This window comes from Bacillus rossius, chromosome 14 (assembly GCF_032445375.1).
Source record: "Bacillus rossius redtenbacheri isolate Brsri chromosome 14, Brsri_v3, whole genome shotgun sequence".
In the NCBI taxonomy this organism is placed as follows: Eukaryota; Metazoa; Arthropoda; class Insecta; order Phasmatodea; family Bacillidae; genus Bacillus; species Bacillus rossius.
In genome coordinates, this window is record NC_086341.1 from 9,854,829 (window position 1) to 10,342,415 (window position 487,587).

The window sequence follows — 487,587 nt, forward strand, 5'->3', positions numbered from 1 at the left end:
TTTCCTAATTTGTACAACCCAAAAACGTTTAAAATGTAACTTTGGCAGTTAATTATGAAAAACGTATGCGCCGTATATATTTTTCATTTCGTGAAAGTTAAACGATTGAAAAAGTCTAGAAGTTTATCTGTAATTACTGTAAATATAAAATCTTGACCTGAAATGGGAGGCACCCCCTTAAGGTGGTCACCTGGTTGGGTCGCCAAACAGCCTGCTGTGCTCTGTGTGTTAAGGCGCCATTTACAAACCGCTCAAGACTTCATCAAAGTGTCTGGACAAGAATAGCATTCAAAAAGGCATTGCACATGTGCACACAAGTTTCCGTTTCTTGGTTTCATCAATAACGTGTATTTTTTTTTAGATAGTGGTAAAGGCTGAAAACAAGTCTTTCCACCGATGTTTTTTAGGTATGAAAAATATTACACACAGCATTGTAAATGGTATAGAGAGAAGTGTAGGCAGCCTTTGATCTTCAATGTTGGACTATAAACTTATGGGGTCACCGCTACAAGTCCCGTAGAGGCACGTCACCGATACAAAGACAGCACGGCAGGCACGTAGAGGTGAATTGGCATGAGATGTGCCAGCCAGTGTCACCCTTAGCGCCCTCGTTGTTTTAGAGCTCGCACGCCAAGTTGATGTTTTAAAAATTATTTTCTTGTCATTTACCTCTTAAATAAGGGCTGTTTCTTTAAATTCAAAATCATACCTGTCTTGCATTTGTTGTTAAAATGTTGTCGATTGATATTTGCCAAGTGCAATATAATGGGTGTAAAAAAAAAAACACAAGCGATGATAGTTACTAACCCTTACATAACTATTTACACCCATGGTATTAAACTACGTGAATAGCTGTTGAAAATATTTGTGGCCAGACAAAAGATGCACGAAGGGTATCGTGTTAAATTTTACACATATAGCGCTTAGAGCAACAAAATGTCATTAAATTGGAATTGTCAACTTTCCGCCCAGCTCCTGCGATGGTTCCAAGCAAAGGGAGAGAATGCAGAGAGTACAACAGGGCCGGCAAAGTGAGAATTTTCACAGTAGAGAAGCGAGTAGAAAGTATTCAAAAGATAACATTCCATTATAAAAAAAAAAAATTTAATTTGTGTTTCATGGTATGTTTTAGTTTTTTTTATTTAAAGTATACACAACAAATAAATTGAGCAAAACAGTGTAACCTAGGCAGAACATGTTATCTGCAGTGGTGATTTTGTGGGATCTCTTATGCAATCTTACCCCCCCCCCCCCCCCACACTCCACCCCTCCCACACACACGTACCTAATAACTAAAAATAACTAGTATAATAAATACTTTTCAAAACGTTATAAATTCATTAAAATAGCCAAAACTGCTATTACTTTTCAAAATTCGACATTTCTCCTTGTCTTCACTTTCTCACCAAAACTGTTCGTCCAAAAACCTTAAGCTGGGTATGCCCCTGGTTATCTGATGGAAAAAGTGTACGACTTAGTTACCTGAACCTTAATAAAATAAATAAATCAGGTACTTAACATCCGTAAGCAAGGCTCCTGAAATCGTCAGGATTTCGAAGCGCGAATCGGGCCGCGCGTTTCGCCGGCTGACGCGCTCGTGCGCGGGATCTGTCTCCAGGGCTCCTGTACGATGTGCTGGGGTCGTACGACTACGCCTTCTTCCTGGCGGGCACGTCCATCGCCGTCAGCGGCCTCATGCTGTTCTCGGTGCCCTACTGCCGGAAGAGGGGCCTGGTTGGTCGGCGAGACCTCTCCGCCTCGCTCCAAGGAGTCGCGGCCGTGTAACCGCTTCCGTCGCCTTCGTCGCTCGACCGCTCTCCCGCGGAACAGTTGGTCCTCAGAGCCAGCCTGGACGCAGGTTCACGAGAGAAAACAAAAGGCTATGAACGATACTTTTTTTTTTATTTCACAAACACTTTACTTATGAATATTATAGTTTAAGAAATTTTTAAGTAATTTTTTTTATAAATGTTACTTGTCAACTATACGTGGGCTGTGTTTTTCGTGCTTTAAAAAAAAAAAAAAAGAAGTTAAAAGTGAGTTCAAAGAGAGTGTGTGATGAACCAAAGACAAGTTTTGGGCAGTCAATCCTCGGAACCGGGGGGGGGGGGGGGGGGGAATAGAAAAAAACCTTCGTACTTGGCGTGCTGCTGAACGTTATGGAAAATGGAAAAGTTGTTAAGGTTTCAGAATTTATTGTGCGTGTGTTTTATTTTGGTTCGCTGTTTCGTTGCTATCGAGGAAGGAAATTTGTTAATGCATGAAAATTTTGAAAGAAAAACATTTTACAGAGGTGTTTTACCATGTGCAATATCATATCTACTGTAGTGTATACACACCTAATGTATGTATATTCTTGATATTTATCTACACTCATTTTCACTATTCCTCCCAATTTTTGAGAAATTAAATATGACTGACATATACAAATAAATACACGTACTTGCACACAAATCCTGTAAAAAATATTGTAAAAACACATTTTTAATGTGATAAGAGTAGATATCCATTTATAATACAAATATATGTTTTTCTGATAACTTTTAAACCTTCACAGTTAATTTATACACTAAATGGGTTTGTGTTTGTTGATTTTTTCATTAAAATTTATTATTATATTGTTATTTAATGTGTTAAATATTAGATCTACTTGAGTGACAAATCCCATGTTTGAAATTCAACTATATAAATTTGTTTGTCTGAAATTTTTAATACATTTTAATACTATTACATTTGTGTGTTTTATTTCAATTCAGTTTTTGAGGGCACAGAAATATATTCTAGTGTTGGCATGTAAAAGCAATTAAATTATTTCTTATGAATGTCAGAGGACACTATTGCTGACGATTATGATGAGTCACATTCATTCCTATTCTCACACTTTCAAGATAAAATTGAAACATTGTTTTTAAACAAACTGGCAGTTTTGTGAATTATGTTTTAAGTGCCTTTGTATAAACAGTATTGCTTTGTCGCGTGTGATTTAAAACAAAACAAAGCCAACAGGTAAATTACATATAAAGTTTACAGCAAATGAATGATAAAAATATTTTTTAAGTTATTTTAACTCCCCCAATTTGATTGCTTGTAAATAACTAAGAACATTCTTGTGAAAAATTAATACATTAACTGAGATTGTTTTGTTTCTTATGTTGTTAAAAAGTCTGAATAGGATGTTCTAAATTTACTGATATCCAAAACAATAGTGTTTAAGTATCTAAATCTAAGAATGATTAGTACATTTTTGCTGTTGAAAGCCTCCTACATTAAACTCTAAAAAAAATTCCATTTTGTAACTATCAACTCAACACTACATTCTACAGAAAAACCATTTTATAGTGAATCTTTGTAAAGCAAAATGTTTGCTAATTCTTAGTCCAAACTGTACCGAACAAAAGGATTTTTTTAACTCTTTTTGTCAATCTTATTTTATCCCTCAGAAGAAAACTTATTTATAACCAAGACATTGAATTTACGTTTCATATTAGTTTTTTTTTTCTGTATTAAAATGATTATGACAAAAATTGAACAGTCTAAAATATTTAATGGAATTAAACAAATAAAGAAATTTCTTTGATTTAAATGAAGTGACATTATGTATAACAAAGTGCAAAGTTAGGATGTAAATACAAGTGATTACTGACAAAGCAATGACATATGGTGTATGGTAATTATTCACCGGTTTTAATTTGTCATTCAGGGAGCAGGAGTGGGGAATTTGGACATTTGAATTTCACCACATAACATCGCTCACCTGAAGAAGCTAGGAGCAGCAGTACTGCCTCTTTAAATTATTTTTTGTTGTCGAGGCAGTGGACTCAAACATATAGGTTTCTTGCAGCTGATCATATTTATGTTCTTTAAAAACTTAAAACACTTCCAGAGTATTTTCAATATTACCTCCAAGGCCAAATTTAATATGGTTTATTTCAATTAGTGTATACTGATATGTAGAGACCTGAAAAATTTGCGGGTTCATTTTGTGTTTTGCTAAAATTCAAATAATTATACCTTATTGCTGATTCTGCAATTGGTTTACTGTTAATCTGGAGGACTGAGGGCCAATTAGAGACCCTCACTCATAGAAGTGTCGAATCACATACCACCCAGTCGAGACGTCTCACAAGTCAGCAACCAATGAACAGTTGGCATTTGCCCGAGTGTGTAGAGAATATTGGAGTCCATCCTGAAGGTAATGGAACCCGCGAATTTTTCTGGTCTCTACTGATATGTCAAAATTAACTACGTGTTAGTTTTACGCTAGCTTTCAAAGGAACTATTATCACAGGCAATATCTCAAAACTCCTTAAAGGGACAGTATGTAGTATTCATAATTTTTATCGTGCATGTATTGAATCAGACATTAAATTATCTATATGTTCCTTAAAACAATTAGGTCCTTGTGTGTAATTTTAAAAATACTTACAATATTTGACTGAGTTTACAAAGCAAAGAAAAAAAATCCCTTTCGGCACAGTCTACAGGCCAAGGTACATTTGAAAGTAGTACTTATTTCACCTGGAAATATTTTCTATAAACTCCTGGAACACTTTAAGAATTCAATGTAGCCTACATAATATCCTATATGTTCTCCAATTTTGAAAAAGAGAGAGATTTAACATTTTCTCATATTCCATGTAGTGGAAATATTTTGAATGTTTGTAACTTAATGTATCCAGCATTGAATGTGTTAACGAATTTCATATTCAGATAATATCTCTCATCCCTTGCACTAATACGTGGTCGTATAAATTTTTTTTTTGGGCAAAGGTTTTAGGTAACATTTAGATGGTTGTTAATAATTTCCAACTAATTTGATACTAAGAAAGTTTTAATTTTTTTTAATTTTCAACCCCTGTTTTTATGGTAATAGTTCGTTTCATCAAAAATTGTTTCAGTCAAAGGTTTTAGATAAAGTTAAGCCATGTTATAATAAATTTTAATGGATATATAAAAAATTCTTCGAAAATTTCACTATGGTAATGGTTACAATAGGTAGGTAATATTTCTTTGAAATCTACATAAAAGTAATGACATTTTATCTTTTCTCCTATTGTTATTTCTCCCCCTTGCATTAATGGTTTGTATTATCAAAAATTCTTTCAGACAAAAGTTTTTGGTAAACATTATAAGATTTACAAACAATTTGAATGGATTTAATAGTACACCAACTAAGGGAGTAGGTAATTGATTATTTTAAATTTCACCCCTCATTTTTTCAAACAATTGCAGTAATGGTTCATCTAATCAAAAATTGTTTCAGACAAAAGTTTTAGATGAAAACTATAAGATTTTCATAATATCTGAACAAATTCAATGTTGTGCCTATGAACCAAGTGAGTTATGATTTTTTTTTTGTCCTCCAACCCTTGTTTTCTCAACCCCTTACAGTTATGGTTGGTTGTATAAAAATTTATTTAGACAAAAGATTTTGGTATTATTCCTACAAGTTATACGTTCTAACAGATGTGATATATTCCATATTATGGGAGTTACAGCTTCCCCCCCCCCCCCCCCCCAAAAAAAAAACCCATTTCTACGCCGGATATTGCCCATTAAGTAACTCGACTGAGATTTTCCACTACTAGATTTTATGTATAAGTTTGGAAGTAATTAGTGAAAAATTGTGACAGTTATCATGTCCACAAAATTGTGATGTGTGTGTATGTATAAACGTTTGTTTTGACACTGGTTTCGGGGTCTATGGACCATGAAAAAAAAAAAAAAAAAAAAAAAAAAAAAACTATTACTTCACAAAGTGCAGCACTATCACACAACCTAGCACTTCGAAGTCGCCAGACAGAATCAAAAATTTCCCACACAAGCCAAGGACTTGGTGTTGCGATGACCCCATGGATAAAAGGTCCCTTTACGGAAAGTATGTACCTAAATGGTAAACCAGCCCACATTCAACCCGCCTTGAAAACCCCCAGCAAAAATATTGTTCATGGTAGTATAAAGAGAGCAAGATCTAGGCAGGGGTCAGTAGTAGGTGGTACACTAGGTTGAATATTGACCAGGGCCTACAATGTCTTGATCATCGCCTCCCTGCCAAGAAGCTTTGCACAGCGTGGTTTGGCCAACTTTCCTCTAATATATAGAAGCAGCCACAATAAATGCAGTGAACAGCCAATTTTGATTTAATTAACATAGCTGATACTGATGCCGATTAATTACAAAATTAATTACATCAAATATTGCGTATGAATTTCTTCATGACCTGCTACTAACCTGTTTGTTCTACTCATCACTTAATTTTGAGCTAGCCGGAGGTGGTGAGTGGTAACAGCCTCAGCAAGGCATGTGTAGCAGGAGTAGGACCGTGAACCGCGCCGAACACTAGCCAGAGTAGGTCAGTGCAGCGTAGCGGGTGTAACCGCCTGGAACACCATGCTGGATATCACCCGCGTGATATATTCACAGCCGGAACTGTTTTCTGGAGTTAAAATTTCACATGTCTGTAGTTACAGGAAACATTTAAAAGCGGGCAACACACCAACCGTCTTTGTAAGTTATTGGCAAATTGATGAGAAGGGTTATGTGTTTAGAGAAACTTGACTTAGACAGGCCACCGATTGATGCGCATCTCCTACGCAAGCTGCCCCGGACAGTGGTCTCCTTCCGCCAGGGGAAGGCAGTATCGGCTAAGCTCTTCTCGGGTAAGGTTGAGTCTTGCCGCCATGGCGACCAAGCTTTTCTGCAGCCGACAACCAATAGCAGCAATAGTGAGTCCCTCAGCTGATCATCTCGTGAGCTCTGCTGCTTTACCCACACAGCTCATTTCGTGTATGGGCCGCTACATTTAATGGTACGTGCAACAGTGCATCTTCAAAACAATCTGTGAAGTTATGCCGGGACATGACTGTCACCTACCGGCCTCTTTGTAGTGGATTGCTAGGATCAGTCATGTGCTCCGCAATCAGCCTGTGGGCATTTAACATAAATTGACTCTGTGTACTGTACGTGTTAAGGTAATGGTATGCATGCTCCCCTATGTCACACATTTTGTACATCGCTGCACTCATTTATTCGTAGGATGGATTCTCTATGTGTTTCCACGCCAGTGGTGTGCTACTAGTAGTATAGCTTTCACAGTTACCCACTGTACTCTCTTTGCGCTCCGATTGCCTAGTCATGCATCGTGTGACTCTGTGATCAGATCACCGAACAGCTGTGGTTAAAGTCAGAAGATCCTGCAACGGTTTAGGGACCCGGTTGCTTTCCGTCCGCCATAACAAGACTTGAAACAGTAGGTCCACGGACTTCACGCAGAGGGACAGGTCACGGCGTAGTTGCTGTAAAGGGCGTGCAACAATAAGCCATTTGTACCAATGTTCTGAGTGTGATTCCGTAGTGTTATAAGCGTCCTGTGGGGAGGGGGGGGGGGGTCCCACCCCATGGTATTTCTGTCTGGCCAAAACCGCTATTGTCTGCACGCAAAGCGGTGACATCACGTTCAGAGTTCCCAGAGAGTTATTGCCCTGTGAGTTGGCAAACGGGCACAGCACCCGCCATTGCAACCCTTATCGCAAGTGCAGGAAGTATAATAAACCCGCAACTGTATGTTAACTGCGAGGCATTACCCTAAATAGACTTATAATAAAATTTAATTTTTTAGAAACCCGAGCATAATTTAATTTTTGATTTTTTTTTTGTTTAATTATAATTCTTGTCAAGGACACACTGGACATAATATTCCCTAACATAACAATTCCATATTTACAGAAATTAGAAACAACTAGAGAATGAGATGTAGATAATGACAAAAACCATATTGATTTAAAAGATTTTTTTTCATGGCTTTTTATATGTTTGATTTAAAAACCTGCCCTTGTTTTAATATCACAGTGTTATAGAGTACTGAAACTATTATGATTAAGTTTGTTTACGTTTTGCATTACCGTCGCCTGTTGCCATCATCATCATAAGGATTCTATTTAAGTACATTCTCAGGATGTTTGTTCACAAACAGTGTTTTGTTTTCAAACAGTATTTTATGTCTTTTGAGAGACGTTTACACTATAAATTGTATTTAAATAATAGTTTTATGAACATTTTCAGTCATTAAATTCAGTTTCTTTTGATTTTTCGGACAGTGCTTCGTGATTGGCTGAGGCTTGCTGGCGCCTATCGAAACGCCTGGCGCCGAGAATGACAATAAATGGAACGTTTCTACCGCTTGGTCCAGTGAGAATGCTCGTCAGGAGGTCCTGACGGCAGGGTTAATTTAAAGTGCAATTCGCGTATGCGGGCGCGATCGCGAAATTGTGTTTAACCGCGACACTGCCGAGAACATTTTGTGTTAAAAATCATCACGCAAATTCACCGCAAACGCCTACATTGAACTGATCTGTAACTGGTTCAGAGACAGCACCAGGTAGGCCAGGTTGGAAAGGTACGTTGTCGCAAATCCTACGCATTTTAGGCCCTATTGCACTACAGCAACAGTGTGATTTGTTGTTCATTACACGGCCAATAGTGCAAGTTAGTAAGTGTAAACTTTAGTATTAATGATATCAACATACTATATAGTACATATGCAGACAAACGTGAACATCCAAGACCAGTAGTCCAGAGTGTACTGTTTTGTGTAATACCGATTTTGAACTAACCTGAAACCCTGAGATCCTTATTTATTTGAAAACTGTGAGATTTAAAAAGAAACATAAATAAATGTTTGGTAGCTAACTATGCCCAACCTATTCGGAGATTTGTTTTAGGATTTTACCTATTCTTTTTATCTTAACCATTTTATTTTCTGAGATAATTAAGATATTGGTATTTTACATAACTAAGGGCTATTATTTTTGAATTAACAGTAAATAAAATCTGGCATTTATTTTCGAACATAATTTTTGTTGCCATTGTGTTCTACACCCACCATTACAGAGTATCAATAGTGTTATTGTTTTACTCGCCACAGTTTAATTCATTTTTCTTATTACACTGCCGTCGTCCGGGTTCTCGTGTTCGAGACCGGGCGTGTATCCTAGCGAGAAAACTGGCTCTTAGTGAAAATGTGTCCGGGAGGGTGCCAGGCTAGCTCTGTGTCTAACCAAATTTGGGTTCTGTGGATGCGTTGCCCCTGCGTGGCCCGCTAGGACCGTCGGTGATGTTTGAGGTTGGAGGGATCCCTGGTTGTCAACACGTCACAGGCCCTGTGCAGCATAACATACTGATTCCTAGCTGGGGTAGGGAGACTCAACACAATAACAGACACGAATTCGACTTTTATACTGTCAGTGACACGTCGCGCACAGAGTGTGCGGAGTGGATGTTTAATCGGTCGAACAGTTACAATTACAGTTTACACTTACGCGACGTAGATTGAATTACCCCATGAAATAACATTGAATTAACATTGAGTGCTCTGATGCACTGTCACTAATTTAAGCACTCACACCATTCGTGGTTAAGGGGGAGGTTGATTGGAGATGGCCAATCCCGAAAATTGATAGTTTGGCGGCTCCCGAGTCCACCTGTGTGGACCGTGGTCCGCAGTTAAATTAGATGCAAGTTCTATACATAGCTGTCTTCGGTGCCTGTGCACTCGACGTTTAACAAAAATTCACTTGTAGCGGGAGTCGGCCCGTGCCGTATGGTTAACTACCCCGCATAATGTCTAGTGCGGGGAGTTTAAAGTTAAGCGGCTGGGTTAGGCCCTACACCGTAAAAGGACCGGGGATGCACGGGGAGTTTATGCAACGAAAAAAAGATTTGGTTTAAATGACTATAGTTACCAGCAATAATGTTCTGTGGAGTAAAGGGTGATGACTCCCCATGGAACGCACGTCCGCCCCGGTTCGCGAGTCGCTCGGTACTGGTGTTTGCCCTTGGCGCGAGGAAAGGTCTCAGCGTTCTCTCGCACCAAAGTTGCTAAAGTTCTGTTATTCGGAAATTATTTTAATAAGAAGAAGCTGAGAGCAGCTCTAAATTTACACATTAATTATTAATAACTAATCTGAATTACAGATTTTCTTTAATAATTAGGGTTGGTATAATTATGTAAATTAAGTTTAAATATTAAAAGTTACACCACAGACTGTTCGTCACTTTCTGACTGCTCTAGTGGCTATTCACACATAAAAAACAGGGAGGTAATATCTACGTTAACATAACGCTATAATTAATTAAGGCTGAAGGCCGCAAAGGGACACTCACAAACGTATTAATGTAATTTCACATGTGAGTGACTCGGGCACTCCTGCGTCGCACTTTCCTTGGGCGGGGGTTTTAATAAAAAGAGGCATTACTATTAAATAAGGCCTGATTTTTAATGAATTGAGGTCGATGTGTTTGATTAATTACGTACGTATCTTAGTTCTACCTGGTACTCAGGGGCTCGCCTGACACGGGGGGGCCATGGCTAGGGGTGCGTTCCGTTAGCGGGGTCGGATACTGGCAGTTGCAGGTCGGGCTTTGGGGTGGACTTCGGCCAGAAGACGTAACTATCATTACATAATTGTTTAGATAAGCAATACACATCTATACATTTACAAAGAAAATTTAAAAAATTGGTTGTCTGTAAAGTCGATTTACGGACGTGACGTCATAACAAATCATTGATGGAATGATTGTATACTTTTATGAATAAAATATAATAATTTTTATTGAATCATCACTATTTTGTACGAAAACAAAGGAGTGAAATGAAATCTACAATTTAATTGATAAATTTAATTTTATTTGGACTCATTAAATCAAATATTTTTATTACTTTAACGAAAAGATTTGACGTCGACCCAAGTGTCTCCTCGGCTCCCTCAGGCCGTTATGCCTCGTCAACGTCCTCCCTGTGTGTCCCCAGTGGAGTGCGACGACCAGGGACGCACCCGCGTGCGCCCTAGCATGCCAGTGAGGGTTATGTCTGTGTATATATATTTGCAAACGATCAAGGGTCTTAAATATAAATAACTTATTTATTCATTAATGTCTCGTGTATGTCTTTGTAAATAATTCAATAACTTTCTGAAGTGTTTCGCCGTAGTATGTAATTGCAGCCTGGCGCGCCGCGGGACGGAGCTCTCTCCCACGCCGGCCGATTTTCCCCTCCCTCCCCGCCACCCGCGGGCGCCGGCCCGCGGGCGAGCGGGGAGAGGCAGTCGCGTCCTGGTCTCGAGCGGCGACAGACGTGTTCGTTGCTCCGCGAGCCGCGCACGTTGCGTTCGGGATTGAACGTTCGCTCAGTCCGCAGTTGGTCACGGCAGCTGAGCTGCCACCGCGAATCAGCTTAGCCTTGTTAATTTACGAGCTATCGGGAGACGTGTCTAGCGGGCAGTTTCTATAACGTGAACGTGGTGCTACGAGTCTCTGAACTTTTCGCCGTCCACGGAACATTACGTAACGGGCTGCGTATGTACAGCGCTCCGTCTTCGGGCCCTCTCTCACTGGGTCAGCTTAGCATTAATAAACTTTACGATTCGCGTTGAAACGTATTTGAGAACCGCCCCGTCATCAGGGAGTCCGTGTCGCCGTGGTAGGGCACTTGTTCCGCGACGGTTCCGCCAGGCTGCGGCAGGACTTTATAAGCGTTAATAAAAGACGGCTCGTGAAATTCGTTAATGCCGTGTTCTGCTTGCGACAACCTACCAACATTCCTCGCAATCACTTCACTCTCCCTCCAGGTCCCGCCTTTCCCGGTCCCGGCCACGTTGGCCTGGACCCACACCTCTCCGACGAGGGCAGTACGGGCATAACAGGACATTTATTTCAACGGGAAAACGGGGACCAGAAGCCGAGGGACGTCAGATTATTTTAACTATAACTTTTATACATGTTTGCTATTTAACTTCTTCCAATCTGTGTTATTCTGTTAAGGATAGGACGATGATAGGAAAAGTAGGAAATGAATGGGAATGTTTCAAGTTTAATTTGCCTTGAAAAAGTCAAATCGATGGTTGTTCCAATCGAGTGGAAGAGATATAGATGCGGCGCAAGCGTACAATGAGCGTAACGGGACACAGTGTAACGGGACAATGTGCATTACGGGACACTTTTTCGTGCCTGCAGCCGGCATTCATCGATTTATTAGGGCCGGTTTTATGACCCCCGGCTAAAGTTCCGGCTAAAATTTAACCTCTGGCTAGCTCTTATTTCGGTTTAATGACTCCCTGTTAACGTCTATCTTTCAGTTAAAGTTCCGGCTAACCTAGCGGGTGGATGAACCGGCCGCTAGGTGCTTAACCGGAGGCTAAGCGACAGAAAATAAAATGGCAATGTATCAGGCGAGGTTAGTTGTTGATAGTGATGATGACCATTTGAGGAATTCTATTGAATATTTGCAGGATGCGATTGAATAATTTATTACTAAATATAAAATGCTTCGCCGTATTCGTCAAAATTTATTAAAAATTACATGAAAGTGTAGTCACGCTTTTCTATTCTCGTCGAGTCGTGTATTATTATTTGACTTTAATTGATCACGAAGCACTGACGCCGACCGCCAATGCTCCTCTGTCGCATAGACCGCTATGCCTCATCAGCGTCTCGCAAAGCGTGTGCACCGAACGCGCTCGTGCGCGCAGCAAAGGGTAGTGCGTGCGTCGAGGCGAACACCGTGCAACGAGTGCTGCGCCGGCGGAGGGATCCGGCCAGGTGTGGCATATCCTTCCGCCGCACTACAACAGATTATTATAATTATGTTTTCCACAGGTTTTTATTAAACATTATTTTTCATTAATTAATAATTCAGTCCTTGCAAAATCATGTTTCACTGTGCGATTTGTCCCGAACCTGGCCGGTTCAGTTTCCCGCGAAATTCACATGTTTCCGCGGGAGGGATGGCGGGGGAGGGGGGTCGCGTGCGGCGACACTGGCAGTGTCCTTCGAGAGCTCAACCAGGCCGGCAGCCTGCGCGCAACGCGGAACCTTCAACCTTTGCTTTCACCGACATGTAGTTTTCAATAGTGTAATTTCTTTTCAACCTTTCACGTACAGTTCCGCGGTCGGCCTAAATTTACCATGAGGTACTTAACTTAATTAAATCAGTGCTCCGAGATGAGTGTTCTACGTCTTACGTAAGTACTGTGGGGAGTTTTGTGAATTTACGTCGGCGCTTCACGCCCCCAACCTAGCCTACCGGCTACATAGTTTTGGCCCGCACGGGGCAGCCAGCAGGCGACGCGTGCCATCGGACATAATAACAATTCAGTCCCTGGGACACATCTAGACATCACGTAGAGTCGCCGGAGACACGGGCCTACATGTCGCTAGCCCAGTTTATTAAGTGTAATGTATTAGTGAAATAGTTGTTCGTCCAAATGTTATCTGTCACGTCAGGGTTTATGTATCATCGTCGTACGGCATTGAGCCGCCAAGCATAGTAACGATTCAGTCCCTGGGACACATCTAGACATCACGTAGAGTCACCGGAGATACGGGCCTACGGGTTGCTAGCCCAGTCTATTAAGAGCTAGGTAATAGTGAAGTGTAGTGTTAGTCAAGATGTCGTGTGCCATGTCAGAGTGTATTTTGTAACTTTCGCCTCACGTGTTCAAGTCCGCCCCTCACGCGCATTAAAATCGTGAGCCGCCACTGAGGAAGTGAGCTGCGCGTGTGACTAGTCGCGTCGGGCAAACCGTTACGGCCAGAACGGGCAGCACCATGTATTGGGCTGTGCTGTATTAAATTCACCAACTAAACTTTGTGTTATTCTTCAGGCGTCCCGAGTGGCCATAACAGCTCGGGGGGCCCTACTGCGTTAACCCCTACCTCTAGCCACAAGGCCGAACCTTCCCTGAGATCACGAACCCGAGCAAAACTCACGTCTAAAAAGTCAGAGGTGTGCTGTTAGGGGGCAAGCACACAAAGTGAACGTCCTGGTCACTGCATTTCTTAAATAGGTCTACATTTATGTGTGTTGAGAGGTTATCAGCAATGACAACTCTCTTACCGCTTTGCTTCTTCAATCTAGGCATCAGAGTACTCTCAAACCACTCCGTGAAACATACTGTATCAAACCAGCCCGATTTACTGCTCATATAGCGGCACTTGGGGGGACTGCCTTCAGTCCACGTGTTCCAATGTTGTGTTGCTTTGTATACCACAAATGGGGGCAGAAGTTCTCCTGCGGCATTCCCACACAGCATTAATGAAGTGCTTGATTTAGAAAAATTGCACACTTTCTCTGGGTATTTAGTTCCACGGCGACATATGACTTTCTTTTTCCCGGGGTCGTCTGTAAGGTTGGTCTCGTCAAGGTTCCACACATTTTCTGCAGGACAGTCTTTTACAACCGCTTCCAAATTTGATATGTATTCACGCACAGTCTGCTCATTCACAGCAGCTCGGCTTCGTTTGATGTTCGACGCAAAACGCTCTTGAACACGAGGATAACGCCTTAGGAAACTTTTTTTCCAGTCTTTTCCAGGTAGATTATTATTAAATTGGTTGACTTTTCTGTCAATCTTGTCCAAATAGGCCTTCACAATGTATCCCAGATCTTCAGAGGTTAGTGGGAATCCAAAATCGCTCATGGCTTCTACATATGAAACGAAAGATTCCTCTTCTTCTCGAGTAAAAACTGTTTGTTTGCCATGTGGTTTTTTTGTGATTATGTTTTAACTTGTTTAATATTGTTCGTCTTGGGATTTTGAACTGAACAGAAGCTTTCCTGTGACTTAATGCGCCAGTTCTGAGAGCATTTAAGCATTCCTCTAGAACTTCAGGGGTATAATCGGCATAGCGACGAGCTCCCACTTTCCGTTTGTATACTCGAACCATTCTGGAACAAATCCAGGCTATTAGTAATGTTACCTAGTCGTTGGAAATTAGAATGGCAACAAGAGCTTAAGGAAACACAGAGCAATGTATAACACATATTTAGTACGGCATGTACAGAGATTTATTCACACATTATACAAACACATATAATCCTCATACATTAATATAAATTTTCTTATTATGTTGGCTGTTACACATTACTGCTACAATTCATGTTCCAGCGATTATCAACAAAACACCTGAAATAAACTTATACAAAATTACGTACCATTAACTACTTTTTAAACATTTTCTCATAACTACACGAATTATTCCTCAATAAATAATTCTAACTGAACCTTTTTTTTTTTGTTATAATTACAAATTCTTTTTAATACAAAATACTTAAACCTTCAATTACAGATCAAAATTAGACATTGTTTTAACAGTACCAGAGACTTAGGAACGAGATATTTCTAACACAATTTAAATTTCAACACTTCTCCCCAAATAAAATTGGCTAAAATCTTCAGTGTCGTTTTAGTGATAGCGGCGAGTGTTTTTTATTTCCGTTGATCCTTGACCTGATCACCCCAGTCGGACCGGAAACATCGACGGAGCGAATGTCTTTATTCTACCTCTGCCGCCGTGCTGATTCCCTGATACTTGCACATTTTCGCCGGCTCTTAATTCACACTATTTGGTAATAAAACGAACACTATACTAGTGCAGAAAATTGGAGACAAATCACCTAACATGCTGTTGCTTGAAATTATTTTAAAACAGTTTTTCATTAAAAATTTACCTCCTTGTTTATGTTCATTGGTAGTCTTAAACGCCACGACTGGTAGTCCCGCTAATGCCACTGCACTACGCCCTTAATGTTTTAATCAAGTAGTAACACCTTTTATTTTCACCGTATTAATAGAACGAGAAAATATATTTTTTTTTAAGGTATTGCTGAGCAGAACTCTGTTATGCTCCTAGCCGCAAACCACTTCATGACCCTCGGCGGAATTTTCTATGTTCCCCTTGGTCATTTTACTGCAAAGTCCGACACCTACTTTTTACTTCCGAAGTCCCGTGCCAACTTGCAAATTGTTTCTGGGCTACCACTGAATTATTACCAAGTCCGTAACTGACTTGTATAATTTGCGGCCTCTCTTACCGCCTTTTTCGGCATCCATGCGCAGCTTGAAGACCTCAGCGGGCAGCCTTTCGGCGTCGATGATCGCAGGTGCGGGTCGTGGTCACCGCATTATTCACGCAGCCGGTTGAGAGAAGACTCTGTGGAACTCGTGCTAGCAGCCTGCTTATATACTCGCTGCGCTCCATACTAAAACAGCGAGGAATATTCTGGACATCCTGAATCGGAAACGCGGCTCGGAAACTTCCGACCACGTCCACGTGCTCCGATCAAAGGCGATTCGGCACGAGTGGACCCGAGGATCTGCTATCCAACGCGCATCAATTGAAATTCGCGCGCCGAGTCCGTGCAGTGTATGGCGGGTGGTATCCCACTAGCCCGCAGGGGCGAGTTTCCTCGTTACGCAGTACCAACCTGCGTAACAGTAACACAATAGCAGTGTAGTAAAACAACAGTAATGCTTCATGGATTAACTTAGAGCAGGCATTTAATTGGCATTTAGATCCATACAAAAAGAAAACTAAAAACAACATGTGATGTGGGGCTACTTTGCCCCAGATTTCAACTGGAGCAAAGTAACCCCACTTCTCAACACAAACTAACCTAAAATTTTGTTTGACATGGAAATCACGTTCAAATATGTGTTATATGCGAAATGACTGCATAAATAAAGTCATTATTAGCTTAGGCAATGAAATATTAGTCTGCTTACCTTCAGAATTACGCTGAATCTCGTACAGGTAACACTTTTTTGGAGGTAAACTTAGAACCACGTTTGCATCATCAACTTCAAACTACCAAAACAATTAAACAAGATGGCCGAAGAGCACAAGATTGTATCTAAATGTGATAAGTGATGCTACCTAGTGAGGAAACCTGTAACTGAGTCATTACGTTACACTAAACTGCCACTAGATGGCATTGACATCTTTTCTCAGAAGTGGGGCAAAGTTATTCCCCCAGGAGCAAAGTAGCCCCGACTGACGGTATGTCAGGTCTTGTAAAAATGTATTTCTTTCGTATACATTTTACAATAATAATTATTTCACCATTGAATATGTCTAGGATCTCTCTACTTACTAAATTAAAACAGCAAGCATCCTATACCACAAACTAATTCCATCAGGATCGGATTAATTTGGATACGTTGACGACAGTCGTCGTACCCTCCCAGATACGGAGGCCGTACCTGGCCACTGACGCGGGCCTGAGGGGGTATGTTTTTCCCCAGTGAACCATCTGTGTGGTGCATCGGCCAGGGACGCACCCTCGTGCGCCCTAGCATGCCAGTGATCCATTATTAGTGTGTAAATTATTCTATGTTGTATATATTTTTGCCAAATGACCGTGAATTTTTAATAAGTGTGTAAATAATGTAACCGTAATGTATTAATTATTGTGTAAATAGTCTTGTAATTTTCGGAAATGTCTCGCAGTGTTGATATGTAATCGCGGCCTGGCGCTCGTCCGCGTCGCGGGGGGTGGCCCTCTCCCACGCTGGCCGATTTCTCCTCCCCTCCCCCGCAGCCCGTGCGCGACGGCCCACGGGAGGGCGGGGTAGGGCAGTAGTACTCAGGACTCGTTCAGCGGCGGACGTGCACGCCGCTCTGCGCTGATCGCGAGGCGCGCTTACCGAGCTCGCGGTCCGGCGACAGCGCCACTGTACGGGCTTGTGCGGCAGCAGAGCTGCCTTCGTTTGCCGCTCACACGGTTGAGCTCACGAGTTACGAGTTACGTCATGGGTCGAACATCATAGGACGCAAAAGCATAGTTACGCACCGCCAAACTTTCGCCATCATTACGAGACTGTACGTGAAGAACCGCACACGTGTCACGCGCCTTTGCAGAGCATTTAGCAACCAGGAACTTTGTTACGTGGGAGGATTTCTAGTTCGTGTCGAGACGAGTGGGTTGCACGAGACGGTTTTCGGGAGTCCGGGTCTTCGTGGGAAGGGCGCACACCCCGCGACGGATCCGCCAGGCCGCGGCAAGCTCTCAGGATACAATAAAGGGGCTCGTGGAACTGTAACATCTAGTGGTCCTGTAAATCTGCCTAACATTCTTCCTCACCTCCTCTCACTCCCTCCAGGTCCTGTATTCCCCGGTCCCGGCCACATTGGCCTGGACCCACACCTCTCCGACGAGAGCAGTACGTGCACAACAGGAATTTCTAGTAAACGGGGAAATAGGGACCAGAAGCCGAGTGACGTCATTGTGATATGAAACTATTAGTACAAAAATAAACCTACACCAGTGAAATGAAAATCGACAAGTATTTTACCGAAACAGAGTCTATTATTTGATTATGAAATACATTTATGAAAGAAATAAGTGTTCTCTAGCAAAAATGTCATCCCTATTTATTTGTTTGTATAGAATTACTTCGTTAGTTTTGGCTTAATATACCTATAACTGCCGTCACCCGACCTATGTGAAAGGCCCGGGGGGTACCTGACGGGCGCTACGGGCGTCGCGGTGCTCTTGTTGTCCGGAGGGGCGCCAGGCTAGCGGGCTGCTAGGCCGTTGGTGTTGGGTCGTGGGTACTCTGCCCCCGCGTGCCCCGCCAGGTACACGGCTTGAATCTACCCTGAATGGCTCTCCCTTGATTGTGAAGGCCGCTCGGCCGTGTGGAGGACGGGAGACTCCGGAAAATTAGTATACACGAGTTGGTGAGAATTACCTTTAATCTAGTCCCGCTACAAAACACTCTCACCAACACTTGGCGACGTCTAGCCTTACACAATTAACACAGAAAAAACATAACACTACGCGACACTAATGGTTACCGCGGCAGTCTCGCGGGATGCGGGTCGATGCTCGCTGGAGACGGCCAGCGCCGAACATTAACGGGTGCAGGGGGGGCTCTATGAGCGGGCTCCTAAATTCGGCGAAACACTTACGTGAGTGATACGATCTGCAGCGCGGTATCACGATGAAGACGGTCGGGATAGACCCGGTTCCGTAAAATACGCGCCGAGTCGACGTGGGCAGCTTATGAATTAATAAGAGGTTTAAATTTAAATATTTAGTGCAGAATAAAATGATCACAGAAAGAAAACTTGGATGCTGCCCACGGACACACGTCTGTTCCCGGCGCGGAGTGGTTCGAGACTGCCGGACATGGCCGCCTCGCAAGGAATTGAAACTTTCTCTTCTTTGTGAGTCGGCGTCAAAAAACTTATATTAACTTAATTTGCTCTATTATAAGCTAAAAACACGTTCCAGGTGCTCAATTAAAAGGTAGCACCTGGTAATTGTGTGCTTAAGACTTAACAACTGTTTTATAGTAGTATTTAATTATTTGAATTGTGGCATCAAGTTGGCGACTGTAAATTTATCAACATATTGTCTCACTGTGAGCCGTTTTAGTTGGATTTCTTCTAATCTGACACTATCATAGTCACGGGAATTTTAATTAAGGCCAGTGGCCGCGGTGACTGTTAATGAGGTTTGTTGTCTATTGAGGTCACGCCCGGGGCGCTCGCCTGACTCAATCCGGCTGGGCAAGGGGCGCGCTCCGAAAACGGGATATGGTACTGGCGGTGCGGAGCACGGGCTTAAAGGCCATGGTCGGTACGACGTCAAACCTAACAAAATCATGAGTTTCAATACAAGAGTAAAGTTGAAAACACACGGTTTTGAATCTTAAATTGTAATTTTATGGTTTAATACAAAGCAGGTTTGATGTCGAAGTAGTTTTTGGTTAATTAAATTATATCTGTTGCAAGATAACGTTCGCGGCATATTTCTTTACTGCAGTTATAATCATTCCGAATCACAATACAAACAAACAGCTGACTAACATTCTACCAGAAAAAAACTGTCTTGCAACAAAAGATACCAAATTCTGGTTTATTTCATTACCAACACACCCATTATTACACCACACGCTTCGTCAGGTTCCGGTTAGCCAACCGCAGGCTAAGTAGGGGTCATAATAAAACCCTCGTTCGTTAACCTGTGGCTAGCCTAACCTGGGTCCTAGCTAACCTGAGATTTAGCCGGAGGTCATAAAACCGTGCCTTAGATGTTGTCATGTCAAAAGTTCTGTTGATAAATTTTTATTACCTACAGTTGTAAATTTTCACAAAAATCAATTAAATTCGAACCATCAATGACTAAACTTTATAAAATATTTAATGTATGGTGGCCTATTACTTTTAATGAGAACAATTCAGTTTAACTTTATACAATTCTTTAAGTAAAGCAAAATTTTTAAATTCATGTGTCACAGATATAATATTCAGGAACATAATAAATTACAACAAGATGGCGTATTTTGTGTATTAGAGTTCTATCTATTAAATGTTGTCGTTTATTTACATTAGCTGTAACCCTTGCGAAGAGTTAGTTCGAATATTTTTTGTAGGTGTTGCTAAAATTAATATTTATGAAACTTAAAAAACAAGTGGTTTTGTTTACTGTTAAAATATAAAAATACTGTATATATTATACCTAGTTCAAAATAATTGTTTGTTTTTTTTAATATTCTGTTTGAGTAAATATCTTGAATGCCATATTTATATTTTAAATATTCAGAATATTGCTACATAATTAAATTTTTTTAGAAAACTACTAATATGTATCCTCAATCTGAAATGTTATTGTTAATACTGGAACTAGTATTATTTGAGGTTAAATTTTACATAGAGAGTAATCTCTAATTTTATAATTTATTACTGAAGAGCATTGTATTATTTAACTAATATTTATGGCAAAACTTTCCTTTGATTAGAAGCAAGTATTAAGTATTAACACAATTATATACAGGCTTTTATATATGATTTATAGAAGTATAAATGATTAATTTGAGTTAGGTCACAACAATAAAGCTATATTATGTGTCTTTTTATTAACAAAAAAAATACAATTTGTGCCCAGAAAAATCATTGGGTTCACAAAACCTTGTATCATATAAGATGTCGGAAACATTGAACTTTCCTTCTCTTCGATAATGGTTATATCTATATAATGCTAAGGAATTGCTATACAAAAGTTAATTACACATTAAAAACTGATGCCGGCTGCCAGTGCACCATCTGGGCACACAGTCCATTATGCCTCATCGATGTCTCAACTGCATATGTGCAACGAACACATCCATGCGTGCAGTGAGACACAGGTGTAATTTGTTGAACGGCCCATGCCACCGAAGTGGCGATAGCCGTCCGTGCGACTATTGACTTCCAGTCATGTATTGCTCCTCCAAGAGTGTGTCTGTATTCTTCCAACCAACCCACAGTTTCCAAATGTAATATATATTTTTTATAATACATTTAATAATGATTTAATAACGAATTCACTAATGTAATGCTCATTCACCATGCAATTATGTCTAACTCTTGGTGAGATTCGCTTCACATGCTTTGTGCACTTGTCACGCCAACAAGACCCCGGGCAGCACATACTTCCCAGTGGACACAAGAGTCGTCCTGACGCGAACCCCGCCACCTCTATGAAAATTTACGTGATTTTAGTATTGTCTGGAATCTCAGGGTAGGTTCGGCCTTGTGGCTAGAGGCAGTGGTTCAACACAGTAGGCCCCCCCGAGCTGTTTTGGCCACTCGGGACGCCTGAAAGAGAACAAGAAAATACTGACTGATGTCTGATTAATTTATTCTGGCACAGCCCTATACATACTGCTGCCCATCCTGGCCGTAACGGTTGTCCCGAATTGAATCGTCACACGCGCGACCACTCACTCAGTGGCGGCTCACGATTCTATTACCCAGTAAGGTCATACACTTGAACACGATGCGGTGGTTACAAAACAAACCCTAACATGACATACCGTCAGTTGGGGTAACATTGGCCCTTTGAGGGTAACTTTGGCCCAAGACAAAAAACATGTTAAACCATGTTACAACTCTTCCAAATATTTATTAGATGTGATGATACATATGTTACATATGTTACATATGTATCATCACATCTAATAAATATTTGGAAGAGTTGTAACATGGTTTAACATGTTTTTTGTCTTGGGCCAAAGTTACCCTCAAAGGGCCAATGTTACCCCAACTGACGGTACTATAAACCCGATTAAAAAATTACACTTCACAATTACAAATTACATAGTACACTGGGCTAAAAAAATGTAGGCTCGTAACTCCGGCGATGCTACCTGACTCTTAGGCCTGTCCCAGAAATTGATGCGTTAGTAAGTTTGATTGCACGTGTTGCCTACTGGCTGCCCCGTACGGGCTGAAACTAGTTAGCCGGCTAAGTTATCGCGTGAAGCGCCGAAGTAACATCTCGTAGTTCACACACAGTACTTATGTATTACAACGAATGCTCGTCTTGGAGCACTGAATAATTTAAGTTAAATACCACTTGGTAAGTCGAGGCCGACCACAGAACTGAAAGAAAATGTTTGCGAAAGATTACGACTATTGAAACTACATATCAGTGAAAATAAAAATTGCTTGTCCCGTGTTGCGCGGAGGCTGCCGGCTTCTATGAGCTCCGGAAGGATACTGCCACTGTCACCGCGCACGACCCCCCTCCCTCGCCAGCCCTCCCGCTGAAAAGTGATTTTCGCGGGAAACTGAACCGGCCAGGTTCGGGACAAGGCGCACAGTGAAACATAATTTTGAAAGAAATAAAATATTAAATAATGAAAATAATGTCTAATAATATCCTGTGGAAAAATACATACATTACATTTGTTGTAGTTCGGCGGAGGGATATGCCACACCCGGCCGGATCCTTCCGCCGACGAAGCACTTGTTACCTGGCGTTCGCCCCGTTGCACTTTCTACACTCCGGTGCGCGCACGAGCGCGTTCGGTGCACACGCATTCGTGAGACGTTGATGAGGCATAGAGATCTATGCGACATTGAGGAGCATTGTCAGTCGGCGTCAGTCCTTCACCCGGCGCCGAGGCCAGATGTGTCCACACACCACGGGCCTTGATCTTCCTGCCATCAATGTGTAGCAGCAATAGTGTAAGTATATTTGAATCCATTTCTATCTGCTCCATGTCTGGCCTCCGCCGAATCGGTCAGACACCTCCGGTCACTCAACTAATTGTACTTTGCTCCCCTGGGACATATTTTGACATCTACATAATTTTATTATTTTAAAACGGACCATGAATGTTGATCCGCCTCCACATAAGATGGTCTAGTATAAGGCTGTATCTTGTTTCGCCCGCATGGGACTGCCTCCGGGTTTCATATGCAACCAAACTTATTAATGCATCATTAACTGAGGGTTTGCAGCGAGCTGCATAGCAACCATGTGATACATGGGTTTATGGGGCCCTCTGCCCATCTTACAACGAAGAGGCTGGACATTATGCCCGTTAAAGAGATAGGGTCATAATAGTTTGTAACTCGACTTCCTGTGAATAAGCGATGCACCAAGACGAGTTCCAAACTTCAAAGCAAAACAGGAAAGGACATGGAAAGCAACATGTAAAGGGTTTTTCGTATTCAATAAATCCAACATCATAACAGTCGTGATTTTTATTCTGTAAGTTAATGCATCCTGAATGGTCTGAACAGTTCAGGGAGTTCCACTGCCGACACCACTGCCTCCAGCCACGTGGTCGTCATATACCCCTGAGAACCCTTGTGCTTTATACTTGAATGCATAGGGAGGCAACTGGACCCACGTCAAATTGGCGCCCAACTTGTGTAAATGAAAAACTTTAAATTTCTAAAATGCCAAAATAAGTGTAATACAGGCTCGAGTAGGGAAATATGCACTTTGAAGGAAGCCAGCGCGACAGGAAGAAGCACAAAAGGACTGGTGCACCTAATAAGATGTGATAGTTACAGTGTGACTCATGCTGCAAGCCTCCATTCATGATCTGAGTGCGAGCGAGTGCGCATGAAGCCAACTTCGACCGGGCGAAAGCTGAACGAAGACATGGTGTCACCGACACCCTGGCCCACTGCTCCAGTAGAACAGCTGAGAGCAAAATGCAGAGTGGCGCACATGTAGCAATTGATATGGATGAACTTTGTAAGGAGTTTCGCCAACCGTCCGCACACAATAACAGTCCAGATAGCTATATGGATTTAGTGTGCATATTTGAGACCAAAATCAAACTGAAGCCATGCGAGGACAGTGTGAGGGGACAGTTATGAAGTGCGGCGCGACCTAGTTTGAAGGACAGTTCGACGAGCTAGTGTACTGTCACAGGTGTGGCATGATGAGGCACCATACTGTGCCACCAACTAGTATTTTTGGCAAAATTTTTAATCTGAATTTTTTTTTTAATTAAATAATGTCACCAGTCATTCTTTTGCTGCAAGAACTTAAACTTTTTCCTCCTCCTGTACACCCTTATTCAATCTTTGTCAGACCTGTCTCCCCAAGTTTTCCCAGCCCTAGATCCGATTTTGCCGACTCCTTTACCAGTCAGTCCGTGTATTGTTTTATCCCCGCCTTGGCGCACAAACGTCGTCTGTAATTCGCCTCCGATCCGTGATGAGAACTGCTAAGTCCTGAAAACTCTCAGGGCAGGCTTATTCTAAGACCTCTCCTGATGCGAACCATTTTCACCAATGTTCAGTCATGCCTCCGGGTAATGTAGAGCCTCTTTCCCACTGTCATCAGCAGCCCCCCCCCCCCCCACCCCACCCCACCAAGTTTTCCTGGGAACACTGGCCCAGGGCTTTGACCGGCCACTAACCCCGGCCAGGGTCGGCCTCTCCCCAAGGCCACGATACTAGTCCCAAAAGTACATGCTTATGCTACCTGGCGGTAGTTTTGCGAATCATTTCCCCTGGGAGTTTGAACGAGCACTGGTTTAGTCCGCTCCATAAGCACCATGCTGCTAGCAGTGGCCTCGTGCGAGTCGACCTCTACTCGGTTCAGCTACCCCTCAGTAGGTCGCTCTGACATCGGGCAGTACCACCAACTTCGAGATATCGAAGTCTGCTTTTCTTGACAAGCGCCTCGGTAATCTTCGGAACCTTTCGGTCCGAAAGCCGAAGCCTCCCCCCTTTCTTTCTTTAATGTCGCCTTTTAATTACGAGTCTCTGCCACCCCAAACGAACTGCGCGCCGCGATTCTGGGCTGACTACTTCGCATCTTCATCATCAGGACGCCTCTCCGTTTTTCTTTTAAGATGTGATCAACTAGATAAGGGATAATTCCCACAACGGTAGTGTATAGGCATTAGTCAGTCCGTATAGATCTATCTCGTAGAAGTAGTCATGTTATAGTCATCATAAAATCATGAAACATCCGCGATGGGTCCGTGTGCTCAACGCCCAGGCAGATCCTGGTTGGTGAGTTTCTACTACCATTACTCCCCGACCATCATCGTGACTAGAAGGCATTTTATGCCTATTTCACCAACTGTCTAATGAATCAGTCCTGAACATATGTGTTTCGGCTCTGTTCACAGACAGGGTACAAGTACCGGACCAGGGTACAAGTACCGGACCAGTTTTCAAGAACCGGGCACATTCCAAGGACCATATCAGTCTCTACAGGCCGGATTACCAAGGCCCTTTGACGTCCCGTCAGCTGTTCCACTTCGTCTAGCAACCTTCAAACCGCCAGCTCTTCAGTTTTTAAAAACCTTTTTGGACTAGCATGGAATCACGACTTTGAACAGATCAGACAGCCAGCAATTTTTCATCAGGACTTTAAAGATCCTGGGACTGCGACTCATTTTATTGTTACGACTTTTACTTAAATTATGTTAAAGATCTATTTAAGTGTCTAATAAGGGCCAGCCCATTCTTTTAACAATGTGAATATAAATCCATTTTATATATTTTTTTGTTAATCAATTTATAAAATATCAAATGTGAAAATAATCAGAAGTAAAATAAAAACAGAGGTACAAATATTTAGACGAAATCATTATTTTGCCTTCTGAAACCAAAAGATCCACTTGTTGCCCCCAGTCATCAGAATAGTGAATTGTAACAAAGTTATTATCTTTGAAAGATTTGTGCAATGGGAGTGCATGACTCGATGTAAGCTTTTGGACATACGCCATTGCTAAGCACATGTATGTCTGTAGAAGAAAACTACAAAAAACCCAAAAGACCAAAACACAAATTAAGCAAAACAAAGTTGTAACATAACTTGGGTTTACTCTGTTATGACTGAGGAGTGTAACAATACATGCCCAGATGTGCATAAGTTTCTGAATTTCAGAAATAGAATGTTCATGTGCACAGCCTGCTAGGAAAGTGTGATCGGACTAGTCAATTTCCAACAAGTGAGTTTCCCTATGCCACAAGCAGGACAGTTACGTTGCCCAAATCTGCGGGACAGGCCCATGAATATCTTGGCACATTCGCATGGACGTGCTGAGACAGACATGTTCGGTATTCTGTACCATTCGAAGAATTGATGGAGCGTGTCAGCAGCCAGCTAAGATGGATTGAAAATGTATAATTTTATCCAATTTTACTGAAAAAATTTAAAATTTATAAAAAAATTAATTAACTTTTATCTAAAAAATTTCGCCACTTGAAAAATAGCCGCTATCTTGAAAATCTGTAATTATTGTCCGATTTGAATGGAAAATTTTTAAAATTCATAAAAATCTATAAAATTACATTGTACTATTAAATTTATAAAAAGGTACTGGGTTTAAACTTAGCGAGGGTATTCGATTAAAAATGACGAAATATCCTTCCTCCATGAAAGCCACTGTCAAACTGACCTCCCACTGTTAATCCAAAAGCAGATATTACATCAGTCAGTATGATGTAATGATATCCATCTGCTGGAGGTCGCTGCCATGATATTTTTTTCTTATGCTAGAGTGTGCCGCTGCCACATTAGCTTAATTTTTACCATCTAGAGCGCAGTATTCATTTATTACTGAGGCAGTCGCCATCTTGAAATCTGGTCGCCATCCTGAAAGTCTGTAAATTTTTAAGCTATAAATTCGAAAAAAAATCCAAAAATCTTAAAAAAAAATTGCTTGTTAAAATAATGATTAATTAAATCACCTCAGTTCGATCCTTGCTTGATGCAATAAATGAAGATATAATTAAAATTACAAAATATGCCAGGTTTGAGAAAAAAAAAACAAAATTACAAATAAAAATTTACTACAGAAATTCTACAAGTAGGTACAAAAAAAAAGTTCTTACGTTTCTCGATGTCTTAAGTCTTCTTAGAAGGCGAAGCGAGTCCTTTGCATACCTTGACAATGTGTTTTCAGCACATTTCCATATGTACGTTGATTGACCAGCTACGCCTTAGTCGCTGACCATACACATCAGTCGGTTTGGCCAAACATGCATGACCAGTCGGTTGGAAAGGCTATCACGTCCAGTTTGGTGACAAGGCACGCCAATCCTGTGGCCAGACACGTCCATCCAGTGGTCAGGTGACCAGCCACATCCAGTTGGTAGCCAGATGCATCCGATGTAAGTGGTCAAACACATCCAGTCAGTAGCCAAGAGGTATCTTTTTTTTTTCGTCGATACTCGGCGAACATTTTAAAGAGTTCATGTACAAAAACAATGCGCATAGGCCAAGAATCTCCGAAACTAAGAGGTACCTATTATTCACCGATATACGACCAACATTTTAAACAGGTCATGTTCAATGTTAAACGTTTAGACCAGGCATCTCCGAACCACGAGGTCCATCATGTTCTGACTCAAGTCTTGTCGATGCACATAGAAAAAAAAAGAAGCTTAATAGGAAGCACAGTAAAAAATAGGAAGCAAAATTAACGAAAAGTACGCACATCTGGAGGCACATTCGACAAAAAAGGCAGCACTTTGGAAGCACATTCAAGAAGCACACTAAAAATAAAAGGAAACACATTTAGATGCTCATTAAAAAAAATAAGCAGATTTGAAAGCTAATTAAAAAATGAAGCACATAAAACGAAAAGGACGCACATTTGGACGAAAGTTCGACAAAAAGAAGCACATTTTACGAAAAGTGCACACATTGGTCGAAAATTCGACAAAAAGAAAGAACATTTAACGAGAAGGACTTACATGTGCACGGATATTCAAATCAGCGGGGATACGATCTCGTCGCAGTGATACGATCTTATAACCGGGATACGATCGGTCGCAAGGTGCGGTGTGAAACAATGCACCCAACAGTCTTTGGCTCCAAAAGTCATTGGATCTAACAGTCTTGGCTCCAAAAGTCATTGGATCTAACAGTCTTGGCTCCAAAAGTCATTGGATCTAACAGTCTTGGCTCCAAAAGTCATTGGATCTAACAGTCTTGGCTCCAAAAGTCATTGGATCTAACAGTCTTGGCTCCAAAAGTCATTGGATCTAACAGTCTTGGCTCCAAAAGTCATTGGATCTAACAGTCTTGGCTCCAAAAGTCATTGGATCTAACAGTCTTGGCTCCAAAAGTCATTGGATCTAACAGTCTTGGCTCCAAAAGTCATTGGATCTAACAGTCTTGGCTCCAAAAGTCATTGGATCTAACAGTCTTGGCTCCAAAAGTCATTGGATCTAACAGTCTTGGCTCCAAAAGTCATTGGATCTAACAGTCTTGGCTCCAAAAGTCATTGGATCTAACAGTCTTGGCTCCAAAAGTCATTGGATCTAACAGTCTTGGCTCCAAAAGTCATTGGATCTAACAGTCTTGGCTCCAAAAGTCATCGGCTCCAACAGTCTTTGGCTCCAACTATCATCGGCTCCAATAGTCTTTGGCTCTAAAAGTCATTAGCTCCAAAAGTAATCGGCTCCAGCTGTCTTAGGCATAACTGCTCAAGCAACATTTGGCCACGAAGCTACATACTACAAGACTTCGAGATTATGAAGCCACGAGACTCGAGGCTACATGGCTACAAGGCAACAGGACTATGAGACTACTAGTCTATGAGGCTCCAACTAGCTTCGAGACTACGAGGTTACAAGGTTACATGGCTACGAGATTACATGGCAACAAAGGCTACGAGACTACGAGTTTACAAGGCTGCAACTGGCTACACTAGTTCCATTCAGCAGCGAGAGTAATTTATCTCACACAAATAACTTGTTGCAAGTAGTCCCGATTCATGCAACAGATGTCGCCACATGCTGTGTTGTACAGACAGTCATTGTTTTTATGTGGGACGTAGGATACTCACTCACGATCGCAAGAGAAGGAGGGCTTCGCTAGACATCAAAGAGAAGGAAATTCGTCTCGCATATTAATTTTTCTCAGCTGTCTCAAGTCATAGTAATCGCATAAGTCACGGATCTCTTCTTTTGACATGCTGTACAGACACTCGTTATTTCATGTGGGATGCGGGATGCTCACTCACGATCGCAAGAGGAGGAGGGCTTCGCTGGACACCAAGGAGAAGGAAGTTTTTCTGGCGTGATTCAGCCATCTTAAGGCATATTATTTGAATGAATAATGATTATTTTTTGTTTGAATTCCATCTGATAAAATTATAGTAAGTGCCTATTTAGTAACAGAAATCCACTATTTAAATGTAACTCTGAATAAAATTGAATTTCTCATTAAGTAAAAAAAAAAAATGTTTCATACAGAGATATATTTCTCAGAAATAACCAGAAGCACTCGGAGAAAACCAACAGAAGCGTCGCCATGAATGACCTGAACTTAGAGAAACCAACAAAATATTGGCATGAATAATCAGGAGCACATTGATAAAACCAACAAAATATTAAGATGAATAATCAGGAGCACACTGTAAAAATGAACGTACGTTTTCCTAAACAATAATCAGCGGGAAAAAAAAAAAAAAAAAAAAATTACAAGAAAAATAAAAAAAAAACAAAAAAAAACAGTTTCTGCCAGCTTGTGAATTTTTTTCAGCAAGGATAGAATTCTATCTCAAGCCAGATTTTTTGCAGTTTTTTTTATTCACTGATACTGCTCAATCATCTGGAATCACGTAAAGACTATTGATATTAACAAAATTGAAAGTACACAGAATAAAATAATTCAAATAATTAATTCTAATTAATTCTAAAAATCTTCCAAATCCATCTTTAACTCTCCTTTCCGATTGCAGATCTCAATTAGATGCCTTCTTTATTTAAAAAAATACACCAAATAAAATGCAATTATATACTTCACAATACTGGTTTACGTGTCCCTCAAATTAATATTCGATTGCTGTCGTTCTTGTGCACCCTTGACAAAAACATTTATACAGGGACTGGAAGTAACGCGCTACTAGTAACGACGTTATTTGTAACAGTTACTTTTTATGGTAACGATCGTGGTAACGCAATATATTAAGTTTTCTGTAACTGTAACTGTAACTGTAACTGAATTACATTTTTCTGCCTTAAAGTAACGATAATTGTCGTTACTTCTTGCGTTACATTTTTTAAATGTATTTCTTATTGAACGAACAACGATTTGTTGATTTTTTCAATCCCAGAATGAAAATCCCGACAAGCATATTATTTGCGATGGTATTTCTTGTACTTGTAAAACTGCTGTTGGCTAGCCTGCGCTCGTATTTTCATTGTCATTTATTTAATATTTGCGACATGCGGGTTTACTGCTGTGCTGTTTAATTAATTAACCTACCTGTGCTCGTTGCTGTGCACATGCGCGAAAGCAATGACAGAATCTAATGAAGCGAGAAGCCTAAAAAGCAGTCCAGAATTTTCGTTGCCGTAGCCTTCATATTCTAATTTTTTCGAAGTTCGGTCGAGTGATAAATATAACCTTATTGTGAAGTGCTTGTTGTGTGGTGCTGCAAACAATTTTGTAGTGTGAACTAATTACTCAATGTAAATTAAGACCTATTTAAATTTTTTTCAGTTTAAATAAACATATATCTTTACAAAACACAATATGTTTTAGTAGCTTTTAATTATAACAATATTACGTATCACATTTTTAGTTTTTCACAAAGTAACTGTTAAAGTAACTTACAGTTACTTTTCTCAGAACTGTAACTGTAACTGGTTTATTTTCAGTAGTGTAACTTGTAGTTGTAACAGGGTTACATTTCCATTGGAGTATTTGTAACTGTAACTGAGTTACTTTTTAAAAGTAACTTTCCGGTCCCTGCATTTATACAATTTATAGTCTCAAACTTTAATAATAAAAACATGCAATTTAGTTAAGTAGCATATTTAAAAATGCTTTATTGGTATCCATTATTATGTTTCTGTTTTACACTGAAGTTACTTTTTGGTGTAGGTAATCTTCTCTGTAATGTTTAGTCGATCTGTGCAAAGCTTTGGTGTAACTAATTCATGTGTTTTGTTCTTTGTCCTTTGTGTTGTCTTATGTTTATGTTGTGTCCTTGTATGTTCGTTGTGCCTATTTCTTAAGTCTCGTACTGTTGGTAGGCATTTCAAATGGGTTAAGTGGAATAAACTAATGTTAGTAATCAAGATTTTATTGTTAGAATACCAGTGTATATAGTTCTTAAGCCATTTAACAGCATACAAGTACTATCGGGTAAAGAAAATCTCTGCAGACACCTCCTCCATCCCAATTTTTTTTCCGTGACTCTCGAAGAAAACGTAACATATTTACCCATATATAGAAACACAGAAAAAAATATCTTGTGAAAGCAAGACTATTAGTCAGGCGAAATATTTAACAAAATATATTATAATGATTTTTTTTTCAAAACTTATGTAGCGTGTAAATGATGTAGAATATTTTTAAATTTGTGCTACACGCATTCAGGAGTTGATGGAGCGCAACTTGACAATGGCAAAGCGGCATACTTTATTTTATGTGCTGGGAGCTCAACCGGTGTCCGTGACGAACGGAACGTGTTTCAAGCCGCGCATGGTGTGCGTCGTGGAGAAATGGAACGCGGGGCGGGAGCTCTTGGCGGCTCGTGTACAAAATGCAGACATCCTCGACCCGTTCGGGCCGTGACGGGCGTGAACCGGGTCTGCGGGTCACGACCCGTTCGCCGCAGAAGGTCATCGAATCCCGCGATCTGATGATAACGCCCAACACGAGCACATTTCGGTCACATTCGAATTATTTCTAGGCGTGTTCTTTTAGTCAAGAAAATGTTAAAATTTGAAAACTACGTGTCTCAACAATGTGGTCAGTTGAAAGAGGAACCTAATATTCAGTGATGATGATTCAGACACACGAATAATCGTGTTCGTGCATTTTCAGTTATTAGAACGGAAACTTTTTTGTACGGTCAGTAGAGTAACTTGCGTAACGTAAGTAAAAAATATTGGTCAATGTCGCTAGGTTTAAAAACAAAGTTTTGAATTGGAACATCTTTACAGCAACAGCGCATGATTTCGTATAGTTCCCAATACTTCTGTAAACGTTTACATTATTTCGCATACTTTTACCTATTTTTTTGCACACTTTTGTAACTCGCAACTCTAAGCTCTCAACTCTGACGTCGGATCCAGTTATTGTGACGGATTTGTATGAACAATTCACGGGGTTGGGTGTCATATTTTTGCTATCATAAACCCATTAATTCATTCTTAGTATCCATTGAAGACATGATCAGACACTAGTAAAAAAAACTTCATTTTCAACCCATGATTTATGCATGTTTAAAATATTATAATACGCTAAAAAAAATTATATCCCTCTTATCTTCAAGGACGCCGAACTCATCGAGACGTTATGCCTAAATTCATTCATTAGAGATGTGTATGTACCCATATATCGTTCCGCTGTATTTGGACACTGATGTTATGTTACTAACCAAAATGGTATAAAATCAAAAGGGGTTGGGGGACGTTTGTGTGTGAAAAGGGGGTGCGGGTTGAAAGAGTGTAAGAAGGTTGGTTTTTTTTTTTTTGAAACTAAAAATTTCTTACAAGATAACAATCACCAGCTATATTTTTTTTAATTTTCGTAACTGGTTCACAGTGTTTAACAGTTAGTTGGCCACCCATTTTCTAGATGAAACAGAGACGATAAAACTATGTTGTCCAGATTGGCTGTTGGGTTCGTCTGTGCGTCGATGCTCGATGTGTTGTCCAGGGTTGTTGTTGGTCTGTTTTTACTGTTCTTGTTGCAACTGTCTCGTCGTTGTCAGCCAATTGAGTGCGTCTGTGTTGTAGTTTTTACTAAATTTCTTCTTTCTTTGTGCTGTCTAGGCGTGTAGCATTTGACATCAGTTGATATTGGTTGATTTTTCAGTCTGTTCTTGTGTTCATGGTTTTTTGTCGTGCCATTTTTAAGTAATTTTATGGCAAGTTTAGAATTTTTTAAAAATTTTCAGTAGTTTTATTTTATCGAATTACAATTTTATACGGGAATCCTAATTTTTGTGTTTTGAATTTTGGTTTTCTCAAGCATTTCGGCCTGAAAGATTTAGCCAGATTTCTGTCTTGAACCAGTTCATCATCGCTGGGTGTAGTAGCTCTTGTTCACGTTCCGCCAGCACCGGGTCAAGCATATCCTGGTGTTCTCTTCATGCCACTTCTTCGCCACTTCAGCTGAGTAGGCCACTTGGCCGCGCCGAAGTCATCCCGTCTCCAGAGCCCAAAACCATCTCAACTCCAGAGTGAAACCATGTTAAAGGTGGGTTTACGATTGAAAATTAAGACTTAAGACTTAAGACTTAGTCGGATACTTACCACATGACTCTATGTAAACTAGTGGAATGGTTTATGACTGTCGTGTGTGAATTTTGACGGGTCGTGTGCGAACCATATGATGACTTAAGACTTAACAGAAATGGTTATATTTTATATTTTTCGTTAAGACTTAAGGGAAGCGACCAATCACAACAAACCGGAACCTTTCAACCGGAATTTTATGTCTTATTATTGGACCGAGCGAGGCAGTATTTTGGGTTAGAATTCGTATATTTGTCATTTGTAATCATCATCCATTTCGAAAAATATATATCCCATTTGTCAATAACCTATTTCAAACCTGCTTCTCCGTTTCGAACAATGGCCGACCATGTGTTTTGTGCTGTGATTGGTTAGAATTAACGACTTCTATGTCAATCATAAACTGGAAAATGTAGTTTTGACTTAATCGTGTGTTCGATGTTAAGTTATAATTCTTAAGGAAATCAATCGTAAACCCAGCTTAAGTCGGGCCCAGGTAAAACCTGCGCGGACACAGGGGAAACCCTGGGTTCAGACGCGCGGGATGTGGTTTTCACTGCACTTGTATCGTAGGAGAGAATACAAGAGACAGAGGATGATCTGATTGAAGAGTTGGTAGGGGGAAGAAAAGAGTCTACAGTCTGTCTCATCCGTGCATTGCCGTACAGAGAAAATGGCACCTACCGTTATTGACAGGTTGTTACAACTTGGATCGTTAACATAAATACCATTTTTTTTTGTGAATGATCGACGGTTATAATTAAGTATTAACGTTTTTTTTTTACAATTTAATTAATATTTGATACTTCTAAAACCACCTTGACAGTATTATTACAGTTGTATACATTCAGAAATTTCGCCCATGTGTGGAACTTAAGTATCTCAATGTGCCCTTCAAACGATATGAATAATTTTGTTTTTGCAAGTAGGTAGCTACGTATGAAACCCGATGTGGAACAGTTTTGAGGGCGTTGTGTGTTTTGAGGTAATTCTCCCCAGGTCAAGTTTTAGGGCGTGTTTGGAGGCGAAGATACCAATGTGGATGTTACTGGATAGCGCAACCTCCCATATGGAAGGTTTCGTGGCACACTGAGAAAAAGGGTTGGTTCTAGGAACCAAATAAATTTGTTTGCATACTGGTTGTTTCATTCAAACAATATCTGTTTGATTCTACCAAATATTTATTTGATCATACTAAACGTTAGAAGCGCCAGACAAACGATAAGTGTTGGCATAAATAAATTGTTTGTTTAAAATTAATTTGTTGTACCGACCAATTATTTGGTTGAGTCAACACTTTAAACGAATATTTAGTTCAGCTAAATAAATCATAACTCTTACCCAACAAAACCGTGTGTTTGCTTAATCTTCATCAATTCAAACAAAAAAATATTTTTTTCGCTATACTAAACCATTTGGTTAGCAACACTACCTACGTAGTCTCCATGGTGTCATCCGTGAGCGAGCACAGAGAAAAATTTCTGTACTTTTACAAACTATTCCTTTGGAAACCAGTTGCCAAGAAATAATTTGTAATACTACAAGAAATATATATTACTATCTACAACACATATCTACGGTTGTTTAAGCATATATGAAATACCTTTTTTTTTTTTCAAAATAATACTGAGTATCTTTATATTTTAATTTGACGATTCATTCAAGCATACTTAAAAAAAAAAAAAACACGGGAAAAGATGATAGAATAACCAATAATTGGACTTTTATTTATTTTCATTGTGCTTATTAATGCGCACAGCTGATACTGGAAAGCTATTCAGGGATACGGTTTACAAATTATCTTTTAACTATTGTAGCAACTGGAGCATTAAGTACCAGGTTTATAATCCGAACCCAGAATGTTTTTTTTTTGTAATTGATACAGTTGTTTTCGTGTAAATACACAAAATTTACACATATCTGTAGTTTAACGTGAATATTTCTGTCTTATATACAACAACAAAAAAATTGGTTGTCTGTAAAGTCGGTTTACGGACGATAGTTTAACGTGACAACGTCATAACAAAACATTGATGAAATGATTGCATACTTTTATGAATAAAATAGAATCATTTTTATTGAATTATCACTATTTTGTATGGATACAAAGAAGGAGTGAAATTAAATCTACAATGTAATTGATAAATTTACTTTTATTTGCACTCATTAATTCAAATATGCTTATTACTTCAAAGAAAAGATAATTTTAACTATAACTTTTATACGTGTTTGCTATTTAACTTCTTCCAATCTGCGCTATTCTGTTGAGGATAGGACGATGGTAGGAAAAGTAGGAAACGAACGGGTGTGTTTCAAGTTTAATGTGCCTCGAAAAAGTTAAATTCGATGGTTGTTCCAATCGAGTGGAAGAGAGATAGATGCGGCGGCAAGCGTACAATGAGCGTAACGGGAACACAGCGTAACGGGACAATGTGCGTAACGGGACACTTTTTCGTGCGTGCAGCAGGCGTTCATAGATTTATTAGACGTTGTCACGTCAAAAAAAAAAAATAATTTTAAGTGTCGGGGTTTGGTGACGTCTGGCGAAACTCGCTGCTTTGCAAGCTACTGCGTCGTCGCGACGTCTTGGCGTCCTCTGTGTGTGGATCGCGGACCCGGGCTCAGAGCCCCGGCGACGCCAAGTGGTCGGCCGTCGAAGTCTCGTCCAGCAGCCTCCAGAGGCCCGCCGGAGCCGTGGCGTCTCCCTGGAAGATGAGCGCCGACTGCTCCAGCGCGGCGCGCGCCTCCCGGCCCGCCGTCTGGAAGTCAAGTTGGGTCGTCACCACAACGCCGAAATGCCACAACGCCGAATGTCGAAATTGGCCACAACGCCGCCGACAGCTAGAAAACTGCTGTGTACCACAACGCCGAAATACCACAACGCCGAAATGCCAAATTGACCACAACGCCGACAGCTAGAAAACTGCTGCTGCGTACCACAACGCCGAAATAACAACTGACTGAATTTGTGTGTGTTTCTTAAATGTACCTTATAACAGAAATACCACAGTCAAACCTAACCTTACCTAACCTAACCTAACGTAATATAACCTAACCTAACTTAACCTAGCCTATCCTAGCCTAGCCTAACCTAACCTAGCCTAACCTTACCTAGTCTAACCTAACCTAGTCTAACCTAACCTAGTCTAACCTAACCTAACCTTTGTGGCAGTCCTGCAATGACATTTTTCGGCGTTAGTGTATTTCGGCGTTGTGGTAATTCGACGTTGTGTTACACAGCAGTTTTCTAGCTGTCGGCGTTGTGGTCAATTTGGCATTTCGGCGTTGTGGTATTTCGGCGTTGTGGTACACAGCAGTTTTCTAGCTGTCGGCTTTGTGGTCAATTTGGCATTTCAGCGTTGTGGTGCATCCCCAATCAAGGGTTTGGGGTGGGTGATAAGGGGGGGGGGGGAGTTGGTGGTGGAGACAGTGTCCACAAGACTTAAACAATAACATTAACGTGATGTGAACGTAACGTGAAATGAATTACTGATATTAATATCTATAAAAAATAAGTCACTAGCAAATTAATGTAAATTTAAAAAAAATATATTTCGTGGGTAGAATAGAAAACTGATAATTTTACAGAGTCCAAATTATTTTGTATGTTTAAAAAAAAAATTGTGCTCATAAATTTTTGGTCAGACGTCACGGGATAATCGTTTGGTAGTCAACATAGTTATTTACTGGCACTGCAAACAGATGTCGAATAAATCGTGAAATTTCATTGGCTGAAATTAACAGTAAGATTCCAATTGTGAACCGATCTCTCACGGGTCTTGTGCACTGTCGTGTGATTGGCCTGCTATGCACTCGCTTATTATTTTTAATTGTGAATCCACCTTAAGAAAATCAGAGATTAGGAAAGGATACTGATGGAGCATTAGCAGTAAGACGTGAAGCCGTTTTTTTCCCTTGATTTTTACATACCAACATGGTGGGCCTTTTTTTTCCTTTTGTGTCAGCTGTTCTAGCCTGCTTTTATTAACGACTGCAGTTAAGCTTATCGGAAGAAATTTAGATTAAAATATTAGTGGTTGATTTGGTTATATATATATATTATAAGTCTAAAACGAGTCTTCGTAATACAAATGTAATTATATGAGTTGTCATTTTTTTCTCCCAATTTAACCTCCAATACAGGTACAGCTGATGCATTTGTAAACAAACGACCGCCATGTCGGTACGTGTAGTGCACTGAAATCCCCCCTCCCCTTTTGGTTTCACCCAACTCATCTTGAATCGGACCTTATGCCCCATCTGTATAGTTGGCTAATCTCTGGAGGAAAAGAGAGTAACTCGGGAAGCCTAAGATGTACATCAAGTTCTGTCCCTGCCCGAACACGCCCGAATATTCACCTTCGGCCAACCTCGGGTTTATTTATATATATATTTATATTTCTCTGTTTATTTTAATGTAGCTGTACTAACCTAACTAACCGTCCATAGTGGTTTAAAGTGTTTTAAGGTAGCTAACCTAACCGACCACTTTTAATATTTGAATTAATTTTTCCTGCGCAAAATTAAAACAAATTCCGAGGTTGGCCTGATGGTGGATATTCGGGCGTGTTCGGGCAGGGACAGAACTTGATGGACATCTTCAGGCTTCTCAGTGTAACTCGGGACCACGAGGAGTCGCCGCGTGTTTCTACCTCGCACCGCCGCTGAGACGCGGCGCCACCGTCGCCCTGCGAGAGTCTCCTCCTCTGCTCCAGCAGGGTGCACGCCAGCTCGTAGCAGATCAGGCCTGCCAACACACGCGCGCGTGCGGCTGAATTACACCATGAAGGAACATGGAGGTAGAGTGCGCGTGACGACTGCGCAGAAAACCAGTTCGGTTCCCATTGTCAGATGTCCAAAAAAAAAAAAAAAAGCGTCTCTGGCCCGGAAGGGGAGGGGGGTTACGTTGGGGACACGCCCGCCCCCCCCCCCCCAAAAAAAAATATTTTCAAGTACATCCAGTAGTTTTATTTATACCATTTCCATGTTTATAAAATACATGTATTTAGAGTGATGACATAGTAGTAGATCAGGTGTGTCAAATAAAAAATTACATACAAAGCATAGTTTGAAAATAAACAGGCACTTTATACTTAACTCGACGGAGTTTTGAATAAGTTAATTTATTTTATGTCCCCCTTAAACTTTATGTGTCAGAGACGCCCATGCCAAAACACCAGGGTAGTTGGTGAATATTACCAAGAATCGTATTGAAAACTATCTGTGGCAGCGACTTCGTTGGCATTAACAAAATAATTTACACAGAAAATGTTGTTTTCTAGCCCTGTGCCTGACGGGAAAGTATTTGATTCTCATTTTTGACGAATTACCAAAAAACGCTGATACAACTAACATTCGTTTATAAACAGAAGTCTAAACACCAATTTCCATATTTCTAACTTCTCAAAATGACAAACTACGATTCAAAATTTTCAAAAATCCTTCTCAGTGCTCACCTGCGCTATATAAGGGACTCACATGCAATATTTCATGCTTCTATACCCGCCGGTTTAAGCTGAGTGCTGTCTATCAGTCATCAGTGTTAGAACTTTATTAAATAGATTAATATGCACGAGTAACATTAAAAATGAACGTATTTTTTTTTTGTATTTTCAAAATTAGAGTTAATGTAATAATTGAAATAACGCATTTATTAGCACACATACACATAGTATGTACATATGTAAAAAATTAGATGCAGTCAATAAATAACTCAGCCTTGGAATGCTTCATGTGAATCACCTATTGGTTTATATCAATCATAATCTTCGGCACCGTTTGAGATATCACAAAAAAAATCCAAGACTAAATTATTACTAATGGGGGTTACAATCTAAAAAGTGTTGTGGATTTCAAGTTTACAACATCATCAGTTTTTTTAAGCTATATAAATTCCTTCAGAAAAAAAATATTTTTTTTAAAAACAATAGATAATTTTTAGGTATCTTATCTGTAAACAAAGAAAATAAAAGACGTGCTTCAGTTTTATTTATTTGGCTTAGACATTACATTCCTCATTGGTGTTGTCAGAGGATATAAATATATATATATTTTTTGGACACACAGTTGTAATATCGTGAACGGGTCTTACCTTTCATGTTGCACTGGCCAGTACGCAGAATCTCCAGAAGGTGTAGTATCTCCTTGCACAGGGTCTCTTTGTGCTGCAGGTGGCTGTCAGACAGCTCTGGGGAAAAAAAACAACTGCTTTACGATTGGCTGTTTATTACTTAAAGCATATTTACTACCCTTTGCTCCTTCTTTTTCCATGTTTCTTGACCCAGAGGGCTAGCAAAGCACGCAAGAGGTTTTGGCGAGAAATTTTCTCATTCTTCGCGTTTGTTACGATATTGGTTACGGTGTCTTGTAAGCATGTAATTTTAATCCATTAGTTATTAATTTTATTTATAAATGTTAATAAGATTATTTGCTGCTCTATACGTTTCGCATTTATTTAACATTTACGTGTGGGGTTAAATTGTAGACAAGAGCTTGTGGAACAATTCTAACCTCCAATATAAGTTATTGAATTGTACTTTTTTTTTTAATTACTGTGGATGTTTCACTAAAGATACACTTAAAATTAAATTAATTTTTGCTGTTAATTTATGAAAAAGGCGTATTCTACACGTTATATGCTACTTGTAAAATGTCAGGTAAATGTAAGTAACTTCGTTTTTCGCCTGAATTTTAACGACGTGATCACTTACTAGAGGTATTTTTTTCCCATCTGTGTATTAAAAGCTGGGTAAAGCATACAACATTTATTCTATAATTCCAAATTCGAAATATTCTTTCACAGCTTTCTAAGATGTAGGGATAAGAACCGAAAAACACAATCTTGGTTTAAAAAGTTTTTATAATCATATTAATTTCCTTACGATAATTTTTCAAAATTTTAATGTATTCAAACATAGTTTATAAATCAAAGAATGCCTGAAGTTTATAGTGATTGGCTGCTGGAAAAATTTTCCCCTGTGATGTCATCGCTGTTAAGTGTTAAAATCATTTTTGGCTATTGATATACATGAAATAATATTGTTAATATACACTATGTTATCTTATTTTAAAACATATTAGTGTTTGACAAATTTTAAAATTTTTGTATCATGTTTAAAATCCAATATATCTCCCTTCACTAAGCTAATGAAGCAATAACTATACATATATAAGATATACATATATATTTATATATATAACGGATGCGATACCTTTACACGGGTTGTAAGTGAAACTTCACAGAACGAGGAATAGGAAATTTGTAGGGTACACAACTATTAGCTACACCTGTGCAAGTGTGCAAACATACAAGCGTATTATTGGTGAGTGTACAGGTCTTCGAGTATGTGAGAATGTGTGCTAGTATCCGATGTTGGACGAATGCGAATGAGAAAGTATGCGATTGCGCAGGTATGCCAGTGAGCTATAATGCAAACAAGTCATCGAGCGCTGTTGCTGCCATCTGCGTTTTTGGCAAGTAATTTGATAGCTAAACAGTATTTTTATTTTCAAAAATGGTTTTGTTTGCACATAAAAAAATATACCTACATTATGATGTAAAATTCTTAAAATTATGTTTCTTAATGATTGTGTTTTATTGGATAAACTAATAATATTAAATTATTTAATTTAGTTGCAATAATACACTTGAAATCCTTAAATATGAACTATTTGAAAGCGACTTATTTTTCTACTGTAAACCAAAATAAGTATTTAATCAAGCTAATCAAGCACAATAATGTAAAACCTCTGAATTCATAGTGAGTGCTAAATTAACTTATTTTTGATTAAGTATTTACATCCCATTTTGCATTGACGTCAACCAGGCAGGTTAATGCTGGCGAAAAAAACACAGCAAAGAGTCTCACGTTTGTGTCTGATTCTCTATTTTATTCGCTCCGAGCGTTAGCCATTAATTTTTCTCGATACGTATTTTTTTTTGTCATTACGTTCTAATGACGTCAGGGCCTCAACTTAACCCAACCGACTGTAATAAAGAAGTTTCACTTCGAGGAATGTAATGATGGACAATCACACCCTCCCCCCCCCTCCCCCTCCGGGTCGAAGAAATGCAGAGCACAACATGAGAAAACAGAAAAAGATTTTGAGGAAAAAAAGGAGGGGGGGGGGGGTTGTTTCCGTTGGCCGGAACAAACCAGCTGTTTGTCCCGGGACCGAGGTAAAGCCAGCCAGACGATCCTGCATTTAGCCGCCAGGAGAGAGAGACAGAGAGAGAGAGAGAGAGGGGGGGGTGTTTGTTTATAGACTAGCGTGCCGGGAGACAGCGGCGTGACGTCACGACGTCTCGTTGAAGAGGAGGGGGGGGGGGCTCCCCCTAGATAATGCCCGTGATCCCGCGCAGTCGAGGCAGAAGAGGAAAAAAAAATTGGTTGTCTGTAAAGTCGGTTTACGGACGATAGTTTAACGTGGCAACGTCATAACAAAACATTGATGAAATGATTGCATACTTTTATGAAGAAAATTGAATCATTTTTATTGAATTATCACTATAATGGGAGTGTTTCAAGTTTTAATGTGCCTCGAAAAAGTCAAATCGATGGTTGCTCCAATAGAGTGGAAGAGAGATAGATGCGGCGCAAGCGTACAATGGGCGTAACGGGACAATGTGCGTAACGGGACACTTTTTCGTGCGTGCAGCCGGCGTTCATCGATTTATTAGACGTTGTCACGTCAAAAAAACTTTTCAATAAATGCCTGTTTTGATTCAGAACCGTAATTTACCCGCCTACCAAAAGTTCTCGGCTTGACCTCGAGTTGTAGGAGGTCTCGTGATTGCGTTGACGCCAGCAGGAACATCTCGTGACGCGCCGAAGCACTTTTAGTTACAGCAGCGACGAGGGGGGTCGTCCCGAAATCTTCCACACGCAGTGACGTCACCAGGGGCCAGACGCATTGGCGTAGCTGTGTTCATAAAGTTGGGGGGGGGGGACAATTTGATGTCATGTAAACCCATTCCCCTCTTACTAAGACGGTGGGTCCGGGGGTCATCCACGGGAAAATTTTGATTTTAAAAGTGCAAAATAGCGCTCTTTAAGCAGTTTTTGTATCTAACAATTGGATACATCGATGTTAAAATTATTATTGTTTCCTTAAGATAAAATTTGATGAGTGAAGAAATTACAAATAAAGTTGGGCAGAAAAATATTATAAAATAAAAATATCACGGTCTAGAAAGTTGGGGATTTCAATCCCCTCCACCCAAAAAGTTCAGGGGGACACGTCTCCCCTGTCCCCCCCTGGTTCCTACGCCCTTGGCCAGACGAGGCGTGTGGCGGCGATGAGGATACAGTGTCCCAGACGTGACTTGCCGCGGGAAAGTGACGCGAACCACCCGCCGCACTCCAGGCCCAGGGCTACCACGGCGCGTCTGACGTCAAGTGCGTCCTCACGCGAGCGCTGGAGGGAGTAAGAACTCCGAGAGAGCCAATCCCAGGCACCAGTTACAGAGATAAGAAGATAAGATGGAATATAACGCTTACATAGGTTAAAAACAAATAGAAGATGCTCGCGAATGAACAGGAAGATACCAATACAAGAAGAAAGACCCGAGAGAAGTAGATGACCAGTGCAAGAGAAGAGAAGAAGAAGCAATATATAAATAATATCGTGTCCGAATAACAAAGACTCAAAAAAAAAGACAAAAACCTGGAGAAAATAAAATGATTATGAAAGGAATTAAGAGAAGTAGACTATTCTTGCAGGAAAAAAAATGCAGAAGATACAAGGGAAGGAAATTAACCAAAGCAACAAGTAAAGAAGAAAAGATAGAAAATGGGTTAAGCAAGAAATAATTCGGAAAACCGGATGTTACGACCGAAAAATATATAAGAATAAGGAAAAGAAAAGTTCAGAACAAAGAAAGAAGAAAACATATTTATAAGAAACGAAGAATGTGTAATATAGGAAAACGCAAGCCAAAGGATCAATAAGAGTCGCCCCTCTCAGGCACACTAATGAAAATGAATGAAATAAATTAATATAAAGAAATAGAATTTGAATAAAACCAAGTACACACTCAATATTGATCAGATTTAGGAGATTGCAATCCAAGAATTGCCAAAAGGGGAAAATCTGGCCGACTGCTTGGTAGCAATAATTGAAGAGACATTGCGAGAACCGCTATTGGGAACGGCATCACGAACAACTCACCGGTGTACAGATGTCCCTCGCGGTGGCCGTACTGGCAGATGAGGTCGCACTTTAGCTGCACCGCCACCTGGTTGCAAGCAGGCAGCGCCCCCGCCTGGTCAGCCAGGAACCGGCGGATGTCCCCCGGACTGCTCGTGTCCACGTGCTCCAGCAGCCTGCCCAGAGCCGCCTGCACCGCGGCCGCCTGCCGGCCCGACAGCTGGGCGTCGCACGCGTCGCACCGCCAGGCGGGGCTCAGCTGCAGCGGGTCGGAGGGCATCACGCAGCCCCCGCAGAGCTGCCGGGGACACGCCAGGGCGCTCAGCCTGGCCCCCCACTCCTGAGGACACACGTGGTGTAGCGTCACTGCACAGAGCTAGGAGGGGCATCACAATACCAGATGTGTGAGGACATTCAGCATGACTCCCCACTCCTGAGGACACACGTGGCATAGCGTTACTGCACGGAGATAGGAGGGGCATCACAATACCAGATGTATGAGGACATTCAGCATGGCTCCCCCACTCCTGAGGACACACGTGGTATAGAGTTACTGCACGGAGATAGGAGGGGCATCACAATACCAGATACATGAGGACATCCAGCATGGCTTCCCCACTCCTGAGGACACACGTACTCTGGCATTACTGCACGGAGTTAGGAGGGGCATCACAATACCAGATGCATGAGGACATCCAGCATGGCTTCCCCACTCCTGAGGACACATGGTATAGATAACTGAACGGAGATAGGAGGAGCATCACAACACCAGATGTATGAAGACATTCAGCATTACTCCCATACTCCTGAGGACATGTGGTATAGTGTTACTTCATGGAGCTAGGAGGGAAATCACAATATCATATGTGTGAGGACATTCAGCATTACTCCCATACTCATGAGGACACGTGGTATAGTGTTACTTCATTGAGCTAGGAGGGGCATCACAACACCAGATGTATGAGGACATCCAGCAAGGCTTCCCCACTCTGTGGATACGTGTTAAATCATTATTTCATGGAGCTAGGTGAGGCATCACAATACCAGATGTACCAGGCATCCCACTCATGGGCATATGTGGTCTTGCATTACATCATTTGGAATAAAAACACAATGTCATAACAGAAAAAAAATAGAATGCTTCCGACTCCTGTGGAACCTTCCAAATTTTAACTTCACATTTCTTTGTAAAAAACCGTTAGTAAAAAAACCAAAAACCTAGTTTTTTCTGTATGTGATATGACATAAATGTTAGAACGCATTACCACATAAAATACATAGGGGCACCTAGCCTTTAGGATATATATCACAACCTTACAGAAGAATATATAAATAGATAATTCTGGGTTGTCAGCTTGTCATGCGACACTTGTGAACATGTGGCCGAAAATTACAGCACTTTTCAATGAGATCACATTGCTATAATTATTTGTTAGGGAACTGGTGTAGGAGATATGGCTGCAGGTTGCGTGACAGAACACAAAGTATAACTGCTTTGAAATAACTTCTTCTTCATTCACACCAATGCAAAAAGTTTGGTTTCTCTTGTTTCGAAATTTACACCAGCTTTAACAGCAGGATTCCCCGACACAAAACTCAGTCGCAACAGGAAAATCTCATCATCATTACCAGAATCCCCCACCTTTGCTAAAAAATTCCTTGGACATGTAAATTATTTAACCTATCCACAGTCATCGCCATACGTCATTCACGCGCGTGAAGCTGCAACCGTTTTTGACAAAGTGAGATGTGGTTGGTGATCAGAATGTGGGAAATGCGTGCCAGGTTTTTTCACAAAAGCACCATGTGTCACCCGGGTGGACACCGCGCCGTGGTCCCCGAACGGACCACCTCTCACCTGTGGGTGCCTGCAGCGCTCGCACCTGCACAGGAAGTGCTTGGTGGCCAGCAGGTGGCGCCTGCGCGCCAGCGTGCCCCACAGCAGGGTGGTGTACGAGTTGGTGAGCTCCTCCCCGACCCGCACCGCCGCCGCCGCGCGCACCACCATGCGGTGCCCCTTGCCGCACACGTGCATCGTGTTGGGGCTGCACGCGTGGTTCATCATGGCCGCCACCGGGTAGAGGCCCCTCAGGCTCGGCGACGGTGGGCCCGCCTCGTCCTCTTCGGGAGGCTGGGGCGTCTCGAACGCGTTTGCGTCCATCACCCGGCAGGACAGCCGCATGAAGTCCCGCTCTGGCTCGGTGGGGCCTGGTCCACCGTTCAGCTCTTTCTCCAGGATTTCCAGCTGCAGACAAACAGTTTGTCCGTCTCAACGGACTAGGAAAATATCATGCAACAATCATTCTGGTGTAACATAAAAAAAAAACATTTCAAAAAGTTTTAGATGTAACAAGAGAGTCACTATTTGTCTGTTTGATGTGGTTTTTTTTTTACATCTCATGGTTGTGCACAGAGGTTTTATGGCCACTGGGCCTTTTAACCGACTCAGTTTGAGTAAACTTGAAGTCATGTCGAGGTGATGGGTTTCGAACCTAAGGCCCCTGCCACATGTGCATGATGCGTTAACAATCACGGCCAAACAAGACCCATAGAGTTTATCTGTTGAGGTCTCTAAGGCAACAGTGTGTTACAAACCAATTGACGATGCAACACAATACAATGGAAATAAATTGGACTCTAACTGCATAGGACTCCGGCCTAAATACTGGTCTCTTCCAACTGATTCCTGTTCTGCACAGTTATCAATCTAGTCTAACACTTCGCTTACCGACCGATTTCTGACCAAATTATCACTGAAGTGTGTCGATGTGTTTTGTCATCTAAAGTGACTTCTTTGTCATATTTTGGTATGCAATATCTTTTACAAGGTGTTGTATCAAACCTTAGGTGAAATTAAATATTGTAATTATAGCTAACATGTTGCTATGTTTATTATTATACATTATAGTTTATATTCAAAACTTTGGAAAGGTTGGTTCATCTCTTATCATCACGCCACGAATGATGCCAAAAACACAATGCTGCTTTCGTTTGTTCTAAAGGCAGAATAAATAATTGGATTATGAAGTTTTTAACCACAAAATATCAAATCGCTTTGTCTTCAGCTCCCGGACATTCAGCATCGCTGCCAAGATGATGTCCTAGAATGATGGTCCTTGGAACGTCTGGGACAATTCCAACATTATATAACACAGCATTTATAGATTTCGCAGACCTGGCCCCAGTCCCATTGTATCCCGCAGACAAAAAAAAATTTAGAGCTTGGAGCTTTGAATTTAAAAATTAGGAAGTTAACATTAGGTTCTCTTGAAATTTTAGGAAGTAAAAATGGCATAGACTTACTTGTATAACCTGTATTATATATACATATATAGTGTTTTACATAGAACATTTTTTTTAAAGTACCAAGTGCTTTAATAAAATATATTCAGTTTGCTTCATTTAGAATAGTTTAGGGTGCAAATTTTCAGTACAAATAAAAGTGGGTTTGTTCTGAAGCATCTCAAAACTGTGAATTTGAATGTGTCTGGAATTCCAAGATACATTAATGTAATTTTTATTTTAATTGGTAAAATATGTGTAGTACTCGAGCAGAGATGATTATTAGGATACCTGTCTAAATTACTGTAATATTTATTATGTTTAAAAATGTGCTCTCTAAATACATTTAATAATTCTTTTTATAGGTTTACCATACCTTCTGACATGTCTAGTCGTTCAACTAAACAAATAGCAACTCGAACAGTTTTCATTTAATCACATCACATGGATTATAGAAAACTTTATCAGATGTTGAATTTCAAAATGTTAATTTTCCTTCAAAGGCACATTGGAATGCTTCCTTCAAGTAGTCAAGCAATTAATGGAGACACGGACTAGATTATGAGATGAAAACCACAAGTGCTCACTGTAACTGAAAAAAAAAATGTTGAGTCACACATATTAAGTAATGAATAATGAATGCAGGTGTAGAGGAACAACCTGCCACATCAAGGCAACATGTGCCACGTTTTACTTGCGAACACATGACAGGAATCACTGAAAATAAACCAGAATCACCATGGTGTTAGGCGAATAATCTAGCCACTACATCTCCATAGCATTTAACGAAATCGATTTGAATGGAAGATTAAGTTAGGAAAACCTGTAAGCCTACCTCGACGGCATGCGTGGGCCCGCCATGGGCGAGGAGGCAGCGCAGCACCTCCCGGTCCGCCGCCCCCAGCCCCAGGCAGCGCACCGCCCCCAGCACCCACAGCAGGCACGGGCTCCAGCTGCCCGCCACCTTGCCGCCCCTCCAGGCCAGCAGAGCGCTGCACTCCGGGCGGTGAGCGGGCGAGCGGTCGCAGCGGGCACACAGGGGCAGGCCGCAGCCCGCGGCGCACGCCTGCAGGGGCACCCCGCCCCGGTGGCACGCCGCACACAGCGGGGGGGAGCGCGGCGAGGCGCGGGGCGCCAGCACCAGGGGGCCGTCCACCAGCACCAGGTCCCCTGCCTGCAGGTCCCTGGTGGCCACCAAGCCCCTGCCGCTGATGCCGGAGCGGGCTAGGGCCCAGGGCCGCGGGGCGGGCTGGGAGAAGCCGCTCCTCGCCAGGTGCGCGACAAGCAGTCTCTCCGTGCAGCAGACGTCTTCCTGCACCGGCGAGGCTGCACCGCTCTGCTCTGCTGGCGCCTCGTGTCTGTGCGAGTTACAGTGGTTCATGACACCTCTTCCTGAAGACACCTGAAACTGATCCGTGCCGAAGACGTCCTCCTGGACCGGGGTTTCTCTTGAGTGCGAGGCTGCGCCACTCTGCTCTGCTGGCTCCTCGTGTCTGTGCGAGTTACAGTGGTTCATCACACCTTCTCTTTCTGGAGACACCTGAAACTGATCCGTGCCGCAGACGTCTTCCTGGACCGGTGTTTCTCTTGAGGACGAGGCTGCACCACTCTGCTCTGCTGGTGCCTTGGGGCTGTGTGGGATGCCGGAATTCTTGACATCTCCGTTTGCTGGTGTCGCCAGCAACGGCTCTGTGTGGTCGACATCAACCTGCTTTAATGAGTCTCGCGATGTAAAGGCGCAGTGGCCCTGCTGGGTCAGCTTTTCTGTGCCGTGTGATGTGCAGTGGGTCATGGCAACTCGTCTTGATGATGGCACCTTTCAACCACACTTATATTAAAAGCTTGAAAGAACTACTGCCATACATATCTTAAATTTTCTCACTATCAGATGTTTTAAGCAACTCAAAGTTGAGGAGATATGACCATTATGACAGTGTTCTGATGACTTTCTTCCCACAACACGGGAACCAAATGCTCACAGACATTAGGCAGCAGGGTTAGTGTCGTATATTTGTTATACAGGTTTATAGTTCATATCTCAGTCAGTCAGTTCTATACTGTTTCAGGCTTGAACTTCTAACTCAGTTCTCTTTACACAGACGCATATGTATCAAGTTTTTTGTATTGACTGAAACATATATGAGATCTCTTTGGTTATTTTTTTCCATGTATGTTTAAAGAAATTGTAATTTCTCTTAAAATTAAATTTAATGAAGAGAGTAAAATTTCTCACAAGACACGAGTCTATTGGTGTGCTGATATTTATTTTTAGCTGTAGTTCAGCTGGTTTTTTTTTGTAACAAAGTGATCAGACAATAAAATAAATTTTTGCAGCCGACTTCAAGAGGAGAGTGAAAATGCTCCCCTCGCTAATCGAAAGTAACAAGTAAAAACCTGCACAGTCATAGTCCCCCTTCTAACAACATCATAAACTTATTCGTGTAACTTGCCTTGAACTGTTTGTTCAGGGTTGGAGTTGAGGGATCGACGGTACTTGCTATATGGCTGAAGCGTATTGCTTGGGATGACGGCAGCAGATTTTCTTAACGGTCACAAGTGACATAAAATGTAACCCTCGCTAGCAGGTCTTCATTATCCTTGTAAACTTTATTGTGGAAATATATATCCTGTTGATGAAGATGAAGTCAAAGTACACTCGAATATTCCCGAGGAAGTTTTATTTGATCTCTGGTGATGATTGTTTGGAGAGTGTTCGCGTATCAAATACAATTTTGTTAAGCTGAAACTCAAGATAGTGTTACTATTAAAGATTCCCTTGTCCTAAGAAGCTTTCTTAGGGTGGAATGTATCTCGTTAGTGTATACGGCACTCACAAAGACCTGCACGATTGTGCCAAAAAACACCAACAATGATGGCAGGGAACTTTTTGTCTATATTTCGCATGTAAGCTGAGATGAAACTCACGCTGGTATTTTTGGTGAGGTCATCCTTGTCCTGGACGAAACTCTTGTGTTGGTTTAGGCCAAGTTGTTGGAGTTGTTGGAGTCTAGATGAAACTCGCACTCCCCGACACGATTGTACCCGAAACCTGACGATGTTGTAGGGGGGGAACGTTTGGTCTAGCATCCGCGTATGAGCTGAGATGAGAACACTGTTATTATTGGCAGGGTCTCCCCTTTTTTCTGGACAACGTTTCTTGCTTTGGGATAGGCCCAGATGGGGTTGCAGACACACACCCACACACCCCGAGACAAGACGTGACCGAGCGTCGTCGTGGACGGCGGCAGACTCTCCGCACGTGAGTCGACGCTTCGTCGTCGGCGGCCGAGGGGCGGCGGTCACGAGACGCCCCAGGGGCGTCGCTGGCAGCCCGCGGGGAGGAGGGCTGGAGGGAGGGGAGGGGTAAAGGCGTCTCGGACCCAGGTGCGCGTGCCTGCTGGCGGAGGAGAAGCAGGCGCGAGTGGAGTTCCACATCTGGGCGCCGCGCGGTCGCCCGGGTATAAAAAAAGCCTTACGGCAATTTTTTTTAAATTTTATTTTTGGGAGCTTCATCCGCTGTGGTTTCATTTCGTCTTCGTCTTTTTTTAATCTTCTTCCTTCACGCTTGTACCGCGCCTCGGGCGAAATCGGCCAGCGATGAGATATTGCTGCTCTGCGGGACACGTCACTTCCAATCCCCTTAGGGATATATTTTTTTTTTTAGCATGTTTGCGTCCACGCCCGAGTAGATTAAGACAAACACGTTGAAAACCGAGGTGGTAATCGATCCCTATACCTCAGATTATCACCATTTTTTTTTATAATTAAATGTTTGCCTCGCTGGTAACTATGATTACCGAAAAGCCAACTGACATGCTAAATTCACATATTTTTTAGGCCGATTTAATTCACTGATTAACGTTTCCTTGACTAGTGACATGTTTTTATGACCGCATTTAGAATTTAAAAAAAACCTACACTCATGCCCTAACCGGGACTCAAAACTGGAATCACTCGGATCGAAAGCAGGCGTGCTTCAGAATGGACCGAATACCACATCTCCCTAGGAGTGAATTTCGCAAAAAAATAATGGCAAAAACCACGCGTGGCACCTGGTCGAGACAACGTCCGTCACGTTTCCAACCCAGGTTCGGATCCTGTAAGGATTTTAACCCACTTCGCAATTGTGTGAGACGAATGATCTGACCATGTGAAGAAAAAAAACTTTACAGAGTTCGCAGTTGCGCATATTCCATTTATTTGCGGGTGAACCTATGCATGTATGACTGTGAGCTTGTGTTCCACCGAGTCCATGTGGAGAGGACCAGATATGTAATTCTGACAACCGCACTCACACTACAGTGTGGCTCATAGATTATGCGCACCGAATACAGATTGCCATCGTATTGTTGCCTGGTCTAGCGTGACGCTCATGTGTAGGACATGATTATGCCGGGCAAGGGGTTTCCCCCCCTTTCTTTTTTACCCAGCGCTCTTAGCCGATAGGCCCTACCGCCCGGGAGCCCCCATGGGCGTGGATGCGGATACGCCGCATACGCAACCGGGAAGGGCGTTAGAGCTTTGGCTATGCACAGAGGCTGAGGAACCCATCCCAGCGTATGCACCACCTCCGGCCCCCTACCCCACTCAGCTAACCAGAAAGTTGGATGCTCCCTTAGCCCTCTGGAGTTGTCATCACTTCTGGCGGCTACCCCAGACAAGAAGCTCAGACAACCGCACTCAGACTATAGCGTGGCTCATAAATTATGCGCACCAAGCACAGATTGATTTTGGGCGGTCGCCAGGTCTAGCATGAAGTTCTTGTGGCAAGGGTCCAACTTATAACTCTGGAAATCGCACTCACACTACAGTGTGACTCATAGAATATGAGCACCGAGTCCAAGTTGGTTTTGGACTGTTATGTGGTCAACTCAAATGTATGTGAGCATTCGGTTAAGGAAACTACACTGTAACGAAATGGGTTTTTTACTGTCATTAAAAACATGTATATATCACAACTCTGAACTTTGATGTTGTTTCTTGGCACTCTATCAAAACCAGAAAGGAGTGGAGCAAAACCTTTGCGTGATTTCTCATTTACTACAGCGGAAATTGCAGCAATAAAATTCCTGTTTGCTATGCCTGATGTTCATTTAACTAGTAGCCTATTTTCTGAGAAAAATCAAATGTGCAAGTGATAACTGAAATACATCTTAACAAATGAATAATTAGTGTATGAATAATGAATGAATAAATTAGAGCTCAAATTATTGTCGACATAGGGATCATTAGAGACAAATAGTTGTTAAGGAAATATGGCATTTATCGAATCAAACCCTACGGGAACATGGCAACGTCGGCAAAATTTCGCGCTTTGCGAATTTCCTGGTTTGTTTCCCAGTCGTGATTTGAAGTCGAATGTTGTTGGGAAGCAATATAATATGTTCACTCAAGCAAAAATGCCCCTTAAAAGTTTAGTAACTAAATTATAATCTATGGCTTTAATCAAATATTGTAATAGGGAAAATATATGATACTCTTACGAAATACGCGAGATAAGTGATTTCAGCGAACCTGACGGCGTGGAGTGTAACTACTTTTTTTTTACAATATGTTTTAAGTGCGTGATAGCAATGTTATCTAGCGGCGCGGAGTGAAAATAGCTTGAAAGCAGAGCAGTAAATTGTCTCGCGCTTCGCCATATTGTCGTACTACGATATTTGCTTTGATAACAGTTGCAAAGTATCATTCACAACTTTTTTTTTTGTTCCAAGAAAACCATCTGAATGATGCGTAGCGATGTCTGCCTTTACTTCATACTAACAAGCGGAGGAAAAAAAAAATTGGGAAATTCATTTCGGGATGAGATAAAAAATGTTATGATTTTACTGCGGGTTCGTAAAGGATAGCCAAATTAAAAAAAAATTATCACACACAGTTTTATTTATTGCTACTATTTGCATCACTAGCTAATAATCTAAAAATGCCAATTAATCAATTGCACTCAAAAAATGTTGCCTCCTCCAGTCACTCGCTTCTCACAATCCACACGCCTCGCTGGGCCGCACCTCTGGCGCAACTCTCGCCGCAGCACCCCTCGTGGTCCTTCACCGCGGGACTCCGTCGCCGCACTCCGCCGCCGCCGTCGCACTTCCCCTTCGCCGAGATCCCACTCGACGCCTCGCTCGGAAATTCGCTCGGAACTGAACTCTTCGCCCTGGAACCTTCGCCCAGGGACTTCGCCACTCTATCGCCCGGAAACTGCGCCGCGGGAAAACTCCCGACTTCACTCTGAACTCCACTGACTCCCTGCCCTGACATCATCGGGCGCATATACATATATATTTATATATATATATATATGCTCCGGCGTAATTCCAGAACTCACGAGAGCGGCCGGGGCCAGTCGCGTCATTCCGAGCTGTCCAGACGGCAGAAATCTCTCGAAAACACGTGTCGGCGGCTCGCGCAACTCCCAGCTGTCCGGTGTCAGTTACGTGTCAAAGGCAGGGCGCCGCGCGGGGAGTGCGGAGGGCTGGAGGGAGATAAAGCGGCGACCCAGGTGCGCACGGCACATCTCATGTTACGGCGTGCACCTGCGCGTGACGCGGCCTGGCTAACGTTCGTAACAATACATTTAGGGTGTTAATCCCTTAAAATAATAAAGCGGACAGGCCAGCCAATTCCGAAAATAAATTTTAAGTACAGCTTTTACGATATTCAAGTTTCACCCTAAGCAATAGCACAGCGAAATGGGTGGTAGCGTACTTGCACCAAGGTGGTCGGGATACGATTTTCACTGACGGAAAAGATTTTCACTTAAATTTGTTTTAATAAATATTTTGTTTACAAGTGTTATTAATTTAAATATAAATATTTTTATTAGATATTATTTGAATTAAAAATTAAAAATTTTGTCGATAAGTATCACACATAAACGGATTTAAGGGAGTAGAATAAAGCGAAGGTTTGGATTATTAGCTAAAAAAAAAAAAAAAAGTCATATACCACCACCAATTTGAAAGAATAATATTTCTAACCTTCTTTTCCCCCCAACCTATGACTTCGGAATTTTTATAATTTAAACATCACACTGTTCCTTTAAATTATTTTGTGAAAATTGTATTAAAAAATCCTTTACTACATGTGCTTGTTTACTCTTAGAGTAAAAACAACTTTGTATTAGGTGTTAGCTACACTTTTATGTTAAACAAATTACTTAGCACTATAAATCCTAGGTAATTTCTAGGGACTGTGAAAGCACTTTGTATTAATGAGAGTTTTGTGTTGTTGAGGTATTCTCTGCGTGGATGGAGGCAGACGGGAGTGTGAGGTGAGTAAATGAGCCGAGACACGTGTTTCTTTCAGAGGGTTATATGTTTATTTGAGAGGAGTACAGTGGGGTGTTGCTGTGTTGCCAGGGCCGGATTTATGGGAGGGCAACCGGGGCGAAAGCCCCGGGGCCTCCACAAACGGAGGGCCCCCACAAATCCTTTGATATTCTTATTTCGCTGTTTTACCGTTACCTACAGTACTTTGTACATACATGATTATATTATTGTTAAATATTAACAGAAATATTCATTAACACTAAAATTTAATTTCATATAATTCTTGTCTCCGATTATATTTATGTATGTTTTTAAAATACTAAGAGAATCTACTTGATTTCACAATAAATTATTTATTGGAAAACTCGACTGAAAAAAAATTGTTCATTTTATTTGGAAAATAATTTGGGGCCAGGGGGCCTCCGCTCCTCTGTTGCCCCGAGGCCTCCAGACCTCTAAATCCGGCCCTGTGTGTTGTTGAGGTATTCTCTGTGCGGCTGCAGGCAGGCGGGAGTGTAAGGCGAGTAAATGAGGCGAGACACGTGTTTCTTTCAGAGGATTATATGTTTATTCGACAGGAGTACAGGCGGAGATGTTGTCGTCGTCCTCAGAAGACGCAGCCGTCGCGCGCCGCGAGACGCCCCAGGCGCGGCCGGTAGAACACCCTGCCAGTCATGCCCTCCCTCTTGGGGTCCTCTCGCTCGTCCTGGGACGCCGCCTCGTCGCTCCGCGGACTGAACCTGGGGGGAGACGACCACCCCCTGGCGAGGATCTGCTCCTCTTCCTCCACCTGCTGCTGCTGCTGACCTCCGCAGACTGCCGCCGTCGCAGCCACCGCCAGCAGGAACAGCGCCAGGACCTCGACGGCTGGAGACATGTCGGGTTGTACGTCCGCCCTCGTCGTCCGGGGGTCCTTTTATACCCCGTCCGTCACTGCTGCACGATATATCCGTCCGCCGGAAGAAGGGACTAACTACCCCTCGCCCCGCTGGGTGCTAATGACTTTCCGGGGGGATAAAGACTAGATCCCGTGACGTCAGAGTGCCCCCTGCTTCCCCGGGTTGATCGACTGTCGCGAACGTCGCTCGTGGCTTAAGGGATGACGGGATAATGAGTTGGACGCTCGCTGGCGCTTCTCGCGTCGTGTAGAGATCTGAGCGTTAACCGTTTCATTACGTGGCGAAGAAATGAAGATTAATGGTGTGATGTGGAAATGCCTTTTTGATTGCATTCAAGAATCTATAACGGGTTTTTCATGTCTTAAAAGTATTCTGAAAACAACCGTTTTACTTATTTTCACTCTTCCAAGAAAAAAGTTAAAAAACGAAATACGGAAATAGAACTACTTATTTGTTGGTCTTTCGCCGTCACGTCAAAGGAAGTCGCGGCTGGACGAAAGAGTCAGTGTGGACGGGTGGTAAAAGAAGAGAAAATATCAAATCTGTTAAGCACGATTCAGTCACATAAGAGGAAGGTACAGTATCTGTAACTGTAGAACTAAGAATTTATGCTAGATGCCTGAAAAAAGAAAAGAAAGGTTCAGGACAAAGAAAGCAGAATGAAAGACATCAGAAGAAATAAAGTACATGCAAGATAAAATATTCAAGCCATATGTTCAAGAAAATCATATAACTGAAACATAAGATGCGCCCCTCTGGACAAGAATGAAAACCAAATAAATTAAAAATAAATTATATCCAAGAATTACCAAAATGAAGAAAGGAACAGACAATTAAAAAAAATTCTAGTATACCCATATCGGAGATCAGTTTTCGGAGGCGACAATTCAATAAATGCCAAATAGATTAGAGTAACCTGATGTTTCCGCTATTACTACGTCCACAGCTGCTGCTTCTACTGCTACTACGTACAATGCTTCTGCTTCTACTGTTGCTACGTCCAATGATGCTGCTTCTACTGTTACTACGTCCACAGATGCTGCTTCTACTGCTACTGCGTTTACAACTGCTGCTGCTTCTACTGCTACAGCTGATCGTCACACATTGTGACGTGTAAGTTAAGGTGTTTGTGGTAGTTATCGGCATCGACCTATTTAAGTAACGAAACCAACGTTTATCTGGAATAATTTCGATAAACATCTAACAAACTTCCCTGTAAAAAAAGTTTGTAAATCGGCGTAACTTCCACGACAAAATTCGCATAAAAATTCATGGAAACCTGGTCATTAATATCAAAGTTGGTACATTTCTATTTTGCATATTAAAAACCCAGAAGAATATGTACTAATAAAATATATATTTTTTTAATAGTACTTCCTAAACTACAAAAACAAAACAAAAAAATAATACAGAAAAATCTTCGACTGTTCCGTAAATTCATGTAATATTTCTACGTTTTTGAAGTTATACTTCTTTAGGCGCGTTATGAAAAAATGATGAGAGTGAAATTTTAAGATGCGCGCGCATCACTGTAACACAGAACTAACATGTTGAAGCTGCCCGCTAAACCACTCATTAAGTCTCGAAAAAAAACTACCAACAAAATAGAAATAGAACCTCTATTAGTCGCGCATGTTGGCACGCTCGTCGCCTCTGATCACTGTTTCCATATTTATAGTATTTATCCACATGTTTCTAGTTTCTACATTCACAACATGTGTTTTAGTTTCATACAAGTGCAAATTATATATGTGCTAATAAATTATATTCAGTAGTGATTTAAATTGAATATTTTGATTAATATTATTTACTATTCGTAAATATTAGTAAAAAAATTGTGCTTATATACTTTTTCAAGTGCTCCAATATATTTAAGGTTAACTATCCGTATGTATTATTTATTGATATGAATTAAAATATTATTTAATATAATTAATACTAAATATTATTAAATTATTAATATTAAATATTTATTATTGGTTATTTAAAGTTTACAAAATAAATAAAAAAATTAATAAAAAATATGTGATAACAATTAAAATCGAACATCAAATTAAAATATCAATTTTTAATTATTATTATTAAATTGAATAAATAATAAATATTAATAAAAATAAATTTAAAAATTTAATGAAAACTTTTTGATAAAAATGAAAAGTGAATATTAAATTAAGAAAATAATAAATATTTATAAAATGAATAAACTTAAATTAAATTTTTGAATTTATTATTAAATTTATTTATTTTCTTTTAAAATATTAAATAATCAATAATAAATATTTAAAATTAATAAACTTATAATATTTAGTACAAATTATGTCATATATATTTATTATTCTCTAAATTTTATTTATTTATTTTTTTCAAATTTAAACTGAACTTTATTGACTGTGTTGACTATCGTTATCCAGCCCTTTTATTATTTTATTGTAATTAATTATTTGCATGCAATTAAAAACTATTTTTTTGATGATGCCAAAGAAGTATAACTTCTCACGCGCGTACATAAGAACGCACATCCATTTTTTGTATAGTTATTCTATAAAAAAAATTACCATTTTAAAGAAAAATATATATTTTTTTAACTGTACAAGCTCAGTGAATCTTGTCTGGGACTCGAAGCCATGTCTTTTCGGACGCGAGTCCTGTGTTCTTTCGCTGTGCTGGCTCGCTTTTGTAAACAATGGCTGATAGGTGTATTTTTTTTTGGATATGGAAAAGAAATATATTAATGCAAACTTACAGATATTTGTATATTTGCACATTTTCATATAAACAACTGCATCGCTACAAAATAGCGTTCGCAGCAATACTGGGTTCGGATTCTCACCCGGGAATTTATGCTTTGTATTATTGTCCCAGTACTTCCAACAGTTAAAGTAATTTGTAAACCGTTCCCTGAGTAGCTTTCCGGTACATTAATGAGCACAACAAAACAAAATAAAAGTTTAAATATTAGATATTTGAATTTTTTTTTCCAATGTTTAAGTAAAATTATTCGTGGATGAAACATCAATTAATATATAATTATGAGCTAATTTTCGTAAAAAAAAAAATACGCAGTATTATCTCGAAAAACGTATTTCACATACACAGAAATAAGCACACCCCACACCCCCTGTCCTAAGGAGGGCAGACGTCCGTGCACCAAATCTACTGCTACTCCCCCCCCCCCCCCCAAATTCGTTTTACAATCTTAATATGTTAGTTTATTATTTTTATTTTGGTTGACATTTTGCAAATCTTGACACTTGGCCATGTGTTGTACAAAGTTGCAACATGTTTCTTGTTGAATTACAAACTATTTTTCTTGGCAACTGGTTTTCGAAAGGGATCGTTTGTAAAACAGAAAGTCCGGTCAACAAGCAGTCCTGGGTTTTCCCCCTCCCCTAGCCATTCCCCTGCACCCCCGCCCGCTAGGGACGCACCTGGGGAGAGGTCTCCCCCCCCTCTTCTCCTCCTCGCGTGGGGGGTGAGGGGCGCGCGCCCGCTAGCGTGGGACGCCGAAGGACGCCCAGTGGACGTCGCGAAACGGCAGTCGTCGCGACCCGCGTTCCCGGTCAGCAGACTTCCTGTGGTCGGTCCTCGAACCGCAGCTGCTGTGCGACCGAGGGGGTCCCAGGGATGCGACAGGCGTGGGGCCCGTCACGGTACCGCCTGGGAACACTTGTAACCCGGGGTCACACGGCGGGACGGGAGCTGGTTTCGGTTGCGCCGAAGTTTGGGACATGGGTCTCCTTCAACCTCTCGACGTAGCTGTTCAGTTTTCCAGAATCCATGCCGCGATTGGAAATGGCGTACCTGTTCCCCGGTTCTCGGAACACATGCCCCAAATTTTGGTTCTCCGGATTTGGACACTTAAAAGATCCATCCATCCACCTCCTTTTTCGGGTAAGCCCTAACCGGATCAGAAACCGAAGGATTAGATGAGCAGGCCAACAGGTCCTGAAATATATAGTCCTCAGCTACACGCCCCCACACGGATTCGTATCGTACCCCGAAAGCCACCTATAGACTTGGTTTACCTTTGAGACTAATACTGCCTTAACGGTATATCGTTAAACTGTAGGTTTGCCACCAGACAGTATTTTTTTTTAAACAGTTTTTACGACATGCGAAAAACACTTGCTTCGGGAACAGAACATACGAAGAACGTTGCAGCTGATACGTTCTCACTATTTTTTTTATAATCAGTACAGCGATTATTTCTAACACGCCAGTAAGAGGAATTTTGTGAGCCTTCTTATAATTAATATTTACTTATAACTATTAGGTTACGAATAAGCATTGCCCGTAGTCCAAACACACAATTTAAGGAACAGTTACGTAGGTGCTTGAAATTATAGTGAGCTGCTGTTATGTGGATACATGTTACAGTAAGCTATAGTTACTCATGCAGCTAGATAGAACCATTGACTTCAAAAAAGGCCAGCAGACATTGTTAGCTATTGCAACACACGCGGAACAAAGGAAATAGAATTATCAAGAGAAAGCACCATGAAACATTTCTCCAAGTACTGTCCCGAGACACTGTCACAGCCAGTTGGCTTGAGAACTACACCTGCCCAAGAGAACATCTGTGACATGAAACAGCTGCAGGTGTCTCCAGGAAGAGAAGGTGTCATGAACCACTGCAACTCGCACAGATACGAGGCACCAGCAGAGCAGAGTGGTGCAGCCTCGTTCTCAAGAGAAACACCGGTCCAGGAAGACGTCTGCGGCACAGATCAGTTTCAGGTGTCTTCAGGAAGAGAAGGTGTCATGAACCACTGTCACTCGCACAGACATGAGGCGCCAGCACAGCAGAGTGGTGCAGCCTCACCGGTGCAGGAGGACGTCTGCGGCACGGATCAGTTTCAGGTGTCTCCAGGAAGAGAAGGTGTCATGAACCACTGCAACTCGCACAGACACGAGGCACCAGCAGAGCAGAGCGGTGCAGCCTCGCCGGTGCAGGAAGACGTCTGCGGCACGGAGAGACTGCTGGTCGCGCACCTGGCGAGGAGCGGCTTCTCCCAGCCCGCCCCGCGGCCCTGGGCCCTAGCCCGCTCCGGCATCAGCGGCAGGGGCTTGGTGGCCACCAGGGACCTGCAGGCAGGGGACCTGGTGCTGGTGGACGGCCCCCTGGTGCTGGCGCCCCGCGCCTCGCCGCGCTCCCCCCTGCTGTGTGCGGCGTGCCACCGGGGCGGGGTGCCCCTGCAGGCGTGCGCCGCGGGCTGCGGCCTGCCCCTGTGTGCCCGCTGCGACCGCTCGCCCGCTCACCGCCCGGAGTGCAGCGCTCTGCTGGCCTGGAGGGGCGGCAAGGTGGCGGGCAGCTGGAGCCCGTGCCTGCTGTGGGTGCTGGGGGCGGTGCGCTGCCTGGGGCTGGGGGCGGCGGACCGGGAGGTGCTGCGCTGCCTCCTCGCCCACGGCGGGCCCACGCGTGCCGTCGAGGTAGGCCGAACCCATTTCCTGAACTGCTTCTTAGAGGAACGAGTTTATCTTTTTGTAAACGAATCTACATTTTCTTTGATTTGATTGATGTTTCTTCCAGAAAAATATTAAAATTTTTCTTATCAACCTGTGGCACAAATAGGCACTGCAAGATTTATAAATCCGTCCTTAGTCTACTAAACACTAGAACTAAAAAAAAGTCTTTGAGGGATAAGGTAATCTAATCTACTCCAAGCAGCACTTCATCTTTGAAAATAGGTTCAATTTTTTTTTTACAATAATCTGTACTCGGAGGTATAAGACGCTATGCCACAAAAAAAAAAAAAAACAATTTGTCCATGTGTTCCGTTTAAATAATTTCAAATGGTAATTACTGAAAGTTTTTGACCCAATATATGTAATTTATATATATATTGTAGATCTTAGTGTTTTATGCCACCAGAAAGAATGCCAAAATGATAGTCAAGTTATTGGTTAAAAGTGCATTTTGCCCAAAAGTGGAATTAGTGTCATGTACTGTGATGTTCGTGTAATTTTTTAAAACATTTAGATGTCCCCATTCAACCACGAGGTGTCCCGTTCCTCTATAAACTCTTCTGTCACCCACTTCCTCTCTCCCCTCCTCCTAATCAACTCTTTTCCCTGGGAAAAAGTCGGAGCTGGGTCTGCTATTGGCAGCGGTTTAGTTTTTCTCGGAATCGCACCTGAGCACCCAGGTGACCCGTCCATCGGCTGGGATCTTTTTCCCGCTCACGCCCCGATTGTTTACCGTTTCAGAGCCAGGGCCACCCTATTTTTACCCCAGCTTCAAGTGGCTGGCGCGTACCTGCGTGTCGCTGACAATGGGAGGCTGTCTGTCTGTCACCGCGAAGGACGACGGCGTCTGAGCGCGTGGCCAAGTCGTGACAAATGGTTCTGGATGTCGGCGAGTTGGGCACGCGCGGAATTTTCAACTTCATCCCCCCTTCCCATCGCCAAAAATCCTCTCACACGTGCAACTAAAAATAAAATAAATGTTTGGCTTGATCAAGGCCACAGAAAGCTAGAAGTGAAACTTAATTGTATGCACTCTATCTAATAATTCTATGATAAATAAAATCAAACAATAAAGTACACAAGTGACAGACACAATGAGGAGGTATTTTGGTGAAGGCGGTTTTTTTTTTTTGGGTGATGCAGAGTTAGATATCACGATGCCTGGGAAAAAATTCTAAACAGGAAGTGACTCATATGAGGTTGACAATGAAACAGCTTGTTGTTGATGTTTTTTTTTTAAACAACCATATGCCAATTATTTTTTCTTCAAATCCTCTCCTGAAACAAAATTCCTGTATCCAACACTGAATTACAAAATGAATGTTCACACTGTAGGTTCACAATAATTGTAGCACATGTTGGTGGCGAACAACCAGACAAAATAGTCTTACAGTTGTTTGACTCTTTCTTTATTCCTTATCCTACATCCTCCCCCATCTACATCATCGAGCGCTCCATTCCTGACAGTTGTACTTTTAGTTACGCCCCGATGAGTCATCGCCTACCGGCTGTGAAGTAGTAACACTTCGATAAAAAAAACTATAATTCTGAAACGTGTTCAACTCGATTGAGTCTCATCAAAATGACTGCACATTTGTCCCATCTCAAGAAACTTGTTACACTTCCTGAAAAAAAAAATAGTCACGCCCTCTGGCATTAAAAATATTAAGTGACTCACCAACAAGCTCACCCAAACAAACTGGCAGGAAGTCCAAAATAAATGGTTGAATGCACCCAAACTGTTCTATGAATAAATTGTTGTGATTATTTTTCTTCAGTGCTTCCAAATAATTCCCTTTTAATATTTTTCCTAAAATACCGCAGCTGTAAAATATTCTCCAGCCTAATGGAAAAATGTCAGGGCTGATAGAAATTAGTCAAAAGTATTTTTCGCCCGAGTAACAGTCAGTAGAAGATGGAAATTGTAGAGAGTACTTTGCTTCCTAGAACCTTTCCACTTGGCATCAAGGCCTTCTGATGGGACTTATAACATCATGACCAGGAGGAGTTCTTGAAGAACAATGTATGTCTCGTAGGATTAAGAGTCAGTGGAAGATGGGAATTGTAGAGGGTTCTTTGCTTCCTAGAACCTTTCCACTTGTCCGTTCTGGTGAGACTCATTTCATCATTCTCAGGAGGAGATCTTGAAGAAGAATATATGCCCCATCGGATTAAGAGTCAGTGGAAGATGTGAATTGTAGAGGGTACTTTGCTTCCTAGAACCTTTCCACTTGTCCGTTCTGGTGAGACTCATTTCATCATGCTCAGGAGGAGATCTTGAAGAAGAATACATGCCCCGTCGGATTAAGAGTCAGTATAAGATGGGAATTGTAGTGGGTGCTTTGCTTCCTAGAACCTTTCCACTTGTCCGTTCTGGTGAGACCCATTTCATCGTGCTCAGGAGGAGATCTTGAAGAAGAATATATGCCCCGTCGGATTAAGAGTCAGTAGAAAATGGGAATTGTAGAGGATACTTTGATTCCAAAAACCTTTCAACTTGGCTTCACGGCCTTCTGATGGGACTTATTACATCATGACCAGGTGGAGATCCTAAAGAATGAGCTGCAAGGCTGTCCTGGGCCCAGCGCCGAGGAGGAGGGCCTCATGCGCGAGTCCTGCCGACTGTTCGAGACCAACGCCTTCGACGCGCCGGGTCACGTCGGGGACGGCGACGGCTGGCACCTGCCGACCAAGGAGAGGGCGTCCCGCCTGCGCGGGCTCTACCCGGCGGCGGCCATGATGAACCACTGCTGCAGCCCCAACACGAGGCGCGGCTTCGACGCCGAGGGACGCATGGTGGTGCGCGCGGCGGCGGCGGTGCGGGCCGGGGAGGAGCTCACCAACTCGTACACCACCCTGCTGTGGGGCACGCTGGCGCGCAGGCGCCACCTGCTGGCCACCAAGCACTTCCTGTGCAGGTGCGAGCGCTGTAAGCATCCCCAGGTGAGTACAACACAATCTTCTGACCTACCAGTATACTGTACATCTCTGTTGGGAAACACACTGGTATGCAGATCCCAGTGTCTTTTAGCTTTCTACCACTTCGCATGTCTCTCAGGGGAGATGACAATTTGTAAACAAAGTAAGTAGAAGGGTTAAGAAAGCTTCTTTTTTTGGGTGGTGGTGGTAGTAATGATAAAACTGGTATGCAGATCCCAGTGTGTTTTGGCCATCGACCACTTCTCATGAGTCTCGGGGGAGATAATATATTGTGATGACCATTTGTAAACAAACTTAGTGATGGCCTTTCATAGAAGGGTGAAAAAAAAACAGACTCCTTCTTTGAGGTGGTAGTGGTTGCAATGATAAAATGAGTATGAATGTACGAGAAGTGACTTGAAAAATCCTAATACGAAAGTATGAATTGTTGAAGAAATGAAAACCAAATAATGTGGCCTGGTACAAAATATATATAAATCTTTTAAAAAAATACTTCAATTTATATTTAGTCTTGAGTTCACAGAAACTGATTAAAAATTTAGTACTGATGTGTCTGCATGCATTTAACAGTGTCAAGGATTAAACTCCTCCCCAGCGGTAGATAAAAGGCTGACCATACTAGTGTATCTGTGTTGTGGTTCCCCTTATAACAAAACTCAGAACGGTTCGCCCATTTGTCCTCAAGATTGACGGGTCTAGTCTGAACACCCAGACATGTGAAAAAATGCTAGAACACTTTTGCACAGAAATGGAAAGCAAGCATTGATAATTAATGGTATTTATGTTGTAGAAATGAGTATTCATTGCTGCATGCTCTAATGTCCAACTCTGTTACCACAGAAAACGGGGACCACAAAACTGGTTGCACTGATGTTTTTAGTATGGTATTTGTCCTCCTAGCTAGGTGCATTAATGCTATAGCACATGTCCTCATATCTCTGGTATTGTGATGCCCCTCCTATCTCCGTGCAGTAATGCTATAGCACATGTCCTCAGGAGTAGGGGCATTCTGAATGTCCTCATACATCTGGTATTGTGATGCCCCTCCTATCTCCTTGCAGTAATGCTATAGCACATGGCCTCAGGAGTAGGGGCATTCTGAATGTCCTCATACATCTGGTATTGTGATGCCCCTCCTAGCTGTGTACAGTAACGCTATACCACGTGTGTCCTCAGGAGTAGGGGAGCAATGGTGAATGTCCTCATACATCTGGTATTGTGATGCCCCTCCTATCTCCGTGCAGTAACGCTATACCACGTGTGTCCTCAGGAGTAGGGGAGCAATGCTGAATGTCCTCATACATCTGGTATTGTGATGCCCCTCCTATCTCCGTGCAGTAATGCTATACCACGTGTGTCCTCAGGAGTAGGGGAGCAATGCTGAATGTCCTCATACATCTGGCATTGTGATGCCCCTCCTAGCTCTGTGCAGTAACGCTACACCATGTGTGTCCTCAGAAGTAGGGGAGCAATGCTGAATGTCCTCACACATCTGGTATTGTGATGCCCCTCCTAGCTCCGTGCAGTAACGCTATACCACGTGTGTCCTCAGGAGTAGGGGAGCAATGCTGAATGTCCTCATACATCTGGCATTGTGATGCCCCTCCTAGCTCTGTGCAGTAACGCTACACCATGTGTGTCCTCAGGAGTAGGGGAGCAATGCTGAATGTCCTCACACATCTGGTATTGTGATGCCCCTCCTAGCTCAGTGCAGTAACGCTACACCACGTGTCCTCAGGAGTGGGGGAGTCATGCTGAATGTCCTCACACATCTGGTATTGTGATGCCCCTCCTAGCTCCTAGCAGTAACGCTATACCACATGTGTCCTCAGGAGTGGGGGGCCAGGCTGAGCGCCCTGGCGTGTCCCCGGCAGCTCTGCGGGGGCTGCGTGATGCCCTCCGACCCGCTGCAGCTGAGCCCCGCCTGGCGGTGCGACGCGTGCGACGCCCAGCTGTCGGGCCGGCAGGCGGCCGCGGTGCAGGCGGCTCTGGGTAGGCTGCTGGAGCACGTGGACACGAGCAGTCCGGGGGACATCCGCCGGTTCCTGGCCGACCAGGCGGGGGCGTTGCCCGCCTGCAACCAGGTGGCGGTGCAGCTCAAGTGCGACCTCATCTGCCAGTACGGCCACCGCGAGGGACATCTGTACACCGGTGAGGTATTCATGATGCCGTTCCCAACAGTGGTTCTCGCAATGTCTCTTCCATAACTGCTACGAACCAGTCGGCTAGATTTTCCCCATTCGGCATTTCTTGGATTCCCGTCTCCTAGATCTGATCCATATTGAATGTGACTAGGGGTTTTTAAAATGCTATTTCAATTTATTTCATTCTTAAATATCATCTCTCTTTAATCTACTTGGTTTTAATTCGTGTGCCTGAGAAGGGCGAGCCTTATGTTTCAGTCCTATAATATTAGCTTGACCATAGACTAATTATGGAGATTTATCTTTTAACAGGCACCCAACGATTCGCTAACATAACTTAACAATTCCGCTGTTTGTAACACTGCTTTGTTCACTTGCTTACAAATAACGGATATTTGTTTTGCTGAATATAGGTACTATAGTAAAGTTGTTATTTGACACAAAGTTTTCTTTTTTCTTTTTTTTGGATGCACTATTTAAAACTTGCTGATGTCTAACTCTTAACCTACAAAGGAATATGAGTCTTTTAAATCCCTAATGATGTATTAGGGTATAATGACATGATTATTGACAATCCTAAAGCCACATACGCTGCTTAATTTTTGGAGGCCACAAACTCGTAATTAAGAAGCTTGCGAACAATTCACGTTCATCATTAATTAATGGAGGATGATTTGCGCAGCTTAGGCTACTGTTGTTCGACCTGCTGTACTGTGTCTCGGGTTGATTCCCATCTGGGTCAGGATTTTCACTGGTTGAATATATTTTTTTCTTTCCGAATATAGAATTGGATGTTGCGTTGTTTTCTTCATCCTAACACGAACTACTTCCGAATCTTTTTACTCCGCGAAATGTTAACGTTATAATCAGGCTACTGAAATGTAACTTTAGTATATTTTGTGATTATTTCTTAGTTGTTGATGGGGTGAATTCATTTATTTTCAAGAAAATAAAAATACATTTTTTTTTAAATATAATTTTACAGCTCATTTAATTTAATGTCCAAAATTTTTAGTGTTTTCTGAAGAAAAAAATACAATTATTTTGTTTTTTAACACTATTGTCATTTAATTATTTCAAAGTTTTTAAGGTCGTACAATGGTAAAAAAAATTGATTTAAAGATTGATTTAAATATTTTACTTTGAATACAGCCAGAGAGTATTCCTTCTCAACCAAAGAGTTTTTTACTTGAAATCTTCAACTTCGGTTCCAAAGAATGCAGTTGCGGGGCATTTGCCCGCCACAAAAAAAAAAAAACAGCATTTTGTTTGTACCAAGTAACATGATCTGCAACGTTATATTCACACATGCCATTTGTCCTGAAACTTTTATTTGTACGATGGAACATAATGTGCAACACGATTACATACCGAAATTTAAAATTTAAAAAAAACCTTGTAATGACACACATAGTAAATACAAGAGTATAAATAAGGCTTGCAATCATGATTTGAGGCCAAAGAATTTTTTTTTACTAACCTGCAATATTTTAACGTATATTTTTACCAACTTGACTCTGCTAGCGGCCATTAATGATGTTATGATGTGTTTGTGCAGAACTGTCGGTTGAAGCGCTGCACGATAAGGTCAAGTTGTGTAAGGAAATACTCGACCTTCTGGCAACGTTGCGAACTGGAGAAAGCAGCATGAAGGGTAGGTAACCTACTCCACGCCCTTTAACAAGACGCTTCTTCCGAAAAGAAAAAAAAACTTTAACTTTAACCACCTAGAATCTCGGACGGCAGAGTAGCGCAGAATTCGAACCTATTTGGAATGAGTGGTGTTCCTAGTGAATTCTGAACTGCGCCAAAGAAGGGGGAAAGGAAAGAGCGTGGGGACTAATTAAAGGTCCTAATTCCCACGTAACCCAGAAATAACAATTTTTTTTTGTTAAAACGATAATATTTAATAACGGAAAAGCGACAAAAGAACTATTCGTAACTCAGATACAAGGAATCATTAATTTTATTTTCCTGTTTCAGGTAAAAAAAAATGGACATTAAAATTCTGAAATACCGAAAATCACATGAAATTCAATTACATAAAAACACTTTTAAAAAAGTCGTACTATAGTATGCGTCATATCCAAGTAGTGTTACAATTAAGGCGGAACACGTGAGCGCGGAATATAGTAAATACAAGAGTATTAATCCGGCTTGCAGTCATGATTTGTGGCCAAGGAATGATTTTTTGAAGTGAAAATTTCTTCAGCCGCGTTAAGCGATTTTTTTAGGGGCAAAAAACTCAAGGGTTCGCGTCACCGACATGCTAGTGACGTGTTGCGCCAGACTGGCGACGCGCAGCGGCCTGTGTACATGTATACGCATATGTACACTAATACATTGTATATACTCGACTGTATCATGTGCGTGTTGGACTATTTTTGGATGGGTAAAATCTTGTGAGTTCGCGTCACCGACATGCTGTAGTAGCAGTAAGTGAAGTTAATTTTACAACGCGAATACATGACCTAGGTCTGACATCACTGGTAAGTCATAGCTAGGTAATGAATCTTTACGTAATCTTTACATACCACTGACATCTGTTGCAACTAAAAAAATGATGTAAGGATAAATTATATCATGCTGACATCGTACTGATATAATACCAAAATCATTTTCTTACGCACATTTGACGTAGAATGATGTCATATTACACATTTAAAAAACAAAGTTTTAAGTTTTCACTTCTGTTGACAGTCCCCATGACTTGGCTATTTTTTTTTTATTAACCTGCAGTATTTTAACCTAGATTTTACTTACTAGACTCTGCAATGTCTCTCTTAATGTTTGGCAGAACTGTCGGATGATGCGCTGCACGATAAGGCTCGAGCCGTGTAGATGAAATACTCGACCTTCTGGCAACTTCGCGAACTGGGGAGAGCGGTGTGAAGGGTAAGGCGACTAGCTCGCTGAGAGCCTTGTTCCCGCCCGCAGGTCTGCTCTGCTACGAGCTGGCGTGCACGAAGCTGGAGTTGCAGAGACTGGAGTCGTCGTCTGCAGAAGGCGGCGCGGCTGTGCGGCGGTCAGAGTTGCGCGGCTATAGCACGAAGGTGAGAACCCAAGGATGCCATCAAAGTTGTTTTTTTTTTTTGACGTGAGAACGTCTAATAAATCGATGAAAGCCGGCTGCACGCACGAAAAAGTGTCCCGTTACGGTGTGTCCCGTTACGCTCATCGTACGCTTGCGCCGCATCTATCTCTCTTCCACTCGATTGGAACAACCATCGAATTTGACTTTTACGAGGCACGTTAAACTTGAAACACTCCCGCATTCGTTTCCTACTTTTCCTATCATCGTCCTATCCTTAACAGAATAACACAGATTTGGAAGAAGTTAAATAGCAAATATGTATAAAATTTATATTTGAAATAATCTCTTCGTTAAAGTAATGAACATATTTGAATTAATGAGTGCAAATAAAAGTTAAATTTATCAATTAAATTGTAGATTCCATTTCACTCCTTCTTTGTATCCATACAAAATAGTGATGATTCAATAAAAATGATTCAATTTTATTCATAAAAGTATGCAATCATTTCATCAATGTTTTGTTATGACGTTGTCACGTTAAAATATAGTCCGTAAACCGACTTTACAGACAACCAATTTTTTTTTCCCCCTCCTTGTGTTCAGTATCTCCTGGAGGCCGGCTCTCTGCTGGAGCAGTCGGCGCTCATCTTCCAGGACGATGACGTCACGGCCCCTGCGGGCCTCCGGAGCCTTCTGGAACACGTCCGCGACCAGCTGGGAGAGTGACGTCATCGACGGCCGACTGGGGCTGATGGCCGCCGGGTCTCTGGGCGCCCCGGGGAGCCGGGTACAGCCGCGACAGAGGTCGACGCTAGGGTTCAGGCATTTCCCGCGACAAACATACGAACACCTATTAGTAGAGACAGGAAAAATTCGCGAATTCATTTCGCGATAGGCTAAAATACAAATAGTTATACCTCAGTGCTGCCTCTGCCATTGGCTCACAACTCACCTGGATGACTCTGAGCCAATGAGAAACGCCCGACCAAAGCTTTATCCAATCACAGGCTGCTACGTTGGAACGTCTTACAAGTCAGCAGCCAATGAGTGGGTGGCATTTGACCGAGTGTACGTAGAACTATGGAGTTCATCCTGTAGGTCATTGAACCCGCGAATTTTTCCTGTCCCTACCTATTAGTAGAGACCGGAAAATGTCGCGATAGGCTAAAATCCAAACTACGACTTCATGCTGCTTCAATGATTGGACCACAGTTTTACCTGAATGACCATAAGCCAATGAATAGGGGCAGGCATTTTTCGCGAATGAATCTGAACGCCTATTATGTAGACTGCAACAAGTTGTACTCACAACAGCGTTTTCTTCCTTGTGATTGGCGGACGTCTGCGAGGGAAGCCGTTGCCTTATTTGACCTGAGCCACTCAGGACGTGCATTGCTTCCGCACTGACTCGCTGTGATTGGTGTTGAAACAATCGATACTGGCCTGAAAGAAACTCACCCAATCACGAGACACAGACGATGCTACAGTGTTTCATCTTTCAGCTAACCTCGGATTCTTTTCGCGAAATATGCATGTCCCTACCAATGAAGAATACTCAACAAAAAAAAAAACAGCGAATCACAAGCATTCCAGTTGACAGGTGTCTCGGATTAGTAGCTAATCAGCAAGTGTAATTTGCATAAGTACATACATAGAGGATCGTGCAGTCTATCCTAGAGGTCATAGAAACCGCGAATTTTTCCAGTCTCTCCACCTATTAGACTGCAACGAGGTACACCCGCACCAGCAGTTTCTTCCTCGTGATTGGCGGCCGTCATGCGAGAGAATTGTCGTTGCCCCATTTGACCGAGCCACTGAGGATGCTTCGGCTCCCGCACTGTTACTGAGATCGGTAGAGACCGGAAAAATTTGCGGTATTTTTCGCGATAGGCTAGAATCAAAATGCGTTTGCCTTTTTACCGCATCAGTAATTGGGCCACAGTTTATCTGAATGACACACGGCCAATGATAAACTTTCAACAAAAGAAGTATCGAATCACTAGTGTCCCAGTTAACAGGTGACACGAGTCAGTAGCCAATGAGCAGACGTAATTTTCCCGCGTGCATAGAGGATCATGGAGTATATCCTACAGGTCATTGAAATCGCGAATTTTTCTGGTCTCTAGTGATCGGTGTTGTGACTACCGATACATACCTTAAAAATTAACTCTCCCAATCACGAAACACAGACCATTCTACAGTTTTTTTTAACTTTCAGCTACGTCAAAGTAAAATTGGGGATTTTTAACATTGCACATACATTTTTTTTTTCACTCACATTTAAAGTTATGAAATAATAAGAGTGTAAAAAAATGGTAAACTAAAATTTTAAAAACATACGCAATCAACAATAAATAAATAAATACACAAAGATTAACAACGAAATCCTCGGTTTTTTTTTAGAATGTAATCGGTCACAACATGAAATCATAATATCTTGACATTTATAATTGCGCAGTTTATTTCATGAAAAAGGACCCCGATATTAATGAGCAACATTTATGCCAGAGTTACTAATTGAGGAAGAATGATGTGTTGTTTGGACACGGAATTTTAAAGAAGACAGATAAAGAATTAAATTATTAAAGACTGTGAAATAAAACGTGTGATTTTTCGCGTGAAAATAATACTTCAGAATAATATGGATTATTTTGTTCTGTGCAACTTTTAAAGAATATATTACTGAAAACAAAAGTCTATTTGAATAGAATATTTTTTTTAATAATAGAATTACACAACTTAACTGCCTTAGTTTTATTTGTCAGTATATATTCAAAACAGCTATGTATGTATAAATACCTTAATAAACTTAAGAGTGTGTAGATTAATTTATTAGATTATGTATATTTGGGGTGGAGATAACATAAATGTTAGTAAATTTATTTAGTTTTATTTCATTAAGATAGCACTGTATTAATCTTAGAAAGGAAATAAAATTTAATTATAACCTTCATGACTGTGATGTTGTAACAGGGATACCTTTTATTATTTTCATCGTTGTGTTCGTATGTTCGCTGCGTGGTCCAGGTATGAAGTCTGTCTGCATTTACTGTTCTTGTTGAAATTATATCTCAATGTTTTGCCCACTGTGTTCGTCTCAATGCTGTTAATTCTTCACGACTAAATTCATTTCACGTAATTCTTGTGCTGTCCGATATTTTAGGTTTGAATGTGTTCGTCTTATACCGAGAGCTAAGATGTATCTTCAACTCAAAAGCATATATATATATATATATATGTATACATAATTTTTATAGCCACGATAACTGCCGCAATTTTTCACGAATCACTTCCAAACTGATACTAAAAATATAGTAATGGAAAATCTTGGTCGAGTTCGTTAATGGGCATTATCCGCCCTGAAGGGTAGAAATGGGGAAGGTTTATTGAGAAACAGAAATATCACTACAACTCTCTTAATGTGGAAAAAAATATCGCATCCGTTTGAACGTAATATAAATCGTAGGAGTAATGCCGACAATATTTGGTACGATCAACAATAACTGCAAGGGGTGGATAAAAAAAAGGGGGGGAGTGTTTGTCTGTAAAGTCGGTTTACGGACGATAATTTTACGTGATAACGTCTTAAGAAAACTTTGATGAAAAATTGCATACTTTTTAATTTTCAAATATTATTTACAGTTTTTGCAAATTTAATTTAAATAATTTGTTTAAATATAATCACGAACAATTAGTTATAGAAATAAACTGAAATAAAATCAATGACAATAAATTGTTCATTTGAAATGACTAAATTGGACAAATAAATCAAAAATTTTCAAATTGCAGTTTTTAAAAAAGCCCGCCTTAACCTGTGTGATAGCTATTATAGAAGATTTTCTCGCACGTTGCTGGTTGGCCGGTTCTTGCACGCTCGGCTTAGGCGGAACGTGACAATTGAGTCATGCTTTTTCCGTGCGTGCAGCCGGCGTTCATCGATTTATAAGACGTTATCACGTCAGAAATAAGGGTAGAATTTCAAAAAAACATTTCATATAATTTCCGTGTCCAGTACCTGGACGCCAGCGGTATCTACTGGTAACCCGACCCCGCGCCAGAAGGTCTAAGAATACCTACGGCCGGGAGTGTCTGGAGAGAAGTGCTCTCTCCTTCCTTCGCCTGCGTCACCGCGGGATGGGCGTGTTTTACATCCCCCCCCCCTACTCCTTCACACTCTCCCAGCTCCAGAACCCCACAGCCATGTCATCGCCGCTACGCCCCGCGGCGCTTATTTCCGCGTCGCGGCCTTCCCCCTTCCCCTCCCTCCTCTTGTTTACGCTCATGAATCTGCGACGATCCAGATATACAACCCGGCACGCCCACGCGACCCCCCTTCCCCCCTCCCACCACAACCACTCCTTCCTTCCCCCAACTCCAGGAGAGAGAACCACTAACAATCACTTAACCCCAGTCCCGGATGATCCGCATGAATAGGGAAGCCTACGATGTACATTCTGTATTGCACAGACCCGAACAAGCCCGAATATATATACCTTCGGCCAAACGTCGGCATTAAAATGATTTGACGGTATTTTTAATGTAGCTATAGGTACTAACCTAACATAACCAACCGTCCACAATTTTGTAAAGTAATAAACAAAAAAAAAACTGACGAAGTTGGCCAAAGGTAGATATTCGGGCTTGTTCGGGTCTGTGCAATACAGAATGTACATCGTAGGCTCTTCACAGGAATACGTCTCGGACTGCCAGTTTGAAGGTTAGATTTTTGGAACGTTGTGAACTGTAAACCCGGGAGCCTCTAGTATATATTCAAGTTGAGCATATACAATTAATTGTAGGGTATGGGTTTTAAGCATGCGTCATTACAAACAGTTTTTTTTTGTATGCAAGTCACTATACGAGTAATAGGCAAGTTTCTCGAAAAAAAACTTTAGAACGGGTGCCTCTTGTACTTCGGGAGCAGAATTTTGGACACCGGCATATGAGGTGCCTAGACCAGCGAGATGGCTGTCTAACGTTTCTGAACCAGCGAGGCGGTTGTCTACCTGAAACAGCGAGAGGGTCGAGTCGTCTGAGGTATCTAGACCAGAGAGACAGCTGTCTGAGTTAACTGGACCAGCGAAACAGCTGTCTGAGTTATCTAGAGCAGCGAGAAAGTCGTCTGAGGTCCCTGTATCAGCAAGGAGGGCATGCTGAGGTCCCCGGACTAGCAAAAGAGACATGCTGAGGTACCTGGATCATCAAGAGGGGCATTGCTGAGGTTCCTGGATCAGCAAGTGGGCATGCTGACTATTTAGCTTTCTGTTTGTTGTTCTAATTCCTGCATTACCCGAAATCTACTGAACGATTTTAAATGAAACTTTTTGTCAGTAAGAATTTTTGCTAACTTACACTAACTACTCTATTAGGATGGATTAATATCGTAATGAAATTCCTTTCACAAAGGAGTGAAAACTATGATAAAAACAATTCTCTGATTTTAATTAAATGGAAGTTAAGATTTTGAATATGAATAAAAAATAAACTGAAATCTCTAACGACATGTTACTATTATCCAAAATGTAATCCCTTACAGGTTAAAAATGGGAAATTTCTGTTTTATGAAAAATATTTTATTTCTTTGAATAAACCAAAATAAGAACTAAAATACTGTGCACGAAAATTGTACTCTCTACTCATGCAATATTTCAGAATCTTTCCACTTTTGTGGGAGGGGGATTTAAAATAGGATAAAATAAATTTTATAATAAAATTTAATATCTCTGAAACTAATCAAGTGGTATGCAAGAAACTAAAGATAAACTAAGTTCCCATACAACCCAGTGTTTTAACGTGATAAATGTACCACCAAAATGTGGCTATTTCTTTTCAAAATTCATCGAAATCGGCTAAAAAGAAATAATCGCGTAGATAAAAAAAAACCACGTGTATGTATTAGGACTGCACGGATATTGTAATCAACTTAAAAACTGTTGCTGACTGGCGTAAAGTGCTGCGGTGCCTTAAAATTATAAATATTTTATAAACTAATTATTATTTTTACTCTTGTCTTGCCTCTCACGAGCTGAGCAGCTGTACATATCATGTGTGCGTGTGGGGGGGGGGGTGGAGGGAGGGTTGCTATAGAATGCGGGCCTTGAGTCCGGAGAGGATGTTGAACGATATCCTTATTGTTGGGGGGGGGGGGGAAGCCTGCGACCCTCTCGCGGTACGCATCTTAACACCGGAGACGCTCCGGGTGTCAGGAGGTGTCGGATTGCAACTCGACGACACCCCATGCGCCGCGGTCCGTGGGGCGAGCACAACGGAGGCCCAGCCTCGTCGACGGCTCCTCTTCGACGGCGAGTCTTCAGGCGGAGCCGCCCGCCCCGAGTTCCCGGACAGTCGTCGCCTCGAGGTGAGCTCCCCGGACAGTCGACACAATTTAATCCCCGCGGTAGTGCTGCTATCCGCAGGATATCTGGCGTAGAAAATGTATCGATGGTTTGCCAAACGTCAGCTAGAATGCATTGAAATCAGTTACCAGTCTCGTGCAGGGCACAGTTTTTTTTTTTAATGATTGCTTTTTCCGTTACCTAACAGGGATCGGGTTTGTACACGTTCTGGAATATGGTCTGCGAGTTAAGGTCCCAGTGGCATCCCAATAAGGTATTATTGCTTGTTTGCTACCCTACGCGAATGTCCTGGTATAACGCCGTAACAGATTATCTTGTAGCTTATAGAAAATATTTATATATTGTAGGTTATAAATGTTTACTTAAAGACTACTCTGGATATAATCCTATACTTAAAGACTACTCTAAATATAATCCTATAACGCCGTAACAGTGTCATAAGGCGCTTAACCAAGTCCATCACATCCTTGGAACCCAGAGATCTGGCCGAAGTGCATCCAACATCCCCTGGCTGATCGCCCCGTCCGCCCTTCAATGGGGCGAGGGACTTCTCCGGGAAAGCTCTGAGCGATCACAGCTGGAAACACACGGACAGATTGTTCGGAAAGTATCACGCCCCAAGGACTCGGTGTTCCAGGACGAGTCACGTGGTCGCCATGGACAGCTGCGGCTGGGAGGTGCTGGAGGAGACTTACCGCGCGTGGTACGGCTCCTGCCTCATAGCAGCAGGTGAGCGAGATGACTATCTTTTATTCACAAGCCTCAGGAGCTGACGGTTAGTTATATCCAAGGCTTTCGTGGTCACCATCGGAGGAGTCCGAGCACCGCCGGGCCGAGGTACGGCGAATCGGAGGATCATCCAAAGAGACGAGGTCGATCCAGTGGAGTGGCTTCGATACACGGCTGGTCGCCTAGCTGCAGGCGAATAGCCTATACCCAGCACAGACACCGAAGTTGGTAGTAGTACGGGAAGGATCCGTGAAAGTGAAAGGATCCCCGTCGAGGTTTTCTCTAAGCCCCTGGATCTGATTGGGTAGGTCTCGTACTCGGTGGTGGTGCTCCGATCGCTTGGAGCAGACTGTAAGGGTTCCCTAGCCCTTTGAGGAGTCGACGCAGTGAGTGGCGATACAACTCCGGTCACTAGCCTGGACGGGGCCTTAGGGCTAAGAGCGTCGGGTTAGCAATCTTTGAACTGGTCTATGTCCAAGCTATGACTTTTTCTATGTTTGTATGACGTGTTTCTAAGTTATGGTCGTTCTCACTTATGGAAGTTGTAAGTCATGTGGATTCTCACGAGAGTTCCAAGTTATGACTGTTCTGTAATGTTCGCAGGCTTTCACGGCCATTGTGTGATGTGAAGTAACTTGGCTTCTGGGTTGTAGCCGAGTCCTTGGCGAATAATTCACAGACTTTTCGGTCGACACTGCAGTCGCCATCATCAGGGAGCAGTTACCTGCTAAGTAGGTAGGTGACTGCTCCCTGATGATGGCGACTGCAATGTCGACCGAAACCGTCGGTGAGTTAGAGCCCGTCTACAATAGTCCGAACCTGTGCGTGGTCCGTGTCCTTATCCGAATGTGAGTGACGTCACATTGTCTCACCGAAAACTGCCCTGTCCACAATTGCGATGTCCGATGTCCGAATGTATTGATTTCTAAAGATGTCACCAGAGCGCAGTAAATGTGCCAAACCAAATGTTTTTGTTTATTGTTTTGATGCTGCTTTCTAGTTTGAGATTGAACTTATGAAAGTTATGTAAGTTATAAGTGACTTACAACACCTTCCATTTCTTTCAATAACAAAAACAAACACCACGTTTTCAAACGGTAACCGGAAATTCAAATACCGTGAGTGTTCTGTTCTTTTTCTGTGTCCGAAGTGCTACACAGGTTGGGACAAAAAGTTCAAATTGACGAATGTCTTTGGACCCGGTAGGTTTGGACCTTCGCCCACTTAACGCCATGACGTCAGAGGGTCACGTGGACCAATCAGCGACGAGTGTCCTTCGGACACAGTTTAGGACATTGCTATTGTAGACGGGCCTTTATTCGCCCAGGACACGGCTACAACCCAGAAGCCAAGCTACTTGAGCTGTGTGTGTGTTATTATCTTTGAAAGATTTGTGCAATGGGAGTGCATGACTTTATGTAAGTTTTTGGACATACGCCATTGCTAATCACTTTTTCTGTAGACGAAAAATAAATAAATAAAAAATACCCAAAAGACAAAAAACACAAATTAAGCAAAAAATTGCTGTTGTAAACAGGATATAAAGTTCTATTCTGTTTTGGAATACCATTGCGTTTGTTTCGTCATTTCGTTTTGTCGTGTTTTTGTCTCGTTTCAACCGTTGTGCTGAATTTTTTTTTGGGTTCAATATTTTTGTGTCGTCATCAATTTTGGGTTCTTTTCGTTCTCTTAGTACCTTCATTTTTCTTTGTTTTTCTATGTTTGTTGACCATATTTTCTGTTACGGAATATGTTGTGGGGTTTTTATATCTTGTTGACAAGAGCAATTTGTTGCTTGATTTGTGTTTTTTGTCTTTTGGGTATTTTTATTTATTTATTTTTAGTTTTCTTCTACAGGAAAAAGTGCTTAGCGATGGCGTATGTCCAAAAAACTTACATCAAGTCATGCAATTGCACAAATCTTGCTACCTCAATGCAAGTGTTACGGCCAAAATACTAGAGAGCAGCATCTTCGTCCTTCTAATTTTCTCAAGTACGTTTTTAAGTTGCGTTTATTTTTTTTTTTTTGTTATGACCATTAAAATGTACAAGATGTATTCCAGGAGGGCGTTACTGCACAGAGCTGGGAGGGGCATCACAATAGCCTGCTCCCAACCAGCGACGAGTGTCCTTCGGACACAGTTTGGGACATTGCTATCGTAGACGGGCCTCTATTCTCCCGGGACACGGCTGCAACCCAGAGCTGTGTGTGTTCTCTTCAGGCTGCGCGGCGGCGCTGGGCAACTGCTGGCTGCTGGGGGCCGGGCTGTCCTCCGGAGAATCCCCCGGCAGGACAGACCTGCTGCTGCTGAACCTGGGCGTGGCCGGCCTGGGCCGCTCGCTCCTGGGGGGAGTCCCCTTCGCGGGGGCGTCCGCCCTCGCCGGCAGGTCAGACCTGGTGTCCATCGTGACGTGCGGAATTAAAACAAAAAAATCGGTTGTCTGTAAAGTCGGTTTACGGACGATAGCTTAACGTAACAACGTCATAACGAAACATTTATGAAATGATCGCATACTTTTTATGAATAAAATTGAATCATTTTTTTTACTGAATTATCACTTTTTTGTATGGATACAAAGAAGGAGTGAAATGAAATCTACAATTTAATTGATAAATTTAATTTACTTTTATTTGCACTCATTAATTCAAATATGTTTATTACTTCAACGAAGAGATTATTTTTAACTATAACTTTTATGCATGTTTGCTATTTAACTTCTTCCAATCTGTGTTATTCTGTTAAGGATAGGACGATGATAGGAAAAAGTAGGAAACGAATGGGAGTGTTTCAAGTTTAATGTGACTCGGAAAAGTCAAATCGATGTTTTGTTCCAATCGAGTGGAAGAGAGATAGATGCGGCGCAAGCGTACAATGAGCGTAACGGGACAAAGAGTCATCCTTTTTCGCGCGTGCAGCCGGCGTTCATCGATTTACTAGACGTTGTCACGTCAAAAAACGTCCACGGTGTTGGTGGAAAGGAGAGAGAGGGCGCGGGAGAGGGAGGAAAGGGCCGGTCTCCGGGCTGGACGGGGGATGGTGCTGGTGTCCGCAGGTGGCTGTTCGGCGCCGCTTGCTGCCGCATGTTCGCCGCGACCAGGCTTGCGTTCGGCTGCGCGCAGTCGGCGGGGCTGGCGCTGCTGGGGGCGGAGCGAGCCGCCTTGTCTCGCCGCCAGGCGGGTACGTGGCGCTACGAGCGCGCGGTGTCGCCTCTGGACTGGCGCGCGGTCTCCTCCCAGTGCACATGAGCGGGGTGCTGTCATAACTTAGAATCACACAACTTAGAAACACATAACTTAGAATTTTCTAAGTTATGACTTTCTACGTTATGACGTTTCTAAGTTGTGTGGTTCTGCTTTGCGTGTTTATAAGTTACGTGTTTCTAAGTTATGGCCGTTCTAAGTTGTGTGTTTGTTAGTTGTGATAGTTCTAAGTTGTGACTTTCTACGTTATGACGTTTCTAAGTTGTGTGGTTCTGCGTTGTGTGTTTCTAAGTTGTGTGTTTTTATGTTATGATCTTTCTAAGTTGTGTGTTTCTAAGTTACGTGGATTTTTCCAAGTTTTCTAAGTTATGACAGTTCTAAGTTGTGACTTTCTAAGTTATGTGTGGTTCCCCACATGAGCGGCGACCGTGACGGAATCGTTACCACAAGGGAAGCCTACAACTCACGTAGTTTCGGTTCCCTACCACGTTCGTGCAAACTTCGGATTTCTCTCAAAAATTGAAATTTAAAAAAAAATCGAAGGGTTAGGTTTAGGTTAGGTCAGTCACGACATGCTTGTTTTCGTTGGAAACTTCTGATTTAGCGGCTGGAATGGCGTTGATACCAAAACGCAAAAACTTCGGAAATCTTCGGTAATTCTTGCAGGGAACCGAAACTACGTGAGTTGTAGGCTTCCCTTACCACAACGCCGAAATACCACAACGCCGAATGCCAAATTGACCGCAATGCCGACAGCTAGAAAACTGCTGTGTGCCACAACGACCGAAATACAGTAACGCCGAAAGATGTTGCTGAAGGGAAGGGGGGGGGGGGCACACGAGCAAAATGAAAAACAACTGAATGAATTTGTGTGCTAACCTTACCTAACCTAACCTAACCTTTGTGGCAGTCCTGCAATGACATTTTTCGGTGTTGTGGTACACAGCAGTTTTCTAGCTGTCGGCGTCGTAGTCAATTTGGCATTTCGGCGTTATGGTTTTCGCCGTTATTGTACGTTCGGCGTTGTGGTGCGTCCCCACCGTAACGTCATATGTGTAGTGCAAGTCCCTTAAGTGCTTTCAAGAATCTCTACCGGTTGTTTACGCCTAAAAATTACTCTGAAAACATCCGTTTTAGCTATTTTTAACTATTCTAAAAATACATTTTAAAAACTTAATCCGAAATCAAAAGTAATTTTCGGCCCTCAGCGAACTCTTAAAAGCTTTTTCGTAAGGATACCCTCACTCGGATATCTCGAGTAGTTTTGAAATCGCGTTGTTTGTTCCTGAAGCTGTGCGCGCCGCGTGTGTTATGGCCCGTCTACAATAGCAATGTCCTAAACTGTGTCCGAAGGACACTCGTCGCTGATTGGTCCACGTGACCCTCTGACGTCATGCGTCAAGTGGGCGAAGGTCCGAACCTACCTGGTCCGAAGACATTCGCCAATTTTAACTTTTTGTCCCAACCTGTGTACTTCGGACACAGTAAAAGAACAGAACACTCACGAGATTTGAAATTCCGGTTCCCGTTTGAAAACGTGGTGTTTGATTTTTTTATTGAAGGAAATGGAAGGTGTTGTTAGTCACTTATAACTTCCTACATAACTTTCATAAGTTCAATCTCAAACTACAAATCATCAAAACAATAAACAAAACACATTTGGTTTGGCACATTTACTGCGCTCTGGTGACAACTTTAGAAATCAATACATTCGGACATCGGACATAGCAATTGTGGACAGGGCAGTTTTCGGTGAGACAATGTGACGTCACTCACATTCGGATAAGGACACGGACCACGCACAGGTTCGGACTATCGTAGACGGGCTCTTTAAAGTCGCGGCGAGCTCTCGGCGGACGTGTGTTCCTGCGACTGTGTCTGTGCCTCGCAGGCTCGCAGCTGCCTCTGCGCTTCTACGTGGCCGGCGTGCTGTGGTGCTGGCTGTTCTCCGCTGCGTGGTCTGTGCCGCCGCTGTTCGGCGCAGGCAGGTGAGTGAGTGTCCGTCCGCGGAGCTGGATTTGCGACAAGGTTGTTCGATCGGAACACACTCGTGGTCGTAGCATATCATAGTATCAGGCGGGGACGCACCACAACGCCGAAATACCACAACGCCGAAAAATGTCATTGCAGGACTGCCACAAAGGTTAGGTTAGACTAGGTTAAGTTAGGCTAGGATAGGCTAGGTCAGTTAGGTTAGGTTATATTACGCTAGGTTAGGTTAGGTTATGTAAGGTTAGGTTTGATTGTGGTATTTCGGCGTTAAGGTACATTTAAGAAACACACGCACAAATTCATTCAGTTGTTATTTCGGCGTTGTGGTACCCAGCAGTTTTCTAGCTGTCGGCGTTGTGGTCGGTCAATTTTGACATTCGGCGTTATGGTATTTCGGCGTTGTGGTGACGACCCGTATCAGGCTACTAGGATCTAAAAAGAGATATATAACAATGTGACCTCTCGGAATGTTATAATCTCCTGATACCACACTGACACAAATAATATTTTATTTAGACCCTGCCAAAAAGTTTTTATGAGAGAGAGTATTTATTTTAAATTAATTTTAGTTATTCTAGTCCTGCAATTTAACCCCTAAGAGATAAAGAGGAATGTCTGTATTTTGAAAAATAGTTTATTTCTTTTAATCTATCTTTCTCGTTTTCAGGCCACTGTGATCGTCCGTGCCGTTATATATATATATATATATAATTTTTTCCTGACTTATTCGTTTCACAGGAATGCAATAACTGCTGTCTTTTTGCACTGACTGGCGGGCCGTATTCGCCCTCCGGCAAGGAAACGGATAAGGCAAACCGTTTTAATAAGTCTCAGAATGTTATAATATTGCGTAGTTTTCTTTCCAAATTTATCATTATTTTTTGGTATTCCCATTTATACTATATCAACGTTCTATAATCTAGAATAAAAAGGGGGGATTGTCTGCAAAGTCATTTTACGGACGATAATTTTACGTGATAACGTCATAAGAAAACATGTTGAAAAATTGCATACAAACCACTTTAACTTTTCTCTTCGCTTTATAAACAGTTGACAAAACAGTTCACGTGTAGGTTGTGTGCTGCCGCTGTCTCTCTTCTACTCGGACGCATCGGCCGATGGAGTGGAAGAGAGATAGATGCGTAACAAGCCGATCGTGCCTCTCTATCGCTTGTTCCGCGCTCTCGCTTGCACCCTCGGAACAGGCGGAACGTGACAATGAGTCATGCTTTTTCGTGCGTGCAGCCGGTGTTCGTCGATTTATAAGACGTTATCACGTCAAAAATTGCTGATCTGGCATGGCTGTTGTCCTGAATGTGCCAGATTACCTGAAAATATTCATGGTCGGGCAAAGTGGTCACTTAACTTCAAAGTAAAAAAAGTGATAAAAAACGGTTTTAAGATAATAAAAAAATTTATTTTATTTATAGAAAAGTAACAGGAAATTACAACATTTACCAAAATAACTTTTAAAAAAAATAGTTAGTGGAGTCCCTCCGAGCGGAAGAAGTGAAACTTCGTAATGTGAAAATGAAAATAGGAAGGGGTGGAAATTGATTTTTAGTGAAATCATATTTTATCAAATCGAACTAAAATAAATCATGAAATCATTCAACGATAAAAGCTGTTCGCCCCAAGAAGAAAATTGACGCGGCGAGACCTCGTGGACATAGAGAAATGACACACACTCACTATTTATGTGTTTATGAAACACGCATTCACTCTCGCTCTGTCTCTTTCTATTCCCCCTCCCCAGGAGCGTTAAACGTTTAACGCAACATTGTTGGAAGTTGCATTATAAGTTTCACTTCAAAAAAATTATGAAGTCTGTCTAGAACGCTACGGAAGAAGTTGGCCAAGTTCAAAATGTTTGATTATGTTAATGAATAACCATTCAGCAAGTTGAGACCAAAAGTTGACTGAGTTTGCAGAACGTAATGTAGTACAGATAATTTTTTGTAGCATTACCTACTTCCCCCCCCCCCTCAAAGTTATCATTTTATCACTTGAGCCGATGCCATTTGCTCATTAGGTAAGCTGGTTTTCTCTAGCAGACAATTTTGTTTCAAAATTTGGAGGTAGTCCTCTAATTGATAATAAATTTAATATTTTAAAAACATACCATGTTAATCAATTATTGATTAATATGGTATGTTTTTAAAATATTTATTGATATAGTTATAGTAGCAGTTATAATAGTATGTATTCAAAATTTATTACTCATATAGTATCTCTGATTAATATAGCTGCTATTATTCATCCATTTTTTGTAATTGATGAATAAGCTATAATTTTAAGAATAGATGTTTGATTTAATCCTCCAACTGCACCGGCTGGGCGATTTCCCCGCCTCGGGGGTCGCCTCTGGTCTCGTTTCCACGAACATTCCCTCGATGAGACTGCAAGAAGGGGGAGCTGAATTGTTGCCTCTTGGAAGGGCAGCCCTTCAGGATGTTTCTGACAGTAGTGTTTTTGAAAGGTTGTCTGAATCGTTGCCCCTTGGAAGGGGAGCCCATCAGGATTTTTCTGACAGCGGTGTTTTTGAAAGGTTGTCTGAATTGTTGCCCCTTGGAAGGGGAGCCCATCAGGATTTTTCTGACAGCGGTGTTTTTGAAAGGTTGTCTGAATTGTTGCCCCTTGGAAGGGGAGCCCATCAGGATTTTTCTGACAGCGGTGTTTTTGAAAGGTTGTCTGAATTGTTGCCCCTTGGAAGGGGAGCCCTTCAGGATTTTTCTGACAGTGGTTTTTTTGAAAGATTGTCTGAATTGTTGCCCCTTGGAAGGGGAGCCCATCAGGATTTTTCTGACAGTGGTGTTTTTGAAAGGTTGTCTGAATTGTTGCCCCTTGGAAGGGCAGCCCATCAGGATTTTTCTGACAGTAGTGTTTTTGAAAGGTTGAATTGTTGCCCCTTGGAAGGGCAGCCCATCAGGATTTTTCTGACAGCGGTGTTTTTGAAAGGTTGTCTGAATTGTTGCCCCTTGGAAGGGCAGCCCATCAGGATTTTTCTGACAGCAGTGTTTTTGAAAGGTTGAATTGTTACCCCTTGGATGGACAGCCCGTCAGGATTTTTCTGACAGTGGTTAGTTTAGGTTCGGTTCGGTTAGGTTAGATTAGGCTAGGTTAGGTCACTTTACAAACTAACCACTGTCAGAAAAATCCTGAAGGGCTGCCCATCCAAGGGGCAGAATTTCAGTCGCCCCTGCAAGAAGCGCGGGGAAACAACTGGACGTGTGTGTGTGTGTAGCTACGGCTGCGACTGCACGGGGACCGCCTGCGACGTGGACTGGTCCAGAGCGCCTCAGCCGCAGCATCTGCCCTACGTCTTCAGCCTGATGCTGCTGGCACACCTGCTGCCGACCACCGCCGCGTGAGTCTCTCTCTCTCTCTCTCTCTCTCTCTCTTCTTAATGTCCGAAATACGTTTACGGAAACAACACTGCATACGGTACATATAGTTGAGCTTTCACAATGAATAGATGTAAGCTATCGGACATACGCCATTGCTAAGCACACAAATTTTTTTTTTTTTTTTCGTTCTCTTCTGTTTTGGAAAACTTTTGTGTTTGTTTTGTATTTTTTGTTTTGTCGTGTTTTTGTCTCGTTTCAACTGTTGTGCTGAATTATTATTTTTTTTTTGGTTCAATATTTTTGTGCTGTCATCATTTGTGTTTTTTTTTTTTTCGTTCTCTTAGTCCATTTTTCTTTTGTTTTTCTTTGTTTGTTGACCATATTCCCGTTATGGAATATTATGTGGTGTTTATATACTGTTGGCAACAGCAATTTTTTTTGCTTAGTTTGAGTTTTTTTGTCTTTTGGGTATTTTTTAGTTTTCTTCTACAGAAAAAGTGCTTAGCAATGGCGTATGTCCAAAAGCTTACATCAATAATTCATGCACTCCCATTGCACAAATCTTTCAGAGATAATATGCTTTCACAATGGTTAAACATTGATTGATCTTTAATACAATCACAATTTTTTTTCAAACCATGGGAATGATAATTGAATGCACAGGGCTGTAGCCAGGATATTAAGAACGAGGGTGGGGGAGGGGGTTCCCGAACATCCATCACACAATTTTTTTATGAGTAAGTTTTCTTTGTAATTTATTTAAAAAAAAAAATTGTTACACTCAAATCTGGTCGGAAGGGTTGGACCGCCTGGAAATCATTTTAAGGGGTTCGCTGCCCACCTGCATGCTGTGCATTGAGAACCAGCTCTCAAGGATGGACACCAGTCTGCACTTTTGTAAGGTTGTGCGCAGTTTCACAGTCGCACAGGGATTTTTTTTTTTTGTACTTCCACAAACGATTCCTTTGGAAACCAGTTGCCATCAGGGGCGTAGCCAGGGGGGGGGGGTTAGGGGTTCAACCCCCCCCCCCTTAGCCCCAAATCTTTAATTAAATTTCTTATTCATCACTCAAACAAATTTAATATTAAAAATTAATAAAATTTTTACCATTACAATATTTAAATTTAAGTACCGAAAACTGCTAAAATAGCACTATTTTACACCTTAAAATCCTAATTTTCCCGGGGGAGGACCCCCTGACCCCCCTGCTTTAATACCGGGGGTGGGGGGGGCCATACTTCTTAACACCCCCATACACAAATCCTGGCTACGCCACTGGTTAAGAGTAATTAAAAAGCAAGTCCACGAGACTAGCGGTACTAAACGACTTCATAGTTACAAGGACATTGTAGAGTCATCTAGTGTTTAAAATGAAATTATTTATTTTCATTAATAATTTCTTCTACTCTAGCCTAACTCTCTCAGTATTAAGAATTGTATTAAGACGCTTGAGTGTAAAAGTCAAGGTAAGTTGTTTCCAGTGGCTTAGCCAGGGGGGAGGGTGGGGGTTAGTGGTTCAACACCCCCCCCCCCCAGCACCAAATCTTTAATTAATTTCTTATTCATCACTCAAACAAATTTCATATTGAAATTAATAAAATTTTTACCATTACAATATTTAAATTTAAGTACCAAAAACTGCTAAAATAGCACTATTTTACACCTTAAAATCCAAATTTTCCCGGGGGAGGACACCCGGACCCCCCCCCCTCCCTCCTTTAATACGGACGGGAAGGGGGGCATGCTTCCTAACACCCCCCATACAGAAATCCTGGCTACGCCACTGGTTGCCATGAAATAGTTTGTGAGATAACAAGAAGAAAAAAATATATCGTAACTTTGTAAAATACTTGCTAATGGTTCTTACGAAGATGGCGCAAATTTTTTTTTTATTTTAATTGATGTTTCGTTCGAGCATGATTTTTGTTTTCAACCGTGGTCCAAAAAAGGTTGTCGAATATTCAAAAATGGAATTTTATTTTTTTTTCTATCACGTGTGATAAATGTATGGAAATTTTATTTTCAACTACGTTTCTTGACGCGAAACACTCGTATTTTCCGAATCCGCCGTAAACACTATCTATCGACTATCTAATCATTCGATTCGCAATTATGAATTTTAAACTACATAATGAAACGGATCCGTTAAAAGTTTTTTAAAAAATATTCTTGAAAGAAAATGCTAAACCATGACTTTGGAACTGATTTCCAACGAGGAACTTAATCAATATACCGACCCTCTTGTTAAAATTTCACGAAATATAAAGCCAGATATGCCAACTGTTTATCCATTTTTTTAATTTAAATGTGCTGATGGACACTTTCTTCGACAACATAAAATATAGTAGCTTGGCTTCTGGGTTGTAGCCGTGTCCCGGACGAATAATTCGCCCAGGTTATTCACCAAGAACGCGGCTACAACCCAGAAGCCAAGCTACGTACTTCAGACAATGGCCGTGAAAACCTGCAAACATTATCATAGAATATAATAGAGTATTCTAGTAATTCCATAAAAGTACACTAAATGGTAAGAAAGCTGTTTATTTTCTCTTAGGATTTCTCTGTGAACTTTGGTTCGCCCCAACCTAAACACAGATGCGAACCTCCGCTCGGTTCGCCGAATGCCGTGTACCGAGAACTGGGATGCCACTCATGAAAGGAGGGTCGTTACCACAACGCCGAAATACCATAACGTCGAATGTCAAAATTGACCGCAACGGCGACAGCTAGAAAACTGCTGTGCACCACAACGCCGAAATAACAACTGAATGAATTAATTTGTGTGTGTTTCTTAAATGTACCTTAACGCCGAAATACCACAATCAAACCTAACCTCACCTAACCTAACCTAGCGTAATATAATCCAACCTAACTTAACCTAGCCTATCCTAGCCTAACGTAACCTAACCTAGTCTAACCTAACCTAGCCTAACCTAACCTAGTCTAACCTAACCTAGTCTAACCTAACCTAGCCTAACCTAGTCTAACTTAACCTAGTCTAACATAACCTAGCCTAACTTAGTCTAACCTAACCTAGTCTAACCTAACCTAACATAACCTAACCTAACCTAACCTAACCTAACCTTTGTGTCAGTCCTGCAATGACATTTTTCGGCGTTAGTGTATTTCGGCGTTGTGGTAATTCGTCATTGTGGTACACGGCAGATTTTCTAGCTGTCGGCGTTGTGGTCAATTTGGCGTTTCGGCGTTGTGGTGCGTCCCCGTAAAAGGATCGATGCACGAACGTGACGCGACACGCGGCGAGGTGTGGAAGCGAAGACTTTAAGACGCTTGTCTCTCCTCAGGACGGCGGGCGTCTGGCTGGCGGCGACCTCAGCCAAGACCTCCTCGGGCCTCAAGAGTCGCCTGCAGCAGCGCCGGGTGGACAAGGTCAGCGCAGCCGGCTTTCAGCCCGAGAGGGCGCCGAAAATAACCCTTAATGACATTCACGTTCGGGCGCACCAACCATCAGTTAAAAAAAAAAAAAAAATTGTTTGTTTGTAAAGTCGGTTTACGGACGATAGTTTAACGTGACAACGTCATAACAAAACATCGATGAAATCATTGCATACTTTTATGAATAAATTTGAATCATTTTTATTGAATCATCACTATTTTGTATGGGTACAAAGAAGGAGTGAAATGAAATCTACAATTTAATTGATAAATTTACTTTTTATTTGCACTCATTAATTCAAATATGTTTATTACTTCAACGAGCAGATTATACATGTTTGCTATTTAACTTCTTCCAATCTGTGTTATTCTGTTAAGGATAGGACGATGATAGGAAAAGTAGGAAACGAATGGGAGTGTTTCAAGTTTAATGTGCCTCGAAAAATTAAAATCGATGGTTGTTCCATTCGAGTGGAAGAGAGACAGGTGCGGCGCAAGCGTACAATGAGCGTAACGGGACAATGTGCGTTACAGACTCTTTTTCGTGCGTGCAGCCGGCGTTCATCGATTTATTAGACGTTGTCACGTCAAAAAAAAAAACACGCGACGTTGTCTTCATCAGCTGGATCGGACAGTCATGTAGACACCCTGGTGGGGAAAATAGATCCGCGAAATTAAACGTACATAGTTCTACTTAACGATTTCATGATCAAGGTATGAGCAAAATAGTGTCCCCAAATTCATAAAGATATCCGTTAATTTATTTAGAATCCTATAAGTTTTTAACCACTGTTTTTTCCGTAAAAATTAAGTTGAAAGTTCATGGTGTGACATTCGGGGGGTGATAAGGGGTACAGGCACCTTTATAACGTGAACGCTATTGTGGAACTAAAAGTAACTGTTGAAATTTGGGTTCGAATGGCTTGATTATTACGACAAAACAAGTTTTTAAGGAATTTTATAATATATTTCCTCTTATCATCCGCCTATTGCATGAACACGTATGTTTAGACCGCCCAGCGGTGTGACTGAACCACGGGTGCGCGTATTTCGCGGCCCAGCAACCCTGCAGAGATTCCCTCTCGCGTGCTTGGCGAAGGAGTAGGTGGCCAATGTTGGACCAACGTGCGCAGGCGTCGAAGGAGGTGGTGGCCAATGCTGGACCGACGTTCGCCGGCGTCGAAGGGAGTAGGTGGCCAATGTCGAACCGACGTGCGCAGGCGTCCAAGGATGGAGGTGGCCAATGTTGGACCGACGTGCGCAGGCGTCGAAGGAGGAGGTGGCCAATGTTCGAACCGACGTGCGCAGGCGTCGAAGGAGGTGGCCAATGTTCGAACCGACGTGCGCAGGCGTCGAAGGATGGAGGTGGTCAATGTTGGACCGACGTGCGCAGGCGTCGAAGGAGGAGCAGGTGGGCCAATGTTGGACCGAGGTTCGCAGGCGTCGAAGGATGGAGGTGGCCAATGTTGGACCGACGTGCGCAGGCGTCGAAGGAGGAGGTGGCGAATGTTCGAACCGACGTGCGCAGGCGTCGAAGGATGGAGGTGGTCAATGTTGTATCGACGTGCGCAGGCGTCCAAGGAGTAGGTGGCCAATGTTGGACCGACGTGCGCAGGCGTCGAAGGAGGAGGTGGCCAATGTTCGAACCGACGTGCGCAGGCTTCGCTGTGGCTGGTGACGGCGACGGCGCTGCTGTGGCTGCCGCAGGCGCTGCTCGTGCTGTGGAGTCTCTCGGCGGCGGAGGACGGTCCGTCCGTGGGGCGGTTACGCCGGCTGCCGCCCCTCCTGGTGGCGGCGGGGCCCCTGGCGGCAGAGGTACGCCTTCGTACGCCCGCCTCCGAAGGGAAGCATTCATTCCACAGGCGAGAGAGCCACACCCTGGAAGTTCCCCGGAGTTCATGCTCGCTTTTTTTTTTCACCTCCCCGTTCCATCTCATTGTATAAACCTGCGTGGCATTAAATTTTTTGCGGTCGATTAGGATTAGGTTAGCTACATTATAAATACTTTTAAAACATTTGTGGATGGTTGGTTATATTAGGTAAGTACAGTGGCGTAGCCAGGATTTGTGTATGGGGGGGAGGGGTGTTAAGAAGCATGGGGCGCCCTCTCCCCCCCCCCCTCGGGGTACGGGGGTCCTCCCCCGGTAAAATTTGGATTTTTAAGGTGTAAAATAGTGCTATTTTAGCAGTTTTCGGTACTTAAATTTAAATATTGTAATGGTAAAAATTTTTATTAATTTTTAATATGAAATTTGTTTGAGTGATGAATAAGAAATTGATTAAAGATTTGGTGCTAAAGGGAGGGGGGTGGTTTGAACCCCTAACCCCCCCCCCTGGCTACGCCCCTGGGTAAGTATAGCTACGTTAAAAATACTGTAAAAATCATTTTGTGGTTGCTTAGGAAATAACTTTTTAACATGTAGCTATCCAGGGCTAGGAAACCGTTTACATTATTTCACAGTATCTTTAATGTAGCTATCCTAACCAAATTAACCGTCAACAATGTTTTAAAGTATTAATAATGTAGCTAACCTAACCTAATTGACCATTAGTCATCATGAGTTACAATGAACAAAAAAAAAACCGAAGATGCACGATCGGGCGTTTGGCTCTCTCGTCTGTGAAAAGAAGGCTTCCCGCCTCCGACAGTGTCACTTGAGTCCACTCCGAGGAGCGCTCGACTTGCCTACAGGATAGACCCAACACTAGTCCATTCGCATGCTGGATAAGACTGGCTGCTAATCTGTGAAATATTTGTATTAAGGGGTTATTTCATCTTTTAATTACTGAAGTTTTTTTTTTCTTGGTTCTTTAATTTTTATGATCGCTCATGGTTTATGTTCATCTTGTTTATTTTGTTTGGCTAATATAGTTTATGAACGTTTAAAATATTATTATGGTGATTTTTTTTAATATCTTATAATACGGCTGCTCCACATCCATTAAATTTAATAGGTGAAATCATATTATTTAATATTAAAGTTTCTTGAGATTCTTTTAATATTTATATTTTTATTATTATATATATATTTTTAGTGCAGCTTATACTTTATATAATTGTTGCGTACGCGAGAGACCAGACCTACACCCCTACTAGAGTCACGTATCGTCCACTGACCTAAGGCATGCCCATGCGTGCCTGGCCGGATTACAAGGGTCGTCGCTACCCACATAACGCCCCTCCCCCCCACCTCCTCCGTCAAGCTCCGCACATCGTCCCGTCTCGGACTATTATCGCCTTCAGCAGCAGCCTGTAATCCCAGACTTACAAGGGCCAACGCGTGGAGTGGCGTGAATAAACGTCGCCATTCTCGATGTTTCGGAGCGACTCGTCACGGCCGCTCTCGTCGGTTCCGAGAAGGGCGCCGCAGGTATATAAGCAGCGACGCCGGCCTCCACGAGAGTTCCGAGAGTTCGGAGAGTTCCACGAGTGAAGGGAAGTGTGACATCGGCGAAGAGGGCGTGAGAGACCCCCTCGAGAGTGGCGCGATGCGGAGTTCGATTGGATCGAAGGAGTGCGACTGAGTGGCGCGAGACTGTATGCGCGGACAGGCGCGAGGTGAGGGGCGAACCACTGTCGAGCCCAGCTCCGGTGAGGAGTGTGCGAACTGCGGAACTTGACAAGACACTGAGTGACTTGCGAATAAACATTTTTAGGTGTCAGAGATTGGTGATCGGCCATTGTTACGTACAATAATTTATTAGGAATGTAAATATTAGTAACTAATATAAACGTAATAAAACTTATTTTGGCTATACTTTTTGAACCCAGTTCTCCCCACATTATACTCGTAACAATATCATAGCCACATTTAATTCTCTAAAATATTTATACTTGTTATACATATATTAATGTTTTTAAAAGAAGTTTTGTAAATATTTATTTCATAATTTTTTTAGAGTAGATGCTCTTTTAAAAATATGAAATATAAAATTCCGATTTTTTTTTACTTCCTCTCATTGTATTTGATTACTGAACAGCATAGCGATATTTCATGTAGTTTACCGATAGTACACTGTTTGGAACAGTTGATAAAGATATGTTAGCTACATTTAAATTTTTGTAAATTGTTAGTTTAAGTTAGCGATATTATAAACACTGAATGGTGTTTCTCGGGACATTATTACTCTGTTTAAAAAAAATTCAGTTTGTAAGTTAAGTATGTTTCTCTGTTAAAAGTTTTATAATCACTACCCTATTGACGTTATTTTTAAAGTTAGATTAATTTTTAATGATCTTTAAGACAATATATTTTCTTAGATTGCGAAAAATTGTTTCGATTATGAATACGGGTACACATCGTTTTCCCTACAGGCGTTTGCCCTAAACGTAGGGCAAATGCCTGTAGGGCAAACGACTTTAGGGCAAATGCCGTTTAGTGCAAACGACTGTAGGGCAAACGCCGGCAAGCACTTATGTTTTGGATTAACGAAACCACACCAACTTTTAGGGCAGACGCCTGTAGGGCAGACGCCTGTAGGGCAAACGACTGTCGAAAAACTTATTTTAGGGCAAATGCCTTTAGGGCAAATGCCGGAGCTTGGTCCGAATGGGATTATCAAACATTTTGTGCAAACGCCTTTAGGGCAAATGCCTGTAGGGCAAACGCCTGTAGGGCAAATGCCTTTAGGGCAAACGCCTGTAGGGCAAATGACTTTAGGATAAACGAAGCTTAGGTTATTTTGGGTAATGTAGGTTTTTTCAATTATGTATCCATTCAAACAGTGTTCTCGTAGTTTATATTTCCTCCGCAGGTGGCAGTACCTAAATAAATGTTTTCCCTCTAAATGCAAAGTTTACAAAACCGTCGCTAGATGGCACTTATGTAAGCCTATATCGAGATTTGGTGGGAATTCATGTGGTATGAACTTCCTAGATTCACCAACAGATGGTTCCCTGCACTAAGTTCAATGTTATCGAATATTTTTTCTGTAAAATATTTCGGAACATTAGATGATGTAAGGTCTTCGACCAAAAAAAGAAATCGTATAATAAAAAAAACAGTAATGGCGATTTAACAAAAATATCGCTGGAAAAAGGTTCAATTTTTTTTTTCGGGGCTTTGCTTATTTCAATTTCAGCTGTCAGACGCGCATTCCACTATGATTACTTAAAATATTACGATCATATAGGTAAATAATGCGAATACTAGCTGTTAAACATTTTCTTAATTAGCATAATAGTACTAATGCGGTTAAACTCCTACATATTGTTCATACTATTTTATTCTGGAATGTATACACAACATACACCTGAAGTACACAATGAAGAAGTATTCTAGTTCGTTTTGTTCTGGGTTTTCCATAATTTGCTAATAGGCTATATCCGTAATATAATATATATTTAAATACATTCATAATATTTCCCATATTTACATAGTGGATTCCACTTATATTCCCAAAATAAAATAATGAAGATACGTAATGGTATTTCTCAATAATAATAATAATGTGACTTTAGCCCACCGCACACAGAACGACTTTCCTTGCGGGATTGTATGCATATTTGTTTGTTCCACAATATTCCTTCCTTCTTCCAAACTGACTTGCAGTGACACTTACTTAATCATTTTCAAGAAGATCACACCCTTGTACAATAGTAACTTGCCCTGATGAGGATCCATAGTCAACATTTGGTTTAGTCGATTGGAGATCACGCCGTTTTAGTTTCAACCGACTATCTCCTTGGTAAGCCAGTTTACGCCGAGTTGTGCCGTGTCGAATCTTTTTACGAATGACTTTCTTGTGTATTGAACCAGGGCTCCTACCTGACATTTTTTTGAAAGGACTCTTCTCCCAAGCTAAACTATTCTTGAATCTTGTCCTGCCATGTAACATTTACGCTGAAAAGAGTCTCGCTGTGTATGTGTGTAGGTAATTTATTATTTTGCGTCCATTAAATTTGGCAACGAGGCTCGTATAGAATTCTGCCGAATTACTGGTTTTGTTTTTTTTGAGATATCTGTCACAAAAAAAAGTCTTATTAAAAAATTAAAAACCTTTCGTTTGAACAAGATTGTTTTAGATATGAATCGTCTGTGTGCATAATAGTGTCAAATCATATATCCCATAATTATAAATGAAAAATCCCCGATGGCAGCCAGTCGGAAAGGTAGATTTCGCCGTGCGGCCTACCAATATAAAAAAAACTTTCTGAAAAATTCCAGAAGTTTCAATAACTATTTAAAATCTTATGAATATTTCTAGAATATCCTATGTAACAATAAATTGCAAATTAATTGTTGGCTCAACAATATGTATGAGATATAAATCCAATCCAACAATACATTAGACATTCATATTTACCTCAATTAGAAATTCTGAAATTCAGAGGACCTAGATAGAAGAAAATATCGTGAAATTTTCTGTAAGTCGCTCTGCGAAATCTACCTAAAAACGATCTCAGGAGAAAAAAAATTATAGTCACGTACAAACTTAATTTGTGGAGATGAACTGCGCGTGCACAACTAATACTTTTTTTGATACATGATTGTTATGCTAACAGTTTTTGTTATGGTTTGCTGTCCTGTAAGCCCGCCCCGCACGACGTCCAATTTCTGCTTTATATTCTATTATACCCATGGGTATAAAAGTGGGTATATAAATTTCATTAGCAGAAGTGAAGAAAGAATTCATTACTCCATACACACGATACCCAGAGTTCTAACAGAGAAAACAGCCAACATATTTGCCGACCAAGGCTAGCAAGTCGGGTTGGCTAAACCTATTGCGTACATTTAACCAAATAATGAATATATATATATATATATATATATATCGTGCCCACTGTTAAAGTCGTAAGACTGTTTGTGGGCATGTGACAAATATGTAATTAACTAAATATAATTGCAAGGGTTTATTTTGAAAATTATGTAATTCGGTGAATTATTTTTTTAAATATTATTTTCTAATCTTCACTTGCAAAAAATATAGAGAAGTTGATTCAGTGTTTAAAAATGAGATCGAAGCAATTTTGAAACTAAATTGTTTTGAAAATATATTAACTAAAATTGCACTATTTTTGCTGATTCATTAGCATCTGAAACAGAGTTATATTTAATGATCTTTCTTTGTGTATTATACTTTTACGTAATTCATTATTGTAATTCCACGACATATCAAAATCGTTCCTAGTTTACACTCATACCTATGACATTCATTCAAATATTGTGGCAATATGGATGATATGATTAAATGCATTTTGAAATGTTGTACATTTCATTGGCTGTCACGCATAAAATCAGTCTTTTATTATTCTTCACTTGTTCCCATAAAACTTATTAGGGGTTAAGCTATAGATGGTCTGGGCGAATTAGCAAAATATGCACACTCTCGATGGAAGTATTTTCACCGCACTCTACAAACGACAGATTCAGTTGGGCACATGTTATATAAAAATTGAAAATAGGCATGAAGGTCTCGGAGGCTATTATAACAGTAACTTTTAAACACTGAAAATGTTTTTATAAATGCATATGTATCATCTTCTGCCTTAAATTATTTTAGGGTCATCGTTTTTAGGACGACTTTAAGTGAAAATTCCAGCAGGCAAGGATAATAAAATTTTGTAAGCTTCTTTTGCTAACGCTTGTTTTTATATATAGCAGCAATATTAAATTAAGTTAATATCCTTCGCTAGTTAACCCCCCGCCCCCCACCTTGGAAAATATTACATCATCAACCTCTTTGATAAAAATGATTTAAAAAATACAATCCAGTCACTGAGATTCATCTGTTGTAAGGTTCAATTACCAGCTGCATTCTTAGACTTCAACGTTGGGAAAGCAAACCGTATGTGCTGCCATCTAATTTTTGAATTTTGTACTTTGTACTCATTTGGAGAATGGTTCCAACATTTGTCAACAGGGGTGACACACGTAAGGACATCTATCTTCGAAAAGGTTCGTAGGGCAAACGCCTGTAGGGCAAACGACTTTAGGGCAAATGCCTTTAGGGCAAACGACTGTAGGGCAAACGCCGGCAAGCATTCATTTTCGGATTATTGAAAATTCGCAAACTTTTAGGGCAAACGCCTGTAGGGCAAACGCCTGTAGGGCAAACGACTGTCGAAAAACTTATTTTAGGGCAAACGCCTTTAGGGCAAATGCCGGAGCTTGGACCGAATGTGATTATCAAACATTTTGTGCAAACGCCTTTAGGGCAAACGCCTGTAGGGCAAACGCCTGTAGGGCAAACGCCTGTAGGGTAAAGGACTTTAGGACAAACGCCTTTAGGGCAAACGCTTTTAGGGCAAACGCCTGTTTGGAATGAGGAATGCGAGAATATGCTTCGAAAATGCGTTTAGGGCAAACGCCTGTAGGGCAAACGACGCACTCCCATGAATACACTGTTTTTATAAAAATGTATGGAGTATGAATTCATTACTCTACGACAACACTATTTCAAACGACGAGAGAAAATCTGTGCCGTGATCGCCCATCGTAATACAAGGGAATTCGAATTTCGCGGGCTTTCTGTGATCGAAAATATCGTTTTGTATCTTTCCTAAAAATGTGCACAGAACGATGACTAGAGGTGGGTCAAAAAGTATCAACCTGATACTTTGTCACTGATACGCGCCTGTATCAGGAACGGCAAACGAGTACACTTGAAAAGTATCAAGTACTTTAGTATCAGTTCAGAATTCGCCTGGAACAACACCACGGCCAATGTGCGCAGAACCCGATCGCAGATGACGGTCACTTGGGCGGAGCTTGTGAAAGGGGAGGGAGCAGGAACGACGAATAAAGGATAAAGAATGGAAATAATGTAGGGGAGGAAGCGCAGGGGAAGGCGTTGAAGGAGAGGCGCAAAGCGAAATTGTTACGAGTCGTTTGGTTATTGTCCCACATCAAAGTACGCTCAGTGCGCAGTGCGTGCACAGTCTCGTTCAATAATAAAACTAATGAAATTTTAATATTAAAAAGTACATTAATACAAGATATAATATTTATATTTGTGCACCTAACAGCTATGAAAATGCAAATAAGTTCTCAGTTGACACTAATAACAGATGTAATCAACATATGGACTTTTTTTTCGAAAACAATTAGTAACTAGTGTTTTCATACATTAAAAGATTACGATTTTATCAAAAATTAAAAATATAAAAAAACAGATACGTACATTAGTGAGCATACTATATCAATGTTTACGTTTCAAATGTTTCTTCAGATTAGTCGATGATGATTAATTACTCAGTTTTTTTTTGTTTACACAAATTACAATTAGCAAACTCATTATTTACCGTAAAAAAATTCCACACAAATGAAGTCTTTTTCCTGCACTTATCCATTCCTTATTTCACTATAAAGATACTAACTACAAAGCATGACAGCTCGCAACAATGTACGTGGTAATAGACGGCCAGGACGAACTGCAGTGAATGTTGAACTGATTTATACTGGCTGTATCAGGCGGGCATGAGAGTAACAGAGGTCGAGAATTACCGGGCGTGATGAATAATGTATCAGAAACACCGATACCTTTTTACGCTGGTGATGACGGCACGGAGGATGTGTACCCTGTAACGAGATTGCTGAAACCTTGTCGCTTCCTGGGACCTCTACTGCTCTGATACAAAAGTATCAGATACTTGTAACTAGGTACATTACTGTATCAGTATCAGGTTGGAACATCGAAAATTGCTGTAACAACCCACCTCTAACGATGACAATTAAGAACGGTCCATTTGAGGCTTGGATTACCCCTTAATAATGTTCACGTACACTCAAAATTTAAATTGTTGATAGAGGTTCATGACCTCATTGTAAAATTTTATAATATTTTGTCTACATATTTTAAATTGTCAGTTATTTATCTGAAAACTACATTTACATATACAGTCACGTACACGATTCTTGTTGTAGTTGTATGGAAATAGTTTTTAGGGAACCTATTCATATATGTTATTATATAACTTATTAAAAGTTAAAGTGCTAACGCATTTGTGACCAAAAACTCTCTAAAAATCCTGCATATTCAAAATAAATAAATATATGTAAATAATTTTGTCCTTATTTATACTTAAGTTATCTGCCATCTAGCGAAATTATAGAAACTAGCTAAGTTCGTACATGCAAAGAATAGAAAGTTAAAACTTTTTCTTTGCAAACGAACCGTTATTTTTTCATGATTTAACAGTGAACTAGTTCAATGCTGCATGTTATTGCTTACATTTATTTATATATGTGTGTGTGTGTTTCAGTATCATAGTAAATTTAAGGTAGAATTCTCTAAAATAATGCCGACCGAAAAATATAAATTTGTGTGTGCGTAAATGAATCGTATATATCTTAATTATAAAAATCCAGTGTCCTGATGTTTGTTTCCAGTGAACTCTTCACCAAGTCAACCGATTTCGATGGAAATTGGCATTTATGTGTAATTTTTTCCAACTTGAGAGATAGGATAGTTTTTATTTCGATTAATGGTCTTAATAATTTATAATTAATAATAAATAACCGATAGCCATGGGTAAACAAAAAATCATAGGTCATAGACATACAAACAGTAATTGTGTGACATTTCTCTATGTCCAACACACTGTCATATAGCGCTATCCAGTTTTTTTAACTCGCAGACAATAAAGCTCCATGTGTTTAGCCCGGGCAACGCCAGGTACTGCAGCTAGTATACCTATATATACATATACACATAAACACACACACTAATAATAAAATTGTTCAAGGCTAAAAACGTCTATGCATTGGATGAAATGATGAAAAATAACTATTGGAAACAGCTATTTACATAATAATAGAGAACTTAAAAAAATATAGTTTTTAAAATTTCTGTTTACTTGTCTGTTTGTTCGAGCATAAATCGAAAACTACTTGACGGATTATGATGATTTTTTATTTATTTGAAAGGTCTTTGGCTAACTTCAAAACTAGGCTGTATATGATTACTAAATTCGATTTCTAAGGGTGTTAAAAGGGTTAACTATCAATATTTCCAAGATAAATTTAACTTTATACAAATATAAATTGATTAAGATTATTTAGGAGTTCAAATCTGCGTAAAAAGAAAAAAACGGAAATAGTTTTTGCACGCGCCGTTAGAATTCGCTGCCGGAGCAACTACGTCAACAATTGAATAATTTCGTTAGCAGACCAAAATTTTAAACTATACAATGAAACGGCTCCAATAAAAGAAAAAAAAACTTAAAAAAATTATTTAACTCCGGCTTTGGACCTGATTTTCGACAAGGATTTTTTTAAAATTAAAATACTGTCCATCTTGTTAACATTCACTAAGCAGCTAATACTATAAAATTTCCCATTTTCTTTGCGAACGTTGGTTCGCGCCATTCGCCACAGATGGCAGCACTGTGGTTACACAGTTCCATTCCATTCGCGAATTTACTCCTACAAAATTCCCTGTACCAAGAGATAACATGAGACACATCAATAATGAGCAAGTGTCATAGCCCGTGGTCAGAATCTTGTGAAGGAAAGGGTCCGGTATAACCATTATATGGATTTTTTTTTTTTCGAATTTTATAGAAATAATTTTTTGTCAAACTAAAATCTCAGGGAATAGTAGACTTTTAGTACTCCAACGCGCGCACACAGAATTTTTAAGTAATGATTTGGCTTGAGAAAAGAAAACGAGATATTTAATATTTTGTTTATTTTTATTTAATTGTTCAATTATATGTGCTTTGTTTCATTAAGTCAACAGTTTGATTTCAAAAATTAATGTTAATAAATACATGACACACACAGGTCAAGTTTGTGTGAAAGAGATACACTTGTACTTTGGAAAAACAATTCATGCTGTTTCTGTGCATAACGGCCGTAATGTGAGGTAAATACACTCGTGTTTTCGACTGAGGATTACAATGATATTTCCAAAATGATATGTTTGTAACCTCGAGTAATGTTTTGAATACCGGGAGGGCTGTGTTCCTGCTGGTATGGGAACTTGGTGTAAAGCCCGCCGTACACGGTACAATATTCCTTACAATAATGTAAGCTAGGAGCCATACTGGCTCTACTACTAGTTTCTTCACTCGAATTCAAACTGGATACTAGTAGCTGTACGAGCTGGGCTACTGGTTTTGGGTAATAGTCTGCGTCCTATTTTCGTTGCTTGGTGTGTTCCAATATTTAAGGAATGGCTAATCAGAACTCACGAAAACTGCATGAAGGGTTTGTTTACACTTTTAAGCGCGCATGTCGTGATAAACATGGACGGAAAGAAGTGGAATAGTGACCAACTACTCGTTTTAATAAATGCATACAAAGAAGAGCCTTGTTTGTCTGCAGTAAAAAATGTGAATTATCATAGTAAAAATTTGTTGTGGAGAACATTCTCTTAACAAAACCAGTAAGGCAGCTAGAATCGTGTACAGCAGAAACTTGTAGCGTACCTAGTGTTTCAGCTTGTAGCTTACACAGTACAGAAACCAGTAAGCATTCTAGTAAGCAAACTAGTAGAAAATATTGTACCGTGTGCGGTGGGCTTAAGTAAACTCACCTAAGAGCCCCCCCCCCCCCCAACCATTCTAGGAGCTCTCGCCGTGGTCTTAGGACGTCATCAGCGCCATCGTGCTTGTCCGACAGGTCGCTGGGGTCGTGCCAGCGCTCACCCGCCTAGCCCTGCGCCCTCCGCTCCTGAGGACCGCGGCCGGCGGGGGCGAGGCATCACGTGACCGCAGCTGAACCAACCCTCACCCCCCACTCCTGAGGACCGCGGCCGGCAAGGTCGAGGCATCACGTGACCGCAGCTGAACGTACCCTCACCCCCCACTCCTGAGGACCGCGGCCGGCGGGGTCGAGGCATCACGTGACCGCAGCTGAATGTACCCTCACCCTCCACTCCTGAGGACCGCAGCCGGCGGGGTCGAGGCATCACGTGACCGCAGCTGAACGAACCCTCACCCTCCACTCCTGAGGACCGCGGCCGGCGGGGTCGAGGCATCACGTGACCGCAGCCAAACGTACCCTCACCCTCCACTCCTGAGGACCGCGGCCGGCGGGGTCGAGGCATCACGTGACCGCAGCTGAACGAACCCTCACCCCCCACTCCTGAGGATCGCGGCCGGCGGGGGCGAGGCATCACGTGACCGCAGCCAAACGTACCCTCACCCTCCACTCCTGAGGACCGCGGCCGGCGGGGTCGAGGCATCACGTGACCGCAGCTGAACGAACCCTCACCCTCCACTCCTGAGGACCGCGGCCGGCGGGGTAAAGGCATCACGTGACCGCAGCCAAACGTACCCTCACCCTCCACTCCTGAGGACCGCGGCCGGCGGGGTCGAGGCATCACGTGACCGCAGCCAAACGTACCCTCACCCTCCACTCCTGAGAACCGCGGCCGGCGGGGTCGAGGCATCATGTGACCGCAGCTGAATGTACCCTCACCCCTCCACTCCTGAGGTCCGCGGCCGGCGGGGTCGAGGCACATGTGACCGCAGCTGAACGTACCCTCACCCTCCACTCCTGAGGACCGCGGCCGGCGGGGTCGAGGCATCACGTGACCGCAGCCAAACGTACCCTCACCCTCCACTCCTGAGGACCGCGGCCGGCGGGGTCGAGGCACATGTGACCGCAGCTGAACGTACCCTCACCCTCCACTCCTGAGGACCGCGGCCGGCGGGGTCGAGGCATCACGTGACCGCAGCCAAACGTACCCTCACCCTCCATTCCTGAGGACCGCGGCCGGCGGGGTCAAGGCACATGTGACCGCAGCTGAACGTACCCTCACCCTCCACTCCTGAGGACCGCGGCCGGCGGGGTCGAAGCATCACGTGACCGCAGCCAAACGTACCCTCACCCTCCACTCCTGAGGACCGCAGCCGGCGGGGTCGAGGCATCACGTGACCGCAGCTGAACGAACCCTCACCCTCCACTCCTGAGGACCGCGGCCGGCGGGGTCGAGGCATCACGTGACCGCAGCCAAACGTACCCTCACCCTCCACTCCTGAGGACCGCGGCCGGCGGGGTCGAGGCATCACGTGACCGCAGCCAAACGTACCCTCACCCTCCACTCCTGAGGACCGCGGCCGGCGGGGTCGAGGCATCACGTGACCGCAGCCAAACGTACCCTCACCCTCCACTCCTGAGGACCGCGGCCGGCGGGGTCGAGGCACATGTGACCGCAGCTGAACGTACCCTCACCCTCCACTCCTGAGGACCGCGGCCGGCGGGGTCGAGGCATCACGTGACCGCAGCCAAACGTACCCTCACCCTCCACTCCTGAGAACCGCGGCCGGCGGGGTCGAGGCATCATGTGACCGCAGCTGAATATACCCTCACCCCTCCACTCCTGAGGACCGCGGCCGGCGAAGTCGAGGCACATGTGACCGCAGCCAAACGTACCCTCACCCTCCACTCCTGAGAACCGCGGCCGGCGGAGTCGAGGCATCATGTGACCGCAGCTGAATGTACCCTCACCCCTCCACTCCTGAGGACCGCGGCCGGCGGGGTCGAGGCATCACGTGACCGCAGCCAAACGTACCCTCACCCTCCACTCCTGAGGACCGCGGCCGGCGGGGTCGAGGCACATGTGACCGCAGCTGAACGTACCCTCACCCTCCACTCCTGAGGACCGCGGCCGGCGGGGTCGAGGCATCACGTGACCGCAGACAAACGTACCCTCACCCACCACTCCTGAAGACCGCGGCCGGCGGGGTCGAGGCACATGTGACCGCAGCTGAACGTACCCTCACCCTCCACTCCTGAGGACCGCGGCCGGCGGGGTGGAGGCATCACGTGACCGCAGCCAAATGTACCCTCACCCTCCACTCCTGAGGACCGCGGCCGGCGGGGTCGAGGCACATGTGACCGCAGCTGAACGTACCCTCACCCTCCACTCCTGAGGACCGCGGCCGGCGGGGTCGAGGCATCACGTGACCGCAGCTGAATGTACCCTCACCCCTCCACTCCTGAGGACCGCGGCCGGCGGGGTCGAGGCATCACGTGACCGCAGCTGAACGAACCATCACCCCCCACTCCTGAGGACCGCGGCCGGCGGGGTCGAGGCATCACGTGACCGCAGCCAAACGTACCCTCACCCTCCACTCCTGAGGACCGCGGCCGGCGGGGTCGAGGCACATGTGACCGCAGCTGAACGTACCCTCACCCTCCACTCCTGAGGACCGCGGCCGGCGGGGTCGAGGCATCACGTGACCGCAGCTGAACGAACCCTCACCCCCCACTCCTGAGGACCGCGGCCGGCGGGGTCGAGGCAATACGTGACCGCAGCCAAACGTACCCTCACCCTCCACTCCTGAGGACCGCGGCCGGCGGGGTCGAGGCATCACGCGACCGCAGCTGAACGAACCCTCACCCTCCACTCCTGAGGACCGCGGCCGGCGGGGTCGAGGCATCACGTGACCGCAGCCAATCGTACCCTCACCCTCCACTCCTGAGGACCGCGGCCGGCGGGGTCGAGGCACATGTGACCGCAGCCAAACGTACCCTCACCCTCCACTCCTGAGGACCGCGGCCGGCGGTGTCGAGGCATCACGTGACCGCAGCTGAATGTACCCTCACCCCTCCACTCCTGAGGACCGCGGCCGGCGGGGTCGAGGCATCATGTGACCGCAGCTGAACGAACCCTCACCCTCCATTCCTGAGGACCGCGGCCGGCGGGGTCGAGGCATCACGTGACCACAGCTGAATGTACCCTCACCCCTCCACTCCTGAGGACCGCGGCCGGCGGGGTCGAGGCATCACGTGACCGCAGCTGAACGAACCCTCACCCCCCACTCCTGAGGACCGCGGCCGGCGGGGTCGAGGCATCACGTGACCGCAGCTGAATGTACCCTCACCCCTCCACTCCTGAGGACCGCGGCCGGCGGGGTCAAGGCATCACGTGACCGCAGCTGAACGAACCCTCACCCTCCACTCCTGAGGACCGCGGCCGGCGGGGTCGAGGCATCACGTGACCGCAGCTGAATGTACCCTCACCCCTCCACTCCTGAGGACCGCGGCCGGCGGGGTCGAGGCATCACGTGACCGCAGCTGAACGAACCCTCACCCTCCACTCCTAGGACCGCGGCCGGCGGGGTCGAGGCATCACGTGACCGCAGCTGAATGTACCCTCACCCCTCCACTCCTGAGGACCGCGGCCGGCGGGGTCGAGGCATCACGTGACCGCAGCCAAACGTACCCTCACCCTCCAACACTGAGGACAGCGGCCGGCGGGGTCGAGGCATCACGTGACCGCAGCTGAACGAACCCTCACCCTCCACTCCTGAGGACCGCGGCCGGCGGGGTCGCATCATCACGTGACCGCAGCTGAATGTACCCTCACCCCTCCACTCCTGAGGACCGCGGCCGGCGGGGTCGAGGCATCACGTGACCGCAGCTGAACGAACCCTCACCCTCCACTCCTGAGGACCGCGGCCGGCGGGGTCGAGGCATCACGTGACCGCTGCTGAACGAACCCTCACCCTCCACTCCTGAGGACCGCGGCCGGCGGGGTCGAGGCATCACGTGACCGCAGCTGAACGTACCCTCACCCTCCACTCCTGAGGACCACGGCCGGCGGGGTCGAGGCATCACGTGACCGCAGCCAAACGTACCCTCACCCTCCACTCCTGAGAACCGCGGCCGGCGGGGTCGAGGTATCATGTGACCGCAGCTGAATGTACCCTCACCCCTCCACTCCTGAGGACCGCGGTTGGCGGGGTCGAGGCATCATGTGACCGCAGCTGAACGTACCCTCACCCCTCCACTCCTGAGGACCGCGGCCGGCGGGGTCGAGGCATCACGTGACCGCAGCTGAACGAACCCTCACCCTCCACTCCTGAGGACCGCGGCCGGCGGGGTCGAGGCATCATGTGACCGCAGCTGAACGAACCCTCACCCTCCACTCCTGAGGACCGTGGCCGGCGGGGTCGAGGCATCACGTGACCGCAGCTGAATGTACCCTCACCCCTCCACTCCTGAGGACCGCGGCCGGCGGGGTCGAGGCATCACGTGACCGCAGCTGAACGAACCCTCACCCTCCACTCCTAGGTCCGCGGCCGGCGGGGTCGAGGCATCACGTGACCGCAGCTGAATGTACCCTCACCCCTCCACTCCTGAGGACCGCGGCCGGCGGGGTCGAGGCATCACGTTACCGCAGCCAAACGTACCCTCACCCTCCAACACTGAGGACAGCGGCCGGCGGGGTCGAGGCATCACGTGACCGCAGCTGAACGAACCCTCACCCTCCACTCCTGAGGACCGCGGCCGGCGGGGTCGCATCATCACGTGACCGCAGCTGAATGTACCCCACCCCTCCACTCCTGAGGACCGCGGCCGGCGGGGTCGAGGCATCACGTGACCGCAGCTGAACGAACCCTCACCCTCCACTCCTGAGGACCGCGGCCGGCGGGGTCGAGGCATCACGTGACCGCAGCTGAATGAACCCTCACCCTCCACTCCTGAGGACCGCGGCCGGCGGGGTCGAGGCATCACGTGACCGCAGCTGAACGTACCCTCACCCTCCACTCCTGAGGACCACGGCCGGCGGGGTCGAGGCATCACGTGACAGCAGCCAAACGTACCCTCACCCTCCACTCCTGAGAACCGCGGCCGGCGGGGTCGAGGTATCATGTGACCGCAGCTGAATGTACCCTCACCCCTCCACTCCTGAGGACCGCGGTTGGCGGGGTCGAGGCATCATGTGACCGCAGCTGAACGTACCCTCACCCCTCCACTCCTGAGGACCGCGGCCGGCGGGGTCGAGGCATCACGTGACCGCAGCTGAACGAACCCTCACCCTCCACTCCTGAGGACCGCGGCCGGCGGGGTCGAGGCATCATGTGACCGCAGCTGAACGAACCCTCACCCTCCACTCCTGAGGACCGCGGCCGGCGGGGTCGAGGCATCACGTGACCGCAGCTGAATGTACCCTCACCCCTCCACTCCTGAGGACCGCGGCCGGTGGGGTCGAGGCATCACGTGACCGCAGCTGAATGTACCCTCACCCTCCACTCCTGAGGACCGCGGCCGGCGGGGTCGAGGCATCACGTGACCGCAGCTGAATGTACCCTCACCCCTCCACTCCTGAGGACCGCGGCCGGCGGGGTAGTGGCATCATGTGACCGCAGCTGAACGAACCCTCACCCTCCACTCCTGAGGACCGCGGCCGGCGGGGTCGAGGCATCACGTGACCGCAGCTGAATGTACCCTCACCCCTCCACTCCTGAGGACCGCGGCCGGCGGGGTCGAGGCATCACGTGACCGCAGCTGAACGAACCCTCACCCCCCACTCCTGAGGACCGCGGCCGGCGGGGTCGAGGCATCACGTGACCGCAGCTGAATGTACCCTCACCCCTCCACTCCTGAGGACCGCGGCCGGTGGGGTCGAGGCATCACGTGACCGCAGCTGAATGTACCCTCACCCTCCACTCCTGAGGACCGCGGCCGGCGGGGTCGAGGCATCACGTGACCGCAGCTGAATGTACCCTCACCCCTCCACTCCTGAGGACCGCGGCCGGCGGGGTAGTGGCATCATGTGACCGCAGCTGAACGAACCCTCACCCTCCAATCCTGAGGACCGCGGCCGGCGGGGTCGAGGCATCACGTGACCGCAGCTGAATGTACCCTCACCCCTCCACTCCTGAGGACCGCGGCCGGCGGGGTCGAGGCATCACGTGACCGCAGCTGAACGAACCCTCACCCCCCACTCCTGAGGACCGCGGCCGGCGGGGTCGAGGCATCACGTGACCGCAGCTGAATGTACCCTCACCCCTCCACTCCTGAGGACCGCGGCCGGCGGGGTCGAGGCATCACGTGACCGCAGCTGAACGAACCCTCACCCTCCACTCCTGAGGACCGCGGCCGGCGGGGTCGAGGCATCATGTGACCGCAGCTGAATGTACCCTCACCCCTCCACTCCTGAGGACCGCGGCCGGCGGGGTCGAGGCATCACGTGACCGCAGCTGAACGAACCCTCACCCTCCACTCCTAGGACCGCGGCCGGCGGGGTCGAGGCATCACGTGACCGCAGCTGAATGTACCCTCACCCCTCCACTCCTGAGGACCGCGGCCGGCGGGGTCGAGGCATCACGTGACCGCAGCCAAACGTACCCTCACCCTCCACTCCTGAGGACCGCGGCCGGCGGGGTCGAGGCTTCACGTGACCGCAGCTGAACGAACCCTCACCCTCCACTCCTGAGGACCGCGGCCGGGGGGGTAGCGGCATCACGTGACCGCAGCTGAATGTACCCTCACCCCTCCACTCCTGAGGACCGCGGCCGGCGGGGTCGAGGCATCACGCGACCGCAGCTGAACGAACCCTCACCCTCCACTCCTGAGGACCGCGGCCGGCGGGGTCGAGGCATCATATGACCGCAGCTGAACGAACCCTCACCCTCCACTCCTGAGGACCGCGGCCGGCGGGGTCGAGGCATCACGTGACCGCAGCTGAACGTACCCTCACCCTCCACTCCTGAGGACCGCGGCCGGCGGGGTCGAGGCATCACGTGACCGCAGCCAAACGTACCCTCACCCTCCACTCCTGAGAACCGCGGCCGGCGGGGTCGAGGTATCATGTGACCGCAGCTGAATGTACCCTCACCCCTCCACTCCTGAGGACCGCGGTTGGCGGGGTCGAGGCATCATGTGACCGCAGCTGAACGTACCCTCACCCCTCCACTCCTGAGGACCGCGGCCGGCGGGGTCGAGGCATCACGTGACCGCAGCTGAACGAACCCTCACCCTCCACTCCTGAGGACCGCGGCCGGCGGGGTCGAGGCATCACGTGACCGCAGCTGAATGTACCCTCACCCCTCCACTCCTGAGGACCGCGGCCGGCGGGGTCGAGGCATCACGTGACTGCAGCTGAACGAACCCTCACCCCCCACTCATGAGGACCGCGGCCGGCGGGGGCGAGGCATCACGTGACCGCAGCTGAACGAACCCTCACCCCCCACTCCTGAGGACCGCGGCCGGCGGGGGCGAGGCATCACGTGACCGCAGCAGAACGAACCCTCACCTTCCACTCATGAGGACCGCGGCCGGCGGGGGCGAGGCATCACGTGACCGCAGCTGAACGTACCCTCACCCCCCACTTCTGAGGACCGCGGCCGGCGGGGGCGAGGCATCACGTGACCGCAGCTGAACGAACCCTCACCCCCCACTCCTGAGGACCGCGGCCGGCGGGGGCGAGGCATCACGTGACCGCAGCTGAACGAACCCTCACCCCTCCACTCCTGAGGACCGCGGTGCGGCGCGGCGTGACGGCTTCTCTCACCACCGTGTTTCTTCTTTTCCTTTTGTGTATACATAACTGAAACATCCATGTGAAATTACAGATATTTGTACATTTTTTTGTTGACAACCGTTCAATGGCGGCTTTAGGATGACTTTTCGGGAGGAGCTATCGCACAATGAAATGTCTTAGTTGCAAAAAATGAAAATTGTCAGATATTGGCCTTGGAATATTAGTTACAAATTACAGGTTTCAAATACAGAACCTTAGTAGCTCCATGCAACTTTTTATGAGATAAAAGTTTAACGTATGAAATAAAATATTTAAGTAAACATAAATATACACTAATCAATAAAAATTTGTCACGGGAGGGGCGATCGCCCCCAGCGCCCCCCTTCTGGAGCCGCGCTTGCAACCGTAATCACTATAAAATAGTTTTCGCAGTAATTCCGATTCTTAATCTTTTCTCACCCTTTTTATTATTATTTGTAGACCGTTCCCTGGAATGGCTTCCCAGTATCTACTGCGCGCACGAAGGCCAATGTTTGTGTATTCCAGGGATGTGTCCAGGGGAAAGAAATACTGATGACAGAATAAGAAATGTATAGCAACATAGCTGAATAAGGTTACAGAGAGATTCATTTGGAGGGATTACTGTAATCCATAGTGGACTTCAATCATGTGTTTCCTCCACTATATAGCTCGAAATGTTGCCAAGCATGTCTTTTTGCACACGTGTGTGATTCATGTAAGAATAGTTTTAATTTACATGAATTTATGATTTGTTTCAACTGACTTAAGAAAAAATTATTAAAAACAATTTTAAAAAAATCAAATTATTAAAGATTTGTTTTCTTATCTGAAGCAAAATCATGAATTAACTTTCTATGTGTAAACGTTGTGCTTATAAATATATACTTTTCCCTGAGATTTGATTGTGACAATTTTTTTAAAATAAATTATTAGCTAATACTTACTCATTAAAAATGGTGTAATGTTTGTATGGGGATCCCCTCCCCCCACCCTCGTTCTCAATATCCTGGCTACGGCCCTGTGTATTCAATTATCATTCCCATGGTTTGAAAAAAATTGTGATTGTATTAAACATCAATCAATGTTTAACCATTGTGAAAACACAACTATATGTACCGTATGCAGTATTGTTTCCGTAAACGTATTTCGGACATTAAAAAGTAACCAGAGCAATGTGTTCTAAAAATATGTTTTAGTTTTCTTGTACAAATACCAAAGTTTATTGGCCACTGGTCTCTCTAGAAGAATCTTTTGTAAAAGTACAAAAATTTTATTTGTAGGAAACTTTACAAGATATGAGATACGCACAGATCAAGTTTACTGTAATGTCCACAGTATTACCACTTATAGTCTTTAGAATTTTTTTTAAGTTAGGGTTTAGAAAATATACAGTAAAAAAAAGTAAAGTAGACAAAATAATTTTTTTGCACTTGGGCCCTAGGTTTCTTTTTATCCTGTATTTTTTTTTGTAAATGAAACAGAAATAGTCATGTAAAATACAGATATTTGCAGATATTTGTACATTTATATGAAAACAACTGTATCACTACAGAATAATGTTCGCAGTAATGCTGATTCTTACACGGGCATAACGATTTGTATTGTCCCAGTCCCACCAATAGTTATAGTTATTTGTAAACTGTTCTCTGGATAACTTTCCAGTATTAACTGCGCAAATAACAACCAAATACAACAAAACAAAGTCCAATCATTGAATATTCGATTTTTTCCATAATTTAAAAAATTGGTTGTCTGTAAAGTTGGTTTACGGACGATAGTTTAACGTGACAACGTCATAACAAATCATTGATGAAATGATTGCATACTTTTATGAATAAAATTGAATCATTTTTATTGAATTATCACTATTTTGTATGGATACAAAGAAGGAGTGAAATGAAATCTACAATTTAATTGATAAATTTACATTTATTTGCACTAATTTATTCAAATATGTTTATAACTTTAACGAACAGATTATTTTAACTATAACTTTTATTCATGTCTGCTATTTAACTTCTTTCAATCTGTGTTATTCTGTTATGGATGGGACGATGAAAGGAAAAGTAGAAAACGAATGGGAGTGTTTCAAGTTTGATGTGCCTCGAAAAAGTCAAATCGATGGTTGTTCCAATCGAGTGGAAGAGAGATAGATGCGGCGCAAGCGTACAATGAGCGTAACGGGACAATGAGTAATCCTTTTTCGTGCGTGTAGCCGGCGTTCATCGATTTATTAGACGTTGTCACGTCAGTATAATATTTTGCACAAATTTTCGTAAGAAATACTCTGGGCCGTATTGGTACGTGTAGTACATTGAGATCCCCTTCCACACCCCCCTTCGTGTAGAATCGGACCTTATGCTTCATCTGTGTTCGTTTCGGCGGAGCCGGACAAGAAACGGACGAGCAGGACGGACAAGGCCGAAGCCGGGATTACACTTGTCTGACCTTTACCACGGAGATGTTCCCTCCCCCCCCCTCCCCCAAACTCCCCGTCCCGAATAAGGCAGAGCTATAATTGGCTGCGAGTCACCGGGTTCAGGGCTGCCCGCCTGCCCGACTACCCATTCATCACGGATTGTAAACTAATCTAAGTTGCACTCGCGGTAATGGAAATTTTTTCCCCCTCGTGTTGACTAAAAGAAGACTGACGATAAACACAGCGTTGAGTGTGTCATTTGGCAGGAGACGTCTGCTTCGCGGATTCCAGCCTTCACGGGGCTCGCATGCTGGTAGTGTAGTTCGGCCGATTCTGACGCCATTTTCATGATAAGAGGGGCGAGAGGAGAAGGAGAAGCCTTCTTTTCACAGACGAGAGAGCCAAACGCCCGATCGTGCATCTTCGGTTGTTTTTTTTTTTGTTCATTGCAAAAGGTTATGTTAGCTACATTATAAATAGCTACTTTAAAACATTGTGGACGGTTGATTTGGTTAGGATAGCTACATTATAAGATACTGTGAAATCATGTAAACGGTTTCCTAGCCCTGGATGGCTACATATTAAAAAATTATTTGCTAAGCAACCATAAAATGATTTTTACAGTATTTTTTAATGTAGCTATACTTACCTGATATAACCAACCATCCACAATGTTTTAAAGTATTTATAATGTAGCTAACCTATCCTAATCGACCGCAAAATTTAATACCACGCTGGTTGACACAATGAGATAGAACGGAAAAAAAAGAAGCTAGCAGGGACTTCGGGTAACTTCGGGTGTGGCTCTCTCGTCTGTGAAATGAATGCTTCCCGAGGAGAAGTGCGTGTCATTGATTTGCCATCTTGCATTAACAAGTCCTCAAAAAAGATACAGTTTCCTCTTTTCGATGAATTCCCCGCCCCCCCCCCCCCCAAAAAAAAAAAAACTATCCGAATTAGTCATTTCCATAGGTGTCACATATATATGTAAACTAGCTGCCCGACCCGGCTTCGCACGGTTGTATTAATTGGGGGGGGGGGGGAAATGAGACCAAATCTATTTACAGTTATAATAAATTAAATAAAATTAAAATTAATTAATTTTGACAAAAACTTAATACAACCATACACGCAACGTTGTCATGGAGACGAAGTACCCACTGTTTACCGGGCTTAAAAACCCAATCAACATTGATAATCAGTTTATTATTAATTATTAAGACCATTAATCGAAATAAAAATTATCCTATCTCTCTAGTTGGAAAAAAATTACACATAAATGCCCATTTTCATTGAAATCGGTTGACTTGGTGAAGAGTTCACTGGAAACAAACATCAGGACACTGGATTTATATATATATATATATATATATATATATATATATATATATATATGTGTGTATGTGTGTGTGTGTGTTATAAGATATGTACATTTACATGAAAACAACTGCATCAATTCAAAATAGTGTTCGCAGTGTTACAGGGTTCGGATTCTTACCCGGGCATTTATGCTTCGTTTTGTCCCAGTACCTCCAATAGTTAAAGTTATTTGTAGAGACCTGCAAAATTCGCGGATTCATTGACCTCTAGGATGGACTCCACAGTCCTTTAAATACTCGCGGAAATGACACCTGTTCATTGGCTACTGACGCGTGAGACGTCTCAACTAGGCTGTCCGCAATTCGGCACTTTCTTGGTTTAGTGTTTCCCATTGGCTCACAGTTCCCCGGATAAAATGTGGGCCAATCGCAGAAGCGGTACGAAGGTATCGTTGTTTTGATGCTAGCCTATCGCGAAATGAATCCGCGAATTTTGTATGTCTCTAGTTATTTGTAAACCGCTGCCCGAACAACTTTCCATTATTAACAACTGCTCACATAATAAGCGTGAAACTACATAATAACGTCAAATTGTTGAACATTCGATTATCTTTTCCATGATTTAAATAATTTATGCTTGAATGAAAACTCGATTAAAAATTAAATTTATGCGCCAATATTTTTGTAAGAAATACTCAGTATTATCTCGCAAAACGAATTTCATGCATGCAAAGTTACAATAACTTTCTTGTAATATTAAAAACCATTTTTTTAGACTGGTATCCAAAATAATCTTTTGTATGATTACGTGTTATCAATTAATAAGCACGCTGGAAAAAAATCTATATGAAGTCACCCCTGGAGAGAGAAATGACTACGTGAAATAATCGTGCCCTAGTGATTGGCGTAAAATCTCTTGTTTTATTTTTTCCCGCAGTGCAACCATTTCTGCGCAATCTATAAACTATTTTTTGTTGAATAATGCCTATAAATAAGCATCCTTAATATATTCGGACGTGTTCATGAACGATAAATAAACGATACTTTGAAGGGCGTAAGGTGCGGAACGTGCAAACATTAAAATATTCAGGATTATTTTTTTACGGGTCGTCTTCGCTACTAAAACTCGGATACTTGCCCGCTGTGCCGTTAGCCTTGGCTGAGACAGGCGGATTAATATTCTCTGGCTCAGAGCCAAGTGATGCGCAGAAGCCGGGAATCCTGAGACAATAATTCTCAACTCACGCGACGCGCGAAGCATAATACATCTCACTTGTACAGTAACAGAAAATAGCTTTATAAATACACTAGCTGTACCCTGCCACGCTACGCTGTGGCTTCTTAGCTGATTGTAAAAGAACATAATCCGTTTAGTAAACTCCGTTGAAATCCATAAAAACAAAAGAATCAAGAGAAAACGCTTGTCTTTTGTTTTTATTAGCGGGATAAATGTTCATAAAAGTAAAACAGCAATAAAAAAATGAAGGAACGTTAGAATTCAAAAAATAAATAGTCATAAACCATCTAGGAAAAATTTCGCATCGAATGGTGGTAGTTTCATGTCGATACGATCAGTGGTTTAGGCGTGATTGAGCCTCAAACGAAGACCATTTTCATTATATATATATATATATAGATTGGCTGTCTGCGTATTCAAAAAAAATACGAACGAATTATGAGCATTTTAAACTCATTAATTTTTCCTTTTTTAAAGAGGATTTATTTACGTCCTTCGTGATTAAACGCTTGTGTGTTGAGCGTCCTCTATTCAATAACAACGACATGCAAGTATCTATGGATATATTGTATGTCGTAAAACATTATTTTGAACATGCGTCATTGTTAATTTATTCTGCATGTGCCTGACGACGGTAACACACACCCCCAGTTCCCGCAACTTCGCAACTGTTGTGTTTCAGGAAGCCTGTGCCGTGTTATTTATTCTGTGCTGTCGTCTTTGTGTTGTCAGGATGTGTGATAGCTTCGCCTGTTGTCGTTGCGTCTGTGTGTCGCTGCGTTGTCCAAAATTGTTTTTTTTTGTCTGTATTTGCTGTTATTATTTCAACTGTCTGGGTCGTTGCCAGACCACTGCGCTGACCATGCATTTAACATTTGACGTCGGCTTAATTTAGGCTTGTGTTTCTGTGTGTTTTAAATTTTTTTCTTCAGTGCTACTGGAAAATTTAACTTCTGTTGACAAGATTTTTTTTGACGTGACAACGTCTAATAAATCGATGAACGCCGGCTGCACGCACGAAAAAGTGTCCGGTTACGCACATTGTTCCGTTACGCTGTGTCCCATTACGCTCATTGTTCCGTTACGCTGTGTCCCGTTACGCTGTCGGCGAGTGAAGTAATAATAGGTTATGTTACAATTGACTAAAAAATTATAGTGATTCATATAATTGATGATAGATATTTGATTACAGTTTATTTATATGAAAAATTGTTCATAATTATATTTAAACTTTATAGCTAAACGTCAGTTTTTAAAATTAATTACAAGTCATCTACACGTGAACTGTTCCGTCGACTTTTTATAAAGTGAAGTGAAAAGTTAATGTGGTTTTCATTGCTTATCACAACAAAAATTTCGGGAATAAAGGTTAATTATTCTTGCAATTTTAAAAATCTGATTACTAGTATAATTTCAAGTATTTATTCTTTTATTATTAAAATTAAAATATTTCAATTTTATTCATAAAAGTATGCAATCATTTCATCAATGTTTTTGTTATGACGTCACGTTAAACTATCGTCCGTAAACCGACTTTACAGACAACCATTTTTTTTTTTTAACTTCGAAATTTTTGCTTCTCTTCTTAACTCTCGGGGAACCCTTGCACCCCTTCCCCCCTCTGCCACCCTCATAGTTACGGAGTGAAGTACGCCACCGATCATGTCTTACCTGGGATTCGAACCCCTGACCCTTCGCTCCGGGGCTCCAGCAACGCCACACAGCCCGAAGTCGCCGATGACGCTGTTGCTGCGTTGGGCAACGGACCGCCTGCCGGCAGTGTCGTAACGCGACGACTCTGAAACAGCGTGGCTCCGATCGTCGGCGTCAGCTGTCACCCGGCCGAGGTGAACGGCCCGGGCCCGAGCATAAGTAACGAACCACTCAGCGAGCAGGCGTCGCTTTCTCGCCGGGTCGCAATCGGCCAAGCACCTGTTGACCAACACCTGCAGCATCGTCCGCGACTGCCCAGAGCTGTCCTCTAGGCATACTCTCTGTTCGTAGCCGTGCAGGTCAATAGACGTGGTACAGTGGCCTGCCTTCGTCGCAGCAATGTTTTGACTTCTTTCTGGAGTCCACTAAGCTCATACATATTCGCTGTTCGTAGCCGTGCTGGTCAGTAGACGTGGTACAGTTGCCTGCCTTCGTCGCAGCAATGTTTTGACTTCTTTCTGGAGTCCACTCAGCTCATATTCGCTGTTCGTAGCCGTGCAGGTCAATATACGTGGTAAAGTTGCCTGCCTTCGTCGCAGCAGTGTTTTGACTTCTTTCTGGAGTCCACTAAACTCATATTCGCTGTTCGTAGCCGTGCTGGTCAGTAGACGTGGTACAGTTGCCTGCCTTCGTCGCAGCAATGTTTTGACTTCTTTCTGGAGTCCACTCAGCTCATATTCGCTGTTCGTAGCCGTGCTGGTCAGTAGACGTGGTACAGTTGCCTGCCTTCGTCGCAGCAATGTTTTGACTTCTTTCTGGAGTCCACTCAGCTCATATTCGCTGTTCGTAGCCGTGCAGGTCAATAGACGTGATACAGTTGCCTGCCTTCGTCGCAGCAATGTTTTGACTTCTTTCTGGAGTCCACTAAGCTCATATTCGCTGTTCGTAGCCGTGCAGGTCAATATACGTGGTAAAGTTGCCTGCCTTCGTCGCAGCAATATTTTGACTTCTTTCTGAAGTCCACTAAGCTCGTTTTCGCTGTTCGTGGCCGTGCAGGTCAATAGACGTGGTACAGTTGCCTGCCTTCTTCGCAGCAGTGTTTTGACTTCTTTCTGGAGTCCACTAAGCTCATATTCGCTGTTCGTAGCCGTGCAGGTCAATAGACGTGGTAAAGTTGCCTGCCTTCGTCGCAGCAATATTTTGACTTCTTTCTGGAGTCCACTAAGCTAATATTTGCTGTTCGCAGCCGTGCAGGTCAATAGACGTGGTAAAGTTGCCTGCCTTCGTCGCAGCAATGTTTTGAGTTCTTTCTGGAGTCCACTAAGCTCATACATATTAATCGCTGTTCGTAACCGTGCAGGTCAGTGGACGTGGTAAAGTTGCCTGCCTTCGTTGCAGCAATGTTTTGACTTCTTTCTGGAGTCCACTAAGCTCATATTCGCTGTTCGTAGCCGTGCAGGTCAATATACGTGGTAAAGTTGCCTGCCTTCGTCGCAGCAATATTTTTAATTCTTTCTGAAGTCCACTAAGCTCGTTTTCGCTGTTCGTGGCCGTGCAGGTCAATAGACGTGGTACAGTTGCCTGCCTTCTTCGCAGCAATGTTTTGACTTCTTTCTGGAGTCCACTAAGCTCATATTCGCTGTTCATAGCCGTGCAGGTCAATATACGTGGTAAAGTTGCCTGCCTTCGTCGCAGCAATATTTTTAATTCTTTCTGAAGTCCACTAAGCTCGTTTTCGCTGTTCGTGGCCGTGCAGGTCAATAGACGTGGTACAGTTGCCTGCCTTCTTCGCAGCAATGTTTTTACTTCTTTCTGGAGACCACTGAGCTCATATTAGCTGTTCGTAGCCGTGCAGGTCAACAGACGTGGTACAGTTGCCTGCCTTCGTCGCAGCAGTGTTTTGACTTCTTTCTGGAGTCCACTAAGCTCATATTCGCTGTTCGTAGCCGTGCAGGTCAATAGACGTGGTAAAGTTGCCTGCCTTCGTCGCAGCAATATTTTGACTTCTTTCTGGAGTCCACTAAGCTAATATTTGCTGTTCGCAGCCGTGCAGGTCAATAGACGTGGTAAAGTTGCCTGCCTTCGTCGCAGCAATGTTTTGAGTTCTTTCTGGAGTCCACTAAGCTCATACATATTATTCGCTGTTCGTAACCGTGCAGGTCAGTGGACGTGGTACAGTTGCCTGCCTTCGTCGCAGCAATATTTTGACTTCTTTCTGGAGTCCACTAAGCTAATATTTGCAGTTCGCAGCCGTGCAGGTCAATAGACGTGGTAAAGTTGCCTGCCTTCGTCGCAGCAATGTTTTGAGTTCTTTCTGGAGTCCACTAAGCTCATACATATTATTCGCTGTTCGTAACCGTGCAGGTTAGTGGACGTGGTACAGTTGCCTGCCTTCGTTGCAGCAATGTTTTGACTTCTTTCTGGAGTCCACTAAGCTAATATTCGCTGTTCGTAGCCGTGCAGGTCAATAGACGTGATACAGTTGCCTGTCTTCGTCGCAGAAATATTGCAGCAATGTTATAACTGCTTTCTGGTGTCCACAAGGCTCATACTCTTTGCTCGTAGCCGTGCAGATCAATAGACGTGGTACAGTTAGTTGCCTGCCTTCGTCGCAGCAATGTTTTGACTTCTTTCTGGAGTCCACTCAGCTCATATTCGCTGTTCGTAGCCGTGCAGGTCAACAGACGTGGTACAGTTACCTGCCTTCGTCGCAGCAGTGTTTTGACTTCTTTCTGGAGTCCACTAAGCTCATATTCGCTGTTCGTAGCCGTGCAGGTCAATAGACGTGGTAAAGTTGCCTGCCTTCGTCGCAGCAATATTTTGACTTCTTTCTGGAGTCCACTAAGCTAATATTTGCTGTTCGCAGCCGTGCAGGTCAATAGACGTGGTAAAGTTGCCTGCCTTCGTCGCAGCAATGTTTTGAGTTCTTTCTGGAGTCCACTAAGCTCATACATATTATTCGCTGTTCGTAACCGTGCAGGTTAGTGGACGTGGTACAGTTGCCTGCCTTCGTTGCAGCAATGTTTTGACTTCTTTCTGGAGTCCACTAAGCTAATATTTGCTGTTCGTAGCCGTGCAGGTCAATAGACGTGATACAGTTGCCTGCCTTCGTCGCAGCAATGTTTTGACTTCTTTCTGGAGTCCACTAAGCTCATATTCGCTGTTCGTAGCCGTGCAGGTCAATAGACGTGGTACAGTTGCCTGTCTTCGTCGCAGAAATATTGCAGCAATGTTATAACTTCTTTCTGGTGTCCACAAGGCTCATACTCTTTGCTCGTAGCCGTGCAGATCAATAGACGTGGTACAGTTGCCTGCCTTCGTCTCAGAAATATTGCACCAATGTTATTTGGCGGCTGATCAGTGAAATAAATGTATTAGCTGGATAGCCTGTGTGTCGGTACCTTTTTTTTAGTGGTTTCTCGTTGACTGAGAGTTTTCTATGTTAACTGGAGGCCAATGGCAGCAGCAGATAAGATATACGTTTAGTTCATATTCGTAAAGTGAGCTCCGTTTTGTCATTAAAATAAACTCGTGAGAAAAAGATTTTATTGGCAGTTTTAGTTTATTACAGACCTACTTTACATTTTCACGTAATCGCTATTTACTTTCAAGCAATTTTTTTTCAATGTTGCAACCAGTTTTTTTTTTTTTAACCCCCACCAGCATATAAAGCTCGTCACCCGGAATTTAAAGCTATTGACAATCGTAATTTTGTAATTTTTCTGCAATTGTTGACCCATGCTTCATTAAAGCAAACAAAATGATGCCTTTTTCGTCCCAAAAAAATTGGCTGTCTGTAAAGTCGGTTTACGGACGATAGTTTAAAGTGACGTCATAACAAAACATTGATAAAATGATTGCATACTTTTATGAATAAAATTGAATCATTTTTATTAAATTATCACTATTGTTTATGGATACAAAGAAGGAGTGAAATGAAATCTACAATTTAATTGATAAATTTACTTTTATTTGCACTCATTAATTCAAATATTTTTATTACTTTAACGAAGAGATTATTTTAACTATAACTTTTACACATATTTGCTATTTAATTTCTTCCAATCTGTGTTATTCTTTTAATGATAGGACGATGATAGGAGAAGTAGGAAACGAATGGGAGTGTTTCAAGTTTAAAGTACCTCGATAAAGTCAAATCGATAGTTGTTCCAATCGAGTGGAAGAGAGATAGATGCGGCGCAAGCGTACAATGAGAGTAACGGGACACAGCGTAACGGGACAATGAGTCATCCTTTTTCGTACGTGCAGCCGGCGTTCATCGATTTATTAGACGTTGTCACGTCAAAACAAATTGTAGCCACCGTTTTTTGACTCGAGTAGCTACGGAGGTTGCTTGAAAGTTTCCTGGAGATGTTTACTGAGCGCCTGTTCTTAGGCTACACGCATTGAGTATTTGAAGTACATGACGCCTATGGCCGAGGCGTCCGTTACAATCCCAGGCAGCGAACTTTTATGCAGGGGGGTTGATGAAACTGGGAGAAGCCTAAGATGTCCATCAAGTTCTGTCCCTGCCCGAACACGCCTGAATATTGTCCTTCGGCCAACCTCGGGATTTGTTTTATTTTTGCGCAGGAAAAATGAATTCAAATATTAATAGTGATCGGTTAGGTTAGCTACATTAAAACACTTTAAAACACTATGGACGGTTAGTTAGGTTGGCATAGCTACATTAAAATAAACAGAGAAATATAAATATATATAAATAAACCCGAGGTTGGCCGAAGGTGAATATTCGGGCGTGTTCGGGCAGGGACAGAACTTGATGTACATCTTAGGCTTCCCAGAAACTGGTGCAGCGTTTCCAGTCAACAGTCACAGAAACAATGAGATATTTACCTCAACACGGTCATATAAATTGCTTATGCGTTATGTTGCTAGTACTAATAATTGTAGTGAATCGTTCGATCCTTTTATGAATACTCATAAAATTAGTATTAATGACGGAATAATACAGTAGCATGTAAAAAATATATATTGTAATTCACTTGCAGTTATATGTCATTCATTTCCATAGATGGTATTTTATGAGTACATGTAACTTGAATGTGAATATAATAGTGAATAATATTTGTGTTAAATTTTTTAGTAGTAGTATTTTAATGTGTTATGTATGATTTCTTGGAAAACCACGTCTACACTTCAAATTTGATTTTTTTTCCCTTATTTGTTTTTTTTTTTTTTTTTTCATATTTATGTTGCTTGTATTTGTATTTGTTTTATATTTGTATAGCACCAGTCTATTTTGGACAACGTCTGTTGGCCGGCGCTTAATAAATGTATAAATAAATTGATTGATATAACCGGTAATGACTACAATAGGTAGTCTTTCTTTGAAATATATCTAAAAATAGAGGATGCATTTAGAATGGAAAACCAGGCGTCTCAATAATGTTTTCTTGAAGTCATGTCTACAACCACCGCTAAACTTGTCCATTGCGTCAAATAATTTTTTGGTAACGCCCTTATTTCTCAAAAAGATGTTTTTAAACGGATGTGGTTTTTAAATGCATATTATCAATTTGCATGTTCAAAACTATTTTTATTATTGATTAAATGTTTTCTTCAAAATAGCAGCTCTTGCATGCTGGGTGTTATGCGTGTTGCGCGCCTTCTAGGCGTTTTTTTTTGTTAACAATTTGATATTAGCATTTTCTAAAACGTAGGAGTTAATGGTTATAAAACAAAGCAAACGTTTTAAAAATAGAGAAAGTATTTAAGATGGAACACTAATCATCCGGATAATGCTTAACTGAACAAAATGAAAAAAAAAAAATTGCTTTGTGCTATCGCCATTAATTCCACCGTTTTCAAAAATGCTAGTATCAAATATTACATTAAAAGGGGAGAGAGATGATTGTCAAACTTGCCAATGTGGCTCTCATTCTTTAAAGAAAAAAATAATATAATAAAATACTGCATATCACCGGACCATCATTCCAACGGGCCCGGTTTGGAAACAACGTCTGGCATCCCAATTCCCGGTTTTTCCGTGATTTCACAAAACCACATCTAGACACTCTAAAATATTTTATGGACACACACCAATGCTGTTTTTTTTTTCATTCAATGTTGTAGATAAACCACAAGAATGAAAAAAAAAGTTTGAATACACAATACGTTGAATACAATAAGTTTGAATACGCAGAAAAACGAGCCAAAAATCAGTTAACGTCACATTTTAAATAATTAGACAGCACAGAGAATTCCGAGGAAGAAATTAGTCAGAAAAAATATATATCACGGTTTTTTTTTGGCATTGTCTGGTTTTGGCTTCTGAAAATGTTTCTCTGTCTCTAGCCATGATATGTTTCTCTCCCGATATCCCTGTTCTGTTCTATGTTGTTCAATCTTGTGACCTCGCTCGCCTGAATTTAAAAACAAAATCCCAACATTATATAATGCTTAGCCTTAAGAAGATAGGAAAGGTTGCAACGTGCATGAATGACGAGAATATAAAAAGAATATAAAAGCAATAATAGAATCAAAATGACTAGACAGAATTCGATTAGGTCGGTTTTGTCGGCTAGAGATTTTCATTCTGATTCATACTGAAAACTTTCACTATCTTCACTGAAACTTTCTGCGATGATTAATACATGTATTTAAGTTTTGTGCTAGGAATTTTACAGTTTTAAGAGACCATCCATTTTTTTTTGTTCGACTTATGTTGTATTTTTATGACAGTTCATTGCAGCAGTAAGTTCGGCGCATTGTGGTTGCCTTATAATTTTTTTTTGACGTGACTACGTCTAATAAATCGATCAACGCCGGCTGCACGCACGAAAAAGTGTCCCGTTACGCAAATTGTCCCGTTACGCTCATTGTACGCTTGCGCCGCTTCTATCTCTCTTCCACTCGATTGGAACAACCATCGATTTGACTTTTTCGATGCACATTAAACTTGAAACACTCCCATTCGTTTCCTACTTTTCCTATCATCGTCCCATCCTTAACAGAATAACACAGATTGGACGAAGTTAAATAGCAAACATGTATAAAAGTTATAGTTAAAATTATCTCTTCGTTAAAGTAATAAACATATTTGAATTAATGAGTGCAAATAAAAGTAAATTTATCAATTAAATTGTAGATTTCATTTCACTCCTTCTTTGTATCCATACAAAATAGTGATAATTCAATAAAAATGATTCAATTTTATTCATAAAGGTATGCAATCATTTCATCGATGTTTTGTTACGACGTTGTCACGTTAAACTATCGTCCGTAAACCGACTTTACAGACAACCAATTTTTTTTTTTTTTACCTTCCCCTCAATTGTCATGGTTTCGACGCTCTCCAATGGAATAATTGTCGTAAATCTGCGACATAAGCGGTTCTCGCTCCCGGCGCGGCGACCGCAACTCATCCAGTGCCGTACCGGGTGGGGAGCCCCTCCAGTGACATTTATCCTCCGCGACCTGGCGCGCCGCCCAATGCTAACGGGATGGTGTCGGCTCGCCATTTGGAAGGAGTCGCCTAGATGACGGCTAGCTGGGTGTCTTCCGAACCTGCCCTTCTTCAACACTTTCCCCTTCTCATTTATCAGGCTCAACTCCCTCCCTGCCTCCCCTCATCACCTCCCAATAACCACTCACACTTTTGTACTTTCGTCCGCGGGGCGACGGAATATTACCATACTGGAAAACTACCATAACAGTCAGTATTCCGCCTGGCCTCTTCGAAAAGTGTGGAAAAGTACCATAACGGGAAAACTGCCATAATTTAAAAAGGACGAGGCTGAATTCTGCCATATTTTCTTATACTCCATGGAATGAGTGCAGCTGCTTTTCTCTCGAAATAGTGTGAAGAATACATCGCTAGGTAGCGCTGTTAACCCCCTAGTTGTTTCTTAGGTTATCTTCTGACGGTGACTTTCTGTAGTTCCAGTCAAAATTTAACTCAACAGATCGCGCACTTATAGAAGCAAATGTTTCCAAAAATGGGTTATGGTAAGAAGCACTGTATATTTATAACTACGATCTGTAAAAATAAAAATATGGTAGTTTTTCCTTTGTGGAACATTTCCTCCTGTTTTGACGGGGGTCGACGGAAGACTGCCATACTGAAAGACTGCCATACTGGAAGACTACCATAATCGAAAAGTGCCAAAATGTAAAAATATCATAAGTTAAAACGTGACCATACAGTTCTAATACTCGAACGACTTGATTAAATTATGTCTATTATCTTAAAAATAATTTATATAAATAAGTAGCATACAAAGTCTTGTGATTCTAATTAATGTTTTAACTCCAGGCCACTAGATGAAAATAAATGCAATCTAGAGACCAAAAATCACAACTACCTGATAACCTAAATTATATATATAGTTTAGGACATACAACATTGCTGATTATAATGTATTTCATAAGAAACCTCAATAACAGACAAGAAAGATAATTGTGCAAACATACAGAAAACAAGCAAAACTCAGGGAACATCAAAACATATATATAATCAAACTCCCCAATTGCAAGAACCATTAAAAAAGAAAAAAAGAAAGTATTTATTTGGTCTTTGAAACCTTTGAAACCTGTACGTTTGCAAAAAAAAATGTATTTATAATAAAATTATATATTATTTCGTAATAAGCTCAAAATAACAAGTGTAGTATCTATGGAGAATTTAATTTCATAACTAAATTATTATAGCCACTTAAGTTGTTGAAGGAAAGGTTCGAACATAATAATTTAAAACAACAAAATTATAAGAAAAGCGAAATCTCTTGTTGTAAAATATTTTTTTTGGACGAAAATAAACATACACAACCATTAAATGAACTTTTGATACCGTAACAGTTAAAACATAATACATATTTTATAATATTACACGTAGAAATATTACACATCCAAAATAAAAAGACTTAATTCCAATTTTGGTTACAATTAAAATTACAAATAATTAAATAGCGATGTCACTGCGAAGTGCACAAATATTAAATAAAAACTTTCTGTAGTTGAGTACTCAAAGAAGTTCATGTTTAATAATCCCGATGATTTAATTAAGTTTTTGAGGGTTTCGTTGTATTAAACACAACATATATGCTCCTGCTTAACCCTGATGTAAGCTATTACCAAGAATTCTGTACTCAGGAGTACTGTATATTCCAATAAAATATAGATGTATTCAAATAATGTGAATATTTCTCAATAAGTAAGCAAATCTCACAAAACTAGTGTTATCTAAAGTCTTAGTCTTAAGAAATTGATCGATTTAAGGTCAGTACTATCATTTCGTAAATTTCCGGCGATGTCAGTATGAAATGTATCTTTTAATTTAACATCTCAAATACTATCATTGATTTAGTATTTAATTTAAGATTTTTAAAATGCCTATTAGCAAACAGTTGTTTGAATAGCTTTCCAGCATCAGCTGCGCATATTAAGTACTGTAAAACAAAAAAAAAGAAGCCAAAAGTGAAATAACAAGGTTAAATTTTTTGTGGCTTTAAAACCAAATAAATAAAATGTTATGGGCCTACAATAACTAAATGCTTGTAAGCACACGCATATTTTAACTAAACACTCTCTTTTAATATCTAACATTTATTTCAAAATAACTTTACCATTGGCAGTGCAAGCTATATACATATTTATACATAGTTATATATAATTATTGTACAGCGGGAATGTAAGTTTGTTTGGAGAAAATCAACTAAAAAATTGCCAGACTAGATATACAAACTATATTTCACTGTTACGAAATTACATAATTCATGCTGAACGAACAACATAAGAACACATACATTTGTTCGTTATCGAGGTTAGTTGTTACTGCACGTGTTATTGACACACGAATCTACAGTAAACTCGTGGAATAACATCATGTCAGTGTTAAGAAGACTGCAAGTACCCGCTCTACCACTCTGGTTCTGGGGTAGAGCTCCTGCCTTGTAACTTGTAGGACCCGGGTTCGCGCCCCGGCTCCTCCAAGGCGGATTGCCCAGACAAAATGGTGGCATTTATGTAGGAATACAATCCCTTGTAACAAGTCAGGCTACCAAAGAAACGGTGGGTGGAACAGAAAAAAAAAACCTTTCAGGCGGCTTCCAAATGGGGAGCGCGTTTCTTTTCTTGGGCTCCCCATGCGGTGGCCATTCCGGGGGAACGGAGTTTTGCAAAAATATTTTATTTTTTTAGTTTTGTAGCGTTTTAGTTTTTAGTAACTGTAGCATTATCATTCCAAATTGTTATAAATTAAGCTCAAACAAACATTTAAAAAAATTTGCTTTTGTACATAAAATATTTGAATTGTGTATCAGTCAGTGAGTATTTGCATACCGATGTTGTGTGTTCAGCCATTTATCGGTATATATTTTCTTGAAGTATTATTGACAGTTAAATTTTAGTCACAAACTATAGACCAATACCTTTGTTATGTAGTATTTTAGACGGTTTTGACGAAAAAAAAAATTTATAGGCACATGAATTTTATTCCTAAAAATATTATTTCTGAAACACCACGTAGTTTTCAATCAGGAAGATCGTCTTTAACACGCACAGTATTATGTGTATGTATATGTTTTATTTATCTTACAAATAGACGCTTTGCAGTCAAATTTGCAAATGCAATTTCATGGTATTAGGTGTTCCGCAAAGTAGTAGTTTATCTCAATTACTCTTTCAATATTTAAAAAATGATATTCCCACTGTAATCGGAATTGATCAAGAAAAGATGCTGACGGGAATATGTTTGTGAAACTATTCAGCAAGATATTTCAGCTGTCCAGATCTGGTTTTCAAGGCAACAAACGTCTCAGAAGTGCGATAGCTTTTATTGTATAACATTTAGTAAAAAAAACTAATTCAATTAATTAGAATTATTACATAGTAAGAAATGACATTAAACGTGGTGTCCACTTTTAATACCTTCGAGTTATAGTGGATGCCAAGTTTTTATTTTTCACCAACATGTAGATAATACTATTAGTTGCACTTGAAGATCTTAGGTCTTATTAAATTTATAACTTTCTCTGCATCAATACCTGATTGTATACTTTGTTCTTCACATAGATAAGCTATGAAGTAGACTATTGTGTCGTAATTTGGAATTAAATAACTAATTTTGATTGTAATATAATTGAAAGTATGCAGAAAAAAATTCTTAAATTAATTTTTTTAAATGTCAGGCCTTTAAATTCATTTTAAATATGCTACATTCCTATATAAATTTAATTTGCATGTTCTAATTTACTAGACGTACAATCAATGATACACATTTTTGTTGCTTCAGACAAATATGTCTTGGTTTGGATTAAGAATTTCAACTTGCAATTATAGAATTAGTGACAATTTTAAAATCAAAAGTAACTATAAAATTTGTAAATAATTATAACTCTTTTTGAATAATCTAGAAACATTAATTGGTAAACACCTTAAGCAAAAAGTTGTTTAAAACTTTTATAATCTACATATTTATTTTGTACACTCCTTTTTAGTTTCTGTTTAATTTTTTTTTTTAAACCAAAGTAACCAATTATATAATATGAACTTTATCAATCTTTATTTATCTTTGTGCTGTGTTGTTTCGTGTTTTGTCGTAAAGTTATTGATATGTATTATTGTATGTATTGTGTTAATGTGTTTTTGGTTGTTATTCTGTGTGCTTACATGGTACATATTTTTTTATGTATGTGTCATAATCTACTATATAAAAATAAGTCGGGTTTTCCTTCCTGACGCTATAACTCCAGAACGCACGAACCGATTTCCACGGTTTTGCAGTCGTTGGAAAGGTCTCGGGCTCCGTGAGGTTTATAGCAAAGAAAATTCAGGAAAAATTCAGGACAAACCAACATTTTAAGTAGATGGCGCCGGTGCGTGTCACAGTGTTAGTTACCATACTCCTCCAAAACGGCTTGACCGATTTTTATGAAATTTTGTATGCATATTCAGTAGGTCTAAGAATCGGCTACTATCTATTTTTCATACCCCTAAGTGATAAGGGTTGTCCACCCCTAACATTATTTTTATTTTATTTTTTGGAAAAAGGTTTTTTATTATTTTTATAATGTGGCATTAAAAAATACATACAACCCTAAATTTTCACCCTTCTATCACAACCCCTAATTTTTAATAGAATTTTATATTTTAAACCCCGGTCGATAGCTGATCAATTAACACTTGATCAACCTTCCCCGCCTACAGCGAGCTCATTACCTGGATTAACACATAGACCACTTAATGGATTTGATTGAAATTTGGCACACAGAAAGAGTATAACCTGGATTAACACATAGGCTACATATTCATGTGAAATTCCATCCCTAAGGGAGTGAAAAAGTGATAATTTCATTTTATAACAGAAAAAAATAATAGGTCATAGACATACAAATAGTGAGTGAGTGAGTGTCATTTCTCTATGTCTGCCACACGATCATAAACATATTAAGGTCTGGCAAATTCATATTTTTCTCCTTGGTGAGACCAGCCCGCTTAGTGGAGCTCGCAGCGGCTAGCAAAATAAAGGCGCTCATAACAGTTTTGTTCTTAACTTCGTCAATAGATAGAATTGCCTTGAATTTTAAACGCACCATCGTTTGATGCGTTTGTCATGTCTGGCGTTTATTTATTCAATTATTTAGTGGTCATATTTTCATTGAGGTAAGATTGTTAAATTGAGTATAAAATTACGTATTAAGTAAAATACAATGCCGCCACGTGTACGAAAATGCTGTGTGCCTGGTTGCGATGATAAATTTGCTGTTAGACACCGCTTCCCAGTTTACGAAGAAACGGTATACAATGAATGGATACAGAGAATAAACGTCGAGAAGCTGAAAACTCTCCACCCACTTAATGCTGTAGATGTGATTGCAAACTTCAATAGTAATGCTAGAAATAGTAATAATAGCTAGAAATTCCCTAGAAATAATTTATATGGCAAAACAACGTTTGCCGGGTCAGCTAGTTCGTTTATAAGTGTAAGGAACGAAAAACTGAATATCAATTTGATCTGACAGTTTTAAAGAAGCAGAATGATATGCTACGCATAGTAACATTTTTTATTTCCTAACAGAAAAAATACTTAAATTTCAGCAGAGTTTATTTTTGAAAGACTGCAAGCCTGTGCAAAGCCTACCAACATTCCATGTACGAGCCTGTGTCTCCCATAGAGCGTCTGTGCTGCTCTTCCTGTGCCAACAAACTACACCACACAAAAAATATTTCCCTCGCATTTCAGCATCTTAAAAACATTATGTAGACTTTAAATAATTTAATAAGGACATTACAAAATCATAATACCTGAGTTTTTTTGTGTCCTGTCGCCCTAAAAATGAAAACATTACATAAGAAAATCCTTAAATATTTGCGTTGGATTTGCATTAAATGATGATCTACAATTACTTCAAATATTCCTGTGTGCAAAAATGTAAATTCTGTGAATATAGTTACATTGCGATTTTACGAGTACGGCTGTTTTCCTCATTCCGTAGAATGTATAAGAAATTTTCTCCTTCGTTCATGGAAAACTATCATATGTATTTTTTTTTTTAATCTTCCTAATAAGAATACAGTGCTGCTCCCTCTAATCCATTTTTGTAAAAATTTCTCTCTTCTCGTCCGCGATCTGGGCGTTATTTTTGTAATTGCAACTATCACCGTCAGAAGCGCTATCTGTAAGCTTTAAAGTTAGCTAGAGAGTTGACAGCGCTACCTACCGAGTATTCTATACAAAACTTCGAGGGCAATGCCGCTGTACTCTTTCCATAGAGTGTAAACGAAAATGCGGCAGAATTCCGTCTCGTCCTTTTAACGTATGGCAGATTTCCGTTATGGTACTTTTCCGCCTTGTTCGAAGAGACCTGGCGGAATACTTCCATTATGGTAGTCTTCCAGTATGGTAGTCTTCCCCTTCGTCAAGCGACCTGGCGCGCCGCATCCAAGAATTGGGTTTGGAGCTGGCCAGACTTTAGTTCATTTGGAAACAAATTTACTATAAATATTTCGTAACACAACGAGAAATATACTGTATCTTTGTACAACACGTGACTATGATTAATTTTTTTGTACACATGTAATATTTTTTGTTACGGACATTTTAATTTTAATTGACGTTTATTTCAACCATGAATTGTTTTTAAACCATGTAAATTTAAATGATCGAATATTCAACAATTTCACTAATGCAGGAAAGCCATTCAGGGAGAGTTTTTTTTTTTTCAAATAACTTATTTATATATTATATATATATTAAATCACCCAAAACATTTTGTATTTTTTATTCTCTTTCCGTTTGTCAGGAGCCATGAATAAACCACGTTCATGCATCTTCGAATTTTATTTATTTATTATTTGCTCCTGTAAAAGTAAAAGGTAATGTTATTTATATATATATATATATATATATATATATATATATATATATAAAGGAAATTTGAAAAATCATGTGTGCGCCTAAGGTTACGTGCACGGGGGGGGGGGGGAGGGGGGTTACTCCTGCCGTCTTGCGCGCGGTCCACTGCGCATGCGCCAACAGAACAGCGACCGACCTTGGCGGAGAGACGGAATTAAAACGGGCCACGCTAATGGCCGGCCGGAGACTTGAGCACGAGTGGGGGAAGGAAGGGGGGGGGGGAGGGTGGTGTTTCAAGGCGCCTGGACTGCGCCGATGAGCCGGATGATGATGATGATGATGGCGGCGGCGGCAATGAGAGATGCTCCCGACAGCCGCGTAAAGTTCATCCGCGGAACCAGTCGGGCGGTCCGCCTGCAACAACCGCCTACGAGCCGCTCGACTGTTAAAAAATGCTCTTTACCGCAGACGTCGACAACTGTTCACCGATTTATACACCATGTCTTTAGGCTGGTCGCCAGCTGACCGACTTAAACTGAACGAAATAATGAATTAAGTGCTTCACCGATTTATACACTACATATGTCTTTATGTTGGTCGCCAGCTGACCGGCTTGAACTGAACGAATTAATGAGAAAAAGAAAGGAAATAATGAATTAAGGTTTCTCCGATTTATACACTACATTAAGTCTTTATGTTGGTCGCCAGCTGACCGTGGCTTAAACTGAACGTATTAATGAGAAAAAGAAAGGAAATAATGAATTAATGCTTAAACGGGAGATATAAGAAAGCGAAATACGACATCTTGGTTTTAAAAAGTTTTCATGCCACAGCAACTTCCTATCGATTAATATATTTTTTTTTAATTAGCTTTGTTTTGTTATAGTGGGAAGATTGGAGTTATCAGTGACTGGCTGCTAGAAATAAATTATTTCGTCCTGTGAAGACATTGGCGTTTAGAATCGAATCCATTTTCTGTAACGACTGCAACTGTTATAGACTTCAAAAATCTGTGTAAGGTCCCGCCTAGTCAGGGGTGTAACAGTGTTAACGAGGCGGGATGATAAGTGCGACGCTCGCCGGTGCTTCCAGCGCAGCATCGCCTCTAAGCGCAAGTCTGAGGGCTGGCACGCGGTCTTTTCTTCGTCCATGGGACAAACTGTGAAATTTGAGCGTTATGACCATAACAATACATGGCGGAGAAATGAAGAGTAACGATGTAATACAAATTTCTTGAGCGTTTTCAAGAATCTCTACCGGATGTTACATGTCTAAAATTATTATTCTAGAAGCATTTAGTTTTAGAAATTTTCACTCTTCTATAAATGCCGTTTAGTAATAAAATTCGAAAACAGAACTACATATAATTTTTTTTGTGCTTCCTATCGAAGCCAGACATGCCTAATGCACGGAAGCGGCAGAAATTGTTTTTCCTAGTAGTCTATATTTAATGCCGGTTTGCACCAAAACTTGACATGAGTTTTTCATGTACTTAAATATATATAAATATGACTTGTGACGAAATCGTGAACCTTTAAACATGTACCAAACAAACAATTGATCAATTTTTCTTTCCTCGAGCTAAATCATTAAGTTTCTATGTGTAAACTTTTCCCAGATATTTTTGGGTGATAGCTTTCTTTTAAAAGTCATTAAAATAAATATATAATGGTTATACACTGGACCCAATCCTTTAGCCCTGGAGTCCTGTATCCCTGGAGCCCATAAGCCTTGTAGTCAATGTGGCCCTTGAAACACTGGAGTCCATGTAGCCCTAAAGCCCTTGACCCCTGTAGACTTGAACCCTGGAGCCCTGTAGACATGTAGCCCTGTGTAGCTCTGGAGTCCTGGAGCCCTGTAGCTCTATAGACCCGTGTAGCCCTGGAGCCCGTCAGCTCTGGAGCCCTGTAGCGCTGAATCCATGTAGCCCTATAGCCTTGTCGCCTGTGTAGCCCTGTAGCCCAGTAGTCCTGTAGCATTGTAGCCCTGTGTAACCCTGGAGCCCGGTAGCCCCGTGTAGCCCTGGAGCCCGTCAGCCCTGGAACCCTATAGCCCTGTAGCATTGTAGCGCTGAATCCATGTAGCCTTATCGCCTGTGTAGCCCTGTAGTCCTGTAGTCATGTAGCGCTGTATCCATGTAGCCCTATAGCCTTGTAGCCCAGGAGCCTTGAGGCCCGGACCCCCTCCCCTGGCCCCGGATGAGAACCTCCTGAAGAGGATGGCCACCAGCCTCGAGGCGTCGCGGCGTGGCCTTTTGGCGTGAGCTTCACATCTCGAAGGTCGGGGCGTCGCTCGAGAACCTCGTCGATGGTTATCTCGCCCTGGGATACAGCCCTCCCCCCCCCCTCCCTCGACCTTCATGTCGTGGACAGTGTTCCACATTCGCAGCGCATTCTTCATTCTTCCTCAGCAACTCCTCGTACACTGTCGTGTTCCACACGCGCTGTCGTCCCGGTTGTACCCATCCGAGTGAGAGACAATGATTCCGGATGGGATCTTCTTTATTCACACCATTTATTGATCTATTAATACAGACACAGATATTATAATTAAGTAATTTTTTTTTAAATATTTTCTTTAAATTTGTTTGATATTAAACACACTTTTTTCTAACAAAATAGTGATGTTTTTACTAGGGCTAGATTGGTTCAGGGCTACGGGGCTACAGGGCTACATGGCTACAGATCTACAGGGCTACAGGGTTATAGGGATACAGGGCTCCAGGGCTCCAGAGCTACAGGGCGACATGGCTACATGGTTTCAGGACCACATGAGTTACAGAGCTACAGGGCTCCAAGGCTCTAGGGCTTCAGGACTCCAAGGCTACGGGTCTCCAGGGCTACAGGGCTACAGGCTACAGGGCTCCAGGACTCTAGGGCTTCAGGACTCCAAGGCTACGGGTCTCCAGGGCTACAGGGCTACAGGGCTACAGGGCTCCAGGGCTCTAGGGCTTCAGGACTCCAAGGCTACGGGTCTCCAGGGCTACAGGGCTACAGGCTACAGGGCTCCAGGGCTCTAGGGCTTCAGGACTCCAAGGCTACGGGTCTCCAGGGCTACAGGGCTACAGGGCTACAGGGCTCCAGGGCTCTAGGGCTTCAGGACTCCAAGGCTACGGGTCTCCAGGGCTACAGGGCTACAGGGCTACAGGGCTCCAGGGCTCTAGGGCTTCAGGACTCCAAGGCTACGGGTCTCCAGGGCTACAGGGCTACAGGGCTACAGGGCTACAGGGCTCTAGGGCTTCAGGACTCCAAGGCTACGGGTCTCCAGGGCTACAGGGCTACAGGCTACAGGGCTCCAGGGCTCTAGGGCTTCAGGACTCCAAGGCTACGGGTCTCCAGGGCTACAGGGCTACAGGGCTACAGGGCTCCAGGGCTCTAGGGCTTCAGGACTCCAAGGCTAAGGGTCTCCAGGGCTACAGGGCTACAGGGCTACAGGGATACAGGGCTCTAGAGCTTCAGAACTCAAGGGCTGATTTAGGCTTGTTCTCCGTGGTTTGAGTTTTCACTTTTATTTCTTATTTTTCATTCTTCGGTTTTTTCCATGACGAAAGAGTGCAAAATTGCAATGGAATATGTCCAAATAATTGTATTAAAACTTGAAAAAAAAATTTTCTGTGAAACCCAATTAAAATTCATAAATTTTTGAGATGGTTACGCCAAACAGTTATTTATCTCTTTTGCATGTCCCTGCAAACGTCCAACGGTTTAATAGAAAAAAATTGTTGTGGGTAGAAAGTTATGTATGCTGAACAGAGTTCAATTAGCAGACGCGACAGTAATACAGCCGGAGTGGAAATTTATGTCCCGTGATCCCCGGGATTCATAGGGTCTGCAACTCGTTAAACCTGCTGGTTTACTTCCTGGCTTGAATGTTCGTCATCCTTTCTCGCGCGGACAAGTGACCTCTGCAACTGCCTCGGACGTTTCGCGTGTCGCAATGAGCGGTCCCAAACGTGCACTGGTGTTGCAACGCGCCGTCATGCCCAGCTGTTTGCTACTCGCGCCGGGAGTCGAGAACTACCAACCGTTTTTTTTTTTCCAATTCAAGATGCACCTATGACCTACCAAGAGTCTTTGCGTGCGAAGATATATATATATTTTTAGTTTTGTAACATAACGCCTCGACCGTGTTGTTTTTTAAATGCTACGCTGTGTATAGTAATAATGTTTTCCCGATAAAGACCATAAATTATGTACGAAACAGGTATTCTCACTCGTCTCGTATTCAGAGTCGTTTCTCGCCATCTGTCAGCGTCCATGTTTCATTCACTGTCATGAAATTTTTTATTTTATTTTTTGAAAACGGATTTTATGTTGTTTTGTTTCATGATTGCTTATGGAAGACGAAATAGCTGATGCAAAATGATTTGGTATTTATTAAGAAAAAATAATAATAAACGATACATGTGCTTCAGCATACAGGTTTTCGAGGTTGTATCAATAAGAAATTTTTAAATATTTTTTTTTAATTTGGTGGGATTGGTACAATACAGGTCACAAAGACTTAAACTTAATCAAATAAAGTTACAAGTAAGCAGCAGTATTTCTTACTGTGTGAGAGAAAAATGTTACTTTTCCACATATTATCTTCCGTGCATGTTGAGGCATTTTTTTTCCTCCAACGATGGATCAGTTTGAGAATCCCGGTCCCGTGGAAGTACTTACGTCGGCTGCGAGAAGGGCCACAGTTCGCGCGGCCCTTTTGAGTTCGTCTTCAGACACAAGCTTCTTACCGCCGATGAACTTCTTCACGGGTACAACCAGATGGCAATCAGAGGTTGCCAAGTCCGGGCTGGACTGATGGGTGCTCCAAAACTTCCCAACCGCATCCCTGCAAATTTTCCACGAACCGGCACGGTCACTGCAGTCTTTATTTCCACAAAAACTTCCGCCATCTCCTAATGGGTCTCTCCCATTTTCTTTCCTTTTTTGCAAAAAAAAAATTGGTTGTCTGTAAAGTCGGTTTACGGACGATAGTTTAACGTGACAACGCCATAACAAAACATTGATGAAATGATTGCATACTTCTATAAATAAAATTGAATCATTTTTATTGAATTATCACTATTTTGTATGGATACAAAAAAGGAGTGAAATTAAATTTACAATTTAATTGATAAATTTACTTTTATTTGCACTCATTAATTCAAATATGTTTATTACTTTAACGAAGAGATTATTTTAACTATAACGTTTATACATGTTTGCTATATAACTTCTTCCAATCTGTGTTATTCTGTTAAGGATAGGACGATGATAGGAAAAGTAGGAAACGAATGGGAGTGTTTCAAGTTTAATGTGCCTCGAAAAAGTCAAATCGATGGTTGTTCCAATCGAGTGGAAGAGAGATAGATGCGGCGCAAGCGTACAATGAGCGTAACGGGACACAGCGTAACGTGACAATGTGCGTTACGGGACACTTTTTCTTGCGTGCAGCCGGCGTTCATCGATTTATTAGACGTTTTCGCGTCAAGAAGAAATCTTTATCACAGCTCGTGGCTCCTCCACAGTTGACGATGTAATCACTAACGCCACTTCACCGGTGACTGACGAACGCTAGCGCTACGCGGAATCACGACATCTTGCATTGCGCCCAGTCAGTAGCGCCCTCTAGTTCCCGCCCCCTCATTTTTTGTAAATTAATTTCCTTTTTAACAATTATTTACCTACTTAAAAATTTACATTTGCGTAACTTATTGACATGCCCTATATATGTGAGTGAAGTAAACTTGTTGTGGAAAGAAGACCATCGACGATTACGGATACACTAGTGGTAATGCCGAACTTTTAAAATTTTCACAGCAAGGACACGAGAACGATGGATCGATTCAAACAGAATGCGAGCTACGTGGCCAGTGATTGTTCCTGCGGCAAACTGCCAACCACTATGCATTCAGTGGTTATTTTTTAAGTCGATGCCGCATCGCCAGACGCAGCTCAGCAACTCAGCTAACGTAGGATATACACAGGTGAGCGACCATCCGGAATGCATACGCTCAGAAGAATCCATGATGCTTTTGGACGCTAGGTCATCATTATCATTCGGCAACTAGGCTGGACTGGCTGTGGCCCAACCCTCCGTCGTGACTCATAAATTCTTGCAGAAAGGGTTGTTCCCGGTTGTTCGGAGTCCATTACTACCCCCTCATATCGAGAACCTGAACTTCTAAGAATTTTCTTTATTACTAAGGCAGAAGAATCAATGCAACACCAAACGCAAATGGTGTGCAATATGGGCATACCAACTTGTCAAAAAACCTTTTGACGTGAATCTTTCCTTAAAATTGGTTCCATATTGGGAGGCAATTCAAAAAACGAATGACAACAAAATCGGGGGATACAGTTTGGTGTTGCAGCTACATATCTATCTCCATCCGAAATTTAATCACACCACTGGACAGCTAAAGGATCAAAGAATTCGTTACGCTAAGTGAGGACTGTACCGCATCGCGCGCTGTGGAGGGGGAAGCGCCGCCATTTTGAGGTCATTATGGCTGCGTTTCGAGATTTCCATTTAGTATATAACTTTTGACTCGGAGAAGCTAGGACGTGCGTTTAGGTTTTAATCGTCAGTTCTCGTCATAATCTATCGATTTCATACATATAAAATTAGTGTAAAATAGTTACAGTGGATATATATGGTGTTAAAAATATATAGTCTATAATCAATCTATCGATTGCATATATAAAACATTAGTGTAAAATAGTTACAGTGAATATATATGGTGTTAAAAATATGTATAATCAAAAATGTATGTCGGCCTATACGCGTCAAAAAGCCAAATCCAAACACAGAGATCGTATACGGTTGAAAAGTGCTTGCCAAAATCAATCGAATGATACCAATAAAACACCATATGAAGCAGTGCAGGGAAATGTAAAAGAATGAATGCGGCCGAGCGGATCAACGACGGTGCCAGTGCATCTGCAGCTGGGGCGGTTTTGAAATTATGCAAGCGGATGATGAAATCGCTTCTATGTATATCGACGCCCGGACTGTGTAGGCGTCGATTGTGTACTATCGTCGATTATGAAGACGCATCGGACAGCAGCAGCTAGTGTACGTTTCGTGGCCCGAAGGACATCTTAGCGTTTAAAACGTGATTACAACGTATATAAAATAGCGTATTTTTATATTTTTGTATGGAAAGTATTACCTGTTACGTACACGTATACGCGTACGACACACGGCCGTGTCCGTGACACAGCCACACCCCATTTTTTGACGTGACAACGTCTAATAAATCTATGAACCCTGGCTGCACGCACGAAAACGTGTCCCGTTACACACATTGTTCCGTTACGCTGTGTCCCGTTACACACATTGTTCCGTTACGATGTGTCCCGTTACGCTCAATGTACGCTTGCGCCGCATCTATCTCTCTTCCACTCGACTGTTTATAAAGTGAAGTTAAAAGTTAATGTGGTTTTCATTGCTTATTACAACAACAATTTCGGCAATAAAGGTTAATTATTATTTTTGCATTTTAAAAATCTGATTACTAGTATAATTTCAAGTATTTATTCTTTTATTATTAAAATAAAAATGATTCAATTTTATTCATAAAAGTATGCAATCATTTCATCAATCTTTTGTTATGACGTCACGTCAAACTATCGTCCGTAAACCGACTTTACAGACAACTTTTTTTTTAAGTTTTTGAAAGAAAAGGGGGGGGGGGGTGCGCGCTTCGACGTCGCGACCCCACACCACGCCAGGATGAGGACGTCGCCCGTCGCTGGTTCGTTTTCCCGGTATTAACTGCAAACAAGCATCATAAAACAAAATAAAGTACAATAGTTGAGTATTCGAATATATTTTCCATAGTTTAAATTATGTACCAATTTTTTCGTAAGTATTATCTCGAAAAATTTCATATTTGCAAAAATAACCATAGAAATGTGTTTTACAAAGTTACACATAGCCTCCACATTCGATTACGGGCCCTGGACCTAGGATCGGAGAAACCCCTCCCCCCCCCCCCCACTAACCAATTTTACATTCACGTGCTACATTATAATTTGCATGGTTATTTCATGTCTACACTCTTTTTCAGACTCTTATCTAACCTGAAAATACACACTGAGAGAAGGGTTTGTTTGCCTCAACGAAATATTCGTTTATATATGGGGAAAAAATAAATAGATTTTCTTGATTCAAACAAATATTTTGTAGTAGGAAAGATTTCACTGACCCAACAAAATGATTTTTTTTTTTCAACTCAATTGAAGATTTTGTTAGATGTAGCAATTCAATTTGGTTGCTCAACCAAATTTGGTTAGGACAACAAAACATTTTGTTACAGCAAGTAAATATAGGCTACTTGTTTCGCCATACATGAACAAATATTTGTTTGACCTTAACAAACCTTTTTCTCTGTGCAGGGTATAATTATGGTTATCGTTTTATAAGTCCAAACTAAGCTTTATTTATAATATATAGAGGCAGCCATATTTCGCGAAAAGATACTCCGACCAGCTGTGTGTTAAAACCCTGTATTATTATCTGTGTCTCGTGGTTGGCTGGGTTTATTTCAGATGCATGTCTGCTGTCGGAACAGCACCAATCACAGCCATCCGGTGCGGGAAGCAAAACTCGTCCTGAATGGCCCGGCCAGACAGGGCGGATGGCTTCTCTTACAGACGGCCGCCGATCACAAAGGGAACAATGGCATACCTTGTTGCAGTCCAACGAGCGACCAGATTATTTCGCGAAAAATGCATGCCCCTAATAATATGTTTAATATGTTTTTCTAGTTTGTAAAAAAATTATAACGGTTAAAACATTTAAGAATAAGCAGGTCTGGGCCCGGGCACTGGACCCAGGGGTCCACCCAGCCCCGGCATTGTGGGGGGCATGCGCCCGTCGGCGGGATTGTTAAATGTGAAGGCAGCGCCAGGCGGCCGCCGATTGGTCCCAGTCTCTCGCCCCGTTAGTTGAGACCTCTTCCGCCCGATTGGAACAACCATCGATTTGACCTTTTTCGAGCCACGTTAAACTTGAAACACTCCCATTCGTTTCCTACTTTTCCTATCATCGTCCTATCCTTAACAGAATAACACAGATTGGAAGAAGTTAAATAGCAAACATGTATAAAAGTTATAGTTAAAATAATCTTTTAGTTAAAGTAATAAACATATTTGAATTAATGAGTGCAAATAATAGTGAACTTATCAATTATATTGTAGATTTCATTTCACTCCTTCTTTGTATCCATACAAAATAGTGATAATTCAATAAAAATGATTCAATTTTATTCATAAAAATATGCAATAATTTCATCAATGTTTTGTTATGACGTCACAAACTATCGTCCGCAAACCGACTTTATAGACAGCCAATTTTTTTTTCGCGTGATTTTATTTTTAGTTCCGTACTTTTACAAAAAGACCAGCTACCAAGAAATAGTTTGTAATAAAAACAATAATAACTACAAGAAACATTTTGTAAATTTGTGCAACACGTGGTTAAATATGTTTTTTTCTCGACATAACACTTAGTATTTATTTCGGAAAAATTGGCGCATATTCTAGTACATTTCAATTAATAAAGATCGCAGGCTTTCACGACCATTGTCTGCATTTTCTTGGCTTCCTGGGTGTAGGCAGTATCAGGTAATTGTATTGCGACGTTTCGGCAGTCATTGCAGCTGAAATCATCAGGTAGACTAAGTCTGATGATGTCTGGCTGAGTCTGACTTAGTCTACCTGATGATGGCAGCTGCAATGACTGCCGAAACGTCGCAAGACAAATTCCTGACACGGCCTACCTACACGCAGAAGCCAAGAAAATGCATTTTAATTTATGTTTCATACAAGCATAACATTTTAAATCACGGAAAATATAATGGAGTATTCAAAAATTTGACTTTATTTTGTTCTATAATGATTATTAAGTGCGCAGTTAAAACTGGAGAGTTATTCATGGAACGGTTTACAAATAACTTTAACTATTGGAGGCACTGGGACAACACAAAGCATAAATTCCCGTGAAAAAATCCGAGCCAAGTATTACTGCGAACACTATTTTCTAGTGGTGCAGTTGTTGTCATGTAAAAGTAGAAATTCACAAATATCTGTAAGTTTATATGAATATTTTTTTACAGAATAAAATAACAGTGAATAGATGTGCTAGAGGAAGGTGAAGGAAGCCACAGGATAACTCAAGTGAGAAAAGCCTGTAGCCCACAAACCCTCAAATCCGCAATAATAAATGCCACATATTTACGAAATGACTAAAAATCTGCACACTGAGCAGCTATATCCCTGAGCAGATAACTAAATAATAAGACCCGTTAAGTGGATAATTTTAAAATTAAAAAAATAACAACCCCCCCCCCCCCCAACCCAACGGTTCCTCACCCTAAAAAAAATAATCCTTAAGCTTTACCTAACTATAGGCGGGGGAGCTGAATTGTTGCCCCTTGGAAGGGTTAGTTTGTTAAGTGACCTTACCTAACCTAACCTAAACTAACTACTGTCAGAAAAATCCTGAAGGGCTGTCCATCCAAGGGGCAACAATTCAGACAACCTTTCAAAAACACTACTGTCAGAAAAATCCTGATGGGCTGCCCTTCCAAGGGGCAAATTTTCAGGATTATTTGAACACTTAAAGAAAAATGTTTTCAGAAATTGGATGGGCTGCCCTTCCAGTCGCTGTACAAATAAACCATTGCCAGAAAAATCCTGAAGGGCTGCCCTTCCAAGGGGCAGCATTTCAGTCGCCCCCTATAGGATCGTTACACGGCCGAGACCTTAAAAAAATACAATTGAATCTTTACCTCGGAATTTTTTATTTCATACAATTTTATCTTCATTTCTCCGCCATGTGATGTTACGGTCGCCGCTCAGTGCACGACGAGAAGACTGCGCGCCAGTCCAGAGGAGACACCGCGCTAGAAGCACCAGCGAGCGTCGCGCTTATCATTGAGCCTCACCGACATACACACACCCCTGACGAGGCGGGGGCCTTGAGCTTTGAATATATACACTGTATAGAAGTCGCCAGCCCAGGTTAAAATTTCTAATACGGTTTTGAGGTAGTTGGTTAATTCACCGCCGCAATCGCCACCATCTCTAGGGCATCGACTTGTGGTGGTCCCTAGCGGACAAGTGTCGAACTCTTCAAACACCCCTTCCCCCTCCCGTTGAACGAACTTGAGCTGCAGTGAATGTTGGGTTGGGGGGTGCGGGGAAATGACAGCGGGCGACAGTGCTGCGCTCTAACGTGTAAATAACAACTAAGACGATACAGGGCGTTACGGCAGCGCACTGCAGCGGTGAAGTTCCCAAGCTGCTCATCATATGCTTCTGAAAAACGTAGAGTAAATCCTATCCACTCGCGACTTCTATACAGTATATATATTCAAAGCCTTGAGCGACTGCTCCCAGCGACCGCTATGCCAGCGACCTTGGACATGACCTCCAGACGGCGGTCGAGCGGTTGGTACTCGAACCACGAGCTCAAGTAGGGATTGTTTGCCTGCGATAGGCCTACGGCCTCTTAAGGGTCCCCGCCTTAGTCAGGGGTGTACCCGTGCTAGCGAGGTGGAATGTTTTGGCTTCTGGGGTTGTGAAGCCGCGTCCTTGGCGAATAATATTCACCGACGTTCCGGTCGACATTGCAGTCGCCATCATCAGGGAGCAGTTACCTACAGTATGTAACTGCTCCCCGATGATGGCGACTGCAATGTCGACCGAAACGTCGGGGTGAATTATTGTAGGTAACTGTTCCGTGATGATGGCGACGGCACATTTCACTATCGCATCTCTGCTACTTCAACAATGCACGGAAACGTAAAAAAAAAAAAATGGCAACCAGTGAGACTGCATTTCAAGGTTATGAAAAACGTTTTTTTTTATTAAAAGATATATTATGAATAATTTGCGTATATACTAAAAATAAACCAAAACGTCGAGATCGAAGACTTGATATGCTTGTTGGTACTTGAAACAATTATTTAACGTATTTAGAACATAAGCAAGCGTGGCTTCCAAGGTTGCCAAGTACTCGGCTTCTGTCGGTCGCACGTGAACGGAAGAGCTCAGCGTTGCCGGATCTGCGCGGGTCCGTCTGCACCGGCGCGCCATCGCAGAGACGAAAAGCCTACGATCTACATTCTGTATTGCACAGACCCGAACAAGCCCGAATATCTACCTTCGGCCAACTTCGTCAGTTCTTTTTTTTGTTTATTACTTTACAAAATTGTGGATGGTTGGTTATGTTAGGTTAGTACCTATAGCTACATTAAAAATACTGTCAAATCATTTTAATGCTGACGTTTGGCCGAAGGTAGATATTCGGGCTTGTTCGGGTCTGTGCAATACAGAATTTACATCGTAGGCTTCCCTCGTAGAGACTCTTGTTTGTCGCGAATCCTTCTTTTCACAGACGAGAGAGCCAAGCGAGCGATCGTGCATTTTCGGGTATTTTTTTTTTGTTCATTGTAAATAAATATGGCGGTGTTGATAAAAGGATACTAATTTTCAATTAGGTTAGGTTAGCTACGTTATAAATACTTTTTTAAAAAAATTGTGGACGGTTGATTTGGTTAGGATAGCTACATTGAAGATACGGGGAAAAAAAAAAACATAAAACTTCGGGGAAACTTCTGGTTTTTGGCTATCTCGTCTGTGAAACGGAGGTTTCCCCTTGTTCGTCCCCTGAGATCCGGCCACGTGACCCCGCGGGCGCTGAGGAGGCACAGACAAGCCTATCTCGTACGTGAGGCGAAACGAGAGGTACGTGGAGCTGACAGCCCGCAAGCGAGTGTCTTGCTCGGGAACTCCCAGAGTAGGTTTATATAGTAGGTATGAGCACATTGGAGGGGGGAAGGGGATTCGGGGATTCGAGGGTGAATTTTTGTGGATTTTGTGTATTTTGTGTAGTTTTGTAGATTTTTGTTTATCCTGTACCAGCAGTATTATGACCCTTATAGACAAATATCCACAAAAATACACAAAATCCACAAAAATCCACCCTCGAATCCCCGAATCCCCCTCCCCCCCTCCTCTGTGCTCATACCTACTATATACACCTACTTCCCAGCCCTGGTGGGAATGGCGACGCACTAGCTGTCCGGGGACCGAGACCCGAAACATGAAAGAGGGTCCGTGAGTTAAGTTAATTTGAAAAAAAGACATTTGGGCCTACGGATGGCCTACAAAAAAATTAACCGGTAGAAAGCCAAAGGCCAAATCGGTGCCGAGGCAAATGCTGATGGTTTTCGGTACACTTGTCGCGTTAACCACGGGAGGCGCCCCTTACGGCCCGTAGAGGCAGGATACCCCTCGAGTGGACGTGCGCGGTTCTGATCCTGAAGGTCTCCCCCTGTCGCCTCATCTCTTGACCTTTCCCCCGGCGGGAATAACGGCCGCCGGGTTGTGCGGACCGGTAACACATATTTCCCCTTTTTTTCCTTCTTCCCCTTTTAGCTTCCACTCTTCTTGTTGTTTTAGCGCCTGTTTTCAAGGAGAGCGCGAGTGGTCTGTTCAGCCAATCCCGCTGAAGCCACCGGTCAGGTGAGGTTCGGATGATATTCCTCCACCCCCCCCCCCCCTTTTCACCCCTTCTCCTTCAACCACAGGGAAGAAGGTGATCCTTGCCACCTTGGATTATTAATACACTCGGGCGAAGCCTGCACAGGTACTGACTCCGTGTAGTTATTTCTGTGCTGTTATGCCAGAGAGAGGGTTAAGTCAAAAACATCAAATTTTGAGAAAGGTGGAAGAAAGTCAAGGATTATTTCAAGGATATGCCTTTTGACACTTTATATGGTTTGTAGCTTTTGCGTTGTTCTGTATAAGATATCAATAATTAATAATATAACGACTAATATTTGATCGTGAAAATAATATTATACTTTCTTCCACCTCTCTTAAAAATTTGATGTTTTTGACTTAACCCTCTCTTCCATAACACCACAGATTTATCGTCACGTAACTCGTCTGGAATACCAGCGTGTCCTTAAAAGAACGTCCCAGTGGTGAATTTTTTTTTAAATATTATCAACTGTAAGTGTTGTAGTGTGTTGTTTCCAGGTTTCAAGGTCAGAACGTTTTAGATAAGCGCATGAACGGGTACTGCTTTGGTTTGACTTGATGTAGGCTTTTGGGCATACGTCATTGCTTAGCACATGTATGTCTGTAGAAGAAAACTACAAAAACTACTATTGTGTTTGTTTCGTCTTTTCGTTTTGCTGTGTTTTTCTCTCGTTTCAACTGTTGTGCTGAATTTTTTGGGTTCGGTATTTTTGTGCTGTCATCATTTGTGGGGTTTTTTTCGTTCTGTTAGTCCATTTTTATTGGTTTTTCTTTGTTTGTTGACCATATTCCGGTTGTGGAGTATTGTGTGGCGTTAAATCCAGACAACAGCAATTTTTTGCTTAATTTGTGTTTTTTTTTGTAGTTTTCTTCTACAGACATACATGTGCTAAGCAATGGCGTATGTCCAAAAGCCTACATCAAGTCATGCACTCCCATTGCACAAATCTTTCAAAGATAATACTGCTATGGGTTTTTTTTTTTGTTTCCTCGCTCGCTGCGCCACCTACGCAAAATGGCGACTTCCTGAGGATGAAGCGTTTCGCGTTCTGCAATATTGCTAACAGTGAATCCCTAATTTCAGTTCAGGGTGCTTTTCGTTTGAAGTTTAATATTGTGATCCATCCCCCCCGTGTGGCGAAAACCGATTCGAAACGATCGGTTGTGTTTGCAAAGGCAAAAGCGTGGAACTGACATAATACCGTGCTATATTATTTTTTCCCCACCTTTTCGGGCTTTATAAAAGATCATGTCTACGTTCTGCCGCGGCCTGATGATATGCCAGAGTTGAGACACAGAATTGAAGAGGCTTCCATTACTCCGGACTTATTGGCCAAAGTGTGCGAATAACTGGTCTTTAGTTTGTATGTGTGCCGTATAACACGTATTTAACATTTGTAAGAAATACTAAAATAGTCAACATTCAATTTGATGCGTGATTTGTTGTAATTGGTCTACCACTTCCAAAGCACATCACGTGAAATTGTTCCCCACCACTGTTGACAGTACAGCAAGTGGTAGAAGCATACGTAGTCAAGTTTCGGAGACAAAATGTTTTTGGAAGGTTGATTTTAAAAAAGTGAATCTTTTATCGTTCGCCTGCGATGTGTAACATCTAACCTCGGTAACGAGCAAATTATTGTACTCTCGTGTTGCAAATACACTTGTAATACAAAATTGGACACGAAATTTAATGCAGAATTCTTTAAAATAATACCGAGCGTGATAACTACATGTAAATAAATTGGCCCATAATTTTAATTTGTTTTATAGAAGCATAAAAGTTTTAAACCAAGAAAATATGATCAAATACTAAACAATTTGACATTATTTTGATTTAGTATACTTATTAAAGTTCCCAGTCAATACTGGAAATCGATGCAAGAAACGATTCGAAAATAACTTTAACTAATGCAGGCATTGGGGCAACATGAAACATGGTATGCCGAGGCAAGAATACGAACCCAGTTTTACTGCGAAAAGAAAATTTATATTTTTTTTGATAACGACACAGTTGCTATCATGTAAATGTACAAATATGACACGTTTACAAAAAATAACATTTCTTGGAATTTTTACAAATATCTGTAATTTTACATGATAATTTCAGTTCTATTCAAAAAAATATGCTTACTATGGATCTGTTCTTCCCACCCCCTCGTTTGTCTTCCTTGGGGGGCCTCCTTCCTGTGAACTTCGACTCCGACATGTGCAAGTTGTGTTAACTACATGTCTTGACGCGAATCACACGTAGTTTCCGAACCCGTCGCTAGGATTCGCTGCCGGAGAAAATACGTTGACTACTGAATCATTTAATAAGCAGACCGAAAATTTAAACAATACATAAAATTAGAGACCGGAAAAATTCGCGGATTCATTTCGCGATAGGCTAGAATCAAAATACGTTTGCCTTTTTACCGCATCAGTGATTGGGCCACAGTTTATCTGAATGACACTCGGCCAATGATAAAACTTTCAACAAAAGAAGTATCGAATCACTAGTGTGTAGTGTCCCAATTTACAGGTGACACGAGTCAGTAGCCAATGAGCAGACGTAATTTTACCGCGTGCATAGAGTATCATGAAGTATATCCTACAGGTCATTGAAATCGCGAATTTTTCCGGTCTCTACATATAATGAAACGTTCCAATAAAAGCGAAACCATGTTGAAAAAAAATACTAAACCCCGTTTTGAAGCTTATTTTAGACAAGGAATTTTATTTAAAAAAATACTGTCCATCTTGTTAAAAATCCATAAAAGAGTTAATAGTATAAAGTTTCCTTTGGCTTTGTGAACTTATCATTCACGCCATCCTCCATAGATGACAGCATCGTGGTTACACATTTCCGTTCCATGCAATTTCCTTTCCGTTCAGGAAATTACTCCCACCAAACGTCGTATACCGATAGAGGTAAGATGTTACCACAGGTGGGCATTACCTCGATAATCCGTTAACCGTGGAGTATCCCAAACTAAGTGTGGGCCCATGCATTGCAAACTTTATCGTTGCCAACATGATGCCACTACATGCTGTAGAATCCGATACGTTTGAGAAGCTGATTAAAATATTCTGAAACCCCAGTAAGAACTCATTTCCAGGAGGACATTGGGGGGGATTCACATTCTCAGTTGAGGCAACAATTTGACTAAGTAAGTGCCTTTTTTGGAAAACAGAAAAAGTTATTTTTACACCTTACCTTATCTGGAGTTATATATATTTTTTTTCAGTACACTTGGCACAATCGATTGGCTGATGACTGCGACAGCAGACTGCTGGTCCTCTCATAGCAAAAGTTACTTGATGGGAATGACTGTTCACTCGATAGGTCCTGTTACCAGAGTGAGAATGCATGCGGAGTTGTCTTGCGTGAGAATAAAAGGTGTTCATTCATATGACAATTTTAATTACAATATACAGTAAACTCCCTATTATCCGCGTGCCGATGATCCGCGGTGCGGATTATCCGCGCATGCTACGAAAAAATACAGCACAAATGTAAATCGGTATTTTATTACAAGTGAGCAAATTTGAACTCTACTGACGAGTGTATTGTGTGCAGTATACAGTAAAAAAAACCACAGACCTTCTCGGAACTCACACAGTAGGCTGGCATGCGTAATTATTCAGTAAAATACAAAAATTTTAGCAACATTAAAATTTTTTTACTGTTCATTGTAACGTTTACTGTACTAACATTTTTAGATTTTTAAGTTGAAATTAATGTTTCCTCTTTTTTTTTTGTTTCCCATTTTCGGCTCTTTGCGGATTATCCGCGATTTTCACTATCGGCGGTGGTCCCTGCCACTTAATTTCGCGGATAATCGGAAGTGTACCATTGGCGTAGCTGTGTTCATAAAGTTGGGGGGGGGGGGTGGACAAATAATGATTTTGATGTCATGTTAACCCATTCCCCTCCTACTTAGACGGGGGGGTCCGGGGGTCCTCCACCGGAAAATTCTTTATTTTAAAAGTGCAAAATAGCGCTTTTTAAGCAGTTTTTGTATCTAAACATTGGATACATCGATGTTAAAATTATTATTGTTTCCTTAAGATAAAATTTGATGAGTGAAGAAATTACAAATAAAGTCGGGCAGAATAATATTATAAAATAAAAATATCACGGTCTAGAAAGTTGGGGGGGACAGTCCCCTCCACCCAAAAAGTTCAGGGGGACACGTCCCCCCTGTCCCCCCTGCCCCCCCCCCCCCGGTTCCTACGCCCCTGGAGTGTACTAATTTTTACCACGCGGAGTCTCAGAACTCGTGACCACCGACGGACGACCCCCCAAGCGGCCAGAAACGTCAGAATCCAAACCACGGGACGAGCCGCGTGTGAAACAACCGCACTTTCAGTTGGGTTCCGTCCGTTAATGCCTTCCCCGCACGCCATCCACGGCTTCTCTCGCACGCCATTGTTGCTCGTCCGTCCCCGATCTTTTTTTTTGTTGCCCCCTTCGGCATTTCAAAACTGTTTATGACCTTTAACGCCCGTTGATCGCGAAAAAATAAAAATTGCCTGGTGTGGGTATGTGCAACATCCGAGGCAGAAGAAAAGCCCACACCTTAAAGGCCCGTCTACAATAATTTAAATTTTCCCAAAATTGAGTCCGACGGACGCTGATCTCGCTGATTGGTCCATGTGACGCTATGACGTCATGGGTGGTTAGGGCGATGGTCCGAATCTTTCCTGGCCCGAATGCATTTGTCAACTTTAACTTTTTTGGTCCTAATATCTGTCCTTTGGTGGCAACGATCGTGATATTTGCTGTTTCAGGTTCCCGTTTGTTTTAAGTAAACAAAAAATAACGGACTGTGGTAGGAACGGGAAGCCAAGAAGACCGTTTTGCGACCGGAACTTTTAAAAGGCCAACACACAAATTCCATTTTGGCAGTGCGGTTATAATTAATATATTAGAATTTATCTTTGCCTTACCGAATAACTAAATACTATTGAACTCCCACAGAATTTGCAAGTTAAACGAATACTCGAAACGGCTGCGTACTCATTTTTTACAACAATAAACAAAAACAATCGAAAAACACTTAATTTGGCGCTCTGAATTCACTGCGCTCTGGTTGACTACTTTGCAAATCAGTGGGATCGGACATCGCAATTGTGGACAGGGAAGTTTTCCGCGCGACAATGTGACGTCATTCTCACCGGGATAAGGACACGGACAGGTTCGGACCGTTGCGGACGGACATTTAGAGTCGTGGTCTGGCGTACGCCAGGAGTTCGAGGCCCGCCTCCGCCACGGGTGTGAATCCGCCATAGGGCAGTTTCTACCCCAAAAATTGTCCAACTCAGTATTTAGCCAAAAAATTTTGAAGAATAAAATATCAGTAGTTAAAAACAATTTGCAAAATAAAATATTACTCTTGAGTTAAGTGTAAATTACATCTATTTTAAAAAAAAAGAAGTTTTGGCTATTAATTAAAGTGAATAAAGATTAATATTTTAGGCAGGGGCGCAACAACTAAATTTCCAAAAGGGGGGGGGGCAATATACCTTTTCATAAAGAATCATCGATCCTCCCTATTGAAGCGGGGGGTACGGGGGTCGTCCCCCGGGAAAATTTGTATTTCAAGGTGGAAAATAGTGCTATTTAAGCAGTTTTGTTTTCTAAAAATTGATTACACAGCACTTTCTTTGCCCCCGTTTGCCCCCACTTCAAGGATTCAGAAGGGGGGGGGGTGCAAAATACCCTTGCCCCCACTGTTGTTGCGCCCCTGATTTTAGGGTTGAATAGAAAAGGTTAGCAATTACGTTGTGATTTGTGGTGAAAAGAGTCTGCAAAAGCTTTTTTAAAAAAACTAACAAGTTAATGCTAGTTTTTTTTTAATTACCCAGGAGGATGATACCAGGACCACCCCTTACACGCGGGGATAAGCTGTAAACCCCCCAGACACCCCTGGTAAGCTTGCCACCCTAGTTAAAGGGCTGAAATAACGCCCCTGGAATCGGCGGTGCCTTTCCTTTGTGACCCCGCGGAACTCAGTCGACCCACGTCGATGATGATCCTTCCTCCTATCTCTGTCCGTCCGTGCTGGTTCCTGTTCCCCCACGGTTTCTGCTCATCGATCCAGACGCTCTTACAAAATACGGGTCGTTACCACAACGCCGAAACACCATAACGCCGAGTGTCAAAATTGACCACAACGCCGACAGCTAGAAAACTGCTGTGTACCACAACGCCGAAATAACATCTGAATGAATTTGTGTGTGTTTCTTAAATGTACCTTAACGCCGAAATACCACAATCAAACCTAACCTTACCTAACCTAACTTAACCTAGCCTATTCTAACCTAGCCTAACCTAGCCTAACCTAACCTAGTCCAACCTGACCTAGTCTAACCTAACCTAGTCTAACCTAACCTAGTCTAACCTAACCTAGTCTAACCTAACCTAGTCTAATCTAACCTAACCTTTGTGGCAGTCCTGCAATGACATTTTTCGGCGTTGTGGTACACAGCAGTTTTCTAGCTGTCGGCGTTGTGGTCAATTTGGCATTTCGGCGTTGTGGTATTTCGGCGTTGTGGTGCGTCCCCCAAAATACACTAAATTTTATGGACTTTTTCAACGAAGAAATTAACTTCGAAATAAACGAAGAGATCTTCGTAATTTCTGATAGCTGAATCTTCGTAAAAAAAATAAAAAAATACTACGCCCTACTCCAACTTCCCAGTTCCGCATTCCGCTGCAAACAAGGTAAACAAGGTTAAACAAACGAGTACAAGGGAGAAGGGTGTTCTTGCTGTTTGACTTAAAGTTTTTTAAACATTTTTTTTTTTTTGGTATACCGAGAATACTCTTGTGGATTCATTCCTTGCTCAGTGCAAGTGAAATCATTGCCCGTCCATTTACGAATATGACCGCGAATTAACGAAAATCTCCCTGGATAATTTGTAACCAGCTACTTCGTAAAAATTAAGGTAACAATTTTTTTAACGATGTAGGGGAAGGGACTAGTACCGTGAACAAAGAGAGGTGCTGGCAATACCAGATCCGCCACACTCGCCCAAATCAACGCGGCGTCAGGCTCGAAAAGGTTATCAAACAAAAAGTAAGCTAAACAATAAAGAGCAAAATACAAATGAAGATAATTACGAACGAGCCTTAATGGTTGTCGTGCTAATAACCCTTTCAAATTTAAACACGACAGTATTTGTAACATGCTGACGAGCTCGGTATGTGTCTATAAACAACTATTCAAAAATTACGCTAAGCCAAAAAATAACCGAATAAATAATCACTTAAAAATATTCTCTGTTTGTGCCATTTTAGGCTCGCTTGAAATATTTGTGATCCCACAAATTCGCATCACGTAAAAACCAGCTAAACCCTTTTTAAAATAAACCTAATCTACAATTTGCTAAAAACTCTTTAAACCTACGTTTACTCAGACCATTTGCGAACTAGATTATTTATCCTTGAGTGCTGCGCAGCGAATTAGATACGAAGTTCACGAGGAGCGAGACAGGATCAGATGGTGCAAGAAAGAGGAGGCATACAGGATTTGAATGAGATCGTGGAATGAAGCAAGAATGAGAATGGGCAAAGAGTACCTGCATAGGAAAATCTCGGAGTCGAAGTTCACAGGAAGACAAACGAGGGAGTGAGAAGAGCAGATACATAGTAAGCATATTTTTTTTAATAGAACTGAAATGATCATGTTAAATTACAGATATTTGTAAAAATTCCAAGAAATGTTTTGTAAACGTGTCGTATTTGTACATTTACATGACAGCAACTGTGTCGTTACCAAAAAAAATATATATATATATTTTTTCGCAGTAATACTGGGCTCGGAGTCCTGCCTCGGCATACCATGTTTTGTGTTGCACCAATGCCTGCATTAGTTAAAGTTATTTTCGAATCGTTTCTCCCATCGATTTCCAGTATTAACTGGGAACTTTAATAAGTATACTAAATCAAAATAATGTCAAATTGTTTAATATTTGATCATATTTTCTTGGTTTAAAACTTTTATGCTTCTATAAAACAAATTAAAATTATGGGCCAATTTATTATGCGCGTCATGAAATAGACAGTACTATTTCCACACTGTTAGAGTTTTGTACTAATTTACAATATTTATACTATAGTGTTACAAATTTTGTATTGCCACTGGTATCCTAAGGAATTTTTTGTAAAAGTACAAAAAATATGTTTTGTTAAAGGAGTGCTGGAGAGAGGAGAGGAATGGAACACGAATGAAGGAGGAGGAATGATGGAAGGACAGAGGAAAATGGAGGTTTTTTTTTACTTTGCTGGCCTGGCCGCAAGCTGGAAGCTGTTGACGATGATGATAATAACGATGATGATGATGATGTTGATAATGTAGATGATAATGATTCTGGTGATGATGATGATGATTAGAGACCGTGAAATATTCGCGGATTCATTTAGTGAGAGGCTAAAATTCTAATGCATATACCTTTAAGTTGCTCTGCTATTGGTGCACTGTTCATCTGGACGACTCTGGGCCAATGAGAAACCCTCGACCAAAGAATTACCGAACGACAGGCAAACCAGTTGAGACGACTCGCAAGTCAGCAGCCAATGAACCGTTGTTATTTTCCCAATTGTACAAAGAACTTTGTAGTCTATCCGGTCCCCAATGATGATGATAATGATTAGAGACCGGAAAAATTCGCGATTTCAATGACCAGTAAGATATACTCCATGATCATCTATGCACGCGGGAAAATTACGTCTGCTCATTGACTACTGACTCGTGACACCTGTTAACTGGGACGCTAGTGATTTGATACTTCTTTTGTTAAAGGTTTTTCATTGGCCGAGTATCATTCAGATAAACTGTGGCCCAATCACTGATGCAGTAAAAAGGCAAACGTTTTTGGATTCTAATCTATCACGAAATGAATCCGCGAATTTTTCCGGTCTCTAATAATGATGATGATGATGATGATGATGATGATGATGATGATGATGATGATGATGATGATGATGATGGTGACAAACTGTAGGATGGGCTTTTACAACGGAGCATGGTCGATCCCTTCCCCAATTTTCATCCAACTAAGTGCGTTGCTGAGGGTGTTCTGTACTTACCTCGTTGTTGACTATCGGTAGAGACCCGTGAATTTCGCGGATTCATTTCGTGTTATGCTAAAATTCAAATAATTATACCTTAGTGCTGCTTCTGTCATTGGTTCTCTGTTAATCTGGAGGACTGAGGGCCAATTAGAGACCCTCACTCATAGAAATGTCGAATCACAGGTCACCCAGTCGAGACGACTCACAAGTCAACAGCCAATGAACAGTTGCCATTTGCCCGATTGTGTAGAGGAGTGTGGAGTGTGGAGTCTATCCTGGAGGTCATTTAATCCGCGAAATTCACGGGTCTCTAACTATCGGTGTTAAAATATACCAACTGGGGAAGATATTTTCCGCGGAAAGATTCCGAGACGAGCTGACTGTTAAAACACCCTGGCATCGTTACGTGATTGGTCGGATTTCTTTCAGGTGCGTGTCTACAATCGGCACCGCGAATACAGCATTTTTTTGGTTTTTTTCTGAATCAAGCGTGTCTTAATTGGCCCTGCCAAATAAGGTAGTTGCTTACCTTGTATACGGCTGCCAATCACCTAATTGCAATCTGATAAACGTTCAGGGTTTTATTTTTTGCGAACAATACAGGGCATTAACGACAATATAAAACAAATCTGGACCATCTACTTCAGCTCAAAGCCAAATTGGTCATGCAACGCGGCTTTGTGTTGGGGATGTGCGACTCCGCGTATGAAATGTAAATCCACATAATATTACGATTACTGCCACTGGACACGCGTCCCAAATGTCAGAGCCATGAAACATTGGTATTGCTCTAAATCCTCCACATTTTTTACATCCCAGCCATTTTTCTACCAACACGAAAAATTACACTTAAAATTATTTGATTATGCTATAGAGTTTCTACGTTGGAATTTGTTCTTGCGCAATTTGCTTCCAGTGAAATTTGTCTTCACGGTGAAGAAAAATAACTATGAACGGATACATTTTTTTAATTTCACGTCAAGAAAGTTATAGTGTTGTTTCAGTTTTTTTTTAATATCTCCACTTTGTCCGACTATTAAAGAACTTGACTAAGATTTTTCATCTCTACGTCTGATGTACCAGTCTGGAAGTAATTTGCGTAAAATTACGGCAGTTATTGCGTCCATAAAAACAGCGGATGAAGATGACTTTGAGGGGGTCCAAGAACCACGAAACGAAAAAAAAAAAAAAAAAACTAAATAGCAAATTTCCGGAAGTCGCATCATGGTATAACGACACCAAACTTCAAAATCTACCAAAAAAATATAAAATATTACGGTCCTCAGATATGTAAAGAAGATATCGATACCTGGTGTACTAATCCCTTTACTCCGGTCTTGAAAGTAACGGGCGAGTTGACGTAGATATTTGGACGCTGATGAACAACATCCTTTTACACAGCAAGCCAGTAAAAAAATTGAGTTCCTCCAGGTGATTTGTTCCCGTTGGGAACCGCACATAGCCATGCAACACGTTTATTGGTGTCATTTTCGGAAGAAAAAAAAAATTCCCGGGCCTGGCGCTGCTTGAACCCATCGTGACGCAAACAAAGACCGTCGCGTAGGAGACATGAAAGTCGGCGTTGCGGAACCAACCGGATGCCGTCTTCGTCGAGAGCGGAGCCCGAGCGCGCGAAAGCAGAGGCGTCCGAAGAGTGTTTGCTCTTGGGCCTACGTCGGGCGAGCTCCCCCTCCCACCCCCCCCCCCCCCAACCAACACCATCTCCCCCGGGCCCGCCGCGGTATTTGCGCAACGGCGCTAGAGGACCTGTGACTCTCTCCAAATCTGTATCTGTCAAGCGTGAGGACGACTTGTCTCCCCCCCCCCCCCCACACACACACACCACCACCACCTTTTTTTTCGACAGCTTCTCCACCAATAATGACCCCATCTTCCCGTCTTCAACCGAAACGGGCACGACGCGACAATCGCGCCAAAAGGTCAGAAATACAGGTTCCCGTCCTCCGAAGGAGTTATCAACCACCCCTCCTTACCGCGTAAAGACCGGAGGACAAAGAGGATGTTCCTGCGGTCTTCGCGGAGGGGGGGGGGGGAAGCGATGAAAAGAGACGGAGCATAGTACTGACCGTTCGGACATTTATTTATTTTTACCTCCCCTCCCCCCCCCGGACACTCTTTTTTTTTTTTCGTTTTATTTTTCTTTCGGAAAAATACCACACACACACACACGCGCGTTGGGAAGGGGCAATAAAAATTTGTTGCCATCCACGCGGTCGGTCGGCTCGGTATAAATACGCCCGCCAGGGCCCTACGCCGAGTCACACTTGGGGTCGACGAAGCATCATCAACTCGAACATGAACGCTCTGGTGAGTAGTCCCTCTCCCGCCGACCCAGAAAAAAAATTGGTTGTCTGTAAAGTCGGTTTACGGGCGATAGTTTTAAGTGACAACGTCATTAACAAAACATTGATGAAATGATTGTATACTTTTATGAATAAAATTGAATAATTTTTATTGTATTATCACTATTTTTGTATGGATACAAAGAAGGAGTGAAATGAAATCTACAATTTAATTGATAAATTTACTTTTATTTGCACTCATTAATTCAAATATGTTTATTACTTTAACGAACAGATTAATTTAACTCTAACTTTTATACATGTTTGCTATTTAACTTCTTCCAATCTGTGTTATTCTGTTAAGGATAGGACGATGATAGGAAAAATAGGAAACGAATGGGAGTGTTTCAAGTTTAATGTGCCTTGAAAAAGTCAAATCGACGGTTGTTCCAATCGAGTGGAAGAGAGATAGATGTGGCGCAAGCTTACAATGAGAGTAACGGGACAATTAGTCATCCTTTTTCGTGCGTGCAGCCGGCGTTCATCGATTTATTAGACGTAGTCACGTCAAAAACAACCATCGACACGGCACACACCCTCTCGTGGCGACACTGAAGCATGTGTGGTCCCGTTCGGGCTTATCCGAAGTGAATTACCCTGATTTTTTGTAAGATGTGTAACACACACACCTTAGCTCTCGGTGTCCGGCATTCGGTGGGACCAATTTTGAAAAAAAATAAATGTAAGTCTCGTGGGAAAAAAAATGTGTAACCAATGCTGCTGCCATCTTTGGCAGATGCCGAGAACCAAAGTTCACAAAGCCAAAGGGAAACTTTATACTATAAAATGTTTAACATTTCAAGTCCTTTCGCTTTTATCGTAGCCGTTTCATTGTTTAGTTTGAAATTTCTGTCTGCTAACCAAATGATTCCCTAGTCAACGTAGCTGCTCCGGCAACTAATTCTAGCGGCGGGTGCGGAAACTACGTGTGATTTACGTCAGGAAATGTTGTAGTAGAAAAACACAATTTGCGCTCGGCATTATTTTAAGGAATTATACGTTAAATTTCGAGACCGAGTTTTGTACTTACAAGTGTATTTGCACCATGAGAACACGTGAATTTCCAACATGTTACCGAGGTTAGATGTTACACATCTGTGGCGAGTACTGAAATACTGGCTCACTTTTTTTTTAAACTGAAAATAGTTTGAATAGTAGGTAACTGAACAAGAACTGAACGATGAGAATCGTATAGTTAAGCTCTTAAAACTACTTCAGATAACATTTTCGTATATCGTTAAAATATATATAATAAAAGTAGTAGTAATAATGATAATGATAAATGCTTTGGTCTCGCACGCAATTTTAAATTTTTTTTTTCATTTAATAGTCATTACTATTATTTAAGGGCTTTTTTTTTTTCGGAAATTTTAACACGATGCCTCCCTTGCACTTGTTCTCTTACAGATTTCCGTTCCACGTGGCGTCCATTCCATTCGCGAAATTTCTCCAGCCAAATGTCGTAGTATATAGAGAGTTCAAGTTGTTGCACAGTTAAGAGACATTACTGAGGAACAATAAATTGCTGAATCCCGAATGTGTGGGCGTGTGATTCCCCTTTGGTTGAATCGCCTTAAAACGCTACTAACGTGAGAGAGTTTCCTCCTACTAAATGTGTTCCTGTCGTGTCCCACTCGGGAAATCCTATTAGCGGACCTTTCTTGCTCGATGGTCGTTTCGAAGATTCGTGACCGACCTCGAGTGGGATGTTGTGTTTCCTCCGGCACGGCTCTCCACTGCCAAGGACTGAACATCGTTTGAATAGCGACTGATTTCAAATTAATTTTTGTTTTGTTTTTACATCTGAGTCTCCTGTGTTACTCTTCGCAAGCCAGTCCAAGGCAATTCAAGTTGCTTCCTATAATCATTGCCTTACTTTCTTTCAATCGCAAAAAGGTTTACTCTTTTTCTCAATTTTGGTCAATGTCGTGCTAAAAACAACAACAAAGGCAACGGAAGACGAACATATTTAATTCCACAGTTTAGGTACCGAAAAAAATGTCTACTTGGTTTCAACCGGTTTTTCTGACCGTGTGAAGGTTTTATCTTTTTAATTTTTTCTGTACTAACTTTACTTCGTTCACGTATAATTCAATGTATTACGTGCAAGTTGAAAGTGATTTTTTTTTGTTTCTACGGATAGCTTACACTGTTAATAATACTGCCATTGGTAGGGACCGGAAAAATTCGCGGGTTCAATGACCTCCAGGGTGAGCTCCACAGTTCTACGTACACTCGGTCAAATGTCACCCACTCATTGGCTGCTGTCTCGTGAGACGTCCCAACGTAGCACACTCTAAAAAAAAATTGTACTTTTACAAGGGAAATTCTTGGAAACCCTGTTGCCAAGCATATTTCTTGCAAAAACTACAAGGCAGAGCCTTGCAAAATCGCACATGGTACAAAGCTCTGCCTTTTAGTTTCACAAGTAATATCTTGGCAACAGGCTTTCCAAGGATTTTCCTTGTAAAACAAACAAAAATTTCCTTTCAGTGCAGCCTGCGATTCGATAGAGCTTTGGCCGGGTGTTTCTCGTCGGCCCAAAGGTCATCCAGGTGCGTTGTGAACCAATGGAGCAGGGGCAGCACCTGAGGCACGACGATTTGTGTTTTTTAGCCCATCGCGAGATGATATTCCCGAATTTTTCCGGTCTCTAGCCATTGGTAGGGACCGGAAAAATTCGCGGGTTCAATGACCTGTAGGATGAACTCCACAGTTCTACGTACACTCGGTCAAATGCCACACCCACTCATTGGCTGTTATCTTGTGGAGACGTCCCAGCGTAGCAGCCTGTGATTCGATAAAGCTTTGGTCGGGTGTTTCTCATTTGGCCCAGAGTCATCCAGGTGAGTTGTGAGCCAACAGAGCAGAGGCAGCACCTGAGGTATAACGATTTGTATTTTTTTAGCCTATCGCGAGATGAAATTCGCGAATTTTTTTCCGGGTGTCTAGCCATCGGGTGGGTGTGTGAGGAGGGACGTGAATGTCGTCGCGTGTCCGCAGGTGGTCCTGATGGCAGTGCTGGCGGCCGCCGCGGCGCGCCCCCAGTTCGCGGCCTACACCCCTCTGGGGCTGCGGCCCGTGCTGGCGACTGCCCGCCCGCCCGTGCTGCTGGACCGGCCCGTGATCGTGCCGCGCCCCGTCGCGCCAGTGGCGCCCAAGCCGGTGGTGCCGGTGGCTCGCCCGGTGCCGGTGGTGCCGGTGGAGCCCTTGCGCCGCCTCAGCCCCGACCAGCCCATCCTCATCCTCAAGCAGGCGCAGGACCAGGGCATCGACGGCTCCTACTCCTACAGGTCGGCCACACTCCCTACTTCACCCGTCCTCGCATCTTTGTCGTCGGACCGCGATTTCAATCACCTGTAGGATAGACTCCATATGATCCTCTACGCACGCTCATCTGCTCATTGGCTACTGAATCGTGACACCTGTTAACTGGGGTACCTACTAGCAGGGGCGCAACAACAGGGGAGGGGCAAGGGTATTTTGTCTCCCACCCCCTCTGAAACCTTGAAGTGGGGGCAAACGGGGGCAAAGAAAGTGCTGTGTAATCAATTTTTAGATAATAAAAACTGCTTAAATAGCATCATTTTCCACCTTGAAGTACAAATTTTTCCCGGGGGGAGGACCCCCGGACCGCCCGCTTCAATAGGGGGGATCGATGATTCTTTATAAAAAGGTATATTGTCGTCCCCCCCCCCCCCCTTTTGGAAATTTAGTTGTTGCGCCCCTGCCTACTAGTGATTCGATACTTCTTTTTGCTGAAGGTTTTTTTTTCATTGGCCGAGAGTCCTTCGGATGAACTGTGGCCCGGTCACTGATGAAGTTAAAAAAAGGGCAAACACTTTTTTTTTTTGGATTCTAGACTGTCGCGGATTCATTTCGTGATGGACTAGAATCCGGGGGAAAAAAAAAAAAACACGTTTGCCTCTTTACCGCATCAGTGATCGGGCCACACAGTTTATCTGAATGACACTCGGCCAGTGAAAAAAAATAAAACATTTAACAAAAAGAAGTATCGATTCACTAAGCGTCCCAGTTAACAGGTTACACGAGTCAGTAGCCAATGAGCAGATGTTATTTTCCCGCGTGCGTAGAGGATCACGGAGTATATCCTACAGGTGATTGTAATCGCGAAATTTTTTTCCTGTCTCCGACAGTAAAGCCTGTTACACACTATCAGACCGGACTGCCGGACAAAGACAAAAACAAGGCAGACCGTCTGAAGTTCGACAGGGGCTTATACACCTTCAGGCTGACTATCAGACCAGACCGCCGGACGGAGGTCTGGAGGTCTCGTAGTCGGGATGCATGTCTGACAGTGTGGGTGTGTGTGTACGCGTGCGTGTCGCCAGACCAAACACGTCTGGACGTGTCGCGACCGTACTTGCCAAGTACCTGGCCAAATGGTCGTGTGGTCTCGGGCGACAGCGCTACACACACTGCAAGACTAGACCAGACAAGGTCTGGTGGTCGGGAGTTCGTGACACCGGACCGCCGGCCCGTCTATCCAGACGTATTTGGTCTGGCGACACGCGTACACGTTGTCAGACATGTATCCCGACTACGAGACATCCAGACCGTCTGGCAGTCTGGTCTGATAGTGTGTAACAGGCTTTACTGTCGGAGACCGGAAAAAAATTCGCGATTTCAATCAGCTGTAGGATATACTCCATATGATCCTCTACGCACGCGGGAAAATAACATCTGCTCATCGACTTACTGGACTCTTGTAACCTGTTTAACTGGGACGCTTAGTGAATCGATACTTCTTTTTGTTAAAGGTTTTTTTCATTGGCCGAGTGTCATTCAGATAAACTGTGTGGCCCAATCACTGATGCGGTAAAGAGGCAAACTTTTTTTGGATTCTAGTCTAACACGAAATTAATCCGCGATAGTCTGGAATATATAAAAAATGTTTGCGCTTTTTTACCGCATCAGTGACTGGGCCACAGTTCATCCGAAGGACTCTCAGTGAAATGAAAAAACCCTTCAACAAAAGAAGTATCGAATCACTAGTACCCCAGTTAACAGGTGTCACGATTCAGTAGCCAATGGGCAGATGTAATTTTCCCGCGTGCATAGGTAGAGGATCATGGAGTATATCCTACATGTCATTTAAATCGCGAATGTTTCCCGTCTCTACTTATGTATTGTATCGTCAGGTGGGTACGGGAATCGTAATTCGCTTCGGCCGAGGTCACAGATGGAAAAGAAAAAAAAATGCAATTATGCGACCGCTAAATTATGCTGTGCAAGGGTGAAAGTATGCTGCGTCATTTTTCTCCGCCCTACCCCCCCCCCCCCCTAAAAGCCGTCTCTCCTCCTCTACCGGTCCCCCCCCCCCCCAACCACGTACTTGCGATCGGAATTTTCGTAACGCTCGAAAATTTGTTGCGCCCTTCCATCCCCCTTTCCTCTTCGGCAAAAAAAAAAAAGTTTCAATTTTTGAAGGAAAAAAATGTTCTTTACTTTTACGAATGATCCCGTTTGGAAACCAATGGCCAATAAATAGCTTGTAACACCACGAGATAGATAGTGTAGCTACGCACAACAAATATGAAATTTTTTTTTTTATAGTATTTCTGACGAAAATTGGCGCTATTTTTTTTTAACTATTTAAAAGATAATCGGATACTACAAAATTGGACTTTATTTTGTTGCATCATGCTTATTAATGTGCGCAGTTAATACTGGGAAGCTATTCATGGAACGGTTTGCAAATAACTGTAACTATTGGAGGTTCTGGGACAACACAAAGCATACATGTCCGGGTAAGAATCCGAACCCAGTATTACTGCGAACACTAGCTTTTGTTTTAGTGATATAGTTGTTTTCATGTAAACGTATGAATTCACAAATATCTGTAATTTTACGCGAACAGTTATGTTCGATTTGCGAAAACAAATTACAGTGCTCTGATAACTAGTGCAGTTTTTCTTTCAATCGCGTGGTCATTAATGACGCCCTACGCACAGTAAGTGCTGTCTTCGTTCCGCTCTCAGCGGCCTTTTTGAAGAAATGTTTTATTTTTAATCGTCTTCCCCAATTAAATAACTTGAATACTCTACTCCGCTTCAACCAACTATTCTGCTGATATTTGCAGATCACAGCATTTGTAACAAGAAAAAAAGGTTAATTGAAGTAGTACATTCGTTATTTCTTACGTCAAGGAGACAATGCTGTCATACTGAATTACTTTAAAGATTAGCCTTCTGAGCCACAAAAAAAATCTACTAAAGAACTTAATTAACATTCATAACTTTTCAAGTGAAGTATGTGTCGGGCGGCCTCGCTTCGGTGTTTGCGTGCGTCATTAAAGAAGCTAAGCGAAGAAGAAGGGTTTTGAAGGCTGAAGGTGAACAGGAAATCGCGCGGACGTGATCTTGATCCGGGAAACCGTACCGTGGAATAAACCTATATTTAAAAAAAAAAAAAAAGAAAAGAAGAAATAACGAATCCCGCAATGCTCGTGATGCCTCGTGCGGGAATGCCCGGGAGTTACGTGTTCGCCGTCTGATCGTGCGTTCAGGTCTCCAGCACGTTCAAGTCTCCAGCACGTTCGAGTCTCCAGCGCCGCGCCGGACCGGTTCCCCGGCCGTGTGATCGACTGCGCACGGCCAATGTGGAGGGGGGGGGGGGGGATCGGCGATAGTTCAAGGTCGTGATGGTACCTGATGCCGCCCGTTGGTATTTGGCGTGGGGCGGCGTGTAAGAAAAGGGGGGAGGGGGGGAAGATGAACAAGGAGGGGGCAGTGGTCGTCCTTCTAGCCACTTCGCCATACCTGCTCCGCCATCATCTCCGTCCACTTTCGCCGTCTGTCCTCGCTCCCACGGTGGCTCCGTGGCGTGTCTTGATTGGTCGACAAGCGTCCCAGCCTGCGATTCTTCTTCTTCTTCTTCTTCTTCTTCTTCTTCTTCTTTTACTCGTTCTGAAACGGAAATGACTTTTCTTTTCGTTATTGCAGGTCGTTCGGTTATTGAAGCCAATAGTTCGTTGTTGGGGATCAGAAACTCCTTTCCTCATTCTATATCCTCTTTAAAATAGACATGAGTAAAAAATAATTTAAAAAAGAACGATTTTGAATTTTATTTCTTCAGTGGAAAAATACCTAGGAAACTGTGCACTGTAACTTACTAGAGATGACTGTTTTACCAAAGTGTTAAAGCTTTCGTGATTGCCACAGTTCTTTACTGAGAATGTATGTTTGGGTTAAAAATAAATGTGATTAAATTACTCTCTCGTTTTTTTTAAAGAATATTTTCATCTACGCCTGTGACTGTGTTTAACGATATAAATTCCGATTAATACTTATTAAAACATCATCAGGCATTATCGTTTCCGTGACGTTTTTGGATGTTGAAATAGGGTGAGGTAAGAAGTCATGGAGCAATCTTTCCCAAGTTAAAAATTAAAGTCAAAATGAGAAGATCCCCCCAAAATTATTTTCCCATCCAGATAGCTTCTCTTTATATATATATATATATATATATATATATATATATATATATAAAACTGTTTACGCCGCGTGGTTGCCTGGTGATAATCGACCTCTGTCCTCATCCCGGGGCTTGAAAGAAGCGCCGGGTTATCAAAGAAAAAAAATTACCTGTTTTATTTGTATAAAATACCACCAAAAAAAATGTAAACCAAAATGGATAAGGACACAAAAAAACCCGGAGGGGCTAAAGCCGTGAGGGGTCCAAGAGATACATTCTTTCTTTCTTTCTGTCCATGAGTCATGTCTGGTTATAATGGGGAGGAAAAAACGTTATTTTAGCCCACTAAGAAATACTATATTGCGTTTAAAAAAAATCTATGCGAACCATATGTAGCTAAGGTGCTATATTTTTTCTTATTATAATATTCGCTTGTGTTTCGAACGTGTTACATCCTAGCCCTCGGTATACTGTATACTTAGAGACCGGAAAAATTCGCGATTTCAATAACCTGTAGGATATACTCCATGATCCTCTATGCACGCGGGATAAAACTACGTCTGCTCATTGGCTACTGACTCGTGTCACCTGTTAATTGGGACGCTATAGTGATTCGATACTTCTTCTTTTGTTGAAAGTTTTATCATTGGCCGAGTGTCATTCCGATGAACTGTGGCCCGATCGCTGATGCGGTAAAAAAAAAAAAAAAAAAAAGGCAAACGTATTTTGATTCCGGCCTATCGCGAAATGAATCCGCGAATTTTTTTTTCCGGTCTCTATGCATACTGGATGGAGTAATTTCGTAAATGGAAAGGAAGTCGCGCGGAACAACGGACATGAGTAACAACGGTTGCTGCCGTCTGGGGCGGACGGCGCGGACCGAGGTTCACAAAGCCAAAGGTAAAACACTATAGTTAGAGACCGGAAAAATTCGCGGATTCATTTCGTGATAGTCTAGAATCCAAAAAAAAAAAAGTTTGCCTTTTTACTGCATCATTGATTGGGCCACAGTTTATCTGAATGATACTCGGTCAATGAAAAAAACCTTTAACAAAAAAGAAGTATCGAACCACGAGCGTCCCAGTTAACAGGTGTCACACGAGTCAGTAGCCGATGAGCAGGTGTAATTTTTTCTCGCGTGCACAGAGGATCATCGAGTCTATCCTACAGGTCATTGAAATCGCAGAATTTTTTCCGGTCTCTAATTACAGTGTTGACTGTTCAGTGAAATGGAACTATGGATGTGCTCGTCCTGCCCCGCAGCTTCGACACTGAGAACGGCATCACCGCGCAGGAGGTCGGAACCCTAGCCAACGTGGGGGCCAAGGAGCCCGTCATCATCGCCGACGGCTACTACAGGTACACCTCTCCCGAGGGCATCCCCATCGAGGTGAAGTACGTGGCCAACGAGAACGGCTTCGTGGCGCAGGGCGCCCACCTGCCCACCCCGCCGCCCATCCCGGAGGCCATCCTCAGGTACCTGCAGCTTTGCTCGCAAACTCGCCTGTAACCTTTGAATATATATACCGTATAGAAGTCGCGAGTGGATAGGATTTACTCTACTTTTTTTTTTTTTCAAGAGCGTATGACGAGCAGCTTGGGAACTTCACCGCCTGCAGGGCGCTGCCGTAACGCCCTGCATCGTCTTAGGTTGTTATTTACACGTTAGAGCGCAGCACTGTCGTCTCGCTGTCATTCCCCCGCAAACCCCCATCCATCATTCACTACAGCTCAAGATCGTTCAACGTGAGGGTGAAGGGGTGTTTGAAGAGTTCGACACTTGTCCGCTAGGGACCACCACAAGTCGATGCCCTAGAGATGGTGGCGATTGCGGCGGTGAAATAACCAACTACCTCAAAACCGTATTAGAAATTTTAACCTGGGCTGGCGACTTATATACAGTATATATATATTCAAAGCTGTAACTTAAGGGGCCCGCCTCGTCGTGTGTTAGTGAGGCGGGATGATAAGCGCGACGCTCGCTGGTGCTTCTAGCGCGGGTGTCTCCTCTGGACTGGCGCGCAGTCTTCTCGTCGTCCACAGGACAAAACTGTGAAACTTGAGCGGTGACCGTAACAGTATACGGCCGAGAAATGAAGATAAAGGTGTAATGCAAGTCCCTTAAGTGCTTTCAAAGAATCTGTACCGGTTTGTTTTACGGTTAAAAATTACTCTGAAAACATGCATTTTTTAGCCATTTTTTAACTCTTCTAAAAATACAGTTTAAAAACTTAATCTGAAATCAAAAAGTACTTTTCGGCCCTCAGCGAACTCTTAAATGTTTTTTTCGTGAGCAGGCCCTCACTCGGATATCTCGAGTGGTTTTAAAATCGCGTTGTTTTTCCTGAAGCTCTGCACACAGTGTGTGTGCCCGGGTGGGCGGGGCCCTTATGACCCCGTTACAACAATGGCGCGGGAACGGTAGACGGATCCCCCGGAACACTTCAAAGTCGCGTCCGCTGCTTCCGCGATGCCGCGGAAACGTATGTAAGAAACGGCAACCAATCATGACTGTATTATTTGAAGGTTACGAAATAATAATTTAATTAAAAAAAAGGGGGGGTTTTGTCTATAAAGTCGGTTTTTACGGACGACAATTTTACGTGATGACGTCATAAGAAAACATCGATGAAAAATTTGCATACTATTTAATTTTCCAATTTTATTATTTACAGTTTTTTTTTGCGAATTTGATTTAAATAATTATTGGTTTAAATTTAATCACGAACAATTAGTTAAAAAGCTTGCCTTAACCTGTTTGATATTATAGAATATTTTCTCGCACGGTGGTTGGCCGGTTATTGCACGCTCGGCTCAGGTGGAACGTGTCAATTTTTCGTGCGTGCAGCTGGCGTTCATCGATTTATAAGACGTTATCACGTCAAAAAGTACAGTATGCTTCTAGATCATAGCACGGACAGGATTTACATAATAAAAAAAAACATAGCTGACACCGCAGCCAAGTACTCGGCTTCTATTTGTCCTACGGAGCAACGTAAACGCAAGAGCTCAGCATTGCCGAGCTAAACCGTAAGGAACCGTCTACGTCTGCGTGCTGTTGTAGAAACACTGTTCCGTGAGATCTGGCTCAGTTTCCGTGTCATTTTATAACGGGCTTAACTCTTACGGGGTTTAACTTCTATATGATTTAATTTTCTGGTGTTAACGAACCGACTCCACGTGAGTGGCTGAAAATAACGTAATATTGTTGATTTCATAAATTGTCCACGCCTAGGTCCTGTGTTTTGTCGACCCATAATATAAATAATTGTGTGTACTGCAAGTGGCGGTCCATTAAAAATAACAATCAAACATGCAGTGATTTCCACTTGATAGTTAAAAAATTCTGACAAGCATAAAAAAAAAAAAATTTAATTAAGACTTGGTGACTCCCTGAATCTAAAAAAAAAAAAATTTAAAAAGCGCCAGCAGTTGAGTGCTGCGACCTGGTGACCCAAGGTCAACATCAGGAATACCAACCGGGTCGATCGATGCCGGATTACAGGATGTGCCGAACCGCGTGAAGCCGGATCAGAGACATTTAAACGTGTGTGTAAGTCGTGGATGGTTGTTAAGTTGGTTGTAAGTTGTTCTTCCGAGTCCGTTAACGGTGTTTGGCGACCCATGTCCTCAGGTCTCTGGAGTTCATCGCTGCCAACCCTCCGGCACCGGAACGCTCCAGCCGCACGTAGAGGGCGCTCTCTCTCTCACTCTCACTCGCTCGCTCTTCCCTTCGACCCCTCGACAAGTGTGCACTCGGCAACCGGCAACCGGCAACCAGCAACCAGCAACCAGCAACCAGCAATGGGTCGCGTGGCCTCTGTACATACAGCTCCGCACATCGTAGACCACGCGGCTCTCGGGTCCTCGATCAGTGAGACCTCGAGAGTTGTTTGTACTGCTTTTTTTTATCAATGTAAAAAAAACATAAAAACAAAAAAATAAACATATACGCATTTACTAGTCCAAATACGGATTTTATTATTATTATTATTATTATTATTCCTCACCTCGACCTTTCCCGATACAAACGAAAAGCAATATTGTGTGCTTTTAAATTAAAGTTTCAGTTTTTTTTTTTTTTTTCATTCACAGTCTTATGAGAATTTTCGGCTTTAAAAAAAATTAAACATGAAAGAATATTTACATATCTAGAGTCCAAAACGGACCTTTCCATTCTTCCTGATCTGAACATTACGCAATACAAATGGAAATCAATATTGTGTGCTTTCAAATTTAATATTTTTTAATATTTTTCATTCAGCTTAGACTTAGCTTAATTTTATTTAATTTATTCTCTAAAAGTGACACATTAAGTTCAAATCACTTATAAAAACTAGATGAACTGTATATTTAATATGTAGAATAGAAATAAATTAAATCGAAATGTCTGTGTGTGATTCTGTAATCAGTAGGTATTAAATATTTTTCCTATTAGCAAATTATATGTACAAACAAAATCTAGCGTTAAAAAATATGTGTTTGTGTCTGACAGTAGGGAATGTTTTAACTCATAAATTGCCGATGCTAAGGAATTGAAATTCCCACATGTTTTAGGACTAATTTGGTCAAAATTATTTTATAATATCGCAAACGTTTTCGAAAAATCTAACAACAAATATCGCTCTTCTAATAAAAAAATTGTAAGCATAGAGCGAGTGTAGATGTCATTACTGCGATAAGATTTTCTCGAACAACAGTACCTAATGATCGACATCACGAGAACAAGAATTAGCTAAGAAACCTCCTTTTTAAAATGTTTGGCTGAGATGTTTCATGATTAATTTTTCCAGAAAATATGATATGAAACCCGCTTGAAAACATGCGAAGGTCGTGGAGCCCGGCAGAAAATAAAGGCTTCGCTGCAACCACTATGCATCGATGTGCACAAGTGTACACCTGGAATTATTTTTTTAGCTGCAGTATTATCTCTATCTGGTTCAGGTCTGAAAGTTTCATCTCCATCGACTAGAAACCCATGAGGCTACTGCGATATGTCGCAATGATGCACTAAGCCACGAGATAGGTAAATGTACGAAGAAGCATTCTCGTATGAAGTTTCGCTGCGATAAGTTTCATGTTTGGTTCGCACGTATTGACAGTTTGAGACGGCGTGCGAAAAACTGCATAGTAAGTCCGTTCACCCGCTGGGGAACTACCTGCAGACATTTCGACTTTTAGGTTTAAGTTGGAGACTCGTATGCGTACAAGCACAAAAACAGATGTTTAGCAACCGATTGCGTTGACGCCTGGACATGAAACTAAACCCAAGACTGTGCTCGGTGCATTAAAGCTAATTGATGATGAATTCCACTTGGCGAGATCTGCATTTCGTGTATAGTTGAAAGACTACTGTTATCTAAATACATTTAGTCAAAAGACATTTGCACTTTTCTTGATGGCATCAAGCAGAACACCATCAATCAGCTTACTGATGAAGTAGCAACGCGTGGGTCTTTAAAATATAACTTATGTCTGGACTGCATATATATGGTAAAACATATCCGATCGAGGGCCAATTGAATAAATGCGTTTTCAAGACTATGAACACTCCCATTTACAGTTCTGAAGATGTGAAGCAGTTTGTTAAATACAGTATCGAGAAACTCTTGTCAGGAAGAGGACGACGATGTCAGTAAAAGATCTGCCTGGTCTCTGTCTTCACAAAACGGATTGGAGCTGAGAATAAATTAGTCATTTCAAGCCAATGTAGGAATAAATGTTTTTTTAGACTGCTAATTTAGAAGTGTTTTTTGGTTGAAATGATATAATAAACATTTCATTTGTAATTTTTTTGTTGTTGTGTTTCTCAAACCTGTAACTTTTTTTGTAATTTAAATTTAAATATATTTTTTTTACATCAGTCAATGATAACCAAGCACTGTAATTGATCGAATCAATCATTATTTTAGTAAGCAAGTTTTTTGATGGATTTTGGAATTGTCCCCGAATTTTCGGCTAAATAATTACAGATTTTCAAAACTCGATCAAGATAATCGATAAGATAATGGGCGTCCTAGCAATAAATAATTATTGCACTCTAGCGAGTAAATAAAACTAATATGGCGGCAGCATCCTCTGGCACACGAAAACAAGATGGCGGCCTCCAGTAGACGAAAACCATATGGCCGCCACGACATCATACTGACCGATGTAATATATTCCTTGGAATTAGTAGTGGAATTTCATTCTTTCGGTGGCTTCTGTGGAGGAAGGATCCTTCGTCATTTTAAATAGAATTATCACACCGGTTTCGAACCGAGGAATCCATCTTGTACATATTTATGAATTTTAAAAATTTTCTCAATTTCTAGCATAAAAAACGGATTTTCAAGATGGCGAATGTGACATCACTATTCAAAATTACGGAATGTTCTAGAATTCCAGATGGTGAGTGTGATGTCAGCAAGAATATGTATTTATTTATTTTAATTGTTATTGAGTAATTTTTGAATTTTTTATTAATAAATTACACGTTTACCCTTGTCGATAATCGAAGCGAGGACTGAAATAGATTGAGTAACTAAATATTTGAAGTAAACCATTTTTTATAAATTTTTTGTAATTTGTTGGCCAAAAATTAAAGAATTTCAAGTTTACTGTAAAGGTTAAGGTCATTACCTCAACGGCATAGGGAGGCTTTCCGATAAGGAATTTAAGCCGCTTTCAGGAATTTTCATGCTTTTTAAGGCAAATATATTTTGAGGTTTTTTCGAATTTCGAATTTTAGAATTGTTGTGTAATGAAATAGGAAATTTTCCCTTAATCGTAAATTTGTCTCTCGAAATAGGGAATGTTTTAGGATTTTTGAGAAATTTTGAGGAAAGTTTACACCTATATGACGGACATTACGTCATGGGTCGGTTGGCTCTTCGCTCCTGTGCCCGAATGCCCATTTGAATACTACTCTAGCCCCACAATTAGTAAGTAAAAATCGTTGGTCTATAACGGTTCTGGTTTGTTTCAAAGCAATGAAAAGGAAATAAAGATAGCCACATCTACAAGTGTAGAAGGTCATGTATAACTTTTATCACAACCCAAAACTTAAATATTTAAATAAAAAAATTAATATGAACTTATTTATTTTATAAAATCGCTTGGAAATATTCTTGAAAATATTTCTTCATAAAATAATATATGCTACATTTATTTGATGGAAATACAAGCAGAAGGTCACTTTCCTGTAGCTCTTTTTTTACTTAAAAAGATATGCATTTAAATCATTATCGGTTTAATCATATTTAACTAAATTTTCTTGATTAAAAATTTGAGGTTATTTGTGTTCTTGTTTACGTCGTCAAACATCGGCTTACACTATTGTGCGGCCATTTTTGTGTTTAATAAAGAATGGTTAAGAAGCTAAACGACTGTTACCTATCTCAAACTCCTGTAAACTTATGGTGAAATGTAATTCGTTTTTAAACAAATTTTAAGTGTCATTAGCCGTTGTTTAAAATCTTAATCGATGGTGGTGACATTGGCCTAGATGATAGTAACTGAATTTTTCTGACGAGCCGTTGCTGACTGATAGAAGAGTACCTACCCATAACTAGTAAACCATGTTAAGTTGTTATTTAACATGTTCAACGAACAACCGCAAATAAAGCGTTCATCACTTCATACCGCATGAGAGTAGAACTTTCAATTTGTCTTGCGAATCTATATATATAGATAGATTCGCAAGTCAAATTGAAAGTTCTATATATATGCATGTGTGTGTGTACGTATGTTCTTTATGGACTCCAAAAAACGGCGGGACAGATTTTGATGAAATTTCCAGGCAATATTCAGATTAGCCCAGCGGGTGATCATGTGAAGTTTGGTAGCGGTTGGATTAATATATATATTAATATATATATATATATATATATATATATATATATATGCATTTTTGTGTCATATTTACAATACAAATAATAAAAATATATTTTTTCTATTTTAGATTTTTGAACATTCAAAATTAAAAGCTTTATTAAGGTTGCTAGTTAAAATATAAAATTATGCTCCAATTTTCGTAAGAAATACTCAGTATTATCAAGAGATACATATTTCATAAATGCAAAAATTACTGTAGCCAAAGTTACAATATATTTCTTGTTTTGTTATAAAATATATTTCTTGGCAACTGGTTTCCAAATGAGTCTTTTGTAAAAGTACAGAGAATTTTTTTTTTCTGTGCCTTAAACGGTTACTGATAAAAAAAAGCCCTTTAAATTTTTTCCACAGGCAAACTTCACACTTAAAACAATATTTTGAGTGTCTCACGAGCACGGTATAAAACATAAGCTGGGCTAAAAATGTGGCTTCACGCGGAAATTTAATTTTTGCCAAAATGTAATTTATATAACCAATCCTAACTTACGTTTTACTTTTACAACAGCAATTATAATAATAAGCTGCACAAAAGCAGATTATTCGGCCCTCTGTATCAGGGTTAATTAATTTGAATGAATTGGCATGTGCAATCTTTGTTATGTTTGTAAATAATTGAAGTAAAATGAAAACGACCACCACCCCTCTTTCCCATCTGAATAGCAAAACTTTTTTTTAAATTTATTCTTTAAATGGTGCATAATGCTGATTCATTGCTGATTGGTTGTTATCATATTTGTTCAACAATACACATTTCATGACGGCAGTTTTGCCGATTTTTCCTAGCTAGTTCCTTCCATGCTGTTGCTAGAATTATGCTTTATGCAGCTACGGTTTATTTTGCCAACCAACTACCAACCAGAGAACTTCAAATTCAAAACACACATCCATTCCTTGGACTGATATCTCCATGCCAGTACCATCGTGCGAACATTTCAGAAGCTCTCCGAAGTTTTCCGATCGCTCGTGAAAAAAAAAAACGCCATATTGCAAGGATTTATGTACTTTACAGTCGTAAAGTATTTTATAAAACACCAAACTAACATAAAAAACTTTCATTTTAGTTACGATCAGGGGGTGGCCACTTTGTGAGTGTATGAAGCCTTTTTTTTTTCCTTTTCCTCCAACTAATTGTTGCACCATATTGGTTGTACGCACAAAACATTGGCTGAATATTAGTGTTTGCATTGTGGGAACAGTTTAAAATAACTTTTTTTTAAGTGGTTGCTTGTTAACGACGGATATTATAATTCTCATTTACTGACCATCAACAGACGTTATAAAACGCAATGTTTTTGTGGGTAACAATAAAGCGATGGCGTGGTTAAAAAGCATGCGCTCTCCTAACGATTTCCAACTCCGTTGTTTTACGATAACCTAACCTAAGCTACCCTCCCGGAAGAAAAATAAACAGCTATTATTTATTACGGGAAGCCTTCTTTTAACAGACGAGAGAGCCAAACGTCCGATCGTGCATCTTCGAGTTTTTTTTGTTCATTGTAAATAAATATGGCGGTGTTGATAAAAGTATACTAATGATCAATTAGGTTAGGTTAGCTACATTATAAATGCTTAAAACATTGCGGACGGTTCATTTGGTTAGGATAGCTACATTAAAGATACTGTGAAATCATGTAAACGTCGGGGAACTTCGGGTGTGGCTCTCTCGTCTGTGAAATCATGGCTTCCCATTTATTACACTGACCGAACATAACCTGAAAATTTTTACTTCGGTGAACTTCGGAACTCTTCGGGTTGTGGCAGTGGCTCCCGTCCCCGTGAACTGTGGGCTGTCCGAGTCTGCGCGGATGGCACTCCTGCGAGGGAGGTGAAAGTGGGGGAGGTATGTTTCCCACACCCCCCTCCCCCCTTCCCAGCCTTGCGGAGAGGAAGGGGCGCGGCGCATCCTGTTGAGGGCGTGTCCCAAGGTCGCGGGTTGGAATCCCGCCGCCGGCGAGCGCGCGCAGATGTGCCGCCGCGGGGGCGCTCTGCAGTCGCAATGCGGTGGCCAAGGTCGACGGTAGCCCCCGTCGCGGTGCTGTCGAACCGACCACCGGGTTCACGCGTCCCCCGAGACGCTGAACAGCTTTCTCCGCCACAACACCGTAAATTTTGACGTGAACGCGTCTTTAAAATTGCTTCCCATAGTGGGAAAAAAACGAATGATAACAAAATCGGGGGGATACAGATTGGCAAGGGAGTCACCAGGGGGGTAGGGGGGGCAGCTGCCCCTTCTAGAGCCCTAGAGATTAAAAAAAAATGCACCCTAATGCAAAAAAAAAAGTACATACTTTTGCCACAACTTGCCCCCCCCCCCTCCCCCCCCCCCCCCCCCCCGCAAGGCATCGGCTGGCGACGCCCTTGAAGTTTGGTGTTGCAGCTACATATATATCATCTCCATCCAAAATTTAATTAACACCGCTGGATAGCTAAAGGATCAAAGAATTGGTTACGCTAAAAGTGAGGACTGTGATGCATCGCGCGCCCATGGAGAGGGGGAAGCGCCGCCATTTTGAGGTCATTTTGGCTGCGTTTCGAGATTACCATTTAGTATTTATTATAACCTTTGACTCGGAGAAGCTTACGACGCTTGTTTGAGTTTCAATCTTCAGCTCTCGTCGAAATCTATCGATTGCATATATAAAACATGAGTGTAAAATAGCTACACAGTGTGGTGTTAAATTTAAAAAATATCGTTCTTTCTTATATTTTGTATAGAAAAATATTACCTGTTACGTACACGTTTTCACGTACAACACACTGTGTCCATTACACAACCACACCCCCCTTTTTTTGTTGTAAATTTTTGCCTTTACATAAAAAAAACCGCATCACTACAAAACAATGTTCGCAGTAATACCACGTTCGGATCCTTACCCTGGAATTTATGCTTTGTGTGATCTCAGTACCTCCAATAGTTAAAAGTTTTTTTTGTAAACCGTTCCCTGAATAGATTTCCAGTATTAACTGTTCACATTAGAAGCATGCTGCCACAAAATAAGGTCAAATTATTGAATATTCAATTATGGTTGGAAAAAAAATCAATTCATTCATACAATTATGGCCAAATTTTTCGGAATAAATTCTCAGTATTTTTTTTTAAATTTCTTATTTTGCTTCTATGAATTTTTTCCCACTACAAAGATTGCAGAACTGTAATGCCGTTTGTCCAAGACACTGTATTAAATCAAGACCCTTGATGTTAACGAGCCGGACAGTATCGGCCATTTGCTCTGCACCGCAGTCTGACCGTGAGACAGACAACTCTGTGTGCGCCCGGCGTAGAGCGAGCTGTAGGCAGTCCCGCCCGGCAGGGCAGCGGTGCGGGTTGCCTGCCCCACGAGGCGCAGGCGCGCGGATGGGTGACGTCATGAGGGACTAGGAGCCCGGCAGACGCGCTGTTGCGTCATTTCCCCAACTCCCCCCCCCCCCCCCCCCCTTCACGCCAGGGAGACTGCGCGAGGTCGGGTCAACCCGGGCGAGGTTGTTACCGCCGGCCCCTGGAATGCGGACCATGGACCGGCGATGAGGTAGACGGCGAGCGCAGGCTGCGCATCGTTCAGGGATGCTTACGCATGCACATCACGGCGCAGATTCAGGCATTGCGGTTCAAGGAGAAGGAAAGAAAGAGGAGGAGTGAAGGAAAAAAAAATGAAAGCGAGTCTTACAGTACTCGACAGTGAAGTGTAACCTCTAACCTCGGTAACGAGCTAATTCATGTGTTCTCGTTTTTTTTTTTTTTTTTTTTTTTAATACGCCCATAATACGAAACTCGGACAGGAAACTTAACGTAGAATAACCATATTTAAAATAATGCCGAGCGTGTTAAATATGTGCAACTTCGTGTTTTTTTATGTATCAATCGTCAAGAAAATCGTCAAGCAAGAAGTGTGTTTGCCCGTGCGCATTACCCAAGACGATGCATTTAGTGCACGTGAATCACGACATGGCTTACTGTTTCCCTCTGCCGTACGATGCATAATGGCGGGTCCGTCCAACTGCGGTAAAACGTGCGTTCTACTGAGTTTATTAGAGGAACCAAACGGTCTTAGGTTCGAAAACAGTTGGACTTTATTTCGTTTTATTATGCTCATTGAATTTATACTTCTAATGCGACTTCCAACAAGGTTGCGTTAAACGTTTAACGCTCCTGGGGAGGGGGAATAGAAAGAGAGAGAGAGAGAGCGAGAGTGAATGCTATTGTAAGGAACTACGTAAGTAGAGAGTAAGAAAAAAATAAAGATCCTGACAGTTTGTAGTGTCGCCATATTTGTTTCAATTTTCAATACCCTTTTTGTATATTATAATTTAAATTGCAGAAAAAAATCATGTTTCATAGACACATAAATCGTGAGTGTGTGTCATTTCTCTATGTCCACGAGGTCTCGCCGCGTCAATTTTCTCCTTGGGGCGAACCCGTCTACTTAATTAAATAAACAGCTTTTATCGTTGAATGATTTCATGATTTATTTCATGAAAATCTGCTCTCACAAAAAAGTTAGTTTTATAGACATTCAATACTCAATAGGTGTCCCCCCCCCCCCTCTCTTTCTCTCTCTATCTCTCGCTGAAAATTAATCTATGAATCGTTACAAAATTATATCCTTTATTTATTTCATGCAATTAAAAACCATTTTATAATGATGCCAAATAAGTATAACTTCTCACGCGCGTACCTAAGTACACGCACCCATTTTTTTTATGTGCGCAGTAAATACTGTGAAGCTATTCAGGGAACGGTTTGCAAATAACTTTTAACTATTGGAGGCACTCGGACAACACAATGCATAAATGCCCGGGTAAGAATCTTAACCCAGTATTTCTGCGAACACTATTTTGGATTATGTTTGTCTGAATGGATTTATTCTACCACCGCGAATTTTGTAGCTGTAGCAAAATATTTTCATTGAACAAAATTGAAAGTAATGCCCTTATTTTTCACATATGTTTGAGATGTGCTACCACCCCAATTATTTCGGTGAAATAATTTCTCTACAGCGGCAAAATTCGCGGTGATTGTAAAAATTAATTCAATTAAACATAGCCCAAACTCTCAACGTCCCGTTTAAAAAAACCTTTCTCTATCATTTTCAATAAAAATGTTTTTCAACTCTAACTCCAAAAGAATAACTTCATACATTAAGTCGTATAGATATTTGTAGCTTGATTTGTCGTGATAAATATGCTAGTCGGTTGAATTCAGGCTCCTTATGTATAATTAGGGGCATTAAATTTTCGCGGGGAAAAAAATCAGATCGCTCATTATATTGCAATAATGTGTGCCCGCGCTAGCGATTGTGTCCTTGTGCTTGGCGGCCGCCTGCCAGAGAAGCCACTGCCTTAATTGGCCGAGCCAGTCAGGACGAGTTTGCTTCCGCATTGGATGGCTGTGATTGGTGTTCTTTAAGGAAGACACGTATCCGAAAGAAATCCAGACAACCAATAAAAACAGACAATGCTACAAGGTTTCAACTCACAGCTGGTGCGTGTGTATGTGTGTGTGTGTGTGTGTAGCTGAAAATACGTGGTCCTATGAATAACACAATTAATTAATTAATGAACAATCAACTTTCTATACTTTTACAAATTTTTTACAAAGTATTTCTTTGAAAACCAGTTGCCCAGAAATAGTTTGTTATACTACAAAAAAGATGTAACTTTGTACAACACGTGGCAATGGTTATTTTTGAATATACGAGATACATTTTCCGAGATAATGCTGATTTTTTTCTTACGTTATTTTGTATTATAATTGATGTTTCATTCGAGCATAATCACGTAAGATAACCACGGAAAGGTTTACAAATAACTTTAACTATCGGAGGTAGGTGGGATAATACAAAGTAGGTATAAGTGCCCGGTTAAGAATCCGAAGCCGATATTAACTGCGAACACTATTTTTTGTAATGGTAAATGTACAAAATTTACAAAAATAACAGTTAAGTTCACAAGACGCCGCGTGTGCATGTACGCTCTCGCCGAGAGTAAAAAAAAAAGTTTTGATGTGCCGTCCAATAAATCTATGAACACCGGCTGCACGCACGAAAAGGATTACATATTGTCCCGTTACGCTTTGTCCCGTTACGATTATTGTACGCTTGTGCCGCATCTATCTCTCTTCCACTCGATTGGAACAACCATCGATTTGACTTTTTTCATGGCACATTAAACTTGAAACACTCCCATTCGTTTATCATCGTACTATCCTTAAAAGAATAACACAGATTGGAAGAAGTTAAATAACAAACATGTATAAAAGTTACAGTTGAAATAATCTGTTCGTTAAAGTAATAAACATGTTCGAATCAACGAGTGCAAATAAGAGTAAAAATTTTGTCAATTAAAATTGAAGATTCGATTTCACTCCTTCTTTGTATCCATACAAAAAATAGTGATAATTCAATTAAAAAAATGATGAAAATTTTATTCATAAAAATGTATGCGATCATTTCATCAGTAGTTTTGTCACGACGGTTTGTCACGTTAAAACTTATCGTCCGTAAAACCGACCTCGCGGACGACCGATTATTTCGATCGGGGTCGGTGTAGCTGGCGAGCGCGGCGATGGAGAGGAGACTCAAACGCTTGAGTAGAAGAGGTGCCCAGCGGACGGGCGGACGGCGAGAGAGGACTACGCTCGCGATGGTGTCCTCGGGGTTGGTTCGCCGCGCCCTGCCGCCTCCTCCTCTTCTGCGCGGGGAAAGGTCACCCAGCCCGCTCCTTTCTGCCCATCTGACCGCTCCCAGGAGCACTCCTCCCGCCACAAATGTCAGAAGTGTTTTGCCTAGTGGCAAGAGGAGGGGGGGAGGAGGGGAGAGAGATGTCTACCTGGTTGCTCTTGGGGTTGGACGTGGCGGTGGTGGTGGGGGTTGAGGAAGAGAGGGCGTGTGTGTGTGCCCATCCTCGCCGTGGGCGATGGGCGCTCATCCCTTCCCTCAGTCGCGGACGGAAACCCCCACCGGGTATAAATGACGCCGGCGCCCGCCGAGTCTGCACACTTCTCTCCCTGTCTCCTCTCGAAACCGACCGAAGCCTTACTTCCAGCCATGCAGTCTCTGGTGAGTGAGCCCGTATGGATGGGGTCGCAGGTTCGAGTCCCGAGGACTTCAGTTGTTGCACTCGTACCACTCCACCTCTTGACTAAAATGTTTTATTAACTCCGCTTTCTCGTCTGTCTGTTCGTCTGCTCGGTACAAATTTTTTGCAATCGGTTTTTTTTTTTTGAACTCAACTTACCGATCAGCTAAAGACTTGAAACTTTTAACATAGCTCAGAACTGTATGACAATGCAAAATTAACTCTCTTCATTGTCTGTTTTTATTTTTGATTTTAATGCGCTCATGAATATCTTCTCTTTAAGGTCCCGTGGGTTATTCGGTAAAAAGGGCGTATGAACTAAACTTGACGTACATTTTTTTTAAATTTTTTTGGGTTAGGCTGTGACAGTACACGGCAGAAAATTTTGGAACAGACAACGTCGTGTGAATGGGAAGTTCAAAACTACGGCGGGTGACGTTCGACAGCTTAGCTTTCTTCCTCTCACAGCAGATTGTGGTCCGTTCGGCGCCTTTTTGGAATCGTCACAAGCTGTTCTTCCTTCTAGTTGCCGTTTAGTACAATTCCGAGTGTGTCTATGCCTCGATATTGCAATTCTCTTGCACTAATTATTCGTAAACTCGTCTCTCAGTTGGCACATAGTAAACATTTTCTCTAAACTTTTCAAGCGTTGTCTTAAATTGTTCACTGTTGTATTGCACGGAATGAATTTCATTTTAGGGGGACCCTAGTCAAAGGTGTAGGTATGTGTGTCCGTGAGGCGGGGTGATAGGCGCGACGCTCGCTGGTGCTTCTAGCGCGGTGTCGCCTCTGAATCTACGAGATTTGAGTGGTGACCATAACAAAATATGGCGGATAAGTTAAGATGAATTCGTATTGCGAGTCCCTTTCAGTGATTTCAAGAGTCTTTGCACATTAATATATATATATATATATCGCTTTCTTTTTTTTTGAAAGGGCATCAGTCATAGGAAACAAACTTTAGGGAAATAACAAAAAAAAATTAGTATGCCTGAAAATAATATAGCTGACCGATGCGATGCCCTTCCCTACACCAATCATTAGGTCTACGCGTTTTGTGATCGGGACGAAACATATAGCTGGAAAATCGTCGATATATACTGACTGATGACCTTTTCAAAACAAAACGATTCATATATATATATATATGCAATTACATTGGGGTACAAATCATTTCATTTGTATTGTATCAAGTCGTTTTGTTTGTTAAATAAGGTTTCGATTCATTTCGGTTTATGTGGTTGTATTTCAATTCAATTTGTATAGTTTCAGTCTATTTCGGTTACTTTACATTAATACGTACAGTTATGTATATCGGCGTGCTCAGGGCCGCAACTAGGGGAGGTGGGTGGGCAAGCGGGGCATACGCCCCGGGCGCAAAGCTGTGGGGGTGCCGAAATCGCTGGCATTGTAATTCCTACTACAACTGGTAACTGGTAACTGGTAAAAAGTTTTTTTTTAACTTGCATGTCAGGAATGTCTAATCTGAATTACAATATAACGTCTCAACGTATTTAACGAACAAGTCCAGTGATTATACGGACTACTTTATGTGGACGTAGTGGATTCGTGCGTGGAAGGTACAGTAGCACAGAAACTGTTACACGTAGGTATGGAAAATGCTCAAATAGCACCATTTTTTTCAGTGGGAGGGCCACCCGGACCCCCCACTTTATTGGTGTGGTATGTGCAAAAAAAAAGAGGGGGGGGGGGCCGCATGAATCCATTCATGCCGCGGGTGCCAGAGACTCTAGTTGCGGCCCTGGGCGTGCTCCTGAGTGCTGAGTGGTCGCCGACAGGTGGTGTTCGCGGCGGTGCTGTTCGCGGCGGCGGCCAGACCGCAGTTCGGCGCCTACAGGCCCCTGGGGGTGACCACGAGGCCCTACTACCAGCCGAGACCCACCCCAGTCGTGCCGGCGCCTCTGCTGGCCGCGTCGCCCACCTACCGCCCCGCCGGACCGCAGATCCTCATCCTCAAGCAGACCCAGGACCTGTCCCCGGAGGGCTCCTACGCCTACAGGTCAGTGACCCCACGACTCTTCCACCCTCCCCCCTCCCCGAGACGGTCTCTCTTCCCGTCTCTGCAAACTGTCCGCTAGATCCCAACCAAAAAAAAAATTTGGTTGTCCGCAAAGTCGGTTTACGGACGATAGTTTAACGTGACAACGTCATAACAAAACATTGCATACTTTCGTGAATAAAATTGAAAAATTTTATTGAATTATCACTATTTTTTATGTATACAAAGAATGAGTGAAATGAAATCTACAATTTAATTGATAAATTTACTTCTATTTATACTCATTAATTCAAATAGGTTTATTACTTTAACGAACATATTATTTTAACTATAACTTTTATACGTGTTTGCTATTTTAACTTCTTCCGATCTGTGTTATTCTGTTAAGGATAGGACGATGATGGGAAAAGTAGGAAACGAATGGGAGTGTTTCAAGTTTAATGCGCCTCGAAAAAGTCAAATCGATGGTTGTTCCAATCGAGTGGAAGAGAGATAGATGCGGCGCAAGCGCACAATGAGCGTAACGGGACACAGTGCGTGCAGCCGGCGTTCATTGATTTATTAGACGTCACATAAAAAATCCATAAGGAAAACAACACGACTTTACGCGTAGCTGACAGAAATTGGAAAAAAAAAATCGTCTGGAAACTGTATGAACGGGTGAATTTCAAACTGATCTGGCACGGGATTTGCAAAGCGAGGGTCTCCAAAAGATTAATTAAAAAAAAAAAAGTTTATGTAAGTGAATCTTCGAACCTTTAAGACGGACAAAGCGCACCCCTCCGTGCGCATTATCCGAGGCAGGTGTGTGTGTGTTTTTGGTAAATACTACACTTGTAAACTCTCTGGAGTTAACGCGGTCGCGGCTACAACCCAGGAGCCGAGCTATTTCTTGTATATCTTCGTGTGTTCTCGTGCTGCGTAACACACTCTTTTGATACAAAACTCGGCCACAATTTTTTTTTTTTTTTTTTTTTTTTTTTTTTTTTTTTTTTTAACTGGCGAGAATCACGCGTTGTTCCTGCATCCTCCGCTACCGTCGACTGTTGAATAATTCCATTAGCAGACCGAAATGTTAAAATATATAATGAAAAAGCACCGATAAAAAGCAAAAAAAAAAAAAAAAAAAAAACATTCGTAAAAACACCAAACCCCTAGTTACAAAAATGGTAAACGGCTTAAAAGTTCACGTTCGGCCTAGAGTAGATTTTTTTTTTTTTTTGCCATCCCTCCAGTTTCTTTCTTTTAGTTCTAGAGTTGATTGTGGGCGAGGACTGGCCAACAAAGGATTCTTAATTTTCAAGGCTGCATTCAGCGAGAAACTAACCATGAAATGACTGAATTCTTTCAATACTGAACGCAAAATTGTGTATCAACATAATAATAACTTACTTTTTTTTCGGGAGTCATTTTTAATGTTTGAAAATTTTTCGCAATATATTTTTTTTTTAATTTAAAATTTCAGCTAACCAATTGATGTTAATACATGAACACAAAAAGGTGTGGACAGCAATTGTCTGGCTAGGAAAAATACCATCGTAATACTTTCACTGAAAGATAGCGCCACAAACCTTTCAAAGGACACAAGGATGCACAAAAGGATACGAGGCACTCGTCCTACATCAAAGATCCTGTAAGGATTCTGATTGAAAACGTCATACTTTTAAGATACCCTTTACAAGAATCCTTTAAGGCTCGCGGGTCCTTTCAGATGTTATTAGCAGACGACCATGGTTTGATTTAACAAAGACATCGTGAAAAAAAAAAAATTTCATTAATTGAGCTTAACGTCAGGCACGCATCTAGGTCATCAGAGAGTATGAAAAGTTACGAGAATCTAATGGAGCATTGACGGATGAGCGGGTATGGTAAACGGGATAAGCCCGACAATAAACAAATTGGCAAGCTGCAACGTTCACCACGTTTCCCACCTGCGAAAAATCCTGTTTTTAATGGTGGCATCCGAGAGATCTGGCCATTTTTATTTCAAAAATGATATGTATCATATTTTTTAATATTGCTTTGTCGATATTTTTAACTGCGAAGTGTCTAACACATCCCCTTTCCAAAGTATTAACTATTGACAGTTAATTTTCCTTTTAGACAAAATCAGTGATAGTCAGGGGCTCAAATGCGTGTAATACGCCAGGGAGGCCCACGAAGCGTGTTTTTAACCGACACAAATCATCTCTGGAAAGAGTTCTTGTACGTTGCATTCTACTCATATTTGGCCTGTATGAATTCAATAAGTAGAAAACTTTTAAATATACATAAAGTTTCCCATAAAACATAGTTTTGACGTTTACGTTTAATAACCCAGTTTCACAGTGACAATTTTGCAAGCGCAAGCGCCCCTCTCTCCCCTCCCCTCCTCCCGGATAAACCCTCGACGGTGATAACAGTTGTGGTTTATTTATAAAATTGTAAAATTCACAGCCATGCCTTACCCGGGACTCGAACCCTGAACCCTCGCGTTGAGAGCCGTCGGGCGTCCGACTGACTGCCAGTGATTCTGGAAGAGTTCCCCGAGTAGCATTTCATGTATTTTGTCACGGAGGGAAAAAAAAGAAAATGTTGTACGGAAACACCTGCGTCTTCGCCGCTCACAGCGCTCGCTGCGGCGGCGCGCGGCATTACAGTTCCTCGAAACACCCACTGGAAGATCCCAGGCCGCAGGATAACTTTTTTATTTTGTTTTCTCTCTCTTTGGCCCGCCCCGCTTCTACACGGAAATCAATTTGTCACATTCGTCTTGAGATGAATCAGATGGAATTTTACAAGGTGCCTGGAAATACAGAAGAAGAAAATAACTTTTATTTTCTTTGATTTATTCTTTCAGTGGAGAATTTTGATTAAAATCGTAATTTGGGATATAAGACTTTGTTAGTTTGCACTGTGTGCCATGGAGGAAACCCGAATAACGGACATGTAGTGCAAACTAGCATCCGAAATAATTATTTAAATAACTTTTACTATGCTAAAAAAAAAAAAGTTTTTAATCTCGCCTCTGAGGTCTCGACCTCCGACATTTAAATTGACGTTGATTCACTGTTTTTTTTTTATTTTGTATTGACTTGATCTGACCCGGGTTTTTTTTCCTTATTCTTTTTCGGGCGCGTCCTAATAGCAAAGCAGGTGACCTCCGCACGCACCGGTTCACGGCGAACCACAGGCATTTGTCTTGACCCGCCGCCGCTCCTTTGCTCGTGGGCGGAGGTCGTCTTCGGGACATGGCTGACCTCTTCACCTCCAGACCTTTCCGCGAAACGGCGGTGACGCCCCTTCTGCGCCTCCCATTTTGGTTAGGGTGGCACCGTTGAAAGTTGCCTTTACGTGCAGTACGTGCAGTGGTGCAACCTCCTTGCATGACTGGCGCCCGCCATAGACTATTGATTGTGTAGATTGATTTCGGTCTGAGAATCGCCAAGGAAAAAAATCGTAAACAATGTACGTGCAGTGGTGCAACCTCCTTGCATGACTGGCGCCCGCCATAGACTATTGATTGTGTAGATGGATTTCGGTCTGAGAATCGCTAAGGAAAAAAATCGTAAACAATGTACGTGCAACCTCCTTGCATGACTGGCGCCCACCATAGACTATTGTTTGCGTAGATTGAGTTTGGTCTGATAATAGACCCATCGCTAAGGGAAAAAATCGTAAACAATGTCACAATAATTAATTTGTTTACATTTAGAACGCAAACACATCCAAGCACTCGTTAAAATTTCTTAATATTTATAATGGATATCACGCAGTTGATATTATTTCAGTGTAGGTACAAGTTCCGAACCATCAAACACACTTTCTGAATTGAACCTCGGCCATGGGATGTTTCCGAATAGTAGCCCGACGTGTCCTTTAACTAACAGTGCAGCGTAGAGAACGCGGCCGTGTCTGCGCTACTTCCGACTCCTCGCGAGAATTGCCGAAGCATCCCTTCACACGGCCACTAAACTCGAAGTTTTTTTCCTTTTTTTAGGAACGAAACACTCGCATCCACTGGTTCGTCCATTATATCCATTAGCATCGGAATCGTTTTGAACTTTATTTCCATATAATATTACTTAAGAGTTTTGGCATAACATTTGTTAAAAACGTAAATAATGTTAAGTTATAACTCAAAGACAAAGGACAAACGATAATAATATATTAGAGAGAGGACAATTTTAACTTATTTACTCCTTATAGGAGTTTTTAATATTTCGAGATTCATTCCCAAGTTTATATTTTGATCTCTAAACATTTTTTTTAACATCCATGCTAGAGTAAAATTTTATGTTTCTCTGAATCTCCATAGACGTAACGACTCGAAATGGCTGCGTACACATTAGTACAACCAACTGTCAACAGGTAGTGCCAGCAGTAAAAGTATTTGGATGCCATCCATCCCTTAGAAATGCGTCCTTTACATTGTGGCTACATTTGCTAAGGAATTTAGGGAAGGGTGTGGTATGGACGCATCCCTATGTATTCTAAAACAGCTATGGAAAATTGCACGAGATTTTATAACCTCACGGTTTCTATTGAAAAATAAACTAGTCCAGTGTGTTGCAGCAAGATGTTGATAATCCGGCAGCTCCAAGAATTTCGTGTGAAAATCTGGTGGTGGTGTCACATCAGTCCGATAGATGGCAAACTGTATGCCTAGTACGAACGTTGGTACCATCTTACCTCTATGGTATGGAAAATTTTATCTGTGTACCTAACATACGTGGTACCAACATAATGACAATAAAAAATAACTTTTTTTTCTCTTGAAAAAACTTTTTTTATCATTGCAGAAGGAAAAAGTGTTTAAAAAGAAGTTAATACACCAGATAAGATTATATATAATTTGTTAATTTATCTATAATTTTTTTTTATAGTTGCAACTCTTGCCGCTAGGTTATTTATCACACTCTCGACTGTGTTGCTGGTGCAGAGCTGTCTGGTATTAGTCGGGAGACCTAAGATCCACATAAAGTTCTGCCATTCCCGATTACACCCGAACAATTCACCTTCGGCCAACTTCGGGATTTGTTTTATTTTTGCGCAGGAAAAATGGATGGTTAGTTAGGTTAGTATAGCTACATTAAAATAAACAGAGAAAAATAAATATATATAAATAAACCCGAGGTTGGCCGAAGGTGAATTGTTCGGGTGTAATCGGGAATGGCAGAACTTTATGTGCATCTTAGGCTTCCCGTATATTAGTCTGTGGTGTATTTGGTTCCGGATCAGCCGGAAGGTTGCAGGAGCTTGTGTGCTTGTCGTCGGGTCTGTCCGGTAACCCGGGCGTCTTCTGTTCTGCCCCGCAGCTACGACACGGAGAACGGCATCTCCGTGCAGGAGGTAGGCACCCTCGCCAACGTCGGGGCCAAGGAGCCGGCGATCGTCGCCGACGGCTCGTACAGGTACACCTCGCCCGAGGGCATCCCCATCGAGGTGAGGTACGTGGCCAACGAGAACGGCTTCGTGGCGCAGGGCGCCCACCTGCCCACCCCGCCGCCCATCCCGGAGGCCATCCTCAGGTACAGCAGTCACTCGCTGATCCCTAAGAGGGATCATTGGGATTTTTTGTAAATTTCTAGTTTAGCTGCTGATGCCAAAACAGAATCCCCGAATCAGTTCTAATAACCTCTGTGCTGATTTTTTTTTACAACAGGAAACCTCGTGTGTTCGACTATATTTAGTTATGGCTTATCCAGATCATTATATCATATGTTAACCGTGTTTTTTTTTTCCTGTTGGGCTACTACTTGTGTTTCTCATAATCCGGTAGGAATTCTCAAACGCTGTTTTTGGAGTTGAGTAAAAGAGGGTCTGTAGTGTTCAAAAACACAACTTTCGGAATATCATTAAATTTTTTTTTCATCGGTTGCTAAACTAGAAATATACAGGGAATGTATATGCATTAACTCATTATGTTCTGATAAACCACATGATTCAACTTTGGGCAGTTGTTGAAATAAACATGCATTACCTTAGTGTAACTGGTACTTCAAGTAAAGCAGCACCTCGTGTTAAATAATCAGTGATCACCTCCTAACGGATACGTGCCAGAGCCTGTATAATTACGAACATTTAGCAAATTAATGATGGTGAGTTATTTTTTTTTTCATTGAAGGAATTTAGAGAGATATCAAGTTTAAGACTTTCATTTTGGATTCGACACTTCATAGATTATAACAATTTTTATTTATAGTTTTTCATTGAAAATTCGCTTTTCCCTGACTGGCGATAGTATTATTCTAATTTTAGTAATTTTTAAAAGTAAATTCAATACAGATAGTGACCCAATAAGTGTCAAAAACCGTTTTTCTGGTTTTATATTTAAAATTTAATGGCTCCGGTGATATTGCCACCATTTAAATATATGTAAATGCACATTTTGATTGTCTAACGTGAGTAAACAAAAACAAACTAATGGCAGGAAGACAACATAAATTAATAAATGTACATGTTATTAGTTATTTCTTTTTCATTTTTATTCAATTACATTGTAGTGTTTTATTTTCATTTTACTCAAGATAGACAACAAAGACTTTCATTTAAATTCACATTGTAATAATCAGAGTGATTTACTGATTTGTGATTAATTTTAAAAAAAATGGTGGGATGAGTTTGTTCCTTGTTTTCAATCCGGTAACGTGGCGACCCCTGTCCCCAGGTCCCTGGAGTTCAACGCGAGGAACGCGCCGCTCCAGCAGCAGCCTCAGTACGGTCGCAAGTAGAGACACAACCTGCTGTTTACCCACGAGACCCCCGCATCAAAGCCTGCCGCTGCTCCCCACTCCCACCCCACGAAGCTTTCAGGTCCACCACCTACCCTCACAGGAAAACGTTGTACATACGTTTAATTTATACCGACTTGCTCGTCGCACTTACTTACTTCTCTCTCGCGGCGACCTGTGCCGCCGCTGAAGTCGCTGTGTTATGTGTTTCTTATAGTCATCATTTATATAACATATTCATGTTTGTAAAAAAAAGAACAAAAAAATTGAAATAAATATATTGTTTGAATAATACCTTATGTTTTTTATTCTTCATGAACTACTCGAGTGCACTTTTGTATTTGGTTTGGCATGCTGACATATATATTCTTCCATCATTTCTGAGGAAAAAATACTGATAAATTGTTGGCTAGTCCAGTTCTTTGGTAAACAAAGAACATTATTTTATTCAAATGAATGATTATTTATACATATATGAATAGTCTTCCAGTATTCGCCAGTGATTTGTAAATATCTAACCTCGATAATTGGCAAATCATGTGTTCTCATGTTGCAAATAAACTTATAATACGAAACTCGGACACAATATTCAAAGTCACATTCTTTAAAGTAATGCTGAGCGTAATAAATATACGAAAAGGATTCATTTCAGGGAAAAATGGAAAAATGTTTCTTCTTTTAAACACTTAACTATAATACTGTTTAACAAGATGGTAATAAAAAAAAGAACTTAGTACGGAGGTGTTAATGGAGTAGGTGTCTGTCCTGAACACTGACATATAGATAGGTCAGCCAACTTCCTATTCTTTGCCTTGGATTGTCTCGTCCGCTTAGTGAAACTCGCAATTGAACTATAATAAGTATTAAATATCATGGAATTTTAGTTGTATGATTTTTTTTTCATAGCTGGAACTGTTGAGTACCCAAACCTTTTTACAATTAAGTTTAACGTAAAAAATAGTTGAGGTAAGGAACTGTTTATCTATGGTTTTATTTTTACTATGGAAATACACAGGTAATGCAACATTGACGACACAAACTTATATTTTACTCCATCATAAATGAAATTATTACCAAATACATCGCCGATAGTTTGAATGACTGAAATAAAAATATATTAAATTTATCACTTCGGGTATGTTGGGAATTGATCGGTTGTCAATAAACTGTAGGCTTCCCTCCAGAGTTAGTTTCTGCCATGGCCGAGGATGGACGCGAGAAGAGGAGCTGCACATTTCCAGGAACAGCCTGTGTACATAACTCCCTAATGCCATAAGTCCAGAGAGGATTTACAACCCAAAGAACTTTGGTGGTCTTAGTATTCGAGTTGAGGACTACCGACACCCCAAATGACTCCTCCAGTGTGGTAACTGTCAGAGGTTTGGCCATCCTGAAAAAGGCTACAGAGCCCGTTTGTCGCTGATGCAACTAGGGACACAAAACCGACACTTGTCCCCAGGAAGGGGAAAGAGCTAAGTCAACGTGCGCGCAATGTGAAGGCCCGCACTGTGCCAACTACAGAGGCTGCATGACCTATAAAAGGAAGAACTGACATCACCTCCTGCAGCATGAACACAAGGAAAGAGAGCTGCTGTCTAAATGTGCAGTGCGCGACAACAAGCGAGTTGCAGCTGCCCCCGCAGCAAGCAGACATATCGGGTTACCATCCCCAGCTCCCGAGACAGATGTGGCATGCCCCAAGCTACCCTGCCCCACAGCAGTAGCAGAGCCATAACCAATATGCATTACTGGAGGACAGATATAAATTGGAGCACCCTGTCATGGCAAATGCATGGAGGCTTAGAGGCCAGCCTCTGCCCTCTAGCTGAATTAATAAATGCCTCATTTACCTGGGCCCAACTTATCTGGTAGTTATAGTCTGAAATTAAGAATTAGGGGGTTAGTCATGGCATCAAGCGCTGCCATGGCTGGCCATGTCATGGCCTTCCTAGCACACGCTGCATGCGATCTTCTCCCTGCATGGCTAATCCCAGCACGACTAGGTGTATAGGCTTCGGCCTGAGACGCACCTAGGCCCCTCCCTAAGCCGGATCGCTATCAAAATCTCTTATTTTTAGTTAGGTTAGGAAAAAATCGGTTTTCCTTCAAACAATATCTATTAAATATGTAAGGATGCCCACGTCTGCATTATTACAATGTAAGTTTGTGAAATCATTTTTTCTTCAGATAATTTTTGCGCCATATTGGTTAGACGCTCAAATCATTGGCTGTAATATAGTGTTTACATTTTTAAAAAAGTTTTAAATAACTATTTTTAACGACGGATATTCTAATTCATACTTACTAACCATTGTCTAACTTTGTGAAACATCATTATCGCAATGGTTTTAGCGGAACAATAATGCGATTGTGAGGTTAAAAAGTGACTTCATGTACGTCACTGCATGCTGTCTCCTGACAATTCCTAACTCCATCTCTACATTAACATTCGTTCCAATCTTTATTTAGTAGGATGTTTTTAATTATGTTTGCGAAATTTAGTTTTTAGCGGAAAAAATAATAATTGTCTCTTAAGGACAGGTAGATGAAACTTAATATTAAAATATAATTTTATGGTGTCAAGTAGGAATTTTAAAATGTCATTCAAGGAAATAATATTTGAAAGTTTTGGCAACTCTGTTAGGAAAATACCGTTATGAAATTGCAACGGAAAGAACAACAATGCTTATTCAAAATTATGTTTACATTTTGAATTTGGTTTATTTAGAGTTGAAACCAACATTGCCTACTTATTTTGTGTTTTTGTAATTTTTTCTTTGTGTGCTTTTTATAAAATTAATGGCTTCTGTTTTGGATGTGTTTCATTGTGCTCGTAAATGTGGTGAGGTGGAACAGATATTAGCAGAAGTACACAGAATGTACTTAGACCAACTAAGAAAAATAGAAAAATTGAAGGATCCGACAGAGGTAAGAAAAACTATTTAGCGTTGCCGGACAGAGAGACGGAATAAAAACTGGGTTGTTTGGGATTTTAATGATTTTCGGAGTACCGGCAATGAGGACGCAGACGCAAACAGTTTACGTCAAGGCTGACGTCATTACCTTATTGAATAAATGTCCAATGTATCTTTAACAGTGAGATCATTAGAGATGTATGAGGGGTGTAACAATTACCTCGTTTAGGGTAAAATTTCAATCCGGATTGAACCGGAGTGGAGTGAACTCGGAGTGAATGTGTAACGAACATAGACTGACGAAATGCGTTTATGGTAAATATCACAATCCAGAATGAAATGTAAACAAGATCGAAGTTGGAGTCAACATGCACTTAAAATGTTGTACTTCCATCTCTGTCCACACATTCCTCTGCTCTTTTTTTTTTTGCCCGTTTCACAAATTATGCCTGAAATGCAACGAGACAAATAACAAACAATGCAATATAGCGGCGGCTTGCTTGTGCGTGTTTTCTTTTCACTCCAGTCCGTGTTTAAAGTAAAATCTCAATCCGGATTCTTCAGTCCAGTCCACCTCAACAAGTGGAGTGGATTATCTCACTTCACTCCAATTTCAGTCCACAACAAAGTGTTTTAAGTAAAATTTCAACCTAAACGAGGTACATGAGGTGAAGCCACAACGAAATGCAGGGGTGTGGGAAACGGTGTTAACCAGCTCTCAGCAACATCTGCTAAGTTTCCCACTTGTGAGAAATCCGGGGATCTGGCCCGAGACCCAACCGGGGCTGGTTTGAGGAAATCTTTTCGGGAGCCGCTATCATACAAAGAAAGGATGTAGGTGCAAAACATGGACATTAAGGCTCCATTAACATTGGGCTACTGTGAGCGCATCAATAGAATCATGCCACACTGTAGTAACATAAAACCAAACAGAATTATTCACACTGAGTGGTGCATCCACGTCATCAGTGGCCGGGGGGTTGTGCACACGCTGGCATTTTATTCAAGCCACTTCCTAAGGATTCCACACCGAAAGGTTTATGTTTAGAAATGCGGAGGAAATCATAATCTGAGACATGCTTGTAAAAGAATATTGAGTGAGTTAAATATTAAAAGTCACTTTTCGAAGTTTTTTGGATATCCAAATTACCAATAAAATATCTTTTTACCTAATAGTACATGACAGGGTTGATATATTTTATGTTATCGCTCAACAAAGAATCATATAAATCCAATATCTTCTGTTTTATATTTCTTTTGCTGTAGCAAAGAAACAAACAGTGAACTTACTTCTTCCGAATCCATTTTTCTACTGGCAATTGGGAATGTGGCGGAGCGGCACGTTCGCAGTTGCTCGATACAATTCTGTTGCTTTTTACTGCCGCGCCATGCATCCGCACTGTGCGCGTTTTGAGTGGCTCAGTGCGAAGGAGCCTAAATAATTCAGGAGTAGACTTGGAATATTTACAAATTTATAGTCTCAAATACTGTTATTTAATAGTTTCAGACAAATTTTAATGAAAGAAAAGTTTAACACACAAATTAAAGTATTTAAGTAAACATAAATATCCCTTACAAAATAACATTTTAAAACTTTGGGCTCCGGAGTGGCTGTCACCCAGCTAAATACTCCTCTAAAATTAAATTCATTTAATTAGTGAATTTTAGGCGAAGTGAGTTTATTATAATATTAAAAAAATTATATTCTGTGGGAAATCCTGAAACTACTTTGAGTAAATCCCCATTCTGTGGGAAACACCCTGTCTGTGGAGAATCCTCGTCCTGTTGGGAAATACTGTTTCTTTGGTTAAGTGCAGATTTTCTGGGCTTCAGTACTTTGATGTTATAAAATTTCGGGTTCAACGTAAGTGGCTTTCGTTTGAAGATGCTGAAAATCAAATTTGTCTAATGTAATTTAAAAAAAAAAAACAGGGTTCAGTTTACTTGGCTTTTAAAAAGGACTGCTTTTTTTTCCCGCCCCTCTCTCCCAAACCGTGAGTCGCGCTGCTGTAGGCCGTGCCGTGTGCGCGCGGGTCAGTTAAAGGTGAAGCTGTTCAGCATGTGGGTCAGGGACCTGATGGAGCAGAACCAGTCCCTGGCGCAGACGCTCGCAGAGCTGGAGGAGGTGTCCATCAGACTGGTGCTGCAACTGGTCGAGCAGGTCGCGGGGCGTCGCGGCTCCCCCGGGGATTGCGACACGGACACCGACGTGAGTCGTCTCGCTGTTCGGTCGGAGACAGTCGTTAGTTCTCATCTGAATCAGGGACGTAGCAAGGGGTGGGGTCCTGGGGGTCCGGAATATATATATAAAATAAAATAAAAAGACGGAAAAAAAGAATTTGAATATAACCAGAAGGCGTAACAACAAGGGGGGGGGAGGGTATTTTTACCCCCCTCTAAAACTTTGTATGTAAAATAAATTTAATCTCACTTTATGCCAGAGATGACTGAATGTTATGTTTTCATGCACTTCAACTGTCAACAGGAAATAAAAAGCTTTCTATGGGTGCTAAATTTTGTTTAGCGCATTCTATACTGCATTTTTATGGACACATTTGGCATGGGAAGATTTGCAGACAGCAGTGTGTAATCAATTTTTAGATAATAAAACTGCTTAAATAGCACCATTTTCCACCTTGAAATACAAATTTTCCCGGGGGAGGACCCCCGTAACCCCCGCTTCAATAGGGGGGATTGATGATCCTTTATAAAAAGGTATATTGCCCCCCCCCCCCCCCCCCCCCCCCTTTTGGAAATTTAGTTGTTGCGCCCCTGAATATAACAGCAATATAGCTACATAAAGTTTGCAATGATATCATTTTGGAAATATCATTGTAATTCGTAGTGGGCAACATTAGTGTATTTTCTCCATATTACATTTTTTGTGTTTCAAAGTATAGGTTGTATTTCATGCCACTTTGCACATGTGTAAGGTTTGTCTTTCGTACAAATTTGAAATGTGTGTTTCATATATTTATTAACATTAATATATATGTATTTATGACTTGTCTTAATGGAAACAAACATTTGACTTCAGAACAAAATATAAAATGTCCGGCTTTATTTTCTCAAGCTAAATCATTACTTAAAAAATCTGTGTGTGAAATTGGGGTACTAAAAGTCTACCTACTATTCCCTGAGATTTAAGTGTGGCAAAAAATTTTCTTTTTAAAATTCCAAGAATTCAATTATAAAGAACACGTACTCATAAAAAAAATTATGTAATGGTTATACTGGGCTCTATCCTTCACAAAATCCTGGCTATAGCCCTGATTGATTGAATGCTTTTGAAATCTACTCTGAAATAAATAATTAACAGCTGTAAATGTAAGGAAACTTATTCAAGCACTGATACGCACCCAGTTAGGTTGGTAACATTGCATGTCCTACATTTGTATATGATGCAGCATGTAGGCTGGTTTTGACCCCATGGTGAGACCAAAGTGGATTCAGAATGAAGGCCAAGGGAGAGTCAATTTAAATTTTCTAATGTTAAATTTTAGTACATTAAGAATTGAAATATTTAGTACATTTTATTTGAGGTTCAAAAACATCTAGTTATTTATAGCACTGCAGTAAAATAATACTTAAGTAAGTTTTTTAAACTACGATAAGAAATTAGGTGGAAATTTAAAAATTATTCAGGGTTTGAGGGGGGGGGGGGGCAAGCCCCCTTCCTTTCTGAATCCACCAGTGTGGTGAGATAGTCATGGCATGAATGGAACTGACTAGGCAAGATGTTTCGGCAATGGTTAGTCATTGGTCTTTCTCAGTACCGAGGTGATAAGACAACACAACAGACAGTCCTGAACTTGTGAAGGAAATTTTCCACATATGAAAAATCCTCAACTCATTAGGGATTCCCAAGACTTGTGGCCAGCCATTCATAAGCCCTAACCACTGGGCAAGTAGTTCTATAAGTCTGTCTGGTTGACTCTTTGACCACTTAAAATATGTGCATTTTTGGTTATGTACATCACTGCATCGACATACAGAGAGGATGGGGGCAGGGCACCAGTGGAACCTCACTTGAGTTTATAAATATTTTTTTTAATGTATTTGTTCACCCCGTGGAATTACAAGGTTTACCATTGAAAAAAAAAAAAAAAAAACATTGGAAAACTTACAAGTTACGTTATGGCCATGATAATGTTTTGGCTTGAATTTTTTTGTGGGGTTTTTAAAAAATTGTAACATGAGTAATGTAGAGGGAGACTGACAAAACTATTTGCCCCTGAGCCCTTAAGCTAGAGTCACAATGTCGCGACAGACACGACTAGTCCATGCTCAATAGTGAATTAAATACATGGTCGCCGTGATGTCAACATAACGAATAACGAGCCCCGACAGCCCTCAAGAAGTAGATTCAATTTCAAATTGTGTCTTGACGTGCTATACGACGAAAAGCAAAACTGAAATCTTACAAAACTAAACTTTGAAAGTACTATTTACCGACTATGTAAATCTTCATGCTGAAAAATTTAATTTTGTTTTATGTATGGGTACACTTACATATTTGTTGTGTGTGTTCAACTGTGTATGTGAAAGGATATCATTGTGTATATGGTTCATGTTATCATTCTACATTCTGTCAAGATTTTATTTTAATTATTTGCATAGCTAACAGCAGAATTAACATATCTATAACTCGCTTCCTTGTATCTAAAATAAACTTAATCTCACTTTACCTCAGAGATGACTAAATGTAATGTTTTTATGCACTTCAACTGTCAACAGGAAATATAAGCTTTCTACGAGCGCTAAGCTGTGTTTAGTGCATTCTGTACTGCATTTTATGAACGCTTTTGGCACGGGTATATTTGCTGACAGCCATGTTAGAGTTTGCCTACACTATTTACTCTGTTGTGCTGGAACAATGTACGACGTCTAATTGGATTGGTCGTGCCATGTCCGTTTTCACATTGTGACTCCAGCTTTAGTTTTACTCAAAGGCCCTGACTGCATTCACTAGAATAAGATTTAGTGTCAGAGCAACATTTACATATTTCCAACAATGTTAACGTTTAGTCTTGCTTGATGCATTCCGACAATTTTTTTTCTTCATAATATTTCAAAATGGGAAAAATTATTAGCCAGGGAAATTTGAAATTTGGGTCAGGAAAGGTCAAGGAAATGTATCACAGATTTTTGTGACATCCTGAGCATTTCCCTGCTTCCTTGTTGACTTGTTTCACTCTGCTGAATAGTTTCGATGTTCTCATGAGGATCTAGATGACTTTGAGGAATGGGTATGAAACTCTTAGTTTGGTAAAGTCAACAAATATGCTTAGTTGTATACTGCCCATAACCATGCTCATGACCATTCTAACGCCGATTTATTGTAATAACTGCCGTAACAGATCCATGGTCTGTTCTCCCCTGAACGTACGCAAAAAGGTTGATCACAATGTTGCCACATGTGCACGCTGCCCTGAAGTTCCCTAGCTACCAACTTGTGAATAACGTAACTACTCTGCTTAAAGCTAAAGGTCTCGATACGCAACAGGCTCCATGCACACGACGGTAGCTGTGGAAGTGTTTGGCGGTGGCTGCAGCGGCAACCCTCTCCGTCCAGGGACACACCCCGGCGTCTCTGCGGGCCCTGGTGCGATGCCTGCAAGTGGACATAGACTCCCTGCTGGAGCTGATCCACCGCATCAGGACGGAGGGCTCGTGGGACGTGGGCGGCCTCGTTTTCCACCAGGTCACGTACGACGACATCTTCGGCAAGGACGGCCCCCCAACCGGCCCGTGAGTACGCGTGCTTGCGTCACTTAAGAGTGGTATATACCCCTTTTTAAAACCAGTTATACATGCGTCCACTACTAGCCTATTTTCTCGAGAATTATGATAGCTACAGCTTCCAGATTATTAATCTGACGAGAAAAGTAATGCAGTTTTTCCAATATAGTTTTATATTTTGAAAATCGTGACGCAAAATATATTTAAAAAAATGGTAAAAACAAGCAATTCGTTGACGAATTTCTAGTTATTCGATGAGAAAAATTAAAATTTGAATCTATATTGGAAAAGATTATATTTTTCTGAACAAAATGGTATATTAAAAGTATAAGGTCACCGCATTAAATATCAGTTTATTTGGTTAGGAAAACTGGCTAATTTGGCATTTTTAGTGTCTGCCTTGTGCTGCTCAACGTGAAAGTTGACGCCAAGCTCCGGGAAGACGAGCAGGGTGGGGATGACACTGACACGCCTCAACGTCGCCCGCTGTAGGGGAAGTGCTGATCTGTAACGGTGATAAACCTCCCTCCTCCCTTCAACCTCCTCCCGCTACACAGCAACACCGTTTCTCTGAAGGATTCATAGTCCAGGCATTTTATGAGAAAAAGGGGTCGATTTACGGAAAAATTGCAAGAAAAAGTTTTATTATATCAAAATTTGCAGAAAAATTTGTAGAATAACATATCCAAAATCCACCGAAATCCACTTTATTTTGGTAACGTTTTTTCCGGGATTTGTCCCGGAAAAATGCGGAATAAATTAATAACTGGAAAACGGTGCGTTCTACGAAGAAAGGTAGAGACACTAAAATTAAAGAGAGCCAAATTTACCATAACATACAAAAAATTTACAAAAATACACTAATAACTACTATTTTTTTTTCTGGAATTCGTCACGGAAAAACCTAAAATATTGAAATAAATTGAAAATAGCGCATTTTACAGCAAAATGTTTCAGGACAAAGTTAAAGTACACAACGATTTTCATAATATATTACAAATTAACAAAAATCAACACAAAATAGGTTTTTGGTTTTCCAGAAAATTTCCTGGAAAAAAAAGGACAAATCGAAAACGTATCGTACGTCAAAGAAAGTCGTGACTAAAATTAAAGACTTTTTTTTTGTGTTAAATATAATTTAATTTCACCAAAATCTGCTCATATATATAAATGTATATATTTTTATATGTATAGTTTTTTTTGTGACTCGTCCTGGAAAATCTTTAAAAATTCAATAAAACGAAAACGGAACATCGTATTGAAAAAGTTTCGGTGGGACAAACAGAAGCACACAAGATTTCCTTTACCAGATCCTAAATTCACTGAAATCTGGTAAATAGATTTTATTTTGTGATCGGCCACGGAAAAAGTATTGAATATGTAGGCAAAATAACAGAAAGCATTGTATCCCATGTCAAATTGTCAGATCCGAACTATATTCATTTTCCATAATATATATTTAAAGTCACTTAAATTATATTCCTTTTTTCAGTTAGTGATGTGTTAAAACGTTTTTGAAATCTACCAAAATTATATTCCAGGAAACAAAATCAGACTCATTTCAACTGCTTATCGTTTGAAAGAAAAATTCGACACGTCCATTCTCACAAAACATACCATACAATTAAATTTACACAAGATTTCCAGTGACCTGTATCGAGAAGAAATAGAAAAATATACACACATTGGGATGCACTCTAACACTCAATACTGAATAAACATGCATTAGGTAACATACATAAGTACTTTAATTTAAAATATAGGTTACCTAAACAAACATTAACGTGATTTTATATTTCTATTAATGTTAACAAACTGATCCAACAATTCGGAAAATTACCTACATATAAGCTCGAAATGTTATTTAACAGAATCATCCTGTTTAAGAGTGGTATATACCCCTTTTTAAAACCAGTTATACATGCGTCCACTACTAGCCTATTTTCTCGAGAATTATGATAGCTACAGCTTCCAGAGTATTAATCTGACGAGAAAAGTAATGCAGTTTTTCCAATATAGTTTTATATTTTGGAAATCGTGACGCAAAATGTATTTAAAAAAATGGTAAAAACAAGCAATTCATTGACGAATTTCTAGTTATTCGATGAGAAAAATGAAAATGTGTAACTATATTGGAAAAGATTATATTTTTCTGAACAAAATGGTATATTAAAAGGTCACAGCATTAAATATCTGTGTATTTGGTTAAGAAAACTGGCTAATTTGCATGGATATGTAGGAACACCCTACCTTAAAAAGCCGTCACAGTAATTGCAGTCCTCGGGAGGTAATTCACGGTTTTTACAGGTTGATCCATGACAGTTTCCACAAGCCGAAGAACATGAGATGCCGTGTTTCCTAGAACTGTAGTTGGATGCACCGCAACCATCTTCCTTGCAAGTGCACCTGATTACCTTAAAAAGGCATTCCGGAACTGTTGGCTTGTCTGTCGAAATTGGCAAGAGAAGGTAGCCACATTTTCTCCATCCCCATTCTTCTGGATTCATCTTAATTCCCTTCCATTCTTGTATCTGATAGAAAACCCTTAAGAAATGGAAACGAGCTGAAGCACTAGTTGGAGGTAATTGTTCTGGTTGTACACATTTGGAACTAGTAGCTGCATTCTCACTAAACACTTTACAACGCAAAGTGTCGAGTGTGTCACTTCTTGACCCATTGTACAGGCGTACTACAGCTGTTCTGCCGATTTTACAGTGTCTTCTTTTGACACACTGGGAATACTATCTGAAATACTTTCGCAAGTTGCCTGAAGGCACTGTCATTCTGGAGCAGATCCAATGTTTTCCCCTTTCCTATACCATAGATGTGTGATGTGTCAAATCCCATGAATGCATGACAGAAAAGAATATTACTACAAATTTCATCACCGAGCTTCAGCTTTAGCTCCTTAATGTGATATGTTTTCTTCTGCCTTTGTTCACTTTTTAAACACAAACAGTTATGTGTTTGTGAGCCAAAGTAGTAGAGTAAAAGGACAAGTAAATCTGTGTCTGTTCCTATAACTATTGTCAACTGTTATTTTGCACATTTTAAAGCTTCTTGGACAATGTAAATATCTGCATCACCTGGTGCTTCAACAACAGGACATTCTGCTTCGCGTAAATGTATTGCTAATAACCTTACAAATTGTCCTTTATTTCGCTCGTTCAAAAGAAACATATCTTTACGGAGTGATAGATGCATTTCTCCTGTGAATTCAACTACGGGTGATGCATTACCTCTTGTTCTTCTCATATGTGCTGTGTCTTTAGTACTCCATATCCATCAAATACAGTAGTTGCTAATCCATAATTTTTCAAGATGAAACTCACGTACAGCTGAGCGATCTCGTTGTATGTTGCAGTATGGGGCCAAGGTAACTGATGAAGTAAATATCCTCCGTCAATGACATATTTAATTTAATTTTATATATTTTATCGTTTGCAGAGTTATAACACATGGATACATAAAATCACTCAGTACAAGGGAATGGGAATTCAATCGTATAAATAGTAACTACATATACCAGCCAGGACAATAGTACACAAATTTTAAGCACAATTTGATAAAGGTCAATTATATAATGCAATTTTTTTGCCCATAATTTAATTCACGATTTATTTTGAAGTACAGTGCACGATTTCCGTTTTTTTTTGCTTTCGATAACTTTTTACCGGGACATTTCCTGAAAAACAAAAAAAAATTAAATGTTGATCTGTGTTAAATTCTCATATATTATGATAAACATTGTTTACTTTATCTTTTTCCTAAACCATTATGCTGCAAAGTGCACAATTTGCGATTTATTTCATTTTTAATATTTTTTCCGGGACTAATCCCGGAAAACGAAGCAGAATTTATAAGCTGATTTTCTTGAACTTTGGATATGTTATGGAAAAGTTAATCTTCTTTAATTTTTGCCTCTACAGGTTTTGTCGTCACATGCACCGTTTTTGAGTTATTATTTTATTTCGTGTTTTTTCCGGGACAAAACCCGGAAAAAAGTTACCAAAAGAAAGTGGATTTCGGTGGATTTTGGATATGTTATTCTACGAATTTTTCTGCGAATTTTGATGTAAAAAAAAACCTTTTCTTGCAATTTGTCCATGTTTTTTTCATATCTTTCCTGGACTATCATGGGACAGACGATTTCCTTGGCGAGTAGCTTGAAAAGAATCTTCACTCGGTAGCAAACTACATTGTAAAAGATTTTTAAGTCTGCTGATTCGTTCAATGGTTCGTTAATGCTGTTTGTGAGCTTTCGCATAATATAAAAAAGACGCAATTATCTGTTAGTCGGTACGCATGGAAAAAAAGCAAGACAAATTAATCAGTAAGTTAGGGCGACTTTATTTAAGTGTGAAACGGAAGAAAAGAAGACCAACGGATCTGATTGAGTACCAGAAACAAAGGTAAGATATAGCGATACCGATATTAATTTTTCTTTTATCAATGTAAAAGAACACCGGAGAATTCCAAAACCGGCTAAAAACTATTTTAAGAAACATATTTTACAACTTAGTTTGTACAATGCATTTAATTTTTTAGAAAAATCCGAAGAGTTGAAGAATATGGTGCAGTTCAAGAGGAAGTCAACAGCACAATAACTGATCCCCAAACAGCTAACTTGACGGCTCATTTTTCTTTACCAGGATCAAGCAACGCAGGGAATGAAAATATGGTTCTGAATCCTGATGAGGAGTAAGTAGCCAGTGTTTTATACTACACAAACTGCGAACTGTATTTAACGATAACATTTATAATTAGCATTTTATTACGTTCAGAGTCTAATGAAAGGCTTAAATTTTTCATATAAATAATTTTCAGTTCAGTAATTGAACTTCTATGGATTTGTTCTTGGAAAAATATATATATAGGCCTAGTGTTACGGACAGATTAAAGAAAAGTTAGATACTCGGTATTACTGTTGTATGCAAGTCATAGGAAGTTATTATGGCTTGACGACGATACATACGTCATCGATTATCAATTTCAATTAGTAATTTTAAAAAGTGAACTAATAGGGCATTTATTCAGTCCAAGAAAAGTCCATGTGACGTGAAAAATACTAGTGCTATTATAAAACAAGCCGAAAGATAATTAAATTAATCAGTATGGGTGAAGTTATGAGGGTGGGGGAATAATTGCGAGAATGGAAGGCAAGCTATTGATAACTCACTGTGTTCGGTTCCAAAAGACAGTTTCTTCATCCCCCACCTCATTTCCCTTGTTTGAGCGTGTCTCAGTTTACAAATGCGTTCGACTATCAACAAATTATTGTGTTACTTGTGGTAGCCGCTAGCTGGAAAAACGCCAGGAATCCTTACTGCTGTATGTTGCAATATTCAAGTGCGTCATTGGGTGATTGTCCATGTTTCCTTATAAAAAATATTGAGTGCGAAAAATTTTCGCCTCGTAGGCTTTCTAGTAAAGGACGATATACAATATGGCTCTCCTGCAAACAAAAAACATTCAGTAAATATATGATGACAACAATTATTATTGTTCCACGTAGCCTTTCCTTTTTTTTGAATGTTACTTCTTTGTATGCAAGTTTGTACGTGCATGCATGTGTATGCCCGTATCTCGTGCTGTACCTACATTCTGGAATTAGACTTGTCATATTAGTGTACAATAAAACTCTCTTACATCATATCCCACATTTACTGATTAGTTTGCGAACAGTGGTAGAGTTTATAGGCAGGATTATAGAATTAACTGAATATTTCACTACCTTTAAAGAGTAATTCATCAACATTTTGAGCGGAACACACAACTATAAAATTGTACTCAAATATGAGAGCCAAAATAGGAAATTTCGTTACTTTTGGAATTTTGATACTCAACATGTCACAAATATATTTTGTTTTAATCTTTGCAGGACAGTCACCAAATCGTACGCCAAACTTCAGCCACCAATCCAACTGCTGGAAACGGAAGCCGGTGTTTTTCATTGGTCCACGGAAGTGTCTGACACCATCATCATAGAAAACATCAACATCGTTGAAAACTTAATAAAATGGCGTATGAAATGAGCAGTGTTCAACAGGAAAGAAAGGTATTTAGAACAAACATTTATTGCTGATTTAGAATTTTTGTAATAAAACGTTTGAACCTATTTGAATCCAACAACAACCTGCTAGAACCTAGTAAGAGCCATAATATACTCTCATGACATACTTAATGTTCCAGCAGTACAACATGGCAGGCAGTCCGAAGAAATAGTCATCAAACAGCTAGAAGACCAGGAAAAAATTAATATAAGTAAAGCTGGTCTTTTTATTGACCAAGAACACCCATTTCTTGCCGCAACACCCGATGGCCTTGTTGGCGAAGGTCGTCTCGTAGAAATAGTGTCCTGCTTCGGCATATGGAATGGACATAAATGAAGCCATGCGAGAAGGCAAAATAAAGTATTTGAAATATTCTGAAGAAAGTCCTACTGTCATTTCATTTAAAAAAGATCCTGAATATTTCTACCAAGTCCAGGGTCAACTTCACATAACCAGAAGGGATATTTGCTTGTTTGGCATCTGGACTTCGAGCCAAAATAAATTAAAAGTACCTATTGGAAATTTTCAGAGACGACACATTCTGGAAAAAAAAAAATGGAACCAAAACTCGTTTTATTTTACACACAATGCGTTCTTCCGGAATTAGTTGATCCTAGACACACAAGAAATATGGAAATTCGGGATCCGCCGCACATAACAGAGGCTATCAGAAGTCATAAGATAAAATGCATGGGAAAACGAAGATCGTCCAAAACAAAACCGAATATTACACCCTGATTACATTAAACGTGAACATTTTTCAAGCTTTTGCAGAACTTTCAAGAAAATGTTGGTCTTGGATAATCATTCAAACTAATTTTTATAGTGACCTGTTTGATTTATCAATCTAAGTCGCCTGCTCACTTTGCTTCATAAACTATCACCTTTCATACTGGAAATTATTCTTGCTCATTGTTTCTAGAACGTTTAACCATGCCAAGCATTTTCATGAACCTTCATTTTTAGTATGCCAGCACCTACGTGTGCATAAGAAAGTATAGCCCGTGTGGTCACGTTCAGTGGCTACCTAGAGAATCATTACCGTAATTATTTTGGATATGTAAAAAAATTAAATGTCTTACCTATAATGTAAATTTTAAAGCTGAGTTAAGCTTTCCAGAATGGTTAAATGCTCAAGTGAGCAATGGTGTTTAAAATTATAGAAGACATTGCTTGTTTAGGTGAATAAATACTGAGGTGTTCGTAACTGTTACTTTTGAAGGAAATTAATTCATTTGGCAGCCAATTGAGAAATTTTGTAAAATTTTTAAATGAGAAACAAGAGAATTTCATAAAAAGAGTGTTCGGTATGCATAAACTTCTTGTCTGGTAAGTCCTAACAAAAAGGAGAAACGAAATAAATGTATAATAGCGACCATAAAAATATTTTGCTTCAGTGGTAAGCTGAATTAAATTCTGTGTTTTGTTGTTTTAAAAGTGTGTGTGCATTAAATCGAATAGTATAAATGCCTGTCTAGTTAAAAATATAAAGCTTATGTACATTTTTTGTGCGTCACAGGTAAAAACCAATTTGTGTGTAATTCTACTAAACTTGTTTAAATAATCTGTTGTCGTTTACTGTATCGGATTTGTAAAATTATTTCTATTTAAGCATTTGTTTCTCTTAAATACCTCTCTAAAGGCCATCTACATACTTTTAAGATTGTTGGACTTTTCTGCAAACTGTTTTGAAAAAGGTTTTTGTGATGTAAAAATATTTGTGTTTAAAATGTCTATTATACCGTACAGTTTTTTTTTTAATTTGTCTTTCTTGGAAGTAACTCGTGCCCACGTTGGTTTAATTTATAGTGCTCTTTTTAAATTTATTTGTCTTTTATAACATAATGAACATTGTATATTGGTGTGAAACAAAATGTATGAATTACGTGTGAAATAAATACATGTTTTATAATGTGGAATTATGTAACGATTTTTTGTATAGTGCCTTTTTAAACCACGTCCAAATAAAATATATGCTACCTGCATGATAACTCATTGCCATGACACAAGTGAAACAATTACAAATGAGATTATTCCATGTTATAAAAACACGAACACTTTTTTTAAAAAAATAGTACATAATATGTATGTATTTCGAAAAGCTTTTACAACTATCATTGACAGATGCGAGTTATAAAAAATACATAACATCGATTCGGAAAATATATTTAACTTCGGCAAGATTTGTTTGCAGAATAAGGTAATTTCATGTTCCTTGGAGGATATGTAACGTTTAATATCCACGTGACTTCGAAAATTACGATGTAATATCACTTTTCCCACTTCATGTAAAAGTTTGTGTTTTTAGCAAAAACATAGTAATCCATTTTATCTTTTTTTTTTTTACTTATGAACTACTAAACACGCGTAAAAAAATGCTACCATTACGACAAACATACTTTTCGCGTTATTTGACATTTGTGTTGAATGAAACGTTGTGTGTAGCCACTAGCTCGCGCGGCGCTCCGCTCGTACGGGGAAGGCAGGCAGGCAGGTAGCAATGCTGTCGAGACATCCCGACCCGTACCGCGCCGTCATGAGGAGGGAATGACCATGGAGTGAGGGAGGGTAAACCGAGTCTATCCCCTCCACCGACATCATTTCGCCAGGACGCGCTCCTAGTAGGCCACTCCTCCAAGGCTAAACTCCGCCCAGGCTAGAAGTATTTTGTGCTGCTCGCGCCGGATTCTGAGTAGCCGCTTCTCTATATACCACTCTTAATGCGTGGCGACGTCTGTCTCTTGGCCAGACACGGTGCCTCGAACGGCCAGGTCGCAGTTTTGGGGCCTTTTAACAGTGGCCATAAATAACATTTTGAATAACAGTAAAAATTCTCGTTATTTTTCTCGTATTTTCTTTCATTTTGCATTAGGTAGAACCTGGTTAAGTAGGCTACAATAATTGATTTAGAGGGACAAATAAAAAATTAAAATAATTCAAACTCAAAGGGAGCGTGATTATGTTCAAAACATATGTTTCTTGTATGTTGCCTGCAGTGGTGTATCCAGGGTGTGTGCAAGGGGGTAAGGATCTGTTTCCTTCCCTTCCAAAGAGAAAAAAAAAACAAGGAGGAAGGAGTGTAGTTAGAAAATTTGTAACTAATACTCTTAAACTATTGTTCATTTTTTTCTTTATTTTATTATGGTTTTATTATTGTGTGACACCATGCACCCTCCTTCCCCATGAAATATGGTGAATACAGAAAAATACCCCACCTTTAGTTGTCTAGGTGTAATATTTCCCAGATTCCCTGGTTATCCCAGATTTTTCGTTCTCCCGGATCAACTCCGGTCCCTGTTGATCCGGATTATTCGGGTTCTACTGTATGTTATTTTGGGTGTTAAAATGTATTTGTGTTTTGTTGCTGTGTTTTTCTGCAACATCATCATCTGACGTTAAGTCCTCTCTAGCTTTCATCAGGAACAAACATTTCATGTAGTTATCACATTGTCAATAACATAGATTATTATTAATATTTTTTTTTTAAGCTGAAATGCGTTAGGTATTTCATGTTCCATATTACAGGGCTCTTTATCAATAGACATGATTTTTGGCTCAGTTTTATTAAAGCACCAGCAAATTTATTTTTGCTGTGAGAATTGTTTACAAAACTTTTAAACATTCAAACAGGTTCTTTTAAAAAAAAAAATGTAAATTGCCTTATTGTTGCAGGTCAAACACAGATGCACTTAACCAGGCAACAAAGGTGAGTCAGACACTGTGGTTCTGATCTTGGACATAACCAGTTCATCGTTTTTGCAGCAGCCCAGCAACGTTCCGCGAAGGGGGGGAAGGGGTGGGCACAGCCCAGGGGCAAATAATTGTGTCGGGCCCCCTCTCCACATTTCAGTGTATAACTTTTAAAATTCTACAGTTATTAAAAAAAAAAAATTCTGAAGACTGTAAATGTTACTGTTAACATATCTATACATGTGATCTGTGCATACCCACATTATTTGAATTTTTTTTTTATTATTAATTCTAGTAACAATAGATTTGTAAATATCATCCTGCCATTTTAAACCCAGGCATTTAAAAAATATGTTGAAACTCAACCAACTAGTGTCTGGGCCCCATGGATTTTTCCTTCCCTTTATATATATATATAATAATTCAGTGAGTTATGAGAACATTTCAATGAGTAAAAATCTTGAAATGTTTATATATATATATATATATATATATATATATATATATATATATATATATATATATATATATATATATATATATATATATATATATATATATATATATATATATATATATAACGTAAACATTTCAAGACTTTTACTCATTGAAATGTTCTCATAACTCACTGAATTATTTCCTTTTCTAAATGCAATATCAAATTAAAGTAAATCAACATATACAGCCGTAATATTTTACCAAATCTGAGGGAATATAGTGATTATGTAATTGAGGGAATAATTATGTTTACAATAAATTTGCATGGTTGGTGGATTAAAAAAATAATAACATTTAGAAATTGCATACGTACACATAACATATCTAATGATGGAGACTTGGGATTTTCTTTTTCATTTTCAAATGGTATGTATCACGTAATACATATACAAATTATATCATCACTTTTATTTGATAATTGTAAATACATCCAAAGTGTTAGAAATGCTGCTATTATTTGATAACTTTAAAGTGAAACCCTGTTATATTTGTTTTTAGAGGGACCCAAGAATTTCTATTATATTGCAGTAAAAACTTTAAAATAGTTATAAATATTTTTTAAAAGTTTGCAGTTTAATTTAAGGTGTCTTTTTAAACAACAAAATTTTATACATACATTTATCATATTATACATATATGTATATGTATTATGTGTAGAAACATATAAAACATAAATGTTTATATAAAAGTATAGAATTTTTTATCCTTTTACAGTGTTGGTATCATGCAAATATGTTTGTGATTCCAATTCCTAACACTTCATTATTTGTGTTTGGAAAAATATATTTTTTACATCAACTATTTATAATTGTCATGTTGAGATACCTGTTGTTACAAAGTTAAGTAGTTTTTCAAGTTACTTATGGCAAGTTTCACAGTTCCGATCTTCAATCCGCGAACCAGTGATCGTAGTCCAAGAATGATCTAGGGATCTTTCGCTCAAACGCGCCAACACATACTGGGACTAGACGATCCTCGCTTGCTTGAAGCAAGTTCATAACTTACAATCTGTGGCAACATTCAGCAACAGTGTAAAAGAACTGTTAGGTGCGTTTCTATTGGTGGGCAGGAACAATATGTTAAATAGTGATACAGTGAGTAAATAGTTGGTTGCCTCAAGATAGCAGCTTATGCGTCCACTGCTTCGTATCTGTTGATTTGTGATAACTGAAAATACATGCTGGCATTTAAAAGTTATTACAAAACAAAGTAGTTTGAAGTATAAATACATAAAATAAACAAGGAAATAAGGAAAGTAATTTTGATGAACTATTAAACCAGTAAACTAAAATAATGAGCATTTTAAACACTTAAAATATGGGTGTTTCTCGTGAGAAGTAATTGTTGCTAGAAAAAGCAAAATTTTTCAAAAATATATCATGTACCTTCTGAAATTTTTAAAATAATTCTCTATATTTATGAATGATTAAAATAATAACCCGCATAAAGTCCGTGAAAATTCCTGACAAGTCTGCTTGCACTTTATCGATCAAAGATCGTCGTCCATGAGATGCCAGGTTCCTTGGTTTATCTCGAAGTTCCCAAAGATTGTTGTTCAGCGATCAAAACACAGTGGTGCAACAGAAAATGTGGTCGCGAACCACTATCAAACCGGTTTATGAAATGAACTCCAGTGGTGCAACTGGACATTACAAATTTAGGCTTATTAACGAGGAAATTTTTTTTTCAAGGGTAAAATTGTTTTAATTAAAAGGTCAGGTGCTAGATTTTTTTAAAAATTATTATGCAGGAAATTTTCACAGGAGGGATTTTCTGCACTTTAGTGTTCGGGAATGCTGAAGAAGCAAGGTAATAATGATACATGTAACTGTATAGGTGCAAAATCAAATATATTTTTCACGTCTGGAGAGGCAAGGATAAGTTATAGTGCGGGGACATGTGTCTTTTGAGTTGTCAGCACGGGGGTGATGTGTGTAAGTGGGGGGATGGAATGGTAAGTAGGGGGAAGGGAAGACGCATCAGTGGGGTGCGGACCAAGGAGGTTGAGAAATCTCCTTGGGCCCTGCGTTGACCTCACAGTCCTTAACGAACATTATCATATAATCAATGTTTTTAGAACAGTTGATGTGTGACCGGGTCTTGCTGAGTTGATAAGCTACTATTTGGTTCTGCCGATCCATTCCAAGTAACGCGTTTCCATCGAACTATGAGGTCCAGCTCACAAGAACATTTGGCCGACTCCATGTATGTTGTATCATTTTAAAAGGTCATGCCACTTGGGACTGACTGAGAACATGCTGTGATTAGTGATATAATTACTCGACGTAGGTGGTTTATTTTCTAGAGTGAAGCGGAGTTGAATGAATTGAAATCGGAGGTGGACCAGTGGAGGAATCTAGCTGAAGCCGCTGAGGCAGAGGCAAGTATGACAGGGGTAGGGATTGCAATCCAGCACCAATTTCAATCTGGTCAGATCTGGCCGGATTGGTCACATCAAGAAAGATTATTTTTTTTTGTTCCAAAATAAACTGTATAAAAGATGTTTGAGTCCATCATAAAGTTTATAAAAAAAACTTTATTTCTTAGGAAATAAAATTCATTTACTCTGTTATAATACTTGGATCAATGCGGTGCTTTGTTCTAACGTGTGTTTTTAAACTTTTGTAAGAAACTTTACTGATGTTTAGAATATCAGAGCACAGTGAGCATTTTGCGGATTTGTCGTCCATTTTTGTAAAATAATGTCACACGTTTTTGTCTTCACCCCTGTTCTTTTCTTATATGTGGTGAATTATGATAAAAATATAATAACAGCGAAAAGTAAATCAAAACACCGCATAACACCATTCACAAATTAACACAACGTATAGCACCAAAATGGAAGTTATATCATGAAATTAAGTAGCATTTAACCAAAACTTAATTAAAAGTAAAGAAAAATGAATCTTTTAATGTTTGAAATTCAAGGAATGTCGTTTCCACACAAAATTATGTACCAAAGTGCATGGATTAGAATAATTAATTTAATTTACTTTTATTGTGCATCTCTTATTGAATCAAATCTAAACCATAAATCCTTGCTTATTTATTCTTAATGTTCTTAAAGTTTCAATTTTATACGAATTTATTAAAAATTATTTTACCGTAAAAAAGCCACATATAAATTTTATTCCTGTTTTGATGAAGTAAACAGCTTTTATAAATAAATAAAACAATAACACCAAATTCCTCTGTTTAAAAAATGAAATTGGATTAAAATTAAAACCATAAAATCTTATATCTAATAATAACCATACTTGTATTAAACAAATTACTTTGCACTATAAATACTGTGTAATTCCTAGGGACTGTGAAAACTCTTTGTATTAATAAGAGTTATGTAAGAACAGGGTTTTTTTTTTACTAATGACTTAATGAGGTCTCACAGTATATTGTAGTATTGTGTATTGCTTGTTGTTTGTCATGTGACTCCAGCAGTAATGTGTTGGTGTGTGTTGTGTGGTGTGCAGATCAAGAGCTGTAGGATGAAAGAGATGGAACTGCAGCAAGAAATTGACCACGCCCACAAACTTGCCAAAGAGAGGGTGAGTCTTTAAAAAAAAATACCGTAGTTTGAGCATCACACGTTTATTTAAGCACTAAACTGCCGTGTCATTTGTTGTTAGGGAGGAGAGAGCCGTAAAAATTATCTTCTTGCTCTAGATGGTATTCTTTTGCTTCCCACAGACTGGCCTTTGCCCGGGGTTGTTTAGCGTTTAATTAAACACTTTTGTTCGGTCACCTAAGTGAGTACCGATCTAACATAGAACTAGTTTAGTATTATGCTTTGAGTGAATGTAATTATTTCAGTATTTAAGTTATTAATAATGTTATTCGAGGAAACTTTTCTTTGCCTAATATTATTATTATTTTAGAGACAGTATTATTTGTTAGAGCAGCACTGTGTAGTATTAATGTAAGTGACTATGAAGTTAAATGTCGTTGAGCATTTACTTTTATCTTACGATAAACTTCCAGACTAACTATATATAAATATAGTATGTCTATATATATGTATAATAAAAGTTATAGTCAATTCAAATTTCTGCTGAATTAGTTTAAAGTGTTATTCATTTGCAAAAAAAAAAATATCCTTTATATTTGCCACATGACCACTACATATTCTTTTATAGTTTTCAGAATTGTACTAAATGTATATTTTCACACTTGGAAAGAAACAACCCAGTCTTGTAGACTTTGTAACCTGACTCACCTTATATTCCTACGCTGTGTAGTTTGTCTATAACATACGCGTATGTATAATTAAATTATTTTGTCTCTTAAATTAAGACTTCTCTTCACTTCAGTTAATAGGTACACAAACATAACACGTCTACCATCTTTCATGCAGTTTTCCTCATCTCATAGACGGAAGGTGTACGATTTGATAATACATAATACAATGTAAATAAAACGTGTTGCATATTCTTGCATTTTGCTTTAGCGCAAGTGTGAAGTAAACAGCTGCAGAACTACAGGAACTTGGCGTTCATCCAAATGTTACACTAGACCTATGTGGTGATTTTCTGGTAATTGTTCTCTACACCAGTTTTAATGACTAGCATGATTCCTGATATTGTCATGTGTGTGTGATGCATCCAAGTTACATGCATCCTAATTAATTTTGAAATAAGAGCCTCACACAGTTAATCCAGTTTATTTGTGTATAATTAATTATATTTAATAAAACCGACTTAATGTGTACTAGCATATTGCACTACCAGTTTTATAAGCACTGTAAAAGAGGGTGTATTGTGTGTTTTTTTTTTATTTTTAAAAAAACTAGAAAGTTGTGTACACTCAACTGAACTAGATGGTTATTTCGTAGGTATTTGTATGTATTAATATTTATTTTACAAACATTTAGAATGTTAATATTAAGTTTTGAATAAGTTGCATTAAAATTTCTTATTTCACAATAATAGATACTACTTTATAAAATAATAGTTGTAATTTTTGAAATATATATATATATGTGTGTGTGTGCGTGCGCGTGTGTGTGTGTGTGCGTGTGTGTGTGTGCGTGCGTGCGTGCGTGCGTGTGTGTGTGTAAATTCTCCCTCCCCTGCCCATCAAGCCTCATACGCAGCTAACCTCTTCACCCTTCATCTAATGACTTCGGTGTCTACGAGACATTAAACTCAAATTCATTCATTCAGGAATGAGTCTTTCAAACATGTACATGTTTCTAGTGTTCATCACTTAGTATTTCTTCTTGTTGAAGAAATTTTAATTAAAAGAGTCTCCAGTGGTGGTAGATTGAATCCACTTTTTCTCAAGTCTGAACCTCAACATCATTTCTTAAAAGAATGCCCTGAATCAGAATATAGATCTCAACAGTCGGGAATAAAATGTATGAGGAAAAAAAATAAAACACAAATATTTGTTGTTTTTTTTTTCTGAAGAAACATTCAAGTCATTAAATTTTTAATGATAAAATTAAAAGATTACATATTCAGGATATATACCCTTAAGTGCTAAACCAACATTATAGAGCATTATAGCTGGTGGCTAATACTTCTTTGATAGCTTCTGTACAGATAAATAATGTAGTCTTCGTCAAGTACACTGGTGTTTGTTTTTGAATTTCTGAGTTTCCTTTCTCAATAATTTTTTCTTTAAACCTTTTTCCTCAAATTTAAAATCTTCTAAACACCAAAGATTTTATGGAACTGATTACCAGTTTCACGTTTCTGTGAAGTGCGTGATCGTTCCCATATTTAATTAGCTTTATCTGGTATTACTGGATTGTTGCATAGCTGTCATTAGTTATGCCATGTGATGCTCTTGTTTTTTTGTAATCCTGCTTTGTCAGCATGGTAGCTCTTGTAAAGGGTTGTGTTACAGGAGTTGATTCTCGCCTGTAAATGTCCAGACACTGAGTTGATGCGCTTGCAACACGATGAGGTGAGCGTATGTTTTAACATATTCATATTCTTCTGATTTTGCCTACGAAATACTTCCTGTTAGGAATGTGTGAATGCTAGTTTTTTGATGCTAAGTTTCAAATATTGGCGAAGTCAAATTGGATTGTGATTATTGTTCTTGGTGAAGCTGTATTAAGCATATTTTATGAAATACAGGATTGAAGTAAAAAAAAATATATATTATTAACGTTTGTAATGTTTGAACTGATTAAGTAATTAACCAATTGGCCCCTATAAATAACAACATTGAATAAAAATTGTAAGATAACAATGCATAATGTTAATAATGATTGCCACCTTTTGATTTTTTTAAGTAATCAACTTTATTTAAGCAAAACATATGCAACACATAATTTAAAAAAAAGACAAAAAAAATTTTGAGCAAATCTTAGGCTTCCAATTTTTTAAAGTTTACAACAAAAATGCAAAGCTTCACAACAGATGCGAAGCTTTGCATCACAACCAAAGTTTCAAATAAAATGAATAGCAAATTTCCTGGCGAAGTCAAATTAAATATTAAAATTAGCATCGATTGATTCGCTTAGTCAAAGCTTCTCTTAGACTTACTTCCTGTTATTTAAACCAAAACAATGCCTGTTATCCACCCACTTAGTATTACTGATTTTCCGTAATTATTACTGATTTAGACGTAGGGTTACGGAATAATGAAGCGTTATTTACTTATTACGAAACTAGAGAAATTTGACAACATATCTGAAATATTAAGTGTATCAGCATTTCATACCACTAATCTTGCTCAGTTAGCTTATGTAGCTCATGTAACACGAAGGTAAACATTTTTGTCAAGTGCTCAACATAAATATAAATCCTGAAACTTATTTCAGCTTTTTTTGAATATAATTGGTTTGCAAACTTGTGAAGTTTTAGAACTATTTAATGGATGCATTAGCTTGTTACTGTACAGTGTAGTGAGGGTTATATTATTTTGTAAAGTGTATTATTTGGCTAAAACTGTATACCGAATTTGTTTTACACATTTTTTATTGCCTGCATAAATTTTACTACTGATGGATGAGTTTGGGCATTGGAAAAAATGGTGTGCAAACTTTGATACTAAAGTTTGGTAATCCTGCAAAATCGCTAATCAGACATGGCCTTGTGATACCAAATGGACATGATTAAAAAGCTTCCTCTGTGTCTTTTTTGCCCTGCCCTTTACCGGTTTCAAAGGTATTATTCTCACAAGTACTGCTCTGCAAATTTTTTTTGGAAGATGTTTCTTCTGGCTCTTGAGCTTCCAGTCAGTGGACCAATGGCCTGGATGGTGTTGTTTTCAGCTGAACAAGATTCTGGAAGCTTTTAGTGGACTTAAGTGCATCATAGCTGCAGCCTGCGAGGACCTCGAGAAGTTGATCAGCAAGGTCAGTCACGTGATCAGACTTCACAAAAAGTTGTTCTTGGTGAACGTCGCTGGACAAGCTACATAGCAGCCTGCGTAGAGCCTTTGAATATATGTATACTGTATAGAAGTCGCGAGTGGATAGGATTTACTCTACGTTTTTCAGGAGTGTATGATGAGCAGCTTGGGAACTTCACCGCTGCAGTGCGCTGCCGTAACGCCCTGTATCGTCTTGGGTTGTTATTTACACGTTAGAGCGCAGCACTATCGCCCGCTGTCATTCCCCCGCAACCCCCCACCCATCATTCACTTCAGCTCAAGGTCGTTCAACGGGAGGGGGAAGGGGTGTTTGAAGAGTTCGACACTTGTCCGCTAGGGACCACCACAAGTCGATGCCCTAGAGATGGTGGCGATTGCGGCGGTGAATTAACCAACTACCTCAAACCGTATTAGAAATTTTAACCTGGGCTGGCGACTTCTATACAGTATATATATTCAAAGGTAGAGCCCATGACTTTGCATTGCTGCTGGATCAGAAGGAGAAAGTGAGACTGAATTATGGACTGAATCTGAAAAATGTAACCAGCAAAGAGCTGCTGCTAGTAGATTGAAAATGGTACATCTTAATCATGGTGTGTGGCTTTTTCAACTTTTCTTTCATCCTTGGTGTCCACTTCAGGTGATTAGCTGTTTAATTACAGTAAAAATTATATTTAATGAACTATTATATAATGAAAATCTCCTTATAACAGACTGTTTGGTAGTTTCCAGTCAAAATTTTATTCGACACAAGGCATTTCCACCTCTATATAACAAACATACTAATATTTTTCTTCTCTTTCAGATGTAAACTTTTTAACAAAGGGACAGAAATATTATATTACTTAAATTATATTAATATTATATGACTTGTCTTTAAAATAACCCAAATCTATTAATATTTTATTAATAATGTTAATGACTTTTGAAATTTTAATGAAAAAAATGGGAATTAAAAATGTTCATATTCTAATATTTAAAAAAATTCATAATAACTAAATATTAAGCAGAATAACAAGAGAAATACAAGATCAGCTATTTCACTTATTTCTTTAAGTAAATTAATTTTTTTCTCAGCATATTGTGTGCTGAACGACTGACAAATCAATGGCAGTTGATAGTTTGACATGTCCTTAATATAGATTGAATACGTACTTCTATAGACTCAATTGATGGAATTGTGCACTGTAATCTTTTTCACAGTTACTCTCAAAATTCAAAGAATATTTAGTGGTAAATTTACCTTAAAATTACTACCCTTGTTTCATTTCACTCCTTTATAACACAAAAATTTCAGATTCATCAATTTTGTTGTATAGAGTTTTCACTCTAAATTCAATTTTAATCTGAATTTCAGAATTAATTCATTACCGTGTGGAATTTTTAACGTCGTGTAATTTGATTGTGTGCCGCAGGGAGTTTTTTTATCCGCTTGCTTATTATTTGTTTATGTAACTGGTGCAACGTAACAAATCTTTTCTGCTGTACCATACGGCTGGTATGTTAGATCTCGTGGTGACTGTTGGGTATTAAATCTTAATACACTACATTGTAACACATGCTGTGTAAATATGTATCACTCTCTTGTTGCGACTAGACTAGTACTTGTTTTGTTTTTAGTTAGTTGTAAGCCAAGATGGCCGTGCCTATGTATTCTTTCACGGTATAGCTCGGTAATAAATCGTGTGAAAATGCGACTCTGGCTGTACGTCAACCCGATTCACGAACCAACAGCGACTACCTCTGGAGAATGAGGAACGTGGGACGCCATAAGAGCCCACAGGTGTTACAAAGCAATACCCAACAGCATGCTAGACGCTCAGCACGGGTCAGGTCTTTGTAACAGTAAAGGTTTTTAAGTCACATCCTCACACAGATGATGTCACACCTCATGTGGTGGCATCCATGGCATTAATACTAACATCCAGGGGCGCAACAATGGGGGGGGGGGCGCAAGGGTATTTTGCCCCCCCTCTGAAACCTTGAAGTGGGGGCAAACGGGGGCAAAGAAAGTGCCATGTAATCAATTTTTAGATAATAAAACTGCTTAAATATAGCACCATTTTCCACCTTGAAATACAAATTTTCCCGGGGGAGGACCTATGGGGGGGATCTATGATTCTTTATAAAAAGGTATATTGCCCCCCCTTTGGAAATTTAGTTGTTGCGCCCCTGCTAACATCGATATAGGTAAGCATACCTCAGGATCACATAAAATGACGTATTAAACATGTTTTGTCTAAGGCGACATGAGTAAACTCCTACTGCAAAAATATGTTTCCATTATGTCAAAAAAAGAAAACTATAAATATAATTGTTTTCTTTGCTATGTATGCTGTGTAAATATGAATGTCCAGTTGTCCACCATGGCACATTCGCAAACTACGTGACTGCACTTTACCACAATGTCATTTTAGTTTTTACATTTTCTAGCTATGCCTATGAGTGTGTTCGAATGCTAAGCTGGTTTCTGTAACCATTTTTTTTTTATCTCTGAGTCATGTCAGTTTAATGTTGCTGCCTTAAAGCACCAAAAGAACTGAAAGATGTTTCAGATTAGTCTTATGTGTAAGCTTTGATACAGAAGTCTACAGGCGGAACCCTCTCACATTGGTTGTTGTATGTACATGAAGGGTGCCTAATATCCTTTTTTAATGCTGATCAAATTCCTACATTGAACCTATGTACATATGTTAACTATGTAACCCTCTTGTATTTATATATATAGAGGTCAGTGAGTTATTGAGTAGTTTTTATTTTTTAGTTAGCTTATATAGTTTGGCCTGGCCCTTATTTTTAACATGATACTAAGCCATACTTCTAAACTAGATTCCACATTTGTAAGAAAAAAATATGGTGTTGAAAAACCTGCAAAGAGTCTTATACATTTTTTTTTTCACTCTTAAGTTTTGCACTGGAAAGTGAGGGTAAAAAATGGCTAAAAAATGATAACAATAATCCAGTTTTGAAAATCTTGACCTTGAGGTGCACACAAAGAATCTACGTAGCAAATTTCACAGTTCTAGGTGTTTCCGTCCGTCTACGTGCTATGCGAGGGACACACAGACAAACTCTTTGTTTTATTAATTTAGATGAACGAGAAAGCAGTATTTTTATACCTGTTAAAGTTTTCAGGTACATAAGTTAGCAAAGCAAATTGTGTCCGAGTTATGTTTTTATTTGCTGGAATTTTACCTCATGACATTGGGTGGGAAATGTGGAACGTGGTCTAACCACTCGCTCACCAACTAACCACAAATGTATTTTATTCACAAGATAAAATAGAACCTTCATTTGATATGTCTGAATTATTACCTCTTGTCACATTGAACAGGACCTGAAGGAAATGGTCGGCAGGAAGAGGTGTCTGGTTCCGGACGTCAGAGCCACGACGGGCCGCTTCCAGCGTCTGGCGCAGTCCTTAGGAGAGGAGTTCACGTCCATGGAGGAGCAGGTTTGGTAGCATCCTAACCTATTGTCACCACCTCCATTAGAGGGCAGAGATGGTGTATTTGTATCTGCGTTCATGGCATGGCTTGTTCGCTTTATATATATATACGCACACACACTTATGTAAATGCCGAACAAACCATACACTTTCTCAAACACCACAAGAGAGAGAGAAAAAAAAAATGTGGTGGTATCTTTATTTGTGAGCAAATAACTTTTCAATAATGTACGCAGGCTTTCACGGCCATTGTCTGAAGTGCTTGACTTCTGGGTTGTAGCCGTGTCCTTGACAAATATTTCACCAATTATTCACCAAGGACACGGCTACAACCCAGAAGCTAGGCTACTTCAAATAACATGTCATTAAACATAACTTCTTATTTAAAGGATTTTTAACTTTTAGGTACCACAGTTCATAAAATACAGCACGTAAAGTGTGACGAATGCATTCCGATTCTGCCAGCCACTACGCTACAAGTGATAGCTGCCGGAAACGAGGTGTCCCATTTACCGCTGGACCACGTACATGTAACATGTATCTTACGTAGCATTGACGGACACTAAGCAGTTGTGTTTATTTTGATGTAAGTGTGGGCAGTCGCTAAACGTGCTGCCCGGCCTTCGTTTTTCAAACGCAGCCTTCAGATTTTAAGTGCTAAATTTTGTGAAATTGCTTTTTTTTCTTCCCCATATACCTTGTTGGGATGTAAATAATGTGTTTGTTTCAGAATCCCACATACCTGCCAGGAACATGCATATTCGACTGCCAAAAAATGGTAATTCAGTTTGTATTCTGCTGCTCCGGTTAGAAGTAGTAACGTGTTACTCATTGTTACAATTGCAGAGTGTATGTATAAGTTTTACATTTTTATTTTATCATTACTGCATGGATAAGTCATTTGTATTAAATCATTTTATTTTCAGAACGCTTTCCAGAGAAGTAAAGTGGAAAATCTTAATAATTACTTCCTCAACGTAATCCAGGAAGTACATAAATTGGAGATGAAGTTTGAGTCAGATCCAAAGGTAATGAATAACAAGGATTCAGTTCCAAAATTGATTTGATGTATTTATTGATTAAAGAGTATTCAACTCATGGCAGTGGTTTTAGTGCTGTGAGTTAGGGTTCTGCGAATATTCGAAATTTCCGAATTTGAGTTCGAATTTTTTAATATTCGATTCGTAATTTCGAATCGAATTCATTTTACAATAATTCGACTTGGAAAATCTGGCCCCTGTTACACTAATATAAGACATCCCCCTCCCCCATTTTTAAAAGAAATGTAAATGGGCGATTACATCTTCCACTTACAAAAAATTATACATCGAAACCCCTTATTTACGTCACCGTTATTTACGTTTTCACGTTATTTAACCATTTTATTTCTGTCCCGTTTTAACTTCATTTGATGTAATGCAATGAATTCCCGTTGTTTACAACGCGCCTATTGCTATACGCAGTTTACGCCGTTCGTTCTGATAAAACTGCTTACTAACTTTATTAATCTTATTACAAAGTAATCTGATGTGTAAATCGTGTTTTCAAGACGTTTTTAAAAGTTAAAAACTTCAATTTTAACGTCTCGGGAGTCGCTTTATACCGCTTAAAGAAACGTAAGCAGCGCCAGTTTGGTTGTGTTGATTCCTGTATTACCTTATAGAGAGCGCGCACGTAGTCTAAGATTGATATCGATAGCTCGCAGACTGCATGCACGCGCGCGCTCTGTCAGAACCGAGTTAACCCGCACGATCGTTATGCGTATAGTTACAAATCACGTTCTTGTTACGGGTTTCTTTTTTTTTTTTTTTTTTACGTTGAATAAAATGGTTTTATTGCATCACTCATTAATTTAAATTATTTAGCTTGCTTTCACAAAGTCTACTTTTTAAATAAACATACTTTCCATGAATAGGTTTTGTTTTTATGGATTACTTTACATTTTTTTTGCATAATAGTATTCTCCGTTCACATTTACCTGAGTTTTGGAATAAACAAAGCCGCTTGTAAACAAACATTTTCATTGGCTTCCGGCCGCTGCGCACATTGTTTGTGCGCAAGAAATAGTTCCTTGGTTACGTACCATTTGTAAGTATTTTTACACTGCCTTTTTTATAACAATTGTTGTTATATAGCATTATAGCGTTTCACCATTAATATCCAATACAGTTTAATGTGTCAGCAAGTATTTACTTACAATTATGTTAGCAGACGCCGCGTGTACAGTTGATGCCCGGCGCAACAACTGTATTTAGGATTCGCGCGCGCACGGTTTGTTATGGCTGACGCCGGACTGAGTTTTGTAAAGCACAGAACGGAAAAGCCTTTGAAAAGTGCACAGAAAACTATTGTGTTGAATGTTTTTAAAACATTTTCAGACAAATATCCGGATTGTTGTGTGAACGATATCGCGAGTTTAACTGCGGAATTTACGAGTGTTTCGAAGAGCAGTGTGCTTCGTGCAAGGAAAGAATTACAGGACACTGGGACATTAACAACTCCCGGGAAGAAAAGGAAACTTGAGTATCCTGTTATCAAAACTTGTGCTGATTTTGTAAAGACGGCTATTAGGCGTAAAGTGCATAGTTTTTTCTTCGCAAATGAACCACCTACGCTGAACAAAGTGCTACGGTGCTTCCTGTTATATTACTTCTCCGTTATTTTATTAGCACCGACTGTACTGAAGTGTGTGTGTTGCAACTAGTGCTTGGCGCGCCAGATTAATTCAGCCTATCACTTGCTGACGCGGCGCAGTGATACGACGGTGTTTGTATATTTCAAAACTCAGCTAAGAGTGAACCCACCGTCTCACCCCCAAAATTATAAACTTGATTTTAGAATAAAATGTGCAATGCTTACACTATAAAAACGGTAATTTTTTTTATTTTTGTACCACTTCCTTATGCTGTAAAATTTTTATTAATATTTTTATCCTTGAAAGTCAAACATGCTAAATAAGGTGGCAAGTGAGAGAGTTTTCTCTACAGCAGGCAACATAGTTACCAGCCGCAGAGAATTGTTGTTGCCGCACCATGTCGGTGAACTCACATTTCTCCATGACAATTTGAAATAATTTGCGAAGTGATTTATGTTAGTGCTATAGACATTTAATTTTTAATTTTTTTTTTTTTTTTAATTTTAGAGAATCTGGTTGTGCACTTCAATATAGTCTCACTTTAATTTTAGTTACTTGATTCAAACTGTGAATTATGTGACAAGGTGGTATGTTAAAATTTTTTAATGATCTATGTTATTTTAATAAATATTCCCAAATTCGATTCGAAAAAAATTCGAAACTCGTGAATTTTTTTGAAATTCGATTCGAATTCGATTCGAACAGAAAAATCACAATTCGCAGATGTCTACTGTGAGTGTATATGACTGTAGCAGTAGGATTTACGTGGCAAGGTTAACCACAGTAATGCTTGAGATCATTTTTCAAATATCCAAAATTGTTTCTTTTGTTATTTTATGAACATTTTATCATATTGTAATGTGATTAAAGTAATAATCTCATTTAATTCTACATTGGTTCAAAAATATTTTTTTTCATAATGTATTTGTCTTTAACTTAAAATATTTTGTATACATTTTTCTGAAATATAGTTTTACTTTATTAAAGCCATAGGAATATCATTAGGATAAAAATTTTAAAATGTGACTTATCTTACCTCTTGATAGATTTTTGACGTATGGTTATATTAATTTTTAATTGGAAAGAATTTACTGTTTACAAACTGGAGTGTACACTTGATAAAAAAATGTACCAGCACTCCAGCCTTGCTATGAATATTTTAAAATGGATATTTTGCTAGTTGTTAACCTTACGTTATGATACTCTGAGAGATGAAAATTCATAACTTTTCCAGGTTGACAGAACGTCACATGTTTCTTTGGATGCCACATTGGAGATTGCAAAGTCAAGGGTAAGTGAACTGCAATGAACAGAAGAATTGGGCAAAGGTTTAGAAACTACTACAAAAAGACATGCTAACACAATTTTAGAAGAATATGTTATTTCTAAGCTTTTCCCCCCAACCTACTCTGGACCCAACTAATGGCATCAGTAATATTTTTATCTAACTTCATATGATTTCTTTAAATTATTTTGTAATATTTGTACGAACTATCCTTTAATACATGTAATTGTCTACCTTTAGAAAAAAAAAAAAATTTGTGTTACATAAACAACCATACTTTTATATTAAACTAATTGCTTAGCACTGTTGCTCCTATGTGATTTCTAGTGACTGTGAAACCTTTTTGTATTAATGAGAGTTTTGTATAAACAGGGTTTTTATTGATTAGTTTTCACTGTATCGTTATATCAACATGTTTGACCTTACCTCTTGCATTGTTTTGTTGTGCACAACAACATCAAAAAAAAACTTTCTGGGATTGAAGATGCGAGGATGAAATATTCATTCCTGAGAAATAGTTTTGGTTTTATCTTGTTGAAGTCTGGACACTAAATGAGGAAGTTTCTGTTTTCCTTTGGTGGCAGAGTGAAGATGCTGGAGTTGAAGATTCAGTACACACGTTAACCCTCGCAGTATGTCAGCTGATGGAACTGGCTGGTAATGTTCACAAGGTACTGTCTGTGGACATGCACATCACATAAAAGCTTTGGGGGTTTTTAGTTTGTTTGCATGTTTCTTCATCATTATTTCAAGTACGAATGGGAAATGTGATAGTTTTCTTATGAACTGACAGGTCTAAAGTTCTCCTATCAAAAGACCTTTTAACATACATGTACAAATGGTAAATTAACAACCATTCCTAAAACTATTAAGAAGTCGTTTGGGGAACAAATAGGGCAGCCACCCTATTCTGTTTCAATTTTTGTTACAATAATAAGTGATTCTTATAAATTAAGTTCGTGTAATGCATCATTTTAAAACTACTTGTATTCATGTATGAAGAATTTTATGCATCATGTATTTATCAGTTCAGTAATGAAACAAATTTAAAAAGTTCTACTGAAGGTGTCACAGTAACCATTTCAATATATTAACTGTATAAAATGGTCCTTTGTCATCGCATACCAGTAAAATGTTTTTATACGTAATTATGCAATGTATCTTGCTCTATATTTCTGACCTGTTTAGAAACTTCAAATGAAGATACTACTAAGTTTTTGTTAGGCTTTGAACTCTCGAAGCCTCGCATATTCAAATATTTTCCGTGGCAGTGTGTAGAATATACAGTCACACTGTTTCTGTGTCTTTTCAGCTGGCGAATGAGTGGGAAATCCAGGCCAGACGCCATAGAGATGTTTGGGAGGACTTTGTGGTGAGTGACATAAAGGCATTGCATTGCAGTGCAAGTGAATGGAATCACACTCAATAGTGTATGGTCAGGGCCAGTATTTTTTACAAAAAAAAAAAAAAAAATACTGAGAATTTACTGAAGTTCAATATGGTTTAGTCTCCCCTGGAGTGAGGAATTGTTTCCTTGTCTGATTTAATTGAAATAATTTTACATTGTATTTCAGGATAGTTTCTTATTCTTGTTCAATATTGCCTTGAAAACTATGCAGCACAATAATAAGTTTTTATTATAGGATGCAGGGTTGAAAAAAAGTCAGGTTTTATTTCTAAAAAAAGCAAATAACCTGTTGTTTTTTTTTGTTTAACCAGGTTTTATTTAAGTTCAAACAAGTTTTTTTTATTACATTTGTTATTTTTTGTATCAATATGTTCAAATAAAAGCCATACATCATACAAACTTTCTGCTACTCATGTTGATCCAGAAAAGTTATAACATCAAAGAACTGAAGTCCAGCAAAACTGTACAGCTGATTGGGACTTGACCACAGAAAGGGTATTTCCCCACAGGAGGAGGATTCTCCATAGAATGGGTGTTTCCCACAGAATGGGGATTTACGGTACAGTGGGGGATTTCCCTAAGAATAGGAATTAATTATTTAATATTTTTAATTTTAGAGGAGTATTTAGCTGGTTATAATTTACAGCCCATTCAGATAGTTTAAATGATAAGTAAGAAGTTTCATTGCTGTCACACGTGGACTCCATGCGCACACTTTTATTTATATTATAATTTAACCGTAATGGTGAATCGGAATGTCCGTATTCTGGAAAGTTTTAGAAAAGTCAGCGAATTTGAAATTGGTGAGGGGAAAGTCAGAGAATTCAACTTTGAAACCTAGAAAAGACATGGAAATTCTTCAGTGATCGTAATTTGAAGGGGGAATGTCATACTCCAGTATGGCATCACCCAGACTTTGAACACAATTTTTTTTTTTTTTTACAGATGTTATAGTGCATGGTCATGCACTATGTAAAATGGAGTTTTCAAGGTTCTGTTTGAACTAGTACAGCTATAGGATTGGGTGTAGGCTGAATTGTCTTTATTTCTTTCAGAAAGTTGCAAAATAGGTTAATTATTTGAAAACATTTGTCAGGAAAATTTGTAATTTTATTTATTTACATTTATAACATGCACACCAACAGTCGAAAGGCTTCTAGGGTGTGTACGACATAAAAACACAAGAACAAGACATAAACATTGTACGAAGGACAAGTAAACAAAAAAAAACATATAAAAAATATCAACACAATAACCTTTCTTCAATTATCAATTAAAATTAACATACTAATTTAAGTACAGCATGATTCTTAACAGGATAATATTATTTATTAAAACTATGGAAAAATAAAAGTTAAGAATTATATGGAAAGTGGTTATCATAAGGCAAATCTTTTACATGTTTGATTCAGAAGTATGTTCATTTTAAATGTAATATCAATTTTAATAAGTAACTATAAAAGCTTAAGAATTTTTTCCTTTAAGTTTTATCATATTTATTAAAATATGAAATCAGTCTGGAAACAATGTTGTTAATTTTTATTGAGTGTACACAAAGTTGAAACAAGGGACTTGTGGAACTGGGGAACTCTTTCTTGGGCTTGCCGCACAGTCGCTCACCACCTTGAAGGGCCCGTGCTTCATGTCGGCCTGGATCTCAGGGTCGTCGGAGCGCCTGGCCGATGAGCCGTTCGGCGTCGAACGTGGCGTAGCTGGGGTTCTTGCCGGGGTCGCCGATCTGCCTATCGGTGTCGGTTTAAGTCATAGGGACACTTGGCCTTGGAAAGTCATGGGAAAGTCAAAGGGTTTTTTAATCTAATTTTCCCCTAGTGCTTATGTCCTTGTGTAGTGTATTTTTTTGCTTGCATATTTTTCCAGTTCTTGTTTTGCTCTTCATTTGGCAAGAAGGAACGTAGTGTTTGGTATTGCTGTGTGTAGCTGGTCGCCTAGGTTAGTGATATATTCTTTTCCTTGTTGTTATTGTATTTATTGTTACCTATTATTGTATATAATCTTGGCCACGGCCTCTGTACGCTATCCTAGTTTAATAAAGCATTTTTGAAAACCAAAGAATTTTTTTTCTACAGACCTGTGCGAACCGTTTGCATGTGCCAGCTTGCGGTGTTGCAGGAAGAGAGGAAGCGGATCTGCAGCTGGCAGCAGAAGCTGGACTCTCGGACGAAGAGCCTGAGCCGGCAGCTCGGCATCACCGCGAGCGTCGTCCAGCAGTTGGAGCAGAGCGTCTCGGCGCTCGGCGCCAGGGTGAGTCGACCAGCCTAAACGACGACCTCACTTCCCAGCCGTCGACTCTCTCGGTTCGCCGATGGTCGCGGCGGCGAGGTGACACCGACCTGGTGCGAGTTTGTACGTTCTCGTGACAGTTGAACCTTCATTGGGTGAGGGGGTGCTTTCCAGAGGACTCGGTTGCAAATCCAGGTCTGGCCATCTTGGTTTTGGTTTTCAGTGGTGTTTGCCAGAAATCACTTAAGGTATTATACTTGATATTTTCTTACTAATAGCACTATAAGCCATACAGTTGCAGTCCTGTAGAAGGGACCAGGGGTTGCAAATCTGTAGGATTCGTGTGGTTTTTTTTGGGAAGGGGGGGGGGGAATGTTGTCTACGGTCCAAGAGTTTTTGTGTGTGTGGGAACCAGCGCTGCATGTATTGTGTATGAATGGCAACGTGAGTGATAATCAATTAAAGTGTATATAAGTTGCTGCATGTATTGTGTGGGAATGGTAACATGAGTGATAATAAATTAAAGTGTTTGTAAGTTGCTGCATGTATTTTATGTGAATGACAACGTGAGTGGTAATAAATTAAAGTGTATATAAGTTCCTGCATGTATTGTGTGGGAATGGTAACATGAGTTATAATAAATTAAAGTGTTTGTAAGTTGCTGCATGTATTTTATGTGAATGGCAACGTGAGTGGTAATAAATTAAAGTGTATATAAGTTTCTGCATGTATTGTGTGGGAATGGTAACATGAGTGATAGTAAATTAAAGTGTTTGTAAGTTGCTGCATGTATTTTATGTGAATGGCAATGTGAGTGGTAATAAATTAAAGTGTATATAAGTTGCTGCATGTATTGTGTGCAGTAGCGGATCCAGAGGGGGGGCTAAGGGGCTCAAGCCCCCTCCAAAAGCATCTGGGTCCACTACTGTTTTAGTGTTTGCCGTTATAAAGCCTAGCCTCAGCTGGGTCAAGCCCCTCCCAAACCAAAATCCTGGATCCGCCACTGATTGTGTGGGAATGGTAACATGACTGATAGTTGATAGTAAATTAAAGTGTTTGTTAGTTGCTGCATGCATTTTATGTGAATGGCAATGCGAGTGGTAATAAATTAAAGTGTATATAAGTTGCTGCATGTATTGTGTGGGAATGGTAACATGAGTTATAATAAATTAAAGTGTTTGCAAGTTGCTGCATGTATTGTTTCAGCGCAGCGAAGAATCACCTTCCTCACAACATTTGCAATGCCTTCGGACTGAAGACAAGCAGCGGGTAATGCATTCTCCTTTAGTTAACTTATGAAATGGTTGTAGCAATGGTGTAGACTTTGTAACCTACCTTTCAGAGGATCTGTGTTCAAAGCCTAGTTCGACCATTTGACAGAGTCTGAACTGAGGATCTGGGAGTGTTATATGTGCACTAAGACCATTTTTTTTTTCAAATAGGATTGAATTCAAAGACGGAAATCGTCAAAGATAACTTAAATATTTTGCTACATTAAAAATATATATATCCATAGATTTAACTGTAGTGTTTGAGTATGTGTTTAGTCTGCATATCCTGCATACCGTACACTACATAAGAACGACATAGAAAACAGCAAGCTAACAACTGTCACTGCTTTTGAATAAAAACAAAAATTGTTAAACCAAGAAATTATTTTGCAATAGTTAGATCTACTTATGAAGTACGTGAACAAATTATGATTAGGTATTTCACATTACACTTTTTTTAAAATATCTTGAACACCCACTGTTGTGCAAATTCAATAACACTATGTCAGGAAGTTTGCCCTTTTTGTTTTCTGTTAAATGTATGACAGCTTAAATAAATCAAACAATTAACATTTACATGCACTTAGTATATTCTTAATCTTGTATACATATATTTGCATCAACAAACCCTTTCTTAGTAATATGACCAAATTGGTTGTAGTACAAGGATTTTTTTATTAATAATTCTCTATCCCTCTATCTCACTGAGAACAAGTATAAAGTTTTGTACTGTGATAGATGATACATACATTGAATAGCATTGAAAGCTCAAATTCAATTAGGCTGTGTGAGACTTATAGTGAAGGCAGATATGTAGTGAAATTCAAAATGAGACTAAGACACAGACTAATTGAACGCTGATGGATATTCAGTACATGAATTATTTGTTACTGGCCTATAACAGCAAATGGGACTCAATTCACAAAAAAACGAAATGGAAAGATAATTACAGTGTAAACTCTATATAACGAAACTTAACGGACTGAGCATTTTTCGACGTTATAGAGTGTGGTCGTTAAATGGAGAGAAATAAAATATATCATTTTACTATTCTATAATAATATGTATTTACTAATATAGTATGTACACATTTTACTCACGAACATTAATATTCATACAAATAACAACACTTATTGCGTATAGTCTGTTATTTTTTCTTTGTTTTTCCAAATTGTAGACACACTAGAGCGGCTAAATCCAAAGCGTCTTCCAACATCACTGATCTTTTCTCCCGCCTCTATTGAGCGCATTAATAAAAAATTTTCGTCACTACACAAAGATTTTTGTTTACTCGCCATGTTCACAGTTCGAAAGTCTGTAAGCAACTGCGATAATGATAACATGTAACAACTTGACAAAAGTCTAGTGATCGAGGTAAAAAATCTGCAAGTTCATCATACAAAACACAAAAGACAAAATTTCTTAGAATCACCGGTACGTCAGTCGAAGTAAACACGTGCTAGATAGTACAACAACAAAACAAAAAACAAAAGAACGTACACAGCTGCAGTTGCTATCAATTTCGGCCACTTAGAAAGTACTGCTTAATGATTTATAATGCCGTATTGTCGTTAAATAGAGTGAGCGTGGCGCTATATAGAGTGTATTATTGTATAGAAAACTAGGTAAACCAACCAAAGTCAAGCAATTTCGACGTTTTAAGGAGTTTGTCGTTAAATGGAGTGACATTATAAAGAGTTTACACTGTACATGTTTGAAGTAAAGTAGATTCATCCAGAAATTTTGACTTGTTTTCTGCGGTATAGTAGATACTTTTTTTACATGTAACAAATAATCTTTGATGTGATAATATATATTCTTGTTACTGTATTTTGAATCAATATTTCTTGGACTCCTATGAAGTGTGAAAAACATACGAGGTTGATGCAAGATCTGGCAACACTGGCCTGTGGTTTGGTTCCCCCTCCTACAAATCCCCACTCCGAGCTGTCTGCGACTCTTAGTCGTGTTTTGGTAGTCGTTCGCGATGGAGCTTACACTTGCTGCTACCGGCAGGTGTGAGTTACGTTCTGCGATTCATTTTTTGTGTGCTAAGGACACTACGCCTATAGTTTTTCATCGACAGCTATGTGAAGTGTGTGGACATCAAAAACTTTAAAAAATGATTCAGAGAGTTAAGAAACCGATGTACAGACATGCGTGAGGAACAGCTTGCCGTATGGCCATTGATTTCAAACAAAACAAAACACAGAAGTGGAAACAACGCTGATTGCTACTGTCAAACTTTTAAGTACCTTCGCAGTGCAATTCAAAACAAAGGGAATGCGTTTTATCAGGACAGTGCTTGTCCCCCACACTGCCCGGGTAACAACCGACCCTGTCAACCCATTTGGATGTGATAACGTCGCAGCCCGGACCTAGCACCGATTATCATCTCTTTCCTGTGTTGCAAGTCACACCTAGATGGTACGAATTTCAGGACCAACGAGGAGTTGAGAAGAGGTCGTACGCTACCTGCGTGCTATGGCGGCAGAGTTGTATGAAACGGGAATATGAAAAATTCTACACCACTTGCAAAAATGCATCAATTGCACAGGGAATCATGTAGAAAAATAGTAGAAAGTCTAGGCTTTACAACAATATTCATTGGGAATAAACATGTTTTTCTTCGTGAAAAAATTATTGATCTTATTTTACAGACAACCCTTGTATTTTCACTGCATGTTTGTATTTGATTTGAATTTAAGAAAATAAAGGTTGCATGTACTTACGTACGCACGTTAGAAGTTATATGTATGTACTTGGCGTAATATAAAACTAACTTTAATTTTGCATGCAAGTAATTAAAGGAAATAAAATAATAAAAGGATTGGAGTTATATTATAAATACCAGGGTTGGAAAAAAAACAGTTTTTTTTTTAACCAAACAATTAGACTTTTTTTTGTTTAAACCAGGTTTTTTTATTACATTAGTTATTTGTGTTCTCATCACATTCAAACTAAATATATCATAATTCAGGTTGATTAATAATTTTACACCCAATTCATAACTGACGGCAACCAAAACATACTCATATTTCATTTTAAGACCGTCCAATTGTCTCACGTGTAAATTTTATGAAATCTATATTCCCAATTATGATTATAATGTATAAGAGTTTGTCAAATATTTTGTTAAAATACTCATTGAAAAAAATTGGTGACCGTACTGCAATGTGTACAACAGAATAAACTCATCAAACCTAGAGGCCATAAAAGCGTAATAAAAAAACACTCATTTTCCTTCAATCTTTTGGATTATTAGTTATTAAAATCAAAATATCAAGTTCAACCAGTTAAAACAATATTATGTTAGTTCTTTCCTGTTTGTATTGCAGGTCACATCACATCACATCACATCACTGTTGGTTGTGTTCGTTGAATGCTTTAAAAATAAATACAAGTTTGGATGCTTTCCCTATGCCTAACTTATTAGTACGTATTTTATAATGCACAAATCCATATGATAAGAAGACTCTCTCTACATTTGCTGAAGTAGCTTGTGCTGTAAGTAACTGTTCAGCAGAAAAAAAAAAACTTTTATCATTAAATTTCTCAATGTCATTCTTCTGACTTCTCCACCACTCATAGGTTGTAACCTGTGATGTTACTCCATCTTCAAAAAGCAATTTATGGAAAGGTTAACTTTTTGATTGAAATTTAACAATTAATAGAAGCCGTGAACTTGTCGAGTACCTTGATTTAGAAAACTCAAATGCCATGAATTTTTCTTCTTTAGTCAAATCAAAACCAAGTGATGATTTCTTTTTTCTTTTTGGATCCAGCATATATATCTTTTTTTGGAATTTTTGTATGACATTTTTATCCTTTGTGGCTTCCATTTTCATTTGAAGATTTTTCCACACGAACACTGACTCAGAAATAGTGCATGTATTTTTCTGAACTTCATAAAGGGCTATGAAGCTGTTACATAAGTTTCACAAACTGAGGATGTTCGACACTACGAATGGATTCGTATGTTGCAAATGTAAAGTGAGCTACTTGCTGATCCAAAGACTTTCTGCATTGGTGTTGATCAAACTATGTAGGAATCCATTGATATGTTACTTTTCAATTTTTTTTCTTTCTGCAAAAGAATATTTTGACTCGGTACCTTTATTTTACGTAGTCGCAGATGATATGATGGATGTATGAGTTTTGCTTGTGGAAGCTGTAAAGCAGTCTGAAAAAGAAATGTTTGTCTTATTAATTTAGTTCCAAATTACAAAGGGGAAAAAATTTTTTTTAATGAAGACAGTTTACCTCTAAATAACTCTAAACCTATTATAGACAACTTAGTTGCATGCTTTGCTACTGCCAGGTTTTCAGTGCTAACTGCATAAAGCTGGGAATACACGTGCAAATTAAGAATTTAGAATAATGCAGCAAGTGTTGATACTGCACTGTCTTTGATACACCATACCAATATCATACGAGTTAATTTCAGAATAATATTAAACATAAAAATATTTTTTTTAGGCTATCAAAATCTTTAATAATCATAAAATATTATTTTATGCTATCTAAATCAAAATAAAATATAAGCAAGCTTACTGATATTCATATGTGATTTGTTTAAAGTTAAGAATGAAAACTTCATGTATTCCTAAATGACTTGGTTTTTTTTATAATTTACAATATGTAGCAAATTTAACACAACCATGTTTTCTGTTAAAATCAAGAGACAATAGTATTACACTTGATGGATCTTACCAGCTTCATATTCATCAACTTGCATAGCTGAACTTTCACATTTAGATATTATGTAGGTGAATTTTTATTCTGAGGACTTGACCTTCCAGTTCATTGCCACATTTTTTACATTTGGCCCTCACACCTTTTCTCAATTCCTTCTTAACCTTTTAAATGAAAGCTAAAATATCAAAGAACTGAAGTTAAGCAAATCTGCACATCAAACTGGGACTTAACCATGGAGAGGGTATTTTATCACATGAGGATCCTCCATAGAATGTGTCTTCCCCACAGAGAGTGTATTTCACCACATGGGGATCCTCCATAGAATGTATCTTTCTCACAGAGAGTGTATTTCACCACATGAGGATCAGTGGCGTCTCGTCAGGGCAAGCAAGGCAAGCAGTGCTTGCCCAGGCAGTTTCCAGACATTGTATTTTTTAAATAAATATTTTATTCAGAATAGTATTTTACTTTGGCTCGTGCAGTTAGGTGTATGTATTTTTTACACTATCTTCTTGGGACCCAATACTGTGCGCTGTGCGCTATAAAAAAAGAACTCGTTGACACAAAAACATGCTGTTTTAGAAGCGTTGCTAGGTTTAGAAGCGCTGGTAGGATCGCTTTAAGCAGGAAGGCTGCCGCAGTAGTTTCCTTTCGAAAGGGGGGTGGCATGGTACAAAGATTCAGGGAGGGGATCGGCTGGAAAAATACGCGGTAGAAGCTACGAAGGTAACGCTTTCTTGCCGAACTGGAGCGAACATGGCCGAAGCAGAATGTGGAATTTTTCCGCCGACTGCTTCGGCTATGTCCGGTACAGTTCGGCACGGCAGGTGGCGATGTCGCGTTTCAGTCGGCGGTCGTCTCTCGGGGCGCGCGCATCTCTCCCGCGGGCTGTTGGCTGGCAGTGCGTGGGGGATTTGTGGGCGTACGATGATACTACACTCCCACTTAGTATATAAGTAATGTAGAGTAGGTATTTTACTATCAGAATAATGTAAGTCAATCATTATTTTTCAAAAATAATGTATTTAAAAAAAATGTCAATTTTTCTACCTGTGGAATAGTCAATGTTCAGTTAAGAAAACTACTTAAATAGCACCATTTTGTACCTTGAAATCCATATTTTCCTGGCGGAGGGTCCCCAGACCCCCCCCCCCCCCCCCCCCCTCCGCAACCTCATCATGTTTTGGTGTGAACGGAGTAATTGCTTCCCCTCATGTAAACCTCACGCCTCGCCACTGATGAGGATGCTCCATAGAATATGTCTTCCCCACAGAGAGGGTGTTTCATCACATGAGGATCCTCCATAGAATATGTCTTTCCCACAGAGAGTGTATTTCACCACATGGGGATCCTCCATAGAATGTGTCTTCCCCACAGAGAAGGTGTTTCATCACATTAGGATCCTCCATAGAATATGTCTTTCCCACAGAGAGTGTATTTTACCACATGGGGATCCTCCATAGAATGTGTCTTCCCCACAGAGAGGGTGTTTCATCACTTGAGGATCCTCCATAGAATGTGTGTTTCCCATAGAATGGGGATTTACATTAAAGTTAAGGATTCCCCACAAAAGAGAAATTATTTATTTAATATTTGTTTTTAATTTGAGAGGAGTGTTAGGCGGGGTATGCTTTATAACTTATATACAGTACACTCCCTATTTAACGCGGTTGTCGGGGGACATAACTTTTACCCGCGTTGTTGCATAACCGCGATGTTTCGATGTGACCAAGGTCTAAAGGCATAAAACACCGCCTGTGTTCTAATAGGTCGGCAAGCACGCACAGTATAGACGGTCCGCCTTTGTGCGGACTTTGCATCCGCAGTTTTCACTAAACACGGGTGAAAAAATAAAAATAATAAATTTTAAAGATAAATATTAAATGTTGAATTGTTTTTATTTTTCCGCGTGCCGCGTAGTACAGTTTGTCGCACGGCCTACGAGCGCGCCACACGCCGCCATACACACGTGCGGCACACAAGCTGCTGCTGCCAGTCTCGTGGTGTTAGCCACAGTATCTGCTTCGTCAGTGTCCGTAACAAAGTAAGTGCAGTGTGTGCGGTTACACACGATTCTGTGGTCAAAGTCTTCTAAAAAGAAAGGCCGTAGTGATACTTCAAACCGAATATGAATCGCAAAGTACCGAGTTTGATTGACAAAATAAAAATTTTAGATTTACTTACAGATAGCTTGTCTTTTGTAGAAGCAGGCCGCAGATACAGGAAAAAAACGATTCTAGCATTCGTACAATAAAAAATAAAGAATCGTCTATCGTGTCAAGTGGTTAAACTTTATTATCCATGCTTACAGTAAATTATAAATGGTCACATGTGGGAAACAAAAATTGCGCCAATTTAATTTTAGCGCAATCAGTGACGCCGTATTAAAAACTGTGTTAAACTTTGTCTTTACTTATTTCACCAAACGCTGTGTCGAGTTGCTGAGTGTGTGTGGCTCGGATCGGCAAGTGTTATATTCCCCAGCCTCTGTTTAAAGGTCGGGAGACCGCTACACATAAACATTTCCGGGACTTGTTTACTACCTCACGGCAAAAGTGGTACAGTATGGTTCATGTAAATATTGGACCACTGGGAACTCCTGGGCAAAGATTAAAAATACGCTAGCCGATTTACTTTACTATTTAATGTTAAAACATTATACCAAAGTAAAAAGATGAACTTGTATAATACAATGAATTACCCAATAATATTACGTCTGTAGGTTTAGGTTGTAACAAAACATTTATATACAGATGTCCAGTAAAGTACCAATTAAGATTCTGGAGTGGAATTTTAAACACCGGACTACCTGATTTTGCCTTGTACGCAGCGACGCTGCTCATTCAAGTGACTCATGCTCTGCCTGTGTGCTGCGTGAACACATTCCCTCCCCCACTCCCCCTCGTGTTTCTGCCCGCTCTAATCTCTACCTCTCTCCATATTCTCGGCTCGCCTCTCCCTACCCCGCGCTTACCGACAACCAAGCCTATCCAACATCAATCCCCAGCCGAGTCACGCTGGATGTCGCTGAACGGTGGGCTTTATCAGGTCCCCTGTCCAATGCTTCATTTGTGAGATAAAGCAACGTTAAGAACTAGTGTTTCAGAAAATATCACTGGGCTGGATTGGACCATAATTTGAAAACCCTACAAGATAGAGGAATAATGTACGGAGATATCTTGTTTAGAATTTTACTGCGGACATTTTCTACGCCTAGGCTTTTTTCTGCCCGATGCTTAGTTTGTTAGTTACAACGCAAAATTATCCTAATCGGCTGTCAACCATTTATTCCATTATTATTATTCATTTCTGACTGGGGGACATGGTTTGACCCGCGATATACCCGATTCCGCGATCAATCGAGGCGCGATATACCGGGAGTTTACTGTACTATAAATGATGAGATCTTGATTAATATGTAATTTTTTTGTTCCTGTAAATCACAAGATACATTAATGAGCAAATTTTTATAGTTATTAGAGTAAAGTTAGACCTTTCATAAAAATAATTTACATATTCTATTTAGAAATAAATTATTTAAAAAATATATTATTTTTATATAAAAACCATTTAGTTTAAACCAGTGTGGTTTAAATCAGCTAACCCAGACAAATACTGTTGGTAAAGTTAAAATTCAGTCTAATGAAAAAATTTAAATAACTACTCATTATTCAATATTAATATAAACAGGTGTATAAAATTAATTATTTAGTTTAATAATGCAAAATAATCAAGATAAGTTTTAATTAATAATGAAATCAATAACCATGCTGAATGTTTATTATAATTTTTCATTATTTAATGTAAAATTTTATAATGCAAATAAATTATACATACTGGAAAAAAAAACACTTAATAATAAAAAATACACTTGAAAAAATTTATAAACACATCAATCACTAAAGTATATGGTTTAAAAGCACATTTATAATTTTTATTTGTAAGTAGCTTTTTTTATCTGGTAAATTTTTGTTGCCTTCTGCGCGCACAAATTAAAAAATCATTTTCATTATTTTTAATAACATTCCTAAAGAAGTATAAATTAACCTCACTTGTATAAGTACACTTGAAAAAGTTTACAAATACACAATTTCTATCACATTCACAATATATAAATGTTTTTAATGATGTGGACCATTATTCAATGTCAGTCATTAAAGTATAAGATTTAAAAGCACATACATAATTATTTATTTGTATGTAGACCTTTATTCATCCTGCGAAAATTTTGTCGCATGGTGCGTGCTCATCCGTGAAAATTCGCTCTCATCATTCTTTCATAACGCGCGCGAAGTATAACTTCAAGAAAGGATTCCCTGAAGCCTAGTCATGTGAACGGGTTCTTGGCGACGGAGCTGCTGTAGCGAGGTGTGTGTGCTCGGTGTTTCCAGGGGTCTGCAGCAGAGGATGCTCCGATCCGGCTCGCCTCCCTTCTGTCCTCCAAGCTGAATGCCTCCAGGGACCAGGTAAACCCCTTCACTGCTGGTTGCTTCCCAGGGTTTTCAAATTGAAAATTGTTTTTTTCTTCAGGAAACCTGTATTCGGAGCTTTACTCTGCGATCAAACACGTTTCAAAGTGTGGCCAGGTCCCTGACCGAAATCTCTCTGTTAGTTGTTTAAGGCCGTTTTATTTTTAAAGCCTTTGCTGTTAAAAATTTTTTTTGTCTACGTTTGCCGCTACCTAATAAATTAAGACACAGAATTGAAGAGGCTATTGCTTGCATTACTCCGGACGTGTTAAACAAAGCGTGGGAGTAATTGGACTTTAGGTTGGATGTGTGCCGTATAACTAAGTGCATGTGTTGAACGTTAATAAAAAAAAACTAAGTTTACCTTTAATGTGATGTATGATTTGTTGCAAATAGTCTAAATCAAAGTCTTATATTATACAATTGAAATTGGGACATTCTTTTATGGACTTGCTGTATATTTTTGACATCTGTGTTGGCTAATACGTAAGCCATTGCAATGCTAGGGCCAAAAAAAAAGGAATTTAATTTACTCCACATGCTTGTGCTAGTGGTCTCACTTCAGTATCAGTCGGTGATTGGTGGCCGTAGCTTTGTACCGCTGTCTTGTGCAGGCCAGCGTCCAGCAGGAGAAGATAGACACGTTGAAGCAGTCGATATCGAGGGTGTCACAGCACATGAAGTGTGTCAGGGACGGCGCAGGCAAGGTGAGGCCGGCAGAGTTGCGATATCCCGTCTCGAGGGGCAAGATTATACTCTGAATTGCGATAAAACGTAAATAACACCGTAAAGCAAGTCAGTAAGTACACTTTGTAACACCGAAAATGTAAGTAAATCCCACATATTATTGTAAATGTGAAAGTTGGACGGATGGATGTTTGAATCACGCCGGAACGGCTGAACGGATCTGGGTGACATTTGGCCTACAGCGAGCTCATAACCTGGATTAACACATAGACCAAATATTATTATGAAATTCCATCCCTAAGGAAGTGAAAAAGTGATAATTTCATTTTATAACAGAAAAAATCATAGGTCATAGACATACAAATAGTGAGTGAGTGTCATTTCTCTATGTTTGCCACACAATCATACACATAGTAAGGTATGGCAAATTAATATTATTCTCCTTGGTGAGACCAGCCCGCTTAGTGGAGCTCGCAGCGGCTAGCAAAATAAAGGACAGTTTTGTTCTTAACTTCGTCAATAGATAGACTTGCCTTGAATTTTAAACGCACCATTGTTTGATGCGTTTGTCCTGTCTTTAATTTTCGTTTGTTCATGCCGTATGCGTTCATCCGATTGCGATGAAATTTTGGTGAGTTATGCGCATGCCCGTGAAGGTTTCTGAGACTGTATAACTATGTTGCAATAGTTGTAGCACAAATTGTTTCAAAAAATGTGTTTATTTCATATTATATAGCGGCACTTTGTCTGTTTTTGTTGTATAAATGCGCACGCATGACACAATTTATTTAAATATAAAAGAGAGACAGATATATATATAGACCGAGATAGAGAGAGACAGAGAGATAAGTTGAGATAGAGCGAGGTTTATAGAATGAAATGGGTTAGATAAATATACATACATATATATGTGTATAGTAGAGCTATATAGAGATTTATATATAGAAGAGATAGATATAGTGGGAGGTATATATGTATATATGTAGATATAAAGAGATAGATAGAGATAGAGGGATACATATATATATATATATATATATATATATATATATATATATGTAGATAGAGATAAATACGTAGATTGGAAAAATTTATTTTACTCTTTTTTTATCTTACTATTATTAGTAACTCATTTTTACATTATGACATTGGTACATTTTTCAAACAATTACTTGCAGATTTATTTTTAATGTTCCGAGGGCATCTATCAGTCAGAATCACACTTTTTTGGTAAAATAAGTAGGTATCATAACAGAATATGTGTCATATATTATGTTCAATAATATGCTATCATGAATAAACAGAATTAAAAAAAAAAAAAATCCCATGTTTTAAAGATGAAATTGGCCTAAAAATAAAATCATAAAATCTTGTCTCTGCCCATCACATATTAGGGTTCTGTTAGTTCACCTTTGATTCAACATTTTTGAAAGCCCTGCTGAGAATATATTTTTAATATCCCTCCGCCAGATGGCAAATTCAACCTTTTCATTGGTATAGTGACTTGTATGATTTGTCGGTCATATGAAACTACCATTTTCTGCTTTTACGCCAAATATTGCTCTAATGCTGGGATTACACAGCGCAACCGGGATGATGCGTATAAAGCATTTTTCTAACTGACCACATTTGAGATGTCTGTGACATTAGAATCTGAAATGTAAAATTACAGCACGGCAAAAAAGACAAAGACTTCCTGATTAAAAAGTTTTTCTCTTTCCATACGTTGCTGGCCATGTGATACTGAAATGAGCATCAGAATTCTGTTTTTGAATGATTGTTTAACTGGTGCATTGGTAACACAATTATATTTACTGTATTTTTAGGTTTTATTTATTAAATTGCTTTTGTTAATTTTTAAATATTTTCACACAATGGTTTTTCTGAATAAATATTGAATTTTAACTAAACAAATTTTTCTCAAATAGTCTCATATGGCTGGATTTAAAACCAACTTTTAAATATTGTCAAAAATGTTGTGTGATTGTAATGGGAAATATACATTTTTCCATCTAGTTGTTTGTTTCTGTTTGTTGCTGGCTTAAAAACTGCATGTTCACAATGATGTGATATGTTATTGCATCACATCTGTTGTGCTTTTGTGATGCAGAATAACGTTCATGAACAAAAGGAAGAACATTTCAGAGTCCAGCAACTTTTAACATAGCACGTCAAATGACATGCTGAGTTTTGCTATTTCTTCTGTTGGTTTGCTGCCAACTTCACAACATGTAAAGCTGGCTGTTAACATTGTGTGACCACCATGCCAGAATTGACTGTTGTGTGTTGTTTTATCAACTTTTTTTTTTTTTTTCATTTCCATAGTGCATTAAAATCATTTGCAGTTCAATCAAAGAGTGTCTTGTAATTTTCTGTGCTAAGGATTGCAAGTGTTGGTGGACTGAACCCGAGATCAAGGTGTTGGAGCCTGTTCATCGCTGGTCGAGGTCGTCTCTCAACTCCGAGGTTGGTACCACTTCACACGGGAATAGATAGTTTATTGGTCTAACCACTCCCTTCCCGCCAGTTAGAATCGAGGGTGCCTACCATATTCGCCAAAAAATAATAATGCAATGATATTTACCAAAACTGCTCAACTTAAATTTTGGGAGCACATTTAAATCGTGAACTTGTGTCTTGCCACTGGGAGAAAATTAATTAATATCAATCTGAACAGCTTAGTTGAAAAACTACGTGATGTGCATCTAAACTGAACTGCATCACTTATGCCACTTAAGATTGCAGAGAGCATTTATGGAGTTTGTCTCGTAGGATATCGTTCTTCTCCCCACCCCCCGGCCCTAACTCTTTCCATCGAATACAAACTTTCCTTATCATCTCTTCACTGTGGCTGCTAGTAAAGGCAGCCTCCCTCCGCCTCCTCGTTCAACTCTTCCAAGCAACCACTGTCCTTCTTTCAAGAGCGCATTCTTCACTTTCTGAACCATGACATTTGAACTTTAGCTGCAAGACATTTTTTTCTAAACCGCTGCTTGCGGTTTCAAAAGAGGCCTTGTAAATCACTCTACTGATGAAAGTGCTGTCGTAAATACCGTATGAATGTAAATAGTTTGTATTTGAAATTGTGAATCCCGCTCCGTAATTTTATTTTTTTTTTTTTTCCGAAGTTAACTTCAAAAGGTTTGGGGTCGTATTATATTAAGTCACGTATCTTTCCCAACACCTCCCCCCCTCCCCTGTCCAAGTGTGTATACTGTACTCCCAATTCCATTCCATCACATTTCACATTGAGTCACGGTATGTTGTCAATTCTTTGGGTGCTACCCACCCTGACCCTAAGCTTATCTCCCTACGTAGTATTTTGTTCCTGTGGTAGCCAAGTTGATTGAGGTACCTTACTGCATGTTAGCTCTCTTTTTGACCAGTAGGGTGTATTTTTTTTTATTGCTGGCAGGACCAGAATATTTTACGATCTGCGTTCTAGACTTGGGTATATTTTAATAGTAATTTAATGAATGAGCCATATTCCACCAGGGATTTTAACATGAATTTTTAAGGGTGTCTGCATTCGGGAAAGTCATAAAATTTGCTTGAAATCCTTGGAAAGTAATGGATATTCTCCAGTGATAGTAATTTGAAGGGAAAATATAATGCTTCAGTATGTCATAACCTAGACTGTGAAAGTATTTTTTTGTGGTGTTTTATTTTATAGCTATACACATTAGAAAATGGCGTATGGAAGGTTCTGTTTGAAATGAAGATATTGGAGAGAAAACTGAGGTAGCTATGTGGATGGTGGAGGTTGGGTTTTCTTTATTTGTTTTCTTTCAAAATGGCAAAATAAGTGAATATTTAAAAAAAAATTAGGGAAATATTTGAAATTTTGGTCAGTGGAAGTCAGGAAAATTTCTTAACAGCTTTTGTGGACACCCTGAGTTTGGAAGGATTAATAAGAACCCTAAATAATCAAAAACTTAATTCACTGATACATATATATTTAATTTGTTTTCCAACTTGATAACTTGATTCAAACTTGTTTAGTTTTCTCATGTCTGGGCTCTTATCCAATCAATGTGACATAACTGAAAAGTTATGTTGGCAAAATGCTTGTATTGTCCTACAGATTTTTCTTGCTTCTTAATGTTCTTGTACATACTTTTGTATATTTATTTAATTAAAGTTCATTATATTGTGTTGTTCAACATCTTACATAAGTTACAAAATTGTGACAGTTATGTTATGTATTTTATTTAGTCTGTGGGCTACATGAAGAGTCCAGTTTTATTGTTCTAAACTAGCACCGAGATGTATTTCTTTTTTTGTTGCAATTAGGAAGAAGAGAGTCATCCTTGTGGTTTACAGGATAAAACCGGAAGAACCAAATGTCACCCAAAGGTAAATTACCCTATTTTTAGGGACAAGATTATATGATGAATTGCGATAAAGCCTAAATAACAACGAAAAGCATGTTAGTACACCATAATACTCTAAAATTCGAGTTAATACACCACAAAGCACCAAATCATGAAATAAGTATGTAGCATTTTCAATCAATACTTGACTCTAATGACAAATAACCTTTGAAATATAAAATTTAATGAACATATTTTAATTAGCATGACGCTTGTACTACAATTTAGTAACGAAGATTGGAAAAAGTTTGATTTTTTTCATTCTTTCAATTGTAGTTACGTAGTTACTCATTTTTACATTATGAAACATTACATTATGGAATCAGTTTCAAAGGATTTTATTTTATGGAGACGACTGTTTAATGACCGGAATGTTGTTCATACTGATAAACCATCATTAGTAGTATCATTAGTATCATTTTCACAAATTTCAGGTGTAGGAAAATGGTGATGGTTATGCAGAGCTACATGTGAAAGTAATTTATTTAGCATAATATTTGTACCATAATTTAATAACAAAAGATAGGAAAATGTTTACTTTGTTTTAATCTTGTAACTGTTATTATTTACTTGTTTTTATATTACAACCTCAGAACATTTTTTTCATCCACTGAAATACTTAATGGATTTATTATATTTGTTCAGAAAAGTTGTACATGATTATTACAAATCAAATTTAAAAAGTGCATCATATGACTCTGTTTTTAAGAAATTTGTACTATAGAACATTTAAGTATCATATTTGTTCGGTAATATGCTATCATTTTTAATAAACAGATTTCATAAAAAATAAAATCAATAACACCAAAATTACCAGTTTTTAGGGATGTGCGGGTACTCGATAATTTCAACTTCGATTCGATTCCTCAACTATTTGAACCCGGAACCGAAACTAAAATTTGGAATCGAAAATTTCTGGCAAATTTTTCAAAAGTAAAAATATCGAAGAAAGAAATTGGCGGTTACCGTTTAACTGATTGCTAGAAATAAATTTATTCGTCAATTATCATTAATGTAACTCGTAAAATTGCCGCGCACTTTCACTCAAGCAAATTTCATAACGTTTTGAAATATAGGTTAGGCCGAACATTAAATTTTTTTCAAAGATCGTGTATGATATAATTTACACGTACAGAACCACTAACTGTTTCGGCTTGCAAAGATAAGTACCTTACGAAACTGCTTGTTTATGAAATAGTTTAACAATCTACTCAAACATTTTTATTTCTGCCTACTTACGGCATATTACTCATGACCATTTCTCACGTTGCACGGGAAAAAAATATTGTTGGTTTATTTGTTTTGAAAAATAAATAACAAATATTAAAAATGAATTTTACAACCATCAACACACAATTTTCTGTTAACAGTTAAAATAGTTCCTTGTTCAACCATAGATACATTTACAAAGATCGCCATTCTGTGACAGTCTTCTGTTAACAGAATAACCAACATTAAAACATTTACGACATAAAAATATTTTAGCGGTGCCGGACGTGTAGACCAGTTGACATGCTGGGAAGCCTACAACTCACATAGTTTCGGTTGCCTGCAAGTATTTCCGAAGATTTCCGAAGTTTTGCGTTTTGGTACTAACGCCACTTCAGCCGCTAAATCAGAAGTTTCCAATGAAAACAAGCATGTTGTGACTGACCTAACCTAACCTAACCCTTAGATTTTTTTTAATATCAATTTTTGAGAGAAATCCGAAGTTGCACGAACATGGTAGGGAACCGAAACTACGTGAGTTGTAGGCTACCGTGATAGGCCACCATTTATCAAAGATCGCGCGTGCCGACACAAAGGAATCGAATCACTGAATCGTAACATTCTCTCAGTATCGAAGTACTGTTTACTGTTTATGCTTTTGCCTTTTACAAAACTTAATTAAAGCTGATCATTGTTGTGTGGTTTAACTTCGTGAAGTTAATAAATTAATCATATTTACGTATTTTTTTCCGTTTTTAGGGGAACAGATCTTGTTGAAAAAAACAAAGAAAAATATGTTACTTATTGGTTTTAATTTAAATAAACCTACTGGCTAGGCCATGCTGCATACGTCATATGTGCAAATGTAGGTTAATTAATAAATTATACTTAGCGCAGCACGCATCGCACTATCTCGGTGACTCCAGTGAGGCAGCTGACTTTACCGTTGGTAACATTTGACATCTTTAAACAGTGGTGAAGTGATTAAATAAAAAAATAAGTAATGGATGAAAATTGTGGCAAGTTTAAGGGCCGCAGTCATCTTCCAGAAATGTATTTCTTATTCATTTTAGTTAAATACATATGGTTCAAAATAAATGCAATTTTTTTTTAGTTAGCACTACCAGACTAATGACTATGTAGATAAAGTTACCCAAAGAATCGAAATCGGAATCGAATTTCAACTCTTGAAGTGAGAATCGAATCGGAATCGAATCGAACTGAAAATCATGGAATCGCACAACCCTACCAGTTTTTAAAACTAAATTGTTCTGAAAATGAAATCATAAAATCTTGTATCTACGAATTAGCGATATTGCCAGATCATTGAATGTCAGTGTAGTTTTGAAGTGAATACCGAATGTAAAATTTGTAACGTAACCAGTTTATAAACAGGAAACATAGTACTGAAATGAAAACCAACAGTAACAGCAACAGTAACTCTGAGTGAACTTAAACAGTACTGCAACCTGGCAGCCAAGGTCTACAGTCGAAGCGGTTCGATTGGTGCCAGAACAGAAAGTGCAGAACAATAGAATACTGGATAGATCGTCTATTAGTAGGGGCCTGTTCTTTTCGCGATCACGATTAAACAACGATAAACGCGAAATCACCGTAAAATACAGGTTTTACGCGAAATCGCCATAACACAGCGTTTTTACACGAAATTTAGTATTAAAATGCAAAATCGCAGTGTTTTTATGCGAAATTTAAATACTGGGTAAAAGACTTGTCTCGTCACTGGTAAACGAACACCGCAACATGGCCGCCACTGAACATTAGTCATAAATGCACTAAAGCAAACAAAAGCTTACACACGCTCACGTTATAATGTTAAACCCAAAAATATACTGTAAAAATACGCAAAACTACGGCGTTTATTTTCCTTTCCGGCATAATGTTTGGATAGATAAGACAAACAGGCGAAGTTTTAAAGCCTATGCACACCGCTCGGGGCACTGATGTCAGCTTGGAACAGCGACACCGGATAAATACAAAAGCAAGTAGATGATTGGGCGAACGGTGGCGAATGGTGTTTGGAACAGCCTTACATGAGTGGCCTTACCACGTCAGCCGGGGGCGCTGGCATATAGTTGGAACAGCGTCGTAATATCAAGCAGAAAGCCATTTAAATTGCGCCATAAAGCGGGAAAATGTAAACAAACATTCATTTTTGAATGGTATGACGATGATGATTAGTTGGTCAACAGTGTGTTATAGATTTTGTTAAAGGGATTAATAGTTTTCCAGATTAGTTTATGGGAACGAACTAATAATCAGTGAATAAATCAAAAGTTTGTCATATAAATATATGTAACCTATTTGTTTAGGGTATTCAGTAATGAGTAGATTCAAGTAAAATTATTTAACTTAAATAATTTCAGATATATTTACAGTAACACACACACTTTTTTTTTTCAAGTTTTTAGCACCGCTTTTGTGTTTTTATGTGAATTTTAGCACTGCTTTTGTGTTTTTAAGTGAATTTTAACACAGCTTTTGCTAATTTTTAATGATGAAATCTGAAAATTTTATTTACCACTTTCAGGGGGGCCTACCTATTAGGTTTCAAAAAAATACATATATCTGGTGTGACAAAAAAAAAAACGAATGTGAATATATTTCAGGGCCCTGAAAGTAGGTGCAGCACTGATCAGACATTGCACAAGTGTTCCACCAGTTGTGTGCCGAGAGTTGGATGGCGAGCCGGAGTGCGCGGGAGGGGGAGTGCGGAGAGACACGGCCCCAACCGCGCGGGTTGTTGCAGGGAGCCGGGCGTGCCGCTGTGGACCCCGACGTGGAAGCCCTGCTCCCCGCGCTGAGGGCCCTGACCGCCGAACTGTCGTCAACACGAGCCCAGTTGCAAGACACGCCGTGCGCTTTTCAAGACTGGGATTCTTCTGGGACAGCTGTGAGCGGCTCACGCCCCTTCAAGTCTCACTTGTCATTTAGGTTTCGGGTGAAGGTGGCTACCGAAACCTTCGGGTCACCTGGGAGTAATTTTAACGAGTTCCGCCAAATTTTATGGCCGACAGATAGAAAAGAGCGTCAGGCTTACGTGCAGTTTTCTACAGTAGTGTTGATAGGGCATCCATATTCTGGAAAGTTTGAGGGAAAGTAAGGGGAATCTACGTGAAATCTTGGAAAGTCAATGGAAATTCCCCAGTAATGGTAATTTGAGGAAAATATATGCTCCTGTCTGCCGTCACCCAAATTTTTTCTTCGGTTGGTATTTTAGTGCATAGTCATTCACACTATCAAATGGCATATGCATGGTTCTGTTTGAATTTGTTAATTTTTATTATATCATTCTATTTTCAATTTAAGTTTGATAGTGGAAGGCATGTGGAAGGCTGCATAATGGTGGAAGCTGGATTTTCTTTATTTTTTTTTTTTTTTTTCAAAAAATTGCTAAATAGTCAAATTATTAAAAAAACAATAATTAGTCAAAGAAATTATATCGCAGACCAGCTAATTACCCGCATGCATTGCAAAGCCTCTTTAATTATTTTAAACATTTCTTTGAAGTTTTTACACACATAAAAAAGAAGCATCTCTAACTATATCTCTCTTTATCTCTTTATAACTCTATACATCTATACATCTCTTTATCTCTTTCTCTAATCATGTATATGTATGTCTATCTGTATACTATAAATATAGCTATATAATTCTCTACATCTAACTCTTTATTTTTATCTCTATATACTATCTCCTCTATGCATAGATTTCTCTTTATATACAATATATATATATATATATACATCCCTATATATCTATATCTCTCAATCACTCTATATCTCTATCATACTCTCTCCATCACTCTGTCTATCTATATATATCTACATCTCTATCTCACTCTCAATTTGCACGCCACTATTATTATTTGTTTGGACCATAGAAAAGAGGAACTGACATAAAATACTTACTGTTAACTATCCGATACTACTGTATTGTCACCTTAATTTTTGCTTTAAGGGTTGGTTTCATCGAAATCTCACTTATGTTGGTAATATATTTGTTTAGCAATATTCATTACATAATGGAATCTTTACGATTCTTCCTAGTGAGTTCTTTTCAAGCTATTAAACAAATTTATAGCATATTAGCCTTTATACAGCTACGATTTGTTTGCCAGAATTGAGTCAGTAACACCTCATAACATGAAATGCAGGAAAATTCACCTCAATTATCTCATACTTTATATTATAAAATACAGAATTAATTTCATTAATATTTAGTTTTTTTTTTATTTAAAAACATAAAATTGTATGTACTAAGTAAAATATTATTAGTTAGTTTATATATCTCATCAGTAAATGTAGTACAGTACACTCCCGATTATCCGCGAAATTAAGTGGCAGGGCCACCGCGGATAGTGAAAATCGCGGATAATCCGCAAAAGAGCAGAAAATGAGAAACAAAAAAGGAAACGTTAATTTCAACTTAGAAATCTAAAAATTTATGTACAGTAAAAGTTACAATTAACTAGTTTGTCTTTTTTCTTTAAAATGTCACGCACTGTTGTTTCCCCGACTCTACAATCCAAACACATTTGCTTCCTTGAAGCGCCATTTTCTACTTTAGAGATCATTTCCAGTCTTTGCGTAATCGTCAACACGACCTTCTTTCGCTTTTCTGCCATTTTAAATCCTTAACGAAAAACACCAAACCAGGCAAACACAAACACTAAACACTAAAACATGATGTAACTAGGCTAGACTGGTCAGCAATCACGCTCAGTGTCAACTGAAAAGGGTGAGCGGAGAGAAGAAGGTGGGCATGTCAATAGACCAGAGAGAAAGAAAGGAAGAGGCCATGAGGATGAAGGAGGAGGAAGGGGAAGGTAGTGACCTTGGCTGACTGTCTGCTCGTCAAAGCAACCATACGACTAGAAACAAAGCGCGACAGAGACAAAAATAGCAACGCATGCCAGCCTACTGCGTGAGTTCCGAGAAGGTCTGTTGGCGTTTTACTGTATACTGCACACAATACACTCGTCAGTAGAGTTAAAATTTGCTCACTTGTAATAAAATACAGATTTACATTTGTGCTGTATTTTTTCGTAGCATGCGCGAATAATAGGTAGTTTACTGTACTGTTTCAAGTAAATATTTTAATGTTTTATTGCAAATTTTTGAAGCAATCAATCAAATGTAATTGTGCTTTATGTGTAGTTATTATTATGTGTGTTTTAATTTTTAATGGCACTGAAGATGAAATCCACTGTTTTGAATGATGAAATTAGCTTTTTTATATAACACCATAAAATCTTGGCTCTTTTTGTTGTTTGTAAACATATTTTTTTTTTAAAGCAAAATGAACCTAAAAATAAAACAATAAAATATTGTCTCTAATTATATTAATAATTACGTATGGTCATATGTGTGGGTTTTCAGAGTTCAGAGAAATTAGATCCTGACGCGGCGTGGCAGGCTGCTGACATGCAGCCCGGAGCGCCCGAAGGGGCAGAGCTGAGGCGGCAGCTTGAGGCGTGTCTTTCGAAGCTGCAGTCGGCCGAGGAGGAGGTGAGTGGCACTTAACCGCAGGATGCCATCCCAGCGTCCGCACGTCACGACAAGGTCGTGCAAAGGTAACGGAACTGAAGTCGCGGGAAAAAGTCTCGAAATGAACCGGAGTGGTCCGTGCCGGAAGTCACTGAAACTTTTGTTTTCCGGCAGCCTTTCACTAACTTACATGTTGTTTTTTTTTTTTTTTGACACCTCACTTCCGTTTACAGTCGCACATCAAATATAAATAATTCAAGACTGTTCACGTCAGACTTGTGTAAATTATTTCTGAAAATGTTTTAGCTTTCTAACGTAAAAATTGTTGAGTTCTTTTTGTTTAGAAATTTTTTTGTATTGGACTGGTGTCCTGGGGTTATCTTGAGTGGTTATGATTAACATCGTCTGTTGATTCTCGAGGGTGCCACCACGTGGAAGGGCAAGTGGACACGGCCATGATGTGACGTGTGGGTGCGAGACTCAGATTTCTCCACGTGCATGGCTTGGCTCCGTTCTTATTGTTCAAGCAGCTGAAAAATGGCAACATGCATACACAAATGAAATAAAATAATAATTGTAACTCAGATATTACGAGCTTGTGGCACTGATTGTTCATCATTATTGAAACACACACGTGCTAGCAGGCGATTAAGCACTTGGGGGTGAGGGAGGGGGTGCTTTTTACGGGTCACATCAGGCTCTTAAGAGAGGCATACAACCTGATTGATTTCTATGGTCAGGTGCACTTTATGTTCTGGTAAGCGTATTTTTCAGTTAAATTGGCAAAAACAATTATTGTTTATGTTTGGGTGACACAATAACTAAGTATGCATATATAAATTCTTACTAAAACAATATTATAACCTGTAAAAATTAAGAATAAACTATAAGTCTCTGCTTCAAATTGAAAATATTGGTTTGTGTATAGTAGTGATGGGTCGAATCCCAATTTTCTTGAATCTTAATCTCTAATTTGAATCCCAAAGAGTATTATGAATCTACCTCTTGATTCCGAATCTGGGTTTCAAAGTTCAAAACTAATAATGTAGAAGAAAAGAAAATTATATACTATGGTATTTAAATATTCTACCCTTTATATATTTGTTTCACAAGCTACTTTTCTAGAATCTTTACAAATAATAATTTTATTTATATAATTAAATGTTAAAAGGAAACTGCCGTGAGGAATTGTAACAGAATAAGTTAGAAGAAAAAAGTTTACCTGGTAAACTTTAGAGGTTATCAGTGGTGAATCTGAATATTTTAATTTACTGTATTTCCTCCCATATTTTTCTTGGAATACTTTTCCTTGAATATCGAATCCTTTGAATACCAAAGATTTTATGGTATTTGAAGATTTGACTAGCCCACCTCTTGGGTATAGCAGTGGTTTCCAAACCTTGACAACCGCAACTCTAAATAATTATTTTCCCGGTCCCATCACATTTCGTTGTATACTAAACTATAGCTTGTCTCCCAAGAACCAGGCTGCGACACTCAGAACTGTTCCTCTGACCCTATTTTGGGTAGCGACCCCGAGTTTGGAAACCACTAGTTTTAATGCTGATGTAAAGTGCCTTAATTATCCATCTATTTCTCTGAGCACAGGTTGCAAACCAAGAGAGGATTATTGCAATTATGACGGATTCCGCCAAAGCTCACAACTCAACAGTCGAACACCTTGGAAGCAGGATTCAAGAACTTGTAAGATTTTTTTTGTTTTTGAGCAGTGTTTGATTATTTATCGCTAGGGACAAGATTTTATTGTGGATGGCGATAAAACCAAAATAACACTGAAAACCGTGTCAATACACCATAATATGCAGGTTAATACACCATAAAGCACCGAAATTCTCTAGAAATCATGAAATTACACAAAATTTTAAATCAAATCTTAAATCACATCACATAAATGTAATATTTTAATATATTAAATTCAATGAAGGTAATTTATTTAGCATGAATTTTTAACCACAATTTATGTAATAAATAAATACTAAATAGGAAAAAAAAATTATATATATATTTTTTTATCTTACCACTTTCATTACCATCTAATTTTTACATTATAACATTGGTACATTTTTCAAACACACAAAACCTTGCCAATTTATTTTTATTCTTCCAGGTAGTTCTGTCCTAGACGTGCTTATAAGAAATTATTATATCGTAAAAGTGCATCATGTATTAGTCAAAATTACACTGTATTTGAGAAATAATTTGTTCACTAATGTGTTATCTTTATGAATAAACAGAATTTAAAAAAAATAATAATAAACTGAAATCTCAAAATGAAACTGGCCTGAAAATAAAACCATAAAATCTTGTCTCTATTTATGGCATATTATTTTTATTTCTGTGCATAAGTGTTTCTTTATTCCTTACAAGGGGTTCTCTGAGACCATTATTGCTAACATGTGGCTATGGTTGTGAATTTTACCCCAACATCCCTGCTTGGCTCAAACTGGGGACTGAATCTGTACCTTTGCGCGTATTAGTGAGATGTAAAACCCCACTAGTAGTGCCAAATGTACAGGGGTTAATTTTGTGTAAATCTGCCGAAGTTGCCAGAGGGAAATCTCATTGCGCAGTACATATTTCACTTCCAGGTAGGAATGTACAATTTAAGTATACATTCATTTGAATTGCTCGAAATATCTTCTGTACAAAATAATAATTATCAGCAAAATCATAACTTAAAATTGAATAACCACTTTGAGCAAGGGTGTAGGGTGTACGCAAAAGGAAGGGGGGGGGGGGGGGGTTGAGGGTAATATATCCCCCTGCTCCTCTATAAAAAAATCTTAGATTCCCACCAACAAAAAGAAAGCATTAGAAACATATACTGTAAAAAAAATTTTATCCACACACCTCTTTAATGTATATATATTTTTTTAAGTTTGGCAGCCAATCCAACAGCTGGAATCCACCGGGAAAAATCTGAACGCGAGCGGCTCAATTAGTGACAGATTACAGACTGTGCCATACTGTAGAATGCTAGATTATTAAGGACAATACGGAGGCTTCAATCATGCATAGTATAATTCAGTTTTTTGTTGCAGGAACAAGAAATTACACAGAAGGAAGAGAAAATAAGAACTCTTACTGCCACTGCTGCCGCGGTAAGTTTATAAAAGTGCTGCCGCGACTGTTAATTTAATTTTGTGAGTCAAACTTTACTTATGTCACATGCCGCAAAGGGCGGATTGTTTTAACTCGTTCGTTCCACACGTACGTGGAACACATTATCTGCACAGACGCTCGCACCCTCACGCCCACGGTGCAAAGTCGAGTAGAGATTGTGAACATGGGGGAAGACTGTTTTGACTATGTGTTCCAGATAGAAGCACAGTAACTGTTTTTTTCTGTTAGCTGCTCTTAAAATTTGTGTGCTGATCTTCACTGACAAATTCCTAGAGACCGGAAAAATTCGCTGATTCATTTCGCGATAGGCTAGAATTCAAATAGTTATACTTCACTGCTGCCTCTGCTATTGGCTCACAACTCACCTGGATGACTCTGGGCCAATGAGAAAAACTCAACTAAAGCAGCATCAAATCACAGACTGCTATGTTGGGACGTCTCACAAGACAGCAGCCAATGACATTTGAATGAGTGTACGTAGAACTATGGAGTTCATGCTAGAGGTCATTGAACCCGCGAATTTTTCAGGTCCCTACAAATTCCTGGTGAAATGAGTAATTATTTAGTATGGTGTTGGCATGCTTTTTTCCAGTTGGAGGCAAGCGAGTGTCACAGAACGTCGCTGGAGAACGCGGAGGGGGCGATGGAGTCGAGGCTGGTGGGCCTGCGGGCCCAAGCAGACGGCCTCGGCGAGGAGAACCAAGTCCTGCAGGAGCAGCTGCGCTCCTCCGCGGCCCTCATCGACCAGCTGGAAGGGTTCGTGCGGGAGTCGACCGAGCGCTTGGAGCGCCTGAGGGAGGCCAACGCCGGCTTGGAGCAGGACAACTGGCACCTGAGCCGGCAGCTGGAGGAGGAGCGCCGCTCGGCCGAGTTGGGGCAGCAGCTCCCCGGTCCCGAGGAGCATGCTCTGGAAGCCACCGTCTTCGTGGGCGCCGCTGCCGGCACCGAGACGCAGGCGCGCCTGACGTACGAGACGTACCAGATGTGTCTCGGCACCTCGGGGCGGGACGAGGAAGGAGGTGTCCTCGAGTGCGCCCGCGAGGAGAGGTTGGCGAGCCTGGGGTCGGAGGTTCAGGCCCTCCGCCAGACCGTGGCTGACCAGGCGTCCCGGCTGGAGGCCGCCGAGGAAGAGGGCCTCGAACTCCGGAAGGAGTACTGCGACGTGAAGCAGCAGCTGGACAGCGCCTGGGAGTCCGTGGCGGAGCAGGAGAGGACGGTGTGCGCGCTGAGGGAGAAGATCGCCGGCCTCGAGGCGGACTGCCGGCGCCAGCAGCAGAAAGTGGTCTCCCAGGAGGAGGAGCTCAGCGAGATGAAGCGCGCCGCCGCCAGGGTCGCGCAGCTCGAGTTCGAGGCACGCTGCTTGCGGGACAAGCTCGACGAGGCCAAGCACGGCGACGCCCCGCCGTGCACGGACGGTCAGAGGAGCACGTCCGAGACGGAGTTGCTGCGCAGGCTTTGCGCCCCGCAGGTCGCCAGCACGGCGAGACTGCACGAGCCGACGGGGCTGAAGCGGGTGCTGTCGAGCCACGTGAGGTTGTGAAACTACCCCAACTGCCGGCAGCTTGTAACTTACTAGTCGGTTAGGAGCACACTACGAACTTGGAAGTGTGTTGGTTTTGAATCTAAATTCAATGAAATCTCATTGCATCATACCTGAAAAAACTCACGTTTATGATACCATAAACTGGGGTGAATAGAAACGGCCTTCTCATAAATATTTAAATACAAATTATTCAATGATTATCACTCTTAATAGCATTGGTAAATAACTTACAAAATAACAAAAATTTAAATTAAAGAGTATCATTGTTGGTAAGATTCTTTAAGCAGACTGTTTCTATTCATCTCACTGTTTCTATTTATGCTGTTTTATAGTACAATAGTACAGTTTTACAATCATTTGATTAATGCAGAAAATCTTGTAAGGATCTGAAAATATATGCTTTAAAATGAAAAGAAAAATAACACTAATAAAGAGAAGTATGTTATAATGAGATTTCAATGTATGCATAACCAGAAAGTCATACAACTTTCCACTAACACATTAACATTTTCAGCTCAAAGCATTCCTACTAATTTTTGTAGTGGACAATTTATAGCCATTTTTGTAAGAAAATTCTGTAATTGCCACTTAAACATTGCCTGTGTTACAACTTTCTCGACTGACAGTTTATAAGGACATAAATTTTTAAGTCTTACAGTACTGTTGACAGAAAGAAAACACGTGGTAAGAATTCAAATATTTTCAAATTGACGGAACACCACTAACTGTAGGGGTGTGTTTGTAAACAGTAAAGCCAGTGTTTTACGTTGCACAGTTACTAAAGAAAGCGTAATACGACTGGACTTACAAGATTGTAATGTGCTCCAAACCACTTGAATACTTAACTCGCTCGTAAATTTGGTTCTGGCTTTTGGTTTGGGATTTCACCTGTGTCCCTGCTGTCAGTGATGTGAACTTGAGAGTCCTGGGTATGTTCCTACAAGAGACCCAAAGTGTCATGAGTGTCCAGAATGCACACTCAGAATGATGACTGACATACTCACTCAGGGAATGGGTTTTCCCTTGAAACTTTAAGCCAGTGGAAATGCTTACACCTGCCCCTCGAAGTAACGCTCTAATTCGTTCCAGGAAAATTTAAACAGCGCTAATAAATTAAAGCAGCGCTGATCAAATAAGTTTACTTCCACAAGGGTGTATGTTAATCAAAATAATTGGTTTTACAATCCTTGTTTAAATCAATTTACAGTACTAATATATGTCTAAATACTTTTTTAATACATTAAAATAACTGTTGAATAACATTTGGAGATTTCAACAACCTAAAATTAATTTCAGAAAATTCATGGACAAAATTGTTTACGTAATAGGGCTTCGGCATAAAATTCTGAAGAGGATCCAATAACATTTCTGAATTACAAAATAATAATCTTAACATAAAATGTATTTCAATTCTAATTAAATTTTAAAAAATCGTAAGTTAAATGTTTTCTATTATTAGAAAGTGTGTTTAACCTGTTAACGTAATTCCCAACTGTGTTGTTTACTAAATGTGACTGCCATTATTTGCCACTAGCATATCCTAGTGATGCAAGGTAAACTAGCCCTGAAAGCTTTTGGCTTTTCTCTCCAGACCTGCTGTTGACACAAAAGATGGCATAACTGAACTTTCAGGCTGTAAGGAAAGGAATAGCTTTTAAAGAAAGAGCAAAATACCATTTTTTGATTGGTCATATTATTTATTCGTTGCATTGTATTTAATGCTACACAAGTGCTGTTTACATTGTGGATGCACGAATATAAAAATTCACTTAATGGAAAAAAAAGCGGTATTTTGAATCTATGACCGCCTACCTCATATCATCCGTGATGTACCGTGCGAATCAAACAGCTTTACTTTGAGGGGCGGGCAAACTTTTTATTAAATGAGATTTGATTTATCTGAAGCTGGATTTTCCACTGATGTTTATTCCAACACAGTAAATACTAACCATAATGAAGATTGGATTACCTTCCCCGACACTTGCCCAAGATAGTGTGCTCGTAAATGGTCGGATAATAACACAAACGAGGCGCCTGTCCGTAAACGGGTATTCAAGTTGGCGGCAGGCAGGCGGCATCGAACACACTCTTGCAGCAGAAGGTCGCAGGTCTTGAATTGCAGGCAGTTTCGATGGCTGGATGAGGGAAAAATTCGAGGCATCAAGTTCTAAGAAGCTGTAATGCGGGAAATGACTCTGCCCTCTTTTATCGCATATGTGGTCAGGAAAGCGATGCAATTCGCTGTGAATGTACTTCATACATGGCCAAAGGTAAATTAATTATTTTCAATAAATAAACTTTGCTCGTGTGATAAAAAAAACCGTAGCACCTTGTGGACATTATTTCGCTGCCGGGTACTTCTGGCGAGTTCCGACGTTAGATGCTCTTGTCTTGCACGTGACCTCAGGTCTGTGTGGCTATGGCTGTCCGGACTGCTCTATTAGGTAGCTGTTCTGGGCGTAGTAAAGGGAAGCGTAGCTACCGCCCTCATTTGGGAGTCCAAGGACACATGAGCACTGAGCCGATTAACGGTAAGAGATGGCCAGCCATGAAGAGACGAGGAAATAAACCCTTGTCTGTCGGTGTGCGGCATGGTTCAACTATAGGACAGGTTGAGATAATCTTAAGATTAAATGTGTCTAATGAAGTCACTGACAAAATGAACTTCTTTATTCACTTTTGAAGAAATACTTGAAATTTGTTCAGGAATTATTACAAAACAGCATCTCCCATCTGACAGTTAGACATTTCACTGTGTATGTGAGTGTGTGTGTGTGTGCCTTGAGTGGGGCTTTGATGAGTAATTCTCAACAGTTTTTTTTTTTTCCAGACATCCACTGTGTAGTAACGAAGCCTTGAAGACACTTGTGGATATGGTTAAGGCAGAGAAGGAAATCAAGAGCTTGAAAAATGAGGTATTTTTATTTTTAACTTTACACGTGCATGGGTTATTTATAAATTTCTTTTGTATCTTTCAAACGGTTACTGGCACCAGATAAATTGAAAAATGGCAATGAAAATTGAGTGTGAATCACAACTTTGGAATTTTTTTTGACCAACTGCAAGGACTGATAGTACATAGGTTGAGCAAGATTATCCGGTGAATAGTCATAAAAACTAAATAACATCGAAATTAAGTCAATAAACTACCAAACACTGTGAACTGAAAGTCAATAACACCACATAACATCTAAATGCAGTGAACTTCACCTCAATTACGTCATTATAGCTATTAAAATATACAATTCATGTCTTTGATGTTTTCATCTAAAACATAGTACATAAAATGTACTCTATGATGTACATAATTTTTTTTAAGTAAAGTATATTAAAGCAGTTTATAGCTGATTGCATACAATTATAGATAAAGATCTACAGAGGAATATCACATTGATTATTGAATTTTTTTAATTAACTGACTCTCATAAATATATGTAGTAGTATTTGAAGTGTGTTACCACAAATTGTTTAAGCATTTACAGTACTTTTTATTACATGAATTAAATTTTTAATGTCAATAAAGACTAAATCCACCATTTTTAATGAAAAAATTTGCTTTTTTATAACACCATAAAATTTTGGCTCTATACATATGCCTAAGGGATGCTTGAGACCATATAGTGAGCATCTTGCTTCGAACCCTCTGTATCATTCAGATTTTCACATATAGCTGCCGCAACACCGCATTTATTTATGTACAGTCAAACCTCTCTGAAACGACCCCTCACGGTTCCCAGGAATTGGGTCGTAATAGAGGGGGGGTCGTAATAGATGTTTTCAGAAATTTCCAGTTGATTTAAAACCCCCCCCCCCTCAAACCGCTACTCGCTAAGGAACCAGCCGTACAATGGCAGGATGCTGTCACTCACAATGCTAGACGGCTTTGCTTTAAACCCACCTCAACCTTAATGACTAGTCCGTTGCCCTACAGGCCACCTCTAAAGAAAATATGTCAAAAGACAGTTTATTTTTACTGGTTAGTTTACATGTACGTTTTCTGCTTGCCGTAGTTAAATACACTAGAACCCCAATGTCACGAACCCCGGATTTAACGAATACATTCTCGAGAAAACCGTAAAAAAATTGGAGATTTTGACCAAAATGTGAAATTCAGAAAGAAAAAAAAACAAAATGAAAGAACATTAAAATCTGTTAATTTTAACACACAGCGTATTTTTGTGTAGGCTTTAATACTTCCAATAATGTTCATGTAAGAATAACAAAAAAATAATGGGTCATTTCCTTTAAAAATATGTCAGCTGTAGGTTCTGCAACGCGAGTGGGCGCACACGAAGCTCGCCCGGCTGGCTGGCGGCAGCGGCTTCATGACGCATAAGCTCACCCCTCCCTCCCCTCGTTAACATTCTTCAAGGCTAGCTCATCTCTCCGAGACACACAAACCATATAGTGTCCTCCCTTATAACACCCCAACCTCACTTCCTTTGAAAAATCTTTGGTGAGAAAATGCTCATTTCACCCTCCCTTCTCCCGTAAAATTGGGCTTTTATGAATGGGGTACTAAAGCGGTGAGGGAGGGGTCAAAATATGTCACTTTTCACACCAAGTTCGAGTTCAGTCATCTCTGGCAAGGAATTTATAAGCTTTCAAACTTAAATATAAATGTATTTTAATAGCAAGGGTCCTATGAAAAGGAATATACCGAATAAAATCAAGCTGCTGTCACCAAACAAAGCATAAAACGGCCCAATGCGTGGTCGCTTCGTTATTGCTTGCGCGAGAGGTGAGACGTGGAATGTTAGAAGATAAATGTGGGGGAGACAGACAGCAGCCAGTGTGTTTCCTGAGTGGGGAATAAGTGGCGTAGCCTTTTTTTTTATGCTGGGTGAAGCGACCTTTTTCTATCAACCCACGGGCTGTCAAAATAAACATCGCTGCGGCAGTTAACACAAGTCGAGGCGGGCGTGCATCCAGTCGGTCGCTGTGTAAACACGTTGCCACAAAAACCTTTATCTGCACCCTGCCGGCAAAGGGACGTGGAATGGGGGTTGTTAAGAGCTGACAGCGGTCAACAGGAAGTGGTATCTATTTTTAGATATGCGCTGCCTACGGCAGTACAGCACTCGGCAAGAGAAACACAGTAACACGCTACTCACCACAAGAAACTTATTTTCTTCAGATTTTCGGCAATTTTTTCACGGTTCCTCGAAATCGGGTTGTAATAGAGAGGTGGTCGCAATAAATGGGGTCGCAACAAAAAGGTTTTACTGTAGTTAGTTGCTACTCTGTCATGTAATCTGAGTCTCAGATTGTCTCTGAGAGGCACTTCCATGTCAATTTGGACACCCATGTTCTTCAAGGGTCTTAATTACGCTCTTGAAGTGCAAAAACTTGTTTATTACCGCTATTATTATTGAGCTAGGCTGATGGCGATAATCATGCATGATGTTAGGCCAGGGTTGTATGTTTTACCAGTCACTGAGATCGGCAACCCTTCACCAATTTTTTGACTAATTAGAAGTCATCAGTTTGCATTACTAAGTTGTGCTGAGTCATGTTTTAGAACAACATAAATATAAATGAATAAAGCCATTTTTCACTTTAGTACGTATTATACATTTTCACTAGTTTTACTATGAAGTACTGTGCCATAGTACATACTATTATCTGTCCTAATTTGCTTGACTTATGTGGTTAAGGAGAACTATACCATTGCACAATCATAATGATGCGTTGCATTCCAGAATGCAGCTCTGAAGAATGAACTTTTGGAATATCGGAGTCAAAATATCGACTATCAACAGCTGAAGGTGCATGCTGATGCTGAGGTATGGTAGTTGAAAGAAAATTATTTTTAATTTTGATCTTTAATAGCTGGTACTTTCATATGCAAAGATGCTGGGTGAATTTTCTTGAAGAAGATTTCAGATTGAAATAATTTCTTCACTGTTGTGTACAGGGCCCCCACATGGCCGGTGGTACCGTTGCTATGGCAACGGGGCCCATGGGTCTAGGGGGCCTGCGAAGGAAAGAAAAAAAACTTAAAACAAAAAAGTAGACAATTTTAAATAAATCATATAAAACAAACGGTAAGGCCTAAATTTAGTTACCGATGAAATATTACACCAGAGTAATATTATTCGGAATATGCTGTGCGTTCAGAACGTGTCTGAATCTACATCTGTGAGTAACAAAACCACTACCAATTGACGTGACACCATGTTGACAGTGCAGAACTCTTACACTCGTTTATTTGCCATTATTCAAAATCAGTTTACGTTGACAATCGAAACACTGACTTAAAACTAGTTTTAATGTGTTTTAAAAATTATTGTGAAAAGTATAAAAAATATTTAATTAAAACAATATACATAAAGGAAAAAAAAAACATTTTTTTATCTCTGTTAGAAAAAAAGGGGGCGGCATCATGACTTCTAGCAATGGGGCCCACAGAATGATTTGGGGGGTCTGGTTGTGTACACGTGTTGTTTCACAACTAACTTAATAGTCAGTTGGAGTAAATGAAAATGTAGTAAGGGAACTTAGTCCTCTGGCAGCCGTATGGCGAGATGCTTGTTGTGTTTTAATTAGTTGTTTATAAAGGATTTTTCTACTAAACATAACCTTATTTAATGCCTTTAATGAACTTTAAAGTCTTTTTTTAGGTCAGTCCTAGCATGTACTAAAAGCATGAAATAATATGGAATACAGTTTTAGTCTAACCATTTATATGTAAGACTTTTTCTTAGATATCTTTATTTTTATTATGTCATTCAAAAATCATTTCATTACAGATTAGGATTTTCCCAAAACTCTGAAAAACTCAGGTTTCTATAGTCTACAAACAGTTAATCCAAAACTGTATACCACAAGATATCATGCTTTCAGTAAATGCTAGGACTGACATTAAAGTTGCCTTATATTTCATAAAGAGCACAAAATAAGAACTTCTTTAGTAGAAAAAGCCTTTCATAAACTAGCTAATGGCCGGCATGTGTTGCTATGCCTCTTCCAATTTTTTTGTAATTTTAAGTAGGTACACATATATGTACAAAGCATCTCTTTCGGTCTCTCTATATATGTTACTCTATAGCTCCAACTGTACATATATATAATTTTACCTATCTATATTTTTTCTGTCTTTTTACCTGTCACAGGTGTGACAGGTATATAAGAACATGCAAGAAGTATTCAAATGCAATGTTTTGTCAGATTTCAAAGCAATCGGTAAAGAACTTCAAGAAAAGATTAAAGATTTTGAACGAACAAAAATTTACAGTTTTTATTTTATATGGATTAAGTATGGTTATTTTACGAATTTATTTGAGATGAAGTGCAAAAAAAAAAAAAAAGAAATATAAGAAGCAAGGTAATTAAGGTAACTAACAGTCCCGCCTGAAGTCATTTCATTGTGACCAGTGTCAGGGTTCGACTGTGGTTGTGCGCGATTCGGAGTGTCCTGACGACACTCCGCTGTGACCGGTGTCAGGGCTGGAGCGGGAGCGGGTCGCTGTCGCAGGCGCTGCGGGAGCTGGAGGCTCGGCTGCAGGCGTGGGCCCAGGAGAACGCAGACCTCCGGACCGAGGTGCAGCTGCTATCCAGGAGGAGCGAGAGGCTGCAGCTGGACCTGAGGCTAGCGCAGGTCAGTGCCGCTGATTCCGGCCACAGCCACGGTCAGTCATTCGTGAGCTTTGTTCTCGGGTCGATGGCATTTTCCATGAAAGGAGAATTCATTGCTATCCTTTTTTTTTTTTTTTTTTTTTAATTCTTATACATTGTCTTTATTCATGAAAGTAGTGTATTCTTGAATAAACGTGAAAATTAATATTTCTCAATACTTACTTTAATAAAAAGGAAAATTTTCACTGATACCTGATGCACTTTTGCAGTAAAATAGTTTTGTAATAAGCACGTTTGGGATAGAACTATTCACTAAAATAAAATATAATATTCAAATTGTTATGTATTCAAAAAATGTGTCATCATGAATTTAAAGTGATACAAATAAGAGATGCGAGGTCAAACGAAATGGAATTGGTTGAGTTAATTTTATTTTTGTTCACTCTTCATATAAAATAAATTATATTCATTGAATTTACTATAGTAAAAGATATATATATATATTTTTTTTTAATTTGAGTTAAGTTATGTCAAATTTGTGGCTGATTTTGTTATTTTTAGTTGGATTTCATTGCTAAATGGTGTATTGACACGCTTTTCGGTCATATTTCTGTTTGATCACAATTCACCTTATAATCTTGTCACTAGTCATGAGTCTCCATACAAATATACGAGAAACATTGTCACGTGTTTGCCAAATATTGGCTAGAGCGGCTGTCATTGTGTCGACATGGAAGGGAGACATGTTGAAAATATCCTGTAACTGTAGCATCATATGATACCACTGCATGAATAAAATAAACATTAATCACCGCTTTCACAATTTGTATGGAGGTTTATGACTCATCTTGTAGTTGTATAGTGCAGGTCAAACATTTTGCATGGGGGGTGAGAAGCATTAGAGGTAAGCAGGTCATAAGGGTAAGTAGGCGAAGGGAACGCATATCACTGTGTCACAGCCAAGAAGGTTGAAAAATCTTCAAGGACGCTGCATTTTTCTTTTAGTTCATACCTATTCTAAAAATGTTGAACACATTGTGCTTTAGCAGGCTATATGTATATAAATGCACCAGCATTATAATGATGAATGATGTTTTCAGAACAGATCATGTGTAATTAGGCTGTGTGAAGTAGGTACTACTCCGTTCTGTAGGGCTCCACCTACTAGTATTTGGACTCTGCCAGTCGGTTTTCCCTTCTGTAGAAGACCTTGCATTGGCCGGGCCTGACATGTGTCCAGTTTGCCCTTGGCAGTGTGTTCCGCCATGTTGCTGATTGGTTGTGCTATCAATGCTTAGGAAACTGTGGTGGTACTGACAGCCGCCCCATACGTCTCTCCGGGCCTACTAGTCAGCTTGGTTGCAAATTAGTTAGGTTTAGCGAATGATTTAGGTAGTTGTTAACCTGATCCCATTAAACATATCAGAATAAAGGTCGGAGTTATGAAAAAGTCTGTAGCTAAATGTAGAACACAAATGTTGCTTCAGTAATATAATTATCAGGGATAGTACCGTCAATACTGTAACACTCCTATACTGGGTTTATATGATGCCATGTTTTTTTAATAATTTATTTGTGCTACATCTTAATTCAATTTTCTCAAACGTTGGTAGATTACTTCATTTTTAACCAATTTAGACACCTAAATGCAAAAATTTAAGTAGATATTATTAAACTGTACATTTTGTTAGTGACTTTTATAGTCATTCTTGTCAACAACTTCACAAAATTCAGCTTAAGACTAGCCTGTCTTACATTTATTCCAGCTGACATCATATCATGTACAATCGCTCTCGAAGTAATACCCTAATATGTTCAAGGAAAACAGAGCGCTAATCAAAACATCGCTATTTGAATATTTTTATTTTATTAGATTGTATGTTAATCAAAATAATTTATTTCCCAATCAGATAAGTGTGCTTGCTGACTACTATTTTAATCATGACACTAATCACATTATAGTTAGTTTACAGTACTATTACATGTCTAAATAAATACATTTTAAGTACACCTATTTAAATAAATGTTTGTATAACATTTTGACATTACAAAAAAAAAACCTAAAAATTATTTACAATGAAAAATAATTCACGGACAATTTTGTTTACATAACAGGGTTTGGGGATAAAATTCATGAGTAAGCACTTATAAAATTTCCGAGTTACAAAATAATAATGTTAATATAGGAGACATGTTTCAGTTCTAATTAGGTTTTAAAAATCATATACTTGATGTTTTCTATTATTAGAAAGATTATTTAACCTGTTATCGTAATTCCTGATTCCGTAGTTTACTAAATGTGTGTCTGCCAATATTTGCCAGTAAAGAATCCTTGTATGTGTGAGGTAAATTATCCCTGGGAGCTTCTGGCTTTTCTCACCAGAGCTGCTGCTGACATGCGGGATGACGTAATATAAACATTGGCTGCAAACTCGGGTGACTGAGCTATTTCTGCGTAACATAAATCACTGAACTTTATAAAATGGGCCAAAGTAAATATGCAATGAAATATTTTTTTTTGTTCCATTGTCTATCAAATGCCACACATGCACCGTTCCCATTGTGTGCGCAGGGAAATAAAAGTTCACGTAAATGGAAAAAAAAAATGTGCTACTTTGTATCTGTGCGCGCACGCTTCTTCAAAACATGGCGTAATATATTGGCATTGAACAGCATTACCTCGATGGGCGATTGTAGTTTTAGTTTCGTGTTTTAATGACAGTCATTAAAAGTGTCTTGGGGAGAGGGGAGGGGGCAATGTGTTGCGGATATGTTTTGGCTTTTAAGCTGTTGACCAGTACACTAGGCAAATTTTTAAACAAAATTTTTAATTAAATCATTTCTGGTGTTTTTGGAAGAGATGCCTGCAGGACATTACTCCGACAGCCTCCTGCGCCCGGAAAAGCGACTCGGAGGAACGGCAGGAGGCGGAGAGAGCCAACAGGCAGCACGAAGCCGCGACGAAGCAGCTTCGCTCCCGGGTGCGTTCCTCTCTGTCTCTGATGTTGCTTCCTGGCTGTAGGCGAATATGGTCCGGCTTGTGCCTGCGGGCTGAGCGAGCGGATGCCTCTTCCCAGTCGTGCCAAACCTCCTTGTGACAGGGAGGGTACGGTTTTATACATGTGTGTCTTGTGGCAGGGAGGGTACAGTTTCATACATGTGTGTGGGATGAACAAAGACACAGATTCACGCAAACATACGTGCACGCACGCACAACATACGTGCTTCTGAACTGGTTAGGAATTTCATTCTTGGTCAAATGTTGGATCTTCGTTTTATTTTCAAATACATACTTGATAGTTCCTGGATTTGTTTGTACCAGCTACAGCTGTGCACTTAAAAAATTAAATAACATAGTACTTATAACTTTTTCCACTAAAAATGGAGATCGTGCTGGCCACTTGCTAAAAGCTTTGTGTCATTTCTTGTTTGTTTTGAAATTTGAATTCATACCGAGTAGTTTAATGTATTTAGTTTCTAACATTTTTAAATAAATAATATTTTGATTTATTTGTTTTTGGTACCTACAGAAAATGGGGCTCATTTCCAAAACATTTTGGTGAAAAGAATGGTACATGAATGAATACAATTTTTTTTTTCTCCATAAATTGTATTTTGTTTTCTGCAGCATACTACAAACACTCTGTGATTACTATTAATATAATGCATTCTTTTTCTGTACTTTGCATTTTTTTTTTTTTCTTGGACTCCTGTGAAATGTGAAAACCCTCTATACTCACTATTTTTGTATTCTGTAGGTTTGTGTCATGCCCACCATAAATATCCCTTGACTGTTGGTGGGCGTGTGACAAATATAAAATAAATTTAAATGTTTGTTAGTTAAAAATCTTGAAGCTTCTAAAGTTCTCCATTAATAAATCGCTTTGAAATTTTTACACAACGGTGCATTCAAATATGCGTGTGTTATTATATACCAATATCACACCTGTGACTGGTAAAAACATAGGTAAATATACATCAACTAATTTTTGTGTGTTCATCTACTATTTTGTAAAGATGTATAGCGAGATAGAGCAAGGGGGATATATATATATTGATGTTGAGCGATATAGATAGGGAAATAGATTGAGATATTAATGTATAGAGAGATATGAATATAGATATGTAGTGATAGAGCGATTTATAATATAGAGAAATATAGTGAGATTTGTAGAAGGATATGTAGGGAGATAGTACCGTATTTCCGTATTTACTCGCATAATGTCCGCAGTAATTTGGCTACATTTTTGACCAAAAAAAATGGAATGCGGACATTATGAGGTGAAGTCCGAAAAAAAAAATTTTTCCTCAAAATTTTATGTTTTGTGTAGAGTAAAAAAATTGTTCTCTCATAATTAGTTTACTAGCAGAGCGCTGGTGACTGGCGACCCTCCGCAGCGGACGTGAGAAATGTGACAGGTGTCGAGATAATTGGGTGCCAGCGATTAGTGGAAGACACCACTCATTTTTTTTTCTTCTCTCACTCGCGTGTGTGCTCTTACATTCAGAAGCCACAGCCAGCCTACACAAAATAAACGCTTTGCGTGAAAAGATATTTTTTTAATCTTTCATTGAGAAGGCCACTGACGGCACGGGGCAGATGTCTAATGTCTGCATTAGCCGGCGCCGGCGAGCCTCCCTCCCTGTCCCTTGCCCACTGTGTGTATAAAAAAAACGTGCGCATGTACCCCCACCACTTCTCCGCTACCTCCCCTACTTTGTGACGTAGTGTGAGTTCACGTGTACTGGCTTGTGCTATATATAGCCCATCCCCTTGCAACTCACGTGACGTCACATGCAGCTGCGCAGTGGAGTGCGAGCTTCTGAGTCCGGACGGTTTCACCACGCTACAAAACCCTCTCGGCGACAGCTCCGCAGAAATGAACAACTCAAGGTCAAAGCATTGTTGACAGCGTCGGTAAGTATTTAAAAAGAAATGTGCGGACATTATGCGATTAGATACGGTATATTGTACTTCAAACAAATTACAAAAAAAAAAAGGAAAGAGGTATGGTAGTGCATGCCGGCCACCAGCTAGTAAATAGGTGAATAAACGTGCGAAGGCAGGTACGAACCATGGTACTGATGCGGTGCAGGAGGACCAGCTGCAGGCGGAAGTGACGGACCTGGAGGCGGTCAGGGTCGCCCTCGTCAAGAGGAACGTGTGGCTGGAGAGGAACAACACCCGCCTCCTCCGGGAGCTGCACGACCTCAAGGCGCGCCTGGACGGGCACTTGCGGAAGGTGCGTCCCGACCCCTCGAGGAGACGCCTCGAGACACCTTCGGGGGGGTCGTCCGTTAATCACGTGATTTTATTTTCTTAGCAAAATTTTTACCCCCACCCCCCCTCCTCCCCCCTAGTGATTTGTGGTGAGGTTTTAGACTTAACCCCCTCCCCCCCCCCATCCCCCAATAAATTATGTGTATTTTTTTTTGTACAAAATATTTTTTTAAAAATTTCAGAATATTTATCTTTAAATACATGCAGTCTATAATCTAATTTAATTCTGTAAAATTAAGCACAGTGATAAAAATGTCCAGACACGCACGCGTTAAGGTTTGCAGGTTTATTCTCACCGGCATAAAAAAATAATAAAGGAAAGGCTTGTATGTGATTGACGCATGTATTCGGCGCCAAAATTACAAGTCTTACTGGCGACTGGCAAGCCGAGCCGGGCGGGGATATTGTCGCCTGGCTATGGCGAGTCAAGGTCACGTGTCGCTTTTCGGTTTAGTAGTAATCGGGTGAAAAAATAAATACACGTGATATCTCTCTACACCCCCCCTCCCCCCTTGTGATATTTCGTGATTTTTCTCGACAACCCCCCCGTCCCCCTTTCGTGCCTCACGTGATTAATAATGAACCATCCCTTGCCTCCCGGCGAAGGAAGTATTTTACCTCGTTTCTCCCTCGAGATCGTTGCTTCGTCCTGCTCTGGGAGAAACTAAGGAAAGAGGATAATACAACCTTATTTAGGAAGCTCGCGTTGGAAAATGAGGAAACAGAAGGGAATCTTCAAAAGTTATGTTTTCAAACCACTATAGTATTTTAAGTTTGAAAAATACGTGAATTGTTATCACCTTTGTAGTCAGTGTTGGTAAATAGTTTTTTCATGATTTCCTGTTTAAGATTATTTAACTGAAAATAATAAGTAATATAGTTTGATGTAATTTCATCCTACGTTTAAAGGATAGGGTAGTTTTTATCCACTGGTGTAGTAAAACATATTTAAAATGTTTTTTAAAAAATTTTATGAGCACTGAGTTGGTACCTAGGTGGTTTGAAGTCTACTTTAACCTTGGACACCATGTCCCTTAAACCTCAAAATACCATTTTAAAAATTAATCTGGAAACCAAATTACTTATTCACCCTCAGCGAATTCTTAAAACCTTTTTGTAAACAGACCCCACTCAGATATCTTGAGTAATTTGTGTGTGTGTGTGTGTGTGTGTGTGTGTGTGTGAGAGAGAGGGGGGGAGGGGAGGGGGGGCTTTGGACACTCGGGACCCTTAAAGGGGCATGTATGGGAATTGCTGTGTTTGCTAAACCCTTCTCACCTTTTTCTGCCTTTGCAATTGTTGTTATACAGTCCTTAGAAAAAGTAAGAAAGAAACATTAGTAGTATATAATATTTTACTGTGTGTTGAGATGAGCATAACGTGGGCTCATGTGACTGCTATTTTTATGAAAATCAGATATACATATTTCACATGTTTGCCAGATCTAGATAATGATTAGTTTTAGTTCACACATTAACAAACTCAGTATATTGGTCTGCCATCTTGTCTCTTACTGCTTGTTCGTAAGTTCTTGTGACCGCAACTCCTGTAGCTGCTAACTCTTCATTCGAGTAAAGAAGTGTAATTGGACTAGTTTGTTGAAGTTGTGCGTAACTCCCCATTTCCACACCTGACGTGAAATGAAGCTGCCGGGAGGGAGTTGCGATGGAATGCAAGGATGCGAGAGAGAGAGAGAGAGAGAAGCGAAGGGAGCGGACGGAGAAGAAAACGACACGACACTGTTCGATGCACACCACGGGGAAACCTGAGAAAGTGTTCGTTTGGGGATCTCCGCTGGTTTGCCCAGTGCCCTGTGAGTGGCGTGTGGATGCAGGGAGGGGAGTTGTGGGCGGTGATTGGTTCCCGTCCGCAGGAGGAGGGGCTCATACAGCGAGTGAAGCAGTACCAGGGGAAGCACAGGGAGCTGAACCGAGAGTTGGCAGCAATGAGACAGCAGCATGCCTCTCCCAGCCAGGACAGCTTGTACTGCCTCATCGATAAAGTCCTGGAAGATGTGAGACATTTATCCAAGTATCATTAATTGTATTCAAGGAGAAATAGTTACTGATATTATTTATTTTATTTTCTCAGAAATTTAGCCACAGTCTGCAGTATAGCTCCAATATTACATTTTATGTCTCGACGGGGCTTAAACCTGGATTTGGACATTGATTTCTATACTGGTGAAAGGGCTTTAATTCCACCCTGTTTGGGATCACTGAATTAGCTGTTTTTGCTGGATTATTAAATGTCATTATATTTTGTTTTAACAAGAATACCAAACAAATTAATATTCAGTACAATAGTATTTAAAAATAGTTGTAATCAGCTTCTCTGCTGAAAGAAAATAATACAGATGAGTGTTGGAAATGTACCCATGAAATGTGAAATGTAACAGGAAAAATGCTACTGAAATGAAAGCAGACAGTAACAATACATTCTGAAGGGAAGTGGAATAATAGGTTCTGAATAACGGAATGTGCTGAACCATGGAATGCTTGATTAAAGAATTTTCACTGTAATATGAATCTAGTAGTCATCTTTGGGAAATAATGATTAACTATTTCCTCCACACAGCTACAGGGTAATCTATTAAAATACTAAGAGAGATATTTATACCCTGTCGTACAAGAAATTAGGATAAGTAATTCAAAATAGAAATTATAGGAAAATCTTTTGACAGATCCAAGATGGCAGCTTTTGTGATATATAAGGTGTGAGCAAATTCCATGCCAAATGTCAATATTGCACGAGAGCTCATTTTGGAATTTATCGAGATGAAGAGATGATACATCTGTAAGCTGTTATGTTGGCAACCATGTCAAAGAATATCCGGTCGGCCATGTTGAACTGTGTGGCCGGTATACACGTTATTCAAGTGTTTACACATGCAAGGAATCAAGAATGTGATGAAACTAACAATGAACTCCTTATTTACTACACCATCCTTCCACTTTCTGTTATAGGGTTTGACAGGACAATTTTTCATACTTACTTGATTAACACACCATAATTTTAACATTTTTTTTCCATCTCAGATAATACCATGATGTTTACGAACGATGATTGAATTCAAAGATTGAGAATTTTTCACAGCTTCAAGAATTTTTTATTTACCGTTTATAATTTTCCTGACTGTCGATTCCAGTAGACCAATCTTCTTTGTCGATTCACAAATATTTTTTTTTCCATCAAAGTGTTTGTTAATTTTACATTCCAAAAATTTTCTTTTCTTTTCTTGTTTGATGCAGGAGAATCAGATCTACTTCATTTGGAAGACATAGTTGAGTCTATCAAGTGTCTATACAATAAACACACAATATAAATAACAAAAAAGAATAATTTGTGTTGACTCCACATGAAACATGTACGAACATGTTGCAAATTGAACAATTATGTGGACGGAGTGGAAAATCGATAGTCGCAAGACAAAACAAAAGATGGACGAACCAAAGAGATTTAAAAATTATCTCAAGACGAGGTAGCATGAGTCAAAGTATTACTGTACTTATTTATTATAGAAATGGACTGATATTTTGTGAAAAGTACATGAATTTGTTTATTACATCTAATTATTAATTTACTTTTGAATATTTTCAACAATAGCACACAACTCTGTTCTGATATTAAACATGAGCCTTGTTATAAATGGCAGTGTTAAATTTGAGGTCAAGATTGAGAAAATAAATTAGAATTATTTCCTTCTTTATTTTTATGTTGTATGCGAGTAGATACCTTTTCTGATAAAAAAAACTGTAATTATGGTGAATTAATAATTTTTAAAGCAGTTTTAATGCATTTACTTGTTTGAGTTAAATCCCTGTGGTTTCATGTTTAAAAATAAATGTCCACTAACTTTATTGGTAAGCGTATATCCTTGATTGTGATTGAACAAGACCCATATTGTACATGTAGGCCATAAATATTAAGTAAAATTTTTATACAATTAGGTAATTTCATTAGCCTATCACACACTACATCTATATTCACTGTACAGAATGTATGCAAAAGATAAATTAAAATCAGGATAATGGGTTGAGCCCAGTGGTTCTCAAACTACAGTTAATACGAATCTCTGAGAAATATGTAATAATAATTAAGTCGAATATTACAGACAAAATTAATGTAGTGATGAAACATATCTTAAAGTGTATTCATTCTTGTGGTTAAGAGAAACATGTGCCTGAAGAGTCATTAAAATAACACTTAATTATAATGTGTTAACAAAAAGAGATATAGATCTGTAACCAGAAGGTAAAATAGTATAATAGAGTATTGTATGTATACCACGGACATCTTCTAGAGCACACACTGTGAGAAGCACGGGCCTGACCCGGTGGGGTGTCGCTGTGCAGTTCCAGATGTCGGCAGAGCTGCACGCCAGTCTGCAGCAGTGCGTGCTGATGACGGACTCTGACCAGTCCTGCTCGGAGCTGCGAGTGGAGTGGCCCTGGGCCGCGGAGAAGCAGCACGCTTGCGACTGGGAGCAGGTGAGCCCGCGTGCAGTTTGTCTTCGGCGCTCGGGTTGGTCAAAGCATCAACTGGTTTTTTTTTTTTTTTTTAATTTATTTATTTATTTATTTATTTCTTCAAATGACCAGCATCATGTAAATGATTGGCCAACTCTGGGCTAGATCATCACGCACAGTTCTCTGCACTGTTGTCGTTCAGGGTCATCGGTGGAGAGTCGGTAACTGGATCCTTCCGTTTTAGCACCTCCATGGTCGAGTTGTCTAGTCATCAACCTCTCACCAAAGTGATCCATGCTAAATTTTTTGCTAGGTTCAGATACAGATTTTTTGTAAGTGAATCATGGCCGGTGGGTTCTCCCATTTACCCTGCCGGTTAATTCAGTCAGTACTACATTCTCGTCACCCCCCCCCCCCCCCCCAATTGTTCCCGCCCTAATGACCCCTACGTTGATGAGCCGTCCTTTCAAGGGGTTTTTGGTGAGGCGGGGTGGTAAGTGTGACGCTCTCCGGTGCTCGTGACGCTGTCGCCTCTGAACTGGCACGCAGTCTTCTCGTCGGTGCAAAGAGTAACTATGGGATTTCAGTGGTAACCACAACATTATACGATGGGGAAGTGATATGATATAGGTGTAATGTTAGACCCGTGATTGCTTTCAAGAATCTGTGCCTTTGTGTTTCATGTGCTAGCAATATTCTGAATACTAGCTCGCTCTTCTAAATATTCAGTTGAAAAACAAAATGCAGGAACGCACGTATTCATGCGTCCTCAGCGTATCCAAATTGCACGTGTGCTCAGTCAGATAGGCCCTCCGTAACTCTGATCCATCCAGCGTGAGTGTGGGACGCCCGGGTTGTGCAGGCGACAAGCGGCGAGCAGCCGGCGAGCAAGAGAGACAAGGACTGGCTCGTGGCGGAAGTGACGAGATTCAGGAAGCTGTGGGAGGACGCAGAGGCGCAGGTGAGGAGGAGGCTGCCACTCGTCCCGCGGTGGGTTCACTTTCGCTGAGCTCCTCCGAGCGACCAAGGTCACGGTTACACACTTCACTGGAATACGCTTACCTGTATTCTGCGTGTGTTCCTGTCTGGGTATTTCTCGTCGTTCAAACTAAACACGTTTTGCAAGTACTCCACAGCTACATAACTGCTATGTTTTCTTTGGATTGGCTGGTTTAACGTCAACAAACCATTTCCAAAAAAAATAATATGCCTGAACGTGAGTTGTGCAGCAGCACAAAAATAATCATGTAAATAAAACGCCTTTACTGATTTTTTTATTTTTTATTTTTTTGGGGAGGGGGGGGGGGGGGGTAGTTGAATATCAGCACAGAATAATTGCATGCTATGAAATGATACATAAAATTGAAATTGATTCTAGCTGTAAACAATTAATTCCTGTGTAACCTGAAAAGCACTATAAAATATTGCGACCTTAACGCATTTACTTAAACTAATTTAGATGTGCTTTGTAATCATGCTCTTAATAGTGGATTTTACGCATACAGTAGAGTTTCATTCAGTTTGGGCGATTGGAAACATAGGCAGTCCAAAATAATGGAAATCCAGGTTATGGAGTTTAGTAAAAAAAATCAATTTAAGACGATGTAGTTACAGAAAATGTATTTATTAGCCTACAAAACAAATTTTTACAGTTTACAAACAGGTGTACCATCACAGCACTTGGAGAACAATGTAGTTATGATGGTGTTCAGTGATAATAGCAATAATTTTGCATAATCCTGACAAAGGAAAAAAAAACTACATTTTTATGTTTTGAAATTTTTCTGGTTTACATTTTAGTTCACCTTTGTTTATGGTGCAAGGCTCTTTTGATAGGATTTTTTTTTGTTTTGCCACTTCTTTCTTTTCCCATATAGGTTCAGGTTATCCAGATATCCAAGTTAAAGGAGACTGAATTAATGAGGTTTAACTATATAACTAAATATTTAATAATAATTTCAGAATATTTATTTATATGATATCAACTTACCGCTAAGATGTTCAACAAACTTTTTACAGCATCATGCCACCAAAACCACTGTCGACTTTAAATAATGACAGGAAAATTGAACTTGCAAATGAGCTTGGCGTATGTTCAGACAGCAAAAACATTTATATTGTGGGAATTCCCTTGGAAAATCTTCATCCTATTACTGTTGCTAAAATTAACTCTGTGTTCACTACTGTATTTACCCGCGTATGGGTCACACTATTTATGCAGATTTTTTGTTTGATAAAATGTACTGTGACCCATATGCGAATTTTCCAATTTGGGTAAAAAAAATTAACATTCCATTGTAGTCGTTGACTATATGCTTAAATAACTAGCCTGTGTTGGTTTTAAATAAATATTTCATGAGTAAATATAATTTGTTTAGTTAAAATATCACGGCAGTGAGTGTACAGCATCATGAAATGTGCCGTTAAGCTACATCCGCCCAGGATGAAATCAGGTTGGGCATGTACTTAAAAACTGTTAGAATTACGTGGAAATGTTTTACGGGCATTGAAAACAGAAATGTCAGATACTCTCCCCTCCCCACTTCTCCAGATTTGCTGGCAAGTTGTCCTCTGTTAATGAGCCAGTTCCTACTCCTTTAGAGTCCGGATCAGTACAAGCACCCCACTACCATTGTGTGATTTTTTGGTGTGTATTGTTTTTCCGGTCCAGTTTTAGGAATGGCTGTGGTTTAAAACTGCTGGTCTCTTGTACATCAAAGTTGTTTTTTAAACCAGTTTTTATTACCGCAACCGTAGAGATCCTAATATTTTATGATAAATTTTGCCCTTCCAATATCTGTGCTATTTTTTTTATTCTATTGTAATTGGGCCGTCATTATTTTTACGTGCCCAAGAAGACATTGAGCCAGTTGTAAAGTTTTTAAGTTCAAGACATGCAGATAACATTTAGTTTTAAGTCAGAGATCAGAACAGCATTTTACAGAAGAAGCAGCAACAGTTTCATCAGTTTACTATTCCTCGAGAATATGTAGGACTGTAGCTTCATGCATGGTATTAAAATATTGGGCCGGGGGGAGTAAATGATTTACTGTCTCTAGCTAGGGCGCAACAACTAAATTTCCAGGAGGGGGGGGGGGGGGGGGGGCAATATACCTTTTTATAAAGAATCATTGATCCCCCCCCTATTGAAGTGGGGGGTCCAGGGGTCCTCCCCCGGGAAAATTTGTATTTCAAGGTGGAAAATGGTGCTATTTAAGCAGTTTTATTATCTAAAAATTGATTACACAGCACTTTCTTTGTCCCAGTTTGCTCCCACTTCAAGGTTTCAGAGGGGGGGGGGGGGGGCCAAAATACCCTTCCCCCCCCCCCTGTTATTGCGCCCCTGGTCTCTAGCCCCCTGATGATTTTAAATTTAAGAAAAAATGTCGCTAACCACATTCTTGGTCTCTGTATCTGTTCCACGATTCTGTAATGTCGTGTTTCTCGCAGGTGGCGACCCTGAGTGAGCAGCTGTCGCTGACGAGCCGCTTGCTGCAGTCGTCTCAGCGCAGGGTTGCCAGCCTGACCAAGGACAAGGAGATGCTGGAAGCCATGGTGAGCTCGCTGCACAGCTGCAGATCTGGCATGCCTTCGATTTCATGCTCGCGTGTGTCTGGAACATGGTTTTCTCAGGGTTGCAGTTTGTTTCCTGTTATGGGCGGCCCAGGTTGATAAAAGTTTTAAAAAAAAAAATTTAAAAATTTAATGTGGATAGGTTTTATAAATCGGAATGCCATGTTAAAAATATTAGTGTGTGATTTTTAGACGTGGAATTAACAGCATTCAGTATAGTTCAGTTGCTTGCACATATATATGGTATGAATATATCCATCCACCAAAAAGAACGGTGTTTAAAAATATTTAAAGTCACAATGAGTTATTGACGCACTTCATGAGTGTTCAGTTCCGGCGGGACAGTTTACTTTGAGAGTGCTTAGCAAAAGCACACGTTATGCACTTTTCAGTGGAATGAAAGTCATTTTATGCAGCAAAATATAAACTATTAAATAAAATACATTTATAGAGGCATAACAATGCCACTCTGTGGTAATTTTTTTGATTAATTTTTGCAAAAAAAAATTTCAGAATGTTGTCTTAAACTAATGTTAAACGAAGCAGACTTTAGGGGTAGAAAAATAAGGCATTTCGTTTGTATGTTCTTAAATCACCAATAAATCTGTGTAAAAATATTTCCGGTTTAAAGTTGATTGACCCTCGTAAAAAAAAATTAATGTTACAGTACAAATAGGATGTAGAAATGTAACTCAACACAGTGGCGTAGCTTCGATTTGTGTATGGGGGGTGTTAAGAAGCATGGCTCCCCCGTATTAAAGCGGGGGGTCTGGGGGTCCTCCCCCGGGAAAATTTTTATTTTAAGGTGTAAAATAGTGCTATTTTAGCAGTTTTTGGTACTTAAATTTAAATATTGTAATGGTAAAAATTTTATTAATTTTAATATGAAATTTGTTTGAGTGATGAATAAGAAATTAATTAAAGATTTGTTGCTATGGAGGAGGAGGGGGGGGTTTGAACCCCTAACCCCCCCCCCCCCCTCGGCTAAGCCCCTGCTATTGTCTATTGACAGGCTTGCAGTAAAGATGTTATGGTGTTCCTGTATGAGTCGGTTGTGGGAATGTTGAGTGGCGTGTGCGGAGCTTGTGAGCTCTGCAGCGCGACAGGACCTGTGTGCAGGTCGGCCGCCTGAGGGCCGTGACGCTGAGGGACAGCGACCTGGCGAGGCTGCCGGCAGACAGGCGGCAGCTGGTCAAGGAGAACCTGACGCTGCACGCGGAGCGAGAGTGAGGCCCATCACCGTCCTCCGGTTGTCCAGCTCTTTGTCATTTGACACGGTGAAAGGTTTTTAACCCGGCACTCTATGGTTCAGCACATTCTGTAAACCGCCGTTCTGTGTGGTTCGGCACATTCTGTAATCCGCAGTTCAGTGTGGTTCGGCACATTCTGTAATCCGCCGTTCTGTGTGGTTCGGCACATTCTGTAATCCGCCGTTCTGTGTAGTTCGGCACATTCTGTAATCCGCCGTTCTGTGTGGGTTCTGCACATTCTGTAATCCGCCGTTCTCTGCTTTGCCACATTCTGTAATCCGCCGTTCTCTGCTTTGCCACATTCTGTAATCCGCTGATCTGTGGTTCGGCACTAATCAAGTCAATCGCATTCAGGGTGTATTTTTTTTTTTGTGTGTGTTCCAGATTTTAGCTGTCCAGGTTGCATTACTGCACTGCCCGTGTGTTTTATACTTCGCTCAGAGTTCATCGTTACGGTCGGTTTTTTCACGTCAGTACGATGTTTCCTGTTTTCTACCGGGTTTCATTCCACATTTCACATTTTCACTCTTGGTATTCGTATTAAAACTACACTGAGGGTCGATATTCCGGCAAAATTGCTGATCCGGCATGGCCACGTTTGGGAATGTGCCGGGTTGAAGACCTTTCACTGAACCGATACAGGTATTCTTGTTTTACCAGTCATTGCTCCAATTTACTTGTCTACCATTTATCAATTAACATAATATTTTGCAAAACTTTGATTTCTAAGTAGTTATTTTTAACTACTTATGCTCTGAAAGATGTGGAGGCTTGTGCAAAATAAATTTCTGCCACATAGGCTGAGGATGGGAAGGGAAGTACCCTGAGAAATCCCACCAGTTTTAAGAATGCGTATTTAAAATTTTTAATAATAGTTCTGAAACACCACATAACGTAAAATGTGGAATACCTTTCAACTATTTCATCTGGTAAGGTATTCAGACAAGAAATTTTGTATTCTACCATCTAGTTGAGTGAAAGGAAAGGCTTAGCTATGATTTTAAAAATTTTGAGATTATATGATATTCACTTTGAAGGCATATTTATGACATTATCGTTGGTACATCGCAGTGGATCCTAAACTCAAGGTCATTTCCCAAGTAAGGTTGCAGGGTCAGCCCTGAGGGTCGCAGCCCGGGTTCTTGGAAAACAAAAATACAGTAAAACCTCGTATTTACGTTCTCGTTATTTACGTTTTCCCGCAAATAACGTCATTTTATGTAGGTCCGTTTTATTGTACATTAACTTTCGTGTTGCATTTTCCCTGAAATTACACCGCTACGTAACCAAAAAACCCGGAATGTACGTTTCAAAACACGGTAAAAATGTAAATACTCGTCACGTTAGTCATAGATGTGAAAAGTTTGAAGTAGTTCGCCTATTGTCTAACCTTTCGTTTTGATGTATCGACAAGTTCTATGGTGCCTCTCCTCTACTAACGTTTTAATCTTTGCTGCCATAGAGAACTTTCGTAGCAGAACCACAAACGGTTTTATTTATGGTGTCATAGAGCACTCTCGTAGCAGAGCATAGTCCGAAGCGCTGAGCTATCGATACCACCGGAAAGCGCTCATACACAGTACGTATATTTAGTAGTGCTGCATTATGTACAGTACATATCTATGACGGCTTTCATTGTTTACATTATTCAACGTCCGTTTTGGTTAGCACGTGTTTTTTTATCGTTCACAATATTATTTATGGCAAGATTTTGATTGAAGATGGATAGGTATAAAGTTCCACGAAATACTTTATCTATTGAAGATAAAATTAAAATTATTGAGAAGTTTGACAAGCATGTGGGTACCCGAGTGGTTTTGGCCAAGGAACTGAATATTCCTGTTAGTACTTTAATGTGTTGTAAACAACTATTGTTTGTCTTGTAGCACCAGTAAATGCTGATACATTTTTTTAAGCTAAAATTTAGCATTAACTGCCAATAAAAGTGCTTTCCCACAATTTACACTTTCCCGCAATTTACACTTTTTCCTTGGGGTTCCTTGAAAAGTGCAAATAAGGGGTTTTACTGTACAACCATTAATGACGCAGAGGTTAAACATGAAGACTATCGTTCAGGAGGATCCGGTTTCGAATCCCAGTCTATTTCGGTTTTCCATGATTTTTTTTAAATTCCTGACAAATGGTGAGGTTTTTCTTTACTGTAGTTCATGGGCCATTCTTTTTCCGAATTCTACTGACTTTATGGTGTTGGTCCATCTCTAATTACATTGTTAATTTGTAAAACTAAAATAAAAATATAATCATTAGAATATAAAAAAAAAAAGGAAAGGGGTAATTTTAGGTTATTGAGCTTGTAAAGAATTTTATTTAGGGTTCCTGTTGCTTGAGGGAGGCAAGGAGTAGTGTGTGGGTGGCATGCTTCCAGAGCGTTGCTGGAAGAGCGGCTGGATTACGAGCACGTGAACAGCGAGCTGTGCCAGCGAGTGGAGCATCTGGAGAGACAGCTGCAGATGCTGGAGCCGACCCGGGACAGCGACTTCACCAGCCTGGTAGGTCTTCTGTCACTCTCTGTCCCTCCCTTCCCCTTCCTCGCTCCTCCTTGCTTCTTCTTACTCTCCCCCTCTCTTCACTTCTTCATCTTTCCCCCCTCCTGCACTCCTTCATCTCCCCCTCCTTTGCTCCTTCTTCTCCTCCATCTTCACTCCATCCTCTTCTTACTCTTCACTCTGTCCTCTCCCCCCTCTTCACTCATTCCTCTCCCCCTCTCTACTCATTCTTCTCCCCTCTTCACTCATTCCTCTCTCCCCTCTCTACTCATTCCTCTCTCCCCTCTCTACTCATTCCTCTCCCTTCTTCACTCATTCCTCTCCCCCTCTTTACTCCGTCCTCTTCTTCCTATCACTCATTCCTCTTTCCCCTCTCTACTCATTCCTCTCCCCTCTTCACATATTCCTCTCTCCCCTCTAACTCCTTCCTCTCACCTTTGTCATCTCAACCTCACACACCATCACCATCACCATCACCATCACCATCAACATCCCTCCGAGCTCCGGTGGAGAGTTTGTGTTCCATTAGTTCATTTTGCTGTCGTGAATGTTTCTCTTGAGGTAGTGAATCACTAGCAGGTTTCCTGCGGACGGGGAATATCTGGAAGATAGGGAAGACTCAGGGAATTGAAAAGGTGTCTTTACAACCTGGACTCAGTAATTTTTCATAGTATGCAGTGTATTCATGACTTTAGACCAAAAATATATTTTAATTAAAAATGTGTGTGCAGTTAGTAAATAATATCTGATTCTAATTAATCAAACTTAAAGCACAATAAATACCTGTAGTCTGTATCCTGTTCACATTTGTTATTGTGTCATTTCAAAGTTTGATGAAACAAATTAATTTATCTTTTTCAAACTGGTAGTTGTTTAGTTAGTGTTGATGGAAATAACAGAGAAAAACTGTACATTGTGCAGGAAAACATTTTTTAGTAAACTCTGTAAGTTATATATGCATGTTAAAATTTATTTGGATAGTATTTGTATTGTAGTTCATCTGTAGTCTTGCCAAATAGACTCCCCCCTCCCAAACTATTTCTCTCTTGCTTCACTCAAAGCTTTGTCCTCTTTTTTACAGTTTTTCTTTCTCTCTCACCTTTGGAAAATGGGAAACGTAGGGGATGTTGCAGCGAGCCCTTGTGTTTACCCGGGGTACTCTGAATTCTTCCATTCATTTATTCTGTCAGTGCTCCATTCGCATATCATCACCCCTCATCACCTCCAGTGTCGACGACATTTCATCTCTTCCCGTCCGTTGCTCCCTCGCCGGCACGGCAAGTGACCTGTGACCTTCCCTGGCGCACATGTGTGTCCAGTCTTTGGTAGCATTCCCTGGGGGCCGTGTGTGCGTGCGTGCTGTGCTGTGCTGTGCTGTGCTTGTTCACACTGGCCGTGTGAGCAGAGATGAGTGTCTGTGTTGTCGTGTGATCTGGTAACAATGGAACCACTAGCGTTCAGTTTTTTATACCAACGCAATGTAACATTACAGATTTTTTTTAAGTGAAACTTCTTTTCTGAGGGGGGCCACAATTTCCGAGCGTTTCGAAAATTTTGTTCAAATGAGGGGAATAGTTAGGTATGTGGTTGGGGAACCGGTAGAGGAAAGTATCTTACATCAGAGACGACGCCACTTCAAAGCATGCATTAGCGGTCGAATAGAAAGACAGCAAAATGAGGGGGAGGGGATAGGTACGTGGCGGAGCATGCTATATGCCAGTTGTAACGGCCAGAAGGGTAGAAGGCAGTGGAGAGGTAGAAATGACGCAGCAGCGATGCTACGGAATTCTCGTAACGCTGCTTGCGTTTGTCTACTCCTCAAGTTTTCGTAACGGCTAACAATTGAACGCTACCATGTATCTTTCATTTTATTTAAAGTAGCTACAATTTATTTATTTGTGTTGGAATAGAGTTATTGCTTTTTGAAATTAACTTTATAAGTATCCGTCATTTTTATGTGAAAAGTGTGATTTAAAGTGTAAATAATTTACCTCTTTCTATACCTGATGTGGCATGTGGACTCCACGCACACATTTATTTTCAAACAGAAACTTCCGTGTGTATTTTTCCTTGCCGTAGAGCACTTTATTACAACTTTTTTTTTAAATATTATTGTACTGTATTAATTTTTCTTTGGTACTGTTTTTTGTCGAAACTGATGCTGTTGTCCTGAAGGTGCTGTATTGAAGGCAATGTACTTGCCTCGCGTGGGATCTGTGCATGTGCAGTCGACACCCGGGCAGTTGTTCCGGCGCTCGGTGACGATTGGTTGTCTTGTGTGCAGACGAGCGACTAGAGCTCCGTGCACACGGGCGACGGCCGGGACCGGCCATCTTGGTCCGTGCTTCGCGTCTGTCGCTGCGGTCATCTTCGTTACCTCTCATCAGTTTGTTTTGTCCGTCCTTATTTCTCAAATCACAAATTTTCTGCCAGTGTAAATGTCTTTTTTTTTTTACTTTTTATTTTTACACATATTTATTTTAATAAATGTCTGTTTTGTGCTTCAAAGCGTGATACACAATTTCTTACTCTCTCTTGTTCAAAGCATTTATTTAAGCTTATTATTTCCCTTCCTGAAATTAAGTGTGTTGATCACATAGGGCCATGCAACATAAAACACAAAAAAAAAAAAACTAAAAAATCTGATTTTCCTGTAAAATTTGCCTTGTTTTGACAAATTAACAAGGGAAAAAACTGTTTAAAAACAGGATAATATGCATTAACTTCTTTGTTAGCACAACTTGCTGAGAAAATAATTTGCAATCCATTTTATCACATTATTGAACTTTTATTGTCAGCCATAAATTCATGCGGTACAGGTTGACTTTTAGAATCCAAACTAGGCCACAGAGTGACATTCTTTCTAAGCACAGGTGGTTGCTATAAGTACATTTATTGACGACAAAACGCTATGATATCTTATCGGCGACAAAACACTGTTATATTACTAACCAGCAAATGTAATGTGTGACACCATTTTTCACGCTTATTTTCACAATAGGACCAATGTTAGTTTATTTGTAAGTCATGGCCGTAGACTACAATAAAATGTGACAACAGAAAACACTTTGCTGTCTTCTGTGAGCGATATATTGTTCGCTGCAGATACAATACATCGCCCTCAACAATTCAAGCTGAAAGTTTTGTGCATGTGCCATGTCTTGCAAATTTATTATGCATTTTTCTGTGATGATTACCTTGCTACTGAAAGTGTTAGTGTTAATTTTATGTAAGGAATTGTAATTGTTAAAAGTTTGGCACACTAAAATCAAATATTGTAGTAGAACAAAAAAGAAAATGAAACACAAGAGATTATACAATGGCTGGAAAGGTTTACGCTGTGTTTGGTTGAAACAATTATTACGATGTAAAAGTATCTGCTGAAAGTCATTTATGAAGTTAAACGTCATAACGTCATAAGGCGTGTTGGGGCAGCATTAACCTGTTCGCTTACATGTACGTCAGGGACATATCATGACTATCAGTGTGCCAAAAAAACCTTTGTGATAGCAAAACTGTTCTGGAATACATTTTATGAACTTTAATAGTCATGAAAAGAAAATCGCAACTTTTAAAATATGTTATAGTTCTGAGGATATTACATTAATGATTTTTTTTTTCTTCCTTTTTTTTTGATGTTGTACCATCTTAGCTCTTTGTATACGGCATTTGGTAGGGGAAATTTCGTGACTGAGCTCAAATGTCTTAACCGCGGTGTTGCCGTCTGTGGCAAATGGCACAGAAATCTCGAAAAGATGGCAGACTCGCATGATACATACATATACATATATTGATTTTGTGTACATCTCGAAATTTACACCGTCATAGGTATTAAAATGTAAAATTTGTTAATTAAGAATGCTATGTTAAATTTCAAGTCCAAGTTTCGTATTATAAGTGTACATAGAACAGTCTGTTGGTTTGGTTATTTACACTAGATAGTCACAAAATGTTTTTTTTTTTTTTTTTACTTATAATAAAAATAAATCTTAGAAACATAACTAAAGTGATTGTGTATATGTGAATATATGTATACTGTATACGTATACACATAAAGAAGAGTTTTATGTATTTTGTTTGTCTGTTTTATACAATATTAAATTAATAAAATAAAAATTATTGTTTTATTCCAAGCTCGATGTAATTTTGTACACTTGACATTCAAAATCAACAAATGTGTACCAATATGTGTAAACCACGCCCATTTACTTTCCCACCCAATGGTATTTTTGAGTTCTTATCATTCTATTTGGTGACTGCCAAACATTATTGCAATATTTCAAGTACATAGTTTCTTTACCAATTGTTATAATTTTTGAATAGTTAATTAGGTTTTTAATTGACAACAAGATTTTAAACGACGAGAGAAAATCTGTGTTTAGATCATCCATTGTAAACCACTGGAATTTTAAGTTTCCTGGGTGTTCTTCAGGCTGAGCCATCAAGATCACTGCAGTCAGGTTGGTGTTTCCAGCATTTGCCATGTTATAAGGTCTGAGTTTCCTAAAATCCTAGTGTAGTATTTGCTAAAATGTTAAACAATTTGCATCTCACTGCCTTTTTTTATGTAACTGTGATGTTTTAAGCAGTGTTGGAAAAAAATACCACAGTAATGATTAACGTTTTGGTTGTTAAAAATAACCATATAAGCTGAGCGCAAACTCCGTAAAATTCACCCTGGTAGGAAGTAGTCTGTTAAAATCAAGCAAAAAAAATTAAAAAATATTGTGTTAATTAGTTTTAGTAAATAACTGTTCATACTTATTCTGTAAATGCAATAAATGTTGAGATAGCACAGGCAGCACTTAACAAACAAAATAAAATATTTTAACAGGAATCAAAAAAGATATATGTAAATAAATAAAATAATAAACTGCAAGCATACTTACTTGCCAAGTAAGTATCAACTAACTGCATTTTATCCAGTGATTTTATTTTCATTCTACCAGGGTGTTATGAACGAGGAAGAGGTGTTTCGTAGTTCCAACAGAACTCAATAGATGGCAGTACTAACCAATAAACTGGCATTTATTTAGCGATTTTATTTTCATTCTACCAGGGTGTTATGAACGAGGAAGAGGTGTTTCGTAGTTCCAACAGAACTCAATAGATGGCAGTACTAACCAATAAACTGGCATTTATTTAGCGATTTTATTTTCATTCTACCAGGGAGTTATGAACGAGGAAGAGGTGTATCGTAGATCCAACATTACTCAATAGATGGCAGCACCTACCAGTAACCAATAAACTGGCATTTATTTAGCGATTTTATTTTCATTCTACCAGGGAGTTATGAACGAGGAAGAGGTGTATCGTAGTTCCAACAGTACTCAATAGATGGCAGCACCTACCAGTAACCAATAAACTGGCATTTATTTAGCGATTTTATTTTCATTCTACCAGGGAGTTATGAACGAGGAAGAGGTGTATCGTAGTTCCAACATTACTCAATAGATGGCAGCACTTACCAATAACCAATAAACTGGCATTTATTTAGCGATTATATTTTCATTCTACCAGGGAGTTATGAACGAGGAAGAGGTGTATCGTAGTTCCAACAGTACTCAATAGATGGCAGCACCTACCAACCAATAAACTGGCATTTATTTAGCGATTATATTTTCATTCTACCAGGGAGTTATGAACGAGGAAGAGGTGTATCGTAGTTCCAACATTACTCAATAGATGGCAGCACTTACCAATAACCAATAAACTGGCATTTATTTAGCGATTTTATTTTCATTCTACCAGGGAGTTATGAACGAGGAAGAGGTGTATCGTAGATCCAACATTACTCAATAGATGGCAGCACCTACCAGTAACCAATAAACTGGCATTTATTTAGCGATTTTATTTTCATTCTACCAGGGAGTTATGAACGAGGAAGAGGTGTATCGTAGTTCCAACAGTACTCAATAGATGGCAGCACCTACCAGTAACCAATAAACTGGCATTTATTTAGCGATTTTATTTTCATTCTACCAGGGAGTTATGAACGAGGAAGAGGTGTTTTGTAGTTCCAACAGTACTCAATAGATGGCAGCCCAATAAACTGGCATTTATTTAGCGATTTTATTTTCATTCTACCAGGGTGTTATGAATGAGGAAGAGGTGTATCGTAGTTCCAACAGTACTCAATAGATGGCAGCACCTACCAGTAACCAATAAACTGGCATTTATTTAGCGATTTTATTTTCATTCTACCAGGGAGTTATGAACGAGGAAGAGGTGTTTTGTAGTTCAAACAGAACTCAATAGATGGCAGTACTAACCAATAAACTGGCATTTATTTAGCTATTTTATTTTCAATCTACCAGGGAGTTATGAACGAGGAAGAGGTGTATCGTAGTTCCAACATTACTCAATAGATGGCAGCACTTACTAATAACCAATAAACTGGCATTTATTTAGCGATTTTATTTTCATTCTACCAGGGAGTTATGAACGAGGAAGAGGTGTATCATAGTTCCAACATTACTCAATAGATGGAAGCACTTACCAATAACCAATAAACTGGCATTTATTTAGAGATTACATTTTCATTATACCAGGGAGTTATGAACGAGGAAGAGGTGTATCGTATATCCAACAGTACTCAATAGATGGCAGTACTAACCAATAAACTGGCATTTATTTAGCGATTTTATTTTCATTCTACCAGGGTGTTATGAACGAGGAAGAGGTGTATCGATGTTCCAACAGAACTCAATACATCGCAGCATCTGCGAAGAAACTGGCATTTATCCAGCTATTTTATTTTTTTCTACCAGGGTCAGAAACAAGGAAGATGTTTTACTTCATTAAGTTTAACTGATGGCAGCATTTAATAGCTGTTATTGCTAGTAATTCTATTAATTGTACCAGGGTGGTTTACCTACTAATTTACTATAAAATAAAAGACAGTACCTGCCAAACACGTGGGGACGCCAGCCAGTTTTTCATGTATCCACCATGCAGTAATTTGCTGGAACAGGTTTTGAGACCTGCAATCTTGTATTGTGTTTAACTATGGACAGAATATGATTGACACGTCTCCTGGATTTAACGATGAGGTCCTGAGACCCCACTGACGCCTCAGGGCGTGACTCGTACGTGGAGTCCAGATTCTTACCCGGGCGTCAAGAAGGTTCAGCTTCGCCTGTCATTGATGTACCACGTGGGTGCAGCCAGACGACGAGCTGCGACTCCGTTGGTGGTCCCCGAGGGGAGCTGCATCCCCCCCACCCCCCTGCTCACGGCCTCTGCCGCGCCCTGCCGCGTGGTCAGTGTTGTTATCACGCTTGGCGGACCATGTAATGTGCCCCGACCGATAACGTTTGAGCCAAACCCCGGACTCAGTGAAGGTAGCCATGTCTCGGTGGGCGAACTACTTGGCAGAGATGACGAACATGATGCACAATAAGTTAGTTATATCCTACTTGTGTAATTTGACCTCCTCACAGTTCAGACTCCTGTAAATAATTATAAATGATAAATTTTACATGCTGTTACCACAAGTAAGAGATTTAATTTCCTGTGCAGAGAAAAAAAAAAGTTTCCACACATTTCAGTGAGGCATTATTTGTGTTTGTACAATAACGTTTTAAGTTGGAAATTTGTAGTATGAAAGCACTTTTACTATATCTAGTTTTCTGTTCATTCAACTTTAACTATTGAGTTGATCGGTCAAATCCATGCACCTTGTAACTTACAATGTGAATTCATTCTTTAACTGTTTTTAAATAATAGCACATTCATTAAGAAACAACAAATACAAAAATAAGCATATCCGGTATCACACACACACACACACACATGCCCACCTGTGACCTATTAGCAAGGAACCATCCCAGAATTATTAGCGCGATGGACTGTGGGCAGACCAGACTTCATTGTGGACTTCAAGAACATGTTAGATGCCAACATATAGTAGAAAAAGGGAGATAATGACTTGTCTGTGCTTGGTAGAACTGTGCCGATACGAATCTGCAAAAGCAGATTTTGCCTACATTTAGTTGAATCAGCGTTTCTGCGGATTCACATAAAGCTTGTTAATTTTACGCCGATATTACTGAGAAATGAACGTTTCTGTCATAACCCTTTTCACTTTTCTTACCACTACATACTTTGAACTCGCATCGTTTCTTAGCTACATGTGCCAGTCATACATATCAAACTTAAACATCCTGTGTTTTAATAGCTTTTTTGAATCTAATACAGTGCAAATAAATATAATTATTACCAACACAGTAAAGATACATAATAACAAGAATTTAATTTATTTAAAGCATGACTGCCACTACAAAAGCAAAATACCAACGGCTTGAACTGCAAAAAAAAATGTTTGTAATATCTTGACAGAGAAATTTTTAAATTAAATTAATTCAAGTTTTAAATATAAAATTAAATAATAATAATAATAATAATAATATACAGTTTCACATGACGTAAATTACTTTTACTGTTTCCCATGCAAAGTGATCACATGAAATGCATTTCCATATAAATGTTTGGTACAGTTATGTTGTGTTGGTATTGGAATTCCTGTTAGTGAATTTGAGGTCTGGGCTAGAGAGCTTAATTTACATTAATACAAGACTACTGTATGACAGCCACGGACCCAGCAGACTCCTCTTGGGTTATGACGTCGCCCATGTGGGAGCAAGATTCAGACCCTCTAAATTATGCAAACCAATTGCCAAGACCTGGCCCACCCTTAGCGTCGAGTATGCTTTAAGGATTAACGCAGTGGGCTCTCAGGGCGTCCCACACGTCGCCATGCATTAGATTATGTACACGTGGGCACAAGAAGAAACAAACACCATTAAAATTATTAAGAAGTTACAAGCTCCCGTATACATTGTCCTTTAAACAGTTAAAAAGCCCGAGACACAAATTGGTTAACGTTGCGGTGGCCACACAAGAATTACGTAAGGGTGATTAAACACTCACGGAGAGTAATAACAATAATTATTCAAACAGCCCGCCGGCCAAGAGTAGCCCCGAGGAGAAATGTAAAAAGATTTAAAGACTAAAAAACATGAACGGGAAGCTACTTATCAGTGAATACAAGCAGTGAGGTCCCCGGGGTGCTGGTGCGTCTATTCTCGGCCGGTGATGACGAAGGACTGTGGCGAGCGAATTCTCTACACGGGCCACGTTGCATCTCTCGCCCCGAACCGAACTACCGTTACGTTTTTTTATGATTGCGTGCCAGAGGTTATTAAAAACTAGACCAACAAAACATTCATACAATTATTGCATGCTTTCTCGTGGCTAGAATGATTTAAACATATAGTAATTTAAAAATTAATATTCATACAAAGTCTAGCTTCGGCCAGACTTGAGTCTGCCTCGGGAATGCCTGGTGCAATCTTTATTTCATGCAAAATTAAATATAAGATTTATTAAAAAAAAAAAAAAACCTCCACACTGAATGGCTGAGATTGGTGTGCCGGCAGTACACATGCGCCTGAAATAAACCCAGCCAACCACGAAACACAGACAATGTTACACAGTTTTAACACACAGCTGGTCTGGAAATATTTTTGCGAAAAACGCACAGTCCTAGTCATCTGATTTATAATTCTGTTAACCAGGATACAAGATGTGATTTGTTTGTGTGAAGGTGTACAGTAGTTTCACTTGTTGGAATGTTATGCCAATGACTTAAAACAAGGTGTGTTTTGAATGCAGGATTTTAATTTTCTCAAATAAATTTATCCGTTGATGATTTACAAATTATGACAGTACGTTTAATGATTATACTCATCGCGTGGTTGAACATCTGCAGCTAGTTTATAACATAACATCTTCAGTAAACACATATAATTTTAAACTGTGTCCTATATTTGTCTCCATTACTGATTGTAATCGAAAATCTGCGACTAAAAAATAACATCAAACTACTAAATAAACTTTTAGCAAATTTGTGTATGGTGAAACCCATTTAAGAAATAAATAAAATTAAACCATTTTGAACTTAACCTATACACTATGTACTTAAATTCTTTTGAGAAATTTTTCCTGTGTAACAAGTTCCTTGAGAAAAATCTTAGCAGAGTTTTACTAGTTAAGTACATTCTTAACGCACAACTCAAAAAATTGGAAAATAAATATTTTGGTTTGATTATTTTGTTTAACTGCAAGTGCCATGCTATGTAAGTTCATTTAATTAAATTAAGTTTCAGTATTAAACACTACAAAACTCAAATTTTTAAAACAATATTATTTACAAAGATATACATTTTACATTATCTGATCTTTTTACATTCATGTATACAACTAGCACACTAATAAGAACATTACACAACTTTTAATAGATCATATTTTGGTGCATTTTCCTCTAAATGCTATAACTGACCAGATTAAAAATTAAAACATATATTCTACATCTCTCATAAAAATATTCTACATTATAGAAATTTACATACATCCCAACATTCAAAAACATTCTGTAAAAAACATAACTGTCAGATTGAAGGACCACATAAGACATAATGTAAATACATGTTATAAAGATTCCAAATTTTTATGATTCACAAGTTTTGAATGTTGGGATTTGTTAATAATTTTAGCACCTGTACTTAGCAACCACACAAACCGGTAACATGTGGAAAAATACTGACCTTCCAGTGATACACAATATTCATAATAATAATTAAATCATTGCCAAATGCTCCATTCAAATAAAGTTCTTGGTCACCATTAAAAAAGACACACGCTAGATCAAGGGCAATATTGCGTGGAGTCTATGAACAGGCAATCCCATCTTAATGCTGGTTAGCAGCAAATAAAGTTCAAAAAAATGGACGCTTTTCAAAATAGAATCTCATTTCACGAAAAATAAATTGAGTTGTGAGTGTTGGGTGGGATATACAGAGGAGCGAGAAAGACTGATTTCTCATTACTATAAACATTATCTTAAAAAGCCCTTATTTTTGATACTTAATGAAACTACTGCATGGAATTGTAATGAAATTATATTTTTATTACTTTATTAGTCTATGTGTATTTGTTGGCAAGCTAACATATTGACCAGTTTCCATTCAATCAATCATGTATCATTTTCACTACAATGCACACTCAAAGCTGTAAGGAACTAGTTGTAGCTTAGTTGTTTTGACTTGCTGTGGCTTAAGAACTCTGTCTGGGCTTACACTGGACACAACTCGTCGTTAATATTTTGAAATCAAAGCAGGTTAACATCCAGTTAAAAAAAATTTTGTTCCTGTCTCACTGGAATGTTGATGTTTCATCCAATGTTTCTGATGCCAAGAATCTTTTATTCAAATCCAGCAAACGGCTTAATTTTGTCAAAAATTGCACATCCACTCATCACAAACTGTGAAAAAATACAATTCCAATGAATTTTAGCAGAAATAAAATAGTAAAGTAAACAAATTCTCAACAGTTATCACACATTAAGTAACACACACTATGTGATTTATTTTGTTTTGAAATACCTGGCAAACACTAATCAAAATGTAACCTACGTATCTGGAAAATTTGTGCTTGGATGATAGAAAATAACTTAAGCTCAAGAATAAAGGAATGAATTTGTGCTTGGATGTCAGAATTTAACTAAAGTTCAGAAGTGAAGGAATGTGAACATATATTCTGCTAAAAACTTGTGAATATTTCCAGAAACATCTATTATATTAATAAAAAAATAATAATTCTTCCAAACACATAGCACATTAACTTTCATTATTTTATATGTTTCCTGATACCTTCCACTGCTGCCATTAAATTACTTTAACATAGCTTTTGTACACTGGTATACTTGTATATTAAAACTAAGAGATGTTTTTAACACTCTAAAAGTATGGCATACTCAATAGGTACGTTCCCTACCGTACACGTCAATAATCTTGTACATCGATCCTAAAAACTTTGGTTTTATTCACGCCGATGCCCCCAAGTAGTGGCTAGTTATCGCGATGGTACAAAACTAAACCTCTGATCAGCAACAATGTTCTGCTCCTTCAAGGCACCTTTCCGAAGCGAGGAATTTCACGACGCTGAACTTACATCGAGACACACAGAAGCAGGATATCGGCACTGCCCGGAGGACATTGATGCACAAACGTGAATGCATTAGTGAGCTGATATGAGTGACTAAGCATTACTCTCACAAGCGCAGCGACAGTTCCAAATTCCGCAGATAAATTTGCATCTATAAATTGAGTGAAAGATTTCACTTCTTTATTATTTTTTTTAACATTTTTTAATAAAATATAAGTTTATCCTGCAAAGGCAAAATAATTACAAGAAAGTGTCTTTTTTTTATAATCATTTTAAATAAGCGGTAACGTTAAAAACAACCAGGTCCCGGCGACTAACACTGATGAAGTATGAACCATTCTAAACATAAATCTGAAGTCTCTTGAAGTGACCGGCGGTTGAGAAGCTGCAAGCCGCCAACAACCGCGATGAGCTCTGCTCGCGGGAAGCACACTTGCACGTGCGGGTTGTGTTTCTAACCGGCGTCTGAAGCCAGCCCCGGCTGCTGCAGGCGCCGTTCTGTGTGTGTCCTTCCTCGACCGTTCACCGCATCTCAGCCTGCAAGCACCTGACAACATATCATTCAAACACTTATTACATATAACAAACCAACAGGATGAGGGCTGGTTGAATGATTCGTGAAAAAACTTTTCGAACTCCTTAAAATAAAAAAGTATGACAGAACTGCCAATTGCATCTCCATACAGCCAGCCGCCCCATGTGTGCTAGCAAGAAGAATTACATCCATTTTCTTAGTACCTTTTAAACAATTTTTTACCTCTTTATGTATATATGTGCATGTATATGCATGTACATATATGTGTATGTGTGTGAGAGAGAGAGTTGGTGAGTGAGTGTGCCTGTCTCGAAGTCTTTTAGTCTTCAAATTAGTTAAAATGTTAAAATACATCAGAATCGTAAGAAAACTTTATAAACGAGAGCATAAAATGCTGAACTATAAGATGAGAATGCATCTTCGCTATAAGGATCTGGAAGCCAACAACAATTAGCATTTTCCTGGTTTGAAGTTTACTTAAAATCACTTTTAAAAAAATAAATTTTTAGACTAGTGCAAAGAGAGTCCTGTTCTGTGTTGATGATTTTATTTCAATTACCTTTTTTTTTGTTCCAGGAAAAATACAAATCCCATCCAAATTTTTATTTTGCTTCTTAAGAATACTTTTTTTTATAAGAACTGAAACTGGAAACATAATCAAGGTTCTTGATGTAAAAGTTACCCAGAACCAAACAAACCGATAAAACCCAGAACCACACAGCCCTAATGCATGTTTTTTTTTTGTTGTGGTGTCCATGTTAGTTTGCGACACTCCTTGAATAGTAGATTTGTAAAACATGGGTTTTATGTAATTTGGTACAGTATAGCTAACCAGTTACAAAATTGTTTACATTCATTAATGTTTTTTCTTTCACTTGAATAATCAATGAGATATAATTTTTTAATCAACATGTGTGACCTAATTTACCACTGGTTTGATATTTAAATGGAGTGCCTTCTGAATTTTACAGATAAATTTTAGTGACTTATTCTTAATATTTAATGCATTTTTTTGCAGCAAATAACAAATAGCCAGTCTTTGTTTTATGGTAACTTAAATGTACCAAATACACAGGTTTATTTTACAAGCTTTTAGTTCAATATTGTGAAAAGCAAAACTGAGTTTAATGCATTTAAAGAGGGTTTCCTCAGGGGAAAACAAGAGGAAAACTCCGGGAAACTAATATTTGGTTTCAGAACCTGGAAAACACAAGGAGGTTGATAATATCCAAGCCCAAAACAGTACCTGTAATTTTTATATGTAATGTCTTAAAACAGTTAAAACTAAATGTATTTTAATCATAAATATTCTGGTAATAAGCTGTAGTTGATTTTTTCTAATGTTAACTAAACAAAAGGGATACAAACTACTATGTATTAATTTTAAGTACAATAAAATGTATAAAAGCTTTCATATGGATACATTATATAATGAATTGTTTCAAAGTTTCATCAGAAAAATTGATTATATTCTTTTTCAGACCAGCATAGTAGGTTTTGTAATGTTTATGGAAATTATAACAATGCAGGAAAACATTTTATAGTCAATCCTGCAATTGATATGTTTGTTCAAATGTTTTATGGTAATAATTTGTATTGCAGTATATATGTTATCTTGCCAGATAAGCGGATGACACAGGGGAAAAAATGTTATATGGGACAAGGAAAAGTCAGGGACATTGGCTAAGAGAGATAATAACATGCAATACGTGTACCTAAAAAATTATTGTTAAGTTTTAATCATGTTAAACATTTTTAAGGACTTATGACTTTTTAGAGACTTTTTTGTCATTTAATAAGACTTTTTGGTGTCTTCAGGGACTTTCATGGCTTAAGGTTGTCACACTGTCAAACTTTCGCTTCCAACACTTCCAATATGTTGTGTCAAATAAAGTTGGAGAGTTATGTGGTCAGTGAAAACATCACTAGCACAACCATGTTTATTTGACAAGTTGGATGACTTGAGTTTTCAGCAAATATTTTGCATATAGGACTCTAAAATAAGTTCTAAAATAAGTAGTGTGTTTGATGCGAACAGCCAATCAAAAAAATTGCCTAGCAAAAAAAAAAATGACATCCATTTCCGTCTCAACGATTATTTCAAATGGCGAAGAGCACATATGGCTGATTAAAGAGGTTAAAAAAAGTTAAATAACTAAAGTCATATGCAAAAAACCATTTTATGCGTAAAAATGAAATTTTTCTTTCTATAACTTTAAAAACACACTGAAAATTTACTTCACAACATAACGAATATTATTGTGATTTAAATTTATTCATGTTGTTTCAAAATTTTAAAAAATGCATCAACATAATAAGTTAAAAAAAATTCCATCCAGCACTGTGATGTGTATAAAGAATTGAAAGTTTGAGATAGCTCAGACACAAAAAAATAGACTTTGATGGTGTGACATGATTTAAAAACATATGTATTTGAAGTCATCTGTCCAAATTGTATATTTGATGGAGAAAATCGGAAGCCATTTTCCATCCAATACTTCCCCTCTCAACTATATTGTCAAATATTTGACAGCGTGACAGGGCCTTTAGAAAATGCCTTTTTTTTTTGTAATAAAAATAACACTACCTATGGTAATTTTATGTAATCGTGGAAAAATGTCCTGGTTGCAAAAGAAAAGGTTTCTGGTCCTGAACGCCCAGGCAGCGCGGCAACTCACCTGACTGCTGTCTACTGCAGCAGCGCGCGTAGGCTGAGCAAGGACACCAGCACGGCGAAAGTCGGCCGTGTGTCCACCGCCGTGCTGCCGGGGTTGGCGTTCGCTGCAAGCATTCACAAGGGGGCGGCCAATCAGCACGAGGGCCGTGTGGCCACCACCGCGGGACGGTTCCGCACCGACAGTGCGGACTAACGGAGGCGTTCCGAGATGTTCGGGCAAGGCAGGGAACGAGCACCGCCTCGTTGGCACACGGCCGTAACCTTAAACTTGTGGCCCGAGTTCCAGAATGTGTCCAAACCGAATTTCAGTGAAGGAACAGAAAAGCAACTGTTTTTAATAAGCATCGCCCTGCGCGAGGCTGGGAAATGATTTCCAACGCATTCTAGCGAACGTTTGACAAACATCCGTATACACTTTTTACGGGCAAAAATCCTGGAGATAGCAGCACCGTCGCACCGAATTAAGTGGTGTTACATATTCTAATTTTCTCGAGTACTTTTTATGTTGCGATTATTTCTTGTTATGAACATTAAAATGTACAAAATGTATTCCAGAATAGTTTCGCTGCCACAAAGTTTCATTTGGCACACCAATACATTTGGTACATCCCCCCCCCCCCCCCCCAAAAAAAAAAAAAAGAATATACTCGAGTTAATGGCACCAGATGGACGAAACCAACAAAAAAATGAGTTCTGCGCATGCGCAAAATTTGGGCAACAGATCAGCAATGGATAGGACACCAAAGTCTGTGTATGCCCTATCGTGCACTAGGAATACAGTTAGGGTACAGGTGTAACATATTCAACACCTGAATGAACCCTTATTTTTGTGTCTTGGAATGCCAGCCTAAGTGTGGATACTGACTTTGTGTGCAAGCTGTGAACTTTAAATTTCATAATTTTAATGAAAGTGCATGCTTGTAAACATACACGCACTGCCTTTGTTTCCCAATTTAACAGTTTGGTAGGCAAGTACTTCCTACAAACCATTCTGAACCCTATGTCTATATGGCTTCAATTTCTTAATCAGTTAAGATACTGAAGTAGGTACATTAAAAAAGTTAACAAAAAATTATCTAACAAACAAAATAACTGTCCTTTAAAACCATACACATGTTTTACACATTAAATAATTCTGCTTCTTTTAAAAAACTAATATAACTTATTCAAACAAGTCAGTGAAGGAAAAAAAAAACAAATTCCATACATACCTTCTACTTTAGACTGTGCTGCTTCACCATAATCTGAACAGAACCAAAACAAAATTGAAAATAATGGTGCGTAGCAACTCAAGTTAAAAGAAACTATGTACCTATGTAAAAAAAAAAAAAAAAAAAAAAAAAAAAATTTAGTTTGACAAATAATATTTTTCCTTCTCCAATCAAAATTTATTTTAGTTAACAAACTTTTTTTATAATTTACAAGATTGAATATCCAGAAAAAATAAAGTCCACACAAAACTAAGATTCAATTATATTTTTGTTGTTTTTGATTTGATATGTAGGTAAATGCATATGTTTTCATAAGAATGTATCTTAGACTAAAAGACAAGCAGAAATATTATAAGCACAACACTTTAGAGATGTATCTTCTATACACCCAAACCTGCATCTTTTTAAAAAGACTACAATAAATCAGGTAAAATTTAATTGGCATGCAAAATATTTTCATTTCAATAAAAAAATAAAATAAAATGCTTGGTAACCAAATTTAATAACTCAAGGTTCTCCCCTGATTGTACATAAATATTTTCTAGTCAAGCTGCCTTAAAAGAAAGATTAAGTGAATTGTGAAGCACTAAAATAAAAAAGGGAAAAAAGTGAAAAATAAATTAAATATTTCTTGAGAATTATTTATCTTCACGAGATAAATTTTTTATGTAAGATATAGGACTACTTGATGCATGTACTGGCACCTACATAAACAATGCTAAGGTGACTTGTTCAACCTGAAATTAATGAAAGGTTTTTATTACTATGAACTGCTAAAGCTAAATAAATATGATATGATTATATGGTGAATTTGATAAAACTGAAAAATATTAAAAAGCATGCCATAACACCTTATAACACCCAAAAGCAATTTAAATCATAGAATTAAGAAGCATTTAACTAAAACTTAATTGAAATCATAAAAAAAAAGTAATCTTTTAATGTCTGAAATTCAAGGACTGACCTTATTTCTGGAAATGATTTGTACCAAAGTGTGTGGGTCAGAAAAATTAATTTAATTGGTTTTATTGAGCATCTCTTATTGAATCACATTCAAACCACAAATGCTTGATAATTTAATTTTATTGTTCTGACTGTATCTGTTTCAGACCCATTTAACACAATTAATTTATTGTAAAAGTGCAGCACATAAATTGTACTATATTTTGGTGGAGTTAGTATTACAAAACAGCTTTTATTAAAATAAAAACAATAACACTGAAATCCTGTATTTTAAAAACAAACTTGGACTAAAAATAAAAATTACAAAATTTGTCTCTAATAATAGCACAAGTATTCCAAAGTTATGGAATGTAATCTAGGATTATACTGAAACATTATTTTCCTCCAAGCTTACCTTAGTGCCATAGTTATTTGGCACTTGGAGCATACAGTGTGCATTGGGTTTCGAAACCCAAGAAAAAGCATGGATATTACAAGGGTTCATATCTCATTAGCCTTCTGACATAACTTCAAGAACAAAAAAATAAATAAATAAATAACTGAACCGGTCGGCTGTCATTTCTTGTCCAGCAAATACACTCGCAAGCGAATAAACGTTCACGATCTTTGTCACCTTTTATGCTGAAATGTTGCGGGGCGGACTCCTTGGAGAGGCCGTAGGAGTTCTTGGAGGACAGTCGCACCTCGTAGTCGCCTGGCGCGAGGTTGGTAAGCGTGTGCGTCACCTTGTACTGGTTGCCCATTGGGTCCTCGACGACTGGGTTCTCCGTCCGCCACTCGTTCGTCTGCGGCAACGGACGGGGCTCTCTGTACACCGTGGCTGCTCTAGCGAGAACATCGCGTCCAGCAAAACCCACAAATGGGACTCCCCGACTGTGCTACGACTTCTACAATTTTTCACTGACCAAGAAATTTTCTAAGTGCTTCCAAAAACGGAAAACAGTTTACAGATTCTACAATGTTGTGAGAAAACTATTTACGCATTGACAAAAAGTCTTTGCTTCATTTAAAAAGTCACCACTCGAGAGGGCATTCTTTGTCGCGTGTCAAATAACACAACTCTGCTCGAAAGTACTTAGTGCAGTGCTGCCAACCTATAGCCATGCCCATCAGTAATCACATAAAGACATATAATGAAACACACAAAAAAACCAAACGCACATAAAGGTATATTAGCACTCACTCCAATGAAGTGACTAGTTAAGCCCTCAAATCAAATGATTTACAATTTAAATAGGTTTGCAAGGCTTTAGTATTCAAAGAGCTAAAATATTTTTAAAAATGTATTCATGTTAAGAACTTTACAAAAGGTTTATCATCGGCTACATGAGCTAAATGTATTGTACGGAACGCTGGCACTTAAAATATTTCCACAAGTTTCTTTGTTTCAGTAATAAATAATTTCACTGCATTATTCTTTAACTGGATGTATAATCCCAGAAAATCCGTAATACAGCACTGCCTGTGTTGCGACAAAGAGTGAACCCAAACACAATACACATGACACACTTAACGAGTTAGCGGTACAGGATGAACCTTTGCACAACCATTTATTTGGACTCCCTGACTTATCTCTGATTCTGAACCTAAAGAAAACTGGAAATTGTAGTCTTAACAGCATTTCATTTCTTTGCGATGAAAATGTTACAAAGTAAAAAAATATATATACCTATGTTATTTTAATGCCAGCCACTTTTAACCTAGGCATAGAGCAAATTTTGTAATATATTTGGATGTGATTGCAAGATTGTGATTACAAGAAAAAAATAATTTACAGAGCCATGAATATTTCACCCAAATTTCCTGATTTATTACTGGCTCAGGGTTTTCCAAGGCATATGTGCATGCTTCGAGTCTACTTTGCTATCAAATGAATTCGCAGAATCCTCGTGCATAACTTTACAAATAATATATAATTTGCAAAAAAAAAAATTCTAGCTAATATTAAGTATAAGCTCCTACATCCTCATTAATTAGCATACAATTAAATAAGCTGTGAGTTTTTGTTCAAAACAATTTTTTATTGCACACTACACTTAAAGTGTCTCTAATGAATCAATGGTAAAAATAATAAGCAATGTGGAATTTTACATTCGACTGTAATGTCTAAATCAAGATGCCTTGCTGGTAGGGCAGCTATTCGTTGTGTGGTCATCATTGTTATTTAAGAGCTATTACTGTCAATTTATGAAGATAACTGTCATTCATTTTATGTTTCGTTGAAAATTCTCCAGATATTTGCTGAATGTTTGACATCTAATAGTAACAAAAAGTAATGTAGGTGTTCATAATTGATGATCACTTGCATTACATTCTACAGCTCAGAAATAACATTTAGTAAATGTCTGGTGACATAAATTGTGACCTAAACAAAAAATTTGAAACGGCTATATTGGTAATCTGTAAGAACAGGAGTTTGACCAAACCTTAGGTATTAGTTTTAAAAAATCATCTGGCAGACTTACTTTCCTTTTCCTGTAGCGCAGCGTGTATTCCGTGATGGGAGCGTGAGATTCGATGACCCACTGAAGTGTTTCGCTGTTTCCAGTCGAGTTTGACGTAACAAAGTTGGCAATCGAGGGTGCACCTAATACAAACAAAAAAAAAAATTAAAATGGAAATAAAAAAATATGATTAACAATATGACAGAAACTAAGAGTAAAATATATAAGTGTATAAATAAATTGTGGATTTTGAGTGCTAGCCAGTCAGGAAGACCTTAACTATACACAAACAGCCAAAATGGTAGAGGTTTTTTTGATGTATTTAATAAATACACAAAAAGCTTTCAAGATCAAAACCAATACTTTAATTTCTGGCTTGGACTCCAAAGAGGATAGAGCACATATAGATCATGATACTGCATGCCTAAAAGTGAACTAAAGAAAATAACAAGCAATTAAATGTAACTAAATTATATATACTACTTTGATAAAATGTACATGTTGTGCTAACTTTTAAAAAAATTTACAGTTACATATCTACGTTTTGTATTATATTTAGTAGTTACATTGTCGATTACATTGCAAATATTAGTAATTAATTATGGAGATAAAATCTAGAAAATCCATGAAAAATGGAACTTTGCAAGGTCTCAGTTTGGGGCGAGCTACTACTTATAGCTACACATAATAGAAAAGCAAAACCAAATTTTCATGTTCTGTATGTACAGCTGATGTGCATTGAAACAAAATATAAAAAAATTAAACAATACAGAATTTGAGAACATTATTATTCTAAAGTGTAGTTTTCCATTCATTCACATAAACGAACCAACCGGCATGAGCAAATATGAAAACGTATCATTTTTCCACGGTCCATGCCAGGAGAATGGGATATTTTTAATGGTCATGGGGAAATTTTCACAACTAAAGAGTTCCTCCACTGCCAACACCTGCCAGAACCTGTCAGCCTCTGCCGCAACGAGGCTGCCAAGGGATTCCGCAGGCAAACTGCCAGCAACAGAAGAGAGAATAAAGCACAGAATTGCGTTGACCATCTCGCAAATCAATCACGTGAAGTAATATTTAGTCTGTAAAAAAAATACATGTATTTTTACACTTTGCTGGTGACAAATTCATTCGTCAACCACAATGGACAGCCACCATGAATGTGCAGTCATCACACCGGCCTACCACCAAAAGTTTTTTTTTTTTTCAGGTTTTATAAAAAATGTATTTTATCCCCGAGGCAAATGCAAGTAGCTGGAGGGTGTTTTTGGATTACTCCCCAATTTCATTTGTGTATTTCATTACTGCTGTATAAAGTTACTCAAGAGGCAAGAACAGAGGCATAGCACATAGACAAAGGAAAAATACTGGGATGTACACCCCCCATTTCACAATAAATCACAGAGGTAATATATTTTTCTTGTACTAGTTATGCTTCAAATGGGTGCACCTGAGGTGAACTCAAAGAATGAAATCCTGAATATGTTCCTGGGCATGGGGTTGAAGCCAAGAGGATTGGGTGATGTAGAACCATACTCTCTCAAAATCCAGAACAGCAGCATTCAATTCACCATTCACATGAATACGAAGGGTAAAAACTAGTGGAAAGATCAGAAATAAAATGTACGTTAATAAACATGAATGACTACTAAATAATATTTTTAACAAACACAAGTTCAAATTATTATCTCGATCACTTTTAGCACAAACAGTGTATCTTCACGCTTATAAATTTCTAGAAATCACAACGTGCATATTCGAAAACTCCTTTGTATGATGCATACAATACATTAACATTTAGAATTTCGGACTTTTTTTCGGACTTCTATGCAAATAAGCAAGAGATGTCTCTGATGCTTAGGAAAACACCAAAAACCCATAAACCACAAAAAAAATTGACAGACCCTATTTTTATTCTACATCAATACATCCCTTTGTGTGGTAAATTTATAGCTAATTTCCTGTCAGTAGATGATGCCCCAGACTTATGCCGAAAGTATTGCCAACTTGTCTAATGAATGCGCTCCTCAAGTTAGCCAATGTTTTCACCAAACTCATTAAAAAAACTTGTGCTCTTTTAATCCCACCACCTTTCTCGTATTCAGTCTCTCTTGCACAAATGTCTGTCAGGAGCATCGATGGCTCAAAATTAATAAGTATCTGGCAGTTGTCTAAAAAACTTAATTGATAATTTTCAGAGAAAACAGCAACCCAAAACCATATCATCAAAATATAAATCTATAAAAAAAAACCAGACCATTTAAAAAAAATTTCCCTGACACTCACAAAGATCTGGTTATCTCTAGTAAGATGACAATTTAAGAAGGAAAACAGCCCGCAGAAGCTGAGTCAAATAGAGGACGCTTCATGCGCTAGCATTTGTTTGTATGCGCAACAACTGGCAAAGCTGAGTGAAGAAATTATTTAGAGGAAAGATGACGGTTTTTTTATTTGTGGAACTCAATAGTCAGAACAAAGTTTCTTTATTGTGGGAAATATGAAAAACAGTTTTGCAGCTCTATCTCTGGCAGGGACAGGTAAAATTTGCAGAGTCAGTGACCTCTATGATAGAATCCATATGTATACTCGGGCAAATTTTACCCCATCACGATGACTTGTTAGATGTCCCAATGTAGTAGCCTGTGATTCAATACTGCTTTGGTTGAAAGTTAATCATTTGCTCAGCATCCTTCAGATAATTGTGAGCCAATACCAAAAGCAGCATTAAGATATAAAAAGGGTATCCACACAAATCAGTAATTAAATTGCCCTATTTATTCCCTGACTTTCCATGAGCAAAATTCAAAATAATCCTGACTTTTTTTTTTACTTACGTAATTTTCTGACAGAAATAAAGATAACCCAGCCTCCACCATCTTCATAGCTGGTCTAATTTTCACTACACTTTTTCATTTTTTAAAAATTAAAAAAAAAAACTACACATATGCAATTTTTGAGTGAGTATGACTAGTTATTAAAACACCATCTGAAAGAAGAAAAAAAAATCCTTTCAGTCTGGATGATCATGACATTTTCCCCTCAAATTATACTCACTGGGGAATTTCCATGACTTTTCCAGGACTTCAAGAGTAGTTAAATTTCAGCCTATCGCGGGGGGGAAAAAAAATCCGCGAAAATTTTCCCGTCTGTAGTCATTGGCGACTGAAATGACTTACCGGTAAGCTCGATGACTGCACTTTCCGTCTTGATGGGGTTCTGGGCGACGCACGTGTAGACTGCAAAGTCATCCTTCCTGGTCTTGGTGATGCGGAGGACGTGCAAGCGCTCGAACGTCTCCACCTTGACGTGGCCGCCGCTCGCCACCGGCTTGCCGTTCTTGGCCCACGAGACGGTCGCCTGGGGCAGGGCGTCCACCTCGCACTGGAGCTCCGACTCGTAGCCCACGCCGGAGTTCACCACCTCCTTCATCGCTGTTATCTTCGGGGCGTCTGCAAGCGTCGCGGCAGCCCTTTGAGGAGGAGGGATTGGGACCCCCCGAGGACACCATCTCGAACCCAACAGCTTTCAGGCCGTGACAATTTCACATCATTCAAATTTCCAGATTCTGCTACATAGAAGCATTCAATAATTTAGTGGAATGCCTGAAGTTGATATTGACTGGCAGGGGCGGTTCCAGAGCAGGACAAGTCTAGTGTTCCGTTAAAAATACGAACACTAATGGGAAAAGAAAAATTAAAATTTTATTAGCACGTAAATTAAAGTGCTGGTTATTAAAAATTAAAATTCACAATTTTTTATTTAGAAAAACTTTAAAATACTTTATTGCCACGTATAATTACGTGATTCCACCAGGATTTGATTGTAAGCATTTATAAAACTGACCCAAAAAAATAGCAACATTTGCAAGATAAATTAGCAAAACCATCGTTGAAAGTTATGCTCCAGGGTGGCTTAAAATTTTGTTTGAAAGAATTAGTTTTTTTTTTTTTTTTTTTAAAAAGCCCAGGGCCCTGCAAAGTCTAGAATGCCATTGTTGTCCAATTGTTATAAATTGTTTTCCCTTCAAAATAATTGGCATCTAGTATTAAAATCATTTTTCAGGAATTATTACAATTGTAATAATGTTAATAGGCAGACTGTTATGGCCTTTTTAAAATCTCTTCAAACTATGAGCTCTGCCTTAACAAAACCTAATTTTCAATATAAAATGATAAAAAAAATTGCATAAGCAAAAAAAAAATTTCATCAAAAAAAGGTTAGGACAGTTAGATAATCATTCTCAACATACATCACTTCCTGTGTGGTTTGTAGTTCCTGGTGTTGTAACAGCCAACATGCATCACCCAAATTAACATTCTGCCTTCACCAAGATGTTGAATTTTTTTTTCTTTTCATAATTTTAGAAGGAAGAAGGTGATATATAGAAGTATACATACACACACACACTGGTTCTTTTTAATTTTGCTGACTAAACCCTAAAATATTGATCACATGGGTTGAGAGTGTCCATGTAGATTCTACAAATGTTAATTTCTGAGGTTGACAGCAACAATAAGGATGCACCGAATCCAAGCCGACAAAGGTTCGTTTTTGAAGCAGTGAACCAGATGGGTGGGGTGACCACATGTGCATTACTATACGGTAACCGGGACCCAAAAAATTGGTGAATGTGTAGTGTTTTCACTGTGCAAACAATTATAAATGACTGTATTTTATGGAAGTGGCTGTGTCTGACGACGGAGATCCTAATTCATTCTCACAAGCCATCATAAGACGTGGTCAAGCACAACTTCCACAATGTTTTGGGGCGTGACAACAGCGGTGATGGCGAGGTAAGATAGTGACTTCAGCAGCACGCTGTCTCCCCCGACAAAAGTCCCCAACTCCGTGTAACCGGGTGGGGGGGGGGGGGGGGACGGGGGACTCACACTGCACTTGGATGGTGAACTTCCTGACGTCGACGTTCCCCATTCCGTTCTTCGCCTCGCACTCGTAGCTGCCCGCGTGCTCCAAGGTCACGGCGGGAATGTGGACGACGCTGCTCCTCACCGCCTTCTTGCCGTCCGGCATGACGCTGCCCTGGGGACCAAACAATGTTTCCACTCTCTGCACCCCCTAGGTCCCCGTTCATCGGCGGTCCATTGCCCCATCTCCCACACTAGCGTTCTGAATTCTCTCAGTTCTCCATTACAGTCAAAAAGCATGGGCGTAGAAGCTGGAGGAACCAGCCCCCCAGCCCCCCCCCCCCCCCAAATCAAAAAGTTTCTCTCTGAGGGGGCCCACTTGCACTTACAAAATCATAACTGCAAAATCAGAAGAATAGACGTTATCTTGCTGCCCTCCCTCCCTCCCCAGGGAATCATACAGATTTTTGCCCATGGTCAAGTATTAAAAAAAAATTATTCCTTATTTTTTTAAGTTTGGCAATGTAACAGTAAGAGATTGGCAAGGCTGTCAAAAGGGAGGTCTAAGGAGGGGAGAGTGACAGGAGGGGAGGTTCCGGTCGAGTTTCTAGATTGTTAGTAGAATTCACAGTGAAACCTTTCAATTTATGTGATTCTTTGTGGATCACACTTATAGTTATGGCCATAGTATTGTTTGTATGTTTAAATTTTTTTTAAATCTGTGGATATAGAAAGGCTGCACATAAAATAATAGGGAGGGGCACAACAGAATTATTTGCCCATGGGCCCTTAGATTCTCTCGACGGCCCTGCAGATTGCTTAAAACAAGTTTCAATTAGCACTGGGAAAATGATTATTTTGATAGTTGCATTATTATACAGAAGGAAATAAAGTTTTGAGCACACCACCGCCCATGCCTGAACAATTTTTTTTTATTAACTTTTTGACGAGGTTTTATAAATGAACAAAAACAACATTAGTCAAGGACGTTTGTAAAGGAATTACCCATAGTCTATGATAAGGAAATATTCCAGCATTCTCCTGGATGGATTATGATAAAACCAGAGAAAAACCAAAATCAAAATGGGTGGAAATGATATTCGGACATTTCTTTGCGAACAGCAAATCTGTTCTTGAACAAAGAAAGGGTGTTAAGTAATCATTTATAAGTATTTATTTTAAAAATACATATGAGTAAAATACAAGCTTTGACTGGTAACTGTTGCTGTTCGCCAGGTTTTCAAGCACCTGTATGCAGTGCATGTGTATATTTATAATATTTAAACAATTTAAACTAAAAAATAATTAAACGTGTTTTCCCATAATAATTATTCCCAAATCACTTTCTACTGTGGAAAAAAAAAATATTCACTTAGCTCACTTAAAAAAAAATAGCTGGTCAAAATTAATGTTTGGAAAGACTTTCTAGTAAACTATAGACTCTCATTAATAATCTCTTTGCTGATGCTGCTTTACTGCATAGTACAATAAAATAAAATGGCTTTAGCATGTTATACCCATTAAATAACAAGAAAAAAATTACAAAATATATTCAAATATTCATGGATAGAAAGGAATAAGTAAATTCTTAGCATTAGGGTTTGTTATTCCCCCCCATTTCAATTATTTTTATTTTTTATTTTTATATTTAGCCAAACTCATTGTGGTTACGATTAAGTAATGTTGTATGTATACATATGTTTGACAATTTCACTCATTTTAAGTTCTAGTGGAACTATCCACTTAAGTCTGAAGGTAGTTCGCACAAATCGAAAACAATCACATGGAGGTTTTACAATGATATTTACATGAAGTAAAGAAGTCAGAGAGCGGGTATGTGTAGTCTTTGCCATTCAAAATGAGTCAAAACTTCTGGATGGCAGAAACATATTTTGTCTAAAATGAATTTCAAATGCTATTCCTTGCTGATGTATCATTAACATGCATGTTTAACAATAATCAGATAATGATGATATTATTACAATTATTCCTAGCGAGTTCCATTCCAAAGCTACTAAGCAAACCTCTAGCATTAGTCTTTTCGCAGCTGTGGTTTGTTTTGCTATCCAGAGCGAATCAACTTTCTGACAGATACTCACTACATGGACAAATACATCCATGGTGGAAAGATATTGAAAGTAAAATTAATATTGAACAGGGCCCAGTGATGTAACTAATCTAGTTTCCATCCGGAGCAAAATTCATCTTGTCCCCCGCCCCCAAACCAACTAAACCAAAACCTTTTCTGACAACACCTTATAACGTCACCACGTATTAATTCCACTATTTGAATTTTTTTTTTATTTAACTTAGAAGGTAAATAAATAGATTTATTTGCACTCATATCATTTTTATACCGTAAAACAGTGTGAATGGAAACAGCGGGGAGAATAGAAACATTCTGCTCAAAAAATCTTTATGAATAAAATCATTGTTAATTTTCTTTTAATATTTAGCAAGTTATTTCCCAACATTATTAAGCGTGATTTTTATTAAAGAATTGGGTTTTTTGATTCTCTGAACGGACTGTTTCTATTCACCCCGCTGTTTCCATTCACCCAGTTTTACGGTACATCGCAAGTTGGATTGTGCGTGAAGAAAAAAAAACCAGTTCTTTTTAAATATTTGATGATAATATAAAAATATAAATTCATTGTGCCCTCCATTATTTTTTCTTGGGGTTGTACCACTAGGATATGCAAGTAAACATCTGTAGTAAAAATTACTCCGTCAGTTTAACGCCTCCCCGAATGCGGCACCAGGGGGCACAAGCCCCTTCTGCCCCCCCTCTGGTTACGTCCTTGCATGAGCCGACAGAGGGGCGGTGATGTGTGTGTGTGTGTGGGGGGGGGGGGGATGGAGGGGATAAGCAAACAGCATGCCAAGAGGTTCTATCCACCCTTCCTTCCCCGTGGAATGGAATCCTGAGTGTACGCTCTTGGACAAGCAGGGCAGGGCCCGGGCGCGAGAGGACGTACCGGCTTGGTCCAGGTCACCTGCGGCTCCGGGTGGCCCACGGCCTCGCACTCCAGGGTGAGGGGCGAGCCCAGCAGGAGGGTGCGGTGGTCGCTGTCGGGCGACAGCTTCACGATCTGGGCCGGGCCTGCCGGGCACAGCACAACCCACAACCGTGCAAGCAACCTTCCGGTTCCGTCGCCGAGTACCCGAGTTCATCCCTTTTTACATGCTTGCCCGTTTTAATTTGGCACACGACAAAAGATCCTTGTACAAACATATACTCAAATTATCACAATACAACGCCGAAATGCCAAATTGACCACAACGCAGACAGCTAGAAAACTGCTGTGTACCACAACGCCGAAAAATGTCATTGTAGGACTGCCACAAAGGTTAGGTTAGGTTAGGTTGGACTAGATAAGGTTAGACTAGGTTAGGTTCAAGGAGTAGGGAGGAGGCGCCCTGACGGTGAATTTGTGAATTTGTGAAGTATGAGACCCAAAACAGCAGCAATGGCGTGCTTGTTATTATAAGAGCTGAAAAATGTTTTGTGGTATTTTGCGAATTTGAAGTACATCATGCCATCTTTTGTAGCGTATGGATGTGCTAATAGGTAATCAAAGCACTTGGAGAGGACAACATTTCACAGGTACTATTTTTTTAATTTGTTTTATTGTGTTGTTTATGTTGCTTATTTGAGATGTAAAATGTATTGATGCATGTCTGTTGTTAATCAAATACGTAAAACACCCCAGTTATGCGGTTTAATTTTGCTGTTTAATTTAAATAATGTTTAAAGATATTGTATTAATAATTATAACTCGTATAATTGATAAGGTTTGTGACGAATCCGATTCCAAGCCGGGAGTTGACTGCAAAATTTAATTATTCGTGATTTTGTTAGTATGTATTTGACCTTTATTCAATATTTTTACAGGTTTCCCGTGGATGAAACTTTAAAAAGACAATGGGTACAAGCGGTTCGGAGGGACAACTGGAAACCAACATCAGTTAGCAAGTTGTGTTCTGTTCATTTTGAACCGAATTTGATTGACAAAATTATGAAGCAAATCAGACTTAAAGAAGAACGCAGTTCCTACGGTTTTTCCTGCGTTTCCAGGACACTTCAAGGCTAAATAACATGTTTTAAATTAATGTCTTAGATAAAAATTATGAACTGAATTTAATATGTATATTTTAATAAATTAAATAATTGATGTGATTTTCATTGCATTTTGTGTTTAATCCTTGCGTTTCGGTGTTGTGCTGTGTTTTGACTTCCACTTCTATGTTTGCCAGTGCATCAACTTCAATTAAGCTGTTATCCTGGTTTTATTGCTTTTAACCACTTGACCTTGCCTCTACTTATTACTCCTCACTCTATTGAAGCAATTAATTATAACAAGGTGATAAAATTCAAAACATACCTACATTCTTTGTTATTAAAAATTGGAAATATAACTTATTTCAAATATCAATAGCTATTTATGAATAAGGTGAGATCTCCCCCAACACACTTAGTTTTAATTTAGGTTAGGATATTTTAAAAAAAAAAATCGGGCAGGGACAGAACTTGACGGCACTCACCGGGCACGACCGCGTCAGCTAGTATTATATAAATAAGGAAACATAACCTCACTTATACACAGGAGCGCAACAACGGGGGGGGGGGGTCAAGGGTATTTTGCCTCCCCCCTCCCCTCTGAAACCTTGAAGTGGGGGCAAACTGGGGCAAAGAAAGTGCTGTACAAGTCGGATATGTTATTTCCACTAGCTGTGTAATCAATTTTTAAATTATAATAAAATTGCTTAAATAGCACCATTTTCCACCTTGAAGTACAAATTGTCCCGGGGGAGGACCCCCGGACCCTCCCGCTTCAATAGGGGGGGGGGGGGATCGATGATTCTTTATAAAAAGGTATATTGGAAATGTAGTTGTTGCGCCCCTGCTTGTATTGGTACACCGGCACTCACTGGGCACGAGCAGCTTGTGCGAGACGGCGACTGGCGGGTCGGACGACACCCGGCACGTGTACGTGCCCGAGTCCTCCAGCCGCACGCCGCGGATGCGCAGCGTGTAGTTGGCCAGCCGGTCGACCCGCGGGCTCACGCCCTGCGTCCTGAAGCTGTCCGAGTACAGCATGGTGGAGCCGTTCAGCCACAGCACCGCGTAGTTGGGGGCTGCGCGCAACCAACACAGTTACACACTGTCGCCGACTCGGCGTCACTTCTTCTTCACAACACGTTCAACGCTCGTTCCAAACAAAATATTGGTTGTCTGTGAAGTCGGTTTGCGGACGATAGTTTAACGTGACAACGTCATTACACAACACTGATGAAATGATTGCATACTTATATGCAGGGGCGTAGCCAGGGGGTGGGGTTTAGGGGTTCAACCCCCCCTCCCCCTTTTAGCATCAAATCTTTAATTAAATTTCTTATTCATTACTCAAACAAATTTCATATTTTAAAAAAAAATAAAATTTTTACCAATACAATATTTAAATTTAAGTACCGAAAACTGCTAAAATAGCACTATTTTACACATTAAAATCCAAATTTTCCATTTTCCCGGGGGTGCACCCACGGACCCCCCCGCTTTAATAAGGGGGGGGGGGGCGCATGCTTCTTAACACCCCCCATACACAAATCTTGGCTACGCCACTGCTTATATGAATAAAATTGAATCATTTTTATTGAAATATCGCTATTTTGTGTGGATACAAAGCAGGAGTGAAATGAAAATCTACAATTTAATTGATAAATTTTACTTTTATTCGCACTCATTAATTCAAATATGTTTTTATTACTTTAACGAAGAGATTATTTAACTATAACTTTTATACACGTTCGCTATTTAACTTCTTCCAATATGTGTTATTCTGTTAAGGATAGGACGATGATAGGGAAAAGTAGGAAAACGAATGGGAGTAATTCAAGTTTAATGTGCCTCGAAAAGTCAAATCGATGGTTGTTCCAATCGAGTGGAAGAGAGGTAGATGCGGCGCAAGCGTACAATGAGCGTAACGGGACAATGTGCGTTACGGGACACTTTTTTCGTGCGTACGGCCGGCGTTCATCGATTTATTAGACGTTGTCACGTCAAAAATCTCTTCGTGAACATATTAAAAAAGGGGGTTGTCTGTAAAGTCGGTTTACGGACGATAATTTTACGTGATAACGTCATAAGAAAACATTGATGAAAAATTGCATACTTTTTTAATTTTCAAATATTATTTACAGTTTTTTGCAAATTTAATTTAAGTAATTTGTTAAAATATAATCACGGACAATTAGTTTAAAAGCCCGCCTTAACCTGTTTGATATTATAGAAGATTTTCTCGCACGGTGGTTGGCCGGTTCTTGCACGCTCGGCTCAGACGAAACGTGACAATGAGTCATGCTTTTTCGTGTGTGCAGCCGGCGTTCATCGATTTATAAGACGTTATCACGTAAAAAACACATATATAAATTTAGTAAAAAATACCTTTAAATAATTAACGAACAATAATAATAATACCAATTAACTAGTCAAAACACTTTTTTCAAACAACATTCACACTTATTTATGGAATAAATTATAATAAAACTGCCATTTATCACGTATGCACTGTGCACACGAATGAGATGCAATTTCAGACAATCTTCGATGACAGTAGTTTGCATTCTTGCCACAAATATGTTGTTTCCGAAGTCTTATAAACAACTTAAATACAGCAACAAATAATTTTGGTGCAGGGTGGAAGTGCATACAACTCGAAACCTTCGACATTTAAAAATTTTGGTATTCTGACCCAGAACCGTGTCGTAAATTGGCCCGCCAACTGTTCTCGGCTTCACTTTGAGTTATGGGACACCATGCCGAGAACTTTATAATATTATAAAAAGTTTTCCTTAAAACATATTTTTGACGTCATTATAGCTTTTGTCATCCCCGTTACAGTTAAGGTTGCGTCCACAGTGCGGGGGAATTTTTTTTTATTATTATTCCAGGGCGGCCCAAGCCTGCTACGTGTAACTTTGATCTCAGCGCCACCAATAAAAATGCTGAGGTAAACTATTTTTACGCGGGGCACTTACCGGCGGCAGCTGTTCCTAGCGGTTGTATAATTAGAACAGCCAGTTCAAAGAACGATTGTTTTAGTGTCCTCTTATTAACGTGTATACGCTTGAACCCGTGACCCCGTGGTGATTGGGGGGGGGGGGGGGGGAATTGTAGGGAGCGAGCCTACGACACTCCAAACCATCTTGCAAGTGAGAGGGCCGCTGGAGTGGAGACGAAAAACAAAAATAAATCAAATGTTCAAATGTAAGAGTATTTCAATTCACGGGCGTAGATCCGGGGGAAGGGTGAGGGGAAGGAGATGGAACTAACAACCTTCTCACTGAGGGGGCCTTGCTTGCGCTTGCAAAAGCGTGTCTGTGGAACGGATTTGATGTCCAAACTATGTCTTATGGAAAACTGTACGCTTATTTTAAAAGTTTTTCTGCCACACGATGTCAACCCTCGCGAAATCCTACAGATTTGCATCCCTGTTTCAATCCTTTCCTCGTGTCACTGTATAACGTAACGAAGCCATTGTAAATTTCTTATCAACCTTTCCTCCTCTTTGTTTATTTATTTTTCTCGTGTGTTTGAAGGACAGGCCACCGCGCAGAACGGCGGGCAAGCCTTCAGGGATTTATCAAACGTGACACACTATGAATAGCATTTAAGAGCCATTGCAACCGTCTATACAAGTTTCGTCCCATGGTTTCGTCTATAACGCGTACTTTTAGGACAGTTTTGAAGATTTTTTTTTTCCAAGTCTTTTTCGCTAATATGAGAGCGGTTTCATTATATGGTTCGAAATTTCTCTATGAAAATTTGAATGATTCGATAGTCGACGTAGCTGCTCTGGCAACGAATTCTAACGGCGGTTGCAGAAACTACGTGTGATTCAGGTCCGGAAATGTAGTTGAAAACACAATTTGCGTTATCTTTTAACACGCTTGGCATTGTTTTAAAAAAAAAATTCTACGCTCCATTTCGTGTCCAAGTTTCGTGCAAGCGTGTTTGCAATATGAGACACTCTGACGAGTGCTGAAAGATTCGCTCACATTTTTTTGAAGTGAAACTTCTAATGCGACTTCCAACAAGGGTTGCGTTAAACGTTTAACGCTACCATGGAGGGGGTATGAAAGCACTGGTGCGTTAAACGATCAACGCTCCTGGGGAGGGGGAATAGAAAGAGAGAGCGAGAGTGAATGAGTGGCACTCTAACGCATGCGCGTAGTATACCTGTTACAGGCCAGCGCGAGCGTTAGCAACGAGTAGCGTCCAATATTCCAAGCACATGCGCGTGGTATTCTTGCTATGCAGCGAAGTAAACAGTGTGAGCGTCGTGAAATTAGCTGAAATACGTACTTGTTCTATTTTATTGTTCTATTTTAATTTATAATATTCATTATTTCATTTACTTGTTTTTTTTTTTTTTTTAGTTTGATTTGATACAATATGATTTCACTAAAAATCAATTTCGACCCCTTCCTATTTTCATTTCCACATTACGAAGTTTCACTTCTTCCGCGCGGAGGGACTCCACGCACTATTTTTTTTATGACTAACAACCATAACTAGAAACGTTGTATGTATGCGATATCGTGTTCAGAACAGTATTCCATACAGCAAGAATCATTCAAAGAAGGTAGCTAGCTCATAGCGAAAGTTCGTTCAGCAGACACGAGGAAACACACAGCGCCTGTCGTACAGACTACCATCTCTACCTTCGTGTAGCGCGGGCTACTGCACTCGAAAATTCCAGGCGCAGTCAAACCTAGACGAAGTAGGGCTGTCATGCTGAACTTAAATGACGTACTACTTATAAACCGTTTTGTAAGACGAACTCCCTAAACGAAAAAAAGAAAATAATGAATATAGAAATTCAGAAATAAGTCTAAAGACAGCATTCATAAACTGCTCATAAAAACGGTTTATTTACCAACGTCGATTCATATTGCAACCGACGAACCCTCACCTCAATGTAAATGCTATAATAAATTTAAAAAAAAAAGCACAAGACTTTTTTGAGGTTTCTCATACGTTAAAAATATTAATTCTGAGTTAAATGACATGAATAAAAAGCACGTGTGAAAGTTGGCCAGAACGGTGTCTCATTTACAATGACATCTTCCCCACAAATGTGGGCGCGAGTGTAAACTGGGACAAAAATCTGACTAATTTCGGAGGCAGCGGGGACACTGAAAACTGAAAAATATTACAATAAATGAGGTAATCTGGGAATGGATGATGAAGGGGGGAGGATATCAAACGTAATCTTCAATGGAAAACCGTTTAGAAACCGTGGAAACCTTTAATCGGTATTACTGCACCAGGTTTCGAACACGGGTCCTCAGTATTCGAGCCCAGAGACAACCGCTGCGCCTTCCCGCTTGGATGAAGTAACTGCCATTTTGAATCAATACGTTATTTTTTTCACCAGGCACGGAAGCTTGGGGTGGTACTGACCACAGAACAAGTAGGTAAGATATAGAAGTGCGACTCTTACAGATGGAAATGAAACTATGTTTCGCGCGACGTGTGACGCTATATGTTGAATGGGCCCATAACTACTAGCAAAAAAAAAAAACTTGGACTAGAAGTTCGAATTGTTAATTTTACCTAATTGACGACTAATTTCTTGGCTCAAGAGTTTTTAACTGTGCGATTTCCTACGACGAATAGTCGCCATAAAAAGAGAATTTCAAGCAGTTTGAGACTGCACCTTTCTGGGTTCGAACTCCGATCCCAATACGTTACAAATTTTGCCAAGGATAAACAAATGCCTAAGGAATGACTACACAAGAAATGCTGTTTTATAATATGTTATGTATAGAGACCGGAAAAATTCGCGGATTCATTTCACGACAGCCTAAAATTCATATAGTTATCCCTCAGTGCTGCCTCTGCTATTGGCTCACAACTCACCTGGACGACTCTGGGCCAGTGAGAAATACTCTCGACCGAAGCTGTATCGAATCACAGGCCGCTACGTTGGGACACCTTCACAAGACAGCAGCCAATGAGAGGGTGACATTTGACCGAGTGTACGTAGAACTATAAAGTCCATTCTAGAGGTCATTGAACCCGCGAATTTTTCCGGCCCTTAGTTATACATAGAGACCCGGAAATTTCGCGGATTCTTCTGGCCTCAGGATAGAATTCAAAGTTATAGGTGTGCTCGACCCATGTTTACTTTCCCATTGGTTGATTTCTTAGCGAGAACATTTTTATCCTTGTTATATGGTACTACCTGATTCGCTTACTTCTCTCCTATAGCTGGGCATCGTTGGCTCACGGTCGTAGACGGGCGTGTCCAAACAACTGCGTGCCAATCGTGAACACAGTGCGAGAGTGTGAAGGTTTTCATTCTAGCTTGCGACTAAATGAATCCGCGAAATTTCCGGGTCTCTAGTTATATATGAATGAGTATGAGATGACAAATGTCTGGTATGTTACACCACAAACAGTGGTTAGTTTGCCTCGTAGTGACTGTAGCTATGTCAGAAATCTGCTATCTAGCGGACGGGCCAAGAACTGCCGGCACTCGGTACTGACCCAGGTTGACGATGTCGCAGGGCAGCAGCACCGTCTCCCCTGGCTTGGCGCTGATGTCGAGCGGCCGGCTGGTGATGACGGGGGGCGGGCCCGCGGGGGCGGGGGGCTCGCTGGCCGCCCCCTCCTGCTCCTCGTCCCCGTAGTCGTACTCCTCGTTGTCGTTCATGTAGTCCTCGCCCTCCGGCCGACCCCTGCCTGCGACAAGCACGGCCCGCGACGTTACCACAATATCACAGCAACGTTACCACAGCATCACAGCCACGTTACTACAGCAACATTACCACAACATCACAGCCACGTTACTATAGCAACATTACCACTACAACATCACAGCCACGTTACTATAGCAACATTACCACAACAACATCACAGCCACATTACCACAACATCACAACGTCACAGCCACGTTATCACAACATCACAGCAACATTACCACAGCAACATTACCACAACAACATCACAGCCATTGGTGTAGCTGTGTTCATAAAGTTGGGGGGGGGGGGGGGGGACAAATAATGATTTTTATGTCATGTCCGGGGGTCCTCCACCGGAAAATTTTGATTTTAAAAGTGCAAAATAGCGCTTTTAGGCAGTTTTTGTATCTAACCATTGGATACATCGATGTTAAAATTATTATTGTTTCCTTAAGATAAAATTTGATGAGTGAAGAAATTACAAATAAAGTTGGGCAGAATAATATTATAAAATAAAAATATCACGGTCTATAAAGTTGGGGGGGGGGACAGTCCCCTCCCCCCAAAAAGTTCAGGGGGACACGTCCTCACTGTCCCCCCCGGTTCCTACGCCCCTGGTCTCGCCCACGTTACGACAGCAACGTCACAGCAACATTACAACTGTTTAAGATACTCGTTAATGGTGACAATGAACTAACACACTACAACACTTGACAGTTGATACTACGAGGGATGTCCGTAAAGTAAGTACCGTTTGGTCGTTAAAAAAAATCGCGAGAAAAAGTTTTTATTGGCAAGTTTAGTTTTTAGTGCATATCTACATCACATTTTCACATCGTCACCAATCAGTTCCAAGCACTTCTCGTAAAGCTGCACCAGTTTCTTTAAGCCCTTCTGCATAAAAGTTCGCCGCCTAAGATTGGAACGGACGCCTCGGCCATACGCGTCATGGACTTCGAATACGCAATGCGTGTAGCCTAAGAACAGGCGCTCAGTAAATATCTCCGGAAAACGTTTAAGCGATCTACGAACTAGAGTCGAAAAAATGATGGCTACCGTTTTTTGAAACGAAAAAAAAGGCGTAATTTTGAATGATTTAATGAAACGCGTGTCAAAAATTACCGGGGAAATTACAACAAAATTACGATTGTCAACTGGTTTAGTTTCCAGGCGGTGAAATTCTATGCAGAGGGGATAAAGAAACTGGTGCAGCGTTACGAAAAGTGTTTGGAACTGAGTGGTGACTGTGTGAAAATGTGAAATAGATGTGTAGTAAAATAAAACTGTCAATAAAAACTTTTTCTCGCGTGTTTATTTTTTGACGTGACGACGTCTAATAAATCGATGAACGCCGGCTGCATGCACGAAAAAGTGCTTCGTTACGCACATTGTTCCGTTACGCTGTGTCCCGTTACTCTCATTGTACGCTTGCGCCGCATCTATCTCTCTTACACTCGACTGTTTATAAAGTGAAGTGAAAAGTTAATGTGGTTTTCATTGCTTATTACAACAACAATTTCGGCAATCAAGTTTAATTATTCTTGCATTTTAAAAATCTGATTACTAGTATAATTTGAAGTATTTATTCTTTTATTATTAAAATAAAAATGATTCAATATTATTCATAAAGTATGCAATCATTTCATCAATGTTTTGTTATGACGTTGTCACGTTAAACTATCGTCCGTAAACCGACTTTACAGACAACCAATTTTTTTTAAGACCAAATGGTACTTCATTTACGGACATCCCACGTATTAAAATTTACAACTGGAACATTCTTTCGTGGACGTGCTGTATTTGACTCCGTGGTTGTGGCAGAAATTACGTCACATAGGCAATTAATATATATTTTTAATCTGCTATTCAATAATTATAATAATTTTCCAAGACGTTAATTAGTGTCAAAGAGGCGGGATGATGAGTGCGACGGTCGCAGACACTTTTTGACTCCCGTGTTTTCACGTACGAGCACTGCGCACGGGATGAGACACGAGGCGGCGACATCAACATCCAGTGACTGCTCCAACATCGCCGCGAGCAGACTGTGCTCTGTTCTGCGCATACAAGAGCATATAAAAAAAATTGGTTGTCTGTAAATTCGGCTTACGGACGATAGTTTAACGTGACAACGTCATGACAAAACATTGATGAAATTATTGCATACTTTTATGAATAAAATTGAATCATTTTTATTTTAATAATAAAAGAACTAAAATACTTGAAATTATACTAGTAATCAGATTTTTAAAATGCAAGAATGATTAACCTTTAATGCCAAAATTTTTGTTGTAATAAGCAATGAAAACCACATTAACTTCACTTTATAAACAGTCGACGAAACAGCTCACGTGTAGATGATTTGTAATTAATTTTAAAAACTGGCGTTTAGCTATAAAGTTTAAATATAATTACGAACCAAGTTTCATATAAATAAACTGTAATCAAATATCTATTATATGAATCACCATAATTTTCTAGTCAATTTATTATCGTAACGGAACACAACGGAACAATGTGCGTAACGGGACACTTTTTTCGTGCGTGCAGCCGGCGTTCATCGATTTATTAGACGTTGTCACGTAAAATATATTTTTTTTGTCAACAAAGACATGCCGTACAGTGCGTTTATACCTGACCAGTTAAGAACTGTCCCTCGTTAATTTAATTTCAGAAAATATTCATTTGTGAAGTATTTTAATTGAAATTTTCTAGATGTTGACCTGGATGATGATCGATTAGTATGTCTGGTACAGGAAAGACATAGGTATAGGTAATCCATTTTTGAAGAAGTATCGCGACAGCAATTTCTTTTCAAGACTGTGGGAATAAATAACGTAAAGAAAAAAACGGTGCTAATCTGTCGCGAGGCGTCGCGTGGTGTCGCGCCGTGTTGCGTCCAGTGTTGCCAACGCGGTTGTTCATTTCTTTTATATACCCTTATCTGAAAGTCAAAATACCCGCTTTTACCAGCACCGCTAAAAAAAAACATAGTGGCATAAATTTTTACGCCACGCAAAATGGAACAGGCATTGATCAGGGGCAGGAGAGTTCTAACCACGCTGGGGTCGGGAGCTGGGACATTGCGGTCCACACTGGTGTTTGTGCGCGTCTGTGTTGGTACCAGTGGCCCGCCTTGTCTGATTCGGCGCGCGCCCGGCCTAAAAGCTGGTCCCGCACAATGATCCCGTCTCATCCGTCCGTCCGTCAATCACGTGGACCCGCAGCCAATCAGATGGCCCGGGAAATTCCATCCGTCCGTCCGTACGTCAAAAAAGAAAACATCACCAAGCTTTTAACTTTCGAAGGACGGCCGGATGAAAATAACCTCCAAAATGTTCGCATGGACACCTACTGCCGGCGACATTTACTGTATTATAAGTTATTTATTTCTTCAGCTGCTTCCATGAAAAGTTATTAACATATATTTAATAGCTGGAAATGTTTTAATAAATATCAGAGCGAAAAAATTTTTTTTTAATTCAATTTTTTATTAAGTTCTTTAACTTTCATGAACGTCAATATAAATAGAGACCGGAAAAATTCGCGATTTCAATGACCTGTAGGATATACTCCATGATCCTCTATGCACGCGGGAAAAATTACGTCTGCTCATTGGCTACTGACTCGCGACACATCTGTTAATTGGGACACTAGTGATTCGATACTTCTTTTGTTGAAAGTTTACCATTGGCCGAGTGTCATTCGGATAAACTGATGCGGTAAAAAGGCAAACGTATTTTGATTCTAGCCTATCGCGACATGAATCCGCGAAATTTTTTCCGCGTCTCTGAATATAAAATATCCGTAGGCACCAAGATAAATTTTCACCGGTATTTAAGATTTTCGGTCTGTTGGGCAGCATCAAAAATGGAAAAGTATTTGACGGACGGACGGACGGACGGACGGACGGCTGACGGATAATTGTTGAGCGAGCTCCTCGCGACGCTACGCCCGCACGGGAGCCGAGCTGGCTCGTTGTGTTGGCAGCACTGCCGCCACATGCTGGCGCGGTATCCCCTCCCCTACCACCACGGGGAAGAGCCGCCGCGCTGCCAGATGCGGGCTCCGCTCCAGTTGTCCATAGGCGTCTCGCCGCAGCCCCTGTACTCGGCACAGCCACGGGGTTCGAGTCCTGACTGCAACCCCCGCCGAACCACCACCCAACTCACAACGCCTCAGCGTCACCAAACATCCGTTATCTACATCACCATTAAACCCTTTGTTTTGTAGTGGTATTTCTATGATACCACTTTGAAAACATGTTACTATTCGCAATGTTTCAGTGGTATTGCCGAAATACCTCACGTGAGTAAGCCTTGTGCTGCTATCTGGCGATAACAAGAACAAGCAACATTGGCTGCTTTAATTTTCCTTCCGCCACGTCTGCTAAAAGTTACACAATAGATTCTAATTTATTTAAATATGTTTCTGTGTGCCTCAAAGGGTTAAAACCTAATATCTATCTTCACAACTAGAGGCAGCGGGCGGTCTGGAACTCTACGAGGGGGTCTGTGGTTCGATGCCCGGATCTGGCACTCGGACCTCGAGGCCCGCATGTGGCTGTGATGACAGTACAGTTGCAGCTTACCCTGCGGCGGTATTGCCTGATTAAAGCAACGAGTCTGTGCCGCAGCCCTGTCGGACGACTCTGACGGTCGTCGAGGTCCTCAATCAGAGAGAGAGAGAGAGAGAGGGAGAGAGAGAGAGAGAGAGAGACGCTCTGACGGGACGTCCCAGACTCATGGACGCGTGCCCCTCGTCGAACACGCTGTTAAAAAAAATGTTCGCCTTAAATTTCCGAAGAACGCTGGTTGCAAATCATCCAGTTAGTCGCCTTCGTAAACTTAACGGACACCCGAGTTCACTTACATCGAAATTAAATCCAAAAGAAGGTTATTGGTGTACAGAACTTATCCATAAACGAATGGCCCAGCTATAAAATTGAATAGCACCTATCCACTGTAAGCGTTGTAGTGTGTTGGCTCAAGGTCACAATTAAAGAGTGTACTACTTTGGCGTTTTTCTCGCTTGCAGCGCCACCTACGCGAAATGGCGACTCCTGAGCTTGATTTTCTACAATTAGTGGAGGGTGAACGTGTGAACTTTATTTGGCTAGGATAGTTTATTTTAAGTGTGATGTATGATTTGTTTTAAATAGTCTAAAATCAACTGTTATAATACATAATTGAAACTGGGGCATTGTTTCATGGACAACCTATATGTATACACATGCTCGTTGAGGTGGAGAGATAGAAACAGAAACAAGCATAATTCAGACGCCAGTTCCCGAAACGTCGCAACTGTTTAGTCATAGGAAACCTACTGAGTTCGTCAGTGCTGTCGTTGTATTGTCCATAATACCAAGTTTAGGTTCATCGTTGGGGTTTAACTGTTTGACATCATCTGATGTAGGTTTTATTTTCTGTGTTATCTTTGAAAGATTTGTGCAATGGGAGTGCATGACTTGATGTAAGCTTTTGGACATACGCCATTGCTAAGCACATGTATGTCTGAAGAAGAAAACTACAAAAAACACAAAAGACAAAAACACAAATTAAGCAAAAAATTGCTCTTGTCAACTGCTGTTGTCTGTGGGGTTATTTTGATTTATAAATTTTTTCCCATGACAAACAGTGCAAAACTTCAATTGCGTATGCCCATTTTATGGAAGCATTTGATCAATGTAATCGATTAATCAAAAAAATACAAACGAGCATGGGGCAAAGAGGATGCGCGACGAATGCAAGTATACCATCAGCAGACGTGGCGACGGTCAAAGTCACCACGCGATTGCTGCAGTTGTCGTTTTAGCATCTCGCTCTCGGTTTTCAAGGCCGAGTCCTCACACTCGGTTGGTCTCCCCACTGACGTTTCAGCGCGCGTGCCGTGCTGCAACCATCTTCAAGGGCGGTCGGACGCCTGATCGTCAGGGACCGGAAAAATTCGCGGGTTCAATGACCTGCAGGATGAACTCCATAGTTCTACGTACACTCGGTCAAATGTCAACCACACGCATTGGCTGCTGTATTGTGAGACGTCCCAACGTAGCAGCCTGTGATTCGATAAAGCTTTGGTTGCGTGTTTCTCATTGTACCCAGAGTCATCCAGGGTGAGTTGTTTAGCCAATGGCAGAGGCAGCACTGAGGTATAACTATTTGTATTTTAGCCTATCGCGAAATGAATTCGCGAATTATTCCTGTCTCTAGTGATCGTATAGACGTGACGTCAGCCCCGAGAACCCGAAGGGGAAATCTGCACCAAATATTCGCACACCCCGCGAGCTTCTGCAAGGGACCAAAGGGGTGGAACGAAGGGGGGAAAATGTCAGCTGCCACAACCTATCAGCGAGGGAGGGGGGGGGGGCTGCGCGTGTCGCAGTGGCATTTCGCGTTGTTTTCCAGCAGGAGGAGTTGCGAGGGGGTGGTGGAGGGGGGGGGAGAGGAGGGTTCAGGTCGTGACCCCTTCTCGCTGCCGTAGGCACCAGCCGACAATCGACTGACTACTCCAAACCCCGGTGGCCTTTAGTCGATCTACAGCTATGACATCCTTTCAGCTTTCAGTAAAATATTAAACGTCCATTTTAAAAAATAAATAAATAAAAACTCCAGACATCGATTAGGTAGACACCTAAAAACAAAACAAAAAAAAAAAAATCGCGGATTCAATTCGCGACAGGCCAGAATCCGAATACGTTTTTGCCCTTTTTTGCTGCTTGCAGTGATTTGACCACAAGTTTAATCTGAAGAACTCCGGGCCTGTGAAAATCCTTCGACAAAAGAAGTTATCGAATCACGAGCATCCCAGATTAACACGTGTCACGTGAGCAAGATAGAATTCTCGCGAATCAATACGGAGCATTTTCTATGGGTCATTATTGAATACGAGAATTTTTCTTGTCTCTCTATCGATAGGGAACGGAAAATTTTTTTCGCCGTTTCAGTGACCTCTAGGATAGACTCCATAGTCCTATGGGTACTCGCGTGAATAACTCCTGCTTATTGGCATCTGTACTGGGGTTGTCCGTGATTCGATATTCCTTTGGCTGAGGATTTCTCACTGGCCCAGAGACTTCCTGATGAACCGAGAGACAACAGTAGAAGGATCGCAAAGGTACAAGTATTTGAAATTTAGCCTATCGCAAAATTAAACCGCGATTTTTCCCGGACTCTCGACATTCAGGCGAAGTCTAATACTTAGAGGCATGTATTTTTCGCGAAATAATCTGATCGCTCATTAACCTGCAATAAGGTTTGGCCGGACCAATCAGGACGCGTTTGCTTCCGCACTGGATGGCTGTGATTGACGTGCCGACACTAGACATGTACCTGATATAAACCTAGCCATCCATGAAACATAGACAATGCTACACAGTTTTTTTTAACACAAAGATTGTCTGGATATCTTTTCGCGAAATGTTCATTAGCCATACATACCTAAACACTATACCAATCTGTTTAAAAATTTCACCTCCTATTTACAAAGTAGGCCTACGCTGGTTACAAATTATCCAGAGATCTTCGTAAATTACCGGCTGTCTTCGTAAATTTACGGACACTTGAGTTCACTTGCTTTTAACATGAATCCAAAATAATATTAACAAAACATTAGTAGAGACCGGAAAAATTCGCGGATTCATTTCGCGATAGGCTATAGAATCAAAATACGTTTGCCTTTTTACCGCATCAGTGATTGGGCTACAGTTTATCTGAATGACACTCGGCCAATGATAAACTTTCAACAAAAGAAGTATCGAATCACTAGTGTCCCAATTAACAGGTGACACGAGTCAGTAGCCAATGCGCTGATGTAATTTTCCCGCGTGCATAGAGGATCATGGAGTATATCCTACAGGTCATTGAAATCGCGAATTTTTCCGGTCTCTAAACATTAGGAAACTGGTGAAGTCTACAGTTAAAACACTCTTCCTTTGACCACCATTGTAAAGCGCTCGCATAGTCAGGGGTGTATCTGAGTTGGTGAGGCGGAATGATTAAGTGCGACGCTCGCTGGTGCTTGTAGCGCGGTATCGTCTCTAAGCGCAAGAAGGGTCTGAACTGGCGCGCAGTCTTCTGTAAGATTTGAGCGGTGACCGTAACGTTATATGGCGGAGAAATGAAGATAAAGGTGCAACGCAAGTTAATCTGGAGGACTCTTGGCCAATTAGAGACCCTCCATATAAAAGAGGTATCGAATCACATGTTAACCTCAGTTGAGACGCCTCAACTAGGGGCAAGCATATTTCGCGGAAAATATTCCGAGAATAGCTGAAAGTTAATTAAAACACTGGTAGCATCGTCTGTGTCTCGTGATTGGGCGAGTTTCATTTCAGGTACATATCGATTGTATCAACACCAATCACAGTGATTCAGTGCGGAAGCAAACACGTCCTGAGTGGCTCGGTCAAACAAGGCAACGACTTCTCTCGCAGACGGCCGCCAATCACGAGGAAGAAACCACAGGCGCGGGTATGCATTGTTGCAGTCTGATAGGTGTTCAGATCTTTTCCGCGAAAAAAGCCTGCCCCTAAAAAAGAGGTATCGAATCACAGGTCACCCCCCAGTTGACACGTCTCACGAGTCAGCAGCCAGTGAACAGGCGACGTCTGACGCAGTACTCAGAGGATGGCGACGCAGCGCGGGGTAGCGGCCCTGCTCGGGTGTTGACCGAGGGCGCGCCGCCCCCCCCCCCCCCCCCGGGGGGGGGGACGAGGTCACGAGGTGTCCTTCAGGTCAAAGTGGTGGTGGTGGTGGTGGTAGGGGGGAACTGGTGCGTGAAGAAGTCGTCACCCCGGAACAAACGGCCTTAATTACAGCCACTTGTCGCCCGACGCAGCGCGGGCTAAATGCGCAGTTGCTGTCTCCGCTCCACGGGGACTGCGGAAATTTTCGCGATTCTCAGCTACCTCCAAGATAGACGCCGTGATACGATAGGTAGAGACCGGAAAAATTCGCGATTTCACTCACCTACAGGATAGACTCCATGATCCTGTACGCACTTGGGTAAAGTACATTTGCTCATTGGCCACTGACTCGCGACACTTGTTAACTGTGATGCTTGTGATTCGGTACTTATTTTTTTTAATGTTTTTTTTTTCCATTGGCAAGAGTCCTTCAGATAAGCTGTAGCCCAATCACTGAAACAGTAAAAAAGTCAAACTTATTTGGATTCCAGCCTATCGCGAAATGAATCCGCGAATTTTTCCGGTCTCTAACAATAGGTATCCGGGGGAAAAAATAATACACCTGCTCATTGGCCAATGACTACGGTCAGGCATTTTTCGCGAATAAATCTGAACGCCTACTAGATTGCAACAAGGTATACCTACTCGCACCTGCTGTTTCTTCCTTGTCATTGGCGGCCGTCTGCCAGACAAGTCGTTGCCTCATCTGACCGAGCCACTACAGGACGCGTTTGCTTCCGCACTAATTGCTTTTGATTGGTGGTTCAAAAATTTGACTTATGCCTGAAAGATACTCGCCCAATCACGAAACACAGACAATGCCAAAGTGTTTTAACGTTCATCTGGTCTCGGAATCTTTTCGCGAAATATGCATGCCCCTACGCAATGACTCGAGACACTTCCTTGTGATTCGATACTTCTTTCGTTGAGGGGTTATCCGTTGGCACATACACCTCCAGACAAACCGTGGTCCAATCGTTTAAAGCAGCAAAAAGAGGTAAACTTCTACCGCAATATGAAACCGCGGTCACTGTGTACAAGCACAGTCACATTTACTTCGCGTATTAATTTCACTCCTGGCTTGACACCTAGTCCAGCAAACAAAACTGCATGAAGTTTAACGTGCCGGATTTGATGGCGTACAACTAGGGCTATAATATTTTTTTCGCGAGAAAAAATAATCTGAAACGCTCATTAGTCTGCACTAAGTTATGCCCACACCAGCGGGTTCTTCTTTGTAATTGGCGGCCGTCCGCGAGATAGTCTTATTTCACCAGGATATTCAGACATGTTGGCTTCCGCGCAGAACATTACTGTGACTGGTGTTGCGACGATCGACGTGTGCCTGAAAAGGAGCTCGACCCAATCACGAAACACAAAACGATGCTACGATGTTCTAACTTTCATTTAGCCCTCGGAATCTTTCTGTGAAATATAGTCCAAGATAAATGGCGGTGTGTACGTTATACAAGCAGCCTGTCCAGAGATGACTTGTGCATAGGTTAAAATCCACACGCGGTCCCCGTTGGAAATTTCCGTGAGCCGCCTTTGCGAATCCCTAAATATTTGCGCTCCTGAGTAAACATGTCCCTGAAAGAAAGTCAAACAATGATGAAGTATAGACGACGCTACAGTATTTTAACTTCCACCTAGCCTTGACATATTTTCGTGAAAAAAAATAGATACATGGACCCACCAGACCCCCCCACCCCTTTTTTTTTCCGATGCCATTCATTTTTCCGGAGCAGAGCCTCTCGCGTGCTATCGCGCTCCAGCCGCGGTGGTTATCTAGGGCGCGATGACAGACAAGCACTCTCGCCACAAGACGGGCGGACGTCGGGAGATGATGGACGAGCGGTCATTGTGCGAGGATGCCCCCCCCCCCCTCACCACTCTCCCGGGAGCGCGTCTTGCACCACAGCGCCTTTTGTTCAGCTCGCGATGTTCCGAGTCCTTCCTTATCCTTCTCCTCACCGCGTATCTCTCCCCGCCGACTCACCGCAGGGGCAGGTATCTTCAGCGAGAAAAAAATACATCTGAATGCTCATTTGTAGAGACCTGCCGAAATTCGCGGTTTCGATGGCCTTCAGGATAGACTGCACATACCCCTGTACACTCGGGCAAATAACGCAAGTTCATTGGGCTGCCGACTTGTAAGTCGTCTCAGCTGGTTTGTCTGTGATTCGATCCTTCTTTGCTTGAAGGGGTTTATAACTGGTTGAGATTTTATCCAGATGAACAGTAAGCCAATAGCAAAATTATCTAAGAGGTACATGTGTTTGAATTCTAGTCTATCACCTAATGAATCCGCGAATTTTGCAGGTCTCTACTCATTTGTAGAGGCAGACATTTTTCCGCGAAAAAAAAAAAAAATCCTGAATGCCAAATAGACTGAAAAAAGGTATACCCGCACCCGTGGTTTCTTGCTTGTGATTGGCGGCCGTCTGCGAGATGAAGTCGTTGCCTTATCTGACCGAGCCACTCAGGAATCGTTTGCTTCTTGCACCGACTCACCGTGGTTGGTGTTGAAACGAACGACTTGAATCGGAAAAGAAACTCACACCCAATCACGAGACACAGACCGATGCTACAGTGTTTCAACTTTCAACTGGTCTCGGAATTTTTTCCGCGAAATATGCATGCCTCTACTCATTTGACTGCAACAATCAGAGCCGGACACAGGCGGTGGTAAGGGGAGGAATAAAAACTGGAAAATAAAATTGCAAATATTAGTACACAGAAATATACATTTTCTGTACCAATAAAACAGAATTATTTGGAAAAAAAGGTTGCCAAGAAATAGATTTTAATACTACTATAAATATATTATAACTTTGTACAACACACGTTTATTTTTGCATATATGAAAAAGTTTTCTTCCTTCGAAAATTGGCGCATAAATTTATATTTTAATTTATGTTTCATTCAAGTATAATTTTTTAACGTGAAAAACATAATTTAAAAAAAATAATTTAATTTGCTGTTGCACCATGCTTATTATGTGCGCAGATAATTAAGGAAATATATTCAGGAATGAGATTACTTTACCTATAGGAGGTATTGGGACTCCACACAGCATAAATGCCCAGGTAAGAATCCGAACCGAGTGTTACAGCGGGCACTATTTTTTTTTAAGTGATGCAGTTGTTTTCATGTAAATTTAATTTCTTGTTACAAATACATATACTTATATAATTTTACATAAATATTTATGTTCCATTTACAACAAAAAAAATGTACAGTGCAGAACCCGGAAATATTCGCGAATTACTTTCGTGATAGGCTAAAAACCAAACAATTATACCATCTTCTCACTTCTGCTATCGGTTCACTGTTAATCTGAAGGACAAATAAGTATGGAATCACAAGTCAACAGTCAGCGAACTTATTTGCCCGAGTGTACAAAGAACTGCGCAGTATATCCTTAAGGTTATATAGAAACCATGAATTTTTCCAGTCCTTACCTATGTCCATTTGGCATAATGTAAGTGTATAACAGTTTTTTTTCTTCAAATGGTCCGGTATTTCTGCAGTTAACTACTTACAAAAAAAATTAAACAAACTAGCTCTCTCTTTATAGTTATAGAAAAGTATAGACCTGCATAAGTCACATTATACTTTGTTATAACAATGAACTCCCGATACACAATTGCACTCAAATAAGTCGGTTTCTATTGTCTATTGGCTGCTGCAAATTTATATCTTCCGGTGCATTGCTTATGATTGGGTCATTTGACTTTTGTAAAGTTTTTATGGGTTTATTTTCACTCAAGGCGTGGCAAAAACCAATATGGTCCAATGATAACGCAATTCGAGTGGATAATGCATTCCAGTCTCCCTTCAGATAATAACATGAAAACGCAGGTCTCTGGAAACAGCGAAAAGATACACAGACCAGCTGTGTTAGCATTCTCTGTTTTTATAGGTTGACTGGGTTTATTTCAGGTGCATGTCAACTGTCGGCACGCCAATCACAGCCATCCAGTGCGCAAGCAAACGCGTCCTGATTGGTCCGGCCAAACCTTATTGCTAGAGACCTGTAAAATTCGCGATTTCATATCCCTAAAGGATAGACTCCATGATCCTCTATGCAACCCGTGAAAATTACATCTGCTGATTGGTTACCGACTCGTAACACCTGTTGACTGGAATGATTGTGATTCGCTAATTCTTCTGTTAAAGATTTTTCATTGGCCCAGAGTCCTTCAGATAAACTGTGGCCCAATCACTGAAGCAAAATAATGTCAAAAGTATTTGGACTCTATATCCTACCGCGAAATGAATCCGCGAATTTTACAGGTATCTACTTATTGCAGGTTAATGAGCGATCCGATTATTTCGCAAAAATATGCATGCCTCTAAGTTTTAGACTTCGCCTGAATATCTAGAGACCGGGAAAAAACGCGGTTTCATTTTGCGATAGGCTAAATTTCAAATACTTGTACCTTTGCGATCCTTCTACTACTGTCTCTCGGTTCATCTGGAAGGCTCTGGGCCAGTGAATCGGAAACATAATTAAACAAACAAAATGACTTTATACAAAACAAATGAAATGATGTGTACCCAAATGTAACTGAATAAATAAAATGAAGTAAAATGACATGAAAAAGCATCAAAAGAACCCATTTATAACGAAATAAGTGTACTTTAATAGAATCGAACTTCAATGATTAAATGCTTGAATTGTAACGAAATAAATCAAAGGAAAGAACTGAAATGTATGGAAATGTTATCTAATTTAACATGGAAACAAACGCGTCCTGAATGGCCGGGCCAAATAGACAATGGCAACTCTTGCTGACGGCCGTCACTCACAAGGGAACAATCTATAGTGCGGGAAAACCCTATTGAAGTCTAATGAGCGATCAGATTTTCATGCGTAACATCTTAGCTCTCGGTATACATTTTTGGGGGGAATTTCGTGGATGGAACGGAAGTTGCATGGAACGAAAATGTTTTACAATGATGCTGCCATCTATGGCGGATGATTCGAACCAAAGTTCACAAAACCAAAGGGAAACTTAACAGAACTGCTGTTTAATTCATTACAACAAAATAGGAAGTATATTAATAAAATCCTTTGTCAAAAATCAGATCCAAAACAAGAGCTAAGTTTTTTTTTCAAGTCTTTAAGGGTTTCTTTTGGGGCCTTTCATTATATAATTTAAAATTTCGGGCTGCTAATCAAGTGATTCAATAGTCGACGTAGCTGCTCCGGCAGTGAATTCTAGCGGCGGGTGTGAAACTACGTGTGATTTGCGTGCAGAAACGTAGTTGAAAAAAAAATTGCGTAAATTTATTATGCTCTGCATTATTTTTTAAAAAAAATCGACGTTAAATTTTCGTTTATGTGTATTTGCAACATGAGAACACATGAAATTTGCTCGTTACCGAGGTTAGATGTTATACGTAGAGACCAGAAAAATTCATGAATTCATTTCGTGAATCCAAAAAAGTTTGCCTTTTTACTGTATCAGTGATTGGGCCACAGTTTATCTGAATGACACTCGGCCAATGAAAAACTATCAACAAAAGAAGTATCGAATCACTAGTGTCCCAATTAACAGGTGTCACGAGTCAGTAGCCAATGAGCAGGTGTAATTTTCCCGAGTGCATAGAGGATCATGGAGTCTATCCTACAGGTCATCGAAATCGCGAAATTTTCCTGTTTCTAATTATTAGAGACATGCAAAATTCGCGGATTCATTTCGCGATAGGCTAGCATCAAAACAACTATACCTTAGTGCTGCTTCTACCATTGGTCCCCTGTTAATCTGGAGGACTGAGGGCCAATTAGAGACCCTCACACATTGAAGTGTCGAATCACAGGCCACCCAGTCGAGACGACTCACAAGTCAGCAGCCAATGAACATTTGGCATTTGCCCGAGTGTGTAGTGGATATTGGAGTCTATCCTGGAGGTCATTGAACCCGCGAATTTTTCCGGTCTCTACTTCTCTGGCGACCGAAAGAATCAATCAATTTTTTTTTTGTTTAATCCGCGAAAAAGTACATGTTCCCCGGGTTAGTGACGTTCTGACTTTCGGCCCCATTCGACGGCAGGGAGTTCCAGACGCCCCGGCACCTGGACGGAGCGACGCGGCCACGGAATGAAGACGTCCTCGTGTCAAATGGCGCTTCAGGAGGGGGCGGACACTCCCACCTCCCGCTGAAAGGGGGTGGGGGGAGGGGCGGGGGGACCATTAGGGCGACGGTCGGCCCGGCAGGGGTCGAATGCCGCTCCGTCGTCGGAGGGGGTCGTCGAACTCTCGGGTGACGTCATCCGCGGAGGAGAAGCACGGGGCCGCGCCCACCTCTCTAGCAACGACAGTCGCCGCTTGCCCGGGTCAATACACGAGTCACACGGTCCTCGGTGGTCGAGCGCGCTTAGGGCCAAACCATCCTGCAAACGACTGCAACTTCCCATCCTTACGGTTGGGGTTAAAGCTTTCAATATATATACTGTATAGAAGTCGCCAGCCCAGGTTAAAATTTCTAATACTGTTTTGAGGTAGTTGGTTAATTCACCGCCGCAATCGCCACCATCTCTAGGGCATCGACTTGTGGTGGTCCCTAGCGGACAAGTGTCGAACTCTTCAAACACCCCTTCCCCCTCCCGTTGAACAACCTTGAGCTGCAGTGAATGTTGGGTTTGGAGGTGCGGGGGAATGACAGCGGGCGACAGTGCTGCGCTCTAACGTGTAAATAACAAATAAGACGATACAGGGCGTTACGGCAGCGCACTGCAGCGGTGAAGTTCCCAAGCTGCTCATCATACGCTTCTGAAAAACGTAGAGTAAATCCTATCCACTCGCGACTTCTATACAGTATATATATATTCAAAGGTTAAAGACACCAATTTTTAGGGGCATGAATATTTCGCGAAAAAGATTCCAAGACTAGCTGAAAGTTAAAACATTGTAACATCGTCTGTGGATCGTGATTGGTAGGGGCAGGCATTTTTCGGGAATAAATCTGAACGCCTATTAGACTGCAACAAGGTATAGGTACCCGCAACCAGCGGTTTCTTCCTTGTGATTGGCGGCCGTCTGCTATAAAATGTTACGCGTTCACACTTTTATGACTGTAGAGACCTGCAAAATTCGAGGATTCATTTCGTGATAGGCTGAAAATTCAAACATGTGTACAATTCTGCTGGTTCTGCTATTGGCTCGCAGTTTTAACTGGAGCTCTCTGGACCAATGAGAGATTATATCGACCAATGAAGCGTCGAATCACAAGCCACCCAGTGAAGACGCCTCACAATTTTGAATCTTTACGTTCACCAGTTATAATGCAAACATATATACCTTATAATTGCTTTGATAGATAGGTAGGGACATGCATATTTCGCGAAAAAGATTCCGAGAATAGCTGAAAGATAAAAACACTGTAACATCGTCTGTGTCTCGTGATTGGGTGAGTTTCTTTCAGGTCAATTTCGATTGTTACAACACCAATCACAGAGAGTCAGTGCGGAAGCAAACGCGTCCTGGGTAGCTCAGTCAAATAAGGCAACGACTTCTCTCGCAGGCGTCCGCCAATCACAAGGAAGAAACCGCTGGTGCGGGTATAAATTGTTGCAGTCTAATAGGCGTTCAGATTTATTCGCGAAAAAATGCCTGCCTCTAAAAAAAATGTGGCATCTTCCCGAGTACGTGCGTGACCGTGAAGTCTCTCCTAGAGATCAATGAAAGAGAAAATATTTTTTCTAGTCTCTGCCTATCCATGGAGCGCGACAGACACGGTAAACTCGACCTCACTCTTGTAGCTCTGGTAGCCGACTGACAAGTCACAACGTGCTCAAAACTTGATACTGACGATCTTAACGGATCAAGCTATCTACATTTGCCGCGGTATAGAATTCATTCGCCGTAATTTTTTTTTGACGTGACGTCTAATAAATCGATGAACGCCGGCTGCACGCACCAAAAAGTGTCCCGTTACGCTGTGTCCCGTTACGCGGTATCCCGTTACGCTCATTGTACGCTTGCGCAGCATCTATCTCTCTTCCACTCGACTGTTTATAAAGTGAAGTGAAAAATTAATTTGGTTTTCATTGTTTATTACAACAACAATTTCGGCAATAAAGGTTAATTATTCTTGCATTTTAAAAACCAGATTACTAGTATAGTTTCAAGTATTTATTCTTTTATTATTAAAATAAAAATGATTCAATTTTATTCATAAAAGTATGCAATGATTTCATCAATGTTTTGTTATGACGTTGTCACGTTAAACTATCGTCCGTAAACCGACTTTACAGACAACCAATTTTTTTTACCGCGCCTCGCTACAGTGGCAGTCCGACCACGGCGTGCGGTGCGCATCAAGGAGGTAACGGGACACGCTGCAGGAGGCGATGCCGCACGGACCCGTCGCGTCGTCCCGTTGCCAGATGTACCAGAATACAGGTACGCGTACTCAGATTACTGTGTCTGCACCCGGTACCCCAGAATATCAAATATACCCGAATCTTATAGAGACCTGAAAAATTCGCGGATTCAGTTCGCGATAGGCTAGAATCAAAATAAGTTTGCCTTTTTACCGCATCAGTGATTGGGCCACAGTTTTTCTGAATGACACTCGGCCAATGATAAACTTTCAACAAAAGAAGTATCGAATCACTAGTGTCCCAACTAACAGGTGACACGAGTCAGTAGCCAATGAGCAGACGTAATTTTCCCGCGTGTATAGAGGATCATGGAGTATATCCTACAGGTCATTGAAATCGCGAATTTTTCCGGTCTCTACGGGAATCTAGGAGAGAGAAAAAAATATAAAGTAAATGAAAATATAGAAACAATATTCTCTTGGAATAGAAAACTAATTAGGAAGGAAAACATCTTATCCCTGACCGTAACGTACTGACAATAAAATATCCCTGTATTTTTGACAACAGCCTCGGCTACGCTACACTGCTAAGGATCTGTGGAGAACTACAGCGATCAAGTTGCAGCTAGTATCAAGTAAACACAGTACGGCTGCGACATCAGGATCAGGGATATATCTCGCTGAAAACGGTCTCCATACGCCGCCATATTTATATTACAGGTAATCTTCAAAATAATTTTACACCATTTTTCACAAGTGGCTGGAATAGTGGTATTCAACGTTTACATTATTAGCCCTCCACCCTTCACCAAGACGCATAATCCTACGCACCGTCATTTTAAGTATTGCCAATATTGCATTTCAACTATAAAATGTTACGTGCTCAGATTTTTATGAGATTTAACAGATTATGTACGAAATTTTTCTCTTTTAAAGAAGACAGCGATATTTCGTTTTCATTCTTTTTTTTTTTGTATGTACCTGAATATATGACAGACGAACCGAGAACTTCTCGTACACGAAAGTACCCGAATTTAGAGGTGAGTGTACCCGAATTGTGTGGTCACTGGTACCGTCAATGGCAGCTTTGTTGGAGGCGCGAAGCACGCATTCCTCCACCCCTCCCCACCCCTCCACCCCGTCCCCAAACCCCCGTCCACGGCTTCATGGGGGTCCCAGCTGACGTTTCCGACTGACATACACTTGTGTTTCGCTAAGAATGTTACGCAACGGACTTCTGCTCTAGTTGGTACAATACATGTCATGAGTGGAGACCGGAAAAATTCGCGGATTCATTTCGTGATAAGACTAGAATCCAAAAACGTTTGCCTCTTTACAGCATCATTGATTGGGCCACAGTTTATCTGAATGACACTCGGCCAATGATAAACATCTACAAAAGAAGTATCGAATCACTAGTGTCCCAACTACCTAACAGGTGACACAAGTCAGTAGCCAATGAGCAGATGTTATTTTCCCGCGTGCATAGAGGATCATGGTGTCTATCCTACAGGTCATTGAAATCGCGAATTTTTCCGGTCTCTAGTCATAGGTAATGCTAGAAGAAAAAGTAAACTTAAGTTCACCAGGGTTAACTTTAGCACTATCCAAGTTTGCTGGGTAAAGTCCGAAAGATGACGTAAAATAAATTGGAATTCGGCGTTAACCCGTGTACACCTTGGTCTTACCCAGCGCCGACTGGGTAATGTTAGAAAAAAACAACCAAATCATAAATAGAGCCACGGAATTTTCGCGCATTCATTTAGTCGCAAGCTAGAATGCAAACCTCCACACTGTCGCACTGTGTTCATGATTGGACCTCAATTATGTGGACACGCCCCTCTACGACCGTGAGCCAACGATGTCCAGCTAGGAGAGAAGTAAGCGAATCAGGTAGTGCCAAATAACAAGGATAAAAATGTTCTTACTAAGAAATAAACCAATGGGAATGTAAACATGGGTCGAGCATACCTATAATTTTTAATTCTATCCTGAGGCCAGAGGAATCCGCGAAAATTCCGGGACTCTAATCATGAATAATTTTGGTGTCACTGATACTTTAACTATTCTAAATCTAACCTAACCCAACTTAATGTCCTCAAAATTGACGCAAAACCTTATCATTAACCAGTCAGCGTTGGGTATGCCTATAGGTGTACATGGGTAAACACAGAATTCAAATTTATTGTAGTGGTTATTCGGACTTTATACCCACCAAACATGGATAATGCAAGGTTAACCCGGTAACCTAGGTTTACTTCTCTTCTTCTTCCTGCATTACCCGTGGCATATGTATCACTAGCGAGACTCAATCCGGCTTCGAACGGATGCGATCTACATTTCATTTAGATATAATGAGTAAGTACTTATAAGTAAAGACCTGAAAAATTCTACGAATAATTTCGCGATAGGCTAGAATCCAAATTGGTTTGCCTTTTCTCTGGTTCAGTGATTGGGCCACAGTTACTCTGAACGACTCTGGGCCAATGAAAAATCCTCAACGAAAGAAGTATCCAATCACGAGCATCCCAGTTAACAGGTGTATCGAGTCATTAGTCAATGAGTTGTAATTTTCCCGAGTGCATATAGGATCATGGAGTCTATCCTATAGGTCTTAGAAATGCAGTATTATTCAAATACACTACAAATAAATACAGGACCGCTACAAGAATAACATGCGACAGACCTGCCGTTGTTGACACACCAAACCAATAGATGACTGAATATAATATGTGCAGTATTAACACTGAATTTGTTTAAAATTTACTATACCAACATTGAACAGGTAAAAAAGAATTGTACTGTCTTCACAAAACTATTTTTTAAATTGTTATTCAAATTGATTGTAAAACGCTTCAAATTTCCTCAAATCTGACGTGAAAATTTTCACGTCAAATTTGAGGAATCTCGGTTTTTTTTTATCTTGCCAGTTAAAAAATACAACGCAGATCATAAATCAATAAATGAGTTAATAGTCATAGTTGGTTGTCTGCGTCTGTAACAACAGCACCTCTGAGTTCGCGATTTAAATGATTAATCCCCTAACGGCCTAAACTGTAGGCGGGTTTTCTAACCACTACCACGGCATTAAACACAGTTCCAGACACTTAACAACAGCATGCCACACACTCCTGCGTGGTACTTTAGTTTCTAAAGCTTTCGAGCTGTAGGTTTCTATATACGGCAACGTGTCCTGGCCTATATAACCGACGCTTATTAACGCAACTAAATGGTACCTGATGGTAGGGTAATTTAAGCCGTTTATAATCTGGGTAGTGGCAGGACTTGCCAAGCAACTACCGGAAGTCTAAAAAGATGAATGAAAAGATGGAGACGCCCAAAGCCCTTTGCGCAATAAGGTTAAAAAATTTAAAAAAATTTAAAAAAAACACATCTAGTAATATATGACCCAGCGGTAGCAAGCTTTTTCTTTTTTTATGTGAGCAAACCATATGGTTATAAGAAAGTAATTTTCACGGAGAAAAAAACAATTCTGAAAACTTGCTATATTGCAGCCCTCTTCAGTGGTTTCTTCCTTTCAATTGACGGCCGCATGAAACAGACGGCCGCATGCCTTATTTGGTCAAGCCACTCAGGACGCATTTTCTTCAGCACAGAATTTCAGAGCGTGTGCCTGCAAGAAACCCAGACAAAAATGCCACAGTGTTCCACCAATACATCTGGTGCCGAAATCTTTCCATGGGAAATATACGGCGAGATGTAAAGGTGCTTGGGGTGTTAAAAAAAATTGTGACGGGTGTGGTAGAGACCGGAAAAATTCGCGGATTCATTTCGTGATAGGCTGAAATTCAAACATGTGTACAATTCTGCTGGTTCTGCTATTGGCTCGCAGTTTAACTGGAGCTCTCTGGGCCAACGAGAGACTATCGACCAAAGAAGCGTCGAATCACAAGCTACCCAGTGGAGACGCCCCACAATTTAGTAGCCAATGAACACGCGTGTTTACTTGAGATGTGCATAGGATAATGGAGGCTATCCTAGAGGTCGATGATTCCGCGAATTTTTCCGGTCCCTAAGGTGGGGGACAGTCAGAGAGACAGACAGACAGAGAGAGAGAGAGAGAGAGAGAGCTGGCAAACTACTACGATGAAGGCTTCCTCCATCCGTGGCCAGAACCCCGCCAAAGAACAATGTTCTGAAGATTGTCACGGCCGTTATGTCACGCCTTATCGGCGTGCCGGGCAGACGATGATGTACCGCGAGGGAGCCCTGGCCAACACGTGACCCACCGGACGAGGTCGTCCAACTGGAAGCGCTGATACGCCCCTCGGGGAAGTGACCGTCGACAGGCAAGTTAAATGGGTGGGATAAGCACCAAAGGACGCCACACTGGATATTTAACTTTTTTCATACCGTAACAATGTTTTTGACGTGACAACGTCTAATAAATCGATGAACGCCGGCTGCACGCACGAAAAAGTGTCACGTTACGCACATTGTCCCGTTACGCTGTGCCCCGTTACGCTCATTGTACGCTTGCGCCGCATCTATCTCTCTTCCACTCGATTGGAACAACCATCGATTTGACTTTTTCGAGGCACATTAAACTTGAAACACTCCCATTCGTTTCCTACTTTTCCTATCATCGTCCTATCCTTAACAGAATAACACAGATTGGAAGAAGTTAAATAGCAAACATGTATAAAAGTTATAGTTAAAATAATCTGTTCGTCAAAGTAATAAACATATTTGAATTAATGAGTGCAAATAAAAGTAAATTTATCAATTAAATTGTAGATTTAATTTCACTCCTTCTTTGTATCCATACAAAATAGTGACAATTCAATAAAAATGATTCAATTTTATTCATAAAAGTATGCAATCATTACATCAATGTTTTGTTATGACGTCACGTTAAACTATCGTCCGTAAACCGCGTAGTCTAATTTTTTTTTCCCGTGACAACTGCACGTACCTGGATTGAACTACCCAAGCCAATACGACTTCAAAATTTCCTTTCCGTGATCAAGAAAATATTACTCATGTAGTTGCTTAATTCCGACGATCAGGTTTACCTATGGTATCAGCTATGTGTGAGTGAATATGCGTGGATGTGTGTGAATATGTAAGATATATATTTTAAGAAACTGTATTAGTATTTTTTTATAGTTGTTTATGGCTTGGTTAGTTTTTATTTAAATGTTTCTTTCATTAAATATTTTTAAACCTCTCCCATGCCGTCTCCTCCTCTACCGGTTCCACCACGTACCTAACTACCCCCCACACGCGGTCGCCCCGCCTCGTCAGGGGCGTATCTGTGTCAGTGAGGCGGATGATAAGCGCGACGCTCGCTGGTGCTTCTAGCGCGGTGTCTCCTCTGGACTGGCGCGCAGTCTTCTCGTCGTGCACAGGATAACTGTGAAACTTGAGCGGTGACCGTAACACTATATGGCCGAGAAATGAAGATATAGGTGTAATGCAAGTCCCTTAAGTGCTTTTAAGAATCTGTGCAGATTTTTTTTACGTCTCAAAATTACTCCGAAAACACGCCTTTTGGCCATTTTAACTCTTCTAAAAATACAGTTTTAAAAACTTAATCCTAAATCAAAAGTACTTTCCGGCCCTCAGCGAACTCTTTAAATGCTTTTCGTAAACAGACCCCCACTCGGATATCTCGAGTAGTTTCGAAATCGGGTTGTTTGGTTCCTGAAGATCTGCGCACCGCGTGTGTGCCCGGCAGTGGCGGATCCAGCGGTTCACCTCGGAGGGGGGCACTCTAGGATTTCAGAATAGCCAGAGAACTAATGTCTTAAAAAATTACTAAATTTGTATTTAATCTACTCACACTACACGTAACATCCAACCAACAGATTTTATGATTCTACAAGAAATGCATTGATTATATTAAAATATTTTATTGGTTTCAGAAACAATCATTTTTGTCGGTAAAATATTAATGTAGCAGACAATTGATTTTTTTTTTTGGGGGGGGGCACTTACCCCTGGTGCCCCCCTTGGATCCGCCACTGGTGCCCGGGTGGGCGGACTTCAAAAATGAAGAGAATCCAAGATGGCGCGCGAGGAGGGACGCGGGCTTGTTCGGGGCGACTGCACCTGCCTCGCTCCGCCGAGCACAGAGACTACAGAGAGCGCCCTTTGTGCCCCTCGCGCGAGAGCGTGTGTGTTTGACTCGTGCTGTTGGCGCCTCTGCGAGCTGTGCCGAGCTTCGCCGACTCCACCCGACAACTGCTACCCGAGCACAACGACTGTTCTTCAACGCACACACGTTCATTTCACACCGTCGCATGCACGTGGGAAAAGAAAAATTGGTTTGTCTGTAAAGTCGGTTTACGGACGATAGTTTAACGTGACAAACGTCATAACAAAACATTGATGGAATGATTGCATACTTTTATGAAGAAAATTGAATCATTTTTTATTTTAATAATAAAAGAATAAATACTCGAAATTATGCTAGTAATCAGATTTTTAAAATGCAAGAATAATTAACCTTTATTTCCGAAATTGTTGTTGTAATAAGAAATGAAAACCACATTAACTTTTTACTTCACTTTATAAACAGTCGACGAAACAGTTCAGGTGTAGATGACTTGTAATTAATTTTAAAAACTGGCGTTTAGCTATAAAGTTTAAATATAATTATGAACAAGTTTTCATATAAATAAACTGTAATGAAATATCTAACATAACCTATTATTACTGCACTCGCCGACATTTGCTACTTTTTTTTTTAATAATAAAAGAATAAATACTTGAAATTATACTAGTAATCAGATTCATTTTCTTACATACATTTGACGTAGAAATTATTTCATATCACACATTTATAAACAAAGTTTTTAGTTTTCATTATAAATACTTTAAAACATTGTGGATGGTTGGTTATATTAGGTAAGTATAGCTACATTAAAAATACTGTCAAATCATTTTATGGTTGGTTAGCAAATAACTTTTTTAATATGTAGCTATCCAGGACTAGGAAACCGTTTGCACGATTTCACAGTATCTTTAATGTAGCTATCCTAAACCAAATCAACCGCCCACAATGTTTTAAAGTATTTATAATGTAGCTAGCCTAACCTTTTACAATGAACAAAAAAAACCGAAGATGCACGATCGGTAGAGACCGGAAAAATTAGCGGGTTCAATGGCATTCAGGATAGACTGCAATATCCTCTAGACACTCGGGCAAATGCCAACTGTTCATTGGCTGCTGACTTGTGAGTCGTCTCGACTGGGTGGCCTGTGATTCGACACTTCTATGAGTGAGGGTCTCTAATTGGCCCTCAGTCCTCCACGTTAACAGTAAACCAATTGCAGAAGCAGCACTAAGGTATAATTATTTGAATTGAATTGAAACACGAAATGAACCCGCGAATTTTTCAGGTCTCTAACGATCGGGCGTTCGGCTCTCTCGTCTGTGGCCCGCCCCCGAATACCGAAGGCTCGCGACGACCGCGCCCTCGCGGCGCAGCGGCGGCGGACGGAACCAGGAGAAGAGCTCGCGCGACGCCCCTGCATTGTTCTCCGAGCACCCCCGAGCCGCCTGCGCGCGAGAGGAATCTGTGAGGGCCCTGCCACACCGTCAAACAAGCCTCCGAACAAACTGCGTCTCCGCCGTCTCGCAACACTTCAAGTCCCGAAGATGTAGTTATTTTTTTTTTTTTTTTTAATTGAAAGTGCATGGAATAAATTTTAAAATAAAGGTTTTTTTTTGTGTTCTAAAGTTGATCCCAGATTGCTTTTTTTCTTCTTCTTTGAATAACTATTTTTTTACATTTTTTTTTAAAGTATTTTGACACTGAAAATTGATGGCAACAAAAAAAAATAGAATTACTACAAAATCTACTAATGAGTTAGAGACCTGTAAAATTCGCGGATTCATTTCGCGATAGGATAGAGTCCGAATACTTTTGACATTATTTTGCTTCAGTGATTGGGCCACAGTTTATCTGAAGGACCCTGGGCCAATGGAAAATCTTTTTTAACAGAAGAATTAGCGAATCACGATCATTCCAGTCAACAGGATGTTACGGAGTCGGTAACCAATCAGCAGATGTAATTTGCACGAATGCATAGAGGCTGGCCTGAAGGTGAATATATTCGGGCGTGTTCGGGTAGGGACAGAACTTGATGTACATCTTAGGCTTCCCCGCTCCGCTCTCTCTTTCGGGTGTTGTTGTCTCACTTCTCTCTGCAGTGACTCGGAGTCTGTGACTCGTGACGCCTTCCGCCACCGCGCCCCTATTTTTACAGCTGGCCCGCGGACTGTTGTGCCGCAATGCATCAGCAACCAATCAGAACGTCTTATTCAAAAATATATTGCGTTGCAATATATTGGTGTGTCTGTTTGCATAACTCCCGGGCGTTCCTCCAGTGATTCCTACGCTGGTTGCCTATCCATCAGGGAGGCCGGAGTGTCTAAACTGGCCTCTGACGTGGTGCTGCTGGTCACACCACAACAATGGAAAACAGGGAAATTTTTCAAACTAGCGTATCTTGTCCGTACACATATATTCTATGGTTTGCATTTTCATAAGTAATACGCAGAGACCTGCAAAAATTCGCGGATTCATTGACCTCTAGGATGGACTCCACAGTCCTTTAAATACTCGCGGAAATGACACCTGTTCATTGGCTACTGACGCGTGAGACGTCTCAACTAGGCTGTCCGTAATTCGGCACTTTCTTGGTTTAGTGTTTCCCTTTGGCTCACAGTTCCCCCGGATAAAATGTGGGTCAATCGCAGAAGCGGTACGAAGGTATAGTTGTTTTGATGCTAGCCTAACGCGAAATGAATCCGCGAATTTTGCATGTCTCTAGCCTAATACGATAGACCACTAGCTGGTCACAGGTAAGGTACAATGGAGCACCTTGAGAAAACACAACAGCAACGTCCGCCACATTTTCCGCCTGCGCGACGGTGGACTCTCAATAATCCGTCGAATCCGTCGAATCCGTCGAATCCGTCTCTCCCGTCCGTTCACCGTCCGCACTGGCCGACAGAAACAATTTCTCTTGTCACAGTATATTATTTGTTTGACAATCACTTATTAATAGAGACCGGAAAAATTCGCGGATTCATTTCGTGATAGGCTGAAATTCAAACATGTGTACAATTCTGCTGGTTCTGCTATTGGATCTCTGTTTAACTGAAGCTCTCTGGGCCAATGAGAGACTATCGACTAAAGAAGCGTCGAATCACAAGCTACCCAGTGGAGACGACTCACATTTAGTAACCAATGAACACGCGTGTTTACTTGAGAAGTGCTGAGGATAATGGAGGCTAACCTAGAGGTAATTGAATCCGCGAATTTTTCCGGTCCCTACTTATTAATCATTACACTCAATTTTTTTTCCGCTATGATATGTATTTATATATTTTCAAGATAACCATACGTTGTATGTGTCTCGTTCCAGATTTTGTTTCAAATACAAAACTTTAAAACGTGTTCAGGCGCAAGTTAAAAACATGTTATGGAAGCTGCGGAAAAAAAAATTAACTAACTTTAAAACATTTTAATAGAATAGAAGTTGCCGGCAATATCGTGTAAATATTTTGGAGGTTATAATTTCATCCGTCCCGTCCATCGACAGCCAAACTTTGGAAAGCTCTTGACGGACTTACGGATGAAAATTTCAGGGCTTTCTGATTGGTTTGAGGTCACGTGAATGACGAACGGACGGAAAACGGACGGACGAAACGAATCATGGTGTTTAACACGTTTTCTTATTTTATTTCTTTCATAATTTAATTTCGTCGGTGGAAAAAAAAATCATCAACAGAAAAAAAAAGTTTCTTACAAGCTGCTGGAAATATGTTCGTGTCGTTGAGAACAAATTGTAAATTTCAATTTAGGAACGAAAGAATAAGTTGCGTCAGTTTATCCACTACGTATGAACGGTTAAGGGGTGTTGGGCCTCGCCTTAATGCGATTTCAAATACTTTCATACCGCTTGCAATAAATATCCCGTGCTATTTTTTTTTTATTTGAACATGGCATATGACTAAACCTTGGGCTGCTTGTTGGAGTCAACACTTTGCGAACTGGTGTTGATTATCACGACAGTTGTAGTCACCCGCGGGAAATAATAAGTTTTTTTTTTCTCTCGCGACGCAGACAGATCAGAGCCTGTTAGTAAACATGTGTGTCTGAAAGACGGCGTAGAAGGCCCGGGAGGTAAAGTTTATGCCACAGCATGCCGAAAATTTGGGATAAGTAGTTCAAATTGGAAATACGGGAAGATCCGAAATGAAAGGTCCTGATTCTCCCCTCGAAAGAAGCAGAGTCGAGCAGGTTCGTTATTCCCTGGCCGTGATGCTGGGATAGGAGGAGTTAGGATCGTGTAATAAGGAGTCCTAGGGAGACGACTTTAACATAAAAGGGGGGTGGGGTGAAGGGGGAGAGGCCCTAACCACCGACAGGGTTATTGTTTACTGCGCGGGCCGCCTATTGTCTGTCAGCGTAGGGACTTCCACAATGAGCGCCATTAGCCCGGCACGTGACGGCTTGGGAAGAAAAAAAAATAAGGGGGAGGGGGGAAAAAATTGGGGAGAACCCGAGCCCGCAGTGAAAATAATACCCGAACATGTCATGTGGCGTCGCATTTTTTTTTTTTTTGTTATTATTTGGGTCATGTACTTCGAGATTAGCTTCAGTGTTGAATGCACACTGTATCGTCCTCTGTGTTTCGTGATCGCGTAGAGACCTGTAAAATTCGCGGATTCATTTCGCGATAGGATAGAGTCCAAATACTTTTGACGATAGTTTGCTTCAGTTATTGGGCCACAGTTTATCTGAAGGACTCTGGGCCAATGAAAAATCTTTAACAGAAGAATTGGCGAATCACGATCATTCCAGTCAACAGGTGTTACGAGTCGGTAACCAATCAGCAGATGTAATTTGCACGAGTGCATAGATGACCATGGAGTCTATCCTTTAGGGATTTGAAATCGCGAATTTTACAGGTCTCTAGCTGATCGGTGAGTTTCTTCCCAGTTGTGTGTCTTCTGACGACACACCAAATACAGCCATTTTGGAGCGGATTCAAACGCGTCCTGAATATCCCGGCCAAATAAGGCAGTGGCTTCTCTTGCAGACTGCAGCCAGTCGCAAGGAAGAAACTGGTGGTGCGGCCATACCTTGATGCAGTCTAAGATTTTTTATTCTTTTTAGGATTTGGCAAAAAAAAATTCGTGAATAATATTGTATTGTTGATGTTTCATTCACTTTCAGATCTTAATCCAATCTCTCTGTAATCATACTGACACAGGTAGGTATACTGAACTTTAAAAAAAAAAAGTTGAATTCTAAATGGCGTATTTGGTTTGAATTTCTTCCTATTATATTAGTTTTATCAATTTGTATTTCATAAAATGTTTTTAAAATATATATATAGTCTGAGTCGCAAAAGTGTTGTACCAAAGCACTTGAGTAGATGCAATGATTTTTCGCGAGACAATTTTATTTCTCACGACACTGCAATAAGTTATGTTTGCGCCAGTAATTTCCGCCTTTTGATTGGATGCCGTCTGAAAGTGAAGCCATATTTCCTTATCTGGCCGGGCCACTCAGGACGCATTTGCTTCCGCACAGGCCCGCTGTGATTCGCCTGTCGACAGTGGGCACGTTTACCTGCAGGAAACTCGACCAATCACGAAACACGCACAATACTAAGGTTTTTCCACGAAATATCACTGGCCCTAGTAACGAGCATTTCGAGAGAGTTCTGCCGGCAGACTTACATAGCGAAGCGAGGTTCCAACAACTAACAATTCAGGGCCGTATTCAGGTTCTGCATGACACCTAGTCGGACTCTGTGATGCGAATCCTATCAGGAAAAAGGTTTCTCAAAATCAGCATTCACAAATTATTTCCGTGTTTCAGCAGCATGCATGCTGACTCGACTCATTATCACCTCTCCTCTGAAGAATTCAATTTAAAAACAACCCATAAAATATAAACCCCGTGATGCATTTCCTGATAAAGAAACCGGCAAAATTCGAAATTTCAATCACCTATATGTAGAGACCGGAAGAATTCGCTATTTCGATGACCTCTAGGATAGACTCCATGATCCTCTATTCACTTGGGCAAAATTAAATCTGCTCATTGGCTGCTATATTGTGACACCTGTTAACTGGGATGCCCGTGAATACTTTATTTGCATTGGCTCGGCTCCCTTCGACTTTACATTTACCAAACCTCAAAAGCGAAAGCCACCGCTGGGCAAAGTATTTTTTTTTATCTCGTAAAATTAATGGCAGAATAATTTTTTTTTGTGTGCCAGATACGTCACTAGAAAACAAAACAAAACAAAATAATCTGGATCTGAAATATGCCTTACATGTGGTCAAAATTAAAGATGAATTCCAAAATTCCTTCAGAAGAACTCTGGCCGAATCGGTGGAGCAGCACGATGAAAAACGCGAAATGTGTCCGCGAATTTTTTTTTTCACGTGTCTAGTTATGATTAGAGACCCGGAAATTTCGCGGATTCATTTAGTCGCAAGCTAGAATGCAAACCTTCACACTCTCGCACTGTGTTCGTGATTGGCACGCAGTTGTTTGGACACGCCCCTCTACGACCGTGAGCCAATGATGCCCAGCTAGGAGAGAAGTAAGCGAATCGGGTAGTGCCAAATAACAAAGATTAAAATGTTCTCGCTAAGAAATCAACCAATGGGGAAGTAAACAAAGGTCGAGCACACCTATAACTTTGAATTCTATCCTAAGGCCAGAAGAATCCGCGAAATTTCCGGGTCTCTAGTTATGATTACAAGAGGACCGGGGCCAAAAAACAAATAAGATAAAATTTAATTTCAGTACGTTTTTTTTTATTCCTGCGGGGTCCACGGATTACAGTCGCCGGATGCGCCATGGTCTGCTTGCGACGACGACCACGAGTGGCAGGGCGGCGCCACTGTTCCGCTCGCCCGCGCCGCGACAGGCGCGCCCCTGGCGGCTCGCGGGGGAAACACGCGCGCGCGGCTGTCGAGCCCGCAACAGCAGCGAGAATCACAGTTTCTATACCATTGTCGATTATTTTAATTTATTTATTTGAAGTGAAAACTTCTATGGGAACGTTTGGATATGGGAAGCCTAAGATGCACATAAAGTTCTGCCATTCCCGATTACACCCGAACAATTCACCTTCGGCCAACCTCGGGTTTATTTACACATATTTATATTTCTCTTTTTGTTTTAATGTAGCTATACTAACCTAACTAACCATCCATAGTGTTTTAAAGTGTTTTAATGAAGCTAACCTAACCGACCACTTTTAATATTTGAATTCATTTTTCCTGCGCAAAAATAAAACAAATCCCGAAGTTAGCCGAAGGTGAATTGTTCAGGTGTAATCGGGAATGGCAGAACTTTATGTGCATCTTAGGTCTCCCTTTGGATATGGAGTAAATTCATGTAAGTCGTAATCGAAATGGTGACGTGACGTGTTAACGATAACACTATATCTGTTCCTATTAGTATAACTGATTGCGCTTTTAAATCTTAAGTATACGATTACTGTGCAGTACAAAGTGAGTTTAAAATATATTAATATTCTCATTTAGGAATATAGTTTGAATAACGAGAAAACAGAGTCTTTGTAGCAATATAACTTAAAAATTAAGATAATTAGTTTTCACTATGTCGGCAGTCCTCATGACTGCTTTGAATTTTTTTTTATTCTTAGTATAGTTTGATTTTTCTTGGACCGTAAAGTAGTCTCTCTCTTGACAATATTATTACAGTTGTCATTCTGAAAGAGAAAAATATAATTAAATGCTAAAAAACAATTTATTATTTCACACGAGAAATTATTTGTAGCAATCGGTCACTATTAAAAACCAGGAATTCTATTAAATTATGTGCTATGCTTAAAACAGAGTCAAAAGTTTTTAACATTAAATTATATAAAAAATTGATAAAAATGTTTAAACCTGTTATGTCTCCTTAGAAGTAAAGATTAAATACTATTAGATTTTGTTCTTGGTGAAGTATAACAAGAAAATATATTCATTCCAAACACATTCCTTTACAAAATAAAATAAAAATTGCAGAGATATTTTAAATAATTTTGATTACATTATTAAGTTATGTTTAAAAAAATATTTTCAACAGAGCACACCGAGACAAGAACAGCGCTAATGACAAAAAAAAAAAGGCATTGGGAAGAGGGAGTAAATGACCATTAAAATACACGTATCAAACTAAGGACGAAACACGTTATAGCTAGAGACCGGAAAAATTCGCGATTTCAATGACCTGTGGGATAGACTCTATGATCCTCTATGCACGCGGGAAAATTACGTCTGCTCATTGGCTACTGACTCGCGACACCTGTTTAACTGGGACACTAGTGATTCGATACTTCTTTTGTTGAAAGTTTTTCATTGGCCGAGTGTCATTCAGATAAACTGTGGCCCAATCACTGATGCAGTAAAAAGGCAAACGTATTTTGATTCTAGCCTATCACGAAATGAATCCGCAAATTTTTCAGGTCTCTAGTTATAACGCATCTGAAGGGGGAGGAAAAAAATTGTCGAAGGTGCGAATATCCCCTCGTATGCACACGTTTCTCGTATTCAAATAAAATGCTGACAGATGCCTGTTTAAGTAAAGTCCTCGACCCCCACTGCCTTCTTCTGCGCCCTGAGACCACCCACGGCCACTTCGCTGGTCCGGGCGCGGACGGTACGCCTCACGCACAAAGCCACTGCCTGTAATCAACTATCCCTAATTCACATGCGAATGAGCAACGCGCCCTGATGATCATCCCGTACTATGGAAAATCCTCCTCATGTGGGGAAATGAAAGGTTCGTTACCACAACGCCGAACGTACAATAACGCCGAATACCACAACGCCGAATACCACAACGCCGAATGCCAAATTGACCGCAATGCCGACAGCTAGAAAACTGCTGTGTACCACAACGCCGAAATACAGTAACGCCGAAAAAATGTTGCTGCGGCGAGGGGGGGCCACAGGAGCAAAATGAAAAACCACTGAAAACCACTAAATGTATCTTCAACGCCGAAATACCACAACCTAACCTAGGCTAGCCTAACCTAGCCTAACCTAACCTAACCTAGCCTAACCTAACATAACTTAACCTTTGTGGCAGTCCTGCAATGACATTTTTCGGCTTTAATGTATTTCGGCGTTGTGGTACACAGCAGTTTTCTAGCTGTCGGCGTTGAAGTCAATTTGGTACTCGGCGTAATGGTTTTCGGCGTTTTTGTACGTTCGGCGTTGTAGTGCGTCCCCGAAATGAAATACCCTTTCTGTGGTCAAGTCCCAGTCAGATGTGCAGATTTGCTGGACTTCAGTTCTTGGATGTTATAATAACTTTTCTTGTTCAACGTGGGTTGGCAGAAAAGCGTGTTTTTTTTTTGGAGGGGGGGGAGGGGAGGCATTTTTCGCGAATAAATCTGAACGCCTACTAGACTGCAACAAAGGTACACCCACATCAGCGGTTTCTTCCTCGTGATTGGCGGCCGTCTGGCGGGAGAAGTCGTTGCCATGTTTGACCGAGCCACTTAGGACGCGTTTGCTTCCCCACTCAATTACTGTGATCGGTCTTGTAACAATCGACATGCGCGTAAAAAGAAATTCTCACCCAATTACGAAAACAGCGACGATGCTACAGTTTTTTTTTTTTTAAATTATAACTAATCCCGGAATCTTTGCATGGCCCTGGGGATGTTGTATGGCTGCTGAGAACCAAAATAACTAATGTAATAAATGAAACCCTGGTTTGAACGAATGGTAGTAGGACAGGTCTGGTTGATAGTGTAGTAGTCTGGTGGGGGGACGCACCACAACGCCGAAATACCACAACGCTTAAATGCCAAATTGATCATAACGCCGACAGCTAGAAAACTGCTGTGCACCACAACGCCGAAATACACTAACTCCGAAAAAAATGTCATTGCCACAAAGGTTAGGTTAGACTAGGTTAGATTAAGTTAGGTTATATTACGCTACGTTAGGTAAGGTTAGGTTTGATTGTGGTATTTCGGCGTTAAGGTACATTTAAGAAACACACACAAATTCATTCTGTTGTTATTTCGGCGTTGTGGTGCACAGCAGTTTTTCTAGCTGTCGGCGTTGTGGTCAATTTTTGACATTCGGCGTTGTGGTATTTCTGCGTTGTGTGGTGACGACCCGTCTGGTGTGGTAGTCTGCAGCACCGGCGCGCTGTGTGTTTCCCTGGCGGGTCGGGCAGATAGCGGGGCGCACAGCTCGGTCAGACGGTCGACAAAGGCAGGGCGGGGCCGGTGCAGTGGCGGATGGCAACATCAGCCCTTCCTCCCCTCCTCCCCCGCACCCCGAATGAGGAGACGCCATTAGCGTCGGTCCAGCTGACACACGCAGCTTCCCTCCGTCGGGACACGCCCCCCCCTCCCCCCCCCCCTATCCTAGGCGCGGTGCTCCAGTGTTGCCAACCAGGGGCGTAGCCAGGGGGGGGGGTTTAGGGGTTCAACCGCCCTCCCCCCCCCTTAGCACCAAATCTTTAATTAATTTCTAATTCATCACTCAAACAAATTACACATTAAAATTTATAAAAATTTTACCATTACAATATTTAAATTTAAGTACCGAAAACTGCTAAAATAGCACTATTTTACACCTTAAAATCCAAATTTTCTCGGGGGAGGACCCCCGGACCCCCCGCTTTAATACGGGGGGGGGGAGGATGCTTCTTAATACCCCCACACACAAATCCTGGCTACGCCACTGTTGCCAACGTGGCGGGCCGCCCCGGGGCGAGAGGAATGTTCGCACATCTCGTAGTAGCGTGCTACTGAGAGGATAGGAGAGGTGTCGCATCACGAGAGTTCAAAAACAATAACAGAATCTTAACGACTTGACGGAATTTCGATGGTAGGCTATTGTCATTACCAGAGACCGGAAAAAATTCGCGGGTTCAATGACCTCCAGGATGGACTCCAATATCCTCTACACACTCGGGCAAATGCCACACCTGTTCATTGGCTGCTGACTTGGTGAGACGTCTCGACTGGGTGGCCTGTGATTCGACACTTCTATGAGTGAGGGTCTCTAATTGGCCCTCAGTCCTCCAGATTAACAGTAAACCAATAATTGCAGAAGCAGCGTTAAGGTATAATTATTTGAATTTTAGCAAAACACGGAATGAACCCGCTAATTTTTCAGGTCTCTAGTCATTACGCAGACCTGAATGTACAGAAATAAACAATACAGAGCATAATGTTTAAAAAAATTGCATACTGTTATTTATTAAAATAAGAGCTTGAAACAAAAAAAAACGAAGAAAAAAATGGCTGTAAGTGATGTCATTCAACCACAATTTTTATTTTAAACCACGTAAAAGATAATAGAATATTCTATTGTTGGACTTAAATTTTTTTATTATGCCTATAAATGTGCGCAGTTAATACTGGGAAGCTAGTCAGGTAACGATTTACAAATAACTTTTAACTAGGTATTGGTGGTGCTGGGACAACATAAAGCAGAAGTGCCCGCGTCAGAATACGCACGAACCCGGTATTACCACGAACTTTATTTGTGGTGATAATAGTAATTTTCATTTAAATTTTAAAAAATTACAAATAAACTATAACCTATAAGTTTACGTGAATGTTTCTGTTCCATTTGCAAACGAAATTTGTGCATCGAGTAAACGAGCGACAGAAGTGAAACTTCTTGTTTATAAGGTATAGATAGGGTATTTTTATTGTACAAGAGATAATAATTGAGAATAGTTAGTATGATAAAAAAGGGAAAAAATTGCCTTTTCCGCTCCTTGTACTTCTCGCATCCGTTCACTTGGCTCTTTTCGGTGCATCTTTTGGCGGTTTATTCCCTCGTTTCCTTCGATAATACTTCTTATCTGCTTCTGACTTTTTATTATTTTCAGCCATGATGTTAAATCACGATCTCTTGTTGAATGAAATGAAAGAACCCAAAAAAAAAACACAATCGACATAAATTAAACTTTTAAAGTCTATCTGCCCGACCTGTAAATCTAGCATATATCATGTTACGATACCTACCTATCCCCCCTCCCCTTTTGCAGTATACCCATCATTCGACCGCTGACGCACTCTCCTCCTCTACCGGTTCCCCCCCACCACGTGCCTAACTGTTCCCCTCGTGCGATCGCAATTTTCTTAACGCCCCCCTCAGCAAAGAAGTTTCGCTTCGAAAAACCAACAGCGCAGAGCGAACCACGTGGACGGGACGCACAAGGAGAGACGGGGTTACTACTCGAAACGACTGTTTACTATTTCAGAAATGCATTAATGAAATAAACAATTGGTGCAAAACCTAAATCATGTTACTCTCAACACGGATAAAACTAAAATAATATCCTTCACTAGAACATGCATCTGCCTGTTCAATTTTATTACAAATTAAGATGACACTAAGACACTTAAAGACCTCATTGTAATTTCAGATTCTAAATGGTATTATCATCAGCATGTTAACTAATTCTCGAAGAAATCTAGCGTTAATCAAATGTATCTTCTGATTCTATTATTTCACGCTATTTATCATTAATAAGGTCTAAATTAGTTAACTTTTCGGTAATTTGGAACAATATTAATACATCCAATTGTGAAAAAAAAAATTGAAAACATTCAAAAAAAATTAATTAAGCTTGAGTTATTTTCTTTCACTGCGTGAAAATTTAACACGATCAACATACTTAAAATTTTCGGAACACTTCTCTTCAAAATACGGCCGTCGGACACGCAAGCCAAAATCGCAAGACAGTTGAAAGGTGAGCAAAAACACTTGCATAGTTTATGAACCGGTACTGTTATAAAATGTGACTGCTGAACGTTTCAACACCTTGCGTGATTATTGCGTGCTTGCGTGGTTTCAGGACCGGGCCTAGATCCTTGCGGTCGGCGGCTGCAGTGGAGGGGGTAAAGGGGAGGCGACCTATACGGGCCGGAAACGGGAAGCGCCGGCGACAGAACAAACGACAGGCGTGCCGAAAACGGCCGCACAGCGCACAGTGTTTGTTGCGCTTGTTTCTCTCCCACGCTCTGCGCGGCCTGGCTTCCGTCCCTGACGCGACGTCGAGAACACTTGGTTGTCGACTCGGGCGTCGACTGCCTCCACAGGTCCATCCACCATCGATACAGGTCGACGTGCAGCCTACTGGGGAAGGGGGGGGGGACCTTAGAAGTTCCGAACCTTCCACACACGTATCTTTATTTATTTATTTATTAGTACCGACTTTATGGCGAAGTTAAGGCTTTAAAGCCGTCTCTTAAGCTTAGAGACCTGCAAAATTCGCGGTTTCGATGGCCTTCAGGATAGACTGCACATACCCCTGTACACTCAGGAAAATAACGCAAGTTCATTGGCTGCCGACTTGTAAGTCATCTCAGCTGGTTTGTCTGTGATTCGATCCTTCTTTGGTTGAGGGCTTATAACTGGTTGAGATTCGTCCAGATGAACAGTAAGCCAATAAAAAAAATTATCTAAGAGGTATATGTGTTTGAATTCTAGCCTACCACCGAATGAATCCGCGAATTTCGCAGGTCTCTGCATGCTTCACAGTAAAAAAGAAATTGTACTTTTACAAGGATAGCCCTTGGAAACTCAATTGCCAGCGATAAAAAAAATTGTAAAAATTGCAAGGCATATCTTTGTACCCTGTGCAATTTTACAAAGCTCTGTCTTGCAGTTTTAAAAAACGCTATCGTTGGCAACTGAGTTTCCAAGGATTTTATTTGTAAAAAGTACGGTCATTTTTGTTACAGTGTCATATAAAAGGAAAAGTAAGCGAACCAACCTCGGTGTGGTTGTTGAATCACTGGCGGCACTGTACTTAGCAACCTCGTGTTTAAGGCCCCCGTCTGCCCGGGCACACACATACACACACACGGTGCGCAAAACGTACTCGAGACTTCCAAGTGGAGTCTGTTCATGAAAAGCAGCTAAGAATTCGCTGAGGGCCGAAAAGTACTTTTGATTTCGGGTTAAGTTTTTAAAAGTGTTAAAATGCGTGTTTCCGGAGTGATTTTATGCGTAAAACAACCAGTACAGATTCTTTGAAAGCACTTAAATGGGCTTGCATTACACCTTTATCTTCATTTCTCCGTCCATATAGTGTTACTGTCACCGCTCAAATTTCACAGTTATCCTGTGCACGACGAGAAGACTGCGCGCCAGTCCAGAGGAGACACCGCGCTAGAAGCACCAGCGAGCGTCGCGCTTATCATCCCGCCTCACTAACACACACACACCCCTGACCAGACGGCGCCCTTAAACCTTGGGAGTGTTTCTGAGCCTCGCAACCCTGCAAGGAGCCTGTTCCTGTCGCGCGCCGCAGATGCGAAGACGCAGTTGGAGAAGAGAACTTGCGTTTTGCGAACGGAGTACAAAAATTTTAAAGTCCTATATTTAGAGCGTGTATTGAATCTTGAGACAATGAGTGTCCGTAAAATTCACGAATGATAGCCGTAAAATTTACGAATATGCCTGGCTAATTTCTACTCAGAGTTCTTCGTAAACTGAAGCTGAAAAATACTTTACAGTGCAGATACATACTGAAGGTCAACTCAATGCTTGTTTACAAACAGTTAAAGGGCGACTGCAGCGGTGTACTGAACTAAATCAATGGTCGAGCAAAACCTGTAGATTCCTTCAAATAACACATAATATTGACGTGTTAATTAAAAACAAAAGAGCGGTATATCCGTAATGAAATGGTATAATAGAGTAACTTTACTTATTTTTACATCCGGACACGTATTTTCTCTGGAATACCAGTGCACCCTGGCGCACAAATTTAAAAAAAAAAAAAATAAACACTGGTGTGCACAAACGTTTCACGATCGGTGAGCTCTCGATTCAGGACTTGGCAACACTGTAGGAAAAGTGGTCGGAGGGAGGGTAGGGGAGGGGAAGAAGGCGTCGGAGCGTATCCCGGCGAGGCAGGTGTCTGACAGCAGGCCGGCGGGCGGTAATGAAGGGCCCAGCGGTTAATTACTCATTACACGGCCTCTTAACCACCCTCCACCCCCCCCCCCCCCCTGCTTGCTGATCGCACCTGTCCTTCTCTTGGAGAGAGGGTGTGTGGTGCCTATCATCTCTGGGGGGGGGGGGGGGGGGCAGTAGTGTTGGTTTCCTACCCGGACGTGGCTCAGTCTGGTGGCTTTTAAGTTTGTTGGTGGAAGCCCAACCGGCGCCGGCGGTGAGATCGCTGTAACTTTATGGGAATATTGCTGTTCAATTAAAAATATATATATTTTTTTGAAATTTGACAGCGTACGGTGTGCGTCCAGAACAGAAGGGGCTTAACTGCGTAACGGAATTTTCAGTTGGCAATACTGCGGACACTTTTTTTTTTCCGTAGTGACACAGTTGTTTTTTTTGTAAATGTACAAAAAAAATATATCTGTAATTTTATGGGAATATTCCTGTTCCATTTTTTAAAAAAAGTTCTCTGTAATGTCGGTTTACGGACGATAATTTTCAAATATTATTTTCATTTTTTTTACAAATTTAATTTAAATAATTCGTTTAAATATAATCACGAACAATTAGTTCAAAAGCCCACCTTAAACATGTTTGATATTATAGAAGATTTTCTCGCACGGGGGTTGGCCGGTTCTTGCACTCTCGGCTCAGGCGGAACGTGACAATGAGTCGTGCCTTTTCGTGCGTGCAGCCACGGCGTTCATCGATTTATAAGACGTTATCAACGTCAAAAAAATTTTAATTGACGGTGCAGGGTGTGCGGCCAGGACAGAAGGGGCAGTACCGCGTGGCGGAAGCACGCGCGTGGCTGGCCCAAGGCCGCGGCTCGGAGCCCGTGCGGTATGTGGCACAGCGCGGGGCTCCGGGCTTGATCCGCGGTCAACTGCCTCCAACGAGGCGGCACAAGGTCTCGGGGCAAGGACACAGGAGCGCGACTCTCGCAACAGGCGACTGGAACACCCGCGTTTACAGATTCTCCATATCTCCCTTTTTTTTACTGTCGAGAGCCGCAACGTGTATTTGCTCTGCATCTACTTGGAAATTCAAAGACGATAAAAAAAATGTAGCCTAGATGAAATCAAAATATTTCATTCACAAATTCCAACATAAAGTTTTAAAAAATAAAAGGCTACTTACAGAAAACATATTTGGTGTAGTCATTAGTAAAGCTTTACTGATAAAACTATAAAACCAATATTATTTTTAATTAATTAATTATTAAAAATAAAAAAATGCACATGGGTGAGTGCGGCGGTCGGTTGTGATTGCGTTGTGATTGCGCCGTTTTATTTTGATGGGGATTTTTTTTTTTTTGACGTGACAACGTCTAATAAATCGATGAACGCCGACGGCACGCACGAAAAATTGTCCCATTACGCACATTGTTCCGTTACGCTGTGTCCCGTTACGCACATTGTTCCGTTACGCTGTATCCCGTTACGCTCATTGTACGCTTGCGCCGAATCTATCTCTCTTACACTCGACTGTTTATAAAGTGAAGTGAAAATATAATGTCGTTTTAATTGCTTATTACAACAACAATTTCGGCAATAAAGGTTGATTATTCTTGCATTTTAAAAATCCGATTACTAGTATATTTCAAGTATTTATTATTTCGTTATTAAAATAAAAATGATTCAATTTTATTCATAAAAGTATGCAATCATTTCATCAATGTTTTGTCATGACGTTGTCACGTTAAACTATCGTCCGTAAACCGACTTTAGAGACAAAATTTTTTTTTGTTTGTGCCGTGGCAGCGCCGTGTGAGAGTTGCAGAGCCGCGAAAGGGACTCGCGGGCCGCGGTCTGCCGACCCCACGGCATGGCCCAACGCAACTCCCCAGCGGAGAGTGTCCCGTTACCGCGCGCCACGCACATAGACCCCGCTCCTCTGCGGGTCGTTTATAGGCTGGGGGCTACGTTTCGCGCACGCGGAAGTTGAACGCGCACAACCACGGCAGCCGCTACATTGGGACTTGGCACTGCGGAGAAAGAAAACAAAAAAAAAAAAAAATGGTTGTCGGTAAAGTCGGTTTACGGACGATATTTTAACGCGTCAACGTCATAAAAAAACATTCATGAAATGATTGCATACTTTTATGAATAAAATTGAATCATTTTCAATGAATTATCACTATTTTGTATGGATACAAAGAAGGAATGAAATGAAATCTACAATTTAATTGATATATTTACTTTTATTTGGACTCATTAATTCAAATATGTTTATTACTTTAACGAACAGATTATTTTAACTATAACGTTTATACATGTTTGCTATTTAACTTCTTCCAATCTGTGTTATTCTGTTTAAGGAAGGGACGATGATAGGAAAAGTAGGAAACGAATGGGAGTGTTTCAAGTTTAATGTGCCTCGAAAAAGTCAAATCGATGGTTGTTCCAATCGAGTGGAAGAGAGATAGATACGGCGCAAGCGTACAACGAGCGTAACAGGGACAATGTGCGTTACGGGACACTTTTTCGTGCGTGCAGCCGGCGTTCATCGATTTATTAGACGTTGTCACGTCAAAAAAAAAAGCAAGTGCATGGTGGACACAAACTGGTCCATCTTCTGAAATTTCTACGCGTCGTTTCCCGTTCGCGGGGCCAATATCAGCGTAGCCGGGAGGCTTCTGATTAATCGGGAGGGGCAGGTAGGCAACGGTAGAATAAACAATAAGTCTACTTACTATTGCACACTATATATTTGCGCCGTCGAGTGCGCTAAACAAAATTACATGTGTCTACGTCGCACAACAGCCTGTTCGTGCTCACACGCCGACGGGACAGCTCCTGCTGATAGCTGCGTGGTGGGCGTAGCGCGACAGATGTGCTGGCGATGTACTGCCACAATCACTTAGAGACCTGCAAAATTCGCGGATTCATTGACCTCTAGGATAGACTCCACAGTCCTTTAAATACTCGCGGAAATGACACCTGTTCATTGGCTACTGATGCATGAGACGTCTCAACTAGGCCTGTCCGTGATTCGGCACTTTCTTGGTTTAGTGTTTCCCATTGGCTCACAGTTCCCCGGATAAAATGTGAGCCAATCGCAGAAGCCGTACGAAGGTATAGTTGTTTTGATGCTACCCTATCGCGAAATGAATCCGCATATTTTGCATGTCTCTATAATCAGTATCCACTGCGTCAGTGACACAAAGATGCTAGCGATGGTTTTGGTAGGTGCCATTTCAAAGACGAAAATAATTATTACATTCGCTATGTAGTTCTTGGTGTTGGTCAGTTAATCCCAGTCGTGTTACGGTCAACAAATGTTCCATACGATAACAGTGTGTGTGTATGTGTGTGTGTGTGTGTGTGTGTGTGTGTACCGCCCAAGGTAGGCGGGGCCAATAAGTATTAAACGTTTGTGCGGATGGTGTACGCTTCAGTTACGCCTCGTCGTTGGCATGAACGGCAGCTTTTACCCCACCTCCTCCTCCCCCCCACCCCCTCATGCTGTTATCAAACAGTCCGCCCAGTTCCACGTCAGTGCGGAGGCGGCCGAGGTGATAACACCGCCGCCCGCCAGAGCTCTCTGCCGACGGGGGTTGCCCGAGTGCGCGCTTGCGAAATTCCTTCCCAGGAAGGCGAAGGGCATTCAGTTCGTACACAGGAAAAAACAAGTTTATCCAAAGTGTCAAATCGTACCTTTGAATATATATATTGTATAGAAGTCGCGAGTGGATAGGATTTACTCTACGTTCTTCAGAAGCGTATGATGAGCAGCTTGGGAACTTCACCGCTGCAGTGCGCTGCCGTAACGCCCTGTATCGTCTTAGTTGTTATTTACACTTTAGAGCGCAGCACTGTCGCCCGCTGTCATTCCCCGCAACCCCCCATCAATCATTCACTGCAGCTCAAGGTCGTTCAACGGGAGGGGGAAGGGGTGTTTGAAGAGTTCGACACTTGTCCGCTAGGGACCACCACAAGTCGATGCCCTAGAGATGGTGGCGATTGCGGCGGTGAATTAACCAACTACCTCAAAACCGTATTAGAAATTTTAACCTGGGCTGGCGACTTCTATACAGTATATATATTCAAAGATCGTACCCAACATCAATCTAATTCTACACATACATCGTACTGATATAATACCAAAATCATTTTCTTACGTACATTTTACTTAGAAATGATGCCATGTTACAGATTTAAAAAAACAAAGTTTTCACTTCTGTCGACAGTCCCCGTGACGGGCTATTTTTTTTTTGACAGTGTGGGCAGTGAAGGGAACAGCGAGAGGGGCGGCGTGACCCCTGGGACACGACTGATGAGTCCGTGGGGTCGCGGCGATGTGGGTCAGCGCCCGAAGGACGTATCCTCCTGGTACAGACGATGACGGCGACGACCCTGTGGCCAGCCACTTACACACGATTATACGCCACGCCCTCCCCCCCTCCTTCCACCCTCCTCTTCACCCGCAGGAGCGTCTAGCAGGAACACCCTACACGAATGCAGAGGGCGCTGGGCTTGTCACGTGCGACCTTGGGAGGTCTCTACACGGGGACGCGTCACAAAGCCGAAATACCGCAACGCCGAAATGCCAAATTGACCATAACGCCGTAATACCACAACGCCGAAATGCCAAATTGACCATAACGCCGTAATACCGCAACGCCGAAATGCCAAATTGACCATAACGCCGTAATACCACAACGCCGAAATGCCAAATTGACCATAACGCCGTAATACCACAACGCCGAAATGCCAAATTGACCACAACGCCGACAGCTTGAAAACACTGCTGTGTACCACAACGCCGAATTACCACAACGCCTAAATACACTAACGCCGAAAAATGTTTTTGCAGGACTGCCACAAAGGTTAGGTTAGGTTAGACTATGTTAGGTTAGGTTAGGTTAGGTTTGATTGTGGTATTTCGGCGTTAAGGTACATTTGAGAAACACACACAATTTCATTCAGTTGTTATTTCGGCGTTGTGGTAATACGGCGTTGTGGTACACAGCAGTTTTCTAGCTGTCGGCATTGTGGTCAATTTTGATGACATTCGGCGTTATGGTATTTCGGCGTTGTGGTAACGACCCTCTCTACACCCATGGCGGTATTCCAAGTGCAAGGTGGCGAATAAGCACACTGCCTTGTCGGGAAACGTTGTTCCAGAACGTGTCCAAGCCCCAAGTCCCTGCTGAGATAACGAAAAAGCAACCCATTTTTAATAAACTGTGCCCTGCGCGAGGCTATAGAAATTAATTTCAGTGCATTCTAACGGACGTTTTTGGCAACCATCGATACATTTTCCACGCAAAATATCGTACAGATAGCAGCACTATCGCGCGAATTAAACAGCGTGATTTTAATCATCTCAAGTACTTTTAAAGTAGAGATTATTTCTTCTTATGAGCATTAAAGTGTACAAAAATGTTTTCCAGGATAGTTTCGCTGTTATTATGTTTCATTTGGCACACCAACACGCTTGGTACGTTCCTCGATGATAATAATGACTATATACGAGTTAATGGCGCCAGATGCGGTTCAGCCATATGGACTAAATCAACTGAAACAATTAGCTCTGAGCATGCGCGTAATTTTGGCAACAAATTATTTAAATTAAATTTGCAAAAACTGTAAATAATATTTGAAAGTTAAAAAGTATGTAATTTTTCGTCAATGTTTTCTTAAGACGTTATCACGTAAACTTATCGTCCGTAAACCGACTTTACAGACAACCCCCTTTTTTTTTTTTTTAAAAAAAGTGCTCATTGATCGATTAAAAGGTCACGTGATTCGGCGGGTTACGCGTGATTGTGATTGGGTGACCACTTTCTCCTCCTTGTTCGCGACTGGCGTGAAGCGTAATGCATGTATACGTGTTTCAAGTCTACTTTGCTGCCCGCCAGATGAATCCGCGCAACGGTCGTGGCCTTTTAGCGGACAAGGTAACAAGATGAACTGTTGGTGTCACTGCAAGTGGCATCAAAATATTTAGAATAGCGTGGCCGGGTTTAACTAGTTAGGTATATTATTACACTTGAGTGTGGGTTATTTATGAAAACACATTGTGCATAATTTTATCAGCAATGTAGCCAATAATGCAATATATACTACATATCGTAACTAGAGACCGGAAAAATACGCGAGTTCATTTCGCGATAGGCTAAAATACAAATAGTTATACCTCAATGCAGCCTCTGTTATTGGCTCACGACTCACCTAGATGACTCTGGGCCAATGAGAAACACCCAACCAAAGCTGTACCTAATCACAGGCTGCTATGTTGGGACGTCTCACAAGACAGCAGCCAACGAGTGGGTCACATTTGACAGAATCTACGTAGAACTATGGAGTTCATCCTACAGGTCATTGAACCCGCGAATTTTTCCGGTCCCTAATCATTAGAGACCGGAAAAAAGCGCGAATTCAATTACCTGTAGGATAGACTCCATGATCCTCTATGCACGCGGGAAAATTACGTCTGCTCATTGGCTACTGACTCGTGTCACCTGTTAATAATTGGAACACTAACTAGTGATTCGACACTTCTTTTGTTGAAAGTTTTTCATTGGCCGAGAGTCATTCAGATAAACTGTGGCACAATCACTGATGCGGTAAAAAGGCAAACGTATTTTGATTCTACTTGATGTAGGCTTTTGGACATACGCCATTGTTTAGCACATGTATTTCTGCAGAAGAAAACTACAAAAAAACACAAATGACAAAAACGCAAATTAAGCAAAAATTGCTGTTGTCAGGATTTAACGCCACACAATATTCCACAACAGGTATATGGTCAGCAAAAAAGGAAAAAACAAAGAAAAATGGACTAACAGAACGAAAAAAAACCACAAATGTTGACCATATACCTGTTGTGGAATATTGTGTGGCGTTAAATCCTGACAACAGCAATTTTTGCTTAATTTGTGTTTTTGTAATTTGTGTTTGTTTTTTTTGTAGTTTTCTTCTGCAGAAATACATGTGCTAAGCAATGGCGTATGTCCAAAAGCCTACATCAAGTCATGCACTCCCATTGCACAAATCTTTCGAAGATAATATTTTGATTCTAGCCTATCGCTAAATGAATCCGCGATTTTTTTCAGGTCTCTACCAATAATGTAATATATACCACATATCATAACTTAAAAAAGCATCGCCTTTGTGTATTTTGCACATGTTTAGGTGTGGCCGGTGACGTACGTAGCGTCGCGTCAATCGGAATGTCCCGTCATCTCGAGAGGCGGGGGGGGGGGGGGGGGGAACACGCGCTCGACCGCTGTTGGATCGCGTCACGGCTTGCAATTGTCGCTGCCGGAGCAATTGGAGCCGTTAATTCAAGGCCCCTCGCTCACCCTCCCACCCCGCACAACCGGCAGTTTCGAGCAACTGGGTCAAACTGCCTGCCTTAGTTTAGCTCCGGCAGTGAGTGTGCTTCTCCTAGCTTTCCACTTCTTCCGCGGCGAGGACAGACGTCAGACCCGCGTGACGATCAGTCACGACGTATTCGGGACGAACTACGTGTGTTCTCCTGTTCTCCGCTTCCAGACTGCTCGGTATCCTACCGCGCAAATTTTAACATGGCCGTGGTTCACACAAAACTTAATTTCATCGTTGCGATATATATATATATATATATATATATATAATGAAAATGGTCTTCGTTTGAGGCTCAATCACGCCTAAACCACTGATCGTATCGACATGAAACTACCACCATTCGATGCGAAATTTTTCCTAAATGGTTTATGGCTATTTATTTTTTGAATTCTAACGTTCCTTCATTTTTTAATTGCTGTTTTACTTTTATGAACATTTATCCCGCTAATAAAAACAAAAGACAAGCGTTTTCTCTTGATTCTTTTGTTTTCGTGGATTTCAACGGAGTTTACTAAACGGATTATGTTCTTTTACATTCAGCTAAGAATCTACTTACAAACTTCCACGCATCCACCCACCAACTCCCACGCACCCCTGCACACCCACTCTCAACTTATATGAAATGTATTCTTTGTTTTGTTTCTCATTTCTCAACTATTCAATCACAATGTGCCACAGCGAAGCGTGGCAGGGTACAGCTAGTATATATATAAATATAAATCACTGATTGAAAACAAGTAATGTCAATTTAAATACCACGGAAATTTCTGATACGAAAAAAAAGCTGTAAAAATTAAAACGTACATAGATGAAGAAATCAATATACGTACAGTGTTTTCCTGCACAACTTAAAGTTAGCACCGTTGTTGTTTACATCAACACAGGATATACAACTCTGACAGTTCCGAAATATAAATAAAAAGGTACTGCACTGCTGATTAGGTTCAAGCGAAAAACTAAGGTGTGTGTGTGTGTGTGTGTGTGTGTGTGTAGGTGTGTGTGTATATATATAGTCTGGTCCAGAACTCAACGTCTAGTACAGAACAGTTGAAAAATTAGCCATTTTTTTTTAATAAATTGCTAAGTTATCAAAGTAAAATGCAAAAGTTACCCGAATTAAAATGTTTTGCTGCATAATCAGTGCAAAGAAATTTTTTTTCCCCAAACGTGAAGCGTGTTTTTATTTTATTTAGAATTTTTAACGATAGAAGGATTATTCATGATTGCGTAACAAAAATTTGTAGTGCCACTATCATACAATTTGGTGCAGGGTGGTGATTTTAAACTTTTGAAAAAAAAAATGCCTATAACTCAAAATCTACGACAACTTTTTTTTTTAATATGCTGTCCAGCTTGACGTTTGAGTTATGGGACAACCTGTAATTATTTGACATACACGCACGGGCACGCCAGTTTTTGAACCGGCTGTAGAACACACCCGAGCGCAGATAAGTGCCGGAGAAGCCTCGCCTCCTCATACAACGCTGCAAGGCGTCGCTTGCAAACACGGGTTAGTAGTGGGATATACGTGTTCCAGCCGCAGGGCGTCTTGTTTGAGGAAACACTCCTTTACCCAGGCTCTGATTTATGTCGCCACTCTTTGCACGTCAAGATTACGCCGGCAATCCTCTATTCCCCCCCCCCCCCTCCCAAATCAAACAGTGGTGGGTCATGGGGAATAAGGAGTTTCGCAGAACAGTAGTAGAGGCAGCGCGAAATTCCGACCCCGTTTTCCGGTACGATGGTACTCCATACTATAAACATGGTTTGTCATGCTAGACATATGGTACGTCATACTATAAATATGCAAGGTTCCCACATTCTCAATTATGTAAGTTAATTTGCCTGACTTTTCCTTGTTTTCCCTTGCCCCACTTTAAAAAATTTCCTCTGTCTCAAACATTTCAACAAACATATGTACAGAATTCACTATAACATGTCTTCCTTCATAGATTGAAATATTGTAATTTCCATCAACATTTCGTGACTAACATTTCCAGTCTTTCGGTACTCGCCTGCGATTTTTAACATCTAACCTCGGCAATGATCTACCCTCTATGAACTAATAAGTATTTATTCTAGTATTTAATATAAAACAATTTAATTGAGATAATATCTATAGTACATAACAATTTCAGTGCAATATAAATTATATTAATTATTTTACAGTTAACTATAGTCATGCGCCCGAAGTTTCGGCATGCCTTGTTTCAGCCATCTTCAAGGCCGAGTAACAAAACTGTAGTTAAGTCGTTTGAAGTTGTATTAAAATATCGCATACGTACTACATACGGTGTGCAGAGCTTCAGAACAAAAAAAAAAACTACGCGATTAGAAAAACTGCTGAAGATAACAAGAGTGGTGTTTGTTTACGGAAAAGAATTTAAGAATACGCTCAGGACGTATGCGCAGTTCTGTTTCCGTGTTTCTATTTTGAAGTGACAACGTATAATAAATCGATGAACGCCGGCTTAACGCACGAAAACGTGTCCCGTTTCGCACATTGTTCCTTTACGCTGTGTCCCGTTACGCTCATTGTTCCGTTACGCTGTGTTCCGTTACGCTGTCGGCGAGTGCAGTAATAATAGGTTATGTTACAATTGACTAAAAAATTATGGTGATTCATATAATTGATGATAGATATTTGATTAAAGTTTATTTATATGAAAACTTGTTCATAATTATTTTTAAACTTTATAGCTAAACGCCAGTTTTTAAAATTAATTACAAGTCATCTACACGTGAACTGTTTCGTCGACTGTTTATAAAGTGAAGTGAAATAGTAATGTGGTTTTCATTGCTTATTACAACAACAATTTCGGCAATAAAGGTTAATTATTCTTGCATTTTAAAAATCTGATTACTAGTATAATTTCAAGTACTTATTTATAATTTTATTATTAAAATAAAAATGATTCAATTTTATTCATAAAAGTATGCAATCATTTCATCAATGTTTTGTTATGACGTTGTCACATTAAACTATTGTCCGTAAACCGACTTTACAGACAACCAATTTTTTTTTAATATTTTTTTTTATTTAATCGTTTTAATACTTTGTCCTTAAGACAACTATCAAGTTTGTGTGAAAAGACTTACTTACACGTGTGCAGACTGGCATGTGTACGAGGGCTGTAATACGTAGGGGATACAATAATGTTGCCCACTAAGGATTACAATAATATTTCCGAAAACGACATCTTTGTAAATTTACGTGGCCAAATTGTTGTTATTTCTAGTTCTGTTTTCGCATGTTATTATTATTTTTTTATATATAAATCGATGAACGCCGGCTGCAGGCACGAAAAATTGTCACGTTCCGCCTGAGCCGAGCGTGCAAGAACCGGCCAACCACCGTGCGAGAAAATCTTCTATAATATCAAACAGGTTAAGGCGGGCTTTTAAACTAATTGCTCGTGATAATATTTAAAAAAAAAATACTTAAATTTGCATAAACTGTAAATAATATTTGAAAATTTAAAAAGTATGCAATTTTTCATCGAATTTTTCTTATGACGTTATCACGTAAAATTATCGTCCGTAAACCGACTTTACAGACGACCCCCTTTTTTTCTACTTTTTTAATTTCCGGACCGCCTTAGGACGACATTGCCCCTGGTTACATCCCTGGTGCTACTTCCGAGAACTGCCACAGCCGGCGCCACCAGAGCCTTCTGAACGAGGCGCTTTTTCGGACACGCGCTCGGAACGGCCATTCTTTTCGCCTCGGGGCACGGAGTCGGAACTCGCCCGCGGAGGTCCGCGGTCCTCGACGGACAAATCGGCGCGCGTGGTCGAAGTAGCTGACACGTGTTCCACGGCACGCGGTGTCTCCCACGCCGCAAGTACCTGCCGGGGTGCTGTCATAACTTAGGAACACATAACTTAGAAACACACAACTTAGAAACACACAACTTAGAAACACGTAACTTATAATTTTCTAAGTTATGACTTTCTACGTTATGACGTTTCTAAGTTGTGTGGTTCTGCGTTGCGTGTTTCTAAGTTAAGTGTTTCTAAGTTATGACAGTTCTAAGTTGTGTGTTTCTAAGTTGTGATAGTTCTATGTTATGACTTTCTACGTTACGACGTTTCTAAGTTGTGTGGTTCTGCGTTGTGTGTTTCTAAGTTATGATCTTTCTAAGTTGTGTGTTTCTAAGTTATGATCTTTCTAAGTTGTGTGTTTCTAAGTTACGTGGATTTTTCCAAGTTTTCTAAGTTATGACAGTTCTAAGTTGTGACTTTCTAAGTTATGTGTGGTTCCCGTACCTACCCCCTTACCTTCCCCGTCCCACGCAGCCACCCGGGACGAGAGAGAGTAGAGGAAGAGGGGATAGTTGGCCGTCGTCCCAACTCCCCGGACGTGAGGGTATGCCACAACAGCCCCTCCCCTCACAAGGGCCACCCCGCACACGAGCACATTCCCCAGTCGAGGGCGTGACGGGTCGAGCGGCGCACGTGCCGCCGCGCGACAGGCCGCGACGCGAATAACAGAACAACCCAGCCAATCACGCGCCCCGCTCTCTTCTGCGACGTCGGCGCGGCGGAAATTCGCGGGTTGCGACGCGCTCTCCCGTCACACGTGAAATTTTTTTTTTAAGTTAAATTACAGATATTGATTTAAGATAAATTACAGATGTTTTACATTTACGTTAAAACCACTGTATCGCTACAAAATCGCGTTCGCCGTTAACACTGTGTCTGGATTCTTGACCCGGGCCATCGTACATCCGATCTTTAAAGTTATTTTTATACCGTTCCCTGGATAGGGATAGCTTTCCGGTACTCCCTGCGCACATTAATAAGAATAATAAAACCAAATAAAGTCCATTCATTCGATTATCCTTTCCATAGTTTTAAAAATATTATATATATTTCAACAATTAAAATCGTAAGAAATACTCAGTACTGTATCGAGAGAAAAAAAAACACCGTATTTCATATAAGCCAAAAATAACCATAGCCATGTTGTACAGAGTTACAATATGTTTCTTGTTGTATTATAAAACTATTTCTTGGCAACTGATTTCGCAAAGCAATCTTCTGACGGCACCTCACGTCATCCAACTTTACCGGAAGGTATTCTGGGTTGTAGCCGCGTCCAAGGCGAATTATATCACGACGAATGTATCGTCAGGGTAGAGCCACGTAAAGGTACGTACCGGGGTAGGTAACTCTACCCTGACGATGGCGACTGCGATGTCGACCGAAACTTCGGTGATATGTTCACCTCGGACGGGGATGCAACCCAGAGGCCGAGCTACCCGAGACAGCGGCCGCTGAAGTCCGCTGGGAGGTGTGTGTGTGTGGAGGAGAGTGTTTGACGGCGTGGCCTAGGACGGGGGCAGTCCTGAGTGGAGACCCGCGGAGAGGCTGCAGAGGGCTCGACGATCCAAGGAGGGATGAGGGCCCCCAGACAAGGGGCGCGACAGTTCGGCCCGCCCCTCTAAACAACCCTCAAGGGTCCCGACGAAGAAGGAGGGGTGGGGGGTTGGATGACGGCGCCCTTCGAATGCCCGGTCTCCGCCAGGCGACGAGTTGAGTCACTTGTCTGTGTCTCGCGCGTGTGGTCCGCTTCCCTCGCGCCCGAACCAATCACAGGCGACCTTCTATTGGCCGGCGCGTCGCCGCCTGATCACGTCACACAGCATCCCTTCTCATCCACTGCAAGGAAAAAAATATTTTTTCTGTACTTTCACAGAAGATTACTTTTCGGAAACAAGTTCCCAAGAAACGGTTAACACTACAAGAAAGATACCGTAAAATTCGTTACTTTAATTTGTTGTATCGTGCTTATTGCGTGAGCAGTTGAAACTGGAAAACTATTCAGGGAACGTGTCCATAAAGGAATGTTTCAGTTCCAATGATATGTTTTAACACTTTAATTTAGACTATTTATAGCATATCATTGAAAGGTTGCCTAACCTGGTTTTTCTCACAAATATTCAACGTGTGTGTGCACATATCCACCCTAAAGTCTAATTCTTCCCAAACTTTGGTTAACATGTCCGGAGTAATGGAAGCAAGGGCCTCTTCAATTCTGTGTCTCAGCTCTGGCAAATCATTAGGTGGCGGCGGAACGTAGATCCGATCTTTGGTAAAGCCCCAAAGGAAAAAAAAATGTCAGCAGGTGAACGTGGAGGCCAACAAGAAAAAAAAATCTTTCTCTTCGCAACTATCGGCGGATGGTTTTGCCCCATAATTAGGGGAGGAGGGGTAGATCACAATTATTAAACTTTAAACGAAACGCAAGTTAACTGAGATTACAGATTCACTATTGGCAAATTGCAGAACAAAGAACGTCTTTACGCTCAGGAATCGCCATTTTCGAGTGGGTGGCCCTGCAAGTGAGAGAAAACAACAAAGGAGTAGAAAATCGATACATGGTTTCCCGCCGTGAACTTCGGAAATCATCCCGCGTTCGTAGGCCGAGCTGAAAGGGCTTATTTATTTCTTCTGTTTTAAAAAAGTTGTGCCTGTAAAGGAATTCAGCTGGATGATCACAACGTATTTCCGTCAACAAACGCTGTGAAGATCAGGGCCTGTGTGGATTCCCATCAAACTTGTTGTAATTGACGGCGGAGTGGTTGCCGCAGTGCTAGGACGTGTTTTCCGAGCGTAACGAAGTTAAGGCATCCTCGCCATTGCGGCTGACGTAATTGCGACGCGAGCCATAGATGGCGCCGGCATATCAGGGCGGGGGCAGCTGCATATGGCGGTCTCCGCCAGCGAACACGTTCAAGTGCTGTCAGCTGACCATACAGGGTGGTGCGTCGAGTTCCAGGTCATCATTTCACATTTACGTCAAGACACTTTTTCGGACGGATTCACTTAAAACGAAACGAAGGAAAATACACATTGCATAAATATATTTTTCTTTATTGCATATTTTTTTTTTAATATTGGCTGCCGGAGTTTCAATTTGTTTTTAACGGTTTCTTGGGACTATGGAACGTAAACATTTCACGTGTCTTGTCTTGATAATGTGTAACTTTTACCAGTAATGGATACAAAAATTTTCTTTTCGGGGGTGAGGTGGGGGTTCGTATACTTTCCACTACTTTTTTAACTCTAAACTCTAAGGTTGGCTCCGGTGTTAGCACTGACCGTCTTACGGTGACACCACAATGTTCGGATTATGTATTTTAAATGCACTCTTTTCATATCGCAAGAGGTTCCAACTGCGTGGTAGCGATACGCGGTTAAGAGCGGGATAGTAAAAAAAAATATATCGGAGATACTCATTAAGAGAAAATTCAGGAAGGTTGATTTATAAACTACGTCATAACTTACCTTTCACAGCTTCAACAAATAGCGAGTCTGCCACCATTTAATCACCACAGTTCACCTACCTGCAAAAAAAATTATGTTACACTTTACTCGACAAGATCTTAAACATAAAAAAAAATATTGTGAGCGAATCTTTCAGTACCCAACAGTGATGTGTAACATCTAACCTCGGTAAAGAGAAAAAAATATGTGTTCTCATGTTGCCAATATACACTTATAATACAAAAATTAGACATGAAATGTTATGTAGAATTCTTTAAAAATAAAACAAGAGCAAATTGTATTTTCAACTTCATTACTTGACGCGAATAATGCGCAGTTTCCGCAACCGCCGCTAGAATTCGTTGCTGTAGCAGCTACGTCGACTATCGAAGCATTAGATTTGCAGAGCGAAATGTTACACTATGTAATGAAAACGACTCCAAAAAAAAAAAAAGCGAGAAATATTTTTATACATAATGAACCCCGGCTTTGGACTTGATTTCCGACAAAAATTTATTAAAATACTAATATTAAAATATTGTTTAAATTCATTACACAGTTAACATTTGGATTTGTGAACTTTTGTTCGCACCATCGGCCACAGATGGCAGCACCGTGGTTACACATTTCCGTTCCATGCGACATCCGTTAGTCACGAAATTTCACCCACCAAACACATTAATTTGCTCGTTATCGAGGTTCGATATTACACATCTCTGGCAAGTACTGAATGACTTGCTATTTTTTTTTTCAGTCTCTTCATTTACTGTTAAAGCATGTCTCATCCTTAGCAGTGTGATTTTTAATGGGCATTTACTCTCTCTTTCCAATGCACGATTTCTACCATTCATGCCGTACTTGTTTCAGTATGCTCTGTTGCCAGAGAGCAAAAGGTTTAGACACAACTGTATAACATTACTAGCTGCAGTACCCGGCGTTGCCTGGGCTGAACACATGGTGACCTATTGTCCACGAGTTAAAGCAAAATGGACAGCGATACACGACAGTGTGGTGGACATAGGGAAATTACACATAATTTATGTTTGTACGTCTATGACCTATGATTTTCTGTTTTCCCATGGCGATCAGTTGAACGGTTTAGAAGTTGATGCGCTACAGCACCATCTATCGGCGAGTTACATAAAAATGGATAGCATAAAAAACCTCCATGAAAAAAAAACACCTCAATGTGCCAGCTTTCATGGGGATCGGTCAAACGCTGTCGGAGTTTATCAAGGTCATACATACCAACATCCAATTTATATATATTAAAATTTATTAGAATATATCTAAACATTATATTTTGTATAGAAAATGTGTAATCATTATTTTGGAATTACATTTTCTTTTTGTATTCCATCAAGAGAATTATCTGATAGTATTAATTTTTTTACTTCTAAAGAGATGTAACTGAAACACGCCATCTTGGTTTCAAATGTTTTCGTCAACAAATTTATATCATTTAATACATGACTCATAATTTAATGTAACTTCTTGTTATTAATAGTGACCGACACCTAAAAAACGTTTCTCACCTGTGAAATAATAATTTGCTGTCTTTTTTTCATAATGACTACAGCTTTAATACTATAAACAGACACTCTCTCCTGGCCTTAAAAAAATAAACAAACAGACAACAGTGGACGCCATTTACATCGTACTGCAAACAAAGCGCGAGGCACACAATAGTTACATTGTAAAAAAATTGTACTTTTTACAAGGAAAATACTTGGGAACTCAGTTGCCAGCGATGTCACTTGTAAACGTACAAAGTAGAGCTTTGTGAAAAAAATAATTGGCAACTGAATTTCCAAGGACTTTCCTTGAAAAAGTTTTTTTTTTTTTTTTTTTTTTTTTTTTTTTTTTTTTTTTTTTTTAAAGTGTATAACTACTACCCGTCATTTTCAGGAATGAATTCGATTGCGTTTGAAAGCCTAGCCGGCTATCGAAACCAGAAAAGAAAGCTCTCGACTATAAATATCCCATCTCTCAGCCAATGCCAAGACAGGGAAGGAAAGGAAGTTTCCTGTTGCAGAAGCGACGCTGGAGCACGAGGTATCCTTTGAGCGCAAAGGAGCCAACAGGATTACTTTATCAATATTCCTCCGCATAAACTAAAGCTGGTGATCCCACCCTTTTGCGTCTCTCTGGTTGGTAATGGTTTACGAGGCCGGGGGACAGGAGCAGCTCAGCTGACGGGAGCATCTACTGTGAAGCTCCCGCGAGAAGGCCCATCCAATAACCCGGTGCACATTTTTATGGCCAGCCCTGCGCCAGTCTCGCTTTTTCGATCCGCGACACAAATATCTTATAACCCAAGATTGATCTACGGATCATGGCCTCAAAACGTTGCGCCAACAAATATTGGGACTACACACAGAGAAAAAGGTTTGTTTGAATCAAACAAATATTTGTTTATACATGGCGAAATAAATACCTATTTACTTGGTGGAACAAAATATTTTGTTAGTTTAACCAAACTCGGTAAGTAACAAAAATAATTTGTTACGTCTAACCAAATATACATTTGAGTTGACAAAATCATTTTGTTGGGTCAACAGAATCTTTCCTACTACAAAATATTTGTTTGAATTAAAATATATTTATTTCACCATATATAAACAAATATTTTGTTGAGGCAGTACACGATCTTCGCTGAAGTGAACTATCGTTCGGACATCCCCCCCCCCTTCCCAAATCAACGACCACAGGCATCAGTAGTGCGTTTCTATTGGTGGGCTGGGACGATACGAAGTCGCTACAATCGATTGTGACGCGGCGAGCAAATGATTGATGCGATTACCACAAGGTAGCAGCGGTGTCGTATTTTGAATTTTAATAACGCTGAAAACAAATGCTGCTCTTTAATAGTTAATACAAAACCAAGTAGTCGGAAGAAATATATATGTTTACCAAAAAAATTTTTTTATTTAATACGGAAACTAAACATAACGAAATAAAATATTAAAACATTAAACTAAAATAACAAGCATTTCACACATTAAATTTGGATATTTCGCGTGAAAAGAGGTTTTAACAATAGAATAAGTAAAAAAAAATTATACGTTTGAAATAAATAATCTGCAACTCTGTAAATGCAGTTAAATATCGTTTATTCCAACTAGCTGGGCCAAAGGCAATCCGCACAATCGTAAAATCAGGAAAATTAAGGTAATATGAGAAATAAGCAAATCAAAATACTTAACTCAGCAGACTTAACATTTACTAAGACCAAAAGACTGGGTAATGTAACAAAATTACATAGTATATTTGCCCCATATTGTTTACGAGTCATTAAAAATATCTAAACAAAATATTTCATATCATTTCTTAACAAAGAATTCTTCAACTTTCTTCTGTTTCAAACATATATGGCGTTTGAATAAAGAACGGCCAGGTACGTTATCGTTAGGGATACGGAAATTTCGCGCATTCATTCAGTCTCAAGTTAGAATGCAAACCATTAGACACTAGCACTGTGGTCATGATTGGACCGCAGTTATTTGGACACGCCCCCTCTGCTACCGTCAGCTAACGACGCCCAGCTAGGAGAGAAGTAAGCGAATCAGGTAGTGCCAAATAAAAAAAGGAAAAAAATTATTTCATGTAATATATCACCCAATAGGAAAATAAACATGGGTTGAGCACACATATGACTTTGAATTCTACCCTGAGGCTAGACAAACACGCGATATTTCCTGGTATCTAGTTATCGTGTGCTAACCGTCTTTGTTTGCGTAGGTGTAGAATACAATTTGTTGTCGTTTTCATGTGAACATTAAATAAAATGTCTACAAGGATCTCCGGGAGATACAGATCAACGAGGGCCGAATAAACGAGTTTTTACTGTAATACTATATTAACTTATTTACGTCTAATTAAATTTACGTGCATATTTCTATGAAATAATGATGCAACTGGCCATTAGTCAATCATGCGTAATCAAGATGGAGGATGAAGTAGACTGAAAAAAAAAACACTAATATTACTATTTACTAGATGATCTCCCTCCCCCCCCCCCCCCCTTTCCGAAAATTCTTTAACTTGGGCCAAAGTAATTCACACGAGTTATTTAGACAGATAACGTGGGCAGTTATGGTACTTCACTGAAGTTAAAGTTCCATTAAGCTTCCCTGTAAACTACAATTTTCGGTAATATGATCAAGAGGAAACACAAAAATGTTGTGTAATATCTCAAAAACATGCAACGTATACCTTAATTAAACTACGTTTAACCAAAGCCAATAACAGTGAAGTAATTTTAAAAAAAAACTTAGAAATAAATTTAAAATCTCCAATGAGTCAAGTTATTGTACGGGGTTTATTTATCTTTTTACGAATCTATCATCATTTTTTTTTTTTTCAATTTTACAATTAAATTTAAATAGCAGTAATGATACGTGATGTTACGTTTTTGTCTATATTACCATTTCTTCGGAAGCGTTTGAGGAATTACAATAAAATGAAGAATCATCGGAATACTGTCTGAAACTTGTATGAATTTCAAGACAAGAGCTTCCGCAGTTTTTGAGTTAAACAATTTCGCACATACAGACAATAAAAACAATTTTTTTTTAAAGTTAGATTTGGTTAAAGTATCTAATTTACTCATATGAAAAAATAAACGTTATGTGTAATAATTAAAACCTTGCAGACAACTTTGAGCTATATTCTGGTGCCAAGAAGAAATCCACACACTCATACACAAAATATTCTGTCAATTGCTAGAGGTAATGTTTTTTTTTTTTCCGAAACAATCTGATTGCTCGCTCACTATACTGCATTATTTTTGCTGCAGCAATTTCTGCATTGTGACTGGCGGCTGTCTGCAAGAGAAGCCGTTGCCTTATTTGGCCAAAGCCAAATAATAACGAAGAAGAACAGAACAGAACGCACAAAACAGAACGAAGAATTCAATTACGTATTTCAGGCAAATTTTCTAACAGTGCAGTATTCTTCGTAAATGCAAGGTTAATGTTTTGAGTAGCAGGTAATAGGCAGGAAGTCATTTGACCGAAATTCCGTGTCTAGTACCTTTCGCCCTAGTGCTTTTTCGACTAAATAACTTTCGGCCTAGTGCCTTTCAGTCTAGTGCTTTTCAACTTAATGACTTTCAGCCTAGTGCCTTTCGGCCTAGTGTTTTTCGACTAAATGACTTACGGCCTAATGATTTTCGACTAAATGACATTCGGCCTAGTGATTTTCGACTAAATGACGTTCTGCCTAGTGCTTTTCGACTAAATGACTTTCGGCCTATTGATTTTCGATTAAATGACGTTCGGCCTAGTGATTTTCGACTAAATGACATTCGGCCTAGTGCTTTTCGACTAAATGACATTCGGCCAAGTGTTTTTCGACTAAATTACATTCGGCCTAGTGATTTTCGACTAAATGACGTTCTGCCTATGTAGTGCTTTTCGACTAAATGACTTTCTGCCTAGTGATTTTCGACTAAATGACCTTCGGCCTAATGCTTTTCGACTAAATGACCTTCGGCCTAGCGATTTTCGACCTTTCATTTTGAACGGTGCCGTCTTCCTCTGCTTCATAGCGGGACGAGGAACGGGAGGGAGGGACTGGTCGCACGGGCGGGGCGATGGGCGAGGGGCGAGGGGCGGAGCCCCGGGTGACCTGGATGCCGCCGCGGCCTCGCAGATCGCGGTTCCGCCGCGCAGAGACACGGAACGCGAGGACGTCATCCATGCCTGTCGCGGTGGGGAAGGGGGGATGTTTAATTAAGGCGGAGGAGCCGCGCCTGCGATTAGTTCGCGTCTCGGCCGCCTCCCCGCGGGGCGCGCGGGAGAGACATCGGGGTCGCCCCACCCCTCACCGGGTGAGGGGGGGGGGGGGTTCCCTCGAGGCGGGGATTGATGGGTTTCCGGGGCGCGCCGGCCAGGACTGGAGGAAGCGCGGGGCGATTTGTCTGTTCGACTTCAGCCGAGCTCCAGGTGTAGAAGAGGGAGGGGGGAAGTGTTTGACTGTCCTACCCGGGACACGCACACGGCGTGCAGGGCTTCCAGAGGGAGGGGGGGGGGAATAAAACCACGCGATTTGAAAAACTGCTCGAGATATACCGAGTGGTCCGTGTTTTTCGTCTTTTAAACCTCTGTACACCTCACGGAGGCATAACACACTACGTCCACTTCTTTTTTTGGGCAAAATGCACTTTTAACCAAAAAAAAAATAGTGCGCGGAGTCCCTCCGCGCGGAAGAAGTGAAACTTCGTAATGCGGAAATGAAAATAGGAAGAGGTAGAAATTGATTTTTAAGTGAAATCATATTGTTTTTCTTTAAGACAAACTTTATTAACATTGCTTACAATGCATAGCAAGAATACAACGCGCATGTGCTTTGGGATCTACCGACTCACTCTCTTTCTCTCTCTCCTACTTTCTACCTTTGTGTATCTTTCTTTCTCTCTCCCTCTTGCGTTGGAATATTGGACGCTACTCGTCGCTCAGGCTCGCGCATGTGTTCGTGTGCCAAGCATTCACTCTCGCTGTCTCTTTCTATTCCCCCTCCCCTGGAGCGTTGAACGTTTAACGCAACAGTGCTTTCATACCCCCTCCATGGTAGCGTTAAACGTTTAACGCAACCTTTGTTGGAAGTCGCATTAGAAGTTTCACTTCAAAAACGTGACCACCGTCTGAAGTTCTTTCTAGCGGCATACCTACAACACAATGATCTACGATATGTAAAAAATTCAGATATTTGAGGTAGAAAATAGTTGAGTGAATATGTTAAAAAAGGGGTCAAACGCATATTTTCAGAATAATTTTTAGGCATGAAAAGCATATGATAGAGATTATTGAAACCATTCAAGGGACTTTTAATATACTCTATCTTAAATTCTCCGCCATATAATGTAATGGTTACCATGAGTTTTGAGCCCTGTGCACGACGAGAAGACTGCGCGCCAGTCCAGAGGCGATACCGCGCTAGAAGCACCAGCGAGCGTCGCGCTTATCATCCCGCCTCACCGACAAAAGTACACCTTTGACAATAGAACGTCCCACTCTTAGACTGCAGTGTCGAAGTAAATGGGCGCTTATCTCTCTCTCTCTCTGTCACACGCCGACTTACGTTTACTGCTTTAAGCGCTGTCCTTGTTTCTGCGCGCGCTGTTGCCAAAACATAGGTAAGTACTTGAAACTGAAGATACAGGAATTTTGTTTATTTATTCATCAAGTGAACATTACAATTTTCGTATAAATTCGTATCAATGAATGTGCGAGAATAGTAAGTATATATGCTTGAAACGTAAGTTACTAAAATGTATTCTCAAAATGCTTTTAAAACATTCAGAATCCCCAAAGGAGTATACATCCTACCAGGGTGTCCACAAGAAAAAAATATTTCGTACTAACTTAGGTGAGAAAAAAGTACTAGATTTGAAAAAATAAAAGGTACTAAATTATAATTTTTTATGGTTTTAATAATTTAGGGAGTTATTATGACATTGCAATTCTCGAACTTAAATATCACACACCACACACACATACATTCCATAGTTTTTAAAAATAATTACGCTTAATAATAAAACATATTGGAGTTACTATAATATTATTATATTAAAGAAAAAAAGAAAAAAGTACTAGATGTGAGCGTAAATGTACTAGACCACTAAAAAAATTATAAAAAAATGTACTAGATTTATTTCGAAAGTACTAACTGTGGACACCCTGCATCCTACTGAACTTCGAAACGGGTTAACAGAGATCCGGCAACAGCGCGCAACCACAAGCCGCGTACTGCAATCTAAGCGTGGGACGGCGTATAAGCGGCGCCTCTTAAGGAGACCGCCTCACAAGAAGTTCGACCAAACTGAACATGAACGTGTGCGTGAATGCAGATCGCTGTGTGTGTGTGAGGTGGGGAAAGGGGGTTGCGGGGGGGGTGGTACAGCCGCAACAGCAGCAGCTGTCGGCGAAGAGGTTCGCGCCTCAAGCGACGCAAGATGGCGGCGGCGACGGCGTCGTTCACCCGCCGTGATTGATGGTCGCGAGGCACCGCGCGCGGCTTGCGTTTTCCTGGAAGACGTGGCTCGCTCTCACGACCGTTATTTTCCCGCGCGTCTCAAACAATTAAAACAGTTCTAACTGGTCCTGATGCAATGGAAAAAAAAAGTTAGTTTAGAAAAGATTCACTTAAAAACCAGTTGCCAAGAAATACTTAAATTGTAATACAAGAAAAATATTGTAAATATTTTAAAACGCATTGCTATGGTTATTTTCGCATGTATGAAAAAACAATTTTTTGTTAACAATACGGAATATTTCTTTTTGAGCTTGCAAAAATCGGGGGAATATTTTAAAACCATCAAAAAGATAATCTAATATTCAATAATTGGACTTTATTTTGTTTTATTAAGCTTACTAATGCCGTCAGATAATACTGGAAAAGCTATTCAGGGAACAGTTTACAAATAACATTAACTACTATTGGTAGTACTATAAGAAAACAAAGCATAAATACTCGGGTAAGAATCCGAACCTAGTATTAGGTACTGCGAACACTATTTTGTAGTAATACGTTGTTTTTTCTCATGTAAATGTGCAAAATTTACAAATATCTGTAAATTTACACGATTATTTCAGTTTCGTTTACAAAATATTTTAACAGTGTACTGGTTAAGTTTAACTCGAGTTCTCTGGGTCAACGAGAAACCCTTCAACGAAGGAATATCGAGGCACAGACTATTCAGTTTAGACACGTCACGAGTCAGAAGGCAATGAGCACGTGACATTTTACCCAGCATGCATACTGCTGTAGAATCTACCGTTAGGTAACTGAATCTGCAAATTTTCTCCAGTATAACAGCTGTTATTTTTACTGACTTATCAGCCAGAGACGTATTGACAGGGGCTGGAAAATATTGCGGGTTCAATGACCTCTAGAATAACTCCGTAGTTCTATGTACACTCTGGCAAATGAAACCCAGTCGTTAACTGCTGACTTGTGAAGACGTCCCAGCGTAGTAGCCTGCGATGCGATACTTCTTTGGTTGAAGGTTTCTCATTGGCCCAGAATCCTCCAGATAAATTATTGTGTGCTAGTAACAGAAGAGACTCAAAGATATAAGTATTTGTATTATTTTCTTATGGCGAAATGATTCCGTTAAATTACCCTGTGTCCACGTATTGATTTACGGGCTACCCAGTTGAGAAGTCTCAGCCGGTAGCCCAAAAAAAAAAAACATATGAGCGAATTTTTCAGTACTCGCTAAGGAGAGTAACATCTAACCTCGGTAACGAGAAAATTCGTGTGTTCTCATGTTGCAAATACACTTACGATATGGAACTCGGACACGAAATTTAACCTAGAATCCGTTAAAAAAAAAAAGGAAATTAAAAAAGCCGAGCGTGATAAATATATCCGGAAATTGCGTTTTCAACTACATTTCTGGACGCGAATCGCACGTAGTTTTCGCACCCGCCGCTAGAATCCGCTGCCGGAGCAACTACGTCGACCATGAAATAATTCGATTTTTCATAGCAAAATTTTAAACTATGTGATGAGACAGCTCCGATAAAAGCGAATAATAATACTTCAATTAAATACTGAACCACGGCTTTGGACCCGATTTTCGACAGGGAATTTTTTTATAAACTACTGCCCATGTTGACTTTTTCCCTTTGGCTTCGTGAACTTCGGTTCGTGCCATTCGCGCCACAAGATGGCTGCACCGTGGTTACACATTTCCCGTTCCGTGCGAATTCTGTTCCATTCAATAAATTACTTCTGCCAAATTCGGTATACCGAGAGCTAAGATGTTACACACTAAATATTGGTTGTCAGTAAAGTCGGTTTACGGACGATAGTTTAACGTGACAACGTCATTAACAAAACATTGATGAAATTATTGCATACTTTTATGAATAAAATTGAATCATTTTTATTGAATTATCACTATTTTGTATGGATACAAAGAAGGAGTGAAGCATACTTTTATGAATAAAATTGAATCATTTTTATTGAATTATCACTATTTTGTATGGATACAAAGAAGGAGTGAAATGAAATCTACAATTTAATTGATAAAAAATTACTTTTATTTGCACTCATAAATTCAAATATGTTTATTACTTTAACGAAGAGATTATTTTATATATAACTTTTATACATGTTTGCTATTTAACTTCTTCCAATCTGTGTTAGGTATTCTGTTAAGGATAGGACGATGATAGGAAAAGTAGGAAACGAATGGGAGTGTTTCTTCAAGTTTAATGTGCGTCGAAAAAGTCAAATCGATGGTTGTTCCAATCGAGTGGAAGAGAGACAGATGCGGCGCAAGCGTACAATGAGCGTAACGGGACAATGTGTGTTACGGGACATTTTTTCGTGCGTGCAGCCGGCGTTCATCGATTTATTAGACGTTGTCACGTCAAAAAAAATGTGACATTTGTTCCGGGTATGCGGAAGATGAGCGTTGTTATATGACTCGCTCTGAGCACTCTGGCAAGCGGCTTCGAGGCTCGCCCTGAGTCAAAACACGAGGTGTCAGCAGTTTCAACACCGCCAGCGAAACAGCGACGCGGGTCGCCGCTGCGAGAGAAAAAGGGGACAACACGGAACATCAACACGGACGCGGACGGAAGAATAAAAACGACAGCCACCGTCGAGAAGGGGCTTCTTCTGGTCACCGGCGACTGGACGGCTGGAGTCGTGACGCCGGAACCACGGAGCGCCGTGGTCCTCGGCCGCCGCAGTCCGTCGTCGAGAACCTGCCGCGAGCGGACCCAGCACAGCGCGGGTCAGGAACCTGCCGAGGTGTGGTAGCGAGGCTTCCTGATCATTGACGGAATTAGGCGACCGCTAACACTATAATAGTACGGGTCAGTAAATCAAGTCTCTACGTTGAACTGTCTTTCTTTCTTAGTCTTGAGCCCCCTATTACCTGTCTTAGAATAGTAAAGAATTGAGATCATCTATAGTTGAATCATAACAGCGTGAACACTATCCTAGCAGGCCATTGTTTGTTTGTTTGTTTGTTTGTTTATCGTCTTTATTGGTGGCGAAGTTAAGGCGGTACGCCTTCTCTTACACTTAACCACTTTTCTGCAATTACATCAAAGATTTGAATATTAAAAACTAAGCATGACATAGACTAAATATTAAGAGAACAAATTAAAATTTTAACTTAATGTTCAAATATTAACTATTACAAAAGATTCAACCATAACTAATTATAAAGTAATTAAAAACTAAGCATAGACATACATAAAAAGGAAAGTAATTAAACATACAGCAAAAAGTATCAAAACCGAAAAAAAAAAAAAAAAAAAAAAAAACATTAGGTGCTACTACATTAAAACCAGTCACTCGCACATTCACACACAGAATCAAGCAGTAGGGTAGCAGTGAAGTGGTCATGGTAAGCAGTTGTTACAAATATGTTTTTTCAGCCTGTACTTAAAGGATGCTAGATTTTTTGTTTTTGTTTTTGTTTGTTTAGGTGACCGCTAACACTGTAATAGTACGGGTCAGTAAATCAAGTCTCTACGTTGAACTGTCTTTCTTTCTTAGTCTTGAGCCCCCTATCACCCTGTCTTAGAATAGTAAAGAATTGAGATCATCTATAGTTGAATCATAACAGCGTGAACACTATCCTAGCAGGCCATTGAACCCTGGTCACTACAAAGGAGGATCGCTTCCCGCTTGAGCACAGCAGTGTTTCTCGCTTCCAAACATCCAGACAGAATGCTAACTCCTAAGGACTCCGTGGTGGGGCTCGCCCAAGGAGTCCGATGCTCTACAGGAGTTGGAGGGGGGGGGGGAGAAAGAGAGGGAATACGTGTGTGTGTGTTTTTTTTTGGTGGTTGGGTTGGAAAAAAAAAGGGGGTGAGGGGGAATCCCGGAGGCGACTAGAGTGCTGAAGGGTCGAGAAGACATTTGGCAACCAGGACACAAACCGCCTTCTTACCCCTCCCTCCCCCTTCATAACACCTTCACCACCAAAAACATTCTCACGCCACGGACCACTATGTGCGGAACAAGACAAAGGGCAAAGGGACCACCAACCTCGTTGGACTGCGAGGAAATAAATAGCCCGCTTGCTCCAGAAGAATAAGAAGAAGAGAAATAAGAGACCCATTTTTATAGTTACTCCTTCGTCCAGAACATTAGGTAATTCCGAAAGCCACGCAGTCTATCGAAGACCCAGACTCTTTGGTGTCTGAGATGCGTTGGTTGTGCGGAAAACACTTTTCTAAGTTATTCCTGCACTGAAGAAAAACATTTTTTTGCCGCCTTTAAATGTTCTGTCGGTGCATACCATACCAAATATTTTTTGGATATTCGGTCACTAAATGCCAAAAAAAAAAAAAATTGTGGGGGTCAGAGAACCTTGCCCAACATTGCATCTGATTTAACTACAGGCGGACTAGATCGTAGGCTTTTCTTGTCTTGGAATGCATGAAGACATTACTGACTGGTAGCTACAAATAGTTTACCCTATATAAGTCATTGACGTTTTAGTATTGATTTGTTTTTGGACCGACAGCCAGTTAAATAATGTTGTATAAATACATTAAATCAGTCTTTGCAAAATCTCTTTATTTTTTTCTTTATATATGCCTTAAAGAAAAATTGATACTTTGTGCTCACTGAATTACCTATTTTTGTTATGAACTATTTCGATCTTTCGGTATACTTAATAAGATTCACCGATTTCTAAAACTTCTACAGTTTGGTATTAGGTAACGGTTTCTATCTTGCAATAATTATCATCTGTTCCACCAAATTCTAGGGAGATGCCTCACAAAATGCAGTGGTTTGTTCAGGTTGGTTCTTATCTTATCCTCTTTAATATTGTTTCTGTACTACACAGTTTCTAGTGAAAATTCTGTCAACAAGACGTAAAGATAAGAATAAAAAAGAAAAGAAATTATTCTTGTGTGGTTTGTCATTTCCATTTCATTCCCTTTCGCAGTTCGAGGGCGAAACTGCGACAATAAACCCAGTCCAGAACATTGGGAGGCGAAAAAAAAAAAAACCTTTCCACCTGGAAAATTCATGACTCAACCAGACACTGAAACTTGAATGCACAAATAAGTATCCTGAACACGGATTCGACCAACAGTGAAATGAATTTGGCGCACGATAATGAAAAACTTTCATGTGGTAAGACGACAAAAAAAAAACACGTCTTTCAGTACACGCCATGGATGTAACACATTTTTTTTTTCATTATTAAAAATTACTAAACCCCGGATTAGGACCTGATTTTCGAAAGGAATTTTATTGAAATACTGCTCATTGAGCTGTTAAACAGTTGATACTATAAATTTCCCTTTGTGTTTGTGAACTATGGTTCGTGCTATCCTCCACAGATGGCAGCACTGTGGTTACACATTTTCGTTCCATTCACGAAATTACTCTCACCAAATTTCGTATATCGAGAGCTAAGATGTTACACACCAAGAATGGAAGATTTACAACAGCTAATTCAACAGGCAACCAGCTATAAATAGGGACACTTGTATTTCGCGAGTACATTTCGTGTCAAGGTATTTTACAAAATACTGTAGCTTTTCTCTTGTGGTTATTGGCTGAGGTCGGTGAGAGGTGTCGTCCCGCTCTTGACAGGGCCAATGAGAATGTGGTTACCGTACTGCTGCACCCTCACAATTTGCCATGACTCTTAGAAAAAGCTACAGTATTTTGTGAAATGCCTTGACATGAAATTAAATCGCGAAATACAGGTGTTCCTAGCTATAAACAAAGACACGGTAATTCCGCGGATTATTTTGGTCGCAAGGTAGACTGCAAACACATGTATATCTTCGAATTTCTGTGATGATTGGATCACAATTCTCCCGACACTCCCTCCCCTCTCTACAACTGTGAGCCAGTCAACTACCTATCAGCAGTTGAGTGGGCCAATCACGTGCACCCAATTAAACGAAGAGGAGGCTCTACAGTAATAATAAATCAGGCAATAGGAAAACATGCGGGTAGAGTATACATTCAAAACACAGTAAAGTTTTTAGCCTGCCACCAAATGTATCCATTAAATTGTCGGGTATTTATGTAACACATAATTCATACCTTAAACTGGGCAAAGAGCGGTTATGTTCAAAAGCGGAGAGGGATATATGTATAATGGCTTCGTTGCGGCGACGAATTTAGAGGCAATGAATGAATGGACGGGCGAATAAGATAAGCTTGCTACTTTTAGCTGGCCGTCAGCCACTGGCAAGGTCACTGATAAGGCTGTGTTCGCTTTAAACATCCCTCGCTGAAGTGGCACAACCGGTAGAGAGACTCGTTTGCATTTCGCGGGATATTTGACCTCCAAGCTAGACAACAGTCGTAAATATTCTCTCAGTCACTTCCGGTCCGCCATTCGTCCGTCGCTCACGTGGCCTTCATCCAATCATATGGCCCGGAAAATTCCATCCGTCTGTCCGTCACAAGCTTGGTAAGTTCATACTTCTGACGGGCGGATGAGATTATAACCTCGAAATGCTTGCAAATGTTTTGCGTGTCGAATTCGATTATATTAGAAGTTTTTGAAGATTTTTTTAAATTCTTTTGATGCATACGTCATTTTTTATTGTGTTAGAAAACAATTTAAAGTTTGTGTTTTGAATCAAAAATCGTCCGATTCACAGAAGTGTAATTAATGCACTTATGAAAAACTAACAAGAGAGCTCTAGCCTTTGCCCCAAACAATGCATGACGTCATTAACAGAATGCGGGTAGTTGATGACTCTTTTTTAAAGGAACTATTAAGTGTATTACTAATTTTAAATTTCGCTAAATCTATTTTTCTTGTGCCATAAAGTTTACTCATTAACTGACCTTCCCCTTTGCTATCGTCATTTGGTGAGTCTTGACAATAACATCATCCATAGGACAGATGTTCTCGATGCATTTCAATGTTTATGATTAGAGACCGGAAAAATTCGCGATTTCATTTCGCGATAGGCTAAAATACAAATCGTTATACCTCAGTGCTGCCTCTGCTATTGGTTCACAACTCACCTGGATGACTCTGGGCCAATGAGTAACACCCAACCAAAGCTTTATCGAATCACAGGCTGCTACGCTGGGACGTCTCACAAGACAGCAGCCAATGAGTGGGTGGCATTTGACCGAGTGTACGTAGAACTATGGAGTTCATCCTGCAGGTCAATGAACCCGCGAATTTTTCCGGTCCCTATTTATGATGTATGAAAAGTTGAGCGATAAATACTACGGTTTATATTTACGTCATCTACACAGTTTGATGAAAACATATATATATATATATCGAAAACGGGAAAATGTAATGTACCTATAACCATATACATCTACTTATTTGAACCTGGTATACATTGGGTTTCAGGGAAAGAGCATACTGCTGGTTATTCCACCACATACCTCTTTGTTACTCCAACTAGAATGCGCAATGCTGACATTTTGCTGGCTAACACACCCTGGAGTAGCCTACATAATGTTCCTACTGGTTATTCAACAACATATACCTGTTAGTTACTCAAACTATAATAGATAGTATTTCTCGAGTTTGATCCACCTTGGGAAATGCAAGTATTGATGGTTATTCCACCCTGGAGTAGATAATGCACTTGCTAGTTCTTCCACCCAGAATACACAATGAGGGCGCTAGTTCTTCCACCTTGGAGGGAGCTTCGCTTCCCATGCAGAGCAGACACAGCAGTTTCAACAGTTCTCGCCGCTCTTTAGCAGGGACCTTGAAACTGCTCCTAGGAGCGAGCCGAGAGGTTCGTCAACAAGGGGTTGGGGGGGGAGGGGGGGTGGTGACAATGAGGGCCTCGGCTCGGCGGGCAACAGCACCCAGGCCCTCCAACTGTCTAGTGCGAAGCCCCACGGGTTGGTAAACACCAAGGTTAGTAGAGAGAGGTTACCTCGATCGCTTGCGCATCGTTCTGCGCATCGCGTCACTTGCAGCCCCGGCTCGGCTTGCCAGCCCGTCCGCTCCTATCAGTTACTTAGTTTACAAGCACATCTGCTCGTAATAACGTGTCAATATACAGCGTAATGCAGGGAGAATAATTGTTATGAGGAGTTGCGTGTGTTATAAAATGTTAGTGTTGCTTATATCATAAGTGAACAGGTGCTTCGTTAATTATAACTAGCAGGCAAAATGTTAAGAACACGAATTTAAAGTGAATTTGTTTTGTTTGACTAAACGCTGTTAAAAAGTTGTATTTAAGCATTACAATGCCAGGTACGCGGTGTACACTGGCTGTGTGTACAAATAGTTTGGTAAAAACAAAATCTTTACCTGAAACAAATCATATAAAATATCATCGCTTCCCACGTAATGATCATATGTTGAAAGCGTGGGTTCAGAAATGCCGACGTAATGGCGAGTGGAATAAAAAAAAAACTTACATTATTTTCAGATCACTTTACAGATGATGATTACGAGCGCGACTTTAAAGCTGAGTTGTTAAATACATGCGCTAAAAGACGTCTTAAACCAAATTCTGTACCTTCATGTAGAAACAATGGAAAGTCGTGTGCGCCGAGAAGACCGAGTTAAATGCAGGGAAAAAAAAAATGTTATGTAAATTAATCGTAGATACAAATGAAAATGTAAGTGAGGAATAAACATGTTCTTGTAGTCAGTTAAAGCATTCAAACAAAGTCTTGTTCTAACAATGACTCGGTTGAAATGCTTAGGAAGGAAATCCAAATTATTAAATAAAATTTGTGTCTTGCCGAAAGAAAGTCAGTTTTAAATTTGGAAGTCATGAAAAAACTCAAAAAATAAAACGTAAATCTTAAAAAAACAAACAAAAAAACCGTTCTTCGGAATATTCTTTCAAGTGTTTATTTTTTCAAAAAATCACTTTCGTTGAAAAAAAGAGTAAACTGGACCAATGAGGAAATAGCTCTCGCTTTCACTTTGCGTTATTTCAGTAAACGATGTTATTTATTTTTAAAACATAAACTTAACTTCCCATTGCCTGGACTTTCAACTCTTCAACGATGGACATCTTCATTTGACATGAGAAATGGTATCCTAGTAAACATGTTTGAATTTTTTAATGTAGCACGTACTTCGTTGCTAGACTTCGAACGCATTGTTGTTCTTTGACGAAGTAAAAGTGAAGAAAAAGCTCGAGTATGATGCAAAAGAGGATGAAACGATTACACGAAATCTGCTCTATTCATGTTAGAAATTTATTTTTAAATCTAACTTCAGTTTATTTATATTGCAAACATTCCCAAAACGTAGCTATGGCTACTTTTATTAAACACTAACAAATTGATATGCAATTATTTTAAATATCATAATCTTGCTGAGAAATAAATACAAATAAACCATTTTGTTTACTAGTTACATGTTAATTATATTAATTTTTAAAAATTCATGGATTCATCATTCATATTTTGAAAATTTTTACTGTCACTGAAAGAATATGTTGAAATAATAATTCATCCTTTTTTTCAGTCACAGAAAAGTAAACTCTGGTAAATTTTATTTAAATACATCACAAAACGAGAAAAATATTGAGTTTTGTAAACTAACTCTTCACTCTGAGGTTCAGACTTCAGTTTATACAATTTCTTGTGTTCCCATGTTATTTTTTATGTAACCATGTTTTTTTTTAATCTCTCTTTCTTACTTTTGAAATGTAAAAGTACTGTGTAATATTTAGTTTGTATTAATTGACTTTTTCTATATCCCGGAGTCCTTACCACCAGAACAAAAATTGAATAAATAAATAAATACAAGCATGTTGTCATTTGAAAAGCATATCAAAGCGATTATAATTAACAGTAATCTACAAAGCATAAATGAAATACTATAAGTATTGCGTATCAGACATGTGAAACGAGCCGAGCTGATAAGAGAAAGCCGTCAGTCAGCAGGTGTAGTATTACGGCTGGGAACGGCGGGGCTGCAGATGACGTCAGAGCGGAGTGTCGGGCTGTCTACATTGTTCTTATGGGATCGAGACAACCTCTCTTTACTAACCTTGGGTAAACACCACCACTTACGAAGGAGAGGGGGGGGAGGAAGACTCCCGCCTGACGCTCGTACATTATCGTATCCGTTCCCACACACCAGCGTATCGCCTGTCAGGCTAGTGTTTAACGTTTCAAGTATCTTTTACTAAGGTCCTTTCCACAATGGAACGCATAAGGAGACGGAACCCTACGGATTAGCTCGGCAATGGTGAGGAAGGAGCCCTTTCTTTTTACGTTGCTCCGTGCGACCAATAGAAGCCGAGTATTTGGCTGCGGTGGTAGCCATGTTTGTTTTATGTTTTAAATACGTTAAACATTGTTTTAAGTACAAGAATCTCTAGTCTTTGTTGGTTTGTTTTCATTGTGTATTCGAATTCTGCCCGTGCTTAGATCTTGAAACATATTATATATTTTTAATTAAAATAAAATTCCGTAACCTTAAAATTCAATCTCATTTGTTGCAATTTGTTAAATCTCCGTGCATTGTGGAAGCAGCAGACGCGATACTGAAATGTTCCTGAATACGTGATACGTCTCCGTTTCCGTGCCATTGTAAACCAACTTTTAGGTTTCTCACATCTTCGGAACGCATCATTAGAATGCCTTCATCATTCCAAATAGTAGAGTGCGTACAGCGTGGGTTATATGCTCCATGGGCAAGGAATATCCAGGGGGGGAGGCGGAGAGAAAGAAGGTAGCGAAAGACACCATCTTGGTTTCAACAGCTTTCAGGCAATAACAATTTTCTACCTTTTTATTTCTTAAAAGTTGTTTCGTTAAAGCAAAGTATAAAAATCAGTAAGGAAATAAATAGTGACTAGTTGCTACAAATAGTTTTCCCTGTGAAGTTACAGGTGTTTATTATTAAAGTCATTTTTGGGAATGACAAGAACTGTAATAATACTGTCAATAAAACACCGTTTCACTATAAATCTCTTAATGTGTGATATTTTCCTTAACGAAGGCAAATAGTATATAATTAAACGATAAGAAATTGCTATAGCACAAAAACTGTTGTAACTAATACGGCATGGTCCGGTTATCTCCCTTCTTTCCCAACATAGATTCCTAAGTTAACTTATTAAGTTCGCCTAGTTTCTCGTTAAAATATCTTGTTCTGTGAGTTTGTTCTTCTGTTAGTATTTATAGGGAATCCTAAGATGCACATAAAGTTCTGCCATTCCCGATTACACTCGAAAAATTCACCTTCGGCCAACCTCGGGTTTATTTATGTATATTTATATTTCTATGTTTATTTTAATGTAACTATACTAACCTAACTAACCGTCCATAGTGTTTTAAAGTGTTTTAATGTAGCTAACCTAACCGACCACTTTTAATATTTGAATTCATTTTTCCTGCGCAAAAATAAAACAAATCCCGAAGTTGGCCAAAGGTGAATTGTTCGGGTGTAATCGGGAATGGCAGAACTTTATGTGCATCTTAGGTCTTCCGTATTTATACATACACTAGCGACCCGCCTAGGTTTCGGATGCGATCCACTGATGTGGCGTCATTTATATTTAATAAGTAAGTACTTATAAGTGTCAAGTTCTCGTTAAATGTCCTGTGTTTTCAAAAATGATATACACATCAACAAGTGTTGCCCATATCTAAAGAATTTCTTTACAAACAATGTTGACAGCTTTTTTTTCCTTATGACTTATGAGACGACACAAAAGTGTCATTTCACGACTTGAGCACTAAAAATATAGAATTCTCTACTATCTTTAAATTTAATATGAATGTTTTATGCGCATATACCTTTCGGGAGATATTCTCTAAATGATTATGAAAACCGTATCAAAACCCATTGTGTAGTTTAGAAGAAGTACGTGAACAGACAGAAGCGATTTAGAGAGTTAACGAAGCTGGCAAATACTGCATGAAATAATTGCAGTAGCAGCATTTATTATACGTACTTAATTTGGAATAATATGGAAATTAGTTTTTGGTTAGCTGCTGTAATGTTTAAATTTAGTTTTCCGAAAAAATTATCTAGCGTTCGTTTTTTCAAAGATTATACTTGTTTTATCGCCAATGCTACCTTTGCTATGTGGAACTGTTTATTTTGAATGGCTTATGCGATGGTAGTTAATTTATAAATGTGGTGAAGTGTAAGAGGAGGATTATCACAAATGAAACATATAAAATAAATAAATAAATAAACAGCCTAATATGGCGAATGAAATCCAGCCCGGCAGTCCCTCTAGAGGGTTAATTTGTTTTCCTAAACTAAGTGTACTTGTCTGGAAGGGGTATAGGGTTAGCGCAAAGCCGACACTTAAAAAAAGGGTGCGTGTACTTGAGTACGCGCGTTAGAATATATATACTTACTTGGCGTAATAAAAAAGTTATCTTTAAATTTGTATGCAAATAATAGAAATAAGATAATAAAAGGACTAAAGTGATACTATAAATACGGTTGGTAAATTATAAATTCAATCAAATTTAAAAAAAAAATACTCAGTATTCATACTAATATAAATTCGTGTATACACTTAATTATTGAATTTAGTCAACTAATCGAGATAAATATGGGCCGAACCCATGCTGGGTTCCAACCATGCAGAAAAGGTAGCATGCAACGTGGTGCTTTGTTCGAGGATTGGCCAGCCAAGGCAGCGATTGACGCCGTTACTAACTCCCGTATCTTGAACTCTTTAGAGTTCTAGACCATAGCTAGTTGTTGGGCCCAGGTAAAGCCTGCACAGGCACAGGGTAAAAAAAAACCCTGGGCATATCCACGCTAGGTTAGTTACTGCAAGCACTAAGCAGTAGAGATCTGAAAAATTCGCGGATTCATTTCGTGATAGGCTAGAATCAAAATACATTTTGCCTTTTTACTGCATCAGTGATTGGGCCACAGTTTATCTGAATGACACTCGGCCAATGGAAAAACTTTCAACAAAAAAAAGTATCGAATCACGAGCGTCCCGGTTAACATGTGTCGCCGCGAGTCAGCAGCCAATGAGCAGACGTAATTTTTCCCGCGTGCATAGAGGATCATGGAGTCCATCCTACAGGTCATTGAAATCGCGAATTTTTCCGGTCTCTACTAAGCAGGCAGGTTGGGTACAGGACAAGCAAGATGGTCCAGAAAGAAGCTGGGGTCGGGAGCACGAGGGGCTAGAGGGGCGCGTGAACATCCAGCGGCCCGAACACGTGACGACTGACGACAAGGGAAGCGAAGGGTCTCTTGGGGACTCCCCCCCTCGCACCCCCTCTGAAAGGGACGACATACTTCACCGTCGCCGAAACGAGTTAATAGTTCCCGACTGCTTTTAAAAAGTCGGGAGTCTGTCGCCGTGGCGACGGGAGCAGCTGCACTCTGCTGCCGACGAGACGGGAGCAGACGGGAGCAGACGGCGCGCATTAGGTCTGCCGTGAAAAACACCGCCCTCCTCATCGGCGCGCTGACGACGGGTGACGAACCTCGCCTTCGTCGACAATCACTTTTAATAACAGGGTCGGCTCCAAGGCCGGGCGATCACCCAGGGCCCCGGCCCTTCCGCTACTAACGCGCTATTCGGACTTTTCTACGAACAATTCTCAAAATAAACGAATAGTTCTTACGTAATTTCAAACAATTGGATCTTAGAATTGTTTGTTTCGTTCTAAACATGGGTGAACACACACTTGGACGAAAGAAGATTGTTCCTACTGTATATTTAACCAGTTTTTGGATGTTTTGTTCATGTACCAAGACTTACACCCATCAGTAATCACACTCGTGAAATTAAAAAAATAAAAAAATCACGCGGTAAACAAACGAGATAAAAATAACGCCAAATACTACTCTAAAAAACTATTAGCACTCACGCCTTTACTGTGACTAGCAAATCCCATCCATAAAATAATAATAAAAATTATAAAATTTTGCAAACCATTAAATATTTAAAAAGATAAAATAATTTTAAGAATTTATTTTTATGTAAAGTAGGCTACTTTCAACGGGTTTAACTTCTAGTTAAATCAGATATATTTATTTTATGATACGGTTGTATACACTATATTTTATAAGTGTCATACGTTTTTTGTTTACGTAATAAATAACACTCCGTAATTTCGTAACTGGACGAATAAATCACTAATAATTACGCAAAATCCGTAAAAGCTTGGCAGTACTTGGTGACATTTGACGCTAAACTTCGCACCCTCATCGACATTTCGCGAAAAGATTTCGAGACTATAGCTGTGTGTCGGAAAACTGAGCATCGTCTGTGTTTCGTGATTGGTCGAGTATCTTTTCAGGCGCACGTCTGCTAGCTGCAGCACGAATCGCAGCAATTTTTAGAGGAAACAAGCACGTTCGAAATTGCCCGGCACAAAAAAAGCAACTAACTAACATTCGGCATCTCTAAGAGAAGCGGGTGAACTTAATTGACATTTAATGAGCATTCAGAATTTAAACAACTTCAACTATGAAATGTTAAAGAAGTTTCGAGTTTGTTTGTTTCTTAACACAAATATACAGTTTTAATTCGATCTCGATGTGAGATGTGAGATGTGAGATTTCAAGAAAACTAGCCCTTAGAGCTGTTGCACTGTTGATGCCTCCTGCGTCTCCTGGCGACGATTCCATCGTTGATTTTTTTAAATTCTCTTTGGAGGTTGAGCAATGGCGTAGCCACAAACAGAGACATGTGAGATGAGCGGTGAAAGAATGTTATGCCCGTAGCGCAGCACGGGTAAATCGGCTAGTATTAAATTTTAAAAAATTGGGTGTGGCTGTGTCATGGACACGTTCGTGTGTTGCACGTGAATACGTGTAGGTACGTAAGAGGTAACATTTTCTATACAAAATATAAAATACGCTATTTTTTTTATTATTTTAACACCATATATATTCACAGTAACTATTTTACACTAATGTTTTATACATGCAATCGATAGATTTTGACGAGAGCTGACGATTGCTCAAACGAACGTCGTAGCTTATCCGAGTCAAAAGTTACACAAAATGGAAATCTCGAAACGCAAGCAAAATGACCTCAAAATGGCGGCGCTTCCCCCTCCACCGCGCGACGATGCGTCACAAGTCCTCACTTGGCGTAACGAATTATTTGATCCTTCAGGTATCCAGTGGTGTAATTAAATTTTTGGATGGAGATGATAAGAAATGTAGCTGCAACAACCAAATTGTATTAACCCCGATTTTGCTATCATTCTTTTTTTTTTTTAATTGCCTCCCACTATAGAAGCAATTCTAAAGACGTCGCACCCCGAGTACAAGACTATCGTAACTAAAAAAAAAAAATCGAGTTTATGAGATATTTTTTACCATAAGCAGGAAAATATCGTTATCTAGGCACTGCAAGACTATCGCAATATTATATTTACTTTCACGGGACTTGCGGCAAATAATGTACATAGTGTTGCACTCTGGAAAACATTAGATAAGAACATGTGCAATACTGTGGCATCTGATATGTGATAGTATTGCGCTGATTTTTTAGTTGCGATAGCCTTGTACTCAGGGTGAGACGTGTTCACGTCAAGAAGTGAAACTCCCGAGAGAACGTTTCGGCCGGAATGTCCGGCGGGAAGGTCGCCGGCCGCGGACCTTAGTGCCCTAAATCTCCCTCTGGGTCCCTGTCGCCGGGCCGCTAACAGAAGAAAGGGCTGCCGACCTCTTCCAGCCAGACACGTAGCCCGAGAGCGCCCTGATAAAGGGAGAGCCGTCCTTTGTGGGGCGGGCTGCCGGAGATCCCCTGCCCCCTTGTGATGTCCCGCCGCAGGGCAAGACCGGGGAAGGGTGGTGGCGAAGGGCAGCGGAAAGGGACCCTTCCTGAAGAAGAATTAGGAAGCCTACAACTCACATAGTTTCGGTTCCCTACCACCTTTGAATATATATATATATATATATATATATATATATATATATATATATATATATATATATATATACATATACACACACACACACTGTATAGAAGTCGCCAGTCCAGGTTAAAATTTCTAATACGGTTTTGAGGTAGTTGGTTAATTCACCGCCGCAATCGCCACCATCTCTAGGGCATCGACTTGTGGTGGTCCCTAGCGGACAAGTGTCGAGCTCTTCAAACACCCCTTCCCCCTCCCGTTGAACTACCTTGAGCTGCAGTGAATGATGGATGAGGGGTGCGGGTGATTGACAGCGGGCGACAGTGCTGCGCTCTAACGTGTAAATAACAACTAAGACGATACAGGGCGTTACGGCAGCGCACTGAAGCGGTGAAGTTCCCAAGCTGCTCATCATACGCTTCTGAAAAACGTAGAGTAAATCCTATCCACTCGCGACTTCTATACAGTATATATATATTCAAAGCTACCACGTTCGTGCAACTTCGGATTTCTGTCAAAAATTGAATTTTTAAAAAAAAAAATCGAAGGGTTAGGTTAGGTTAGGTTAGGTCAGTCACAACATGCTTGTTTTCATTGGAAACTTATGATTTAGCGGCTGAAGTGGCGTTAATACCAAAAACGCGAAACTTCGGAAATCTTCGGAAAATTCTTGCAGGGAAACCGAAACTACGTGAGTTGTAGGCTTCCCAGAAGAATGCCCCCTGGCGTCGGGGGGAAAAGGGGAAGAACTACAGGTGGGACAGCTCTGATCGGGACGGAACGCAGCCGCGGCGTCTGCCCCGCGCCCCTTGCCCATTAGTTACCCCGTACAGCAGCGCTCCGGAAAAACTTAACACACCCTCGCACACCGCGTTCACATTGTTTATTTGACGTCTTTCTCCCGCGGCGAAGCCCCTTACACTCGAAGGGCCCCCGCCTGCCTGGGCACACATGCGGTGACCATAAGAACACGTGATTTTAAAACTGCTCGAGATATCCGAGTGGCGTCTGTTTACGAAAAGCATATAAGAATTCGCTGTGAGGGTAAGGGGGGGTTCTTTTCAATCACATTCTATTACACTTAGTAAATATCCATTGAAAATTTTTGTGACAGAACCACGATGGAAAAGAGGTATAGTGTAAAATTTACAAAAAAAAATGGAGTTAACTAATTTTTTTTGTAAATACGAGAAAATTGTGTGTGTGTTGAGCGAGTCTTTTAAGTGCTCGCTTGTGATGTCTTAACGTCTAACCTAGATAATGAGGAAATTCATGTGTTCTCGCGTGTTGCACAATGAACTTGTAGGTACGAAACTCGGACACGAAATTTTAAAGCAGACTCGTTAAAAAAAATAATTCCAAGCGTGATAAACATACGCAAAGTGTGATATCAACTAAATTTATTGACGCGAATCACACGTATTTTCGGTACCCGCCGCTAGAATTCGTTGCCGGAGCAGATCAAAAAATTCAAACAATGAGATGAAACTGCTCCGATAAAAACGGAGGGGAAAAAAAACATGTGCAAAAAAAATATAACTAAACCTCGGCTTTGAGGCATGACTTCCGACAGAGTTTTTTTTAAATTTAAAACACTACCCATCTTGTTAAAAAAAAAGACGAAACTGTTAGTTCTATAAAGTTTCGTCCTGTGCCAGAGACCGTGGTTACAAAATTTCCGTCCCATTCGAGGAAATATTCACTCGCGCCGAATGCCGGGGTACCGAAGCGAGAGCTACGATGTTACACGTTAAAGATAAAGAAATGGGTATAGAGACCGGATAAATTCGCGATTTCAATTACCTGTAGGATATATACTCCATGATCCTCCATGCACGCGGGAAAATTACGCCTGCTCATTGGCTTACTGACTCGTGTCGCCTGTTTAATTGGAACAACTAGTGATTCGATACTTCTTTTGTTGAAAGTTCATCTCATTGGCCGATTGTCATTCAGAAATAAACTGTGGCCCAATCGCTGATGCGGTAAAAAAAAAAAAAAAAAAAAAAAGGCAAACGTATTTTGATTCTAGCCTATCTCCAGGGGTGCCCCCCCCCCCCAAAAAAAAAAACACAATGACTCACCCCCCCCCAAACACTATGACTCACCCCCCCCTAACCTAATGATGCGCCCCCCCCCCCCCCAACCGAAATTTTTTATGCCATTTTCGCAATGATTTACTCAATTATTTTATAATATTATACTTTTTTAGTATTATATTTCGTCACATTTTGCATGAATTAAAACTGGTTTTCTAATAATAATTTTGGTCGTATCAGGTAATATTTCCATCGTGAACCGACAGATGCCAAACTGCTTTTGTTGAGGAAAGTGCAGGGTTGGCAATTTGATTTACAAGATCCCTTTCAACTATCAAAGCACCAGAAACGTATTTTTTAACATTAGAAGCTATAAGTATGTAAATAATATATACATTTTTCTCGTCTTTTAACACACACCTCCCCCCCCCCCCCCAGCCCTGATATTTTAATGACGCAGTCTACGTCGTTACCCCCCCCCCCCCCCCCTTGTGGGCACCCCTGCTATCTCGCGAAATGAATCCGCGAATTTTTTCCGGTGTCTAGAAATGGGACGTGTCTTAAGAGACGCGGCGACCTCGACGGCGCTGGGCAGGTCTGCTCGTCGCAGCTGAGGCGCAGGAGGACCAGGAGGAGGAGGAGGAGGAGGAGGAGGGGGGAGGTTATCAGCGCCCGCGGGGTCGGGGGTCACGCGATAACGAGCCGTCACGTCGTCTTGCTGTTCCCGGAGGATACCCGGGGCAACACCATCGAAAGATTATGGGGGGGGGGGGGGGGGGGGGGGTTTTTTTGTCTCTTGGTCTGCTGCGTCCACGGGCCACAGGGCCGGAAAACTGGGCGATGGGTCACCCTGCGTGCTCTCCAGGGCATAGCGTTTCGTTAAAAAATAATAATAATAATAATAATCGGTGACGAGAACGAGCAATGAAGTTATTTATTACCTTCACAGACAAGCTCATTCAACTCAAAAAAAAAAAAAAAATCGATATAATTTTTCTGAAAACTTACTAAAAATGTTTACAACCACTGCAACGTATTTTATGTTCGCCATAAGATTTGGATTTAAAAAAAAAAAATTAGAATATTTCCAAAACTGTTGTTCGGGCTTACACGGACTTTTAAAAAAAATTTCTTCGTGTTTCGTATAGTGACTTAATTTACAGTTTCGAAATTATTTTGTGCGTGATAGCCATTTCTTAGAATTTTTCTTTTGTCTCAGCCACTCTACTGACATTTTTCACTGCAGTGTGTGTTTTTTTTTCTCCCGCCCCTCAGTTGGCAGCGCTGCTGCTGGGAGACACTCCGTGATAAGAGCGGGCACGGACCACGTGACCACGCGCGCCAGGGAAATCTCGGGAGACCTAAGATGCACATAAAGTTCTGCCATTCCCGATCACACCCGAACAATTCACCTTCGGCCAACTTCCGGATTTTGGTCGGTTAGGTTAGCTACATTAAAACACTTTAAAACACTATGGACGGTTAGTCAGGTTAGTATAGCTACATTAAAATAAACAGAGAAATATAAATATATATATAAATAAACCCGAGGTTGGCCGAAGGTGAATTGTTCGGGTGTGATCGGGAATGGCTGAACTTTATGTGCATCTTAGGCTTCCCGGAAATCTCACCCGCGGACCGTCGAGTGTGGAGGCAAGACAGCAAGACACGCCGTGCAGGCGTCCGGCGCTGCTGAAACTGCTTCCACAGGGTTGCCAACCCACGCTACCTAACATCATTCATTTAGCGGCCAAGCCTGCGGCCATACGTACCGCTGAGGGCGGATGAATAATTATTTTGTCCCGCATCTCGTTTCTAAACTGTAGTTTTAAAAGAGTAAAAAAAATGGCTGAAGCTTTTTTTTTTTTTTGGGTGTGAAACCTTTGAATATATATACTGTATAGAAGTCGCGAGTGGATAGGATTTACTCTACGTTTTTCAGAAGCTTATGATGAGCAGCTTGGGAACTTCACCGCTGCAGTGCGCTGCCGTAACGCCCTGTATCGTCTTAGTTGTTATTTACACGTTAGAGCGCAGCACTGTCGCCCGCTGTCATTCCCCGCACCCCCCATCCATCATTCACTGCAGCTCAAGGTAGTTCAACGGGAGGGGGAAGGGGTGTTTGAAGAGTTCGAGACTTGTCCGCTAGGGACCACCACAAGTCGATGCCCTAGAGATGGTGGCGATTGCGGCGGTGAATTAACCAACTACCTCAAAACCGTATTAGAAATTTTAACCTGGGCTGGCGACTTCTATACAGTATATATATTCAAAGATGAAACATCCAGTGCAGTTGTGGTCACGGCTCGAATCACGTACTTGACCCATGCGCCAGTTCACATCCTTGCGCATAGGGGCGACACCGCGCTAGAAGCACCAGCGAGCGTCGCACTTATCGTACCACACACGATCAGTCGGAATTGAACAGTCGAGACTGCCGTGTGTGGGAACAGCATCCCGCCAGTCCAAACAATCAAGTCCATCAGCTGAGTGTAGTGGCTGTAGTGGCAGACATCTTTGTTTATAAGGCCTGGCATCTTCCTATCCTTCTCCTTGGCGGAACCCATCCGCTTAGTGAAGCTCGCGGCGGCTAGCGAACTAGAGGCGCTAATAGCAGTTTAGTTTGGAACTACGTAAATAGATGGCGTTGCCTTGAATTTTGTAACGCAACATCGTTTGGTGCGTCCGTCACCGTGCACCGAGGTTGTGGTATCAACGGGGACTTAAAAAAATCAAACTTGTTCCGTTTTTCAAGTGTGTGTAGTGATGTTCCTTATATAGCCCGGGAAACGCCAAATTCTTCAGCTGGTATTTAAATAAACACAAAAATTTATATATTTTTTTAATGCTACAACTGTGTTCGTTTCGGCACCACATGCTTTTGGACAATTTTTTTTTTTTCTCCTCCTCTTAAGAACGCCTTTTCAATTTCAGTGCATTCGGTAAACGGGAAATAACAAGTGCTAACCAACCCGGCGCGTCAGAAGTGTCGCGGTGCATCTTGCACAGCACTGTACCCGGGGAAGGAGGGGGGAGGGGGTGCTGGCGCCAGGCTCGCCTTGTCTGCCTGACAAATGGAGCGGACGAAGGGGGAGGAAGTGGCGCGGCAATAATAATAATAACAATAATAATAATAAACATCGGTTCTCACGCAGCGCAGCCGTAGCAACTGAAGACGGCGCCTGAGATGATGTAGTCGGAAGAGGGGGAGGGGGGGGGGGGCGCTACTGTACAGACGGAATATGTCCGCTAAGAAGAAACTAACTGAGCGGTTGGGAAATTCCAACATCAAAAAATTAATTCCTTTTTTTACATGCTTTATATTAGCTTCACCTGTATGTTTGTTTGTCTGTCCGTCTGTAACTCTTTCGACTAAGAGTGATTGGCTAATCACTGTAAAATGTTCCACCAATTTCATTACGTTCGTTAGCCGAGCGGTCTAAGGCGCACGACTTCTGAAACGACAGCTTTCGGATTCAGCGATCGTGGGTTCTACTCCCGGCCACGCCGGAAAAAAAATGTATTTTTTTTCCCGGTAAATTCTAAGATTATATCTATACATCTAACTGTAAATGATTCGGAGAGACTTTACCATTTCTTTGTGACGTTGCAACTCCAAATAGTTATCTCAGATGGTAATAGGTAGTGTCGGTAACTCATTTCCCTATGATAATTATACATAAATATAGTTTAAAAAACTAAAAAAACATGCTTTTAAAGAATATCAAACTAAAAAGTTAAAAATAAATATACTTTAAAAAACTAAAGAAACATGCTTTTAAAGATTATTAAACTAAAAAGTTAAAAATAATTTTAAAATTTAATTTATAACAATAGTATATAAGCAATACTAGTATAAACGAGAAAAAAGCATGGGGCGCTTAATATACAAAAAAATATGGCACAAAGCGCCTCAAGCTTTTTTCTCGTTTATACTAGTATTGCTTATATACTATTGTCATAAATTAAATTTTAAAATTATTTTTTAACTTTTTAGTTTGATAATCTTTAAAAGCATGTTTCTTTAATTTTTTAAACTATATTTTTCAAATATAATTTGCTCGTTGCCGCGGTTAGATGTTACACGTGCCCGGGTTCACACCGGGTAATGAATGGGGAGGGGCCACTAGTTTCTCTCGACGGCCCGTCGGGCAGGCAGAGAGAGAGAGAGAGAGAGAGAGAGAGAGAGAGAGCGACCGACCTCGCCACAAACAAGACCCAGTAATATATAAATACGTGTGTAAAGGCGGGCTAGAGAGTGAGTAAGGTGAGGGATGAGGGAAGGTGGTGGGGGTTATCTCCTGGTTCTGCGTGTTGTGTCAGCGTTATATTTGCCGCCAAGTGTTGGCAGAGCTGGCGATCTCCCCTCTCCCCACTCCTCCCAGAACCCCGCTCAAACTATACACAGACCACCGCGAGGGGCCAAAATAAGGGAAGCACAAGATTCACCAACACCCACTCAGTCCGGAGCGTATCTGAAGTTCGCCGCTCGCTTGCGTAATTCGCGGTTGGAATTTAATTTATGTTTTTTTTTTTAAATTCTTAACATCTTCACCACTCCAGGGAAATTTAAATGTCACTGTACTAACTCGACCATCCTTTGTTACGATAAAAGGCTAAACTTATCCACAAATTTCGTAATGATAGACGTGAGAAAACTTACTCTACCCTTAGAGGAGGGGGGAGGGGGGAAGTACATAACCAAACGTTAGTTTGAGTTACCTGCGATCACTTAAAGCCCAGACTACAATCACGATAACACGCAAACAGCATGCATAATACAGTCGCACACGCACAGCACAGAAACGAAGCCTACATTCGCACACAAGTCAGTAGATGTTTTCACTCGAAATTTTCAGTTTCAAAAGTTTGAATTGTGTCAGCTGTCATACACAGTAGTGGTTTTTTTTTTTTTTTTTTTACATAAATACAAGCATTTAATTTTACCGTTTGGTTTTTAACGTTTAGGAATATTAAACTACAAAAAAAACTTACACACAAAAATAAAAACAAATTCTTATCAGTTTCACTGTTTTATCTTTGAACTGCACGTGTATCAAAACAACCTTCAGGTATTCCATGCCGCTGACGTTCTGTGCGCTGAATGGCCGCAAACTGAAATACGGCACACAGCACGCAGTTAAATCAGAAGTTCGACAAATTTATGTGCGCCGGATGTGTGCTGTTCTGCTGTGCGTGTGCTATTTTCCAACATGGCTGCTGTACCTCCAACTTCCGTGCGTTCTATGCTGTGCGCATGCCTTTGGACGTGGGAGAAATAAAAATCGAAATTTGCCAGAATTTTTTACTTGTATCATGACAGTCCTAGCCTAACGTACATTTTTTTTTTAAATTTTAAAAACATTAAAAGAAATATCAGGATGCACGAACTCAGATAATCCAGGCGTCTGACTATGGGTCAGTGAATGATGGGTTTGCTCCCGAAATACCGGCCTGAATCACGGGGCGCGGCTCAAACGTCTGCGGCAACTTCTTCGCCTTCCGCTTCCTGCCAGTGTTGCCAGTGTTGCCAGCGTTGCCAGCGTTGCCAGGTCGACAGCTACCGCCCTCCGCGTGTGAGCTTTGTCGCACAATGAAGTATTGAGAGGTTTAAACCCGCCCCCCTTTCCACATCTCCCCAAAAAAAGTAACAAGTTTTTTTTTTCAGTTGTCTTTCCCAAATTTAGAAACAAATAATAATTAAATAATTTTTTCAACCTTTTAAAAACTGAATAAAAAATATAAAATAATTTATCTTAGCTCCGTAAAGATTAATAACCCCATATAGAGTGTCCTAAAAAATTGTGATTGTTGATTTTTTAACACCTATGAATTAACTTGTAAGATTTAAAAACGAATATGGGGAACATGTGATCAATAATAGCTGTGGTTGAGGAAACTCACACAACAGTTCGTATCATTTGCAGTGCAATGAAATTGTTAGTGAACTAATCACACATCGTCTATTGCAAGCGCTCCACTTTTTTCGTTTAAAATCTTACAAGTAAATTCAGAGGTGTTAAAAAACAACAATCATACTTTTTTAGAACAATATGAATGGGGTTAGGAATCTGTATGGGCTTATAGATATTTACGGGGTAAGGTGAATTTATTTTATACTTTTTAGTCCGTTTAAAAAACTGCTTTTAAATTATTAATTTTATAAAAATTATTATTTTCTGCTTCTTAGTTTTGTATGTGAAATTTTGAAAATAATTTAATTTAAATTTTGGTACATATTAATAATCTGGTTTCATTTCTAACCTCATAGAGATTGTAATGAAAATTTGTGATTGCGAATTTGAAATACCTATAAAAATACTTGCAAGGTTTAAAACTAAAAGTGAGTGGCGCTTGCAATAGATAATAGTAAGGAGTCAAGCCGTGAAAGACGCACCAAACGACAGCACGTGTCAAATTCAATGCAATGCCATCTATGGAAGAATTTCTAAGCTAAACTGATATCAGCGCCGTCAGTTCGCTAGTCGCCGTGAGCTTTGCTAAGCGGACGGGTTTGTAAAGGAGAATGACAGGAAGTTTCCATACCTTACTATATGACCGTGTGGCAGGCATTCTACTATCTCTGTATGCTTGATATAGACTCCGCCTGCTAGTGCTGTGTTATGCATCCCGCAACACTAAACTGTTATGCTCGTAGCCTAATACCACGAATCCGGAAGCTTTGCTAACCAAAAACCAAACAATTTTGTAACGAACAAACAAATTGAAAAGAAAGCAAGTTAATATATTGTTTTGTCATCCAGTATGTTCAAAGTTTCAACTCTCTAGCTCATCGGGAAGTTAAAGATCGATTGCAAATTTTCTACCGAACATACAGACAGACAAGAAAGTGAATTAATAAAAGCGTTTTTTAAATAATTGCCGTTCGTAGCTTTTTTATGCACATGTAAATTAAGTCTGATTTGTTGCTAACGTGTTTTCACATTACGGAATGTTTAAAATTAAAAACAAAATACAAACCAACTTGATTCCAGAAATCCATTTTTTATCAATTAATTTTTTTTTCGATTTAAAATACTTTTATACATTTTTTTTATCCCGAGGATGAAATTTATTTTTTAATTAGGCTGGAAACACTACTTTCCCCAATTGAGAAACAAAAATACTCGTCTCTCAGAGTTAATGAAGACTTTTAATAGATTTTTGATGGGCATGTAAATAAAGTTTGACTTGCGCTACATTGTTATCACAATGTTTGAGAATGTTTAGAATCTAAAAACGAAATACAAACCAACTTCATTTCAAAACTCTTTCTTTATATAAATTAAAATTGAAATTTCTGTGTTTTTATTAAAATTAAATTTCTGTGTTCGAAAGATAAATTTAAACAGGAACTTAAGATAATAATTGTTGCAACTTCGGGAAGCATAAAATTTTGGTTCATAACAAATTTGTTTGAATGTAAAGTGTCCGCGTAAAAAAAAACTGCCGTTGGGCACCTGGGCACCGATAGCGTTATTTCTGGATCAAGCACACTCAATGGGTGCCACTTGTTCCAACATAAACGGTCCACCTAACAATTGAATATATAAATATATTCAATGGCCTAACGAGGGGTGTGTTCGTGAAAGTGATACGGGACATAAGTGCGAAGCTCGCTAGTGCTTCTAACACGGTGTCGCCTCTAAGCCTAAGGCTCTAAATTGAAACGCAATCTTTACGTCGAGCATAGAATAACTATGAGATCTGAACTTCAACCGTACGAATATTTAGCGTAGTAATGAGTACAAAAGATATATTCCACGTGTCTCCACTGCTTTGAAGAATCGTTTCATAAATATTATTTTGTAAACCCCCGTTTTTAGTCAGATAGATTTTTAAAAAAAAGTTTATAAACTAAATACAGAAACAATACTAAAATATCAACCTATTGTTAGAGACCGGAAAAATTCGCGGATTCATTTCGTGAATGTCTAGAATCCAAAAACGTTTGCAATTTTACTGCATCCGTGATTGGTCCACAGTTTATCTGAATGATACTCGGCCAATGAAAAACCTTTAACAAAAGAAGTATCAAATCACGAGCGTCCCAGTTAACAGGTGTCGCGAGTCAGTAGCCAATGAGCAGATGTAATTTTCCCGCGTGCATAGAGGATCATGGAGTATATCCTACAGGTCATTGAAATCGCGAATTTTTCCGGTCTCTACCTATTGTTAAATGCTTTTCGTAAACACACACAATTTATATATCTTGAGCAGTTTTTTTAAATCGCGCGGGTCTGTGCCTACGGGTAAAAATAATGTTTCCTCACTTTCGGTCTCTAGCGAACACCGTCACTGCAGGACGTGGAGCCGACGAAGGAGGGGGGGGGGGGGGGAGAAGGGAGAGAAGAGATAAAGAAGAAGCAGGAAATACTTTTGTCTTCAACCGGCAGCCCTGACAAGTTTATTTCCCACTTCCTGCGATCAGCGGAGGCGGCCTCCTTTCAAGTCTCGTCCCGGCGGACAAGTACCACTGTTGTTCGAGAACCGCGAGACGCAACCCCATCTCTGGACGGGGGACGTAACTCTCTCCCGGCCGGCACCGCAGAGTTGCCAACCTTTGCGACTTCGTCGTCGTATGTAGTACCGTCGGCTGGTGGTGGTAGAGTTGTTTGAGATTTTTTTTTTTTGAAGTGTACACATCTGAGCTCCCGGTATAAGGCATTTGATAGAAGTAATCTCGTGAATGGAACGGAAGTAGTATGGAACGGAAATGTGTAACAACGTACGGAGCAAACCAAAGTCCACAAAGCCAAAGGGAAACATAATATTAACTGTTTAATAATTTTCAACATGATGGACAGTATTTTAATGAAATTCCTTGTCATCGAAAATCTGGTCCAAGGTCGGTTTTTTTTTTCCACTTATATCGGAGTTCTGCAAATCGAATGATTCGATGGTCGACGCAGCTGCTCCGGTAGCGAATTCTAGCGGCGGGTGCGGAAACTAGGTGAGATTCGCGTCAAGAATTGTTGTTTACAACACAATAAATTGCGTTATGTTGTCACGATCGGCATTTTTTTTTTTTAAGAATTTTACTTTAAATCGCGTGCCAAAGTTGTCGTATTATAAGCTTATTTGCAACGTGAGAACACACCAATGTACTCGTTACCGAGGTTAAATGTTAACACAACACTGAAAGAAAAGCTCACTTTTTTTCAATGCATCTGTTTTTCCTGACAGTAGAACGAAATTAAAGGTTTAGTGCTTAAACAAGTTATGCAATAAAAATAGTTCAACTTTACAGTTGTGGCCACTGTAACGTTTAATCTTTTTTTGCTTGTTTTAATTTGTGATATTTAAAAAAATTGTACATTCAACAATAGGGAGGGGGCCTAACAAAATTATTTCCCCTCGTTTCCAATTTTATCGAGGTTTTTTTTTTTTTTTTTTTTTAATTATTTTCAGGCATGAAACATCCTTTACAGATTTCTGAAAGCACTCGACAGACTTCTACTACACATTTATCTCCAATCTCCATTTCTCAGTCATATGATGTAATGGTTACCGCTCAAATATCACAGTTTCCCTATGCATGACGAGAAGACTGCCTTGCGCCTAGAGGCGATATCATGCTAAAAGCACCAGCGAGCGTCGCACTTATCATCCCGTCTCACCGACACAAATAACGCCCCTGATTAGACGGGACTCCTTTCATTTGAAGTAACTCTGAGTGTTTGCGCGATGTCCAAGCGATTTTACAACGACTGTGTGGAAATGCTCTTGGGGACATTTCAACTGGTTATGTTGGCAAGCCTGCCGGCGCGCTGACTCCCACGAGCAATTCTGACGAGGTCGTTCGCATTCGTTCCGAGTGAAGAGCGACCCACGCCGACTTCCAGCATCTCGCTGGAGAAGGTCAGTAACGCTACCAGAACTGGACACGAACACTGAGAAGAATTAAAGTTGCACAGCAAAACCCACAAACAATATTACTTGACTTTTTCCAGATCTCTTTATCATTGGGGACCGGAAAAATTCGAGGATTAAATGACCTATAGGATAGCCTCCATTATCCTCTGCATTTCTCAAGTAAACTCGCGTGTTCATTGGGCACTAAATTGTGAGGCGTCTCCACTGGGTAGCTTGTGATTCGACGCTTCTTTGGTCGACAGGCTCTCATTGGCCCAGAGAGCTCCAGTTTAACTGCGAGACAATAGCAGAACCAGCAGAATTGTACACATGTTTGAATTTCAGCCTATTACGAAATTAATCAGCGAATTTTTCCGGTCTCTACTTATCATTTAACACTGGCCAAAACCTTGCAATGTTTCGATAGAAAACAACCCGTGTAAATTGTTTGCGCTAATAACTAACACTACCTTGGTCAAAACGGAGTTACGGATTCATCAATAGGCTCTACGTGACAATAACGTTAACACAGTAACAAATAAATTGGAACCTGTACACGTATGTCTATTTCGTCACACACCGAGTTACCATCACAGATACAAGCAAAAGAAGTAAAACTCCGCTCAAGAATACTAACTTGGCATTGCAACAAAGACTGGATACAAATGCAAGGGAGCAAGATACAGTTGATACTTTAGTTGATACTGGATGAGCCTTAGCCTTATCGCTTTATTTAAATTACCTGACCTACATGATACGAGTGTGGTAGTAAAATACTTTTAACACGAACACAGTAATAAATTTACATCAATTTTGAACTAATGCCTTTCACAAAACTTTCCTTAACTAGCGATGCGCACTCAATCCTAATATTTATTCCATTTTTTTTTCCGCGGAAATGTTCAAGGAGAAAAAATGCGGTCAGTTATCAAGACGTGAGTAAAAAGCACTATCTATTTCAAAATATAAGTCTTCTCTTCGCCTTTCCTATAGCCTATACTCCTAATGTATTCATCAGATTTTTAATTTCGTTTTTTTAATACAAACACGAATAATTACATCGTTACAATTTAATAATCGAAAATCAAAATCGGTTGAGAGTAGGGACTCTATATGTTTTATTATTCTGTTTTACTTATACGAAAATATTGGTCAGTAGTTTACTACGATCTTAATACACCGAGTGCCAGTGCTTCACTTTAAATTGACGTGCTGTTGAATTACAAAAGTGGTAATCGCTTCTAAGAACAATCAACTCTTGTTTGCATGGCCGTACTGACTCAGGAGCTGAAATCGACATCAGCTGTCCGCGTGGGTTACTTTCAATTGCCGGGCTGAATTAGTAAGCTGTCGACGAGTGATATAAGCAAGAGCAAACAAACGCGAAGCGTTAATATGCTAATGGAGTGGGGAGAGGGAACATGTCTCCCCCCCCCCCCCTTTTTCCTTCCCCCCTTCCCCGAGGTGGCCAGTTGAAACAATTAGTGCTAGTTACTTCCCTTGGGCGACTGCCACACACACACATTCCCCTTCCCCTTACGTGACGTCAGAGGGCGACAGAGATATCCACCAGTAGCGATGGGGGGGGGGGGGGGGAGAGGGGTGAACGCACCACGACGCTGAAAGTACAATAACGCCGAATGCCGAATTGACCACAACGCCGACAGCTAGAAAAATGCTGTGTACCACAACGATGAATTGCCACAACGCCGAAATACATTAACGCCAAAAAATGTGATTGCAGGACTGCCACAAAGGTTAGGTTAGGTAAGTTTAGCACACCAATTAATTGAGTTGTTTTTCATTTTGCTCCTGTCCCCCCCCCCCCCTCGCCGCAGCAACATTTTTCTTCGGCGTTACTGCATTTCGGCGTTGTGGTACACAGCAGTTTTCTAGCTGTCGGCGTTGCGGTCAATTTGGCATTCGGCGTTATGGTATTCGGCGTTATTGTACGTTCGGCGTTGTGGTATTTCGGCGTTGTGGTAACGACCCGCGCTGGGGTCGCTAAGGGCGACAGCTGGCTGGCGCATCGCACGCCTATTCGCCTCTGCTCGCCAGGCACACAGCTGACGGTGACGCGCCTGTTTGGGGCTTAGGCCCGTTCTGCAGTGTGGCGATGTAACAGAGACGGATCACGTAAACGGATACGTATCTCACGGAACAGTGTTTATACAACAGCACGCAGACGCAGACGGACCCGAACACATCAGATCGGCAATGCTGTGCTCTTCCGTTTACGTAGCTACGTGCAAGGGCGTCGCCAGCCGATGGCCTATTGGGGGGGGGGGGGGGGGCAAATTGTGAGAAAGTATGTTTTTTTTTGCATTTAGCTACATTTTTTTAATCTCTAGGGGGGGGTGCAACTGCCCTCCCCATACCCCCCCCCCCCCCCCCCGGCGACGCCCTTGGCTACGTGCCGACCAATAGAAGCCGAGTTCTTGGCTGCGGTGTCAGCCATGTTTGTTTACCTTGTAAATACGTTAAAATTGTTTCAAGTACAAGAACATTTAGTGTTCTATTATGACTTTGTGGTTTATTTGTATTATATATGTATAATCTGCCCGGGATATGATCTCGAAGCATTATATGTTTTTTTTCTAATTAAAATAATATGTTGTAACCTTGAGACGCAATCTCATTGGCTGCCATTTGTTACGTTTTGTGTGTTCAGAATTTTTTTTTTCGTACCAAAAAATATCCCTAAAGCGCCTGTTTCAACCTTTTTTTAGCCGTTCATAAATTACCTGTTAAAAATGACACCGTAAAACGGAACTTGTATAGGCATGTAGTGGTTCTTAAATGCAATTCGTAATGCGACACTTTCGAGAAATCAAGAAATGGCGCGTCGACACCTGTAATTCTGCATGTCGTTTCAGCGACGCAATGTTGCATTTCCATGCATTATTTCTTAATTACCTCTACTTTCTACGGATGTTCCACTACTTAAGCATTGCGATATTTCAATAAATTTCATCGCCAGATGTACCTATGCTAGACGACAGGTGCTATTTGAGAAAAAAAAAATTAACGCGTGACTTTATTAACAAGGGGGTTGTCTGTAAAGTCGGTTTACGGACGATAATTTTACGTGATAGTGTCATAAGAAAAATTTTATGAAAAAATGCATACTTTTTAATTTTAAAATATTATTTACAGTTTTTTCAAATTTAATTTAAATCTTTTGTTTACATATAATCACGAACAATTAGTTAAAAAGCCTGCCTTAACCTGTTTTATATTATAGAAGATTTTCTCGCACGGTAGTTGGCCGGTTCTTGCACGCTCGGATCAGGCGAAACGTGACAATTTTTCGTGCGTGCAGCCGGCGTTCATCGATTTATAAGACGTTATGTCAAAAAAGAATTTATGCTAACTGTATAACCGGCGGTGTCAAACCAGGATTGTTCGCAAGTAGCAAACATGGCGGATGTTGCGGTGGCCTGTGGGCTTTCCTGTTCGCGGATCCATTCCGCGATGTGTGTACAGCTGTGCTGCTCCTGCCATTGGCTCGCAGTAGGCATATCTAGAGGACTCTTTCTTATCCAAACAGGAACTTTCAACCAAATAATTATCCCCTCACAGGGATACTCATTTGTGAAGTCTCTCAAGTCACCACACTGTAAAAACTTTTTTTTTTTTTTTTTTTTGCAATTTGAACAGAAAGATTAGTGTAAAATTACAGATGTAAATACATTTTCGATTACTACAGAAAAAAAGTTCGCAGTAATGCTGGTTGCGAATGCTTACCCGAAAATTTATACTTAAATACTTAAAGTTATTCTTAACCCGTTACCTGAATATCCTTACATTATTAACTGCGCACAGTAATAGACCCAATAAAACAAAACAAAAGTTCAATTATTTATATTTGATATTCTTTTCCATGATTAAAAAATATATTCTTAAAAAAACATCAATTAAAATATAAACTTTTGCGCCAATTTTCGTAAGAAAAACTAAGTAATATATAGCACAACGTATTTAATATAATTATGCAAAATAACCATAGCCATGTGTTGTACAAAAGTTACAAAATTTTCCTTGTAGTATTCCAAACTGTTTCTACAAACTGAGTTCCAAAATATATATATATTGTAAAAGTACAGAAAAAAAATTTTCTGTGCATCGTTGCACACTTGGTGTTTCTGCATTAACTTGAAGGAGGTGAAATAAAAAAACCAAGGTGTCGAAGAAGAAGAAAAAGCACGTTGCACGAACCGTCTAGAACACCAATGGATAGACACCTGAAAAATTCGCGGATTAATTTCGTGTTATGATAAAATTCAAATAATTATACCTTAGTGCTGCTTCTGCCATTGGTCCACTGTTAATCTGGAGGATGAAAGGCCAATTAGAGACCCTCACTCGTAGAAGTGTCGAATCACAGGCCACCCAGTCGAGACGACTCACAAGTCAGGAGCGAATGAACAGGTGGAATTTGCCCGAGTGTGTAGAGGATATTGGAGTCTATCCTGGAGGTCATTGACCCCGCGAATTTTTCCGGTCTCTACCAATGGATGGAGACCGGAAAAATTCGCGGATTCATTTCGTGATAGTCTAGAATTCAAAAACGTTTGCCTTTTTACTGCATCAGTGATTGGGCCACAGTTTATCTGAATGATACTCGGCCAACGAAAAACCTTCAACAAAAGAAGTATCGAATCACTGGCGTCCCAGTTAACAGGTGTGACGAGTCAGTAGCCAATGAGCAGATGTAATTTTCCCGCGTGCATAGAGGATCATTGAGTCTATCCTACAGGTCATTGAAATCGCGGTTTTTTTTTTCCGGTCTCTACCAATGGAACCTCCCGGCCGCAAGACTTAACACGACGTGCCTGGCGTCGATGCCGGCAGAGACATCTGCCGGACAACACGGGAAGCTTACGGTTCACCGACCCGATCAGTCCCGATCGTGAATCCCGAGCACGTCGCTCGCTCGTGCAACTTCGCGGTCGGAACGGAGGGGGAAAACAAGCACCACGTGAGCTAAGTGTTTCAGCTCTCGCCGGAAATGTGTTAACATCCAACCTCTATGACGAGTGAATTCGGATCGTTACCACAACGCCGAAATACCACAACGCCAAACGTACAATAACGCCGAATACCATAACGCCGAATGCCAAATTTACCGCAACGCCGACAGCTAGAAAACTGCTGTGTACCACAACGCCGAAATACAGTAACGCCGAAAAATGTTGCTGCGGGGAGGGTGAGGGGGGAAGAGGCACAAGAGCAAAATGAAAAACTGAATGAATTTGTGTGCTAACCTTACCTAAACTAACCTTTGTGACAGTCCTGCAATGACATTTTTCGGGGTTAATGTATTTCGGCGTTGTGGTAATTCGGCGTTGTGGTACACAGCAGTTTTCTAGCTGTTGGCGTTGTGGTCAATTTGGCATTTCGGCGTTATTGTATGTTCGGCGTTGTGGTATTTCGGCGTTGTGGTATTTCGGCGTTGTGGTATTTCGGCGTTGTGGTGCGTCCCTGTGAATTAATTTGTTCTCATGTTGCAAATACACTTAGAATACGAAACTCGGACATAAAGTTTAACGTAAATTAAAGAATAATAATAATGCCGAGTGTGACAAATGTAATAAATTTGTGTTTTCAACTGCATTTCTGCACGCGAATCACACGTAGTTTCCGCACCCGCCGCTAGAATTCGCTGCAGGAGCAGCTACGTCGACTATGGAATCATTCGATTTGCAGAGCGAAATTTTAAAATATGTATGTAATGAAACGGCTCCGATAATTACGAAAAAAAACTTAAAAAAAAAAAAATCAGACCTGATTTTCGGCAAGAAATTTTATTAACATACATTAAAAAGTTACTACTATGAAGTTTCCTTTTGGCTTTGCGAACTATGGTCTGCGCCATTCGCCTCAGATGGCAGCACCGTGGTTACATATTTCCATTCCATTCACGAAATTACTCCTACCAAATACCGCATATCGAAAGCTACACATTAACACAAACATTTTTGGCGACAATTCATTCATTTCACCATTTTAGAGTAATGTATATGTAGGGGCATGCAGATTTCGCGAAAATATTTAGAGATTAGATGAGAGTTAAAACACTATAGCGTCGTCTGTGTTTCGTGATTGGGTGAGTTTCTCCCAGGTACATATCGATTGTAACAACACCAATCACAGTGATTCAGTGCGGAAGTAAACGCGTCCTGAGTGGCTCTGCCAAATAAGGCAACGACTTCTCTCGCAGACGGCCGCCAATCACAAGGAAGAAACCACAGGTGCGGGTATACCTTGTTGCAGTCTAATAAGTGTTCATTTTTTTTCGCGAAAAATGCCTGCCCCTATGTATGTGTCTCTGACATAACCCTACCAACCTTTAAATTGAGTGATGATCAGATCACCTGGACGTGCGAAAACCTTCTTATCCGAGAAAAAACAAAGAAAAATTATTGCAAAAGTTTAATTTATGTACCAGAACTAACCTAACGAAACTACTTCCTTTTTGCAAACAGCAAAAAAACAATATTGCAAACTCGTGCATTATTCACGCATCTGACTCGGGGCCTGTGAATAGTATACATTTCTTCGGGCGCGAGAGCCAAGACGTGTAAGAACACGCAGGAAGGTAAAAAAATATATATAGAGATAGAGAGGAAGACATAAAGAAGAGGAGGAAGGGGAGGGGGAGGAATATCCGCACGACGTGGAAGGCGAGACAACTTCCCCGCTCCCCTCGTCAACACTTCAGCGTCATGCGACGACGCAGTTCATTCATGCAAATGTGTCGGCGCGGCGCCTTGAATAACATCTGAAGGTTGGCGACACTCGCTTGACGACAGCAACAGCGCTCGTCCGGTCGGATCGCGAACTACTGAGAACAGCGCCTATACGCCGAGCTTTGCCCACGAACTGCTAAAGATTTCTACGTAAAAATTTTAAGAAAGAACGATGCCTACCAAAATTCATCGAAGGATCATCCGTAAACGCTTAACATTTCATTTAAATTCCCTGGCCCAATACACAGTTTAAGTCCATAAAAGAATTCCCCAGTTATAAAAATTGAATAGCATCAACTGTAAGCGTTATTGAGTGTTGGTCCATTCATACACTGAGGGAGATGCTTATCCGTTTACGTGTCATTGCTAGAGACAGGAAAAATTCGCGGATTCATTTCGTGATAGACTAGAATCCAAAAACGTTTGCCTCTTTAAAGCATCAGTGATTGGGCCACAGTTTATCTGAATGACACTTGGCCAATGAAAAACCTTTAACAAAAGAAGTATCGAATCACTAGCGTCCCAGTTAACCGGTTACACGAGGCAGTAGCCAATTAGCAAATGTAATTTTCCCGCGTGCATAGACGATCATGGAGTATATCCTACAGGTCATTGAAATCGCGCTTTTTTCCGGTCTCTAGTCATTGCTAAGGCCCTGTTCTCCAGTGGCACGCAAAACGGAGGCGGATCACGTAAACATTTAACAATCGCGTCTGACGCTTCCACAGTGCACGGAAACTTAACAAATTTCGAACCATTGAGATTGCATTTCAAGGTTATGAAATATTGATTTAATTAAATAATCATACTTTATGCTTCGAGATTACAGCGCGGCCAGAATTTGCATATATGATAAAAACTAGACCACAAAGTAATGGTACTTGAAACAATGTTTAACTTATTTAGAACATAAACAGATATGAAGTAGCTTGGCTTCTGGGTTGCAGCCGTGTCCTTGGCGAATAATTCACCGACGTTTCCGATCGACATTGCAGTCGCCATCATCAGGGAGCAGTCACCTACCAGTTGCCAGGAGACAACGGCCGTGAAAACCTAAAGAACATCATAAACAAATACGGCTACCATCGCAGACAAGTATACTTGGCTCCTACTGGTCGCACGGAAGCGACGTAAACGGAAGAACACGCAGCGGAGCTGATCCGTACGGGTGGTCCGTCTACGCCTGCGTGCCGTTGTAGACACTCCGTCCCGGGAGGTGCGTCTCCGTAAAGCGGGTAGTTGTGTAACGGGCGTGAACGGGCCGCACGGAAAAGTGGTTGCGTGTCGCCAGTTGGGGGTCGTCCATTAACGTGATGTTTTTTTAGCACTTTTTTAACCCCCCCTCCTACCTAGTGATTTGTGGTGAGGTTTCAGACTCCCCCCCCCCCCCCCCCCAATAAATTACGTGTATTTTTTTGGTACAAAATATTTTTAAAAATTTCAGAATATTATCTTTAAATATAGGTATAATCTAATTTAATTCTGCACAGTGATAAAAATGTCCAGACACACATTAAGGTTGCAGGTTTATTCTCACTGGCATACAAATAATAAAGGAAAGGCTTATATGTGATTTACGCATTTATATTCGGCGCCAAAATCACAGTCTTACTTGCGACTGGCAAGCCGAGCCGGGTGGTTCATGTTGCGGCGGGCGGGGGATATTGTCGCCTGGCTACGGCGAGTCAAGGTCACGCGTCGCTTTTCGGTTTAGTAGAAATCGCGCGAAAAAATAAATACACGTGATATCTCTCTACGTCAGGGTCCGCGCCGACCTGCGCTATCGCCCCGCCCGACGAACACACACATTGAAAGTCCATGGCTTCGCCTGCACGTATACTCCCTCGGAAAATCTGATTCCGCGAGGGCATAATCCGAAAAGGAGAATGGTGGATCTTTTTACACGTCCGAATTTTTTGGAAACCAAGAACCGGGAACCGGGAAACAGATAACGCCGTTTCCAATCGCGGCACGGATTCTATAACAGCTGAAACAGCTACGTCGAGAGGTTGACGGAGACCCATGTCCAAACTTCGACGTCACCGAACAAGCCGTCAGTCCCACCGTTTTTTGCCCCAGGTTACCGACAGTGCTTGCCCCCAGTGGCGTAGCCAGGATTTGTGTATGGGGGGTGTTAAGAAGCATGACGACCCCCCCCCCCCCCGTATTAAAGCGGGGGTGGTCCGGGGGTCCTCCTACGGGAAAAAAATTTTTTAAGGTGTAAAATAGTGCTATTTTAGCAGTTTTCGGTACTTAAATTTAAATATTGTAATGGTAAAAATTTTATTAATTTTAATATATTTGTTTGAGTGATGAATAAGAAGTTAATTAAAGATTGCGGCCTAAGGAGGAGGGGGGGGGGGTTTCAACCACTAACCCCCCTCCCCCCTGGTTACACCCCTGCTTGCCCCAAGCGGGGTCCCAGGCAGTACCGACACGGGTCCACGCCTATCACATCCCTGGGACCCCCTCGGTCACCCAGTTGCTCGTGATCCAGCCGAGGACATATCCGCCTCTACTAGTTCTGCAGGCTAGTACCCGGAGCATTAATGCCCTCGCCTACTACCCGGGCACACACACGGTGCGCAGAGCTTCAGGAAAAAAAAACAACACGATTTCTAAACTGCTCAAGATATCCCAGTGGGGGTCTGCTTACGAAAATGATTTAAGAGTTCACTGAGGGCCGAAAAGTACACTTTTGATTTCGGGTTAAGTTTTTTAAACTGTATTTTTAGAAGAGTTAAAAATGTATAGAACGCATGTTTTCAGCGTAATTTTTAGGCGTAAAGCAACCGGTAAAGAGTCTTGATAGCAATTACAGGACACCGCGCTAGAAGCACCAGCGAGCGTCGCGCTTATCATTCCGCCTTACTAACACACATACACCTGCTAGTCGATCGCCATGTTTATTTTTTTATAGTACTAGGCGGGAAATTTAAAATATATTGTCGGCAGCGGGGACTCTCCAAGTGAGCTCCAACTTTGAATATATATATACTGTATAGAAGTCGCGAGTGGATAGGATTTACTCTACGTTTTTCAGTAGCGTATGATGAGCAGCTTGGGAACTTCACCGCTGCAGTGCGCTGCCGTAACGCCCTGTATCGTTTTGGGTTGTTATTTACACGTTAGAGCGCAGCACTGTCGCCCGCTGTCATTCCCCCAACATTCACTGCAGCTCAAGGTCGTTCAACGGGAGTTTGTGCGTCATCAAAACTGTAGGGATGAGAGGTGGGGTGTAGAGGGTGGGTGGAGGACAACGCATGTTTGAGGGAGGGTGGGGAAGGGGTGTTTGAAGAGTTCGACACTTGTCCGCTAGGGACCACCACAAGTCGATGCCCTAGGAGATGGTGGCGATTGCGGCGGTGAATTAACCAACTACCTCAAACCGTATTAGAAATTTTAACCTGGGCTGGCGACTTCTATACAGTATATATATATTCAAAGGCTCCAAGCTCAGGAACCACGACCGTCGACGACGTCACCCCGCAAGAAGATGATGAACCATTGAAAGGGGGGTGGGAAGAGGGGGCAGGATGTAGGATGTCGCCATCGGCCGAGCGATCGCTTGTCCCGGCGCGCGGGGGTGCGCGCGCGGAATGGCCAATGAGGAGACAGACGACCGGCCATTGTCCGCATCATCAGATAATGACACCGCGCGGAGCCGCGGCGCGGAATGACGCGCCATCGCAGACGCAAGTCTGCTGCGATTGGCGAAGAGAGGAAAATAAAAGGATAAAAGGGGTCCTTGTGTTTAATGTACGCGCATAAGAAGTTATACTTACTTGGCGTGGTAGAAAAATACTATTTTAAGTAATAGAAAACAATAAAAGGACTCGCGTGATATTATAAATACGATTGGTAAAATATAAATTCGAATCAGTTTTAAAAAATTTAAATAAATCCACAGTACTTATTCAATATAAATATACAAATGCGTCTACAAATAATAATCGAGATAAAATTTAAAAAATACATGAAAATCATTAAAGTAATATTTTATAATGCAAAAATAATTATACCCACGGAAACAAGACCTCGCTTATATAAATACATTTGAAAAAGTTTATAAACATAATTTATATCACTAATATTCACAATGAATAAATAAATAATATATGTACACACATATAATTATAATGGTATGTATTCAATATCAATGACTGAAATCAATTCAATATCAATTCAAACTCGGTAAGTAACAAAAATAATTTGTTACGCCTAACCAAATATACATTTGAGTTGACAAAATCATTTTGTTGGGTCAACAGGATATTTCCTACTACAAAATATTTGTTTGAATTAACAAAATATATTTATTTCGCCATATATAAATATTTGTTTGAATTAACAAAATATATTTATTTCGCCACATGTAAACAAATATTTTGTTGAGGCAAACAAACCTTTCTCTCAGTGCAGGCTTACTTTACATTTCTACATACAAATATGGTCCAAAATACACTTTTTTTTCTGGCTTAAATCGATGGATGTAAATGAACTCCACACACAAGCATATGAGACACCGCGCTGTCACGTCCAAGTCGTGAGCTGAGCTGAGCTGAGCAGAAAGGAGCGAGAGCAGCGGTTGTGACCAATCAGCGCGGTTTCCCTTCCCCCGCCAACCATACCCGCCCGCGAAGCAAACTCAAGGTCCCATCAGTGAGCTGACCGTATTACGTTAAAAATAATGACACCGCACTTAACGTCTCTAAAGGCCAATAGTTAGGGAATTGTTAACCCGAGACGATATAGACCTTTTCGTTACAGTACAAATGTCGGTTCTCGTACCCATATGTTTGTGTAATTTTACTAACGTTTCACGTCAAAAATTTTGATAATATATCATTAGGGATCTGCAAAATTCACATTATTTTATGTTCAGCTAGTGTCTACAAACTTGTACATGATTAAGTTAGTATCATCAGTTCACTGACTACTTCCACATTTTTTCTTCTATTTACTGTATGCGTCAATGCGTCTGTACATTCCACAAAATATGTGATTAAAATGTACGAAATTAGATGATTTTTTATATTGGTTTTAATTTTTTTCCCCGTTTGTTTATTTTAATGAGTATTACTTTTATATATTAAATGGTTTACAGCTGGTAAAAACTTTTCTTTTTGACTGATTTAATTTAATCTTGGTTTTGGTTTTTAATGCTGATATTTTCTTTTTGAACGCACTATCTGCGAAAAGAGATTAATCAGAATTATTTTCAATTGATCCGTAATCATTACATTCGGTTTTATCGTCCGAATGTTATTTCCATCGTCGCAAACATTTCAATGTTTGAAACTGGATAGATACTCAAACTCTTAGGCAATGCGTTTTTTTAATGAGGTTTAACGCTAATTTATTGCATGATTATTTGCAACAAAAAAAATTATGTGTAACAATCTAACTTCATGATGGCTGTATGATTATTCCTAGCGAATTTTCTTCCAAGTTATTAACAAAATTCCTAGTATTACAATATACACAGCTACATTACTTTTTTTAACTAACCACTTGCCGAAAGAGTGAGTTCAGCTTTAGAACAGACACATCCTCAACATAGTTTCGTCTAAAAGAATCTGGCTGATTCAAAACAACCAATAAGGGCTCAGCCTACCAGGGCACAAACATGATGTGCACACCTTCAGAAAAAAAAAACCCACGCGATTTGAAAAAAAAAATGCTTAGGATATCATAGCGGGGACCGGATGAATAGTTCTTCTTCAGGATTTTATTTTTAAAAATTATTTTTTTGAAGAATGAGGCTGTCTAAAACACGTGTTTTTTAAAATAAATTTCAGGCATGAAACACCAGGTACAGATTCTTGAAAGCAATCAAGGGACTTTCATTATGCTTTTATCTTCAATTCTTCAACATAAAATGTTCTCGTCACCTCTTAAATTCCATACTTGCCCTATGTACGACGTAAAGACTGCACCATTTCATAGCCTTTAACTTTAGGCCCGTTCTACAATGACACGTAAACTGAGAAGGATCTTCCTGAACATTTCAATATCGCGTCTGCTGCTTCCACAATGCACAGAAACGTGACAAATGGCAACCAATGAGTTTACATTTCAAGGTTAAGAAATAGTAATTTAATTTATATATATATATTATACTTCAAGATCACAGGACGAATAAAAATTTACACGTATAATTAAAACAAATTAAAAAGTAATAATAGAACACTACATATTCTTGTGCTGGAAACCGCCACAGCCAAGTATGAACACGGCTTCTATTGCGTGCTACTGTAGGAAGTTTACGTGTCATTGTAGAACGTGGGGCCATAGAGGCGACAACCGCGCTAGAATCACCAGCGAGCGTCGCACTTATCATCACGGCGCTCACCGACCCCAAATAACACCTTCGCAACACTGGCACGTCAAAGAAACACACATAAAAAAAAAACAGGGATATTTTTTTACGAAGATTGGGGGCCCCGCCCTGACTTGGAAATGTGTAATATTTTTTTTTTTTCTTGTCCTTCAGAGGTTGGCGCGAGCAGAGACTAATGAACACGAGTAAGGTGGGGAGCGGAGAGGGGGAGTCGTGAGTTACGATGCTCGTCCCGGAGGTACGCCCCACGTGAAGTAAGGTGGGGGGAGGAGGGGGGGGGGGTGGTATGGATGTCGTAACCCCGTCAGTCCGTTTGGGGCCGACCGCGCAGCCAGTAAACGTTGGCGCTGACGGGTATAAATCGCGCAGCTCTGACGTCGGGGCAGCTCTGACAACGGGAAGGCGCGGTCAGAGGCGGTTCACATTGCGTCGCCTCTTCTATGGAGGCTTCTGCACATGCGACTGCACTTTTTTTTTAATTCGTGCATTTAAAATATAACAACCGTTATCAATTAGAGACCTGTAATCAATTCGCGATTTCAAATCCCTAAAGGATAGACTCCATGGTCATCTATGCACTCGTGCAAATTACATCTGCTGATTGGTTACCGACTCGTAACACCTGTTGACTGGAATGATCGTGATTCGCCAATTCTTCTGTTAAAGAGTTTTCCATTGGCCCAGAGTCCCTTCAGATAAACTGATGGCCCAATCACTGAAGCAAAATAATGTCAAAAGTATTATTTGGACTCTATCCTATCGCGAAATGAATCCGTGAATTTTACAGGTCTCTAGTTATCATCCACGCTTTTGCGCTGTCCCGGAACCCCCAAAAGTTAGATAAAATCATTTGCAAACAGTTCCCCTGAACAGTTTTCCAGAACTAACCACACGCATTAACAAGCATGATAATACCAAATAAAATAAAATAATTGAATGTATCGATAATTCTTTAATGAAACATCAATTAAAATGTGAAATAATGCGTCAATTTTCGTAAGAAATACTCAGTATTTTCTCAAAAAATGTATTCCATGCGTGCAAAAATAACCACAGCATTACAATATCATTTTCGTAGTACCTATTAAAATAATTGTTTTGTTTTTTTTGTCATTAGGGCGATTCGTTTACTCTCTCTTGTTTCAGTGTGCTATGAATAAAATTGTTTAATTTAGTAAAATAATCGAGACAGACTTAAATTATTTAATAATTAAATAATTTATAACGCAAATAAATTTTACAAGGGGGGAACACAACCTCACAAAAATAAACACACTTGAAAAAGTTTATAAACAGAATTAATTACTATCACCAATATTCTCAACAAAGTTTTGTATTACATCACTAAAGAATAATATTATGAATCCTGTGAAAATTTCGTTGCATGGTGCAAGCGCAATTTTTTTTTTCATGACGCGCCTAAAAAAAAGTGCAACTTTAAAAAATTTCACTTCACTGGTATTGGTTGCAGTAGGACTATTAGTTTATTTGTAAAAATGTTTCTTTCTGCTAGGTTGTTTATAGGGACTGGAAAAATTCGCGCTTTCGATGGCCTCTAGGATAGACTCCACAACCCTCTACACACTCAGGCAAATACCACCTGCTCGTTGTCTATTGACTAGTGACACATGTCAACTGGGACGCTTGCGATTCGATGCTCTTTTGGTTGAAGGTTTTCCATTGGCTCAAAGTCCTTCAGATAAACTGTGAGCCAATCGCAGAAGCAATATAAAAGGTACAGTTGTTTGGATTCTAGCATATCGTGAAATGAATACGCGAATTTTTCCGGGCTCTAGTTGTTTAGCCTTGTTTGCCCCCCCCCCCCTTTTTTTTCAACCCTTGTGACGGGGCGAGGCAACCAGCCACTTGTTGCTGAGCGCAGACGAGTTTTCTCCCGTCTGGCGCATGGCCCGCATCTTCAGCTGTCATGAGCGGATAAACACGTGACGCCTCCCGCCCTTCCCACCCCCTCTCCTCTTAAACTTGGACCCAGCAGCGAGCGACGGGGAGACTAAACAGCCCCGCTGCCTCGCAGCACGAGGCAAATGAGCGACCTCCGAGGCTTCGCCCGTGAGTCGAGATACCAACCGTAAAGCAAGGAAGATTAAAAATTAAAAAAAAAAAAAAAGAACCACGACGCTTTTTTTTTATTTTCTTCGGGAAATCAGCGAACTGTGCGGTGTTTACAAGCAACCATAAACAACCATAAAAAAAGTCGTTAACTAAAGTTTCGAAAGTAAATATTGGCAAACTTGATTTTATTTGTGGTCGTACTATTTGTTGGGAATGTGCACCATAAACCTTCAAGATTATATTTTTTTAATACGGAAAAACCAAAATGATTCATACTGTGTTTCAAAAATTTAAAAAAAAAAAAACTGCATAGCTGAAACGTATGGTGTTTAATACCATAACATCAGTTTAAGTTACAAAAAAAATACACAAGGGCACACATCTGCGCACATGGCAGCCATGCTTATTTCATTGTTACTAAGATAGTTGTTACAAAGTACTACATTTTGACATTATACTTAATACGTAGAGACCTGCAAAATTCGCGGATTTATTCGGTGATAGGCTAGAATTCAAACACATATACCTCTTAGATAATTTTGCTATTGGCTTACTGTTCATCTGGACAAATCTCAACCAGTTATAAACCCTCAACCAAAGAAGGATCGAATCACAGACAAACCAGCTGAGACGACTTACAAGTCGGCAGCCAATGAACTTGCGTTATTTGCCCGAGTGTACAGGGGTATGTGCAGTGTATCCTGAAGGCCATCGAAACCACGAATTTTTAAGGTGTCTACAATACGCCACTCCATTATTACGTATGTTTGTATGAAAACACAATTTTTTGTTTTGGTTATTGTGTTTAAGAAATTTCTATGTTTTCTTTATATTTAAAATCTTAAATTTTGATGTTGGAATTTCTTAACAGCACAGATATTTCAGTAGCCATATTCAGCCTATTAAACTGATCCTACCACAGTCGGCGGCGGATATAGGACTGACTCCTGGGCGGGGCACCGGAAGTGTGAATACTACCTCCCCCATAAAATCGCAGGAACGAGATTTAACATCTGGATACCAATAACTGGATACCGGAAAAATTCAAGGATTCGATTTCGCCGTTTTTTCAGTCCCTATTAATTAACTTAGTGCAATGTTATTAAGAGTTTTATATATGTCTTTGATAAGTATGTAATAAAAAAAATAGCCCAAAATTCGTTCCAAAGTATTTTTATCCGTTACATATTTTACCCTTCTGACGTGTGTGTGCCCCTGTATTTGCCACACCCAACTTCCCCCCCCCCCCCTCAAAAAAAAATTTATTTCTGGTCTGGATCCGCCCCTGACAGATGTAGACTTCCGAAAGTACGGCATCCAAAGGACGGTCCGAAATGCCAGATTGGCCAGGCAATAGCCGGGAATGTACGGACTGGGGGCGGTGGGGGGCGACAGCCCCTCCCGAGACCAATTTTATTGATTAGTGTATATTTATCTTTACTTAAATATTTAATTTCGTACGTTAAACTTTTATCTCGTCAAAAGTTGCATGGAGCTACTAAGGTTCTGTATTTGAAACCTGTAATTTGTAAATAATATTCCAAGGAAAAAAACTGACCACTTTCATTTTTTTGCAACTACGACCTTTCTTTGTGCGATAGCTAGGGACACCTGTATTTCGCGATTTCATCTCATGTCAAGGTATTTCACAAAACACTGTAGCTTTTCCTAAGAGTCGTGGCAAATTGTGAGGGTGCAGGCAGTACGGTGACCACATTCTCATTGGCCCCGTCAAGAGCGGGACGACACCTCTCACCGACCTCAGCCAATAACCACAGGAGAAAAGCTACAGTATTTTGTGAAATACCTTGACACGAAATGTACTCGCCAAATATACAAGGTGTCCCTAGCGATAGCCCCTCCCGAAAAGCCATCCTGAAGCCGCCATTGGTTCTACGGCGCAGGCGCTGTACCGGGCTGTAAGCGGTGTGTGCGTGTGTGTGCACGTGAAGGCGCGCCGGCGTGCAGGCAACAGCCGAGAGACAATGCAGGCTGTTGAATAATGGGCGTCCGCCTGCAGCCCTGCTCGCGATAGCGAGACTCCACAGTCCTCGCTGGATGCCGGCCTGGAGAGACGTTCAGAGGAGGCGGAGCGCGGCTAGCGTCTAGCGACGGCGCGGCGTGTGTCTAGCGCGACCGCGACGCTAGCGCAGCACACATCCGCGCATCTCATGGGAACACTAAATAGGAGAGAACGGAAAAAAGAAAATTCGTGGTTTCACTTCGCGACAGGCTAAAACGAGAGACCGGAAAAAATCGCGAATTCATTTCGCGATAGTCTAGAATCAAAATACGTTTGCCTTTTTTTACCGCATCAGTGATTGGGCCACAGTTTATTGGAATGACACTCGGCCAATGATAAACTTTCAACAACATAGCCTATGTATCGAACCACGAGCATCCCAGTTAACAGGTGTCACGAGTCAGTAGCCAATGAGCAGGTGTAATTTTCTCGCGTGCATAGACGATCATGGAGTCTATCCTATAGGTCATTGAAATCGCGAATTTTTCCGATCTCTAGCGAAAGCTTTTTTTTTTTTTTTACATTTTTCTGATACAGTCACTGCACCACAATTCGGCTGAAGGACTCTGAGCCAATGAATAACTCTCAACTAAAGGAGTAACGAATCAAAAGCGTCCCAGTTAACAACCTATGAGAAGGTATGAGTTTACCGAATGCATAGAGGATCGTGGAGTCTATCCTAGGGATCATTGGAAACGCGAATCTTTCCGGTCCCTACTAAAAAGTAGCAGATCATACATACATATATGTATCTCTTGGAATACTAAAAGTAGCATATCATTCTACATCCGAGTATTTCATGGAATTATAAAGTAGCAGACCATACTACATTCATGGAAATGAAGTGATTGGAGCAGCGAAGGAATTAATTGGAGTTTTTTGGGGATTTCTGTGGGGAGGGGGAGGAAAATGATAGGGGGGAAGGAGGAGGAGGCGGAAGAAGTAAATAAAAACCGGCTAAAGAGAATTTCGCCCGATATTCCACTTGCTCGACACGCCGGGAATCCAACGAGGACCACCTTACTTAGAGTTGAGAAGGAACCGGATAAAATAAATTCGCGGTTTCGATTACCTTCAGGCTAGACTGCACAGGCCCCTGCATACTCGGGCAAAACAACGCCAGTTCATTGGCCGCTGACTTCGTGACTCGCATCAACTGGTTTGCCGTATTTTTTCGGTACTTGCGTTTCTCGTCGGTCCACAGTCGTCCAGATGGACAGCGAGCCAATGGCAAAAGCAGCTTAAAGGCATATGTATTAAAATTTTCATCCTATCGGGAAACGAATCTCAGAAATTTTTTCCGGGTCTCCACTGAAAATAGAACTTGTTGCGACTGGCATGTGAATGCCAGCGAGATTAATGTTTGGTTGGTCGCTGCTCGCTCCAAGAACAGAAGAATTATTTGTTTACAACCGACTTGAGCCGGAGCGGTTGGCCAAAAGGAGGGGGAAAAAAAAAACTTTATTCCTCCTGTGACTCACGAATTTACTGCTCCGCTCTCCTCCTGTACACGAGAATGACTCATGGCTGGGCCACTACGACTCTACCCCCTCCCCCTTCTCCTTTATCCGGCAGCGATCATCGGGTCCATTAAAAATGAAATTGCAAACAAAAAAAAAGGCTCAGCTATGTTATGGACCGCGATGCCATGACCTCCAGGTCAGACTCGACAGTTCTCATTGGCTGCCGGCTTGTGAGACGTATATCAACTGGGTATCTCAACTATTCGATGCTTATTTTTTGGTCGTCCACATTTACTGAGAGCCATAGGCGAAGCAGGGAAAATATAAGAGTACTTTAATTCCAGCCTATCGCTGAATAACAGCCTACTATAGAATGATATATGTTATGCACAGGAACAGGAAATTTCGGGGATTCGTCTGGCCTCAGGGTAGAATTCAAACTCATAGGTGTGCTCGATACATGTTTGCTTTACCTTTGGTTGATTTCTTAGCGAGGACATTTTCATCCTCGTTAATTGGCACTACCCAGACCTGCCAACATTCAAATTTAAAAAATCATGAGGTCCTCAATAAAAATTTTCAGGCCCATAAATACAGGTTAGATATAAAAAACAACAAATGAGAATCTTTAAATTTAAGTGACATACCTGTACATATGTTACATGGTCTCTGCTTCAAAATTTATTTCAACAAATTATAGGTTGCAGATTTAATTTAGTTGAACATAATTTAGCGCTGTCGTGTAGTGATCATGCAGGGCTGCAACTAAAAAAGATGTAAAATAACATTCTGCTCGTGTAACACTATTATCACTGTTCACAGCAAAATTATTTTTTTTATTGGTAGCAATACACTTCACGTGTTTGTTGTGTTTTTTTTGTAGCGACATGTTTCACAATGTCTCCTCTTCCACTATGCGAGATAGAAAAATCAGCACGGCACACTACAAAACGCAAAATTGCTTCCTTTACATGACTCGAGTATTGATGGAAACTCGTTACTGTAAGCTTTCGTAAAACTTGTTTTGTAACTTTTACAAACAAAATCTTGGGGCCCCGAAAAATCGTGAGGAAACACTATTTTGGCGTGAGGGCGTGAGATGGACCTTAAAATCGTGAGCCTCACACCAAAATCGTGAGAGTTGGCAGGTCTGCACTACCTGATTAGCTTGCTTCTTTCCTGGCTGGAATCGTTGGTCCACGGTCGTAGAGGGGAGTGTCCAAATAACTGTAGTCCAATCATGGACACAGTGCGGGAGTGAGAAGTTTTGCATCCAAAACTGTGTATTTTCCGTGTTTCTTATCATAGTTTTCTAGAAATGCGTTAACATTAGGTTTTGTTTGCTAAAGGGAGACCAGAAAAATTGGGCAATGGCGTCCTCCTTCATCACGACAACACGCCTCGCTTCTGGTTCGTGAGTTGTTGGCCGAACAAATCCACATCCAGAAATGCTTCCAATCATGGCATCAGCATTGAGAGACGACCGCATAGCTAGCAAATGAAAGTACGTATTTTGAAGGAGAATGATTCCAATTTGTTGTACGCTTCTTAATTTGTTGGTAATAAATTTATCCACTGTATTTTTGATTACAACTGATCTATTCATTGACCACCACGATTTACTGACAAGATTTACTGAGGATTGTTTTTTTTTCGTGGATTCGTTTGCCGTCGGGATAAAATTCCAAGTCTTATTTTGATCTTCCAACGTTTGCTTTTCCATTGGCTGAAATATGGATAAAAATATAGGTAGGTAAAAACATATTTTTAATATTTTCATTGTTATACAGGAAGATATAGACATCGGGAGATAAAGAGAGGTGGTATATATGTAGACAGGCATGTGCTTTGTATATGTATACCTACTTCAAACAAATTACAATAAAAAAATGATTGAGGCATTGCAACGCATGCCGGGCATTAGGTAATAAATAACTAATACTCCGTAGTTCCGTAATCGGACGTCTGGACCAGTAATACTTGCTTAAAATCCGTAAGTCTTGGCGGCAACAGCTGTTTACAACCTCGCTCTTGCGGAAAGGCTGTTCAACTCCTGGGCGAAACAAAAGGGGAAAAAAAGGAAAAGAAAAAAAGGGCCGATGTGGCAACGCTGTCCACGCGCGCGCACTGCCGGGAGCGTTTACACGAGCGAGGGGTCGCACTAACAACTCGTCACGGCCGGTCACGGCTCGGTTACACTAGCGCGCTTCCCGCACGCAACCGCCGCACGCACTCTGCTCCGCTGTGGACACTTCTCGGCGCACACGCGTTTCATCCACCAGCGAGCAAGGACGCATTCAGGAAGGAGCCATCACCACCCCACACCCCCCCCCCCTTTTTTTTCTCCCTTAACCAATAAATAGAGACCGGAAAAATTCGCGGATTCATTTCTTGATAGTCTAGAATCCAAAAAATGTTGGCCTTTTTACTGCATCAGCATCAGTGATTGGGTCACAGTTTATCTGAATGATACTCGGCCAATGAAAAACCTTTAACAAAAGAAGTATCGAATCACTAGTACCTACCCGAGTTAACAGGTGACACGAGTCAGTAGCCAATGGGCAGATGTAATTTTCTCGCGTGCATAGAGGATCATGGAGTATATCCTACTTGTCATTGAAATCGCGAATTTTTCCGGTCTCTACCAATAAAGCAACTCAACAACCAGTTTAAAATGACTAAAGTGTGGCTCTATTCAAGGGGCTTTCATTAAATACGTGAGGCGATTTTATCGATTTCTCGACCCTCTTCCCCCCTTGGTGAGATGTCGTGAGATTTGGCTCGACACCTTCCCCCCTAATCAAACTTGAGATTATTCAAAATGGGTATTTTTAATGTAAATACGTTAACCTGTGCTTGATTTAGTTGGATTAAAAAAACATAATTTGCTTAGTTATTTTTATTTAAGCGTAGTTAAGACTAGTATCTATGACAACGTAGTCTAAAATCACAGTGAGAAAATGCAACAGAAAAATACTTATAAACAGGAACTACTGGAATTCGTAAAAGAATGTTCATTCTAATTCAGTCCATGGCGGACTCATGCGTGGTCTGAAGAGTGACTTTGTGGCGTTCGCATAACCGCGATAAATATTATTGTGTGGGATTTAGCCACATTTTAGTGGAGAAATTCAAAAAATTACGTGAGAATTGCAGAGCCCCCCCCCCCCCCAACCCCACACACAAAATGAGTTTGGTTGAGAATCGGCTCAAACCCCTCCCCCTGAACGCCTAACGTAATCAATGGACGCCCTCTTATGACCACTGAACATGCTAAAGAGTAGCCGTAACTCTAGAGACCGGAAAAATTCACGCTTTCGATGACCTCTAGGATAGACTCCACAACCTCCTACATACTCAGGCAAATGCCATCTGCTCATTGGCTACTGACTCGTGTCACCTGTCAACTGGGACACTTGCGATTTGATACTTTTTTGGTTGAAGGTTTTCCATTGGCTCAAAGTGTTTCAGATAAACTGTAAGCCAATCACAGAAGCAATATAAAGGTACAGTTGTTTGGATTCTAGCATATCGTGAAATGAATACGCGAATTTTTCCGGTCTCTACGTATCTCTCTCTAATCACTGGAGACCTGAAAAATTCGCGGATTCATTTTGCGATAGGCTGGAATCAAAATACGCGTGCCTTTTTACTGCATCAGTGATTGGGCCACAGTTTATCTGAATGACACTCGGCCAGTGAAAAACCTTTAACAAAAGAAGTATCGAATCACTAGCGTCCCAGTTAACAGGTGTCACGATTCAGCAGCCAATGAACAGGTGTAATTTTTCTCGAGTGCTTACAGGATCATGGAGTCTAACCCTATGGATAGAGACCGGAAAAATTCGCGGATTCATTTCACGATAGCCCAACATCCAAACGAGTATACCTTCGTGCCACTTCTGCGATTGCCCCCCCCCCCCCCCAACCCATTTTATCTGCGGTACTGTGAGCGAATGGGAAACCCTAAACCAAGAAAGTACGGAATTACTGACAACCTAGTTGATACGTCTCACGAGTCAGCAGCCAATGAACAGGGGACATTTTCCCGAGTACGTGATAAGAGGATTGTGGAGTCTATCCTAGAGGTCAACGATTCCGCGAATTTTTTCCAGTCCCTACCTATGGATAGAGACCGGAAAAATTCGCGATTTCAATGACTTGTAGGATATACTCCATGATCCCTCTATGTACGCGGGAAAATTACATCTGCTCATTGGCTACTGACTCGTGACACCTGTTAACTGGGATGCTAGTGAATCGATACTTTTTTTCTTGAAGGTTTATCATTGGCCGAGTGTCATTCAGATAAACTGTGGACCAATTACTGATGCAGTAAAAAGGCAAACGTTTTTGGATTCTAAACTATCTCGAAATGAATCCGCGAAATTTTTCCGGTCTCTACCTTATGGATCATTGAAATCGCCAATTTTTTTCCCCCGGTCTCTACGTATGTCCATAAAAACATGTTTTTAAACGGGGGGGATTCGAATTTTCTCAAATTATCCGACGTAAGGTTGTTTATTCTGTGCCTCGCAAGTCGTAGGATGGGTCTACGACGGCAGTTGGAGCCCCGGCCGCCATATTTGTACTCGCCGGAGCACCTGTGCATACAACACCCCCCCCCCCCCTCTACGCCCTAAACCAGCTCCTCCCCACCCCCCGCCTCACCCACCCTCCACCGACGACGACTTGGGATCGGGCGCGGTCGTCGAGGCAAACGGCGAACGCATTGTGTTCAGACCAGGGTTGGGGGGAAAAAAATAATAAACCAATCAACATGGTTTGTTTGGCGTCTCCCGTGCCAGTGAGGCCTAGCTGGTTTGTATTTACAGCGCAACGCTATTGCAGTTGCACTACATACACAGTTAAGGTGTAATACGTGTGCGACGTTGTGCTGTTTGTTGGTGGTGCACCGTCAACTGTTTATTTTTTTGATGAATTATGTGTGTCAAAAGTGCATCACGATTCCGGCGGCTGATAAGGTAGACCGTACAGGTTTGATAGGTGATACGAAACCAAGTGTTCTGGTGTCTAAAAGCTTCTAAAAACCGCAGTTGGCGTTGCTACGGCCAGTTTGCTCGTATATACAAAATCTGTTAACGTTTATACGCACGTCGAATAGTTACACACAGAATTCTCAAGACTCTTGACTAAATTAGTGGTACTGGGACAACTGATAGGTAGGGACTGGAAAAAATTCGCGGGTTCGATGATCTCTAGAATGAACTTTAATAGTTCTACGTACACTCGGTCAAATGTCACCCTCTCTCATTGGCTGACTGTCTTATAAAGGTGTCCCAATGTAGCAGCCTGTGATTCCATACAGCTTCGGTTGAGTGTTTTACTCGCCAGCCCAGAGTCATCCAGGTGAGTTGTGAGCCAAATAGCAGAGGCAGTACTGAGGTATAACTAGGGACACCTGTATTTCGCGATTTCATTTCATGTCAGGGTATTTCACTAAAACACTGTAGCTTTTTCTAAGTCATGGCAAATTGTGAGGGTGCAGCAGTACGGTGACCACATTCTCATTGGCCCCGTCAAGAGCGGGACGACACCTCTCCCCGACCTCAGCCAATAACCACAGGAGAAAAGCTACAGTATTTTGTGAAATACCTTGACACGAAATGTATTCGCGAAATACAGGTGTCCCTAGGTATAACTATTATATGAATTTTAGGCTGTCGTGAAATTAATCCGCGAATTATTTTCCGGTCTCTACTGATAGGAATATGCAAATCCACAGAAATCGGTGATTTTACAAACAAAAATAAAAATAAGGAATTTGCGGGTGAGTGCGGGGTTGGCTTCGACGCCGCGCTCGGACGCATTACGCGCGGCGCAGAGCGTAACGGAACGCGGGCGGGGCGGAAGACGCAGGAAGCGGCCAACAGTCGCTCCATTCATGAACCCCCCTATCCCCCCGGGCGTAAAGGGAGGGAGGATAGCAGAGCGCTGGTATGCTATCCGCCATCGGAGACGGTCGGCCCCGGGGGAGAGGCGCTAGTCCACCAGCCTCTGGGACACGACCTCACTGCCGAGGAGACTACCACCACCACGGCAGTTCTTCCTCCGCGAGTGCAACATGACTAGAGACCTGCAAAATTCGCGGATTCATTTCGTGTTTTGCTAAAATTCACTGTTAATCTGGAGGACTGTAGTGCCAATTAGAGACCCTCACTCATAGAAGTGTCGAATCACAGGCCACCCAGTCGAGACGACTCACAAGTCAGCAGCCAATGAACAGATGGCATTTGCCCGAGTGTCTAGAGGATATTGGAGTCCATCCTGAAGGTCATTGAACCCGCGAATTTTTCCTGTTTTTAATAATGATGTAGACGGCCGCTGCAAGTATAATCTGCGATCATGGCTACTCATGAACTGCCCTTCTGGTGTGTATACACGGGACGTAACATTAGTTTCTGACACGTATACGCTGTAACGAATGAATGACACGGTGGGAATTCCAACACTACTTACACTTCCAAGACCACACGAGGATAAGAGATACAGATCATCTTATTCACATTTTTTTTTTAGCGACACACTCATATTTCTAGGGTCATGTATTTTTCGAGAGGGAAAAAAGTCTGAAGGCTCATTAGACTGCAATAAGTTATACATGCGCCAGCCGTTTCTTCCTTGTAATTGACGCTCGATTGCAAGAGAAACCATTGACTTATTTAGCCAGGCCATTTTTTTATGCGTCTGCTTCTGCATTGGATGGTTGTGGTTCGTATAGGTACCAATAGTAAACGCGTATCCAACCAATAACAACTCACAGACGATGCTACAATACGATCTTAGAATGTTTCTTGCAACTGGGAAGATTCATTTACGATGTTTTTTTTTTACATATCCCATTGCTGGTTACACGGTATGTCATAAGTACAGAACTGCAAAATTTGCAGATTCAGTGACCTCCAGGAAAGACTCTACTACACTCTACACACTCGGACAAATGTCACCTGTTCATTGGCTGCTGACTTGTGAGTCGTCTCGACTGGGTGGCATGTGATTCGACACTTCTATGAGTGAGGGTCTCTAATTTGCCCTCAGTCCTCCAGATTATCAGTGGACCAATGGCAGAAGCAGCGCTAAGGTATAATTATTTGAATTGTAGCATATCACGAAATAAATCCCCGAATTTTGCAGATCTCTAGTCATAAGAAACCTCAGAATTTGAACACGTCCAGAAAACAAGCAAAAATCAGCCCACGACAAAAAAAATTAAAACATAAATAGCACAAATAATTCCGTTGAAGGAATACTGAATAAGTAACAAATTATTACAGTACAAACGGACACAGTTATCTGACAATGACAAGGCATTTTGCGAAAAGATATAAACAAACAATAACTTCGGACAACAGCGACATAGAAACCCAACAATGGCTAAAAAAAAAAACATAATATGGACAACACAAAAAAAATGCGCTGACAAACATGCGAACACAATCATGAAATTAAACACATACTCTGACAACACAACGGAGACAAACACAGGCAAACAATGTAGGCGAAAAAAAATTGCGACGTTTCGGAAACTGAGATATCTGTTCCCCCTCCTGGCTCCCAATGACATCGGCTTGTTTTCTTGTGTGTTTGCACGTTCATCTTTTTTTATTTCACAGTCATTGAGGTTTATTATGACATACATATATCGATGCTATACAGATAGTCTTGAACTATTTTAGCGAACTACACACGGTAATAGCCTACTTATCTTCCCTAGCAGCCTAGAAGCATTCTAGAAAATTCTATAACTAGTGACCGGAAAAATTCGCGATTTCAATGACCTGTAGGATAGACTCCATGATCCTCTATGCACGCGGGAAAATTACGTCTGCTCATTGGCTACTGACTCGCGACACCTGTTTAACTGGGACACTCGTGATTCGATACTTATTTTGTTGAAAGAGTGTCATTCAGATAAACTGTGGCCCAATCAATGATACGGTAAAAAGGCAAACGTTTTTGGATTCTAGACTATCGCGAAATGAATCCGCGAATTTTTCCGGTCTCCAGCTACAACCCAAGATGGCTGGTGGACCAGAGCATTAAGGTCGACTTCGGCGGAGCCCACCGCGGCAGAGGACAGCCAGCCTCGCCTTAGCGACGGGGGCTCGGCGGCTAGAGGGCGTGAGCCGCGGGCGGGTGTTTTTATAAACGGCGGCGGCGGCCCTGGAAGACCCCCGCAGGGGTCGTCGACCCCTCGCGTTAACCCTCGGGTGAGGGGGGCGAGGGGGAGAGAGTAGACACGCGCGCCGTGTTCCACGGCGACGCTGTCTCTCTCTCTCCCTCTCTCTCTCTCACCCGTACGCGCGAAGACAACCAGGAATAGCTCCCCCCCGGGGATAGCGCCCATCAACAAGTGGGTGAGACCTCTAATACCTCCCGCCAGGTGGAGAGGCCTTTACCTTTGAATATATATACTGTATAGAAGTCGCGAGTGGATAGGATTTACTCTACGTTTTTCAGAAGCGCATGATGAGCAGCTTGGTGACTTCACCGCTGCAGTGCGCTGCCGTAACGCCCTGTATCGTCTTAGTTGTTATTTACACGTTAGAGCGCAGCGCTGTCGCCCGCTGTCATTTCCCCGCACCCCCCATCCATCATTCACTGCAGCTCAAGGTCGTTCAACGGGAGGGGGAAGGGGTGTTTGAAGAGTTCGACACTTGTCCGCTAGGGACCACCACAAGTCGATGCTCTAGAGATGGTGGTGATTGCGGCGGTGAATTAACCAACTACCTCAAAACCGTATTAGAAATTTTAACCTGGGCTGGCGACTTCTATACAGTATATATATATATATATACTTAAAGCCTTTACGCAGCTGGACATTGGGACTCGTGGCTTCACGTGCCTGCCTTCACTTTAACTGCAGGGAATTTTCGGACTCTTTAAACCTGCGATGACCGACTTTGCTCTTCTTGTTTTTGTTTTTTTTTTTTGAGAGAGAGCCAGACAATACGCATTATTGTTCGATTTCTTACAATAATTATTTTTAAAGACCGGAACAAATTCGCGGCTTCATTTCCTGATAGGCTAGAATCCAAAAAACGTTTTGCCATTTTACTGCATTATTGATTGGGCCACGGTTTATCTGAATGATACTCTAGGCCAATGAAAATACCTTTAACAAAAGAAGTATCGAATCACTAGCGTCCCAGTTAACAGGTGACACGAGTCAGTAGCCAACGAGCAAATGTAATTTTCCCGCGTGCATAGAAGATTATGGAGTATATCCTACAGGTCATTGAAATCGCGAATTCTTCAGGTCTCTAATTATTTTTGATATCTTGTTAGTCTGGTACAACAATTTGTGATAGGTAGATACCTGCAAAATTCGCGATTTCAATGACCTATAGGATAGACTCCATAATATTCTATGCACTCGGGCTAATTACGCCTTCTCATTGGCTACTGACGTATAAGTCCTGTTAACTGGGATGTTCCATGATTCGATACTTCTATCGATGAAGGTTTTTCATTGGCTCACGAGTCATTCAGGTAAACCGTGGCCCAATCACTGGAACAGCAAAAGGTGGAAACGTATTTGGATTCTAGCCTATCGCAAAATGAATCGGCTAATTTTGCAGGTGTGTAGTGATAGGTAATGAAGAAAAAAGAATCTGGGCATGTCTTCCAGTACGCTCCAGGGATGTGTTCATTCTTCTCGGTAATGAGCAAATTCATGTGCTCATGTTACACACACACGGGCGCGCGCGCGCAAATTGTTTTTTCAATTACATTTATTGACGCGAATCACAGGTAGTTTCCGAACCCGCCGCCAGAATTCGCTGCCGGATCAGCTACGTCGACTAACGAATAATTCTATTTACAGACAGACATTTTAAACTATATAATGAGACTGCTCCGGTAAAAAGCGAAAAAAAAAAACTTTACTAATTCCCGGTTTTGGATATGATTTTCGAAAATAAATTTTATTATAAATATGCCAAGTTTTGTTCAAATGTATTTAACATTTAAAGTTCCATTCGCGAAATTACTCCCACCGAAACTCAGTACACGAGAGCTAAAAATGTTGCACATCCAAAATAAATAGTTTCCGATATTGGTGTGAGAGTATGAATGGCTTCATGACATTGTCTGTCGGCAACTTATGTTTCATACACACGCAAATATGACTGGAAGACGACGGTTCAATCTATAACATTTCTTTATTGGAATGTCTCGAGGCGGGAGGGCCGAGCTAAACGATGTCGCGTGACACCTGTCATCATCTGCGCTTTAAACCAAGAAATCACCTCAAGTAAGAGTTCTTCTCAGTTCCTTAAAAACCATTTTTTTTTTTGTAGCTGGATTCTGACTTCCGAGTTGCAAACTAGGTAAACAAGCACGTGGACAGAACAAATTTGTTTTATTTTATTAATTTTTTTTTTATATTTAAGAGATTTTTTGAAATATATCACTTGCACTCCAAGATATTCTATTGCTCATATTAAGTAAACTGATCATTCGTAATTTTTTTTTTAAGATGTAATTGTATTTAATGGATGTACATGGATTTTTTTTGTAATCATTATTCAACGTAAATTAAAAGATAAAATATATTTTTTTATTAACAGCGTGGCTTGTAGTAGATTCACTTAACTTCAGGCTAGGCTCAACTCGCCGATTCTTAATATCACTTATTATTTAACATGTTCATCGGCCAATAAGATCACAACCCTAGGCGGGAATACACTTGATTGGGTAAGCACATCTCCTTGTGTTGTAACAATCGATACTGACCTAAGGGAAACTTGCCCAATCACTAGAGACCTGTAAAATTCGCGGATTCATTTCGCGATAGGCTAGACTCAAAATACGTTTGCCTTTTTACCGCATCAGTGATTGGGCCACAGTTTATTTGAATGACACTCGGCCAATGATAAACTTTCAACAAAAGAAGTATCGAATCACTATTGTCCCAATTAACAGGTGTCACGAGTCAGTAGCCAATGAGCAGACGTAATTTTCCCGCGTGCATAGAGGATCATGGAGTATATCCTACAGGTCATTGAAATCGCGAATTGTACAGGTCTCTACCAATCACGAGACACAGACGATGCTATACAGTGCTTTGACTTCCAGCTAGTCTCGGAATCTTTCCGCTGTTGACGGTTCCGTCGGCACGTGGCGGGCGGAGAGTGGTTGCGTCGGGACACGCGGTGTGGCGGACGAGTGAAAGTAGATCCCGGCGTCCGTCCTAATGAGGAAACTAGTTCCCCCAATCAGCCGCCGTCCGGTGCGGCAATGCTCGACAGAAACTATAGGCAAGATGTTGTCACTGTCCGCAGTCTCAGGGCTCAGGACACAGCCAACTGTGTGGTCAGCTGAGCGAAGTACGGGGCTGAGGCGGCGACTATGCTGGGTTTGTGGCTCCAGCCGAAGCTCTAATACCCTCCCGATCAAACAACAGGGAGCGATCCCTCACAGTTCTGTTTTTAAACAAGCTATGGAATGTTATAAAAAAGCGAACTGGAACGCTACTCCCACCCTACCCTATTAGTAGAGACCGGAAAAATTCGCGGATTCATTTCGTGATAGTCTAGAATCAAAAAACGTTTGCCTTTTTACTGCATCAGTGATTGGGCCACAGTTTATCTGAATGATATTCGGCTAATGAAAAACCTTTAACAAAAGAAGTATCGGACCACAGCGTTCCAGTTAACAGGTGTCAAGAGTCAGTAGCCAATGAGCATGTGTAATTTTCTTGCGTGCATAGAGGATCATGGAGTCTATCCTATAGGTCATTGAAATCGCGAATTTTTCCGGTCTCTGCCTATTAGTAGAGAACGGAAAAATTCGCGATTTTAATTACCTGTAGGATATACTCCACGATCCTCTATACACGCGGGAAAATTACGTCTGCTCATTGGCTACTTACTCGTTGGGACACTAGTGATTCGATACTTCTTTTGTTGAAAGTTTATCACTGGCCGAGTGTCATTCAGATAAACTGTCGCCTAATCACTGATGCGGTAAAAAGGCAAACGTATTTTGATTCTAGCCTATCGCGAAATGAATCCGCGAATTTTTTCCGGTCTCTACCTATTAGGGCGCATATGTGGGAGGGGAACGTGAGAATGCCGGCCGTAAGGTCGGAATAATCTGTCCTCGGTGGCTGATTCGCTAGGATGCCAAGCTCACGTGACGAGGCAGCAACTACACAGAAAAATATATTTTTCTGTACTTTCACAAAAGATTCCTTTCGAAACCAGTTGTCGAGAAATAATAGTTTGTAATCTGTAACATTACAAGAACTACGCTGTACATTTACACGTAATGAAATACGTTTTTTCGAGATAACTAACAAAAAAATTGAAAGTTAATTTTAGCTGATGTTCCATTCAAACATTATTTTAAAATATATACAAAGGAAAAGCTAATCGAAATTTCAACAATTGGACTTTTCTTTGTTTTATCATGTTTAATATGTGCGCAGTTATTCCTGGCAAGCTATTAAGCGAACGGTTTCCGAATAACTTTTAACAATTGGAGGTACTGGGATAACACAAAGCATAAATGCCCTGGTTGTTTTGTAGTAATACAGTAGTTTTCTCGTAGGTATACAAATTTACAAACATTTTACATGAATATTTCTGTTCCCTTTACATAAAAAAAACATTAACAGTGTTGGTAACGAAAAAAATGTAAAATGCGCAGATATAGCCACATTAGGACACATAACTATTTTCGGAAGGAAAATAAACGCAAGTAGTTTTTTTTTTTTCTGAAAGGAGGCCGTGTATTTTAACAACACAGACTGATGAGAAATAAAAATACTCCTTCGTGCTGTAGCAGGGACCAATCGTAAAGATGAAAGAAAACGCCCCAAACATCCGTGTAGGAATCACGGTATTTTTAAAAGCAGTAAACCGAATCAGTTTTTATGATTCTCCTGCAAAGTTTTTAGCACCAGTAACCTGACAGCAAGCGGATACGGGATAAAGGAGGTGATATAAAAAAAACTATGTGTGACTGTGTCATGGACACGGCCGTGTGTTGTACGTGAATACGTGTACGTAACAGGTAATATTTTCTATACAAAATATAAAATACGCTATTTTATGTATTTTATAACCATGTTTGAACATTAATAAGTCCTTCGGGTTTCCATGTTTTGTTTATGATAGCTAGAGACCGGAAAAATTCGCGGATTCATTCCTTGATTCGCTAAAATTCAAATAAGTACATATTTGTGCTGCATCTGCTATTGGTTTACTGTTAATCTGGAGGACCCTGGGCTAATAAGAGACCCTCAATCAAAGAAGTATCCAATCACAAGTTACCCATTCGAGACGCTCTCGCAAGTCAGGAACCAATGAGCAGGCGACATTTGCCCAAATATGAATAGGACCGTGAAGTCTATCCTAGTGTTCATTGAACCTGCGATTTTTTTCAGTTCCTAAGTATGCGGGTGAAAAAAAAAATGTTTCTGCTTGTAAAAATAGTAGTTTTAAAAAAATTCTTACTTGGATGGAAACACTGGTCGTGTATCGCCAACAAGACACTGCTGTGTGTTGAGGACTCACCTGAAAAGAAACAAAAGAAAAGTTATTTAAAGGAGGCAAAAGTTATACCAAAGTTGACACTGAAACAACTACGCAAGTTATAAGTATCACGAACAGACTTACGTGTCTCACACAGTTTGCAAAGGACGGGGTTATTCGTCACTTATAAATATTACATTTTTCAAATTAACTTTCCTTTGCAAAAAAAAATAACTAGAGGGCTGTTGAATTCCCATTATTATTTGGGATGTATTCCAGTATACACTTGGACTTCATTCTGATTGGACCGAAAACAGCAAACCAATAACAACATGACAAATGTAAATTGATCCGGCTGGAAGGCAGGATTTAAAAAAAAACACAGGTTTTAAAAATCTAATTAGTGTTTTTTTGTTTAAAACATTTTTTATTACATTAGTTATTTTGGTTTTTAACCTTTTTCAAATGAAAGCCATACATAATCCCGCTTTCTCCCACTCATGTTGAACCAGAAAAGTTATGACATCCAAGAACTGAAGTCCAGCAAATCTGCACATCTGACTGGGACTTAACCACAGAAAGGATATTTCCCCAATGGAGGAGGATTTCCCACAGAAAGTAAATTTACAGTACGGTCAGGGATTCCCACAAAATACGTTTTGTAAAATAAATCTATTTATATTCCCTTTTTTTTACACTTTTAACTAGTTACTTTTAATTAATTACTAATTAATATTACTTACTCTATGTTAACGTGCTTTATATTTAGTTTCAAAACTTAAAAAAAATAAAACTGCATAGCCGCAAAGTATGAGTATTTAAAATCATAACTTCAGTTTCAATTGCAAAAAAAAAAAAAAAAATACACGCGAGCACACGTCTAAACATGTGCACATGGCAGCCATGCTTATTTCATTGCTACCAAGATAATTTAACATCATCAATTTTTTTTTCAAAGTATGATAGTTTGCAATTATATTTAATACGCCACTTCGTTAATATACCATACAATAAATTGTGAACTAATAAATGTCTGAAAAATTCATTTTTTGATGATGGAGTTTCTCAACCGCACAGGTTTTTTTTGGAGTGATAACGTCTTATAAATTGGCTGCACGCACGAAAAATTGTCACGTTCCGCCTGAGCCAAACGTGCAAGAACCGGCCAACCACCGTGCGAGAAAATCTTCTCTAATATCAAACAGGTTAAGGCGGGCTTTTTAACTAATTGTTCGTGATTATATTTAAACAAATTATTTAACTTAAACTTGCAAAAACTGTAAATAATATTTTAAAATTAAAGAGTATGCAATTTTTCATCAATGTTTTCTTATGACGCCATCACGTAAAATTATCGTCCGTAAAGCGACTTTACAGACAAACACCCCCCCCCCCTTTTTTTGTTCTGTTGTCATATCCTCCCATTCGGTTTCGCTCCCCGCTGGGACAGATGCGTACGGTGGAACATTCCCCATGATTCATAGCGCTCGGCCTGCCGCATGCCACGGGCGATTGGCGAGAGTTTGTTTATTTGTTTACGAACCGATGCGGCGCGCGGGTAACGCAGCGCACATAAACACGAGGCCGCGAGTATTCCTCCTCGTCCATCACACCGCACCGCCACGAGAGAAGAAAAAAGCAACAGACTGACAAAGAAGGCTACTTACTTGTTCGACAGAACAAACCCCCTTGTTCGAATAAACTGATAGCGAATGGCAGGCTTTTTTCTCGAAAAAAAAATCTGAACGCATAGCAAGTAGACTGCAACAAGGTACACAGGCATCAGAGGTTTCTTACTTGCGATTGGCGGCCGTCTGCGGGAGAAGTCGTTGCCTTATTTGACCGAGCCACTCAGGACGCGTTTGCTTCCACACTTAATTACTGATTGGTCTTGTAACAATCGTCATGTGCCTGAAAGAAACTCGCCCGATTACGAAACAGAGACGATGCTATAGTGTTTTAACTTATAACAAATCCCGGAATCTTTTCGCGAAATATGCATGGCCCTAATAATAGGTTATGTTACAATTGACTAAACAATTATGGTGATTCATATAATTGATGATAGATATTTAGTTACAGTTTATTTATATGAAAACTTGTTCATAATTATATTTAAACTTTATAGCTAAACGCCAGTTTTTAAAATTAATTACAAGTCATCTAAACGTGAACTGTTTCGTCGACTGTTTATAAAGTGAAGTGAAAAGTTAATGTGGTTCTCATTGCTTATTACAACAACAATTTCGGCAATAAAGGTTAATTATTCTTGCATTTTAAAAATCTGATTACTAGTATAATTTCAAGTATTTATTCTTTTATTATTAAAATAAAAATGATTTAATTTTATTCATGAAAGTAAGCAATAATTTCATCAATGTTTTGTTATGACGTTGTCACGTTAAACTATCGTCCGTAAACAGACTTTACAGACAACCAATTTTTTTTTCATTGGCCCAGAGTCTTTCGGATAAACTGTGGCAGCAAAAGCGTATTATGGTATGCATTCCAGCCTCTCCCCAAAAATAACACGAGTTTCACAGTTCTCTATACATCATCCGTACATAATGAGACAATTTTTGTTGTTGTTGCTGTGTTTTGTTGTTTTTGTTGTAATTATAGATGAGGCAAATACTAATTTCCTCGAATCCTATTCGAATTCGAATCCCAAAGAGTAATTTGAATGTACATCTCGAATTCGAATCTAGGTATGAGGGGTCCAAAATAAAATAATTTACAAAAAAAAATGAAGAACTTTGATTAATGTGTTTAAAACATTTAACCCTTAAATGTTTTATTCATGAACGAAGTTCTAGGTTCAATACTTATTTTTAGAGACCGGAAAAATTCGCGATTTAAATTACCTGTAGGATAGACTCCATGATCCTCTATGCATGCGGGAAAATTACATTTGCTCATTGACTACTGACTCGTGACACCTGTTAACTGGGATCCTAGTGATTCGATACTTCTTTTTTTAAAGGTTTTTCATTGGCCGAGTGTCATTCAGATAAACTGTGGCCCAATCACTGATGCAGTATAAAAGCAAACGTTTTTGGATTCTAGACTATCACAAAATGAATCCGCGAATTTTCCCGGTCTCTACTTATTTTAGTTTTATTCATATAATTATACGTCAGAGGTACAACGCCATGCAACGTTACGGTCGTCGCTCAGATTTCGCAGTTGTCCCCGCGCACGACGAGAAGCCAGTTCAGACGTCTGCGCTTTAGAGGCGACAACGCGCTAGCAAACACTAGCCGGCGTCGCACTTAAAAAACAATCCCGCCTGACTTAAAAAAAAAGGTGGGCGAGGGCTGGAGTGGCGAGGTATTTTTTTTTTCGCCCCGTCATCACCCCGGCACTCACGCCTCTGCGCCGGACAAACAAGATGGCGGATAGTACAAGGAGTAAGCTGGTAGGGGAGGAGAGGTTTACACATACGAGTGAGAGTTGAAGATTCTCCGGTGACGTCACAGCGCCCACGCCAGGCCAAGGTCATGCCGCAACCACTCCATCAGCGACCCTCTCTCTCGAGTTGAGGCCTAGCGAGGTCGTTACCACAACGCCGACTGTACCACAACGCCGAATTACCACAACGCCGAATTACCACAACGCCGAATTACCACAACGCCGAATTACCACAACGCCGAATTACCACAACGCCGACAGCTAGAAAACTGCTGTGTACCACAACGCCGAAATAACAACTGAATGAATTTGTGTGTGTTTCTTAAATGCACCTTAACGCCGAAATACCACAATCAAACCTAACCTAACCTAACCTAGCGTAATATAACCTAACCTAACTTAACCTAGCCTATCCTAGCCTAGTCTAACCTAACCTTTGTGGCAGTCCTGCAATGACATTTTTCGGCGTTAGTGTATTTCGGCGTTCTGATACACAGCAGTTTTTTTTTTAGCTGTCGGCGTTGTGGTCAATTTTGCATTTCGGCGTTGTGGTGCGTCCCCGGCCTAGCGCTCTGCGAGACCTCGTCCGCAGTCGCTGAAGAAGTCAGAGGTCGAAGGTCGCATCAGAAGTCTCCGTCTCACACCTGAAGTCATTATTCCCCTCCCCCTTCCCCCAACTAATTTGTCTTTACTTTTATTTAAGATATGTTTAAAAAAATTAACTCGATACCTCAACTATATTCGATGCTCTGCCACAAATATTTTTTTTTCAACAGATGTTTACTCAGTGTTAATGGGTTTAAAAAGTTTCGTAACTGATGTAAAGTACGAAGAATTACGCGACCTTTTAACTACGCGTAGCTTTAATTATGCTGAAAATATTTTTGGCAAAAAACAAAAAAAAATGTAAGGGAGGTATCAAATTTTATTTTAGAAATAGCGATTAAAAAAGTAATGACAAAAAAACTTGAAAAAAAAATTTATTCTCAGCGTGTGAGACAAGGCATAAAGAGGTACACAGAAACACAGAATATCAAATAATCCAAGGTCTTGCAACAACGAGATTTAATGAACCCATTGGTTAAAACAAGGATTTATGAATTTCGGGTGATTAGTTAATTTTTTTTTTTGTAATCCGTTCCTTCAAATACACTGTACAAAAATTCTACTTTAAAGACCATAACTGTTTCTCCAGATAAACCGTTAGTCTCATATGTTCCATAGGAATGGATTGCCCAACTTACACTCTTGGAATTTTTATATATTTATAGTAGGTATAACTGGGTAACTAGTTTCTGTTAATGTCTCGAGTAGTTTTGAAATCACGTTTGTTTTCCCTGGAGATCTGCGCACGTTGTGTGTGGGGAAGCCTTCATTTCACAGACGAGAGAGGTACGCCCGAATTTCCCCGAAGTCCATGTTGGTTTTTTTTTTTTTTTTTTTCTATCTCATTGTATAAACCGGCGTGGCATTAAATTTCGCTGTCGATTAGGATAGGTTAGCTACGTTATAAATACTTAAAAACATTGTGGATGGTTGGTTATATTAAGTAAGTATCGCTACATTAAAAATATACTGTAAAATCATTTTATGGTTGCTTAGCAAATAACTTTTTAATATGTAGCTAACCAGCGCTAGGAAACCGTTTACGTGATTTCACAGTATCTTTAATGTAGCTATCCTAACCCAATGAACCGTCCACAATGTTTTAAAGTATTTATAATGTAGCTAACCTAACCTAATTGACCATTAGTAGAGACCGGAAAAATTCGCGATTTAAATGACCTGTAGGATAGACTCCATGATCCTCTATGCACGCGAGAAAATTACGTCTGCTCATTGGCTACTGACTCGCGACACATGTTAACCGGGACGCTCGTGATTCGATACTTCGTTTTTTGAAAGTTTATCACTGGCCGAGTGTCATTCAGATAAACTGTGGCCCAATCGCTGATGCAGTAAAAAGGCAAACGTTTTTGGATTCTAGACTATCACGAAATGAATCCGCGAATTTTTCCGGTCTCTAACCATCAGTTATCACGAGATGTCCAAAATAGGCAAAACCCCGAAGATGCACGTTCGGGCGTTTGGCTCTCTCTCGTCTGTGAAAAGAAGGCTTCCGTTGCGTGTGTGCCCGGGTAGGGGGTTCCGCGCGGGCCGACACTAGACAGCGCTAGGAGAGAGAAAGAGAGAGATGGTGGGAGGGGGAGAGGAGAGCTATTCTCGGGACAGCCCCGCGCGCTGTCCTTGCGCCAGTGCACCAGATACCCGGGTCGGGAATAGCCAAGTCAGTCGCCGACGACGAGCGATGCGCCCTCGGGCGACGCGTAGAGTACACACGCCGCGTCCCCGCGCGACGCTGCGCTGTCTGAGAAGCCTAAAGATGTACATCAAGCTCTGTCCCTGCCCGAACACGCCCGAATATATTCCACCTTCGGCCAAACTTCGGGATTTGTTTCATTTTTGCGCAGGAAAAATGAATTCAAATATTAAAAGTGGTCGGTTAGGTTAGCTACATTAAAACACTTTGAAACACTATGGACGGTTAGTTAGGTTAGTATAGCTACATTAAAATAAACAGAGAAATATAAATATATATATATAAATAAACCCGAGGTTGGCCGAAGGTGAATATTCGGGCGTGTTCGGGCAGGGACAGAACTTGATGTACATCTTAGGCTTCCCCACGCTGTCTTGCATGGTTCGCGAGGGGAGGTGCACCCCTTCCCCCCTCCCACCCTGCTGACCCTCAACGAACAATCGATTTCGAAGAGAAACTTCCACACAAAAAAAACTTATCTGTACTTTCACAAAATATTGATTTGGAAACCAGTTGCACAGTAAATACTACAGTAAACGCATTGCTAAGGTTATTTTTATTTCGTGTGTCTAAATTCATATATAGCAATTTTTGGTAGTGATGGGTGAGATACCAAATTTTTCTCTAATTCGAACCCCCTACAGAGAGTATATCGAATACAGCCCTCGAATCGTAATGCAGGTCTCACGCTCTTTAATTAAAAATAAAATAATGTACAAGAAATGATTTTTTTTTGTATTATGGTGTTAGAACGTTCCACACTTTAAATCATAGTTGGAATTTTATTTATATAATTACATTGTTAATAAAAGTAACTGTATCTGCAGGAGTGGTATGAAGAAAAAAATTACCTAGTAATAGGTTATCAGCGTTGAAATTTATATTAAATTTATTTTCTCTAGTATTTTATTTTCTCGAATATCGAATTCTTTAAATGATAAGAACTTGATGATATTTGAGGATTTGATTGGCCCATACATTTCTACGACATATACCTTCGGCAGTTCAGAGCCTTGAGCTTAGAGGCGATACAGTGCTAGAAGGACCATCGAACTTCGCACTTACCATCTCGCCTCACCTAACACAAAAATTTACTCCCGACCAGGCAGGCCGTTTATAAAATAGGAGCGCTGTCGGACTCAATTTCCCCAACCAAACTTTTTTTTTTGACGTGACTTCGTCTAATAAATCGATGAACGCCGGCTGCAAAACAAGAAAAGGTGTCCCGTTACGCATATTGTTCTGTTACGCTGTCCCGTTACGCTCATTGTACGCTTGCGCCGCATCTATCTCTCTTCCACTCGACTGTTTATAAAGTGAAGTTAAAAGTTAATGTGGTTTACATTGCTTATTACTAGAGACCTGAAAAATTCGCGGATTCATTTCGTGATAGGCTAGAATCAAAATACGTTTGCCTTTTTACCGCATCAGTGATTGGGCCACAGTTTATCTGAATGACACTCGGCCAATGATAAACCTTTAACAAAAGAAGTATCGAATCACTAACATCCTAGTTAACAGGCGACACGAGTCAGTAGCCAATGAGCAGATGTAATTTTCCCGCGTGCATAGAGGATCATGAAGTACCTATATCCTTCAGGTCATTGAAATCGCGAATTTTTCCAGTCTCTACTTATTACAAAAAAACAATTTCGACAATAAAGGTTAATTATTCATGCACTTTAAAAATCTGATTACTAGTATAATTTCAAGTATTTATTCGTTTATTATTAACATAAAAATGATTCAATTTTATTCATAAAAGAATGCAATCATTTCAATAATGTTTTGTTATGACGGTGTCACGTTAAACTATCGACCGTAAACCGACTTTACAGACAACCAATTTTTTCATATTTTTTTCCCGTCACGTTCACTTCCCGCAGCGCAAAAACCCAAGGCACGCCGACAACTGACCCACCCCAACCGAGGGAGTATGTGCCTAATCCTGGTGGCAGCGTCATGCAGCTCGCGGCTATTAATAGGCGGTCTCCACAAAAGAAAACCGGCCCAGCGGCCCAGGACGTGTGCTACGGAGTATCCGCGACCGCCAAGGCTGGCAGGAGACAGTAGTTCACTGCATATCGCGCGCGAATTATTTCGCGAGGCGGCTGAATTGAGTCGCGGGATCGAGTAGGGCGTGGCCGTCACCGACGCACGGGAAGAAGAAAAAAAAACCTGAATAACTAGAGACCGGAAAAATTCGCGATTTCAATTACCTGTAGGATAGACTCCACGATCCTCTATGCACGCGGGAAAATTACGTCTGCTCATTGGCTACTGACTCGCGACACATGTTAACTGGGACGCTCGTGATTCGATACTTCTTTTGTTGAAAATTTTTCATTGGTCGAGTGCCATTCAGATAAACTGTGGCCCAATCACTGATGCAGTAAAAAGGCAAACGTATTTTGATTCTAGCCTATCGCGAAATGAATCCGCGAATTTTTCAGGTCTCTATGAATAACTGAATAGGTTTAAGCAGAGACCTAAAAAATTCGCGGATTCATTTAGTGATAGGCTAGAATCATAATACGTTTGCCTTTTTGGGGTATCACATTGTTGAGCCTAACACGCCAGCCTCTTGATTTACTGAAATCTGTAAACCATGTAGTAAGTTTGACTACTGAAATCTGTAGTCTGCACTTACCTTATGAGATCCAAGAAGATCGAAACATGGATGCTTATCTTTAGATCTTTAGAACGTTTGCCTTTTTACTGCATCAGTGATTGGGCCACAGTTTATCTGAATGACACTCGGCCAATGGAAAATTTTCAACGAAAGAAGCATCGAATCACGAGCGTCCCAGTTAACATGTGTAGCGAGTCAGCAGCCGATAAGCAAAAGTAATTTTCCCCGCGTGCATAGAGGATCATGGAGTCTATACTTGCAGGTCATTGAAATCGCGAATTTTTCCGGTCTCTAGCTTTATGTTTCAATTCATTTCAGCGTATCTTTCAAAAACTCAAGCCTAACTGCAATTTTAATGCCAAGTATTCTAAACGACTAAATAAAATTAAAAAAAAAAAACACTTGATATATTGAATTTGTGTTATTAACAAATGTATTAACATTGTCTGCAAAATCGTTCTCAATTACTAAATAATTCATTACAAGCAAAAAAAATACAATTTATTTTCTAATTGGATAATAAATGGAAAAAAAAAAAAAATATTTTTCCGCGAAAAAAAAACATTTTTCCGCGAAAAAAAACTTTTTTTTTGCAAGTTCTATATAGAAACAAACTATTTTTAGTTTCTTAATTTGGGGGGGGGGGGGGGGGATGTTCCCTGTGAACGTAGCCGTACAGCGGTGACTTGCGTCATTGCAAGAAGAGGTGAGATTACAGGATTTCTAACAACATGGAAAGACTGCCGCCATCAGCAAAAACAGCAAAAATCACGAACAGAACTCCCTTACTTTCCTGGGTCTCTTATAATTGTCCATTGGCAAAAAACTGCTATATTTCCATATAAACAATAAGTACCGATTATAACTGCCATGTTCACAACGCACTTACAAAGTTTTCAGTGTCGCGGCAACACTGTTTACACCAGTGATGTTTCTTACACTGAAAGGCACCATCACAAGGCGTGTTTCACACTGTCAAAAATGTTCACCTTAATTGTACGAAGAACGCTAATTGCAAGTTGTCCCACGATCTTCGTGAAATTTACGGTTATCTTCGTAAGTTAGCGGGAATAGCATTGGACGTGAATTCACGTTCAGATATGAATCACATACTCTTCATAAGGTCACAATTAAATAAAATTCAGTAAATTAAAAAAAAAATATATTAAATAACATCTGCACTAACACTTATTATGGCACAATAATGAAGTATTTCTAGCGGAAAAAAAATTTATAATTTTAATTTATGTTTCATTCAAGCATTATTTTGTTTCAAACCACGGGGGAAGACATGTTATAATTTTCAACCATTTAACTACGAGAGGGGCTGCCCGGGTAGGAAAGACTCCGAACTTATGTTTCACTGGGAACACTATTTTTTTATTTTTAGTGATAGAGTTGTTTTTGATGTATAAGTGTAAAAATTTACAAAACTATCTGAAATTTTATGTGAATAACATTTCTTGTGAGGTTTTTCTGCAGTTATAAATTACGTTGCGGTGGTATGATTTATTTCTGTTTGTTCTGTAACATTAATCATTTCGTTGTTACAATTGGAATATGTGCTGCTGTTGTTCGAAAAGTCCTATTCACTGTCTGAGCTGGACTCGCCAAAGTTAACAACAATTTTCTCAATTTCGTGCTCGATGTTCCATTTACAAAAAGGAAAAAAAAAAAAAAATTACATTGTGGCGCCCACCTGCGAAAGGCCTCTCACTCTATCCCCCTCTCGACGGCAGGAAGGGTCCATCGAGCCAGTTGTTAAGGGGTGAGCGCAGAGTCCCCCCCCCCCCCACACACACACACACACACCGCCGGCCGGGCAAATGTCAGCCACACCAACCAGGGCGGAGCGCGGTGGCTCTCATTTCAACCAATTGCCCGTAGAGGATAGGAGGGGGGAACCCGCGCAACGAGGAAGCCGGCGACAGCAGAGTGCGCGCGCAGCCCTATTACCCCCCCCCCCCCCTCTCTCCCCCTAACACACTCACAACAGCCGCGCGACGTGACTTGGACGCCGACCAAACGGGAAGCCAAAACCCGAAGGTTCCCCGAAGTTCATGCTTTTTTTTTTTCCGTATCTTTTATGTAGCTATTCTAACCAAATCAACCGTCCACAATGTTTTAAATTACTTGTAATGTAGCTAACCTAACCTACTTGACCATTAGTATCCTTTTATCAACACCGCCATATTTATTTACGATGAACAAAAAAATACCGAAGATGAACGATCGGGCGTTTGGCTCTCTCGTCTGTGAAAAGAAGGATTCCCACGACCAACCCCAGGGTAGGACGGACGGACATCTTAAGAGGCCACCCCAGTGTTTCAGGGGCACTACGCAACCCCCGTTAACCTCATAAGATTCAATGCTATTTTCATTTTGCTTATAACTAATTAACTAATATAGATTTATAAATGCTTGCTTGATATGTAAGACAACGATGCTCTTATCAAAGCCCCTTTCTTCAAAAAACGTGCATAAATTATGGTGCAAACCTAGACAATACACTTATTCATATTAGTCAAGATTAGTATAAAACCATAATTTATGCACGTTTTTGAAGAAAGGGGCTTTGATAAGAGCATCGTTGTCTTACATATCAAGCAAGCATCATTTCGAAAATCTATATTAGTTAATTAGTTATAAGCAAAATGAAAATAGCATTGAATCTTATGATGTTAACGCGGGTTGCGTAGTGCCCCTGAAACACTGGGGTGGCCTCTTAAGACGCCCCGCCTACCCGGGCACACACATACGTACACTGCGCACAGAGCATCAGGAAAAAAAAAGCTATTTCAAAACTGCTCGAGATATCCGTTCACGAAACGCATATAAGAATTCGCAGTGTGCCGAAAAAATTGCTTTTGATTTTCGAATTAAGTTGATAAGCGGTATTTATTAGAACAGTTAAAATGGCTGAAAATTGGTAGGTTTTTCAGAGTAATTTTTTTTTTTAAGGCGTAAAACAACCGGTACAGATTCTTGAAAGCACTTTATAGGGGGACTTGTATTTAACCTTTACGTCCATTTCTATGCCATACAGTGAATGTTTCACCACTCGAATCTCATGCACGATGAGAAAACTGCGCGCCATTCCGGATGAGATACTGCACTAGAAGAAGCACCAGTGGAACACCTACAAATTAATTCTTTTCACTCACTAAAATTCGTTCGTTAAGCTAGCAAAATATTTTGTTGCAGCAAGACAATTTGTTTAATACAAACAAACCTTTCTCTCTGTGCGCGTCATCATACGCTGCTGTTGCCATCTGTAACCGACTGTAAAGACCTTTTAAAAAAAATACGTGGGAGGGGTTGTCTGTAAAGTCGGTTTACGGACGATAATTTTACGTCATAACTAGGGCCATGAAAATTTCGCGACAAGATCCCGAGAGTAGCTGGAAGTTAAAACACTGTAGCATCGTCTGTGTTTCGTGATTGGGTGAGTTACTTTGAGGTGCATGTCGATTGTTACAACAACCAATCACACTAATTCAGTGTGGAAGCAAACTCGTCCTTAGTGGCTCGTGCAAACAAGGCAACGACTTCTCTCGCAGACGGCCGCCAATCACAAGGAAGAAACCGCTGGTGTGGGTATACATTGTTGCAGTCTAGTAGGCGTTCAGATTTTTTCGCGAAAATTTCCTGCCCCTAGTGATAACGTCGTAATAAAACTTTGATGAAAATTGCATACTTTTTAATTTTCAAATATTATTTACAGTTTTTGCAAATGTAATTTAAATAATTGGTTTAAATATAATCACGAACAATTAATTATAGAAATAAACTGAAATCAAATCAATGCCAATAAATTGTTAATCTGAAATGACGAAATTGGACAAATAAATCATAATTTTTTTAATTGCTGCTTTTAAAAAGCCCGCCTTAACCGGTTTTATATTATAGAAGATGTTTTTCTCGCACGGTGGTTGGCCGGTTTTTGCACGCTCGGCTCAGGCGGAACGTGACAATGAGTCATGATTTTTCGTGCGTGCAGCCGGCGTTCATCGATAAATAAGACGTTATCACGTCAAAAAAAACCCGCGCAATTGAGGAATATTCATTGCATCGGTTAATTCCGCTACCTGATCACTTCCATTACCCCGTGAGTCTGTCATAACAAGAGACCGGAAATATTCGCGGTTTCAATGACCTGTAGGATATACTCCATGATCCTCTACGCACGCGGGAAAATTACGTCTGCTCATTGGCTACTGACTCGTGTCACCTGTTAATTGGGTAACCAGTGATTCGATACTTCGTTTTGTTGAAAGTTTATCAATTGGCCGAGTGTCATTCAGATAAACTGTGCCCAATCACTGATGCGGTAAAAAGGCAAACGTATTTTGATCCTAACCTATCGCGAAATGAATCCGCGAATTTTTCCGGTCTCTAGTCATAACTCTACCGGGTGTAAAAAAAACAACTGTATTGCGCAAAAAAAAAAAATTAGGAAGAGACCCAACCAACGCGTGGTTCAAAAGAGAGTCACTCCCCTTCCAACCAATCGTCACAGAGCTTCATCTGACTGACGCGGCGGCAGCACCATCTGCTCATTTTCCCATCCCCGACCGCCAAGCTATCAGCTTCCCCTCTGGGTTATTCGCGGCGCCAGAAATAACCCCCCCCCCCCCCTGCTCCGACGGCCTTCCGGCGTGGCTTCCCGCCAATGAAAGCGGAGGGCATCTGGGTTGCAGAACCTCCGTCACCGGGCGCGAAACTTCCCTCAACATCAGACATGCCGCAGAGATCGGAAAAATTCGCGGATTCATTTCGTGATGGTTTAGAATCCAAAAACGTTTGCCCTTTTACTGCATCAGTAGAGGCATGCATATTTCTCGAAAAGATTCCGAGACTAGCTGAAACTTAAAAACACTATAGCATCGTCTGTGTCTCGTGATTGGGTGAGTTTCTTTCATATCATTCTCGATTGTTTCAACACCAATCACAGCGAGTCATTGCGGAAGCGAACACGTCCTGAGTGGCTCAGGTCAAATAGGGCAACGACTTCACTCGCAGACGTCCGCCAATCGCAAGGAAGAAACTACTGGTGTGAGTATAACTTGTTGCAGTCTAATGGGCGTTCAGATTTATTCGCGAAAAATGCCTGCCCCTATGCATCAGTGAAAGGATTAACAGTTTATCGGAATGATACTCGGGCCAATGAAAAAAATTCAACAAAAGAAGTATCTAATCACTAGCGTCCCAGTTAACAGGTGTCACGAGTCAGTAGCCAATGAGAAAATGTAATTTTCCCGCGTGCATAGAGGATCGTGGAGTATATCCTACAGGTCATTGAAATCGCGAATTTTTCCGGTCTCTAGACATGCGTAGCTAATCTGTGTTATTCCGTGGTATACTATCATACTACCAGGCCGGGGGCGGTGAAAAACTGCACATATGTGGTTTTTTACGATTACATTTTTTTTCTTTTCCTTCGAAAAACCTACATTTTAGTAGATTTTCTGAAAATTATTATTTTTTTTAATAAAGTCGTCAATACTAATCTTATGAACATCTTTGTAGTTGTCTACATTCTTAGTTCTTCTAAATGATTTCAGCCTGTTTTTGTACTTTCGTGTTAGTGTATAAAGTACGTAGGCACATACTGTGATTGCGTTATTTAAGTTGAATTGAATTTTAAAAAAAGTTTATTTTGGTTATTTGATGTTATATTTATATTAATATAAAAAAAATTATTAAAATAAATAAATAAACTAAAAGAAGCGGGTTGTGTACATCACTTCCAACCCTGCTACAAGGATCGAGGCCCCGTATTTATTATTAAAATTGACGCACAATTTTATATTTTAATTGATGTTTCATTGAAGCATAATTTTTGTAAACCACGGAAAAGATAATCGAATGTTTAACAATTTTACTTTATTTTGTTTTACCATGCTTACTATGTGCGCAGGTAATACTGGAAAGCTCTATTCAGAGAATTATGGTTTACAGATAACTAGGGACCGGAAAAATTCGCGGGTTCAATGACCTCCAGGATAAACTCCATAGTTCTACGTACACTCGGTCAAATGCCACCCACTCATTGGCTGCTGGCTTGTGAAACGTCCCAACGTAGCAGCCTGTGTTTCGATAAAGCTTCGGTTTGGTGTTTCTCATTGTCCCAGAGTCATCCAGGTGAGTTGTGAGCCAATAACAGAGGCAGCACTGAGGTATAACTATTTGTATTTAAGCCTATCGCGAAATGAATTCGCGAATTTTTCCGGTCTCTACAGATAACTTAACTGTTAAAGGTACTCGGAAGACACAAAGCATAAATGGCCGGGCAAAAATACGAACCCAGCATTACAGCGAACACTCCTTTGTGGTGCTACAGTTGATTTCATGTAAATGTACAAATTTACAAACATCTGCAATTTTACACGAATATATCTTTTCCATTTAGAAAAAATAAAAAAAGGAGGTAAGTAAATTATATAAGCAAATCTTTGCAGGTTAATCAAATGGAAGAATATTTATCTTTGCCTTAACTCAAACGGTGCAAGCCGGTCCGGGTGTATATGTCTCTCCTCTATAATATCGCTATCTTTGCCACTACATAAATGTTAGTTTAAAACAAGACTTGAACCACTGCACAGTTATGTGGCCACCAACAAGATTGTAGTTTGACACATGCATTTACATAAGAAGCCAACTTGCATTGTTTTTAAAATAACGAAATAACTTTTTTTAATACGGATGCTGGTGCTGATGCTATATAAAAAAAAAAGTTTGGGTGTTACAAGTGAAACTACTGTCACCATAAAAATATATATATATATATATATTACTGTGCAAACAAACTATACGAGTAAAAGAAATATTACTAAAAACATCGTGTTTGGTTTTCTTTTATGGCATAACAGGATTCTACATTTACTAGTGCACCAATTTCATGTCTTTTTCATGACTTTCAAATAAAGTTTTCTTTCCCTTTTTTTTAACGTCACGGGCTGATTTATAAACATGATAAGCAAAACTAAACTAGTTCGTAAGTAATACAAAAAGGATTAACAACTATAAGGAACATACAAATATATATTTTTAAACATAGTTCTAAAAATCGTTTTCAGAAATGTTTTTCCACACGTTTGAGTGGACAGGCTCCAACTATTTAGGTTAAACGTGCGACTATAAACTGAATTTCGGCGTTAAAAAAAAAAACCAAAGGTAGCAAAAAAAATGCTGGTGGCAATTCAAATTACCATGATTTACAGTCACATTACTGTTTATTTTCGTGACCTACAGATATACCGTATGTTTTTTTTTTTAAGCGTAAAGGAATAATCGACCAGCTGGAGAAAATATTAACTTCGTGATCAGGGGTGTAAGGCGGTGCGTCTGCTGCCCCACGCAGACAATGGATAGAGACCTGCAAAATTCGCAGATTCATTCGGTGATAGGCTAGAAGTCAAAAACATATACCTTTTAGATAATTTTTTTATTGGCTTACTGTTCATCTGGACGAATCTCAACCAGTTATAAACCCTCAACCAAAGAAGGATCGAATCACAGACAAAACCAGCTGAGACGACTTACAAGTCGGCAGCCAAACGAACTTGCGTTTATTTGCCCGAGTGTACAGGGGTTATGTGCAGTCTATCCTGAAGGCCATCGAAACCGCGAAGTTTTGCAGGTCTCTACGGCAATGGAAGATTTCAAAACAATCCGCAGCGCCAATTTTGCGCCATTTTTCGCTTCTGTCAGACCGTCCATTCTGCGGCCGAGGCCGCGAGAATCAGCATGCACCGCGCTACAGGCGCAAGGCATCCGGGCGAAGGGGAAAGGGGGGAGAGAGGAAAGGGCCGCAGTGTTTAACCAGGGCGAGACGGTGACCAATCAGCGACGCTGTTTACCCCCGGCGGGCCGCGGCCGCCTCTTGTTTACTTCAACCCCCCCCCCCCCCCCCTCCCAGGACCCAAACCGGACTGACCCACATGCCCGGCCGGGCAGAGCCTTTGTCGGCGGGGACCCGGGGCGCATGCGCAAACAAACCTGGCCGCTATTTGGCACGACGCGGAGAAACTCCTCCTGGAGTCTCGGGCGCCCGTATTCGCTCAGGGCAAGCCCGGAGAAGGGATCCCTGTAGCTAGAGACCAGAAAAATTTTGCGATTTCAATGACCTGAAGGATATACTCCATTATCCAATATCCACGCGGGAAAATTATATTGGACTAGTAATTACATTAAAAAAAAAAAAACATGTAAGTTAGTTCATACACATTTATTATTTATACAAAATATTTTTTACACTCATTGTTTCAAATTTTTTATACACAAACACATTGTTTTAAAATATCTTTTTCATCAATCCACGAGTCAAACTCTGGTCCATGTTGCATCCAGCGTATCAAGGCCTTAACCTCTCTTGCGTTTTAACACTTTTTCAACGAGAAAAGTGTCTGGAAATTTAGTTTTCATAATCTCTTCTCCATAAAAAGCCCCTGTTACACGTTTCCCTTTCAGATCCTCGAGAAAATACGTATTTTTTTTATTCTATATACACGAAAAAGTTCACTAGTCCAATGTAATGTAATTACACTAGTCATTGGCTACCGACTCGTGAAACTTGTTAACTGGGACGCTTAGTGATTCGATACTTCTTTTGTTGAAGGTTTTTCACTGGCCTAGTGTCATTCAGAAAAACTGTCGCCCAATCACTGACGCGGTAAAGAGGTGTGTATGTGTATGTATGTGTATGTATGTGTATGTATATATATATATATATATATATATATATATATATATAAGATTCTAGACTATCACGAAATTAATTCGCGAATTTTTTCCGGTCTCCACCTACAGCCCCGATGCGGAGTCGACGTGGTGAGCGACGACACAGCTCAGGTACTAGCCTGGACAGCTGGCAGAGGTTGGACAGGCCTCCACCGGACCGCGGGTACTCCGGGTGTCGAGGGCTCCCAGAGTGAGGAGGAAGTCTGCTGGTACCGGGTACAAATGCCAAAGACTTCGCCAGTTAGAACCACTTGTATCAGCCAGTCGCCGGTAGGAGGGTTTCACTGAGTCATACACTACCTACGTTTTAATCGAGCCGAATTTTTGTCAATTACGCGAACGAGTACTATAATGGCTTTAAAAACTGTTGAAACCAAGATGGAGTCTTGTGGTCAACTATAATGTTTCCTCTAACACGTGCTCAATTCGAATACTGAAGAGGGATTAATCCTTTCCATCTTGCATTTTAACATATTTTGATACCGCTTGCAATAAAGCTTCCATGCTATTTTTTTTTTGTTTGACGTGAAATAGGACTTAGTTTTGGCTACTTGTAGAAGCCCCCCTGCGGCGGTTACATACTAGTGCCTGTTAAAAAAGTATGTGGTCGCATAAAGGTATAGAAGCTCTGGGAGGTATGATTTATGCCCTGGAATCCCAAATATATTGGGCTAAATAGTTCAAAATCAGAATTCTAGAAAAAAGTAGGAAAAATTCAAGATGGTGGGACATAATCCCCCTTAAGCGACGAACACCGGACACAAAAAAAAATCGCGTAGTCCACCCAACCTTTCAGCTGATTATCGCACACATACTCACATTAAACTACATTACACATAACAATTGATTTATTACTTGACTTTGGAAGCGCGCGAAACGCAAAATAACGCAATCGCGGTTTTGAACTATTTTTCTCGGGTGAATGTGGACGGAAAATCTTAGCTCTATTTCATCGATTATGATTAAAAAAAAGGGGGGGGGGTGGGTAAAAATAACACGTAAAAAAAGCATGTTACAATGCGGCGTGTCGTAAATGGTTACATCATTTCCCAGTTATAACCGACAATGCAATCTCCTGTCTAGTCACATCCTCCAACCTTTAATTCAGTCATCCAAGGGCGTTTAGAACATAAAACGTCAAACAGAAAAGTTTTTTTTTTTACTGCCTCAACAGTTACCACCAAGATCGCTCGCTGTTCACGACTATTTCATGTTCATCTGTGTGCCTAAGTTTGTGAGGACCGTTGGCTATTTGACACTTGTTTGCGAGCAGGCTGCAAGTTTCATGCTGGAAGTACTACTACTACTACTACTACTAGTAGTAGTAGTAGTAGTAGTAGTAGTAGTAGTAGTAGTAGTAGTAAGTAGTGGTGGTCTAAGTGGCGGCGGGGCAAACAAACTAAAAAATCAACCGTGTCATACAATCGCCACAGAGTTGGAACTTCGTAACGTTTCCGTAAAAAAAAAAGCGCACTGTTTGTCAGAACTTTTCTAATGCTGTATATATTTTTTACTTGTTGAACTAAAAAAAAAATTCCATGACGGGATAAAACATGCAGTATTTATTAATATTATTTCTAATATAAGTAAACAGTCTACACTTTTTACCTGCTACCCACTGAAATTCTAGTTTAAAATTTTTCTTTAATGGCACATCCTGCCAAAACACCAAGTGGTCACTATACTAACTTATTTTTTTCAGTAACCCCAGATAAAGTCCTGTGGTTACGCCAACAGCGAAAGCTTCGCTCACGCAGCTGCGTTTAAATGAAAAATAGGAAAACTTAATTATTTTTACCAAGATTTTTGTGTTAGTGGTTTGTATGATATTTTTTGGATGTCTGGTGAGACCTGTCAGTAGACACCGGAAAAAATTCGTGGATTCATTTCGCGATAGGCTAGAATCAAACTACGTTTGCCTTTTTTACCGCATCAGTGATTGGGCCACAGTTTATCTGAATGACACTCGGCCAATGATAAACTTTCAACAAAAATTATCGAATCTCTAGCGTCCCAGTTAACAGGTGTCACGAGCAGTGGCGTAGCCAGGATTTGCGTATGGGGGGTGTTAAGAAGCATGCCCCCCCCCCCCCCCCCGTATTAAAGCGGGGGGTCCGGGGGTCCTCCCCCGGGAAAATTTGGATTTTAAGGTGTAAAATAGTGTTTTTTTTAACAGTTTTCGGTACTTAAATTTAAATATTGTAATGGTAAAAATTTTATTAATTTTAATATGAAATTTGTTTGAGTGATGAATAAGAAATTAATTAAAGATTTGGTGCTAAGGGGGGGGTTCGAACCCCTAAAACCCCCCCCTGGCTACGCCCCTGGTCACGAGTCTGTAGCCAATGAGCAGACGTAATTTTCCCGCGTGCGTAGAGGATCATGGAGTAGGCCTATATCCTACAGGTCATTGAAATCGCGAATTTTTCCGGTCTCTACCTGTCAGTCATAAGAGTGCCTAGCAAAATAATAATAATAATAAGTCCGTTCCCGACATTACTTAACATTTAAAATGGCGAATAAGAAATTAGTTAATAATGTTCGCAGGCTTTCACGGCCATTGTCTGAAGTAGCTTGGCTTCTGAATTGCAGCCGCGTCCTTGGCGAATAATTCACCGTTTCGGTCGACATTGCAGTCGCCTGCTGATTAGTTAGACACGGAAATGTCGCGGATTCTCTTGGTCACAAGGTAGACTGCGAACACTTATACACGTGAGTTTATTTGCTGATTGGATCACAAATTCTCCCGACACGCCCTTCTACGACTGTGAGACAGTCACCCGACAACCAGCAGAAGATTGACCGAATTACATCGACCAGCGCAAAAGGAGGGGAAGTTCTCCAGGAAAGCATAGGCCTATGAGGATAGAGTATACATTGTACTGTGAATTTTGAAGCCTGGCACGAAATTAATCGGCTAAATTTGCAATCCCTCAATAAATTTTTAATCGTATTTTTGTTTGAAGTAGACACACATATATCTAGCCATGTAAGTATATGTATATATCTATCTCTCTATACCTCTATATACATATGTATCTACCTCTCACTAGCTCTCTTTACTTCGTCACAGATGTGAAGTATGTATCTAAAAACACGGGAGCATGCGAATGCAACGTTGTGTCAAAATTTCAAAGCAACCGGCGATGGTACTTTAGGAGATTCAGGATTTTGAACGAACGAACATCTACATTTTTTTATTTATTTATATGTAAATACTGCCCGTGCTATAATATCGTAGCATGGTGCTTTATTTTGTTTGAAAGGTACATTTCGTGACCTCGAAATGCAATCACACTGGTCGCCATTTGTTTACGTTTCCGTGCGTCGCGGAATCAGCGGACGCGATAGTGAATTGTTCCCCCCGAGATCCGTCAACGGGCTTTAAATGAACGAGGGCACTTTTATTTTGATGCGCCACAGTAATGCAGACCAGTGTTGCAATATTCTGGCCCACGAGCTGAAGTCATAGCTAGAGACCCGTGAATTTCGCGGATTCATTTCGTGTTATGCTAAAATTCAAATAATTATACCTTAGTGCTGCTTCTGCCATTGGTCCACTGTTAATCTGGAGGACTGGGGGCCAATTAGAGACCCCTCACTCATTGAAATGTCGAATCACAGGCCACCCAGTCGAGACGACTCACCAAGTCAGCAGCCAATGAACAGTTGGCATTTGCCCGAGTGTGTAGAGGATATTGGAGTCTATCCTGGAGGTCATTGAACCCCGCGAATTTTTCCTGTCTCTATATATAAAGATCTCAGAACTGTTCCCCCTTGCACGAAACTCAAACTGGGGGAGGGTTGGCAGCTACTGGATCCCGGCGGTGTTGAAGTAGGCTGAGGGCGAATTGAAGAGGGTTGGGGGTGGGGGGAAAAGAGGGAAAGTTAAATCACCAATCACGGACGTCGTAAGTTACCGGCCGGCTCGTAAAGAGCGGGGCGTGGCCGCAGGAGCACGTCCCTACCTGGGGAGTGACGTCATCACCCCCTCCCGTCTCCCCCTGCCACAGTCAGTCAGCTTCAAGGTCACCCTCCACCGCCCTGCCCACTCTTTCCCCGTGACCCCATTAGCGAAACAACACCCGTTCCGTGCGAGCTGCTGCCCAAAGGATACTCTCGGCGCCGTTCAAACAAGTGAGTTAAGGGGCGGCCCGCCTCGTCAGGGGCGTATCTGTGTCGATGAGGCGGGGTGATAGGCGCGACGCTCGCTGGTGCTTCTAGCGCGGTGTCTCCTCTGGACTGGCGCGCAGTCTTCTCGTCGTGCACAGGACAACGTTGAGATTCGAAAAGTCAACATAAAATTACGGGGCGGAGAAATGAAGATGAAGGCGAAACGAAAGTCCCTTGAGTGCTTTCAAATAATATCTACCGTGGTTCATGATTAAAAACTTTTAGAAACCCTTTTTCACTCTACTAAAAATACAGTTTAAAAACGAAATACGGAAACAAAAGTCATCTATTATACCTCAGCGTATTCTTAAATGATTTTGCAAATAGCGTGATTTCTTCTGAACCCTTGCGCCCCGCTTGAGTGCCAAGGTATGCGGGGCGTTGTGGCCTAGCTGTTGAAACCAATATGACGTATTTTGATTAATATCCCTACCTCTTCATTATTCCGAGCTATTGGCCCAGATGTGGGGCAAGCCTCCTCACACAGAAAAAAAAATGTACGCTTACAAAAAGATTCCTTTTGGAAACCAGTTGCCAAGAAATAGTTTGTAATCCTACAACAAAGATATTGTGACTTGGCTATGGTTATTTTTGCATGCATGGAATACGTTTTTTAGAGATAGTACTAAGTATTTCTTACGAAAATTTGTGCTCAATTATATATATTAACTAGCTGCAGTACCCGGCGTTGCCCGGGCTAAACACATGGAGCTTTATTATCTGCGAGTTAAAAGCAAACTGTATAGCGCTACATGACAGTGTGTTGGACATAGAGAAATGTACTGTTTGTATGTCTATGACCTATGATTTTTTGTTTACCCATGGCGATCGGTTATTTATTATTAATTATAAATTATTAAGACCATTAATCGAAATAAAAACTATCCTATCTCTCAAGTTGGAAAAAAAATTACACATAAATGCCAATTTCCATCGAAATCGGTTGACTTGGTGAAGAGTTCACTGGAAACAAACATCAGGGCACTGGATTTATATACCCTATATTAAGATTAATGTTTTAATTCACGCATAATATTTTTTTAAAACCATATATAAGATAATACAGTATTTAAAAAATTGGACTTCGTGTTGTTATAGCATGTTTATTACGCGTGGAGTAAATACTGGAAAGCTATTCGTGTATTGGTTTACAAATAACTTTAACTATTGGAGGTACTGGGACAATACAAAGCGTAAATGCCCGGGTGTGAACCCGAGCCCAATATTAATGCGAACCCTATTTTGTAGTGATAGAGTTGTTTTCTTGTAAATATACAAATTCAGAAACATCTGTAAGTTTACATGAATATTTCTGTTTCATTCACAAATATATATATATATATATATATATATTTACAGTATGGCTATTAAAAATAATGGCTATTTGTATGTTAAGATAAACACAACACGCCTTGATCTATTTAGTACCTATGGATTAACTCGATGTAAGCTTTTGGACATACGCCATTGCTAAGTACATGTATGTCTGTAGAAGAAAACTACAAAAAACACAAAAGACAAAAACACAAATTAAGCAAAAAAAATTGCTGTTGTCAACAGGATATAAACACCACCACAACACCAATTTTTTGCTTAATTTTTGTTTTTGTCTTTTTTTTTTTTTTTTTGTAGTTTTCTTCTACAGACATACATGTACTTAGCAATGGCGTATGTCCAAAAGCTTACATCAAATCATGCATTCCCATTGCACAAATCTTTCAAAGATAATACCTAGGGATTAAGTTTTAGTAAATGTTGTTTTCGTCTCCGGCCCGGAAAGGGAAACTGTTTAAAAACCGGTCTAGAAGGGGGAAAAAAAAGCTTTGGCGAAGCATGTGAATGGCTTCCTGCTCGCTGCACAAATATTTTGGTTTCCAGGCGGAAGCCAGAAGAAGTGGGTCGAGACGGGCCTGCACGTGATGTGTAACACTTCAGTGCAACACATGCCGAGTTCCGTTCGTGCGTCCGTGCACCCGGTGCGAACATGTGGGGCGTTCCGTAACCGTGTCAGGAGCGTCTCTCAGAGTCCTGGTTCAAGCATCAACAAACGGGGGACGCACCACAACGCCGAAATACCACAACGCCGAACGTACAATAACGCCGAAAACCATAACGCCGAATGCCAAATTGACTACAGCGCCGACAGCTAGAAAACTGCTGTGTACCACAACGTCGAATTACCACAACGCCGAACGTACAATAACGCCGAATGCCAAATTGACTACAACGCCGACAGCTAGAAAGCTGCTGTGTACCACAACGCCGAAAACATTAACACCGAAAAATGTCATTGTAGGACTGCCACAAAGGTTAGGTTAGGCTAGCCTAACTTAGGTTAGTTTGTGGTATTTCGGCGTTAAGATATACATTTAAGAAACACACACAAATTCATTCAGTTGTTTTTCATTTTGCTCCTGTGCCACCCCCCCCCCCCCCAACCTCGCAGCAACATTTTTCGGCGTTACTGTATTTCGGCGTTGTGGTACACAGCAGTTTTGGCATTCGGCGTTATGGTATTCGGCGTTATTGTACGTTCGGCGTTGTGGTAACGACCCCAATAAACGTTCAGGCTTTTATTTAAGAAGCCATTTAAGAATTGTAATGACGTCACATAAAATTGACGAATATTGGGGGGAATTGCACTGACAAAAAAAAAAGGACAGGTAGCCTACGTAGAGTATTTTAAGCGATACGCAAACAATTTTGTTATAAAATTATGCACTAATTATCGTGAGAAATACTCAGCATTATCTCGAAAAATAACCATAGTCATGTGCTGTACAAAGTTGTAACATATTTAGTGTTGCATTACAAACTCTTTCATGGCAGGTGACTTCCAAAGGAATCTTTGGTAAAAGTAACTTGACACGTGTGTTTCGCGTATTTAAAAAAAAATATTGATAAGTGTATTTATGATTTGTTTTAACCAAATAATAAAAAAATGTTTTATAAACAAAGTATTTAAAAAATATTAATTAATAACCAAAATTATAATACGTTCAGGTCTCTTTTCGCCAATTCAATATGTATGTGTAAACAACGTAGTTATAAAAGTCTGTTATTCCTGGAAATGTTTTTGTGACAGTCAATTTTCTCTCTTTCTTACCACTCCAGTGCGGAAGCAAAGGCGTCGTGAATGGCCCGGCCGAATTAAGGACAACGGCTTCTTCTGAAGACCGGCCGCCGATTGCAAGGAAACAAAAATATGCTGCTAACTATTGAGGTTCAGTTTTCGAGACAGCGAATTTGGAAACATTTCAAAAGGGCAATCTCTGTTTTAGCAACTGCGTCATTTTCTATGTGCCACAGCCCTCTTGTAGCGAGAGTGGCGTCACTTTGGCCTGGGTCTGTTCTTCTTACGAAACGGAACACTGCCACGCTCGCATTTGAAGTTGGCCGGAAGAACGGAGCGTTCCCGGGTGACGTATGTTCGGAGAAGGGGTGAGGATGGGGTGGAAGGGGAGGGGGAATCGGGGCACGCGGCGCCCGCGCCGAAAATAACGCCCCCTGGCAGGACCCGGCTGCTGCTCGCCAGTGCTACCAACAGTCCGACAAACTTACAACTAGAAGAGAAGGAAAAAAAAATTTTGTAGCGAGTCTTTCAGCTACTCGCTAGTGATTTGTAACATTCTCACGTTGCAAATACACTTACAATACCGAACTCGAACCCGAAAAAAAATAATGCCGAGGGTCATAAATATACACCAACTAAATTTCCGAACGCGAATCACACGTAGTTTCCGCACCCGCCGCTAGAATTCGCTGCCTGAGCAGTTACGTCGACTATCAAATCATTCCGTTTGCAGACCGAAATTTAAAAACTATAAAATGAAACGGCTCCTATAATAAAATTCTAAATACCTGCTCCGGACCTGATTTTTCGAGGAATTTTTTTTTTTAAATTGAAATACGGTCCATTGTGTTCAAATTCATTAAAAAGTTTATATTTTTAAGTTTCCGTTTGGCTTTGTGAACTTCGGTTCTCGCCAACCGCAACAGATGGTTACACATTTCCGTTCCATGCGACTTCCGTTCCAATCACGAAATTACTCCCACCAAATGCCGTATACCGTAACTAAGATGATAAACGTCGATATTTTTCAGTCTACAGGCCTAGAACATATTTGTCTCCAAAATATTTCACAATAAAGTTGGAGGGGAATTATTGGACGAAAAAAGTATTCCAATTTGATTTACTCCACCAATGATATTTGGACAAATAACATCAAATATGTTTTAAATCATGTCACACTTATCAAAGTTTTATTTTTGGTCCGAGCTATCTCGAACTTTTCAATTTTTTTCCTCTCTATTTGGAAATTGAATAATACATGACAGTGCTGGACAGAATTTTTAAACTTGATATTATGTTTATTCATTTTTAATATTTTTGAACGTGACTAAATTAAAATCATAATAATATTCGTTATTTATATATAATCAAATTAACTTTCTGAAAGATTCAAAGTTATAGAGACATAATTTTATTTTTGCGCATATGTTTTCGCATACGACAATAATATTAACATTACTTTGGTTGTTTAACTTTTTGAACCTCTTTAATCAGCCATTATGCTCTTTGCCATTTTAAAGATTCGTCGAGAGGGAAACGGATGTCATTTCCGTTCTCGCTAGGCACGATTTTGATAGGCCGATCTCATCCAACATCCAACTTACTTTAGAACCCGTCCTATATATGCAAAACATTTGCTAGAAACTCAAATAATCAAAACTCGTCAAACAAACTTGGATGCGCTAGTGACAGTTTTTGGTGACGTCAAAAAAAAACTTCAACTTTAAGTGACACAACATGTTAGAAAGCGAAAATTTGACAGTACGGCAGGGCCTTAACACAAATACACGATATTATTTTTTTGTTGTTTTTGTTAGTAAGTTAACGCATGAAACCGTACACGTTTTTGGGGCAACGTCTGCGTTGTTCTGTGTAGTGACGGTGGAAAGATTACGATTGGGACGACACGCGACGTGGATGAATGTTGGAACACCGACTGGGGACAGAGACTAACATTCAACCCTGATTAAGTAGGACAAGCAGGTGTGTCTATCGCGGGGTCAGAGTGTCTTCCTGTACGCCAGTCATAAATACAAGCAAGACACGAGGCTTTCAAGCGTCTTATCTCCTTCAAGAAATATAAAGTGGGTAAAGCGTTATAAATATTTTTCCAAACCGCGAGTGCGTCAGGCGCAGTATGTCTTAAAAGCTTGGCGAAAACTAGAAAATAACCCCCTCGAATAAGGGCAAGTGTTAATTTTAAATTTACATGTATATTTTTTTTTTAAAGTTTGAAGCTTCACAGCTGGTAAATCAGAATATACTTTAACTGGGTCTTGTATTTGCCGTCCATGTTCATGAACAAATTTGAGTCACCAGGATTTGTAATAAGTGTAGTACCTATATTTATATCTCTTTATCAAGACTTGGCTAGTTCAGACGCTACGCCAAATATTTTCTTCACCTTTGTTTACAAAGAAAAGTTAAAAAAAAAGTCTGTAAAGAAGTCAAATCTTACTGAAAATGGACTTACAGAGAATTTCCGCGTCACACGACCCGAACAGTTCCGCTAACGAGTCCGACAAAGCTGCAAAACCATTATTCATAAAACTATGACCAATGCATTCGTTTGCTTTTTTTTTTCTCGAGGACGTAATTAAGAGTCTCGCCTACTCGTGCACACACACACACACACACACACACACACACACACACACACACACACACACACGGTGTGCAGAGATTCAACAGTAAAAAAACCCCACACGATTAGAAAATTGCTCAAAGTTTTCTAGTGATGTCTGTTTACGAAAAGAATTTAAGAATGCGCTCAGGGCCGTATTCCGTTTTCAAACTTGGACTTTAAAGAAGGCGAAAATGGCTTAGTAAAAAAAAAGAAGTGTTTTTTCGGGATATTTTTAATGCAAGAAACTCCCGCTCTTTGAAAAAACTCAAGGGACTTGCTTTACGCCTTTCATCTTCACTTCCCCGCCACGTGATGTTTACTGTTCCGCGCTAAAATCCCACAGTTGCCCTACGCACGGCGAGAAGACTGCGCTTAGAGGCGATACCGCAATAGAAACACCAGCGAACGTCGTGAGTATCATTCCGCCTCAGTAACAAAAGAACACCCCTGACGAGGTAGGTCCCTTGACTTTAAATTCATATATTTTATCTCTCTTTATTAAAAAAAAAAAACACGCATGAACAGAATTAACTTGCACTATTTTCAACCTCCCGCAGTGTAGAAGTGTCTTCCTGGCGCCAAAAGAGTGATGGGGTGTGCGGTGGGGGTGGAGCCGGGGAGTGATAAATAAAACATCCCCTACGGTCGGGATGAGGAAGCTACTGGGCGCTCTCACCCTTGGAAAGCAACCCCTCCCCAGTCCCACCCTTCAACCACTAGACACCCACACGAGCTGAGTCATCCTCTCATCCCCTAAAGGCCCAGCCACACTGTCAAATATTTTTCCTCAAACTAGATTTGACAATACAGTTGGAAGGGTAATACTGATGTCAAAACAGACGAACCCAAACGATGAACCTAAACAGGTATTACGAAAAACACAACAGCACCGACAGCATAGACAAAAACAGCAAGTTACCTGTATGACGTTTCGGGTGTTAATCGGTGTTGTGTGTCGTTGTGTCTGTCTGCATTTACTGTTGTTGTTGAAACTGTCTCGTCTTTGATAGTCCACTGTGTTCATTAGCGCTGTTATTATTTTTTTCATGACTAAATTCCTCCCACGGAATTTTTGTGCTGTCTGATATTTAAGTCTGAATGTTGTTTCGTCTGTGCTGTCGTCGTTATGTGTTGTCCATAATACCCGTTCAGGTTCATCGTTGGGTCTATCTGTTCGACATCTGCTGATTCAGGCTTATTTTTTTATTTATTACTTTGCATTTATAAATTTTCCAATGACAAACATTGCAAAAATGCAATGGCTTACGTACAAGAAATTGTATTAAATCAAAATCCCGCGTTGCCTGAATTATTTAAAAGAACGTAAATGGGTTTCCAATAAATTCTGATAGACAACCTAAAATATGTTTTAAATCATGCAACACTATCAAAGTTTATTTCTGGTCTGAGCTATCACAAACCTTTTTTAGTTTTAATCTCCTTTTGTAACTAAATAATGCATCACAGTGCTGGATTTAACTTTTGAGCTTGTTATGCTAATTTTTGCATTTTCGAATAATTTAAACATGTAAAAATTTAACTCACAATAATATTCGTTACATAATACAATTAATTTTCAGTTATTTTTTTTTAAGTTATAGAAACCTCATTTCTGTTTTACACATAAAACATTTCTCATACATTCGTATTAATATTATTTTGGTTCTTCCAATTTTTTTTTTTTAACTTATTTATTGGCCCATGTGTTATTCGCCATTTCAAAGGTTTGTTGTGAGAGAAGCGGATTTTTTTTTTTTTTTCCCCGTTTTTTGCTGGGCACGATTTTGACTGGCAGTTCGCATATTTTGAGAACGAAATATATTTATGGGAACTCAAGTCATCCAACTTGACAAACGAACATGACTGCGCCAGTGACGTTTTCGGTGACGTCATAACCCCTCCGACTTTGACATAACATGTTGTAAGGTGCTGGAAGCGAAGGTTTGACAGTGTGACAGCTATGCAACCCTAATTTAGTCGAGCGCCCCCCCCCCCCCCCCCCAAAAAAACGGGGTGAGGGGGGAGGAGACACGCGACAGGAAAGGGCGGTGGTTGCTCCGCCGTTGGAAGCCCTGCCTGCCTCCATGTAATTTCTCGCCGGGAAACCTCCCGCATGGATGCGTTTCCAAATTAGCATCGCAAAGTGTCTGAGCTCGTGCCTCGTACAGCGGAGACAACAACTGTTCGAACAGTTACGATATCGAGGTCAAAATGGTACTTCTGTTTCCCGATTTCGGTTACGCATTTTTTTTTTCCCAACGAAATCGGCTACAGCGGATGTTTACAGAAACTCCTGTAGAATTTCACGAAAGCAACTCCTTAACGTATGAAAATTTTCAATACACATAAAAAAACAATTCTGTACTTTTGCAAACGGTTCCTTTCGAAACCAGTTTGCCAAGAAATAATTTGTAATACTACAAGAAAAATGATGTAATTCTTGTACAACACATGGCTATGGTTATTTCTGGATATACGAAACACGTTTTTTTCGAGATAATACTGAGTATTTCTTACAAAAAAAAAGGTCCATAATTTTATATTTTTACTGATGTTTCTTTCAAGCATAAATTTTTAAAACCATATTTTATTTTATTATGCATATTAATGTGCGCAGAAAATACTGGAAAGCTATTCAGGTTAACGGTTTACAAATAACTTTAACTATTGTAGGTACTGTGACATAACAAAGCATAAACGCCCGGGTAAGTATCTGAACCCAGTTAGTTTATTGCGAACACTATTTTGTAGTGATACAGTTGTTTTTATGTAAATGTACAAAATTCTGTAAGTTTACACTAATAGTTGTGGTTCATTAAAAAAAATAATTACATCGTAGTAAAATAAATTATTTAAAAAAAATTATGACCCAAGATTGAAGGTTTTTTTTTCGTTTTCTTTCCCTCAAAGCTCAATCTAAAAAATAAAACTACGTTATTTATATTTTTTAAGAACGCAATCTTACTCCTGGGGTAGCGGCGGTTCTCGGAAGGTTATTCAGGACGAGCTATTACACATCGGAGAAGACTGTAATCGTAACAGATTCTAACAAGCAGGTAGGGATTCGGCCTTCCAACTATCTTCAAGCGTTTAAAATTTTAAGACAAAAAAAAAGGAGAAGGACTATTTTGTTGGAAGTTGAAAGGCCTACCGGAAACAAAACACAAGGCAAGGAATCTGAGAAATAAAGAATGAATGAAATGACTTGCGTATTCTTCAACTAAGAAACTTGGACATCCCGAGTGAAAATTAACAGTAGGTTACGTAACCAACATTTAGTACGCTAAAAATACTTTTACAACTCTATCTCTCTCTCTTCCCCTCCTACATTTTCCATTAGACCTCAACTAGGACTGACTTCTAGCCCCGAGGTAAAGGGTTAGAATCCACAAAGAAGGCACAAGTGTTGCGTAGGTGAGTTCAAATCATTCTATGTAAAAAAAAATGCGGCATAGTGATGATAAGGGGGGGGGATACTGAACTAACCACTCCAAGGTTAGAGTCGAACCCACGCTGGACTGGACTGACCACTCTGCCACCGCGGCTGGTGCCTCAAGAAGCATATCTGCCAGTCTTAACGTGCCCGCCTCGTCAGGGGTGAATCCGTGTCACGTCAACGTCTACCTGCTTGAAGCGTGTGCCGGGGGAATTTTGAAATAAAACTGAGGTCGCGGTCGCCGCTCAGCGCCCTAAGAAGCGAAACTTCACAGGCAGAGGGACGGGAAATTTTCTCGAGATTTTCTGACAGATAATCGGAAGACGTTCACAAGTTAGGCAATTGCACAAGCGTACAAGCGGGTGCAAAAAATTGTCATCGAGCACTGCTGTTGATTGAAATCTGTGCTTTCGGCAAGTAATTTGACAGCTGACATGTGTGATAACAGCAAATCAGAGTTTTACTTATTAATAATGTTTGTATAGGCTTTCACGGCCATTGTCTGAAGTAGCTTGGCTTCTGGGTTGTAGCCGCGTCCTTGGCGAATAATTCACCGACGTTTCGGTCGACATTGCAGTCGCCATCATCAGGGAGCAGTTACCAAGGACGCGGCTACAACCCAGAATCCAAGCAACTTTTACTTATTGTTACCCTACGAGCGTTAAACGTTTTCCGTTACGTTCTGACATCACCGACTGTACACCTATTTTTTTGTAAATGGAAAATTACAGATATTTGTACATTTGTACATTTACATGGAAACAACTGTACCACTACAAAATAGTGTTCGAAGTAATACTGCGTTCGGATTCGTACTTGGGAAATTATGCTTTGTGTTGTCCCAGTACCTCTAATAGTTAAAATTATTTGTAAACCGTTCCCCGAATAGTATTCCATTATCAACTGCGCACATTAATAAGCATAATAAAACAACATAACGTCAAATTTTTAAATATCCAATTATCTTCTCCACTGTTAATTTTTTTTTTTTTAATGAAACATCAATAATATAAAATGATGCGCCAATTTTCGTAAGTAATACTCAGTAAATCGTGTGCAAAAAATGACCATAGCCATGTGTTGTATACAAAGTTACAATATCTCTCTTGCAGTGCTATAAACCATTTCTTGGCAACTGGTCTACAAAGGAATCTTTTTTAATAGTATTTTCACGTTGGCAGCAAATGAAATGAAGTGAAATGGCAGGTGACGGCTTCATGAAGACCTGCGGCAGCGACTCAACAAGTGAAGACCCAGATACAAGGCGGTGGTTGGGGGGGGGGGGGGTGGAAGTCCTTGATATCAACACGTGTTTCGAGCTGTTTGTATCAGGGAAGCGCTATATTTAGGGGGCGGAGGAGAAACAGTACGCCAGTCACGGCATTAAAATACCACGGGGGGGGGGGGGGGGAAAGGAGGGAGGGGATAGACGATAACCACTCCTGATCCTGCCCTGACGCAACGAACGCCTCAGGTGGCGGCCGCAGCGTTGGCGGTAAGGGGTAGAGGGGGAGGGAGGGAGAGACACGTAGCCAGGAAGGGTCTAGTACAAACATTACATATATTTTTTGTTTTGTTGGAACGTTTTCTTTATAATTGAATATAAAAGGATAATTGACTGTCAAACTAAACACGTAGAACGCCAATGATAACGCACAGAATTCTAAGTAATGATTTTGCTCAAGAAAAGAAAACTGAATATTTTATAAATTGGTTTTTATTTGATTGTTTTTTAATACTTTGTTCAATATAGTTGATGATTTTATTAAAACAGGTAATATATTTCTGTGTGTGAGAGACAGAGAGAGAGACGTAGCCAGGGGTTATTATTTTTTTTTTTAATTGGAACGTTTTCTTTATAATTGAATTTAAAAGGAAAATTGATCAAAGAAAACGGAACATTTTATACGTTGGTTTTAATTTAATTGATTTTTAATACTTTGATCAATTGGTTGATTTTATCAAAACAAGTCATGTACTTCTATGTTATCTAATACATGAAACACACATGTCAAATTTGTTTGAAAGAAATACAGCGACTCGTGCAAACAGACCCTAAACATGGACTACTAAATACTAAATACAATTCTTGTCGCATTTAAAGCTGTAGAGGAAATCCCTCAAAAATAAGCTCTTTGCGACATTATGTAGCTAATTTGTTGTAATTTTCTGTTCTGTATTTCCTTGTTTTTATTTTTTTATATTTAAAATTATGGAAGAGAGGTCCGGACCCCACGAATCTGCCCCCTGGCCACGTTCCTGGGGAGGGGGGGGGGGTGATAAAGGGTAATGCATGCTTTGTATGATACCTAATGGCAGAGGGGGCAGCGGTCTACGCTGTTAAAAATTTTCACCTTAAAATCACGAAGAAGCTGGTCAAAACTTATCGACTGATTCTTCATAAATTTACCGTTGTTATTCGTAAATTCACGTGTACTAAGTTCACTTACGTTATACATGAGGCCACATAAATAATATTGGTATGTAAACATTCTCATATCTTCTAAGTGTGTGTTTACCTTTAAGAAAATCGTACTCTGAAGTGGATTTACGACGAACATTTTACGAAGATCCAAATATATGAAGGACAAAAAAAAACGAAGTACTCTTCGTTTATTTAAAGTGAATTCTTCGTTGAAAAGTCCATAAAATTACTGTAATTTCTAAGAGTATAGGAAGGGAAATGAATGTTAGTATGTAAGTATATACAATGTCCTGGCGTATAGTATTCACTCATTATTAGAGACCTGAAAAATTCGCGGGTACATTTCATTTTTTGCTAAAATTAAATTAATTATACCTTAGTGCTGCTTCTGCAATTGGCTTACTGTTAATGTGGAGGACTGAGGGCCAATTAGAGACCCTCACTCATAGAAGTGTCGAATCACAGACCACCCAGTAAAGACGACTCACAAGTCAGCAGCCAATGAACAGTTGGCATTTGCCCGAGTGTGTAGAGTGTAGTAGAGTCTATCCTGGAGGTCACCGCGAATTTTTCCGGTCTCTACTCATTATTAACAGTTTTCAATTATTTTAATATGCATCTGGTAAGACAAACAAAAGCTATTTTAACAACGGATGTTTCAAGGGCCTACCTAGGCCAACACAAGATGCGCAGAATTCCGGAAAGAAACCCCACGCGTATTAAAAAAATCCTTAGGGTTCAAACATCCGGTGCAGATTCTTGAAAGCACTCCAGACTTGCACCTTTATCTTCATGTGTACGCCATAAAATGTTATGGTTACCGCTCGAATATAATAACTGCCTTATGTACGACGATAAGACTGCGCGCCAGTTCGCAATATTGTGCTCAGAGGTGACAAGAGTCGCACTTATCGTCCCACCTCACTAACACAGGTACACCATGCGATAGGTGGACCCCTTAAGCACACACTTGGCCGGAGGTAAGAACAAATAGCCAGGTTCTCAGGAACCTTGAGTACTGCTTATATTGGTCTTACTTGTTGAGTTCAGGCACAGAAAAAAAAAAATATATATATGTCAGTATAATAATGTCAGTTGGAGCACGTTAAAAAAAATTAACACTGATAAATCATACGGGACAGCTACACTGATTAAGGGTATAACTGCATTTGAAAAAAAAAAAACCTTTTACACAAACTGTTATGGTAATAGGTACTCTTTGAAGGTATGATACTTTAAACGGATGCAACTTTTATTTTCATATTAAGGAAGCTAATAGCGATTTTACAGTTTAGAAAATCCTTCCCCATTTACATCCCCCCTTTTCTTGGGTGTGCAAAATGTCGCGCAAGTGATGATAAATACAAAGACCCATCACACTACATTAAATGAATATCTGTTGCAAATATTTGTGGCAGAACAACAAATGCAAAGCAGGTCCGTCCTCTTTAACTCTCGGCGAAGCCTGGCGTCGGCCCCTTTTATTCTAGAGATGGGATGGATGTCTTTCCAGAACCGACGAGAGCGGCTGTGACGAGTTCGTGTCATCCCGGGGTCGAACCCGACGCCCGAAAAGTCCAGAAAGGCGGCGCCCATCCACGCCACTCCGTGCGGGCGGCCGCGCTCAGAGATATAGATAACAGCACCCGAGGAAAAGACAATGCGTTTGAGGAGCAGAGGGGGGAGGGGGAAGGGGGGGGGGGGGTAGCGACGGACCCATGTAACATCCGGCCAGGCGCGCGTGACATGCCTTAGGTCAGTGGACGGCGCGTGACGTCAGAGTTCGTGCGTGGGGGCCCCGCCAGCCAGCTCCGAACCCTGGCGCGCGTCGCGGTCCCGTCTTGCGTTCGTGACAATACTATTAAAAATTTTTCACAACTGGGACAATTCTTTTTATGGACGTGTTGTACGACGGCCGATCCCTGCTCACAACGACCCGTGAACGCGACGAGGCGAGGCCAGTACTCGACCAGACGGGAGGCCTGGGTGTGTCGGCGGCTGCCGCGCGGCGGGGGGATAGGAAATTAAACCAGCCATTGAAATCATAAAAATTAAAAAAAAATGGAAGACAAAGGGGGGGGAAAAAAGAAAAGAAGAAGAAAAACAAGGGGGTTGTTTGAGCACGCGACCAGCCAGCCACCCCAATCGCTCCGCACGCAGCTGTCCTTCCGCCCCAAGAGGGGATGCTTTTGTTTTTTTCCCAGAATGCCTAGCGAACCCGACCCGTACACACGCCCAGTTCCCGCGCAAAGCTTAGCGGAACAATAACAAATTTAAAAAAAAAATAATGTGTCCGTAACTGCCACGCGAGGTTTAAAAGTGAAACTTCCGTCACAGATAAGAGGTATAGGATATGTGTTAAGGGAACACGGTATATTTGAAACACGCACACGTGTATGCAGGTTTACAGGTATGCGAGTGTACAGGTATATGCGAATGTACAAAAACGTGCGCGAGCAGGGACGCAAAATATCTCTCGCATTTGCAAGGGAGGTCCAAGAGTTTTGCACGATTGTTTCATACTTGCACATATATATTGGTCTATACGTAGAGACCGGAAAAATTCGCGATTTCACTCACCTATAGGATAGACTCCATGATCCTGTACGCACTTGGGTAAAGTACATTTGCTCATTGGCCACTGACTCGCGACACATGTTAACTGGGACGCTCGTGATTCGATACTTCTTTTGTTTAAAGTTTTTCATTGGCCGAGTGTCATTCAGATAAATTGTAGCCCAATCACTGAAACAGTAAAAAAAGGCAAACGTATTTGGAGTCCAGCCTATCGCGAAATGAATCCGCGAATTTTTCAGGTCTCTACCTATACGCATGCAATAAGCAGAAATATTTAAAAAAAAATACACAGCAAATTTTTTTTCTCTCTACTAAAACTCGAGTTTTGACGTTTACTTTCATCGCCCTCGTTTCACATCAGGTGTGATTCTGGAAGCGCAAGCGGGGTCCCACTCAGCCAGGAGCTTCTTAATCCCAGGGGGGGGGGGGACCCCCTTTCCCCTTGCCCCCCTACACCGAGGATCTACGACTGTGCGTGCAAGTATTCGAGTGCAGACATATGCGAGCGAGCAAGTATGAAGCTGGGTGCGCACAGAGAATCACACAAGACAACCACGCGACTCCACACGGGATAACTCTCGCGACAGCTGAACACGATATTTTCGTTACATACGCTACTTCTTACCACGTTCTCGAGAAGCTAATTCTCGTCGTGATACTACATCGATTCGGATTATACCTATAGAATAGGTCTTTCCTGTACTGAGATCGTACTGCATTAATTTCCATACTCAGAAGAAAGAAAAAAACAATTATTTACTTGTGGATATTTACTCAAATTAAAATAAAGGTGAAAAACAGTATTTAACTAGATCGCTGTAAACACACTTATTTTTTTTTTACAATTTGTTTTTTTTTTTTTTTTTTTAAAAACGCAAATGCGCGGTATTTACTGACGACGAAGATGATCAGTCAGTAGTTGTGTGTGGTTGCCTCGTGTCTGATCGCAACAGATGTGTGACGTCGTGCCGCGTCTAAACATGTGTGCATTGCTCGTACGTAAGTACACGGAGGTCAACTGCTATCAGACAAAATGTCGCATTACACCTTTATCTTCATTTCTTCGCCATATAATGTTACGGTATAACCGCTCAAGGGCGGATTCAGAATGATGGCCAGGGGTGGGCCAAATAACATTTTCTAATACAATTTTTTATTAAATTTAGAACAGAATTTTCATGTGTGGTTCAAAAACGCCCTGTTGTCCATACCACTGCAGCAAAATAATACTTAGGTAAGTTTAGTAAAATATGATATGGGACTACGGGAAATTTGAAAGAAAAAAAAATTATTCTGGGTTCAAGGGGAGGGTAAGAATGCCGTTATGCTCTTCCCCCCTCTCCATTTCTGGACCCGCCAATGTCATATGCAAGAAGGGAAGACTACGCTTTGAGGTCTGGACCCGCCAATGTCCGGGGAACACCACAACGCCGAAAACCATAACGCCGACAGCTAGAAAACTGCTGTGTACCACAACGCCGAATTACCACAACGCCGAATTACACTAACGCCGAAAAATATAATTGCAGGACTGCCACAAAGGTTAGGTTAGGTAAGGTTAGCACACAAATTCATTCAGTTGTTTTTTTTCATTTTCCTCCTGTGCCCCCCCCCCCCTTCCCCGCAGCAACATTTTTCGGCGTTACTGTATTTTGGCGTTGTGGTATACACAGCAAGTTTTCTAGCTGTCGGCGTTGCGGTCAATTTGGCATTCGGCGTTATTGTACGTTCGGCGTTGTGGTATTTCGGCGTTGTGGTAACGACCCCCAAACGTCCTGTGCCCTACGGGAAGACTACCGCGCCCACAAGCGCCGGCGAGCACAGATGCGGGAGCGCTGTAGCTGTAGCTGTAGCTGTAGCTGTTTGCGGCGGGCATTAGCGGCGGGTCGTAATTGCCGCTGATTAGCACGCGGTTCCCCGGGCTCCGTGACGCGGCCGGGAAGAGAGAGAGAGAGAGAGAGAGAGAGAGAGAGAGAGAGAGAGAGGGGAGAACGCGGCATAGCGACGACCGACGGGGCCGGAAGTCGTCGGGTGTTTTATCGCGCACCCCCTCCCACCCCCCCTTCCCCAAGCACCCGTCGGACGCTCCTGGGAGACCCATCCATCGCGCCGCGGGCCAGGACGACCCACCTCCCTGAGAAGAGGTGCCATGGGGGGTTGGGGGGGGGGGGGGGGGGAGAGAACCGCCACATCTCGCGGCGCGGCAGACGCGTGGAAGGTCTTAAGAGGCCGTGTCACAAATTTGCGCTCCTATCTATATCAATGTTTTTTTAAAAGGCAGTTTTTCTCAAAGTCTATAAGAGGTAGGGGCCAGAAATTTTGCCTACTGAAAGTATACAATACATTTAACATAACCGCTTTTTTCAAATTTAGTTATCATATCATATATTATTTCTGTGATGAAAAAAATATAATCAATATTTTGATTTGTCCAGATACAGTGGAATTTTGCTTATATTTATAATTATTTAGCAAAAACTGAAAAGGCCATTGAAATGTATTGTACATTACCTTCCGATCAGTGTCTTCATGATCATGATGGGTTTAAAAACCTGGTTGTAATCAAGTCTTTAACTATTTCATGACAACATTTATACTTAATAATTTGGAGATAGGCCTTTTCTATCCTAAGCCCCTGAGCTTTCACTATCTGGTCTGGCGACCGACCTGACACTCTTCAACCACCCCAAGGGTCTCCGATTGCACATCCGATAAAAAAAAAGCTGTTCGTTCATTTGTTTTTGTGTCACAGACTTCACACATTTATGCCAAGGGAATATTCCGCTGATGTGACGCCATACGAATGTATTATTCGCGACCATACAACTTTTTTGTTTGTCATCGGGAAGAAATGTTCATTTTGAATTGAGCATTTTTAAATGTCAGCGTAGAATATGCTTATCTGCCCATTTTGTTTCTTTCCATAATAATGAGTAAAGTTAACATTGTCATAGACATTTTATTATATTCGTTTGCCGTCCAAGTAAAACTGTCACACTATATCGCACGTAATTATATATTTTACTAATTTGTTAGTTGTCATTTTATTTAAGTTACAAATAACAGTAATCAAAAACTATTACTTAAGGGGATTGGTGCACCAGCATCGTATTAAAAAAAACAATATATTTGTTAATGATTCAGCTGCTAGAGAAGATTTGAACCATTCTGGTGTAAAATTTATTTTTTTAATTTTTATTTTAATTAAGTTATTGCTGATTTTCGGAAATTTTTTAAATTCAAGCTTTATTAATAAACTATAAAGAATTCAGTGGTAAAACTTTCGCAGATAAATTTTCAGACACGGGAGATATGACTGTGACCATTATTTTATCTGTAATCATTATTAATTTAACGTATTTACAATTTGAATAATAATAAATGAGCTGCTACGAAATTGCGTGATATTCATTTGCGAATTTAATAACATTCGCGTTTTCATTTGTAATTCAAACGCCAACATATCTGTCGGCTGAATGATTGACTTTATTTTAGTCTTTAGCTTATTGCAGTCGGACCTAAAGTAAAAATGTAGCTGTAGAAGTTTGAGCAGCGTGCAAGCTCGGATACGAGAAATTATGGAGCGCGCTGGACAGTAGTGAGACCTTGCGACAGTTTCCCCAACTGTTTGCAGCCAGTGTTTTCTCTCGTTCCCACCCAGCCACAGCTGTCTCCTGTTTACGAAGGGGAGACGGGATTTCGCGCGAAACTGATATGAAGGTCAACGTATTTATTTTCAGTAGATAAGAGAACGTGTTTGGTCTAGCTCGGCGTATAATTGAATGGTTATTCTCTGTTATTATTTAGCACAGTGATTTAGCTAGATGTTTTTTGTTGTAAACGTGAGATTTATTCAGGAATAAAATGCCGAAAAACCTCCACCTAGCAGAGTACACAAAAGAACAAAACTATCGAAAGCCATTAGAGCGCTTAAAAAAAAGAATATAGAAAGATAAGAGATTATTTTATTATAGCTTTTTTAACATACATTTATTTTTCAGAGTTGCGTATGTACAACGCGATGGACGCGATGCGACAACAAAAAGATGTGTAAAATTGTAAACATGCTTTTTTTTTTAGCAATGCGTGAACCATTCATAAACTATACTCAACATGTATCCGTAAAATTACGTTTGAATTTTTTTTTATGACAGGCATCAATGTTAACAAGTTTATTAAGCCACAATAGACTTTTTTTCAGAAAAATAAGTGTAGCAGAAAACACTCAACATAGTCTCACACAAAATCAGTTTACATGAATGCAGTTTTAAGAAGTAAGCTACGTAAATAATAGTTAAACATTATTTAATATCTGCTGGTAACGTTTCCAAAGTATCAGCTTCGCCTTCATTCATGAACAATATTCGTGGCCTTATTTATTTATTTTGCTGGCGTTTCGTTGGTGACTGTTAGGACTGCAAAATTAGTAAACATTTTTCACCCTATCCTGAGTTAAATCTAAGTGTGCGCGGTTAGATGAGGACCTAGATATGTCTCAGGCTTACGCCTTTACACTCTACTCATGCGGGTATTAACCATGCGCGTAAGGGCACGTTGCCAATGACCTGTACGATAGTCTCAACAATCCTCTACGGACTCGAAAAATGTCACCTGCTCATTGGCTACTTGACTTGTGACAACTGTTTGTTGTAATGCCTGTGATTCATTGTTGATTTTGTTGAGGAGTTTTCAGTGATTCAGAGCCTCCCATTTAACTGTGGCCAAATTGAAGAAGCAGTACAAATGTTACATGCTTGAATTCATAGCGAATGGAAACCACAAATATTTACTGATGTAGTGGTTGGTAAAAAAAATATTATTCGTATAGCGTCCATCGCTTCGCGCCATGTTGGCTCCTATATTATTATGGATTTACAAAATATAACGATTCATTTACGACACTTAAGATAAGGTGTTTAGGATTTTAAGAATTCACTTGAATTAATATTTAAAAACATATTTCAGGATAACTTGTGAAGACGCTCGTACAGACAGCACCGGTTGTGATGAGTAATTGTTACCAGAGCAGGTGTACACGAAGTGGCATGTGAAACCTCAACACAACTCGAAAATCAGTACCGTAAACCGGGGTAACTTTGGGACTGGGGGTGTAAATTTGGGACAGTGAGTAATTTCTGGCTTTAGGATTTCCTGTCAAGGCCATGTATTTAGAAGTGGTACGCAATCACCGCTTCTATATTCGGTGGTATGTGCTACTATCTCATGGCATTTATTTGAAGCTGTAGTTGCACTGGTGGGATAGAGGCAGTGGATTTGGTTTCAACCACATGTTGTTAATATTTTTGTTTTTGTGTAAACTTTTGTACGCACTTTAAAAACGGCAAATACTTCACGAAAGACATGTATGTATTTGAAGAAGTACAAGCCTTGACATCCATTTAATGTGATGCTAATGTTTTTGATACTTGCATTTTATTTTATAACCTCAAAATATTAAATTTTCATCACTTGGTGGGGTAACTTTGGGACTGTCCCAAAGTTGCCCAAAAGTTGGCGTAATATGTTTTACTGCATTTTTTCTTCGTATTTTTCAGAATAAAGCGACCAACCATGCCAATAAATCCCAAACATGTTCTTGGTACACGGCCATATAAAAATTACACAGAGGAAAACTTGAATGAAGCCTTGCAAGCTGTACGGAACAAAACATTGTCGATTCGCAAAGCTTCAACCAAATATGGTATTCCAAAAAACACTTTGCACCTAAAAAACCAGGAAAACCAATTTAAAGCTGTCGACCGAGCTCCTGTTTTCACAAATGAAGAGTAGTTGCAATTTGTAAGTCACATTGTAGCCGTGTCTAACTATGGATTTCCTGTGGATATGTTTGACCTTCGATGTGTTGTCAAGTCCTACCTGGACCGCTGTGGAAGAAAGGAGCTACGATTTTAAAACAATTTACCAGGAAATGATTGGGCGGAAGGGTTCATGCAATGGCACAAAGCAATATTAACTCAGAGAACAGCCAAAAAATTTCTTACTCTAGAGCAGCAACAGAAGAAAAGTTTGTGAATAAGTTTTTTGATAATTTGTAAAAGGAGCTGATAGGAATTCCAAAAGTGAATATTTGGAATTACGACGAAACAAATCTTTGTAGACAATTCTGGAACCAAAAAAATCATCACGAAGAGGGGAATTAAGTACCCTGAGAGCAGGGGTGCAACAATTAAATTTCCAAAGGAGGGGGCAATATAACTTTTTATAAAGAATCATCGATCCCCCGTATTGAAGCGGGGGGTCCGGGGGTCCTCCCCCGGGAAAATTTGTATTTCAAGGTGGAAAATGGTGCTATTTAAGCAGTTTTATTATCTAAAAATTGATTACACAGCACTTTCTTTGCCCCCGTTTGCCCCCACTTCAAGGTTTCAGGGGGGGGGGGGGGCAAAATACCCTTGCCTCCCCCTGTTGTTGCGCCCCTGCCTGAGAGGATAAAAAATTTGTCTAAAGCGTGCACATCTATAATTGTTTGTGGAAATGCAGAAGGGGATGTAGCACCACCTTATGTAAACTATAAGGCGGAGAAGATTTGGACAACTTGGACTGAAAACGGACCCTCGGGTACTCGATACAATAGAACTAAATCTGGTTGGTTTGATGGGCATGCTTTTGAAGACTGGTTTACATCTTTAATGTTGCCTGTTCTAAACCATCAGGAAGGACCAAAAGCTATCATCGGTGATAATCGTAGCTCCCACATCAATTTGGAGGTTATAAGGCTGTGTGAAACAAACCACATAAAATTCATAGCACTTCCTCCAAATGCTACCCCACCTCCTACAGCCACTGGACGTGGCTTACTTTCGACAAATGAAAGTTGCCTGGCGAAAGGTACTAAAAAATTGGAAGAAAACTGCAGCTGGAAGTCGGTGTACATCTGTACCGAAGGATCAATTTCCAACACTTTTGAAAAACCTCTTCGATGGCTTGGTTACAGGTCCAGAAAACATGATTTCCGGATTCCGCAAGTCAGGAATTTATCCTATTGACAGACAGGTGGTTCTAAAAAGATTGCCTTCAGGGAGCCTAGATTCATCTATTTCTTCCCTTGTCTGGAAGAGCTTCCTAGAAAAAATTACAAAAAACAGGAAGAAACTACCAAAGTCCGCAAAATCCTGAGAAAGAAGAAGCTGAATGTTCTTCCAGGAAAAAGTGTTTCAGCAGAAGAACTTAAAGCTGTTTCGTTACCACCATCTGAACATCACCAATCTGCACCTGATCCCCAACCATCTACTTCCAAATGTGCGGAAGCACTACTGCATGTACCACACCAGAAAAAACGAAGAAGAGAGAGCAGCACTGAGAGCAGCAGTGATGATGGTTATGCTAAGTTTTCGCTAAGAGACTCTGAAGACAGCGTAACTTTCAGTGACTTGGAAGAGCAATGTGCTCCATTAATGCCAAGCCTACAACCTTAAAGTTTTCTTGAGAACCTGGCGGTGAGAGACTACATTTTGGTGAGGTACGAAGACGAACTGTACCCGGGGCGTATTGTCGAATTTAAAAATGATGATATACTTGTATCAGTTATTAAGAAATTTGCCTTAAACTGGAAATGGCCAGCAAAGCCCGACAAAGTTTTCTATTCAAAGGATGAAATAGTCCAAAAAATTACCAACCTGTACAAATAGGTCGACTGGAAATTTTTAAAGTCAAAGAACTTTCCTAATATGATATAAGAATATATTGTAAACTATTTGTTAGGCTTATTTTTACTAATTATTTTGTAAATATTACTTTAATTTACAATTTAATGTGCTAAAACCTTTTGTAATATGATTTCAATACCAAGCTTCATGTCTGAAATAAGAAACTTAAGTGTAACATTGGGACAAAATTATTTTTACTAGTGTTTATAGGTAAGCGAAAAAGTGTATTGTCCCAATCTTACCCCAATTAATGGGGTAAGATTGGGACAACAATGTAGGCTGTTTATTAGAATATTTTTGGTCCTAGAATAAAATTATGACAATATTTTGTAAGAGGAAGGTTAAATACTTATAATATCATAGCTTCATCAATCTATATTAATGTCAGCTAACAGGAGTAGTAAAAAACTGGAAAAAGTGTTCCAAAGTTACCCCGGTTTACGGTATGTGTTACATTGAAATGTGTCCGCTACAAATGTTCAGGAATTATAATTTTGAAATCGAGTAGAAATATTCCTGCAATTAGCATTAGGTATATTTTAATAGACATTGAAAGAGAAACATTAAGTAGCTTCAAAATCCAAATACCAGAATACAGATAGTCTGTAACAATACAGACCTCACCGACTAGATATGGTCCAGATTGTTAATACTAACACATATGAAAAAATTCACTAGTTACTGAATATGTTGAAATTTTGTAAACCTGTTACTTTAGATGATTGGTGATGTAAAATGTCTCTTGGAAAGTACATAAGATTTTAACTGCTGTTATTTCTCCATAAATCGCAAATCACCATGGCGGCCATTTTACGATCACGATTTAGTTTTTAAATTTTAAATTAGTTTATTTGTTGAGAGCCTGGTACAATGTGTCTGACCACTAAAGCGATCCGAGCCGCGTAGTGTATACTACTGCGTGGTTGCCAAAGTAGGCTCGGGTCGGGACGAATTTCGCTGTGAAGAAACAAAGGTTTTTAATACGTGTAAAATTATTCCAAAGCCGAAAATTTGTACAGTGGTAGAATGAACATTTCTTAGTAACACGCAAACCTTGTGCGTCACACCAAAAACAAGCAGTTAAATCCAAAATGACAATTTTTTGCAACGATCCACAATAATGGATATTGCAAATGCAGTTTATGGAGTAGACAGTCAGTATGGAACCCAAAATAATCTAGAAACATTGCCCTATCTGAGGATAGTGATGAAAAGCACAAAGTTTAAACATGTTTCTATAAAATAGACCATTTAAATCATTAATGTTAACGAATTCACTTTCATTCAATTTTAAGGAAATATAAATACATCTTACATAAACTTAAAGAGCCCAACGTGGAAATCGCTTAAAGTAAACGTTGTTGCATATTTATTCATCTTTAAATTGGTATATATTTTAAGTGTCTCATACAATTAGTCTGACCACTAAAGCGATCCGAACCGCGTAGTGTATACTACTGCGAGGTTGTGGAAGTAGGCTCGGGTTGGGACGAATTTCGCTGTTAAGAAACAAAAAAATTTAATACATGGAAAATTATCCCAAAGCAAAAATTTTGTACACTAGTAGAATGAACATTTCTTAGTAACACGTCATAAGTTTACCGATGAAATCTTGTGATCACACCAATAATGAGAAGTTGAGTCCTTAATGATAATTTCTACAATGATCCACAAAAATGTTTCGTAAATGTAATAACTTTAATACTTTTTTAAGTCGGTTCTCATTACCAAAGTAATATAAAATAATGTCTTACATGGTAATTGTGATAAACACCTCAAAGTTTAAACGTCCTATTATTAAATTGGTAATTTTAATCATAAAAGGTAAGAAAAAAATATTTTTTTTTATAGAAATTTCACTACATGTTACATAAATATGTTGAGCGTAGCGTCAAAATTACTTCATAAATATTGTCTGTTTTTTTTTTTCAAGGTTTAAATTATTTTGAGTGTCTGGTACAATAGTCTGACCACTGATGCATTTCAAGCTGCGTAGTGTGTGTGCAGCAGTGTTAAAGTCGCTCGTGCTGGGACGTTTTTTGCTCCAGAAAACTAAGGTTTTTAATGTATGGTAATTCCAGACTGAATTTTACTCTGAAATAATAAAAGTTTCCTAACTACAAGTGATTTTTGCTGCAAACGTAGATAAAAATCTTCCATGATGCGATTTGCTTAGGTAAAAATGTTAGTATGATCAACTCTTTAATTTCTAAATTATAAATAAAAAACAACAATAGAACTTCCCAGAAAGTTGTGATAAAACTGACGATATTGCGCGAGTAGCAGACCCGTACGTGACTACAGAGAAAGGCTATTTTCCTTGACCGTTAAGATTTCTGGGACGAACACCCTCTCACAGCTAGGGTCATAAAATACGGTCAAACTCTTGCAAAAACATCCACCACCGCTCTTTGCCACTAGCAATTTAACGAAGTCAGCTAGGCGCAGCACTCCAATAAATTAACTTAGAAAAAAATACTAAATATGTAATTCAATCAATACATTTTACAACACAACTTATGTTTTATTTATTTTCTGGAAAAAAAATATATTATCATACGAATTATGTTATAAAAGTGACAAAACTCAATAAGTAAATTTACGGTGTATCGTTTTCTTCAATTGTTATGTAGTAAACTAATTTTATACAATTAAATATATATTTTTTATAATATAGGCTACATTAAAATTTTGCATAGTTCTGATCGAAAATAATATAATGTATTAGAAATAAAAAATAATTATATTTTTTGGTATTAAAATAATTTTTAGTAATAAAATTTTGGTAACAAAATACGAACACACATATATGAAACTAGAGGTCCTCTAGAATTTTTATTTACAAGTTCCAAGCAGAAATTGTTTAGCTATTGTTAATTTTATTGTCTCAAAAATCATTCATATAAGAAAAAAGAACATGTATATCTCAATAGATGTAAAATGAATACACCCTATCATATGCTTTAAATATATTTTAAGTAATCCTTAAATAAGACAAAGTTTATTGAGTGTCGCAGTACGCAGCGTGTTTCAAAGCACGCCGGCCGTGAAAGATCAGTACGGCCGCAGTACACTGCAACGCTCGGGCAGCTTTAATGAGGCATCTAATTATGCTAGACTCTTTATAAATATACTATCTTAAAGCTAAAAGTATAAATATAAACATTTATTTAGACATTTTATCTCATTGGGCACTTCAAATCGGTGTAAATCGTATTTTTATCTGGGTGGCAAAGATTAAAAAAATATGTCGTGAATTAATCTTAAATATTAAAAATTTAATTTTTTCTTACATTAATGGGTGAATTACAGTTTCTCGATTATTTTGGTAAGTTTACGGACAGTCAAAATTAAAAACTGTATAAATGGGTAGCATTTTAATGTTTTTAATTTGCTGTCACCTAGGACTTAAATGCAAATTTTCGGTTATAACGCGCAAGGTCTACAGCGGTAAACTTTCGGTATGTTATTAAGCACAGTCAACTCTACCAGAGTACAAAAATCTGGAGTAACACGAAAGTCTACACGGGGAAGGGCGGCTACCTGATCCGAGAATGAAGGATAGGGCGAGATGGGAAGCGAAGATAAGAGCTGGTTATCGCGGTTCGCTTTCCGTCCGTGTTGGAGAGAGAGGGAGAGAGAGAGAAAGGCGATATTGTGGAAGACCTTCGAAAGATTCCCGCTAGATGGCAGGCCTCAGAGCTGCAACCTTCGACAACCTCCGCTCACAGAAGCTCACTCGCCACTAACTTGCTAAATCTAACCCGCTAGCTTATATACGTGCTGGCTGGCCTTACAGTAGTAATAAACAAGCATTTATGAAACACTTAAGCTCATTTCCAACAAATTCTGACGAATGACTGTTTTTTGTCCTGCACCAATCCCCTTAATAGTCCAGAAAAGAGATTGAGTTATTATGCATTTAATAGGGGTTTAAAATATGGTACTACATACATATTATATATATTATACATATTATATATATATTATACATATATTATCTTGTTGTCTTCTTTGTAACTTTGCTGGAAGAATGGCATTTGGTATGTATGTTAACTCACAATGAAAATACTTCAGAAGTACTCAACAGTGAACAACCTAGGCCCTATACTAATTTCATTATGTTCATGGAAATATAATTAAAATTACAAATAATGAACTGTATGTGTTTCACGTAGAGATATCGTACGAACTGTATGTGGTACAGACCAACATTTGCTAAGGCTCTGAAAATACTTAATTTCAGTTAATGTGTGGAGAATATTAAAAGTTAAAAATAATGATATATATAAAACAATGCAAAGTTATCAGCATAAAAATAGAAGTTATTTTTACGTAGCGCCTATTGGAATGAATATTTTGTGTTGAATTATGTGGCATGATTAATATTCTCTTATGGTATGTGTGTTTTGTTAAAATCTTATAAAACATAACTTACTGTTGAAGGATTTTCATTTATTTTTTATTGTTATGATCTTATTTAAACAAGTGTTAATTATATTACACATGTCTATTTTAAAATCATTTTAATGTATACTTATAAAATTGTAATAGGCTTTATAAGGACTCTCAAAATGCATGTGAGTATCTATAATTATCTACATCACCATTATGGCCGTTTCACAAGATCAAATATTTATTGAATTCAATCAGTTGCATTCATTGTACATGATTTTCAATTTGTACATTGAATTCAATACAAATTGAAGATGTTATTCAACTAAGCTTATTAACTTATAAGTATTTTGTTTGTCCAGTACATTAAAGTAAAAGATTCTTTATTATTTAAATAATGAGCATCTATAAGCAATAACGTTTTCTAAATATTTACATAAACATAATGAAATCTAATTTTTCAATACTTTATATCTACGATCACATCAACGGCAGTATTATGTAATCAATGAGGTAATGAAATATCTTTAAAAGATATTTTCTCCTCTGTAAAGTAAATTTGTGATACAGCCCTCTTAATGTTAGTCTAGTGAGTTATTTCGTCTTCTAATATGCTACAGCAATATATAAAACTAAGTTTTGTTAGTGTTTTAGTCTTTTGTAATGTTAAAGTGTAATGTAATCAATTCATTTTTTTTGTAAATTCTTATTCATAAAGATACATATCATAATAAGATAAATAGTAATATTTGTAAATTTAGATTCTTTGAAACAACATCGATAAGAGGTTCTCCTACCTCTGTTAAACTGTATGATGGTGCATTGTAAAAAAATTAGGTAGTCTGACTTAAGTGAGATTGTATTTAGATTGTGTGTAATGCATATGCAATATCTAAGCATAAGAATTTATGTTATTATCCTTTTAAAACGTTACACTATGAATTTCGTATACTTTTTAATGTCAACTACCATTATTTTTCACGGAATATTACATCCAGATAAAGAATAATTACCACATGTTTGAAGATTAATTGTATTCCGATACATTTAAAGTATTAAAATTTTTAGATACGACTCATACTACAGTTGTAAATGTGAGATTTCTTGATTCTGAATCCCTGCATCCGCAATTTCCTAGTGAGCCGCCGGTCAGATTGTCATCCTCTCAGATTGTCGAGGAACCAGATACATTTTTCGTCGAGTAATCTGGTGGTATAGTAGCTTTATCACGCGCTGCGGTTACAGTTACTTCGGTTGAATAAGCCACTAAATCTCACTGTTAAAAGAGAGAACTTCTAGACCAGAATATTGGAAATAAAAATTTACTGACACGGCCTCTTAAAAGGGCCCCGCCCACCACCCGAGCACACACACGGTGTGCAGAGTTTCAGATAAAAAAAAAAACACACACACACACGCGCGCGCGATTTGGAAACAGCTCAAGATATCCGAATGGTCTGTGTGTTTACGAGAAAAAAAATATATATATATATATATATAAACGCGCTGGGGGGCGAATGGATAGTTGTTCTGTTCCCGTATTTCGTTTCACAAACTGTGTATTTTCAGGAGAGTTGAAAAGTGCTCAAACGCATGTTTTAAATATATATATTTTTTTTTTTTAGGCACGAAACACCCGGTGCAGATTCCAGAAAGCACTCGATAGGACTCGCGTTTAACCATGATCTCCGTTGTATATAACGTCATCCCTACCACTGAAATTCAATAGCTGCCCTACGACAGTTCCACAGTCTTGCGCTTAGAGGCGATACCGCACTGGAAGCGCCAGCGAGAATCACCCGTATCACCCCGCCTCACTAGCACGTGTTGCGAACCGTCGGCAGTCGGCGGGGATTTTCCAACAGTTGAAGTCGGTCGCCCGTAAGGCCGGGTTTATAAACCAATCAAGGTTAGCAACGACGCAATAACGCAACATGCAATCAGTAGAGACCGGAAATATTCGCGTATTCATTTCACGATATGCTAGAATCCAAACAACTGTACCTTTATATTGCTTCTGCGATTGGCTTACAGTTTATCTGAAGGATTTTGAGCCAATGGAAAACCTTCAACCAAAAAGTATCGAATCGCAAGCGTCCCAGTTGACACGTGTCACGAGTCAGTAGCCAATGAGCAGGTGGCATTTGCCTGAGTGTGTTGGAGATTGTGGAGTCTATTCTAGAGGTCATCGAAAGCGCGAATTTTTCCGGTCTCTAGCAATCAGTATCTATAAGCACGAAACTTCGAATCGTAAAACCATTAAAAATGAATTTACTCCCCATTCTTCTTTTGTTCATTCATGTTCATCAAGAAGACATAAAATTTCTATGATATATTTTTAATGTGTTGTTTTCTTTCACTGCACAAAAGTTTAGCAAATGAAAACCTCATGTAAATAATAAAAGCAATACCGTGGTATTATATGCACATAACGTCTGCGTCTTCAAAAATGTTTTCGGAAAACTTCACTTCCAATGTGGCCGTCGCAAAAACACAAGAAAGTTGAAAAATACTAGCGTTGCTTTTATTGCACCTTGCATAGATCATAAACCGGTACTCTAAAACGTGGTTGCTGAACCTTTAAGCGTGTTGCGTTATTGTTTTTTTTGCCGCTAAAAAAAATGACACGTAAACGGAGACGGATCTCACGGAACCGAGTTTCAACAATAGCACGCAGACGGAGACGAACCCGCACGGATCAACTCCTCTGTTCACGTTGCTCCGTGCCGACCAATACAAGCCTAGTACTTTGCTGCGGTGGTAGTCACGTTTGTTTATGTTCTAAATACGTTAAAGAATATCTAGTGTTCTATTGTTACCTTTTGACGTCTAAGGGCTTGAGCGTCCCCAGATTCAGTAATGTTTCGAAGCATCAACTCATATTGGACTTCGTCCTTAAGCAAACGCTCGGGTGCGAACATTTTGCTACTATAATGTTGGTGGATAACCAACGAAAACACTTGGACACAAACTAATCCGTTGTCACTTAAAATTAACGCACACAGACCCTCTTAAGACTAACTTAGCATTTAACATTTACACTTGGCCTTTAATTTTTAATGCATATTAAAATTCTGCCCGTGCTGTGATCTAGATGCATGACATTTTTTTTTTCAATTGCATTAATAAATATTAACCTTAGATAGCAATCTCATTGGTTGCCATCTTTTACGCTCCCGTGCAATGTGGAAGCAGCAGACGCGATAGTGAAGATATGATCTCAAGAATACGTGATCCGGTCTTCGTAGGGACGGAGTCTGTTGGCTGACGGACCGCTGCGCCGGTCGTCGCGGGGTGAACAACCCAGCCCCCCCGGGGAGGGGGTGGGGGGGGGGCAGAGAAGAGTGCAAGGGGGTCCCCCCCCCCCACCGGCCCCCCGGGAGAGGCGACGCAACAGGTGGCCCCGCCTCTCGGTCAAGGAGAGACAACGGCACAAACCGGTACCCGAGGCATGCGAAAAAAAAAACGCTACCCCGGCGAGCTGACCCCCCCCCCCCCCCAACACAACCAGCGCTCTAAAGCCCGAAATTACAATAGTCCGCCATCCGTCCAATTTTTTTTTTTCCCCTTGACCCAACCAAAAACTAAAGCGTAACTGCTGGGAGAGGTCTGGGTTAGTGGAAGACTCTAGGCCGATAAGTAGGGCCATGCATATTTCGCGAAAAGATTCCGAGACTAGCTGAAGGTAAAAACACTGTAGCATCGTCTAATGTATCTCGTGATTGGGCGAGTTTCTTTCAGGTCAGTAACGATTGTTGCAACACCGATCACAGCGAGTCAGTGCGGAAGCAAACGGGTCCTGAGTGGCTCGTGTCAAATAAGGCAACGACTTCCCTCGCTGACGTCTGCCAATCACAAGGTAGAAACCGCTGGTGTGAGTTTCACTTGCTGCAGTCTAATAAGTTTTCAGATTTATTCGCGAAAAATGCCTGCCCTTACCGATAAGTAGAGACCGGAAAAATTCGTGATTTCAATGACCTGTAGGATAGACTCCATGATCCTCTATGCACTCGGGAAAATTACATTTGCTCATTGGCTACTGACTCGTGACACCTGTTAACTGGGATGCTCGTGATTCGATATTTCTTTTGTTGAAAGTTTTTCATTGGCCGAGTGTCATTCATATAAACTGTGGCCCAATCACTGATGCAGTAAAAAGGCAAACGTATTTTGATTCTAGCCTATCACGAAATGAATCCGCGAATTTTTCAGGTCTCTACCGATAAGCCTTCACGCATAGTCATGCTGGGTTCCAACCATGCAGAAAGGGGTAGCATACATCGTGTTCTTTGTTCCAAGGATTGGCCTGCCATTGGAAGCAAATTGCACCATGACTAACTTACCCTTCTTGAACTCTACAGAGTCTAGACCAGCGTTTCCGAGTGCCCCCCCCCCCCCCCTAAACCGTGCGAATGCGAAAGCGCGCGCGGAACACATGAACAAACTAGTGGCGTAGCCAGGATTTGTGTATAGGGGATGTTAAGAAGCATGCCGCCGCCGCCCCCCCCCCCCCGTCTTAAAGCGGGTGGTCCGGGGGTCCTCCCCCGGGAAAATTTGGATTTCAAGGTGTAAAATAGTGCTATTTTAGCAGTTTTCGGTTCTTAAATTTAAATATTACAATGGTAAAAATTGTATTAATTTTAAAATGAAATTTGTTTGAGTGATGAATAAGAAATTAATTAATGATTTGGTGCTAAGGGGGGGGGGTTGAACCCCATACTCCCCCCCCCCCTGGTTTCGCCCCTGGAACAAACAAATATGATTCTGAGCGGACGGCTACACCCACCAGCGATTAGTTAAACGTCTTTTTCGGTATCTGATCCTTAGTGCACATTTCGCATGCTTACAATACCTTTATATTGTCATCTGGAAAGGAATATCCTTCGATAACGAATATTGTACCGAATCATCTGCCGAACCTTAAAACCACTGTGTGGCGTATGTATTATCACCGAATATCAAAACGTGCAAACAATTAGGTATCAGAGGGTCTTTAACAAAAATTTGTAAATAAAATACACTTGGTTTTTGAATGTTCACAATTATTTTCAAATAACTTTCTTTGAAGGAGTTGGGGTTCCGCATGAAAAGAAAGTCGATCATAGTGTTCACTGACCGGAAAAAAAAATTTGAGAACCGCTGGTCTGGACTAAGTGGACTATAGCTAGTTAAGTTGGGCCCAGGCAGAACCTTCACACATACAGAGGAACCCTGGGTTCATTCATGAGGGGTCGCTGAGCGATTTACTACACTCCGTTCGTCCATCATAATTTGTTTTTATTTCAACGCTGTCAACTGTTGAGTTATCTTAAATATTGATATATATATATATATATATATATATAATTAATTAATTAAATTAGTTTGAAGATAATTGAAGCTATGTGTCACACGATATTTACTTTTTTTTCGTATTTCGTCATTACTTTTTTAAAGGACTATTTCTGTCACAAATATTTTGCAACAAATATTCACTTTGTGTAATATTGTGGGTGTAGAAGGTCGCGCAAGTTGTGATAATTATGTAGAAATTCGTGCCTTTTTACACCCGCGATATTACACTAAGTGTTAATAAATATTTATGGCAGAGCAAAAAAAATGCAAGGGAGGAATACTCCATTTCGTAACTGTTACTTGAGAAACATCGCGTGATGTTGGTTTATGAACACTGACATACAAACGAAGTTGTTTACAAACACTGTTGACATAACAACAGTGTCATAAGTATACGTTGACAGTTGGTACTACTTTTGAGCTCGCTAATACAATATTGGTACTACTTTCGAAAATCTAGATAATTTGCCTGAAACCTTCTCCTGAATTTTACCTCATTTCTCGTTAACACACGTTATCCTCATTCAAACTACACCATTCATAAGTCGTTCTCATTATCAGTGGTTTTATTTTACTTCCCCCCCCCCCTTTTTATAATTACCGTTTTCCTGCTCTCTCTCTCTCTCTCTCTCAGGAGTTTTCGCAGAATTTCATTTCGTGGGGGAGGGAGGATAGAACATCTCAAATTGTTTCCTTTTGTAGGTGGGACCGATAGATCTTTTAAGATCTCGGGGAGGGGGGGGGGGGGAAGTGAGATATATATTCCCCTACCATAATCACCTCCCCCCCTCCCTTGCGTAATCCTTCTCTCTCTCTCTCTCTCTGCTTCTCTATCTATCCTGTGTCGCTGTGTCCTAGCTTTTCCCCCTCCCCTTCATCCTCTATACCTAATAATAATCCTGACTAACCTCTTCATCCGCTTTCACGAAGCTATGATTAGTTCCCTTTCTCTCTCTACCCGCGAACATCGTCCTTTCGAATGTCAAGACGGCATCCGTGTGGACATTGCGTAACCACAGAGGCAGCAGATGTGAAACCAAAGGCTACAGAAATGAAAAGAGTCGGCATCCAGTGAGAAACTATTCGTAAGATGACTTCGGCATCCTATCGACGCTAATCCAACATGGTGTATCAAAAAAAAATTAATATATATATTATCGGCGGTGCTTGTTTACATACGTTTGCTTACAAATTAATAATAAATACACGCAGTCCAGTGAAACCTAGTTCATCGTTGATCCGGATCTCCGGATAATCCGGATCCGATTTGTAAATATTTTATTTAATGTTCATATAATATATTTTTTTTTTAACTATTTTGGCAAGCATATAAATACGTACGCTACGCACGCCAAATATTCACTGTTTGGTGTGATTCAATGTACAGTTTCTTGTTTGTATTGTAGAATAATTATTATAATGAAATGCTTTATACTGAACTGAAGAAAGCACCAACTGACAAACATCACGGCGTACTTGGAGTGTCAGTCAGACATCACTCCAGCTGTCTCTGTGCTTCATCCAAACACTACACGTGTTTGAAACACATGCAAGTGGACGAACTCTTTGTTAAGAATAAAATGCGAAAATATTATATATATGTATATATAGGTATAAATGTCTTACAACAACAAAGGGCTTGTAGATTATGAATTTTTTTGTTGAAAACCTGTTTTATTTAAGGATTTTGTTTTCGCTTATTATCCACATTATCCGGATTATCAAGATTTTTCGATTGAGCGGATTGCCTTTGGTCTTAGTCCGGATGGAGGAGGGTTTTTTTTTTTACTTACAAATACTATTGTAACATTTCTCCTAAAGAGTATGCCATAAGTAGGGACACCTGTATTACACGAATACATTTCGTGTCAAGGTATTTCACAAAATACTGTAGCTTTTCTCCTGTGGTTATCGGCTGAGGTCGGTGAGAGGTGTCGTCCCGCTCTTGACGGGGCCAATGAGAATGTGGTTACCGTACTGCTGCACCCTTACAATTTGCCATGACTCTTAGAAAAGCTACAGTGTTTTGTGAAATACCTTGACATGAAATTAAATCGCGAAATACAGGTGTCCCTAGCCATAAGGTCGTCATGCCACAAGAAGCACGTAAGACAAGGGCGACCCGTGCACGAAAGGCCACATCGGAGCTATTCGGAAGGTCAAAAAAAATTACTGGCATCTTTTTAAGGATCCTTTAGGTTTATGAATCCTTCAGAAAAGGTACACATTACAAGCAGGAGAACTTACAGCCGCGCATTTCCAAAAATACCCGTGAGTCAGGCAGCTTGCGTCAGAGATTACGCGACGTGGCAGTTCGAACACGGCCCAATCACCAGTGAGACGAACTCATATGTAGGGGCGACGTTGCCGTGTCTCTGTTATTATTTTCAACACACACGTCGGGTGCCTTCACTCATTCGCCGATAACAACACGCAAGACCACGACTGGGTTCACAACTAAAATTTAAAAAAAATATATAAAAAAATCATACACAAGCGAGCGCACAGAAGGCCATGCGCACGACCTGTGCTAAGTCGGTTCACAACTGAAATCTTAACTGTTAATTTTCAGCCAATGACTGTTAGAGACATGCAAAATTCGCGGATTCATTTCGCGATAGGCTAGCATCAAAACAACTATACCTTCGTACCGCTTCTGCGATTGGCCGACATTTTATCCGGGGAACTGTGAGCCAATGGGAAAAACTAAACCAAGAAAGTGCCGAATTACGGACAGCCTAGTTGAGATGTCTCACGCGTCAGTGGCCAATGAACAGGTGTCATTTCCGCGAGTATTTAAAGGACTGTAGAGTCTATCCTAGAGGTCAATGAATCCGCGAATTTTGCAGGTCTCTACGCAATGAGATTTAGCGATGCATCCGACATCTGTTGGCAGTGTTAGCAAGCTACCAAATGGTTATCCCGTGACATCTGACCAGCAATGTGCTATCACAGTTTTTCAAAACATATTAATAGAAAATGGTTATATAAATTTTTGAGTTAACCATTTTAACCACGACACATTTTTTTTATTTACAATTTTTGCTAGTGACTTATAAGTAACAGCATTAATTAATTTTATATAGCAGGAATCAAATCTGAGCATTGCATTATCTCGAAGATTTCTTGTCACAATATGATTGGCAAACATAAACAGTTCTCTAGTCTCGCCAGAATGGAATCCCATTCTACTCTCATTGGTTGTTGCTCCATGCGTCCGTAACAGAAATTATATATATATATATATATATATATATATATATATATATATATATATATATATATATATATATATATATATATTTCCTTTCTACGCGCACGACCTGTTTCCAATGCACACGGACATCCTATGCGCTGTTGTGAGTCAGTGGGTTAGACCTACTATTACTGTCTTTTTTTTTAATTGTAAATCCTGCCTAACTTGTGAATCAAGTTTAGGTAAGTCGGTGCAGTGTCGGACGTAAGGGGAGATATATAGCCCCTCCCCCTTCTTTTTTTTCGAAGTTGGGGAAAAAGTTTTGCAAAACATCAGTGAAGGCAGTGTTATTTTGGGCGATGCAAAATGAGTTGTTTCACCTGCAATTTCAACTGCGTTAGAAGCTGCGTTTCATATAGCTGCTTATGTAGGCCAATATGTTAATATTAATGTAAGTTATTTTAATACAAGTATTGAAGTTTTATATATGTATGTATGTGTATGTGTGTGTGTATATATATATATATATATATATATATATATATATATATATATATATGATTCCCCCCACCCCCCAAGAAAAAATTCCTGTATCCACCACTGATCGGTTGGCATTGCAAAATTAAAAAAAGTTGATGATACTAACACCACTGTATAAGATCTCAAATACTGAGAAACTTTTATTCTCAAAGCATGACGCTAATGTGCATATTAAGTGTTAATGCATCATAATTATTGAGTAATTATCATTAATAATTAGTACTGAGTGCACTTACGCCGAAATCAATCGATGGAAACATTGATCGATATTAACAGCAACCGAAATAATTTAAAAGCAGGAATTTTGCTTACTGCATAACAAGCCATGCAGTACAGAAAGCAGTATGCCTATTTTAGATTACAACTATGTACACTTAGCGCCTATCCAAATATCACTGTTCTGTGGATACGCAGTTACCACTACCATATGTTTCTTAGCAAAGAGTGCGTTATACAGCCTCCTGGTAACATAATGCAAAATATCTCACAAAATTCGGTATTGAATATTTCCTAGGAACTAGATAAACTTACAAAAATATATTTTCAAGGCGTTTGTTTCGCTTCAGATGTTTTTGACAAACCATAATCTCAATGAGCTGTTCTGGCGAAAATATGTTTTTCAAAAAATTATTTTTATTTACTTAATTTTGTATATTATGAAGTTTACGATAACCATTTGGCTTGCTGATTTCCAATTTAAAAGGGTTTTTTTTTTTTTTTTTTTGCGATGTTCCTGTAGCTCAAGATCTTCTAAATCGTTAAATAACGTAATTAAGGAGTACCGCTTGGTTAAGTAAAACGTTACTTGTTATATTTATCAATAAAGTCTATAGATCATAAATAAAAAATCTCACAAATTATACTTATCATCAGACCACAGAATGAACAAAAACTTGAAACACCAAAATTCTCACAAACTTCATTCGAAATTCAATGTACGAGCATTTTTTAAAACATTCCAAATTTGAAAAATAAAATTAAAAAAATTGTAAGATCTTGGTTTTCGACGAAGTTATGTTTTATAAAAGTTATTCAAACTTTTATGATACGCCGATTACTTTTAATAAAAAGCCGTTTGTTAAAGCAAGTAATTCAATGTAATGCTAAACAATTAGAACGTTTAAGATCCGAAAGTTACATACATACATACAGTTATTTGTTCATGACCGTTTTACGCACACGACGCAAAATGAAATGAGAAAGAGAGCATGCTTTTTACCTGTATGGACGAAGCAGCAGAGTAGCAGGGCGCACAGAAGAGACGCGTGAACCATATTCGCTGTCGGTCGCACAAAGACACTACTTTAAAAAAAAAAAATATATAAAGAACCCCAAAACCGTTAAACGAACCGGGAGATGCTTCGAAACTCCGAACTACGCGCGCCGTACTCTCCCACTTGACTGCCGCGCTCCGGCCGTTGGTAACTACCCACCTCGCCGCTTGGGGCGCCTCCCGTCCGCGCATCCCCTCCCGCGCACTCGCGGTGACGTCATCCCCTCGTGGTCCAGTGGAGGGGGTAACCTAGGGCACGGGCGGTCCTCGTGAAGAGAAGGGAGAAGGAGGGTGCAGGCCGTAGAAAATGTCACGTACCATTCTTCCTAGTCATATGATTCACACCTACCGATTAAGACAATGACA

At 40.4% G+C, this 487,587-nt stretch overlaps 7 protein-coding genes across 13 annotated transcripts in view; 4 read left to right on the forward strand and 3 right to left on the reverse strand.

Moving 5' to 3' along the window:
- The window catches only part of LOC134539120 (uncharacterized), a 100,092-nt gene extending 96,441 nt beyond the window's left edge, over window positions 1-3,651 (forward strand). For both annotated transcript variants that reach the window (XM_063380860.1, XM_063380861.1), the window contains exon 9: window positions 1,619-3,651. In XM_063380860.1, coding sequence (XP_063236930.1) covers window positions 1,619-1,785 — 167 coding nt within the window. In that variant the 3' untranslated portion in view covers window positions 1,786-3,651. The remainder of the gene's footprint in view (window positions 1-1,618) is intronic.
- Window positions 3,652-35,918: 32,267 nt separating this feature from the next.
- On the reverse strand, window positions 35,919-48,520 carry LOC134539002 (SET domain-containing protein SmydA-8-like). Its single transcript, XM_063380665.1, has 6 exons — window positions 47,564-48,520; window positions 45,305-45,691; window positions 43,468-43,786; window positions 39,389-39,484; window positions 37,950-38,044; window positions 35,919-36,056 (listed from the first exon to the last, which is right to left on the reverse strand). The coding sequence occupies exons 1-6, from the start codon at window positions 48,518-48,520 to the stop codon at window positions 35,919-35,921; spliced, it is 1,992 nt and encodes a 663-aa protein (XP_063236735.1).
- A 39,262-nt stretch (window positions 48,521-87,782) lies between these two features.
- LOC134539003 (uncharacterized) lies at window positions 87,783-114,625 on the reverse strand. The gene is made up of 2 exons (XM_063380666.1): window positions 114,342-114,625; window positions 87,783-89,308 (listed from the first exon to the last, which is right to left on the reverse strand). Exons 1-2 carry the CDS (start codon window positions 114,623-114,625, stop codon window positions 88,513-88,515), a joined length of 1,080 nt encoding a protein of 359 aa, XP_063236736.1. The 3' UTR covers window positions 87,783-88,512.
- A 38,904-nt stretch (window positions 114,626-153,529) lies between these two features.
- Window positions 153,530-165,015, forward strand: LOC134538921 (endocuticle structural glycoprotein SgAbd-2-like). Its single transcript, XM_063380533.1, has 4 exons — window positions 153,530-153,573; window positions 156,612-156,901; window positions 162,309-162,521; window positions 164,680-165,015. The coding sequence occupies exons 1-4, from the start codon at window positions 153,562-153,564 to the stop codon at window positions 164,735-164,737; spliced, it is 573 nt and encodes a 190-aa protein (XP_063236603.1). The 5' UTR covers window positions 153,530-153,561; the 3' UTR covers window positions 164,738-165,015.
- Window positions 165,016-175,915: 10,900 nt separating this feature from the next.
- Window positions 175,916-185,021, forward strand: LOC134539122 (endocuticle structural glycoprotein SgAbd-2-like). The gene is made up of 4 exons (XM_063380865.1): window positions 175,916-175,975; window positions 177,794-178,014; window positions 183,312-183,524; window positions 184,664-185,021. Exons 1-4 carry the CDS (start codon window positions 175,964-175,966, stop codon window positions 184,725-184,727), a joined length of 510 nt encoding a protein of 169 aa, XP_063236935.1. The 5' UTR covers window positions 175,916-175,963; the 3' UTR covers window positions 184,728-185,021.
- A 2,359-nt stretch (window positions 185,022-187,380) lies between these two features.
- LOC134539123 (golgin subfamily A member 3-like) lies at window positions 187,381-276,035 on the forward strand. 5 transcript variants are annotated; one of them, XM_063380867.1, is made up of 37 exons: window positions 187,381-187,655; window positions 189,681-189,851; window positions 193,218-193,393; window positions 203,110-203,143; window positions 205,931-206,005; window positions 207,096-207,170; window positions 209,473-209,532; window positions 210,851-210,934; window positions 214,286-214,405; window positions 215,130-215,177; window positions 215,326-215,427; window positions 218,269-218,325; window positions 218,904-218,990; window positions 219,632-219,691; window positions 221,858-221,989; window positions 223,175-223,237; window positions 232,329-232,403; window positions 233,021-233,113; window positions 235,476-235,559; window positions 237,387-237,449; window positions 241,443-241,586; window positions 244,075-244,203; window positions 245,791-245,886; window positions 247,245-247,304; window positions 247,919-248,859; window positions 251,700-251,784; window positions 254,572-254,655; window positions 256,347-256,469; window positions 259,306-259,428; window positions 261,544-261,690; window positions 263,602-263,742; window positions 266,084-266,218; window positions 267,060-267,158; window positions 269,648-269,752; window positions 270,890-270,996; window positions 273,407-273,530; window positions 275,812-276,035. In XM_063380867.1, the coding sequence occupies exons 1-37, from the start codon at window positions 187,527-187,529 to the stop codon at window positions 275,821-275,823; spliced, it is 4,443 nt and encodes a 1,480-aa protein (XP_063236937.1). In that variant the 5' UTR covers window positions 187,381-187,526; the 3' UTR covers window positions 275,824-276,035. The 5 variants fall into 5 exon arrangements, with proteins under 5 accessions (XP_063236937.1, XP_063236936.1, XP_063236939.1 ...); XM_063380866.1 differs by having other exon boundaries at window positions 187,417-187,655; window positions 189,729-189,851; window positions 270,853-270,996; XM_063380869.1 differs by lacking the exon at window positions 263,602-263,742 and having other exon boundaries at window positions 187,417-187,655.
- A 6,874-nt stretch (window positions 276,036-282,909) lies between these two features.
- On the reverse strand, window positions 282,910-487,386 carry LOC134539125 (opioid-binding protein/cell adhesion molecule homolog). 2 transcript variants are annotated; one of them, XM_063380872.1, is made up of 11 exons: window positions 487,168-487,372; window positions 308,790-308,984; window positions 303,167-303,373; window positions 301,213-301,337; window positions 298,259-298,409; window positions 296,546-296,818; window positions 293,385-293,506; window positions 291,533-291,704; window positions 289,957-289,989; window positions 288,747-288,849; window positions 282,910-286,070 (listed from the first exon to the last, which is right to left on the reverse strand). In XM_063380872.1, the coding sequence occupies exons 1-10, from the start codon at window positions 487,220-487,222 to the stop codon at window positions 288,758-288,760; spliced, it is 1,425 nt and encodes a 474-aa protein (XP_063236942.1). In that variant the 5' UTR covers window positions 487,223-487,372; the 3' UTR covers window positions 282,910-286,070; window positions 288,747-288,757. The 2 variants fall into 2 exon arrangements, with proteins under 2 accessions (XP_063236942.1, XP_063236941.1); XM_063380871.1 differs by having other exon boundaries at window positions 282,912-286,080; window positions 487,168-487,386.
- Between the last annotated feature and the right edge of the window lie 201 nt (window positions 487,387-487,587).

Excerpts from the sequence above, each read along its gene's own strand:
- LOC134539002 (XM_063380665.1), bottom strand. The coding sequence starts at position 48,520 with ATGACCCACTGCACATCACACGGCACAGAAAAGCTGACCCAGCAGGGC. Across the intron at positions 38,045-39,388 it reads TGGCCAGTGCAACATGAAAG|GCCTGATCTGCTACGAGCTG; the intron begins GTAAGACCCGTT and ends GTGTGTTGGCAG. Across the intron at positions 36,057-37,949 it reads CGTCTCAGCGGCGGTGCGAG|ACGGCGGGCCGGGAGGCGCG; the intron begins GTAGAAACACGC and ends CTTGACTTCCAG.
- LOC134539003 (XM_063380666.1), bottom strand. The coding sequence starts at position 114,625 with ATGCTGCAGGTGTTGGTCAACAGGTGCTTGGCCGATTGCGACCCGGCG. Across the intron at positions 89,309-114,341 it reads GTCAGGGGTTCGAATCCCAG|GGGCCCCGCCGCCACCAGGA; the intron begins GTAAGACATGAT and ends CTCTGCCGCCAG.
- LOC134538921 (XM_063380533.1), top strand. Across the intron at positions 156,902-162,308 it reads GACGGCTCCTACTCCTACAG|CTTCGACACTGAGAACGGCA; the intron begins GTCGGCCACACT and ends CCTGCCCCGCAG. Across the intron at positions 162,522-164,679 it reads ATCCCGGAGGCCATCCTCAG|GTCTCTGGAGTTCATCGCTG; the intron begins GTACCTGCAGCT and ends CCATGTCCTCAG.
- LOC134539122 (XM_063380865.1), top strand. Across the intron at positions 178,015-183,311 it reads GAGGGCTCCTACGCCTACAG|CTACGACACGGAGAACGGCA; the intron begins GTCAGTGACCCC and ends TCTGCCCCGCAG. Across the intron at positions 183,525-184,663 it reads ATCCCGGAGGCCATCCTCAG|GTCCCTGGAGTTCAACGCGA; the intron begins GTACAGCAGTCA and ends CCCTGTCCCCAG.
- LOC134539123 (XM_063380866.1), top strand. The coding sequence starts at position 187,527 with ATGGCTTCTGTTTTGGATGTGTTTCATTGTGCTCGTAAATGTGGTGAG. Across the intron at positions 256,470-259,305 it reads TGGACCTGAGGCTAGCGCAG|AGATGCCTGCAGGACATTAC; the intron begins GTCAGTGCCGCT and ends TGTTTTTGGAAG. Across the intron at positions 261,691-263,601 it reads TGGACGGGCACTTGCGGAAG|GAGGAGGGGCTCATACAGCG; the intron begins GTGCGTCCCGAC and ends TCCCGTCCGCAG.
- LOC134539125 (XM_063380872.1), bottom strand. The coding sequence starts at position 487,222 with ATGGTTCACGCGTCTCTTCTGTGCGCCCTGCTACTCTGCTGCTTCGTC. Across the intron at positions 308,985-487,167 it reads CTGCTGCTTCGTCCATACAG|GCAGGGGTCGGCCGGAGGGC; the intron begins GTAAAAAGCATG and ends TGCTTGTCGCAG. Across the intron at positions 298,410-301,212 it reads AGGTGACCTGGACCAAGCCG|GGCAGCGTCATGCCGGACGG; the intron begins GTACGTCCTCTC and ends TTTGGTCCCCAG.